The 576,716-nt window shown below is 46.0% G+C and overlaps 9 protein-coding genes and 1 pseudogene across 10 annotated transcripts; 8 read left to right on the top strand and 2 right to left on the bottom strand.

The window, feature by feature from the left end:
• Positions 1-2,198: 2,198 nt before the first annotated feature.
• GDF10 (growth differentiation factor 10) lies at positions 2,199-12,348 on the top strand. The gene is made up of 3 exons (XM_070431981.1): positions 2,199-2,514; positions 8,822-9,747; positions 11,480-12,348. Exons 1-3 carry the CDS (start codon positions 2,199-2,201, stop codon positions 11,669-11,671), a joined length of 1,434 nt encoding a protein of 477 aa, XP_070288082.1. The 3' UTR covers positions 11,672-12,348.
• An 8,316-nt stretch (positions 12,349-20,664) lies between these two features.
• Positions 20,665-24,490, top strand: GDF2 (growth differentiation factor 2). The gene is made up of 2 exons (XM_070431982.1): positions 20,665-21,007; positions 22,990-24,490. Exons 1-2 carry the CDS (start codon positions 20,665-20,667, stop codon positions 23,928-23,930), a joined length of 1,284 nt encoding a protein of 427 aa, XP_070288083.1. The 3' UTR covers positions 23,931-24,490.
• Positions 24,491-30,590: 6,100 nt separating this feature from the next.
• Positions 30,591-57,758, top strand: RBP3 (retinol binding protein 3). Its single transcript, XM_070431944.1, is given in 25 exon segments — positions 30,591-30,706; positions 38,887-38,903; positions 39,534-39,550; positions 47,699-47,819; positions 47,822-47,892; positions 47,894-48,026; positions 48,029-48,061; positions 48,064-48,153; positions 48,156-48,247; positions 48,250-48,283; positions 48,286-48,739; positions 48,741-48,829; positions 48,832-49,015; positions 49,107-49,164; positions 49,167-49,278; positions 49,281-49,434; positions 49,436-49,527; positions 49,530-49,597; positions 49,637-49,784; positions 49,787-49,864; positions 49,867-49,917; positions 49,920-49,952; positions 49,955-50,170; positions 50,173-50,465; positions 57,645-57,758. Coding segments are annotated over 25 exon segments (2,868 nt in total).
• Positions 57,759-57,952: 194 nt separating this feature from the next.
• Positions 57,953-58,879, bottom strand: ZNF488 (zinc finger protein 488). The gene has a single exon (XM_070431945.1). The coding sequence runs from the start codon at positions 58,877-58,879 to the stop codon at positions 57,953-57,955; it is 927 nt and encodes a 308-aa protein (XP_070288046.1).
• Positions 58,880-69,563: 10,684 nt separating this feature from the next.
• On the top strand, positions 69,564-138,966 carry LOC139021561 (anthrax toxin receptor-like). Its single transcript, XM_070431947.1, has 17 exons — positions 69,564-69,808; positions 96,307-96,378; positions 96,804-96,869; positions 112,468-112,549; positions 112,647-112,680; positions 113,675-113,754; positions 113,832-113,900; positions 114,240-114,317; positions 114,417-114,477; positions 119,750-119,845; positions 130,640-130,709; positions 131,348-131,426; positions 133,386-133,511; positions 134,748-134,786; positions 135,954-136,040; positions 137,054-137,131; positions 138,649-138,966. The coding sequence occupies exons 1-17, from the start codon at positions 69,564-69,566 to the stop codon at positions 138,964-138,966; spliced, it is 1,680 nt and encodes a 559-aa protein (XP_070288048.1).
• A 6,038-nt stretch (positions 138,967-145,004) lies between these two features.
• On the top strand, positions 145,005-258,073 carry LOC139021562 (anthrax toxin receptor-like). Its single transcript, XM_070431948.1, has 18 exons — positions 145,005-145,270; positions 215,445-215,516; positions 216,763-216,834; positions 219,198-219,279; positions 219,375-219,408; positions 220,995-221,074; positions 221,153-221,221; positions 221,542-221,622; positions 221,715-221,775; positions 228,244-228,342; positions 250,389-250,458; positions 251,015-251,093; positions 252,248-252,640; positions 253,891-253,929; positions 255,058-255,144; positions 256,163-256,240; positions 257,756-257,916; positions 257,986-258,073. Exons 1-18 carry the CDS (start codon positions 145,005-145,007, stop codon positions 258,071-258,073), a joined length of 1,911 nt encoding a protein of 636 aa, XP_070288049.1.
• A 7,758-nt stretch (positions 258,074-265,831) lies between these two features.
• LOC139021563 (anthrax toxin receptor-like) lies at positions 265,832-374,225 on the top strand. The gene is made up of 17 exons (XM_070431949.1): positions 265,832-266,097; positions 331,731-331,802; positions 333,058-333,129; positions 335,976-336,057; positions 336,153-336,186; positions 337,761-337,840; positions 337,919-337,987; positions 338,308-338,388; positions 338,481-338,541; positions 344,835-344,933; positions 366,572-366,641; positions 367,195-367,273; positions 368,457-368,861; positions 370,115-370,153; positions 371,289-371,375; positions 372,395-372,472; positions 373,980-374,225. Exons 1-17 carry the CDS (start codon positions 265,832-265,834, stop codon positions 374,223-374,225), a joined length of 1,920 nt encoding a protein of 639 aa, XP_070288050.1.
• Positions 374,226-380,300: 6,075 nt separating this feature from the next.
• Positions 380,301-502,838, top strand: LOC139021564 (anthrax toxin receptor-like). The gene is made up of 18 exons (XM_070431950.1): positions 380,301-380,566; positions 458,581-458,652; positions 459,888-459,959; positions 462,600-462,681; positions 462,778-462,811; positions 464,402-464,481; positions 464,560-464,628; positions 464,949-465,029; positions 465,122-465,182; positions 468,904-469,002; positions 493,710-493,779; positions 494,336-494,418; positions 494,550-494,562; positions 495,550-495,931; positions 497,182-497,220; positions 498,347-498,433; positions 498,517-498,594; positions 502,611-502,838. The coding sequence occupies exons 1-18, from the start codon at positions 380,301-380,303 to the stop codon at positions 502,836-502,838; spliced, it is 1,896 nt and encodes a 631-aa protein (XP_070288051.1).
• On the top strand, positions 449,897-451,847 carry LOC139021611 (nuclear receptor coactivator 4 pseudogene; annotated as a pseudogene).
• Positions 502,839-562,888: 60,050 nt separating the features above from the next.
• NPY4R2 (neuropeptide Y receptor Y4-2) lies at positions 562,889-569,310 on the bottom strand. Of its 2 annotated transcripts, XM_070431983.1 has the most exons (3): positions 569,174-569,310; positions 567,871-568,002; positions 562,889-566,997 (listed from the first exon to the last, which is right to left on the bottom strand). In XM_070431983.1, the coding sequence occupies exon 3, from the start codon at positions 566,955-566,957 to the stop codon at positions 565,830-565,832; it is 1,128 nt and encodes a 375-aa protein (XP_070288084.1). In that variant the 5' UTR covers positions 566,958-566,997; positions 567,871-568,002; positions 569,174-569,310; the 3' UTR covers positions 562,889-565,829. The 2 variants fall into 2 exon arrangements, with proteins under 2 accessions (XP_070288084.1, XP_070288085.1); XM_070431984.1 differs by lacking the exon at positions 567,871-568,002.
• Positions 569,311-576,716: the final 7,406 nt, after the last annotated feature.

Genomic DNA, 576,716 nt, shown 5'->3' on the forward strand with positions numbered 1-576,716 from the left:
ATACTAAATAAAAAAATGGTCCTCTGTAGTTTTCCAAAAGCTACAGGCTCAAAGTTCCAGGCTTGCAATAGGATGGCCTCTCATCTGACATGGCAAGGTTTTTTTTAAATTACAAATGGATTGTGTTTTACACACCAACAGAAGCTTTTTCCAGCAATGTTTCAATTATTGCCTTGTGAGTCCTCCAAGAAAAGGAACCATTTTGGCTCAGGAAGCCCAAAGTTACCCAGCGAAGGGAACAGCGTGTTCACAAATAGTCCTTTGAAATGTGGCAGGGGCTGCATCTGGGACCCCCGGGAGAAGGTGGCTTTGGGAGGCCCTCCCTCCCTCAGAAGGATTCGTAAACTCTTTGGCGGGCCTTGGACTCCTTCCTCAGTCTGAGGATGCTGTGCAGCCTTCCTCAAAAGGAATGTTTTTAACAGGCAAGGTAATAAAAGAAGCCGTTACATTAAAATGTCTTCATCAAGACAGCATTAAAAACAATTTTGCAACGTAGTAATATATATGCCTTTTAAATTACTTCATTAAATAACTAGTAGAGGGCTTAACAACTACTTTAATCTTTAAAAAGTGACAAGCTGCTGAAACTGGTTTGGCTCAGTGGATAGAGCGTCGGCCTGCGGACTGAAAGGTCCCGGGTTCGATTCCTGTCAAGGGCATGTACCTGGGTTGCAGGCACATCCCTAGTAGGAGATGTGCAGGAGGCAGCTGATCGATGTTTCTCTCTCATCGATTTTTCTAGCTCTCTATATCTCTCCCTTCCTCTCTGTAAAAAATCAATAAAATATATTTTTAAAAAAAGTGACAAGCCAATAAGATACTTTGAGAAATCTGAAACAACTCCCATGATAGGAAAATATCTGTGCTTGGTGGTTATTGGTGACAAAGTCGCTATGGTGTGGTTGGCTGGCTGCCTTTCTAATATTAGGAAATGCTACGTTTCAGTTACAGGCTAGTGAAAATAAAGATGCAATTCCCCCATTCAAATTCCCAGGCCCCGGAGACTATGCATAGAGGGGAAACCCTGCGAAAGGCAAGGGTCCAGGACCTCCTGCCAGGGCTGAGCTCAGGCCGCTGGCTGGGAGTTCAGGGCACCGGCACTTCATCCAGAACCCTCCTTGGGCAGCCATTGCTTCCCTCTGCTATCCTGGCGTTTCGGGGAGGTTTTGTGAAGCCTTTTGAAATCATGTCCTTTTGCAGTACAGTCCGATGATTACCTGTCCCAAGTCCAAATGTTAGCCAGGACCTTTGATGTGTTCCTTCAACAACTCGAATCAGTGTCTCCAAATCCAGGGTCCGTTAATCCCCTAATTCTGAATGTTAACCTGGATCGTGTTTCAGTTGCGCTGCGGGCTGAGCTTGCGGGTAGGGATTTTCATTCTCCAAGGCTGCCCAGGAAGGGTCGTTCCCGTTCCCTCACTGTTCCCTCACGCTTGCACTGGGGACACAGTGGCTCAGAGGCAATTGGGCGCACACTCATCACCTCTCTGGTCCTCACGGGGGAGCTGTCATCTTGCAACCACTTACTAGTAGTCCTCGCATGCCATTGCAGGGGCAACCCGGCAGGCGGCCCCTCCGGCTCCCCCTCCCCGGCGCCCCAGCCCCCTCGCTCAGCCCGGCCAGCCCTTGGCGCCGAAACACCGGAGCCTCCAGGGTCGCGGTTCTTCGGCTCCAGCCAGGGGAGCCGGGAGCGGGGAGCGGGGAGCGCGCTCGCCCACGCCCACGCCCACGCCCCCCGCACTCGGCCCGCACTCAGCGCACAACCTGCGCGCGCCCTGCCACAGACGGGCGCACGCACAGCAGGCCGGGCGCTCTCCTGCTGGCCGCGGCCCCGGTGGTCCGGGAAGCACTGCTGGCTCCCTAAGGGCGCCGCTGGCCCCCCGCCCCGCTCCGCCCCTCAAACCCGCCGGCCCGCAGCTCCGTGCGCCACGAAGTTCCGAGGCGCGAGTCCGTGGAGGCAGCGCGCCCGCCGGGCTGGGCTGGGCTCTTCGCCCTCGGGACGGCCGTGACCGCTGGCCTGGAGTTGGGGCGGTGGAGGGACTGAGCGCTAGGTTGGTCGCCCCGCTCGTCCCGCACCCCGCGACCCCCAGCTGCCTGGGCTGAGGTGCGCCTTCCATCCGCAGGGTCAGTCTGCAGCCCCCGGTGCGCCCGAACCCTCCCTCCTCGCCAGCTCCGGCCCCTCGCCAAAGCCACCCACCATGGCCCGTGGCCCTGCTCACACCAGCCCGGGACCAGGGTCCCAACTGCTGCCGCTGCTGCTGTGGCTTCTGCTGCTGCTTCGGGACTCGGGTGGCAGCCACACAGCCCCCGCCCGGTCCGCCCCGCCAGTGGCCGCCTCTGGCCTGGCTGGGGACAAGGACCCCCAGCGGTTCCTGGGGGACAGGGCCGCAGCTCTGGGCCCTGGCGCCCAGGACATGGTCGCTGTCCACATGCTTCGGCTTTATGAGAAATACCGCCAAAGGGGCGCGCGGCCTGGAGGGGGCAACACTGTTCGCAGCTTCAGGCCCAGGCTGGGTAAGTGGAGGGCTCCAGCCCTGTCATTCTCTCCTTTCCTGCTCCTCCTCTACCCCTGCATCTCCGCATGTCCTCTTCCTTCCTCTCATTGTCGCATTCATTCATTGTCTCACTGAAGATTCACCAAGTGCTTCTGCCAGTCCCTGAGCCGCCTCCAGTGGGGTCACCGAAGTAGCCCAGAGTGAGGGGCTGCGAACCTGGAAGCCTGTCACACTTGCTGATACAGATCGTCCTGTACGCAGGGCCTTGAGCACAAGGATGCAGATGGGACTGGGCTGGGAAGCTCATGGGTGGGGGGTCCATGTCATGGGGTCAGTTGTGTTGGCTCTCACCCTGCGGAGGGCCCTGCGGAGGGCATGGCAGGTGGGCAGAGATGTTCCAGGCCCAGGGCCCAGGCAGAGGGAGTGAGCCTCGAGCTGGGGGCAGGTCGTGGGCTCGGTGGCTGGGGAAGTAGGGTGGACCAAAAAGGGCCTGCGGGGCTCCGGCATGAAGTGCTCAGGAGGGTTTGAGGAAGGCTCCAGAAGCTTGCGCAGATCCTTTCCCCTTCCCACACCTTGAATGGACCTGCACAGAGGCCGCTTGCACAGTGCCCCTGCCCTGCTCAGAGAGCAACGCCAGCCTAGAGCCTCATGTCTGTCCACTTGGGCTGCGCTGCTCTGCCGTCCCCATGGTGCAGAGGTGGGGCAGCCTGGGGCCAGGGGTGGGGAGAAGACCCTGGTTGTCTTGGAGACTACTCATGGTCACAGGATGCCATTCCAGAAAGTGTGGGTCGGGGTCCTCTGCAGCCCTGGGGGGGAGGAGGCCAAGCGTCAGAAGAAAGACCACCAGGAACAAGTTCAACATTGGGGCCACACGTCCTGGGTCAGATCTGCCACCTGCTGATCACTGGCTGTGTGACTCAGGTAGCATCTGTGGCTCCGAGCCACGCCTGGGAAGCTTGGCCTCACTGACCCCTGTACTGGGAGCACCTGCCAGAGAGAGGCCCCGTTCCCCTACCCTGCACTGAGCAGACTCAGATGGGTTTCAGGTCAACCAGAACTAACTCCATCCTCCCTGGTACGCTCCATTCACCACCTGGGGGCTATTTATGCAGCACATTATTAATTGAGCCCCTCAAGAATCATTGAGCATGGATGTGACCTTGAGCAAATCACTAAAGCTCTGTGGACTTGAGTGTACTCATCCACAAAATGGGGTGTTCATGCCAGTATCTTCCCTGTGGGGTGGCAGGGAAGCTGAGCTGAGGTGATGTGTATGAGCCCGAGCCAGCCCTGGCCAGGTTAGGTGCTGGTACATGCTATTCCCCTCGGAATACAGGCATTTGTGTTCATAAAGGTGTAGACTTGACCTTGCACCCTTTGAGTCAGTCCTCAAAGCATCGCAGTTGAGGAAAGCATTGCTGCAACAAGGGGCGAGCACCCCGGAAGCCCACCCCCTTGCTGCAGCCCCTGGATGGAGGCGCACAGTTGATCTCTGTTCTCACAGAATGGGGGTACTACAAGTAACGGTGAGGGAAGACAGCATGTTAGCCCTGAAAAGGACCCGGAGACAGTCCTTCAGATCCAGCCCTCCCATTTCACAGAGAAGGAAACTGAGGCAGGGGACAGGGCTGTTCACAACAGTGGCAATGGTTGGCGCTTCCCATCTGCTAAGCCCGTGCTATTTTCTCAGCGCTCTCCCTCCCCCAGCGCCATCATGACTAAGCCCAGGGCTTGGGAGATGGAGGGTAGAACAGAAGATCTGGGGGCTTATTCTGAAGGAGCCTGGGACTGTCTGACAAACCTAACATTAAATCTGACATTCCCATCTGGAACCTCTGGCCGCCAGCTACTGGCACGTGCTGCGGTGTGCCTCACTTTACCTCTCTGAGCACCGGGGCTTCTGTGCCTACAGTGGGGCAGGAAGGTTCGGCGGGGGCGGGGGGTTTGGTGCCTGGCACAGAGCAGGCTCAGCAGCTTAGTTTCTCCTCCCCTCCCTTGATTCACTTCAGTTGTTCCTTATGCAGCTGCTCTCCAGCCCTCAGCGATGCCTGCTTTCTGACCAGCTGTGAGGAGGTGTGAGCCTGGGCAGGGGTCCCTCACCTTATGAATGAGGCAAAAAAGTAGGGCTTCCGCTCTGGAACCGGAATGTCCAGGGCCAGCTCCCAGGCAGTGCCTCTGCCGCTCGGTGGGTGGCGCCTCTCCCTGAACAGTAGGTGCTGGGCCCTCAGCCTTGGTTTTTGGAATGTGTTCCTCACCTGCCGCCAGGCGGCGAGCTCAGGTGCCCAGGATGGGCTGTGAGCGGCCAGGGGCCAGGTCCTGTGTCTGTGACTTGGACGAGGGCTGCACTTGCTCTCGCCTCAGCCTTTCACTTCTGAAATTCTGCCTTTCTTATAAGGTGCTTTTTAATGATCTGAAACATGTCAAGTGTTTAAAAAATGCCTGATGTATGTGTCAATAATTTATTAGCTCCTACTATTATTACTCCAGCCACCTTCTCTCCCTTCCACTGAGTATGCTTTGCTCCTTATTAAGGCTACATCAGTGGAGAGAGCCTCTGAGCCTGCCCCTAAGGGTTATAATACCGGCACGTTACTTAATCTCTCAGCTTGACCTCTTTATCTCTAAAAGGAGTGTAGTAATACACACCTATCTGTCTGCAATGTCAAAAGTCACATTCATTTCCGTTCCCCAGGTCTTTCTCAGCACCCCAGGGGGTGGCAGGTGCTGTGAGCTCAGATGACACCAAGATGCATTTTTGGGCCTTGCCTGCTCAGAAACGCTCAGGAGCTGACTCCACTGAGGGTTGGGGGCGGTGGGGGCGGGGGCGGACTTCAGAATCCCCAAGGAACAGCAGGAAAGAGCTCTGGATAGCACCAGTGAAGCCCTTACAGCAGGTGAGACCCACAGCAGACAAAAGGGCAGGTGGCGTTTAGGCAGCTGTGGAGGTGAAACCATCCGCTGTGTGCCTGGACCTGGGAGGACTTGGGTTTGAATGAGGGAATAAGGTGAGGAGAAGCGGACCAGTGGGCTATAGCCGGGCCATCAAGAGCTTGAGTGTCCTAGAGGCCATGGGGGAGTATACGGTGTTATACAGTGATGGAGGGGGAGGGGGGAGAGAGGGAGGACTGGAGAGAGGGAGAGGGAGGGAAATTAGGAGAGGGAGGGAGGGGGGAAGGAAGAGAGGGGAGGGAGAGAGGGAGAGGAGAGAGGGAGGGGAAGGAGGAAGGAAGGAGAGACTCAAGGGGAGGAGAAAGGAAAGAGAAGAAAGATCATAAAAGCAATGCTTACTTACTGGGGGAAATCTAGAAGTCATAGAAAACCACAGTAAAGAGAAGTCACCCCTAATCATACACCCAGATACCACCAGAGGTAATATTTTGGGGGGATGTGTAGTTTTTAGGATCATATGTTCAACATGCAGGTAAGATGTGTTACATTCTCATTTGAAGTTGCCTTTTTTTTTTTGTTTCTTGTTATTGGGATTCTGTCCTTTTCTTCCTGATTTGTGGAAGTTCTTTATGTATTAAGGACATTAACCCTTCACCTAAAATGGATGACTCCCTTGAGGCCTGAGAGTGACCTGAGGGGGTGGGGCTCTGGGCACAGTGGCATGAGGCCATGCCCTGGACGGAGCAGTGGGGAGGGACCAGAGTGCAGGACGGCTGTGGACAAGCAGGTGCAAAGCCCAGAGGACTGGGATTGGTTAGATGCTGGTGGGGAGGCGGCCTTGAGCATCCTCGGGCTCCTGTTGGGCCGGGAGGGGACAGGTGGCCATGCCTCTCACTGGGCACGAGGCAGGGATCAGGGCACAGTGCCCTGAGTGCAGCCACAGCTCACGATGCCACAGGGCACCATGCAGCATGCACCACAGAATGATCTTACAACTTTAGGGGGTGGGTACAAATACTCTGTAGTTCCCTGGGGAGGAAACTGAGGCACAGAGATGGTCCATGACTCGCTGAAGGCCCCAAAGCTAGTAAGTGATGCAAGCACACTGAGCCTGACTCTGGGCCTGCCTGAAAGAAAGACGCTCCGTTCGTCTTAGCTCTCCCTCCTCTGCAGCATCACCGGGCCCACTGCGCCTTTCCTCCAGCTTATGTGGTGCTTGTGTCTTCGCAGGGTTCTCATTTGGGTCACCTCAATAGCTGTGTCGAGGGCAATGGACGACAGCACGCATCTGAGGCGGCTCGCGTCCTGTTCCTGTAGGGTCGAGCCCACCTGCTAACTGATGCAGACAGAGCTAGCACAGACCCCAGGCTCCATCCCCCAGCATGTGGTTCGGAGCACTGAGTCCCTCGGCCTTGTGTTGGTATCTAGAGACACAGCGGCAAACAAAGTGGCAAAGCCCCCACTCTCTGGGAGCGTGTGTCCTGGGGGAGAGAAACCCCAAGGAATATATGTCAGGATATTGGGAAGTGACATGAAGATGAATGAAGCAGGGAACCATGGAGATGCCTGGCACTGGGGCCAATCCAGATGCTGCAGGCTCACAGCCACTCTCCCCCCACTCCCACCCCACCCCCCGGTGCTTCCCAAACTTCTCTGCTGGTTAGAACCCCTGAGTTGCAGGTTAAACTACAGATTCCTGTGCCCCATTTTCCAGGCTTTCTGAGTCACATCCAGGGAGGAAGGCAGTGATCAGGGGTCTGGGAAATGCAGGACTCGACCATGACACTCCAGGCTGCAGTGGTTGGGGGAAGCCCGTTCCAATGTGCATTGACCATGCTCTGCTCCTGTGTGTGGAGCAGGCCACACCTCGAGTGAGGCACAGCGGCCGCCACAACTCTGTGTTTGTTCTGAGAAATAAATAAGGCGGGGCCTTGGAGTGCCGCTGAGCCATGACGGGCATTCCCCAGGACCTCCGCAGATGTGTGTTCTCCTTCTTCCCCCTCATAGTCCCTTAAGAGTGGGTGAGAGTTCCCAACTGAATCATGCCTCCTTCCTAGTGTAAACGATGAACCGTGAACTGAAGATTTTCGTTTTGAAAATAATCGCAGCGGATCCTGTGGGTGCACAGGTGAGGGCATCTGTGCCCGGCCCAGCACCAGCACCAGCACACATGACATTCCGAGCTCTGGAGCACTGCCCTCTCCCAGCTCTGCCCAGCAGGCCCACATGGGCAGCAGGACATACCTCAGGGGGGCAGCCTGCCTGGCAGCTCTGGTCTCCTGCTGGTCCACAGCACCCCTGGGAGGCCCCGGGAACCCCTCCCTCCCATTCGAACCCTAGAGAGGACTTGGCCATTCAGGGAGCTCATGCTGCCAGGCCAGGCAGCTTCCTGGAGCTGCAGACCAGGGGGCTTGGCCCTGGGAACTAGGGGTAACTTGGTAGACCCAGGAAAGAAGAAAAGAGGGGTTGGCAGCCACAGGATGCAGGGGCCAGAGCATTCTCCAACTTCAGAGGGGCTGTTTGAGGGATCCCAGTCCCTACCATGGTTTGGGCCTCTGGAGCAACCTGGACATTGGAAATTTTGTTGGGTAGCCTTGTGCAGCCTGATTTCTTTCTTTGTAAAACAAGCTGAAAGCCATTAGGCAGCCCGGCCAGAGGTGCTCAGTTGGTTGAGTGTCACTGTGTGCACAGAAAGGTTGCTGGTTCAATTCCCACGCAGGGCACATGCCTGGGTTGCTGGTTTGGTTCCAGTCAGAGAATATATAAAAGGCAAGGGACCAGTGTGTCTGTCTCACATGCATCTCTCTCTTTTTCCCTCTCAGCATATCCTTGGGTGAGGATTTTTTTAAGCCGTTGGGCAGAGCACAGCAGACAGCCAGGTGACTGTGTCCGTAGGCCCTTTTCCCTCAGCAGGCCCTCAGCACAGGAGGGTATGGGCTAGCTATTCCTGCACCTCATTTGGAAGAAGGGCTGCATTTAATATCTGTAAAATAAAGGCAGAGGAAATACTAGTACCGGAAGGGCTGCTCTCAGCAGCACTCGGACTCAGCCCACGCCATCCTGAACACCTTCATGGGCCAGAGGTCGTTTGTTCATTTGTTCATTGAGAGGCACTGGAGTGTGTGTGTGTGTGTGTGGGGGGGGGGGGGGGGGGTGATGACAGGAGTTTTAGGGGCCAGTAGCCTGAGCACCTACCCTGTCTGCGGCTGCATTTCCTTGTTTGCAGCAGGATATTGACAGTCCCCAACCTCTGTGACCTTAATTTCTCATCCACTCACTGGGGATAGCAGAGGGCGCCCTCATTAGTTTAATGTGAGAATTACACGAGGACAGCCTGGCTGGCCTGGAGGGGCCCCCTAAATGGGTGTTCCTCTTCCATCCCAGCCCTGGCCTCTGCAGGAGAGACCCTAACAGGCTGTGTCTGTCCTCCCTCACAGAAGTGGTCAACCAGAGGGCCCTGTACTTCTTCAACCTGACTTCCATGCAGGACTCGGAAATGATCCTCTCGGCCACGTTCCACTTCTACTCGGAGCCAAGGTGGCCCCGGGCTCACGAGGTGCCCTGCAAGCAGCGGGCCAAGAATGCGTCCTGCCGCCTGCTGCCCCCAGGCCTGCCCGCACGCCGCCACCTGCTCTTCCGCAGCCTCTCGCAGAACATGGCCACGCAGGGGCTGCTCCGCGGGGCCGTTGTCCTGGCGCCCGAGCCACGGGGCCTGTGGCAGGCCAGGGACATCTCCCCCATAGTCAAGGCGGCCCGCCGGGATGGCGAACTGCTTCTCTCTGCCGAGCTGGATTCTGGGGAGAAGGACCCTGGGGTGCCCCGTCCCAGCGCCCACACACCCTACATTCTCATCTATGCCAATGACCTGGCCATCTCGGAGCCCAACAGTGTGGCGGTGACACTGCAGAGATACGACCCCTTCCCTGCTGGAGACCCAGAGCCCGGCGCCACCCCCAACAGCTCCACAGACCCCCGCGTCCGGCGGGCCACACAGGCCACTGGGCCCTTCCAGGACAACGAGCTGCCGGGGCTGGACGAGAAGCCAGCACAGGCGCCCCATGCCCCACATGGCCACAAGCACACACTGTGGCCCAGCCCCTTCCGGACACTGAAGCCCCGGCCAGGGCGCAAGGACCGCAGGAGGAAGGGCCAGGACACGTTCTCAGCCTCCTCGCAGGTGCTGCACTTTGACGAAAAGACGATGCAGAAAGCCCGTAGGAAGCAGTGGGATGAGCCGAGGGTCTGCTCCCGCAGGTACCTGAAGGTGGACTTTGCGGACATCGGGTGGAACGAATGGATCATTTCTCCAAAGTCCTTCGACGCCTACTACTGCGCGGGAGCCTGCGAGTTCCCCATGCCCAAGGTAGGGCGCGCCGCCCACTGCCTCTGACTCTCAGCTGTCCCCGGCTAGCGAGTCCCTCTGCCTGGTGCTTCTTCCGGTCTGTGAGACAGGGATGATAACACCTCCCATCTTCGGGGCCTGGGTAGACAGGTCCCCATGTGGCCGCCTATTGGTGGGTACAGCCCACAGAGGGATATGGTTGGGCTGTGCTTTTGAAAATGATGACTTGGTTGAACTAAAATTTAGATCAGAACATTTCTGCTTTTGCAAAGGGGAGAACCCCTCTCCTTAGGTGTATATTCCTACAAAGCAACAATCCGAAGAGGCTGAGTAGATGCTGCCCCCTGTAGACAGGACAGGGCGTCAGAGCTCCCTCCTCACCTCAGCATCCGTGTCTGTGACCAGCACAGAGCTGCTTTCAGTGATTTCAGTGAGGACTCCCACCTCCCTTCCTCCCACTCAGGGCAGAGACCCACAGGACACCCAGCCCTCACAGTGCAGGAGTCTGCAGACACACGCGGTGGGCTGCTCTGTCCACCGCGCTGGCAATGCTTGCAGCCTCACCTTCCCTCCAAGCTGTCCGTCTCCCACTGCCTGAGCGTGCGGCTGGTTGCCAGCTGATGCCGATCTTCGGTCACAGCGCACACTTCCCTTGTGCTTAGCTCCTCTGCTGAGTTCCGGGTCATGTCTTCCCTTCAGGAAAGGAAGTCATTGCATAAAGCCAATTTGAACCTCAGTAAGGCAGCCAGCTGGGAAATCCCAGGGCCCACGCGGGCAGCATTCCCCTGCTGGGCCTTACGGGGTTTCTCCTCAAAGCCATGCAAGCGTCAGAGAAATGGAGGGCGGTGCCCTCAGGATGGCGTGTACGGGAAGGTCTGGCAGAGTCCGGACTCCCGCTGGCTGGCCCTGCACTCACCCTGTCACCTGGCTGGCTGCCTTCCCACCTTCCTGACACTTGCCTGCATCCCACAATCAGAAGTCCCTGCCTCCCTCCCCTCCCTGCTTCCCACCAGGGGACTGTCTCTTCAACACAGTGACATAAAGCTCTGGCCCCCCTGAATCCTGCTCCCCTGTCAGAGGTGCCTATGGAGCAGCGTTTTCTGGGTTTGCTGCTGTGCCCCGCGCCTCCTGGGGGTGCGAGGCTGCTGGGGAGGAGGAGAAGCCTGTGCCTGGCTGTCTTCCTGAGGGGTCTTGGTCAAGTGTCTTAATCATTTTAAGTTTCTCCACCAGTGAAATGTGGTAATAGCCACCCCATGAGGCTGATAGATGGCTAATGGGGTGACGCAGGTGAAGCAGCACTGACACCGCGTCCACCTTCCCAGGAAGCGTCAGTGTCCAGGCTGCCAGTGCTCACATGTGCAGCTGCCCGTCGGCGCCCAGAGCTCTGTGGTGCGGAACACGTGGTACTCCTGGGCCTGTGCAACCGGGGCCGCTGCGGCCCAGCCAAACCCACTGGGCATCTCCTTAGGCCTTCCCTCTGAAGGCGCCTGCCCAGTTCCAGGTGCTCCTCAGGGATGGGTGAGGAGCAGGTGCCCCCAAGTGGCCAGTGCCATGTAGGCATTGTGACTGCTCTGAGAGGTGGGAGGGGCAGGAAGGCCTGAGGCTCTTGCAAACTCCCAGGGCTCTGTCCCTGGAATCACACCTTTTCCACCAGGTGGATGCTTTTCCCAGGGCTGAGTCAAGGACCTGCAGATGGCTAGGTGGGTGGGAGAGGGCAGAGCGATGAGGTAACCATGCTCCTTTCCCACTGCAGATCGTCCGCCCGTCCAATCACGCCACCATCCAGAGCATCGTCAGGGCCGTGGGCATCGTCCCAGGCATCCCGGAGCCCTGCTGCGTTCCTGACAAGATGAGCCCCTTGGGGGTCCTCTTCCTGGATGAGAACCGGAATGTGGTTCTGAAGGTGTACCCCAACATGTCTGTGGAGACCTGTGCCTGCCGGTAAGACCGGCTGCTCCAGGGAAGGAACCCCCCCGGTGCCCTCGGGGCAGCGGCCTCCGCGCCCTGGAGTGAGAGCTTGACTGGAGGTGCAGCTGCGACGGCCGGGCAGCGCACAGGCAGCGCACAGGTGGCCCCGCGGCCCAGGAGGATCTGTCCCCAGGGCATCATTCCAGGGTTTTATTGCCAGTGACTGAGCCCCGAAAGGACCCGAGAATCAGCCCAGCCTGAAGGGGGCCACCGCCCATCCCTCACCCTGGAGGCCGGCAAGCCGAACCTGTCCACACTGTTGGTGGCCTGGCATCATCCCTGGCCTTCACAGAAGACTGCACACGTGGGACCTCGCTCCTCCCAGTGGAAACAGCCTCATGTAAACAATCACATCGGCCACATATTAATACTGGAAAATAGGCCTAAGCAATAGTAAAAACAGATGTTTCTTTTCCCAGATTCCACTGCAGAAGCTTTTACAATATGCACATGTAATCAATTTTCATTTCTTTTTCTTAATATATATTTTACTTTAAAACAAAAAGGGGAGCTGTAACCATTCCACACGGGTAATCGTGCTGGGTAAGTGTGCATTGTTCAAACATGCTTATTGAAATAACATGCAGCGATATCTTGGAACACTAAAAAGTAATCGAGATTTTTATATTTTTATAAATTATACTTTCTCTACTATAGGTTGTGTATGTTATGTGTTTTGTGGAAAGCTAATAAATTAAAGGTACAATGGTATCTTGAAAACTAAATGTTACCCATTCCAAAATACTGATGGACCCCACCTGGGAGCACTTGCCTGCATGGCTGCTGGGATCACAGCCTCTGTTGGGGTCAGCTGAGACCCCGTAGGCCATCTCTGCCCCTAACTCGGGAACCAGCTGCTCCTGTGCCCTCGAGTCCCCCCTCCGACATACACACCTCCCCCGCCCCCACCCTTCCAGGCAGCAGGGCCCAGGCAGCCCAGCCTCATGAGCTTCTGTGCACTCCACCTCAGAGGGACATGAAATGGTGAATGGTCGGGAGGGTCTGAGACACCAAGAGGAGCCTCTGCGGCCGCCTGGTCCTGGCACTGGGGGGAGACAGGCTCGCAGCCTGGAGTCCCTCCTGTGGTGCCCACGCTCCTGGGCTGGAGCAGCTGCTCCCTGGCCTGAGGCAGAATGGCCAGCTGTTTCGTCATCAGCAGCCCATCCCAGAGCAGCCTCCCCAGTGGCTCCCTTGTCTCTAAGTTTGCGTGGTTCACAGTGCTGTTTACCACCAGCGTGAGGCGGATTGCCCGGAGTTGGGCAGGAGAACCTGGGTGTCTGACAGTCGTCGGGCTGGGCCCTGAGCGGACGGCAAGCCCCAGTCTTACTTGGAGGACACGGAGAAGCGGGGAGCAGGCCTCCAGCGGGGGCTTAGAGAAAAGACGCCCAAGGCTTCTGTCTTAGGCCAGGTTCCTGAGACCAGGGCTCCTCCACAGGATGCATGAGGAAGTCTCCCAGGAGACTTGGGTACGGAATGGCTGAAGCAGCACTGGAGGGCAGGAAGCCGAGCGTCCCAGCCTCGCCTGGGTCCTGTGCGGGGCTCTGGAGCTGAACTACACCTGAGGGTTGGTCAGGCCTTGACCAGGGAGCTGGGTGTTCACCCCTCCCCAGGTTGCCTCAGGAGGGGGTGACAGGGAGGAACGGAAACTCCCAGCTCCCTGACCCTCTGCACAGGCAGCCGCTGAAGAAGGCTGCAGTGCAGCTACTGGACACAAGGCGACCGAGACAGAGTGCCCAGAGCAGGGAGGCAGGGAGTCCTGAGGCCCCTGGCAGAGCCGCCCAGCGCTGCTCACACCTCTGAGATGCTCCAATGGCCCTGCGACGTGTGCACACGGCTGCCCGGGCACCCGGCCCTGCCTCTGGGCAGAGACCAGGGGACATGAGGGAGAGCTCTCGTTCCTGTAGGCATGTTCTGGGACTGAACCTTCGGTGTGAATTGCTGGGGTGTCGGCCAGCTTAGCATTTGGTGTGCGGGTTAAGCCGTTTTAGAAAGATGACAGGATACAGGTTAATAGAAAAATAAGTGCAAAGCTCAGGCCTGATAAGGCTCCCCATGCCTCCCTTCACAGGTCCGATTCCTTATTTTCTCTTCCCCCTTCAATTTTCTCTCATCAAGTTGCTCCCTTCCACTTCTTGGTGGAAATGGGGTGACCTATACTAGTTCTTTCTGTCATTTGCAGTTTCTGGGAGATCTTCCGAGTCATCCTGAGCGCCTAGAGCTCCTCTGCTTCGTTTCTGGACTCGGGGGTGGAGGGGGCAGGCTGGGAGGGCACCCTGGGTGCTGCCATGGGCGGGGAGGGTGGGACTCGGGGGTGAGGACTTGGGAGTGGGTGGGAGGAGCTGTGCCGTCAGTGCCCGAGAGGCAGAAGGGGAGCCTCGCGGCACCTTGCAGCTGCTTCCCAAGCGGTGCCTCGGCAGCACCGGCTCAGGCTGGGTGAGGGTCCCCACGGGCCTCCCCAAGACAGGGGCAGCGTCAGCTTCACACCAAGCCTGCTCGATCCACGGCCACGTGCTGGCACTGCCCACGCCTCCTGGCCAGTGGCCGCACTGCCAGGCTGTTTGTTTGTTCCAGTGGCACTGAATGACCTCACAGTAAAGCAAGGTTTAAAAGGAAACGTGTATGAAACAACCTTTTTTCCTTAAAACCAAATTATCAACATCACACAAGAGGCTCCAGGAGGGAGCCCAGGTGGGCATGGGCCCCTGCGGTCATGGGTCTGGAGGAAGGAGTGGTGGCTGCCACTGGGCCCTGCTCCTGAAGCAACACCCTCTGGAAGGATTAGTCCATGTGGCAGATACAAACCGTGCGACTGAGAGCTAGAAATGTAAGGCTGGGAGAACCCTGTGGGAGACGGATCCAGCCGTTTTACTGAACAAGTGGGGAAACCGAGTCCAGATACCATCAGGTGCCTTGCTGAGGTGTCCCAATAGGCACCTCTGTATGTCTAATTCCCTCACAACGTGCCACCACCGCTGTCACCTGTCCCAGTGCTTCTCAGGCCAGGATGGAGGCAGAGCGATGCGGGGTGGGGGGGTGGTCAGCAGAGTTCTGGGTGGGGTGGGAGGGCGTGAGGGGCTCACAGGGAGAGGAATGGAATGGAGGTGGCCTCATCAGGATGGAAGGGATGGGCTCATTGATGCAGAAAGGCATTGCAGATCCCACTTGAGCAAATGCGTGCCATGAAGAGCTGGAGGGGTGGGGGGAGACCAGAAGGGCAGAACCAGCTCTGACTGTAAATTGTGCACCAAAACCCTGACGTTTCAGTTCGAGGCCATTCCTTTACCAAAGCTGGACACATAGAGCCCCCTGGGCACACTGACACTTCTGAGATTTCCCTTCCCTTCCCTCTCCTGCCTGAGGGATGATGCTCGGCCCAGCTTGGCCCACTCTCCTTCTCAGGTGGAGTTCAGTCCCAGCCCCGTCTCTCCCAGCAGCCCCGGGTGGGTGAGCAGAGAATGGACTGGTTATCAGTCTCTGCTCTAGCACCTACTAAATGCCAGGTACCATGCGAGGCAACATCTGCTACTTTGCCTCCTGGCGGCTCATGCGGACGTCCTCTATCAAAACGCATGTGCACACTCCAGCGTGCATCAGTCACTGGAGGGCTCGGCCAGGTCGCCCCGCCTTGTTCTGACTCAGGCCAAGACTTGCCATTCTGACCAGTTCCCTGCTGCTGGGGGTCCAGGGGCCACACAGAAGAGCCACTGTTCTATAGTGTGCTCACCACCTGGCACGGTCCTGAGACAGGGAGCTCACACTGTTCACATGCCAAGAGGATCGCAGGGAGGTGAAGCTCGGAGCTGCCAAGCGACCCACCCCCTGTTCTGCCTGGCTCATGCTTCCTTCTTGCAGCTCCTATTCCTCTAGCGATGTGTGGGTGAGTGTGGGGCTTGAGAAGCTCACAGAGGGACTGGTGGTGTCCTTGTCGCCATGCCCCCCAGGGAAGCAGGAGTTCCTAACCCCCCGGAGGCAGCTGCTTCACAGAAACCAGGCAGATGGCCCCGCCTCCATGAATGAAGGTTGCGCTCTGTGTCTGCTGAAGGGATGGGCCTCAGCAATCCTTGAAATACATGGATGAGTCCATCTGCCCTCTTACTCATTAAATTTACGTCTCCCATAGCAATTGCACTTGATGACCCTAGTTCTGCAGTTTACAAGTCCTGGGAGAGATGAGGTTACGGAGGCTCTGGTTAAAGTCACCACAGCATAGGCATGCATGTCATCTGGGCATCGAGCCCCATCCTCAGCCTGGCCAACACCCCCTGGAGCACCCTGAGTGTTCAAGGACATACACAGCGATGAGCACGGAGGCCTGCCCGAGGGGCCTTGGCCACTGTGAGTGCAGGGCCTCAAGGGCAAACCAAACTGCAAGAAGGATGTGCCAACTCAAGCCACCAGCAGGCAGCAGTGCTAGGCCCTTCGTAGTGGTTGTCAGACAAACCTAGTAAGTTCGTTGCCCAGAATACACAGGCTGCTTGGCGAAGGGCAGTGCTGAGCAGAAACCGAAGGCCAGGTGGGACTGGCCCTGGCGCAGGACGGTGGGGAGGAGAGCACGAGGCGTCCCTACCTGAGGGCACAGCCAAGCAGGGTCTCTGCAGGGGGGAGGACAGAGCCGCTCCAAGGCAATAGGAGAAGTGACGGAAACATCCGACTGCGCTGACCACAGCAGTAAGGAGCGCTTCCCTTCGCCCGGCTCTGTGCTCCTGAGGGAGGCCGGGCCTCTGGGGACGTCTGTGTCCCCCTGGACACAGTGTGCCACCAAAACAACTCCCGAGCACAGCCCTGGCCCACCGCGGTGAGAGGTGCTGCTGCTGCACCGTCTGGAAGGCTGATGTCCAGGCACTGATATGGCTCATCAAACGGGAAAATCAGTCCAGCTCAGCTGGCCACGCACATTAACCTAAGTTTGTTTATCAAGTTACTAAAGACGAGGAAGTACTCCTGGTGGGGTGGTAAGACAGATGCTCTCGGGCTATGCAAAGGAGTCTATTATTAAAAGAGCGTTTCTGGGCAGTAACTGCAATGTTTACCAGTAAACTTTCATGCACATATTCCACCTCTGATGAACTTTCAAGAAAATAATATAAAATATAGACTATAACCATGTGCTGCACAACATTATCTTAATAGATAATCTAATTGCCCTATAGTTGGTGATGTTAAATACATTAGGATATAACCAAACGGTTGGATATTGTTAAGTCATTAAAAATGTAGTATATATATGAAAAATGTTTCATGGCAAGGGAAGATGCTTATACAACCCTTTAGTGCAGCGGTTCTCAACCTGTGGGTCATGACCCCTTTGGGGGTCGAATGATCCTTTCACAGGGTTTACCTAAGACCATCGGAAAACACATATATAATTACATATTTTTTTTGTGACTAATCACTATGCTTTAATTATGTTCAATTTGTAACAATGAAATTGGGGGTCACCACAACATGAGGAGCTGTATTAAAGGGTCGCAGCATTAGGAAGGTTGAGAACCATTGCTTTAGTGTTATCTCCTTCTGGTGACTGGATCTAGGCCCCTCTGAGGAGTCATCCCAACGTGACTCTCATTCCTTGCTGCCAGCGATGTCACCCGTGCCTAAGCCAGTCAAGGCATTGCCTTGCCCGGCCACAGGCATTGGCTGGGTGTGGGCCGATGACCCAATGAGGAACAAGGAGACACCTGAGACTAACAGACTTCCTGGAAAAGAGGCTTTTGCTCCTCCCTCACTGGGTAGACCTGCTGAGCCTTCTTTCCAAGGCACCCAGGAGCACAAAGACAGCACAGTGAAAGTCCCACGAGTGGAGAGAACAACCCCTGGAGCTCCGCCTGTGCGGGCCAGGCTCTGCTAAAGCCACGCCTTCGCTGGACTTGTCAGCTGTCGTTACTTAGCCCCACTGTTTTCTTAAGCCTGTTAGCAGCTCCTTTTCTGCAACCTGCAACAAAAGGAACTATATGGCACACCTCAAATTTTAAATTGTGTCCAAGTACACACAACATAAAAGTCATCATGTAAGTGTGCAGTTCAGTAGCATTTAGTACATGCTCATTGCTATGTAACCATCACCACCATTCGTCTCTAGAACTAGAATTCTGTACCCGTTAATCTATAACGTCCCATTCCTCCTTCCCCTAAGCCCCTGGCAACCACGATTATATGCATTAGACTATTCTAGAACCTCATATAAGCTCACTATTTGTCCTTTTGTGACTGGCTTACTTCATTCAGCATGTCTTGAAGGTCCATCATGCTGTGGCATGTGTCAGAATCCCTTTGTTATGCTGAATTATGTTCCATTGCATGTGTGTGCATAGTGCACAGAGGAGGACGTCACAGAGACCTGGGCAGGCGCCTGGGCCAGCCAGGCATCCCAGCAGCTGTGAGATGCGGCCTATCGCCAACAGCAAAGCCAGGTGTCACGGAGAAGCAAGAGCAGGAGGCACTGCTGGAAGCCCTTCCCCGCCCCCACCCTGCCTTCCAGCTTTAAGAAGCTGGGCTAACACCACTCACCTCCGCCCCTTTGGACTAAGTGAACCTACATGCACTTGGACAATTTAGGAAGGAGATGCCCTGAGGGAACAAACTAGACTGCCTGGTAGCAGGGACCAGAAGGCTGCACACTCTCATTTGAAAACAGCGTAAGAGATGTGGACATATGGATACTCTGGGTTTGGGGGCAGATAATTCCAGAAATTCGCAGGCACGCTGCCCCGCACAGTGCTGGGCACTGGCACACCACAGTTCACGGGACCAGAGACTCTGAACCCTGCTCCTCAAGCCTCCACCAGTGGGTGTGGTGACTCCACGTGTAAGCAAGTCCCTCATCCTCTGCCTAAGGCCCCCACTCCCCACACTATCAGCAAACCTGCAGTTTCTATTAACTCCTTTCATGGAAACCTCGGTCTGAATGGGTACGTGTTTTTATTCGCTTCACTGCAGGAATATCAATGCGCTTGACTGCAGGTTGCACCCCAACCCCATTGGGGATGTCACAGTATGCATGCCCTACCACATCCCCAACCGGAGCTCTGCTTCGGAGAACACTCCTGGCCCAAGGGCTTCAGATAGGAGACTGGAGCTGTATGTTTCTCGAAACGTTAGCGGTGGGCATGACTGCACGATGAGGTTGTAGTTTACTTCCTTCTTCATAGTGTGTTGCATTTCCCACCTTATCTGCACTGTGTACTGCTGTTACAATCAGGAAAGAAAACCTGTAGGTATTTCAAAAGCTTGAGCTTCCCTGGGCGCATTCGGACCACCCCACGCAGCCCTGCGCTCCTCCTGCAGCGCAAGAGATTTCTGGGCTGCTGCAGGGACAGAAGCACTGTGGGGTGGGGTGGGGTGAGGGGAGGGTTCTGGTGGGGGGGGGGTTCTGCCAGATCCTACGTCCCACCGCACTCCCCGGCCTCCTGCCCCTCCCTCAGTGCAGGAGTTAGCTCTTGCCTTGAGCTAGCCCAGGCCCAGGAGGCTTCCTGCCCCTTTTCCAAGCAGCTGTCCTGAGTGACACCCTTTCCCTCCACCCTCCCCTGGCAGGGCCCCAAGGGATAGGGACAGCAGTCCTGCCCAGGCCTGGCTAGCAGGCTCCTGGTGTTACCCTGTACTGGACCTCTGAACTCAACCTGCCACAGCCCCTCCTCCGTCTCCAGAGGCTGCTCAGCGCCCACCACCCTCCCAGGAGCACCCTGCTGCTGTGCAAACACCGCACCAGTGCTCCTCAGGGTAGACCCCTGAGGGTTTTTAATGAGGCTCATTCTATGCGTTGCTCAAACCCACACCTGATGGAAATGGAGAGTTTAAGTGTGGGCATGATGCTCTTAAAATAGCACAGGCCCTGGGGCCTGGCAGGAGGCTGTGGGCTGTGGCTGCTGAGCTTCCTCAGGCAGGTCCCTTCCTGTCACGCACCAGCTCAGAGCTCCACTCTCCCGCGTGTCTCCCAGGACACAGGGTTCGGTTCCCCTGGATGAGGAATGTGGTTCAGGCGCCACCCTCTGACATGAGCAAAGACCCACACACAAGGCCAATGACAGAGCTTTTGGGGGTCCCTGGTGGCCAGCCTTGGGGAGCAGGCTGGGAGGCACAGGGCTTCCTCCTCAGCTCCCAGCAAAGTCAGACCTGGACGAGACGACAGGCAGAAAGCAGCCCTGCCACGGACCAGGGTGTGCAGGGACTGCGTGGGCTCCAGCACGTGCGCATCCACCTCCGGCGACTCTCCTCTTAACTGGACTCTGAGAACGCGGAGCGCCTCCCTCCAGGTCCTGCTGTGGGAATGAGGCAGGAGCTGGGTCGGAATCCTCGTCTCGCCTGACGTCTCCTCACCTCACCGAACCACGTGCCACCAGCTCGCGTGGTCTCCAATGCCCGGGAACCAGCGTGACAGACAAGCCCCGAGGCGGGAAGTGCTGAGCCACACCTGCCGGTCCTGCCTCCACAGGGAGCGGGCCCCCCACTCACCCTGCCACGGCCGCACCCAGCACCCGCTCAGCCGGAGTCTGCAGGGGCTCCAGGGGGTTTGTGTTGCTTCTATATTTGGAGGCCTTCTTGTCGTGTTTGTTTCCTGGGTCCCTTGCTCCTGTGGCCCAGGAGATAGAGCACACGTCACCCTGTCTTGAGATTCTTTTGAACAGAACTGGCAAGGAAATGAGAACGATCCTAATTAGGGGGCGATAACCCCGGAGAAATCCTGGTTCTTTGCAGCTGACCGTGCTCTTCCCACAGCCTGTGTGTTGTCAGATGTTTATAGAGCCTTCATTAGCTTAGCGCTGCCTCAGATAAGAGGTGGGAGCAGGCAGCGAGGGCCGATAAGAAGAGCAGAGTACGCTCGGGCGGCAGGGAGCCTGGGAACTGACCGGGCGCTGTGTGCAGAGTGGTCGGCAGGACGATGCGGGCCTGCTCTTCCCGGGCTCCTGCCCACACCCACTAACACAGGTGGCCAGCGGCCGTCTCCCATCCAGGGGACCCACGTGCTGTCCCAAGATGTGCCTCGGGGCGCTGTGGGTGGCCCTGTTGGTGCTCTCCCTGCTGGCCTGCTCTGGGCAGGGGAAGCCTCTGGAGACCCGGGCCCGGGCGTTGGCCAGGGGAGATGTCCGGCTGCCAGCGGCAACGGGCGGTGAGCAGGAGGGAGGCACCTTTGACCTGAGGATGTTCCTGGAGAACATGAAGGTGGATTTCCTACGCAGCCTCAACCTGAGCGGGGTCCCGGCCCAGGACAAAACACAAGCAGAGCCGCCGCAGTACATGATTGACCTGTACAACAGATACACCACCGACAAGTCGTCCACCCCTGCGTCCAACATCGTGCGCAGCTTCAGCGTGGAAGGTAGGGTCTGCTCCCCCAGGGCCCTGAGGGTCGGGGGTCAGGGGTCGGGGGACATAGTACCCACAGCTGCACTGCCCACTAAGGTGGCCACTGGCCACAGGAGGCTCTTTAAGTTTCCATTAAATTCATTAAAATGAAATGAAATGGGTAACTTAGTTGTTTAGTTTCACCAGCTTCCATTCAAGTGCCAGGCAGCGGAGTGTGGCTAATGGATTCGCTGCAGGACCCGGCAGCTGAGCCGCAGGGCCTGCCCCGGGCAGCTCTGCCCTGGGGGAGCCTCCCTGGGCCTGGGCTCCTGGGCTCAGTGGGAGCTGCGGGCATGGCTGTGCCCTCGCCCCCTCCCTCCCTCCGTTTCCCCCCTTCCCACTGGCCCCTTCCCACCAAGAAACAGACTGCACATTGGGCCTCCAACCTGGTATATTTTTAAACTTTGAGAGAACATCTCTCTCATGAAAAGGTATGAAAAATTCATATTAATGCCCCTGAGAGATTAACACTGGAGGACTACTCAATTATTTTCTAAGTATATAAGAATGGCCCTGATTTGGGAGGACTGGAAGAGGACACACGTCGACTCAGGGCTTATGTGCACTAATTCACACAATCAACGCAGGTGAGATGACTGAGCAGGAGGGCGAGGCTTGCAGATGCCGAGGGAACTGCCACACCCTATTGGTCAGCAGCTGCCCTGCGCCTCAGGCCCCCGGCGTGGCGGCGGGTCTCCTGCTGCGGCATCCTCCCTCTGACCGGCCCACGTGGTGTGGTGTGGCGCGGGCCTCTCTTCTCCGCCTGGGCTGGAGCCCCGGAGGCTCCTGCAGGCCTTGCTCATGCCACAGCCGCCAGGCCCCCCTCGAGGGCGCTGTGCTCACAATGCATGCCCAGCAGTGTCCGATTTCCTGACTGCCCAAAAGGAAAATCTAGATTCTATGTGAACTTGCTTGATTTTTAAAACACTGGTTTTGTTTTGTTACTACAATTGGCCAGCATCTCACCAGGCCCCCAGGGTACATCTGTGTCCTCTGTTTTAGGGCTTCTTTGGCTGGTCCTAACCATTGAATCCCACAGTCTGGGAGTCCAGTGCTTAGAGTCATCTTAGGGGCACCTCACCCCACCCTCAGCATATCCGTGCCCTGGAAACAAGCACTCTGACGGCCCCAGCTCTGCCGGTGGCCAGCACTCCTGTGGAGGCCACGCATGCTGCCCTTCACAGCCTTCACAGACAGGGAGGAGGGCATTTGCTTTGCGACATCTGACTGCAGCCCACAGCCACTATCAAGGCAGGAGCACATGAGGCCCCTAGCGCACTGCTCACAGACCCCGCATTGCTCGATATGCCGAGGCACCTCAGCGGGGCCTGCAGGGGCTCGAACAGCTGTGAGGGGACCACAGAGAACTGTGCGAAAGGCCAAGTGCTTCGGGGGCAGGTCATGCACCGGTAGGGCGGAGGGCCTGGCGAGGACACAGAAATATTGACTGGACATCTAGTATGAGTCAGGACAGTGTCGGCTAAGTACATGCACCATCGTTTAAAATCATACACTCAGGATCAGCTCTCAGAAGATGACAGTGTTATTGCTGTTGTATGTGGCTCTTTTTTAAAAAATGAGGATCTTTGCAGAATGTGAGCACTTTGTATGTTAAACACCCGAAACCCACTCCCACTTCTGTAAAAGTGAAATAACAATTAGATCCTCATGAGGAGTCATGTGAAATGTATGTGCAAAGTCCCTCCTGCACTGTGGGGCACCTGGTGGAACCTGGGCCTGTTCCCTCCCATGCCAGCATCTGCTGCATCTGCTTTTCTTTGCACGATTCTAAGTGCATCTTTCAGAGACCTCTTCTACATTAAAGGCTTAAGTGAAACCAAATAGAGATTTGACAATGTCATCCCAGGTGCCCTTTCATGGGAGCCATGCACTCAGCTTGGTGTCATGAGCCAGACCCTCCCAGCAGGTGCCCATCACTGTGTATTTGCATTTCAGATGCCGTCTCTGTAGCTGCCACAGAGGACTTCCCCTTCCAGAAACACATCTTGCTTTTCAACATCTCCATCCCCAGGCATGAGCAGATCACCAGGGCAGAGCTCCGGCTCTACAGCTCCTGCCAAAGCCACGAGACCCCCTCTCACGAGCTGAAGGGAAACATCGCCATTTATGATGTTCTGGGTGGAGCGGACACAGGGGGCGCTTCTGCGGGAGCCAAGGCCTTCCTGCTGTCCCAGGACATCCGGGACGAGGGCTGGGCGACCTTCGAGATCTCCAGGGCTGTCAAGCGGTGGGTCAGGGCCGACTCCACCAAGAGCAAAAACAAACTGGAAGTGGCCGTGCGGAGCCACAGGAAAGGCTGCCACAAGCTGGATATCAGCGTCCCGCCCGGCTCCAGGAACCTGCCCTTCTTCGTCGTCTTCTCCAACGACCGCAGCAATGGGACCAAGGAGACCCGGCTGGAGCTCAGGGAGATGATCGGCCACGAGCAGGAGAGTGTGCTGAAGAAGTTGTCCGCCCACGGCCCGGAGGCGGCGGGGAGCAAGGGCGAGGGGGACGTGGGAAGCCACATGGCCACGGGGTCATCCTTAGCCAGGCGGAAGAGGAGCGCTGGGGCCAACAACCACTGTCAGAAGACCTCCCTGCGAGTGAACTTCGAGGACATCGGCTGGGACAGCTGGATCATCGCGCCCAAGGAGTACGATGCCTACGAGTGTAAGGGGGGCTGCTTCTTCCCGCTGGCCGATGACGTGACCCCGACCAAGCACGCCATTGTGCAGACCCTGGTTCACCTCAAGTTCCCCAAGAAGGTGGGCAAGGCCTGCTGTGTGCCCACCAAACTGAGCCCCATCTCCATCCTCTACAAGGATGACATGGGGGTCCCCACCCTCAAGTACCACTATGAGGGGATGAGTGTGGCAGAGTGTGGCTGCAGGTAGTGCCGCCTGCGGGCGGGGAGCCAGGTTGGAGGGGCGTAAGGAGCGGTCCCGCGACAGGGACGAGGTCCATTTGCATGCCAGCCTGGAGAAGGAAAGGGGACTGTCACACCCTCCAGGTAGAGCCTGCTCTCCCTCTCAGGGCCGCCCCACGCACACCGCTGGGCTTCACGCAGGGGAGGCGATGGCAGGGAGGTAAGGGCCTGGAGAGAACAGGGCCGCCCGGAAGGGTTGTTGGGGTGGAAAGGGAGATGACAAAAGGGGAACAAGAAAAAAAAATAATCCAGAGTCAGCAGAACACTGAGCAAGGTGAGCCACAGGGTCTAGACAGGTAGGTGATGTGTAGAGATTTAGAGAAATTAGAGGCGTGGAAGGGACTGGGGCTTATTCAAATAACCTTGGGGAGTGTGAGGGAAAGAAATGGACCATGTGCTTACACCAGTCATTTCACATCCCCACAACCCAGTGAGACAGGCATTGTGACCCCTAACTTATATACGCAGAACCCCAAACTCAGACAGGTCAAGTGGCACCCATCAGTCATCTGACTCCACCTCATAGGTTTCCATAGGGAGATCTATCACCCATGCCTAGGACCCTCCCAGGTGCCCCATCACAGCGTGGCAGGTCACCTTGTAGCTACAGGTCAGTTAGATGCTGGGAGGTGGGGAGCGTGGGGCACTGGGCTGAGACTGGCCAGTATTCGCCAGTGGGACTGGTTTGCCAGTTACATCCAGGGCATGTTCTGGCTGCTCAGTGCCAGTGCTGACACAGGGGCCAGTGCTTTTTAACATCACCCCAGAGTCACTGGGAAGGTGCCCCTAAACCAACTGCAGGGGAGAGAGCGGGGTAGTGGCACTAGGCCACAGTGTGCACGGTGATTGTATGGCCAACAGTTCTCACGGGCCACTTGTTGTCCGTGCATTCAGGCCGTGTGGTGGTTTGGGAGGGGCAGACACAGTCGCCCTAATGGCCGGGGCCTATGGCCTGCATCTCAGCTCCTCGCTCAGCATAACCAGCTCCCCACACAGGCTGTGCTGCATCTGGCCTCCAGAGCAGTGATCTAGGCTGTGGTCTGGGCGTGGGCCACGCCAGCCCTCACTGACCCAGGAGGACACGGTTTCTGTTTCCTCTGTATTTCCTCCTCCTCTGACTCGAGACATGCATGGAGTGGGAGGGGGTGAGGAAGAGTCTGGAAGTGGTGAGGATTCCCTCCATCGCCCTTCTGACCACCGGCCGGGGCCAAGCCCAGCGGAGGCCTAGAGAGACCTGGGCCATGCCCATTGGTGGAAGCTCCCAGTATGTTACAAAAAAAAAGGTTTGTGCTGAATGTTTACATGGAGCCAATGAACAGCTTTAACATAAAATCGCAATGAAACATCATTGTTTGATTACTAGAGTTTTAGAAAACACGGATTCCTGGTACGACAATGTGCTCAGTCATAAAGGTGGGTGGTGGGTGTCTTCCTGTCCCGATGGCGTGTTTCCACGCCTGCATCAAAGTTTTACTTGGAAATAAAGTCAAACGTCTAATCTGTGGCCTTTTGTGGATGTGAGACCTGGGCCCGATGGTCCCTCAGCCCCACACCCTGCCCAACCCTCCCTACAGGCCCTTCTTTCAGTGGGTGGGCGAAGGGGAGGGGATGGAGAGGTGCTGCCATGTGAGGGAGATGGACATGTCTGTGTAAGGGCATGTGTGTGACTATGCGGGCATGGGCATGAGCATGAATGCAGATATTTGTAAGAGACCAAGGATAATTAGCCACCGTGCCATCCTCACCCTCCGCACCTGTCAGGGGAGAGAGGCCTCACTCTTGTTAAGACACACATCTGGCCCTGCATCACCTTTACCTGGCGTGCTGGGCCGCACAGTTCCAGCATCCACTCCACTGTGTCCCTGCTCAGCTGCCCAGCACCAGCCAAATGCCCTCAAGAATCACCCTGTTCTTGGCCTTCAGGTGACCGTCTGAGCCACGCCCCCCGCCCCCTGCTCCCCGCTCCACAGCCCAAATCCACCTGCTGGGACCCTGCTCTGGTGTCACCCCTTGGGCCCTTTCCCGACCCTCTGGGCCTGATCTTCCTGCCTCTGAGGAACACCAGTGCCTCTGTCACAGTTGTCACTGGCCTGGGATGGACATCTGACAGCCTCTTGTCTTGAGCCCCCTGAGGCAGCAAGGCCCCCCCGGGACAAGGCCCGAGAGCCTCTGGTCTCTGTCAATCCTGGAGGGCCAACACAGCCTGTGACTCAGGACAGACTGGCATGGGCAACCGTGCAGGGACAGGACATAGGACATGCAAGGAGCAGCCCTAGAAGTGTGCTCTGGCCGCATCTTCACCGGTTCCTTTCGCGGTTCACCCCATCACAGATGGAAAGGCAACAGCGCCACCCTGTGGTCCCTGCCGTGTAGCACCTGCCCTGGGCCTGAGGACCCCTGTCACCTGCAGGGTGGTTTCCTAACCTGTTTGTCATGTGAGAGCAGTGGCATTGCCATCATCGCACACAGCAAAGTGATGGCTTGGCAAGACTGGGCTGTCCTGAGCCCTCGTGTGACCTATTGTCCCGACCGGAGCAGCGGCAAGAGAGGCTCAGGGACGGTGAGCAGAAGCCACAGGCCACACAGAGAGACAGCGGGGTGGGAGCGGAGTGGAGGGACTGCGAGGACAGCTAGGGAGGGAGGCTGGGGCACCCCCAGACCAGGCATGAGAACGGACATTTATACTCCAACCTTTATGAGCGGAAAGGCCTCTGGCTTCAATTCGGGGTAATTCTGAAGGGCCCTTCCTGCTCCAGAGCTCCCTGGAATTGGCTGAGGCCCCTGCTGCAGCTGCGTCACCCTCAGCCTCTCCCTCTGCCCAGGGCAATGCCCACCCCTCGCTGACAGTGCAGCCTCCCGTCCCATCCCTCACCCCTGGGATGTGAGGGACCAAACCCCATGGGTGGGCGAACAGCTGACTGAAGGGCAGTGCATGCATTTGGGGGAATAACATAGAGCAAATAAAAAGCCTGTGGCCCGTGTGCAGCAGCATGTCTAGCTGTTAGAACCTAATGCTGAGTGGAAAAGCAAGCAGCACAGCGAATGCCCAAGTACCACATCAATGAGCTCCACACTGAGACGCGTGCATCCCAGGAAGATACTTACGCAGAAGGGAGCAGCTAATAAAAGCGTCAGAAGCACACAGCACATGGCAGGAAGGTGAGGAATGCCTGCAGCAGTGTCTCCACAATCATCCTCGCAGTCATTTCTTGATATATTTGTCCTCCCCCTTGGGAGCATGATTTGTCTTGGGGTCCCCAGCACTGAGGCCAGGGGACACCAGCATGAGGCTAGATAAACACCCATTGCTTCTGCCCCTTCCCTTGTCTACACTGTGCAGGCACCATGTGTCCCTGACCCACTGTCAGCACCATGAGGCTGACTGGGTGGACAGGTGTGGAAGACAGACTTTAAAGTCAGCGTGAACTTGCAGTCCCAGGTGCCTGGAGCCGGCATGCGCTGCCCGCTCTCCCCAGGCCGGGCAAGTGGGGCCTCGCACCAGGAAACAAAGGCCACCACTGGACAGGCCAAACGGCTAGCGCAGCAGGGAGGGAGACCCGGCTCTAAAGAGCATGAGCCACAGACATTGTTCAGATCCCTGACAGCGTCCAAGGTGCAGCCTTCCTGTGTCTTCGGATCTGGACAGTGAGTGGTGCCCCCTGTGCTTTCCCAGGACCCCAGCATCACACTCACTGCGGAGGCACGTGGGCCCCCCTCCAGGGCATCCGTGTCAGTGCCCGAACTGTTCTTCCTTTGCCTGGACAATGCTTCTGCCGGGCCGTGCTTGACCAGCCTCTCCCTCGGGCTCTGTGACAGTCATCCGGTTTGCCAGGGATGGTCCTGGCTTATGCCTGCTTCCCTGTATAATTAGTATCAGGGCCTTTGTTGACAGCATGTTACGTGCGTGGTGTCCATAGTCACAGATAGCTCAGAGGCTGACAGCAGAGGTCAGTTGGGAGCAGCAGGGTGGCCGGAAGGGCATGGGGTGTGGTGTCACCTATTGGCTCATGGCTATGTCAAGGCAATGGGCTCATTGAGCCTTGATGTCCTTGCACATCACTCCAAAAACTAGCACAGCCGCTTCCTGCTACCTACGGGAGTTCACTCGGGCCTCCCATTTTCTGAGTAACGCGCAGGAAAGCATCAGAGCCACTCATCTGTTGCCATTTTGGCTCTGAGCCTTCGTTTCTATATCCCATTCCCCCCTCTCCATTTTCCCTCCCTGTACCTGGCTTGGAAGTGAGGGGCCTCCCTTGCACACGCACCAGAGCTCCTCCATGAGCTTGGCATCCAAACCTGAAACTTAGCCGCACGCTTGGTGCTCACAGAGACACGCTCCATGTCCTTGCTCTGCCTGGGCCAGGGGCCTCACAGACAAGACCCTGGTACCTGTTAATTGTTGGGGTTCAGACATATAGATATGTTTGATGGACCTGGGGAACGTGGACAAAAACATGCAGTAAGAACAGCTAAGTCTTGGGGGGAATCATCATAAATGAGGATGGAGTCTGGCAGGCAAGCTCTTCTAAACAGCGGAGTCTGATGATTTGAGACACAGGGTGAGGCCGCACCAGACAAGACAGTCCAGGGAAAGAGGATGATGGTGAGCCGGTGGGAGAGGACCATTGAGAGGGAATGTTGGTAGAATTATAGCAGGATCTTCCGGAAGAGGGCTAGGCCCTAGAAAAAGAATGTCTTTTCTTAGTGGAGAGAGAGAGAGAGAGAGGGAGAGAGAGAGAGAGAGAGAGGGGAGGAAGCCTTCTGGAGAGCAGATGCTCAAGGGACATCAGGGTAAGTCTTCATGGACTTGGATTTGGCAAAGGATTCTTAGGTATAAAACCAAAGTAAGACCAACAAAACAAAATTAGGTTAAGTGGTCATCATGAAAATTAAAAACCTTGTGTTTCAAAGGACACCATCAACAAAGTGAAAAGACAACCCACAGAATGGGAGGGATATTTGCAAATTATGTATCTGATAAGGGATTTTTATCTAGAATATATAAAGAACTCTTACAGCTCAATAATGAAATGACAAATGACCCAGTTAAAAATGGGTAAGAATTGGAATGGATGTTGGTCCAGGGAAGATACATAAATGATCCATAAGCACCTGAAAGATGCTTGATATCTTTAATCATTAAGAAACTTCCCATGAAAACCACTGTACACACTAAAATGACTAGATTCAAACATGTAAGTTATCATGAGTGCTGGCAAGGATGTGCAAAAACTGAGACCCTCAGAGACTGCTGGCGAGAAGGTGACATGGTGCAGCCACTTTGGAAAACAATTTGGCAGTTGCTCAAAAAGTTAAACATAGAGTTACCATATGATGCAACCAGTCCACTCCTAGGCATATTCCCCAGAGAAATGAAAATGTATGCCCATACAAAAACTGCTCACCAATGCTTATGGCGGCATAATTCACAAGAGCCAAAAGGTGGGAACAACCTGAATGTCAGTCAAGTGTTGAATGGATTAACAAAATGCGGTCTATACGCACAATGGAAAAGGAAATACTGGCACAAGTTACAACCTGGATAAATCTTGAGAACATTATGCTGAGTAAAAGAAGCAGTTACAACAGACCTCGTGCTGTATGATTCCACACATGTGCAAGTCCAGAACAGGGAACTCTATAGCGACAGTAAGTAGAGTGATTTGTTGGGGTGAGAAAGCAGGGATGAGGGATGGCAGGTGGGGGAATTGCTGAAGAGTTCCAGGTTTCTTTCTGAGGTGATAGAAATGTGATGGCTGTACATTTCTGTGAAGATACTAAAAACATTGAATTGTATGTTTTAAGTGGGTGAACTGTATGCATGTGAATTGTATCTTAATAAAGGTGTTTTTAAAGCATCAAGTAAGACCATGTTCGAAAAAAGTGATCTAACACGTTGCAAATGGGATGATTGTTTTCCAAATCCATCTGCCTTCAAAGCCATCTCTCTCCATCCGCTGCACCCTTTCCTGTGTGACTCTAAGCGTCTCCTCCAAGCCCTCCGAACCTTGAGCCAGCCTGTCCATGGAGTCAGACCCACCAACAGGGACCAGACTCCCCGCAAACCAAGCCCTCTCAGCAGCCTGGCTCAGGACACGCAACCCAAGTGGCCCTCATACAGAGCTCGCGGGGATGCTTGATGAAGGAGGACACGCAGGGGCTAGGAGGCTCAGTGTCACTAGAGACGGCCTTGTCCTGACCCAGGCAGCGTCCCCACTTCTCGGGATCAGACCCACAGCAGGCACCTCGGACATGAGACATCCAGAAGGCCTGCCAACATCTGCCTCTTGGCCCAGGCCCTTCCCTTCTCTGCTCCCTACCCCTCTTCCTTGGCCCAGAGCCAGTCCTCATGTTGAGGCTGCATCCTGGGGAGTGGTTCCAGCCTCACTTCCTGGACCGGAACCATCCCTAGGCCCCAGGCCCTCCGGTGTCTGCCCCCTACCGGCTCCCATGCTTCCCAGGTGCCTCCTGCTCTTAGATTCCCAAGACTGCGATTTATTAACCATTCCCAGCCATCCCCAGACCCCACCCAACTCAGCCCATGTTATCGCCTGGCTCCCCCAGAGGCAGGAGGGGGTGGCTTCACCCCAACATACAGCACACCATATGCTCTGGAGTTATCAGAGACATGGCATTGCTGGGGTTAATAAAGCCATACGGACGCAAGTCCCTGCTCATGCTGCCCTCTTCACCCCCACAAGTCATGCCTGGAGCTGTGACACAGACCCAGGAGCTAAAGCCCAGGTAAGCAGGTGCAGAATCCCTAGAGGGCGGTGATGTCCTCCCTTCCGTCAGCTGCTCCATGCTCCCCAGCTCTGTGGTCTTGGGAGACTTCTGTAAACTCCCCCAGCCTCAGCTTCCTCACCCACAAAACAGGACCAGAAGTGTAGGAGAACCACCTTCGACGAGGGGTGTGAGTGAGGCCTCTGCTGAAGGCATCACCCATGAACCCACATTGTACAAGGCCCTGGATCTGGGGTAGCAGGAAACTGACTTGACCTTGGTTGCTATTCTTACTGTGTTGCCTTCCTGGTGAAAATGATTCTTAGCCATGAATTCCCTCGAGATTCAAAATGTCTTCCTCATTTATTTGTGAAAATCCAGAACTTCCTTAGGACTTGCGTTCCTGTGCTTCACTTGTAAGGTGTCTCTGGGCACAACTTAACCTCATTCATTGTCTCTACGCTTGAATGTCTGCCCCACTGCACAGAAAATGTTTGGTGCAAGGAAGGGGCAGGACCACCATGTTCTGCAAAGAGCTTTCCATCCTGCAGAGAAAGCAGGTGGGCCTTGTTCCCGGGTGATAGGCCTTATCACTATTCTGCCTCTGAGGCCCTGACACATCTCAGAACTCATCCAAGTTAAAAGGCCTGGACACCACCAGGCTCATTGCTTGGCACACAGCGCCCCCTGGTGGGAGCTACACCCGCAGATATCAGTGGTTCTCAACCTTCTTAATGCTGCGACCCTTTAATACAGTTCCTCATGTTGTGGTGACCCTCAATTTCATTGTTACAAATTGAACATAATTAAAGCATAGTGATTAATCACAAAAACAATAAGTAATTATATATGTGTTTTCTGATGGTCTTAGGCGACCCCTGTGAAAGGGTCAGTCTACCCCCAAAGAGGTCGCAGCCCACAGGTTGAGAACATCTAGTTCTTTTCTGTCTTCATATCAGGCAAATGGTGTTGGCTTTGGGGGCTGTGAACACTTTCTAATATGAGTAATTAATGCTGGAGAATCTACATTCTAGGATTTCAGTTATTGTTTTCCTGTAATGGCACAAAACTGCTGACATGCCTGGTTGAGAATTTGGAATAAGAAATAAAGAACCAGCCCTCCTTCCTTGCCTAGAGCAATACTTCTCAGCTCCTCTGATAATTGAAATAATATTCATTCTACATGACCTATTCCATTAAATAGAAAAATGAAGGAATATGTAGGAGATAAAATATGAGTTCAGCATTGCCTTGATACCAAAGCCAAAGAGAAGAAGACTGCAAAATCCTTAGGCAAATGCTGGTCAACTGAATCCAACAACATATCAAAAGGATAATACACCATGACCAAGTGAGATCTACCACACAAATGCAAGGCTGGTTAAAAAGTAGGAAACCAATCAGTGTAATCAACCATCTTAACAAACTAGAGAAGAAACACATATGATCATCTCAATGGATGCATTTGACAATAATATTCATTCCAAAAACAACTATGAATAAATGATACTTTTCTTAACTGAAAAAGAGCATCTATGGAAAAACAAGCAATCTATAGCTGACATCATACTTAATGGAGAAAGACTGAATCTTCCCCTAAAATCAGGATCCAACACCAGAGTTCCTAATGAGTACAACAAGGCAAGGACAAGAAGTGCAGTCTGTAGATGGGAAATAGAGAAATGCAATATGAATACACCCTTAAAAAATTCTTAGGAATCTCCAAAAAACATGCTAGGATGAATAAATAAATTTAACCCTATTGCAGGATATAAGATTAATACAAAATGAGTAACTGGAAATGAAAATTTAAAGAAAAACTATCATTTATAATAGCACCCAAAAATGCAAGAAATACTTAATTATATATTTAACAAAATATTTACACGATACATAGACTGAAACCATACAACACTGATAAATCAAAGAAGACCTAAATAATAAAGAGATATACCATATTTATGAATTGGAAGACAAATTATGAATTGTCTTCCAAACTGATCTATAGATTCAACACAATCCTAATCAATTGTTTGATTCTAAAATCCTTTATCTGAATCTCAAATTTATATGGATAATCAAAGGAACTAGAAAAGTCAAAATAATTTTGATGAAGAATAACAAAGTTGGAAGACTCACACTACGTGATTTCAAGATGTACTATAAACTGTAGTGACCAAAACAGTATGGTATTGGTGAAAAGACAAACAAATAGATGAATGTAACAGAACAGAGAGTACGGAAATAGACCCACACGTATGTGGTTAATCACTTTTTGACCAAATGCCAAGGCAATTCAGTGGAAATCTTTTCAACAATTAGTGCTGGATCAACTGGATAGCCCCATGGAAAAAAATAACCCCTGACCCTCTACTGCACACCATACACAAAAGTTAACTCAAAATGGATTATATATGTGAAACCTAAAACTGTGGGGCAGGGGTGGGAAACCTTTTTTATGCCAAGGGTCATTTGGATATTTATAACATCATTCTCAGACCATACAAAATTATCAAGTTAAAAATTAGCAGCTCTATTTGGTCAAACATTTAATTAAACCACCCCTAAGGCCTTGGTAGGGCCAGACCAAATGATTTCTTGAGCCTTATACCGCCCATGGGACAGAGGTTCCCCACCCCTGCTAAAGGGCTTCTAGAAAAAGACATTAAAGACAAGCTTTGTAGCCTTGAGATAGACAAAGATTTATTAGATATGGGACAAAAATATAAATTATAAAGGAAAAATTGATAAATTGGAATTAAATTCATTAAGAGCATGAAAAGACATGCCACAGTTTGGTATAAATGCAATACATGTATTAGGCAAAAGACTCATCTCCATTATATAAAAACTAGAGGCCCGGTGCACGAAATCCGTGCACTGGGGATGGGTGGGGGGTCCCTTAGCCCAGCATGTGCCCTCTTGCAGTCCGGGACCCCTCCCTTGTTACTGCCCACCTGCTTGCTGCTTCCTACCACTTGGCTTGCTGCTCCTTAGTGCTGCCACAAAGGCCTTGGGTCTGCTGGGTGCCGGGCCTGTGGGTTTGTGCCTCTGATACCCCCAGCAGCCCCAGCACCAAGGTGGCGGGCCTTGGGGCTGCTGGGTACAGGCCCCCCGTTGTGTGTTTGTGTCTTTTATCAGGCCCCCAGCAGCCCCAGCAGCCCCAGCACCACCTAAATAACTTAAGGGAAACTTTATTTAGTCTTCTTTTAAAAGCAATCTAGTTTAAAAATGAGTTGCAGTTAAGACAGAACAAAGAACATGGTACCTAAGAGTGAGATAGACTGACAGAGGAGAGGCTGGGCACTGGTCAGGGGCTTACATGCCAACTGTTCTCCACCTGGGAAATGATGTAAAATCGGTTTCTTTAGTTTCCTGCTTAATGGTCTTCTCCAGCACTGAGATCAGGGGAGCCCCCTTCCAGCCCGTAGGCTGCTTCTCAGAGTCGAAAATTTCGCCATAGGCCTCTGCCTAGGCCAGGACCTCTGCACCCCCAGGGTGCATAAACACACAGGGCTTCCATCAGGCTCCGCTGATCCCGGGCCAGGAGGCCTCTCGGCTCCGCTGACCCCGGGGCCTGGAGGCCTCTCTGCTCTGCGGCTTCAGGGCTGTTTGGCTTCGCTCTACCTCTTGGAGCCTGAGTATACAGATTAACCGCCACCTTTTAGCTTCTATGATTGAAACATTGTATCTTTTGGAGCTGTTGCTTCGGGAGCTCAGAGCTCCGCAGCTGCAGGAGGGAACCTTGGTTTCCTCTGTCGCTGGGGCAACCAAGCATCTTGTTCTCAGCTGCCTGGCTGCCAGCCGCCATCTTGGCTGACAGTTAATTTGCATATACTCACTGATTAGCCAATGAAAAGGGTAGCGGTCGTACGCTAATTACCATGTTTCTCTTTTATTAGTGTAGATAACTCCTACTTTATCAATAATAAGAGAAAAACTCCCCTCTCTTTCCAACCCCAGCAAATGAGCAAAAGATTTAAACAGACATTTTACCATAGAATATATACAAATGGCCAATAAATATAGGGTGTTCCCCCAAAAAGTACACAGACACTTGGAATAATTATAAAGACAATTTATATTGTACTAAATGCACATTGATAAAAATTATAAAGCAAGATATTAAATCATATTTATCAGTTATTTTCTTGCCCTAGTATAGAGATAAAATTATTGATTTTATTTATGTCTTTCCATATGTTTTACTCAATTTTGTGGATGATACCCATATTCTGATACTTGGATCTTTATGTTAATATCTAATGTGACTGTGTCTTAAAATAGCATTAATGAAATAGCATTAATGAAATACATTTCATTTTCAAAATTGAGCTATCAGCTGTTAAAGTGTGTAAACATTTTTTGGGGACACCTTGTATATAAAAAGATGCTCAACACCATAAGTCATCAAGGAAATACAAATTAAAATCACAGTGAGAAGCCACGATATGCCTATTTGAATGGCTAAAATAAAAAGTCTGACTATATCAATTGTTGGTATTGATGTGGAAAAACTGAAAGACTCACATATGACTGGTAGAAATTTAAATTTTAGAAAACAGTTAGGTAGTCTCTTAGGACATTAGACATGCAGTCCTGTCCTACCAAAAATAAAAGCCTGTGTCCACACAAAGACTGATACTCACACTTTCACAGCAGTCTATTGTAAGAGTCATTCACATGTAAGTCTATCAAAACATGAGTGAATAACAAATTGTGCTATATCTATAGAATGGACTACTACTCCACAAAAATAAATAAATAAATAAAGGAATTAATGGTACACTCGACAACATCAGTGAATCTCAAAATCCTTGAAGTAAAAGACGTGAATAAAAGAAGACAGACAAAAATTAGTATGTATTGTATAATTCCATTTATATAAAACTAGAGGCCCAGTGCACAAAAATTTGTGCACTCGGGGGAGAGGGGGTCCCTCAGCCTGGCCTGTGCCCTCTAGCAGTCTGGAACACCTCGGGGGATGACCACCTGCTGGCTTAGGCCTGCTCCCCGGGGGATTGGGCCTAAGCTGGCAATCAGACATCCCTCTGGCAGCCCAGCAGCCCTCGGGGAATGTCCACTTGCCAGCAGGGAGCAGGCCTAAACTGCAGTCAGACATCCTTAGCGCTGCTGAGGAGGTGGGAGAGGCTCCCACCACCACCCCTGTACTGGCAGCCGTCAGCCTGGCTTGTGGCTGAACAGAGCTCCCCCTGTGGGAGTGCAGTGACCACCAGGGAGCAGCTCCTGCATTGAGCGTGCCCCCTGGTGGTCAGTTTGTGTCATAGTGACCAGTCATTCCCAGTGGTTCTGCTGTTAGGGTTAGTTTGAATATTACCCTTTCATTATATAGGATAGAGGCCTGGTGCATGGGTGGGGGCCAGTTGATTTTCCCTGAAGGGTGTCCTGGATCAGGGTGGGGGTCCCGCTGGGGTGCCTGGCCAGCCTGGGTGAGGGGCTGAGGGCCGTTTTCAGGCTGGCCAAGCCCTCCAGTGAAGGAAGCTCCCAGCCTCTCCTTTCTTTCTTTTTTTTTTTATTCTGAGATTTATTTACCTTCTATAATTAAAACTTTGTTGCCTTCAGTGGAGCTCAGAGCCAGCCAGGACAGGTGGGAAGTTTGGCTTCCTCCATCACTGCAGCAACCAAGCCTCCTGCTCGCTCCAGCTCCGTGGCTGCTAGACGCCACCTTGGTTGGGCTAATTTGCATATCGTCACTCTGATTGGCTGGTGGGCATGGCTTAAGGCATAGCAAAGGTACAGTCAATTTGCATGTTTGTCTTTTATTAGATTAGATTCTAGAAAATACAAACTAATCTATAGTGTTTGGAGATGGAGATGCAAAGGTCATGAGGAAAATTTGGGGATGAGGACAAGGTATGTTATTATGATTGTAGTGATAGTTTCATGGGTGTATAACATATGTCAAAACTCACCAAATTCTACACTTCAAAATGGGCAGCTTATTACAACATCAAGTTGTAAGAACAACAACAGAGAAAGTATACATTTATTATATAATTTACAAGTACTGAAAAATAGCTACACTAATAAAAGAGAAACATGCAAATTAGTGTCACTCCGTTACACCTACCAGCCAATCAGGGTGAGTATGCAAATTAACCCAACAAAGATGGCAGCGACCATGGAGCTGGAGGCTTAGGTTGCCCCTGGCAATGGAGGAAGCCAAGCTTCCCGCACACCCTGGCCACTGCTCAAGGAGTGGCTGGGAGCAACCCAGGCTTCCAGCCCACCCAGGCCACTGCTCAAGGGAAAGAACAACACACAGGTGCAGCCAGGAGCCTGAGAGATCAACACAGAGGGGCGCCTGTTCCAAGCCTCCGCGGTGTGGCTGCGGGCAGGCTCCCAGTGGACACACACACACACACACACACATGGTGCCTGCTCTGAGCCTCTGCTGCCAGACTGGCTTAGGCCCGCTCCAGGTCGATTCCAGGTCAGGGCATATATACACCTAAGTTGCAGGTCAGGGTGCATATGGGAAGCAATGGATTATTGTTTCTCTCTCCCATTGATCTTTCTCTCTCTCCCTTCCTCTCTCTTCTTCTCTCTAAAATTAATGAAAACGTCCTTGTGTGAGGATTGAAAGAAATAAAACCACAGAAACAACTTAAAGTGTCTCTCATCAGGGGGATGGATCAGTACATTATCAAGAACTATTGCACAGCCATTAAAAAGGTACACTGTATGCATATACTTCAACTTGGAAGGATGTTTCTGCTGTATGCCTAAATGAAAACAAAATGTAAATTACTGTTCAAACTGTTATGCAATGACATGAGATAGATGGACAGATGGGTAGGTATTCATGGAAGGATGGGCAGATAGATTTTCTACATATGTGCTTCCACCTATGAACACATTAATCTGTTGCTATTTGCTGGGCTAGAAAGTCTTTGGGGAACATTTTTGACATATTTATGAATTATTTAACTTGTAAAAATAAGTTTTACTTTTATTCTTTAAAAATTAAAAAGAAAAAGGATTAAAATAAACACAAGATTCAACTTGCTTTGAAATGCACCTGAAAAATAGGTTGGCTTGAGGATTAGAGAAGGAGCCCAAGAGACAAAAGTACGATGAAGAAAGAGTAATAAAACATCAGTGGTAGAATCTAGGTAGAGAGCACATGGATATTTGCTGTACCACTTGACAATGTCCACAATGACCTTCGAGGGAAAAACTAACATGAGGTGAATAGATGATATAGATAGATAGATAGATAGATAGATAGATAGATAGATAGATAGATAGAGATGTGAGTGGGTGGATAAATAGCCAGACAGATAAGGCCTCTGAGCACTGCAAAAGTGAATTCATGATGCAACAGGTGACTTGCTTCTTCCTGGGTTGCCCAGGGTCAGGCATGCTTTATTTGATTATCCCAAGAGCACATCTTCTGAGCTATTTAATCTTATGCCGCAATCAGTGTGGGATGCACTCTGGAGTGAACCCCAAGTCTGTGCATTTCTCAAGTGTACAGACTCTCCAGATATACATAGATCTGTGGAAGGTTTGGGGCCTCAGAAGTACCTGGTACCCCAGGGTCCTAAGGGCAACCCCTGCCTCTTGGGGCATCTCTCCCCAACTTCACAGAGGAGCTCTGGTCACAGGCTGCCACACACCAACTCCGACTGAGTTCTCAGATTCTCCAGGCTACCTGTGAACGCTGTTGCAGCAGTCTGTGAGGTTCTCCTTCAGGAAGCCAAGGCACAGAGCACTCATGTCGCCTAATCTAGGTCTCTAGTCTAGAGGGCATAGGTTTTGGAGGCATTCCTAAGCTCACACTCTTGACATTTCTGCCCATGTGGCTGTCTGTACAAGGGAAGGGAGGCCGAGGCTTCCGACTCCATCCCAGTCCAAATTCAACACCCAAGATCACACGGGAAGTCCCTGTAGCCCCTGGGCCATGCCAGGTAGGCCTGGGTGGGAAGATGCATAGCATCTCCTGCTTTCATTCTGAGACTTGCACCCAACACGCTCTCCTCAGCGCCAGACACCCCTCGCTCCTGGAGAGGATGGATAACTCTGGGCACAGAATTTCCTCCCAATGAGCTCAGGCCACACCCCAGGAGGGCAGGTTGCCTCCTCTTGCAGGCTCTCTCTAACTCAGTCACCCCAGCGACTCAAAACAAACTCCAGTTTCTCCTCCATGAGGCTCTGGACCATACACCTAAATCCAGGTGCAGCAAAGCTCCAGGTACCCCAGGTTGAGCCTGCATTTTAATAAGAGTTCAGGGGAAGCACTTTCCCCAGAAAGAGGCTTCTTCCAGGTCCTCGCCCCGACCCTTCCTGGTCCAGAGGCTGTGCCTGGGCTCAGGCAATGTGGGAACGTGTCCTCAGAAGACCAGAATGCATGCTCAGAGCTGGGATTCCCCAAGAGGAGGGGGAGCAGGAGGACCAGTCTTCCCAGCGGGGACTAAGGAGGCCTTACTATTATTATAAATCAGGCTCACTTCATTGGCTGCAAATGGTGGAGTGGTGTGACCATATGTCACTTGGGCATTAAACAAATCCTAATGAGCTAAAAATATGTTTCTTTTAGCTAATTGACCTCTTTGGCCTTCATAAACCACTTGGTAAACATCCTCAGATAATGATTTCCAGAGAGTAGATTATGGCTGTCAAGTGTGCTGAGAAAGCCCTACCCCCTCCCCACGGCCGCCTCCTCTGGCTGCCTGCTGAGGCCCACATGTGTGCCTGCCTGCTGGCTGTACAACCCACATGTGTGCTGGAGATAACGGGCCAAGTGACAGGAGCAGAGCCAGGCCGCTCCCCCAGTGCTCTGCCTGGCTGTGTGCCCATGCTTTCGGTGGTGGTTGTCTCTGAGCCATCGTTGTCTCATCTGTGAAGTGAGGGAAATGCCCACCCCTGGAGGGATACAGAGAAAAAGCAGGGGTTCTCGGTCCTAGACAGGACCCACGTCACTTCCATGTGAAGGAGCAGGAACTGGGAAACTGCGAGTCCAGCAGTCGATCACCTGGGACTGGCTCATGTGCTCCATGCAGGTAGGGAGTGGTCTGGTTACCTGTGGGCCCTGGGACCACACCGATCCAAGTCCTACTCAAGTGAGCAGTGGGCTGGGGCCGAGCTCTCAGCCAACAGAATGGATGCTCCTCAGGCCTCAGAGCTAACTCCCTCTGACCTGGAATCCCTGGTTCTGAGATGTGGGAAGACAGGTCCCCTCCTCACTCACCAGCCCCACACTGAGGTCCAGACATGCCACTCCTGTCATTTGGAAGCTGTCAGGGCCTAAGAATAAACTTCAAGCTCTGAAGTTGATGGGGGCCTTGGACTCGGTCTCTGCACTGTGTGAGCCGATGACCCCCAGGTTTTCTCTCCACCCCACCTCCACCTACTAAATTGTTTCTTTAGCTAAAAAACAGGATAATATCTAACAGGGGGAACATATCAGTAGCTAGGTGCTTCCTTCTTGCTAGATACTGTGAAGTGCTTTATGCCTATTTTCTCACTTAATTACACAATAAGTGAGATGGAAGGCCACAGAGAAGAGCAGCAGAACCAGGCCTCCAGTGAATTCTATCTAGTTCCAGAAGCAATGGGAAATACTATTTACTTGCAAGTTAATGACTCCACTTGCAAGGAGACTGTCAGCCTATACAGCATGGAGCCTGCATGTGGCAGGAACTCAGAATAAATGGTCATTATTCCCATGACTAGAGGCCTGGTGCACGAAATTCGTGCACTGGGGATGGGTGGGTGTTGGGGACCAGATGTAAGCTGGCAAGGTCCTTGCACCTGTAGGGGCTAGCAAGGCTGGGATCCTTACCCACACAGTTTTCCCAGACTTGTTTGGATGGCGTTTATCAGTAGAATAAGAGCAACATTTGTAGAATGAGAACAGCCTTTCATAGCTTACCAAAAAGTCTGTAATTATTTACTGAGATATACTGTACTGAGAACTTGTCTTTCTGCTGTGTCCTTCGCTTAGAGATTAAGAGGAACAAAGAATACATTCCTCTTGATAGACCTCCTATTCAGTGTGTTATGTATAAATAGTATTGTGTGGCTAATAAAGCTGCTTCAGTTCATCAAGAGAACTGGGGTCCTCCCGATCCCGCTTTTCTGTCTTTCTTTCTTTTCTCAATTCCCACCTCCCTGCCTCAGCCCGGCTCAACCCTGTCAGGCTGGCCCTGACAGATCTGGCACCCGAGCTACGGGACTGAGGAACTGGGAAAAAGACGGTGAGGAACTCCTCTGGATAAAGAGTGCACTCATTAAGGTAAGGGAGGAGCAATTTTTTGATAGTCGGGAGTAAAGCATGGGGCAATTAGAATCTAGAGAAAATGCCCTTTATGGGCAAATGTTAAAGTCTATGCTTAATAGTAGAGGAACTAAGGTTAATGACAAGCAAGTAGAAAATTTTTTAAAATTCATTCAGGAGGTCTGCATTTCCTTATCAAATTTAATACGGGATTATTTAGATCCCAGGCATGACCATAATCAACCGTCTCTTAAGCCAGAAAAAAAGGAGAAGCAGTGTGATAGCACAAAACAGGGGTCTACAAAAGACAGTATATTAAAAAGAAATAATGTAACTTTTAAAGATAATTTAACTCCTCAAGATGAGGAGGATTTTGAGGAAGCTGCTGCTCTTTGTCATGATAATAATACAGGTATTATTCAGGCAAAAGAGGAGGAAGAATATTTTTCTGCTGGAACTGAAGAGGGCAGTGATATAGAGGATGTGTTGGAATGCTTTTTAGAAAAATTAAAGCTTCTTGGCAAGTAAAAGAGAAGCCGCGGGGGCCGTTCCCGCAGCTCTCCGCTGCCTTGTGCAGCACCAGTTCCACTTTCCCCTCTCCAGATGGCTTTGCAGGAGGCACGAAAGTGTGGTGAGGAATTGGGCATTCACGCCTTCCCTGTTATGGAACAGGTGAACCCTCACACGGGACAGCGTGAGCGTGCTTATGACCCGCTTCCTTTTAAAACCTTGAAGGAGTTAAAAACAGCCTGTGCTCAATATGGGCCACTTCCCCTTATACTTTAACCATCTTGGAAACTATGGTCTCAGAGGCTCTCCCACCTAATGATTGGAGAGCTATTGCCAAGGCTTGTTTATCAGGAGGGGATTATCTCTTGTGGAAATCAGGATATGATGAAAAGGCTAAGGAACAAGCTTCTCGTAATCGAGCTGCCCAGATTAATATTTCTTATGAAATGCTGGTAGGTGAAGGAGTCTATGCTGATACCCATAATCAAATTCAATACCCCCAGGAAGTTTATGGACAGATTAATGGAGCTGGGATTAGAGCCTGGAAAAAGTTACCCACCTCTGGTCAGAAAACAGAGGAGCTCTCAAAAATTATTCAAGGGCCAGATGAAAAGTATCAGGATTTTGTCTCTCGGCTATTACAGGCTGTTGGCCGAGTAGTGGTGGATGGAGAGGCTGGCATGTTAATAGTTAAACAGTTGGCATATGAAAACGCCAACACTGCCTGCCAAGCTGCACTGCGGCCCTATCAAAGACAGGGGACTCTCTCAGATTATATCCGCATTTGCGCAGATATTGGTCCCTCATATATACAAGGAGTTGCCATTGCAGCTGCATTAAAAGGAACCACCATTGAAGGAATTCTTCAGCAACAGTTTAGCACAGGGAAAAGTCCAACACACAAGTGTTTCACTTCTGGAGGAACAGGACACATGGCAAAACAGTGTCCTTCTAATAAAGGGATTAATAAAGGAAATGGCAGAGGTCCCAAACAACCTGGACTATGCCCTAAATGTAAAAAAGGAAAACATTGGGCAAATGAGTGTAAATCTAAGACGGATGTCCAGGGAAATTCTTTGTCTCAACACCAGTCGGGAAACTACCAAAAGGGGCCAGCCCAGCCATGGCAAATAACAGGGGCATTGTCTGTTTACCCTTCTGTCTCTATGCCATCTCAAGGCCAGCAGGCTGCACAGTATCCAGCCTGCCACAGAAAACAAAATAGATATAAGAGCTATTCCGAGCAACCCCCGGAAGTACCGGGCTGGACCTTGGATCCATAGGAATAAGATATTCTATCTGCCCTGGGTGCTGCCATTGCTTATAAAAATAAACAAAATATCATTAGATTTAAAACCTCCCACATAGAGAAGAAATGACGATTTCTCTGCATTTCCAATACAGCTACAGCAAATGCCACCGGATCTGAAATTTAAAAATACTTCTGGGATTTCTGTACACGTGTAAAGAGAAAACTAGCTTGGAACTAAGGCGCCCATTGTCCGATTTTGGACATTTAGATAGAGTTCTAAGCTGAAATCTCTTTACAAATGTACAAAATAAAACCCAAGACTGATTATTTCCTAAGAAAAATGGAAAATTTAACCCAAAGGAAAAAAGATGCTGGCTAGATTCTAGCAGCAGGATTGGCATTTCCATAATAAAGAACAGTTTTTAAATACTAATAAAGGATATTAAAAAGTTAACTTCAAGGCCAAAAAGGAAATTCAGTAAAATTGTCTCTGTTACAAAAATTTGCTAAAGAATATGCCTTAAAATAATAAATTAGATTTAAATCTCAAGAATTATTAAAATATATTAATTATAAAAATCTAAGTAGCCCAGGTAAAAGACGGCTACACCCTTTAATTAAGGCTGGCTTCCCAAAGCAATTTCTAATAGAGGAAGGGCTAGCCTCCCTTCCCCCAACAGAGCAGGTAGGCCAAAAATTTCCTGCCAGTGACAACTTTTAAAGAGAGGCTTGCTTCTCAGTTTCCCATCCTTAGTAGAAAGAATGTAACTAATTTGCATTTTAATGGTTACCTGTTTTCAGTCAATGGCACCCCGAAGCTTTGAGAGTTTACTAACTTAAATTAGATATTCTGAAATAACTAAATACTAAAATATTAATCTAAATTTCCCTCATGAAAAATCTAAAGGACAGAATTAAATCTATTGATTATGTCTTGTATTTTTGAAGTTTATTCTTAAAAATGTTACTGATTAAGAAAAGCTAAATATTTAACTTGCCAGCTAAGAGTTTAAAGTTCTGGTTAAATAAACTAGGAGAAATCATATAATTATAATAAAATTTCAACATTTGTCTAATTGAAAAAAGAGGATAAATTTTATAATCCCAACCAAAATTTTTAAATACAAAGATCAGTTTTAATTTAATTGATATCTCTTAATAATTATAAAAGGTATATAATCTTTAAATTATATATACACATATATATTTAATACTCTTTTAAGTTAGATTTTAAAACTATAATCAAGGAATGACTTTAGGACATTTCATGGGCCCTGAAATGTTTTCAAAAGTTTATTCTCTCTTCTTAAAGGATTTTTTAATAAAGGCAATTTAATATACTTGAAATCACATAGAAAGCTTTATCAAATAAATATTAATAAATATATATTTTAAGTTTTTGCCTCTAAAAAAGGGCAAAACAAGTTATTTTATTTAATATTTCTTAAAATACAACAGTAGAATTTTAAGATATATTTTAAAATAACAAAAGCTCATTAATAATTTTTAATATTTTACAACAGCATATTATACATTTATTCCAAACAAGCTTACAAACTAATTGTTTGGCAGCAATTTAATAAGAACATGAAAGGATTTTATCCCTTCCACTGTGTGGAAGACCCCCTGGGAAGGCACTTAAGCATTCTATATTGACCTCTCTTGACCTTTTTGCCAAGGGGGTCCCTCTTCCAATTGCCTACAACTGTTGCCTAAGCTCTCTGTTCATACTGAGGTTGAAGCCTCATGGTAGCTGGTACCATGGATCTGTCTCTTGCCCAATAGCGTAAGCTGGGCCCTCTCTGGAGAAGAAACCTGGGTTCCCCATGATCAATGCTAGGGCCCTGCCAACAGGTGAGGGGATCCAAAGGCAATTACTGGGCATGGAGGCCACAGGGGCATACGCTACCAAGGAGACAGAACTAAACCTCACATCACCCTGCTTGGCCCCGGAGGATGGCTGGTTAGTCAATGACGGGTAAGACCCCTCAGGGAGGGGCGACCTAAGACAGGCACAGTCACAGGGGGCCTCAGGGGAGAACTTGGGGGTCAACAGAGGTGGGGCAGAGATCCTCACCCCCCCAACTATGCAGGGGCTTGAACACTCGCCCCTTCTGAGGGAGGTCTCCAGCCCCCATGGCTGCTGCGCTTCCCATGCCCAGCTCAGATTGGGACCTAGATAACAGAAAGAGACTTAGTCGAGCCGAAATCGGTACCCAGATAACAGAGACTTGGCTAACAGCAAATACCCTATATCTAAATCCAGCTTAACACCAGGAATGCTCAGGGCCTTCTCAAGGATGCAAAATAATCCTTTCCATTAATATTTACAGTATAAACTAAAATTGTTATTAAAATATTAAATCTAACAATAAAATAATAGTCAAGTTTTCAGATTAATTAAAACTAGCTCAAGAAGTATTAATCAAAATTTTCATTTCATAGATATATTGTTTAACATACTATAAACTTAAAGCAGTCATATTTTATACAAAAATTTAAAATTAAAAGTTATCAAGACTACACTAAAAAATTTCCAAAAGCCTCTTAATAATTAAATTTAAAAAAAAGGGGGGAGGATAGTGGAAATATAGTGGAAGAATACCATATAAGGAAAAATATCCTGTAACTAATTTACATCTAGAAAAATTTTTTCATTTATAATGCTAATAACAAGACACCCATGAAAACACATATGGTGTCAAATAAGCCAAAGGAAAATCATTTGGACAAAAATTAAAAGAATCCCAAGTCTAAATTATAGATATGATTCCTTTATTAACCTTTGGTCGAGAATACGTTTGTATATTTTCAGAAAATAACTCCAAGACCATGTGGATTCCTGCAACAGAAGAGAATTATCAGGACTGCTCCAGCCACAGAATAGCAGTGTCCCCGTGAGACAACAAGAAGAGAAGCAGTCCAGAAATGAAGATGGTGACGACACCTTATCATGCTAGCGGTCAGCAGCTGTGCGTCGCTGCAGGTTGCCCAGGACCAAACCAGAGGGTCGGACCTGCATTGCCACCATTTGTCCACCATCCAGAACTGAAATATTACTGCTGACATGTACACATAAAAAACTGTCGGACACTGAAACATGAACTTCGCCTAAAAAACAAAGAAGGGGGATCTGTTGGGGACCAGATGTAAGCTGGCAAGGTCCTTGCACCTGAAGGGGCTAGCAAGGCTGGGATCCTTACCCACACAGTTTTCCCAGACTTGTTTGGATGGCGTTTATCAGTAGAATAAGAGCAACATTTGTAGAATGAGAACAGCCTTTCATAGCTTACCAAAAAGTCTGTAATTATTTACTGAGATATACTGTACTGAGAACTTGTCCTTCTGCTGTGTCCTTCGCTTAGAGATTAAGAGGAACAAAGAATACATTCCTCTTGATAGACCTCCTATTCAGTGTGTTATGTATAAATAGTATTGTGTGGCTAATAAAGCTGCTTCAGTTCATCAAGAGAACTGGGGTCCTCCCGATCCCGCTTTTCTGTCTTTCTTTCTTTTCTCAATTCCCACCTCCCTGCCTCAGCCCGGCTCAACCCTGTCAGGCTGGCCCTGACAGGTGGGGGGTCCCTTAGCCCAGCATGTGCCCTCTTACAGTCCGGGACCCCTCCCTTGTTACTGCCCACCTGCTTGCTGCTTCCTACCACTTGGCTTGCAGCTCCTTAGTGCTGCCAGGAAGGCCTTGGGTCTGCTGGGTGCCGGGCCTGCAGGTTTGTGTCTCTGATACCCGCAGCAGCCCCAGCACCAAGGTGGTGGGCCTTGGGGCTGCTGGGTACAGGCCCCCCGTTGTCGTGTTTGTGTCTTTTATCAGGCCCCCAGCAGCCCCAGCACCACCTAAATAACTTAAGGGAAACTTTATTTAGTCTTCTTTTAAAAGCAATCTAGTTTAAAAATGAGTTGCAGTTAAGACAGAACAAAGAACATGGTACCTAAGAGTGAGATAGACTGACAGAGGAGAGGCTGGGCACTGGTCAGGGGCTTACATGCCAACTGTTCTCCACCTGGGAAATGATGTAAAATCGGTTTCTTTAGTTTTCTGCTTAATGGTCTTCTCCAGCACTGAGGTCAGGGGAGCCGCCTTCCAGCCCGTAGGCTGCTTCTCAGAGTCGAAAATTTCGCCATAGGCCTCTGCCTAGGACAGGACCTCTGCACCCCCAGGGTGCATAAACACACAGGGCTTCCATCAGGCTCCGCTGATCCCAGACCAGGAGGCCTCTCGGCTCCGCTGATCACTGGGCCGGGAGGCCTGGCAGCTCCGCTGATCCAGGCGGCCGGGAGGCCTCTCAGTTCTGCTGATCCCCGGGCCCTGAGGCCTCTCAGTTCCGCTGATCCTGGGGCTGGGAGGCCTCTCAGCTCTGCGGCTTCAGGGCTGTTTGGCTTCGCTCTACCGCTTGGAGCCTGAGTTTGCAGATTAACCGCCAGCTTTTAGCTTCTATAATTGAAACATTGTATCTTTTGGAGCTGTTGCTTCAGGAGCTCAGAGCCCTGCAGCTGCAGGCGGGAACCTTGGTTTCCTCTGTCGCTGGGGCAACCAAGCATCCTGTTCTCAGCTGTCTGGCTGCCAGCCGCCATCTTGGCTGACAGTTAATTTGCATATACTCACTGATTAGACAATGAAAAGGGTAGCGGTCATACGCTAATTACCATGTTTCTCTTTTATTAGTGTAGAGATTATGCACAGAAGTGACACAGCAAGATGAGACTCAGCATACCTTCTGGGTCAAACCAGATTGTGCCAGCCGGAGGCTGAGGAGCTCGAATTAGCTGGGATTAAAGGCGAACTGGAGGTGGAAGCCGAGCCTCAGCGCCACATTCTGTCTGTGCTGAGACCTTCCGTCTGCGCTGAGAAGGCCGAGGAAGGAAGGCAGCCACACAGGCAGTAAGGGTCAAGGCAGCTCTGTGCAGAAGGCAGCTCTGTGTAGGAGGCAGCTCTGTGCAGGAGGTGGCCCACTCTGGGTCCCCATGAGGAGGGGTGGGCCCTGCTCTTGTCCAGCTGCTCTGTGGCCTGGCTGGCCCCACACACCTCTTCCTGCCCAGTCTGGTGCTGGACATGGCCAAGGTCCTGCTGGGTAACTACTGCTTCCCAGAGAGCCTGATGGGGAAGCAGGGAGCCATCGGCAGGCCATCAAGTGTCAGGAGAGCCTGGGCACCTCAGACCCTCAGACACTGGCCCACGTCCTGACTGTGGGCAGGAGTGCAGAGCTCCTTGAAGGACCCCCACCTGGCCACCTCCTATGAGCCCACGGCAAGTCCATATTGAGCACCAGGTGACTTGAGGGGTCACCAACCTCACACAGAGGAACTGCTTGTCCGGCTACAGAGGGCATCCGCCATGACGTTCTGGAGGGCGACGTGGGCTCCTGCGGGTGGACGACATCCCGAGCCAGGAGGTGGTGAGCAAGCTCGGGGGCTTCCTGGCAGCCAGCGTCTGGAGGGAGCTCAGGGGCACTGAACAGGGAGCCACATTTATGGCATCCCCTACACCACCTCCTACCTGCACCCAGGAAACCCAGCCCTGCACCTGGACGCCATCTATGACCGCCGCGCCCCCCCCCCCCCCCCAATACAACCACCGAGATCGGGACCTGCCCCAGGTCCTGGGGGGGACGAGGTACAGCGCCCACAAGGACCTGGTAGTCCTCACCAGCGGCCGCACCGCCGGAGTAGGGAGGACACAGCGCACATCCTCAGCGGCGCGGGGCCATCGCGGCGGGCGAGTTAACCGGGGCCTGGGCCTCCTGACGCGGAGGCTAGGCCAGCCCCATTTCCTCCTCACGGTGCCAGTGTCCTGGCCCCGGGGGCCCGGGGCGGGGCCAGCCCGCTGTGGGAAGGCAGTGGGTGCTGTGTGTGTGGACACGCCCAAGGGGCAGGCCCTAGAGGAGACCCTGCGGGAACTAGCGCTGGGGACCTCGTGCCCGCCCTGCGCCCGCGTGGACTTCTCCACTGTGGCTCCCAGGAGGGCCGGGCTGCTCAGCGCAGGTCTGCAGGCTGTGTCCCAGGACCCCAGGCTCCGGGTGCGGCCGTGGGGCCCCAAACACCACCGCGGGGCCTGAGCCTGGGGCTGCCTGCCCCACCCCCGTCCGCCCCCGCGCTGCCTGCACCGATGCCGGAGGAGAAGCTTCCCGGCGGCCCTGGAGGACTCCGGGTTCCAGGGGTCCATGCTGCTGGGCCATGTGGGCTACCTGTGCTGGGGCGCTAGGCCATGTGTCCTGCGCCAGGTGTGGGGGGCTCTGCAGGCCGCGGAGCCCCTGAAGGAGGACCTGCACAGGGACCCCGCCCTGAGCGCTGTCCTGAGCCGGGCCCTGCCGCTGCCCTTCCCCAGGGCCTCTTCACCACCCAGGACCGCAGCACCATCGTCACACGGGAGCACTTCCGCCTCCCTCTGGGGGCTGCCGGGCCAGCGCGGGGCTCCTGGGCTCCCTGGGCGGGGTGTACCTGCTCACCAGCCACCGCACGGCCAGGGCCTGGCCGCCGAGGAGCTGGCCGTCCTGCAGTCGCCGGGCTGGGCCCCGCTGCTGGGCGAGATCACTGTCACCGCGGGCCCCCTAGCACAGCGCACTGCCCCTGCTGCAGACCCGAGGGCGGCCTGGTGCTCATGGTGCCCTGTGCACCCTCATCAACAACTGCAGCGAGCGCTGGCTGGGGCGCAGGAGGCCCCGATGGCAGCGGGCTGGCCGAGGAGGCTCTGCACAGGGCCCAAGAGGTGCTGGCGTTCCACCGGGGCCTGGGGCCTTGGTAAAGGGCACGTGTGTCTGCTGGAGGCCCACTATGCACAGCCTGTCGGGCAGATAGGAGACCTGCTATGAGCCAAGCTGGCCAGAGGGCCTACCGCACAGCCATGGACCTGGAGGCCGTGGCTTCCCAGCTAACGGCTGACCTGTAAGAGGTGTCTGTCTGGAGATTACCATGCTCTGGTGCTGCACAGCCTCAGGGGCTGGCACCAGAGGAGGCGGCGCCCCCTCTCCTGCCAGCTCCTCCCCCAGGAGCCCTCCTACCTCATCCGGCCCTGTTCAAGACAAGGTGCTGCCAGCCCGCTGGGCTACTTGTGCTTTGAGCCATGGCTGAGCTGGAGATCATGAAGGCATCGGGCCGCAGCTGACTCTGCTGGTGTGGCAGAGGCTGGGACCCCTGCTCTGTTCCTACTTTCCTGAGGCAGAGCCCACCAGTACCTCTACTCTGTCTTTGGCAGGGCCACCTCGAGGGTCACAGAGGTGCGGCCCTTCCCCAGGTGACTGGTCAGCGCTACAGCCCCACAAGGACCTGCACATTCTGATGAGCCACACCAGCAGGTCGGCAACTAAGGCTTTTGCTCCCACCATGCAGGACCTGCGGCAGGCCACCATCATCAGGAAGCCCACGGCTGGAGGGGCCCTCTCTGTGGGCATCTACCAGGTGGGCAGAAGTCCCTTATATGCCTCCATGCCCATGCCGATGGCCCTGAGTGCCAGCACTGGTGAGACCTGGGACTGGCAGGAGGAGAGCCTGACATCACCGTGCCCACGAGCGAGGCCCTCTCCATGCCCGGACAGAGCGGGCCTGCATGCCTAGATGCCCCCTGTGCTGCAGACTGCCGGAAGCCGGTCTTGGATAATTATGCCTCCCCTGATGTGGCTGCCAAACTGAGCCATCTGCAGAGCTGTTATTCGAGGGTGACCTCTGAAGGCGCTGGCTGAGATGCTGGGGCTGACCTGCAGGTGCTGTCTGGGGGCCCACACCTGAAGACAGCCCAGATTCCTGAGGATCGGATCGTGCCTATGCAGGTGAGAGGCATGGGGGGCTGGGCTGAGCACAGTTCCATTAGGGGGCTGACTGACTGCACACCCAGGTTCTGTGCGAGGTGCTAGGTGACGGCTTCCAGACTTATTTTCACCTTTGAGCTCTTACCAGCCACATCTTGTTCTCTTTCCCTCTGCATCCCATCCACTCCCATGCTCGGGGGTCTCTGAGCACCTCTGTGGAGCATTGGTACCCACAGGGACGTGGTTTGGAAACCTGGGGTTTAGAAGGTGCTACTCTCTTGTCTGGGTGAAGACAGGTGTTTGCAGGGCTTCTCATTGTCAGTGCTGGGAAGAGTCAGTAAGTTAGTGAAACACTGAGCGGGCGAATCAGTGCTGGGGAGTCTGCTGCTGGGTGGATGCAATATTATATCTTATTTAACCCTATATATTCATAGTCGTATCATTTCAACACATGCTCAATATAAAAATTATTATGAATGAGATGTTTTATACAAAGTCTTTAAAATCTTACAGCACATTCCCATGCTCATGTGTCACTTGTCTAGTGTGCTCAACGGACATCTGTAGCTGGTGGCTCCCGTGTGAGATAAAGGGCCATGCACCCCTAACCTACTGGAGTCACCAGGGACCCAAAAGTGAGAAGCCTTTAGGACTCAGTCCAAAGTCGTGGAGGGGGTGAGGCCGGCAGAGAGGGGCACCCAGGCCAAGACATCTGAGTGAGGAGAGTGCTGGAGCCTCTGGCCTGGCTGCCTGCTGACCCGGGCAGCAGATGCCGCAGGCACGTCCCTAGGGCACTGGGCTGGCTGCCACACAACCCTGACCTCACCAGCACCCTCCCCCAACTCCAGAGCTGTGGAATCTGGGCACACTGCTGGGCCACCACCAATACTAAGGAGTTGCCACTGGAAAACAGAGCCATCCCTATCTAAACAGGAACGTCCAGATGGGAGGAAAGGTTCACTCCAGTTCCTTTTCCTTCTGCTAAATTCAAATGAGATTCAGTGCATGGTTGAATTTTAGTACCCTGTTCATGTCCAGGATGTATGTGTGGCCCCCTGATAGGCTTACATTATAGGGGTTCTCTCTGTCACACATGGGTGCGCATGCACACACACACACACAGAATATATACAGGATGTCCCCCAAAATGTATACACATTTTAACACCTGATAGCTCCATTTTGAAAATGAAATATATTTTAATAAACACTGCCTTTATCATTACTCAGAGTGTGTGTATACATTTTTGGGGGACACCCTATATATACAGTTATTAGGTGATCACCTCCTTCAAACCTACATGACTTCTTCTAGGTAGTTGAACCAAGGATGATATTTTAAGTTTCTTCTCTATATCTTTCTTTTTTCTTAAATCCTTATAATGAGTACATCAGATTATTTTCAAATGCAGCAATCATTATTCCAAGAAATAAAATATATAAGATCAAATAAGTTATAGAATTGGCCCTGCTGAGTAGCTTTGTCCCTGCCCCTGGTCCAGCCTGGGTCCCCAGCCTTCCTACCCAACCTTGGGGGCAGCCCAGGCTCCTCTGAACATATCCCTTTCTGCTTCAGTCAGCCATGTCTCTGCTCTCTGACAACAGACTTCACTGTCTCAGGCAGCTGGGTAGGGAGTAGGTGAGAGGTGAACCCCCATCTGTCTGGTTGCTTTGGGAATCTTAGCGGAGTCCCAGGTGGGGGGATGGTCAGCAGAATACTCCCCAGTTTTCCAGGGGTGTTCTTTCAGGGTCCTGGTCTCCCAGCGCCAGGACAGGAGGTCCTTAGTCATTGCAGGTGGTGCTGGTGCCACCCACCTGGGTTTGCTGCTTCTCTGGGCCTGGAGCTGAAATACAGCTGAAGCCGATGTTATCTCCAGGTGACTTCTGACCGGCTGTGGTTGCTCTTCTGGTTTGTTCAGCTGTCTGTCTCGGTTTCCCTGTTCCACTTGTCCTGGCTCACTGATCTGCCTCATTGGCTCTGGGTTCCAGGACCCACACCAGGCCACACCCTGCCAGGCTCTCTGCAGTTAGAAGAGGAGAGGAAAGGTGGCCTTCGCTGTCAGGGTCCTGAGGCTCGGCTCAGCCCCACCTGGGAAGCAGGGCCAGGCACCTCTCCAGGAGGAGTGTGAAGGAGGCGCCTGAGACCCGCATAGGTGCTCCCTCTTCAGAGTGGGCTGGAGCCCAGAGGGGAGGCCCAGCTCTCCTCCCAGCACCCTCCTGCTTCCCGTGCCCCTGCATCTGCCCACACAGCCCAACACAGCCAGCAGCCACACTTGGGGGCCCTGGTTACCCACACAGCTTTCATGCAAGGAGAGGACACAGCTCAAAAAGGAAAGTTATACAATCCATGGTAGACCGCTGGACAAGGAAAACTTCCTCTGAGGCCCCCACTGGACTGGAGCCCATCTCCACCTTCTCCACCTACTGGTCCCCATAGGATTAGTGCCACTTGGCCCACAGGCCTATTCACTGCCATGCTCACCAGGGCAGCCAGTGCTAAAAATAGCCACCTAGTCCAGGCCCTTTAGAACAGCAAGGGCAGCAGAGGCCACTGGCGTCCTGTCTCCTGCCCTGGGAAAGCACAGATGGTCGGGGAAGAAAGAGTTGGAGTTAAAGAACCCCAACCCTTTCCTCAGCATGCACTGACACCTCAGTCCCCATTCAAAAATGGGTTAAAAAAATTACTTTCTCCTAAGAATTGCACAAATCAAAACACATCAGAAAATGATTTACTTTTTAAATAAGAGGTTTATTTTCTATGGGGATTATATCTTGCTATATGATGTTTACCCCACAAGAATTCTAGTACAAAAAACAAACACATGCAAATAGCAGGGTGTTAGCCATTTTTCTGAAATAAGTGTCCTGCAGGGAAGGCCTGCTGCCTCCAGGGGGTGCAAGCACCTTCCAAAATGAGGAAGGCTGCCTGGTTCTCCTCGGGACAACTCCTGCTGCCTTTCACCCTGAGCATTCTCCTCCTGTGCCCAGAGGAGTCGGGCAGTATGGAGGAGGCTGGCAGCGCCAGGCCTGTGCGGAGACTGGGACCATAGCAGAGTGAGGGGCCTCCAGGTGGTCCCTGCCTCTCACCACCACCGCCACCATCACCACCACCATCACCACCACCACCACCACACTCGAGTCCCTGCACCCCATTTCGGCCATCAGTTTAGAGGCCACCTGCATTGGCTGACCTCTAACTTCACAAGCAGTGCTGATTCTGGCCTGCACTCGGCCTGGTGCTGAGCCTTTACCCAGGACATCTGAGCTGCAGGCTGTCGGGACTGCCTTTCCTCACTTTCCCCCCTCTTGCCCCAACTCGGGCAGGACTCACTCACTTTCATTAACCTAATATACAGTCATTTAAAGAGAATCCACAGCCAGAAAGTGGCCAAAAGTTGAAATCCAGGATCCCAGACTTACAAAGGTTTTACTTCTCTTCTAGATAAAAACAGGAAGAAAAGCAGATCTTGGTTAAAATTGAGAAATAAAATGGGTCTGAATCCAAAATGTCTTATTTTAGCCTTATTCGCACATTTTTGGGCTTTGATAAATCATAACTGAATGGCTGCTGGGAGGTAGTTTACTAGAATATAACTAGCCATTTTTCTAGCCACTGTAGCTATTTTCCTTCTCCTTGCCTAAGAAGTTGGCCAAGCTTTTCTGTTCATTGACTTGGTGGCTTCTGTGTTACCTAATGGCAGCATTGCCAGAAAACCACCAAGACCCAGGACCCGGGGGCGGGGGGGGGGGGGGCAAGGGAGGAGGAGAAAAGACAGAGCACACTGGGAAATAGTGGCAAAGCCACCAGGCAGTGTGGGGAGACGGCATGGTGTTGAAAGAGCTGCCTGCTTAGGTGCGGGTGGGGGGAACTTTCTCTGAACTTGAGAGGTGGGAGAGGAAGTTCCAAAAGACAGATTGCATATCCCACCACAGCCAGCAGGTTGGGGTGCAGAGATTAAATTTGACTTAGAGAATTTAAGGAATTTAGCCATTTTCACCCAAGGCTTGTGGAGAAAAGTCATACCTGCTGATGTGATGTTTTGTGGCAACATCACCAGCCAACACTTAATGGTCCAGAAGGTGGCAGAGGCGCTTGGGCAAAGTCACGATGAAAAGTGACTCCGCTCCAGTAGATGAAGGGAAGCAGGAGAGAAGAATGGATGAGACAAGATTCAACTGTCAAGAGGACTTTGGGAGCCCAGCTGGTGACGAGCAGTAACTGCCACTTTCATGAGCTGTAAGTCATCACCTCTGTAAGTCTTCTTCCAGTTTGTCAATTTAAGTGTCGGCAAAGCAACTTGCATTAACATCAATTTTTACCAAAATGAAGTCCATCTTCAAAGTCAATTTTTATCAAACTGAATTCCATCTTAAAAACTGAGTTGGAAAATGTTGTTTTATTGTGTTTCTTCCTAAGTTTAATTAAGCTAATTCGCTTTAATCTACCTGTTATGCCCAGATTCCAAGATCCCCAAAAATTCCACACTGGGAGCCAGTTCGATGCAACAGCAGAAGGACCTTTTATTTTTGGGCTAGCTAGACCGACCCCCGTTCCCGGCCGGCCCGGCCCTGCTCCCGGCCGGCCCGGCGACAGGAAGAGAGAGTGCCCTCCCATGGGAAAATCCGGCTTAAATAGGGGGGTGACGCAAGGGGATTGTGGGCCCTGCCGATTGGCCAGGCGTGAGCCGGGTCTTGTTACACAGGATGTGGTCATATCTATGGCGCGCACTTCCCTTGATTGTCATTGGTTAGTTTAAAATCCCAGGTGCGGCCAGCAGAGGCCTGGGCTTCCGGGAAGAAGGCTACACGTGGCCCCAACATGGAGGATACAGGCAAGATGGAGGGGAGCGCATAGCCCTCACCCTTTCACTACCTTTTATCAAAATGCCTCCCTTGCTTGTGAGTGGTGCGGCCATCGTTAGTAATAATTCCCTTGGAGGCCACAGCCGAGGCTCCTTGAGTCCAGCCGGCCAGGAAGATGCCAGACTGGGTCTCCCTGCTGCCGCGGGAACCCTGGCCTTGGGAACCCCTCACCACCACGTGCCCTGCAATACTTTGCAGCCAGCTTATGCACAGGCGACAGTGCTTACTGCTGTGAAGCGAGGGAATGGATGAGAATTCTACACTCTCGATTCCAAAGGTCTATTTTATCTTCCTGTAATGAATGTATGTCTTTCAAAGTGATTTCACAGAAATGATGGACCAATCCAGGAGCCAGAGGAGGATGGCTGTGCAGGCCATTTGACAGAGGTCCAAACGCGGTGAGAAGCTGATGTGGCCTTGTGAGCAGTGAGGCGGAAGCAGCCTGCTGAGCGCCTGCCGTGTGCCTGCCTCGCTCTGCTCTGGGGAAACAGCAGTGCCCAAAGCACTCATGGAGCTCACACTCTATGGATAGGACACAGTCAACAAGACAGATCGCATGCAAGCTGGTGAAAAGCGCTAAAGAGAAAGGCAACAGGAAGGTGAGTGGGGGCAGGCAGGGGGCAAGCTGAAGTCAATGTCTGGTCCTAGTTTGTAAAGCATCCTCAAGGACATATGAGCTCTCGGAGCAGATGTGTGGCAGGCGAGGAAGGATGTGAGCTCAGCATGAGGAGGTCCTGTGGTCATGTCCTTGCACCCATGTTCTTAGGAAAGTCAGTTAACCTCCTGCAGTTTAGTTTCTTCTGCAGTAAAATGGGAATTCAATATCTCCCTCCTGGGTACCTCATGTGGATGAAATGATGCCTGGAATGACAGTGTGGAGCCTCAGGTCCAAACCTGCAAGGGGCCCCTTCTGCCCACCTGGGACAGCAGAGGGGGCTTCCTTGCAGCGTCAGCCTCTCTGGGCAAATTCTGCCCCCACACGGCTGCCTGTCCAAGGGGCTGGCCTGCAGGCCTTTCCTCCAAGCCTCCCCATGAGAAAGGAGGTTTCTGTTGGTGCCTGTAAGGAGCACAGGGCTCCTTTCAGATGCAAAGGAAAGGCCTCAGGGGGTCCTCTCCTCTCCTCCAGCCCATCCTTCCCTTCCAACTGAGGCCAGAGGCCCCCTCCAAGTGCCTCCCAGAGCCGAACCTCCATGTCTGGTCCAGACTCTTCTCTTTCAAGGCCCTCATGCATCTCCATCTTCTCTGAGGGCTGCCTCCCCCACGCAGTCCTCCTGCCTGCCTTATGGCACCCTGGTGCCTCTGCGCTCTGACCACCCTCCTTCCAGCCACTGCCCTCCCTGTCTAAATCACCAGCACTGCTGACTTTCAGGCTCAGTTCATGCTCCTCCCCTGCCCCCCATTCCTCAGAAGGCCTCCAGGGATGCCACACCCCTCTTCCCACAGGTCTGATTTAGGCATGCTCCCCATGGTACCCCAACTAGATCCTTCCAACCACAAGCCTGAGCTCTGTGATGGAGGCCCCACCAGAGGGCTGCAAGCTGCAGCTCAAATGAAGAAATCCGGAAAGTGAAGTGGAAACCAGCCTGCATGCCATCGGGGTTTATGGCCTGGTGGCCTGGTGTTTGCAAGGATGAACATGGAAATGCAGAAGAGATAATGGGACCCAGAACCCTCCCGCTGCTCACAACATGTTAAGCCTTGAGCTTTGGCACACGCTCCCTTCCTGAGAGCCACAGATGCAGAACGTGGAGAACCATGGCTGAACTACTGACCCCAGTCTTCACGCTCCTGTGGTAGGTGACACACTCACTCGCTCCGCCTGGCGCCACCATGGCAGCATGCACATTTCACTCCTTAACCTTGAACTTGGCCACTGACTTGCTTTGGCCAAAGAGATGTTCTCAGAAGTGACCCAGGAAGTGGACATGCCCTCCTGTGCTCTGGTGTGACCACGAGAGAAGCATGATCTGGGTAGCCCATCAGTTCCAGAGACAGAGCCCGGAAAAGACCAGCCCAACCCCACCAACCCACAGACCCACAGGTGGGAAATCGATTCTCTGGGTTGTTGGCCACTTTGATTTTGTTACGCAGCAACAGCTGACTAATCCAGGCAATGATGATAAGCATCCTTCACACAGTGATCACACTGTTCCAGGCTGTGCTGGCCTGTTTCCTCACATCTTTCCATGTAACCCTGACAACACCCAAAACACACGTGTCATATCTCCATTTCACAGTTAAGAAAACTGGGGCTCAGGCAGATAGGGCAGTTTGTTCAAGGGCAGGTCTGGTATGTAAAAGGGCCGAGACTCAAATCCAGGCTTGTCTGTCCCCAAAGCCGGTGCTGCAAGCCAAACGCGGCTCCATGGAGCCCGGGCGTGGTGCCAGGGCGGCCCCCTCTGGAAGATGGTGGAAGCACTTTGCGCCCAGTAGTCCCAACACCCTGGGTTAGCAAAGCGCATCACTTTATTTCATGAGTTTATTTACTTCAAAACACATCCCAGCCAAGGACTCCCTCTTTCAGTTATGACGGAGCCGTTCGTGGGCGCATCCCAAAGCAGACGCCCTGCAGAGGCTGCGGACAGCTTTCTGCGTGGCGCCCTGGGGGAGTCGCGCTCCTTGCCACGCCCAGCCCACAGCCACCTGTCAGCGGTGAGAAGTCATGTGCCGGGAGAGATGGTGGTGCTCCCGGAAGTACTCACGGCAGACAGGGCACTTGAGTGCTTCTTCTCTCAGCTTCTTAGAATGCAGGTCAGGCCCCGCATGTTCCTTTCTGTGGTGGGACCGCATATGAAAAACCAGGTCAGAGGTCAGGCGAAAGGAGAGGTTGCACTTTGCGCACCAGTTCTGGGTGGCCAAGCCCAGAGACGTGAACTCGGATGGTAGGAGGGCCCAGGAGCCCGAGGAGGAAGCGGAGGCTGTGGGTATCTGGGCCATGGCATGCTTTAGCCACAGCGTGGGGGCACCCGCGGAAGCATTGCCGAGAGCAGCATTTTGTGGCAGCATCTGCAGGTTCCAGAAATCACTCACCGAAACCTTGGAATTGGAACGTCTAGGCCAGCAAGGGATGTTTACTATTTGCATGGGTCCCACCAGCTCCCCCAGGGCATCTGCAGGTCTGCCTGCCTGGAAGAGAGAGGCCGGCCCAGGTCTCTCTGATGGGCACCTGGCTGGTTTGCTGAAGGCACTTCTCTGCTCCCTTCCGGCACTGCTAGGCCACTCGGAGAAGACTGTGCTGCCAGCTGGGTCCCTAGGGATGCCCTGCGTCAGCTGCCGAGGGCCAGGCTGGCCTGTGGAGTCATCATGCTCCCTCTCCTTGGCCCACAAGCCCTGTAGCCTTTGCTTGAGATGAGGCATCTCCATGAAGGCGCTCTGCTCTTGTTCCCAGAGCACCGTCCGGACCAGTGCTTTCCCCAGTCTCAGCTCGCCTGGGGGTGTTGATCGTGCCAGCTCTGTGCCGGCCTCCTCCTGGCCACCACCGCTGAGGGCAGCCTTGGAGCCCGGGTGCTCTGTTTGCTCCAGCAGCACTGGCTTGCAGCCCCGGGTTTGCAGGACCCCCTTTCCAGCAGCCATGTGGACTAATGGGACCTGGGACAGCTCAGCAAGGTGGACACTCCCACAGGTGTCGTCTTCAGGGAAGAGCTATGAGATTGGAGAGCTCCCCATGGGTGGGCCAGCCACACTTGGACCACAGGCCTCTGCAGAGAGAGGAAGCAACAGGCAGTTGTTTGCATCCAAAGAATCCCGACTACTATAGATGCCACACTCACCCAGTCTCAGAGCTTTATGCCACCTGCTTTCACCTCCAGTTCTCCATCAGGGAAGGACAATACTGCACAATGCTGCCACCCAGAGGCGTGACTCAGTACTGTTTCCACACCTGTCAGCATCCAGGCAGCACCGACTGCATTAACGGAGCACACAAGGCATCCACCAGCCAGTTCTGACTTTGTGGGCAGCTCTAACATGTTTGCATGCTGATTTAGGGCAGTTTGCATTTCTTGCTACACAGCATGCCAATCCCCCCCCCCCCCCAAATCCTCAGAAATGCCAAGAACTTTAAGCACCTGGGGACAGGAGCTCCTGCGGGTACAGGCTTCCAGAGAGATAAAAGCTGAAGCAATAAATACCCAGGCATGGCAGGGTGAGTGTGGGGCTGTACCTGGCTTCCACTACTACACCTGGGGGGTCAGCCACCTCTGTGCTTGGTCCCTCCCAGGAACTAGTGGGAGTCCTCCCGTCTGTCTCCACTCGCTGAAAGTGCCAACACTGGGTTCTCCTCACCTTAATCCACCTACTTTACTTCTGCTCATCTGGCAACTGGCAGCTGTCCTCTTGTGCCCACTCGCTGGGCACGCTCAGAGGAACCAGCTTCCGCAGGCTCTCGAGGCTTTGAGGGGACGTATACGGTGGCATATGTGAGGGTGGCATTGAAGAGGAGAGGGTGCCCTCAGCCTGGCTGGGGAGGCACTCTTCCCTGCCTTTCCCTCATCAGCTCCACCAGCAAGTTCTAGAAATGGGGAAACCCATCTCCAACACCCACTCAGCCAGCAAGCAGTGCTGCTGGGCCACACTCCAAGTTTTCATATTAGAAACGATTTCCGCAGGCCCAGGAGGGCCTGACCGCAGGCACCGAGCTTCCTCACAGGCACTTGCTCGGGCTTGTTACTCATAAGTACCACGTGGGCTCATATCAGCTGCTGCCTCCTGCCCTGCCTCCTGCCCACATGGAAAGGAAGCGCAGGCACTCTCTCCTCCCTCCATCTTGGGGGCAGGAGTCCATGATAGGTGCTTTGCACGTGTCACCTCCTTCCATCCTCACCCTTTTTCACAGACAAGTGGACTCGAGTTTTGGAAAGCTACACACCCTGCCCAAAGTTCCCTGAAAGTAGGAGGTGCAGCTGAGGTTGAAACCCAAGAGTGTGTCCCCAAAGCCCGCTTGGGCTGCACTACCCATGTCAGCCTCACATGCCCCAAACTGTGCTTCCAGGGGATCTGAGCCCTTCTTTTTTATTTAACTTAATTTTATTTTGTTGTGGACAGTATTATCGATGACTCCCTGTGGTCCTGCTGCCCCTCGCATTCCTCTGCAGACACCCCCACTGGGCTCCTTCGCCGCTCAGGTGGCCTCTGCCAACCACAGACGTGTGGGCCTTGTTGCCAGACTTGTCCAAAGTGCCCTGAGCCACAGACGTGACAACCCTCTCCTCAGCACTGAACTTTTGGATATGTGGCCTGACTGCAGGATGGAATATTTTGCTACCAGGATCCTTCATGATATAAAAATAGACGTCATTGTTTATTGGCTACATAAGTGTCTCCATGCCAGAGGCTCAATCACCTTACTTCATGGACTTTTCACAGCAACCATCTGAGGAAAGTTGCATTGTCTCAACTCAACTGCGTTCATCTTCAATCTGCCCAATACCAGGCTGCTAAGCTCAGCGCTGCACCTCCAGCTTTGTGAGACACTATGGATCCGGACTCTGCTCACTGCTGTGTTAGATATCCAACCAATTTCACTTTCCATCAGTGCTACAAGACAAATCTTAATAATGAGAAGAAGAAGGAAGAAGAAAAGGAGATGATATAACATAAAAATAATAATGAGGAGGAGCAGGAAAAGGAGGAGGAAGCAAAAAAGCAAATGAAGATGCTGACGGGGACTTCTGGCATGACTCAGCCCTCCTGAGGGTCACCACTCTCCCATGTGTCTGCGCTGCTGGGTAAGATCACTCAGGCAAGTGCAGAGAATGTCCTGCCAAATTCTGCTGCGGCCCCATCTAAGCCCAGGCCACTCTGTGTGCCACAGTCACCAGATCTGAGCTTCTCAGATGGAAAGTGATGCGAGTCTGACATGGCTTGTCCAGTGAGCCCCTGCTAACCTCTACTGCTCATCTCTTCTTGTTGACAGACTCCCAGGCGCTTTTCCAAGTCAGCATCAGACACTGAGTCTCATCCAGCTCCAGGCTCCATGCACCTCTGTCTTGTACCCCAAGGCCTCTCAGATGACCTCTGCAGAAATGTGATGTCATCTCTAGGGTCACTCCATGCCCTGGCCAGGGAGTTCTGGGGCAGGCGACCACATGCACAGATCACATGCACTGCCTCACTCCTCCTTTCCCACCTGGACCCACCAATGCCCTTTCCAACTGAGAGACGGGTCTCTGTCCCTGGAAAAGTGAAGCTGCGCCTTCCTCTTTCTTCTTCCATGACAAGCTGCCCTGGCAGCCAGTGGGTCTATGCAGCCTTTGTTCTCTGTGCTCCCAACCAACATGAGCCCTTTGTTCTCCTCTGCTCCCTTCAATAGCCTCAGTTTATCCCGGGATCTCATTCCCTAACACTATTTACTACTGGTCCCCATCACTCTCTATCATGTGTGTCCTGAGAAGACGTTTTTCTTGTCCTCCTTGGTCCTTTCAGCCTGAACTCAGTAACATATCCTCTGAACCACACAGACATCTTCAGTTCCACCCGTGTTCTTCCTATTAAAAGAACTGGATTTCAATTTCAGACTCCAACAGTTTCTGAGCCCTTGCTTAGATCATGGGATTACTCAGTGATGATCTTTGAAGCCACCTGAACTGAGTTGTCAAGGCCACAGGATGTCCGACCACATCCAGCCATCCCCACCAGGATGATGCTTCTCCCTCACACTCCCAACCCTCCTGGGCCGCCAACCAGGGTTCTGCTGACCAACATGGGAAGTGCTAATTCTAAAAGATGAGGCCTCAGCAACCCTACACTGGTAAAAACACGTGTTTTCTTTATTTATTACCCATTCCCCGAGCAATGACCGCAGACTCTGGCCATTCCTTCATCTGAGAATTACTTTCCTTTTCCTGCTCTCCCAGTCCCTCCCATGTGACCATTGAGCCCTACATCACATAGAAGCAGACTCCTGGGTCAGATGCTTGGATAAAACCTGGCTCTGCTCTTAGCAAACCTGTGATCCTAGTTAAGGTGCTGATCTTTTCTCTGCCTCTGTTTTCTCATTTGTGAAAAAGGGATCACCTTGGTGCCCACTTCATTAGGTGGTTGTAAAGATTAGATGGATTAATATATCTGAGTGCTAAAGAACCTAGCTCAATAACTGTTAGGTAGTATCAATTTATCAATTTATTATCACACTAGAGGCCAGGTGCATGGATTCATGCACTGGTGGGGTCCCTCGGCCTGGCCTGCGGGGATTGGGCCACAACTAGCTCTCTGATATCCCCCAAAGGGTCCCAGATTTCGAGGGCAGTTCTCAGGTGACACACCCCAGAGTCGGGCTCCCTCCTCTCTGGTTCCAGGTGTATCACCCAAGAACTGCAGCTACCAAGTCACTGCAGCGCAGCAGCTCCTGCATTGAGCATCTGCCCCCTGCTGGTCATTGCATGTCATTGCTACTGGCCGGTCTGCTGGGCAGCTCATCACTTAAGCTTTTATATATATAGACTAGTGCAAGGGTCAGAGTCAAAATCATGGCCACCTTCCCTCTATCCCTATGCATCCAGGGACTAGTGTATAAAAATGAGTGACCAAATGACCAAGCAGTTTTCTTCTTCCCACTCCACTTACAGAAGAAAGATCTGCTAGCAACCAACTGGGTAACCTCATTTTCTTGAGGTATCTGAAGGTACTCACCCTGAGTCAGCTACCTAGCCTCCAGTAGTTCCAAGCTGCAGATCAGAAATTAGATATTCAGTGACACCATCTACATGGTCAGCCAGGGCTGTCCTGTGTCAGTCTTTCTTTTCAGCTAAAACAAATGAGTGCAGAAAATATCTCTTGTGCTTCTATCCTTCAGTTCTCTGCACTCCAAAGATGCTTCTCAGACCCTTTTGGAAGATTCCAGAGGATAATCTTCTATCAACCTCTTCTACATATGGATTGTGAGATCCTGGGATTTTCTGAGCAGAGAAACACATATGCTTTCTAGGCATCTTTTTAGCCCCGAAACCCTGAGAAAATTAGAAACTGAAGAGTTACCCAGGCTTTCTGGAGCTGGCTGGCAGGGCAATGGAGCTGGGAGAGAGGAGAGCTTCCCTGCCAGCCCCCACAGGCTCCATGTCCAGTTAGGCCTCACATGCCTCCAGCATCAATGCCTGCTGTGTTCAATCAAAACCAAATGTAAGATTCCCAGGATACAGCCAGCCGCCAGGCCACAGTGAGATCAGCTAGAGACCTAACTTGGCCCTGTGGACCAATCCCAGTGGCTGCCTTCAGGGGAAAAGTCCATGGTTTGCACATCATATTTCCCAGCCAGACTCTACCTGATGCCAACAATAGAAAGGAGAGTTACAGCCTACTTAGAGAAAACATTTTAAAGCACCAGAGGCCTGGTGCACAGATTCGTGCACCAGTGGGGTCCCTCAGCCTGGCCTGTGCCCTCTCACAATCTGGGACCCTTCAGGGAATGTTGGAGTGCCAGTTCCGGCCCCATTCCTGCAGACCAGGGCCTCTAGTATGCATATAAGATCTTTGGTTAATCTTGTCCCCGCTTCCCCCTTCCCCGCTTCCCTCTGAGATTCATCAGTCTGTTCCATGTTTCCATGCCTGTGCATTGAGTGTCTGCCCCTTGGTGGTCAGTGTGCATCATAGCTACCAGTCAAACAGTCACTTAGGCTTTTATATATATAGATAGATTTAGGTAAAGACTTCACCTTGAATTTAAAAATATGGCATAATTATCTGTTTTAAAGAAAAGTTGTCACTTCCTGGGTTTATGAAAAAAGAAATCTAAGCAAAGCACACATGATAATTCTAAATCATTTGAAAAGCATCCATTTCACCCCACCCCAGAATTCGAATACATTGGAAATCAGTGGTCAAAACAACTTAAAATATGATTTGTCCAATCAAGAAAATAGTCTCACAAATCAAAATTCCATGCATATGCCTATGAATTTGTCCAACATCTTCTATTTAAAATCAAAGATTCTTTCAGTAAACACATTGCAATTGTCTTCCATCATATTTAGTTTTGTTCACTTCTGTGTGCCTTACCTACTAATAAATTTCCCTTCCTATATCAACTGAACAGCTATAAATAAGCATAATTATTACTAAAAATCATAATAAACTAAAAAGAGGTTAAATTCCCTATAAGAACCCAAAACTTCAGATATTAGATGGTAGCTTTAAAAACAAACAAGTTTTTTATAACTTAATATACATATCTATTAATATATATATATATTGTTTATTGTATATGTTTGAACATATATAGATAGCTATAATGTTATAAAATATGAAATAATGAAATCATGTCTCTCTGACAAAATAAAAATGTTTAATGAAAATCAAAAAATTACTTTGATATACAATATTTCTATTTTATTCCTTAAAATGACTCAGATTTGTTTATCTAGATTTCTTCACTTAGAATGTGTCTAAGACAATCTTTTATGTTAAGATAAAATACCTACTCCATGGCCCTACCTAATGTTAAAAACATTAGTTTCAAATGCCATAATAATTGTTATAAAATGTCTATCTCATTCAACAGTAATTATGTAACTTAATTTCTTCACATCAGCAGCATTGACAAGTATATATTTTCAAAATATACAGTGAATTTCTTATTTCAACTCTCACCCAAATGTTTCACATGCAAAGCCCTGGCCTTCCTATTGTGTCCCCACAACTGAACTCTGCATCCAACCCCTCTCCCCAGCTACCTGGCCTTGCACTGTCTTCACACAAAGATGATGTGAGCCTCAAGGTCTCCTAATGTGCACGCAAGGGTTACTCTGTGGGGAACTGTCTGTGCCCAGTGCTAAAGGAAAATTCAAGAAAAGGATTAAATCAACACTTTGTGTGTAAAGCCAAGTATTTTTTCAGCTCACCCTGAAAATTCAGATATTTGTAACTTAAACATTTGTGTGTTTTCCACCCAACAGGCACTGAACAAGTTACATGCCCAGATCTTTGGATAGAATCTGATGGAGAAAGGATCTGGGCCAATGCATCTTTATGAGCCTGGAGCCCAGCACAAGCCCTGGCTGAGAATAAGGGAGCAACACAGAATGAGTGCGTGAGTGGATGAGTGGATGGGTGGAAGGGTGGAGGGTGGAGGGTGAAGGGGTGGATGGGTGGAGGGTGGAGGGTAGAAGGGGTGGAGGGTGGAGGGGTGGAGGGTGGAGGGTGGGTGAGTGGAAGGGTAGAAGGGGTGGAGGGGTGGAGGGTGGAGGGTGGAGGGTAGAAGGGGTAGAGTGGTGGAGGGTGGAGGGGTGGGTGAGTGGAAGGGTGGAAGGGTGGAGGGTGGAGGGTGGAAGGCTGGAGGGTGGAGGGTGAAGGGGTGGATGGGTGGAGGTTGGAGGGTAGAAGGGGTGGAGGGTGGAGGGGTGGAGGGTGGAGGGTGGAGGGTAAAAGGGGTGGAGGGGTGGAGGGTGGGTGAGTGGAAGGGTAGAAGGGGTGGAGGGTGGAGGGTGGGTGAGTGGAAGGGTAGAGGGGTGGAGGGGTGGAGGGTGGGTGAGTGGAAGGGTAGAAGGGGTGGAGGGTGGAGGGTGGGTGAGTGGAAGGGTAGAGGGGTGGAGGGGTGGAGGGTGGAGGGGTGGGTGAGTGGAAGGGTAGAGGGGTGGAGGGGTGGAGGGTGGAGGGGTGGGTGAGTGGAAGGGTGGAGGGGTGGAGGGTAGTGGGGTGGAGGGGTGGAGGGTAGTGGGGTGGAGGGGTGGAGGGTAGTGGGGTGGAGGGGTGGAGGGTGGAGGGGTGGGTGAGTGGAAGGGTGGAGGGGTGGAGGGTAGAGGGTGGAGGATGAAAAGAACTGCAGCCCAAAGAGCCACCTAGGGGGTGGGGGGGAATGTCCAGGGCAGACCAGCTGTGGGAGGAGAACAGGGAGGAGAGAGAGGGAGAGAGAGCAGCAGGACAGGGGAAGGGGCAGCAGAGAGGAGAAAAGTGAGAAGACCGGAGAGAAACGGGAAGAGACAGGACACAAGAGAGGAGACAGAAGAGGCAGAGGGGTGGCCTGGAGGAAAGGGGGCCAGAGGAGCCGGGCCTGGCAGGGCAGACGCGACCGTCGGGCAGGACCGAAGGTCGCAGGGCAGGCGAGGAGGGGGCGAGGAACCCCGACCCCACGCTCACTCGCGGCTCGTCCCGGGGGCGGGACGGTGATCTCACCTGGGCTCTCCCGCGGAGACACTGGAACCCGCTCGGAGCGCGCACCTCCGCTGGGACCTGCGCGGGAGGGAGGGTCCCGCCCTCCCGCTGTCCCGCCTCCAGGCGGGGCTCGGCTACGCCCGCCCGCGGCGCCCCGGCTCCCGAAGGGACCCGCCACACTGTGGAACCGCCCCCCGAGGGGCGCACAGGGCCCGGCCTCCCCGACGCTGTTCGAGCGCCCGGTCCCGCGCCTCCCCGTCGGGGCGCTGGCGGCCGAGGACTCGGAGGCATCGGGCTCTCATCGCCACCGGCGCGCTCAGCCCGCCGCCTCTGGAAGCGGCGTTGACCTCTGGGGTGTGCGGGACCCAGGAGACCCCGGAGGGCAGGCCGGGTCCACGCCGGGGCCGCGGCCTCAGCGTCCCGCTCTCCGGCCCTCCCCGCCCAGCATCAGCTCTGCGCAACCGTGCTGAGCCCGGGTGCCGGGTGCCCGGAGCTGCTGCCGCGTCCCCCGCCCCCCCCGCCCGCCCTCCCTCGGGCAGGGAACAGCGAGCTCTGAGACCTGGGAACGCGCAGGGGGAGAAGCTGGAGCGCCAGGGAGGGGGGCAGCCTGGGACCCTCCGCGGAGGGGTGGCGGCTGAGTGCGCGGTATTCCAGGGCTTACGCGCCCTTGAGCTTCGCCTTGCAATGGAGGTGGGGGTTCGGGTTAGGGGAGGAGATGGCAGTCGAGTCTGGGGCAGCACAGGATGCTTGCAACTGCAGCCAGGTGTGGGGGGCACGTTATGTGAGCCCAGGGGTGCAAGCGGGTTAGATTTGGGAAGGCTTGAGGGACGGCAGGGGAACGCCCATGAGTCCCTGCTCCTTCCTGCATTCCGTCAATCGATGCTGGACGCCTGGCGGGGGCGCAGACACCTACTGGACAGGCTCTCTGCTTCCCGCGGCTTTAGAGCATCTATCACAAAGGTTGGAATAATAGACTGTGAAGGACAAAAATGGTCAATCGGAGGCAGGGAAAACAAGGTTCAGAACATACATTAGAAATGTGCTACTGCCGAAACCGGTTTGGCTCAGTGGATGGAGCGTCGGCCTGCGGACTGAGGGGTCCCAGGTTCGATTCCGGTCAGGGGCATGTGCCTGGGTTGCGGGCACATCCCCAGTGGGAGATGTGCGGGAGGCGGCTGGTCGATGTTTCTCTCTCATCGATGTTTCTAACTCTCTATCTCTCTCCCTTCCTCTCTGTAAAAAATCAATAAAATCTATTAAAAAAAAAAAAAGAAAAAAGAAATGTGCTACTGGTCCCCAAAGCATGACTTTTATGAAGAGAGCCCATTGCTGAAGATGGGCTGCGGCACCAAACCCCAAGGTGGGTCTTGGAGTCTTAGTGACGTCGCAGAGAGCCCAGATCCACCTGGGAAAAATCTGCGCGCTCAGCATTCAGAATGGAACTGAACTGCTCTTCGAGAGAGAGAGCCGTGCCAGGTGGGGACTAGACTCATCGGGGACCACTTCATAAATTGCATGTCGAACCACTGTGCTGTACCCCTGAAACCAGCACAAAATCGTATTGAATCTCAGCCAATATTGAATATCAGGGTAACTGAAAAATAAAAACACAAATTTTTAGAAAAGAGTGAGGACAAAGCAGTTGTACAAAGCTTAAGGTTATCATCCCACAGCCTTAACTGAAGAGTTACTAAAGAATGTGCTTCAGGATGAAGGAAACTGAACTCAGGTGAACGAAGAGGGTTTCAAGAAACAAGGCTGAGCAAAGGAACTGAAAAACAACAACCGGAGGAACACCGGGAGTAGCTGTATTACACTCCCTACTGCCAGAGACCTGAGTGGGCCATCCCCACGGCCCCCACAATGTAAATGGACCTGACTTATAAACACAGGCCCTGACCGGCTTGGCTCAGTGGATGGAGCGTTGGCCTGCGGACTCAAGGGTCCCAGGTTCGATTCTGGTCAAGGCCATGTATCTTGGTTGCTGGCACATCCCCAGTAGGGGGTGTGCAGGAGGCAGCTGATCGATGTTTCTAACTCTCTATCCCTCTCCCTTCCTCTCTGTAAAAAATCAATAAAATATATACTTAAAAATAAAAAGATAAACACAGAATTTGTCAAGTTTGTTTTGAATCTAGCTATATGTTTTTAAAGGAGTCATTTAATACCTAATGAAATAGAAAAGTTGACTGTAAAAGAATGAAAAGACATGCCAGAGATGCTGGGCAAAGCAAGAGAAGGCTGGATCTTCAACACAGAAAACAAAACAGGTTAGGGTTAAAGTGGGTGGTTTCTTAATGGGACAGGTTCATTTTCCACAAAACTACAAAATGTTAAACTGGCATGCTGTTAAAGCAAAAGGAGCTCCCAAACAGAACCCAATGGACAGCTGGCGCTTCCCCACTAGATGGTGCCCCTGGGTGACCTTCCTCCAGCCCTTTCTCACAGTTTCTATGCCCATGTTTCCCACGGGGCAGAGACAAGCCATCCCACTCAGCCCTCTCTGAATTTCTAGTTCTCATTTATGTCATTGAGATTGGGGTGGTTTGTTGCACAAGAGTAGACAATTGGACGATCCATCACGCACAAAGGACTTGGCATCCTTACACGACCTTCTTCCCCATCTGGACCCTTCCTTCCCCTGGTGCCTGCAGTGTCTACTCATGTGACCATTACAACACTCTGGCCTCCCAATTCCTTCAGCTTCTCACCCGCAGTGATGAGCTTATCTAAGTCACCTCGGCTGCCCTCTCAGTTTACAGAAAGGCAGTTCTCAGAACCCTAATGACCACCTGGGTGTGGGGGGAGTTGAGTTAAGGCACAAACGAAGGCCCCCTCTTACTGTCCCTCCAAAGATCCTAGACTCCCACCTGGGTTGTCAATAGACAGGTCACTGAGCAGAGCTGCAGGCCACAGTCACCATGCCAACCTTTATGGCCATCATAACAGGGCATTCTGCCTCCACAGGGCGGGGGAAGGGCTCAGCAGGTGGTGGGGGCACTTGCCCTAAGTTAGATTCTGGCCTCTTCTGCCCACAAGGCAGGTACGAGGTGGAGGCTCACCGGGTGCATTGGTCAAACAGCTGAGTGGCCAAGGCCCCTGGGCAAGGCAGAGGCAGCAAAGGTGGTGACCTAAAGTAACCTGAAGTGGCCTGGCATCCAGTGGAGTCACAGGGATGGCCAAGAAAATGGAGAGCGATGACCGCAAGGTGCTGGGCCCCATGCTTTTCTTGCTGCTGGTGATGCCTCCTCCCCTGAATGCAGGGAGCTCCTGGCCCAGAGTCCTGAGCTGGAGACATTTAAATCGCCACCTTGGCCAAGAATGGGAAGGCTTCAACCAGAGAGCCAGATATCACAGGAGCGAGAAAGACAAGTTCAGATACTGCAAGGGCAAGTTTGACCTCTACTTTGTAGTGGACAGGTGAGTGGCCTTCCTGTCATGGCCATGGATGTCCCTTAGTGCATCATTTTAGCCAGGGTTCAGTGGGCAGGAAGTAGCACAAGGGGACTCCAGTGCCTTAGAGTGGAAAGAGGACCAGTGTTGGTGAGACCAAAGGAACGAGGTCCCTCAGGCCTCTTTGTTGCTGAGGCAGAAGAAACATCCCAGGCCTCTGTTTCCAGGGACAGTTTGTTTAGGAAAGCCTAAAAGGACGCCTCTCTAGATGAGTTTCTGGATGGCTCCGTCCTCTATCACTATGGCCAGCAGCTGTGACCCACATGCCCCTGACGGAGCTGGAGGAACAAGGATTGCTAGGAGCCTCCTCCCAGCAGTTGTCAGAAGCTCACCCTGTGGGTTATGGGTTTGCTTTGTTTCACTGCGTTTTCACCCAATGACTTCTATGATTACTGGGACCCAGAGAGACTGCTGTGTGCTTCTGCAGGGCATTCGCTCAGTGTCACAGCTTAGAAGGGCCTCGCTTTGCTGCTGATAAGCGTTTTGCATGTCTCTCCTTCCTCCTGGACCCCCATCCTGAAGTTTGCGTGCACGCTCAGAACAGTGTGGGTGTCTGGTGTGTCCCTCAGAGGCTGGGCTGTGGATCAGGCACCATCTGGCCCTCAAAGAAGGAGGGGAGGAGCAGGGCTGTGGTCCTGGAGAGATTGCCTCGGTTCCATCCCCAACTCCTCTGCGGGGCTGAGAATACTCCTTATTGCTCAATGGCGTGGTGGCAGGGCAGCCACTGCCATCTTGAGGCACTAGCTAGTGCCCAAGGCCTGTCTCAGCGCTTCTGTCACCCTCTAAACCAGTGATGGCGAACCTATGACACGCATGTCAGAAGTGACACGCGAACTCATTTCTTTGGTTGATTTTTCTTTGTTAAATGGCATTTAAATATATAAAATAAATATCAAAAATATATATCTTTGTTTTACTATGGTTGCAAATATCAAAAAATTTCTATAGGTGACACGGCACCAGAGTTAAGTTAGGGTTTTTCAAAATGCTGACACGCCAAGCTCAAAAGGTTCGCCATCACTGCTCTAAACCATCCTGGCATGCAGAGCAGCGAAGGTGTTTCCAGGTGCAATTGCCTGCAAAAGGGCCACTCCTAGAGGTTGGATGCAGGAGCTCAGAGCCTGGTGATGGTCACAAGACTCAGGCTTCCTGCGCTGCCATCATTCCAGCATCCAGGTGGTACCTCTTCTGATTCCTCTGATTCTCCGTGGAGACTGATGATTGGGGTGGAGGAGGGATCATGTCCAGCCTACCAGTTGCTGAGAAAAGTCAGCAGAGCTGGGAGCCACCCTGCCCACAGCAGACCTCCTCACTGTCCGTGGAGGGCACCCTGAGATGCACTTGGCAGGGCTGACTGGCTGATCCTGACCACAGCCCAGCGGGGGGTGCTTCCCCTCCTGGATACTGGGCTCGGACATGGATCTGTAATGGGGGCAACTGGCAGCCTCTTGGGTCAGTCTGTGCAGAGTGCACTAGTGACCTCAAAGGGTCTCAGCTGACATCCTCTTATGGTGCCGTGGCCACACCCCTGGTCTCTGCTCACAGGACCAATGTGGGCACAGCCCAGCCTGGATGGATGAGGGAGGCTGCGAAGTGGAGGTGGGTCTGGGAACAGTCCTGAATGAACACACAGCAGATGTCAAGCAATGTGTTGCCCACTGTGCCCTGCCAGGAGCTGAGGGGGTGGTTCTATGTCCCTGTTTTAGGGTGCTGATACCGAGGCTTGGGGGGCTAGGGATTTGCTCAATGTCAGTCAAAGCTCGCTTCCTGCAAACCTTTAGATGGTGGCAGAGTGCTCCCCTGTTCTCTCTCCCAGGGAGGGTGGTACTTGGGGAAACTAGAAAGGCGCCATTGAATGGATTGCTGAGCCAGGGGCCAGGGTATTCTTACTTGTTGCCCCTCTCATCACCCCACCCCACCTCTTGCTCCTTTGGCTTCTTAAAGGGCTGGGAGGCAGCACTGGGCCCTCTGACCATGGCCGGCTGCGGCTGGAGCTCCACGTGAAGAGCATGGGCCTTGCCCTGAAGACTGGGAGGGCAGGGGAGCAAGGGAAGCCACTCAGGCCCCCGGACCCTTTTTCGGCTCCAGGATAGAGGTTCCTCCACATCACCCCAGGCACTGTCAGCCTTGACTCTTGCCATCCATGGGGCAGGACAGAATCCTGCTGGATTCTGTGAATGGAAGGAAGAGCTGAGGGTGTGCCAGAGAGAGCGCTCACACCCCCATGTCCCAGTCCCAGGCCATCAGTGAGGCCAATGGAGAGTCTGACACCACAGCACGCTTCTAGCCCCAGGGAACAGCCCCTTCTCCCTGGGGCTCTGCTCACCCAGGGGCTGGAAGAAGGCCTTGCTGCCCTCCAGGGACAGCTTGATGACAAGTTCTTGGAGGGTGACACTGGCTCCCTCCTGTGGCTGTGCCTGTGGCTCTGGGGTAAGGGGAGCAATGATCACTGAGGAGGGGGCCCAGCTCTGCACCAGGCAGACACCACTCACCAGTCAGGTGGCCCTGAGAAAGTCACCTCACCTCCTGTGCCCCAGTGTCCCCATCTCTACAGGGACCCTTTGCACCCCCCTCTCCAGGTTGGGGTGAGAGTGAAGGGGAGTGTAGGTATTCTGCTCAGCACAGCCCCGGATGCAACCTTGAGGATGAGGATGAAATGAAATGGGAGGGAAGGCAGTCACACACTCTGGAAACTCCCTGCACTCCAGGGGCCACACCCAGCCCTGACCCTGGCTCAGTTCTGTTCCCAGGGGCCCTTTGGGGTGAGGTGGGGTGCTGGTCAGACTCTTGTGCTGGTAGCTCTCCCATGGCTCTCTGCCCTTTCCCCCACGTGATGAGCAGTCCTGTTCATTCCTTTCTTCCCTTATCATTCAGCCACTCACACACTAGGCCCGAGCCGCTGCCCGGTCTGTGCCACTATTGGCACAGTGGGGATAAGGCAGAAAACAAACTAGACAAAACCCCGCTTTCCTGGAGCTTCCATGTTAGTGGAGAGACAGGACCTAAATGAAAGAGGACAGGAAGTGGTGTGTTAGCTGGGTGAGCACCAGAGGATGGCAGGTATCCTGTTGGAGGGGCCACTAAAGGGTGGTCAGGAAACCCCCTTGCACAGAGTGGAGGGCAAGGGGTGAGGGCTGGGTCCTTTCTGTTCAGAGCAGTTGTGTTTGTGGATCTTGTTAAAAACACTCTCAATTTGAGGGCACTGGGCAGAGACTCTGGATAGACCAGGGGGGTTGGCACAGGGTCTCTGGAGGAAGAGGTTGTGGTGTGGAATTGTAGGGTAGGGAGATGCTGAGGGGCCAGATGCTAGGTCTCATCTGAAGGTCCAGGCCACAGGCTGCCAAACAGGTTGCATGGGGGAGGACTGGTGTGGCCACAGCCCGAGTAAGAGAAGGTGTAGGAGCAGGCTCATCACTGTCTTCCTCACAACTGCGGGGAAATGTCAGCTCCTCTTTTTACAGATGAGAGGAGGAGGGGGCTCAGGGCCAGAGAATGACCCACCAAAGTCTACAGAAGGGGGATGGGTCAGGAGCTGAAAGTCTAGAGTGTCTGATACCAAACCAAATGTCAAAACCTCTGAGGCTGGGCCAGTGGTTGTGGGTTATCCATCATCTGCAGGAAGGTCTTGAGTGGTTTGCTCCCAGGTCACTGTCTATATTTCTTTCTTTTTTTTCATTGCATTTAATTTAATGATAATGAATAGGTCTCCCATGTGCCCACAGTATTGTCCAGTGGTCTATGAAGGCCCAGAAACCTCTGGCTAAGGAAGTGGCCTGTGCTATGCCCTGAACAATGAGGTCCTCTGGTGATCCCAGCAAATCAGTGTGTGAAGATGAGGGGACAGGCCCACTGTGGGCCCTGGGGTGCATTTAGGAGATAAGTTTTTAGCCTCTGGTGCATTTGTGGGTCACTGAAAGAAATGCTTTTACCAAAGGAGAGGTGGGTCAGACCTGTGTTTTTGAAAGAGCCCTGTCCTCCTTGGGAGAATGGATTAGAAGTGGGAAGAATGGAGATGTGGCTAGAGTGAAAAGGGAAAAGGTCCCAGGAGGTCACAGGAGGCCTTTGAAGATGGAGAAAGGCAGGTAGGAGCCCAAGCAGGTGTGCCCAATGGAAGGAGAATGGGGAGTCTGAACCCTGGGAGGAGCCACAGGAGTGGCACAGGTGGAGGAAGAGGCTCTGATATAAAGGATAAAAGCAGATCTTCAGGGTTCATCGATGCAGGAACATGCAGGGATGGGATATATCTCTATGGCTGTGCTGGGGGTGAATAGGGACTTACAGCTGCCACTCATAGTGTTAAAATGTGAGAATGTACTGCAGCATGCATGGCGCAATATCGGACTACATCTAGCCAGTGCTGTTGGGAGCACTCCACGACAGGATCCAGAGGCAAGGTTTTTATAGAGATGATACCGAAGGAAGGCAAAGAATGATATGAATGATTGCAGCTTAAACAGTTGAAGTATTTGGGAAAGGCTATTTTGCTGTTTGTTTTTGGTTGGCTCATGTCGGCCAGCGGCATTTAGAGCAACCTCAGTCGAATGGCCTCCTTGTTTATGAAGCATAACAATTGCCCCCCTTTGGTCATCCTCTCGTACATGAGAAATTGACCAACAATTTGTCATTAGACTTCTCAGTTACCATTAGAGGGATGCTGTTCTTGTCCAGGCCCGAAACTTACAGGTTGTGATGTCAGGTCATTGGGAGGACTGTCTGGCTCTCCAATCTTTGTCACCTTGTTTTTGTTTCTCCACGTGCATTGAGACCACCTGGTGCACTGCTGATGGCTGTGAGCATGTAGCTAAGAGCCCAAGAGAACACAGTACACAGGGAGACTACAGTGACCACTATTGGGAAGATAATAGAAAGAGACAGAAGATCATTTCTTAATCATGGCCCCATGACCCAAACCAATTCGCATCAAATGAATCAAAAAAATGTACCTGAGTGGCATCAACCTGTTTTAGCCAAGTGGTTTGTTTGTTAATTCTTATATTTGAGTTTCTTCATGTTTAGAAGGTGTTGATCCAGGTACAACAGGAGGCAATGCTATGGCATAGACTCTTCCTTGTTCAGCCAACAAGTCATCTAAACCATCCATCAGCTCAAAGGAACCAAAGAGGCATTTTTTGGAATGGCATATTTTGCTACCCCTTATTCACCACCTTTAAAATTTCCCTCACAAGCTTCATTGTCCAGAAGTTGAGTTGGTAGATCACTTGATCTCTTTGAGTCCATCTCTCAGTCCTGAGAAAAGGTCGGTTGAGTTAAATAGATGTACCTTAGTTCAGTAGGCAGTGCTGCAGGGGGCTCTCAAAGTTAGAGCTACATGGTATGAGCAACCAGGTACTTGATAAGAGGCATGTCTATGGAAATGAAAGAAAAGGTAATCGTTGGAGCAGACTGTATCAGAGGGCACCCAGCTGAGAAGACTTCCAGGCATTGGATTCTTCGACATTGGGCTCAAAGCATCTTTTGTAGTTTCAGTGTCTGGTGACATTGGGTGTTCTGGTGAGCGTCCTGGGCGGCTCACACAACATCAGGCCCTAGAGGTTGTCTGTGCATGAGCCTTTGTGGTGCTTTTCTCTGTTTATATCGAGTCGTCCAGCTTCCGTTTGCAGGGCTTTGAGGGAAAAGCCAGTTTTTGCTCATAGTGGTATCATGTGACAGGGGTGGGAAACAATTGGAAACATTAGTTTGGAGCAGCCGTGGGCAAACTACAGCCCGCGGGCCGGATCCAGCCCGTTTGAAATGAATAAAACTAAAAAAATAAAAGACCGTACTCTTTTATGTAATGATGTATATTTTGAATTTATATTAGTTCACACAAACACTCCATCCATGCTTTTGTTCCGGCCCTCCGGTCCAGTTTAAGAACCCATTGTGGCCCTCGAGTCAAAAAGTTTGCCCACCCCTGGTTTGGAGGGTTGTAGCCAGATATAGGAAGAAACTAGAATTTAGGATCTAATCCATCTTACAAGTAGATAACAAAAGACAATGAACAGGACTAGAAGCTGATGTCTGCTCAGGTGTGTTAGAGTTTTCTACTGAAACATAATTTTTCACTATGATTACCTCAATTTCTAGCAAAAGTAATTATAATAAGAATAATTTGTTTGCAAAGTAAGTCTAGTCTCATTAAACTTGGCATTATTATGTAAGTGCAGCAAGAATAGTGATTTCAAGTACATTCTTGAATATGATACCTTTGTTAAAGTTTTGGTGATATCTATGACAATTTATTGTGTCATGAAGTCCACATTAATAAAACTTAAAATTGGTAAAAAATAATCTAAGACTAGATTTTTAAAAGCTTCTTTAGTCTAAGAAGCCAAGCCAAGCATTTCCCAATTTCATCCTGTTACAAGAAGAACTGATTCTTATTGAACTTATACAAATACCTATATTGTCATGAAAAATAAGAAAACATTTTCAGTAAGAAATTTTGAATACTAGAGGGATCAGGGAGGGAGAAATATATGACTATTTCATTTTTCTTTATAAAAGTTTGCATTAACAAATTGCTGTAAGTTATGGATAAATTAAAAAAAGGAGAAAATTTTCTTTAAATCTGGGGGTAACCACAGAAGAACCAGAAATGTCTACTAGAATAATAAAATTATCTTCATCAGTTTATTCTGGCCTCATGAAAGTAATTTTAGATTATTTTGAAATGTCAGGTTCATCCTTGGAGATCAGCACATTGTGACCCAGTTTAGTCCTGTGATTTCAAGTCTGTCACCCTCTGCTTGTCCTAGTCCCACGCATGAGACACTTTAAAGAATAAGTACTTTTGTAATAGCATTAGAGTAAAACAGTAACTAATTCTAAATGTCCAAATACTTCAAAGTGGCCAAGGTTAAAAATGTGAGGAGGGTTCATCACAATACAATTGACAAGGAAATTTCCTTTATTGTAACATATAACATTTTAAGATAATAATTAAAATTATGACTAATAACGTTGTATGACATATTAGAGTTCTAAAAGTTTTATAAAATTTCTATAACACATTTCAATAACATATCCATATAAATGTAACTAAAGAAGTTTTAGCATTACTTTTAAAAAAATGTTTATTATTGCAAGCATTATAAATGTCCCCTTTTTTTGTTTGCTTTTTTTTCCCCATTGACTCCCCTCCATCCCATACCTGCCCCTCCCAGGCCTTCACCACTCTATTGTCTGTGTCCATAGGCTATGCATATATGCATGTAAGTTCCCTGGTTAATAATTTCCTTCCCACCCCCTAACCTTCATCCTACCCCTGAAATTCGCCAGTCTGCTCCGTGCTTCTATGTCTCTGGTTGTATTTTATGCATCAGTATATCTTGTTCATTAGATTCTACATATGAGTAAGATTATGTGGTACTTATCTTTCTCTGACTGGCTTATTTCACTTAGCATAATACTCTCCAGGTCCATCCATGCTGTTGCAAATGGTAAGAGTTCTTACTTTTTTATAGCTGCATAGTATTCCACTGTGTAGATGTACCATGGCTTCTTTATCTACTCATGTGCTGATGGGCACTTGGGCTATTTCCAAATCTTATTTATTGTAAATTGAACTGCTATGAACATAGGGGTGCATATATTCTTTCTGATTGGTGTTTCAGGTTTCTTCAGATATATTCCTAGAAGTGGGATCACTGGGTCAAATGGGAGTTCCATTTTTATTTTTTTTAGGAAACTCCATACTGTTCTCCACAGTGGCTGCACCAGTCTGCATTCCCACCAGCAGTGTACTAGGGTTCCCTTTTCTCCATATCCTCACCAGCACTTGTCATTTGTTGATTTATTGATGGTAGCCATTCTGACAGGTATGAGGTTTGCATCTCTCAGATGGTTAGTAACTTTGAACATTTTTTCATGTTTCTTGGCCTTTGGTATGTCCACTTTAGAGAAGTGTCTATTTAGGTCTTTTGCCCCTTTTTAAATTGGATTATTTGTCTTCCTTTAGTTAAGTTGTATGAGTTCTCTATATATTTTGGAAATTAACCCCTTATTGGATCTTCTCATTTTGTTGATGATTCTTTTGCTGTACAAAAGCTTTTAATTTTGATGTAGTCCTATTTGTTTATTTTCTCCTTAGTTTCCTTTGCTCTAGGAGATACATCAGCAAACATACTGTTACACACAATGTCTGAGATTTTGCACACTATGGTTGATTCAAAGATTTTTATGGTTTCATGACTTACATTAAAGTCTTTTATTCATTTTGAGTTTATTCTTATGTATGGTGTAAGTTGGTGGTCTAGTTTCTTCTTCTTCTTTTTTTTTTTGCATGTACCTGTCCAATTTCCCCAGCACCATTTATTAAAGAGACTGTCTTGACTCTAATGTATACTCTTGTCTCCTTTGTCAAATATTAATTGAGCATAATGGTGTGGGTCTATTTCTGGGTTCTTGTTCTCTTCTATTGAACTACATGCCTGTTCTTATGCCAATACCAGGCTGTTTTGAGCACAGTGGCTTTGTAGTATAACTTGATATCTGGTATTGTGATTCTTCTAAATTTGTTCTTCTTTCTCTAGATTGCTGTGGATATTTGGGGTCTTTTTTGGTTCTATATAAATTTTTGGATTGTTGGTTCTAGGTTTGTGAAATATGTCTTTGGAATTTTAATAGGGACTACATTGTATCTGTATATTGCTTTGGGTAGTATGGACATTTTAATGATGTTGATTCTACCAGTCCACAAACTTGGTATATTCTTCCACTTGTTAATATTTTCCTCTATCTCTTTTTTCACTGTCCTATAGTTTTCCAAGTATAGGTCTTTATTCCTTGGTTAAGTTTATTCCTAAGAATCATAATTTTTTTGTTGCAATTGAAAATGGTAAATTTTTTTTACCTTCTCTTTATGAGAGTTCATTGGTGGTGTATAAAAAGCCATAGATTTCTGGGTGTTGATTTTGTATCGTGCTACTTTACCAAATTCACTTATTAAATCTAATAGTTTTTAATAAAGTCTTAGGGTTTTCTATGTACAATATCATGTCATCAGCGAATAATGACAGTTTATTTCTTCCTTTCCAATTTGGATGCTGTTTATTTTTTCTTCTTGTCTGATCACTGTGGCTAGGACTTCCAGTACTATGTTGAACAAGAGTGGTGAAAGCAGACGTTCCTGTTTTGTTCCTGCTCTTAGGGGGAATGGTTTTAGTTTTTTTCCAATTGAGTATGATGTTGGCTGTAGATTTGTCATATATGGTCTTTATTATGTTGAGGTATGATCCCTCTATTCCCACTTTGCTGAGAGTTTTTATCAAAAAGGTGTGTTGGATTTTGCAGAATGCTTTTTCTGCTTCTATTGATATGATCATGTGATTTTTATTTTTCAATTTGTTCATGTGATGTATCACAGTTAGTGATCTGTGAATATTGTACCAGCCTTGCATCCCTGGAATAAATCCCACTTGGTCGTGGTGTATGATCTTTTTATGTATTTGCTGGATCTGATTTGCTAATATTTGCTGGGGTCCAACCCCAACTGGTCCAGGGATCTCCAAAGGTGTGGACGGAGTCGGCGAAGAATGAATGACATGGAAACTGGTTTCAGTTCATCAGCATAGCGAGGTTCTCCCTCCAGGATCTCCAGTGAAGTTCTGGTTAGGAACTCCAACCAAGTTCTGGTCAGGATCTCCAACCAAGTTCTGGTGCCATGTTCTCTTGCTACGTTCTCCATCCAGCTTCTCCAGCCAGGTTCTCCAGGTTCTCCAGCCAAGTTCTGTAGCCAGGTTCTGGTTTGGTTCTCCAGCCATGTTCTGTAGCCATGTTCTCTTGCTAGGTTCTCCAGCCAGGGTTTCCAAATTCTCCAGCCAGGTTCAGTCACCAGGTTCTCCAGCCAGGATCTTTGTCCATGTTCTCTGGCTAGGTTCTGGTTAGGATCTGATGTTTATTGTCTTGTTACATCCGTATTTATACCAGCCGATTTTAATCCTGTCAATTTCTATTACAAAGGTTAGGGCGTTTCTTATCTCCATTCCAGGGAGTAAAGATTATGTAGCTTAACTACCCGCCTGGCACTTAATTTAGGGGTTGTATCCCCTCCCTAACCTCAGGGAAAAATTCCTACCTGGGGAAACAACCTTTCTCGGAGAGGTGACTTTGGTTAAAACACATAGCGCCAAGAAGGGGAGCAAACATCTTAAGAACAGTATGCCATATACGCCAGGTCCCTTGAAACAGCAAGGATGGACCGGCTCCCGGCAAATATTTTGTTGAGGATTTTAGCATCTATGTTCATTAGGGATATTGGCCTGTAATTCTCTTTCTTTGTAGTGTCTTTTTCAGGTTTTGGAATTAGGATAATGCTGGCCTCATGGAAAGAGCTTGGAAGAGATATTTCCTCTTAAATTTTTTGGAATAGTTTGAGGAGGACAGGTGTTAGTTCCTCTTTAAATGTGTGGTAAAACTCCCCTGTGAATCCAGCTGGACCAGAGTTTTTGTTCGCTAGGAGATTTTTTTATTGTTATTATTACTGCTTCAATTTCATCAGTAGTTATCAGCCTAATCAAGTTTTCTGATTCTTCAAGTTTAAGTTTTTGAAGATTGTATTTTTCAAGGATTATATCCATTTTATCTAGGTTGTCCAGTTTGTTGGTTTATAGTCACTCACAGTATTTTTTATGATATTTTTTATTTCTGTGGAGTCAATTGTTACTTCACCTCTTTCATTTCTGATTTTGTTTATTTGGGTCCTCTCTCTTTGTTACTTGATGAGTCTGACTAAAGGTTCATCAATCTTGTTCCTCTTTTCAAAGAACCAGCTTTTGGTTTTATTGAACTTTTTATTATTGTTGTTTTGTTTTAGTCTCTATGTCATTTATTTCCACTCTGATCTTTATTATTTCCTTTTTTTACTTATTCTGGACTTTTCTTGATGTTCTCTTTCTAATTCTTTATGTTGTAGGGTTAGATAACTTATTAAAAGTTTTTCTTGTTTTTTGAGGTAGGCCTGTAATGCTATGAACTTCCCCTTTTAGGACTGTATTCAATGTGTCCCATAGAATTGGGGTTGCTATGTGCTTATTTAATTTGTTTCCAGGATGTTTTTATTTCTTCTTTGATCTCTTTGGTAACCTATTCATTGTTTAATAGCAATGTATTTAGCCTCCATGTGTTTGAATGTTCTTGAGTATTTTAATTTAGTTGATTTCTAATTTCATGCCATTGTTATCTGAGAAGAAGGTTGACATGATTTCAATCTTCTTGAACTTGCAGAGATGTAGTTTGTGTCCTAATATGTGGTCCATCTTTGAAAATATCCCAGGTGCACTTGAGAAGAATGTATATTCTGTAGCTTTGGGGTGACATGTTCTGAAAATGTCAGTTAATTCCATCTGATCTATGTGTCATTTAGGATTGCTATTTCCTTGTTGATTTTTTGTCTAGAAGATCTATCCAGTGATGTAAGTTAAGTGTTAAAGTACCCTACTATGATTGTATTGCTATTGATATCTCCATTGAAATTCTCTAGAAATATATATATATGAAAGCTCCAATATTAGGTGCATATATGTTTAGCAGAGTTATATCTTCTTGTCGTATCAATCCCTTTAGTATTATGAAATGGCCTTCTTTATCTCTTGTTCTGGTCTTCACTTTGAAGTCTATTTTGTCACATATGAGTATTATTACCCCAGCTTTTTTCATTTCCATTTCTCTTCACTTTCATTCTGTGTGAGTCTTTTGTACTGTGGTGGGTCTCTTGTAGACAGCATATATATGGATCATGTTTTCTTATCCATTCAGCTACCATATGTCTTTTGATTGTTGCATTTAAACCACTTGTATTTAAGGTTATTACAGACTAGAGGCCCAGTGCACAAAAATTTGTGCACTCGGGGAGGGGTCCCTCAGCCCGGCCTATGCCCTCTCACAGTCTGGGACCCCTCAGAGTATGTCCACCTGCTGACTTAGGCACGCTCCCTGGGGGATTGGGCCAAGCTGGCAGTCAGACATCCCTCTGGCAGCCCGGCAGCCCTCGGGGGATGTCCACTTGCCAGCGGGGAGCAAGCCTAAGCTGCAGTCAGACATCCTTAGTGCTGCTGAGGAGGCAGGAGAGGCTCCCACCACCACTGCTGTACTGGCAGCTGTCAGCCTGGCTTGTGGCTGAGCAGAGCTCCCCTGGGGGAGTGCACTGATCACCAGGGGGCAGCTCCTGCATTGAGCATCTGCCCCCTGGTGGTCAGTGTGTGTCATAGTGACCAGTCATTCCCAGTCATTCTGCTGTCAGGGTCAATTTGCATATTACCCTTTTATTATATAGGATAGAGGCCTGGTGCATAGGTGGGGGCCGGCTGGTTTGCCCTGAAGAGTGTCCCGGATCAAGGTGGGGTCCCCGCTGGAGTGCCTGGCCAGCCTGGGTGAGGGGCTGATGGGTGTTTGCAGGCTGGTCACACCCCCTTCAGGGTGGGGGTCCCCACTGGGGTGCCTGGCCAGCCTGCGTGAGTGGCTGATGGCTGTTTGCAGGTTGGTCAAGCCCCCCCCGCCAGTGGGGACCCTCACTCCATGGAGGTTTGGCCAGCCTGGGTGAGGGGCTGATGGCTGTTTGCAGGCTGGCCACACCCTCTTTAGGGTGGGGGGTCCCCACTGGGGTGCCTGGCCAGTCTGGGTGAGGGGCTGAGGGCCATTTTCAGGCTGGCCAAGCTCCCAGGTGATGGAAGCTCCCAGTCTCTCCTTTGCCATTGTTTTTGCAAAGTTCTGAGCCCTTTTTATTTTCTAGGAATGCCTCATAAGTGGATAACTTGTCTAGGTTAAGTTTCCCACTGTCCACAATTGATTGATAAGGTTCAGCAACTTGTTAACATGAAAACAGGAGTGTTGTTTTAATTTATAGTTATTTCCTAGGTGGAGGAGTCAAAGATGATTTGAATGCAAAGAAACCCATTTTTGCTGTAGGTGTTTTTTGTTTGTTTATTTTTTTGTTCTTATATTAAAACAAAATTTTATCTATCTTACGTTTTACACTGGACCCAAACTATTTTTAAGTTGGACTCAGTCTGGTTTAACTCAGAGAACTAGTAACATTTGTCAGACCCTGACTCACTCTGGACTCACCCCCCAAAAAAGAAATTTTCAAATGAAGTCAGAGAGCTCATATTGCAAAATATGTGAGGTTCAGATGTCCAAGAGGCATTTACCCACAATGCTTAGGTGCATCAAGAAAGTAGTGAGTGCAATGGGCACATAAGATACATATGCCTGGTTGCTTATTGCTCTTGGGATTAATTGGGGCTCTTCTTCAGATCCCACTCTATAATCAAAATGGAATAAAAATCATATGATCGGCCCTAACCGGTATGTCTCAGTAGATAGAGCATTGACCTGTGGACTGAAGGGTCCCAGGTTCAATTCTGGTCAAGGGCATGTACCTTGGTTGTGTGCACATCCCTAGTAGGGGGTGTGCAGGAGGCAGCTGATCAATGTTCTCTCTCATCGATGTTTCTAACTCTCTATTCCTCTCCCTTCCTCTCTGTAAAAAAAATCAATAAAATATATTTCTAAAAAATTATATGATCGTATCGATAGGTGCAGAAAATCATTTGATAAGATACAGCATCCATATATGATTAAAACACTCAATAACATGGACATACAAGGAAAATACCTCAGCATAATAAAAGCCACATATGGCACACCTTCAGCTAATATCATACTCAATGGAGAAAAAATGAAAGCTTTTCCTCTAAGATCAGGAACAAGACAAGGATGCCCACTCTCACCACTCCTATTCAACATAGTGCTGGAAGTCCTATATTTTAAACAGAACAATCAGACACAATAAATAAATAAAAGGCATCCAAATTGGGGTGGAAGAAGTAAAAGTGTCACTTTTTACAGATGAAATGATTCTGTACATAGAAAACCTTAAAGACTCCACCAAAAAAAACTATTAGAAATAATAAACAAGTACAGTAAAGTTGTAGGATACAAAATCAATGAACAAAAATCATTGACCTCCTATATACTAACAAAAATTTCAGCAAAAGAAATAGAATAAAATTTTGCGATTGCAACAAAAAGAATAAAATACCTAGTAATAAACTTAAGAAAGGATGTGAAGTACCTATGTACTGAAAACTACAAAGCATTATTAAAAGAGATTGAAAAAGAAATAATGAAATAAAAAATATTCTGTGTTCATAAATTTGAAGAATCAATATAGTTAAAATGATTATATTGCCCAAACAATATGCAGATTTAATGCAATCCCCATTAAAATCCTATTGAATTTTTTTTAATGAAGCAAAAAATTATCAGATTTGTAAGGAACCACAAAAGACTGAATAGAAAAAAACAATCCTGAGAAAAAAGAATGAAACCAGAGGTATCACACTCCCTGTCTTCAACTGTTACTACAGAGCAATGGTAATCAAAACAGCATGATATTGGCAGAAAAGCAGACACATAGACTAATCGAACAGAGTTGAAAGCCCAGAAAGAAATTATATATATATATATATATATATATATATATATGCAAATAATTGTTGACAAAGAAGTCAATGCATACAATGGATAAAAGAAAACCTTTTCAATAAATGGTGCTGAGAAAATTGGAAAGCCACATGCAAAAGAATGAAACTAGACTAGTGTTTGTCCCTATATACAAAAAATAACTCAAAATGGATCAAAGACCTAAATATAAGACCTGAAACAATAAATTACATAGAAGAAAACATAGATACTAAATTTAGGTACCTTGGTCTTAGAAAAGATTTTGTGAATTTTACCCCAAAAGCAAGGGAAGTAAAGGCAAAAATAAATGAATGGGACTATAGTCCGTGGGACTATATCTAACTAAAAAGCTTCTGCAGAGCAAAAGCAATTGACAACAAAACAAAAAGACTACCTACTGAATGGGAGAAGATATTTGCAAATGTCAGTCCCAACAAAGGGTTAGTATGCAAAATATATAAAGACCTAATACAGCTCAACACAAACAAGCAATCCAATTAAAAATGGGCAGGGGACCTAAAAAGACACTTTTCCTCAGAAGACAAATATATGAAAAGATGCTCAACTTTACTAGCTATTGGGGAAATGCAAATAAAAACTACAATGAGATACCCCCTCACACCTGTTAGAATGGCTATTATCAACAAGATAAGTAATAACAAGTGTTATAGAGGTAGTGGAGAAAAAGGATGTCTGCTTTCACCTTTGTTCTATATAGTACTGGCAATCCTAGCCACAGCAATCGGACAAGAAGAAAAGATAAAAGGCATCCAAATTGGAAAGGAAGAAGTAAAACTGTCAGTATTCACAGATGACATGATGGCCTACATAGAAAACCCTAAAGACTCCACCAGAAAATGACCAGACTTAACAAATGAATTCATCAAGGTAGCAGGATACAAAATCAACATCCAGAAATAAATGGCATTTTTATACACCAATAATGAACTCTCAGAAAGAGAAACTAAAAAAGCAATCCCATTTACCATTGTAACAACAACAAGATACCTAGGAATAAACTTAACCAAGGAGGTTGGGGAGGGAGGTCCAGAAGGTGGGGTACTTCAGGGTGGGGTGGGGGTCCCTGAAGAGCCGAGGGTGAGGACAGGGACTTGGGGAGGCTGGGGCCTGCGGCGGGGCTCCCTTCGAAGACTTTCAACTTGTGTGAGTACTTTGTCCTGAGATGGGTCTCTTATAGACAGCATATATATGGATCATGTTTTCTTATCCATTCAGCTACCCTATGTATTTTGATTGGAATATTTAACCCATTTACACTTAAGGTTATTATTGATAGGTACTTATTTATTGCCATTTTTATTCTTTATGCTCATATTCTCTATTTCTTCTTATTATTACAACAGTCCCTTTAACATTTCTTGTAATCATGGTTTGGTGGTAATAAACTCCTTTAGCTTTTTTTTTTGTCTATGAAGCTCTTTATTTTGAATGATAGCCTTGCTGGATAGAGTAGTCTTGGTTTTGGATCCTTGCTTTTCATTACTTTGAATACTTCACATCATTCCTTCTGGCCTGTAGAGTTTCTGTTGAGAAATCAGCTGACAGCCTTATGGGATCTCCTTTGCAGGTAACAAATTGTTTTTCTCTTGCTGCTTTCAAGATTCCTTTTCTTTAATTTTTAGCATTTTAACTATGATGTGTTTGGGTGTAAGCCTCTTTTGGTTTTTGTTGCTTGGGACGAACTCTCTGTGCTTCCTGAACTTGCGTGATGTTTTCCTTCACCAGGTTAGGGAAATTTTCTGCCACTATTTCTTCAAAGAGGTTCTCCATTCCTTGCTCACGTTCTCTCCTTCTGACACTCCTATGATGTGTATATTGTTACATTTCATGTTGTCCCACAGCTCCCTTAAACTGTCTTTCTGTTTTCTAATTGTTTTTTTCTTTTTGGTTCTCTGAGTGAGTGATTTTTTTTCTCCCCTGTCTTCTAATTTGCTGACCCAATCCTCAGCTTCCTCTAATATGCTGTTTATTCCTTCCAGTGTATCCTTTATTTCTGCTATGTCATTCTTCATTTCTGACTGGTTGTTTCTCATAGTTTCTATATCTTATTCTGAACTCTATATCTGATAAACTGCTTATCTCCATTTCATTTAGCTCTTCTGAAGAATTTTCTCATTCTTTCATTTGGGGCTTGTTTCTTTGTCTCCCCATTGGCTACTTGTTTATGTTTGTGTCTATGTATTAGGTAGATCTGTTATGACTCCAAGTATTTGTAAGTTGTCCTTATGTAGCAGGTGATCTGTGATCATCAGACTTGAGTGCTCTAATAACGTCCCTTGTGTGTGTTGTGTAGGCCCTTCTGTTGTAATTGTGCCTTGATGACTATTGGCTCATGCATGCATGGGCTCAACCCTCAGGCTAGCTGACAGAAAGGCTCAATACCCAACATAGTGTGTAGGCTGCTGTGCAGGTGTTTATCACTTGAACTGGAATTCACCTCAGCAGGGTTTGGAGATGCCAATATCTCCTTGTGGATACACTGCTTGCGAAGCTTATTGGATCCTGCTCTGTTGTTGCCTGGAGATGACCACTATGCTTATTGGATTTGGGCCTCTTTGGAGGGTCTATGGTGCAGACCAATGACAGGTGCTATTTGCTGTTTGTGACTGTCCTTGGGTACCCTGTTTGGAGCTACCAATGATCTGCCGCTGTGGCTCCCTCTGGGGGACTGAGTGTGTGTGGAAATGACTGAGCTGAGCACCAAAGTCTGCTTTTTCTAGCCCCATGCCCAGAAGAAGATCAGGCAGAGACTTGAGGCACCCAGAGTTTTGCCTCTGTCTGCAGGCTGATTGTTAGTCTCAGCCGCTTAATGAGCCTCAAGCTGTAGACCTCAGTAGGGCATAAAATCCACATTGTGGGGTGAAAGGGTTTCCAATGAGTGGGGCAATTTATGCCTCCCAGGCAAAAGCTGGCCTGATGGGAAAGTTCTGAGAAAGAAGGCTTCTGTAGCATGGGGAAATGAGTCAGCACAGGAATTCTGGTGGCTGTCTTCTCAGCTCTATCTCCAGAGCCACCAACCCCAGATTCTCTTTATGTCGCACTAATCCTCCCTCTGGGGGAGTCCAAGGTGAGTGGCTGTAAACAAAATTTAGTGCAATGCCTCTTTAAGGGGCTGCCTGTCTTTCTAGCCATATCTCCCTGCCAAACAGAACCCCTGGAGCTTTTTACAGGCAGATGTTATGTTGGCACCTTTTCCAGTTCTTTTACTTTAGGTTGGGGAGCCCAGCTTGGGGTTTAGAGCCAAGACTTCTCAGTGGGAACCCCCATACCTGAGATATCCTTCCAGAAAGTCAGCTGCTCCTGTGGGAGCCCAGCAAGTGATTTTGTGCCTCCTCACTTCCTACTAGTCTTAATGTGGTCTCCTACTTATGTCCTTGATGATAAGGATTCTCTGGAGCTAGTCTTCAATTAGTTATTCAGGATCATTTGTCTATATTTTAATTGTAATTCCAGTTTGGTTCTGGGAGAATGTCAGTGTACCTTCCACTTAATCTGGCACCATTTTGAAATCTATGCTATCTCTACTATTTTTCTCAATTTTATTTTTAAATTTAAGAGAAAATGCTTGACAATACATTTAAAATCAAGCACAATTACAAAGTACATAAGAAAAACTTGAGGCTCTTGCCCCTGACCTCCCCACTTCTTTTTTTATCTTTAATTTCTTTATTGGTTGAGGTATTACAAATTTGTCTTCATCCCCCCATTAACTTCCAACCTCTCCCCTGCCACTCATGCTCTCATCCCCCTGCTGTCCCTGTCCATTGGTTTGGCTTATATGCACACATACAAGTCCTTTGGTTGATCTCTTCCCCTTACCTCCACCCTCCCCTACGTTCCCTCTGGGGATTGATAGTCTGATTGCTATTTCTCTGTCTTTGGATCTGTCCCTGTTCATCAGTCTATGTTGTTCTCCATATTCCACAAATGAATGAGATCCTGTGGTATTTATCTTTCTCTGTCTGGCTTATTTCACTTAGCATAATGCTCTCCAGTTCCATCCATGCTGTTGCAAATGGCAAGAATTCCGTCTTTTTTACAGTAGTGTTGTATTCCATTGTGTAGATGTACCACAGTTTTTTAATCCATTCATCTGTTGATGGGCACTTAGGCTGTTTCCAAATCTTAGCTAGGGTGAATTGTGCTGCTATGAATATAGGGGTGCATATATCCTTTCTGATTGGTGTTTCTGGTTTCTTGGAATATATTTCTAGAAGTGGGATCACTGGGTCAAACGGAAGTTCCATTTTTAGTTTTTTGAGGAAACTCCATATTGTTCTCCACAGTGGCTGCACCAGTCTGCATTCCCACCAGCAGTGCAGAAAGGTTCCTTTTTCTCCACATCCTCTCCAACACTTGTGGTTTGTTGATTTGTTGATGATAGCCATTCTGACAGGTGTGAGATGACATTGCATTGTCGTTTTGATTTGCATCTCTCCTATAATTAGTGACTTTGAGCATGTTTTCATATGTCTTTCGGCTTTCTGGATGTCCTCTTTCGAAAAGTGTCTATTTAGGTCTGTTGCCCATTTTTTTTATTGGATTGTTTATCTTCCTTTTGTTAAGTTGCATGAGTTTCCTGTAAATGTTGGAAATTAAACCCTTATTGGTGATAACATTGGCAAATATGTTCTCCCATGCAGTGGGCTTTCTTGTTGTTTTGTTGACGGTTTCCTTTGCTGTGCAGAAGCTTTTTATTTTGATGTAGTCCCATTTGTTTATTTTCTCTTTAGATTCCATTGTCCTAGGAGCTGTATCAGAGAAGAAATTCCTTCGGCATATGTTTGCGATTTCGCTGCCTATGGATTCCTCTAGTATTTTTATGGTTTCCCATCTTACGTTTAAGTCCTTTATCCATTTTGAGTTTACTTTTGTGTATGGTGTGAGTTGGTGGTCTAGTTTCATTTTTTTGCATGTATCTGACCAATTCTCCCAACACCATTTATTGAAGAGACTGTCTTGACTCCATTGTATGCTCTTGCCTCCTTTGTCGAATATTAGTTGGGCATAGTGGTTTGGGTCGATTTCTGGGTTCTCTATTCTATTCCATTAATCTATATGTCTGTTCTTGTGCCAGTACAAAGCTGTTTTAAGAACAGTTGCTTTGTAATACAGCTTGATATCTGGTATTGAGATCCCACCTACTTTTTCCTTCTTTCTCAGGATTGCTGCAGCTATTCAAGGTCTTTTTTTATTCCAGATGAATTTTTGGAACGTTCATTCTAGATCTGTGAAATATGCCATTGGTAATTTAATGGGGATTGCATTGAATCTATAGATTGCTTTGGATAGTATGGACATTTTGATGATGTTGATTCTACCAATCCATGAACATAGTATGTTCTTCCATCTGTTTATGTTTTCCTCTATCTCTATTTTCACTGTCTTGTAGTTTTTTGCACATAAATCTTTTACCTCCTTAGTTAAGTTTATTCCTAGGTATCTTAATTTTTTTGGTGCGATGGTAAATGGGATTGCTTTTTTAGTCTCACTTTCTGTACGTTCACTATTGGTGTAAAGAAATGCCATAGATTTCTTGGCATTAATTTTGTATCCTGCTACATTGCCGAATTCATTTATTAAGTCTAATAATTTTTTGATGGAGGCTTTAGGGTTTTCTATGTACAGTATCATGTCATCTGCAAATAAGGACAGTTTTACTTCTTCTTTTCCAATTTGGATGCCTTTTATTTCTTCTTCTTGTCTGATCAAAATGGCTAGTACTTCCAGTACTATGTTGAACAGGAGTGGTGAGAGGGGGCATCCCTGTATTGTTCCTGTTCTTAGGGAAAATGGTTTTAGTTTTTGCCCATTGATTATGATGTTGGCTGTGGGTTTGTCATATATGGCTTTTACTATCTTGAGATATGATCCTTCTATTCCTACCTTGCTGAGAGTTTTTATCAAGAAAGGGTGTTGGATTTTGTCAAATGTTTTTTTCTGCATCAATTGATATGACTATGTGATTTTTATCTCTCAATTTGTTTATGTGATGTATCACATTTATTGATTTGTGGATATTGTACCATCCTTGCATGCCCGGGATAAATCCTACTTGGTCATGGTGTATGATCTTTCTGATATATTGCTGGATCCGATTTGCTAGAATTTTGTTGAGTATTTTGGCATCTATGTTCATGAGGGATATTGGCCTATAACTCTCTTTCATTGTGTTGTCTTTATCTGATTTTGGTAGTAGGGTGATGCTGGCTTCATAGAATGAGCTTGGAAGTGTTCCTTCCTCTTGAATATTTTGGAGTAGTCTGAGGAGGATAGGTTTTAGTTCTTCCTTGAATGTTTGGTAAAACTCCCCTGTGAAGCCGTCTGGCCCTGGGCTTTTGTTTGCTGGAAGCTTTTTGATTACTGCTTCAATTTCTTCCATTGTTATTGGCTTATTGAGATTTTTAGAATCTTCTGGATTGAATTTTGGAATGTTGTATTTTTCTAGGAATTTGTCCATTTCCTCCAGGTTGTCTAGTTTGTTAGAGAAGAGTTGTTCAGAGTATTTTTTAACAATTCTTTGAATTTCTGTGGGGTCTGTTGTTATTTCACCTTTGTCATTTCTGATTTTGTTTATTTGAGTCCTCTCTCTGCTTCTTGGTGAGCCTGGCTAGAGGTTCATCAATCTTGTTTATCCTTTCAAAGAACCAGCTCTTGGTTTCATTGATCTTTTGTATTGTTTTTTGGTCTCTATGTCATTTATTTCTGCTCTGATCTTTATTATCTCCTTTCATCTGCTCACTCTGGGCTTTTCTTGTTGCTCTCTTTCTAATTCTTTGAGTTGTAGAGTTAGATGATTTACTGTCATTTTTTCTTGTTTTTTGAGGTAGGCCTGTATAGCTATAAACTTTCCTCTCAGGACTGCTTTCATTGTGTCTCATAGGTTTTGGATTGTTGTGCTTCTATTGTCATTAGTTTCCAGGGTGTTTTTAATTTCTTCTTTGATATCATTGTAACCCAATCAATATTTAATAACATGCTATTCAGCTTCCAAGTGTTTGAGTGCTTTGAATTGTTTTTATTGTAGTTTATTTCTAATATTATGTCATTGTGGTCTGAGAAGATGCTTGGTATGATTTCAATCTTCTCGAATTTGGGGAGACATTGCTTGTGACCCAATATGTGGTCTATTTTTGAAAATGTCCCATGTGCACTTGAGAAGAACTTATATTTGGCGACATTGGGGTGAAATGTTCTGCAGATGTCAATTAAGTTCATCTGATCTAGTGAGTCATTTAGGATTGCTGTTTCTTTGCTGATTTTTTGTCGAGAGAATTTATCCAGTGATGTCAGTGGTGTATTAAAGTCCCCTACTATGATTGTATTGTTGTTGATCTCTCCTTTGATATCTTCCAGGAGTTTTATTATGTATTTGGGTTCTCCTGCATTGGGTGCATATATGTTTAACAGGGTTATATCCTCTTGTTGTATCAATCCCTTTAGTATTATGAAGTGTCCTTCCTTGTCTCTTGTTATGGCCTTCACTTTGAGGTCTACTTTGTTAGATATAAGTATTGCTACCCCAGCTTTTTTTTCATTTCCATTTGCCTGAAAGATATTTTTCCATCCCTTCAGTTTCATTCTGTGTGAGTCCCTTGTTCTGGGGTGGGTCTCTTGTAGACAGCATATATATGGGTCATGTCTTTTTATTCATTTAGCCACTCGATGTCTTTTGATTGGAGTATTTAGTCCATTTACGTTTAAAGTTATTATTGAAAGGTACTTGCTTGTAGTCACTTCTATTTTTGTGCCTGTATTCTTTCTTACCTTTTTATTTCTTCTTTTTACAGCATTCCCTTTAGAATTTCTTGCATTGCTGGCTTGGTAGTGATAAACTCCCTTAGCCTTTTTTTGTCTGCAAAGCTCCTGATTTCTCCTTCAATTTTGATTTATAGTCTTGCTGGATAGAGTATTCTTGGATTCAGTCCTTTGCTTTTCAACACTTTGTATACCTCCTTCCGTTCCCTTCTAGCTTGATGTGTTTCTGTTGAGAAATCATTTTATAATCTGATGGGGGATCCTTTGTAGGTAACTCTCTGTCTCTCTCTTGCAGCCTTTAAGATTCTCTCTTTGTCCTGTATATTTGCCATGGTAATTATGATGTGTCTTGGTGTGGGTCTTTTGGGGTTCATCTTGCTTGGGACTCTCTGTACTTGTGTAACTTTTTTCTTCCCCATATCTGGGAAGTTTTCTGTCATTATTTCTTCAAATAGATTTTCTAATCTTTGCTGCTCTTCTTGTCCTTCTTGCAGCCCTATTATGCATATGTTACTTCGTTTCATGTTGTCCCAAAGCTCCCTTAGGCTCTCCTCCTGCTTTTTAATTTTTTTCTCCAGTTGCTGTTCAGATTGAGCTTATTTCTTTACTTTATCTTCTAACTCACTAATTTGGTCCTCTGCTTCTAGTCTACTGTTGAAACCTTCCATGGTGTTTTTGATTGTAGCTATATCACTTTTCATTTCTTCCTAATTCTTGCATAGGTTGTTGATTTTCTCATCCATCCGGTGAATGAATTGTACAGCCATTACTCTGAATTCTTTTTCTGACATGTTGCATGCTTCAATTTCATTAATTTTCATTCTTGGTGACTCCTCATTTTCTTTCCTCTGGGGATTGTGTCATCTCCCCATTCTGACTATCTCCAGATGGTTCAAACGTCGAGTTGCGTGGGCCTGGGCTGTGTGCAGTGGGAGCTTCGCACCACCCTAGTGTCACTGAAGAGCTCTGAGTCAGCATTACTAGCACTTAATGTGTTCTCGTGTGCACACTTAGAATCAGGGACCCCACCTGCACGGTGCTGAAACAGAGACCCCCCTGGAGTGTGTTGAAAATCAGAGCCCCCGAGCGTGCGCCAGGAGTCAGAGTTCCCCAAGAATCCAGTATCAGAGTCTCTGCTGCTTCGCAAGGTGTTGCATTGAGAATCGGGGTCCCTGTGTGCATATGCACCAAGAATTGGAGTCACTGGCTCTTAGTGTTAATGCACTGGGAATCAGGGATCCCAGGGGCAGGTGATAAGAAACACAGTCAAGTCACTGGTGCTTGGTGCTGCCTCCCACCAGGAGAATCAGGGTCCCGGGGGTCCGTGCTGCAGGGAACAAGTTCCCAGTGTTCGCGTTAGTTCCCAGGCTAAGGTTCCTGTAGTCCATGCTGTGGGGGACAAGTTCTCAGTATTTGCGCGCTTCCAGGCTAAGGTTCCTGTAGCAGCACTGAGGCCCGGGGGAGGGGTGGGTCTATCAGTTACTATGGTGCTGCCCTTGAGCCTGTGGGGAGGAGGATGGGCTCTGTTACTCACAGAGATCTGCTGCGGGGATGTCTGGATTCTTGGTGTCTGTGGGTCTGTAGCTGTGGTCGCAGGTCTCTGTCCCCATTGGCTGCAGGGTCCTGGTTTGTGTCTGAGACCGGACTGGATGGTGCTGAGGCCAGAATCCTAGTCTCAAGCAGCTCTGTTTTTCAAGATGGCATGGTCTCTGTGCCCGTGCTGGCCGCTCAGGAGTGTCCGCGCTTGGAGTGGGGCTACGCCGTCTAAGACTGCCCGATTTGGCAGCCCCTTGGCAGACCTGCAGAATCTAACTGTCCCTAGCTCATACACACACACACCACACACGTCCACATACTCCTCTATTGATCCCTCGCACTCTCACATTCTCTCCCTCCTTACCTTCCTGCCAGTTGCCATCTTCCCGAGACCTCCCCACTTCTTATTTCACTCCCCAGAGGTAGTCACTGACTAATCTTTTATATTTTATATTTATAAAATATTTAAATAATCTTTTATATTTATAATAATCTTTTATATTAGATTCATGTTAGCCAAGGAAATTTTGACCATGTTTATAATACTACTAGAGGCCCAATGCATGAAAATTCATGCAAGAGTAGGCTTTCCTTCCCCTGGCTGCCGGCACTAGATTTCCTCTGGCATCTGGGATCTGGGTTTCCCTCCAGCCACAGGTGGACACCTGGGACACAGGCTTCTATCAAGCCCTGCTTCGTCCAGAAGGTCATCTGGAAGGACATCTGGAAGGACACCTGGTCTAATTAGCATATTATGCTTTTATTTTTATAGATGCTTGTACTGACAGATATTTCTTGTTTGAGGTTTACAAATTTTCTATTGAGTTCATACTAAGGAGGAGGAAAATTTAGCTTTCTTATAGCTTGATTAACCTATATAATTCTTCCCCACATGCTTCACTTTTCCCAGAATAGTTATAGCATTAGATTTTATTGGCCTCGAGCTTTAATAGTAGAGATGTCCTCAAATGTCTGAAGATTCTCATCTCTCCGTTCTCTTTTAAGAGTGGGGTGTTAAAGCTTTGGAGTGCTTTTTGCCAGAAGCCCATGTGATTGTTCTGTCCCATATTGCCTCCTTCCACTGCCCATGAGAACTTGTGTTCTAGAATCTAGACTTTCCTCCAAAATCACCCCAGAATAGGTGGGTGGGTTGAAGACTCATGTTTTCTGTAAAATCCTCTGGAAAATCCTCTTCATTCAAGGAGGAAACAAAGGAGAGGAGTAATACAAAATAGAGTTGGAAATGTTACCAATAGCGAGGAAAGGAGTTGCCTTGCACATAAATGTGGAGATTCTGAGAGGAAGTCTGTATTGTGAATGGATTGACAGAGTCTAGTGCTTTGCTATCCAACAATGTTGGTTACAGCAGTGTCCCTGATCTGTTGAGTAAAGTGGGGAGAGCAAGGATTTTGCAGCTACATCAAGATTTAGATTCATGTTAGCCAAGGAAATTTTGACAAAGTCCTTGACATGTTAGAGCCTGTTTTCTCATTGTAAAAAATAGAAATAATGCTAATAACATAAGGTTGTTTTGGCATTGGAAATCATGTTTGTAAAGTGTATGGTACATAGATGCTTCATAAATGATAATCGAGATATTATTGGAATACCCTTTCCTTAGTTTCCTCACCATCGGTGACAGTTTTAGATGCAGCCTGGAGGAGGTAAAAGGATATTATAGAGGGGAAGGATGCTATAGGGTAAGTGGGAATCACACATATAAACATGACATTAAAATTATTTATGGGCATGATGATCACTGGAGGTGAGGGGAAGGGCCTCGTTGGCAGGTCCCTCTGATTCACATGCCATACAAAATGTATAAGCCAGATGTTATAGTAAAAGAGCCCAGGGCAGAGTACTAGCCTCAGTTTCACCCTTTGCCATCTGTAAGACCTTCAGATGTATGTAGTCAGTGAACCTCATATTTGCCTTCCCTAATCTGGAAGTACGCCAACCCACAGAGATGTGGGATTGCTAAGACTTCTGAACTCTGGGCAGATAGGACACATGTAAGTGTTTCCTACTGAGACAGACACGATGAGGTCAGGACCCCATCACCCTTCGGTCTCCTCGCTTGCCATTTAGTGACTGAAGTATGAGCAATCAGCGTGAAGACCTGAAGGGAGGGACAACAGAGGCCTGCAGTTTCCTGCTGCTCAGGACTCCATGCAAGCAGCACAGAGATGTCCTGACTACAGCTGCCCTCTGGCAGGAGTGCTGGAAAGGCCTTTCATGTCCCAGGTGTCTCAGCTTTGTGGGCCAATAAGAAAGGATGGAAATAAAACGTTCTGAGACCACATCCTCCCTGCCAGGGACCCTGTTGGGATGTTAGTAAATGAGGGCCAGGAGAGCCAACGTATTAGAATCAGAATGTGCTTTCCAATCAACCCATCCTCCCTCATCCCTTACCAAGTGGTCCCACCTAATGTGACCAACCATCAGGTTTGCCAGCCAAGCTCCCTCATCCCCCAGCACACAGGTCTGGTTGGTCATGCTCCCCACAACTCACATTGCTTAAAGTCACCACAGGGTGACCTAGTGAAGTCTCTGAGGGTGTGTGCCTGGCTTCAGCTACATGAGGTGGGGAGTGACTAAAGGGCCTGCTGGAAGGTTGGGAGGCAGAAGTCTGCCTGCTTGATGGGGTCCTGTCATCTCTCTACCTCCGGTTCCTTTGTTTTCAGATCAGACAACATGAAAAACAAACGGGAGGAAATTTACAGCATTGTGGAGAAAATGGTGAAGAAGTACACGAAGTACGGTTGGTGCTTTCCTCCCCCGCAGAGTCCAAGCGGTTTGACTCCGTGGGAAGGGGGGCCCTCTAGTCAGGAGCACAGAGCCCAGGGCAGCGTTCTGAGCGGGAAGGAAAGTCACACCAGTGCCATCAGCTGGGGAGGTTTTTTGTGGCTCCTTCCTGGAGGGCAAGCCATGGGACAAGGGAAACAGTCTGTGCTTGAGGGACTCAAGATTAGGAAACAGGCAAACAGGGTAACTGAACACGGACAAATGGTGTCGAGGGCCAAAGGAAAAGGGCAACGTAAAAGGCAAGTCTTCTCAAAAATGTGAACTAGGCCCCCCAAAATGGAGAAATTCATAGGTGTCATGCACCCCCTCTGGCTGCTCCCTAGGGTCATTCTGACCCCATGTGTATATTCTCTCACGAGGAGTGCTTTGTCCCCAGCCCCAAACTGAGGATGTCCTTCATCACTTCAGATGGCAAAACCCTCATGAAACCCACCTCAGACAGGTAAGTGCTGCTTCATCCCCTAGGCAGGCCCAGTGGCCCAGGCTGAAGGGAGAGCCAGTGAGTGAGGGGTTCCCTGAGACAGAAGGGGGAGCACACTGGTGTGCAGGTGTGCTGGCTAAGCTTCCCCTCCCACCTGTGCCCACCCTGGACCCAGCCCCAGCCCCCAGCCCCCTCTGCACCTGGCTGTACTGGCCCTGACCATCCCTTTCCTTCTAGACCAGCGGTTCTCAACCTGTGGGTCACGACCCCTTTGGGGGTCGGACGACCCTTTCACAGGGATCGCCTAAAACCATTGGAAAACACATATATAGTTGCATATTGTTTTTGTGATTAATCACTATGCTTTAATTATGTTCAGTTTGTAACAATGAAATTGGAGGTCACCACAACATGAGGAACTGTATTAAAGGGTCATGGCATTAGGAAGGCTAAGAACCACTGTTGTAGACCATCTCTGCCCTGAGTCCCTCCCTACCGTTTTCTTAGCACAGGCTGGCTGTGAGCAGTCCTGGGATCTGGTACCACAGAGGTGTGGTCCTTTATGAATATGGCCCATGTCTGGCACCTGCCGTGCTCTCTCACTCTCTGCCCTGGGCAAGTGGGCTTGGGGCCAGGACAGAGACAGAACCAGAAAGGATGTGATTTCTGATTGAAGGGAAAGGCTTCAGTGGAGGGGAGCTGGGTCCCGTGGTGTGTCTGAGATCGGAGGTCCTGAGTTGTAAGCAGCAGGTGGGCTGGTGTTTGAGGAAGGCGGCCACCCCTGCATCCCAGGTGGGCCGTCAGCAGCCCCATCATGGTGCCCACGCCTGACAGTGGGAAGTTATGGAGCTTCTGAGCAGCTGGGAGGCTGAGATTCCCATGGACACACCAGAGTGGAACCCAATTCAGAGTGGGTGAGGCGCCACAGAGAGTGATGGACGCTTAGGAGGGGCGGCAGGCCAGGATTTGTGGCACACGGTGTTGTGCAGGCTCTGGGAGAGAATCAGAAGCAGCAGGTGACACAGAGACAGCCAGGCTGCAGGAGCGGGTGAGACCCAGTGCATGGCCATAGCACCCCATGTCCAGCTCAAGGAGGAGCAGGAGGGCCTGGCTGCTCTCCCTACAAGGGGAGGGAAGGCACGGTTCTCATTGGGTGTGTGGCTTGTGTTTAGGACAGAGAGGCCTGGGTGGGTTTGAGGTGGGTGAAAGCAAGTCCATGGGCAGGGACTCTGGAGGGGGCAGGGAGAGTGGCAATGGGGGCTGGGCCTGGGCCTCTGGTGGAAGAGCACCCCCTGGGGGACAGGGAGACCACTGCCTCCTCCAACAGCTGGGGCTCAGGGCCTGACCTGGATGAGCTGTGGAGGCCCTAGGGAATGTCCCAGGTCCTCTCTGGAAGGTGAAGGTGGGGCTGTCTCCCAGGGGTGGTGCCCAGAGTGTAAAATCCTGGGTGTGGGAGGTGACACTGGAACAGGAGGTCTTCTAGAGGCAGCAGGAGCCAGGATTCCTTCAGGAGCAGAGCTTAGAAGGGGGCTGGCAGGGTAGAGCCAAGGAGAACCAGCTCAGGAGAGCAAGGCCAGGCTAGCTGGGTCCTGGGCCAGAGCTGGGGAGGGCTGGCTGGCATGGCAGCGCAAGTGTGCTGCTGTGGGAAACACGCAAACTTTCCAAAGTGTGGTGAGTGCAGGGGAGGGTGTTTGTGCTGTGCTGGACAGGGCCTGGCTCGGCCTCGCTGGCCATGGACCCTTCCCCTCCCTCCTGGGCTGTGCCAGCTCGCCCCCAGGGCAGCAGCTCTTCTGCCTGCAGGGAGACACCAGTCTTCGGGCCCAGGCTCCGCTCCACCTTCTGTGGCAGCTCCTCCCTGTCCCTTTGGATTAGCTTGAACCTTAGCCCCCAGCGCATGCGCCCAGGCCGTGCCCTGCTCCCTGCACTAACAGTGTGGACAGGTGCCACCCAGGCAGCCTGCAGAGGACTGCTCTTCCCTGCATGGCAGCCCCAGGGCCTTTTCCCAGTGGTGCTCTTGTTCTTAGGAGCATGTTGAGGCTGGAACCCTCACACTCGCACTAAGTATCTTGACTACTTCCTGTAACACGGACCCAGAGGGGCAGAGCTTGGGAGGAGCCAGTGGACCTCAGGGTCTGTAGCAGGGGAGGTGGGCACAGGCAGGGCCTTAGCAGGATGGCCTTTTCCAACTCAGCCTTACCTGTTGGAAGAGAGTGTGTTCCCTGAGGGACGTCTCAGAAACTTCACACACTGCCAGTCACGTTGTAGGTGCGGGGTTGACACTGCACATGCATGGATGCTCCCCTCTGACCACAGACGGTCCAGGAGGGCCCTTGGTGACGTCCATGTGCCTGAGACAGTGATGAGCTCAGAGAGAGCCAGGCCGTAGCCCTGGAACCAGCAGAGCATCATCCCCAGCCCCACTCAGTGCTCACCAGATGGGCGACAGAGCAGGACTGAGCAAGGCCCATCAATTTCAAAGTCACAGGGCAGAAGGGCCATGGCAGGGCCACTTGGCTGTGTCCTCTCCCTTCTAGGCAGGTCAGCCCCATGCTAAAGGGCATCAGGACAGCTTGGGGTAAAATGGCAAGCCCCCTCCCTGCTTGCATCACCATAACTACGTCCCTGGCTTCTGTAATCCCGATTGCTTTTTGGTGGAGTGACAGTGAGAAGCAGGGGAGAGGGAGGCTAAGTGTGTGTGCACGTGGCACTCTCTGGCCACAGTCTGGGGACTTCCCCCTATGCTCAGGTAAGGAACCGAGCCCTCCCACTGTAGCCTAGGCAACAGATCTGCAGCAAGATGTGGATGGGAAGTCATGTCTACTGGGGGCTGGGCAGTGGTGGCTCTGGAGGCCAGGGCCCCAGAGGGTTGGCCCAAGGGAGGGGGGTTAGGAGGACGGCGGGGGGTGGTGCTGCTCAGCTCCAGGGCTATCCCTGTGCTGCAACCTCCCTGGCTGGGGCACTGGGCCCCACTGAGGCCTGTGCTCACCCCAAGGCCCTGGCAGCAGGCTCTGAGTGTCTGAGGGTGCAATGTGGCGGGAGAAGCAGCCCAGAGCACAGGCAACCATGGGATGGCAGGCAGCGTGGGCATAGAAATGGGAGAGGCAGGCCGCCCGCCCTGCGCCTCTAGAGGGGGCTGCCTGAGGAGTGTCCAAGCTCTGCTTGATTGTGACGCCCACCCCTTCCTCCCCAAACTGCATCAGATACCCAGAAGCTTAGCATGTAAGGTAGAAAGAATGTGTATATATGCCATGTATGGGAGACAAAGAACCTAGGAATGTGTATAAGGCAAAAACCCCGTCGCTGGATAGGACTCTGCTGAGCTAGCCTTGGTGCAAATAAACAGTCCTCTTCTGAACCTCCGATGCATTTGGTTTGTCGCTTCCTGCCATAGTGATTTCTGCCATAACATTTGGTTCCCTGACCGTGAAGCTGACAGCCCCGCTGGTCCTTTGAGCCACCGTTATCAGAAGCCAGTGAGAGGGGGTGCTAATTTCCGCCCCCACGACAGAAAGTGAGGTGTGCCACTGGTAATTTCACTGAATCCAACCCTCGCCAGGCCCGACTGTAGCCAGTCACCCCTGTGCCCAGGGAGGACAGTCCTGCCAGGACTTCAGACCGCCAAGTGTCCCCGGGGACCCAGGACCAGTTCAGGCCCGCCTTTAAGGCAGTAGTGAGGTTTGATCACCTCCTGAGCAGTTTAGTCACCACAGAGGACAGGGAACTCCTGGGTTGGAGTCCAGAACCCAGTCTGAATCTCTGTGTGTGTGCATGTGTGTGTGTGTGTGTGTGTGTGTAAAAGGCTGTCTGCTGGTGACGTGGCCCTGCTGACCTCCATCCCTGGGAAGAAACTTATGCCAGGGCCTTGGAGAGGGAGGAGCAGATGGGGTCTCCTCTGCTGGGCCGTGGTCCCTATTCCCCCAGGTCAGATCTCTGAGCTGTTGAAGGGCCCCCGGCATGGAAAGCTGCAGCCATCCCTGACTTCTGGATGCCAGCTTCCATGCCCCCATCACTGGGTGCCAGGGTCCAGCCACCCCACTGGGCGCAGAAGTGCCCTGGAGGCTGAGGGCCCAACCCATTTCCCCTCTCCTTATGGTAGGGCAGGAGGGGGTGCACAGCCATCCACTGCAGCACTGTCCTATTGTCTCTGGTTCTTTCCCTGTTCCCACTGCGTGCTGACCTCTGCCTCTTTGTCCTGGCCTCCAGCCCCAGAGAGCAGAGTGGGCCAGTCCCAAGATAAGCGCCAAGTGGTTGAGGAAGGAACCCAAAGCTTTTGTAGGCCTGGGCTTGCACAAGGAGTGGCCAGCCCCACAGGGGAATAGCAGGCAAGATGGGGCTAAGCGGGCGGGGCAGGGTTAGGTCCCGCCCTTGCAGCCCTGAACAGCCTGGCCAGCCCCTGGGTCTCCTACCTCGAGCACCTCCTGGTTCCTAGTCCCGTGGCCTTGGCCCGGCCGGAGTCACTGGAAAACTGGGTTCTGTATCAGGGCTGGAGGCACAGCACTCGAGCCCTGGCTTAGGGCTGAGCCACTGAGAGACAGAGCCACCAGAACTGTGTCAGTAGGAGTCCTTGTCAGGACTCTGTAGGAGAGAAACAGAGCGAGACACAAACCTGAAGACAAAGGTGGCCAGAGACACTGTTGCAACTACATACCTAGTTAAAGCTAGAAACTAAGGCAAGAAGAGGCTTCAAGAGCAAAACAAGTAAAGGGGCAGAGATAGATTTGGAAATAGAAATGGAAATAGGCTGGGTTAAAGACAAGACAGGGCAAAGATAAAAATCAGGGGAAACAGAATCAGAAATAGGTCCTTAAATAGACCAGGGTCAAGGTAAGGCTGGAGACCTGAGCCAAGGACATGGGCAGAGAAAGGAAGGCTTGGAGAAAGCAGAGGTAAGGGGGATGCTATTTCACATCCCTGAGCCGCCTGCAGGGTGGGTGCTCAGTTGTGCGCATGCACTGTGCATGAACACACTGCAGGGGAGTAGAGGGAGAGTAAGAACCTGGAGTACCCGTAGGCCCTGGGTCCTCGGCCCTCATCTCTCTGGCCCAGTTCTCCACCCCATCCCCATGCTGCCCAGGATCAGGATCCCACATGCTGGGACTAATTAAGGCTCCCTTGTTGTCCCCATGGTCCGGGCTGTATATAAGGTAGTCACTAGAAGCCCCGGCTACCCGGACCAGTTTCCTTATATAGATCAATAGTTAAAAATAGCTCAGGTCAAGCCTTCCTGATCCAATTCTGCGTTACTGGTTAGGGACAATGTAAGGTCCTCATGGCACAAAGTGAAAGGAAAACTTCACGAAAAGTACAGCAGCCTCCCATATTGCAAGGGAATTCCGAGGAAGCCAGCCTGCCACCATCACCACCAGAGACACCTGATCCTGTAGAAAGATGTCTTAGGTCAGGAGCCCAAGGACCAAGACCCCCAGCGGCAATGCAGATGCCACTGCAGGAAACAAGAGGTCCCCCCAAAGTAGATCCTGACAGGGCCCTACAAGAGGGGGGATCAGTCTTCTATCAGCCATTCTCCACCATTGACCTCCTCAACTGGAAACATCACATGCCGCCATATTCTAAAAAACCCCAGGCAATGGTAGATCTCCTGGAATCCATATTTCAGACTCTTCGCCCCACCTGGGTTGACTGTAAACAGCTCCTCCTTACCTTGTTCAACACAGAAGAATGCCAGAGAATTGTCACTGAAGCCAGGAAATGGCTCCAAACTCAGGCACCAGCTGGACATTTAGACATAGAGGCCTGGGCATGGGAAGCCCTGTCTTATGAGGAGCCATGCTGAGAACCAGATGTTACAGGAGACCAGAGGAAAACCAAGCAACACCCAGAGAATGGAGGTACACTATTTATTACACATGCAGGCTCAGAGAAAGATTTCAAATTCTGAGCCAAAACATGAAGGAAGCCCTCCACTTTTATATCTTTCCAGCCCTTTGTCTTCCAAATAAGGGCTTTTTTGGTCCCCTTTGCAAATTCTTAAAAGTCCCATATGCTGGGGCCTTGAGACCACAACTAAAGGCCTGGCCTGGCACCAGCACTGATATCTCCATCTGGGAATAGTATATGGCCTCTCTAAAATGGGGTTAAACAGGTCTTGCAGGACCAGACAATTAAAGGGGCAATGGATAGACTATAGGTTAATAAGAATGTGCATTAGGTTAATGGCACAGATTCAGATTACTAGCCCCCCAAAAATGTCTCATTTTCCCCATCATTCCCCCTCTTTGATCCTCAAGCTGATTTTCAGCCTTGGGGATTCAATAGAAGACTCAAAGCTATGGAGTAGGGTGTTCAGCAGCTCGAGTATTTATCTTTATTACCTATGAGATTGTAATGGCAGTCCAGAGACCTGATCTGGAGTAATATTGGGGCTTTAGGACTTACTGATTTTATCTCTATTAGCTGTTCTAACCTGTTTGCTTTCTTAGAGGAAGGGAGAGGGAGCCTGCACAGGTTTCTTCATTTCTGGCTTCAGAGCAGTTGGAGTGGTGAGAAGCATGTCTCAGGGTCCCATCTATTTCTTCTTCAGTTGGCCCATCGTCCTTGCTCATGTCTGTCTTACTGCCTAATACATCCTCTCAAGGATCCTGGCTCTGAATTCTTTTAGGGAAAATGAACGTCGGTGGGCTCCTCTGACTACTCCCATGCTGAAGGGGGACAGAGCTTTCTTTCAGAGCCAAGAGATCCTTGCTGTCTGTCAGAGGGACGATGAGCCTGGGCACAGAAGGAGGTGGGCTTGTGTCCTGGTGGAGACAAACTGTATTATAAAATTTAGTATTATTGAGCAATTAGAATAGCAAGAGTTACAACAAATGGTCTGGTGGAAGGGAAAGAAAACATTTAAGTTCTAATAATTTCTATTGAAATAGAATTTTTTTCCTTAAAATTACCTTATGTTTATTAAAGAGCCAAATTTAAGACTAATTTATCTATTGCATTCAATTTGGCCTGATGGTTTGCATAAACATAACAAGAATGGTAACTGACCACTTTTGCTGGAATTTCATGATTGAGTCTCAATGGGCCCCGTAGGGCGGGGAAGCCAAGCCATCCAGCTGCTGTCAGGCCTGCCAGCAGTATCTGCTGGGTTAGGTGAATTCCTCACTGGCTCTACCCGGGCCCATACCCTAGGTTTCAAGGCCTATCTCAGTAGCCTTTCTACTCCTCACGGCCTAGAATGCATGGGGGTTCTGCAGGGATGTAGAGGTGACCTTATTGCTCCCCTTTTACTCTGACCAACCACCAGTGATGGTAGGGTATGGTCCTGACACTCCAGTGCCATCTATTTTGAGAACTACCAAGCAAGATACCAGGCTTTCTCTATGGCACTCTTATTGGCTTCAGATCTTCAGAGTCCAGAGAGCTCTTTAAAACATGATACTCCAGTCAAAGTTTTTGGTCAGTAAAACTACTATTGGAAACCAGTCTTATTGAATGTATGCAAAGAAATGCATTGCCATGATTCATTTATTAAGATTTGCTAAATTTTGGAGGGATAATATAGGGGGAAAAATACACTGACCTGCTTTAAGATCTTCTGATTTTCCTTGTTAGTCCTTTTCATGGACTTTCCAGAGTAATATTTTTCTAAATGTATTATAATAAAACAGTACTGTCTTTTAATGACTAGAAGAAATTTAAAATGCATCTATACTCAAATAGATAATTACAGATATCCCTGTAGTAGGGTTCCCCCTACTTGACTCATCCTTAAACTACATATGGTCTCTGGGAGGGGTGACATGCCCTCTCAGAACAGACTAAGGGAGTAGCTCTTCTATATGAGCTTTATCCCTTCACAAGGTCTCACATGTCACAGGACCTCACAGGGTCTGTAATTCCTGTGACAGAGGGCTGGTACTCACCTCTTCCCTCTGTTCCAAACAGGCCTCCCCCACTTTCCTAAAGTTGAGGTTTGTGCCACCCCTGACATGGGGATGGTCACAAGGCTGCATGCAGGCTGACAACCATCTTTCAACAAGAGAGCATCAGCTCCCAGTTTTCTTTCATAACTGGGACCAAAACCTGATGGGTATCCTTCCCTGCCTATTTGGGAAACTGCCCTCTTGGCAGCTGGCACCCTTTACTTCTTTTTGGGGTTCAACCCCACATAACCCCCTTCCAGGACAGATAACATACAGCCATAACAATGACGCTCAGTGTGGGAAACTAGACACTCGCCAGTTACTCCCAAAGACTATCAAGGTCTGTAGACCAACACAGGTCTATAGTAGTTGCTGGCAGCTGCATTCAAATCTGCAAGAGAATCAAAGGTTAATATAGCATATTGACATAATGAAGTATAATATTGGTACTGTGGCCATATCTGTCAGCTAAATCTTATGCCATTAATGATGATACATGGTAGGGCTACATAAAACATCTCTGAGGGAGGGTGCCTAAGACCACTGTTGACCCTCCTTATATAAAGTAAAACTGTTCTTGACTCTCTGAAGTCATGTCTATTGAGAAGGCATCAGCCAAGTCCATCACGTAGGGCATTGCTCTTATGCCACCCACGGTGATCCATGCACTTCGCTACAACCAGCACCTCGGAGTGTAGCAGGGGAGTCACCTTGCTCAGTTCTCTGCAGGCCACTGTCAGAGCTGTGCGTGGCAGCCGGTTCTGATTCTTCTCTCTAGCCATAAACACAGTCTGTCTCTGGTTCAGGGAGAGTGTTTTCCCTCCGCCCTCTTCTGTTAACCCTGTTTACCAGTTATAGGGTCTTGCCATCCTTGTCTCTTGCTGCCCTTTGGCTTTAAGCTGCCAGCATCAAACAGCCAGGGCTGCAGCTAGAAACAACTTTGCATATTGCAAAGTGCTCTGGAGGCTGCAACCTGGGCATCAGGCCCCCACCTTCCCACCTGTCCCCTTTGTGGCAGAGCAGTGTCCAGGTCTCGGCCAAGGGGGTGCACTGGAAGGGGATATCAGCCCCTCCTCTCCCGGCAGCAGCAAATACTGGCAGCTGCAGTTGTATTTCTGAACCCTTTTGGCACATTTGCAAACAGGGAGCTTTCACTAGCTCTATTGCTGGCTGCTTTTACAGATCCCGGGGCTCACTGTTTGTCTTTCTTTAAGCAGCAAACCAAATGCTTGTGTCTTTCATTGTGTGTTGTAAAACACTTATAACTCACTGGGGAGCAACTTGGGTGTCAGGTCACTGGCATCCCCGGCTTCTTCCTGCAGCTGGCGGCTTGGGTGTGGATAGCAAATGACACTGATTGGATTTTTCCTATTAGTATTCCTCAGTACTTTGATGTAAGTTATTTACCCTTTCTTTAGGGAGGCAAAATGCAAATCATTTACCTTTCGTGGCTTACTGGCCTGTATTATTTAATTAATTTTCTTTTAATATTTCCCTTCTCCTTCTGACTACATACATAAATTTTATAAATTTTATATTTCTAAATTAACCTTTAAACCTTCTGTGTCCTTCAAAAATGCATAACCATGCCTCAGACCTTCCACTAAGTATTTTTACTTTAATATTCTTTCTTTTTGCTATATCTTCAGTAACTTTTACTGGCCTTTTCTTTCTTTTTTTCTTTAAAATGTGTTAGAATTCCTTATTCTTAGAAACCTCAATCTTTCAGTGATTACCAAAAAGTAAACAGCATTTCTTAGATTAACATTTATGAACGCACTTTAAATATACTTTTGCTTTCAAGAAAATACACCTTGAACAAAGTACAAGAGACCTTCTAGGATGAAACTAAGAGCAGGCAAATTAAAACCTGTAACATTATGTTAGTTTTCTGTTTTTGCATTTCTTATTTTTACATACATAGATATTCTGAATTTCTTTTTTAAAATATATTTTATTGATTTTTTTACACAGAGGAGGGGAGAGGGATAGAGAGTTAGAAACATTGATGAGAGAGAAACATCCATCAGCTGCCTCCTGCACACCTCCTACTGGGGATGTGCCCACAACCAAGGTACATGCCCTTGACCAGAAGTGAACCTGGGACCGTTCAGTCCGCAGGCCAATGCTCTATCCACTGAGCCAAACCGGTTAAGGCATCCTGAGGTTTTTTTTTTTTTTTTAAAAACAGCTTTTCTGCACTTCTATATTACCTGGGTGCAGATGGGCTGAGACCTAGCGGTGCCAGGGGGTGCGTCGAGGTAGGGAGAGATAGGTGTTTCCCATTTTTGTTTTTTGAGGGCTGCAAGCCGCTTTGATGATGGAAGGGTCTGGTCCATTCTTGACTCCTCCTACTCCAGGTCTATTCTGGCTATCGGAGCTACGCTGTGTTCAAGGCTGAAAGCTCTCTGTAAGATATCTGCTAAGTACAATAAGTCTTTCTCTGCCCTGCTCTATTCTCTTTAACCCTTTAGGATTTGGACCTTAGGGTCCCCTGAACCAGCAGCACAGCCTTAAACAAAGCTTCCCTTTCCCAGATAGCAATAGCCGACTTTTAAATTACCCCTCCTTCTTTTAGTCTAGCTAATCAGCTGAGCCACATGGGTCTTCCAGCAGAGTTTTAACTTTTTTTTTGCTCTAACTCCTTTCACAGCTTAGAAAAACTGGCTTCTGATGGCACAGTGGCCTTAGGGCAGTTAGGACCTTATTAAGATAGCTCTCCTCCTGAGGGGGAGGCTGGGATTGTAAATCGCTGTTCCCTTCGATCATCTCTGAAAAGCTTTATTTAAATTCTTTATTATACCTTAATAACTTTGAGATTTGGTCTTGACTATAGAATTAATGCTTTTCTAGTCAGGCCAATAAAATATTATAAAGTTCCTTTATTGAATATATTGTTGTCCAGCAATCTTATTTTGCTAGGCTCGGAGCCAGAAACCACCTACTTCTTTGTTTAACGATGGCACAAAGTAGCTTTCGCTTCACACAGGCTCTCACACTTACATTCATACACCAGACAGTCTGAGTTTTGACTTTTACCCACAGAAAGTCCCTGAGGCAAATATTTTGCCTAAGTAGTGTTCAGCTACTTTTTCTGCCCCTAAAGGCATGCCTGAACTTGGACTGCACTTTAGTTGACACTCACTCAGAGTTTAAACAGTCCACTCGATTCCTGACTGATTTACCTGAGAAAGTCATATGACTTCCTGGGAGGTGATCAAGCTCCTCTTCCACTCTCTCAGAGTGGGCCTGACTACGTGGAGCCCCTACCTTACTGTTTCTGTTGACAGGTTCAGAAATGTCCGTCCACTTTCTCCAGATGCTGGCCGGGTCCTAGGCTGAGGTCTGGGAGCACCTGGAGTCTCCCAGTTCAATTCAGCAGAGCCTCCCAGAGGCCTATCCAGTGCTCCTGGTCCCCAAACCCAACCCAATCACCAGAGGTCAAAATGACCAGTGCAGTTGGGCTTCTAGGTCAGGGAACCAGATGTTACAGAAGATCAGAGGAAAATGAAGCAAAGCCCAGAGAAATGGAGTTACACTGTTTATTACACATGCAGGCTCAGAGAAAGATTTCAAATTCTGAGCCAAAACATGAAGGAAGCCCTCCCCTTTTATATCTTTCCAGCCCTTTGTCTTCCAAATAAGGGCTATTCTGGTCCCCTTTGCAAGTTCTTAAAGAGCCCCATGTGCTGGGACCTTGAGACCACAACTAAAGGCCTGGCCTGGCACCAGCACTGATAACTCCATCTGGGAATAGTATATGGCCTCTCTAAAATGGGGTTAAACAGGTCTTGCAGGACCAGACAACTAAAGGGGCAGTGACTAGACTATAGGCTAATAATAATGTACATTAGCCTAATGTACATTAGGTTAGTGGCACAGATTCAGATTGCTAGACCCCCCAAAACGTCTCATTTTCCCCATTACAAACATAGAGGAGGAAAGAAATTGCCTAGAAAGATACTGACTCATCTTCCTCCAAGGGATAAGGGCAAGAGCCAAGAAGCCTACAAACATGGCAAAGACCTCTGAGGCTTTATAGAAACCAGATGAGAGTCTGGCTGACTTCTATGAGAGACTCTGTAAAGCCTACAGGGTCTACACTCTGTTCAACCCAGAGGACCCTGACAACCAATGCATGGTCAATGCTGTCTTTGTAGGACAGCCTCAAACCGACATTTGACAAAAGCTCCAGAAATTAGAGATATGCTGGAAAGAATGCCACTGAATTACGGGAAATCGCCCACAAAGTCTTTGTAAACTGTGACTGTGCTGCCAGGAAGGAAGCAGACCAAAAGATGAAGCAGAAAGTGGCTTTCCTAGCTGTAGCTTTGGGGAACCCAGCCCCACCAAGGACAAAAAACACAACAGAAACAGCGAAGAAATAAAGAACCATAAAGGAAAGTGCCCCTGAGACAAGACTAATGTGCCTACCATAAGGAATCCGGACCCTGGACGAATGAGTGCCCCAACCATCAAAAAAGAAAACCAGGAACTTCTGCTCTACCCAGCCTCTACCAGCCAGAACCACCAGAGGCCAATCTGATTGGCCTGGCAGGAGTGGACTCTAATGGGCCCCCATGAGCCCATAGTCAAAATGAAGGTTGGGAGTCAAACAATAAATGTTATGGTGGACACAGGGGCTGAAAACTCTGTAGTGAAGCAAAGGGTAGCACCCCTATCACGACAGAAAGTAAGGGTTACCAGGACCACAACCCATAGACCATTCTGTGGCCCTTGACAATGCTGGCTGGGGGGCCACCAGGTGATTCATGAGTTCCTGTATAAACCACTGCAAAATCCTGACCCCATTCTGTACATGGATGGCAGTAGTTTCATGAGTGAGGGCAAAAGGTATGCTAGGTATGCAATAGCTTCAGATTCTGAAACTTTGGAAGCAAAAGCCCTTCCTGAGGGATGGTCTGCCCAAAGAGCAGAACTGTGGGCCCTAGTGAGGGCATTAGAACTTAGCAAGGATAAGCAGGTCAACATATATACTGACTCACGCTACGCCTTCACCACCCTACCTATACATAAAACTATATACAAGGAAAGAGGACTCCTGACAGCTGCAGGGAAAGGAATCAAAAACCAAATGAAATCCTGAAACTGTTAGAGGTAGTCTAGGAACCAAAGGAAGTAGCAGTCATCCGCTGCAAGGGCCACCAAAAAGGAAAAGACTCAGTGTCAGAGGGGAACTGTCAGGCAGACACTGCAGCTAAACAAACTGCAAGAGAACAAGAAACACCATCCAAAATCATGCTGGCCCCAGAAGTACCTACACCCCCCAAAATATACAGCTCAGGAAGAGGAAGGCACAGCAAGAGGGAGGAAATGTGACCAAGGAAAGATGGTGGGCACTCCCAGGCCACAGAATCTATGTGCCAGAACAAATAGCCCACCGGGTGGTCCTCCAGCAGCATGAACTCACCCACCTGGGAAAAACCGTTCTAGAAGCCTTACTGAGCTGGTACTACCTGATTGCTCAACTTCCTCCCCTCTGTGCCTCAATCTCCCAACGCTGCCTTCTCTGTGCTCAAAATAATGCCAGATAAGGCCCCATTGGGCCAGCCAGAATCCAGCGCTGTGGCCATGCACCCTTTAAAGATCTAGAGGTAGACTTCACTAAAATGGGACCCAGCAGGGGAAACAAATATCTCCTGGTTTTTTGTCTGTACTTTTTTGGGCTGGGTTGGGGCTTACCCCACACATACGGGTGGGAAAAAGCAAAAAAAAAGTAACCAAAGCTCTACTAAGAGACATCATTCTGAAATATAGGATGCCATTGACTAATGGCCCAGTCTTCACGGCAGAAGTGGTGCAGCAGGTTGCTAAGACTCTGGGCATCCAATGGAATTTACACGGCCTACTGGCTGCAAAGGAAAGTAGAAAGCATGAATTGGATACTTAGCAGGCTATGACAAAGCTATTTCAGGAAACTAACCTGCCTTGGACTGACATACTGCCTCTGGCTCTTCTGCTGGTATGTTGTACCCCTCGGGCAAAGATAGGGTTCTCCCCTTTTGAAATCCTATATAGGAGACCTCCCCCACTAACTAACTCAAGGGAGACATAAAATAACTAGGAAATTTAGAAATTCAGAAACAATTGCAAGGACTAGGAAAAACCGTCCTTAAGGTACATAGATGGGTAACTCATAGAACGCCCATTTCCCTGGGGATAACTGTACACCCCCACAGACCAGGGGATCAAGTCTGGGTAAAATACTGGAAGAGAGAACCCCTCAGAGCAACCTGGAAAGGGCCCTATTTACTCATACAGCCCTTAGAGTTGCAGGTCTGAACACCTGGATCCACCACTCCCGGGTGAAGGCAGCCAACCAAGGATGGCCAATCTGAAGGAAAACAAACAAACAAACAAAAAACAACAACCAGAACAATCCTCTGCAAATCACCCTAAAGAAGTCAGTAAAACCTACTTATCAGTCTACACAAAAGCCTGAGGACTCCATCAGTAGACCCGATAGTCACTACCTGCTGGACTGGTCTGGGCCCTGGACCCTGTATCCTTACTTATATTTCTCTGTTAGCAATATGGACAGTTTTTCTACTCACCCTTCTTGTTTATTGTTGTCCCCAACCAAAATAAGACTATCTCTTTCACTGTCACTAATCTTTGTCACTGAGACCTCTGGCTTCCCCCAATGTTCCTGCCAGGAACCTGTCTACACAGGGCTTAGGAGCCCCTGGTGAACTAGCCTCCCGACCCCCACCTGATGGACTCTATAGAGCATATCTCAGAAAGCTAAATACTCCAAGCCAGAACTTTGTCAGCTACACTTCTAAGGTTAATGATGTTCTCTAAGTCTACTAAAGGCAGCTTAAGAATCCAAAGGGGGGAAATGAGATGGCAAGCCCCCTCCCTGCTTGCATCACCGTAACCATGCCCCTGGCTTCTGTAATCTTGCTGGCTTCTAGGCCTAGTGACAGTGAGAAGCAGGGGAGGAGGAGGGCTAAATGCGTGTGCATGTGGCACTCTCTGGCCCTGGTCAGGGGACTTCACCTTTGGTGCAGATAAGGAGCCGAGACCTCCCCCTGTAGCTAGGCAACAGGCCTTCAGCTAGATGCTACTTGGAAGTCATCTCTGTCAGGGACAGGTGGCAAAAGCAGCTCTGGAGGTCTGAACCCCAGAGGGTCAGGGCGGGGCCCTGCTCAGCTCCAGGCTGCCCCTGGCCACATCCTCTCTGGCCAGGGTGCTACCCTCCCCCTTCCCCCATCAGGCCTGTGCCACATGCCAGGCCCCCCCGCGGCAGGCTTCTACTGGCTGCAGATGCTGTGGGGAGAAACTGCCCAGAGCACAGGCAACCATGGGATGGCAGGCAGCGAGGACATAGAAATGGGAGAGGCAGGCCACCCGCCCAGCGCCTCTAGAGGGACTGCCTGAAGAGGATACAAGCTCTGCTTGATTGTGGCGCCCACCCCTTCCTCCGCAAACTGCATCAGATACCCAGAAGCTTAGCATGTAAGGTAGAAAGAATGTCTAGAATGTGTATGTATGCCATGTATGGGAGACAAAGAACCTAGGAATGTGTACAAGGCAAAAACCCTGTCGCTGGAGAGGACTCTGCTGAGCTAGCCCTGGTGCAAATAAACAGTCCTCTTCTGAACCTCCGATGCATTTGGTTTGTTGCTTCCCACCGGCCTGCTTTCTGCCATAACTGGGGTGTTTTTACCTGTCAACTCCTCATCCCACCTCTACCCTCTTTTAAAATTTTTTTTCAGAAAAGCAATAAAGAAAGGTCTTGAGGAACTTCGAAATGTAGAGCCTTTAGGAGAACTAGACATGGAGCCTGGATTTAAAAAGGTACAGACTGCTAGCACTCTAGTCTGCTTTGTCAAGTTCTTAGACTATTTTGGGGTGTCTAACTGCTCTCCCCCAACATTCCTTCATTTTGTTGCAGGTAAATGAGCTGATTCAACCCGTGCACAAGAAAGGTAAGCTGCCTGCAGGCTTCCTGTGGTTTCATCCGGGTAGAGTAGGCAGAGCCTCTCTGACGTCCGGACACAGACCCACTTGGCCACTTCCCAGCGCTGACACTGGAGCAGGCGCTTGCCTTCCGTGTGCTGCAGGCTCCTCTGTGCAACCAGGATAAAAGCCACCCAGTGATGTCTCTCAGAGCTGCATGGGATCCTGTGGGTGCATTCTTGGTTCTTATTAAATATGAGGTGCTTGACCTACACTCAGGCTACATGAAAAAGCAAAAAGCAAAGCCCAGGGACCTAAGACACATAAAATTCAGTGTGCAGAAGAAAGAGCTGGCATGGGGGGGCTGGGGAGGGGGGTGGGCCTCACTCGCCGCACTCCTGTCTCTGCCACAGTTCTGGCTCTGACTCCTGTCGTTCAGCTTCTTCCCTTCAGTTCACTGGTCCTGTGACAGTGTCTCCAACAGAGGGACAGGCTGTGCTCAGCCGGAGCCATCTTCGTTTGGACAATAGGGTCACAGCTGTAGTCAGGAAAGACGTGTGGACCTGGTTCGGAGCAGTGTTGAGCTGGGTTTGGGATCTGTGGCCCACCTGCCTCAGACCTTGAGTGGGAACCACTGGAGTGTCCTCAGGCTCTGTCTGGAGCAGGACCCGGGCCTTAGACTCAGTGGGTCTGGCTTCTCCTCCCTTTGCTCATCTGAAAGGCTGCGCTCACTGAAACAGCTGGAATTGCCTTTCAGGGCGAAGGCTGCACATCTGGTAGCAGTGAGAGTTCAGTAGGAAGAGGCCTGAGCTGGGCTCAGTCTCTCCATCTGTAAAATAGGTCCTGAGTTAAGGATCCTTTTCCTCCCAGAGTGGACGGCAAAGCCCTCCTGGAGCTGGAGATGGTGGGTGAGTGGGTTTGAGCGACCTTCTCCCCAGAGGAGGAGCAGTGCTGTGGCCCTGCAGCCTGGGGCGGGTCATGTGGGTACCTTTACCAACCAGGCCAGGCCTGCTTCTCCTGCAGACAACCAAGCTGCCAGCCTCGTTATCAGCATGATAGGGGGATTGATGGTGGAAGAGACAGTCTTCGAAACTAGGAAAGAAGTGAGTCCAGTCCAGACTTATCAGCTCTTGGCTCCATGTATTTTGGTGATTTATATGCAAAGCCTTCTTTCTCTTAGGCTTACAAGGCTCGGAATATGGGGGCCAAGGTTTACAGCGTGGGTTTAGAAGACTATAGCCGAAGGCAGGTAATTCTGAACAGGTAACAAGGGTTGCTACATGAGCCCATTTGGGGAACATTCCCAAAAGAAGTTTTCTTAAGGTAGCCCAAAGCATAGTTCTCTAACTCCCCATAAATGCGTGCACAAAGGTATGGCACTGCAGAAATGGGGAACAATGTTACGTAAAACTTTCAACAGGGGTGCCTGCGGGAGCATCCTCCTTCCTACCCCAAGGCTGGGCTGCTGGTGACACCAGGGTCTGGTCCTAGGAGTCTAATATTTCCTGAGTCCAGGTACTCTCTCCTGGGGAGACCTGTTGGGTTCCAACATCTGGCTGGGGCCCAAGTCACCTCGCCTTTCTTTTAGCTGAAGCATATTGTGGAAGGTGAAGACAAAATATATGAAAAAAGCAGCTACAACACCATGGATAGCCTCATTAATTCGGTGAGTGTGGGCTTAAGGTGAGCAGGGAGATAGAGAACCATCTCATCATGACACCATGTTCACTGCTCCCTGACCTGCCATTGCTTCTCTCTATTGCAGCTTGTAGACAATTCCTGTTTAGATGTTATGGGAGAGGACATTTACTTTGTTTGTGTAGGAGGTAAGAGTTAGAGTAAATGTTCTAGACAAAAGTGTGCATGCATTTTTGTGTGATGAGCATGAGTGTGTCGGGGGGGGGTAAGAGCTTTGTGTATGTGGGTAGGTGTACAGGGAGGGGTCAGAATGTGCATGGTATGTGTGAGGTGTAGGTGACTGTGGGATCTGTGCGTGTGTGGTGTGTCTAAATAGAGTGGTCTGACTGTGTGTGGTGTATGTGGAGGAGGTGACTGTAGGATCTGAGGGTGTGTGGTGTGCCTGATGGAGTGGTCTGACTGTGTGTGGTGTGTGTGGTCGAGATGACGTGGGATCTGTGGGTGTTTGCCCTGTGTGCATGGCCCGATATGTGGGAATGTGTACAGTGCACATATTTCTGCGCCTCTTGATGTGTGTAAGAGGGAGTGAGGGGGTGTTCCAGGAGTATGGCGTAGGTACAGTACGTAATTACGTTTTTGCCAGCTGTTCTCAGATATAATGGACTTAGAGCTTAGTGGAAGTGAAGGTCATCAATGTGAGCCATTCAGCCCCGCACTGGGAGTTTTAAGTATATTGCGGAGTGATTGACATACAAATCCAGTGTAATTATCCTTTAAATCTCAAAACCAAAAGTCCAATGAAGAACTGAGAAAAATATTTTAGAAACCTCAACAAAAAAGCCAGCAAATGGAATCCAACTGCACATATCAAGGAAAGTGCATCAAGACTAACTGGGGGACCCCCAAGAAATGCAACTCGGATACCAGATTTAAAATCACTGTGATATGGCGCATCAGCGAGATGGAGGAGAAGCATGGTTATCTCGGCGGGAAGGAAGCCTGTAGGACAGCGCTCTCATCCACTGCCACCCCAGGACCAGGCAGGCAGCAGGCTCCATCCACACTAGCACTCAGGGCGCAATCACCCCCAGGGGGAAAAGGCAAGGCTCCCCCTGACATGGATCTGGAACTTGATAAGGAGCCCTCCCTCTGCACTGCCCCTGAGGGAGTCTCATCAGCCTGACAAGCACTTAATGGGAAAACTCAGGGCAGGACTCTGAACACAAATGAATTGGAACACACTTTCATCAGGATTTCACTCCAAATAAGTCAGTGAGGGGTCCTGGGCCTCTGGCACGGAGAGCAAGGCCTCCTTGGCTCCCTGCTGCTCTAGGGCAAGTACAGGCCTCTGTGGGCCTCCCTGCCTCCAAGTCTGTGCTCCAGCACACCCACCGCTCAGGGCCTGGGCACTGGAGGCCACGTCCTTCACCAGCCTGGCCCTGGGCTCAGACACCTCATAGCGGGACCATTGGGCCCTTCCAGGCCCTCCCTGGGCTCTTGGGCCCTCCTGCTGCCAAGGCTGGAGGTGGGGATGGGGTGGGGCATCCTGCCAGCCCGGCCTCACCTTCCTAGGTCCAGTCCCCCCACCCTTGGAGGCCAGACACTTAGGCCGGCCCCCTGATATCTCTTCTGACAAGAAGGCACCACTGGCTCCCTGCAGCCCTGGGTCTGTCCCTCTCATGAGTCACTTGTCACCCAGTATGTACCATGGCTTCTGCGTAGCTGTGTCCACGGCTTTGTTTGTGTCGTTCACTTTTTCTTTATCCTCCAAACTTTTCATGAAAATTATCAAACCTAGAACAAGCAGAAACAATCTTACAATGAAGGGCCCTCTCTCATCCTGGATTGTAAATTAATATCTGACCACATTTCCTTGTCACTCATCTATCAAATTTCTGTTTCTCCTCATCAGTTCCTCTCTGTTTCTGATGCATTTCCAGGTGCATTTGGTCCTTAGGCTAACCTCTCCCACTGCCTTCCTTCCTTCTGCGTAACTTGAATTGCAGCTGTTTGGGGACAGTCCTTTTCTGAAATGCAGCAAACCTAAGTGAATCATTGAATGCTTTGACAGATACAAAAGCACTAATATAACCCGAACCCATGAAAAAACAACATGGCCAATGACCCCAGTCCCCTGAGGCCCAGTGCCAGGAATGGGGGCATAGAGACTCTTGTGGCCTTTTCCTCCCTTGATAGGTTTGCTGCTTTAACCGTTGGTATTTCTCGACATAAAATAAAACAAGCACTATCACCCTGTTTGGGTCTTTTCGTACTCATTTAGAGAAAGCACGGTTGCGCTGTTTGGGATTCTTCGACAGTGTTTTTTCAATACCCCCTGGGACTCAAAGAAATCGTATGTTTTCTTGACATAAAATCTCAGCAGCGCAATCGCGCTGCTTGGGACTCAAACGGTTAAAACTCCTCCTCCCCTGACTCATGGTGAGCCTGTGTCTGCCTGGTGCGCTTGGCACAGTGTTCGGAGTTTGGTCCTTTCTGTGGGTTTGCTAAGGGTGCCCAGGGCTCGTCACCCTGGGAGGCAGGCTGCAGGTGGCTCCTGGTCATTCCTTTTCCATATGTGACTGGCCCTGGAGGCTGGGATGCTCTGTGTGGAGGGGGCGGCCAGCAGGGTTGGGGCAGGACGGACCTGAAGGTCAGGGAAGGAGCCGCAGAGCAGCCTGCAGCCAGCCTGGGGGCCGCTATCAGGCCACGATGGTCAAGCTTCCCCTGAAGCCCTCCCTGCTCCCTTCAGAGAAAAGCAGCATAAATCCTTAACCATGTGCCCTGCAGAGCCACCTCAGTGTACGTGGCAAGGTCATTGTTACATGTATGTGCTCATGCCCTACACCAAGCATGTCAAACTCAAAGGCTAACATGGGCAAAATAACTAGCTTTAAGTTTATGTGGCCACAAAAAAACAAAAGCTTCAATTTTCATAGAAACATAGGTTTATTTTGATAGAGACATGCTGAATACAAAGGGCTGAAATAAATGAGTCATCGTTAACATAAATTAATAGAACATTTTAATAAAAATTAATATTTTTCTTAAACATTAACTTACCAGACTCTGAATAACTGCACAAATTAATAAGCATAACGCAAATAAACCTATTTTTCTTATTCTCTGAAAGCGAAGTATCCTGTTGCACCCACCAAACAAGTCACTTCAAGACTAATGACGTGGCCATCGGCTGCTAAAATATTCGCTGCTAGTATTAGTGGGGAAAAATGGTGCACCTACATGTATGGCACATAGGCAAATGAATGTAACACGATTATATTAATCAGTCATTAGCAAATGTTGCAGTTTGTTATTAATAATTATGTATAACAGGATGTTGTAAAAATTAAGATAACAAATTTTTATTAAAATGTTTCTTACAAACTGTTATATTGGCTGGGCCACAAAAATATTGGTTGTGGGCTGCATGCAGCCCCTTGTGCTGTGAGTTTGACATGCTTGGTCTACACGATATTTCCCAACCTTCTGCACAGTCTTCCACTGCAGAAATGCACCGTCTATCTCATTAGTCTCCCTGTTGTCCTTCATGCGGCTTCTTTTCTTCCTGTGGTTGTTACTGTTGGAGGAATTGGGGTTCTGCGTGCTGGGAACAGAAGGAGCAGCTATGGGGGAAAGCAACATTTCTTTAACTCCAAGTGTCTTCTTTCAAAACTCTGAGCCCCTCCCCCTGGCACCCACTTTGGGAGACCTAAGGAGGTAACGGCACCCTCTGGGCAGTGCAGTGCCTGAGGACACAGGGGCTCTCCTCCAGGGCCCAGTGACAACTGAGCAGCACAGGAGCGGCATCAGGAAGCTCAAGGGAGGCAGGGAGGGCATCTGGGCCATGGGCAGCGGGCAGCGGGCATGGCCCCTGAGCAGTTCAGCCCAGCTGTGCTCCTGGTTGTCCCATGGCCCTGCTCAGTGGCCACCCTCCCTTCTGTCCCACACATGGAGCAGGAGGCGGGCCCTTCCTTCACTGAGGCTGTGACCACCAGGGCGGCACTCACAGCCCTGGGAAGCTGAAGGCCACAGAGCACGTCTCCGGGTACCAGGGAGGGCCTGTCCCCAACAGAAATGGTGTTGCTGGGCCCTGGAGCTGGCACTAGAGGACTGATCCGGGCCCTGTGCCATCCAGGGGTCAGGGCAGATACCCGCCTTCTCCAGGCACCGCTTCTCTCTCTGTAAGCCTGGGTAGTAACACAGAGCTTAGGGGTTCTTGGGAGCTTTAGGAGAAAGTTGAAGAATGGTGCATAGTCCATGCTCAGTTAGTGGGACTGTCACTTTGCACAGACATAGGAGCTCCTCGCCTTGCTTGCCCACAGATGGCGCCTTTCTGATTCCTCCTGGTTTTGTGTGTGGCACATTGTTTAGGGACACAAGCCTGCCCTGGATCGGCCACACACCCGATGTCTCGGCACAGGGCCACCAGCTGGCTTGCCAGCTGCCTCTCAAACCAGAGGTTCTGTCAGGGGCTTCAAGAAGGCTCAGCCCGGTCCTAGGTCCCTGAAACTGCCTCAGGGACTCTCGGGCTGGGAAGGTACCATTGTCAAGAGTCATGGGCCCAAACAGAGGCCAGCACCAACCACTGCTCAAGAGCCTGTTTTCTTTAAGGGGGAGGAGGCCAACATGGCCTTGATGGAAGGGGTGCTGCAGGGAGACCTGGGGCAGGAGGGACCAGAAGGCCAGGCCCAGGGCCACACTGGCCTTTCTGAGGAAGGGCCTCTGATGGGCGGACTGTGGAGTGAGGCTGCCTGAGCCAGAAGCAGGCTGGAGGCAGTGACCCTGGCCTGGCAGCAGGAAGGCCCGGGGGCTAGGGGCAGGTTGGGCTCATGGAGGGCCAGGAGAAGGCTGAGCAAGAGCATCAACTGCAGACTTCTGGAGGCTCAGCTAAGACAGGATGGCCCCTTCCACGCGAGTCCCCTATACAGAGCCCTGGGCTCTTTCCTGCCGCAGCCACTACACACCCTGCCCTGGGCGCTCCCATGTGCCAGGCACAGAATGAGAGGGAAGAGGAAAGAACCCTGAATGTCAGGAAGTCCATGGGGCATCCAGGCCTGGGTGCTCAGCTCAGACCTGAGGCAGGAATGTCTTCATTCCTCTCATGTATGTAGGGGCCGGGGTGAGCAGTGCTGCTCCCCTCAGGGGGCCAGGGAACCCGGTCAGAAACTCAAGACGGGTCTGCCCTGTGGAGAGATGAGGCTGGAGCCTTTCATGGGCTCCAGGGTCAGGGGCTGAGCAGACCCCTGAGTGCCCGGGGCCCAGCCCTGCCTCCTCACAGTGCACCCTCAGAGTCACCAGGTGAGGATGTGGCCGAGGGGCGCACAGATGTGGTCAGAGTCAGAATTGATCCTTGGACTTCCCTGGGATTAGGGTGTTGGGGGGTGGCCTGCCCTACCTGAGAGCAGAGGCAGGACACCACTGAGCCCTCCTCACACGGACCTTTCCATGTCACCCTTGCAGAAAGCTACAATCTGGCTTTTTTTTCTCCTGTCCTAAAAGAACAAAACATAAATGACTATGTTTGCAGATATAATGTGGACAACACCACAGTCTACAGTAAGTACCCCTGGGCCCACTGTGTGACCATGTCCCATAGCACACTGCATTCGATCAGCCTGCCAAGCCCTCCAAGCCCTGCTGACCATTGGCTGGGGACGCTGGGATACAGAGGCGGCTTGGGCAAGTGGAAGGAGGAACCTGGCTGGGAAGCCTGATCCCTCTTTTTTTATTGTCCAGAGGGAGGTCGTCCTTCCCCCAGGTCCAGGACAGCTCCTTGGAGCAGGCTTTTGCCCCTGCCCAGGACAAGTTTGGACACTGGGTCTGCCCTCACAGCTGCATTTCCGCACCCTCTCCTCAGCTTCCAGTTCCCTTGAGAGATGAGTAGTAAACCCCATGAGTGTGCTGGTGGGGATGGAGGCAGCTCTGGGACCTGAGTCTCTGCTAGGGGCACCGGTAACTTTCCCATGAATGCATGTTCCCCCTGGATGGACAGAAGATGCCCTCTGCTAGGCCTGGCCCTGCAGTGTGGCACAGTGCCCATCGCACACATGGAGCAGGTGCCTGCGTGTGACCTTGAGGAAATGAGTATTCTGTTCTCAGACTCTTCTCTCTTCTGTAAATCGGGGCCAATGTGAGGGTTGTCTAACTGAGCTTTGTACCATGTAGAACAGGAATGAAGGAAGGGCTTAATTTTAAAATAAAAGGGCAAATTAGTGAAAATACTCAGGCATCAGGTGGCCTCCATGATGGGAGCACTGAGGTGGGAATGCTCTTCCCCAGAGTGCTGGGACAGGCGGACTTTCTGCATCCTCCTCACTTCTCCCACTGAGCCCTCTGCACATGGGTTGGATGTGATTGTATTTAGATCCTGGTGTCTTATCCCAGAGCCATCTGGTATACCCAGCACAGCTCTTCTCCCCAGCTCACTTCTCGGCCCTGTCTCCTCCTCCCACAGTGCACAGCATGGGCCTCACTCCACACCACATGGGGTGTAGTGGCCTCAGGGAGTTGGGTTTCCCTTGGTCTTTTCTTTCTCGGCAGAGGCTTGGACTGAGGAACTCCTTTACAGGCGAAGCTCACAGTTATTGAGCACTTACCACAGGGAGTGCCTTCTATATACTCCCACAGTCACTTCTCTCAGGAGACCGATTGGTGCTCCATTGTATGGATCTGGAAGCAGAGGGAGAAGCCACTAACAAGTTTGCTCACAGCCAGCACACTGTTATATTGAGGAAATGGGACATGACCTGTCCCCGAGGAAATGTCTTCAGGTACTACTGCTGTGGCCTGTGGCGATAGTGGTTCCCACCCTGGAGACAAGCAGTGTTTCCCTCCGAGGAGGACCAGGGCCAGGGTCTCACCCTGGGGAGCCCATCCCACAGTGCTGGGCCCCTCTGCTGATGGCCAGGCTGGACCTGGTCTGACGCTGAACCTGTCCGGAGCTCTGATGCACTGAGGAGGATTGCTCTGACTGTTTTAAATTACATGTTCTTCTGATTAACATTTCTAGAGAAAAATTATAGACAAATTTAGAGAAGCATAAAGAAGAAAAATGTAAATCAATGTTTCAATGTCTTATGTTGCCTGTTTTTATTTTTAATAAATATTTTTAAAAGGCAACTGAAGTAAATATTGGTTTGAAACTCCTTTCCATTCAAACATATCTTGCTAAGCCCTTAGTGTCCCAGGTGCCTTCCATCATGTCATTCTCCTGTTTCTGGACTATGGACCCTTTACCTGAAAATCGAGTATTTTAGGTACTTTTCCTACTAATTCCAACCTTCCTTCCCCTCAGTCACAAATTCTTTCCCCAAACCATACTTTGTGATTATTTTCATTACCAATACTGATGAGGGCACAAAACAATTCAGAAGTTTATAGCTAATATGAAAAATTAGTTAGAATTAAAATGCTGGCTCAGATGGAAAGGCCATTCTGTCGGCAATAGCCCTGATCTATGGCCACAGCTCGAGGATGTAAAGGGCTGGGCTCTGACTGCGTAGATGCCTCAGTTACGAGTTAAGGAACTGCTCTGAGCTGTGGGAGTGTTACTTCCCAAGACCCATAAATAACAGAAAGCAAAACAGAGAAAGTCTGATTCCAAGGCTGCCCTGGCTCAAGGAATGGCACCACCATCCACCTGGTCACTCTGGTCAAAGCCTGCATGACAGCATTGATTCCTGTTGGCTTTCATGCACACGCAGTGCCCTGGCAAGCCCTGTTGCCCCTGTGTCCCACACATACCCAGATCTGGCCAGCCCCTGGCCAGAGGCATTGTACTTACAACAAAACTCCAACCTTTTCCCAGGGCCATGAGGCCCTGCCCTTCTCTCCTCACTCTCTTCTTTCCTGCTCAACAAGCACAGCTAGTTATGCCTCAGGGCCTTAGCACCCACAGCAGGGACACTCTTCCCTAGGATATTTTCTTGGCTTTCCCTTCATCTCCTTCCAGTACTGCCTCGTTGGAAAGACCTTATTATTTTAAATCTTTATTGTTGAAAGTATTACATATGTCCTATTTCCCCCCATTAACTCCTTCAAGCCCACCCCGCCCCCCCCTACCCCAGACCTTCACTGCCTTATTGTCTGTGTCCATGGGTTATGCATATAGAGATACAAGTTCTTTGGTTGATCACTTCTCACCTACTCATCCTCCCTCACCTTCTCTCTGAGATTCCACAGTCTGTTCCACGCTTCTATGCCTCAAGATGGATTTTATTCAAAAGTTTATTTTATTCATTAGATTCCACATGTGAGTGAGATCATGTGATACTTGTCTTTTTCTGACTGGCCTATTTCACTTAGCATAATACTCTCCAGGTCACTCCATGCTGTCTCAAAAGGTAAGAGTTCCTTCTTTTTTACTGCTGCATAGTATTCCATGGTGTAAATGTATCACAGCCTTTTTATCCATTTATCTACTCATGGGCACTTGGGCTATTTCCAGATCTTAGCTATTGTAAATTGTGCTGCTATGAACATAGAGGGGCATATATTCTTTCTGTTTGGAGTTTCAGGCTTCTTAGGATATCTTCCTAGAAGTAGGACTACTGGGTCGAATGGCAGTTCCATTTTTATTTTTTTGAGGAAACTTCATACTATTTTCCATAGTGGCTACACCAGTCTGCATTCCCACCAGCAGTGTACTAGGGTTCTCTTTTCTGCACATCCTCACCAGCACTTGTCATTTGTTGATTTGTTGATAGAAGCCATTCTGACAGGAGTGAGAAAATAGCTTATTACCATTTTAATTTGCATCTCTCTGATGATCAGTGATTTTGAGCATCTTTCCTTATGTCTCTTAGCCATCTGTGTGTCCACTTTGGAGAACTGCCTGTTTAGATCATTTGCCCATTTTTTAAAAATTGGATTGTTTGTCTTCCTTTATTAAATTGTATGAGTTCCTTGGATATTTTGGATATTAACCCCTTATCAGATATATCATTGCCAAATATGTTCTCCCATATAGTGGGCCCACTTTTCATTTTGTTGATGGTTTCATTTGCTGTGCAGAAGCTTTTTATTTTGATGTAGTCCCATTTGTTTATTTTCTCCTTAGTTTCCTTGGCCCTAGGAGATGTCTCTGTAAACGTATTGCTATGAGAGATGTCTGAGATTTTGCTGCCTATGGTTTTCTCTAAGATTTGTATGGTTTCACAACTTATATTTAAGTCTTTCGCCCATTTTAAGCTTATTCTTGTGAATGGTGTAAGCTGGTAGTCTAGTTTCATTTTTTTTTTGGGGGGGGGGGAGCATGTATCTGTCCTATTTTCCAAACACCGTTTGTTGAAGAGACTCACTATACTCCATTGTATGTTTTTGCCTCTCTATTAATTGAAGATAATGGCCTGGGTGGATTTCTGGGCTTGCTATTCTGTTCCATTAATATATTTGCCTGCTCTTGTGCCAGGACCAGGCTGTTTTGAGTACAGTGGCTTTGTAATATAACTTCATATGCGGTATTGTGATTAGTCCAACTTTGTTATTCTTTCACAAGACTACTGCAGCTATTCAGGGTCTTTTTTGTTCCATATACATTTTTGGAGTGTTTGTTCTAGGTCTGTGAAATATGCTGTTGGTATTTTAATAGGGGTTGCATTGATTCTGTAGATTGCTTTGGGTAGTATTTACATTTGAACGATGTTAATTTTACCAATCTATGACACGGTATATTCTTCCACCTGTTTATATCTTCCTCTATCTCATTTTTCAGAGTCCTGAAGTTTTCTGAATACAAGTCTTTTACATCCTTGGTTAAGTTTATTCCTCAATATGTTAATATTTATTGTTGCTGTTGCTGTGGTAAGTGGGATTGTTTGTTTAGTTTCTTTTTCTGAGAATTCATTCGTGTATAAAAAAAGCCATCTATTTTTGGTTGTTGATTTTGTATCCTGATACATTGCCAAATTCATTTATTAAATCTAGTAGTATTTTGGTGGAGTCTTTAGGTTTTTCTATATACTATATCATGTCATCTGTGAATAATTAATGTTTTACTTCCCCCTTTCCAATTTGGATGACTTATATATATTTTCATTGGCTAGGACTTCCAGTACCATGTTGAAAATCAGTGGTGAAAGTGGATATCCCTGTCTTCTTTCTGTTCTTAGGGGAAATGGTTTTAGTTTTTGCCAACTGAATATGAGGCTCACTGTATCTTTGTCATATATGGACTTTATTAATGTTAATATATGTTCCCTCTATTCCCACTTTGCTGTGAGCTTTTATAAAAAAATGGGTGTTGGATTTTGTCAAATGCTTTTTCTGCATCTATTGATATGATCATGTGATTTTTGTCTTTCAATTTGTTTATGTGATGTATCATGTTTATTGATTTGCAAAGATTGTACCAGCCTTGCATCTGTGGAATAAATCCCACTTGGTCATGGTGTATGATGGATCTGATTTGCTAACATTTTGTTGAGGATTTCAGCATCTATGTTCATCAGGGATATTGGCCTGTAATTCTCTTTCTTTGTATTGTCTTTATCTGGTTTTGGAATTAGGATAATGGTGACCTCTTAAAGAGAGCTTGTAAGTGTTCCTTCCTCTTTGCTTTTTTGGAATAGTTTAAGGAGTATAGGTTATAGTTCTTCTTTGAATGTTTGGTAAATCTCCCCTATGAATCAGGGCTTTTGTTTGCTGGGATTTTTTTTTATTGTTGTTATTACTGGACCTATTTGCTCAGCTGCTATTGGCCTATTCAGGTTTTCTGATTCTTCCTGAATTAGTTTTGGGAGGTTGTATTTTTCTAAGAATTTTTCCATTTCACCCACATTTTCCAACTTGTTGGGATAGAGTTGTTCATAGTATTTTCTTACCATTTTTATACTTCTGTAGTGTCAGTTGTTAGTTCACCTCTTTAGTTTCTGATTTTATTTATTTTGGTCATCTCTGTTTCTTGATGACTCTGGTTATTGGTTCATCAATCTTGTTTATCCTTTCAAAGGACCAGCTCTTGTCTGCATTGGGTTTTGTTTTTTGTTTTTTGTATTGCTTTTTAGTCTCTATGTCATTCATTTTTGCTCTAATCTTTATTATTCCCTTCCTTCTACTCACTCTGGGCTTTTCTTGTTATTCTCTTTATAATTCTTTAAGTTGTAGGGTTAAATTGTTTATTATTAATTTTTCTTGTTTTTGAGGTAGGCTTGTAGTGCTATGAACTTCCCTCTCAGGACTGCTTTTGCTGTGTCCCAGAGATTTTTGGTTGTTTTGTGTTTATTTCCATTTGTTTCCAGGAAGTTTTTATTTCTTTCTTTAGCTCATTGGTAACCCTTTCAATGTTTATAACATGCTATTTAGCCTCTGTATGTTTGAATGTTTTTGAGTGTTTTTACTGTAGTTGATTTCTAATTTCATTCCATTGTGATCTGAGAAAAAGTTTGATATGATTTCAATCTTGTTGAATTTGTAGAGACTTGTTTTGTGTCCTAACATGTGGTCTATCTTTGTGAATGACCCATGTGCACTGAGAAGAATGTATATTTTGCAGCTTTGGGTGAAATGTTCTATAAAAGTCAATTAAATTCACCTGATCCAGTGTGTTCTTTAGAGTCTCTGTTTCCTTATTAAGTTTTTTTTTCTGGAAGATCTATCCAATGAAGTCAGCGGGGTGTTAAAGTTCCCTACTATCACTGTATTGTTGTTGACCTCTCCGTGAAAGTCCTCTAGAAGTATTTTTATATATTTAGGCGCTCCTTCATTAGGTGCATATATATTTACAGGGTTTTATCATCTCGTTGGATTAATCCTTTTAGTATTATGTAGATACCTTTGTTGTCTCTTGTGATGGCCTTCATTTTGGAGTCTATTTTGTCAGATATGAGTATTGCTACTCCAGCTTTTTTTTCATTTACATTTGCATAGAAAAATTCATTTCATTTCATTCAATCCATTTCATTCACATCCTCTGTGAATCTGTTGTTCTGAGATGGGTCTGTTGTACACAGCATATATTTGGGTCATGTTTTCATGTCCATTCAGCTACCCTATGTATTTTGTTTGGAGCTTTTAATCCATTTATATCTAAGTTTATTATTGACAGGTATTTATTTATTGCCATTTTAATTCTGTATGTCTATGTTTCACTCTTTCTCTATTTCTTCTTCTCAGTACAGCAGTCCTTTAGAATTTCTTGCAGTGCTGCTTTAGTGGTGACTAACTCCTTTAGTCTTTTTTTTTTGTCTGGGAAGCTCTTTATTTCACCATCTACTTTTGAATGATAGCCTTTGGATACAGTAATCTTGGTTTCAGATCCTTTCTTTTCATTTCATTGAATACTTCATACCATTCCCTTCTGACCTATAGAATTTTTGTTAAGAAATCAGCTCACATTGTTTTGGGAGCTCCTTTGTAGGTAACAAATTTCTTTTGCTGACTTTACCCTCTTTGTCTTTAATTTTTGACATTTTAATTAGGTGTGTCTGTGCATGGGTCTGTTTGGGTTCTTCTTGCTTGGGACTCTATGTGCTTCCTGTACTTGTATGACTTTTTCCTTGACCAAATTAGGGATGTTTTCTGCCATTATTTATTTAAACACATTCTCTATCCCTTCCTGACTATATTCTCCTTCTGGCACACCTTTTATGCAGACATTTTTATGTTTTATATTGTTCTACAGCTCCCTGAAGTTGTCCTCCCATTTTTTTTATTGTTTTTTTCTTTTTGGTTCTCTGATTGTATGATTTTTGTATCCTATTTTCTAATTCGCTGATCTGATCCTTGGCTTCCCCTAATCTGCTATGTATTCCTTCCATGGTGTATTTTTTTTTTGTGGGGAGAGAGAAGGAGGAGAGGGAGAGGAGATCCCATGGTGTATTTTTAAAATATTTTTTTATTGATTTCAGAGAGGAAAGAAGAGGGAGAAAGAGATAAAAACATCAATGATGAGAGAGAATCATTGATTTACTGCCTCCTGCATGCCCCCCACTAGGGATTGAGACCACAACGCAGGCATGTGCCCTTGACCAGAATTGAACCTGGGACCCTTCAGTCCACAGCCCAACACTCTATCCACTGAGCCAAACCAGCTAGGGTGTCCACAGTGTTTTTTATTAGTGCTATATCATTTTTCATGATTGCTACCTGGTATATCTTTTCTCAAGCTGTTGAGCATCTTTGCCATCATTATTCTAAACTCTATGTCTGATAACTTTTTATCTCCATTTCATTTAGCTCTTCTTCTGGAGAATTCTCTTGTTCTTTCATTTGGGGGTTGTTTTTGTCTCCCCATTATGGCTGCCTATTTGAATTTATGACTATATATTAGGTATATATGCTATGCCTCCCAATCTCTAGTGCAAGACAGTGTCAAACACTGTTTCTGACTCATTAGATCAGGCAAAGACTCAAATCTTCCAGAGACCTGCCTCTGCCTATAGACTGATTGGATTCAGTGTTGAGTAGCATCAGGAAATTTTCCATAAGTGTGGCAAGAAGTTTTATAACAGGTGGGCAATTGCTTCTGCTTGGAGGCTAACTGTTATTTTAAGTCTCTTAATGGGCTTTGGAAAATTCTCAGGGTGGGGCAAGGAGTTTTTCAACTGGGTGGGGAAACTGTCTTTCCCCCAGGAAAAAACACTTGAATAGTAAAGGTCTGCCTGAGAAAGGTGTCTTCTGCAATGTGAGGGAATGACTCAACACTTGAAACCATGCTGTCTGCCTTCTGAGCTCTAACCCCACAGCCCCCAACCCTGGCTTCTGCTCACACATTTGCAGTCCACTCTGCCCTTCCTCTGCCAGAGTCCAAAATGAGTGGCTGCATGTGGAATTTTGTGTGTTGGCCCTTTAAGAGGGTGCCTGCATTTCCAGCTGTCTCTCCTTGGCAGAGAGAAACTCTGCCTCTTTTCAAAGCTAGATGTTTTGTGGGCACCTTTCTGGTAATCTCTAGTGGGGGTCCAGCTTGGGGTTTAGAACCAGAGTTCTTAGTGGCACCCCCTCCCCACAACAGCTGAGATATCTCTCCGGAACTTCAGCTTCTGTCTGTAGGAGCTCGGCCAGCCCTTTCCCACCTCTGCCCTTCCTACCAGTCTCTATACTGTTTCTACTTTCCATCCTTGGTTATCAAGGTTCTCTCCAACTAATCTTCAGTTGATTATTCAGGATGTTTTTGTTTGTTTGTTTGTTTTGTATTTTTGTTGTAATTTCAGTTTAGTCCTGGGAGTGTGTATGTGTAGCATTCACTTCCTCTACCGCCATTTTTAATCTCCAGGCCTTATTATTAATAATAATTTTCAACAATACAAAAGTAGCACAAATTGAATGATGAACTTGAAGCAGCCATCACTCTACTATCAATAACTATAAAACCCGATGAACATGATTTTGTTGATATCACCATTTGTTATTTTGAAGAAAACCACAAACATCTAAATATTTTATGTATAAACTAGAGGCTCGGTGCACAAAAATTTGTGCACTCGGGGGGGGGGGGGTCCCCCAGCCCGGCCTGTGCCCTCTCACAGTCTGGGACCCCTCGGGAGATAACGACCTGCTGGCTTAGGCCTGCTCCCGGGTGGCAGAGGGCAGGCCCAATCCCTAAGTGCAGCCCTTGGTCAGGCTCAGAGCAGGGCCGATTGGGGAGTTGGGGCGCCGCCCCGTCATGCACAGAACAGGGCTGATTGGGAGGTTGTGATGCCACCCTCAGTCACACTCAGGGTAGGGCCGATTGGGGGGTTGGGGCACCGCCCCCTGTCACACTCAAGGCAGGGTCGATGGGGAGGTTGCGGCGCCACCCCGTCACGCACAGAGCAGGGCCGATCAGGGGGTTGAGGGGTTGAGGAGCTCCCTCCTGTTATGCACAGAGCAGGACCAATCAGGGGGTTGGGGCGCTGCCCCCTGTCACTCACAGAGCAGGGCCCATCAGGGGGGTTGGGGCTCCGTACCCTGTCACACACAGAGCAGGGCCAATCAGGGGGTTGAGGAGCTCCCCGCTGTCACTCACAGAGTAGGGCCGATTGGGGAGTTGGGGCACCACCCCCTGTCACACACAAAGCAGGGCGGATCAGGGGGTTGGGGTGCTGCACCCTGTCACACTCAGGGCAGGGCCAATGGGGAGGTTATGGCTCTACCCTGTCACACACATAGCAGGGCCCGTGGAGGGGGGTTGGGGCGCCACCCTCTATCACCCACAGAGCAGGGCCGATCAGGGGGTTGGGGCGCCACCACTGTCACACTCGGGGCAGGGCTGATGGAGAGGTTATGGCTCTATCCTGTCACACACAGAGCAGGGCCGATCACGGGGTTGGTGCGCTGCACACTGTCAAACACAGAGCTGTGGGGCAATCAGGGGATTGGAGAGCTCCCCCCTCTCAGGCACAGAGCAGGGCAGATAGGGAGGTTGTGGCCCCGCGCTCTGTCACACACAGAGGGCGATCAGGGTGTTTGGGCGCTGCCCCCTGTCACACTGATCCCGGTGCCGGGAGGCATATTACCCTTTTACTATATAGGTTAGAGGCCTGGTGCATGGGTAGAGGCTGGCTGGTTTGCCCTGAAGGGTGTCCTGGATCAGGGTGGGGGTCCCCACTGGGGTGCCTGGCCAGTCTGGGTGAGGGGCTGAGGGCTGTTTTCCTGAAGCGAGTGACTGAAGCTTCCAACCGCTCCTTGTTTTCTTTTTTTTTTATTCTGGGTCAGCTTTAGCTCTGAGGCCTTGCCGCTGAAAACATCGCGATACAATGTTGCTAAAGCCCAGCTGACTGAAAGCCGGTTTCTGGGGTTTTGTTTATCTTCTATGTTTGCAAAATAGTTTCTTAGAGTTGTAGCTCAGAGGCCGGCAGCACAGGCGGGGAACGTTGGAGTCCTCCTTCACTGCAGCAAGCAAGCCTCATGTTCACTTCCAGCTGCCTGGCTGCCACCCACCATCTTGGCTGACAGTTAATTTGCATATACTCACTGATTAGCCAATGAAAAGGATAGCAGTCTTATGCTAATTACCATGTTTCTCTTTTATTAGTGTAGATATATCAGTTTGTCTAAAGAGAAATTGTATCCTAAATATATGACAGGCCCCCCATTCCTCAGCAGCTATCCCTCTCCATTCCCTATCCCTTCCATTTTCTTTGAGGTCATAATACTGTTCACACTCTGGCATGTATTTCATTCATTGTCATTTCATTCTTGGTCTCCTTCTTCAATCTCTATAATGACCTTGAGAACTGACTCTGCCTGCCTTTTTTCCATTAAACACCAGAGCGGTACACAGTGCCTAGACAAGCATGGTGGGTGCTCAGAAGAAGGCAGGGAAGAGATGTTAGCATCTACCAAAGTGTCAGTTCTGCTTGCCAAGGATGGGTGGAGGGGGAGACATATGGGTAGATATGCCCATTGACATTATTCTTAATGATTTTCTTTTAGCACTAAAAGCCATCAATATAACAAAAGTGAAACTACTATGCCAAGGACACATATTTGAGAAGGACCGACAGTAAGTTTTTCAAGATGGGAGCCAGGTGGGCAATTCGGGACCCCATCAAGTGTCTAGAAAATGGGATGCCAGCTCTGCTGAGGTAGCACATGTCTGTCTCCAAGAAGGCTCAGGGCACCTTCCATGACAACTCCTGTTGGTGGTCACCCCAAGGTGCTCAGGAATCTGATGAAGAGGGCAGAATGGGAAAGTGCAGTGCAGTAATAAGGAGGGCAGGATGGGGAAGATGAGGTGCAGTGATGAAGGGGGCAGGATGAATGGGGAAAACAATGTGCCTTGGTGATGGTAATTTTGCTTTCAGCAGCCTTTTGTAGCTAAGCCAACATATTGTATAAATACAGAGGACATATTGTAGGTATGGTGACACCAAGCAGCCATTTCTCATCACTCAGCCCTAGGCCATGGAGGCACCCACTCCTATGCAGGGCTCCTCACTGTCTTCTCAGTCTTGTTTGCAGAGGTGACTGTAGTGCATGAGGATGAGCTCTCCTTACCTATGTTGTCAATTCTCAGGTGGCCCCAACACCTGATATTGAAAGTCATTACAATGAGGAGAGCTGTGGGCTACGGGTGTTGCTGAGTGCCAGAACTGTGTCTATCCGGGCTACTGGTTACCATCTGCCTTCTCTGTTCTTTAGGGTGGTCGTCGTCGATTACAGCCTCAACAATGGTGTCAAATTCCAGGACCAAACTTTGAAAATGACCAGTAGGGAATGTGTGAGTGTCAAGTTGTGGTTGTGCAAAGCTCCTGCAATGGAGGGACAGATACCCTTTAGAGGCAAGAGAGGGGAACAATGACCCCAGGCAGTTCCAGGAGCTTGATCAGACAGGAGAGCATCTCACAGATCACCCAGGGCCTTTCAACCTCCACTGTGGGGGAAGGGCGCTGACACCCAACTCAAGCTTGGGAATTACCCTGGGTGCAGCCATATGTCCAGGCCCTGCAGAGCATCTGCTTTCTCTGTGAGCAAGCGCCACTGATGCACATGGAGGAAAAAATTAGAGCTCCAAGCAAACTCCAGAAACTGTTCTGAGGCTTTTCCCACCTTGCCACCTGCTCTGGCTCAGGTCTAGTGGTAGGAAGGTCAAGGTCTATCTGGATTCCAGCTGAAGTGAGTAGGACAGGCAGAGTCCAGAACCTCTGGGACACCCAGGCCCTTCAAAGACAGGTCCAGAAACAGGATGTGGACAGTGGGACCAGCGGTAGCCCTATACAGTGTGTTCCAACTGCATTGATGCAGCTGGTGAAGGGCTCTGAACTGACTCATGACCATCACAGCCCTGGCTTCTGCTTGGGAAACACATGCTGTCATTTCTCAGATGACTGGAGAGAGAGGCAGCAGGCAGATGGAGCAGGTCTCCTGCTGCTGCATCTGCACCCCTCTCCCACTGAGTATCTAGATTATATGGTTCTCACAACAACCCTATAGTGTCAGCCGAGTCCTGCAGTGAAGGCTGCTTTGTCACCCACAGAGGACTCAGACTACCTGTTAAGGGCTGGGCAGAGTGTCTGATCAGGTCTAGTGGTGGGGTCGGTAGCCAAGGGCTCACAGGGCTCCTGTCCCAGCCCTGACCTCCTAGCCCATCTGTAGTTACAGGCCCAGCACAGTCCGTAGGCCACTGCAGATGAGGCAACCTCAGAAGAAGGAAATAGTTGGACAAGGCAGTAGTTGGGGGATGCCTGGTGCTGGTTGATGCTGAGTGGAGGCTACCAAGGCCCACAATAAGCCACCCCTTGTGTGCTTTCCACAGCACAATAAATCAATGGTCTCTCCAGGTACTCGAAGACTTACCAAGCCACCAGTTTGACTAACTAGCAGGTCAACCACCCCACGACCTGCCAAGCTACCTGCCCTGAAAAACCGCAGGCCTTCAACCCTCCCATCCACCAAACCACCAGTGCCGAAAACCAGCAGGTCTCCAACCTCACCACATACCAAGCCACCTGCCCCTGCAATACACAGGCCTCCAACCCTAACATATGCCAAGCCACCTGTCCCTACAACTCGCAGGCCTCTGACACCACCACCAACCACACTACATGTCCCCAAAATCCAGAGGCCTCCAACCCCACCAGCTACCAAGCCACCTGCCCCTACAACCCTCAGACCTCCAAACCCACCACCTACCAAGCCACCTGTCCCTACAACACACAGGCCTCCAACCTCATCACCTACCTATCCACCTGTCCCTACAACACACAGGCCTCCAACCTCATCACCTACCAAGCCACCTGCCCCTACAACACATATACTTCCAACTCCATCGCCTACCAAGCCACCTGTCCCTACAACACACAGGCCTCCAACCCCACCACCTACCAAGCCACCTGCCCCTACAACACACATACTTCCAACTCCAACGCCTACCAAGCCACCTGTCCCTACAACACACAGGCCTCCAACCTCATCACCTACCAAGCCACCTGCCCCTACAACACACATACTTCCAACTCCAACGCCTACCAAGGTACCTGTCCCTAAAACCCTCAGACCTCCAAGCCCACCAACTACCAAGCCACCTTCCCTGACAGCCCACAGATCTTCAACCCTACCACCTGACAATCTACACATCCCACCAACACGCAGGCCTCCAACACCAACACCTGCCAAGCCACCTATCCCACCAACACACAGGACTTGAACCTCACCACCTGTCCAACCATCTGCCCTGCAGTCTAGCCCACCGCCTCCTCCACCGATCAAGCCCATCGACACCCGTCTGTACTTGGTTCTGCTCATCCCGGCCATGCTCATGTTCCCCTTGCTCTTCTGTTGCATCTGGCCGCTACGCTTCAAGAAGGTGAGTGACTCCTTCCCACGCAGCCCTGTGACCAACCCCAGGGGAATAGCGTGCCTGTCTGTCTGATCCCACCTGTGGGCAGGTTCCCATAAGCTCCATATGGCCACATGAACAGACAGGGGTACTCGGTCCTCCTCTCCCAGCACAGCAGGGCTTCTAAGGAGCCTCCTGCCATGTGCTTCCTTCAGAGAGGTGGCTCATGTGCTGCCCTGGACCCTGGGAAGAAGTGAACCCAGACAGCCGAACACAGGGCTGCCTCACAGCAGCCGGATTCAGAAGGACTCAGGGGACACAGTGGAGGACACCTGTGCTGGCAAGGAAAGAAGTGGTCCCACTGGAGGCATGGGTAGCCCCAAAGGGAGAATGATGCTGGCCAGATTCAAAACTCCTGGGGCAGCTGCGCCTTTGAAAACTAGCTTGGGTCTCTGCACATCTCCAGAGCCTCCCGGCATGCCTTCTTCAGTCATTACTAAGGGCCAGGTTGTGCTGGGCCCCTGCTGGGTACAAGGGGACACATTGGAAGGTGCCAACGTCCTTGCAGGAGCTCACAGTCTGGTATCCAGTCTGGTAATGGTACTTGGGGTATTGGGGGCAAAATGTCAGCCTCAGTTTGTGGCCAGTGCCCTTTGTAACCAGAGCATCAGCAAAGGACAGAGGCCGGCTTCAGGGAGGGATTGAGGCAGAGGCACTGGCTAGCTGGGTCTGCAAGGACACAGGCCAGAGTGTTGGATAGAGAAAGAGAAAAGCAGAGGGGCGAAAGAGCAGGCAAACCAACCAGAAACAAGCAGGTCAAATCAGGTAAAGGAGGGAGGATGAGAGAGAGGAAGTCCTGGGTGCGGGTGACTGTCATCCCTGAGGACTGGAAAGCCAGAGCAGGCTTCGAGGGGTGTGGGGGGTGGGAGGAGGGGATGTGGTGGAGACAGGAAGGGTTTATGCCATGAGCTGTCATATGATGGTGAGCAGCTGAGGAAAACTCCCATGTGGGGGCCTCTCCCAGGGAGGCTCCTTAGTCTGGCTGTCTCCCCGTCAAACCCACAGGGAGCTTTCAATTCCCTTTGCTACCTGAGCAGCCTGAGGCTCAGAGAGGAGGCTCAGGGATGAATGGGCACCCAGATTGGCACCCCAAACCCCATGTTCTGTCCCGCTGCTGCAGAGCAGGATCCCCCATCAGCATGGCCATCAGCATCCTCCGTGCCCCTCCCAGCTGTGCTTATGTCTCTATAACCTTCTATCTAGACCGTCAAGGAGCCACCCCCAGTGCAGAAACCAAGAAAGGTAAGTCCTGGTTGGTCCTGATGTTGTCAGCAGGCCTGGTGGGCACAGTGACCTTGACAGAGGCCTCCTGCAGCCTAGAGGCTACTTCCACTCCTCAACCCACCAGCTCCACCCACATGCACAGAGAGCCAGGAGGAACAAAAAGGTGACAGAGGGGAGGGAGGGGCCCAAGGAGCACATGGAACTCACAGAATGTCACCCAGACAACCTTGCCCTGCACCCAACACGGCCTGATCCAGGGCACTGTCACTGCAGTGGCAGCCTGGGGGGGCCTATTGCAGCCACTGATAGGATCCCAGTGACATAAAGGGGGCTTTTCTTGTCAATTCCCAAAGGACTGTTTGCAGTGGGTCCTTCCTCAGGACCAGGTGAGCTTTTGGAAAAGGAGCCTCAGGTCAGGAAACTGGAGCCGGCTGCGGGCTCTGGACCCCCCTGTGGGCTCTGGTGTACCCTGGCTCCATTTTCTCAGCCCCCTCCCTGTGTCCTCCCAGGGCAGTGGCGTGGCTGGTGGTGGCCTGTAAGGACTGTGGGGCTGAGGAGGGTGCAGGGAGTCTGACCTGGCACTGAGCTGTGAGGGAGGCCAGGCCCAGGGGAGCACAGGGACCTCGGGGCAGGTGAGCAGGTTGAGGTGGCTCAAACCAGTGCCCATATAAAGTAGGTGGACCTGGGCATGGTGTCCTTGAAACTTGGGGCCTGGCATCATGGGGGGGGGGAGGAGGGGAGAGGTGGGAGCGGGGGCGGGGGACGGAGACAGGCCTCACAGCACTGGGAGGCCCCTGAGATGGCTGCAGTATGACATCGGAGGCTGGATCTGCCAGAGTCAGGTACTGCAGCTCCTCACTGTCTAGTGCTCTCACCCTGACAGCCCTCCAGCACAGCACACAGCCCAGGACCAGTCTTCCAAGGGTAGTTTGAGGGAAACCAAGGGAACTGGAGAGTACTCCCTGGTCTTTCTGGAAAGAGCCATGTGTGCAAACCCACAGAATTTTGCCTGTGTCTTCCCTGGAGGGCACTCTGTGATGGGGCAGATGCTACTCATTGGTGCAGGATTTCTCCCACAAACGTTTGCTGAGTGGCAGAAAGCTGAAAGGTGCAGGGCAATAGGTGGCCTGTGTCTGCCCCCAGGAGCTGGCAGACAAGGAAGCAGACAGTGTTTTCTCTTTCTAGGAGCCGAAGACACGTCCCATACAGACATGTCCCACAGTAATTGTCCCTTGTTGTGGGTGCCAAGAAGACAGCATGCAAAGAATGGAGGTGAGAGGTCTTCTCAGGGTGGGAGATGGGACCTAAGGCTAAGGTGTGGGAGGATAGGGCTGCAGGTTCATGCCCCACAGACCTGGATGCCAAAGGCATGGCTTGTGTGAGATGAAATGTATGGGCACTGGACTTTCATCACTTGGGTACCACCCCAGGCCTCCCCTTGGGCTTAGGGATTTCTGTTTCTGGGTTGCAGCCGGACCGCCTTGGTTCTCACGGAGGTTGTCATCAATTTCACCAATGACTGGGGTTTCATCGGCCAGCAGATGGATGTGTAAAATCAAAGTGAATCATAAACAAACTAGCACAGGCAGGGGGAAAGCTCTCAGCTAAGTGCCTACCACCATTGAACCACCCATAAATGCCAGTGGCTCCAACTGTTCTTGCAGAAGTCCCCTCAGCAGAGTGTGGACAGAGCTCACTGTATGGTCCTGGTGATCCTGAGTTGGGGTGCTAAGGGCCCCACAGAGGAAGGGCCTGAAGGGAATGTCCTTCTCCCAGGAAGTGCTGTGGTCACTCAGGGAGGAGAAGGCAGCCTTGAAGGGGCACGAGGTGACAGGGATGGAGAGGGCAAGGCCCCATTGACTGGTCAGAGGAAGAGAGACCCCCACAGTGTCTGCCGGGCTCTGCTCTTCTCTCCCACAGTTCTGCCCTGTTCCTGTCAGATCTATTGCTTCTTCCCTGAGATTCAGATGTCATCTGCAGGGCCAACCCTGCCTCGCCCCGACAGTCGGAGGGGGGCACGGATAAGCCACACATACTTCAGGCAGGGCTGTGGCCACTTGCCAGGACCTTGTACTACCAGCTCACAGGCCTGCTCTCAGTGACCACCATCCCCCTCCCCCAACACACACAGGAGCTGCCTGGCCCCTGCCCCAGATCTAGGCTGTACTGATGTCCCCAGAAGTTCCTGATGACAGTGCTCACAAGCCATAGAGCCAGAGGGAATTAGACCTTCTGGAGGCAGCATCCATGCCTACAGCTTCCTCACAGCCACATCTGCTTTTCAGGACAAACTGGACATCTTGTGTGACTTTGTTCAAAACTACAACCAGGTGCCATTAATGTGTTGTCAGCCCTGGAATAAGGTAAGCAGGAGCATGGGGTAGGATCCTTGCTTTTTGCCCTTGACAGTTGGCCACTGGGATTGTGGGTCAGAGAGGTCTGTCTGGGCATCAGCCAAGGGAGATGCTCAAAGCGTGGAGAAATGGGGGCTCAGGAGCCTCTCCTGCCAGTGCTGGATGTGGCACCACTCACTTCCCATGCATTGTGGTCTCAAGAGTACCAGGAAACTCTTATCTAGAGCATTACCTCCCATGTGCCAACTTAAATACAGGAAGGCAAACAGCAATTTCTCTTGGCCTCCCAGCCCATAGACCCTCCCCTCTGACCACTGACCCATGAGTCTGCTGGCGCCACCCCATCCACTGAATGTCTCCTGAGCTGGTCACTCAGGGCCAGGAGTGGTGGAGAGCATGGTGTCACCCTCCCAATGTTGTTTGAACAACACTGACTGGTTTTACCAGACAGGAAAGATTTCCTCTTTGGATCATTGACATGAAGAGAAGGCAAATTGTGATAATTTTCCTCCTTAGAATAATTATAATGATGGTAAATTTTTGTTGGATCTTTCACATGGGACAGCTGGGAGCCTAAGAACTTTACATGTTTTTCTACATTACTTTTGCCAGCAAAAGTAGGTATTAATATTTTTGTTCAGTTTACCAAGGGGACTGATGCACAGAGAGGCTGAGTGACTTGTCCCAGCTCACAAAGGCCGGGAGAGGCAGAGCTGGACTCAAACCCGAGGCCTGGCTCCACCCTTCTCCCTGCTCTGCCCCCTTTTGAGTCAGCACTTCTGATCTAAGGAGGTTACCCCTAAACCACCAGAAGGCTCCCCTACTCAGGCCTGGGGCCCAAGGAGAGTTGTGCTCCTGCCTCACCAGGCAATCACCTGCCTGGGCTTTGAGGTGCTCAAACCCTTTGCTCAGATGGCCCAGGGAGCCAGGAGGATACTCTTGTCCCCAGGGTCTGCAGTGAGGGCTGCATGGCCACATCCAGTGAACCCTGACTCTCAGTAGATGGGCAGCTGGGCATTTGGAAGCTCTGGGCTGTATCATTCTTATCCCTTTCTATGAGGCCTTGGTTGCTGCAGCCTCCACAGCCTGTCACCCATCAGACGGTGTCCCTACTGCCATTGTCCTATGGGCCTGTGTCCAATCAAAGGACCTTGGAGATTGCTCATCCCTTCAGCACACACTCATTTAGAGAGAATAGCAATGCTGGGTGGCAGGGGCAGTAGGGCCTCCCTCATCCTTGCTTCCCAGGCTCTCGGTCCAGGAGCAGCAGACAAGTTCCAGCAAAGGGAGTGCAGAATCACAACACTAGTGCTGCCCTGAGAAAGCAGGACAGAGTTTTGATGCCTGAACCAAGGCCCCAAGGAGGAGCCCTGGCTGGATCCCAGAGCCCATGGAGAGGAAGGGCATCACAAAGGTTCACCCTGTGGTCCTCATGCCTCCTGACTCCCACCCGCTTGAGCCAAGAACCACAGGCTCTGGTGCCCATTCCAATGACTTCTCAGGGACATTCTCTCTCTTCCCTACAGGGCAGGTGCATGGACGTCTCTCTAGTGAATCCCCTCTGTACACAAATGCCCTATGGCCCAATGGCCTGCCTTGGACCCAACCAGGACTACTTCTTCCTTAATAGCTGCTGCTCATGGTGTCAACACCACCCTCAAATATGCTCCCAACTTCTCTCAAGAATGTACACCCTCAACAGCTGCTGCTCATGGTGTCAACACCACTCTCAGATGCGTTCCCAACTTCCCTCCAGGATGCTGCCGCTGATCCCTCCCACTGCCCGTGCGCTCTGCAGAACTACCTTGTCACTCCCACCCCATAGGCAACCTCTAAAACATTAAACAGCCCAGAATATTATGAGCCTTTTGTGTACTGAACTGGACATATATTGAGTCCAGTGCTGAACATTGAGACTTGGTTTAAAGTCAAAAGGAGTTGGATGTGTTGCTGATTAGCATGAAAGATTATTAGCAGGTGAGCATTGCCCTCTGTGTGAGACATACCCACCAATACTACTCCTGCAGGATAAAGCACCCTGGTGTCCTGTGAATGTAGACATGGATGATTCCCACAGCCACAGCCTGGTCTTTGCTCACCATGGACAGTCATACCTGGGGTTTCAGTCATATTCAGGTCTTTGAAAAAAATCCTAAGTCATCTTTAAAATATAAATATAATCCAGTGTCTATATTCACTGGCTTTTACTAAATCACTTAGGCAAGTTACTTAATCTATCAGTGCTTTATTTTCCTAATTGAAAAGTTGGAGATAATGGTGTCTCCTGTGGCCATGAGGCTGGTGGTAAGTGCTACAGTGTGCTCAGCACAGGGCCAAGACCCCTAGTAAAAACTCAGGTGCCAGTAGCTAAAGTCTTCCCTCCCTGCCCCAGGGAGGAGGAGGATATGAGCTCAGAAACATGAAGAGGATTTTGAAAATCCCAGGCCATGCCTGGCTGTTTACTTCTGCACACCAGGGTGTTGGCACACGTAAGCATTCACAGGAAGGTGGGTGCTGACCATATGGGGGCCACATTTGGAGCCCACACCCATGTAACCTCCAAGAAACCATTGAAAAGAGTCTTGGCACCTACTACTCCTTCAGAAATATTTTCCCTCCTATGCCCCTAATATCACTCATGAGAGAAATCAATGATGTTCACTTTCCTGACAAAGCTGGGCAAGGAGTTTCTATAGCATTTTATCGTGTGTGTGTGTGTGTGTGTGTGTGTGTGTGTGTGTGTGATTACCATTAGGTTTATGTAAAAAATGTTTCATATATAAAGTAGTCCTTTTCTAATGCATCTAATCTCCTTGACCCTGTACAAATTTAAACCATTATCCCTTCCCTTTTATGTTTATGTTGTTAGAAGTTATTTATGTTGTGTGTTCATGGTCCCACTTGTAGTTTTGTGACTTTTTGTTCTTTATTTCAGGTAGAATAACCCCCTTGAGTACTTCCTGCAATGGAGGTTTTCTGGTGGTAAATTCCTTCAGGGGTGCAAGGCTACAAAAGTCTTTATTTCTCCTTCATATTTATTCTTGGCTGGAAATTTCATTCAGTAGTTTGAATATTGGGTTCCACTCTTATCTAGCTTATAAGATTTCTGCTGAGAAATCTAATGATAATCTAATGTAATGGGCTTTCCTTTATGGGTTACATTCTTTTCCCTGGATGCCATGAGTATTATTTCTTTGTCATTAATTTTTGACAGTTTTAGCACGATGCGTCTTAGAGAAGGACTTTTTGGATTGAGATAATTTGGTGTTCAGTTTGCTTCTTGGGTTTGAAGATTTAGCTCTTTCCATAGCTTTGAAAAGTTCTCATCAACTTTTTATTTAAATAGGCTCTTTATTCTCTTCTCCCTCTCTTCTTCTTATGGTATTCTTATTATGCTAATATTGCTTTTTCTGTTAGAGTAGATAGTTCTTGTATAGTTCTCTTTTTTTATGCTCAAGTCTCTCTCTTCTTTCCCCTGTGTCATTTCTAGATTTCTACCTTTCATATCACTAATTCTTTCCTCCATCTCGTCTGTTTTATTTCCTATGTTCTCTAGTTCATTCTATATTCCTTTATTGAGTTACTAGTGGTCCAGTGCACAAAATTTGTGCATATTAAAAGGGAATTAATTAGAGGAAATATTTTAATATTGCTATTTGCCCTTTCTCTATAATAGAAGTGTCAGAGATGAAAGAAAATTAGTAAAATGTATATGAAAATCTTCCTCCTGTCAGAGTCTGGGGCATGCCACAGGACCCAGATTCAAGTCCCTGTGAACCTCGAAATCGTGTGAGAACCAGACCTGGCCAGCCCCACCACTATTGGGCAAGATCCAGACTCAACTTGCCCCACCCCCGTCCTGCCCCGCTAGGTGGGGGTTGCAGCCTCAGGTCCCCTGACCTGGCACTGGGCAAGGGGCACAGCCTCAAGTCCCCCGTCAAGCCCCACCAGGCAGGGAGGGGGGCGCAGCTTCAGGACCCCTAGTGCACCCTCAGGACCCCAGCTCAGTGCTGGGTGGAGGATGCAGCCTTAGGTCCCCCTGCAAGCACCCCCTGGCAGGGTGCGTGGCCTGAGGTCCCCCTTCAAGCCCCAGCAGGTGTGGGGCTTGGCCTCAGGTCCCCTGTCAAGCCCTGCCCGGTGGGGGATGCAGGCTGAGGTCCCCCAGCCCGGCACCAGGGTGGGGGCACTGACCGAGGTGCCACACAGCTGATCGCTCATTACGGCTTATTATGGGAACCCCACTTCCGCTGTGGATGCAGCTATCTTGTGATGGTGTGACGGAGTGAGGGTTAGTTTGTATATTACCTCTTTATTATATAGGATTCATCTCCAGTATATATATTTGGGGTTTTTGTTAGTTATAATCAGGTTTATAAAGTAATAGTTTTGTTCAATGATTTTAATTAAACTGAGTTCATTTAACTTACTGTTTTTTCCTCCATCTCATTGAGTTTTTTCAGAATTGCAATCTTGAATTTTCTGTCATTTTAATCACATATCTCCATGTGTCTAAGTTTATTTTCTGAAGATTTTTTATTTTCTTTCTGAGCTGCCTCATTGTCTTGGTTATTCATGGTATCTGATGGGTTCCTTCTCTGTCTAGGCATCTATGTATGAGTGGAACTTCTCTAGTAGATTGATAAAAAGCATTTCTATTGTTCCCTAGCAGGTGGTGCTGAATCTCAAGATTTAGTTGTCTTGCACTGCCCTGGCTTTTAGATCTCTGCAGGGGAGTGGAAAAAACAATGGCCTGTGTTCCCTGGGGAGTTGGACACCTCCACTGTTTCCAGGTCCTTGTGTTTCTGGGGACCAACCACATAGGGGAATGTGGTGGGTGATGGGGTTCCAAATCCATGAAATCCCAGTGCTGTCACCTGCAACCAAATGCTGCCAGCAGTGCAGCTCCTATCGGTGGGGTTAGGGTGAGCTGGGAAAGCTGACTGCTGCCTTTGTGACTTTGCTCTCCCATAATGGTGACTGAGACCTCAGCAGCCTCCTGTATCTCCTCCCAACCCTGGGGTGAGTTGCAGAGTGCACCTGTTGCTAAGAGAAAAAACTGCTCATGTAGTACAAGTTCTCTGGTTTTCAGATAATGTGCTGTGCAACCAGACACTCACTTATTCATCTTCTTCTTGGGCCTGCTGCCAGCTCTGGGAGGGTAAGAGGAGGTGAGCTCTGGGAACATGAAGAAGGTCATCCAGGTTCTGTGGCTTTGTTTCTCTGTCTGAAATGCCCTTTGCCAGACAACTGTGGCCACACCTCTGTGATTCATCCCTTCCCAGGTCACTGAGCTCACCCTCAGCTCTGAGGGCCACTCCTATAGGAATGTTCACTGTGTCTTCACTCCTCCCAGCTGAAGGACATGTCAGCAACAGCCAGAGTCCTCCTCTCTCTGGCCTAGTCCCACACGGAGCTCCAGGCTGCAAGCTCTGGGCTGAGTCTCTGGCCCATTTCAGCTCTTCTCCCTTCTCACCTCCCTGGTTAACACCCACATGACTACCTTCAGACATGTTTGTGCATGAGCAGTGAATCTTTGTTGAAATATAGCTGTTCAAATTATTAAAAAAAATCGAGGTTGAAACCTAGGGAACTTCTCACACTACCATTCCTTTGACATCCTAGCAATAAGTCTCTATCTTAATGTTGATGTGTTAGAAGTATTCTCTTTAAAATCAGGAATGCGCCCATCATAGCTTCAGTCAACATTTCATTAGAGAATAACTAGTCAGCACAATGTTTTTTTTCTTTTTTGATTTTAATTTTTCAATAAACAAAAAAAAACTGTAGATAACACATTAGAACAAAAGAGTTTAGTAATTTGGGTGAAGTATCAATAATTAAATACATTTTTTCATAACAACAAGGAAAAGATTAAAAGATTGTTGGTGAGATGTCATTTACTATAGCAACAGAAATATGGGGTATTTAACACAAGTCAAGAGCTTTAGAGGGAAATTCATATGGAAAGCATTAAAAAATACCTAAATAAATGGGGACATTGCCACATTCACTGATAAGAGGAGTCCAGATTGCAGCTACAAAATCTCTGCACATGTTTCAGCATATATAATGTTATTGTAATAAAATATCAAGAGGGTTTTGGGGGGGAGTGGTGACTTAATGAGCTGATTCTCAAGTGCACATGAAAAAACCAATATCCACCAATTATCATAAGACAGTGAGGTGGATGGTTTACCCTTCCTAACAAGGCTTGCTGTAGAAGTCTGTGTTTCTTGGGTAGGACACTGATACTATGTGTATCAGAATCTGCTGGGTTATCTTCGGTAACAAAAGCCCCCAAATAAGATCAGCTTCAAAGCAGAAACTTTATTGTCCACTCACATGTCTCACTGCCCCACATGCACCATTCACCCAAGTTCCCAAAAAGGTGCTGCACATCATGTTGCTCAGGTGCCAGGAGGCTGGGTCCACCTGAATAATAACTACACCCTTAAAGATGCCACCCAGTAGTGGCACATGGGACTTCTATTACTATTTCACTGGTGGAGTCAGGTCCAGGCCTGCCATGCATGTGGCAGGGAAGCACAACCCTCCTGCAAGAGGACGTCACAGTGAGGAGCACCAGTACAATGGCCCACACGATAACAATTAAGATGCTGTGGGATTGACACTAACTCTATAAACCAAAGGGCAGATGAAGGGAATGGAACAGAGAGCACAGAACCAGGCCCTCATCTATGGAACTTAAAACCCATCAAAGCTGACATGCAAATGATTGAACAGAAGACCTATTTCATCAGTAATTAGGGGAATACAAATTAAGACCAAAAGTCTAGTCAATAGGTAAATATATGAAAATGTGACAATACCAAGTGTCATGAAGGTTGTAAAACAAAGAAACCCTTCTATATTATTGAAACAATGCATCAAATTTCCTTGATTCTAAAATATCATTTAAGATATCTCATTTTCTTGAAAACTACTCCAAAGAGCAGTGAAAACAGCTGCAACACAATGCCTTTATCACTTGTAATTTTAATTTTATTGATGGACTTATTTTACACTTATTGGAGAGGTTATTTACCATATTATCACTCTTTTTTGGGCTTACATAAACAAGGAAATTAAAAAAAACAACTCGTTAAGATATTTCTTAAAACATTTTACAATCCCAGCCTGAGTTTTTGAGTCACTTTTGAATCAAAGTTTCTATGCCCATGTTTCCCACGGGGCAGAGACAAGCCATCCCACTCAGCCCTCTCTGAATTTCTGGTTCTCGTTTATGTCATTGAGATTGGGGTGGTTTGTTGCACAAGAGTAGACAACTGGACGATCCATCACGCACAAAGGACTTGGTATCCTTGCACGACCCTCTTCCCCATCTGGACCCTTCCTTCCCCTGGTGTCTGCAATGTTCACAGGTGTGACCATTACAACACTCTGGCCTCCCAATTCCTTCAGCTCCTCACCCGCAGTAATGAGCTTATCTAAGTCACCTTGGCTGCCCTCATTTTACAGAAAGGCAGTTCTCAAGAACCCTAATGACCACCTGGGGGGGTGTTGAGTTAAGGCACAAACGAAGGCCTCCTTTTACTGTCCCTCCTAAGATCCCAGACTCCCACCTGGGTTGTCAATAGACAGGTCACTGAGCAGAGCTGCAGGTCACAGTCACCATGCCAACCTTTATGGCCATCATAACAGGGCATTCTGCCTCCACAGGGTGGGGGAAGGGCTCAGCAGGTGGTGGGGGCCTTGCCTTAGAGTGAGGCTCTGGCCTCTTCTGCCCAAAGGACAGGTACCAGTGGAGTCTCACAGGGTGACATGGTGAGGGACCAAGGCCCCTCAGCACAGGTAGAGGTGGCAACCTGTGGTGACCTGAGGTGGCCTGGCATCCTGTGAGGCCATAGAGGTTGCCAATAAAATGGGGGCTGGTGGCTCTGGGATGCCAGGTCCTACACTCTTCCTGCTTCTGGTGCTGCCACCTTCTCTGGTGAGCAAGAAGAGCTTCCTGCACAGCGTCCCGGGATCTAGAGACTTCCAGCACCTCAGCCTGAGCTGGGAAAGCCTCCACCGCCACCTCATCCAGGACCGGGGGAACTTCCGCCACCACCGCAGCCTGGGTGCCTGGCAGGTGCAGACAAAAGAGACTTTTATCTGCGCAAATGACTTCTACTTCGTCTTGGACAAGTGAGTGCCCTCCTGGGCTGGCCCCAGGTGTCCCAGGGTGCTGCTATCCATAAGGACAACATAGACAGGACATGACCAAAGGGGAACCCAGATTATGAGGGACGGGAAGCAAGACCAGCTTGGCTGGACCCTAGGAACAGATCGGTTGGCCTCCTTGTTGCTGGGGCAGAAGAAACATCCCAGGCCTCTGTTTCCAGGGACGGTTTCTTTAGGAAAGGGTAAAAGGACACCTCTCTAGATGGGTTTCTGGATGGCTCAGTTCTCTATCACTAAGGCCAGCAGCTGTGACCCATGAGCCCCTAACGGAGCTAGAGGAACAGGGATTGCTAGGAGCCTCCTCCCAGCAGTTGTCAGAAGCTCACCCTGTGGGTTATGGGTTTGCTTTGTTTCATTGTGTTTTCACCCAATGACTTCCATGATTACTGGGCCCCAGAGAGACTGCTGTGTTCTTCTGCGGGGCATTCTCTTAGTGTCACTGCTTAGAAGGGTCTCTGCTTTGCTGCTGCTAAGTGCTTTGCGTGTCTCTCCTTCCTCCTGGACCCCCATCCTGCAGTTTGTGTGCACGCTCAGAACAGTGTGGGTGTCTGGTGTGTCCCTTGGATGCTGGGCTGTGGATCAGGCACGTTCTGGCCCTCAAAGAAGGAAGGAGAGGAGCAGGGATGTGGTCCTGGAGAGATTGCCTCAGTTCCATTCCCAACTTCTCTGTTGAGCTGAGAATGCTCCTTATTGCTCAATGGCATGGTGGCAGGGCAGCCACTAGCATCCTGAGGCACTAGCCAGTGCCCAAGGCCTGTCCCGGCGCTTCTGTCACCCTCCAAACCATCCTGGCATGCAGAGCAGCGAAGGTGTTTCCAGGTGCAATTGCCTACAAAGGGGCCACTCCTAGAGGTTGGATGCAGGTGCCCAGAGGCTGGTGATGGTCACAAGACTCAGGCTTCCTGCGCTGCCATCATTCCAGCATCCAGGTGGTACCTCTTCTGATTCCTCTTATTCTCCGTGGAGACTGATGATGGGGGAGGGGGAGGGATCATGTCCAGCCTACCAGTTGCTGAGAAAAGTCAGCAGAGCTGGGAGCCACCCTGCCCACAGTGGACCTCCTCACTGTACATGGAGGGCACCCTGAGATGCACTTGGCAGGGCTGACTGGCTGATCCTGACCACATCCCAGCGGGGGGTGCTTCCCCTCCTAGATACTGGGCTCTGACATGGATCTGTAATGGGGGCAACTGACAGCCTCTTGGGTCAGTCTGTGCAGAGTGCACTAGTGACCTCAAAGGGTCTCAGCTGACATCCTCTTACGGTGCCCTGGCCACACCCCTGGTCTCTGCTCACAGGACCAATGTGGGCACAGCCCAGCCTGGATGGATGAGGGAGGCCGCGAGGTGGAGGTGGGCCTGGGAACAGTCGTGAATGAACACACAGCATGTGTCATGCAATGTGTTGCCCACTGTGCCCTGCCAGGAGCTGAGGGGGTGGTTCTATGTCCCTGTTTTAGGGTGCTGATACCGAGGCTTGGGGGGCTAGGGATTTGCTCAATGTCAGTCAAAGCTCGCTTCCTGCAAACCTTTAGATGGTGGCAGAGTGCTCCCCTGTTCTCTCTCCCAGGGAGGGTGGTACTTGGGGAAACTAGAAAGGCGCCATTGAATGGATTGCTGAGCCAGGGGCCAGGGTATTCTTACTTCTTGCCCCTCTCATCACCCCTCCCCACCTCTTGCTCCTTTGGCTTCTTAAAGGGCTAGGAGGCAGCACTGGGCCCTCTGACCATGGCCGGCTGCGGCTGGAGCTCCACGTGAAGAGCATGGGCCTTGCCCTGAAGACTGGGAGGGCAGGGGAGCAAGGGAAGCAACTCAGGCCCCCGGACCCTTTTTCTGGCTCCAGGATAGAGGTTCCTCCACATCACCCCAGGCACTGTCAGCCTTGACTCTTGCCATCCATGGGGCAGGACAGAATCCTCCTGGATTCTGTGAATGGAAGGAAGAGCTGAGGGTGTGCCAGAGAGAGCGCTCACACCCCCTGTCCAGCCCCAGGCCATCAGTGAGGCCAGTCAAGAGTCTGACACCACAGCACGCTTCTAGCCCCAGGGAACAGCCCCTTCTCCCTGGAGCTCTGCTCACCCAGGGGCTGGAAGAAGGCCTTGCTGCCCTCCAGGGCAGGCTTGATGACAAGTTCTTGGAGGGTGACACTGGCTCTCTCCTGTGGCTGTGCCTGTGGCTCTGGGGAAAGGGGAGCAATGATCACTGAAGAGGGGGCCCCATCTTTGCACAAGGCAGTCACCACTCACCAGTGAGGTGGCCCTGGGCAAGTCACCTCACCTCCTGTGCCCCAGTGTCCCCATCTCTACAGGGACCCTTTGCACCCCCCTCTCCAGGTTGGGGTGAGAGTGAAGGGGAGTGTAGGTGTTCTGCTCAGCACAGCCCCGGATGCAACCTTGAGGATGAGGATGAAATGAAATGGGAGGGAAGGCAGTCACACACTCTGGGAACTCCCTGCACTCCAGGGGCTACACCCAGCCCTGACCCTGGCTCAGTTCTGTTCCCAGGGGCCTTTGGGGTGAGGTGGGGTGCTGGTCAGACTCTTGTGCTGGTAGCTCTCCCATGGCTCTCTGCCCTTTCCCCCACGTGATGAGCAGTCCTGTTCATTCCTTTCTTCCCTTATCATTCAGCCACTCACACACTAGGCCCGAGCCGCTGCCCGGTCTGTGCCACTATTGGCGCAGTGGGGATAAGGCAGAAAACAAGCTAGACAAAACACCGCTTTCCTGGAGCTTCCATGTTAGTGGAGAGACAGGACCTAAATGAAAGAGGACAGGAAGGGGTGTGTTAGCTGGGTGAGCAACAGGGGACCGCAGGAAGTGCTGTTGGAGGGGCCACTAAAGGGGTGGTCAGGAAAGCCCCTTGCACAGAGTGCAGGGCAAGGGGTGAGGGCTGGGTGCTTTCTGTTCAGAGCAGTTGTGTGCATGGATCTTGTTCTTAAAAAACTCTCAATTTGAGGGCACTGGGCAGAGACTCTGGATAGACCAGGGGGGCTTGGCACAGGGTCTCAGGAGGAAGAGGTTGTGTTGTGGAATTGCAGGGTAGGGAGATGCTGAGGGGCCAGATGCTGGATCTCATTTGAAGGTCCAGGCCACAGGCTGCCAAACAGGTTGCATGGGGGAGGCCTGGTGTGGCCACAGCCCGAGTAAGAGAAGGTGTAGGAGCAGGCTCATCACTGTCTTCCTCACAACTGCGGGGAAATGTCAGCTCCTCTTTTTACAGATGAGGGGAGGAGGGGGCTCAGGGCCAGAGAATGACCCACCGAAGTCTACAGAAGTGGATGAGTCAGGAGCTGAAATTCTAGAGTGTCTGATACCAAACCAAATCTCAAAACCTCTGAGGCTGGGCCAGTGGTTGTGGGTTATCCATCACCTGCAGGAACGTCTTGAGTGGTTCACTTCCAGGTCCCTTATTAGATTTTTGATTCTTTGGTCATTCACTAGGTAGAGTTGAATGGTAATAAATAACTTTGTCTTGTGGCCACAGTTATAGCCAATGTCCTTTAAGGGCCAGGGGGTCCCAGGCTGAAGGAGTGGCCTGTGCAAAGGCATAAATAATGAGGTCTTTAGGTTATCTCAGAAGATCCCAGTGTGAGGAGGCAGGGAAAGGAGACAGAAGGAGAGGTACAGGCCAAAGTGGGGCCCACAAGGGAGGTAGCTTCTGCAGGCCTAGGTTATTTGAAAGAAAGCTTCTTTATCACGAGGTCACTGAAAGAAAGGCTTTTCTCTGCAGATAAGTGGATCAGATCTGTGTTTTGGAAGGAGCTCTTTGACTGCTTTGGGGAAGGATTGGAAGGAAGGATGGTGGAAGTGTGATCGGAGTTGAAAGGGGAAGGGTCACAGGAGGTCACAGCAGGCCCAAGAGGCTGAGTAAAGGCAGGCACCCAGTCAGCTTTGTCCAGTGAGAGGAGCATGGGGAGATAGAACCCAGAGGAGCACCCACATGAGCTGTACAGCTGGAGGAAGAGGGGCTGGCAGAGAGGACAAAAGCAGAGCTTCATGTTGCATCCTGGCCAGTGGTGGAACCTGTGTAGGATGCTCATTAGAGAGTGCCTTGTCATCATGACCTGTGCAAGCAAATGGGCAAGAGCAGGAGTAAGAGGAGCTTTGATGACAAGTGAGCTTTGGGGCTGAAAAGTGCCCTCAAGGTTCTACCAATTTGGGTCAAATAATTGGGCCATCTGGTCACTGCAGGTGGCTGCCTAGAGAATGGTCTGCACTTGGGTGGGGGTTCTCACAGGGAATGACAGCTGAAGGGGCATATTGAAAGGGGCACCTGGACTCAGCATGTTTGTCCTTCACAGAGGTTCCCCACCTGGGGGAACAGACTGCAGTCCTGTGCTCCCCTTTGGTAGTGCCAACTTGTTTCTCCTTCTCAGGACCCTCACACACTCTCACACAGTGCCCATGGCATATGTGCCTTGGCGGGTGCAGAGGATAATGGAGCCTGTAAACATTAAACAAAATTCCCATTCATCCCTCCCAGCCCCTGGCAATCTCTAATCTAGTTACTTTCTGTATCTGTGAATACACCTATGCTAGGCACCTCATTTAAATGGAATTATATAATAGTTGGCCATGTGTGTCTGACTCTCACTTATATAGATGTTTTTGAGGTTTTTTCATATTGTAACATCTCAAATTTTCATTTTTGTGGCTGAATAATATTTAATCTTATACCACATTCTCCACGTCCATTCATCTGGTGATGAGAGCTGGGGTCTTTTCCACTTGGGATGATTGTGGATAGTGCGGCTGTGAACACAGGGACATATTTACCTGTCTGAGTCCCTGCTTTCATGTCCCTTGGGCAAATGCCTAAGAGTGCAATTGCTGGCTCATATGGTAATTTTGTGTTTAATTATGTTAACTATGCTATAAATGTTTAACACAGTGGCGGCACCATTTTACATCCCCATAAGCAATGCACAAGGGTTCCAGTTCCTCCACCTTCTCTGCAATACTTGTTATTTTCCACATTTGGTTAGTTTTCTTTTGTTTTATTTTTTATAATAGCCACCAAATGGGTGTAAAAAGATATCTCATTATGTTTTTGATTTGCATTTCCCTAATAACTAGTGATTGTAATCCTCTTTATGTGCTCAATGCCCATTGCATAACTTTTTGTCAGAAATGTCTACTCAAGTCTTTTCCTATCTTTGAATTGAGTTATATATACACTGAGTGGCCAGATTATTATGACCACCTGACATTTGTAGGCAAATTAGCTGTACACTGCATCGTATAGCCGAAGGCCTGTTTGAACACCTTTGCTGTCTGCAGTTACCAAGATATAACGTTTCCAATTCGCACAGGAACACAAGGATTGGACAGTTAAGCATTGGAAAAAAGTCATGTGGTCCAATGAATCATGTTTCCTGTTGCATCATGCAGATGGCAGAGTGAGAATTTGGCAGAAACAGCATGAAAGCAAGCACCCCACATGCAGGAGTACAACCCTTCAAGCTGGTGGGGGCAGTGTTATGGTTTGGGGAATGTTTTCCAGACTTGATTTGGGCCTTTTAATTTGTGTGGAACAATGTCTGAAGAGCACATTGCTGATCAGGTTCATCCTGTCATGTTGATTGCACATCCCAATGGAGATGGATTCTTCCAACAAGACAATGCTCCATGCCACGGTGCTCGTATTGTGCAGGAGTGGTTTCAAGAACATGAGGGAGACTTTACCTAGCTTAAGTGGCCCCCAAAAATCACCAAATCTCAATCCAATTGAGCATTTGTGGGGCAAAGTTAGAAGAGCCATCAGGCAGCTTGTCCCACAACCATCAAATCTCATAGAACTGGACAGTGCTATTCATCAGGCATGCTGTCAGATTCCTCGCATCACCTTTCAACATCTCGTGGAGTCAATGCCAAGAAGAATCGCCGCAGTACTGAAGGAAAAAGGTGGCCTAACGAAGTACTGATGGAGTGGTCATAATAATCTGGCCACTCATAATAATATATATTCCACGTTCAAAGGCTGTTAATTCGCATTGTTTACCAATATCTTCAGAAAAAAATCACTTCTATTGTGGGAAAAAACCTGCTTCCCTATTTATAATGGTCTAGCCCTCTAGCAACTTCAGCACCAAATTCTAGCTAATTTGCCTACAAATGTCAAGTGGTCATAATAATCTGGCCACTCAGTGTATATCCTTATATATTCTGGATATCAGATATATGATTTGCAAATGTTCTCTCTCACTCTTGGGTTATCTTTTCATTTTGCTGGTATTGTTGTTTTCCTAAAAATTTTTAATTTTGATGAAGTTTCTTTTTTTCCTGTTTTATTGTATTATTGCCTTTGGTTTTAGTGTCGTGTCCAAAACCATTACCACATCTGATGTCATGAGTATTTAACTCTTATGTTTTCTTCTAAGAGTTTAATAGTTTTAAGTCTAACATTTAGTACTTTCATTCATTTGCGTTTTTTGTATATGGTGTAAGGTAAGAGTCCAGATGCACTCTGTTGCATGTGGACATCCAGTTTTCCTAGCACCATTTATTGAAAATACTGTCATTTTCTACATTGAATAGTCTTGGCACTCTTGTGGGAAATAATTTGAACCTATATGCTGGAATTGATTTCTGAGCTTCCTATAGCACTCCACTGCTCTATATGACTATAATTATGTCAGTACCACACTTTTCTATCATTGTAGCTTTGCAATTAACTTTTACATGTGATAACTTGAGTGTGCCAACTTCGTTCTTATTCAACATTATTTTAGCTATTTGAAACCTCTTGAGATTCCATATGAATTTTTGCATAAATTCATCAATTTCTGCAAAAAATAATGCTGTTGAGGTTGTGACGGAGAGTATATGGAATCTCTAGACAGCCTTGGCTAGGATTACCAGTTTAACACTAGTATTCTCCTAATCCACAAATACATAATGTCTTTTCAATGATTATGTCCTTTTTTATTTCTTTCAGCAATGTTTTATAGTTTTCACAGTACCAATCTTTTCTCTCCTTGGTTTAATTTATTCAGAATGTCTTGTTCTACTTTATGATATTGTAATGGCATCATTTTCTTCATTACTCTTTGGAATATTCAATGCAGTATACAAAAAGGCTAATGATTTTATATGCCAATTTTGTAACCTGCAACTTTACTATATTTACATGATCAAGCAGTATTTTTGAAATAGTTGTTATTTTTTACATGTAAAACCATATATTCAAAAACAGAGATAATTTTACATTTTCTTTTTCAATGTCTTTATTTCATTTTCTTGCCCACTCCCTCTAGCTAGAACTTCCAATGCTATCTATAATAATAAAAGCTAATTAGACCAGACATCCTTAAGGATGACCTTCCAGATGAAGCCAGGGCTGCAAAGGAAACCCAAGTCCCAGGTGCCTGCTGCCAACTGAAGGGAAGCCTGGGTCCCAGGTGCCTGTCAATGGCCAGAGGGAAGCCTTGGTTCTGGGTGTCAGAGGGAAGCTGGTGCCAGTAGCCAAGGGAAGAGAGGCTTATTCTTGCACGAATTTTGTGCATCAGGCCTCTAGTGTTGAATAAAGGTAATGAAAGTGGACATGTGGGTTTTTCATATATGGACCTGAATATATTTTCCACAGAGATTTCTTCTATTGCTAAGTTGAATGTTTTTGTAAAGAAACAAATTTGTGTACCTTGAAAGGAACTGTGAACCACAAGGCTGTGGAGAGCACAGGGGTGGGTCTCAGCCCATCCTCCACTCCCCCGCCTGGCCCCTACCACTGTGGCCCCCGGTCCCCTGTCTGCCAGCAACCCCTCTTCCATTGCAGCTGCTCCCAAGCGCTGACAGAGTGTAGTGATTCGGGCCAGCGCCAGCAGCGGGTGCAAGCAGGGCCAGCACCATCAGTGGGTGCTAGTGCCGGACCAGACTGTGGCATGTGGGAGCAAAGAATTTTCAGTAACCAATGACAGCAACCTGCACCCCGCCTTGGTCCAGCACCCCTGCTCACCTGCTCCACCATCCAACCACAGCTGACACCCGCCATGTTCCATGCTCTTCCGCCTGCTGCTGATGCCCACCATGTTCTGTGCATGCCCTCTGGTGGTCAATGCATGTCATAGCGACTATTATTTCAGTTGTTCTGCAGTTCTCTCTCTTTGCATATTAGCCTTTTATTATATAGGAAAAGAGGCCGGATGCATGAAATTTGTGCAAGGGTAGGCCTTTGCAGCCCCAGCTGCTGGGGCCCTCATGGCCCCAGTGGCCTAGCGGCCCCAGCTTCCTTGCAGCCTTAGCTGCCTCACAACCCCGGCCCCTGTATGCACACACCTTGGCTTGGCACTGCCCACATCTGCCGCCCCATACCCCTGGTTCCCTGGTTCCCTGGTTCCACGAAGTCCCCTGATCGATCACCCTGCAGAGGGTAGTCTGGACCTCCCTCTTTGGGGTGATCACGGAGCTCCCCCTCCATCGATCACCACCTGGCTGGTGGCCTGGGACTCCCTCAGCAGGGCAATCGATCATGGAGCCCACCCCTTCCCATCAATCGCCCCACAGAGGTGGCCTGGACCTCCCTCTTTGGGGTGATCACAGACCCTCGATTGATCACCCCGCTGGGCCTCCCTCTGCGGTGCAATCATAGGGTGATGGTGTGCTCCCCGACCAATCACATCACACCTGCTGGCCTGATGCGAGTGTGTATCATAGCATGGTCCATCAGAAGGTCATTCTGCTGTTTGGCCATTCAGTCGATTTGCATATTATGCTTTCATTATTATAGACTAGAGGCACAGTGCATGAAATTCATGCATGGGAGAGGGCCTCAGCCAGGCCTACACCCTCTCCAATCCAGACCCCTTGGGGAATGTCCAACTGGGATCCCTGGGATCAGGTCTAAATAGGCAGTCAGACATTGCTCTCGCAATTCGGACCACTGACCCCTAATTGTTCACCTGCCTGTCTGCCTAATGGCCCCTAAGCATTCTGCCTACCTGCCTAATGGTCCCTAACAGCTCTCACCTGCTGGCCTGATATCCCCTAACCACCTCTGCCTTGACCCCCACCACCGTGGCCTGTCTGGGAGGACGTCCAGAAGGATGTCCAGAAGATGTCTGGTCTAATTAGTATATTACCCTTTTATTAGTATAGATAGTTGAGTTTTTTCAAATGCTTTTCCTACATCAACTGAAATAATCATGTAATATGATTTATTCAATTTATTAATCCTAGTAGTTACATTCTACTATGTAATTATTTTGTTTAACATTTGCATGTTGAATCATTCTGCATTGTAGAAATAAATCTTTCTTGGTCATAGTTTATAAACTTTTAAGTTTAGTTGAGTTTGCTAGAATTATCATTGAGGATTTTGCATCTATATTCATAGGAGATATTCATCTGCTCTTTTATTTTCTTTTTTTTACTGTTTTAATTTTATTTTATTGTTTAAACTATTACAGAGTAGTACCTATGTCTCCTTTTTTTTGCCTCCATTGACCTTCACCCGGCCTCCCTTACCCCCCGGCACATGCCCTCACCCAACTCCCCCACTGTCTTGTGTCCATTGTTTATGCGTACATGCATGCATATAAGTCCTTCAGTTGATCTCTTACCCCCCACCCCTCCAACACTCCCCAGCCTTCCCACTGTAGTTTGACAGTCTGTTCAATGCTTCTCTGCCTCTGTATCTATCCTTTTGTTCATCAGGTTATATGTTCTTTATTATCCATAAATGAGTGAGATCATGTGGTGTTTTTCTTTCACTTCCTGGCTTATTTCACTTGACATAATGCTCTCCATTTCCATCCATGCTGCTGCAAATAGTAAGAATTCCTTCTTTTTTATAGCAGCATAGTATTCCATTGTGTAGATGTACCACAGTTTCTAATCCACTCATCTGTTGATGGGCATTTACGCTGTTTCCAAATCTTGGCTATTGTAAACTGTGCTGCTATGAGCATAGGGGTGCATATATCCTTTCTGATTGGTGTTTCTGTTTTCTTTGGATATATTCCAAGAAGTGGTAATACTGGATCAAATGGCAGTTCCATTTTTAAAATTTAGTGCAAACGCCATACTGTTTTCCACAATGGCTGCACCCGTCTGCATTCCCACCAGCAGTGAAGGAGGGTTCCTTTTCTCCTCATCCTCTCCAGCACTTGTAATTTGCTGATTTGTTGATGATAGCCATTCTGATAGGTGTGAGATTGTACCTCATTGTCGTTTTGATTTGCATCTCTCGGATGATTAGTGACTTTGAGCATTATTTTCATGTGTTTCTTGGCTTTCTGAGTTCCCTCTTGAAAAGATTCTATTTAGGTCCTTTGCCCATTTTTTGATTGGATTGTTTATTTTCCTTTTGTTGAGTTGTATGAGTTCCCTGTAAATGCTGGAGATTAAATCCTTATCAGAGATAACATTGGCAAATATGTTCTTCCATGCAGTGGGCTTTCTTATTTTGTTGATGGTTTCTTTTGCTGTGCAGAAGTTTTTTATTTTAACTCACAGAAATACAAATGATTGTTAAAAAATACTATGGACAGCTCTACTCCACAAACTAGACAACCTGGAGGAAATGGACAAATTCCTAGAAAAATACAACATTCCAAAACTCAATCAAGAAGAATCTAAAAATCTCAATCGGCCAATAACTATGAAAGAAATTGAAGCAGTCATCAAAAAGCTTCCATCAAACAAAAGCCCAGGACTAGACGGCTTCACAGGGGAGTTTTACCAAACATTGAAGGAAGAACTAACACCTATCCTCCTCAGACTACTACAAAAAATTCAAGGGGAAGGAACACTTCCAAGCTCATTCTATGAAGCCAGCATCACCCTAATACCAAAACCAGGTAAAGACAACACAATGAAAGAGAATTACAGGCCAATATCCCTCATGAACATAGATGCCAAAATCCTCAACAAAATCTTAGCAAATCGGATCCAGTAGTACATCAGAAGGATCATACACCATGACCAAGTAGGATTTATCCCAAGGATGCAAGGATTGTACAACATCCTTAAATCAATAAACGTGGTACATCACATAAATTGAAAGAAAAAAAACCACATGGTCATATCAATTGATGCAGAAAAAGCATTTGACAAAATCCAACACCCATTTTTCATAAAAACTCTCAGCAAGGTGGGAGTAGAAGGATCATACCTCAACATAATAAAAGCCATATATTACAGGCCCACAGCCAACATCATACTCAATGGACAAAAACTAACACCATTTCCCCTAAGAACAGGAACAAGACAGGGATTCCCACTCTCACCACTCCTGTTCAACATAGTACTGGAAGTTTTAGCCATTGCAATTAGACAAGAAGAAGAAATAAAAGGCATCCAAATTGGAAAAGAGGAAGTAAAACTGTCCTTATTTGCAGACGACATGATATTATACATACAAAACCCTAGAGACTCCATCAAAAAACTACTAGACTTAATACATGAATTTGGCAATGTAGCAGGATACAAAATTAACCCCAAGAAATCTGAGGCATTTCCATACACCAATAGTGAACTTTCAGAAAGAGAGATTATAAAAACAATCCCATTTACCATCGCACCAAAAAAATTAAGCTACCTAGGAATAAGCTTAACTAAAGAGGTAAAAGACCTCTACTCAGAAAACTACAGGACATTGAAAAAAGAGATAGAGGAAGACATAAACAGATGGAAGAACATACCGTGTTCATGGATTGGTAGAATCAACATCATTAAAATGTCCATACTACCCAAAGCAATCTATAAATTCAACACACTTCCCATTAAAATACCAACAACATATTTCACAGACCTAGAACGAACTCTCCAAAAATTCATCTGGAATAAAAAAGACCCCGAATAGCTGTAGCAATCCTGAGAAAGAACAAAGTAGGTGGCATCTCAATACCAGATATCAAGCTGTATTACAAAGCGACTATTCTCAAACTGCCTGGTACTGGCACAAGAACAGACATATAAATCAATGTAATAGAAGAGAGAGCCCAGAAATTGGCCCGAACCAATATGCTCAATTAATTTTTGACAAAGGAGGCATGAACATACAATGGAGCCAAGATAGTCTCTTCAATAAATGGTGTTGGGAAAATTATACAGATATATGCAAGAAAATGAAACTAGACCAACAACTTACACCATACACAAAAACAAACTCAAAATGGATAAAGGACTTAAATGTATGACAGGAAACCATAAAAATTCTAGAAGAATCCAAAGGCAACAAAATCTCAGACATATGCCGAAGCAATTTCTTCACTGATACAGCTCCTAGGGCACTTGAAACTAAAGAGAAAATGAACAAATGGGACTACATCAAAATAAAAAGCTTCTGCACAGCAAAAGAAACCATCAACAAAACAACAAGAAAACCCACTCCTTGGGAAAACATATTTGCCAATGTTATCACTGATAAGGGTTTAATCTCCAAAATTTATAGGGAACTCATACAACTCAACAAAAGGAAGATAAACAATCCAATAAAAAAATGGGCAAAGGATCTAAATAGACACCTTTCAAAAGAGGACATTCAGAAAGCCAAGAGACATATGGAAACATGCTCAAAGTCACTATCAAAACAACAATGAGGTACCATCTCACACCTGTCAGAATGGCTATCATCAACAAATCAACAAACGACAAGTGCTGGAGAGGATGTGGAGAAAAGGGAACACTCATGCACTGCTGGTGGGAATGCAGACTGGTGCAGCCACTATGGAAGACAGTATGGAGTTTCCTCAGAAAACTGGAAATGGAACTCCCGTTTGACCCTGTGATCCCACTTCTAGGGAGATATCCCAAGAAACCAGAAACACCAGTCAGAAAGGATATATGCACCCCTATATGTTCATAGCAGCACAATTCACCATAGCTAAGATCTGGAAACAGCCTAAGTGCCCATCAGTAGATGAATGGATTAGAAAACTGTGGTACATTACACGATGGAATACTATGCTGCTGTAAAAAAGAAGGAACTCTTACCATTTGCAACGGCATGGATGGAACTAGAGAGCATTATGCTAAGTGAAATAAGCCAGTCAATGAAGGAAAAATACCACATGATCTCACTCATTCATGGATAATAAAGACCATTATAAACTTATGAACAATAATAGATACAGAGGCAGAGCTGCCTCAGATTGTCACACTGCAGCGGGAAGGTCAGGGAGGGGTTGGGGGCAGGAGGGGGAGGGTAAGAGGTCAACCGAAGGACTTGTATGCATGCATATAAACATAACCAATGGACATAAGACACTGGGGGGTAGGGGAGGCCAGGGGATTGTCAAGGGAGGGGGGGAAAAGGGACACATATTTCATACCCTTTGTAATACTTTAAGCAATAAAAAAGAAGTTTTTTATTTTGAAATAATCCCATTTGTTTATTTTCTCCTTAGTCTCTCTTGCCCTAGGATCTGTGTCTGTAAAGATATTGCTACGACATATATCTGATATTTTACTACCTATGGAGTCTGGTGGGATTTTTATAGTTTCCCATCTTACATAAAAGTCCTTTAACCATTTTGAGTTTGTTTTTGTGTATGGTGTAAGTTGGTGATCTAGTTTCATTTTTTTTTTGCATGTATCTGACCAAATTTCCCAGCACCATTTATTAAAGAGGCTGGTTTGACTCCATTGTATGCTCTTGCCTCCTTTGTCAAATATTCATTGAGTATAATGGCTTGGGTCAATTTCTGGGTCCTCTATTCTGTTCCATTGGTCTATATGTCTGTTCTTGTGCCAGTACCAGGGAGTTTTCAGAACCGTGGCTTGGTAATATAGTTTGATGTCTTGTATTGTGATCCCTCCAACTTTGTTGTTTTTTCTCAGGATAGCTGTGGGTATTTGGGGTCTTTTTTTATTCGAGATGAATTTTTGGAGAGTTTGTTCTAGATCTTTGAAATATGCCATTGGGATTTTAAGAGGTATGGCATTGAATGTATAGATTGCTTAGGTACTATGGACATTTTAATGATGTTTATTCTACCAATCCATGAACATGGGATGTTCTTCCATTTGTTTATGTCTTCCTCTATCTCTTTTTTCGATGTCCTGTAATTTTTCTAGTACAGGTCTTTTATGTCCTTGGTTAAGTTTATTTCGAGGTATCTTAATTTTTTTGGTGCAATGGTAAATGGGATTGTTTTTTTCATTTCTCTTTCTGTGAGTTAATTATTGGTCTATAAAAAGGCCATAGATTTCTGGGTGTTAATTTTGTATCCTGCTACATTGCCAAATTCATTTATTAGGTCTAGTAGTTTTTTTATGGAGTCTTTGGGGTTTTCCATGTATAATATCATGTCATCTGCAAATAAGGACAGTTTTACTTCTTATTTTCCAATTTGGATGCCTTTTATTTTTTCTTCTTGTCTGATTGCCATGGCTAGTACTTCAGGTACTATGTCGAACAGGAGTGGTGACAGTGGGCATCTTTGTCTTGTTCCTGCTCTTATGGGAAATGGATTTGGTTTTTGTCCATTGAGTAGATGTTGGCTGTAGGTTTGTCATATAGGGCTTTTATTATGTTGAGGTATGATCCCTCTATTCCCACTTTACTGAGAGTTTTTATCAAGAAAGGGTGTTGGATTTTGTCAAATGCTTTTTCTGCATCAGTTGATATGATTATTTGATTTTTGTCTCTCAGTTTGTTTATGTAATGTATCGCATTTATTGATTTGTGGATATTGAACCATCCTTGCAATAAATCCCACTTAGTCATGGTGTATGATCTTTCTAATGTATTGCTGAATCTTATTTGCTAGGATTTTGTTGAGGATTTTAGCATCTATGTTCATCAAGAATATTGACCTGTAGTTCTCTTTTTTGTGGTGTCTTTATCTGGTTTTGGGGTTATGGTGATGCTGGCTTCATAGAAAGAGCTTGGAAGTGTGCCTTCCTATTGAATTTTTAAAAATAGTCTGAGAAGGATAGGTTTTAGTTCTTCTTTGAATTATAGGTAGAACTTCCCTGTAAAGCCATCCAGACCAGGACTTTTGTTTGCTGGAAGGTTTTTGATCTCTGTTTCAATTTCTTCAGTAGTTATCAACCTATTCAGATTTTTTGATTCTTCTTGGTTGAGTTTTGGGAGCTTGTATTTTTCTAATAATATGTCCATTTCATCTAGGTTGTCCATTTTGTTGGAATAGAGTTCTTCATAGTATTTTTTCATAATCATTTGCATTTCTGTAGGATCGGTTGATATTTCACCTCTTTCATCTCTGGTTTTGTTTATTTCAGTCCTCTCTCTTTGCTTATTGTTGAACCTGGCTAGAGGTTCATCAATCTTGTTTATCCTGTCAAAGAACTAGCTCTTGGTTTTGTTGATCTTTGGTATTATTTTTTCTTTGGTCTCTATGTCATTTAGCGCTGCTCTGATCTTTATTATTTCCTTTCTTCTGCTTACACTGGGCTTTTCTTGTTACTCTCTTTCTAACTCTTTGAGTTGTAGAGTTAGATAATTTATTACCATTGTTTCTTGTTTTTTGAGGCAGGCCTGTAGAGCTATGAACTTCCCTCTCAAGACTTCTTTCACTGTGTCCCATAGATTTTGGACTGTTGTGCTTTCATTGTTGTTTGTTGCCATGATGCTTTTTATTGCTTCTTTGATCTCTCAGGTAACCCAGTCATTGTGTAAAGCATGCTATTTAGCCTCCAGGTGTTTGACTTTTTATTGTTTTTGTTGTAGTTTTATGTCATTGTGATTTGAGAAGATGCTTGATATGATTTCTATCTTCTTGAATTTGAAGAGACTTTGCCTGTGACACAATATATGGTCTATCTTTGAAAATGACCTATGTGCACTTGAGAAGAATGTATACTCTGTAGCTGTGGGGTGAAATGTTCTGAAGATGTCAATTAATTCCATCTGATCTAGTGCATGATTTAGGATTAATGTTTCTTTGCTGATTTTTTTGTTTAGAGGATTTGTCCAGTGGTGATAGTGGGGTATTAAAATCTCCTACTATGACTGTATTGCTATCAATATCTCCCTTTATATCCTCCAAAAGTTTTTTTTTATGTATTTGGGTGCTCCTGTATTGGGTGCATACATGTTTACCAGAGTTATATATTTTTCCTGGATTGCTCCCTTTAGTATTCTGAAGTGGCTTTCCTTATCTCTTGTTATGTCCTTCACTTTGAGATCTAATTTTTACAATATAAGTACTGCTACCCCAGCCTTTTTTTTTCATTTCCATTCACCTAAAAAATCTTTTACCATTCCTTCACCGTCAGTCTCTGTGAGTCCTTTTTTTCTAAGGTGGGTTTCCTGTAGACAGCAGATATATAAGTCATGTTTTCTTATCCACTCAGCTACCCTATGTCTTTTAATTGGGGCATTTAATCCATTAACATTTAAAGTTATTATTGATAGGTCCTTGTTTGTTATCATTTTTGTTCTTTACGGCTGTGTTCCTTCTTCATTTCATATTTCTTCTTTTTACAGCAGACGCTTTAGCATTTCTTGCATTGCTGGTTTTGTGGTAATAAACTCCCTTAGTCCTTTTTTGTCTGTGAAGCTTCTGATTTCACCCTCAATTTTATTGGTAGCCTTGCGGGGTACAGTATTCTTGGATTCAGACCCTTCCTTTCCATGACTTTGTATATTTTATTCCATTCCCTTCTGGTCTGATGTGTTTCTGTTGAGAAATCAGTCGCTAGTCTGATGGGGGATCCTTTGTAGGTAACTTTCTGTCTCTCTCTGACCAATTTTAAGATTCTTACTTTGTCGTTGGTGTTTGCCAATTTAATTATAATGTGCCTTGGAATTGGTCTTTTGGGGTTCATTTTGTTTGGGACTCTGTGAGATTCTTCTTCCCTATATCAGGGAAGTTTTCTGTCATTATTTCTTCAAACAGGTTTTCTATTCCTTGCTCAGTTTCCTCTCCTTCTGGCACCCCTATTATGAGGATGCTGTTTTGTTTTGTGTTGTCCCAAAGTTCCTTTAGGCTCTCCTCCTGCTTTTTAAGTGTTTTTTTTTCTAGATGCTGCTCTGCTTGCGTATTTTTCCATACCATGTCCTTTAGCTCACTGATGCGGACCTCTGCTTCTTCTAGTCTACTGTTGATGCTTTCCATTGAGTTCTTTATAGCAGCGATGTCATTTTTCATTTTTTCTTCATTTCCTCTTGGTTCTTACACATGTTGTTGAATTTGTCTTCCATTCTTTTCAGCCATATTATGACTATTTTTGAATACTTTCTCTGACATATTGCTTGCCTCCTTTTCATTTATTTTCTTTTCTGGTGATGCCTCATTTTCTTTCATTTTAAGGCTGTTTCTTTGTCTCCCCATGATCTCTCTTCTCTGGGTGTCTGATTATGAAGCTCTCTCTCCTTTCCGTGAGGAGGAGCAGGGCTTATCTCAGTCCATGTATTCAAACTGCTTGCGGTCTGGTGTTCCTGGCTTCATAGCTGGCCCTGGGTGCCATGGTTGCAGGGTCCCTGGATCTTCTGATAACAGCCTCTCTCTGCTTCAAGATGGTGCGGTCTCCATGGCAGAGCCAGCCACTCTGAGAGAGATTTCAGCAGCAGTGGAGGCTGCCTGGTTAGGGGTGCCCGGTCCAGCAGTCTCCACAAGTTCCCTGGAGTATAGCTATCGCTCACCCACAAATTTACACTCTCCCGTATGTACACACCCTCTCCTTTTGCTCTCACTCATACACTATCTTGCAGTCTGCCTTTCTATCGGCAGCCATCTTCCCCTCTGCACTTTTATTTTCTTGTAGTATATTTCTGGCTTTGCTATCAGGATAATGCAGTTCTCATGGGGTCAGTTTGGAAATTTTCTCTGGTCTTTTAAATTTTTGGAAGCATTTGAGGAAGATTAGTGTTAACTATTCTTTAAATGTTTGCTAATTTTAACCTCTGAAGCCATCCATTCTGGGGCTTTCATCTGTTAGAAGATAGATTACTAATTCAATCTCCTTACTAGTCACAGGTCTACTTAGATTCTCTGTTCTTCATGATTCACTTTTGGTAGATTGTGTGTTCCTAGGAATTTGCCCATTTCATCTAGGTCATCAATTTGTTGGCATACAAATGTTCATATTATTCTCTTATAATCCTTTCATTTCTGTAAGATCAATAGTCGTGACCCAGTTTGTTTTCAGATTTCAGTCATTTGAGTCTTCTCTCTTTTATTTAAATCAGTCAATATAAAGCTTTATCAATTTTGTTGATCTTTTTAAAGTACCAATTTTTTACTTCATTGATATTTTTTATTCTATATTTCATTTACCCTTGGTATTATCTTTATTATTTCTTTTCTTCTGATTATCTGGGTTAGTTTTCTTTTCCTTTTCCAGGAACATAGCTGTAGAGTTAGTTTGTTGGTGCAAAGTTTTTCTTCCTTTTTAATGTACATGTTTACAGCTGTAAATTTTCCTCTTGTCTCTGCTTTCACCTCATCCCATATGTTTTGGTATGTTATGTTTTCATTTCTATTTGTCTCCTGGAACATCCTAAATTCTATGGTATTTCCTCTTTGACACATTGGTTGATTGAAATATTTAATTTCCGTGTATTTGTAAATTTTCAGATTTACCTTTGCTATTGGTGTCTAGCTTTTATAAGTTGGGATTGGAAATTATTTCCAACTGCACTCAGGGGTTCCCTCAGCCTGGCCTGTGCCCTCTTGCAGTCTGGGACCCCTTGGTGGATGTCCAACTGCTGGTTTAGGCCTCCTCCCTGGGGGATTGGGCCCAAGTTTGCAGTCAGACATCCCTCTAGCAGCCCGGCAGCCCTTGGGGGATGTCCACTTGCCAGCGGGGTGCAGGTCTAAGCAGCAGTTGGACATCCTTAGCACTGCTGAGGAGGCAGGAGAGGCTCCTACCACCACCGCTGTACTGGCAGCCATCAGCCTGGCTTGTGGCTGAGCAGAGCTCCCCCTGTGGGAGCACACTGACCACCAGAGGCAGCTCCTGCATTGAGCGTCTGCCCCCTGGTGGTCAGTGTGTGTCGTAGTGACCAGTCATTCCCAGTCGTTCTGCTGTTAGGGTCAATTTGCATATTATCCTTTTATTATATGGGATAGAGGCCTGGTGCATGGGTGGAGGTTGGTTGGTTTGCCTTTAAGGGTGTCCCGGATCAGGGTTGGGATCCCATTGGGGTGCCTGGACAACCTGGGTGAGGGGCTGATGGGTGTTTGCAGGCTGATCACACCCCCTTCAGGATGGAGTTCCCCACTGGGGTGCCTAGCCAGCCTGGGTTAAGGGCTGATGGCTGTTTTCAGGCTGGCCACACCCCCTTTAGGGTGGGGGGTCCCCACTGGGGTGCCTAGCCAGTCTGGATGAGGGGCTGAGGGCCATTTATAGTCTGGCCAAGCCCCCCAGCAACAGAAGCTCCCAGCCTCTGCTTTTCTTCTTTTTTTTTCTTCTGGGATTTATTTACCTTCTATAATTGAAACTTTGTAGCCTTGAGAGGACCCCAGAGCCAGTTAGGGTGGTCAGGAGGGAAGCCTCCTGCTTGCTTTAGCTCTGTGGCCACAGCTGGCTGAAAGCAGGTATCTGGGGTTTATTTACCTTTTATAATTGAAACTTTGTTGCCTTGAGTGGATCTCAGAGCTGGCTGCAGCAGGTGGGAAGCTTGGCTTCCTCCATCATTGGGGCAACCAAGCCTCCTGCTTGCTCCAGCTCTTTGGCTGCTGGCCACCATCTTAGTCGGGTTAATTTGCATATAGTCATTCTGATTGGATGGTGGGCATGGCTTAAGGTATAGCAAATGTATGGTCAATTTGCATGTTTGTCTTTTATTAGTGTAGATGCTTGATTGATTTCCATCATATTATATTTGTTAAGGAATATTTTGTGGCCTAACAGGTGATCTATTTTAGAGAATATTTCATGTGTACTTGATAAAATTGGGCATTTTGCTGCTGTTGGGTAGGATGTAGATATCTGTTAATTACATTGGCTTTGATGATGTTCACGTCCTCTATTCCTTTATTTCTCTATTTTCCTGTATTTAGTCTGGTTGTTTTAGTTCAGCCGTGGGCAAACTACGGCCTGCGGGCTGGATCCGGCCCATTCGGCTGTTCTATCTGGCCTGCGGAGCTAAAAGAGCGGAGGGTTCTCTTGCTCTCCCCTCCGCTCCTTCACCAGCAGCAGTGTTAACATGGCAACGTCGGGAAACACGGCTGCAGCTCCTTTTTCTGAGTGGGCAGATTTATATCCACCCATTCAGTAGAAGGAACAACCTCTCAATCTTCCAGAGGCTCCTTGTAAGGCCCACGGACTTGTCTCCTGACATCACCCTGGGAATGCGTAGACAAGTTATTGTGGTGATGTAGGGAGACACGCCCCTGGAGAGCACAGTATCAGAGCCTTTCTGAGGTAAGATTAAGAGCTCTACTCAAACACAATTTTTTCCTGTTCCCACATTCTGTCCATCACAATGACTTGTTAATAAAACAACAAAGACTTTCAGCTTTTAGGGCTTGTATCCACTGCAGTTTTTTTTTTTTCCCACTGCGGACGAGCGCAGCAGGGAAAAAGACACACAGAGGACATGTGACACTAGCCATGCTTCGGCTGCATTTTTTTTCCGGTACGGATGCGGTATCAGTAACGCTACTGTGGCCACTAACCGCATGTGTTAGTGGCAAAACAAATGCATTTGGAGCTGCTTTTGCTTCTCCCTCTTGTGCCTGTAAAAATGCGTGCTACAGGGCATTTGTGTTAACATGCACCACTGCACATTAGCATCAACACAAACATGATGGAAACCTGTGTACCCTGCATTAAACCTAGCTGCGCTGCATTGCAGTACTGCACCACACTGCAACGGCAGCACGGCTAGTGTGAACGAACCCTAATTCAGTGGGTTGAACAAAAAGATTGTATAGAAACGTGATGAACTCAAGATTTTATTACAAAATCGCTTAATTTCAGGGTTTCAGAAGTAATTGGACAAATGAAAAACTGAAAATCAAATGTTCATATCTAATTCTTGGCTGAAACCCTTTCCTGGTAATGACATCCTGAAGTCTTGTACTTATGGACATCACCAGATGCTGGGTTTTCTCCTTTGTAATGCTCTGCCAGGCTGTCACAGTAGGGGTATATATATAAATATCCTGCCATTTCCAGCTTTTAATAAGAAAAACTGTTGCAATGGGCATTTAAAAGTGGCACTTGGTTGTTTTTATAGAGTCCAGTGGATGCAATCTGACATTGATAATGGGCTCTTTCACACTATGTGCACTGCGGCTGTTTTTTGCCAGTAACGGAAGTGCTAGTGGTAACTACTGGTTACCCATGTTTTGCACTGCCCTAGCACCTCCCATCCAAGTGTGCCTGGAAGACACAGCAATGTGCAGCTATGTGTGTTACCATAAACAAAGGGCCTGTGTGAAAGATACACAGGTTTCCTATGGAGGAAAGGGGTTGTTCTCTATGGTCAGGGTGTGCCTCTGTCCCATGTCTGAACTTTTTCAGATGATTTTGTTATATGTATATTTTTTAGAAGACCAAAAAATGTAATAGTAGAGCAAATTTAATCACTTGTTTTTATACTTTACTGTCTTATTTTAGTAAAGAATTTAATAAGAGAACGGTGTTATTGGTTTTAGCCCAATATTAAACATGAGTGGACCAAAGAAAAGGAAAGTGGACAGTGAATGCCGAGTGTTTAAGAGGGAGTGGACAACAAAATATTTTTCACCGAAGTCCGATCAATGCAGGTATGTCTGATATGCCAGGAAACACTTGCAATCTTCAAAGAGTACAATATCAGCCATCACTTTGCCACAAAACATGGCAACTACGCTAGCAAGCAGTCACCTCAAGAACGGGAGGCTACTGCACAGAGGTTGATGGCTAAATTACAGGCTCAGCAAAATGTCTTTCACAGACAAACTGCAATTCCAGAGACAACTACCAAAGCAAGTTTTATGCTATCATTCAAATTAGCAAAAGCTAGCAAACCTCTCTCTGAAGGCGATTTTTTGAAAGAATGTATGATAGAGACAGCAGGTCTCTTCTGTCCAGAGAGCAAAGGCAAGTTTGAAAAACTCAGCTTATCGTGCAGGACAGTGACTCGTCGAGTGGAACTGATTGATGAAGACTTGGCCAGCAAGTTAAATAGTAAGGCAGAGTTCTTTAAGTTTTATTCACTAGCATTGGATGAAAGTAATGACGTAAAGGACACTGCTCAGCTCTTCATTTTTATCCGAGGGATTAGTGACAATTTTGAAATTACGGAGGAGTTTTTAGCCATGGAGCCACTGAAAGGAAAAACACGGGGAGAGGACTTGTATGACCGGGTGTCTACTGTCATCGAGAAAATGAAGCTACCATGGAGTAAATTTGCTAATGTCATGACAGATGGATCTCCAAATTTAACTGGAAAAAATGTTGGACTGCTAAAAAGAATTCAGGATAAAGTGAAAGAGGAGAACCCTAACCATGATGTTATTTTTCTTCACTATATTATTCACCAGGAATCATTGTGCAAGTCTCTATTACAACTTAATCATGTTGTTAGTCCAGTCGTAAAGCTTGTTAATTTCATTCAAGCAAAGGGACTTCAGCACCATAAGTTTATTAAGTTTCTGGAGGAAACTGATGCGGATCACCACGACTTACTTTACCACTCTTGTGTTCGCTGGTTGAGTTTGGGCAGTTTTCCAACGAGTGTGGGAGCTCAAAGAAGAGATTGGTGCATTTTTGAAATTAAAGGGGAAGTCTGACGAATTTACTGAGCTGAGTGACAAGAATTGGCTGTGTGACTTTGCATTTGCTGTAGATATATTTTCACATTTGAATGAGCTAAATGTGAAGCTACAGGGAAAAGATCAGTATGTACATGACATGTACACCAATGTGAAAGCCTTTAAATTGAAGCTGATTTTCTTTTCCAGACAAATTTCAGACAAAGTCTTCACTCATTTTGCCACACTAGCCACACAGAAGGAGGCCATCCAAAATGTGAAAAAATACAGCAAATCACTGGATGACCTGCATGCAGAATTCTGTCCTCGGTTTTCTGATGTTGAAAAAATTGACCAGTCACTTCAACTGGTGGCCTGTCCTTTGTCACAAAACCCTGAAACAGCACCAGAAGAGGTGCAACTGGAACTCATCGATCTTCAGTCTGACTTTGTCCTAAAGGAGAAATTCAGCTCTCTTGAACTAAGAGACTTTTATGCCTCACTTAATGAAGCCACTTTCCCAAACATCCGGAGGATGGCACAGAAGATACTGGTGCCGTTTGGGTCAACCTATGTTTGTGAGCAGACATTTAGCATCATGAACATCAACAAAGCCCCTCACAGATCCAGCTTAACTGACGAACACTTCAGATCTATCCTGAGAATAGCCACAACAAAACTAACTCCAGACTTCGATGCATTAGCTGAAAAAGGAGACCAACAACACTGTTCCCACTGAAGTTGATGTTTTAAAGACCAAAAACCTTTCAACCTAGTCTACATTGCCATCTACATCTACGTCCCGGGCATAATTTGGAAGTTGCACTAAAGAAAATGTTTAATTTACTGTTTACACATTATGTTATTTTCTATTTGTTTTAGTTTTAAATTATTTTATTATATTTAAGTTTAAGTTGAAAGGCTTTTGTACCTTTCCTTTGTTAGGCAATTTTATTTTGCCTTTGCCATCTTCAATATAAGGTATGTTATTGTGCTATGATTCCTCCATTTTTTGAAGTTTTATATTATAATAATTAGTGTTTACATTCTTCTTGTTAAAATGTTTGAAATGAATAAAACTATTGAAATTTAAAATAAAAGACCGTACCCTTTTATGTAATGATGTTTACTTTGAATTTATATTAGTTCACACAAAGACTCCATCCATGCTTTTGTTCTGACCCTCCGGTCCAGTTTAAGAACCCATTGTGGCCCTCGAGTCAAAAAGTTTGCCCACTCGTGTTTTAATTATTGCTAAAAAATTGGTATTGAAGTCCCCAACAGTTATTTTAGAGCTGTCTAAGTTCTGTCAATGTTTGCTTCCTAAACTTCACAGCTCTAATATTTGCTATGTAGCTGTTTACTAGATGTACCAGTTAATAATGTGGATTTTTTTCAATAGATGGAGTTACACAAATGTTGATATATATGTTATTTGATATGTATGATATTTTGTTGTATTGACAGCAAGCTTCAAAACTTCATATGTCAAATTTGCTGGTGTTAACATTATATATACTTTTACGCTTAAAAGTGTTGAATTTTGTGCCCCCCCAAAAAGAGGATTTGTAGGAAGTTTTAATTCATTATTTTGAAGAAAAAGTTATCATATACTTCGGGAAACTTATGGTGAACATGCTCCATCTCAAGATACTTGTGAACCCTGGTTTAAAAGTGATGATCTTGATGTGAAAGACAAAGAACATCCAGGTCAACCGAAAAAATTTGAAGACCAACAATTACAAGCATTATTGGATGAAGATGTGTGTCAGACTCAAAAACAACTTGCAGAAAGATTAAACATTGCTCAGCAAACAATTTCCTATTGTTTACAAGCAATGGGAAAGATTTTAAAGGGAGGAAAATGGGTGCCACATCAACTGAATGAAAGATAAATGGAAAACCGAAAAGTCATCAGGAAAATGTTGCTTCAATGGCAAGAAATAAAGTCTTTTTTGCATCAAATTGTGACTGGTGATGAAAAGTGGATTTATTTTGAGAATCCCAAACTCGCAAAATCATGGGTTGATCCAGGTCAACCATCAACATCGACTACAAGGCCAAATCGCCTCACAAAGAAGACAATGCTCTGTGTTTGGTGGAACCAGGAAGGTGTGGTGTATTATGAGCTTCTAAAACAAGGTGAAACCGTTAATACTGATCACTGCTGACAACAAATAATCAATTTGAACCATGCTTTGATCGTGAAATGACCAGAATGTGCCAGAAGACATGGCAAAGTAATTTTGCTTCATGATAACACACCATCACACACTTCAAAACCAGTTAAAGACACATTAAAAGATCTTGCCTGGGAAGTATTAACCCACCTGCTGTATTCACCAGACCTTGCTCCTTCAAATTATCACTTGTTCTGATCGATGGCACATGCACTTTCTGAGCAGCACTTCAAAACGTACAAAGTGGAAAGTTGGGTCTCTGAATGGTTTGCCTCAAAACAAGGAAAGGTCTATTGGGATGGTATCCACAAATTGCCTGAAAGATGGGGGAAATGTGTAGCTAGCGATGGACATTACTTTGAATAAAGCCTTTTGAATGTTTCTCTTGAAATTATCGTGTGTTTTTTTAATTATAAAATCCACCATTATTAACTGATACACCTAGTTGTTTTATCTTCTTAGTAAAATCATGTTATTATGATTCTACAATGTCCTTCTTTGCCTTTAATAACAGATTTTTGTGTAAAGTCTATTCTCTTAATTATCGTATAGTCATTCTGGCTTTCTTTAAATTTGTATGTGTTTGGGTAATCTTTTTTTATTCTTTCCCTTTCACTCAACTTGTGTCTTAATATCTCAAGTGAGCCTCATGTAAACATCAAAAGGTTGGACATTTTGTGCCAATCTAAACATTTGATGGTTGAGTGTAATCCTTGTATATTTAAAGTAATTATTGATAGGGAGAGATTTACCTCTGATATTTTGCTATTTGTTTTCTTTATGATGTCTAGATTTTTCTCCCTCATTTTCTCTATTTCCTCTTATGAATTTGCTTTTTTTTGTCATGACAGGTTTTGATTTCTTTCACATTTGTTTCAAGTTAATATTCTCATTTTGTTCATAGATGATTTTCCTGATTCCATTTATTACTTTCTTTATAAAAATTATTTTATTGTTTAAGTTTAAGGTGTATAAAATATTAATATGATTGTTATATCACATAATTACTATTTCTTTTTTGTTGTGGGAAAAATTAAGATCTAGTCTCTTAGCAAATTTGACTATTGTAATATAAATAGGGGCCCAGTGCATGAATTCATGCACCCTGAAAGGAACTGTGGGCCATGAGGCTGCGGTAGGCACAGGGGTGGGTCTTGGCCCATCCTCTGTGTCTCCGCCTTGCCTCTCCCACCACGACCCCCAGTCCTTCTCTGCCAGCAGCCCTGCTCCTGCCTCCAAGGCTCCCATGTACTGACTGAGCCTGCCCTGCTTGTACCCGCTGAAGGCGCAGAGCAGGGGAGGTGGAGAAGCCCTCAGGGGCGATCAGGCCGGCAGCCACAGCTTGTACCCGCTGATGGTGCCAAGTGATCGGGAATGATGCTAGGCACTGGCAGCGGGTGTGAGGGGCAGCTCTGACTCCAGCTTCAGGTGCAAGCAGGGCTGGCATTGGCAGTGGATGTGAGTGGCAGCTCTGGTACTGACAGTGGGTGCGAGAGGGGCCATCGCCTGCAGTGGATGCAAGAGGCAACTGCTGGGTCTGATCTCACCTCAGTAGCAGAGGGAGGTGAAGAAGCCCTGAGGGGCAATCAGGCCAGGGCTGGGGCACCAGCTATTGGTGCAAGCGGGGCCGGCACCAGCAGCAGATGAAAGCACTGGGCGAGACTGGGGCATGCAGTATCAAAGAATTTTCAGTAACCACCAGTGGCTCACTCCAATGACAGCAACTGGTGCCTTGACTTTGGCGCCCCACTCACCTTCTCCACCATCTCATCACAGCCAATGCCAGACATTTTCCACGCATGCCCCCTCGTGGTCAGCACACATCATAGTGACTGGATGTTTAGTTGTTAGGTTTTTCCAGTTGTTCCACTGTTCAGTCTATTTGCATATTAGCCTTTTATTACATAGGATATTGTTGTCTATATTCACTAATCATAGGTATCCATGATTTATCTACTAGTTTCAAGTTTGCATCCTTAAACAGTACATCTCTTGTTTATCCATACTCATCCTCTGGAAAAAACCATTTGCTCTCGGTTTTTACAATTTTGGTTGTTTTGGACTCCACAATATATGATATTAGTCCTTCTCTGTCTGAGTTACCTGACTTAGCAAAATGTCCTAGAGGTCCATGGGTATTGTCACAAATGACATATTTCTTGTCACTGAAATATATTCCATTGCATGTGTGTGTGTGTTGATGGGCACTTAGGTGTTTCCATACCTTGGATATTGTGAGTAATTCTACAATACACATGAGATTGCATATCTATCTGCAATATCCTGTTTTCATTCTCTTTAGGTATATACCTAGAAGGAGGATTGCTGGGTCATATGGTAGTTCTATTTTTAATTTTCTGAGAAACAAAGATATTGTTTTGTAGTATATAAACCAATTTGCATCCCCACCATCAGTTCGCAGAGGCTCCTTTTTCTTCTCATCCCCATCAATACTTGCCTTCTTTATGATAGACATTCTAGTAGGTGTAAGATGATACCTCATTGTGGTTTTGATTTGCAGTTCCCTGATGATTAGTAATGTTGTTTACCTTTTCATATACCTGTGGGCCATTCAGATGTCTTCTTTGAAAAAATGTCTATTTTTTATTAGTTACTCTGTGCATTTTTTATCTGATTGTTGTTGTTTTTTTTATATTAAGTTGTATGACTCCTTTGCGTATTTTAAATATTAACCCCTTTTCTGATATGTGGATTTGAAATTATTTTCTCCCATTCTGTAGATTGCTCTTTTACTTTACTGATTTTTTGCTTTTGCTGTGCAGAAGCTTTTAAGTTTGATGTAGTCCTACTTGTTCTTTGTGCTTGTTGTGTAGCATCCAAAAAATTATTGCCGAGACCAATTCTAAGGAGCTTCTTTCCTTTTCTTCGAGGAATAATATGATATCAATTCTTATGTTCAAATCTTAGATCCATTTGAAATTAATTTTTGAGTGATGTAAGATGGGGTCCATTTTTATTTTTCTGCATGCATTTATTCACTTTTCCCAACATTATTTTTTAAAAAGACAAACATTCTTCATTGGATGTTCTTGAACATATATGTGGGGATTTGATGCTGAGCTCTTTATTCTGTTCCATTGGCCTGTATGTATTTTTATGCCAGTGCCATACTGTTTTAATTACTATTGCTTTGTAGTGAAGTTTGAAATCAGAAACTTTGATGCTATTTGCCTTCATCTTTCTCAGGATTACTTTAATTATTTGGAGTTGTTTGTGATTTCATACAAAACTTAGGGTTCTCTTTTTCTCTGTACACCAATGGAATTTTAATAGGCATTGTATTGCATCTATACATGGCTTTGAGTGGTAAAGTCATTTTGACAATATTAAATCTTCCAATTAATGGACATCTTTTAACGTATTTCTGGCAGTTTTTATTTTATAGGTCTTTTCATTCTTGGTTAAATTTATTCCTAGGTATTTTATTATTTTTTATGTATTTGAAAATTATAGTTTCCTTTTTTCTCCTTTAGATATTTTATTATTAGTGTATAAAAATAAAAATGATTTCTATGGTATGTTGATTTTATATTCTGCAACCTTACTGAATTTGTTGATTAGTTTCAACATGTCTTTGGTTAAGTCTTTGGGATTTTTTATATACAAAATCATATCACCTGCAAATAATGATAATTTAAGTCTTTCTGAATTCCTTTTGGTTTTTTAACTTAAACTCATTGGGATGACATTGATTAGTATGATCATATAGGTTTCAGGTATTGATTTCTATGATACAAGATCTGTATATGGCCTTTAGTATATTGAAGTACTTTCCTTCTATTTCTATTTTATTGAGTGCTTTATTTATAAATGGATGTTGTATTTTATCAAATGTTTTTTCTCCATCTATTGAGAAGATCATATGTTTTATATTTTCTTTTGTTAATTTCATATATTACATTTATTGATTTGCATCTGTTCAACCATCCTGGTGCCCCTAAAATGAACTTCACTTTGTCATGATCTATTGTTTTCTTGATGTATTGTTGCACTTGATTTGCTAGTATTTTGTTTAGGATTTTTGCATCTCCATTCACCAGAGTTTTTGGTCTGCAGTTTTGTATTCTTTTTGTTTTGTTTTGTTTTGTTGTTTTGTGTGTGTGTGTGTGTGTGTGTGTGTGTGTGTGTGTGTTATCCTTGCCAAGTTTTGGTATCAGGATTATGTTGTTCCTAAAATGTGTTAGGAAGTATTGTCCCTTCTTAATTTTTTGAAGTGCTTGAGAAGGCTAGGTATAATTTTTTTGAGAAAGAGAGAGAGAGAGAGAGAGAGAGAGAGAGAGAGAATTTTGTAGAATTCACTGGTGAAGTCATCTGATCCTGCATTTTTAAATTTGGGAAAATTTTTTTATGGTTGTTTCAATTTCATCACTGCCAATTAATCTATTTAGATTTTTTAGTTCTTCGTGATTTAGTCTAGGGAAGTTACATATTTCTAGGAACTGATCCATTTCTTCTAGGTTATTTAATTTTGTAGCATATAGTTTTCTAGTATGATCTTTTGTATTTCTGTGATGTCTGCATTGACTTCTCCTCTTAGATTTCTGAATTTATTTATTTATTTATTTTTTTTTATGTTCTTTTTTTTTTAAATTAAATCTTTATTGTTCTGATTACATTTGTTCCTCTTTTTTTTCCCATAACTCCCCTTCTCCCAGTTCCCGCTCCACCCTCCGCCGTCACTCCCCACCCACTGTCCTCATCCATAGGTGCACGATTTTTGTCCATTCTCTTCCCGCATCTCCCATTCCCCTTCCCCCCCCCCCCCCAAGAATAGTCAGTCCATTCCCCTTCTATGTCCCTGATTCATTGTAATCACCAGTTCATTCTGTACATCAGATTATTTATTCACTTGATTCTTAGATTCACTTGTTGATAGATGCATGTTTGTTGTTCACAATTTGTATCTTTACCTTTTTCTTCTTCCTCTTCTTAAAGGAAACCTTTCAGCATTTCGTATAGTACTGGTTTAGTGGTGATGAAGTCCTTTAGCTTTTCCTTATCTGTGAAGCTCTTTATCTGACCTTCAATTCTGAATGATAGCTTTGCTGGATAAAGTAATCTTGGTTGTAGGTTCTTGGTATTCAGTACTTTGAATATTTCTTGCCATTCCCTTCTGGCCTGCAAAGTTTCTGTTGAGAAATCAGCTGACAGTCGTATGGGTATTCCCTTGTAGGTAATTGAGTCTCTTTCTCTTGCTGCTTTTAAGATTCTCTCTTTGTCTTTTGCTCTTGGCATTTTAATGATGATGTGTCTTGGTGTGGTCCTCTTTGGATTCCTTTTGTTTGGGGTTCTCTTCGCTTCTTGGACCTGTAAGTCCATTTCTTTCACCAGGTGGGGGAAGTTTTCTGCCATTATTTCTTCAAATAGGTTTTCAATATCTTGCTGTCTCTCATCTTCTGGCACCCCTATTATTCTGATATTAGTGCGCTTGAAGCTGTCCCAGAGGTTCCTTACACTATCTTCACACTTTCGGATTCTTTTTTCATTTTGCTTTTCCAGTTGGGTGTTTTTTGTCAAATCTTTGGTTTGATTCTTGTGCTCCTCTGGTCTGCTATTTGGTATAATATTCTTTATTTCAGTCCGTGTATGCTTACTTTCTAATTTCTTTATCGTAGCATCGAGGGTCTCATTAGTTTTCGTGAGGCTCTGCACAAGTTTATAGCAAGCCCTCAAAATTGCGATTCTTAGCTCCATATCCTCCATTTCTGTCATGTTTTTTTGTCTCCGCATCTTTTATGCTTTCTTGGTGCACCCCCTTGTGGTCTTTGTGCACAGTCTTGTTCTAGCCAAGCCTTAATTGTTGTAGTTAACACTAGAGGGATTTGACCACCAGGCCGACTGGCTGTAGTAATCAGCTGTGTAGAAAACGTCTGCCTTCTGGGGAGGCGATAATCCAGCCTTTGCCTGAGGCGATCGGCAAATGGCTGTGCGCAGGCTTTGGGCGGGGCGGGCTCCACAGGGCAGGCGGAGGGAGCAGTTATGGCTGCTCTCAGTCCCGTTCCCAGAGGCTCTGCTTCTCAGAACCCCGGCAGCCGCTGCAAACCTCGGAGAGAAAGCTGCCCTCAGGTTCCAACTGATGCCGGATCCCGCTTCTCCCGTTTGAGTCTGGGTCCCTAGAGACTCGCCCGGATCTGGAGCCCAGAGTCTGAGACTCACTCCTGACCGAAAACGACAACTGCGCCCTCAGCCACCAGCCCGCTTTCGCGCGCACCTCGGTACCTTTGTATTTTCCACACTGCGCCTCCTCTGAGCCTCGGTTTGCTGTTCTCTTTCCTTCTAGTTGTAGAGTCTCTCTTCAGCCAGCCTTCCTGTGGTTCTGGGTGATGTCCGTTCTGTCTTTTAGTTGTATTTTTGAAATGGTTGTTTGCGGCAGCAGTCTCCGGTGTTTACCTACACCGCCATCTTGGTCTCCTCCAAGATTTCTGAATTTATTTATATGGGTCTTTTCCCTTTTTTCCTTAGTGAGTCTAGTCAATTTTACCAACCTTTCCAAAGAACTAGGTCTCTGTTGTACTTTTTTGTGTAGGCTTTTTGTTCTTTATTTCATTCAATTTTGCTCTAATTTTTATTATTTCTTGTCCTCTGCTGTCTTTGAGTTGCATTTGTTCTTATTTTTTTAGTTCTTTAAGATGTAATGTGAAGTTGTTTACTTGGGTTTCTTTTGTTCCTTGAGATAGGCTTGTAATGATAAAAATTTCCCTATTATTACTACTTATGCTGCATCCTGGATGCTTTGATGTGTTGTATTGTCATTTATCTCTATATATCTTTTGATCTCATCTGTTTTTCTTCTTTGACCAGGTCATTTTTTACTAATTTGTTGTGTGCTCTCCACATATTTGTTGGTTTCTTTACTTCCCTTTTGCAATTGATTTCTAATTTCAAGGTATCATGGTCTGAGAATATGCTTGGTATAATTTTCAATCTTTCTGAATTAGTCAAGGCTAGTTTTGTGACCCAGCATATGGTTTCTCCTTAAGACTATTCCTTGTGCACTGGAAAAGAATGTATAATCTGATGTTCTGGAATGAAAAGTTTGATTAATGTCAATTATGTCCATTTGGTCTAATGTGTTATTTAAGGCCAATATTTCTTTACTGAATTTCTATTTGTATAATCTATCTAGAGCTGTCAATGGTGTGTTAAGGTCCCCAACTATGATTATAATTTTTGTCTGTTTCTACTTTTAGATCTATTAGTAGTTGCTTTTATAAGGGAGCATATATATTAAGAAGTGTTATGTCTTCTTGATGTAGTGTTCCCTGTATGATTATATAATATCCTTCTTTGTCTCTTTTTACCTTTGTTCCCTTAAACTCTATTATGCCAAATATGAGTATGGCTGCTTCTGTTCTGTGGATGTTATTTGCATGGAGAATCATTTTTCGCCCTTTCAATCTACCTTTGTCTTTGTAGCTTAGATGTATCCCTTGAAGGTGGCATATGCTTGGGTGTTTTTTTTTTTTTCCATCCAATCTGCTACTCGGTGCCTCTTCAATGGTGTACATTTAGGTTAATTATTGATGTATGAGGATTTCCTAAAGCCATTTGATCCTTTATTTTCTGGTAGCTCTGTGCCTCCATTTGTCCATTCCTGTTGTATTTCTGTCTATTGTTTTTGTTGGTAGTATTCCATACTTTTTTCCTATGTTTTCTGTTTTTTAAGCTACATGTATTAATTTGGGGTTTTGTGTGTGTGTCGTTACTATTAGGATTTTTACAAATTAAGTTGCATATATACAGTAGTTGTTTTTTTCTTTTAGGTGCATCTGAGCTCCATCCTCTTTTGCCAGTTCAGACCTTTACCTCCTCCCCTTTTATGTTTTTTTTTTTTTTAATTTGGTCACAAATTATCCCGGTATATTCTATAAGGTTGTTGTGGGGGGTGGTTGTTTGTTTTTGTTTTGGGGGGTTTTGTTTTTGTTGTTGTTGTTTTGGTGATCTTACTCATAGTTTTGTGACACTTTGTTCCTTATTTCAGATAGAATAACTCCTTTGATTATTTCTTGCAATGGCAGTCTTCTGGTGACGCAATCGCTCAGCTACTCTATGTCTGGGAAAGTCTTTATTTCTCCTTCATATTTAAAGGATAACTCTGCTGGATAAATTATTCTTGGCTGGCAATTTCTCTCTCTCTCAGTTATTTGATTATTTGGTTCCTGTCTCTTTGGCCTGTAGATTTTTTGCCAGGAAGTCTGATGAAATTCAGATAGGTTTTTCTTAGTTAGTCACTTCCTTCTTTTCCCTGACTGCATTGAGGAATTTTACTTCATCACTAATTTTGGACTGTTTTAATACAATGTACCTTGAAGAGTGCCTCTTTGGATTAAGGTAACTTAGGTGTTCTCTTTGCTTCTTGAATTCAAGAATCTAGTCCTTTCCATAGATTTGGGACATTCTCATCTACTATTTGTTTAGGCTTTCCATTCATCTCTCCCTTTCCTCCTCCTCTTACTCCTCCTTCTCTTCCTTCTCTTCTATTTCTTCTCTTTCTTCTTCTTCTTCTCCTTTGGTTATGCCTATTATTCTAGTATTGCTGTTTCCTATAGTTCTCAGAGAATTTTTTCATTTCTTTTTATGCTTATGTTTCTCTCTTCTTCCCTCTGTGTCTTTTCTAGACTCCTATCTTCGATGTCACTAATGCTTTCCTCCATCTGTTTCCCTCAGTTTACTGTGCTCAGTAGTTTACTCCTAATCTCTTTAATCTCTTCATTTCCATGATTTCTGATTGGTTCTTTATTAAAGTTTCAATCTCTTTGGTAAAGTACTCATTTTGTATATTGATTTGTTTTTAAGTGAATTAAATTGACTGCATTTTGTCAAGTATTTTCAGAAATGCAATCTTGAATTCTCTGTCATTTATATCACATATTTGCATGTGTTCTAATTTGCTTTCTGGAGATTTTTCATTTTCTTTCTGAGCTGCCTCATTAACCATGGTTATTCATGGTATTTGCTGGTCTCCTCTGTCTAGGCATGTATGTATTCTTGGCCCTTCTCTAGTATATTTCTCTGAAAAGGACTTTCTACTATTTTCCAGTAGGTAAATAGTAGAATCACAAGACTTTTAACTCTGTGACCTCCCCCAGGTGACTTCAGTGGCTGCTGTTAGGGTTTGTTTTACCCTCATTATAATGGTGGCCCTGGACCTCTCTGCTGAGTCCCCTACCCCCAACTCACTCTTTCTGGGGATGAGGGTTATTCAGCTGCAATAACTCTCAGTTTACAGATAATGTGCTCCTCAAATGCACACCAAGGGCAACTGGAGGTGAGTTTGGGGAGCCCAAAGTGTGGCAGAGCTCTATGGGTCCATTTCATTGTGTGAAATACTTACCAACCAACAGAGGACAGCAACAGCAGAACCCCTGCACTGTGTCCTTGCCCAAGTGTTTCAGCTGGCTCAACTGCACTTCATACTACCAGCAGAAGTTCCCACTGAGGCTCTTTGTACCTTGTGAACAAAGGAAGCCCTGCTAACACTGGCTTCCTCCCTGCTCCTGGCCGAGCTGTGAGCTCCAAGCTCTAGTAGGTCTATGTCTGTGGCCAACTTACCTCCCTGTTTGCCAATTTGTGCTGCTTCAATGCACAGGTCTCAGACATGCCTCTATATTTTGCAGGAAATCCTTTATTGAGCTTTAGTTGATCAACTTGTTAAAGTTTCAGGGGGAGATGCCAAAGGGATCTCTCACACGGCCATTCCTCTGATGTCACTCCTGGATTCTTTTATTTCTTTGTCTTGCCTAACTGCTCTAGCTAGAACTTTTAGTACTATCCTATCCTATCCTGTATAATAAAGAGCTAATATGCAAATGGTCATCACACCCTCACAACATCACACCTTAAAGGCTCAGACACTCAACAATGGGGAGAGAAGAATGGGGACCAGCCAGGCACAGATGAGCTCGTGAGAGAGGAATGGAGACCAGCCAGGCTGTGGCCTGGGAGAGGGACAAGCCACCCACCCTGCAGTCCTGGGCCCCTGCAGCTGTAGCCCAGGCAGAGCCACCTGCCCATGGTCCCCTGAGTCTGCGGGAAGCCCAGGCAAAGCTGACCCGGATCCTAGGTGCCTTTGGCTGGCCAGAGGGAGGGAAGCCCAGGTCGTGGGTGCCTGCAACTGGCCAAAGAAGCGAATCCTGGGTTCTGGGTGCAGGGTGAGGCAAAGGCAGTTAGAGGTGGTCAGGAGAGCAATTGGGGGTGATCAGGCTGGTAAGGGAGCAGTTAGGGATGATCAAGCAGGCAGGCAGAGGTGGTTAGGGGCAATCAGGTAAGCAGAAGTGGTTAGGGGCGATCAGGCAGGCAGGCAGAGGGGCTAGGGATGATCAGGCAGGCAGGCAAGTGAGCGGTTAGGAACCAGAGGTCCTGATTATGAGTGGCATTCGGATATTCTCCGAGGGGTCCTGGATTGCAGAGGGTGCAGGCCGGGAAAAGGGACCCTCGTCTGTGCACAAATTTTGTGCACCAGGCCTCTAGTTTTGAATAAGAATGATGAGAGTGAGCATCATGTCTTGTGCCTGATATTAAAGAAAAAGCTTTCCATTTTTCATTATTGAGTGAAAGGGTTTGTCATATACGGCCTTACTTATGTTGTGGTATGTTTCCTCTTCATTCAATCTCTTTGGAGATCTTATCACAAAAGGTTATTGTATTCAATCAAATACCTTATCTGCAATTATTGAGATGATTGTGTAATTTTATCTTTCACTTTATTAATGTATAATATCCTAATTATGGTTGACTTATGTTGAAACATTCTTGCATGCCAGGGATAAATCTCACTTGGTCATGGTATAAAACTTTATAATATTTTCTAGAATTCCATTTCCTAATAATGTCTTGGGACTTTTTGCATCTATAGTGTCTCCAAAAAATATGCATACACACTTTGAATAATTATAAAGGCAAAGTTTATTAAAATACATTTTCAAAATTGAGCCATCAGCTGTTACACTGAATAAACTTGGGGGGACCATATATATTTATTAGAGATTGGAATACAGTTTTTGTTATTGTTTAAACTATTACATATGTCTCCTTTTCCCCCTAATTGACCCCCTCCCATGACTCCTGCCCCCAGGACAAGCCCCCACAACCCCAGTGTCTGTGTCCATTAGTTATGCTAACATGCATGCATACAAACCCTTTGGTTGATCTCTAATCGCCCTCCTCCCCATCCCCTACCTTCTCTCTGAGGTTGGACAGTCTGTTCAGTGTTACTTTGCCTCTGGATCTATTTTTGTTCATCACTTTATGTTTTCATTATATACCACCTATGAGTGAGATCATGTGATATTTATCTTTCTCTAACAGGCTTATTTCACTTAGCATAATGCTCTCCAGTTCCATCTATGCTGTTGCAAATGGTAAAAGTTCCTTTTTTATAGCTGCATAGTATTCCATTGTGTAGATGTACCACAGTTTTTAATCCACTCATCTGCTGATGGGCACTTAGGCTGTTTACAAATCTTAGCTATTGTAATTTGTGCTTCTATTAACATAGGGGTGTATATAACCTTTCTGATTGGTGTTTCTGGTTTCTTGGTATATATTCCTAGAAGTGGTATCACTGGGAAAAATGGGAGTTCCATTTTTAACTTTTTGAGAAAACTCCACACTGTTTTTCATAATTGCTGCATAAGTCTGCATTCCCACCAGCAGTGCACCAGGGTTTCTTTTCTCCACATCCTTGACAGCTCTTGTCATTTGTTCATTTGTTGATGATAGCCATTCTGACAGGTGTGAGATGGTACCTCGTTTTTTTTTTATTTGCATCTCTCGAATGATTAGTGACTTTGAGCATGTTTTCATATGTCTCTCAGCCTTGTGCATATCTTCTTTCAAAAAGTGTCTATTTAGGTCCTTTTCCCATTTTTTGATTGGATTGTTTATCTTCATTTTGATAGGTTGTAGGAGATCCCTATAAATGTTGGAGATTAAACCCTTATCTGAGATAACATTGGCAAATATGTCCTCCCATGCAGTGGGTTTTCTTATTGTTTTGTTGATGGTTTCTTTTGCTCTGCAGAAGCTTTTTATTTTGATGTAATTCCATTTGTTTATTTTCTCCTTAATTTCCATTGCCCTGGGCACTGTATCAGTAAAGATATTAGTACGACATATGTGTGATATTTTGCTGCCTATGGAGTCTTCTAAGGTTTTATGGTTTTCTGTCTTACAATTAAGTCCTTTAACCATTTTGAGTTTATTTTTGTGTATGGTGTAAGTTGGTGATCTAGTTTCATTCTTTTGCATGTATCTGACCAATTTTCCCAGCACCACTTATTGAAGGGACTGTCTTGACTCCATTGTATGCTTTTGCCTTCTTTCTCAAATATTAATTGGCATAATGGCTTGGGCAGATTTCTCAGTTCCCTGTTCTGTTCCATTGGTCCACATGTCTGTTGTTGTGCCAATATCAGGCAGTTTTGAGAACTGTGGCTTTGTAATATAGCTTGATACCTGGTATTGTGACCCCTCCAATTTTATTCTTCTTTCTCAGTATTGCCGAAGCTAATCAGGGTCTTTTTTCATTCCAAATAAATTTTTGGAGAGTTAATTCTAGGTGTGTGAAATGTAAAGTTGGTATTTTAATGGGGATTGCATTGAATCTATAAATAGCTTTGGGTAGTATGGACATTTTAATGATGTTGATTCTACTGATCCATGCACACAGTATGTTCTTCCATTTTTTTATGTCTTCCTCTATCTCTTTTTTCAATGTCCTGTAATTTTCCGAATAGAGGTCTTTTACCTCCTTAGTTAAGTTTATTCCTAGGTATCTTAATTTTTTGGTGCAATGATAAATGGGACTGTTTTTTCATTTCTCTTTCTGTGAGTTCAGTATTGCTGTATAAAAAAGCCATAGATTTCTAGGTGTTAATTTTGTATCCTGCTACATTGCCAAATTCATTTATTAAGTTTAGCAGTTTTTTGATGGAGTCTTTGGGGTGTTCTAAGTACAATATCATGTCATCTGCAAATGATGACTGTTTTATTTCTTCTTGTCTGATCACTATGACTAGCACTTCCAGTACTATATTGAACAGGAGTGGTAAAAGTGGGCCTCCTGTCTTATTCCTGTTCTTAGGGGAAATGGTTTTAGTTTTTGCCCATTGAGTATAATGTTGGCTGTAGGTTTGCCCATCGAGTATGATGTTGGCTGTAGGCTTTTATTATGTTGAGGTATGATCCCTCTATTCCCACTTTGCTGAGAGCTTTTATCCAGAAATGGTGTTGGATTTTGTCAAATGCTTTTTCTGCATGAATTGATATGATTATGTGATCTTTGTCTCTTGGTTTGTCTATGTGATGCATAATGTTCATTGATTTGTGGATATTGTAGCAGCCTTGCATCCCCAGAATAAATCCCCTTGGTTATGTATGATCTTTCTAATGCAATGCTGGATCCATTTGCTAGGATTTTGTTGAGGATTTTTAGCATCTATGTTCATCAAAGATATTGGCCTGTAGTTCTCTTTCTTTGTGGTGTCTTTATCTGGTTTTGGAATTAGGGTAATGCTGGCTTCACAGAAAGAGCTTGGAAGTGTTCCTTCCTCTTGAGTTTTTTGGAATAGTCTGAGAAGGATTGGTTTTAGTTCTTCTTTGAATGTTTGGTCAAACTCCCTTGTGAATCTGTCTGGACCATGGCTTTTGTATGCTGGAAGATTTTTGATTACTGCTTCAATTTCTTTGGTAGTTTTCGGCCTATTCAGGTTGTTTTTTTTTATTATTATTATTATTATTCTTGATCGAGTTTTGGGAGCTTGTATATTTCTAAGAATATTCCATTTCATCCACGTTGTCCAGTTTGTTGGAATAGAGTTGTTCATAGTATTTTTTCATAATCCTTTGTATTTTTGTGGGGTTGGTTGTTACTTCACCCTTTAATTTCTGATTTTGTTTATTTCGGTCCTTTCTCTTTGCTTCTTGGTGAGCCTGGCTAGAGGTTCATCAATCTTGTTTATCCTTTCAAAGAACCAGCTCTTGGTTTTATTGGTCTTTTGTGTTTGTTTTTTTATCTCTACGTCATTTATTTCCACTCTGATATTTATTATTTCCTTCCTTCTGCTTACTTTGGGATTTTCTTGTTGCTCTCTTTCTAATTCTTTGAGCTATAAGGTTAGATAATTTTTCACCATTTTTTCTTGTTCTTTGAGGTAGGCCTGTAGAGCTATGAACTTCCCTCTCAAAACTGCTTTCACTGTGTCCCACGGATTTTGGATTGTTGTGTTTTCATTGTCGTTTGTTGCCAGGATGCTTTTTATTTCTTCTTTGATCTCTCTGGTAACCCAGTCATTGTTTAATAGCATGCAATTTATTCTCTGGGTGTTAGATTTTTTTTCATTGTTTTTATTGTAGTTGATTTCTAATTTTATGCCATTGTGATCTGAGATGCTTGATATGATTTCTATCTCCTTGAATTTGAAGAAACTTTTCCTTTTTCCCAATTTATGGTCTATCTTTTAAAATGACCCATGTGCACTTGAGAAGAATGTATATTCTGTAGCTTGGGGGTGAAATGTTCTGAACATGTCAATTAATTTAAATGTCTGATCTAGTGCATGATTTAGGATTAATGTTTCTTTTCTGATTTTTTGTTTAGAGGATTTGTCCAATGGTGATAGTAGGGTATTAAAGTCCCCTACTGTGACTGTATTGCTATTGATCTCTCCTTGACATCTTCCTGAAGTATTTTTATATATTTAGGTGCTCCTGTATTGGGTGCATATATATTTATCAGAGTTATTTCCTCTTGTTGAATGCTCCCTTCATTATTATGAAGTGGCCTTCCTTATCTCTTGTTATGGCCTTCACTTTGAGGTCTAATTTATCCAATATAAGTGTTGCTACCTAAGCTTTTTCTTTTCTTTTTTCATTTCCATTTGCCTGAAAAAAAATTTTCCATCCCTTCACTATCAGTCTGTATGTGTCCTTTGTTCTAAGGTGGGTTTCTTGTAGACAGAAGATATATGGATCATATTTTCTTATTCATTCAACTACCTTATTTCTTTTGATTGAAGCATTTAGTTCATTTGCATTTAAGGTAATTATTGATAGGTACTTGTTTGTCACCTTGTTTATTCTTTATGCCTGTGTTCCTTCTTCCCTTCCTTTTTCTTTCTACAGCAGTCTCTTTAGCATTTATTGCATTGCTGGCTTGGTGGTAGTAAACTCCCTTAGTCCTTTTTTGTCTGTGAAGCTACTGATTTCACCTTCAATTTTGAATGATAGCTTTGCTAGGTAAACTATTCTTGGATTTAGTCCCTTTCTTTGCATCACTTTGCATATTTCATTCCATTCCCTTCTGCCCTGATATGTTTCTGTTGAGTAATCATCTGATAGTCTAATGGGAGATGCCTTACAGATAACTTTCTCTCTCTCTCTGGCAGCCTTTAAGATTCTTACTTTGTCATTGGTGTTAACCAATTTAGTTATGATGTGTCTTGGTATTGGTCTTTTGGGGTTCATCTTATTTGGGACTCTGAACTTCTTGGGCTTGTGTTAATTTTTTTTTCTTCCCAATATCAGGCAAGTTTTCTGTCATTATTTCTTCAAACAGGTTTTCTATTCCCTGCTCAGTTTCTTCTCCTTCTGGCACCCCTATTATGTAGATGTTGTTTTGTTTCAGGTTGTCCCAAAGCTCCCTTAGGTTCTCCTCCTGATTTTTTTTCCAGTTGCTGCTCTTCTTGGGTGTTTTTTTCTATCTTGTCTTCTTTTTCTACCTTGTCTTGCTGATGCAGTCCTTACCTTCTTCTAGTCTACTCTTAATGCTTTCTATTGTGTTCTTTCTTGAAGCCATGTCATTCTTCATTTCTTCTTAGTTCTTCTTCATTTCATCTTGATTCTTATACATGCTGTTGAATTTGTCTTCCTTTTTGTTTGCATCCTTATGACCATTGCTCTGAATTCTTTCTCTGACAAATTGTTTGCCTCCATTTCTTTTACTTCCTTTTCTGGTGATTCCTCCTTTTCTTTCATATGGGGCTGTTTCTTTGTCTCCCCATTTTTGCTCCTCTCAGGGTGTCTGGTTATGTGGCTCACTCTTTACCACATTGACCAAAAGACACAAAATACAATTCAACAAGACATGAAACAGAGGGGACAAAACATGAATGTATTCATGATACCAATAACCCCAAATAAAGGTGACCACCAGAGAAAAGAGCATTATAGGAGCATAAAGAGCACAAAAATGATTATGAGAAAAGGAAAAAAAAAGAGAGAAAAGAAAAAGTAGAAAAAAGAAAGGGAAAAAATATACATATATGGGGAGAAAACTTCTCAAAACCAACAAATAATCCAAAACATGCAAAGAACACACACTCCAAAAAATGTATGTTGGGGGCGGGGGAGGGGGGGGAGGGGGGAGGGGGGGAGGGGGGAGGGGGGAGGCTGAATCTGAGCTTGTAGGGGCGGGGGGAGCTTATTTCCAGAAGGTAAGGTGAAGGAATTGAGTGAGTGGGGGAACGGCCACAATTCAGTTAGGGGATGTATAAAGAGGATGAGTGTATAAGAAAAAAAGAAAAAATCAAAATAGTAAATAAAATAAATAATTTAAGAGAAAATAATTTAAAAATTAAAATTATATATATTAAAAAATAAGAAAAAAATTTCCCCTTTCTTCAATCTACGTATCTATATATTCATCTATTTTTGGAAATGGAGAATAGAGTAGAGCGCACATAGGCCTGAGTTTGGTGAATGAAACTAATTAAGCTATTAGTAGTAGAAGAGAGTAAGCAAGGAGAGGAAAAAACAAAAGCATAAAATAAAAATAATCAAACAAGCAACAACAATAAGAAAAAATTGGGTAGCACAGAATGTGAGAAGAGAAGGGTGCATGGACTTGGAGCAGGGGGGAGGAAATTAGATACATGAGTAAGCCAACAGAGACTACTATAATACTAATGCATCAAAAAAGCAGATAAAGAAGATAAATTTTTAACAAGGAGTAAAAAGGAGGGAGAAAAACTAAGTCAGGAACATGAGAAGAGAAACAGGATGAAAAAGAAAGAAGTGAGAAAGAAAAGGTTGGCAAAAAAGAAAATAATGAGATAAAGTAAAATAATTATAAAATAATGAAATTAGAATGTAGAACACTAGTCCAAAAGAAATAAAAGGTAAAATAATAATAAAAAGAAGAAATAAGATGAAATAAAAAATAAAGAAAATAGAAAAAAATAGTTTTAATTTATTAAATAAAAGATAAAATAATTAAAAAGTGAAGTCGTGAAGTGTCGTTCACTTCAGCTGAATTTTAATGTCCCGCGGGGGCTGGTGTAAGACCCCTCTCTACTGTTCTGTCTGCCACATCTCAGTTTCCTGGTAGGTAGTCAGCACCATGTTGAAGCTTCCAGCCATCCACTGTTCCTCTGTGTCAGACTCCACTTCAGGCCAGCAGGACAAGTCTGCCCGCTTTGTTTTTCTGCCTGCTTTCAGTTGTATTTACACAAATGTCCATTTCTGACACGGGCTTTAGGTGGCGGTGTTTCTGTATTAGTTCCCAGGACCAAATGGCCCCTCCACCCAGTCCCTGAGCACTCCCTGGGGATATTTAGAAACATCGTTTCCCTGTTGAGCCCAAGGCTGGGTGTGGCTGGGCTACTAGGAGGACCCTGGTCTTCAGGAGAAAAATGGCTGTTCAGAGTTGGAGAGACCAGACTGCCCCAGGGTTGGTCACCTCTCCCTATTTTACTCCCCAGCTTTCACAAAACCATCTTCCCCTGCTCCAACCAACTGAGCTACTGGACCAGGGCTCCCTTATAACTCCTTATGCAGGATTTTATAAGTTTTAATGTTTTGTTTCCATTATTACTAATTTCAAGATGTTTGTATTTTGTATTTAATCTTCCTTGACCCATTGTGTTCAACAATTTGTTTAATTTCCACATATATGTAGATTTTGCAGCTTTCCTCTTGCTGGGGTCCAACCCCAGCAGGTCCAGGGGTCCCCAAAGGTGTGGACGGAGTCGGCGAAGAAGGAATGACATGGAGGCTACGTCAGTTGATCAGCATAGCAAGGTTCTCCCACCAGAGGTTTTGTAGCCAAGTTCTGTTGCCAGGTTCTGTCCAGGATCTTTTGCCATGTTCTCTTGCTAGGTTCTTTCTCTAGGTTCTGCCTCTAGGTTCTGTGCTTCTAGGTTCTGTGTTTCTAGGTTCTGTGTTTCTAGGTTCTGTGTTTCTAGGTTCTGTCTTCTGTTGTCTTGTTACATCTGTATTTATACCAGTTGATTTTAATCCTATCAATTTCTATTCCAAAGGTTAAGGCATTTCTTATCTCCATTCCAGGGAGTAAAGATTATGTAGCTTAAGGGTGATTGTTGGTAGTTAAAGTGATTAACTACCTGCCTGGCATTTAGTTAAGAGGTTTTATTCCCTCCCTAACTTCAGGGAAAAATTCCTAACTGGGGAAACAACCTTTCTCGGAGAGGTGACCTTGGTTAAAACACATAGCGCCAAGAAGGGGAGCAAACATCTTAAGAACAGTATGCCATATACGCCAGGTCCCTTGAAACATATGCTGTGCAGATGTTTCTTCTCTGCAGCGACTGTGTCAAGCAGCAAGGATGGACTGGCTCCTGGCATCCTCTTATTGATTTCTACTTTCAAACCATATTTGGAAAAGATGGCTGGTATAATTTCAATCTTGTTAAATTTCCTAAGACTTACTTTGTGCCCTACCATATGCTCTATCCTAGAGAGTAATCTCTGTGAACTCGTATAGAATGTTCATTCTGCTGCAGTTAAATGGGATGTTCCAATAAATCTATTAAGTTTATTATTCCTATTCAATCATAGTATGGTTCATTTCCAAGGTTTTCTTCTTGATGTTTTATCTGAATGACAAAACCATACCTGAAAATGGGGTATGGAAATCACTTACTATTGTTGTATCTTTTCTTCCTTAAGATCTGTGTTTGCTCAATATATTTAAGTGCTTAGTTGTTGGGTGAATATATATTTACAATTGTTGAATCTTCCTGATGTATTGATGTCTTTATGATTATGTAAAGACCTTCTTGGACTGGTTACCATTTTTACTTAAATTTTGTTTTGTCTGATGTAACTATGGCTATACATTACTTTCTGGTTTTCTGTTGCATGGAATGTCTTCTTCCATCCTTGCCCTTTAAACTACATGTGTCTTTAAAGTTGAATGGGTCTCTTATAGGTGCCATATAATTGGTTTTTGTTTGTTCTCCAGCGGTTCTCAACCTGTGAGTGGCGACCCCTTTGGCGGTCGAATGACACTTTAACAGGGGTCGCCTAAGACCATCCTGCATATCAGGTATTTACATTACAATTCATAACAGTAGCAACATTACAGTTATGAAGTAGCAACAAAAATAATTTTATGGTTGGGTCACAACATAAGGAACTGTATTTAAAGGGCCAGAAGGTTGAGAACCACTGATCTACTCCATCTGTGCATTTTGATTGGTGGATTTAATCTATTTATATTTAGTTATTATTGATATGTGAGGACTTGATTTTGTCATCTTACTGATAGCTTTCTGGTTGTTTTGTGTTTACATTAATTCCTTTGCCTTCTGTTTCTGTCTATCTTTGTAGAACGGTGTTCCATGGGGGCATGCCATTTTCACATTCAGCCTCAGTTTATTTGTTCAATGTTCCTGTTAGGAAAACATGGCTTTGAGCTTCTGAGTCTGCTATTTTATTGATATCTCTCTATGCTACAAGTCTCAGGGTATAATTACATTTTTACATTTCCAAGGAAATTCTTCAACATAATTTAAAATCAAACAGTATTATGAAGTTCAGAAGAAAAACTTTGAGGTTCCTGCCCCAATAGTCACCAGTTCTAATTCTATTCCCCAGAAGCAGCCACTTCAAAATCCTCTACATTTTTCTCCTGTTATTATGACCATGATTCTGATACCATGTATGTACTAAATGCTGTTTCTTGCTGTTTGAGGTTGCACATTTTTTATTGACTCCTTATAGGGTGAGAAAACTTAGTTTCCCTCTAGCTCAGCTCTCTTACATAATTTTATCTCAGTCATTCCCATCCCTAAAACATAGTGATATCACTAGGATGTTTTGGCCTCAAGTTCTAAAATAAAAGTGTCTTCAAATGTCTGTCAATCCTCCGTTTTCATTTAAGAATGAGCCCTTAAACGTGATTAAAGCTCTACATGGCAGAAGCTCTCACAGGTGACTGCTTCCATACAGCCTAAGAACCAGCCGGTCTCTGTAGTATTAGAACACGTGTCCTTCTGTGTTCTAGAATTTAAACTTTCCTCCAAAATCATCACAAACAGGAATCTTTCCCAGAGTAGGTGGGTGGGTTTAGGACTCTTGCTTATTGTAAAACTTCTTTGGAAGACATTTGTCACTCAAGGAAAACAATAGAGAAAGTAGTGAGAAGGACAGTGGAAAGTGTCATCATCATTTAGAAAAAGAACCGCCTTGAATTTTAGCTTAGGGGCTTCCATGAAAAAATCTCTATTAATAGTGGGTAGTGAGAGTAGAGTGCCCTATGCAGCAATTATCTGATTTAACAGTGCCACCCCCATCTGCTTACTGAAATAAGTAGACCATGTGTTTTGAGGCTAGATCTCAGTTCAGGTAGACACAAGCAATAGAAATTGTTGCAAATTTCATGATCTGTGAGAGCCTGTTTTCTCATCTCTGAAATGGAAATAATGCTGATATCAGAGGCAGATCCAAGATGGCAGAGTAGGCAGAAACTATACTCACTTTCTCCTAGGACCACATCAAATTACAACTAAATTATAGAACAATCAGCCCGGAAGTGAAGACTAGCTGAACAAAATTCTTATAACCAAGGATTAACAGAAGAAGCCACATGGAGACTGAGGAAGGGTGAAGATGGGGAAAAGGCTGGCCCCACACCCATGTGCAGAGGTTGAGAATTCAGAGAGATATTGCAACTTCAGAAGTCCTCCCCAAGGGTGGAGGTGGCTAAACCCCATGCCACGCTCCCCAGCCTGGAGCACAAGAGTCAAGAAGAAGATCCCACATAATATCTGGCTGGGAAAATCAGCAGGGTTTGACTGCCTGGGTAAGACAGGAGACTGCTGGAAACAGAGCCTCTCTCTTAAAGGGCCAGCACACAATATCTTCCAGGCATTCACACTGGGATCCAGTGGAGGAACAATGGCTTGTAGGAAACCGGAATCATGCACAAAAAGATTGAATTGTGATGCTTTGGGGGAAAGGCTGAATGTCCCTGTGTTGAGCCCCTCTCCCACACCAGCCTCTGTCAGCATCTTTTCTGTGTGAAGCACTTCCCCCACATGGCATTACCTGGGAGCTATTCTAGCCCCGCACAGGGAGAGGCTGAGTTGTGTGGCTTTAGGGCAAAGGCCATTTCCCCAAGCTCCCAACAAGCACCAACATTCCTGTATAGCACACACCACCCCCATTACCACCAGTTCCCCTTCATGGAACCACCTAGGAGCTACATTAGCCATTCCCTGCTGACTCACTGAGGCACTCCCCCCATTCCCCACCACGCTCCCACTGGATGTAAGATCTACTGGTGGTGGCCAGATAGGGCCCGTGTTGCAGTCTTTCTTTATCAAAAAAAAAACAAAAAACTTTTGTATTGATTTTTAGAGAGAGACGAATAGAGATAGAAACATCAATATGAGAGAGAAATATTAAACATCGGCCTCCTGCTCACCCCCCACTGGGGATGAGCCCACAACCTGGGCATGTGCCCTGACTAGGAATCAAACCACTGACCTCTTGGTTCATTAGTTGATGCTCTAGAACTGAGCCACATCAGCTGGGCCATGTTGCACTCTTTCGTTAAAAACTCTTGAGAAATTCTGGCAAGCTCAGGGGTGCCAGGGACACAAAGGGAGGGGTTTAGTGGTGAGGCTTTAGGGCAATGAATGTCTTCCCAAAGGACCAACAGGAACCACCATTCCCATGCAGAATCCTCCCTCCGCCTGGCCAAATCTTAATCTGTTTTAGCCCGATGAACTCTATTGGCTCCACCCTGACAACTCTCTAAGACCCTGCCCTACCAAAAAGTTTCAGAAGCCCCTGTCAGGTAGTGACTGGCCTTGGAGTTCACTGAGACTTGGTGTACCCAGTGGTCTTGGACCCAGCACTGGTGCCGACTTTGAATCTGTATTACATTGGTGAACACTACTCACCCCGACACGGTGACTCACTGAGAAACTTGCTAACTGCTGTAAGGGCTCTTTCAGTGGCTGAGCTTAACAGATAGCCAGAAAGAAGAGGCTGTGGGTGCCTGAGGGTGCCTGAGGTCTTTTGCTGACATGCCTCCAGCCCGGTACTAGTGGCAGCTGATGTTGGTACAGAGCATAGCCCCCTCACGTGCAGTCAGGCAAGAAAAGGCAGCTTTCAACCTTAGATGGCTTTTTAGCTCCTCAAAGATAGTCCAGGGTCAGTCACAGGGAGTGTCTGACATTGACTAGCACTGGTGTCCCTCCCGAAAGGCCCCAGAACCAACACACATGGGGAGTGGCTTCAGACCACATCCAAGCATGATCCAATTAGCTTCCAAAGTGGCACACTCAAAAGAGGGGCTTGGCAGGCACCAGATCATGCTGGGTGAATCCTGCTTGTGGGGTCAGCCCCTACACAGCAGCTCATACATGTGGTTAGAGTCAATCCTCACAGTGAGCCATGCAGAGGGTCAACTGCATCCACAGGTGGGCCAACAGCAATCAAAACTCAAACTACAGCAGGAGGCTCACATAAGCCACACAATGTATGTTCCGAAGCACACAGCACAGGTAAACAGGGAGATTATGCACGTGAGCTCCATAGGACACCTACCACGTAAGACCACTCTACCAAATGGCAGCCAAAAAGAGAAAGCTAAGATACAAACCCCAAATGAAAGAATAGAAGAATTTCCCAGACAAAGAGCTAAATGAAATGAAGGCAATCAATCCACCAGATTCAGAGTTAAAAAAATGATTAGAAGGATGCTCAAGAAACGTAGGGGGAGATGAATAAACTCTGTGAGAACTATGCAAAGAGATTGCATTAAAAAAGGACATAGAATCCATTTAAAAGTCAGAAATGAGGAATATAATATCTAAAATAAAGAATATACTGAAAGAAATGAACAGCAGATGAAGCAGAAGTCAACAGCAGTCAGCAATTTGGAATATAAGGTAGGAGAAAACGCCCAATGAGAGCAAAAAAAGGAAAAAATATTTTTAAGAGGATAATTTAAGGGACATCTAAGAAAACATCAAGACATAACAACACTTGCATGATAGGGGTACCAGCAAAAGAAGAAAGAGAGCAAGGGATTAAGAACCTATTTGAAGAAATAATGACTGAAAAATTCTCTAACCTCCACCTCCACCAACACCCAGGTGTCCAGGAAATGCAGAGTCCCAAACAAAATGAGCACAGAGAGGACCATCATAAGACACATCATATTTAAAATGGCAAATGAGCCTGGCTGGTGGGACCCAGTGGTTGAGTGTCAACCCATTAACTAGGAGGTCACAGTTCAATTCATAGTCAGGGCTCCATCCCAGCTGGAAGCAGCCAATCAATGATTCTCTCTCCCTCTCCCTTGTGTTGGGGTCCAACCCCAGCAAGTCCAGGGCTTCCACAAAGAAGGAATGACAGGGAGAAAGTGTTCAGTTGATCAGCAGCCTAGCCAGCATCTCTAGCCAGGATCTCCAGCCAAGTTCTGTCCAGGATCTCCAGCCAAGTTCTGGTGTTTATTGTCTTGTTACATCTGTATTTATACCACTTGATTTTAATATTGTCAATTTCTATTGCAAAAGTTAGGGCGTTTCTTATCTCCATTCCAGGGAGTAAAGATTATGCAGCTTAAGCGTGATTGTTTGTAAAGTGATTAACTACCTGCCTGGCACTTAGTTAAGGGGTTTTATCCCCTCCCTAACTTCAGGGAAAAATCCCTACCTGGGGAAACAACCTTTCTCGGAGAGGTGACCTTGGTTAAAACACATAGTGCTAAGTGGAGCAAACATATTAAGAACAGTATGCTATATATGCCAGGTCCCTTGAAACATATGCTGTGCAGATGTTTCTTTCCTGCAGTGACTGTGTCAAACAGCAAGGATGGACCAGCTTCCGGCACCCTTGTTCTCTCTGGAATCAATTAAAATGTTTTTTAAAAATAAATAAATAAATAAATTAATTAATTAATTAATAAAATACCAAATGATAAAGACAGAGAGAATCTCAAATACACAAAGAGAAAGACAATTATCTACAAGGAAGCTTCCATAAGACTTTCACATTATTCCTCAACAGAAACATTGAAGGCCAGCAGGGATTGGAATGAAATATTCAAAGTGGTGAAAAAGAAGGACCTACAGCCAAGACTACTCTACCCAGCAAGGCTATCATTTAGAATTGAAGGATAAAGAGCTTCCCAGACAAAGAGAAGCTAACAGAGTTTATCACCATCAAAATAGCATAAAAGAAATGTTAAAGGACTTCTTTAAGAAGTAGCATAACAAAAAAACCCATAAATATGAATCATAAAATGGCAATAACTATGCACCTATCAATAATTTAAATGTAAATGAATTAAGTACTCCAATCAAAAGACATATGTAAGTGGATGGATAAGAAAAAAGACCCAGGTGTATTTATGTACAAGATACCTGCTTCAGATCAAAACACACACACACAGTCTGAAAGTAAGAAAAGGAAAATAATATTTTATGTAAATGAGAACAAAAAAATGCTGGAGTAGCAATATTTATATCAGACAAAATGGACTTCAAAACAAAGGGATAATAAGAGACAAAGACAGACATTTCATAAAGGGATCAATCCCACAACAGGATATAACTATTGTAAACACTTATGCACCTGATATAAGAGCACCTAGATATATAAAGCAAATATTGATAAACATAAAGTGAGAAATCAACAGTAATACTGTCATAATAGGGAACTTTAAGACACCACTGACATCAATGGATAAATATTCCAGACAATCAACAAGAAAAGATCAGTCTTTAAATAACACATTGGACCAGATGGAGTTAATTGATATATTTTTAAATATACATTTTTTATTGATTTCAGAAAGGAAGGGAGAGGGAGAGATATAAAAGCCAATGATGAGAATCATTGATCGGCTACCTCCTGCACGCCCCCCACTGGGGATCAAGCCCACAACTGTAGGATGTGCCTTTGACTAGAATCAAACCCAAGACCCTCCAGGCTGCAGGCCGACGCTCTATCCACTGAGCCAAACCAGCTAAGTTTTCATTGATATTTTAAGAGCATTTTACATTAAAGCAGCAGTATATACATTGTTTTCAAGTGCACGTGGAAAATTTTCCAGAATAGAAAACATGTTAAACCACAAAACAAGTCCCAAGAAATTTAAGAAGATTGAAAACATATACCAAAAATCTTCTTCAGCAGGGTAACAGATCAAACAAAGGACTTGTATGCATGCATCTAAGCATAACCAATGGACACAGACACTGACGGGTAGGCTAGGCTGGGTGAAGGTCAAGTGGGAAAATAAAAAGAAGACATATGTAAAAAAAAAAAAAAAGGATGTTCGTCCTTTTTTTTTTTTTTTTTTGATGGATCATGGTTCCTTAACCATAATCCATCAATTGCAAGAAAGAAAGAAAGAAAGAAAGAAAGAAAGAAAGAAAGAAAGAAAGAAAGAAAGAAAGAAAGAAAGAAAGAAAGAAAGAAAGAAAGAAAACCACACTGAAAAGCGCACAGATATGGAGGCTAAATAAAATGTTACTAAACAATAAATGGTTTAACAATGAGATCAAGAAACGAATCAAAAGATACCTTGATGCAAATTAAATTGGAAGTACAACAACACAAATATCTATGGGACAGAGAAGAGCAGTCCAAAAAGGGAAATTCATAGCATTACAGGCCTACCTCATGAAACAAGAAAAATTTCAAATAAACAATCTAAACTTACATCTAAAGGAACTAGAAAAAGAACAACAAACAAAGATCAAAGTGAGTAGAAGAAAAAAATAAAGATCAGAGTGGAGGTAAGTGAAATAGAGTAAAAAAAAAAAATACTAAATATCAATAAAACCAGGAGCCAGTTGTTTGAAAAAATAAACAGGATTGATAAACTTTTAACCAAACTTATGAAGAAGAAAAGACTCAGAATTCAACTAAATGAAGTCAGAAGTGAAAGAGAAGAAGTAACAATTGACACCACAAAAATACAAAGAATAATAAGAAAATATTACACATAAGTATGTCAACAAACATTACAATCTGAAAAAATTAAATGAATTCCTAGAAACACACACTCTTCCAACACTAAGTCAAGAATAAACAGAAAATCTGAACAGACTGATTATAACCATCGAAATTAAAGCAGTAATCAAAAAATTCCAAACAAGCAAAAGTCCTGAACCAGATGGCGTCATAGGTAAATTTTTACCAAACAGTTCAAGAACTACAACTATTATTATCAAACTATTCCAAAAAATTCAAGAAGAGGAAAGTTCATTTTATGAGGCCAGCATTATCCTGATTCAAAAACAGATAAAGACACTACACATAAAGAAAATTATAGGAAACTATCCCTGATGAATATAAAAGGCAAATCCTCAACAAATTACTAGCAAACCAAATTCAACAGTACATTTAAAAGATCATACATCAAGTGGGTTTTACTCCTGGGATGCAAGCTAGATTCAATACTGGCAACTCAATTAATGTGATGCATTACATTTTAAAAAGTGAAGGATAAAAATTATATAATCATATCAATATATGCAGAAAAAGAATTTGACAACACTCAACATTCATTTATGATAAAAACTCAGCAAAGTGAGAATAGAAGGACCATACCTAAATGTAGTAAAGGCCATATATCACAAACCCACAGCCAACATCATTCTCAACAGGAAAAATAAGAATAAAAGCATTTCCCTTAAGACAAGGGAACAAGATGAAAGTGTCCACTTTCACACACACACACAAAAAGAATGGAAAGTTTTATAAAATTGGAAAGGAAGAACTAAAACTCATAACTTGCAGATGGCATAATACTACATGATTTACAAAAAAAAATTATTAGAAGTCATCAATGAATTCAGTAAAGTAGCAGGATACAAAATATTCAGAAATTGATTGCATTTTTATACACCAACTAGAGGCCAGGTACACGAAATTCTTGCATTGGGGCGTGTCCCTCAGCCCAGTCTTTACCCTTCACAGTCTGGGAGGCCTTGGGAGATGTCCGACTGATGGCTTAGGCCTGCTCCCTTAGGCCGTGAGTTGGACACCTTAGTGCTGCCACAGAGGCGGGAGAGGTTCTTACCCCACCACTGCCCTTGCCTGCCATGAGCCCAGCTTCTGGCTGAGTGGCGCTCTACCTGTGGGAGCACACTGACCATCAGGGGGCAGCTCCTGCATTGAGCACCTGCCCCCTGGGGGTCAATGCGTGTCATAGTGACCAGTTGTTCCACTGTTTGAACGATTTGCATGTTAGCTTTTCATTATATAGGATAATGAACTATCAGAAAGAGAAACTTTTTAAAAATCCCATTAACAATTGTATTTAAAAAATACCTACAAAGAATTTTAACCAAGGAGGTAAAATACCTGTACTTGGAAAACTCCAAGAAATTGAAGATATAAATAAATGTAGGCATACACCATGCTCATGAATAGGAAGATTAACATCATTAAAATGTCCATACTACCCAAAGCAAACTGTAAACTCAGTGCAATTCTTATCAAAATAGCATTTTTGAGAACTAGAACAAATAATCCAAAATTTATGTGGAACTACAAAAGATCCCAAATAACCACAGCAATCTTGAGAAAGAACAAAGTTGGAGGTATCATGCTACCTTGTAGTATATCAAACTATACAACAAGGCTATAGTAATCAAAACAGCATAGCACACAACTTACACCATACAGAAAAATAAACTCAAAATGGTTAAAAGATTTAAATGTAAGACAGAAAACTATAAAAATCATAGAAGACTCCATAGGCAGCAAAATTTCAGACACATGTTGTAGCAATGTCTTTACTGATACAGCTCCTAGGTCAATGGAAACTAAGGAGAATATAAACAAATGGGACTAGAAAATAAAAAGATTCTGTACAGCAAAAGAAACCATCAACAAAACAATAAGAAAACCCTTTTCATGGGAGAATATATTTGCTAATGGTATCTCAGATAAGGGTTTAATCTTCAAAACTTACAGGGAACTCATACAACTTCACAAAAGGAAGATAAACAATCCAATCAAAAAATGGGCAAAGGACTGAACAAGACACTTTTTGAAAGAGGACATACAGAAGGCTGAGAGACATACTAGTATGAAAACATTCTCAAAGTCACTAATCATCTGAGAGATGCAAATCAAAACAACAACAAGGTACCATCTCACACCTGTCAGAATGGCTATCATCAACAAATCAACAAATGACAAGTGCTGGCGAGGATGTGGAGAAAAGGAACCCTCATGCACTGCTGGTAGGAATGCAGACTGGTGCAGCCACTGTGGTATGAAGTTTCCTCAAAAAGTTGAAAAAAGAACTCCCATTTGACCCAGTGATCCCACTTCTAGGAATATATCCTAAGAAACCAGAAACACCAGTCAGAAAGGGCATATTCACCCCTGTGTTCATAGCAGCACAATTTACAATAACTAAAATTTGTATTCAGCTCAAGTGCCCAGCAGCAGATGAGTGGATTAAAAAGCTGTGGTGCTTCTACAGAATGGAATACTATCCTATCTAATAATAGACAAAAATGGTAATTGACCGTACTTCACTATGCCTCCCATTCACTAATCAGTGTGATATGCAAATTAGCCGCCAACAAAGATGGCTAATTTGCATACTGAAGGCAGGGCAGGACAGCACGGACCACCATCCACCCCGTGTGCAGCCCTGGAAGGCGGGGCTCAGGAGGCAAAATCGTGCTGCCTAAGCCCCACCCCTAGTCAGGACCCCCGCTTGCCACCTAAGTCCCGCACTGCCTAAGCTCCACCACCAGCCGGGACCCCATGGCGATTGGAGAGCAGCAAACTGCCTCCCGGTCCCAGGTCACCATGGTGATCCACCAATCAGTGAGCAGGAAAGTGCAGCCTATAGGCAGCACCCAACAAGGCCTGCTCCTGGGTCACCATGGTGATCCCAGAGCAGGAAAGTGCAGGAAGTCAGGCAGCCCCCAGGTGGGCCTGCTCCTGGGTCGCTTGGTGATCCCAGAGCAGGAAAGTGCAGCCGCAGGCAGCACCCAGGAGGGCTTGCCCCCAGGTCTCCACAGCGATCCAGAGATCCATGAGCAGGAAAGCACTGCCTGCAGGCAGCACTCCACCATGGCCACAGCTCAAGGAGGAGTACAATACATAGTGGAGTCCAGGAGCCTGAGAGATCAACATGGAGGGGCACCTGCTCCAAGCCTTCACATTGTGGCTGGGGGCAGGCCCCCAGGATACACCCACACACACACACACACACACACATACACATACACGGGACACCTGCTCTGAGCCACTACTGCCAGACTGTGGCCATCAGTAGGACATCCCCTGAGGGCTCCTGGACTGTGAGAGGGGCAGGCTGGGCTGAGCAACCCCATCCCTCACGAATTTTGTGCACTGGGCGTCTAGTGCTGCTATAAAAAAGAAGGAACTTTTAGCATTTGCAACAGCATGGATGGAACTAGAGAGCATTATGATAAGCAAAATAAGCCAGTTCAGAGAAAGATAAATATCACATGATCTCACTCATATGTGGCATATAATGAACAACATAAGGTGATGAACAAAAATAGATGCAGAGACAAGGTAACACTGAACAAACCATCAGAGAGAAGGTGGGGGGGCAGTTTAGAGGTCAACCAAAGGACCTGTATGCATGCGTATTAGCATAACCAATGGGCACAGACACTTGGGCAGTGGGGGCTTGTCCTGAGGGGTGGAGTGGCAGTGGGAGGGTGGTGTCAATTGGGGAAAAAGGAGTCATATGGATAGCTCAGCTGTGGTGGGTTCCCATTGGGAACTCTGGGGTCTAAACCCCAAGAGGCGCTTCCTATCTCAGAGCACCAGAACTGCGAGAGGTGCCCACATAACATCTGTTGTCCACCACTGGAAATGTAGGCACCCTTTTAAAGGGCCAACACATGAAATTTCATGTGCAGCTACTTACCTTGGGCTCCAGCAGAGAGAGGGCAGAGTGGACTAGAGCTTTGTCAGGAGAACCCAGGTCTGGGGCTCTGAAGTTAGACCTCAAAAGGTAGCTGTCCTGGCTTCTTAACCTGAGTCATTCCCTCATACTGCAGATGAAATCTTTCTCAGGCAGATGTTTTGCTTGGGAGGGAAGCAATTGCCCCACCCTGTTGGAAAATGTCCCTCCCAATCTTGTGGATGCTAATGCTTGCTGTGTTCTATTCTCTGAGACTCACTGAAACTGAGAATAACAATCAGACTGGAGGTAGAGGAGGATCTCTGGAGGCTTTGAGTCTTTTCCTGATCTTCTAGACCTGGGGCTAGGAAAATTCCTCCTTGGTGCACATTTTGGTCTTTTCCAAGGGCACCCAGCACCAGCAGAGGGAGCCATAAGCTGTGGATTGCTGATAGCTAGAAACATTACTCAGGGAAAGTCACTAAGTGTTTAGCATTCTCCTGCACCAGAGAATAAGAATAGTAGTAGATATAACTTATACATAAACACAACCCCAAACAGGCAGTCAAAATGGGGAGACAGAAAAACAAGACCCAGTTGAAAGAACAAATAATTCTCCAGAAGAGCTAAATGAAATGGAAATAAGAAATTTATCAGATATAGAGTTCAGAATAATGATTACAAGTATGCTCAACAGCATGAGAAGGGATACAGAAACTATGAAAAATTACCAGTTGAAAATGAAGAATAACAGAGCATTAATAACATATTGGAAGCTGAGGATCAGATCAGTGAATTAGAAGACAGTGTAGAAAAAATTACTCAATTGGAAAACCAAAAAGAAATAAACCAGGAGACAGCTTAAGGGAGCAAAGGTTAAAGGACCTTTTTGAAATAATGGCAGGAAACTTCCCTAACCTGGTCAAGGAAAATGTCGCACAAGTTCACTGGCACAAAGAGTCCCAAGCAAGAAGAACCCAAACAGGCCTGTGCCCAGACACATCATAATTAAAATACCAAAAACTAAAAAAAGGAGAGGCTCTTGAAGGCTGCAAGAGTAAAGCAATGCAATTCGTTACCTACTAAGGAGTTCCCATAAGGCTGTCAGCTATTTTTTCATCAGAAACTCTACAGGCCAGAAGGGAATGGCATGAAGTACTCAAGGTAATGAAAAGCAAGCATCTGAAACCAAGATTACTATATCCAGCAAGGCTATCATAGCATTCAAAATAGATGGTGAAATAAAGAGCGTCCCAGACAAAACAAAAAGCTAAAGGAGTTAATCACCACCAAACCAGCACTGCAAGAAATACCAAAGGGATTGCTGTAATAAGAAACAGAGAGAGAAACATAGGCATACAGAATTAAAGTGGCAATAAATAAGTACTGATCAATAACAATCTTAAATATAAATGGATTAAATGCTCCAATAAAAATATATATGGCAGCTGAATGGATACAACAACATGACCCAAATGTTTGCTGTCTACAAGAGACCCACCTCAGAACAAACAACTCTCATAGGATGAGAGTGAAGGGATGGAAAAAATTTTCCATGCAGGGGGAAATGAAAAAAATCAGGATTAGCAATACTCAGATCTGAAAAAATAGACTTCAAAATGAAGGCCATCACAAGAGACAGTAAAGCTCACTACATAATACTAAAGGGATTGATCCAATAATAGGATATAACCCTGGTAAACATATGTGCACCCAATATAGTAGCACCTACTATATATATATATATATATATATATATATATATATATATCTACACTAATAAAAGAGAAACATGGTAATTGGTGTACGACCGCTACCCTTCCCATTGGCTAATCAGTGAATATATACAAAGTAACTGTCAGCCAAGATGGCGGCCGGCAGCCAGGCAGCTGATGCGAACAGGGAGGCTTGCTTCCTTCAGTGACAGAGGACTCCAACGTTCCCCGCCGGCCTCTGAGCTTCAGTTGGAAACATAGTAACATTTATAGAAGATAAACAAAACTCCAGAAACCTCCTGTCAGTCAGCCGGGATCTCAGAGCTGGAGTCGCAACATTGTTTCGAATACAGAAAACAAAGGCCAGAAACCTGCTTTCAGCCGAGCCTCAGAGAGAAAGCCGGCTCTCAGCTCCAGTGACAGCCATAGACGGTAAATAAATGCCAGAATAAAAAAAAAATAATAAAAAAAAAGGAGAGGTTTGGAGCTTCAGTCTCCCGCCAGCCTGAAAACAGCCCTCAGCCCCTCACCCAGACTGGCCAGGCACCCCAGTGGGGACCCCCACCCTGAAGCAACAAGATGGTGGCTAATTTGCATACTGAAGGCAGGCGGCAGCAGGCAAGGCTGTCTGCGGTCTGGGACCCGGATCTGTGACCCTGCCGGGCGGGATCAGCGGAGCCACGAGGCCTCCCGGCACTGGGATCAGCGTGACGGGGGGCAACGCCCAAACGCCCTGATTGCCCTGCGGCTCTGTGGGTGATAGAGGGCGGCGCCCCAACCCCCTGATCAGCCCTGTGGCTCTGTGGGTGATAGAGGGCAGTGCCCCAACCCCCTGATCGGCCCTGCGGCTCTGTGGGTGATAGAGGGCAGCGCCCCAACCCCCTGATCGGCCCTGCGGCTCTGTGGGTGATAGAGGGCAGCGCCCCAACCCCTTGATCAGCCCTGCTCTGTGGGTGATAGAGGGCAGCGCCCAAACCCCCTGATTGCCCTGTGGCTCTGTGTGTGACAGGGGGCAGCACCCCAACCCCCCCCCCACGGGCCCTGCTCTATGTGAGACGGGGTAGAGCCATACTTCCCCATCGGCCCTGCCCTGAGTGTGACAGTGGCGGCGCCCCAACCTCCTGATCGGCCCTACTCTGTGTGTGACAGGGTGTGGCGCCCCAACTCGCCCCCCCCCCCACGGACCCTACTCTGTGTGTGACAGTGGCGGCGCCCCAACTCGCCCCCCCCCCCCCACGGACCCTGCTCTGTGTGTGACAGGGGGTGGTGCCACAACTCCCCTATTGGCCCTGCTCTGTGCGTGACAGGGGGGAGCTCCCCAACCCCCTGATGGGGCCTGCTCTGTGCATGACAGGGGGGAGCTTCCCAAACCCCTGATTGACCCTGCTCTGTGAGTGACAGGGTACAGAGCCCCAACCCTCCTGATGGTCCCTGCTCTGTGTGTGACAGGGGGCAGCGCCCCAACCCCCTGATTGGCCCTGCTCTTTGCGTGACAGGGGGTGGCGCCACAACCTCCCCATCGACCCTGCCTTGAGTGTGACGGGGCGGTGCCCCAACCCCCCAATCAGCCCTACCCTGAACGTGACTAGGGGTGGCATTGCAACCTCCCGATCCGCCCTGCTCTGTGCACGACAGGGGGCGGTGCCCCAACTCCCCAATCAGCCCTGCTCTGAGCCTGACCAGGCACTGCACCTAGGGATTGGGCCTGCCCTCTGCCACCTGGGAGCAGGCCTAAGCCAGCAGGTCATTATCTCCCGAGGGGTCCCAGACTGCGAGAGGGCACAGGCCAGGCTGAGGGACCTCCCTCCCCCCCACCCCCAGTGCACAAATTTTTGTGCACCGGGCCTCTAGTATATATATATATATGAAAACTTCTGGAAGAATTTAAGGAAGGAATCAACAGCAAAACAGTTATAGTAGGTGACTTTAACATCCCACTGACTTCACTAGATAGATAGATCTCCCAAACACAAAATCAACAAGAAAACAGTGACTCTAAATGACACACTAGATCGTATGGATTTAATTAACATTTACAGAACATTTCACCCCAAAGCTGCAGAATATACATTCTTCTCAAGTGCACATGGGTCATTCTCAAAAGTAGACCACCTGTTAGAAAATGATAAAGATCAGAACAAAGAGGAGAACCAAGATGGCAGCATAGTTAAATGCCTTTCCTTGCCTCCTACCACAACCACATCAAAATTACAACTAAAATACAGAACAACCATCATTGAGAACCATCTGAAATCTGGCTGAATGGAAGTCCAACAACTAGAGAAGTAAAGAAGAAGGCACACTGAGACTGGTAGGAGGGGTGAAGGTGCAGAATGGCTTGTCTGACACCCACATGTGTCATTTTTTAACAGAGAAGGACATCTCCAACGCCTTCCTTAAGAAACAGGGAGTCCCATCCCCACACTGTGCCCCCCAAACCAGGGTCCCAGAGCTGGGAAGAGAAGTCCCCATAACTTCAGGCTATAAAAACCCAGAGGGATTGTGGCTGAATGACATAGAGGCTGCTTAAATCCCAGGTATTCCTCTTAAAGGACCCACGCACAAACATACATAATCTGGCTTCCTCTGAGCTCCACCATTGAGTGTCATCTTTGGAAGAATTCAGGGACATACAGGGAGGAACTGGACTGTCTGGCATCGGGGTAGGAACTCAGGGGTAGCTATCTTATGGTGTGCTCACAAGGGTCATTGTTTTTGTGTTGACACTTCCCCGCCCCACTCCACATCTCAGAGCTGACGGGAATCATATCTGAGTTTCCATCAGCATGACCCACACCGCTTTACTGGTGATTCCCTGAGACCCTTACCAGGGGTCCTCAAACTACGGCCTGCGTGCCACATGCAAATACGAACATTGTATTTGTTCCCATTTTGGTTTTTTACTTCAAAATAAGATATGTGCAGTGTGCATAAGAATTCTTTCATAGTTTTTTTTTTTTTTTTTTTTTTTTTTTTAACTATAGTCCGGCCCTCCAACGGTCTGAGGGACAGTGAACTGGCACCCTGTTTAAAAAGTTTGAGGACCCTTGCCCTACAACATCCAATTTGAAAGCCCACACAAGCTGTTTGCAGAGGCTTTTTCATACATATGGCCTGTCCTAGCTCAGGATTCAGACTTTGCTAAAATCCCTTAAACAAGCAATAGCTGGAATCAGCGTGCCACAAACTTGTCAATAAAAGGCCCAAGACCAGGTACTAACAGTAGCATGCCTTGTGTCACAATTGGGCCTTTCTGGGCACTTCCTAGTCCAATACAAGTAGCAGCCATCTGCAGATCACTCTGCAGCTCCTGCTGCATGGCCCCAGACAGTGGCTGACTTTGTACCTCTCGGGAAGCCACAGAGCCAGTGCACCAGGTGGACAGCTTCAGACAATAAGAGATTACAACTCTACACTTCCACAAGTGACACACTCAAGGGTCAGACTCAATGAGCACCAAAGGCTCACTGAAGCAACTCTTGCTCCATAGGTGTGTCTCCTGCACAGCCACTCATCCATTGCATACACAGCTGGTCCTCACAGCCAATTGCCTGGAGGTCAATTCCTCCAAGTGATGCCAACAGCAATCAAGGCTCAACTACAACATTGTGCACACAGCCCACACAGGGATGCACCTAGAGTGCTGAGCTCAGGTAACTGGGGAGATTGAGCCACTGGGCCCTACAGCACACCTAATACAAAAGGCCAATCTACCAACTCCAGGAGACAATACCAGTTCTACCATAGAAACGACACAGGGAAGTAGCCAAAATGCAGAGACAAAGAAACATGTCACAAATTAAAGAAATGGAGGCAAGCAAACTAATAGATACAGAGTTCAAAACTTCAGTTATAAGATTACTCAAGGATCTTCATGAGAGCTTCAAGGGACTTAGTCAGACTTTCAGCGATATTATTGAGAATGTCAGAGACATGGAAAATAACCGGTCAGGAATTTAAAATAAACTAACTGAAGTAAAGAGTAACTTATAGGTATTTGACAGTAGAGTGGAGGATTCTGAGAATCAAATCAATTATTTGGAATACAAGGAAGCAAAAATCACACATTCAGAAAAGCAAAAAGAAAAAAGAATTTAAAAATATGAAGAGTGTATAAGGAACCTCTGGGACAACTTCAAGGCTACCAACATCTGCATTATGGTGGTGCCAGAAGTTGAAAAGAAAGATCAAGCTGTTAAAAACCTGCTTAAAGTAATAGTGACAGAAAACTTCACCTACCTGGCAAAGGAAATAAACTTACAGGGAAGCACAGAGAGTCCAACATAAGAGGAACTCAAATATGCCTACACCAAGACACATCATAATTTAAATACCAAGGGTTAAATACAAAGAGAGAGTCTTAAAAGCAGCGTGAGAAATGCAGTCAGTTACCTACATGGGAGTGCCCATACAACTGTCAGCTGATTTCTCAACAGAAACTTTGCAGGCAAGAAATATTCAAAGCAATGAATGGCAAGAACCAAGAACCAAGATTACTCGACCCAGCAAAGCTATCATTTGGAATTGAAGGTCAGATAAAGAGCTTCACCGATAAACACACACACACACACACACACACACACACACACACACAAAAGATCAATGAAACCAAGATCTAGTAGTTTGTAAAGATAAACAACATTGCCCTAGCTGGTTTAGACGGGTCCTGGGTTGGATGCTGGTCAAGAGCACATGCACAGGTTGCAGGCTTAATCCCCAGTATGGAGCATGCAAGAGGCAGCCAAGCAATGATTCTCTCTCATCATTGATGTTTCTATCACTCCCTCCCTCTTCCTTCCTCTCTGAAATCAACAAAAATTTATTTAAGTATATTTAAGTATGAATATGAACCTTCAGCCATATTCATCAAGAAACAAAGAGAGAGGACACAAATAAATAAAATCAGAAATGAAAGAATTAGTTCCAACAACTAACACCGCAGAAATACAAAGGATTTATAAGAAAATACTAAGAACAGCTATATGCCAACAAGCTAGACAACAACAAAATGGAAAAATTATAAAAAAAATACAATCTTCTAAAACTCAATCACAAAGAATCAGAAAACCTGAATAGGCCAATAACAACTGATGAAATTTAAGCAGTAATAAAATAAAAAAAACAGCAAACTAAAACCCTGGTCTGGGAAATTTACAGGGGAATTTTACTAAACACTCAAAGAACTAACACCTAAACATTCCAAACTATGCCAAAAAATCCAAGAAAAAGGAAAATTTCCAACCTCTTTTTATGAGGTCGGCATTATCTTAACTCTAAAACCAGATAAAAACACTATAAGAAAAAGAATTACAGGCTAATACCCTTGATGAACATAGGTGATGAAATCCTCAACAAAATGTGAGCAAATTGGACCTAGCAATATATTAAAAAGATCATACACTATGACCAAGTCGGATTTGTTCTAGGCATGCAAGGCTGGTACAATATTTGCAAATCAATAAATGTGATACATCACATAAACAAATTGAAAGACTAAAATCACGTGATCATATCAATCGCTGCAGAAAAAGCATTTGACAAAATCCAACTCCCATTTTTGATAAAAAATCTAAGAACAGGGGGAGAAGAGGGATCACACCTCAACATAATAAAGGCCATATATGACAAACCTACAGCCAACATGATACTCAATGGAGAAAAAATAAAACCATTTCCCATAAGAATATGAACAAGACAAGGATGTCCTTTCACCACTCTTATTAAACATAGTACTGGAAGTCTAAGCTACAGCAATCAAAAAAGAAAACAGAAAAGGCATCCAAATTGAAAAGGAGGAAGTAAAACTGTCCTTATTCACACATCACATGATATTGCACACAGGCAACACTAAAGATACCACCAACAAACTACTATATTTAATAAATAAATTTGGCAATATAACGGGATACAAAATTAACACCCAGAAATTGATGGCATTTTTATATATCAATAATGAATTATCAAAAAGAGAACCTAAAATATTCCCATTTACCATTGCAACACAAATATTAAGATACTTAGGAATAAGCTTAACCCTCTGGACTTAAAGACTTGTACTCAGAAAACTATGGAACATTGAGAAATGAGATAGAGGAAGATATAAAAAAGTAGAAGAATATTAAGTGTTCATGGATTGGTAGAATTAACATCATTAAAATGTCCATACTACCCAAAGCAACCTATAGATTCAATGCAATCTCTATTAAAATACCAATGGCATATTTCAGAGATCTAGAACAAATACTCCAAAATGAATATGGAACAAAAGAGACCCTCAATAGCCAAAATAAATCTTGAAAAAGAACAACAAAGTTGGAGGGATCACAATAACAGGTATCAAGTTATATTATAAAGCCATTGTAATCAAAACAATGGGAAATGGCACAAAAATAGGCATATAGACAAATGGAACAGAACAGAGAACCCAGAAGTTAACCCAAGCCTATGATCAATTAATATTTGTCACAGGAGGCAAGAGCATACAATGGAGTAAAGACAGTCTCTTCAGTAAATGTTGGAAAAATTGGACAGATACATGCAAAAAAAAATGAAACTAGACCACCAACTTACACCATACACAAGAATAAACTCAAAATGCATAAAAGACTTAAATGTAAGTCCTGAAGCCATAAAAATCTTAGAAGAAACCATAAACAGCCAAATCTCAGACATCTCAAATAACAATATGTTTGCTGACACATCTCCTAGGGCAAAGGATACAAAAGAGAAAATAAACAGATGGGACTACATCAAAATAAGGCTCCTTCACTGCAAAAGAAATCATCAACAAAATGAAAAGAAAGCCCACTACATGGGAGAACATATTTGCCCATTATGGATCTGATAAAGATTTAATTTCAAACATGTATAAGGAACTCATACAACTTAAACAAAGGAAGACAAACAATACAATTAAAAAATGGTTAAAGGACCTAAGTAGACACTTTTCCAAAGTGGACATACAGATGACCAAGAGGATATGTAAAATATACAGTCATTGATCATCAGAGAGATGCAAATTAAAATGACAATGAAATATCATCTCACACCTGTCAGAATGGCTACAATCAACAAATCAACAAATGACAAGTGCTGGCGAGAATGTGGAGAAAAAAAACTGCCATTTGACCCAGTGATCCTCCTTCTAGCAATATATCCTAAGGATCCTGAAACACCAGTCAGAAAGAATATATACACCCCTATGTTTATAACAGCACAATTTACAATAGCTAAGATTTGGAAACAGCCCAAGTGCCCATCAGAAGATGAGTTGATAAAAAGCTGTGATATATTTACACCATGGAATACTATGCAGTAGTTAAAAAGAAGGAGCTCTTTCCCTTTGAGACAGCATGGAGGGAGCAGGAGAGTATTATGCTAAGTGAAATAAGTCAGTCAGAGAAAGACAAGTATCACATGATCTCACTCACATGTGGAGTCTAATGAACCCATGGACTTAGACAACAGTGCGGTGAAGGCCTGGGGCAGGGGCTGGGTGCAGGCTAGAAGGAGTCATTGGTGGGGAGGGGATAATGGGATTTATGTAACACTTTCAACAATAAAGATTTTTTAATAGCATGTCACTAACTCTTAGATACAGAGAACAAATTGATGGTTGCCAGATGGGAAGGGAGTTGGGAAAACAGTGAAGCATGGGGAAAGGATTAAGATTTACAAATTGTCAATTATAAAAACAGTCATGGGAATTTAAAGTATGGCGTAGGGAATAAAGTCTATAATATTATAACTATGTATGGTGTCAGATGGGTACTGAACTGATCTGAATGATCACTTTGTAAGTTACATAAATGTCTAGTCATTATGTTGTACACCTGAAACTAATATAATATTGTATGTCAACAGTAGTTGAGATAGAAAACAATGTATTTGAAAATGACAGCATGACAGAATAAAAATAGACACATAGATCAATGGAACAGAATAGAGAGCCCAGAAATAAAATGATGCCTTTATGGTCAATTAAAGAGGAAAAGAACATTCAATGGAGTAAAGAATGTCTATTCAATAAGTGGTGTTGGGAAAATTGGACAGATACATGCAAAAAATAACTAGACCCCCTTCTTATACCATTTACAAAAATAAACTCAAAATGGATGGAGGACTTAAAAGTAAATCTCAAAACCATAAAAATCCTAGAAGGAAAAAACATAGGCAGTAAAATCTCTGACATTTTCTTAGCAATATTTTTTTCTGATATATCTCCTTGGGCAAGGGAAACAAAAGAAAAAATAAATGGGACTATATCAAACAAAAAAGGTTTTGCATGGCAAAAGAAATCAACAACAAAAAAGACAACCTACCCATTGGGAGAATATGTTTCCAATGATACATATGATAAGGGGTTAATATCCAACATTTATAAAGTATTCATACAACTCAACACCAAAAAATCATATTAAAGAGTGGACAGAGGCCTTAGCCGATTTGACTCAGTGGATAGAGCATCAGTCTGCAGACCAAAGAAAGGGTCCCAGATTCGATTCCACTCAAGCGCTCTTACCTTGATTGCAGGCTCCTCCGGAGCCTGGGCTCCTGGTCTGGGCTTGTGCAGGAGGAACTAATCAATGAGTTTCTCTCACATCGATGTTTCTCTCTGTCTTTCCTTCTCTCTTCTGCTCTCCCTAAAAATCAATGGGAAAATGTCCTCGGATAAGAATAAATAAATAAATAAATAAATAAATAAATGATTTAGTATTATTGGGCAACAGAATAGCAAGAATTATGACAAATGGTCTAGTGGAAGGGAAAAAAAAACATTTCAGTTCTAATAATTCCCTATTGAAACACATTTCCCCCCTAAAATCACCCTCATTTTTATTAGAGAGCCAAATTAGGACGTATTTATTTAGTGCATTAAGTCTAGTTACAATTTGGCCTGATTTTTTGCATAAACACAAGAAGAATAACAGTTGATCACACAGACTTTTAAAAATATATGCTTTGCTGGAATCTCATGATTGAGCTTTAATTCGCTCCGCAGGGCGAAGACACCACGCCACCTAGCTGCCATCAGGCTTTCCTGCAATACCTGCAGACTTGGGTGAATTCCTCAAGCTGAGGTCCCTAATGATGTCTTGAGGTTTCTTCCTTGCCATCTCTCAGGAAAGCAGCCTTCATTCCTTACCTGGAGACACTGCCATGAGCCACATGACCAAGCAAGGTACTAGGCTTTTCTCCAAGGTGTTCACATCGGCCTCTTTCCTTAAAGCTTCTTGGTGACATCCAGAGTTCAGGATGTCACTCTCAGACATGACACTCCAGTCAAAGTCTTGGTTAACGAAACTGGTTGGAAACTGGTCCTATTGAATTCATGCAAAGAAATATATTGCCAAATTCTGGAGGAATCAGATAGAAAAGTATATAGTTTACCAAATTGCTTTAAAAATGCTTCCTGATATCTGAAAAACAAAAATTTTAAGAATCAGCAATACTTAATACAAAAACTATATAATTACTTTCAGTTTATTCTGACCATTAATAATTTTCCCCTGATTTTTCTTGCCAGTATTTCTATAAATCCAGATACTTCATAGAGTTCTAATAATTTTCATCCAGTTTGAAGGGAATGATCTGAAAATGTCAGAGTCCTTTCCATGGATCCCTCAGAAGGTGTAACATTTTCCAAATGCATTATAACAAAAGTGACTAACTCTAAATGACAAGAAGAAATTTAAAATGACACAGTTATGGATATGATTATAATAAAATCTTGTCCTTTCTGCAAAACACAGTATTCTAGGATAACAATTAGAGTTGTTATTTCTTTATTTGTAAAACCTTCCTATGTACCTTAAGCAGAAAATTTTTCTTCATAAGAAGAGAAAACAAATCCTTGAGGCATTCCAGAGCCTATTGGAATGACCAAAAGCCAATTCTATGTAAAAAAAAGTTTCTTAAAATTAAAACCCTGGGAAGATTGTCAAACTTATTTTACCAAAAGATTGTATATCATCATTATTAAATAGTATTAGACTATTTATTCATTCAAAGTGACAAAAGGGTATTAAACACACACACAGGCTAGCAAAACTTAAGTTCCCACGTTTAAGATCACGTTTTAAGTAACTAAGTATCTAATTAAAATAACACAATATGTAATCATTTCAAAAATTTATAGAACTTTTTCTTCCTAGGCAAATACAGAAAAAAACTTTTTTCCTTTTAACAGACTGGAAAAGGACTAAACGAATTCTGTATTAGCTTCTTTTAGATTCATTTATCTAATCAAGTTGATTATTCAGATTAAATATAATTTTCTTTTAAGATTTCTCTTCATAGTCCTTCTATAATTTTCATAAATCTTATTATTCATTTATCTTTAGAACAACTTACTTTCCTTTTCTCTTCAAAAATGCATCTCCATACCATACAATTTCTTTCCAATTCGTTAGAATTTGTAACTCTTAAAAACCTTCATTTTTAGGTGACAAGTAAGTACTTAACATTTCTCAGATTAGCAATACATTCACATTTTTAAGAGATATGCTTCAAATAAAATACAAGACATATTCATTAACAGATTCAAATTTATCCTCTAGATTCTCTGTAATAAAAATCCAAAAGTAGGCAAATTCAGATTAATTAATATTTCAGTATCCTGTTGTTTCAAAATACCTAGGTATTTAATAATTTTTACTATTTAACCCAGAAAACTCCAAAGTTTTAAGTTACCAAGTACTTTGGAAAAATACATTTAGGCATAAAATTATCACTGAAAAGCTTTCTCATAAACCCTTCATTTTAGTTACATCCATTTATTATGTCTTAATGACTTTGAGATTTTAAAACCAATTATTATTACCCAAGGCATTTTCTTGGCAAATATTGTAACAGGGATAAGTCATGACTAATTCTTCTTTACAAAATGGGAGTACCCCTTCCCCCAATGCTATTTCTGCAGCTGACTGGAGAGCACTTCTGCAGAACGGGTCCTCCCAGGAAAAAGACTTGGAAGTTTAGAAGGTTTTACTTCCCATTATTCTTTCTGAGTAGACTGTAACAACATGTAATCTTGCATATCAGAAGAGATCTTAAGAACAGAAACAAACAAACAAACAAAAACCCCTACAGTAAATAAATGAGTACTCTCAAAAGAATGGACTGGGCCTACAGACTGAAGGGTCCCAGGTTCGATTCTGCTCAAAGGCCCATGCCCAGGTTGTGGGCTCCATTCCCAATAGGGGGGTGGGGGAGGCCAACGATCAATGTTTCTCTCTCATCATTGATGTTCTCTCTCTCTCTTTCTCTCTCTCTCTCCCCTCTTTCCTCTCTGAAATCAATAAAAATATACTTTTTTTAAAAGTATGGACTGGGACATTAGCCTTAGAATCCTATCTCACACTAACCAAGCAGAGCAAATGACCTTTGGTACTGAGAAGCAAAGCCCACATAGCAGACACAGAGGATTCCCTATGTTCATAAAAGGGCAAAGAGCAAACTAAGTGTCCAAAAGATAGAAAGCAGGTAAAGTACATCAGTAACCAAAGTTACATTACAGACAGACAGACAAGAACTCTTACTCGCTAAGAACTTCTGGTGGCTGATGCCCTGAGAGGGAGAGCAGGAAGGGTCCCCAAAATTAAGAATGTTCAGCAGCTGCTGGGAAGTTCCTGCAGTCTCATCCTTAAGCAAATTAAACCAAACAACAAAGACACACAAAGCAACAATCAACAGAGACACTCTTATATACAACTAGAAGCCTTGTGCACGAATCCGTGTGTCAGTAGCTCACCAGTAGCTTGCTGCTGCCCCCCAGTAGCTCTCCGCCCACTGCCTCGCCCTCCTGTAGCTCCCTAAACTCCCACCCCCTCTCATAGCTTGCTGCCCTGCCCCTTCCTGTAGCTCCCTGCCACCCGCCTGTAGCTCACTGTCCCACCCTCCTGCTGATCCGTGATCTGGTTGTTATGCAGTTGGTCATTATACTTCACAGCATAATGACCATTTGCATATTTCATCTTTATTATATAGGATACTAGACTCCTGCTGCATGAAATTTTTACACGGATAGGGTCCCTAGGCCTGGCTGGCAATCAGGACTGATCTGTGGGGTGACCGGCAGGGTGATTGGGGCCCCTGCTGTCACCCACCTTGGCTGGCCTGGGGCCTGCAGGCTGGGGGCAGCTCCTGCATTGAGCATCTGCCCCTTGGTAGTCAGTGTACATCATAGCAACCGTTCATTCCACCAGTTGTTCCACCAGTTAATCTGCCATTCAGCCAATTTGCATATTAGGCTTTTATTATATAGAATTTACAGGCGCACACAACTACCGACAAGAGATTCACACCATGCTCCTTGTCTGTCCAGCCACAGACAACACAGAATGCCCTGAGTAAAAACAAACAAACAAACACTGAAGCAGAGCAATGTCTCTCATCCCATAGGGGCTCAGGCTAAGGGCTTGGAGACCAGGCCAAGGACCGCTGGAGGTCTCTTGCCATCCAGAGCTGATCAGACTCACCCAGTAAATGCATACCTTAAGCCCAGACGAGAGGCAGTACAATGTCTCCCGTGCCATACATAGTGCATGCTTCCTCTCAAGGAACCCCAGACAGGAAGCAGCCACTGCTTCTCATGCCATACTAACACACTTGATTCCTCCTACAAAAATGCTTTATTCAACTTAGGTCTCAGGTGAGATGACGGAAGTTGCTGAGGCTATGGCTGAGATTCAAAACAGCGCTACAAGTAAGAGTCCAGGGCTCAGCCCCAGGAACCCTCAGTCCAGACAGTAAGCAGAATGCCCAGTACTCATCCCAGAGGAGTCCCTCACTTACACCCCTTTGTGTTCGACAGAATATGTAACCGGACAATCAGTGGGTTCATGCTGCTTGTCATTACTTGAGCCAATTAAGCAGAGACAGGGTGGAATCATATATGAGCATTTTTTTCCAATACTGTTGGAAGTATGGGAGAGCAGCAGGTCATCCACAAAAGTCTGCTCTGCACCCCACCATATGCCAGCTGCCTATATTGGGTAGAAGGACAAAGATTACATGGGGAAGTAGGCAAAAGGGCAAATGGGAAGTTTGCAGATATGTAAAAGGCTGGGTATCTTCAAAGGACTTAGTGATAAATAAGAGTTGGGGTCTTTCAGTGGCGAGTGATATGCAAAGGCAGGGTCTTCAAAGGGCTGGCGACTCTGGTTTCTGGCTCTGGTTTCTGCAAAGAAGTTGTTCATCTTTCCCTAATAATAGGCAGCTCCAAGTGGGAAGGAAGGGCTGCATTTCCTGGTGAGCTCCCAGATGTGACCACCAGCCTGGTTAGAATGTGCCTTCTCTAATCAAAACAAAACAGTCACAGTTAACAGAGCATGATTCATATTTCTTACAATTCCAGCTGGTTCCCCAACATTCTATTTCTGCCCCTATCAGCAGCCTTCAACTATAAGAAGTTGGGAGGAACTTCATACAGGAAATGCTGGGAGGTAGAAAAGACAAATTATGCCATCAGGGTGGATGCACCTACTCCCTCTGACACAAGTCTTCATTTTCAGGTCGGGCAGTGTGGGCAACAACTGGATCCACGTTTACAACCTGGTGGAGGAGTTGGTGAAGAAGCTTGAAAAGTATGGATCGTCATGCTGCAGGGTGTTTCCCCTGCTGGGCAGAGCACGTAGCCATTTAGACTCAGTGGGCTTGGGGGTCCCCCAGGGCAGGGGCACAGAGCCCAGAACAGGGCTCTGAAGCAAGAAAGGACAGGCCAGTCTAGTCCCACCAGGGCTTAGAGACTTTGCTTGGTTCAAGGCTGGAAGTCAGACCATAGAGCAAGGAACAAGGCTGCCACTGAGGACCTCATAGATTAGGAAAAAGGCAAACCAGTAATACAGTAGCTGAACACCTGGGTAAATGGTGCTGAGGGCAAACAGAAAAGGGCATAGGACTTATAAGGCAACTTGAAGGAATAAACAAAAATTCCTAGAAAAAAATCCAGGATGGCTTGAGAGAGGATGCAGAAATTTGGACTAGGGCTTGAAAAATGGGGAAAGACAGGGCCGCAGGACCCACTGGAGACTTCCTGTGGAGGGAGTGGTCTGTTTGACTGAAGAGTGAGGTTAACACTGAGGAGGGAAGGGAAGGAGGCTAGACTGACACAGTGGGACTGAGGCCATAGAGGTTCATAACGCCAGCCCCAGGGGTTGGCACTTCCTGCTGTGAACAATAGGAGCTATGGAAGAATCTTGAGCAATGGTTGAAGCGATCAAGGTTAGTTGCTACAAGAAAATCCGGATGATTGTGGGTAAAGTAGAACAAGAGCCAGGAGCAGTAGCAAGCAGAGCTAGGAATTTATGGAAGCCATTTAGCCAAGGCATAATGGAGGGAAGCAGATCAATAAGACAGTGGCCAGAGAGAGAAAAGTGAGGGGTGTATTCTTGCGAAGAGCAAGAAGAATTTAAGATGAGGTGGGGACAACAGGCAAGATGGGAAGAGCAGTGAAGATCCAAAGAAATTGACAGTAGAAGAGAACGTTCACACAGGATGCACAGGTGTCTATCTCCCTGTGTGTGTGCGGCACGCATGTGCATGTGTGGGGTGAGCCTGCATACAGGCCTGTGTGAGTGTGAGAGACTACAGGCTGTTGGAGTACAGGGCTGGAGCAGGAAGCCATCCTGGGATTTTCTTCCAGGAAGGATCATAATCTCAGAATTCTTCACTTAACTCATGGGAAACACTGGGGTTTGGAAAATGGGCCCAAAGTGGAAGAGTTGGGGTGGGGGCAGCATAGGTGTCACGCCCCCCCCCCCCCCCGGCTGCTCATTAGGGTCATTCTAAGCCTGTTTATGTGTCATCTCACAAAGAGTGCTTCGTCCCCAGCCCAAAACAACGGATATCCTTCATCACCTATTCCACACAGGGCCAAATCGACATGATGCTCACCTCAGACAGGTAAGTGCTGCTTCATCCCCTAGGCAGGCCCAGTGGCCCAGGCTGAAGGGAGAGCCAGTGAGTGAGGGGTTCCCTGAGACAGAAGGGGGACCACACTGGTGTGCAGGTTGGGCTGGGCTGAGCTCCCCCTCTGATCCATGCCCACCCTGACCTCAGCCCCAACCCCCAGGCCCCTCTGCACCTGGCTGTACTGGCCCTGACCAATCCTGTCCCTCTAGACCAGCGGTTCTCAACCTGTGGGTCGTGACCCCTTTGGGGGTCGAAGGACCCTTTCACAAGAGTTTCCTAAGACCATCGGAAAACACATATGTAATTACATATTGTTTTCTGTGATTAATCACTATGCTTTAATTATGTTCAATTTGTAACAATGAAATTGAGGGTCACCACAACATGAGGAACTGTATTAAAGGGTCATGGCATTAGGAAGGCTAAGAACCACTGTTGTAGACCATCTCTGCCCTGAGTCCCTCCATCCCGTTTTCTTAACACAGACTGGCTGTGAGCAGTCCTGGGATCTGGTACCACAGAGGTGTGGTCCTTTATGAATATGGCCCGTGACTGGCACCTGCTGTGCTCTCTCACTCTCTGCCCTGGGCAAGTGGGCTTGGGCCCAGGACAGAGGCAGAACCAGAAAGGATGTGATTTCTGATTGAAGGGACAGGCTTCAGTGGAGGGGAGCTGGGTCCCGTGGTGTGTCTGAGACCGGAGGCCCTGAGTTGTAAGCAGCAGATGGGCTGGGTGTTTGAGGAAGGCGGCCACCCCTGCATCCCAGGTGGGCCATCAGCAGCCCCATCATGGTGCCCACACCTGACAGTGGGAAGTTATGGAGCTTCTGAGCAGCTGGGAGGCTGAGATTCCCATGGACACACCAGAGTGGAACCCAATTCAGAGTGAGTGAGGCGCCACAGACAGAGAAGGATGCTTAGGAGGGGCGGCAGGCCAGGATTTGTGGCACATGGTGCTGTGCAGGCTCTGGGAGAGAATCAGGAGCAGCAGGCGACACAGAGACAGCCAGGCTGCAGGAGCGGGTGAGACCCAGTGCATGGCCATAGCACCCCATGTCCAGATCAAGGAGGAGCAGGAGGGCCTGGCTGCTCTCCCTACAAGGGGAGGGAAAGCACGGTTCTCATTGGATGTGTGCTTGTGTTTAGGACAAAGAGGCCTGGGTGGGTTTTAGGTGGGTGAAAGCAAGTCCATGGGCAGGGACTCTGGAGGGGGCAGGGAGAGTGGCAATGGGGGCTGGGCCTGGGCCTCTGGTGGAAGAGCACCCCCTGGGGGACAGGGAGACCACTGCCTCTTCCAACAGCTGGGGCTCCGGGCCTGACCTGAAGGAGCTGTGGGGGGGTGGGGGGGGACCTGGAGGATGTCCCAGGTCCTCTCTGGAAGGTGAAGGTGGGGCCATCTTCCAAGGGTGGTGACAAGAGTTTAAAATCCTGGGTGTGGGAGGTGACACTGGAACAGGAGGTCTTCTAGAGGCAGCAGGAGCCAGGGCTCCTTCAGGAGCAGAGCTTAGAAGGGGGCTGGCAGGGCAGCGTCAGGGAGAACCAGCTCAGGAGAGCAAGGCCAGGCGATCTGGGTCCTGGGCCAGAGCTGAACCTTAGCCCCCAGCGCATGCCCCAGGCCGTGCCCTGCTCCCTGCACTAACAGTGTGGACAGGTGCCACCCAGGCAGCCTGCAGAGGACTGCTCTTCCCTGCATGGCAGCCCCAGGGCCTCCTCCCCAGTGGTGCTCTTGTTCTTAGGAGCATGTTGAGGCTGGAACACTTGCACTCACATTAAGTATCTTGACTACTTCCTGGAACACGGACCCAGAGGGGCAGAGCTTGGGAGGAGCCAGTGGACCTCAGGGTCTGTGGCAGGGGAGGTGGGCACAGGCAGGGCCTTAGCAGGATGGCCTTTTCCAACTCAGCCTTACCTGTTGGAGGAGAGTGTGTCCTCTGAGGGACGTCTCAGAAGCTTCACACACTGCCAGTCACGTTGGAGGTGCGGGGTTGACACTGCACATGCATGGATGCTCCCCTCTGACCACAGACGGTCCAGGCAGGGCCCTTGGTGACGTCCCTGACGTCCATGTGCCTGAGACAGGGATGAGCTCAGAGAGAGCCAGGCCGTAGCTCTGGAACCAGCAGAGCATCATCCCCAGCCCCACCCAGTGCTCACCAGATGGGCGACAGAGCAGGCCTGAGCAAGGCCCGTCAATTTCAAAGTCTCAGGGCAGAAGAGCCATGGCAGAGCCACTTGCCTGTGTCTTCTCCCTTCCAGGCAGGTCAACCCAGTGCTAAAGGGCATCGGGACAGCTTGGGGTGTTTTTACCTGTCAATTCCTCATTCCATCTCTACCCTCTTTTTAAATTTTTTTCAGAAAAGCAATACAGGATGGTCTTAGCAGTCTTCGAAATATAGTGCCTACAGGAGCCACAGACATGCAAGAGGGACTTGAATTGGTACACACTCTAGAGATCTGAGTATTTACTCTGCTTTGTCAAGTTCTTAGACTATTTTGGGGTCATCTCCCCATCATTGCTTCATTTTGTTGCAGGCAATTGAGCAGATTGAAAAAGAGAAATCTAGAGGTAAGCTGCCTGCAGACTTCATGTGGTCATGTCCGGGTAGTATAGGCATGACCTCCCTGACATCTGGACACAGACCCACCTGGCCACTTCCCAGCGCTGACACTGGAGCAGGCGTTTGCCCTCCGCATGCTGCAGGCTCCTCTGTGCAGCCAGGATAAAAGCCACCCAGTGATGTCTCTCAGAGCTGCATGGTATCCTGTGGGTACATTCTTGGCTCTTTTTAAATACTAGAGGCCTGATGCATGAAATTTGTGCAAGAGTAGACGTTCCTTCTCCTGGCTGCCATCACTGGCTTTCCTTTGGCACCCAGGACCCAGGTTTCCCTTGCAGCCCAGCTTCGTCCGGAAGGAAGTCTGGAAGGATATCTGGTCTAATTAGCATATTACACTTTTATTATTATAGACTAGTGGCCCCGTGCACAAAATTCATGAACATTAAAAGAGAATTAATTAGAGGAAATATTTTAATTTTGCTATTTGCCCTTTCTCTATAATGGAAGTGTTAGAGATGAAAGAAAATTAGTAAAATGTATATAAAAATCTCCCTCCTGTCAGAGTCTAGGGTGCACCGCAGGACACAGAGTCAATTTCCTGCCTACCCCTATGCACCTCAAAACATGCAAGACCCAGACCAGGCCGGCCACACCTTCATCAAGCCCCGTTGGGTGGGGGGCATGGCCTCAGATCCCCTGGCCCAGTGCTGGGGTGGGGGTAATAGCCTCAAGTCTCCCCACCTCATCCCCAAGGTTGGGGGTGTGACTCAGGTCCCCCGGCCCTGGAGCGAGGGTGTGAGGGCAGGAGGGGGTGAGGCATGATGACCATTTGCATATTAGCTCTTTAGTATATAGGATGAGGTGCTTAACCTACACGGGCTGCATGAAAAAGCAAAAAACAAAACCCAGGGACCTAAGACACACAGGATTCAGCATGCAAAAGAAAGAGCGGGAGGACCCCTCGCTGTCCACACTCCTGTCTCTGCCACAGTTCTGGCTCTGACTCCTGTCGTTCAGCTTCTTCCCTTCAGTTCACTGGTCCTGTGACAGTGTCTCCAACAGAGGGACAGGTTGTGCTCAGCCGGAGCCATCTCTGTTTGGACAATAGGGTCACAGCTGTAGTCAGGAAAGACTTGTGGACCTGGTTGGGAGCAGCGTTGAGCTGGGGGTGGGATCTGGGGCCCACCTACCTCAGACCTTGAGTGGGAACCACTGGAGTGTCCTCAGGCTCTGTCTGGAGCAGGACCCGGGCCTTAGACTCAGTGGGTCTGGCTTCTCCCTTTGCTCATCTGAAAGGCTGTGCTCACTGAAACAGCTGGAGTGGCCTTTCAGGGCAAAGGTTGCACATCTGGTAGCAGTGAGAGTTCAGTAGGAAGAGACCTGAGCTGGGCTCAGTCTCTGCATCTGTAAAGTAGGTTCAGGCAAAGGTCCCTCTTCCTCTGGAGTCAGTAGCACAGTCCTCCAGGGGACTGGCTGTCATATAATTGGGTCTGGGTGACCTCTCCCCAAGAGGAGGAGGTGTGGGGAGAAGTGCTGTGGCCCTGGTCACTCCGGGTGCTGTTAATGACCACCCTGCTCCCTGGTATTTCTTCAGGAAGCAAGAACCCAGTGATAATTATCGCTCTGACTGATGGAACACTGTTAAATTTGGCGTTTGAAGAGACAAAGAAAGTAGTAAGTCCAGTCCGTCATCGTTACTAGCATTTTGCTCCACGCATTTCATGATTTATACTCATCCCTGTCTTTATCCAGGCTGAAAAGGCTCGGAAATTGGGGGCTGTCATTTACGCCGTGGGTGTGAATGACTATAAACGAGAACAGGTAACCAGAGACCCCCTGAGCCCATGTGGGGAAGGTTTCAAAGGCGGCTTTCCAAGGGTCACCCAGGGCTGGTCCTTGACCTCAGGGCGAATGCTTGGAGGACAGATTGGCACTGCAGAAACGGGGAACAGTGTCATGTAAAACCCACACCAGAGGTGGGGGCTGGAGCACTTTCCCCCCTGAGGCTGGGCTGCTGGGGGCACCTGGCTCTGGCTCTGGGAGTCTAACTTGGCCTGAGAACAGATTCTGTCTCCTGGGAGGGGGACCTGCAGTGTCCTCAACTCCTGGCTGTGGCTCATGCCGTCACCTCTGGCTTGTAGCTGAATCAAATTGCAGACAGCAAGAATCACGTGTTTGGAGTGGACACTGGGTTCGAGGATCTAATGAAGATCGCAGATACAGTGAGTTGGGTTGGGTGTGAGAAGGGTGATGGCGTGGCTTCCCACCATAATCTGTTCCACCTCTTTCTGACCCTGACAACTCTGCATTGCAGCTCTCAAGAACTACCTGCGTTGAAATTACAAGTGCCATCCCTTCAAGTTTCTGTGCAAACGGTAAGATGTGAAGTTGCTATTGTAAACACAAGCAGTGTGTGTTTGTGTTGTGAGTCTGTACTGTGCGTGTGGTGGGTGTGCTGTCAGCATGTGGTATCAGTGTGTGTGGTGGGGTGAGTGTTCTATGCATGTTGTATAACTGTGGTGGGAGTGGGCTGAGTGCATGTGGTGTGTGTGGTGGAAGTGGCTTCAGGGCTATTGTGGGTGTGTCTGTATAAAGTGGTCTGAGAGTGAATGATGGTGTGTGTATTGTAGGTGAATTTGGGGTCCTAGTGGAGTGTGTGAGTGTGTCTGTATGGAGTGGTACGAGTGTGTGTAATGCATGTGGTGTAGGTGAATGTTGTGTCTGAGTGGATGTGTGCGTGTGTCTACATGAAGTGGTCTGAGAGTGCATGGTGTGTTTGGTATAGGTGAATGTTGTTTCTAAGTGGGTGTATGGGTGTGTCTACATGGAGTCATGTGAGCTGTATGGTGTGTGTGGTGTAGGTGAATGTGGTGTCTGTGGATTTGTGGGTGTGTCTGCAATAAGTGGGGTCTGACTATGTGTGGTGGAGGTGACTGTGGTGTCTGGGTGTATGGTACGTCTGCATGGAGTGTGCTTGCAGTATGTCTGCTGAGAGTACGTGTGCATGGAGTACGTCTGCTGAGAGTGCAAAATATGTATGATGGAGGTTAAAGTAGTATTTGAGTGGATGTATAGGTGTGTCTGCAGGGAGAGGTCTGAGTGTGTGTGTGGTTGAGGTGATTTGGGGGTCTTTATAGGTTTGTGGGTGTGTCTGCATGAAGTGGTCTTACTAGTAGTATGCATAGTTTTCTGGTGTAGGTGACCAGTGTCTGTGGGTATTCGGCTACATCTTCATGGAATGATCTGATTGTGCATGGTGTGTGTGATGGAGGTGAATGTAGAATTTTAGTGGGGGTGTGGGGATGTCTGCATGGACTGGTTTGAGTGACTGGTGTGAGTGGTGTAGGTGAATGTGGTGTCTTGGGTGTATAAGTGTGCAGAAAGGAGTGGTCTGATGTGCATGGTGTGTATGGTAGACATAAATGTAGTGTTCTTGTGGATGCGTGTGTGTTCATGGAGTGCTCTGATGGAGTGTGGTGTTTGTAGTGGAGGTGACTTTGGTGTCTGTGGGTGTGTTGGTGTACCTGAGTGTTTGTGGTATGTGTGGCATAGATGAATGAGGGTCTTTGTTGGTATGTGGCTATGTCTGCATGGAGTGCTTGGAGTGTGTATGGTATATGTGATGGAGGTGAATGTTGTTTCCTTGTTGGTATGTGGTTATGTGTGCATGGTGTGGTGAGTGTTGGGGGGTGTGTGGTAGCAGTGAACGTGGCGTCTGTTGGTGTTTGGGGTGTGGGGGAAGTGTTCTCAGTGAGTACGGTGTGTGTGGTGGAGGTGACTGTAATGTCTCTGGGTGTGTGGTGTGTCTGAATGGAGTGGTCTGACTCTGTGGTGTATGTGGAGGAGGTGACTGTAGGATCTGAGGTTGGTGGTGTGTTTGAATGGAGTGGTCTGACTGTGTGTGGTGTGTGTGGTTGGGATGACGTGGGATCTGTGGGTCCTTGGACTGTGTGCATGGCCTGGTGTGTGGGAATGTGTGCTGCACACATACTTCTGCCCCTGTGGTATGTGTGTGAGGGAGGCAGAGTTATGGCATAGGTACAGATACGTAATTACATTTTTGCCAGCTGTTCTCAGATATAATGGACTTAGAGCTTAGTGGATGTGAAGGTCATCAATGTGAGCCATTCAGCCCCGCACTGGGAGTTTTAAGTATATTGTGGAGTGATTGACATACAAATCCAGTGTAATTATCCTTTAAATCTCAAAATCAACAGTCTAATGAAGAACTGAGAAAAATATTTTAGAAAACTCAACAAAAAAGCCAACAATTGGAATCCAACTGCACATATCAAGGACAGTGCATCAAGACTAACTGGGGGACCCCCAAGAAATGCAACTCGGATACCAGATTTAAAATCACTGTGATATGGCTCATCAGCGAGATGGAGGAGGAGCATGGTTATCTCGGCGGGAAGGAAGCCTGTAGGACAGCGCTCCCATCCACTGCCATCCCAGGACCAGGCATGGGGCAGGCTCCATCCACACCAGCACTCGGGGCGCATTCACCCCCAGGGGGAAAAGGCAAGGCTCCCCCTGGCATGGATCTGGAACTTGATAAGGAGCCCTCCCTCTGCACCGCCCCTAAGGGAGCCTCATCAGCCTGACAAGCACTTAATGGGAAAACTCAGGGCAGGACTCTGAACACAAATGAATTGGAACACACTTTCATCAGGATTTCACTCAAATAAGTCAGTGAGGGGTCCTGGGCCTCTGGCACGGAGAGCAAGGCCTCCTTGGCTCCCTGCTGCTCTAGGGCAAGCAGAGGCCTCTGCGGGTCTCCCTGCCACCAGGTCTGCGCTCCAGCACACCCGTCACTCAGGGCCTGGGCACTGGAGGCCACCTCCCTACACCAGCCTGGCCTTGGGCTCAGACACCTCGTAGCGGGACCATTGGGCCCTTCCAGGCCCTCCCTGGGCTCCTGGGCCCTCCTGCTGCCAACGCTGGAGGTGGGGATGGGATGGGGCATCCTGCCAGCCCAGACTCAGCTTCCTGGGTCCAGTCCCCCCACCCTTGGAGGCCAGACACTTAGGCCGGTCCCCTGATATCTCTTCTGACAAGAAGGCACCGCTGGCTCCCTGCAGCCCTGGGTCTGTCCCTCTCATGAGTCACTTGTCACCCAGTATGTACCATGGCTTCTGCGTGGCTGTGTCCACGGCTTTGTTTGTGTCGTTCACTTTTTCTTTATCCACCAAACTTTTTCATGAAAATTATCAAACCTAGAACAAGCAGAAACAATCTTACAATGAAGGGCCCTCTCTCATCCCGGATTGTAAATTAATATTGGACCACATTTCCTGTCGCTCATCTATCCATATTTCTGTTTCTCCTCATCAGTTCCTCTCCGTTTCTGATGCATTTCCAGGCGCATTTGGTCATCAGGCTAACCTCTCCCACTGCCTTCCTTCCTTCTGCGTAACTTGAATTGCAGCTGTTTGGGGACAGTTCCATTTCTGAAATGCAGCGACCTCAGTGTATGGTTGAATGCTGTGACAGATACAAAACCACTAATGTAACCCGAACCCATGAAGAAACAACATGGCCAATGGCCCCAGGCCCCTGAGGCCCGGTGCCAGGAATGGGGGCATAGAGACTCTTGTGGCCTTTTCCTCCCTTGACGGGTTTGCTGCTTTAAAACTCCTCCTCCCCTGACTCATGGTGAGCCTGTGTCTGCCTGGTGCACTTGGCACAGTGTTTGGAGTTTGGTCCTTCCTGTGGGTTTGCTGGGGGTGCCCAGGGCTCTTCACCCTGGGAGGCAGGCTGCAGGTGGCTCCTGGTCATTCCTTTTCCATATGTGACGGGCCCTGGAGACTGGGACGCTCTGTGTGGAGGCGAAGGCCAGCAGGGGTGGGGCAGGAGGGACCTGAAGGGCAGGACAGGAACTGCGGGGCAGCACAGGGACACTCCTGCAGCCAGCCTGGGAGCCAATGTTGGGCCACGATGGTCAAGGTCCCCTGAAGCCCTCCCTGCTCCCTTCAGAGAAAAGTAGCATAAATCCTTGACCATGTGCCCTGCAGAGCCACCTCAGCATCCTTGGCAAGGTCATTGTTACATGTATGTGCTCATTCCCTACACGATGTTTCCCAACCTTCTACACCAGTGGTTTCCAAACTTATTTGGCCTACCGCTCCCTTTCCAGAAAAATATTACTCAGCCCCTGGAAATTAATTTTTTTAAAATTTTAATAGCACCTGTGGCCATCACCACCCCCCTGGATCACTGCAGCGCCCACCTGGGGGCGGTAGCGCCCACTTTGGGAATCATTGTTCTACACAGTCTTCCATTACAGGGATGCACTCAATATCTCATTAGTTTCCCCGTTGTCCTTCATGCGGCTTCTTTTCTTCCTGTGGTTGTTACTGTTGGAGGAATTGGGGCTCTGCGTGCTGAGAACAGAAGGAGCAGCTATGGGGGAAAGCAACATTTCTTTAACTCCAAGTCTCTTCTTTCAAAACTCTGAGCCCCTCCCCCTGGCACGCACTTTGGGAGATGTGCAGAGGTAACGGGACCCTCTGGGCAGTGCAGTGCCTGAGGACACAGGGGCTCTCCTCCAGGGCCCAGTGGCAACTGAGCAGCACAGGAGCGGCAGCAGGAAGCTCAAGGGAGGGAGGGAGGGAGGGCATCTGGGCCATGGGCAGCAGGCAGCGGGCATGGCCCCTGAGCAGTACAGCCTGGCTGTGCTCCTGGCTGTCCCATGGCCCTGCTCAGTGGCCACCCTCCCTCCTGTCCCACACATGGAGGAGGAGGCAGGGTCCTTCCTTCACTGAGGCTGTGACCACCAGGGTGGCACTCACAGCCCTGGGAAGCTGAAGGCCATGGAGCACATCTCCGGGTACCAGGGAGGGCCTGTCCCCAGCAGAAATGGTGTTGCTGGGCCCTGGAGCTGGCACTGGAGGACTGATCCGGGCCTTGTACCATCTAGGGGTCAGGGCAGATACCTGCCTTCTCCAGGCACCGCTTCTCTCTCTGTAAGCCTGGGTAGTAACACCGAGCTTAGGGGTTCTTGGGAGCTTTAGGAGAAAGTTGAAGAATGGTGCATAGTCCATGCTCAGTTAGTGGGACAGTCACTTTGCACAGACATAGGAGCTCCTTGCCTTGCTTGCCCACAGATGGCGCCTTTCTGGTTCCTCTGGCTTTGTGTGTAGCAGGGTGACGATGCTGGCTCTTTCTGCCACATTTAGAGCCTGAACTCTCCACACTCAGGAGAACTTGCCTTCTCTGTATGGAAATACAGAATGCCTTGTCTATGTAGGTCCAGTCTTGCCCAGAAATACTTCTTTGCAATAAATAAACCTGGAACATACATTGCAAATGATCATCTGGGAGACTGAGGGGAAGACCGCTCAGGTGGCCCTTGTTGGGTCAAGGGAAGGGGCTGCGTAAGAGACAGGACCTGCAGGTTTCTACCAGGCAAACATGAAGCCCACGTAGTGGTGGGCAGGGCCTGATGAAGTGTGAGCTGTGAGTGTGAAGCCGGCCACATCAGTTCAGAAGCAGGCTTGTGTTGCTGGCCACCTTGCCTGGAAGAAGGCACATTGCTTAGGGACCCAATCCTGCCCTGGATCGGCCCCATGACCGATGTCTCCGCATAGGGCCACCAGCTGGCCTGCCGGGTGCCTCTCAAACCAGAGGTGCTCTCCGGGGCTTCAAGGTGGCTCAGCCTGGTCCTAGGTCCTGGGAACTGCTTGAGGAACCCTCGGGCCTGGCAAGTGACCAAGAGGCATGGGCCCAAACAGAGGATGATGGGTTGGAGAGGGAGGCTCCTGGAGAAGTCAGGGTCTGGGCCAGGGGGAGCTGGCATCCGAGGAGGCCATGGCCCGAACACAAACAGAAATAGACCCACTGATGCCAGGTATTCCCGCTTTTCAAAATAGCTAGAAACCTGGATGATTAGGGGGAGGTGCCCATTTTCCAAGTGTGATCCCTGTTTTTTTAAACTCTTGAAAGGCTAACATGTCCACAGGCCCGCACTAGCCACAGCCTGTTTTCTTTAAGGCAGAGGAGGCCAACATGGCCTGATGGAAGGGGTGCCGCAGGGAGACCTGCGGCAGGAGGGACCAGAAGGCCAGGCCCAGGGCTTCACTGGCCTTTCTAAGAAAGTGCCTCTGATGGATGGACTGTGGAATGAGGCTGCCTGAGCCAGAAGCAGGCTGGAGGCAGTGACCCTGGCCTGGCAGCAGGAAGGCCCGGGGGCTAGGGGCGGGGTGGGCTCATGGATGGCCAGGAGAAGGCTGAGCAAGAGCATCCTCTGTAGACTTCTGGAGGCTCAGCTAAGACCTGATGGCCTCTTCCACGCGAGTCCCCTGTGCAGGGCCCTCGGCTCCTTCCTGCCGCAGCCACTGCACACCCAGCCCTGTGAGCTCCCATGTGCCAGGCACAGAATGACAGGGAGGAGGAAAGGACGCCGAGTGTCAGGAAGTCCCTGGGGTGCCAGGGCCTGGGTGCTCAGCTCAGACCTGAGGCAGGGATGTCTTCACTCCTCTCATGTATGTAAGGGCAGGGGTGAGCAATGCTGCTCCCCTCAGGGGGCCAGGGAACCCGGTCAGAAACTCAAGACTGGTCTGCCCTGTGGAGGGATGAGGCTGGAGCCTTTCATGGGCTCCAGGGTGAGGGGCTGAGCAGACCCCTGAGTGCCCGGGGCCCAGTCCCGCCTCCTCACAGTGGACCCTCTGCGTCACCAGGTGAGGATGTGGCCAAGGGGCGCACAGATGTGGTCAGAGTTAGAATTGCTCCTAGGACTTCCCTGGGATTAGGTGCTGGGGGGTGACCTTCTCTACCTGAGAGCAGAGGCAGGACACCACTGAGCCCTCCTCACAGGAGGGCTTTCCATGTCACCCTTGCAGAAAATTATGACTTGAAGGTTTCTGGACGAGGCTTTAATAATGCAAGGAACAAGAATGAAGTTATTTGTAGATTCACGTTTAGTGACAAGAAATTCTTTGGTAAGTACCCCTGGGCCCACTGTGTGACCATGTCCCACAGCCCACTGCATTCGACTCAGCCCGCCAAGTCCTCCAAGCACTGCTGACCATTGGCTGGGGACGCTGGGAGAAAGGGGCGGCTTGGGCAAATGGAAGGAGGAACCTGACTGTGGCCCCTCTTTTTCAATTGCCCAGAGGGAGGTACCTCTCCTCTCCCCTCCCACGGGCCAGGACAGCTCCTTGGAGCAGGCCTTTGTCCCTGCTCAGGACGAGTTTGGACACTGGGTCTGCCCTCACAGCTGCATTTCCTCACCCGCTCCTCAGCTTCCAGTTCCCTTGAGAGATGAGTAGTAAACTCCATGAGTGTGCTGGTGGGGATGGAGGCAGCTCTGAGACCTGAGTCTCTGCTAGGGGCACCAGTAACTTTCCCAGGAATGCGTGTTCCCCCTGGATGGACAGAAGATGCCCTCTGCTAGGCCTGGCCCTGCAGTGTGGCACAGTGCCCATCGCACACATGGAGCAGGTGCTTGCCTGTGACCTTGAGGAAATGAGTATTCTGTTCTCAGACTCTTTTCTCTCTTCTGTAAAACGGGGCTAATGTGAGGGTTGTCTAACTGAGCTTTGTACCATGTAGAATAGGAATGAAGGAAGGGCTTAATTTTAAAACAAAAGGGCAAATTAGTGAAAATACTCAGGCATTAGGTGGCTTCCATGATGGGAGCACTGAGGTGGGAATGTTCTTCCCCAGAGTGCTGGGACAGGCGGACTTTCTGCATCCTTCTCACTTCTCCCACGGAGCCCTCTGCACATGGGTTGGATGTGATTGTATTTAGATCCTGGTGTCTTATCCCAGGGCCATCTGGTATACCCAGCACAGCTCTTCTCCCCAGCTCACTTCTCGGCCCTGTCTCCTCCTCCCACAGTGCACAGCATGGGCCTCACTCCACACCACACGGGGTGTAGTGGCCTCAGGGAGTTGGGTTTCCCTTGGTCTTTTCTTTCTAGGCAGAGGCTTGGACTGAGAAACTCCTTTACATGCGGAGCTCACAGTTATTGAGCACTTACCACAGGGAGTGCCTTCTATATACTCTCACAGTCACTTCTCTCAGGAGACCGATTGGTGCTCCGTTGTATGGATCTGGAAGCAGAGGGAGAAGCCACTAACAAGTTTGCTCATAGCCAGCAGCTGTGCAGGGAAAGCTGGAAAGTGGACCCAGGGGATGTGAGGGCCTTGTCCGAACCTCAGGCTCCCTGAGGTGATGTTTCTTGAGAAAATGGGACATGACCTGTGCCCTGGAAATGTCTTCAGGTGCTGCCTCTGTGGCCTGTGGGTGTAGTGGTTCCCACTCTGGAGACCACCAGTGTTTCCCTCTGAGGAGGACCAGGGCCAGGGTCTCAACCTGATGGCCAAGCTGGACCTGGTCATGGGCTGGACCTGTCCCACAGGACTGTTTAATGTCTGGAGTTCTGGTCCACTGAGGAGGATTGCTTTGATTGTTTTTAATTATGTTGTCCTCTAATAAAATATCTAGAAAAACATTTAGAAAATGTAGAGAAGTATAAAAAAATATAAAAACCAGTGCTTCTATATGTTCTATGCAATGTGTCTTTATCATGTAATATTTTTATAATTAATTAAAAACGTTTTTGAAGTGTGTCAACTGAACTATTCGCCGACTCCATTACTATTGGCTTGAAAACTGCTTTCCAGTCCAACATTCTTTGCTGGGCCCTGGGCACATCAGGCACCTGCCCCTCCTTTGGGCCACTGGCTCTGGACTGTGAACACCCTCCTTTGGCTTCTTCTCCACTTAATCCCAAGCATTCCACCCACCAGGTGAAAATCCTTTCCCTAAAACACACTTGGTGATTAGTTTTCATAATCAGCAACAATGAAGGAGTCACACTGTTCAGAGTGTATAGCTAATTAGGCAACAGAGTAGGACCCACCGCAGCTGCACAGGGAAAGAAGCCGTTCTAGAGGGCAGGCCCTGATTGGAGCATAATGCAGAAAAATGGGAATTATTAGATTGTTAATTATACTAATGATACAGATAATGTTAATTATTTAATGAAATAAAGTTAAGAGTAAAACCTTGAACCTAATCCTAGCCCACAACACTCTCAAATATTTTCAAGTCAACTTGATTTTCCATAAATGGTGGAAGTAAAATGAACTGTAGTGGAATTAAAGAAACTATTGAACATCACATAAGTGTTTCTTTATGGGGCACTTCATTTCTAAAAGTATTTTTTAGAGTTGAAAGGAGGCTGTAAAAACATTAAGAGATTAGAGCTCTGTGTGTAGAGTCTTGTTTGGTTTTGATCTGTGTTTCTAACATTCAAATGTCCATTCAGTGCCACCTGGACTTCTGTCTTATAAAAATTAAAGGACATTTCTAAACAGAAAACAAGCTTGTTTTCTAAAAATTTATGGAGAACAACTAAAACCTATCTCCACTTTTAGGAAGGTCAGGCCTAAGAGTGTCCTGGAGACTTGGCCTGACCCTGAACATAAGCTTCCCTGTAGGTTCCTCCCTGCCCCCTGATCATGGCCCTGGAGGTGCAGGTCTCCTGGAGGAGAGATCCTGCCCTCTTGGTACAGAGGAGAGCATGCAGGTCGCATCTGTCCACCTGGGTCTGAGGAAGCATGGGTGGAGAAGAAGGCCAGGGACAAGACTGTGCTCTAGAATCTTGGGTGTCAGAATCATGCGGCTTCCTGGGAGTGCACATCCCCACTTTCAGAGGGCAATCCTGGGACCCAGGCAAGCTATAGCAGGGTTGGTGGACAGCTGGAAGCATAGCCAGCACACAAATGCAACTGGGCAGGCCTTCTCTTTACCACAGATTGAGGATCTAAAGGGCTGTGCTCAGATGGAAAGGCCATTCTGTGGGCAATAGCCCTGACCTATGGCCGCAGCTCGAGGATGTAGAGGGCTGGGCTCAGATGGAAATGGTCATTCTGTCGGCAATAGCCCTGAACTATAGCCCCAGCTCGAGGATGTGAAGGGCTGGCCTCAGACTGCATAGATGCCTCAGTTACGAGTTAAGGAACTGCTCTGAGCTGCGGGAGTGTTACTTCTCAAGACCCATAAGTCACAGAAAGCAAAAGCAGAGAATGTCCCGATTCCAAGGCTTCCCTGGTCAAGGAATGGCACCACCATCCACCTGGTCACTCTGGTCAAAGCCTGCACGACATCATTGATTCCTCTTGGCTTTCATGCACATGCAGTGCCCTGGCAAGCCCTGTTGCTCCTGTGTCCCACACATACCCAGATCTGGCCAGCCCCTGGCCAGAGGCATTGTACTTACAGCAAAACTCCAACCTTTTCCCAGGGCAATGAGGCCCTGCCCTTCTCTCCTCACCCACTTCTTTCCTGCTCAGCAAGCACAGCTAGTTATGCCTCAAGACCTTAGCACCCACAGCAGGGACACTCTTCCCTGGGATCTTTTCATGGCTTGCAACCTCATCATCTTCAGCGTCATGATCACTTCCTCCGGGACATTTTTTAGGGCATGTAACAGGGAGAGGTAGAAAATTGAGGCTAATGATGCAATCTACAAGAAGTATCCTACATAAGAAAAGCCTAATATGCAAATTGCCCCCTCAACATGGAGTTCTGCCAGGAGTTCGACCTCTTGCTATGTTGTGCACTGACCACCAGGGGGCGGCCCAGAACATGACAGGCATTGGTGATGCACTGCTGGTGGCGGGAGCGGGGAGGGGAGTGGAGGCACTGCAGGCCCTGATGGGCCCTGATGAGAGTGGGACTGGGATGGGATGGTGGAGCAGGTGAGTGGGCAGCGCCAGGCTAAGGTGGGTGTGAGCCACTGGTCGCCAGGTGGGAGCCAATCCCCCTGCCGATCTAACTGCCCCGCCACTGCCGGCTCACAGGTGCTGAGGGAGACAGGCAGGAACCCGATGCCCCACCCACCAGCTCACAGGGCAACCAGCGGCAGTGGCAGCAGCAGCGGGCAGGGACGCTGCCCAGCTCCCTCACTGCCTGGGAGTTGGGCAATGGCGGGGCAATCAGCAGGATGATTGGGCCCTGCAGGTGGCAACCAGTGACAGCAGTGGGATCAGGGCTGCCACCAGGCTCCCTCAGCACCTGGGAGCTGGGCGGCGGCAGCGGGGGGCCAGCAGTGCGATTGGCAGGGTAATCAGGCCCCCGCAGGTGGCGAACAGCTGGGGTCTTGGCAGGGTGATCAGTGGGGCGATTGGGCCCACGGGCAGTGACCAGTGGCAGCAGCAGGGGGCATGTGGCAATGGGAAGGGGGGAGTACCTGGCTGGCAGCCAGCAGCCACTAGGGACCCTACCAGCGTATGAATTTCATGCACTGAGCCTCTAATCCTTTATAATAAAAGTGTAGTATGCAAATTGTCCCCTAGACCGGGATGTCATCTGGGAGTTTGACCAGGGGGCAGGGCTGGCCAGGGGAAGGGAAGGAGGCCCCGGCCCGCGGTGGCAGCAGCAGGCAGCCAGGGCAAGGGAGGGAGGTCCCAGCCAGTAGCCAGCACCTACTAGGGACCATACCAGTGCATAAATATTGTGCACTGGGCCTCTAGTATACTCATAAAAATAAAAAGGACAGTATTTTCAATTGCAAAAATGAAAACCAGTCATATTTATTAGTACTTTACTAGGAAAGCAATCTGAAAGAAGATGCTTATATTTTCTCATAAATATCTAATTCAGACATTATTTTTTCTTTATCATATCCTTTCTCTTTCGCCATTTACCCTGCCTATACCCTCTTCCACCTCCACCCACTCCCTCACCCCCCACCACAATCACCTCACTGTTTTCCGTGTCTATGAGTTCTCTTCTTTTCTATTTTGCTTAATCTCTCCAACACCCCAACCAGATATGTCTGCCTGCTCTCCATCTATGAGGCTGTCTCTATTTTGCTTGTTAATTCAGTTTGTTTATTAAATTCCACATATGATTGAAATCATATGGTACATGTCTTTCTCTGACTGGCTTATTTCACTTAGCATAATGCTTTCTGGGCCCATCCATGTTGTCGCAAAGGGTCAAATTTTCTTTTTTTTTAGGGCCAAGTAGAATTCCAATGTGTAAGTGTACCATTGCTGTTTATCCACTAATCTACTGATGAACACTTGGACTTCTTCCAAATCTTGCTATCCTATATAATAAAGAGCTAATATGCTAATTAGACTGAACAGACAAATGATCTTCCAGAGGAAGCCAGGGCTGTGAGGGCTGGCCAAGTCTGTGAGGGGCTGTGAGGGCCCGAGGAGGCTGCAAGGGGCTGTGAGGGCCCGACGAGGCTGTGAGGGCTGGCCAAGGCTGTGAGGGGCTGTGAGGGCCCGAGGAGGCTGCCAGGGGCTGTGAGGGCCGGACGAGGCCATGAGGGCTGGCCAAGGAGCCGGGAATGCAAGGGCTGAGCCCCTTGCACAAATTTCATGCATCAGGCCTCTTGTTAGAAAGAACTCTGTAGTGAAGACAGTGGTGCATATAGTCTTTTGAATTAGTGTTTCAAATTTCTTTGATTCAGTTTTCCAAAAGTGGAAATGTGGGGTCATAAGGCAGTTCTTTTTTAAATTTTTTGAGGAAATTCCATACTGCTTTCCATAGTGGCTGCACTAATCTGCATTCCCACCCACAGTGCACAAGGGTTTCACCTCCTCACCAATACTTGCTCTTTGTTGGTTTATTGATGAGAGCCATTCTGAGAGGTTATGAAGACACTAGAGGCCCAGTGCATGAAATGTTCACCCACACCCCGGACCCTGACAGGAAGGAGGAGGTAGCTTGATTCCTTGCGGTTTCTCCCCCTGGCCGGCGTTGGTGACAGAAAATGCCTGAAGACCAACTATTGGCACAATGTACCTCTGAAGCCGAAAGAAAGTGTTGTCATGGACAGAATATGTCTGAAGACCAAATATTGGCACAGGGCTGAGGCGCCCTTCTGGAGTTCATGAATTTCAAGCACCAGGCTTCTAGTCTATATAATAAAAGCCTAAGCAACCGTTCTGGCTGAACGTGCACTGGAGGGGTCCTTCAGCCTGGCCTGTGCTCTCTCGCAGTCCAGGATCCCTCCCTCCTTACCACCCGCCTGCTCACTGTTCCTTACGGCTCAGCTCGCTGCTCCTTTGCACTGCTGTGGAGGCGGGAGAGGCTCCTGCCACTATTGCTATGCTTGCCAGCTGTGAGCCTGGCTTCTGGCTGAGAGGCACTCCCCCTGTAAGAGTACCCTGACCAACAGGGGCAGCTCCTGCAGTGCACTTCATAGTGACTGGTCATTCTGGTTGTTCAGCCAGAACGGTTGCTTAGGCTTTTATTATATAGACTAGAAGCCTGGTGCTTGAAATTCATGAACTCCAGAAGGGCCCCTCAGCCCTGTGCCAATATTTGGTCTTCAGACATATTCTGTCCATGACAACACTTTCTTTCGGCTTCAGAGGTACATTGTGCCAATAGTTGGTCTTCAGGCATTTTCTGTCACCAACGCCGGCCAGGGGGAGAAACCGCAAGGAATCAAGCTACCTCCTCCTTCCTGTCAGGGTCCGGGGTGTGGGTGAACAGGATTTGGAACTGTCAGGGCACTGGCAGAAAGCTAACCAATGGCTGATTCCATGAGGAATCAGGCTCCCTCCTCCCTCCTGTTAGGTTAGGGAGTGGGGAGAGGGGCAGTTGGGGGTGGGGCTGGCCAGGGGGAGGTGCTGTAGGAGGTTGGGGGAGCCAATCAGCCTAGGTGCAGCTAGTTGAACTCTGCAGTGCAAGAGTAGGGTCCCTAGGCCTGGCTGGCGATCAGGGTCTATCAGGGCTTTCCTTCCACTGGCTGCCAGCAGCTGCCCCCACCCCACCACTGCCACTGGCTGCCAGCAGCTGGCCCTGCCTCGTCACTGCCACTGCTTGCCATCTGTGCAGTGCCACCCCCTTGTCACCAGTCACCTCCCTCTTAAGGCAACAGGCATAGGGTGTGATCCCTTGGCTGGCCTGGGCCTCCCTCTGCAGGGAGATCAATCATTGGGCCCCCAGATCTATTGCCCTGCAGAGAAAGGCCCCGCCCACTCGCCACAGCAGTGCTGGCCAAAGACCTAGGCCTCGCTCTGCAGGGCAGTCGATTAAGGAGCCCCCCCCTCCCCATCAATCACCCCACAGAGGGAAGTCCTGCCCAACTACCACAGCCCACCAGTCTGTGGCCTGAGCCTCCCTCCATGGGGCGATTGATTGCAGAGCCTCCCAATTGATCGCCCCACCAGCCGGTGGCCTGGGGCGATGACAAGGCCCTCCAACCAATTGCATCATACCCACTTGGCTGGCCTGGTGCCAGTGTGTGTCACAGTGTGGTCATCCAGATGGTTGTTTTGCTGTTTGGCCATTCGGTCAATTTGCATATCATGCTTTTATTATTATAGATACCTCATCATGGTTTTAATGGTATTTCTCTGATGACCAGTGTAATTGAGCATCTTTTCATGTGTTTGTTGGCTGTCTGTATGCCCTCTTTGGAAAAGTGTCTATTCATGTCCTTTGTGAATTTTTAATTGGATTATTTGTCTTCCTTCTGTTGAGTTGTATGAGTTCTTTATAAATTTTGGGTATTAACCCATTATCAGATGTATCATTGGCAAATATGTTCTCTCTTTCAGTGGGATGTCTTTTCATTTTGTTTATGGTTTCCTTTGCTGTTCAAACATGTTATATTTGATGTAGTCCCATTTGTTTATTTTTCTTTAGTTTCCCTGACCAAAGAGATAGATATATCAGAAAAAAAATATTGCTGCAAGAAATTCTGAGATTTTACTGCCTATGTTTTCTTCTAGGATTTTTATAGTTTTGAGTCTAACATTTAAGTATTTAATCCATTTTCAGTTTATTTTTATGTGTAGTGTAAGAAGCTGGTTTTATTACAGTTTTTTGATACTTATCTGTCTAATTTTCCCCATACAATTTATTGAAGAGAATATCTTTAGCCCAATGTATGCTTTGCCTCCCTTGTCAAATATTAATTCACTATAAAGGAATGCTTCTTTTTCTGGGCTCTCTATTCTGTTCCATTGATCTATATGTCTGTTTTTATGCCAGTACCATGCTGTTTTGATTACCATGGCCTTGTATTATAGTTTGGTATCAGGTAGTGTGATACCTCCCACTTAGTTCTACTTTTTAAGATTGCTGTTACTCTTCAGGTTCTTGATGGCTCCATATTAATATCTGGAATATTTGTTCAAGTTCTGTGAAATATGTCATTGGTATCTTGATAGGAATTGCATTGAGTCTGTAGATTGCTGTGGGTAGTGTGGACATTTTGATGATGTTAGTCCTCCTTATCCATGTACATGGTATGTGCTTTCACTTATTTGTATCTTCTTCAATTTCTTTCTTCAGTATCTTATAATTTTCCAAGTATAGGTCTTTTACATCCTTGGTTAAACTTATGCTTGAGTATTTCATTCTATTTGAAGCAATTGTGAATGGGAATTTTTTTTAGTTTCTCTTTCTGATAGTTCATTATTGGTGTGTAAAAATGCAACTGATTTCTGAATATTTATTTTGTATACCACTTGTTTACTGAAGTCATTTATCATTTAGGTTTTTGATGTAATATTAAGGGTTCTCTTTATACAGTATCATGCTTCCTGCAAATAATGACAGTTTTACTTCTTCCTTTCCAATGTGGATGCCTTTTATTTCTTCTGATAGCTGTGGTTAGGACTCCCAGTACTATCTACACTTATAAAAGACAAACATGCAAATTGACTGTACCTTCTCTATGCCTTAAGCCACACCCACCAACCAATGAGAGCGACTATATGCAAATTAACTCAACCAGGATGGCGGCCATCAGCCACGGAGCTGGAGCAAGCAGGAGGCTTAGTTGCCCTAATGATGGAGAAAGCCAAGCTTCCTGTGTCTGAGCTCCACTCAAAGCAACAAATTTTCAATTATAGAAGGTAAATAAACCCCAGATACCTGCTTTCAGCCAGTTGTGGCCACAGAGCTAGAGTGAGCAGGAGGCTTCCCTCCCTCCAGTCCTGGCCAGCTCAGAGCTCCTCTCAAGGCTACAAAGTTTCAATTACTGAAGGTAAATAAATCCCAGAATAAAAATTAAAAAAGGAGAGGCTGGGAGCTTCCATCGCTGGGGGGCTTGGATAGCCTGAAAACAGCCCTCAGTCCATGACCCAGACTGGCCAGGCACCCCAGCAGGGACCCCCCACTCTGAAGCGGGTGTGACCAGCCTGCAAACACCCATCAACCCCTCACCCAGGCTGGCCAGGCACCCAAGCACGATCCCCACCCTGATCTGGGACACCATTCAGGGCAAACCAGCAGTCCCCCACCCATGCACCAGGCCTCTATCCTATATAATAAAAGGGTAATATGCAAACTGACCGTAACAGCAGAACCACTGGGAATGACTGGTCACTATGACACACACTGACCACCAGTGGGCAGCTGCCCCCTGGTGGTCGGTGGGCTCCCACAGAGGGAGCTCTGGTCATCCACAAGTCAGGCTGATGGCTGCCAGTACAGAGGTGGTGGTGGGAACCTCTCCCATCTCCTCAGCAGCACTAAGGATGTCCGACTGCAGCTTAGGCCTACTCTCCGCTGGCATGTGGACATCCCCCAAGGGCTGCCGGGCTGCCAGAGGGATGTCTGACTGCCAGGTTGGGCCCGATACCCCAGGGAGTGGGCCTAAACCAGCAGGTGGACATCCTCCGAAGGATCCCAGACTGCAGGAGGGCATAGGCCGGGCTGAGGAACACCCCCCTGAGTGCACAAATTTTTGTGCACCGGGCTTCTAGTGTCTCTCTCTCTATATATATATAAAACGTAATATGCAAATAGACCAAACACAGAACAACTGAACAATCAAACATCCAAACAACTGAACAACCAGTCATTATGACATGCGCTGACCACCAGGGTGTGTGGGCGGAACATGGCAGGCGTCAGCAGCAGGCAGTAGAGTATTGAACATGGCAGGTGTCATCTGTGGTGGGATGGTGGAGCAGGAGAGTGGGGGTGCTGGCGAGCCTCTGATGGTTACTGAAAATTCTTTGCTCCTGTGTGCCAAGGTCCCACCTGGTGCTCACACCTTCTATCAGTGCCAGCCTTACTTACACACACTGCTGGTGCTGGAGCTGCTTCTCACACCTGCTGCCAGTGCCCAGCATTTCCCCCAATTGCTCGGCACCATCAGCAGGTGTGGGTGGTGACTACTGGCCCCAATAACCCCTGAGGGCTTCTCCAACTCTCTCTGCTCCTGGGAGGCAATGAGGGCTGGGAGCCACTTCTTGTACCTGGTGCCCGTGAGGGCTCCACTTGCATTTGCAGCTGGTGCCAGAGCCAATGCTTGCACCCACTGCCCATGCCTGGTGCCTGTCCCAATCACTAGGTGCCATCAGTGGGTGCGAGCAGTGGCTGCTGGCCCTGATCACCCCTTAGGGCTTCTCCACCTCCCCCTGCTCTTGAGGGGCGATCAGGGCAGCAGCCACCACTTGCACCCGCTGACAGCGCTGGCCCACTTGCACCCACTGTTGGCATCAGCCCCAATTGTTCCACACCATCAGGGGGGGCAAGTGGGGTCAGGGCATCAGTGCGTGGGAGTGGCATCAATGAGAGTGGGGTTGCTGGCAGAGAGGGGACTGGAGGCCACAGCAGGAGGAGCCAGGTGGGGGTACAAAGAATGGGCCAAGTCCTGCTCCTATGCCCACTGCAGTCTCGCAGCTCACAGTTCCTTACAATGTGCACAAATTCATGCACTGATCCCCTATTGTTGAATAAGAGTTGTGAAAGTGGACATCCCTGTCTTGCTCCTGATCTTAAGGGGAATACTTGAAGTTTTGCTTATTTAGAATGATGCTGGCTGTGAGTTTGTCATAGATGGAATTTATTACATTGGAATATGTTTGTTCTATTCCCACTTTGCTAATAGTTTTTATCATAAATGGGTGCTGGATTTTATGAGATGCTTTTTCTGCTTCTATTGATATTATCATGTGTTTTTTATCCTTCATTTTGTTTATTCTATATAATAAAAGCCCAGTGACCAAAATAGTGGAATGACCAGAATGACCAGAGACCAGAATGACCATGGCCCCTCAACTCTGCTGACCACCCCCCAGCGAGCAGTTAGGGACAATTAGGCAGGCAGAGTGCTTAGGGACTATCAGACAGGGAGAGGCAGTTAGGGGTGATCAGACAAGCAGAATATTTAGGGGGGATCAGGCAGGCAGGAAGAAGCAGTGAGGGGTGATCAGGCAGGCAGAGGCTGTTAGGGGGATCAGACAGGGAAAGGCGGTTAGGGGCATCAGACAGGGAAAGGCGGTTAGGGGCTATCAGGCAGGAAGACAGAGGCAGTTACGGGTGATCAAACAAGCAGGCAGAGTGCTTAGGGGCAATCAGACAGACAAGCAGAGGCAGTTAGAGGCAATCAGGCAGGCAGGCGAGTGGTTAGGGGTGATCAGGCAGGCAGGCAAGCAGTTAGGGGCCAGAGAATAGGGCCTAAACCTGCAGTTGGACATCCCCCAAGGGTTCCCAGATTTCAAGAGAGTGTAGGCCAGTCTGAGGGACGCCCACCCATGCACAAATTTTGTGCACTGGGCCCCTAGTGTGATGTAATCACAATTACTGTTTTGTAGATATTGCACCAACTTTGCATCCCCACAATAAATCCCACCTGATCAATGTGTATGATCTTTTTAAAAAAATATATTTCTTTACTGATTTCAGAGAGGAAGAGAGAAGAAGAGAGAGATAGAAACATCAACAATGAGAGAGAATCATTGATTGGCTGCCTCCTGCACACCCAGTACTGGGGATCAAGCCCGCAACCCAGGCATGTGCCCTTGGCCAGAATCAAACCAGGGACCCTTCAGGCTGCAGGCTGACGCTCTAGCCACTGAGCCAAGCTGGCTAGGGCTGTGTATGATCTTTTTAATGTATTGCTGAATCCAGTTTGCTAATTTTTTGTTGAGGATTTCATCATCAATATTCATCAGCAATATTGGCCTATAATTTTATTTTCTGTCATGTCTATCTCTGGTTTTAGAATTTGAATAATGCTGGCCTTGTAAAATGAGCTAGGAATCTTCTCCCTTTTTAAATTTTTGGAATAGTCTCAGAAGGACAGGTGTTAGTTCTTCTTTGAATTTTTTTTTTGGTAAAATTCACCTAAAAAACCATCTAGTTCAGGGATTTTATTTGTTGGGAGTTTTTTGTTTTGTTTTGTTAATTACTGCTTCAATTTCACTAGTTGTATTCTGTCTATTCAGATTTCCTGATTTGGTTTTAAAAGATTGTAAGTTTCTAGGAATTTATCCATTTCATTCAAATTGTCCAACTTTTGGCATATAGTTGTTCATAATATTTTCTTACAATCCTTCGTGTTTCTGTAGTGTCAGTTGTTATTTCTCCTCTTTCATTTCTGATTTTATTTCTTTGGGTCCTCTATTTTTTTCTTGATGAGTCCGGTTTAAAGTTTCTAAATCTTTCTTACCTTTTCAAAGAGCCAGCTCTTGGTTTCATTGATCTTTTTTATTGTTTTTTTTTAGACTCTATTTCATTCATTTCTGCTATGATCTTCATTATTTCCTTCTTTCTATTCACACTGGGCTTTGTTTGTTGTTCTTTCTCATGTTCCTTTATGTGCAAAGTTAGATTGTTTATTTGAACTTTTTCTTGTTTTCTTGAGAGGGCCTTGTAGTGCTATCATGTTCCCTCTTAGGACTGCTTTCACTGTGTCCCACAGTTCCAGTTTTTTTGCTGTGTTCTCATTTTCATTTTTTTCTAGTTATCCTTTGATTTATTTCTTGATCTCATCGTTAACCCATTCAATGTTTAGTAACATGTTATTTAGCCTCCGTGACTTTGTGTGTTGTTTCATTTTCTTCTCATGATTGATTTCTAGGTTCATAGCATTGTGGTCAGAGAAGATGCTTGATATGATTTCAAACTTCTTAAACTTAGTAAGACTTGTTTTTCTTCCTAACATGTGAGCTAGCCTTAAAAACATTTCATGGGCCCTTGAAAGCATTGCAGAATACTGCATTGGAATAAAGTATTCTGAAGATATCAATTAAATCCATCTTGTCTAGTTTGTCATTTAAGACCACCATTCCTTGTTGATTTTCTATCTGGAAGATCTATCAATCCTTGTCAATGGGGTGTAAAAATCCCCTACTATGACTATATTACTGTAAACTACTCCCTTTGTGTCCATCAAGATTTGCTTTACATATTTCAGTGCTCCTATGTTGGGTGCATAAATAATTATAAGGGTTATGTACTCTTGTTGGACTGATTCCTTTATCATTATGTAGTGTCCTTTGCCTCTTCCTATAGCCTTGGTTTTTAAATCTATATTGTCAGATATAAGTACAGCCATCCCAGCTTTCTTTTCTGTTCCATTGCATAAAATATTGTTTTACATCTCTTTACTTTTAGTCTGCTCGTATCTTTAGTTCTGAGGTGGTCTTTGAAGATAGCATATATATGGGTTTTGTTTTCTTATTCATTCAGCTACTTTATGTCTTTTGACTGGAGCATTTAACCTACTTACATTTGAAGCGATTATGGAAAGGTACATATAGGTTGCCATTTTATTTTTCAACCATATTTCTGTTTCTTCTTCTCCTCCTCTTCATCCTCATCCTCCTCTCCCTCCCTCTCCTCCTTCTCCTCATTCTGCTTTTTCTTTTTATTCTTCTTCAATTCTGTGTGGTGGTAACAAACTCATTTAGGTTTCTCATGTCTGGGAAGCTCTTTATTTCTCAAAAAAAAAAAAATATATATATATATATATATATATAGAGAGAGAGAGAGAGAGAGAGAGAGGTACTATGCAAATTAGCCAAGACACCTTAAGTCACAAATACTCAGGAGGAGGCTGTACACGCAGGAGGGTGGCAGGGGACTGCTGTGCAGTGAGGCAAGCCACAGATGGTGCAGGCCTGAAGAGAGCAGGGAGCAGGGCCTGCCTGCGGGCCACAGCAGTGAACAGGCAGGCCTGCAGAGAACAGGCCTGTCAGCCGGGGGCACGCCAACAGTTCTGCCTCTGCAAGTAGCTACAGAGGAAACACCTTTTCTGACCACTCATTGGCTGAGTTCCCTGTACACCACATCACAGTGTTCATGGTAACTTGCTTAAAAGAATCCAGGAAGGTGATCTGAAGTTTTTCCACCTCACTCCTGGAGGAAAAAACAAAGTTCCACTACTGGAGGAGCTAACAAATGTCATATCCTGCTCTAGCCAGTTTGGTTCAGTGGATAGAGCTCAGCCTGCCAACCACAGGGTCCAGGTTTGATTTTGATCAAGGGCATGTATCTAGGTTGCAAGCTCCTCCCTGGCCAGGGTCCAGGTCAGGGCTCATGCAGGAGGCAACCAATCAAAGTGTCCCTCTCACATTGATGTTTCTCTCTTTCCCTCTCCCTTCCATGCACTCTAAAAATCAATGGAAAAATATCCTCAGGTGAGGATAAAAAATAAAGAAAAAAAGAAACGTCATATCCTATGAAAGAGACATCTTGAAAATGCCTAAAGAAAGTTGTCATCATTTCATGGTGAAGGGACTGGAGTCGATGTTGATGAAAACACCTTGGTGGCTGGCAGTGGCAGCAGCAGCAGGGTGATGGGGTGGCACCTTCCCCTAATCTGCCGGTTGCCTCCTGCAGAGGGAGGCCAGACTGCAGCTTAGACCCGCTCTCCACAGGGAACAGGCCTAAGCTGTCAGTAGGACATCCCCTGAGGTCTCCTGGGTTGGATAGAGTGCAGGTCAGGCTGAGGGAGCCCCCCCTGCATGAATTTAATGTACCGGGCCTCTAGTCTATAATAATAAAATCGTCATATGATAATTAGACCAGATGTCCTTCCAGACCTCATTCCAGATGAAGCTGGGGCCGGACTGAAGCCGGGGTACGGGGTGCCTGCTAGCAGCCAGAGAGGGAAGACACCTGTGTCCTGAGTGCCTGCCAGTGGCCAGAGTGAGGCCACCCGAGTTCTGGGTGCCTGCTTGTGGCCAGAGGAAAGCTGCCGGGATCCCGGGTGCCTGCCAACTGCCAGAGGAGGAAAGCCTTGGTCCCAGAAGCTGGAGGAAGGAAAGCCTACTCTTGCGTGAATTTTCATGCATCAGGCCTCTAGTCCTATATAATAAAAGGGTAATATTTAAATTGACCCTAACAACAGAACCACTAGGAATGACTGGTCACTATGACACACACTGACCACCAGGGGGCAGATGCTCAATGCAGGAGCTGCCCCCTGGTTGTCAGTGCACTCCCACAGGGGGAGCTCTGCTCAGCCACAAGCCAGGCTGACGGCTGCCAGTACAGCAGTGGTGGTGGGAGCCTCTCCCGCCTCCTCAGCGGCACTAAGGATGTGAGACTGCAGCTTAGGCCTGCTCCCCGCTGGCAAGTGGATATCCCCCGAGGGCACCCAGGCTGCCAGAGGGATGTCTGATTGCAAGCTTAGGCCCAATCCCCTGGGGAGTGGGCCTAAGCCAGCAGGTGGTCATCCCCCAAGGGGTCCAAGACTGCGAGAGGCCATAGGCTAGGCTGAGGGACCCCCCTCCGCCCCCCGCCCCGGAAGTGCATGAATTTTTGTGCACAGGGCCTCTAGTCTTAAATAATAGCCTTGTTACATAATGTAGCCTTTGTTGTAGGCCCTTTCTCCTCATCATTTTGAATATTTCATGCCAGTCTCTTCTGACCTGATATGTTTCTGTGGAGAAATCAGCTGACAGTCTTATGGGAGCTCTCTTGCAGGTGACTGAGTGCCTTTCTCTTGCAGCTTTTAAGACATTCTCTTTGTCTTTATCTTTTGCCATTTTAATTATGGTGTGTCTCAGTGTAGGTCTCTTTGGTCCATCTTGCTTGGGATTCTGTGCTTCCTCGACTTGTATTTCTTTTTTCTTCACCAGATTAAGGAAGTTCTCAGTCATTATTTTTTCAAATAGGTTCTCAATCCCTTTCTCTCTCTCTTCCCCTTCTGGTATCCCTATGGGATGAATGTTTTTACACTTCATGTCCCAAATGTCCCCTAAAATATCATCAATTTTAAGTCTTTTTTTTTCTTTTTGCTGCTCTGTTTGAGTGTTTCTTTCTACATTATCTTCTAAATTACTGACTTGATCCTCTGTTTCATCAAGCCTGCTGTTTATTCCTTCCAGTGTACCCTTTATATCAGATATGGCATTCTTCATTTGTGACTGATCTTTTTAATGGTTTTGAGCATCATTATAGTCATTACTCTGAATTCTATATCTGATACAATTCTTACCTCCATTTCACTTAGCTCTTCTTCTGAAGAATACTCTTGTTCCTTCATTTGGGACCTGTTTATTTTTCTCCCCATTTTCACCACCACTTTGTGTTTGCTTCTATGTATTAGGTAGATCTCCTATGATTCCCAGTCCTGGTAGGATGGTGTTATATAGTGGATGACCTGTGGGACCCAGTAGCACAATCTCCCTGATCACCTGAGCTGGATGCTCTAAGAATGTCCCTTGTGGGCATTATGTGGACCCTCCTGTAAGAATTGAGACTTGATTGCTATTGTCCTGTTCAAACATGGAATCAACCCTCAGGCTAGCTGACAATAAGACTCAACCCCAAAAACAGTGTGAAGGTTGCTGGGTAGGGGCTGATAACACAAATTGGAATTCACCTCAGCAGGATTTGGAGCTCCAAATATATCCCGGTGGAAATGCTGCTTGAGTAGCTTATTGAATCCTGCTCTGTTGTCTGGAACTGCCCACTTGGTTTTTTGGTTCTGGGACTCTTCAAAGGGACTCTGGTGCAAGCCAATGTCAGATGCTGTCTGTAACTGACTGGGTAACCTGTTTGGCGCTATCAGTGATCCACAGCATGTGGCTCCCTCTGCTGGTCTTGGTGCATGTGAAAAAGACAAAGCTGTGGACCAAGGTCTACGTTTAGTAACACCAGGCCCAGGGACAGCTCAGCAAGAATCTCAAAGTACCCAGAGATCTATGTTTGTTTCTATGCATTAGACAAAATAACTATCAAAGTACTGCAGGCTGTCCCTTAGGCTCTGTCACTTAACGATCCCCAGGCTGTACTGTTCAGCAGAGCTTAAGCTCCACAGGATGGGGTGAGATGGGTCCTCATGTGTGGGCTTATTGCTTCCCCCAGGGCTGACATTGCATGGAGAGAAATACCCTTCCTGAGAAATATGGCCTCTGCAGTATGGGGGAATGACTCAGCACAGGGATCCTGGCAACTGACTTCTCAGCTCTCTCCTTTGTTCCTTTCTTTTATTTTTCTTTGTCCTGTGGTTTGCTAATATTCTTTAGTGTTTTATTACAGTTCTGTTCTCTTTATTCTTTGCATATCCTTTGTAAGTTTTCAGTTAGTGTTTGCCATGAACTTTATGCATATCATTCTTTATATACAACTGTCTATTTTAAGCTGATGTACATTTAAGTTCAAATATATTCTGAAAGAACGGTTTTTATCCCATCTCCATGCTTTGTTTTTATGCCATATTTCAGATCCTTTTGTTTTGTGTTTCTTTTTACTACTTATTCATTTTGAGTTGAGTTTAGTACATTTGTTTTTAGGCATAGTAACTTTTTAACGTGTGAGTCACTATATTTATTAAACATTTGTCTTGACCTGAGAATTTTTCTTTCTCATGTTTTCTTACTTATGGTTATAACTTTTCTTTTCTTATTAAAGAAGACACTTTATCATTTCTTGTAAAGCTGGTTTAATGGTGATGAATTGCTTTAGTTTTTATATGTCTGGAAATTTTTTATCTCTTCTTCAATTCTGAGTAAGAACCTGCTTGGATAAATTATTTTCAGTTGTATTTGCCTTTCTTTAATCACTCTAAAGATGTACTTCCATTACCTCTGTCCTATAAAGTTGCTGCTAATAAATCAGCTGACAGCCTTGTGGGGGTTTCTTTGTATGTAACTAATTGTTTTCCTCCTGCTGCCTTCAAAATTTTCTCTATGTTTTACTTTTTCCATATTAATTATAATACATCAGGGTGTGGGTCTCTTTGGATTTAACTTGTTTGCAATTCTCTGTGCTTTTTAATCTTGATGTGTTTCCTTTCCAGGTTTCTGTTCCTTTTTCTCTTTCTTCTCCTTCTTATATTTCAATGATGTGAATGTTTGTGCACTTGATGTTTCCTAAGAGTTATTAAGCTATCCTCATCTTTATAATTGTTTTCCTGTTCTGATTGGTTGATTTCTACTCGCCTGTGTTCCAGGCCACTGATTCATTCTTCTTTATTAGCTAATGTGATGTCGATTCCTTGTAGTGTATTTTTATTTCAGTTATTATATTATTTCGGTATGCTTCATTTCTTCGGATACTTTCTAACTCTATATTGATGTTCTCCCCAATTTGCTCTATTCCAATGTCAAGTTTGGTGAGCATCTTTAAGACCATTTTTTAAAATTCTTTACTTATCTCTGAATGATTAGACCATTTATTATCATTTTATTAGTTTCTTTGTTTGATAGAGATTCTTTTTTCATTTTGTTTGAATTTCTATGTTTGTTTCTATGCATTAGACAAAATAACTATCTCCTACATTTGTGAAAAAGTGGCCGTGTGTAGAAGTGACCTCTGTACAATCTGTGTGTGCCATATAAAATTGAAAGTACAGAGGGAGCTGAGTGAATGACCACATTATCCAGGGATCTGGCCTATAAAACTGGACCAACTTGGAGGGAGGCCAGATATGTGTAGTAATGTGTTGTTATCTTGCTTGCTCCCTTTGTTTGGAGCCTAATTAGGCTCAGACAATGTATACAGGAACATGCCATGATAAACTTACAGGTATGACAGAGCACCTGGATAGAGTGTCCACCTGCCATATCAAGATGGGGGTGGGAGGTTTACAATAGCTCTCATTAACACCTTAGACTCAAGAGATTTTCTGAAGTTCAAGGACAACTCCCACAGCTCCCCAGTGTTCTCTATATGGTCTTTTTTCACATGTTATTCAGAAAGTGATGTTGTATAGAGCAACCTCTTTGAAGGCTGTGTATTCCAGGTAGTTTGGGCAGCCAGTAGGGGCTGGGCAGGAATTGATGACAGCTGAGGTGCTGGTTTATTGGCCTGTAGCAGTGCCAAGAGTGCATGGTTAAGCCTATTGATCCTGCCTTGTCTTTTTATTCAAACCTAAAATGGGCTCAGGGGCAGTGTGATTGGGAATGCACTGCAGCAATCTTGCAAGTAGGCCAAAGTACCCAGAATGATGTCCCACCTCCCTTATCAAAGTCAAGGGGACATAAACAATGGTGCTTACTGCTGCCTCTGATCTGCTGTGTTCCTGCAGATTCTGGATAAGCACTATGGTATCCTGGCTTTCTCTATTGGGTCTCTTTTTCCTGTCTGTTTCAATCACCCGTCGGTTGTCTCTCAGGAGTAAGTGCTTTATTCAAAGGTGTATATTTCAGTGTGTTTACGGAATGATGCTGCTTATGGAAAGATGCATGTTACACATCCTCTTACACCAGTCATCCTAGATCTCTCCTCTGAGACACATTATTTTTAAAGGAGATTTTCAACAATATACAAAAGTAAAAAGAATTATAGAGTGAACTTGAAGCATACATCACCTACTTTAAATAATTAACAACCCTAGTCAGTCTGGTTTTGTTGATATCCTCACCATAGAATTTTTTAAGTAAATCCCAGAAATTAAAACATTTTCAAAATAAATGTGTCAGTTTATCTGGAAGATAAATAAGATCCTTAAAGATAGGACATGTCACCCATTCCTAAGCAATATTCCCTCCCCTTCTTTTTCTATACCTTCCCTTGTTTATTGATATTAAAGCATTTTTAAATCTCTGGCACTTATTTCTTAATTGTTATTTCATTGTCTCTCTCTCAAAAACCTGAAATGGAAGGCCCTTAAGAGCAGGGCCTTTGCCTGCCTTGTTCCTATTAAACATAGAGCATTAAACAGTGCCTGAGACATAGTATGTGTTCAAGAAGGCAGGGAAGAGAAGCCGGTGGGTGCCAAAATGTTAGCTCTGCTTGCCAGGGCAAGCAACAGTGGAAATGGATGGATGAACATGTACATTGACATTCCAAATTTTTATTTTTTAGTTGCAATAGACATACAATATTATGTTAGCTTGGGGTATACAACCTAGTCATTTGACATTTATATAAACCATGAAGTTATTACCCCAGTACAGATAAGTATATGGTGTAATACTTATCTGATACCATATACAATTATTGCAATCTATAACACCATGGCTATTTTTATAACAAGAAGTTAGTACTTTTCAATCACTTGTACATTTTTAACCTTGCCCCTCCTTATCTGATAACCATCCATTTGTTTTATATATTTATGTGTTTGTTTCTGTTTTCTTTGTTCATTTATTTTGTTTTTTATATTCCACATATAAGTTAAATCATATGGTATTTGCCTTTCTCTGTTTGACTCATTTCACTTGGCATAATATCCTCTAGGTCCATGCATATCATTGCAAATGTTAAGATTTCATTATTTTTATGGCTGAGTAATGTTCCATTGTGTATACATTACACATCTACATTCTCTACTTATTCATCAATGTACACTGGGGTGCTTCCATACCTTGGCTATTTTAAATATAGAAACTTGATCCAACTGAAAAGAAGTAAGAAATGGTGGACCTTGAAAATGACTTCAGGTTTTGTCACTGTGCAGAATATAATCAAACACTGCTGCCATTAAATATTTTACCCTTTGTCCTCCCTTCATGATCTACAGTAGTAATATGCTTTGTGTTGATATTTTCTGCTGTGTTGCTGACAATTATCTGAAAGAGAAGTTAGGGTGCTTCACTAGGCTGAGAAAAGTTTAGCTAAATCAGAAAGCAGGTCTAATTAAGCAAGTTTATCTATCTAAAGTTCTCACTGGCACCAATCACATGCATGTGTTTCCATCTGTCATTGTCAATCATGAATATGGTTGACACTTCTATTATAGAGAAAGAGTCAATAGCAATATTAAAATGTCTTCTAGTTAATTTCCTTTTGATGTGCATGAATTCATGCACCAGTCCACTAGTGCTATAATAAACATAGGGGTGTACATATCTTTTCAACATAGTGTTGTGGAATTCTTTGGTTAAATAACCAGAACTCAAATTGCTGAGTCATATTGTAGTTCTATTTTCAATATTTTGAGGAACCTCCATACTTTTTTTTCCATAGTAGCTGCATGAATTTACAATTCCAGGAACAGTACATGAAGGTTCTCCTTTCCTTATATCCTGACTAACACTTTGTTGATTTATTGATAACCATCCCTACAAGTGTGAAGTGATATCTCATTATGGTTTTTATTTGCCTCTGACTGGTGATTTGTAATGTTGAACATCTTTTCAAATGTCTGTATATCCTCTAGAGAAATGTCTATTCAGGTCCTCTGCCATTTTTTTTAAACTGGATTGTGTATTATTTTGTGCCTCTCATTCCTTAATCACCATACTGTGGGTGTGGGATTAACCTATTACTCATGCTGGGTGTGGCTCCTTCTTCATATCCTTAACTATAGGAATTTTGTTCAGATCATCTTTAGGTGGTTCTCAGTAAAGGTGGTTCTTTATCCACTGACATCCTTTATAATAAAAGGACAATATGCAAACTGACCCTAACAGCAGAACGACTGAAAATGACTGGTCACTATGACACACATTGACCACCAGGTGGCAGATACTCAATGCAGGAGCTGCCCTCTGGTGGTTGGTGCACTCCCACACCTGGAGCTCTGTTCAGCCACAAGCCAGGCTGACGGCTGCCAGTACAGGGGTGGTGGTGGGAGCATCTCCCACCTCCTCAGCAGCACTAAGTATGTCCAACTGCAGCTTAGGCCTGCTCCCCGCTGGCATGTGGACATCCCCCAAGTGCTGCCGGGGTGCCAGAGGGATGGCTGACTGCCAGCTTGGGCCCAATCCCCCAGGGAGCAGGCCTAAGCCAGAAGGTGGACATCCTCTGAGGGGTCGCAGCCTGCAAGAGGGCATAGGCCGGGCTGAGGGAAAACCCCACCCCTGCCCAAGTGCACAAATTTTTGTGCACCGGGCCTCTAGTTTTTACATGATTTTCTTTCAGACAAAAAAGCCACATCTGTGCAAGATACCATCCTAATGTGCCCAGGAATAAAGACAGAATATCCAGGCCAGTAAGTGCCCAGCTCGGGGATTTCATAGGCAGTTGTTGTCATCATGAGTTTTCCAGATTGTGAGATGCTGCCTCTGCTGGGACAATGCCTGTCTCTTTCTTAGAGGGTTCTGGGTCACCTTGGCAACCACCTTTGTTGGAGGTCCCCCAGGTGCTCAGGGATCTGCTGAGGAAGATAGGAATGCAGGAGATGATTTGTCCAAGGGATGGTACCAGTGTTCCTACCAACCATATGAAGCGAAGCCATGCATAGGGTTTATTCTATGAATAAAGAAGAGTGGAGATGGTGACACCAAGCTATCCCTGGTCACTTAGCCTATGGCCACAAGGGCATCTGACCCTGTGCAGGGCTCCTTGCTGTATGGTCAGCCTTTTATACAGAGGTTGATTTTGTAGTGCATGGAAATGAGCTCAACTTACCCATGCTATCTGCTCCCTGCTCACTAAACGCCTTATGTTCTACGTCAATATTATGAGGAGAACCGTGGGCTACAGCTTAAGAGCAGGAACTGTATCAATCCTTACAGGTGGTGACTGTCTTCCCTTTCTGTGTTTAGGAAGGTCTTCATTGAAGTTAGCCTGAACAATGGCATCAGCTTCATCAACAACGATATTGAGATCATCAGTGAGGAATGTGTGAGTGTTGGGTCAAGCTACAGCCTCACTCCAGAGATATGCACATCCCCTTCACGGGAGGGAGAGACACCCTTGTGAAGGCAGGAAAGGGGACCAGAGACTATAGGCAGGCCCAGTAGGTACCTGGTGCTGACAGCCACCTCCACAGCATCTCACAGCCAGCCCAGGTTTTAGCCTTTAATGAGGGAGCTGTTTCCCCATTCAGTTTGGAAAGTACCCTAGGAGTGCATCTACTAGACCCCTGGATACAGTCAGCTGGCCAGGCCTTTTAGAAACTCTGCTCTCTATCTGTGGACCAAGTATCATTAGGATCGTGGTAGAACCAATTAGAGCTCTGCCCACAAGGGTAGCCAACTTGCCACTTCCCCAGGCCCAGGTCTAGTGGTAGGGAGTTCTGGTCTATCTAGATTCCAGCTGGGGTGAGTGGGAGATGCTGGAAGGCTGTGTGCTAGGGACCACAGGTCTAAACCCCTGGACTACCCGGGTCCAACAAATCTAGCTCCAGGCACAGGGGATGTAGACGGTAGAACCAGCTCTTGCCCTGCTCAGTTAGGTTGTGTTCCCATTGCATTGATGCAGCTGGTGAAGGGCTCTGAACTGACTCATGAACATCACAGCCCTGGCTTCTGCTAGGGGAACACATGCTGTCATTTTGCAGATGACACGCCCTCCCTTCAGATTCTCCTCTTTCTCTTGCTCCTCAGTGGCCTCTCTGCTAACTCTTTCTGCACTGGGCAGGGAGGTTGTCTCTCTGCTGGTAGGGAAGCCTCAGCGATGTGGGGTGCGGGGACTCAGCTCAGGGAGAGGCACCTGGGGCTGAGGTGCTGCTCCCCAGGTGCTCACTTTTCAGAGCTCCACATCCACGTACCTTAGCCCAGGTGCATGACATGGGCAACAGAGAGAGTTAGGCTATAGAGGAGGTGACCCTGGGAGAAGGGACTCCTGTGCCTAATTGCCACTGCCCTGGTGTCCTGCACCAGCTTGTGGGGTCCCAGCCCTGGCCTCCTAGCCCCACTGTGTCCACTGCAGATGGGGAAACCTGAGGAGAAGGAAATAGTTGGACAAGGCAGTAGGTGAGGGATGCCTGGTGCTGGTTGCCTGGCTGGAGCCTACCAATGCCCACTGCAAGCCTCTCGCATGTGTCCTTTCAACAGACGACAACTGTACCTACAACTACCACAACACCTGCCCCTACCACTACCCGGAAGCCTACCACTACCCGAAGGCGTACCACTACCCGGCGGACTACCACTACAACAACCCAGCCACCTCCCCGACCACCACCAGCTCCACCACCACCACCTCCCCCGCCACCTGACCCACCACCTGGCCCGCCACCTGCCCCGCCATCTGCCCCACCACCTGACCCACCACCTGATCCAACACCTGACCCAACAACTGACATGCCACCTGACAAAAGGACTGCCCCACCACCCGCTACACAGTTCATGCACATTGCCAACCCTCTATACCTCCTCACACTCATCCCGGCCATGCTCATGTTCCCCTTGCTCTTCTGTTGCATCTGGCGGCTATGCTTCAAGAAGGTGAGTAACTCCTGCCCACGAAGCCCTGTGACCAACCCCGGGGGAATGCCGTGCCTGCCTGCCTGATCCCACCTGTGGACAGGTTCCCATAAGCTCCATATGGCCACATGAGCAGACAAGGTACTCTGTCCTCCTCTCCCGGCATAGCCTGGGCTTCTAAGGAGCCTCCTGCCATGTGATTCCTTCAGGGAGCAAGCCTATGTGCTGCCCTGGCACCTGGGCAGAAGTGAACTCAGACAGCCAAGAACAGGGCAGCCTCACAGCAGCCAGGATTCCGAAGGACTCAGGGGACACTGTGGAGGCTGCCTGTGCTGGCAAGGAAAGAAGTGGTCCCACTGGAGGCACGGGTAGCCCCAAAGGGAGAGTGACGCTGGCCTCATTCGCAACTCCTGTGGCAGCTGTGCCTTTGAAAACTAGCCTGGGTCTCTGCACATCTCCAGAGCCTCCCGGCATGCCTTCTTCAGTCATTACTAAGGGCCTGGTTGTGCTGGACCCCTGCTGGGCACAAGGGGACACATTGGAAGGTGCCAACATCCTTGCAGGAGCTCACAGTCTGGTATCCAGTCTGGTAATGGTACTTGGGGCATTGGGGGCAAAATGTCAGCCTCAGTTTGTGGCAAGTGCCCTTTGTAACCAGAGCAACAGCAAAGGACAGAGGCCGGCTTCAGGGAGGGATTGAGGCAGCAGCACTGCCTAGTTGGGTCTGCAAGGACACAGGCCAGAGTGTTGGATAGAGAAAGAGAAAAGCAGAGGCGAGAAAGAGCAGGCAAACCAACCAGAAACAAGCAGGTAAAATCACAGTAAAGAAGGATGGATGAGAGAGAGAGAAAGCCCTGAGTGCAGGTGACTATCATCCCTGAGGACTGGAAAGCCAGAGCAGGCTGCGGAAGAGGGGGGTAGGAAGGGAGGGAGGAGGGGCACCTGGTGGAGAGAGGAAGGGTTTAGGCCATGAGCTGTCATATGATGGTGAGCAGCTGAGGAAAACTCCCATGTGGAGGCCTCTCCTGAGGACCAGGCTCCTTAGTCTGGCTGTCTCCCCATCAAACCCACAGGGAACTTTCAATTCCCTTTGCTACCTGAGCCGCCTGAGGCTCAGAGAGGAGACTCAGGGAGGAATGGGCACCCAGATTGGCACCCAAAACCCCATGTTCTGTTCTGCTGCTCCAGAGCAGGATCCCCCATCAGCATGGCCATCAGCACACTCTGTGCCCCTCCCAGCTCTGCTTATGTCTCTTTAACCTTCTATCTAGACATTCAAGGAGCCAACCCCAGTGCAGATACCAGAAAGGGTAAGTCCTGGTTTGGTCCTGATGTTGTCAGCAGCCTGGTGGGCACAGTGACCTTGACAGAGGCCTCCTGCAGCCTAGGGGCTACTTCCACTCCCCAACCCACCAGCTCCACCCACCTGCGCAGAGAGCCAGGAGGAACAAGAGGGTGTCAGCGGGGAGGGAGGGGCCCAAGGAGGACGTGGAACTCACAGAATGTCACCCAGAAAACCTTGCCCTGCACCCAACACGGCCTGATCCAGGGCACTGTCACTGCAGTGGCGGCCTAGGGGAGCTGGTGCAGCCACTGCTAGGATCCCAGTGACATAAAGGGGGCTTTTCTTGTCAATTCCCAAAGGACTGTTTGCAGTGGGCCCTTCCTCAGGACCAGGTAAAACAGGAGCCTTAGGTCAGGGACCTGGACCCCCCTGTGGGTTCTGGTGTACCCTGGCTCCATTTCTTCGGCCCCCTCCCTGTGTCCTCCCAGGGCAGGGGGCTGGCTGGTGGTGGCCTGTAAGGACTGTGGGGCTGAGGAGGGTGCAGGGAGTCTGACCTGGCACTGAGCTGTGAGGGAGCCCAGGCCCAGGGGAGCACAGGGACCTAAGGGCAGGTGAGCAGGTTGAGGTGGCTCAAACCAGTGCCCATATAAAGTAGGTGGACCTGGGCATGGTGTCCTTGAAACTTGGGGCCTGGCATCAGGGTGGGGGAGGCAAGAGTTTGGGGCAGGGGAGGAGACAGGCCTCCCAGCACTGGGAGGCTGCTGAGCTGGCTGCAGTGTGACATGGGAGGCTGGATCTGCCAGAGTCAGGTAATGCAGCCCGTCACTGTCTAGTGCTCTCACCCTGACAGCCCTCCAGCACAGCACACAGCCCAGGACCAGGCTTCCCAAGGGCAGTTTGAGGAAAATGAAGGGAACTAGAAAGTACCCCCTGGTCTTTCTGGAATGAGCCATGTGTGCAAACCCACAGGACTTTGTGTGTGTTTTCCCTGGAGGGCACTCTGTGATGGGGCAGATGCTACTCATTGGTGCGGGATTTCTCCCACAAACGTTTGCTGAGTGGCCAAAAGCTGACAGGTGCGGGGCAACAGGAGGCCTGTGTCTGCCCCCAGGAGCTGCCAGACCAGGAAGCAGACAGTGTTTTCTCTTTCTAGGAGCCAGAGACACGTCCCATACAGACATGTCCCACAGTGATTGTCCCTTGTTGTGGGTGCCAAGAAGACAGCATGCAAAGAATGGAGGTGAGAGGTCTTCTCAGGGTGGGAGATGGGACCTAAGGCTAAGGTGTGGGAGGATAGGGCTGCAGGTTCATGCCCCACAGTCCTGGGCGCCAAAAGCGTGGCTTGTGTGAGATGAAATGTATGGGCACTGGACTTTCATCACTTGGGTACCACCCCAGGCCTCCCCTTGGGCTTAGGGATTTCTGTTTCTGGGTTGCAGCCGGACCGCCTTGGTTCTCACGGAGGTTGTCATCAACTCCACCAATGACTGGGGTTTCATCGGCCAGCAGATGGATGTGTAAAATCAAAGTGAATCATAAACAAACTAGCACAGGCAGGGGGAAAGCTCTCAGCCAAGTGCCTACCACCATTGAACCACCCATAAATGCCAGTGGCTCCAACTGTTCTTGCAGAAGTCCCCTCAGCAGAGTGTGGGCAGAGCTCACTGCATGGTCCTGGTGATCCTCTGAGTTGGGGTGCTAAGGGCCCCACAGAGGAAGGGCCTGAAGGGAATGTCCTTCTCCCAGGAAGTGCTGTGGTCACCCTGGGAGGAGAAGGCAGCCTGGCAGGGGCAGGAGGTGACAGGGAGGGAGAGGCAAGGCCCCACTGACTGGTCAGAGGAAGAGAGACCCCCACAGTGTCTGCCGGGCTCTGCTCTTCTCTCCCACAGTTCTGCCCTGTCCCTGTCAGATCTATTGCTTCTTCCCTGAGATTCAGATGTCAGCTGCAGGGCCAACCCTGCCTCGCCCCCTGACAGTCGGAGGGGGGCACGGAGAAGCCACACATACTTCAGGCAGGGCTGTGGCCGCTTGCCAGGACCTTGTACTACCAGCTCACAGGCCTGCTCTCAGTGACCACCATCCCCCTCCCCCAACACACACAGGAGTTGCCTGGCCCCTGCCCCAGATCTAGGCTGCACTGATGTCCCAGGAAGTTCCTGACGACAGCGTGCTCACAAGCCATAGAGCCAGAGGGAATTAGACCTTCTGGAGGCAGCATCCATGCCTACAGCTTCCTCACAGCCACATCTGCTTTTCAGGACAAACTGGACATCTTGTGTGATTTTGTTCAAAACTACAACCAGGTGCCATTGATGTGTTGTCAGCCCTGGGACAAGGTAAGCAGGAGCCTGGGGTAGGATCCTTGCTTTTGCCCTTGACAGTTGGCCACTGGGATTGTGGGTCAGAGAGGTCTGTCTGGGCATCTGACAAGGGAGATGCTCAAAGCGTGGAGAAAGGGGTCTCAGGAGCCTCTCCTGCCAGTGCTGGATGTGGCACCACTCATTTCCCATGCATTGTGGTCTCAAGAGTACCAGGAAACTCTTATCTAGAGCATTACCTCCCATGTTCCAACTTAAATACAGGAAGGCAAACAACGATTTCTCTTGGCCTCCCAGCCCATAGACCCTTCTCTCTGACCATTGACCAGTGTGTCTGCTGGCTCCACCCCATCCACTGAATGTCTCCTGAGCTGGTCACTCAGGGCCAGGAGTGGTGGAGAGCATGGTGTCACCCTCCCAATGTTGTTTGAACAACACTGACTGGTTTTACCAGACAGGAAAGATTTCCTCTTTGGATCATTGACTCGAAGAGAAGGCAAATTGTGATAATTCTCTTCCTTAGAATAAACATAATGATGGTAAATTTTTGTTGGATCTTTCACATGGGACAGCTGGGAGCCTAAGAACTTTACATGTTTTTCTATGTTACTTTTGCCAACAAAAGTAGGTATTAATATTTTTGTTCAGTTTACCAAGGGGACTGATGCACAGAGAGGCTGAGTGACTTGTCCCAGCTCACAAAGGCCGGGAGAGGCAGAGATGGACTCAAACCTGAGGCCTGGCTCCACCCTTCTCCCTGCTCTGCCCCCTTTTGAGTCAGCACTTCTGATCTCAGGAGGTTACCCCTAAACCACCAGAAGGCTCCCCTACTCCAGCCTGGTGCCCAAGGAGAGTGGTGCTCCTGCCTCACCAGGCAATCACCTGCCTGGGCTTTGAGGTGCTCAAACCCTTTGCTCAGATGGCCCAGGGAGCCTGGAGGATGCTCTAGTCCCCAGGGTCTGCAGTGAGGGCTGCATGGCCACATCCAGTGAACCCTGACTCTCAGTGGATGGGCAGCTGGGCATTTGGAAGCTCTGGGCTGTATCACTCTTATCCCTGTCTACGAGGCCTTGGGTGCTGCAGCCTCCACAGCCTGTCACCCATCAGACGGTGTCCCTACTGCCATTTCCTATGGGCCTCTGTCCAATCTAAGGACTTGGAGATTGCTCATCCCTTCAGCACACACTCATTTAGAGAGAATAGCAACGCTGGGTGGCAGGGGCTGTAGGGCCTCCCTCATCTTTGCTTCCCAGGCTCTCGGTCCAGGAGCAGCAGACAAGTTCCAGCAAAGGGAGTGCAGAATCACAACACTAGTGCTGCCCTGAGAAAGCAAGACAGAGTTTTGATGCCTGAACCAAGGCCCCAAGGAGGAGCCCTGGCTGGATCCCAGAGCCCATGGAGAGGAAGGGCATCACAAAGGTTCCCCCTGTGGTCCTCATGCCTCCTGACTCCCACCCCCATGAGCCAAGAAGACCACAGGCTCTGGTGCCCATTCCAATGACTTCTCAGGGACATTCTTTCTCTTCCCTACAGGGCAGGTGCATGGACGTCTCTCTAGTGAATCCCCACTGCACACAAATGCCCTATGGCCCAATGGCCTGCCTTGGACCCAGCCAGGACTACCTCTCCCTCAACAGCTGCTGCTCATGGTGTCAACACCGCCCTCAAATATGCTCCCAACTTCCCTCAAGAATGTATACCCTCAACAGCTGCTGCTCATGGTGTCAACACCGGCCTCAGATACGCTCCCAACTTCCCTCCAGGATGCTGCCCCTGATCCCTCCCACTGCCCGTGCGCTCTGCAGAACTACCTTGTCACTCCCATCCCATAGGCAACCTCTAAAACATTAAACAGCCCAGAATATTAAGAGCCCTTTGTGTACTGAACTGGACATATATTGAGTCCAGTGCTGAACATTGAGACTTGGTGTAAAGTCAAAAGGAGTTGGATGTGTTGCTGATTAGCATGAAAGATTATTAGCAGGTGAGCATTGTCCTCTGTTTGAGACATACCCACCAATACTACTCCTGCAGGATAAAGCACCCTGGTGTCCTGTGAATGTAGGCATGGATGATTCCCACAGCCACAGCCTGGTCTTTGCTCACCATGGACAGTCATACCTGGGGTTTCAGTCATATTCAGGTCTTTGAAAAAAATCCCAAATCATCTTTAAAATATAAATATAATCCAGTGTCTATATTCACTGACTTTTACTAAATCACTTAGGCAAGTTACTTAATCTATCTGTGCTTTATTTTCCTAATTGAAAAGTTGGAGATAATGGTGTCTCCTGTGGCCATGAGGCTGGTGGTAAGTGCTACAATTTGCTCAGCACAGGGCCAAGACCCCTAGTAAAAACTCAGGTGCCAGTAGCTAAATTCTTCCCTCCCTGCCCCAGGGAGGAAGAGGATATGAGCTCAGAGACATGAAGAGGATTTTGAAAATCCCGGGCCATGCCTGGCTGTTTACCTCTGCACACCATGGTGTTGGCACACATAAGCATTCACAGGAAGGAGGGTGCTGACCATATGGGGGTCATATTTGGAGCCCACACCCATGTAAACTCCAAGAAACCATTGGAAAGAGTCTTGGCAACTACTGCTTCTTCATAAATATTTTCCCTCCTATACCCCTAATATCACTCATGATATGAGAGAAATCAATGATGTTCACCTTCCTGACAAAGCTGGGCAAGGAGTTTCTATAGCATTTTATCGTGTGTGTGTGTGTGTGTGTGTGTGTGTGTGTGTGTGTATGTGGTGATTACCCTTAGGTTTATGTAAAAAAAGTTTCATATATAAAGTAGTCCTTTTCTAATGCATCTAATCTCCTTGACCCTGTACAAATTTAAACCATTATCCCTTCCCTTTTATGTTTATGTTGTTACAAGTTATTTATGTTGTGTGTTCATGGTCCCACTTATAGTTTTGTTCTTTATTTCAGGTAGAATAACCCCCTTGAGTACTTCCTGCAATGGAGGTTTTCTGGTGGTAAATTCCTTCAGGGGTGCAAGGCTACAAAAGTCTTTATTTCTCCTTCATATCTATTCTTGGCTGGAAATTTCATTCAGTAGTTTGAATATTGGGTTCCACTCTTATCTAGCTTATAAGGTTTCTGCTGAGAAATCTAATGGTAATCTAATATAATGGGCTTTCCTTTATGGGTTACATTCTTTTCCCTGGATGCCATGAGTATTATTTCTTTGTCATTAATTTTTGACAGTTTTAGCACGATGTGTCTTAGAGAAGGCCTTTTTGAAATGAGATAATTTGGTGTTCTGTTTGCTTCTTGGATTTGAGGATCTAGCTCTTTCCATAGCTTTGAAAAGTTTTCATCAACTATTCATTTAAATAGGCTCTCTCTTCTCTTCTCCCTCTCTTCTTCTTATAGTATTCCTATTATTCTAATATTGCTTTTTCTGTTAGAGTAGATAGTTCTTGTATAGTTTTTTTATTTTTTATGCTCAAGTCTCTCTCTTCTTTCTCCTGTGTCATTTCTAAATGTTTATCTTTCATATCACTAATTCTTTCCTCCATCTGGTCTGATTTATGTCCTATGCTCTCTAGTTCATTCTATATGTCTTTTATTGAGTTACTAGTGATCCAGTGCACAAAATTTGTGCATATTAAAAGAGAATTAATTAGAGGAAATATTTTAATATAGCTATTTGCCCTTTTTCTATAATGGAAGTGTCAGAGATGAAAGAAAATTAGTAAAATGTATATGAAAATCTTCCTCCTGTCAGAGTCTGGGGCATGCCACAGGACCGAGAGTCAAGTCCCTGTGCACCTCAAAATCATGACAGAACCAGACCTGGCCAGCCCCACCACTATTGGGCAAGATCCAGACCTGGCCAGCCCCACCACTATTGGGCAAGATCCAGACCCAGCCGGTCCCACCCCATCAAGCCCCGCTGGGTGACTAGTGCAGCTGCAAGACCCCCAGCCCAGCACTGGGCAAGGGGAACAGCCTCAAGTCCCCCATCAAGCCCCACTGGGTAGGGGGAACAGCCTCAGGGTTTCTGTCAAACCCTTCAGAGCAGAGGGGTGCAGCCTCAGGACCCCTTGCACACTCTCAGGACCCTGGCTCAGTGCTGGGGCAGGGGGGGTGGCCTCAGGTCCTCTGGCCCTGGGTGGAGGGCGCGGCCTTAGGTCCCCCTTCAAGCCTCACCAGATGTTGAGCATGGCCTCATGTTCCCTGTCAAGTCCCGCCCGGCAGGAGGTGCAGCCTGAGGAACCCAGCCCTGCAACAGGGTGAGGGTGCGGACTGAGGTGCCACACAGCTCATCGCTCATTACGGCTTATTATGGGAACCCCACTTCCACTGTGGATGCAGCTATCTTGTGATGGTGTGATGGAGTGAGAGTTAGTTTGTATATTACCTCTTTATTATTTAGGATTCATCTCCAGTATATACATTTGGGGTTTTTGTTAGTTATAATCAGTTTTATAAAGTAATAGTTTTATTCAATGAATTTAATTAAACTGAGTTCATTTAACTTAGTTTTCCTCCATCTCATTGAGTTTTTTTCAGAATTGCAATCTTGAATTTTCTGTCATTTTAATCACATATATCCATGTCTCTAAGTTTATTTTCTGAAGATTTTTAATTTTCTTTCTGAGCTGCCTCATTGCCTTGGTTATTCATGGTATCTGATGGGTTCCTTCTCAGTCTAGGCATCTATGTATGAGTGGGACTTCTCTAGTAGATCGATAAAAAAGCCTTTCTAATGTTCCCTAGCAGGTGGCGCTGAATCTCAAGATTTAGTTGTCTTGCACTGCCCTGGCTTTTAGATATCTGCAGGGTAGTGAAAAAACAATGGCCTGTGTTCCCTGGGAAGTTGGATGCCTCCACTGTTTTTAGGTCCCTGTGTTTCTGGGGACCAACCACATCAGGTTATGTGGTGGGTGATGGGGTTCCAAATCCATGAAATCCCAGTGCTGTCACCTGCAGCCAAAAGCTGCCAGCAGTGCTGCTGCAATAGGTGGGGGTGGGGTGAGCTGGGAAAGCTGACTGCTGCCTTTGTGACTTTGCTCTCCCATAATGGTGACTGAGACCTCAGCAGCCTCCTGTATCTCCTCCCAACCCTGGGGTGAGTTGCAGAGTGCACCTGTTGCTAAGAGAAAAAACTGCTCATGTAGTACAAGTTCTCTGGTTTTCAGATAATGTGCTGTGCAACCAGACACTCACTTATTCATCTTCTTCTTGGGCCTGCTGCCAGCTCTGGGAGGGTGAGAGGAGGCGAGCTCTGGGAACATGAAGAAGGTCATCCAGGTTCTGTGGCTTTGTTTCTCTGTCTGAAATGCCCTTTTCCAGACAACTGTGGCCACACCTCTGTGATTCATCCCTTCCCAGGTCACTGAGCTCACCCTCAGCTCTGAGGGCCACTCCTATAGGAATGTTCACTGTGTCTTCGCTCCTCCCAGCTGAAGGACATGTCAGCAACAGCCAGAGTCCTCCTCTCTCTGGCCTAGTCCCACAGGGAGCTCCAGGCTGCAAGCTCTGGGCTGAGTCTCTGGCCCATTTCAGCTCTTCTCCCTTCTCACCTCCCTGGTTAACACCCATATGACTACCTTCAGACATGTTTGTGCATGAGCAGTGAATCTTTGTTGAATTATAGCTGTTCAAATTGTTAAACTATCAAGGTTGAAACCTAGGGGACTTCTCACACTACCATTCCTTTGACATCCTAGCAATAAGTCTCTATCTTAATGTTGATGTGTTAGACGTATTCTATTTAAAATCAGGAATGCGCCCATCATAGCTTCAGTCAACATTTCCTTAGAGAATAACTAGTCAGCACAATGTTTTTTCTTTTTTGATTTTAATTTTTCAATAAACAGAAAAACTATGTAGATAACACATTAGAACAAAAGAGTTTAGTAATTTGGGTGAAGTACCAATAATTAAATACATTTTTTCATAACAACAAGGAAGAGTTTAAAAGATTGTTGGTGAGATGTCATTTACTATAGCAACAAAAATATGGGGTATTTAACACAAGTCAAGACCTTTATAGGGAAATTCATATGGAAAGCATTAAAAAATACCTAAATAAATGGGGACATGGCCACATTCACTGATAAGAGGAGTCCAGATTGCAGCTACAAAATCTCTGTACATGTTTCAACATATATAATGTTATTGTAATAAAACATTAAAAGGGTTTGGAGGGAGTGGTGACTTCATGAGCTGATTCTCAAGTGCACATGAAAAAATCAATATCCACCAATTATCATAAGACAGTGAGGTGGATGGTTTACCCTTCCTAACAAGCCTTGCTGTAGAAGTCTGTGTTTCTTGGGTAGGACACTGATACTATGTGTATCAGAATCTGCTGGGTTATCTTCGGTAACAAAAGCCCCCAAATAAGATCAGCTTCAAAGCAGAAACTTTATTGTCCACTCACATGTCTCACTGCCCCACATGCACTATTCACCCAGGTTCCCAAAAAGGTGCTGCACATCATGTTGCTCAGGTGCCCGGAGGCTGGGTCCACCTGAATAATAACTACACCCTTAAAGATGCCACCCAGGAGTGGCACATGGGACTTCTATTACCATTTCACTGGTGGAGTCAGGTCCAGGCCTGCCATGCATGTGGCAGGGAAGCACAACCCTCCTGAAAGAGGACGTCACAGTGAGGAGCACCAGTACAATGGCCCACACGATAATAATTAAGATGCTGTGGGATTGACACTAACTCTATAAACCAAAGGGCAGATGAAGGGAATGGAACAGAGAGCACAGAACCATACCCGCATCTATGGAACTTAAAACCCATCAAAGCTGACATGCAAATGATTGAACAGAAGACCAATTTCATCAGTAATTATGGGAATACAAATTAAGCCCCAAAGTCTAGTCAATAGGTAAATATATGAATACTAGAGGCCCGGTGCACAAAAATTTGTGCACTCGGAGGGGGGGGGGGTGAGGGGAGGGGGGCTCCTCCAGCCCGGCCTGTGCCCTCTCACAGTCTGGGACCCCTCAGGAGATAACGACCTGCTGGCTTAGGCCTGCTTCCGGGTGGCAGAGGGCAGGCCCAATCCCTAAGTGCAACCCCTGGTCAGGCTCAGAGCAGGGCCGATTGGGCAGTTGGGGCGCTGCCCCCTGTCATGCACAGAGTAGGGCGGATCGGAAGGTTGTGATGCCTCCCTCAGTCATGCTCAGGGTAGGGCCGATTGGGGGGTTGGAACACCGCCCCCTGTCACACTCAAGGCAGGGTCGACAGGGAGGTTGTGGTGCCACCCCCTGTCATGCACACAGCAGGGCCGATCGGGGGGTTGGGGCACTGCCCCCTGTCACTCACAGAGCAGGGCCAATCAGGGCGTTGGGGCGCTGCCCCCTGTAACACACAGAGCAGGACCCATCAGGGGGTTGAGGAGCTCCCTCCTGTCACTACAGAGTAGGGCCGATAGGGGAGTTGGGGCACCGCCCCCTGTCACACACAGAGCAGGGTGGATCAGGGGGTGGGGGTGCTGTACCCTGTCACACTCAGGGCAGGTCCGGTGGGGAGGTTATGGCTCTACCCCATCACACACAGAGCAGGGCCCGTGGGGGGGCGGTTGTGGCGCCGCCCTCTATTACCCACAGAGCAGGGCCGATCAGGGGCTTGGGGCGCCGCCACTGTCACACTCAGGGCAGGGCCAATGGGGAGGTTATGGCTCTACCCTGTCACACACAGAGCAGGGCCGATCAGGGGGTTGGTGCACTGCACCGAGTCAAACACATAGCCGCAGGGCAATCAGGGGATTGGGGAGCTCCCCCATATCAGGCACAGAGCAGGGCTGATCAGGGGGTTGGGGCGCCTTCCCCTGTCAGGAACAGAGCAGGGTGGACAGGGAGGTTGTGGCCCCACCCCCTGTCACACACAGAGGTGCAGGGCGATCAGGGGGTTTGGGCACTGCCCTCTGTCACACTGATCCCGGTGCCAGGAGCCTTGCTGCTCCGCTGATCCCGGTGCCGGGAGGCATATTACCCTTTTACTATATAGGTTAGAGGCCTGGTGCATGGGTAGGGGCTGGCTGGTTTGCCCTGAAGGGTCTCCTGGATCAGGTGGGGGTCCCCACTGGAGTGCCTGGCCAGTCTGGGTGAGGGGCTGAGGGCTGTTTTCCGGTTGGCGAGTGACTGAAGCTCCCAACCGTGCCTTGTTTTCTTCTTCTTCTTTTTTTTATTCTGGGCCAGCTTTAGCTCTGAGGCCTCGCTGCTGAAAACATCGATACTATGTTGCGGTCTGGCTGGCTTTCAGTCCGGCTGGTTTCTGGGGTTTTGTTTAGCATCTTATTTGCAACATAGTACATAGTTGCTTAGAGTTGCAGCTGAGAGGCTGGCAAGTTAGGCAAGGAACGTTGGAGTCCGCAGTCACTGAAGCAAGCAAGCCTCCCTGCTGGCTTCATTGCATGGCTGCCGGCCACCATATTGGCTGACAGTTAGTTTGCATAAGGATATGCTGATTAGCCAATGGAAAGGGTAGGGGTCGTACGCTAATTACCATGTTTCTCTTTTATTAGTGTAGATGTGACAATACCAAGTGTCATGAAGGTTGTAAAACAAAGAAACCCTTCTATACTATTGAAACAATGCATCAAATTTCCTAGATTCTAAAATGTCATTTAAGATATCTCATTTTTTTGAAATCTACTCCAAAGAGCAGTTACAATAGCTGCACCACAATGCCTTTATTACTTCTAACTTTAATTTTATTGAAGGACTTACTTTACACTTATTGGAGAGGTTATTTACCATATTATCACTCTTTTTTGGGCTTACAAAAACAAGAAAAATTTTTTAAAAAAAACCTCTTTAAGTTATTTCTTAAAACATTTTACAATCCCAGCCTGAGTTTTTGAATCACTTTTGAATCAAAGTTTCTATGCCCATGTTTCCCATGGGGCAGAGACAAGCCATCCCACTCAGCCCTCTCTGAATTTCTGATTCTCCTTTATGTCATTGAGATTGCGGTGGTTTGTTGCACAAGAGTAGACAACTGGAAGGTCCATCACACACAAAGGACTTGGTATCCTTGCAGAATCTTCTTCCCCATCTGGACCCTTCCTTCCCCTGGTGTCTGCAGTGTCCACACCTGTGACCATTACAACACTCTGGCCTCCCAATTCCTTCAGCTCCTCACCCACAGTGATGAGCTTATCTAAGTCACCTCGGCTGTCCTCTCAGTTTACAAAAAGGCAGTTCTCAAGAACCCTAATGACGACCTGGGTTGGGGGAGTTGAGTTAAGGCACAAATGAAGGCCTCCTTTTACTGTCCCTCCAAAGATTCCAGACTCCCACCGGGGTTGTCAATACACAGGTCACTGAGCAGAGCTGCAGGTCACAGTCACCATGCCAACCTTTATGGCCATCATAACAGGGCATTCTGCCTCCACAGGGTGGGGGAAGGGCTCAGCAGGTGGTGGGGGCCCTTGCCTTAGAGTGAGGCTCTGGCCTCTTCTGTCCAAAGGACAGGTACCAGTGGAGTATCACAGGGTGACATGGTGAAAAGGCTGAGGGACCAAGGCCCCTCAGCACAGGTAGAGGTGGCAGGGGTGACAACCTGTGGTGACCTGAGGTGGCCTGGTATCCTGTGAGGCCATAGAGGTTGCCAATAAAATGGGGGCTGGTGGCTTTGGGATGCCAGGTCCTACACTCTTCCTGCTTCTCGTGCTGCCACCTTCTCTGGTGAGCAAGAAGAGCTTCCTACACAGCGTCCCGGGATCCAGAAACTTCCAGCACCTCAGCCTGAGCTGGGAAAGCCTCCACCGCCACCTCATCCAGGACCAGGGGAACTTCCGCCACCACCGCAGCCTGGGTGCCTGGCAGGTGCAGACAAAAGAGACTTTTATCTGCGCAAATGACTTCTACTTCATCTTGGACAAGTGAGTGCCCTCCTGGGCTGGCCCCAGGTGTCCCAGGGTGCTGCTATCCATAAGGACAACATAGACAGGACATGACCAAAGGGGAACCCAGATTATGAGGGACGGGAAGCAAGACCAGCTTGGCTGGACCCTAGGAACAGATCAGTTGGCCTCCTTGTTGCTGAGGCAGAAGAAACATCCCAGGCCTCTGTTTCCAGGGACAGTTTCTTTAGGAAAGGCTAAAAGGATGCCTCTCTAGATGGGTTTCAGGATGGCTCAGTCCTCTATCACTATGGCCAGCAGCTGTGACCCACGTGCCCCTGACAGAGCTGGAGGAGCAGGGATTGCTAGGAGCCTCCTCCCAGCAGTTGTCAGAAGCTCACCCTGTGGGTTATGGGTTTGCTTTGTTTCACTGCATTTTCTCCCAATGATTACCGGGCCCCAGAGAGACTGCTGTGTGCTTCTGCAGGGCATTTGCTCAGTGTCACTGCCTAGAAGGGTCTCTGCTTTGCTGCTGCAGAGTGCTTTGCGTGTCTCTCCTTCCTCCTGGATCCCCATCCTGCAGTTTGTGTGCACACTCAGAACAGTGTGGGTGTCTGGTGTGTCCCTCAGAGGCTGGGCTGTGGATCAGGCACCGACTGGCCCTCAAAGAAGGAAAGAGAGGAGCAGGGCTCTGGTCCTGGAGAGATTGCCTCGGTTCCAACCCCAACTCCTCTGCGGGGCTGAGAATGCTCCTTACTGCTCAATGGCGTGGTAGCAGGGCAGCCACTAGCATCCTGAGGCACTAGCCAGTGTTCAAGGCCTGTCCTGGTGCTTCTGTCACCCTCCCAACCATCCTGGCATGCAGAGCAGCGAAGGTGTTTCCAGGTGCAATTGCCTGCAAAGGGGCCACTCCAAGAGGTTGGATGCAGGTGCCCAGAGGCTGGTGGTGGTCACAGGACTCAGGCTTCCTGTGCTGCCATCATTCCAGCATCCAGGTGGTACCTCCTCTGATTCCTCAGATTCTCCGTGGAGACTGATGATTGGGGTCGGGGAGTGATCATGTCCAGCCTACCACTTGCTGAGAAAAGTCAGCAGAGCTGGGAGCCACCCTGCCCACAGGGGACCTCCTCACTGTCCATGGAGGGCACCCTGAGATGCGCTGGGCAGGGCTGACTGGCTGATCCTGACCACAGCCCAGCTGGTGGGGGGGGTGGTGCTTCCCCTCTGGATACTGGGCGCAGATTTGGATCCGTAATGGGGGCAACTGACAGCCTCTTGGGTCAGTCTGTGCAGAGTGCACTAGTGACCTCAAAGGGTCTCAGCTGCCATCCTCTTACAGTGCCCTGGCCACACCCCTGGTCTCTGCTCACAGGACCAATGTGGGCACAGCCCAGCCTGGATGGATGAGGGAGGCCGCGAGGTGGAGGTGGGCCTGGGAACAGTCGTGAATGAACACACAGCATGTGTCATGCAATGTGCTGCCCACTGTGCCCTCCCAGGAGCTGAAGTGGTTCTATGTCCCTGTTTTAGGGTGCTGATACCGAGGCTTGGGGGGCTAGGGATTTGCTCAATGTCAGTCAAAGCTCGCTTCCTGCAAACCTTTAGATGGTGGCAGAGTGCTCCCCTGTTCTCTCTCCCAGGGAGGGTGGTACTTGGGGAAACTAGAAAGGCGCCATTGAATGGATTGCTGAGCCAGGGGCCAGGGTATTCTTACTTCTTGCCCCTCTCATCACCCCTCCCCACCTCTTGCTCCTTTGGCTTCTTAAAGGGCTAGGAGGCAGCACTGGGCCCTCTGACCATGGCCGGCTGCAGCTGGAGCTCCACGTGAAGGGCATGGGCCTTGCCCTGAAGACTGGGAGGGCAGGGGAGCAAGGGAAGCCACTCAGGCCCCCGGACCCTTTTTCTGGCTCCAGGATAGAGGTTCCTCCACATCACCCCAGGCACTGTCAGCCTTGACTCTTGCCATCCATGGGGCAGGACAGAATCCTGCTGGATTCTGTGAATGGAAGGAAGAGCTGAGGGTGTGCCAGAGAGAGCGCTCACACCCCCTGTCCCAGCTCCAGGCCATCAGTGAGGCCAATGGAGAGTCTGACACCACAGCACGCTTCTAGCCCCAGGGAACAGCCCCTTCTCCCTGGGGCTCTGCTCACCCAGGGGCTGGAAGAAGGCCTTGCTGCCCTCCAGGGACAGCTTGATGACAAGTTCTTGGAGGGTGACACTGGCTCTCTCCTGTGGCTGTGCCTGTGGCTCTGGGGAAAGGAGAGTAATGATCACTGAGGAGGGGGCCCAGCTCTGCACCAGGCAGACACCACTCACCAATCAGGTGGCCCTGAGAAAGTCACCTCACCTCCTGTGCCGCAGTGTCCCCATCTCTACAAGGACCCTTTGCACCCCCCTCTCCAGGTTGGGGTGAGAGTGAAGGGGAGTGTAGGTATTCTGTTAAGCACAGCCTTGGATGCAACCTTGAGGATGAGGATGAAATGAAATGGAAGGGAAGGCAGTCACACACTCTGGGAACTCCCTGCACTCCAGGGGCCACACCCAGCCCTGACCCTGGCTCAGTTCTGTTCCCAGGGGCCCTTTGGGGTGAGGTGGGGTGCTGGTCAGACTCCTGTGCTGGTAGCTCCCCCGTGGCTCTCTGTCCTTTCCCCCACGTGATGAGCAGTCCTGTTCATTCCTTTCTTCCCTTTTCATTCAGCCACACACACCAGGCCCGAGCTGCTGCCTGGTCTGTGCCACTATTGGCGCAGTGGGGATAAGGCAGAAAACAAGCTAGACAAAACACCGCTTTCCTGAAGCTTCCATGTTAGTGGAGAGACAGGACCTAAATGAAAGAGGACAGGAAGGGGTGTGTTAGGTGGGTGAGCAACAGGGGACGGCAGGAAGTGCTGTTAGAGGGGCCACTAAAGGGGTGGTCAGGAAAGGCCTTGGAGGGTAAGGGGCAAGAGCTGGGTGCTTTCTGTGCAGATCAGTTGTGTGTGTAGATCTTGTTCTTAAAAACACTCTCAATTTGAGGGCACTGGGCAGAGACTCTGGATAGACCAGGGGGGGTTGGCACAGGGTCTCAGGAGGAAGAGGTTGTGGTGTGGAATTGCAGGGTAGGGAGATGCTGAGGGGCAAGATGCTAGGTCTCATCTGAAGGTCCAGGCCACAGGCTGCCAAACTGGTTGCATGGGAGAGGTCTGTTGTGGCCACAGCCGGGGTAAGAGGAGGTGGAGGAGCAGGCTCATCACTGTCTTCCTCACAACTGCGGGGAAATGTCAGCTCCTCTTTCTACAGATGAGGGGAGGAGGGGGCTCAGGGCCAGAGAATGAATGACCCACCAAAGTCTACAGACTGGGGATGGGTCAGGAGCTGAAAGTCTAGAGTGTCTGATACCAAACCAAATCTCAAAACCTCTGAGGCTGGGCCAGTGGTTGTGGGTTATCCATCACCTGCAGGAAGGTCTTGAGTGGTTCACTTCCAGGTCCCTTATTAGATTTTTGATTCTTTTGTTCATTCACTAGGTTGAGTTGAATGGTAATAAATAACTTTGTCTTGTGGCCACAGTTATAGCCTATGTCCTTTAAGTGCCAGAGAGTCCCAGGCTGAAGGAGTGGCCTGTGCAAAGGCATAAACAATGAGGTCTTCAGCTTATCTCAGAAGATCCCAGTGTGAGGAGGCAGGGAAAGGAGACAGAAGGAGAGGCACAGGCCAAAGTGGGGCCCACAAGGGAGGTAGCTTCTGCAGGCCTAGGTTATTTGAAAGAAAGCTTCTTTATCATGAGGTCACTGAAAGAAAGGCTTTTCTCTGCAGATAAGTGGATCAGATCTGTGTTTTGGAAGGAGCTCTTTGACTGCTTTGGGGAAGGATTGGAAGGCAGGATGGTGGAAGTGTGATTGGAGTTGAAAGGGGAAGGGTCACAAGAGTTCACGCAGGCCCGAGAGGCTGAGTAAAGGCAGGCACCCAGTCAGCTTTGTCCAGTGAGAGGAGCATGGGGAGATAGAACCCAGGGGAGCACCCACATGAGCTGTACAGCTGGAGGAAGAGGGCCTGCAGAGAGGACAAAAGCAGAGCTTCATGTTGCATCCTGGCCAGTGGTGGAACCTGTGCAGGATGCTCATTAGAGAGTGCCTTGTCATCATGACCTGTGCAAGCAAATTGGCAGGGATAGGAGTAAGAGGAACTTTGATGACAAGTGGGCTTTTGGGCTGAAAAGTGCTCTTAAGGTTCTACCAATTTGGGTCAAATAATTGGGCCATCTGACACTGCAGGTGGCCGCCTAGAGAATGGTCTGCACTTGGGTGGGGGTTCTCACAAGGAATGACAGCTGAAGGGGCATATTGAAAGGGGCATCTGGACTCAGCATGTTTGTCCTTCACAGAGGTTCCCCACCTGGAGGAACAGACTGCAGTCCTGTGCTCCCCTTTGGTAGTGCCAACTTGTTTCTCCTTCTCAGGAGCCTCACACACTCTCACACAGTGCCCATGGCATATGTGCCTTGGCGGGTGCAGAGGATAATGGAGCCTGTAAACATTAAACAAAATTCCCATTCATCCCTCCCAGCCCCTGGCAATCTCTAATCTAGTTACTTTCTGTATCTGTGAATACACCTATGCTAGGCACCTCATTTAAATGGAATTATATAATAGTTGGCCATGTGTGTCTGACTCTCACTTATATAGATGTTTTTGAGGTTTTTCCATATTGTAACATCTCAAATTTTCATTTTTGTGGCTGAATAATATTTAATCTTATACCACATTCTCCACGTCCATTCATCTGGTGATGAGAGCTGGGGTATTTTCCACTTGGGATGATTGTGGATAGTGCGGCTGTGAACACCGGGAGATATTTACTTGTCTGAGTCCCTGCTTTCATGTCCCTTGGGCATATGCCTAAGAGTGCAATTGCTGGCTCATATGGTAATTTTGTGTTTAATTATGTTAACTATGCTATAATATTTAACACAGTGGCAGCACCATTTTATATCCCCATAAGCAATGAACAAGGGTTCCAGTTCTTCCACCTTCTCTGCAATACTTGTTATTTTCCACATTTGGTTAGGTTTCTTTTGTTTTATTTTTTATAATAGCCACCCAATGGGTGTAAAAAGATATCTCATTATGTTTTTGATTTGCATTTCCCTAATAACTAGTGATTGTAATCCTCTTTATGTGCTCAATGCCCATTGCATAACTTTTTGTCAGAAATGTCTACTCAAGTCTTTTCCTATCTTTGAATTGAGTTATATATACACTGAGTGGCCAGATTATTATAACCACCTGACATTTGTAGGCAAATTTGCTGCACACTGCATTGTATGGGATATGGAAGCCGAAGGTCTGTTTGAACACCTTTGCTGTCTGCAGTTACCAAGATAAAACGTCTCCAATTTGCACAGGAACACAAGGATTGGACAGTTAAGCATTGGAAAAAAGCCATGTGGTCCAATGAATCACGTTTCCAGTTACATCATGCAGATGGCAGAGTGAGAATTTGGCAGAAATAGCATGAAAGCTTGCACCCCACATGCAGGAGTACAACCCTTCAAGCTGGTGGGGGCAGTGTTATGATTTGGGACATGTTTTCCTGGAATGATTTGGGCCTTTTAATTTGTGTGGAACAGCATCTGAAGAGCACATTGCTGATCAGGTTCATCCTATCATGTTGATGGCGCATCCCAATGGAGATGGCTTCTTCCAACAAGACAATACGCCATGCCACGGTGCTCGTATTGTGCAGGAGTGGTTCCAAGAACATGAGAGAGACTTTACCTAGCTTAGTTGGCCCCCACAATCACCAGATCTCAATCCAATTGAGCATTTGTGGGGAAAAGTTAGAAGATCCATGAGGCAGCTGGTCACACAACCATCAAATCTCACAGAACTGGACAGTGCTATTCATCAGGCATGCTGTCAGATTCCTTGCATCACCTTTCAACATCTCATGGAGTCAATGCCAAGAAGAATCGCCGCAGTATTGAAGGCAAAAGGTGGAGTAACAAAGTACTGATGGAGTGGTCATAATAATCTGGCCACTCAGTGTATATCCTTATATATTCTGGATAACAGATATATGATTTCCAAATGTTCTCTCTCACTCTTGGGTTATCTTTTCATTTTTCTGGTATTGTTGTTTTCCTAAAAATTTTTAATTTTGATGAAGTTTCTTTTTTTCCTGTTTTATTGTATTATTGCCTATGGTTTTAGTATCGTGTCCAAAACCATTACCACATCTGATGTCATGAGTATTTAACTCTTAAGTTTTCTTCTAAGAGTTTAATAGTTTTAAGTCTAACGTTTAGTACTTTAATCCATTTTCCTTTATTTTTGTATATGGTGTAAGGTAAGAGTCCAGCTGCACTCTGTTGCATGTGGACATCCAGTTTTCCTAGCACCATTTATTGAAAATACTGTCATTTTCTACATTGAATAGTCTTGGCACTCTTGTGGGAAATAATTTGAACCTATATGATGGAATTGATTTCTGAGCTTCCAATAGCACTCCACTGCTCTATATGACTATAATTATGTCAGTACCACACTTTTCTATCATTGTAGTTTTGCAATTAACTTTTACATGTGATAACTTGAGTGTGCCAACTTCGTTCTTAATCAACATTATTATAGCTATTTGAAACCTCTTGAGATTCCATATGAATTTTTGCATAAATTCATCAATTTCTGCAAAAAATAATGCTGTTGAGGTTGTGATGGAGAGTATATGGAATCTCTAGACAGCCTTGGCTAGGATTACCAGTTTAACACTAGTAGTCTCCTAATCCACAAATATATAATGTCTTTTCAATGATTATGTCCTTTTTTATTTCTTTCAGCAACGTTTTATAGTTTTCACAGTACCAATCTTTTCTCTCCTTGGTTTAATTTATTCAGAATGTCTTGTTCTACTTTATGATATTGTAATGGCATTATTTTCTTCATTACTTTTTGGAATATTCAATGCAGTATACAAAAAGGCTAATGATTTTATATGTCAATTTTGTAACCTGCAACTTTACTACATTTACATGATCAAGCAGTATTTTTGAAATAGTTGTTATTTTTTACATGTAAAACCATATATTCAAAAACAGAGATAATTTTACATTTTCTTTTTCAATGTCTTTATTTCATTTTCTTGCCCACTCCCTCTAGCTAGAACTTCCAATGCTATCTATAATAATAAAAGCTAATTAGACCAGACATCCTTAAGGACGACCTTCCAGATGAAGCCAGGGCTGCAAAGGAAACCCAAGTCCCAGGTGCCTGCTGCCAACTGAAGGGAAGCCTGGGTCCCAGGTGCCTGTCAATGGCCAGAGGGAAGCCTGAGTTCTGGGTGCCAGAGGGAAGCTGGTGCCAGTAGCCAAGGGAAGAGAGGCCTATTCTTGCACAAATTTTGTGCATCAGGCCTCTAGTGTTGAATAAAAGTAATAAAAGTGGCCATGTGGGTTTTTCATATATGGACCTGAATATATTTTCCACAGAGATTTCTTCTATTCCTAAGTTGAATGTTTTTGTAAAGAAACAAATTTGTGTACCTTGAAAGAAACTGTGAACCACAAGGCTGTGGAGGGCACAGGGGCAGGTCTCAGCCCATCCTCCAGTCCCCTGCCTGCCCCCCCCCCCCCACTGTGGCCCTGGGTCCCCTGTCTGCCAGCAACCCCTCTCTCATTGCGGCTGCTCCCACAGGCTGACAGAGTGTAGTGACTGGGGCCAGCGCCAGCAGTGGGTGCAAGCAGGGCCAGAACCATCAGCGGGTGCGAGTGTCAGATGTGGTTAAAGAATTTTCAGTAACCACTGGAGGCTTACCCCGATGAAAGCAACCTGCACCCCGCCTTGGCCGGAGCCCCTGCTCACCTGCTCCACCATCCAACCAAAGCTGACACCCACCAGATTCCTTGTTCTTCCGCCTGCTGCTGATGCTCGCCATGTTCTGTGCATGCCCCCTGGTGGTCAGCGCATGTCATAGAGTCTGGTATGTTAGTTGCTCTGCAGTTCTATTTGCATATTAGCCTTTTATTATATAGGACTAGAGGCCCGATGCATGAAATTTGTGCTAGGGTAGGCCTTTGCAGCCCCAGCAGCTGGGGCCCTCATGGCTCCAGTGGCCTAATGGCCCCAGTTTTCTTACAGTCCTGGCTGCCTCACACCCTCGGCCCCTGCATGCACCCACCTTGGCCCTACATCTGCTGCCCCATACCCCTGGTTCCCTGATTCCACCGAGCCCCCCGATCAATCACCCTGCAGAGGGTAGTCTGGGCCTCCCTCTTTGGGGTGATCACGGAGCTCCCCCTCCATCGATCACCCCCCGGCTAGTGACCTGGGACTCCCTCAGCAGGGCAATCGATCATGGAGCCCACCCCTTCCCATCAATTGCCCCACAGAGGTGGCCTGGGCCTCCCTCTTTGGAGTGATCGTGGACCCTCCGATTGATCACCCCACTGAGCCTCCCTCTGCGGGGCAATCATGGGGTGATGGCGGGCCCCTCAACCAATCACATCACACCTGCTGGCCTGGTGCCAGTGCATATCATAGAATGGTCCACGAGAAGGTCATTCTGCTGCTTGGCTGTTCAGTCGATTTGCATATTATGCTTTCATTATTATTGACTAGAGGCACAGTGCATGAAATTCATGCGTGGGAAGCGGCCTCAGCCCAGCCTACACCCTCTCCACTCCAGACCCCTTGGGGAATGTCCAACTGGGATCCCTGGGGTCAAGCTTAAACAGGCAGTCGGACATTGCTCTCACAATTCGGACCACTGGCCCCTAATTGTTCACCTGCCTGTCTGCCTAATCACCCCTAAGCACTCTGCCTACCTGCCTAATTGCCCCTAACAGCTCTCCCCTGCTGGCCTGATCTCTCCTAACCACCTCTGCCTTGAACCCCACCACCATGGCTTTGTCTGGGAGGACGTCCAGAAGGACGTCCAAAAGATGTCTGGTCTAATTAGCATATTACCCTTTTATTAGTATAGATAGTTGAGTTTTTTCAAATGCTTTTCCTACATCAACTGAAATAATCATGTAATATGATTTATTCAATTTATTAATCCTAGTAGTTACATTCTACTATATAATTATTTTGTTTAACATTTGCATGTTGACTCATTCTTCATTGTAGAAAAAAATCTTACTTGGTGATAGTTTATAAACTTTTAAGTTTAGTTGAGTTTGCTAGAATTATCATTGAGGATTTTGCATCTCTATTCATAGGAGATATTCATCTGCTCTTTTATTTTCTTTTTTTTACTGTTTTAATTTTATTTTATTGTTTAAAGTATTACAGAGTAGTACCTATGTCTCCTTTTTTGCCCCCATTGACCTTCACCCAGCCACCCTTACCCCCGGCACATGCCCTCAACCGAACCTCCCCTCCCAGTGTCTTGTGTCCATTGGTTATGCTTACATGCATGCATACAAGTCCTTCGGATGATCTCTTACCTTCCTTCTTCCAACACTCCCCAGCCTTCCCACTGTAATTTGACAGTCTATTCCATGCTTCTCTGTCTCTGTATCTATCCTTTTGTTCATCAGGTTATATGTTCTTTATTATCCATAAATGAGTTAGATCATGTGATGTTTTTCTTTCACTTCCTGGCTTATTTCACTTAGCATAATGCTCTCCAGTTCCATCCACGCTTCTGCAAATGGTAAGAATACCTTCTTTTTTATAGTAGCATAGAATTCCATCATGTAGATGTACCACAGTTTCTAATCCACTCATCTGTTGATGGGCATTTAGGCTGTTTCCAAATTTTGGCTATTGTAAACTGTGCTGCTATGAGCATAGGCGTGCATATATCCTTTTTGATTGGTGTTTCTGTTTTCTTGGGATATATTCCTAAAAGTGGTATTACTGGACCAAATGGCAGTTCCATTTTTAAAATTTACTGAAAACGCCGTACTGTTTTTCCACAACGGCTGCACCAATCTGCATTCCTACCATCAGGGAAGGAGGGTTTCTTTTCTTCACATCCTCTTCAGTTCTTGTCTTTTGTTGATTTGTTGATGATAGCCATTCTGACATCTCTGAAGTGATACCTCATTGTCATTTTGATTTGCATCTCTTGGATGATTAGTGACTTTGAACATGTTTTCATGTGTCCCTTGGATTTCTGAATGTCCTCTTGAAAAGATTCTATTTAGGTCCTTTGCCCATTTTTTGATTGGATTATTTATTTTCCTTTTGTTGAGTTGTATGAGTTCCCTGTAAATGCTGGAGATTAAATCCTTATCAGAGATAACATTGGCAAATATGTTCTCCCATGCAGTGTGCTTTCTTGTTGTTTTGTTGACGGTTTCTTTTGCAGTGCAGAAGCTTTTTGTTTTGATGTAATCCCATTTGTTTATTCTCTCCTTAGTCTCTCTTGCCCTAGGATCTGTGTCTGTAAAGATATTGCTACGACATATGTCTGATATTTTACTACCTATGGAGTCTTGTGGGATTTTTATAGTTTCCCATCTTACATTCAAGTCCTTTAACCATTTTGAGTTTGTTTTTGTGTATGGTGTAAGTTGGTGATCTAGTTTCATTTTTTTTTTTTTTTGCATGTATCTGACCAAATTTCCCAGCACCATTTATTAAAGAGGCTGGTTTGACTCCATTGTCTGCTCTTGAATCCTTTGTCAAATTATCATTTAGTATAATGGCTTGAGTCAATTTCTGGTCCTCTATTCTGTTCCATTGGTCTATATATCTGTTCTTGTGCCAGTACCAGGCAGTTTTCAGAACTGTGGCTTGATAATATAGTTCAATGTCTGGTATTGTGATCCCTCCAACTTTGTTCTTCTTTCTCAGGAGAGCTTTGGCTATTTGGGTTTTTTTTTTATTCCAGATGAATTTTTGGAGAGTGTGTTCTAGATCTTTGATATATACCATTGGGATTTTAATAGGGATGGCATTGAATGTATAGATTGCTTAGGTATTATGGGCATTTTAATGATGTTGATTCTACCTATCCATGAACATGGTATGTTCTTCCATTTGTTTATGTCTTCCTCTATCTCTTTTTTCAATGTCCTGTAATTTTCCTAGTACAGGTCTTTTACATCCTTGGTTAAGTTTACTCCTAGGTATCTTAATTTTTTTGGTGCAATGGTAAATGGGATTGTTTTTTTCATTTCTCTTTCTGTGAGTTCATTATTGGTGTATAAAAAGGCCATAGATTTCTGGGTGTTAATTTTGTATCCTGCTGCATTGCCAAATTCATTTATTAGGTCTAATAGTTTTTGATGGAGTCTTTGGGGTTTTCTATGTATAATATCATGTCATCTGCAAATGACAGTTTTACTTCTTCTTTTCCAATTTGAATACCTTTTATTTTTTCTTCTTGTCTGATTGCCATGGCTAGTAATTGTAGTAATATGTAGAACAAGATTGATGAAAGTGGGCATCCTTATCTTGTTCCTGTTCTTAGGGGAAATGGATTTATATTTTGTCCATTGAGTATGATGTTGGCTGTAGGTTTGTCATATAGGGCTTTTATTATATTGAGGTATGATCCCGCTATTCCCAGTTTGCTGATCTTTATTATTTTCTTCCTTCTGCTTTATTATGCTCTGATCTTTATTATTTTCTTCCTTCTGCTTACTTTGGGATTTTCTTGTTGCTCTCTTTCTATTCCCAGTTTGCTGAGAGTTTCAATCAAGAAAGGGTGTTGGATTTTGTCAAATGCTTTTTCCGAATCAATTATATGATTATGTGATTTTGGTATCTCAGTTTGTTTATGTAATGTATCACATTTATTGATTTGCGGATATTGAACCATCCTTGCATCCCTGGAATAAATCCCACTTAGTCATGGTGTATGATCTTTCCAATGTATTGCTGAATCTTATATGCTAGGATTTTGTTGAGGATTTTAGCATCTGTGTTCATCAAGAATATTGACCTGTAGTTCACTTTTTTTGTGGTGTCTTCATCTGGTTTGGGATTATGGTAATGCTGGCTTCATAGAAAGAGCTTGGAAGTGTGCCTTCCTATTGAATTTTTTTTTTTTTGAGTAGTCTGCGTAGGATAGGTTTTAGTTCTTCTTTGAATTATAGGTAGAACTCCCCTGTAGAGACATTCAGACCAGGGCTTTTGTTTTCTGGAAGGTTTTTGATCGCTGTTTCAATTTCTTCCGTAGTTATCAACCTATTCAGTTTTTTGACTCTTCTTGGTTGAGTTTGGGAGCTTGTATTTTTCTAAGAATATGTCCATTTCATCTACGTTGAACATTTTGTTGGAATAGAGTTGTTCATAGTATTTTTTCATAATCATTAGCATTTCTGTAGGATCGATGGTTATTTCACCTTTTTAATTCTGATTTTGTCTATTTGAGTTCTCTCTCTTTGCTTCTTGGTGAACCTGTCTAGAGGTTCATCAATCTTGTTTATCCTGTCAAAGAACCAGCTCTTGGTTTTGTTGATCTTTTGTATTTTTTTCCTTTGGTCTCTATGTCATTTTATCGCTGCTCTGATCTTTATTATTTTCTTCCTTCTGCTTACTTTGGGATTTTCTTGTTGCTCTCTTTCTAACTCTTTGAGTTGTAGACTTAGATAATTTATTACCATGGTTTCTTGTTTTTTGAGGCAGGCCTGTAGAGCTATGAACTTCCCTCTCAAGACTTATTTCACTGTGTCCCATAGATTTTGGACTGTTGTGCTTTCATTGTCGTTTGTTGCCATGATGCTTTTTATTGCTTCTTTGATCTCTCTGGTAACCAAGTCATTGTTTAAAGCATGCTATTTAGCCTCCAGGTGTTTGATGGTTTTATTGTTTTTGTTGTAGTTGACTTCTAGTTTTATGCCATTGTGATCTGAGAAGATGCTTGATATGATTTCTATGTTCTTGAATTTGAAGAGAATTTGCCTGTGACCCAATATATGGTCTATCTTTGAAAATGACCCATGTGCAATTGAGCAGAATGTATATTCTGTAGCTGTGGGGTGAAATGTTCTGAAGATGTCATATGATCTAGTGCATCATTTAGGATTAATGTTTCTTTGCTGATTTTTTTGTTTACAGGATTTGTCCAATGGTGATAGTGGGTATTAAAGTCCCCTATTATGACTGTATTGCTATCAATCTCTCCCTTTATATCCTCCAAAAGTTTTTTATGTATTTGGTTGCTCCTGTATTGGGTGCATACATGTTTACCAGAGTTATATATTCTTCCTGGATTGCTACCTTTAGTATTATTAAGTGTCTTTCCTTATCGCTTGTTATGTCCTTCACTTTGAGATCTAATTTTTACAATATAAGTATTGCTACCCCAGCTTTTCTCTCATTTCTATTCACATGAAAAATCTTTTTCCATCCCTTCACCATCAGTCTCTGTGAGTCCTTTTTTCTAAGATGGGTTTCCTGTAGACAGCAGATACATGGGTGGTGTTTTCTTATCCACTCAGTTACCCTATGTCTTTTAATTGGGGCATTTAATCCATTAACATTTAAAGTTATTATTGATAGGTCCTTGTTTGTCACCATTTTTGTTCTCTACAGCTGTGTTCCTTCTTCTTTTCCTATTTCTTATTTTTACAGCAGACCCTTTAGCATTTCTTGCATTGCTGGTTTTGTGGTAATAAACTCCCTAAGTCTTTTTTTGTCTGTGAAGCTTCTGATTTCACCCTCAATTTTTATTGATAGCCTTGCTGGATACAGTATTCTTGGGTTCAGACCCTTCTTTTGCATGACTTAGTATATTTTATTCCATTTTCTCCTGGCATGATGTGTAGATAAATCATGCCCTAGCTGGATTTGCTCAGTGGATAGAGCATCGGCCTGCAGACTGAAGGGCCCCAGGTTGGATTCCAGTCAAGGGCACATGTCTGGTATGTGGGCTTGATCCCCAGTATGGGCCATGAAGGAGGCAGCCGATCAATGATTCCCTCTCATCATTGATGTTTCTATCTCTCTCTACCCTCTTCCTTCCTCTCTGAAATTAATAAAAATATTTAAAAAGAAAAAAAAGAAATCAGTTGCTAGTCTGATGGGAGATCCTATGTACATAACTTTCTGTCTCTCTCTGGATTTTTTAACATTCTTACTTTGTCATTGGTGTTTGCCAATGTAATTTTAATGTGCCTTGGAATTGGTCTTTTGGGGTATATTTTGTTTGGGACTCTGTGAGCTTCTTCTTCCCTATATCAAGGAAGTTTTCTGTCATTATTTATCCAAACAGGTTTTTCTATTCCTTGCTCAGTTTCCTCTTCTTCTGGCACCCCTATTATGCAGATGCTGTTTCGTTTTGTGTTGTCACAAAGTTCCCTTAGGCTCTCTCCTGCTTTTCTTTTCTTTTTTTAAATATATATTTTATTGATTTTTCACAGAGAGGAATGTAGAGGGACAGAGAGTTAGAAACATCAATGAGAGAGAAACATCAATCAGCTGCCTCCTGCACACTCCCTACTGGGTGTGTGCCCGCAACCAAGGTACATGCCCTGGACCGGAATCGAACCTGGGACCCTTGAGTCCGCAGGCCGAAGCTCTATCCACTGAGCCAAATCGGTCAGGGCTCTATCCTGCTTTTCAAGTTTTTTCTAGATGCTGCTCTGCTTGCATATTTTTCCCTACCATGTCTTTTAGCTCACTGATGAAGTCCTCTGCTTCTTCTAATCTACTGTTGATGCTTTCCATTGAGTTCTTTATAGCAGCGATGTCATTTTTCATTTTTTCTTGTTTTTTCTTCATTTCCTCTTGGTTCTTACACATGTTGTTGAATTTGTCTTCCATTCTTTTCAGTCACCTTATGACTATTTTTCTGAGTACTTTCTCTGACATATTACTTGCCTCATTTTCATTTACTTCCTTTTCTGGTGATGCCTCATTTTCTTTATTTGCAGGCTGTTTCTTTGTCTCCCCATGATCTCTTTCCTCTGGGTTCTGATTATGAAGCTCTCTCTCCTTTCTGTGAGGAGGAGCAGAGCTCATCTCACTCCATGTATTCACGCTGCTTGAGGTCTGGTGTTCCTGGGTTCATAGTTCGCCCTGGGTGCCATGGTTGCAGGGTCCCTGGATCTTCTGATAACAGCCTCTCTCTGCTTCAAGATGGTGTGATCTCCATGGCAGAGCTAGCCACTCTGAGAGAGATTTCATCAACAGTGGAAGCTGCCCGGTTAGGTGTGCCTGGTCCAGCAGTCTCTACAAGTTCCCTGGAGTATAGCTATTGCTCACCCACAAATTTACACTCTCCCGTACATACACACCCTCTTCTTTTGCTCTCACTCACACACTATCTTGCAGTCTGCCTTCCTATCGGCATCCATCTTTCCCTCTGCACTTTTATTTTCTTGTAGTATTTTTCTGGCTTTGCTATCAGGATAATGCAGTTCTCATGGGGTCAGTTTGGAAATGTTCTCTGGCCTTTTCAATTTTTGGAAGCATTTGAGGAAGATTGGTGTTAACTATTGTTTAAATGTTTGCTAATTTTCACCTGTGAAGCCATCCATTTCGGTGCTTTCATCTGTTAGAAGATAGATTACTAATTCAATCTCCTTACTAGTCACAGGACTACTTAGATTCTCTGTTTCTTCATGATTCAGTTTTGGTAGATTGTGTGTTCCTAGGAATCTGCCCATTTCATCTAGGTCATCAATTTGTTGGCATACAAATGTTCATATTATTCTCTTATAATCCTTTCATTTCTGTAAGATCAATAGTAGTGACCCAGTTTGTTTTCAGATTTCAGTCATTTGAGTCTTCTCTCTTTTATTTAAATCAGTCAATATAAAGCTTTATCAATTTTGTTGATCTTTTTAAAGCACCAATTTTTTAGTTCATTGATATTTTTTATTCTGTATTTTATTTATCCTTGGTATTATCTTTATTATTTTTTTCTTCTGATTATCTGGGTTAGTTTTCTTTTCTAGGAACATAGCTGTAGAGTTAGTTTGTTGGTGTGAGGTTTTTTTTTTTTTCCTTTTTAAAGTAAAGTACTTGTTTATAGATGTAAATTTCCCTCTTGTCTCTGCTTTCAGTGCATCCCACATGTTTTGGTATGTTATGTTATGTTATGTTTTCATTTCTATTTGTCTCCTGGAACATCCTAATTTCTATGTTATACATTGGTTAATTGAAATATTTAATTTCCATGTTTTTGTGAATTTTCAGATTCAACTTTGCTATTGGTGTCTAGTTTTATTAAATTTGGATTGGAAATTATTTCCAACTGCAGGCCCGGGCACTAAAATTTGTGCACTCATGGGTTCCCTCCCAGCCCAAGCCCTCTTGCAGTATGGGATCCCTTGGAGGATGTCCAACAGCTGGCTTAGGCCTGCTCCCTGGGGAATCGGGACCAAGGTTGCAGTAAGAAATCCCTCTGGCGGCCCGGCAGCCCTCCAGGGATGTCCCCTTGCCAGCGGGAAGCAGGCCTAAGCTGCAGTCTGACATCCTTAGTGCTGCTTAGGAGGCAGGAGAGGCTCCCACTACCACTGCTGTACTGGCAGCCATCAGCCTTTCTTGTGGCTGAGCAGAGCTCCCCCTGTGGGAGCACACTGACTACCAGGGGGCAGCTCCTGCATTGAGCGTCTCCCCGCTGGTGCTCAGTGTGTGTCATAGTGACCAGTGATTCCCAGTCATTCTGCAGTTAGGGTCAATTTGCACATTACTCTTTTATTATATAGGATAGAGGCCTGGTGCATGTGTTGGGGCAGTCTGGTTTGCCCTGAAGGGTGTACCGGATCAGGGTAGGGGTCCTGCTGGGGAGCCTAGCCAGCCTGGTTGAGGGGATGATGGGTGTTTGCAGGCTGGTCACAACCCCCTTCAGGTTGAGGGTACCCACTGGGGTGCCTGGCCAGCCTGGATGAGGGGCTGATGGCTCTTTTCAGGCTGGTCAAGCGCCCCCCCCCCCCCCCAGTGGGGACCCTCATCCCATGTAGGTTTAGCCAGCCTGGGTGACTGGCTGATGGCTGTTTTCAGGCTGGTCACCCCCCGGGGTCGTGGGGTCCCCACTGGGGTGCCTGGCCAGTCTGGGTGAGAGACTGAGGGCCGCTCTCAGGCTGGCCAAGCCCCCCAGTGATGGAAGCTTCCAGCCTCTCCTTTTATTCTATTTTTTAATTCTGGACTTTATTTACCTTCTATAATTGAAACTTTGTAGCCTTGATAGGAGTTCAGAGCCAGCCAGGGTGGGAGGGAGGAAGCCTTCTGCTTGCTTCAGCTCCATGGCCACAGCCTGCTGAAAGCAGCTATCTGGGGTTTATTTACCTTCTATAATTGAAACTTTGTTGCCTTGAGTGGAGCTCAGAGCTGGCTGTGGCCGGTGGGAAGCTACGCTTCCTCCATCATTGGGACAACCAAGCATTCTGCTTGCTCCAGCTCCTTGGCTGCTGGCCGCCATCTTGGTCAGGTTAATTTGCATATAGTCACTCTGATTGGATGGTGGGCATGGCTTAAGGTATACCAAAGGTATGGTCAATTTGCATGTTTGTCTTTTATTAGTGTAGATGCTTGTTTGATTTCCATCATATTATATCTGTTAAGAAATATTTTGTGGCCTCACAGGTGATTTATCTTAGAGAATATTTCATATGTACATGATAAAATTGTGCATTTTGCTGCTGTTGGGTAGGATGTATGTATCTGTTAAGTACATTGGTGTTGATGATGTTCACGTCCTCTATTCTTTTATTTCTCTATTTTCCTGTATTTAGTCTGGTTGTTTTAGTTATTGCTGAAAAGTGAGCATTGAAGTCTCCAACAGTATTTTAGAGCTGTCTAAGTTCTGTCAATGTTTGCTTCCTAAACTTCACAGCTTTAATGTTTGCTATGTAGCTGTTTACTAGATGTACCAGTTAATAATGTGGATTCTTTTCAGTAGATGGAGTTACACATATGTTGATATATATGTGATTTGATATGTATGCTATTTTGTTGTATTGACAGCAAGCTTCAAAACTTCATATGTCAAATTTGCTGAAGGTGTTAACATCATAGATACTTTTACACTTAAAAATGTTGAATTTTGTGCCCCCCCAAAAAAGATTTGTAGGAACTTTTAATTCATTATTTTGAAGAAAAAGTTATCATATACTTCGGGAAGCTTATGGTGAACATGTTCCATCTCAAGATACTTGTGAACACTGGTTTAAAAGTGATGATCTTGATTTGAAAGACAAAGAACATCCAGGTCAATCAAAAAAATTTGAAGACCAACAATTACAAGCATTATTGGATGAAGATGTGTGTCAGACTCAAAAACAACTTGCAGAAAGATTAAACATTGCTAAGCAAACAATTTCTGATTATTTACAAGTAATGCGAAAGATTTTAAAGAAGAAAAATGGGTGCCACATCAACTGAATGAAAGATAAATAGAAAACCGAAAAGTCATCAGGAAAATGTTGCTTCAATGGCAAGAAAGAAAGTCTTTTTTGCATCAAATTGTGACTAGCGATGAAAAGTGGATTTATTTTGAGAATTTCAAATGCACAAAATCATGGGTTGATCCAGGTCAACCATCAACATCGACTACAAGGACAAATCGCTTCAGAAAGAAGACAATGCTTTGTGTTTGGTAGAATCAGAAAGGTGTGGTGTATTATGAGCTTCTAAAACAAGGTGAAACCATTAATACTGATCACTGCTGACAACAAATAATCAATTTGAACCATGCTTTGATTGTGAAACAACCAGAATGTGCCAGAAGACACGGCAAAGTAATTTTGCTTCATGATGACACACCATCACAAACTTAAAAACCAGTTAAAGACACATTAAAAGATCTTGCCTGGGAAGTATTAACCCACCTACTGTATTCACCAGACCTTGCTCCTTCAGATTACCTCTTGTTCCGATCTGTGGCACAGGCACTTTCTGAGCAGCACTTCAAAATGTACAAAGAAGTGGAAAATTGGGTCTCTGAATGGTTTGCCTCAAAACAAGCAATGTTCTATTGGGACGGTATCCACAAATTACCTGAAAGATGGGGGAAATGTGTATCCAGCGATGGACATTACTTTGAATAAAGTCCTTTGAATGTTTCTCTTGAAATTATCGTGTGTTTGTAAAATCTGCCATTATTAACTGGTACACCTAGTTGTTTTATCTTCTTAGTAAAATCATGTTATTATGATTATACAATGTCCTTCTTTATATTTAATAATAGATTTTTGTGTAAAGTCTACTTTCTTAATTATAGTATAGTCATTCTGGCTCTCTTTAAATTTGTATGTGTTTGGGTAATCTTTTTTTAATTCTTTCACTTTCACCCAACTTGTGTCTTAATATCTCAAGTGAGCCTCATGTAGACATCAAAAGGTTGGACATTTTGTGCCAATCTAAACATTTGATGGTTGAGTGTAATCCTTGTACATTTAAAGTAATTATTGATAGGGAGAGGTTTACCTCTGACATTTTGCTATTTGTTTTCTGTATGATGTCTAGATTTTTCTCCCTCATTTTCTCTATTTCCTCTTATGAGTTCGCTTCTTTTTTTTTGTAATGACAGGTTTTGATTTCTTTCTCATTTGTTTCAAGTTAATATTCTCATTTTGTTCATAGATGATTTTCCTGATTCCACTTATTACTTTCATTATTAAAATCATTTTATTGTTTAAGTTTAAGGTGTATAAAATATTAATACGATTGTTATATCACATAATTACTATTTCTTTTTTGTTGTGGGAATAATTAAGGTCTAGTCTCTTAGCAAATTTGATTATTATAATATAAACTAGAGGCCCGGTACACAAAAATTTGTGCACTCAGGGGGGTGGGCAGGGGGGGGTCCCCCTGCCCGGCCTGTGCCTTCTCGCAGTCTGGGACCCCTCGGGAAATAACGACCTGCTGGCTTAGGCCTGCTCCCGGGTGGCAGAGGGCACGTCCAATCCCTAGGTGCAGCCCCTGGTCGGGCTCAGAGCAGGGCCAATTGGGGAGTTGGGGCGACGCCCCCTGTCATGCACAGAGCAGGTCGGATCGGGAGGTTGCAGTGCAACCCCTAATCATGCTCAGGGTAGGGCCAATTGGGGGGTTGGGGCACCGCCCCCTGTCACAATCAAGGCAGGGTCGATGGGGAGGTTGTGGCGCCACCACCTGTCATGCACAGACCAGGGCCGATCAGGGGGTTGTGGCACTGCCCTCTGTCACTCACAGAGCAGGGCCCATCAGGGGGGTTGGGGCTCCATACCCTGTCACACACAGAGCAGGGCCAATCACGGGGTTTAGAAGCTCCCTCCTGTCACTCACAGAGTAGGGCCGATAGGGGAGTAGGGGCACCGCTCCCTGTCACACTCAGGGCAGGGCCAATGGGGAGGTTATGGCTCTACCCTGTAACATACAGAGCAAGGCCAGTGGAGGGGGGTTGGGGCGCCACCTTCTATCACCCACAGAGCAGGGCTGATCAGGGGGTTGGGGCGCCACTACTGTCAACTCGGGGTAGGGCCGATGGAGAGGTATGGCTCTACCCTGCCCCACACCAAGCAGGGCCCATGGAGGGCGGGGGTTGGGGCGCCGCACCCTTTCACACACAGAGCAGGGCTGATCAGGGGCTTGGTGTGCTGCACCCTGTCAAACACAGAGCCGCAGGGCAATCAGGGGATTGGGGAGCTCCCCCCTATCAGGCACAGAGCAGGGCTGATCAGGGGGTTGGAGTGCCTTCCCCTGTCACGAACAGAGCAGGGCGGATAGGGAGGTTGTGGCCTTGCCCCCTGTCACACACAGAGCTGCAGGGCGATCAGGGGGTTTGGGCCCTGCCCCCTGTCATGCTGATCCCAGTGCCGGGAGCCTCGCTGCTCCGCTGATCCCGGTGCTGGGAGGCATATTACCCTTTTACTATATAGAATAGAGTCCTGGTGCATGGGTTGGGGCTGGCTGGTTTGCCCTGAAGGGTGTCCTGGATCAGCCACTGGGGTGCCTGGCCAGTCTGGGTGAGGGGCTGAGGGTTGTTTTCCTTCTGGCAAGTGACTGAAGCTCCCGACCGCTCCTTGTTTTCTTTTTTTGTTTGTTTTATTCTGGGTCAGCTTTAGCTCTGAGGCCTCGCTGCTGAAAACATTGATACAATGTTGCAGTCTGGCTGACTTTCAGTCTGGCTGGTTTCTGGGGTTTTGTTTAGCTTCTTATTTACAACATAGTACATAGTCGCTTAGAGTTGCAGCTGATAGGCCGGCAAAGGAACGTTGGAGTCCGCAGTCACTGAAGCAAGCAAGTCTCCCTGCTCGCTTCAGTGCATGGCTGCCGGCTGCCATCTTGGCTGACAGTTAATTTGCATAAGGATATGCTGATTAGCCAATGGTAAGGGTGGCGGTCGTACGCTAATTACCATGTTTCTCTTTTATTAGTGTAGATAGGGGCCCAGTGCACGAATTCATGCAACCTGAAAGGAACTGTGGGCCATGAGGCTGCGGTGGGCACAGGGGTGGGTCTTGGCCCATCCTCTGCATCGCCGCCTTGCCCCTCCCACCACGACCCCCAGTCCCTCTCTGCCAGCAGCCCTGCTCCTGCCCCCACAGCTCCCATGCACTCACTGAGCCCACCCTGCTTGTACCCGCTGAAGGCGCAGAGCAGGGGAGGTGGAGAACCCCTCAGGGCCAATCAGGCCAGCAGCCACTGCTTGCACCTGCTGATGGTGCCAAGCGATCGGGACCGATGCTGGGCACTGGCAGTGGGTATGAGTGGCAGCACTGGCACCAGCTGCGGGTGCAAGCAGGGCCGGCACTGGCAGTGGATGTGAGTGGTGGCTCCAGCACTGACAGTGGGTGCGAGCAGATGCAAGAGGCAGCTGCTGGCCCTGATCTCCCCTCAGTAGCAGAGGGAGGTGGAGAAGCCCTGAGGGGCAATCAGGGTCAGGGCCAAAGCACCAGCAGCAGATGAAAGCACTGGGTGGGACTGGGGCATGCAGTATCAAAGAATTTTCAGTAACCACCAGTGGCTCGCCCCAATGACAGCAACTGGTGCCTCGACTTTGGCTCCCCACTCACCTGCTCAACCATCCCATCACAGCCAACTCCAGGCATGTTCCACGCACGCCCCCTTGTGGTCAGAGCGCGTCATAGCGACTGGATGTTCAGTTGTTAGGTTTTTCCAGTTGTTCCACTGTTCAGTCTATTTGCATATTAGCCTTTTATTATATAGGATATTGTTGTCTATATTCACTAATCATAGGTATCCATGATTTATCTACTAGTTTCAAGTTTGCATCCTTAAACAGTACATCTCTTGTTAATCCATACTCAGCCTCAAAAAAACCATTTGCTCTCAGTTTTTACAATTTTAGTTGTTTTGGACTCCACAATATATGATATTAGTCCTTCTCTGTGAGTTACCTGACTTAGCAAAATGTCCTAGACGTCCATGGGTATTGTCACAAATGACATATTTCTCATCACTGAAATATATTCCATTTCGTGTGTGTGTGTGTGTTGATGGGCACTTAGGTTGTTTCCATACCTTGGATATTGTGAGTAATTCTACAATACACATGAGATTGCATATCTATCTGCAATATCCTGTTTTCATTCTCTTTAGGTATATACCTAGAAGGAGGATTGCTGGGTCATATGGTAGTTCTATTTTTAATTTTCTGAGAAACAAAGATATTGTTTTGTAGTATATAAACCAATTTGCATTCCCACCATCAATTCGCAGAGGCTTTCTTTTCTTCTCATCCCCACGAACACTTGTCTTTTTTATGATAGACATTCTAGTAGGTGTAAGATGATACCTCATTGTGGTATTGATTTGCAGTTCCCTGATGATTAGTAATGTTGTTTACCTTTTCATATATCTGAGGGCCATTTAGATGTCTTCTTTGAAAAAATGTCTATTTTTTATTAGTTACTCTGTGCATTATTTATCTGATTGTTGTTGTTTTTTTATATTAAGTTGTATGACTCCTTTGCGTATTTTAAATATTAACCCCTTTTCTGATATGTGGATTTGAAATTATTTTCTCCCATTCTGTAGATTGCTCTTTTACTTTGCTGATTTTTTGCTTTTGCTGTGCAGAAGCTTTTAAGTTTGATGTAGTCCTACTTGTTCTTTGTGCTTGTTGTGTAGCATCCAAAAAATTATTGCCGAGACCAATTCTAAGGAGCTTCTTTCCTTTTCTTCGAGGAATAATATGATATCAATTCTTATGTTCAAATCTTAGATCCATTTGAAATTAATTTTTGAGTGATGTAAGATGGGGTCCATTTTTATTTTTCTGCATGTATTTATCCACTTTTCCCAACATTATTTTTTAAAAAGACAAACATTCTTCATTGGATGTTCTTGAACATATATGTGGGGATTTGATGCTGAGCTTTTTATTCTGTTACATTGGCCTGTATATATTTTTATGCCAGTGCCATACTGTTTTAATTACTATTGCTTTGTAGTGAAGTTTGAAATCAGAAACTTTGATGCTATTTGCCTTCATCTTTCTCAGGATTACTTTAATTATTTGGAGTCGTTTGTGATTTCATACAAAACTTAGGGTTCTCTTTTTCTCTGTACACCAATGGAATTTTAATAGGCATTGTATTGCATCTATACTTGGCTTTGAATGGTAAAGTCATTTTGAAAATATTAAATCTTCCAATTAATGGGCATCTTTTAATTTATTTCTTGCAGTTTTTATTTTATAGGTCTTTTCATTCTTGGTTAAATTTATTCCTAGGTATTGTATTATTGTTTTTTATGTATTGTGAAAATTATAGTTTCCTTTTTTCTCCTTTAGATATTTTATTATTAGTGTATAAAAATAAAAATGATTTCTATGGTATGTTGATTTTATATTCTGCAACCTTACTGAATTTGTTGATTAGTTTCAACATGTCTTTGGTTAAGTCTTTGGGATTTTTTATATACAAAATCATATCACCTGCAAATAATGATAATTTAAGTCTTTCTGATATGAATTCCTTTTAGTTTTTTAACTTAAACTCATTGGGATGACATTGATTAGTATGATCATATAGGTTTCAGGTATTGATTTCTATGATACAAGATCTGTATATTACTCTGTATGCACACCACCCAAAGTCAAGTCTTCACCCATAACCATATATATGGACCCTCTTCTCTCCCACCCCCTTACCTCTGGTAACCACCACACTGCTGTTTGTGTCCATGAATCTTAGTTTTATATCCCACACTAGAGGCCCAGTGCACAAATTTGTGCATGGGTGAGGCTCGGCCAGCCTGGCCTAAATTGGCGCAGATCGGGTCTGGCCCTGTAGGGAGGAGGAGACGGCAGGAGGTTGGCCTGCTAGCCTGCTCCAATTGGGGCCCAATCATGACCTGGTCAGCTTGGGGAAGGGGCTAAGGTCACTTTGCCAGCAAGCCCTGCCCTCTATTGGGATAGGGGGGCCTATTGGGAGTGGGACTGGCCATGGGGACTGGCTGTGGGCAGTGGGCCAGCCGACCCCACCCCTTATTGGTGTGTGGGGGGGCAATAGAGGGTGGAGTTTGGCGGGGGGAGGGAAATGGGCCAATTGGAGTGGTGGGAGCTGATCATGGGTGGGGCCAGAGATGGGGAGGAGCTGTGAGCAGTGGTCCAGCTGGCCCCACCCCCAGATTGGGGTGAGGGTCAATCGGGGACCAGCGGCTTGCAGGAGGGGCCATGGGTGTTTGGCTGGCTGTCCCTGCCTCTGATCAGAATGAGGTGCCAATTGGGAGCAGAGCAGACCGCGGACTGATTGGGGTGGTGGGGGCTTATTGGGGGTGGGGTCAACCAGAGGGAGGGGATGGAGGAGATTGGCCAGCCAGCCCCTATCCCTATTGGGGTAGGGTGGTAGCGATCAGGGGCAGGGCTGGCCTGGTTGGAGAGGCTGTGGGCTGATCGGGTGGTGGGAGCCCATCTGGGGTGGGGCTGGCCAGAGGGAGGGGCTGGGGGAGGTTGGCCGACCAGCCCCACCCCCTATTGGGGTGGGGGGGCAATCATGGGCTGGGATGATTAGGGGGAGGGGTCACGAGGAGTTGGCCAGCTGGCTCCACCCCCTGATCTGGCCGGTTTGCTGGCCACAATGGGCATCATAGCGACTGGTTGTTCTGGTCATCACAGACTACTGGTCGCTTGATTCTTATATATATAGATACTAGAGGCCCAGTGCACAAATATTTGTGCACTCTGGGGGGAGGGTGGTCCCTCAACCGGGCCTGTGCCCTCTCGCAGTCTGGGACCCCTCGGGAGATAACCACCTGCTGGCTTAGGCCTGCTCTCAGATGGCAGAGGGCACGTCCAATCCCTAGGTGCAGCCCCTGGTCGGGCTCAGAGCAGGGCCGATTGGGGAGTTGGGGCACTGCCCCTTGTCATGCACAGAGCAGGTCAGATCGGGAGGTTGCAGTGCAACCCCTAATCATGCTCAGGGTAGGGCCGATTGGGGGGTTGTGGTACCGCTGCCTGTCACACTTAAGGCAGGGTCGATAGGGAGGCTGTGGTTGCCACTCCCTTTCACGCACAGAGCAGGGTCAATCAGGGGGTTGAGGAGCTCCCCCCTGTCATGCACAGAGCAGGGCCCATCAGGGGTTTGGGGAGCTTCCCCCTGTCACTCACAGAGCAGGGCCAATCAGGGGGTTGGGGCGCCACCATTGTCACACTCAGGGCAGAGCCAATAGGGAGGTTATGGCTCTACCCCGTCACACACAGAGCAGGGACAATCAGGGGGTTGGGGTGCCGCACCCTGTCACAAACAGAGCTGCAGGGTGATCAGGGGTTTGGGGAGCTTCCCCCCTGTCAGGCACAGAGCAGGGCTGATCAGGGGTTGGGGCGCCTTCCCCTGTCACGAACAGAGCAGGGCGGACAGGGATATTGTGGCCCCGCCCCCTGTCACACACAGAGCCGAAAGGTGATCAGGGGGTTTTGTGGCTGTCCCCTGTCACACTGATCCCAGTGCAGGGAGGCCTCACGGCTCCGCTGATCCCGATGCTGGGAGGCATATTACCCTTTTACTATATAGACTAGAGGCCTGGTGCACAGGTGGGGGCCGGCTGATTTTCCCTGAAGGGTGTCCTGGATCAGAGTGGGGGTCCCCACTGGGGTGCCTGGCCAGCCTGGATGAGAGGATGATCGCTGTTTGCAGCTGGTCACACCCCCTTCAAGGTGGGAGTCCCCACTGGGATGCCTGGCCAGTCTGGATGAGGGGATGGTGGCTGTTTTCAGCTGGTAACACCCCCTTCGGGGTGGGGTCCCTACTGGGGTGCCTGGCCAGTCTAGGTGATGGGCTGAGGGCCGTTTTCAGGCTGGTGGGTGACTGAAGTTCCCAACCTGCCCTTTTTCCTTTTTGTTTTATTCTGGGCCAGCTTTAGCTCTGAGGCTTGGCTCCAGCTCTGAGGCCTTGGCTGCTGAAAGCAGGTATCTGGTTTGTTTGGGTTCTATAATTCTAACACTGTTGCGGTCCTGCTCACTCCAGCTCTGAGATCCCAGCTGACTGAAAGCAGGAATCTGCGTTTGTTCTATAATTGAAACAATGTTGGGATCATGCTGGCTGAAGCCCGGCTGGCTGAAAGAAGGTTTCTGGGGTTTTGTTTAGCTTCTATATTTGTAACAATGTTTCTTAAACTGCAAGCTCAGAGGCCGGCAAGGCAGATGGGGAATGTTGGCTTCCTCCGTCACTGAAGCAAGCAAGCCTCCTGTTTGCTTCAAGCTGACAGGCTGCTGGCCGCCATCTTGGTTGACAGTTAATTTGCATATCACCCTGATTAGCCAATGGGAAGGGTAGCGGAGGTACATCTAATTACCATGTTTCTCTATTATTAGATAGGATGAGTGAAATCATATGATTCTTAGTTTTTCATGACTGACTTACTTAGCATAATATTCTCAAATCCCATTTATGTTGTCGCAAATGGCAGTATTTCATCATTTCTTATGGCTGAATAGTATTCCATTGTATACATCGACCACATCTTCTTTATCCAGTCCTCTCTATCTCAGGACACTTTGATTGTCTTCATGTTTTGGCCACCATGAATAATGCTGTAATAATCCTAGGGGTGCTTATATCTTTGAGAAAAATGTTTTTGAGATTTTCAGGAGAGGGATTTCTGGGACATATGGTAACTTTATTCTCACTTTTTAAAAATATATTGATTTTTTACAAAGAGGTAAGGAGAGGGATAGAGAGTTATAAACATCAATGAGAGAGAAACATCGATCAGCTGCCTCCTGCACACCTCCCACTGGAGATGTGCCCGCAACCAAGGTACATGCCCTTGACTGGAATCAAACCTGGGACCTTTGAGTCTACAGGCCGATGCTCTATCCATTGAGCAAAAGCAGTAAGGCTATTCTAATTTTTGAGGCATCACCAGACTCTTTTCCATAGTGGCTGTACCAGTCTACATTCCCACCAGCAGGAAATGTGGGTTCCCTTTACTCCACAACCTCTCCAATACCTGTTATTACTTGTCTTGTTGATAACAGCCATTCTAACAGGCGTGAGGTGGTATCTCATTGTAGTTTGTATTTTCATTTCCCTAACTACTGGTGAGGTTAAACATCTTTTCATATATCTGTTGGCCATTTGCATGTTTTCTTGAGAGAGGCATATATACGTTCAGGTTCTCTGCCCATTTTTTAATTGGGATGCTTGTTTGGTGTTGAGTTCTATGAGTTCTTTACATATTTTGGATATTAAACCTTTGTCAGAGCTATTGTTTGTAAATATCATTTCCCAATCAGTTATCTTCCCCCTTTGTTTTGTTGTCAGTTTCTTTTGCTGTGCAGAAGCTTTTTAGTTTCACATTGTCCCATTCATTTCTTTTTGCCTTTTCTTCCCTTGCCTTTGGTGTCAAGTTCATAAAACGTTCTCTATGAACAAGATTCATAAGTTTAGTACCTATGTTCTCTTCTATGTAATTTATTGTTTCCAATCTTATATTTAGGTCTTTGATCTATTTTGAATTAATTTTGTACATGGGGAAAAATTTTAATCTAGTTACATATTTTGCATGTGGCTGTCCAACTTTCCCAGCACCATTTATTAAAGAGTCTTTCTTTACTACATTGTGTTTTCTGTCTCCTTTGTCAAAAATCACCTGCCTATATAAAGGTGGTTTTATATCTGGTCTCTCAATTCTATTTCATTGATCTGTGTGTCTGTTTTTCTGCCAATACCATTCTGTTTTGATTATCATAGCTTTGTAGTATGATTTGTAGTCAGGTAGTGTGATATCTCTGGCTTAATTCTTTTTCTCAGGATTACTTCGGCTATTTGGGGCCTTTATTGATTCCATACTAATCTGATTTTTTGTTCTATTTCTTTAAAAATGACATTGAGATTTTGGGGGGGGGGTCACACTTCATCTGTGTATTGCTTTGTATAATATGTCCATTTTAACTATGTTGATTCTTCCATGAACATGAGATATCTTTCCATTTCATTGTGTCTTTTTCAATCTCTTTTGATAAAGCTTGTAGCTTTCAATGTATAGGTCTTTCACATCCTTTATAAGTTTATTCCTCAGTATTTTAATGCTCATTTTTTAATTTCTTCTTCTAATGATTCATTGTTTGGAAAGCAGTGGATTTTTGTACATTGATTTTGTATCCTGCCACTTTACTATTTGTTTATTATTTCTAAGAGTTTTTTGTGGAGTCTTCAGGATTTTCTCTGTACTGAATCATGTCACCTGCAAAAAGTGACACTTTCACTTCTTCCCAGTTTGGATGCCTTTTATTTCTGTCCCTTGCCTTATTGCTCTGGCTAGACTTCTAGAACTATGTTGAATTAGAGTGGTAAGAGTGGACATCCTTGTCTGGTTCCTGATTTTAGAGGAAAAGCTTTCAGTTTTGCCATTGAATGTATTGGCTGAGGGTTTCTCATATATGGCCTTTAGTATATTGAGGTACTTTCCCTCTATTTCTATTTTATTGAGTGCTTTATTTATAAATGGATGTTGTATTTTATCAAATGTTTTTTCTCCATCTATTGAGAAGATCATATGTTTTATATTTTCTTTTGTTAATTTCATATATTACATTTATTGATTTGCATCTGTTCGACCATCCTGGTGCCCCTAAAATGAACTTCACTTTGCCATGATCTATTGTTTTCTTAATGTATTGTTGCACTCGATTTGCTAGTATTTTGTTTAGGATTTTTGCATCTACATTCACCAGAGTTTTTGGTCTGCAGTTTTGTATTTTTGTTTTGTTTTGTTTTGTTTTGTTTTGTTTTGTTTTGTTGTTTTGTGTGTGTGTGTGTGTGTGTGTGTGTGTTATCCTTGCCAAGTTTTGGTATAAGGACTATGTTGTTCCTAAAATGTGTTAGGGAGTATTGTCCCTTCTTAATTTTTTGAAGTGTTTGAGAAGGCTAGGTATAATTTTTTTTTTTTTTTGAGAGAGAGAGAGAGAATTTTGTAGAATTCACTGGTGAAGTCATCTGATCCTGCATTTTTAAATTTGGGAAAATTTTTTTATGGTTGTTTCAATTTCCTCATGGCAATTAATCTATTTAGATTTTCCAGTTCTTCGTGATTTAGTCTAGGGAAGTTATATATTTCTAGGAACTGATCCATTTCTTCTAGGTTATTTAATTTGTTAGCATATAGTATTCTAGTATGATCCTTTGTATTTCTGGATGTCTGCGTTGACTTCTCCTCTTAGATTTCTGAATTTACTTATATGGGTCTTTTCCCTTTTTTCCTTAGTGAGTCTAGTCAATTTTACTAATATTTCCAAAGAACTAGGTCTCTGTTGTACTTTTTTGTGTAGGCTATTTGTTCTTTATTTCATTCAATTTTGCTTAATTTTTATTATTTCTTGTCCTCTGCTGTCTTTGAGTTGCATTTGTTCTTATTTTTCTAGTTCTTTAAGATGTAATGTGAAGTTGTTTACTTGGGTTTCTTTTGTTTCTTGATATAGGCCTGTAATGATAAAAAATTTTCCTCTTATTACTACTTATGCCACATCCTGGATGCTTTGATGTGTTGTATTGTCATTTGTCTCTATATATCTTTTGATCTCATCTGTTTTTCTTCTTTGGCCAGGTCATTTTTTACTAATTTGATGTGTGCTCTCCACATATTTGTTGGTTTCTTTACTTCCCTTTTGCAATTGATTTCTAATTTCAAGGTATCATGGTCTGATAATATGCTTGGTATAATTTTCAATCTTTCTGAATTAGTCGAGGCTAGTTTTGTGACCCAGCATATGGTTTCTCCTTAAGACTATTCCTTGTGCACTGGAAAAGAATGTATAATCTGATGTTCTGGAATGAAAAGTTTGATTAATGTCATTTATGTCCATTTGGTCTAATGTGTTATTTAAGGCCAATATTTCTTTACTGAATTTCTATTTGTATAATCTATCTAGAGCTGTCAATGGTGTGTTAAGGTCCCCAACTATGATTATAATTTTTGTCTGTTTCTACTTTTAGATCTATTAGTAGTTGCTTTTATAAGGGAGCATATATATTAAGAAGTGTTATGTCTTCTTGATTTAGTGTTCCCTGTATGATTATATAATATCCTTCTTTGTCTCTTTTTACCTTTGTTCCCTTAAACTCTATTATGCCAAATATGAGTATGGCTGCTTCTGTTCTGTGGATGTTATTTGCATGGAGAATCATTTTTCGCCCGTTCAATCTACCTTTGTCTTTGTAGCTTCGATGTATCTCTTGAAGGTGGCATATGCTTGGGTGTTGTTGTTTTTTTTCTATCCAGTCTGCTACTCGGTTCCTCTTCAATGGTGTACATTTAGGTTAATTATTGATGTATGAGGATTTCCTAAAGCCATTTGATCCTTTATTTTCTGGTAGCTCTGTGCCCCCATTTGTCCATTCCTGTTGTGTTTCTGTCCATTGTTTTTGTTGGTAGTATTCCATACTTTTTTCCTAGGTTTCTTGTTTTTTAAGATACATGTAATAATTTGGGGGTTTGTGTGTGTAGTTACTATTAGGATTTTTACAAACAAAGTTGCATATATACAGTAGTTTTTATTCTTTTCAGTGCATCTGATCTCCATCCTCCTTTGCCAGTTCAGACCTTTACCTCTTCCCCTTTTATGTTTTTGTTTTTTTAATTTGGTCAAAAATTATCCCTGTACATGCTACAAGGTTGTTGTCGGGTGTGGGGGGGATTGTTCGTTGGTTTGTTTGTTTTTGTTTTGGGAGGGATTTTTGTTGTTGTTGTTGTTTTGGTGATCTTACTCATAGTGTTGTGACACTTTGTTCCATGTTTCAGGTAGAATAACTCCCTTGATTATTTCTTGCAATGGCAGTCTTCTGGTGACGCAATCGCTCAGCTACTCTATGTCTGGGAAAGTCTTTATTTCTCCTTCATATTTAAAGGATAACTCTGCTGGATAAATTAATCTTGACTGGCAATTTCTCTCTCTCAGTTATTTGAGTATTTGGTTCCAGTCTCTTCTGGCCTATAGATTTTTTGCTGGGAAGTCTGATCAAATTCTGATGGGAAGTCTGATGAAATTCTGATGGGTTTTTCTGTTAGTCACTTTCTTCTTTTCCCTGACTGCATTGAGGACTTTTACTTCATCACTAATTTTGGACTGTTTTAATACAAAGTGCCTTGAAGAGTGCCTCTTTGGATTGAGGTAACTTAGGTGTTCTGTTTGCTTCCTGAATTCAAGAATCTAGTCCTTTTCATAGATTTGGGACATTCTCATCTACTATTTGTTTAGGCTTTCCATTCATCTCTTCCTCTCCTCCTCCTCTTCCTTCTCCTCCTCCCCGTCCTCTCTTCCTTCTCTTTCTTCTTCTTCTTCTCCTTTGGTTATGCCTATTATTCTAGTATTGCTGTTTCCTATAGTTCTCAGAGAATTTTTTCATTTCTTTTTATACTTATGTTTCTCTCTTCTTCCCTCTGTGTCTTTTCTAGACTCCTATCTTCGATGTCACTAATGCTTTCCTCCATCTGTTTCGCTCATTTTACTGTGCTCAGTAGTTTACTCCTAATCTCTTTCATTGAAAGCATCATTTCCATGATTTCTGATTGGTTCTTTATTAAAGTTTCAATCTCTTTGGTAAAGTACTCATTTCATATATTAATTTGTTTTTAAGTGAATTAAATTGACTGCATTTTCTTGCAATCTTGAATTCTCTGTCATTTATATCACATATTTGCATGTGTTCTAATTTGCTTTCTGGAGATTTTTCATGTTCTTTCTGAGCTGCCTCATTAACCATGGTTATTCATGGTATTTGCTGGTCTCCTCTGTCTAGGCATGTATGTATTCTTGGCCCTTCTCTAGTATATTTCTCTGAAAAGGACTTTCTACTATTTTCCAGTAGGTAAATAGAATCACAAGACTTTTAACTCTGTGACCTCCCCCAGGTGACTTCAGTGGCTGCTGTTAGGGTTTGTTTTACCCTCATTATAATGGTGGCTCTGGACCTCTGCTGAGTCCCCTACCCCCAATTCACTCTTTCTGGGGATGAGGGTTATTCAGCTGCAATAACTCTCAGTTTACAGATAATATGCTCCTCAACTGGACACCAAGGACAACTGGAGGTGAGTTTGGGGAGCCCAAAGTGTGGCAGGGCTCTATGGGTCCATTTCTTTGTGTGAAATACTTACCAACCAACAGAGGACAGCAACAGCAGAACCCTTGCACTGTGTCCTTGCCCAAGTGTTTCAGCTGGCTCAACTGCACTTCATACTACCAGCAGAAGTTCCCACTGAGGCTCTTTGTACCTTGTGAACAAAGGAAGCCCTGCTAACACTGGCTTCCTCCCTGCTCCTGGCCGAGCTGTGAGCTCCAAGATGTAGTAGGTCTGTGTCTGTGGCCAACATACCTCCCTGCTTGCCAATTTGTGCTGCTTCAATGCACAGGTCTCTCAGACATGCCTCTATATTTAGCAGGAAATCCTTTATTGAGCTTTAGTTGATCAACTTGTTAAAGTTTCAGGGGGAGATACCAAAGGGATCCCTCACACGGCCATTCCTCTGATGTCACTACTGGATTCTTTTATTTCTTTGTCTTGTCTAACTGCTCTAGCTAGAACTTTTAGTACTATCCTATCCTCTCCTGTATAATAAAGAGCTAATATGCAAATGGTCATCACACCCTCACATCACACCTTAAAGGCTCAGACACTCAACACTGTGGAGAGAGGAATGGGGACCAGCCAGGCACAGATGAGCTCATGAGAGAGAAATGGAGACCAGCCAGGCTGCGGCCTGGGAGAGGGACAAGCTGCCCATCCTGCAGTCCTGGGCCCCTGCAGCTGTGGCCCAGGCAAAGCCACCTGCCCATGGTCCCCTGAGTCTTCGGGAAGCCCAGGAAAAACTGACCCAGATCCTAGTTGCCTGTGGCTGGCCAGAGGGAGGGAAGCCCACGTTCTGGGTGCCTGCGACTGGCCAGAAAAGTGAATCCTGGGTTCTGGGTGCAGGGTGAGGCAAAGGCAGTTAGAGGTGGTCAGGCCAGCAGGGGAGCATTTGGGGGTGATCAGGCTGGTAAGGGAGCTTTTAGGGATGATCAAGCAGGAAGGCAGAGGTGGTTAGGGGCAATCAGGCAGGCAGAAGTGGTTAGGGGTGATCAGACAAGCAGACAGAGGGGATAGGGATGATAAGGCAGGCAGGCAAGTGAGTGGTTAGGAAAAAGGGGTCCTGGATTATGAGAGACAGTTGGATATTCTCCAAAGGGTGCCGGATTGGAGAGGGTGCAGGCCGGGATAATGAACCCTCCTCTGTGCACGAATTTTGAGCACCAGGCCTCTATTTTTGAATAAGAATGATGAGAGTGAGTATCTTGTCTTGTGCCTGATATTAAAGAAAAAGCTTTCCATTTTTTTATTATTGAGTAAAAGTGTTTGTCATATACGGCCTTACTTATGTTGTGGTATGTTTCTTCTTCATCCAATCTGTTGGGAGATCTTATCACAAAGGTTATTGTATTCTATCAAATACCTTATCTGCAATTATTGAGATGACTGTGTAATTTTATCTTTCACTTTATTAATGTATAATATCCTAATTATGGTTGACTTTTGTTGAAACATTCTTGCATGCCAGGGATAAATCTCACTTGGTCATGGTATAAAACTATAATGTTTTCTAGAATTCCATTTCCTAATAATGTCTTGAGAATTTTTGCATCTATAGTGTCTCCAAAAAATATGCATACGCACTTTGAATAATTATAAAGGCAAAGTTTATTAAAATACATTTTCAAAATTGAGCCATCAGCTGTTACATTGTATAAATTTGGGGGAACCCTATATATTTATTAGAGATCGGTCAACAGTTTTTGTTATTGTTTAAACTATTAAATATGTCTCCTTTTACCCCTGATTGAATCCCTCCCATGACTCCTGCCCCGAGGACAAGCCCCCACAACCCCAGTGTCTGTGTCCATTAGTTATGCTAACATGCATTCATACAAATCCTTTGGTTGATCTCTAATCGCCCCCTTACCCGTCTCCAAACTTCTCTCTGAGGTTGGACAGTCTGTTCAGTGTTACTTTGCCTCTGGATCTATTTTTGTTCATCACTTTATGTTGTTCATTATATACCACCTATGAGTGAGAGCATGTGATATTTATCTTTCTCCAACTGGCTTATTTCACTTAGCATAATGCTCTCCAGTTCCATCCATGCTGTTGCAAATGGTAAAAGTTCCTTTTTTATAGCTGCATAGTATTCCATTGTGTAGATGTACCACAGTTTTTAATCCACTCATCTGCTGATGGACACTTAGGATGTTCACAAATCTTAGTTATTTTTATTTGTGTTGCTATGAACATAGGAGTGTATATACCCTTTCTGATTGGTGTTTCTGGTGTCTTGAGATATATTCTTAGAAGTGGTATTACTGGGTCAAATGGGAGTTCCATTTTTAACTTTTTGAGGAAACTCCATACTGTTTTCCACAGTGGCTGCACCAGTCTGCATTCCCACCAGCAGTGCACCAGGGTTTCTTTTCTCCACATCCTTGACAGCTCTTGTCATTTGTTGATTTGTTTATGATAGCCATTCTGACAGGTGTGAGATGGTACCTCATTGTTGTTCTGATTTGCATCTCCCAAATGATTAGTGACTTTGAGCATGTTTTCATATGTCTCTCAGCCTTCTGCATATCTTCTCTCAAAAAGTGTCTATTTAGGTCCTTTTCACAGTTTTTGATTGGATTGTTTATCTTCCTTTTGTTAAGTTGTGGGAGATCCCTATAAATGTTGGAGATTAAACCCTTATCTGAGATAACATTGGCAAATATGTCCTCCCATGCAGTGGGTTTTCTTATTGTTTTGTTGATGGTTTCTTTTGCTCTGCAGAAGCCTTTTATTTTGATGTAGTCCCATTTGTTTATTTTCATCTTAGTTTCTATTCCCTTGGGAGCTGCATCAGTAAAGATATTGCTACAACATATGTCCAATATTTTGCTGCCTATGGAGTCTTCTAACATTTTATGGTTTTATGTCTTACAATAAGTCCTTTAACCATTTTGAGTTTATTTTTGTGTATAGTGTAAATTGGTGATCTAGTTTCATTCTTTTGCATGTATCTGACCAATTTTACCAGCACCACTTATTGAAGGAACTGTCTTGACTCCATTGTATGCTCTTGCCTTCTTTCTCAAATATTAATTGGCATAATGGCTTGGGCCAATTCTCGGTTCCCTGTTCTGTTCCATTGGTCCATATGTCTGTTCTTGTGCCTGTATCAGGCAGTTTTGAGAACTCTGGCTTTGTAATATAGCTTGATATGTGGTATTGTGACCCCTCCAATTTTGTTCTTCTTTTTCAGTATTGCCGAAGCTAGTCGGGGTCTTTTTTATTCCAAATAAATTTTGGGGGAGTTCATTCTAGGTGTGTGAAATATAAAGTTGGTATTTTAATGGGGATTGCATTGAATCTATAAATTGCTTTGGGTAGTATGGACATTTTAATGATGTTGATTCTACCGATTCATGAACACAGTATGTTCTTCCATTTGTTTATGTCTTCCTCTATCTCTTTTTTCAATGTCCTGTAATTTTCCGAATAGAGGTCTTTTACCTCCTTGGTTAAGTTTATTCCTAGGTATCTTAATATTTTATTGAAATGGTAAATGGGATTGTTTTTTCATTTCTCTTTCTGTGAGTTCAGTATTGGTGCATAAAAAAGCCATAAATTTCTGGGTGTTAATTTTGTATCCTCCTACATTGTCAAATTCATTTATTAAGTTTAGTAGTTTTTTAATGGAGTCTTTGGGGTTTCCTACGTACAAAATCATGTCATCTGCAAATGATGACAGTTTTATTTCTTCTTGTCTGATCACTATGACTAGCACTTCCAGTACTATATTGAACAGGAGTGGTGAAAGTGGGCTTCCTGTCTTGTTCCTGTTCTTAGGGGAAATGGTTTTAGTTTTTGCCCATTGAGTATGATGTTGGCTGTAGGCCTTTATTATGTTGAGGTATGATCCCTCTATTCCCACTTTGCTGAGAGCTTTTATCCAGAAATGGTGTTGGATTTTGTCAAATGCTTTTTCTGCATGAATTGATATGATTATGTGATCTTTGTCTCTTGGTTTGTCTATGTGATGCACAATATTCATTGATTTGTGGATGTTGTACCAGCCTTGCAGCCCCAGAATAAATCCTACTTGGTTATGGTGTATGTAATGCTGGATCCAATTTGCTAGGATTTTGTTGAGGATTTTTAGCATCTATGTTCATCAAAGATATTGGCCTGTAGTTCTCTTTTTTGTGGTGTCTTTATCTGGTTTTGGAATTAGTGTAATGATGGCTTCACAGAAAGACCTTGGAAATGTTCCTTCCTCTTGAATTCTTTGGAATAATCTGAGATGCATTGGTTTCAGTTCTTCTTTGAATGTTTGGTCAAATTCCCTTGTGAAGCTAACTGGACCAGGGCTTTTGTATGCTGGAAGATTTTTGATTACTGCTTCAATTTCTTTGGTAGTTTATGGCCTATTCAGGTTTGTTTTGTTTTTATTCTTCCTGATTGAGTTTTGGGAGCTTGTATATTTCTAAGAATATTCCATTTCATCTAGGTTTTCCAGTTTGTTGGAATAGAGTTGTTCATAGTATTTTTTCATAATCCTTTGTATTTTTGTGGGGTCGGTTTTTACTTCACCCTTTAATTTCTGATTTTGTTTATTTGGGTCCTCTCTCTTTGCTTCTTTGGTGAGCCTGACTAGAGTTTCATCAATCTTGTTTATCCTTTCAAAGAACCAACTCTTGATTTTATTGATTTTTGTATTTGTTTTTTGGTCTCTATGTCATTTATTTCCACTCTGATATTTATTATTTCCTTCCTTCTGCTTACTTTGGGATTTTCTTGTTGCTCTCTTTCTAATTCTTTGAGTTATAATGTTAGATAATTTATCACCATTTTTTCTTGTTTTTTGAGGCAGGCCTGTAGAGCTATGAAATTCCCTATCAAGACTGCTTTCACTATGTCCCACGGATTTTGGATTGTTGTGTTTTCATTGTCATTTGTTGCTAGGATGCTTTCTTATTTCTTCTTTGATCTCTCTGGTAACCCAGTCATTGTTTAATAGCATGCAATTTAGTCTCCGGGTGTTAGAATTTTTCATTATTTTTATTGTAGTTGATTTCTAATTTTATGCCATTGTGATCTGAGATGCTTGATATGATTTCTATCTCCTTGAATTTGAAGAAACTTTTCCTTTTTCCCAATTTATGGTTTATCTTTGAAAATGACCCATGTGTACTTGAGAAGAATGTATATTCTGTAGCTTTGGGGTGAAATGTTCTGAAAATGTCATTTAATTTAAATGTCTGATCTAGTGCATGATTTAGGATTAATGTTTCTTTTCTTATTTTTTGTTTAGAGGATTTGTCCAATGGTGATAGTAGGGTATTAAAGTCCCCTACTGTGACTGTATTGCTATTGATCTCTCCTTGGCATCTTCCTGAAGTATTTTTATGTATTTAGGTGCTCCTGTATTAGGTGCATATATCTTTATCAGAGTTATTTCCTCTTGTTGAATGCTCCCTTCATGATTATGAAGTGGCCTTCCTTATCTCTTGTTATGGCCTTCACTTTGAGGTCTACTTTATCCAATATAAGTATTGCTACCCCAGCTTTTTCTTTCCTTTTTTCATTTCCATTTGCCTGAAAAAATATTTCCATCCCTTCACTATCAGTCTGTATGTGTCCTTTGTTCTGAGGTGGGTTTCCTGTAGACAGAAGATATATGGGTCATATTTTCTTATTCCTTCAACTACCGTATTTCTTTTGATTGAAGCCTTTAATCCATTTGCATTTAAGGTAATTATTGATAGGTACTTGTTTATCACCATGTTTATTCTTTATGCCAGCAGTCTTTTTCTTTCCTTTTTCTTCTTATTTTTCTTTCCTTTTTCTTTGTACAGCAGTCTCTTTAGCATTTATTGCATTGCTGGCTTGGTGGTACTAAACTCCCTTAGTCCTTTTTTTGTCTGTGAAGCTCCTGATTTCACCTTCAATTTTGAATGATAGACTTGCTGGGTAAACTATTCTTGGATTCAGTCCCTTTCTTTGCATCACTTTGCATATTTCATTCCATTCCCTTCTGACCTGATGTGTTTCTGTTAAGTAATCACCTGGTAGTCTAATGGGAGATCCCTTACAGGTAACTTTCTCTCTCTCTCTGGCAGCCTTTAAGATTCTTACTTTGTCATTGGTGTTTGCCAATTTAGTTATGATGTGTCTTGGTGTTGGTCTTTTGGGGTTCATCTTATTTGAGACTCTGTGAACTTCTTGGGCATGTGTGATTTTTTTTGATTCCCAATATCAGGCAAGTTTTCTGTCATTATTTCTTCAAACAGGTTTTCTATTCCTTGTTCAGATTCCTCTCCTTCTGCCACCCCTATTATGTAGATGTTGTTTTGTTTCAGGTTGTCCCAAAGCTCCCCTAGGCTCTCCTCCTTTTTAAGTTGCTTTTTTTTTTCCAGTTGCTGCTCTTCTTGGGTGTTTTTTTCTATCTTGTCTTCTTTTTCTACCTTGTCTTGCTGATGCAGTCCTCAGCTTCTAGTCTACTCTTGATGCTTTCTATTGTGTTCTTTATTGCATTCATGTCATTCTTCATTTCTTCTTAATTCTTCATTTCCTCTTGATTCTTACACATGTTGTTGAATTTGTCTTCCATTTTTCCTTTTTTTTTTCAGCGTCCTCATCACCATTGCTCTGAATTCTTTCTCTGACAAATTGTTTGCCTCCACTTCCTTTACTTCCTTTTCAGGTGATTCCTCCTTTTCTTTCATATGGGGCTGTTTCTTTGAATCCCCATTTTTGCTCCTCTCAGGGTGTCTGGTTATGTGGCTCACTCTTTACCACATTGACCAAAAGACACAAAATACAACTCGACAAGACATGACACAGAGGGGACAAAGCGTGAATGTATTCATGATACCAATAACCCCAAATAAAGGTGACCACCAGAGAAAAGAGTATTATAGGAGCATAAAGAGCACAAAAATGATTATGAGTAAAGGAAAAAAGGTAAGAGAGAAAAGAAAAAGTAGAAAAAAGAAAGGGAAAAATATACATATATGGGGAGAAAACTTCTCAAAACCAACAAATAAACCAAAACATGCAAAGAACACACACTCCAAAAAATGTGTGTTGGGGGCAGGGGGAGGGGAGGGGGCGGGGGGAGGGGGGCGGGGGGGAGGGGGGAGGGGGGGGGCTGAATCTGAGCTTGTAGGGGCGGGGGGGAGAGGGGGCGGGGGGAGGGGGGAGGGGGGGAGGGGGGAGGGGGGAGGCTGAATCTGAGCTTGTAGGGGCGGGGGGAGCTTATTTCCAGAAGGTAAGGTGAAGGAATTGAGTGAGTGGGGGAACGGCCACAATTCAGTTAGGGGATGTATAAAGAGGATGAGTGTATAAGAAAAAAAAGGAAAAATCAAAATAGTAAATAAAATAAATAATTTAAGAGAAAATAATTTAAAAATTAAAATTATATATATTAAAAAATAAGAAAAAAATTTCCCCTTTCTTCAATCTACGTATCTATATATTCATCTATTTTTGGAAATGGAGAATAGAGTAGAGCACAGATAGGCCTGAGTTTAGTGAATGAAACTAATTAAGCTATTAGTAGTAGAAGAGAGTAAGCAAGGAGAGGAAAAAACAAACGCATAATATAAAAATAATCAAGCAAGCAACAACAATAAGAAAAAATTGGGTAGCACAGAAAATGAAAAGAGAAGGGTGTATGGACTTGGAGCAGGAGAGAGGAAATTAGATATATGAGTAAGCCAACAGAGACTACTATAATACTAATGCATCAATAAACCAGATAAAAAGGATCAATTTTTAACAAGGAGTAAAAAGGAGGGAGAAAAACTAAATCAGGAACATGAGAAGAGAAACAGGATGAAAAAGAAAGAAGTGAGAAAGAAAAGGTTGGCAAAAAAGAAAATAATGAGATAAAGTAAAATAATTATAAAATAATGAAATTAGAATGTAGAACACTAGTCCAAAAGAAATAAAAGGTAAAATAATAATAAGAAGAAATAAAAATAAATAAAATAGAAAAAAATAGTTTTAATTTCTTAAGTAAAAGATAAAATAATTAAAAAGTGAAGTCGTGAAGTGTCGTTCGCTTCAACTGAATTTTAATGTCCCACGGGGGCTGGTGTAAGACCCCTCTCTACTGTTCTGTCTGCCACGTTTCAGTTTCCTGTTAGGTAGTCAGCACCATGTTGACGCTTCCAGTCATACACTGTTCCTCTGTGTCAGACTCCACACCTTGGTTTCAAGCCAGCAGGACCAGTCTGCCCGCTTTGTTTTTCTGCCTGCTTTCAGCTGTATTTACACAAATGTCCATTTCTGACACGGGCTCTAGGTGGCGGTGTTTCTGTATTAGTTCCCAGGACCAAATGGCCCCTCCACCCAGTCCCTGAGCACTCCCTGGGGATATTTAGAAACATCGTTTCCCTGTTGAGCCCAAGGCTGGGTGTGGCTGGGCTACTAGGAGGACCCTGGTCTTCAGGAGAAAAATGGCTGTTCAGGGTTGGAGGGACCAGACTGCCCCAGGGTTGGTCACCTCTCCCTATTTTACTCCCCAGCTTTCACAAAACCACCTTCCCCTGCTCCAACCAACTGAGCCACTGGACCAGGGCTCCCTTATAACTCCTTATGCAGGATTTTATAGGTTTTAATGTTTTGTTTCCATTTTTACTAATTTCAAGATGTTTGTATTTTGTATTTAATCTTCCTTGACCCACTGTGTTCAACAATTTGTTTAATTTCCACATATATGTAGATTTTGCAGCTTTCCTCTTATTGATTTCTACTTTCAAACCATATTTGGAAAAGATGGCTGGTATAATTTCAATCTTCTTAAATTTTCTAAGACTTACTTTGTGCCCTACCATATGCTCTATCCTAGAGAGTAATCTCTGTGAACTCGTATAGAATGTTCATTCTGCTGCAGTTAAATGGGATGTTCCAATAAATCTATTAAGTTTGTTATGCCTATTCTATCATAGTATGGTTCATTTCCAAGGTTTTCTTCTTGATGTTTTATCTGAATGACAAAACCATACCTGAAAATGGGGTATGGAAATCACTTACTATTGTTGTATCTTTTCTTCTTTAAATTCTGTGTTTGCTCAATATATTTAAGTGCTTAGTTGTTGGGTGAACATATATATTTACAATTGTTGAATCTTCCTGATGTATTGATGTCTTTATGATTATGTAAAGACCTTCTTGGACTGGTTACCAATTTTACTTTTAACTTTTGTTTTGTCTGATGTAACTATGGCTGGCTATACATTACTTTTTTATTTTCTGTTGCATGGAATGTCTTCTTCCATCCTTGCCCTTTAAACTACATGTGTCTTTAAAATTGAATGGGACTCTTGTAGGTGCCATATAATTGCTTTTGTTTGTTCTCCAGCGGTTCTCAACCTGCGGGTCGCGACCCCTTTGGCTGTTGAATGACCCTTTAACAGGGGTCGCCTAAGACCATCCTGCATATCAGGTATTTACATTACAATTCATAACAGTAACAACATTACAGTTATGAAGTAGCAATGAAAATTATTTTATGGTTGGGTCACAACATGATGAACTGTATTTAAAGGGCCAGAAGGTTGAGAACCACTGATCTACTCCATCTGTGCATTTTGATTGATGGATTTAATCTATTTATATTTAGTTATTATTGATATGTGAGGACTTGATTTTGTCATCTTACTGATAGCTTCCTGGTTCTTTTGTGTTTACATTGTTTCCTTTGCCATCTGTTTCTGCCTATCTTTGTAGAATGGTGTTCCATGAGGGCATGCCATTTTCACATTCAGCCTCAGTTTATTTGTTCAATGTTTCTGTTAGGAAAACATGGCTTTGAGCTTCTGACTCTGCTATTTTGTTGACATCTCTCTATGCTACAAGTTTTAGGGCATAATTTCATTTTTACATTTCCAAGGAAATTCTTCAACATAATTTAAAATCAAACAGTATTATGAAGTTCAGAAGAAAAACTTTGAGGCTCCTGCCCCAATAGTCACCAGTTCTAATTCTATTCCCCAGAAGCAGCCACTTCAAAATCCTCTACATTTTTCTCCTGTTATTATGACCATGATTCTGATACCATGTTTGTACGGAATGCTGTTTTTTGCTGTTTGAGGTTGCACATTTTTTATTGACTCCTTATAGGGGGAGAAAACTTAGTTTCCTTATAGCTCAGCTCTCCTACATAATTTTATCTCAGTCATTCCCATTCCTAAAGCATAGTGATATCACTAGGATGTTTTGGCCTCAACTTCTAAAATAAAAGTGTCTTCAAATGTCTGGCAATCCTCTGTTTTCATTTAAGAATGAGCCCTTAAACATGATAAAAGCTCTATGTGGCAGAAGCTCTCACAGGTGACTGCTTCCATACAGCCTAAGAACCAGCAGGTCTCTGTAGTATTAGAACACGTGTCCTTCTGTGTTCTAGAATTTAAGCTTTCCTCCAAAATCATCACAAACAGGAAACTTTCCCAGAGTAGGTGGGTGGGTTTAGGACTCTTGCTTATTGTAAATCTTCTTTGGAAGACATTTGTCACTCAAGGAAAACAATAGAGAAAGTAGTGAGAAGGACAGTGGAAAGTGTCATCATCATTTAGAAAAAGAACCGCCTTGAATTTTAGCTTAGGAGCTTCCATGAAAAAATCTCTATTAATAGTGGGTAGTGAGAGTAGAGTGCCCTATGCAGCAATTATCTGATTTAACAGTGCCACCCCTATCTGCTTACTGAAATAAGTAGACCATGTGTTTTGAGGCTAGATCTCAGTTCAAGTAGACACAAGCAATAGAAATTGTTGCAAATTTCATGATCTGTGAGAGCCTGTTTTCTCATCTCTGAAATGGAAATAATGCTGATATCAGAGGCAGATCCAAGATGGCAGGGTAAGCAGAAACTACACTCACTTTCTCCTAGGACCACATCAAATTACAACTAAATTATAAAACAATCAGCCCGGAAGTGAAGACTAGCTGAACAAAATTCTTATAACCAAGGATTAACAGAAGAAGCCACATGGAGACTGAGGAAGGGTGAAGATGGGGAAAAGGCTGGCCCCACACCCATGTGCAGAGGTTGAGAATTCAGAGAGATATTGCAACTGCAGAAGTCCTCCCCAAGGGTGGAGGTGGCTGAACCCCACGCTACGCTCCCCAGCCTGGAGCACAAGAGTCAAGAAGAGGATCCCACATAATATCTGGCTGGGAAAATCAGCAGGGTTTGACTTGCCTGGGTGAGACAGGAGAATGCTGGAAACAGAGCCTCTCTCTTAAAGGGCCAGCACACAATATCTTCCAGGCATTCACACTGGGATCCAGTGGAGGAACAATGGCTTGTAGGAAACCAGAATCATGCACAAAAAGATTGAATTGTGATGCTTTGGGGGAAAGGCTGAATGTCCTTGTGTTGAGACCCTCTCCCACACCAGCCTCTGTCACCATCTTTTCTGTGTGAAGCACTTCCCCACATGGCATTACCTCGGAGCTATTCTAGCCCCGCACAGGGAGAGGCTGAGTTGTGTGGCTTTAGGGCAAAGGCCATTTCCCCAAGCTCCCAACAAGCACCAACATTCCTGTATAGCACACACCACCCCCATTACCACCAGTTCCCCTTCATGGCACCACCTAGGAGCTGCATTAGCCATTCCCTGCTGACTCACTGAGGCACTCCCCTCATACCCCACCACGCTCCCACTGGATGTAGGATCTACTGGTGGTGGCCAGACAGGGCCTGTGTTACAGTCTTTCTTTAACAAAAAACAAAAAACTTTTGTATTGATTTTTAGAGAGAGACGAATAGAGATAGAAACATCAATATGAGAGAGAAATATTAAACATCGGCCTCCTGCTCACCCCCCACTGGGGACGAGCCCACAACCTGGGCATGTGCCCTGACTAGGAATCAAACCACTGACCTCTTGGTTCATTAGTTGATGCTCTAGAACTGAGCCACATCAGCTGGGCCATGTTGCACTCTTTCGTTAAAAACTCTTGAGAAATTCTGGCAAGCTCAGGGGTTCCAGGGACACAAAGGGAGGGGTTTAGTGGTGAGGCTTTAGGGCAATGAATGTCTTCCCAAAGGACCAACAGGAACCACCATTCCCATGCAGAATCCTCCCTCCGCCTGGCCAAATCTTAATCTGTTTTAGCCCGATGAACTCTATTGGCTCCACCCTGACAACTCTCTAAGACCCTGCCCTACCAAAAAGTTCGAGAAGCCCCAGGCAGGTGGTGACTGGCCTTGGAGTTCCCTGAGACTTGGTGTACCCAGTGGTCTTGGACCCAGCACTGGTGCCGACTTTGAATCTCTATTACATTGGTGAACACTACTCATCCCGACATGGTGACTCACTGAGAAACTTGCTAACTGCTGTAAGGGCTCTTTCAGTGGTTGAGCTTAACAGATAGCCAGAAAGAAGAGGCTGTGGGTGCCTGAGGGTGCCTGAGGTCTTTTGCTGACATGCCTCCAGGCCGGTACTAGTGGCAGCTGATGTTGGTACAGAGCATTGCCCCCTCACGTGCACTCACCAAGAAAAGGCAGCTTTCAACCTTAGATGGCTTTTTAGCTCCTCAAAGATAGTCCAGGGTCAGTCACAGGGAGAGTCTGACATTGACTAGCACTGGTGTCCCTCCCGAAAGGCCCCAGAACCAACACACATGGGGAGTGGCTTCAGACCACATCCAAGCATGATCCAGTTAGCTTCCAAAGTGGCACACTCAAAAGAGGGGCTTGGCAGGCACCAGATCATGCTGGGTGAATCCTGCTTGTGGGGTCAGCCCCTACACAGCAGCTCATACATGTGGTTAGAGTCAATCCTCACAGTGAGCCATGCAGAGGGTCAACTGCATCCACAGGTGGGCCAACAGCAATCAAAACTCAAACTACAGCAGGAGGCTCACATAAGCCACACAATGTATGTTCCGAAGCACACAGCACAGGTAAACAGGGAGATTATGCACGTGAGCTCCATAGGACACCTACCACGTAAGACCACTCTACCAAATGGCAGCCGAAAAGAGAAAGCTAAGATACAAACCCCAGATGAAAGAATAGAAGAATTTCCCAGACAAAGAGCTAAATGAAATGAAGGCGATCAATCCACCAGATACAGAGTAAAAAAATGATTAGAAGGATGCTCAAGAAACTTAGGGGGAGATGAATAAACTCTGTGAGAACTATGCAAAGAGATTGCATTGAAAAAGGACATAGAATCCATTTAAAAGTCAGAAATGAGGAATATAATATCTAAAATAAAGAATATACTGAATGAAATGAACAGCAGATGAAGCAGAAGTCAACAGCAGTCAGCAATTTGGAATATAAGGTAGGAGAAAACGCCCAATGAGAGCAAAAAAAGGAAAAATCTTTTTAAGAGGATAATTTAAGGGACATCTAAGAAAACACAAAACCATAACAACACTTGCATGATAGGGGTACCAGCAAAAGAAGAAAGAGAGCAAGGGATTAAGAACCTATTTGAAGAAATAATGACTGAAAAATTCTCTAACCTCCACCTCCACCAACACCCAGGTGTCCAGGAAATGCAGAGTCCCAAACAAAATGAGCACAAAGAGGCCCATAACAAGACACACCATATTGAAAATGGCAAATGAGCCTGGCTGGTGGGACTCAGTGGTTGAATGTCAACCCATTAACTAGGAGGTCACAGTTCAATTCACAGTCAGGGCTCGATCCCAGCTGGAGGCACAAAATGATACAACTATCATAAACACTAATGTACCCGATATAAGAGCACCTCGATATATAAAGCATATATTCATGAACACAAAGTGAGATATCAACAATAATACTGTCATAATAGGGGACTTTAAGACACCACTGACATCAATGGATAAATATTTCAGAAAATAACAAGAGAAGAGCAGTCTTAAATAACAACATTGGACCAGATGAAGTTGATTGATGCATTTTTATACCAATCAATGATTCTCTCTCATCATTGATGTTTCTAGTCTCTCTCCCTCTCCCTTGCTCTCTATGGAATCAATTAAAATATTTTTTAAAGAATAAATAAATAAATGAATAAAAAAATAAAATGCCAAGTGATAAAGACAGAGAATCTCAAATACAGCAAGAGAAAGACAATTATCTACAAGGAAGCTTTCATAAGACTTTCACATTATTCCTCAACAGAAACATTCAAGGCCAGCATAGATTGGAATGAAATATTCAAAGTTGTGAAAAACAAGGACCTACAGCCAGGACTACTCTACCCAGCAAAGCTATCATTTAGAATTGAAGGATAAAGAGCTTCCCAGACAAAGAGAAGCTAACAGAGTTTATCACCATCAAACTAGCATAAAAGAAATGTTAAAGGACTTCTTTAAGAAGTAGCATAAGAAAAAACCCATAAATATGAATCATAAAATGGCAATAACTATGCACATATCAATAATTTAAATGTAAATGAATTAAGTACTCCAATCAAAAGACATATTTAAGTGTATGGATAAGAAAACAAGACCCAGGTGTATTATGTGTACAAGATACCTGCTTCAGATCAAAACACACACACACAGTCTGAAAGTAAGAAAAGGAAAATAATATTTTATGTAGATGAGAATGATAAAAATGCTGGAGTAGCAATATTTATGTCAGACAAAATGGACTTCAAAACAAAGGGATAATAAGAGACAAAGACAGACATTTCATAAAGGGATCAATCCCACAGCAGGATATAACTATTATAAACACTTATGTACCCGATATAAGAGCACCTAGATACATAAAGCAAATATTGATGAACATAAAGTGAGAAATTAACAGTAATACTGTCATAATAAGGGACTTTAAGACACCACTGATATCAGTGGATAAATATTCCAGATAGTAACAAGAAAAGAGCAGTATTAAATAACAACATTGGACCAGATGGAGTTGATTGATATATTTTTATATATTTTTTTATTGATTTCAGAGAGGAAGGGAGAGGGAGAGATAGAAACATCAATGATGAGAATCATTGATCGGCTGCCTCCTGCACACCCCCCACTGGGGATCGAGCCCACAACCCTAGGATGTGCCTTTGACTAGAATCAAACCCAAGACCCTCCAGTCTGCTGGCCAACGCTCCATCCCCTCAGCCAAACCAGCTAAGGTTTAATTGATATTTTAAGAGCATTTTACATGAAAGCAGCAGTATATACATTGTTTTCAAGTGCACGTGGAATATTTTCCAGGATAGAAAACATGTTAGACCACAAAACAAGTCCCAAGAAATTTAAGAAGATTGAAAACATATATCAAGAATGTTCTTCAGCGGGGTAAGAGATCAACCAAAGGACTTGTATGCATGCATCTAAGCATAACAAATGGGCACAGACACTGGGGGTAGGGGAGGATGGGGGAAGGTCAAGGGGGAAAATAAAAAGAAGACATATGTAAAAAAAAAGGATGTTCTTCAACCATGATGATGTGAATCCATCAATTGCAAGAAAGAAAGAAAAAAAACACACTGAAAAGTGCACAGATGTGGAGGCTAAATAAAATGTTACTAAACAATAAATGGTTTAACAATGAGATCAAGAAATGAATCAAAAGATACCTTGATGTAAATTAAATTGAAAATACAACAACACAAATATCTATGGGACAGAGGAAAGCAGTCCAAAAAGGGAAATTCATAGCATTACAGGCCTACCTCATGAAACCAGAAAAATCTCAAATAAACAATCTAAACTTACATCTAAAGGAACTAGAAAAGGAACAACAAACAAAGATCAAAGTGAGTAGAAGGAAAAAATAATAAAGAGTGGAAGTAAGTGAATAGAATTAAAAAAATACTAAATATCAATAAAACCAGGAGCCAGTTCTTTGATTAATCAACAGGATTGATACACTTTTAACCAAACTTATGAAGAAGAAGACTCAGAATTCAACTAAATGAAGTCAGAAGTGAAAGAGAAGAAGTAACAATTGACAACAAAAAATGCAAAGAATAATAAGAAAATATTACAAACAAGTGTGTCAACAATCATTACTATCTGCAAAAATTAAATGAATTCCTAGAAACATATACTCTTCCAACACTATGTCAAGAAGAAACAGAAAATCTGAACAGACTGATTATAACCATTGAAATTAAAGCAGTAATCAAAAAATTCCTAACAAGCAAAAGCCCTGAACCAGATGGCATCCTAGGTAAATTTTTACCAAACATTTCAAGAACTACAACTATTATTATCAAATTATTCCAAAAAATTCAAGAAGAGGAAAGTTCATTTTATGAGGCCAGCATTATCCTGATCCCAAAACAGATAAAGACACTACACATAAAGAAAATTATAGGAAACTATCCCTGATGAATATAAAAGGCAAATCCTCAACAAATTACTAGCAAACCAAATTCAACAGTACATTAAAAAGAACATACGTCAAGTGGGTTTTACTCCTGGGATGCAAGCTAGATTCAATACTGGCAACTCAATTAATGTGATGCATCACATTTTAAAAAATGAAGGATAACAATTATATGATCATAACAATATATGCAAAAAGAATTTGACAACATCCAGCATTCATTTATGATAAAAACTCAGCAAAGTGAGAATAGAAGGACCATACCTAAATGTAGTAAAGGCCATATGTCACAAACCCACAGCCAACATCATTCTCAACAGGAAAAATAAAAGCATTTCCCTTAAGACCAGGGAACAAGATAAAGGTGTCCACTTTCACACACAAAAAAAAGAATGGAAAGTTTTATAAAATTGGAAAGGAAGAACTAAAACTCATAACTTGCAGATGGCATAATACTACATGATTTACAAAAAAAAATTATTAGAAGTCATCAATGAATTCAGTAAAGTAGCAGGATACAAAATATTCAGAAATTGATTGCATTTTTATACACCAACTAGAGGCCAGGTGCACAAAATTCATGCACTTGGGGGCGGGGGTTTCTCAGCCCAGCCTGTACCCTCTCACAGTCTGGGAGCCCTTGGGGGATGTCTGACTGATGGCTTAAACCCGCTCCCTTAGGCCGTGAGTTGGACACCCTTAGCGCTGCCACAGAGGCGGGAGAGGTTCCTACCCCACCACTGCCCTCGCCAGCCGTGAGCCCAGCTTCTGGCTGAGTGGCGCTCTACCTGTGGGAGCACACTGACCATCAGGGGGCAGCTCCTGCATTGAGCACCTGCCCCCTGGTGGTCAATGCGTGTCATAGTGACCGGTTGTTCCACTGTTTGAAAGATTTGCATGTTAGCCTTTCATTATATAGGATAATGAACTATCAGAAAGAGAAACTTTTTAAAAATCCCATTAGCAATTGTATTTAAAAAATACCTACAAATAAATTTAACCAAGGAGGTAAAATATCTGTACTTGGAAAACTCTAAGATATTGAAGATACAAATAAATGTAAGCATACACCATGCTCATGAATAGAAAGATTAACATCATTAAAATGTCCATACTACCCAAAACAAACTATAGATTCAGTGCAATTCTTATCAAAATACTAATAGCATTTTTTGAGAACTAGAACAAATAATCCAAAATTTATGTGGAACTACAAAAGATCCCAAATAACCACAGCAATCTTGAGAAAGAACAAAGTTGGAGGTATCATGCTACCTTGTAGTATATCAAACTATACAACAAGGCTATAGTAATCAAAACAGCATAGCAAACAACTTATACCATACAGAAAAATAAACTCAAAATGGTTAAAAGATTTAAATGTAAGACAGAAAACCATAAAAATCTTAGGAGACTCCATAGGCAGCAAAATTTCAGACAGATGTTGTAGCAATGTCTTTACCGATACAGCTCCTAGGGCAATGGAAACTAAGGAGAAAATAAACAAATGGGACTACAAAATAAAAAGCTTCTGTACAGCAAAAGAAACCATCAACAAAACAATAAGAAAACCCATTTCATGGGAGAATATATTTGCTAAGGCTATCTCAGCTAAGGGTTTAATCTTCAAAACTTTCAGGGAACTCAAACAACTTCACACAAGGAATATAAACAATCCAATCAAAAAATGGGCAAAGGACCTAAATAGACACTTTTTGAAAGAGGACATACAGAAGGCTGAGACATACTATTATGAAAACATTCTCAAAGTCACTAATCATCTGAGAGATGCAAATCAAAACAACAACAAGGTACCATCTCACACCTGTCAGAATGGCTATCATCAACAAATCAACAAATGACAAGTGCTGGTCAGGATGTGGAGAAAAAGGAACCCTCATGCACTGCTGGTAGGAATGCAGACTGGTGCAGCCACTGTGGAAAACGGTGTGGAGTTTCCTCAAAAAGTTGAAAAAAGAACTCCCATTTGACCCAGTGATCCCACTTCTAGGAATATATCCTAAGAAACCAGAAAGACCAGTCAGAAAGGGTATATGCACCCCTGTGTTCATAGCAGCACAATTTACGATAACTAAAATTTGTATTCAGCCTAAATGCCCATCAGCAGATGAGTGGATTAAAGCTGTGGTGCTTCTACACAATGGAATACTATTCTATCTAATAATAGACAAAGATGGTAATTGATCATACCTTTGCTATGCCTCCCATTCGCTAATCAGTGTGATATGCAAATTAGCCACCAACAAAGAAGGCGGATAATTTGCATACTGCAGGCAGGGTGGGACAGCACAAGCCGCCATCCACACCATGTGCAGCCCTGGGAGGCAGGTCTCAGATGGCAAAATCATGCTGCCTAAGCCCCGCCCCCAGCCAGGACCCCCGTGTGCCACCTAAGCCTTGCACTGCATAAGGCCCACTCCCAGCCAGGACCCCAAGGCGATTGGAGAGCAGGAATGTGTGGCCTGTAGGCAGCACCCAGCAAGGCCTGTTCCTGTGTCACCATGGTGATCCCGGAACAGGAAAGTGTGGCCTGCATACAGCCCCCAGATGGGCCTGCTCCTGGGTTGCTGTGGTGATCCCAGAGCAGGAAAGTGCAGGTGCAGGGAGCACCCTGGAGGGCCTGCCCCCGGGTCTCCCCGGCGATCCAGTGATCCGTGAGCAGGAAAGATCGGCCTGCACGCAGCATCCCACCCTGGCCACAGCTCAATAGAGATTACAACATTCAGTGGAGGCCAGGAGCCTGAGAGATCAACACAGAGGGGCACCTACTCCAAGCCTCCATGGTATGGCTGGGGGCAGGCCCCCAGAATACACACACACACACACACCCACAAACACACACACCGCCTGCTCTGAGCCTCCAATGTGGCTGGGGCAGACCCCCAGTGAGGACACACACACCCACATACACACACACACGGGACGCCTGCTCCGAGCCTCTGCTGCCAGACTGTGGCCATCAATAGGACATCTACTGAGAGCTCCTGGACTGTGAGAGGGGCAGGCTGGGCTGTGGGAACCCCATCCCTCATGAAATTTGTGCACCAGGCTTCTAGTGCTGCTATAAAAAAGAAGGAACTTTTAGCATTTGCAACAGCATGGATGGAACTGAAGAACGTTATGCTAAGCAAAATAAGACAGTCAGAGAAAGATAAATGTCACATGATCTCACTCATACGTGGCATATAATGAACAAAAATAGATCCAGAGACAAGGTAACACTGAACAAACCATCAGAGAAAAGGTGGGGGGGGGCAGTTTAGAGGTCAACAAAAGGACCTATATGCATGCGTATTAGCATAACAAATGGACACAGACACTTGGGCAGTGGGGACTTGTCCTGTGGGGTGGAGTGGCAGTCGGGGGGGCGGGGGGTGTCAATTGGGAAAAAAAAAGTCATATGTAATACTTTAAACAAAAACAAACAAAAACAGCATGGAACTTGTACTAGGCATAGAGTTCCAAAATGGTGGCAAAGTAAGGGGAAGCTACACTGACACTCTCCCATGGCCAAACTACAATTACAACTAAAATACAGAAAAACCAGCCTGAGTAATCAACTGAAAACTCACTGAAGAGAACTGAGAACCAAGGATGGAAAGTGGGAACCGCATAGAGACTGGTAGAAAGTGTGGAGGCAGAAGAGGGCTGTCCAGGCTCCCACAGACAGCAGCTGAAATACTGGAGGGATATCTCAGCTGTGGTGGGTTCCCATTGGGAATTCTGAGGTCTAAACCCCAGGAGGGGCTCCCTATCTCAGAGCACCAGAACTGCGAGAGGTGCTGACATAACATCTGTTGTCCACCGCTGGAAATGTAGGCACCTTTTTAAAGGGCCAACACATGAAATTTCATGTGCAGCTACTTACCTTGGGCTCCAGAAGGGAGAGCAGAGTAGACTACAGCTGTGTTAGGAGAACCCAGGTTTGGGGCTCTGAGGTTAGAACTCAGAGGGCAGCTGTCCTGGCTTCTTAACCTGAGTCATTCCCTCATACTGCAGATGAAATCTTTCTCAGGCAGATTTTTACCATCCAGGCAGCTTTTGCTTGGGAGGGAAGCAATTGCCCCACCCTTTTGGAAAATCTCGCTCCCCATCTTGTGGATGCTATGGCTTGCTGTGTTCTATTTCCTGAGACTAGTTGAATCTGAGAATAACAATCATACTGGAGGTAGAGGAGGATCTCTGGAAGCTTTGAGTCTTCCCCTGATTTCTTCTAGACCTGGGGCTAAGAAAATACCTCCTTGGTGCACATTTTGCTTTTCCAAAGGCACCCAGCACCAGCAGAGGGAGCCATAGCTCCAAACAGTACTTAGGGCCAGTAACTAAGTGTTTAGCATTCTCCTGCACCAGAGAATAAGAATAGTAGCAGATATACCTTATACATAAACACAACCCCAAACAGGCAGTCAAAATGGAGAGACAGAAAAACAGGACCCAGTTGAAAGAACAAATAATTTTCCAGAAGAGCTAAATGAAATGGAAATAAGAAATTTATCAGATATAGAGTTCAGAATAATGATTACAAGTATGCTCAACAGCATGAGAAGGGATACAGAAACTATGAAAAATTACCAGTTGAAAATGAAGAATAACAGAGCGTTAATAACATCTTGGAAGCTGAGGATCATATCAGTAAATTACAAGACAGTGTAGAAAAAAATTACTTAATTAGAAAACCAAAAATAAAAAAAAAAAACAGGAGACAGCTTAAGGGAGCAAAGGTTAAAGGACCTTTTTGAAATAATGGCAGGAAACTTCCCTAACTTGGTCAAGGAAAAAGTCACACAAGTTCACTGGCACAAAGAGTCCCAAGCAAGAAGAACCCAAACAGGCCTGTGCCCAGACACATCATAATTAAAATACCAAAAATTACAAAACGGAGAGGCTCTTCAAGGCTACAAGAGTAAAGGAATTGGTTACCTACTAAGGAGCTCCCATAAGGCTGTCAGATATTTTTGCATCAGAAACTCTACAGGCCAGAAGGGAATGGCATGAAGTACTCAAGGTAATGAAAAGCAAGCATCTGAAACTAAGATTACTATATCCAGCAAGGCTATCATAGCATTCAAAATAGATGGTGAAATAAAGAGCATCCCAGATGAAATAAAAGGCTACAGGATTTAATCACCACCAAACCAGCACTGCAATAAATACCAAAGGGATTGCTGTAATAAGAAACAGAGAGAGAAACATAGGCATACAGAATTAAAGTGGCAATAAATAGGTACTGATCAACAACAATCAAATATAAATTGATTAAATGCTCCAAAAAATATATATATGGCAGCTGAATGGATACAACAACATGACCCAAATGTTTGCTGTCTACAAGAGACCCACCTCAGAACAAACAACTCTCATAGGATGAAAGTGAAGGGATGGAAAAAATTTTCCATGCAAGGGGAAATGAAAAAATTCAGGATTAGCAATACTCAGATCTGAAAAAATAGACTTCAAAATGAAGGGCATCACAAGAGACAGTAAAGCTCACTACATAATACTAAAGGGATTGATCTAATAATAGGATATAACCCTGGTAAACATATATGCACCCAATATAGTAGCACCTACTATATATATATTTAAAAAAATGAAAACTTCTGGAAGACTTTAAGGAAGGAATTGACAGCAAAACAGTTATAGTAGGTGACTTTAACATCCCACTGACTTCACTAGATAGATAGATCTCCCAAACACAAAATCAACAAGAAAACAGTGACTCTAAATGACACACTAGATCGTATGGATTTAATTAACATTTACAGAACATTTCACCCCAAAGCTGCAGAATATACATTCTTCTCAAGTGCACATGGGTCATTCTCAAAAGTAGACCACGTGTTAGAAAATAATAAAGATCAGAACCAAGATGGCAGCATAGGTAAATGTCTGTCTTTGCCTCCTACCACAACCACATCAAAATTACAACTAAAATACAGAACAACCATCATTGAGAACCATCTGAAATCTGGCTGAATGGAAGTCCTACAACTAGAGAAGTAAAGAAGAAGGCACATTGAGACTTGTAGGAGGGGTGAAGGTGCAGAATGGCTTGTCTGACACCCACATGTGTCATTTTTTAACAGAGAAAGATATCTCCAATGCCTCCCTTGAGAAACAGGGAGTCCCATCCCCACACTGTGCCCCCCAAACCAGGGTCCCAGAGCTGGGAAGAGAAGTCTCCAAACTTCAGGCTATAAAAACCCACAGGGATTGTGGCTGAATGACATAAAGGCTGCTTAAATCCCAGGTATTCCTCTTAAAGGACCCGCACACAAACTTATGTAGTCTGGCTTCCTCTGAGTTCCAGCATTGACTGCCATCTTTGGAAGAATTCAGGGACATAAAAGGAGAAACTGGACTGTCTGGCAACAAGGTAGGAACTCAGGGGTGGCTATCTTATGGTGTGCTCACAGGAGTCATGTTCCTGTGTTGACACCTCCCCGCCCCACTCCACATCTCAGAGCTGACTGGAATCATATCTGAGTTTCCATCAGCATGACCTACACTGCTTTCCAGGTGATTCCCTGAGACCCTACACCATCCAATTTGAAGGCCCACGCAAGCTGTTTGCAGAGGCTTTTCCATACATCTGGCCTGTCCTGGCTCAGGATTCAGACGTTGCTAAAAACTCTTAAACAAGCAATAGCTGGAATCACCATGCCACAAACCTATCAATAAAAGGCCCAAGACCAGGTACTAGCAGTAGCATGCCTTGTGTCACAATTGGGACTTTCTGGGCACTTCCTAGTCCTATAAAAGTAGCAGCCATCTGCAGATCACTCTGTAGCTCCTGCTGCGTGGCCCCAGACAGTGGCTGGCTTTGCACCCCTTAGGAGGCCACCGAGCCAGTGCACCAGGTGGACAGCTTCAAACAATAACACATTACAACTCTACACATCCACAAGTGTCACACTCAAGGGTCAGACTCAATGAGCACCAAAGGCTCACTGAAGCAACTCTTGCTCCATAGGTGTGTCTCCTGCACAGCCACTCATCCATTGTATACACAGCTGGTCCTCACAGCCAATTGCCTGGAGGTCAATTCCTCCAAGTGATGCCAACAGCAATCAAGGCTCAACTACAACATTGTGCACACAGCCAACACAGGGATGCACCTAGAGTGCTGAGCTCAGGTAACTGGGAAGTCTGAGCCACTCGGCCCTACAAGACACCTAATACAAAAGGCCAATCTACCAACTCCAGGAGACATAACAGTTCTACCATAGAAACAGACACAGGGAAGTAGCCAAAATGCAGAGACAAAGAAACATGTCACAAATTAAAGAAATGGAGGCAAGCAAACGAATAAATACAGAGAACAGAACTTCGGTTTTAAGATTACTCAAGGATCTTCATGAGAGCTTCAAGGGACTTAGTCAGACCTTCAAGGATATTATTGAGAATGTCATAGATTTGGAAAATAACCAGTCACGAATTTAAAATACACTAACTGAAGTAAAGAATAACTTATAGGCATTTGACAGGAGAGTAGAGGATTCTGAGAATCAAATCAATGATTTGGAATACAAGGAAGCAAAAATCACACATTCAGAAGAGCAAAAAGAAAAAGGAATCTAAAAATATGAAGAGAGTATAAGGAACCTCTGGGACAACTTCAAGGCTACCAACATCTGCATTATGGTGGTGCCAGAAGATGAAAAGAAAGATCAAGCTGTTAAAAACCTGCTTAAAGAAATAATGACAGAAACTTCACCTACCTGGCGAAATAAATAAACTTACAAGGAAGCACAGAGAGTCCAAAATAAGAGGAACTCAAAGATGCCTACACCAAGACACATCATAATTTAAATACCAAGGGTTAAATACAAAGAGAGAGTCTTAAAAGCAGCATGAGAAATGCAGTTAGTTACCTACATGGGAGTGCCTATACAACTGTCAGCTGATTTCTCAACAGAAACTTTGCAGGCAAGAAATATTCAAAGCAATGAATGGCAAGAACCAAGAACCAAGATTACTCTACCTAGTAAAGCTATCATTTAGAATTGAAGGTTAGATAAAGAGCTTCACCAATTAAAAAAAAACACAAAAAAAATCAATGAAACCAAGATCTAGTAGTTTGTAAAGATAAACAACATTGCCCTAGCTGGTTTGGCTCAGTAGATAGAGGGTTCCTGGGTTGGATGCTGGTCAAGGGCACATGCCCAGGTTGCAGGCTTAATCCCCAGTAGGGAGCAAGAGGCAGCCAAGCAATGATTCTCTCTCATCATTGATGTTTCTATCACTCTCTCCCTCTCCCTTCCTCTCTGAAATCAACAAAAATATATTTAAATATGAATATGAATCTTCAACCATATTCATCAAGAAACAAAGAGAGAGGACGCAAATAAATAAAATCAGAAATGAAAGAGTTAGTTCCAACAACTAACACCGCAGAATTACAAAGGATTTATAAGCAAATACTAAGAACAGCTATATGCCAACAAGCTAGACAACAACAAAATGGAAAAATTTTCTAGAAAAGTACAATCTTCAAAAACTCAATCAGAAAGAATCAGAAAACCTAAATAGGCCAATGACAACTGATGAAATTTAAGCAGTAATAATAATAATAATAATAATAATAATAACAATAATAATAAAAAAAACAGCAAACTAAAACCCTGGTCTGGGAAATTCACAGGGGAATTTTACCAAACATTCAAAGAACTAACATCTAAACACTTCAAACTATTCCAAAATATCCAAGAAAAAGGAAAATTTCCAAGCTCTTTTTATGAGGCCAGCATTATCTTAACTCTAGAACCAGATACAAACACTATAAGAAAAAGAATTACAGGCCAATATCCTTGATGAAAATAGGTGCTGAAATCCTCAACAAAATGTGAGAAAATTGGACCTAGCAATATATTAAAAAGGTCATACACTATGACCAAGTGGGATTTGTTCTAGGGATGCAAAACTGGTACAATATTTGCAAATCAATAAATGTGATACATCACATAAACAAATTGAAAGACAAAAATCACATGATAATATCAATAGATGCAGAAAAAGCATTCAAGAAAATCCAACACCCATTTTTCATAAAAACTCTCAGAACAGGGGGAGAAGAGGGATCACACCTCAACATAATAAAGGCCATATGTGACAAACCTACAGCCAACATGATACTCAATGGAGAAAAAATAAAACCATTTCCCATAAGAATATGAACAAGACAAGGATGTCCTTTCGCCACTCTTATTCAACATAGTACTGAGAGTATAAGCCAGAGCAACCAGAAAGAAAACAGAAAAGGCATCCATATTGAAAAGGAGGAAGTAAAACTGTCCTTATTCACACATCACATGATATTGCACCCAGACAACACTAAAGATACCACCAAAAAACTACTGTATTTAATAAATAAATTTGGCAATATAACAGGATACAAAATTAACACCCAGAAATTGATGGCATTTTTATATATCAATAATGAATTCTCAAAAAGAGAACCTAAAATATTCCCATTTACCATTGCAACACAAATATTAAGATACTTAGGAATGAACTTAACCCTCTGGACTTAAAGACTTGTACTCATAAAACTATGGAACATTGAAAAATGTGATAGAGGAAGATATAAAAAAGTAGAAGAATATTAAGTGTTCATGGATTGGTAGAATTAACATCATTAAAATGTCCATACTACCCAAAGCAACCTATAGATTGGATGCAATCCCTATTAAAATACCAATGGAATATTTCAGAGATCTAGAACAAATACTCCAAAATGTATATGGAACAAAAGAGACCCTCAATAGCCACAATAAATCTTGAAGAAGAACAACAAAGTTGGAGGGATCACAATAACAGGTATCAAGTTATATTACAAAGCCATTATAATCAAAACAATGGGAAATGGCACAAAAATAGGCATATAGACAAATGGAACAGAACAGAGAACCCAGAAGTTAACCCAAGCCTATGATCAATTAATATTTGTCACAGGAGGCAAGAGCATACAATGGAGTAAAGACAGTCTCTTCAGTAAATGTTGGAAAAATTGGACAGATACATGCAAAAAAAAAATGAAACTAGACCACCAACTTACACCATACACAAGAATACACTCAAAATGCATAAAAGACTTAAATGTAAGTCCTGAAGCCATAAAAATCCTGGAAGAAACCATTAACAGCAAATCTCAGACATCTCAAATAGCAATATGTTTGCTGACACATCTCCTAGGGCAAGGGAAACAAAAGAGAAAATAAACAGATGGGACTACATCAAAATAAGGCTCCTTCACTGCAAAAGAAATCATCAACAAAATGAAAAGGAAGCCCACTACATGGGAGAACATATTTGTCAATTAAGTGTCTGATAAGGAGTTAATTTCAAACATGTATAAGGAACTCATACAACTTAAACACAGAAAGACAAACAATACAATTAAAAAATGGGAAAAGGACCTAAGTAGACACTTCTCCAAAGTGGACATACAGATGACCAAGAGGATAAGAAAAATGTACAGTCACTGATCATCAGAGAGATACAAATTAAAATTATAATGAAGTGTCATCTCACACCTGTCAGAATGGCTACAATCAACAAATCAACAAATGACAAGTGCTGGCGAGAATGTGGAGAAAAGAAAACTGCCATTTGACCCAGTGATCCCAATCCTAGCAATATATCCTAAGAATCCTGAAACACCAATCAGAAAGAATATATACCTTATGTTTAAGAATATATAAACCCCTATGTTTGTAACAGCACAATTTACAATAGCTAAGATATGGAAACAGCCGAACTGCCCATCAGCAGATGAGTGTATAAAAAGCTGTGATATATTTACACCATGGAATACTATGCAGTAGTTAAAAAGAAGGAGCTCTTTCCCTTTGAGACAGCATGGAGGGAGCAGGAGAGTATTATGCTAAGTGATATAAGTCAGTCAGAGAAAGACAAGTATCACATGATCTCACTCACATGTGGAGTCTAATGAACCCATGGACTTAGACAACAGTGCGGTGAAGGCCTGGGGCAGGGGCTGGGTGCAGGCTAGAAGGAGTCATTGGTAGGGAGCGGGTAATGGGATTTATGTAACACTTTCAACAATAAAGATTTTTTTAATAGCATGTCACTAACTCATAGATACAGAGAACAAATTGATGGTTGCCAGATGGGAAGGGATTTGGGAAAACAGTTAAGCAAGGGGAAAGGATTAAGATTTACAAATTGTCAATTATAAAAACAGTCATGGGAATTTAAAGTATGGCGTAGGGAATAAAGTCTATAATATTATAACTATGTATGGTGTCAGATGGGTACTGCACTGATCTGAATGATCACTTTGTAAGTTACATAAATGTCTAGTCATTATGTTGTACACCTGAAACTAATATAATATTGTATGTCAACAGTAGTTGAGATAGAAAACAATGTATTTGAAAATGACAGCATGACAGAATAAAAATATATACATAGATCAATGGAACAGAATAGAGAGCCCAGAAATAAAATGATGCCTTTATGGTCAATTAATATATAACAAAAGAGGAAAAGAACATTCAATGGAGTAAAGAATGTCTATTCAATAAGTGGTGTTGGGAAAATTGGACAGATACATGCAAAAAATAACTAGACCCCCTTCTTACACCATTTACAAAAATAAACTCAAAATGGATGGAGGACTTAAAAGTAAATCTCAAAACCATAAAAATCCTAGAAGGAAAAAACATAGGCAGTAAAATCTCTGACATTTTCTTAGCAATATTTTCTTCTGATATATCTCCTTGGGCAAGGGAAACAAAAGAAAAAAATAAATGGGACTATATCAAACAAAAAAGGTTTTGCATAGCAAAAGAAATCAACAACAAAAAAGACAACCTACCCATTGGGAGAATATGTTTCCAATGATACATATGATAAGGGGTTAATATCCAACATTTATAAAGTATTCATACAACTCAACACCAAAAAATCATATTAAAGAGTGGGCAGAGGCCCTAGCCGATTTGACTCAGTGAATAAAGCATCAGTCTGCAGACCAAAGAAAGGGTCCCAGATTCGATTCCACTCAAGCACTCATACCTTGGTTGCGGCTCCTCCCCAGCCTGTGCCCCTGGTCTGGGCTTGAGCAGGAAGAACTAATTGATGAGTTTCTCTCACATCGATGTTTCACTCTGTCTTTCCTTCTCTCTTCCACTCTCCCTAAAAATCAATGAGAAAATGTCCTCATATGAGAATAAATACTAAATAAATAAACAAACAAACAAACAAATAAATAAATAATTTAGTATTATTGGGCAACAGAACAGCAAAAATTATGACAAATGGTCTGGTGGAAGGACAAAACATTTCAGTTCTAATAATTCCCTATTGAAACACATTTTCCCCCTAAAATCACCCTCATTTTTATTAGAGAGCCAAATAAAGACCGATTTATTTAGTGCATTAAGTCTAGTTACAATTTGGCCTGATTTTTTGCATAAACACAAGAAGAATAACAGTTGATCACACAGACTTTTAAAAATATATGCTTTGCTGGAATCTCATGATTGAGCTTTAATTCGCCCCGCAGGGCGAAGACACCACGCCACCTAGCTGCCATCAGGCTTTCCTGCAATACCTGCAGACTTGGGTGAATTCCTCAAGCTGAGGTCCCTAATGATGTCTTGAGGTTTCTTCCTTGCCATCTCTCAGGAAAGCAGCCTTCATTCCTTACCTGGAGACACTGCCATGAGCCACGTGACCAAGCAAGGTACTAGGCTTTTCTCCAAGGTGTTCACATCGGCCTCTTTCCTTAAAGCTTCTTGGTGACATCCAGAGTTCAGGATGTCACTCTCAGACATGACACTCCAGTCAAAGTCTTGGTTAACGAAACTGGTTGGAAACTGGTCCTATTGAATTCATGCAAAGAAATATATTGCCAAATTCTGGAGGAATCAGGTAGAAAAATATATAATTTTCCAAATTGCTTTAAAAATGCTTCCTGATATCTGAAAAACAAAAATTTTAAGAATCAGCAATACTTAATACAAAAACTATATAATTACTTTCAGTTTATTCAGTCCATTAATAATTTCCCCTGATTTTTCTTGCCAGTATTTCTATAAATCGAGATACTTCATAGAGTTCTAATAATTTTCATCCAGTTTGAAGGGAATGATCTGAAAATGTCAGAGTCCTTTCCATGGATCCCTCAGAAGGTGTAACATTTTCCAAATGCATTATATCAAAACAATGACTATCTCTAAATGACAAGAAGAAATTTAAAATGACACAGTTATGGATATGGTTATAATAGAATCTTGTCCTTTCTGCAAAATAAAGTATTTTAGGAGTTATTATTAGAGTTATTATTTATTTATTTGTAAAAGTTTCCTATGTACTTTAAACAGAAAATATTTCTTCATAAGGAGAGAAAACAAATCCTTGAGGCATTCCAGAGCCTATTCAAATGACCAAAAGCCAATTTTTTGTAAAAAAAAAAAAAAGTTTCTTAAAATTCAAACCCTGGGAAGATTGTCAAACTTATTTTACCAAAAGATTGTGTATCATCATTATTAAACAGAATTAGACTATTTATTCATTCAAAGTGACAAAAGGGTATTAAACACACACACAGGCTAGCAAAACTTAAGTTCCCACGTTTAAGATCACATTTTAAGTAACTAAGTACCGAATTAAAATAACACAATATGTAATCATTTCAATAATTTATAGAATGTTTTCTTCCTAAGCAAATACAGAAAAAACTTTTTTCCTTTTAACAGACTGGAAAAGGACTAAACGAATTCTGTATTAGCTTCTTTTAGATTCATTTATCTAATTAAGTTGATTATTCAGATTACCTATAAATTTCTTTTAAGATTTCTCTTCACAGTCCTTCTATAATTTTCATAAATCCTATTATTCATTTATCTTTAGAACAACTTACTTTCTTTTTCTCTTCAAAAATGCATCTCCATACCATACAATTTCTTTCCAATAAGTTAGAATTTGTAACTCTTGGATACCTTCATTTTTAGTTGACAAGCAAGAACTTAATATTTCTCAGATTAGCAATACATTCACATTTTTAAGAGATATACTTCAAATAAAATACAAGACATATTCATTAACAGATTCAAATTTATCCTCTAGATTCTCTGTAATAAAAATCCAAAAGTAGGCAAACTCAGATTAATTAATACTTCAGTATTTTGTTGTTTCAAAATACCTAGGTATTTAATAATTTTTACAATTTAACCCAGCAAACTCCAAAGTTTTAAGTTACCAAGGACTTTAGAAAAATACATTTAGGCATAAAATTATCACTGAAAAGCTTTATTATAAACCCTTCATTTTAGTTATATCCATTTATTATGTCTAAATGACTTTGAGATTTTAAAACCAATTATTATTACCCAAGGCATTTTCTTGGCAAATATTGTAACAGGGATAAGTCATGGCTAATTCTTCTTTACAAAATGGGAGTGCCCCTTCCCCCAATGCTATTTCTGCAGCTGACTGGAGAGCACTTCTGCAGAACGGGTCCTCCCAGGAAAAAGACTTGGACGTTTAGAAGGATTTACTTCCCATTATTCTTTCTGAGTAGACTGTAACAACATGAAATCTTGCATATCAGAAGAGATCTTAAGAACAGAAACAAACAAAAACCCCTACAGTAAATAAATGAGTACTCTCAAAAGAATGGACTGGGCCTGCAGACTGAAGGGTCTCAGGTTCGATTCTGCTCAAAGGCCCATGCCCAGGTTGTGGGCTCCATTCCCAGTATGGGGTGGAGGTCACCAATCAATGTTTCTCTCTTTCTCTCTCTCTCTCTCTCTCTCTCTCTCTCTCTCCCCTTCCTCTCTGAAATCAATAAAAATATACTTTTTTAAAAAGTATGGACTGGGACATTAGCCTTAGAATCCTATCTCACACTAACCAAGCAGAGTAAATGACCTTTGGTACTGAGAAGCAAAGCCCACATAGCAGACACAGAGGATTCCCTATGTTCATAAAAGGGCAAAGAGCAAACTAAGTGTCCAAAAGATAGAAAGCAGGTAAAGTACATCAGTAACCAAAGTTACATTACAGACAGACAAACAAGAACTCTTACTCGCTAAGAACTTCTGGTGGCTGATGCCCTGAGAGGGAGAGCAGGAAGGGTCCCAAAAATTAAGAATGTTCAGCAGCTGCTGGGAAGTTCCTGAAGTCTCATCCTTAAACAAATTAAACCAAACAACAAAGACACACAAAGCAACAATCAACAGAGACACTCTTATATACAACTAGAAGCCTTGTGCACGAATCCGTGTGTCAGTAGCTCACCAGTAGCTTGCTGCTGCCCCCCAGTAGCTCTCCGCCCACTGCCTCACCCTCCTGTAGCTCCCTCCACCCCCGGCCCCTCTCATATCTTACTGCCCTGCCCCTTCCTGTAGCTCTCTGCCACCTGCTTGCAGCTCACTGCCCCACCCTCCTGCTGATCCGTGATCTGGTTGTTATGCAGTTGGTCATTACACTTCACAGCGTAATGACAATTTGTATATTACATCTTTATTATATAGGATACTAGACTCCTGCTGCATGAAATTTTTACACGGGTAGGGTCCCTAGGCCTGGCTGGCAATCAGGACTGATCTTTGGGGTGAAAGGCAGGGTGATTGGGGCCCCTGCTGTCACCCACCTTGGCTGGCCTGAGGCCTGCAGGCTGGGGGCAGCTCCTGCATTGAGCATCTGCCCCTTGGTAGTCAGTGTGCATCATAGCAACCGTTCATTCCACCAGTTGTTCCGCCAGTCAATCTGCCATTCAGCCAATTCACATATTAGGCTTTTATTATATAGAATTTACAGGCGCACACACCTACCGACAAGAGCTTCACACCATGCTCCTTGTCTGTCCAGCCACAGACAACACAGAATGCCCTGAGTAAAAACAAACAAACCAACACTGAAGCAGAGCAATGTCTCTCATCCCATAGGGGCTCAGGCTAAGGGCTTGGAGACCAGGCCAAGGACCGCTGGAGGTCTCTTGCCATCCAGAGCTGATCAGACTCACCCAGTAAATGCATACCTTAAGCCCAGACGAGAGGCAGTGCAATGTGCCATACATAGTGCATCCTTCCTCTCAAGGAACCCCAGACTGGAAGCAGCCACTGCTTCTCATGCCATACTAACACACTTGATTCCTCCTACAAAAATGCTTTATTCAACTTAGGTCTCAGGTGAGATGACGGAAATTGCTGAGGCTATGGCTGAGATTCAAAACAGCGCTACAAGTAAGAGTTCAGGGCTCATCCCCAGGAACCCTCAGTCCAGACAGTAAGCAGAATGCCCAGTACTCATCCCAGAGGAGTCCCTCTCTTACACCCCTTCATGTTCTCCAGAATGTGTAACCAGACAATCAGTGGGTTCATGCTGCTTGTCATTACTTGAGCCAATTAAGCAGAGACAGGGTTGAATCATGTATGAGCATTTTTTTCCAATACTTCTGGAAGTATGGGAGAGCAGCAGGTCATCCACAAAAATCTGCTCTGCACCCCACCATATGCCAGCTGCCTATATCGGGTAGAAGGACAAAGATTACATGGGTAAGTAGGCAAAATGGCAAATGGGAAGTTTGCAGATATGTAAAAGGCTGGGTATCTTCAAAGGGCTTAGTGATAAATAAGAGTTGGGGTCTTTCAGTGGCGAGTGATATGCAAAGGCAGGGTCTTCAAAGGGCTGGCGACTCTGGTTTCTGGCTCTGGTTTCTGCAAAGAAGTTGTTCATCTTTCCCTGATAATAGGCAGCTCCAAGTGGGAAGGAAGGGCTGCATTTCCTGGTGAGCTCCCAGATGTGACCACCAGCCTGGTTAGAATGTGCCTTCTCTAATCAAAACAAAACAGTCACGGTTAACAGAGCATGATTCATATTTCTTACAATTCCAGCTGGTTCCCCAACATTCTATTTCTGCCCCTATCATCAGCCTTCAACTATAAGAAGTTGGGAGGAACTTCATACAGGAAATGCTGGGAGGTAGAAAAGACAAATTATGCCATCAGGGTGGATGCACCTACTCCCTCTGACACAAGTCTTCATTTTCAGGTCGGGCAGTGTGGGCAACAACTGGATCCACGTTTACAACATGGTGGAGGAGGTGGTGAAGAAGTTTGAAAAGTATGGATCTTCATGCTGCAGGGTGTTTCCCCTGCTGGGCAGAGCACGTAGCCATTTAGACTCAGTGGGCTTGGGGGTCCCACAGAGCAGGGGCACAGAGCCCAGAGCAGGGCTCTGAAGCAGGAAAGGACAGGGCAGTCTAGTCCCACTAGGGCTTGGAGGCTTTGCTTGGTTCCAGGCTTGAAATCAGACCATAGAGCAAGGAACAAGGCTGCCACTGAGGACCTCATAGATTAGGAAAAAGGCAAACCAGTAATACAGTAGCTGAACACCTGGGTAAATGGTGCTGAGGGCAAACAGAAAAGGGCATAGGACTTATAAGGCAACTTGAAGGAATAAACAAAAATTCCTAGAAAAAAATCCAGGATGGCTTGAGAGAGGATGCAGAAATTTGGACTAGGGCTTGAAAAATAGGGAAAGACAGGGCCGCAGGACCCACTGGAGACTGCCTGTGGAGGGAGTGGTCTGTTTGACTGAAGAGTGAGGTTAACACTGAGGAGGGAAGGGAAGGAGGCTAGACTGACACAGTGGGACTGAGGCCATAGAGGTTCATAACGCCAGCCCCAGGGGTTGGCACTTCCTGCTGTGAACAATAGGAGCTATGGAAGAATCTTGAGCAATGGTTGAAGCGATCAAGGTTAGTTGCTACAAGAAAATCCGGATGATTGTGGGTAAAGTGGAACAAGAGCCAGGAGCAGTAGCAAGCAGAGCTAGGAATTTATGGAAGCCATTTAGCCAAGGCATAATGGAGGGAAGCAGATCAATAAGACAGTGGCCAGAGAGAAAAAAGTGAGGGGTGTATTCTTGCAAAAAGCAAGAACAATTTAAGATGAGATGAGGTGGGGAAGACAGGCAAGATGGGAAGAGCAGTGAAGATCCAGAGGAATTGACAGTAGAAGAGAACGTTCACATAGGATGCACAGGTGTCTATCTCCCTGTGTGTGTGCGGCACGCATGGGCACGTGTGGGGTGAGCCTGCATACAGGCCTGTGTGAGTGTGAGAGACTACAGGCTGTTGGAGTGCAGGGCTGGAGCAGGAAGCCATCCTGGGATTTCCCTCCAGGAAGGAGCATGATCTCAGAATTCTTCACTTAACTCATGGGAAACACTGGGGTTTGGAAAATGGGCCCAAAGTGGAAGAGTTGGGGTGGGGGAAGCGTAGGTGTCACGCGCCCCCCGCCCCTCCCCCGGCTGCTCATTAGGGTCATTCTGAGCCTGTGTATGTGTCATCTCACAAAGAGTGCTTCGTCCCCAGCCCAAAACAACGGATATCCTTCATCACCTATTCCACACAGGGTGAAACCATCATGACGCTCACCTCAGATAGGTAAGTGCTGCTTCATCCCCTAGGCAGGCCCAGTGGCCCAGGCTGAAGGGAGAGCCAGTGAGTGAGGGGTTCCCTGAGACAGAAGGGGGAGCACACTGGTGTGCAGGTTGGGCTGGGCTGAGCTCCCCCTACCATCCATGCCCACCCTGGACCCAGCCCCAGCCCCCAGCCCCCTCTCCACCTGGCTGTACTGGCCCTGACCGCCCCTGTCCCTCTAGACCAGCAGTTCTCAACCTGTGGGTCGCGACCCCTTTGGGTGTCCTAATGACCCTTTGACAGGGATAGCCGAAGACCATCAGAAAACACATATATAATTACATATTGTTTTTTGTGATTAATCACTATGCTTTAATTATGTTCAATTTGTAACAATGAAATTGGGGGTCACCACAACATGAGGAACTGTATTACAGGGTCACGGCATTAGGAAGGTTGAGAACCACTGTTCTAGACCATCTCTAGCCTTAGTCCCTCCCTCCCGTTTTCTTAACACAGACTGGCGGTGAGCAGTCCTGGGATCTGGTACCACAGAGGTGTGGTCCTTTATGAATATGGCCCGTGTCAGACTCCTGCTGTGCTCTCTCACTCTCTGCCCTGGGCGAGTGGGTTTGGGGCCAGGACAGAGACAGAACCAGAAAGGACGTGATTTTTGATTGAAGGGACAGGCTTCAGTGGAGGGGAGCTGGGTCCCGTGGTGTGTCTGAGACCGGAGGCCCTGAGTTGTGAGCAGCAGATGGGCTGGTGTTTGAGGAAGGCGGCCACCCCTGCATCCCAGGTGGGCCGTCAGCAGCCCCATCATGGTGCCCACGCCTGACAGTGGGAAGTTATGGAGCTTCTGAGCAGCTGGGAGGCCGAGATTCCATGGACACACCAGAGTGGAACCCAATTCAGAGTGGGTGAGGCACCACAGACAGTGATGGACGCTTAGGAGGGGCGGCAGGCCAGGATTTGTGGCACATGGTGCTGTGCGGGCCCTGGGAGAGAATCAGGAGCAGCAGGCGACACAGAGACAGCCAGGCTGCAGGAGCGGGTGAGGCCCAGTGCATGGCCATAGCACCCCATGTCCAGATCAAGGAGGAGCAGGAGGGCCTGGCTGCTCTCCCTACAAGGGGAGGGAAGGCACGGTTCTCATTGGGTGTGTGGCTTGTGTTTAGGACAGAGAGGCCTGGGTGGGTTTGAGGTGGGTGAAAGCAAGTCCATGGGCAGGGACTCTGGAGGGGGCAGGGAGAGTGGCAATGGGGGCTGGGCCTGGGCCTCTGGTGGAAGAGCACCCCCTGGGGGACAGGGAGACCACTGCCTCCTCCAACAGCGGGGCTCAGGGTCTGACCAGGACGAGCTGTGGGGACCCTTAGAGCAGAGGTGGACAAACTTTTTGACTCGAGGGCCACAATGGGTTCTTAAACTGGACCGGAGGGCCGGAACAAAAGTGTGGATGGAGTGTTTGTGTGAGCTAATATAAATTCAAAGTAAACATCATTACATAAAAGGGTACGGTCTTTTTTTTTTTTAGTTTTATTCATTTCAAATGGGCTGGATCTGGGCCTCGGGCCATAGTTGGCCCATGGCTGCCCTAGAGGATGTCCCAGGTCCTCTCTGGAAGGTGAAGGTGGGGCCATCTCCCAGGGGTGGTGCCCAGAGTGTGAAATCCTGGCCATGGGAGGTGACACTGGAACAGGAGGTCTTCTAGAGACAGCAGGAGCCAGAGATCCTTCAGGAGCAAAGCTTAGAAGGGGGCTGGCAGGGCAGCGCCAGGGAGAACCAGCTCAAGAGAGCAAGGCCAGGCTAGCTGGGTCCTGGGCCAGAGCTGGGAAGGGCTGGCTGGCATGGCAGCGCAAGTGTGCTGCTGTGGGAAACACGCAAACCTTCCAAAGTGTGGTTAGCACAGGGGAGGGTGTTTGTGCTGTGCTGGACAGGGCATGGCTTGGCCTGGCAGGCCATGGACCTTTCCCCTCCCCACTGGCCTGTGCCAGCTCCCCCCGAGGGCAGCATCTATTCTAAAGGCAGTGAGAAACCAGCCTTCTGGTCCAGGCTCCACTCTGCCTTCTGTGGCAACTCCTCCCTGTCCCCTTGGATTACCCTGAACCTTAGCCCCCAGTGCATACCCCAGGCCATGCTCTGCTCCCTGCACTAACAGTGTGGACAGGCACCACCCAGGCAGCCTGCAGAGGACTGCTCTTCCCTGCATGGCAGCCCTAGGGCCTCTTCCCAATGGTGCTCTTGTTCTTAGGAGCATGTTGAGGCTGGAACACTTGCACTCACATTAAGTATCTTGACTACATCCTGGAACGCGGACCCAGAGGGGCAGAGCTTGGGAGGAGCCAGTCAACCTCAGGGTCTGTGGCAGGGGAGGTGGGCACAGGCAGGGCCTTAGCAGGATGGCCTTTTCCAACTCAGCCTTACCTGTTGGAGGAGAGTGTGGCCCCTGAGGGACGTCTCAGAAGCTTCACACACTGCCAGTCACGTTGGAGGTGCGGGTTGACACTGCACATGCATGGATGCTCCCCTCTGACCACAACGGTCCAGGCAGGGCCCTTGGTGACATCCCTGACGTCCATGTGCCTGAGACAGGGATGAGCTCAGAGAGAGCCAGGCCATAGCTCTGGAACTAGCAGAGCATAATCCTCCAGCCCCACCCAGTGCTCACCAGATGGGCGACAGAGCAGGACTGAGCAAGACCCATCAATTTCAAAGTCTCAGGGCAGAAGAGCCATGGCAGGGCCTCTTGCCTGTGTCTTCTCCCTTCCAGGCAGGTCAACCCAGTGCTAAAGGGCATCAGGACAGCTTGGGGTGTTTTTTATCTGTCAATTCCTCATTCAACCTCTACCCTCTTTTTAAATTTTTTTCAGAAAAGCAATACAGGATGGTCTTAGCAGTCTTCGAAATATAGTACCTACAGGAGTCACAAACATGCAAGAGGGACTTAAATTGGTACACACTCTAGAGTTCTGAGTATTTACTCTGCTTTGCAAGTTCTTAGACTATTTTGGGGTCATCTCACCCATCATTGTTTCATTTTGTTGCAGGCAATTGAGCAGATTGAAAAAGAGAAATCTAGAGGTAAGCTGCCTGCGGACTTCATGTGGTCATGTCTGGGATAAAGTAGGCAGGGCCTCCCTGAGGTCCGGACACAGACCCACTTGGCCACTTCCCAGCGCTGACACTGGAGCAGGCGTTTGCCCTCCCCGTGCTGCAGGCTCCTCTGTGCAGCCAGGATAAAAGCCACCCAGTGATGTCTCTCAGAGCTGCATGGGATCCTGTGGGTACATTCTTGGTTCTTATTAAATACTAGAGGCCGGATGCATGAAATTTGTGCAAGAGTAGACCTTCCTTACCCTGGCTGCCAGCACCGACTTTTCTTTGGCACCCAGGACCCAGGCTTCCTTTGCAGCCCAGCTTCATCCGGAAGGAAGTCTGGAAGGACATCTGGTCTAATTAGCATATTTCACTTTTATTATTATAGTATAGTGGCCCAGTGCATAAAATTCATGCACATTAAAAGAGAATTAATTAGAGGAAATATTTTAATTTTGCTATTTGCCCTTTCTCTATAACGGAAGTGTTAGAGATGAAAGAAAATTAGTAAAATGTATATGAAAATCTCCTCCTGTCAGAGTCTGGGGTGCACTGTGGGACATAGAATCAATTCTCTGCCTACCTCTATGCACCTCAAAATAGTGCAAGACCCAGACCAGGCCAGCCCCACCTTCGTCAAGCCCCGCTGGGTGGCAGGCATGGCCTAAGATCCCCTGGCCCAATACCGGGGTTGGGGTCATAGTCTCAGGTCCCCCAACCCCGGCGCCAAGGCGGGGAGGGTGTGTACTCAGGTCCCCCGGCCTCGGAGCCAGGGCGTGAGGACACGAGGGGGCAAGGGCATGATGACCATTTGCATATTAGCTCTTTAGTATATAGGATGAGGTGCTTGACCAACATGGGCTGCATGAAAAAGCAAAAAACAAAACCCAGGGACCTAGGACACACAGGATTCAGTGTGCAGAAGAAAGACCCGGAGGGCCCCTCGCTGGCCACAGTTCTGGCTCTGACTCCTGTCGTTCAGCTTCTTCCCTTCAGTTCACTGGTCCTGTGACAGTGTCTCCAACAGAGGGACAGGCTGTGCTCAGCCGGAGCCATCTCCTTTTGGACAATAGGGTCACAGCTGTAGTCAGGAAAGACGTGTGGACCTGGTTTGGAGCAGCGTTGAGCTGGGCGTGGGATCTGTGGCCCACCTGCCTCAGACCTTGAGTGGGAACCACTGGAGTGTCCTCAGGCTCTGTCTGGAGCAGGACCCGGGCCTTAGACTCAGTGGGTCTGGCTTCTCCCTTTGCTCATCTGAAAGGCTGTGCTCACTGAAACAGCTGGAGTGGCCTTTCAGGGCAAAGGTTGCACATCTGGTAGCAGTGAGAGTTCAGTAGGAAGAGACCTGAGCTGGGCTCAGTCTCTGCATCTGTAAAGTAGGTTCAGGCAAAGGTCCCTCTTCCTCTGGAGTCAGTAGCACAGTCCTCCAGGGGACTGGCTGTCATATAATTGGGTCTGGGTGACCTCTCCCCAAGAGGAGGAGGTGTGGGGGGAAGTGCTGTGGCCCTGGTCACTCCGGGTGCTGTTAATGACCACCCTGCTCCCTGGTATTTCTTTAGAAAACAAGAACCCAGTGACGATTATCGCTCTGACAGATGGAACACTGATAAAGTTTGCATTTGAAGAGACAAAGAAAGAAGTGAGTCCAATCTGTCATCGTTACTAGCATTGTGCTCCACACATTTCATGATTTGTACTCATCCCTGTCTTTATCCAGGCTGAAAAGGCTCGGAAATTGGGGGCTGTCATTTACGGCGTGGGTGTGAATGACTATAGAAGACAACAGGTAACCAGAGACCCCCTGAGCCCATGTGGGGAAGGTTTCAAAGGCGGCTTTCCAAGGTTCGCCCGTGGCTGGTCCTTGACCTCAGGGCGAATGCTTGGAGGACAGATTGGCACTGCAGAAACGGGGAACAGTGTCATGTAAAACCCACACCAGAGGTGGGGGCTGGAGCGCTTTCCCCCCTGAGGCTGGGCTGCTGGGGGCACCTGGCTCTGGCTCTGGGAGTCTAACTTGGCCTGAGAACAGATTCTGTCTCCTGGGAGGGGGACCTGCTGTGTCCTCAACTCCTGGCTGTGGCTCATGCCGTCACCTCTGGCTTGTAGCTGAATCAAATTGCAGACAGCAAGAATCACGTGTTTGGAGTGGACACTGGGTTCAAGGATCTAGTGAAGATCGCAGATTCAGTGAGTTGGGTTGGGTGGGAGAAGGGTGATGGCGTGGCTTCCCACCATAATCTGTTCCACCTCTTTCTGACCCTGACAACTCTGCATTGTAGCTCTCAAGAACTACCTGCATTGAAATTACAAGTGCCATTCCTTCAAGTTTCTGTGCAAAAGGTAAGATGTGAAGTTGCTATTGTAAACACAAGCAGTGTGTGTTTGTGTTGTGAGTCTGTACTGTGCGTGTGGTGGGTGTGCTGTCAGCATGTGGTATCAGTGTGTGTGGTGGGGTGAGTGTTCTATGCATGTTGTATAAGTGTGGTGGGAGTGGGCTGAGTGCATGTGGTGTGTGCGGTGGAAGTGGCTTCAGGGCTGTTGTGGGTGTGTCTGTATAAAGTGGTCTGAGAGTGCATGGTGTGTGTATTGTAGGTGAATTTGGGGTCCTACTTGGGTGTGTGAGTGTGTCTGTATGGAGTGGTACAAGTGTATGTGATCCATGTGGTGTAGGTGAATGTTGTGTCTAAGTGGATGTGTGGGTGTGTCTACATGAAGTGGTCTGAGAGTGCATGGTGTGTTTGGTATAGGTGAATGTTGTTTCTAAGTGGGTGTATGGGTGTGTCTACATGGAGTCATGTGAGCTGTATGGTGTGTGTGGTGTAGGTGAATGTGGTGTCTGTGGATTTGTGGGTGTGTCTGCAATAAGTGGGGTCTGACTATGTGTGGTGGAGGTGACTGTGATGTCTGGGTGTATGGTACGTCTGCATGGAGTGTGCTTGCAGTATGTCTGCTGAGAGTATGTGTGCATGGAGTACGTCTGCTGAGAGTGCAAAATATGTATGATGGAGGTTAAAGTAGTATTTGAGTGGATGTATAGGTGTGTCTGCAGGGAGAGGTCTGAGTGTGTGTGTGGTTGAGGTGATTTGGGGGTCTTTATAGGTTTGTGGGTGTGTCTGCATGAAGTGGTCTTACTAGTAGTATGCATAGTTTTGTGGTGTAGGTGACCAGTGTCTGTGGGTATTCGGCTACATCTTCATGGGATGATCTGATTGTGCATGGTGTGTGTGATGGAGGTGAATGTAGAATTTTAGTGGGGGTGTGGGGATGTCTTCATGGACTGGTTTGAGTGACTGGTGTGAGTGGTGTAGGTGAATGTGGTGTCTTGGATTATAAGTGTGCGGAAAGGAGTGGTCTGATGTGCATGGTGTGTATGGTAGACATAAATGTAGTGTTCTTGTGGATGCGTGTTTGTTCATGGAGTGCTCTGATGGAGTGTGGTGTTTGTAGTGGAGGTGACTTTGGTGTCTGTGGGTGTGTTGGTGTACCTGAGTGTTTGTGGTATGTGTGGCATAGATGAATGAGGGTCTTTGTTGGTATGTGGCTATGTCTGCATGGAGTGCTTGGAGTGTGTATGGTATATGTGATGGAGGTGAATGCCGTTTCCTTGTTGGTATGTGGTTATGTGTGCATGGTATGGTGAGTGTGTGTGTGTGGGGGTGTTAGCAGTGAATGTGGTTTCTGTTGGTGTTTGGGGTGTGGGGGAAGTGTTCTCAGTGAGTACGGTGTGTGTGGTGGAGGTGACTGTAGTGTCTCTGGGTGTGTGGTGTGTCTGAATGGAGTGGTCTGACTCTGTGGAAGTGGTCTGACTCTGTGGTGTATGTGGAGGAGGTGACTGATCTGAGGTTGGTGGTGTGTTTGAATGGAGTGGTCTGACTGTGTGTGGTGTGTGTGGTCGGGATGACGTGGGATCTGTGGGTCCTTGGACTGTGTGCATGGCCTGGTGTGTGGGAATGTGTGCTGCACACATATTTCTGCCCCTGTGGTATGTGTGTGAGGGAGGCAGAGTTATGGCATAGGTACAGATACGTAATTACATTTTTGCCAGCTGTTCTCAGATATAATGGACTTAGAGCTTAGTGGATGTGAAGGTCATCAGTGTGAGCCATTCAGCCCCGCACTGGGAGTTTTAAGTATATTGTGGAGGGATTGACATATAAATCCAGTGTAATTATCCTTTAAATCTCAAAACCAAAAGTCCAATGAAGAACAGAGAAAAATATTTTAGAAAACTCAACAAAAAAGCCAACAATTGGAATCCAACTGCACATATCAAGGACAGTGCATCAAGACTAACTGGGGGACCCCCAAGAAATGCAACTCGGATACCAGATTTAAAATCACTGTGATATGGCGCATCAGCGAGATGGAGGAGAAGCATGGTTATCTCGGCGGGAAGGAAGCCTGTAGGACAGCGCTCCCATCCACTGCCATCCCAGGACCAGGCATGGGGCAGGCTCCATCCACACCAGCACTCGGGGCACAATCACCCCCAGGGGGAAAAGGCAAGGCTCCCCCTGGCATGGATCTGGAACTTGATAAGGAGCCCGCCCTCTGCAGTGCCCCTGAGGGAGTCTCATCAGCCTGACAAGCACTTAATGGGAAAACTCAGGGCAGGACTCTGAACACAAATGAATTGGAACACACTTTCATCAGGACTTCACTCCAAATAAGTCAGTGAGGGGTCCTGGGCCTCTGGCATGGAGAGCAAGGCCTCCTCTGTTGCCAGCTGCTCTAGGGCAAGCAGAGGCCTCTGCGGGTCTCCCTGCCTCCAAGTCTGTGCTCCAGCACACCCGTCACTCATGGCCCGGGTACTGGAGGCCACGTCCTTCACCTGCCTGGCCCTGGACTCAGACACCTCGTAGCGGGACCATTGGGCCCTTCCAGGCCCTCCCTGGGCTCCTGGGCCCTCCTGCTGCCAACGCTGGAGGTGGGGATGGGGTGGGGCATCCTGCCAGCCTGGCCTCAGCTTCCTGGGTCCAGTCCCCCCACCCTTGGAGGCCAGACACTTAGGCCAGCCCCCTGATATCTCTTCTGACAAGAAGGCACTGCTGGCTCCCTGCAGCCCTGGGTCTGTCCCTCTCATGAGTCACTTGTCACCCAGTATGTACCATGGCTTCTGCGTGGCTGTGTCCACGGCTTTGTTTGTGTCGTTCACTTTTTCTTTATCCTCCAAACTTTTCATGAAAATTATCAAACCTAGAACAAGCAGAAACAATCTTACAAGGAAGGGCCCTCTCTCATCCCGGATTGTAAATTAATATTGGACCACATTTCCTGTCGCTCATCTATCCATATTTCTGTTTCTCCTCATCAGTTCCTCTCCGTTTCTGATGCATTTCCAGGCGCATTTGGTCATCAGGCTAACCTCTCCCACTGCCTTCCTTCCTTCTGCGTAACTTGAATTGCAGCTGTTTGGGGACAGTTCCATTTCTGAAATGCAGCAACCTCAGTGTATGGTTGAATGCTGTGACAGATACAAAACCACTAATGTAACCCGAACCCATGAAGAAACAACATGGCCAATGGCCCCAGGCCCCTGAGGCCTGGTGCCAGGAATGGGGGCATAGAGACTCTTGTGGCCTTTTCCTCCCTTGACGGGTTTGCTGCTTTAAAACTCCTCCTCCCCTGACTCATGGTGAGCCTGTGTCTGCCTGGTGCACTTGGCGCAGTGTTTGGAGTTTGGTCCTTCCTGTGGGTTTGCTGGGGGTGCCCAGGGCTCTTCACCCTGGGAGGCAGGCTGCAGGTGGCTCCTGGTCACCCCTTTTCCATATGTGACGGGCCATGGAGGCTGGGATGCTCTGTGTGGAGGGGGCGGCCAGCAGGGTTGGGGCAGAAGAGACCTGAAGGGCAAAACAAGAGCTGCGGGGCAGCACAGGGACACTCCTGCAGCCAGCCTGGGAGCCACTGTCGGGCCATGATGGTCAAGGTCCCCTGAAGCCCTCCCTGCTCCCTTCAGAGAAAAGTAGCATAAATCCTTGACCATGTGCCCTGCAGAGCCACCTCAGCATCCTTGGCAAGGTCATTGTTACATGTATGTGCTCATGCCCTACACGATATTTCCCAAACTTCTACACAGTCTTCCATTACAGGGATGCACCAAATATCTCAGTAGTCTCCCCGTTGTCCTTCATGCCACTTCTTTTCTTCCTGTGGTTGTTACTGTTGGAGGAATTTGGGTTCTATGTGCTGAGAACAGAAGGAGCAGCTATGGGGGAAAGCAACATTTCTTTGACTCCAAGTTTCTTCTTTCAAAACTCTGAGCCCCTCCGCCTGGCACCCACTTTGGGAGATGTGCAGAGGTAACGGGACCCTCTGGGCAGTGCAGTGCCTGAGGACACAGGGGCTCTCCTCCAGGGCCCAGTGGCAACTGAGCAGCACAGGAGCGGCAGCAGGAAGCTCAAGGGAGGGCATCTGGGCCATGGGCAGCAGGCAGCGGGCATGGCCCCTGAGCAGTTCAGCCCAGCTGTGCTCCTGGTTGTCCCACAGCCCTGCTCAGCGACCTCCCTCCCTCCTGTCCCACACATGGAGCAGGAGGCGGGGCCCTTCCTTCACTGAGGCTGTGACCACCAGGGCGACACTCACAGCCCTGGGAAGCTGAAGGCCACAGAACACGTCTCCGGGTACCAGGGAGGGCCTGTCCCCAGCAGAAATGGTGTTGCTGGGCCCTGGAGCTGGCACTGGAGGACCGATCCGGGCCCTGCACCATCTAGGGGTCAGGGCAGATACCTGCCTTCTCCAGGCACCGCTTCTCTCTCTGTAAGCCTGGGTAGTAACACAGAGCTTAGGGGCTTTTGGGAGCTTTAGGAGAAAGTTGAAGAATGGTGCATAGTCCATGCTCAGTTAGTGGGACTGTCACTTTGCACAGACATAGGAGCTCCTTGCCTTGCTTGCCCACAGATGGCGCCTTTCTGGTTCCTTCTGGCTTTGTGTGTGGCAGCGTGATGACGCTGGCTCTTTCTGCCACATTTAGAGCCTGAACTCTCCACACTCAGGAGAACTTGCCTTCTCTGTATGGAAATACAGAATGCCTTGTCTATGTAGGTCCAGTCTTGCCCAGAAATACTTCTTTGCAATAAATAAACCTGGAACATACATTGCAAATGATCACCTGGGAGACTGAGGGGCAGACCTGCTCAGCTGGTTTTTGTTGGGTCAAGGGAAGGGGCTGCGTAAGAGACAGGACCTGCAGGTTTCTACCAGGCAAACATGAAGCCCACATGCTGGTGGGCAGGGCCTGATGAAGTGTGAGCTGTGAGTGGGAAGCCGGCCACATCAGTTCAGAAGCAGGCTTGTGTTGCTGGCCACCTTGCCTGGAAGAAGGCACATTGCTTAGGGACCCAATCCTGCCCTGGATCGGCCCCATGACCGATGTCTCCGCATAGGGCCACCAGCTGGCCTTCCAGGTGCCTCTCAAACCAGAGGTGCTCTCAGGGGCTTCAAAGTGGCTCAGCCTGGTTCTAGGCCCTGGGAACTGCTTGAGGGACCCTCAGGCAGGGCAGGTGATCAAGAGGCATGGGCCCAAACAGAGGATGACGGGTTGGAAACGGAGGCTCCTTGAGAAGTCAGGGTCTGGGCCAGGGAGAGCTGGCATCCAAGGAGGCCATGGCCCGAACACAAACAGAAATAGACCCACTGATGCCAGGTATTCCCGCTTTTCAAAATAGCTAGAAACCTGGATGATTAGGGGGAGGTGCCCATTTTCCAAGTGTGATCCCTGTTTTTTTAAACTCTTGAAAGGCTAGCATGTCCACAGGCCCGCACTAGCCACAGCCTGTTTTCTTTAAGGCAGAGGAGGCCAACATGGCCTGATGGAAGGGGTGCTGCAGGGAGACCTGCGGCAGGAGGGACCAGAAGGCCAGGCCCAGGGTTGCACTGGCCTTTCTAAGAAAGTGCCTCTGATGGATGGACTGTGGAGTGAGGCTGCCTGAGCCAGAAGCAGGCTGGAGGCAGTGACCCTGGCCTGGCAGCAGGAAGGCCCGGGGGCTAGGGGCAGGGTGGGCTCATGGAGGGCCAGGAGAAGGCTGAGCAAGAGCATCCTCTGTAGACTTCTGGAGGCTCAGCTAAGACCTAATGGCCCCTTCCACGCGAGTCCCCTGTGCAGGGCCCTCGGCTCCTTCCTGCCGCAGCCACTGCACACCCAGCCCTGTGAGCTCCCATGTGCCAGGCACAGAATGACAGGGAGGAGGAAAGGACGCCGAGTGTCAGGAAGTCCCTGGGGTGCCCAGGCCTGGGTGCTCAGCTCAGACCTGAGGCAGGGATGTCTTCACTCCTCTCATGTTTGTAGGGGCCGGGGTGAGCAGTGCTGCTCCCCTCAGGGGGCCAGGGAACCCGGTCAGAAACCCAAGGCGGGTCTGCCCTGTGGAAGGATGAGGCTGGCGCCTTTCATGGGCTCCAGGGTCAGGGGCTGAGCAGACCCCTGAGTGCCCAGGGCCCAGTCCCGCCTCCTCACAGTGGACCCTCTGCGTCACCAGGTGAGGATGTGGCCAAGGGGCGCACAGATGTGGTCAGAGTTAGAATTGCTCCTAGGACTCCCCTGGGACTAAAGGGTTGGGGGGTGGCCTGCCCTACCTGAGAGCAGAGGCAGGACACCACTGAGCCCTCCTCACAAGGACCTTTCCATGTCACCCTTGCAGAAAATTATGACTTGAAAGTTTCTGGACGAGGCTTTAATAATGCAAGGAAGAAGAATGAAGTTATTTGTAGATTCAAGTTTAGTGACAAGAAATTCTTCGGTAAGTACACCTGGGCCCACTGTGTGACCGTGTCCCACAGCCCACTGTATTCGACTCAGCCCGCCAAGTCCTCCAAGCACTGCTGACCATTGGCTGGGGACGCTGGGAGACAGGGGCGGCTTGGGCAAGTGGAAGGAGGAACCTGGCTGTGGCCCCTCTTTTTCAATTGCCCAGAGGGAGGTACCTCTCCTCCCCCCTTCCATAGGCCAGGACAGCTCCTTGGAGCAGGCCTTTGTCCCTGCTCAGGACGAGTTTGGACACTGGGTCTGCCCTCACAGCTGCATTTCCACACCCTCTCCTCAGCTTCCAGTTCCCTTGAGAGATGAGTAGTAAACCCCATGAGTGTGCTGGTGGGGATGGAGGCAGCTCTGGGACCTGAGTCTCTGCTAGGGGCACCGGTAACTTTCCCAGGAATGCATGTTCCCCCTGGATGGACAGAAGATGCCCTCTGCTAGGCCTGGCCCTGCAGTGTGGCACAGTGCCCATCACACACATGGAGCAGGTGCTTGCCTGTGACCTTGAGGAAATGAGTATTCTGTTCTCAGACTCTTTTCTCTCTTCTGTAAAACGGGGCCAATGTGAGGGTTGTCTAACTGAGCTTTGTACCATGTAGAACAGGAATGAAGGAAGGGCTTAATTTTAAAATAAAAGGGCAAATTAGTGAAAATACTCTGGCACTAGGCGGCTTCCATGATGGGAGCACTAAGGTGGGAATGCTCTTCCCCAGAGTGCTGGGAGAGGCGGACTTCTGCATCCTCCTCACTTCTCCCACTGAGCCCTCTGCACATGCATTGGATGTGATTATATTTAGATCCTGGTGTCTTATCCCAGGGCCATCTGGTATACCCAGCACAGCTCTTCTCCCCAGCTCACTTCTCGGCCCTGTCTCCTCCTCCCACAGTGCACAGCATGGGCCTCACTCCACACCACACGGGGTGTAGTGGCCTCAGAGAGTTGGGTTTCCCTTGGTCTTTTCTTTCTCCGCAAAGGCTTGGACTGAGGAACTCCTTTACATGTGGAGCTCACAGTTATTGAGCACTTAGCACAGGGAGTGCCTTCTATATACTCTCACAGTCACTTCTCTCAGGAGACCGATTGGTGCTCCGTTGTATGGATCTGGAAGCAGAGGGAGAAGCCACTAACAAGTTTGCTCATAGCCAGCAGCTGTGCAGGGAAAGCTGGAAAGTGGACCCAGGGGATCTGAGGGCTTTGTCCGGACCTCAGCCTCCCTGAGGTGATGTTTCTTGAGAAAATGGGACATGACCTGTCCCCCAGGAAATGTCTTCAGGTGCTGCCGCTGTGGCCTGTGGGTGTAGTGGTTCCCACTCTGGAGACCACCAGTGTTTCCCTCTGAGGAGGACCAGGGCCAGGGTCTCAACCTTACCACTAAGCTGGACCTGGTCAGAGGCTGGACCTGTACCACAGGACTGTTTAATGTCTGGAGTTCTGGTACACTGAGGAAGATTCCTTTGATTGTTTTTAATTATGTTGTCCTCTAATAAAATATCTAGAAAAACATTTAGAAAATGTAGAGAAGTATAAAAAAATATAAAAACCAGTGCTTCTATATGTTCTATGCAATGTGTCTTTATCATGAAATATTTTTATAATTAATTAAAAACATTTTTGAAGTGTGTCAACTGAACTATTCGCCGACTCCATTACTATTGGCTTGAAAACTGCTTTCCAGTCCAACATTCTTTGCTGGGCCCTGGGTACATGAGGCACCTGCCCCTCCTTTGGGCCACTGGCTCTGGACTGTGAACACCCTACTGGAGAGCTAATTTGCAACTCCTTTGGCTTCTTCTCCACTTAATCCCAAGCATTCCACCCACCAGGTGAAAATCCTTTCCCTAAAACACAATTGGTGATTAGTTTTCATAATCAGCAACAATGAAGGAGTCACACTGTTCAGAGTGTATAGCTAATTAGGCAACAGAGTAGGACCCACCGCAGCTGCACAGGGAAAGAAGCCGTTCTAGAGGGCAGGCCCTGATTGGAGCATAATGCAGAAAAATGGGAATTATTAGATTGTTAATTATACTAATGATACAGATAATGTTAATTATTTAATGAAATAAAGTTAAGAGTAAAACCTTGAACCTAATCCTAGCCCACAACACTCTCAAATATTTTCAAGTCAACTTGATTTTCCATAAATGGTGGAAGTAAAATGAACTGTAGTGGAATTAAAGAAACTATTGAACATCACATAAGTGTTTCTTTATGGGGGACTTCATTTCTAAAAGTATTTCCTAGAGTTGAAAGGAGGCTGTAAAAACATTAAGAGATTAGAGCTCTGTGTGTAGAGTCTTGTTTGGTTTTGATCTGTGTGTTTCTAACATTCAAATGTCCATTCAGTGCCACCTGGACTTCTGTCTTATAAAAATTAAAGGACATTTCTAAACAGAAAACAAGCTTGTTTTCTAAAAATTTATGGAGAACAACTAAAACCTATCTCCACTTTTAGGAAGGTCAGGCCTAAGAGTGTCCTGGAGACTTGGCCTGACCCTGAACATAAGCTTCCTTGTAGGTTCCTCCCCACCCCCTGATCATGGCCCTGGAGGTGCAGGTCTCCTGGAAGAGAGAGCTTGCCCTCTTGCTACAGAGGAGAGCATGCAGGTCCCATCTGTCCACTTGGGTCAGAGGAAGGCTGGGTGGAGAAGAAATCCAGGGACAAGACTGTGCTCTAGAATCTTGGGTGTCAGAACCATGCGGCTTCCTGGGAGTGCACATCCCCACTTTCAGAGGGCAAGCCTGGGACCCAGGCAAGCTATAGCAGGGTGGGTGGACAGCTGGAAGCATAGCCAGCACACAAATGCAACTGGGGAGGCCTTCTCTTTACCACAGTTTGAGGATCTAAAGGACTGGGCTCAGATGGAAAGGCCATTCTGTTGGCAATAGCCCTGACTTATGGCCCCAGCTCAAGGATGTAAAGGGCTGGGCTCAGACTGCATAGATGCCTCAGTTACGAGTTAAGGAACTGTTCTGAGCCACGGGAGTGTTACTTCCCAAGACCCATAAGTCACAGAAAGCAAAAGCAGAGAAAGTCTGATTCCAAGGCTTCCCTGGTCAAGGAATGGCACCACCATCCACCTGGTCACTCTGGTCAAAGCCTGCACGACAGCGTTGATTCCTGTTGGCTTTCATGCACATGCAGTGCCCTGGCAAGCCCTGTTGCCCCTGTGTCCCACACATACCCAGACCTGGCCAGTCCCTGGCCAGAGGCATTGTACTTACAGCAAAACTCCAACCTTTTCCCAGGACCACGAGGCCCTACCTTCTCTCCTCACCCACTTCTTTCCTGCTCAGTAAGCACAGCTATTTATGCCTCAGGGCCTTAGCACCCACAGCAGGGACACTCTTCCCTGGGATCTTTTCACGCCTTGCCAACCTCATCACATTCAGCGTCATGATCACTTCCTCTGGGACATTTATTAGGGCATGTAACAGGGAGAGGTAGAAAATTGAGGCTAATGATGCAATCTACAAGAAGTATCCTACATAAGAAAAGCCTAATATGCAAATTGCCCCCTCAACATGGAGTTCTGTGGGGAGTTCGACCTCTTGGTATATTGTGCACTGACCACCAGAAGGCTGCACAGAACATGATAGGCATTGGTGATGCACTGCTGGTGGCGGGAGGGGGGAGGGGAGTGGAGGCACTGCAGGCCCTGATGGGCCCTGATGAGAGTGGGACTGGGATGGGATGGTGGAGCAGGTGAGTGGGCAGCACCAGGCTAAGGTGGGTGTGAGCCACTGGTTGACAGGTGGGAGCCAATCCCCCTTCCGATCTAACTGCCCCGCCACTGCCGGGCTCACAGGTGCTGAGGGAGACAGGCAGGAACCCGATGCCCCACCCATCAGCTCACAGGGCAACCAGCGGCAGTGGCAGCAGCAGCGGGCAGGGACGCTGCCCAGCTCCCTCACTGCCTGGGAGTTGGGCAATGGCGGGGCAATCAGCAGGATGATTGGGCCCTGCAGGTGGCAACCAGTGACAGCAGTGGGATCAGGGCTGCCACCAGGCTCCCTCAGCACCTGGGAGCTGGGCGGCGGCAGCGGGGGGCCAGCAGTGCGATTGGCAGGGTAATCAGGCCCCCGCAGGTGGCGAACAGCTGGGGTGGTGGCAGGGCGATCAGTGGGGTGATTGGGCCCTGCAGGCAGTGACCAGTGGCAGCAGCAGGGGGCAGGTGGCAATGGGAAGGGGGGAGTACCTGGCTGGCAGCCAGCAGCCACTAGGGATCCTACCAGTGTATGAATTTCATGCACTGAGCCTCTAATCCTATATAATAAATGTGTAGTATGCAAATTGTCCTCTAGACCGGGAGGTCATCTGGGAGTTTGACCAGGGGGCAGGCCCGGCCAGGAGAAGGGAAGAGGCTCCGGCCTATGGTGGCAGCAGCAGGCAGCCAGGGCAAGGGAGGGAGGCCCCAGCTGGTAGCCAGCACCCACTAGGGACCATACCAGTGCATAAATTTTGTGCACTGGGCCTCTAGTATACTCATAAAAATAAAAAGGACAGTATTTTCTATTGCAAAAATGAAAACCAGTCATATTTATTAGTACTTAACTAGGAAAGCAATCTGAAAGAAGATGCTTATATTTTCTCATAAATATCTAATTCAGACATTATTTTTTCTTTATCATATCCTTTCTCTATCACCATTTACCCTGCCTATACCCTCTTCCACCTCCACCCACTCCCTCACCCCCCACCACAATCACCCCACTGTTTACTGTGAGTTCTCTTCTTTTCTATTTTGCTTAATCTCTCCAACACCCCAACCAGATATGTCTGCCTGCTCTCCATCTATGAGGCTGTCTCTATTTTGTTTGTTAATTCAGTTTGTTCATTAAATTCCACATATGATTGAAATCATATGGTACTTGTCTTTCTCTGACTGGCTTATTTCACTTAGCATAATGCTTTCTGGGCCCATCCATGTTGTCGCAAAGGGTCAAATTTTCTTCTTTTTTAGGGCCAAGTAGAATTCCAATGTGTAAGTGTACCATTGCTGTTTATCCACTAATCTACTGATGAACACTTGGATTTCTTCCAAATCTTGGCTACCCTATATAATAAAGAGCTAATATGCTAATTAGACTGAACAGACAAATGATCTTCCAGATGAAGCCGGGGCTTCGAGGGCTGGCCAAGGCTGTGAGGGGCTGCGAGGGCCAAATGAGGCTGAGAGGGGCTGTGAGGGCCCGACGAGGCTGAGAGGGGCTGCGAGGGCCGAACAAGGATGTGAGGGGCTGTGAGGGCCGGACAAGTCTGTGAGGGGCTGCGAGGGCCGGACAAGTCTGTGAGGGGCTGTGAGGGCCCGAGGAGGCTGCCAGGGGCTGTGAGGGCCCGACGAGGCCATGAGGGCTGGCCAAGGAGCCGGGAATGCAAGGGCTGAGCCCCTTGCACAAATTTCATACATCAGGCCTCTAGTTAGAAATAACTCTGTAGTGAAGACAGCGGTGCATATAGTCTTTTGAATTAGTGTTTTAGATTTCTTTGATTCAGTTTTCCAAAAGTGGAAATGTGGGGTCATAAGGCAGTTCTTTTTTAAATTTTTGAGGAAATTCCATACTGCTTTCCACAGTGGCTGCATTAATCTGCATTCCCACCCACAGTGCACAAGGGTTTCACCTCCTCACCAATGCTTGCTCTTTGTTGGTTTATTGATGAGAGCCATTCTGAGAGGTTATGAAGACATTAGAGGCCCAGTGCATGAAATGTGTGCACTGGAGGGGCCCTCAGCCCGGCCTGTGCTCTCTCAGTCTAGGACCCCTCACTCCTTACAACCAGCCTGCTCACTGTTCCTTACGGCTCAGCTCGCTGCTCCTTTGCACTGCTGTGGAGGCGGGAGAGGCTCCTGCCACCATTGCTATGCTTGCCAGCTGTGAGCCAGGCTTCTGGCTGAGAGGCACTCCCCCTGTAAGAGTGTCCTGACCAACAGGGGCAGCTCCTGCAGTGCACTTCATAGTGATTAGTCATTCTGGTTGTTCAGGCAGAACGGTTGTTTAGGCTTTTATTATATAGACTAGAAGCCTGGTGCTTGAAATTCATGAACTCCAGAAGGGCCCCTTAGCCCTGTGCCAATATTTGGTCTTCAGACATATTCTGTCAATGACAACACTTCCTTTTGGCTTCAGAGGTACATTGTGCCAATAGTTGGTCTTTAGGCATTTTCTGTTGCCAACTCCAGCCAGGGGGAGAAACCGCTAGGAATCAATCTACCTCTTCCTTCCTGTCAGGGTCCGGGGTGTGGGTGAACAGGATTTGGAACTGTCAGGGCACTGGCAGAAAGCTAACCAATGGCTGATTCCATGAGGAATCAGACTCCCTCCTCCCTCCTGTTAGATTAGGGAGTGGGGGGGAGGGCAATTGGGGGTGGGATTGACCAGGGGGAGGGGCTGTAGGAGGTTGGGGGAGCAATTCAGCCTAGGTGCAGCTGGTTGAATTCTGCAGTGCAAGAGTAGGGTCCCTAGGCCTGGCTGGTGATCAGACCTATCAGGGCTTTCTTCCACTGGCTGCCAGCAGCTGGCCCCACCCTGCCACTGCCACTGGCTGCCAGCAGCTGGCCCTGCCCAGCCTCTGTCACTGCTTGCCATCTGTGCAGTGCCACCCTCCTTGTCACCAGTCACCTCCCTCTGAGGGCAACAGGCATGGGGTGTGATGGCTTGGCTGGCCTGGGCCTCCTTCTGCAAGGAGATCAATCATTGGGCCCCCAGATCGATGGCCCTGCAGAGAAAGGCCCCGCCCACCCGCCACAGCAGTGCTGGCCAAAGACCTGGGCCTCCCTCTGCAGGGCAATCGATTAAGGAGCCCCCCTCCCCATCAATCACCCGACAGAGAGAAGTCCCGCCCAACAACTGCAGCCCACCAGTCTGTGGCCTGGGCCTCCCTCTATGGGGCGATTGATTGCAGAGCCTCCCAATTGATCGCCCCACCAGCCGGTGGCCTGGGGCGATGACAAGGCCCTCCAACCAATTGCATCATACCCACCTTGACTGGCCTGGTGCCAGTGTGTGTCACAGTGTGGTCATCCAGATGGTTGTTTTGCTGTTTGGCCATTCGGTCGATTTGCATATCATGCTTTTATTATTATAGATACCTCATCATGGTTTTAATGGTATTTCTCTGATGACCAGTGTAATTGAGCATCTTTTCATGTGTTTGTTGGCTATCTGTATGCCCTCTTTGGAAAAGTGTCTATTCATGTCCTTTGTGAATTTTTAATTGGATTATTTGTCTTCCTTCTGTTGAGTTATATGAGTTCTTTATAAATTTTGGGTATTAACCCATTATCAGACGTATCATTGGCAAATATGTTCTCCCTTTCAGTGGGATGTCTTTTCATTTTGTTTATGGTTTCCTTTGCTGTGCAAACATGTTATATTTGATGTAGTCCCATTTGTTTATTTTTCTTTAGTTTCCCTGACCAAAGAGATAGATATATCAGAAAAAAAATATTGCTACAAGAAATTCTGAGATTTTACTGCCTATGTTTTCTTCTAGGATTTTTATAGTTTTGAGTCTAACATTTAAGTCTTTAATCCATTTTCAGTGCATTTTCATGTGTAGTGTAAGAAGGTGGTCTCATTTCAATTTTTTGGTACTTATCTGTCTAATTTTCCCCATACAATTTATTGAAGAGAATATCTTTAGCCCAATGTATGCTTTGCCTCCCTTGTCAAATATTAATTCACTATAAAGGAATGCTTCTTTTTCTGGGCTCTCTATTCTGTTCCATTGATCTATATGTCTGTTTTTATGCCAGTACCATGCTGTTTTGATTACCATGGCCTTGTATTATAGTTTGGTATCAGGTAGTGTGATACCTCCCACTTAGTTCTACTTTTTAAGATTGCTGTTACTCTTCAGGTTCTTGATGGCTCCATAATATCTGGAATATTTGTTCAAGTTCTGTGAAATATGTCATTGGTATCTTGATAGGAATTGCATTGAGTCTGTATATTGCTGTGGGTAGTGTGGACATTTTGAGGATGTTAGTCCTCCTTATCCATGTACATGGTATGTGCTTTCACTTATTTGTATCTTCTTCAATTTCTTTCTTCAGTATCTTATAATTTTCCAAGTATAGGTCTTTTACATCCTTGGTTAAATTAATGCTTGAGTATTTCATTCTATTTGAAGCAATTGTGAATGGGAATTTTTTTTAGTTTCTCTTTCTGATAGTTCATTATTGGTGTGTAAAAATGCAACTGATTTCTGAATATTTATTTTGTATACCACTTGTTTACTGAAGTCATTTATCATTTAGGTTTTTGATGTAATATTAAGGGTCCTCTTTATACAGTATCATGCTTCCTGCAAATAATGACAGTTTTACTTCTTCCTTTCCAATGTGGATGCCTTTTATTTCTTCTGATAGCTGTGGTTAGGACTTCCAGTACTATCTACACTAATAAAAGACAAACATGCAAATTGACCGTACCTTCTCTATGCCTTAAGCCACACCCACCAACTAATGAGAGCGACTATATGCAAATTAACCCAACCAAGATGGCGGCTAGCAGCCTCAGAGCTGGAGCAAGCAGGAGGTTTAATTGCCCTAATGATGGAGAAAGCCAAGCTTCCCGGCTCTGAACTCCACTCAAAGCAACAAAGTTTCAATTATAGAAGGTAAATAAACCCCAGATACCTGCTTTCAGCCAGCTGTGGCCACAGAGTGGGAGTGAGCGGGAGGCTTCCTTCCCTCCCATCCTGGCCAGCTCTGAGCTCCTCTCAAGGCTACAAAGTTTCAATTAATGAAGGTAAATAAATCCCAGAATAAAAATAAAAAAAGGAGAGGCTTGGAGCTTCCATCACTGGGGGGCTTGGATAGCTTGAAAACGGCCCTCAGCCCCTCATCCAGACTGATCGGGCACCCCAGCAGTGACCCCCCACCCTGAAGGGGGTGTGACCAGCCTGAAAACACCCATTAGCCCTTCACCCAGGCTGGCCAGGCATCCAAGCACAAACCCCACCCTGATCCGAGACACCCTTCAGGGCAAACCAGCCAGCTCCCACCCATGCACCAGGCCTCTATCCTATATAACAAAAGGGTAATATGCAAACTGACTCTAACAGCAGAACCACTGGGAATGACTGGTCACTATGACACACACTGACGACCAGTGGGCAGATGCTCAACGCAGGAGCTGCCCCTTGGTGGTCCGTGCGCTCCCACAGGGGGAGCTCTGCTCATCCACAAGCCAGGCTGATGACTGCCAGTACAGAGGTGGTGGTGGGAACCTCTCTCACCTCCTCAGAAGCACTAAGGATGTCCTACTGCAGCTTAGGCCTGCTCCCCGCTGGCATGTGGACATCCCCCAAGGGCTGCCGGGCTGCCAGAGGGATGTCTGACTGCCAGGTTGGGCCCGATACCGCAGGGAGTGGGCCTAAACCAGCAGGTGGACATCCTCCGAAGGGTTCCAGACTGAAGGAGGGCATAGGCCGGGCTGAGGAACACGTCCCTGAGTGCACAAATTTTTGTGCACCGGGCTTCTAGTCTATATATATATATATATATATATATATACATACACATATATATAACCTAATATGCAAATAGACCAAATGCAGAACAACTGAACAACCAAACATCCAAACAACTGAACAACCAGTCATTATGACATGCGCTGACCACCAGGGTGTGTGGGCGGGACATGGCAGGCTTCAGCAGCAGGCAGTAGAGTATGGAACATGGCAGGTGTCATCTGTGGTGGGATGGTGGAGCAGGAGAGTGGGGGTGCCGGCGAGCCTCTGATGGTTACTGAAAATTCTTTGCTCCTGTGTGCCACGGTCCCACCTGGTGCTCGCACCTTCTGTCAGTGCCAGCCCCACTTACACCCACTGCTGGTGCTGGAGCTGCTTCTCACACCTGCTGCCAGTGCCCAGCATTTCCCCCAATTGCTTGGCACCATCAGCAGGTGTGCGTGGTGACTACTGGCCCCAATCACCCCTAAGGGCTTCTCCAACTCCCTCTGCTCCTGGGAGGCAATGAGGGCTGGGAGCCACTTCTTGTACCTGCTGCCAGTGAGGGCTCTGCTTGCATGTGCAGCTGGTGCCAGAGCCAATGCTTGCACTCACTGCTCATGCCTGGTGCCAGTCCCAATCACTAGGTGCTGTCAGTGGGTGCGAGCAGTGGCTGCTGGCCCTGATCACACCTGAGGGCTTCTCCACCTCCCCCTGCTCCTGAGGAGCGATCAGGGCAGCAGCCACCACTTGCACCCGCTGACAGCACTGGCCCACTTGCACCTACTGTTGGCATCAGCCCCAATTGATCCACACCATCAGGGGGTGCAAGTGGGGTCAGGGCATCAATGCATGGGAGTGGCATCAATGAGAGCGGGGTTGCTGGCAGAGAGGGGACTGGAGGCCACAGCGGGAGGGGCCAGGAGGGGGTGCAGAGAATAGGCCAAGACCTGCTCCTATGCCCACTGCAGTCTTGCAGCTCACAGTTCCTTACAATGCGCACAAATTCATGCACTGATCCCCTATTGTTGAATAAAAGTGGTGAAAGTGGACATCCCTGTCTTGCTCCTGATCTTAAGGTGAATACTTGAAGTTTTGCCCATTTAGAATGATGCTGGCTGTGGGTTTGTCATAGATGGAATTTATTACATTGGAATATGTTTGTTCTATTCCCACTTTGCTAATAGTTTTTATCATAAATGGGTGCTGGATTTTATGAGATGCTTTTTCTGCTTCTATTGGTATTATCATGTGCTTTTTATCCTTCATTTTGTTTATTCTACATAATAAAAGCCCAGTGACCAAAATAGTGGAATGACAAGAATGACCAGAGACCAGAATGACCATGGCTGCTCAACCCCACTGACCACCCCCCAAGGAGCAATTAGGGACAATTAGGCAGGCAGAGTGCTTATTGAATATCAGATACGGAAAGGCAGTTAGGGGTAATCAGGCAAGCAGAGTGCTTAGGGGCGATCAGGCAGGCAGGAAGAGGCAGTTAGGGGTGATCAGACAAGGAGGCAGAGTGCTTAGGGGCAATCAAACAGGCAGGCAGAGGCAATCAGGCAGGCAGGCGAGTGGTTAGGGGTGATCAGGCAGGCAGGCAAGCAGTTAGGGGCCAGAGGATAGGCCTAAACCTGCAGTTGGACATCCCCCAAGGGTTCCCAGATTTCAAGAGAGTGTAGGCCAGGCTGAGGGACGCCCTCCCATGCACAAATTTTGTGCACTGGGCCCCTAGTGTGATGTAATCACAATTACTGTTTTGTAGATATTGCACCAACTTTGCATCCCCACAATAAATCCGACCTGATCAATGTGTATGATCTTTTTTAAAAAATATATTTCTTTATTGATTTCAGAGAGGAAGAGAGAAGGAGAGAGAGATAGAAACATCAATGATGAGAGAGAATCATTGATCAGCTGCCTCCTGCACACCCCCTACTGGAGATCGAGCCCGCAACCCAGGCATGTGCCCTTGGCCAGAATCGAACCAGGGAGCCTTCAGTCTGCAGGCTGACACTCTATCCACTGAGCCAAGCTGGCTAGGGCTGTGTATGATCTTTTTAATGTATTGCTGAATCCAGTTTGCTAATTTTTTGTTGAGGATTTCATCATCAATGTTCATCAGCAATATTGGCCTATAATTTTATTTTCTGTCATGTCTATCTCTGGTTTTAGAATTTGAATAATGCTGGCCTTGTAAAATGAGCTAGGAATCTTCTCCCTTCTTGAATTTTTGGAATAGTTTCAGAAGGACAGGTGTTAGTTCTTCTTTGAATTTTTTTTTGGTAAAATTCACCGGAAAAACCATCTAGTTCAGGGATTTTGTTTGTTGGGAGTTTTTTGTTTTGTTTTGTTAATTACTGCTTCAATTTCACTAGTTGTATTCTGTCTATTCAGATTTTCTGATTTGGTTTTAGAAGATTGTAAGTTTCTAGGAATTTATCCATTTCATTCAGTTTGTCCAACTTTTGGCATATAGTTGTTCATAATATTTTCTTACAATCCTTCGTGTTTCTGTAGTGTCAGTTGTTATTTCTCCTCTTTCATTTCTGATTTTATTTCTTTGGGTCCTCTATTTTTTTCTTGGTGAGTCTGGTTTAAAGTTTCTAAATCTTGCTTACCTTTTCAAAGAGCCAGCTCTTGGTTTCATTGATCTTTTTTATTGTTTTTTTTTAGACTCTATTTCATTCATTTCTGCTATGATCTTCATTATTTCCTTCTTTCTATTCACACTGGGCTTTGTTTGTTGTTCTTTCTCATGTTTCTTTATGTGCAAAGTTAGATTGTTTATTTGAACTTTTTCTTGTTTTCTTGAGAGAGCCCTGTAGTGCTATCATGTTCCCTCTTAGGACTGCTTTCACTGTGTCCCACAGTTCCAGTTTTTGTGCTGTGTTCTCATTTTCATTTTTTTCTAGTTATCCTTTGATTTATTTCTTGATCTCATCGTTAACCCATTCAATGTTTAGTAACATGTTATTTAGCTTCCGTGACTTTGTGTGTTGTTTCATTTTCTTCTCATGATTGATTTCTAGGTTCATAGCATTGTGGTCAGAGAAGATGCCTGATATGATTTCAAACTTCTTAAACTTAGTGAGACTTGTTTTTCTTCCTAACATGTGAGCTAGCCTTAAGAACATTTCATGGGCCCTTGAAAGGATTGTATATTCTACTGCATTGGAATAAAGTGTTCTGAAGATATCAATTAAATCCATCTTGTCTAGTTTGTCATTTAAGACCACCATTCCTTGTTGATTTTCTATCTGGAAGATCTATCAATTCTTGTCAGTGGGGTGTAAAAATCCCCTACTATGACTATAATACTGTAAACTACTCCCTTTGTGTCCATCAAGATTTGCTTTACATATTTCAGTGCTCCTATGTTGGGTGCATAAATAATTATAAGGGTTATGTACTCTTGTTGGACTGATTCGTTTATCATTATGTAGTGTCCTTTGCCTCTTCCTATAGCCTTGGTTTTTAAATCTATATTGTCAGATATAGAAAGCCATCCCAGCTTTCTTTTCTGTTCCATTGCATAAAATATTGTTTTACATCTCTTTACTTTTAGTCTGCTCGTATCTTTAGTTCTGAGGTGGTCTTTGAAGATAGCATATATATGGGTTTTGTTTTCTTATTCATTCAGCTACTTTATGTCTTTTGACTGGAGCATTTAACCTACTTACATTTGAAGCGATTATGGAAAGGTACATATAGGTTGCCATTTTATTTTTCAACCATATTTCTGTTTCTTCTTCTCCTCCTCCTCCTCCTCCTCCTCTCCCTCCCTCTCCTCCTTCTCCTCATTCTCCTTTTTCTTTTTATTCTTCTTCAATACTGTGTGGTGGTAATAAACTCATTTAGCTTTCTCATGTCTGGGAAGCTCTTTATTTATCCTTCAAAAAATACATATATATATATAGAGAGAGAGAGAGAGAGAGAGAGAGAGAGAGAGAGAAAGAAAGAGAGAGAGAGAGGTAATATGCAAATTAGCCAAGACACCGTAAGTCACAACTGCTCAAGAGGAGTCTGTACACGCAGGTGGGCGGGAGGGGACTGCTGTGCAGTGAGGCAAGCCATGGATGGTGCAGGCCTGAAGAGAGCAGGGAGCAGGGCATGCCTGCGGGCCACAGCAGTGAACAGGCAGGCCTGCAGAGAACAGGCCTGCCAGCCGGGGGCACGCCAGCAGTTCTGTCTCTACATGTAAGCTACAGAGGAAACACCTTTTCTGACCACTCATTGGCTGAGCTCCCTGTACACCACATCACAGCGATCATGGTAACTTGCTTAATAAGAGTCCAGGAAGGTGATCTGGAGTTTTTCCACCTCACTCCTGGAGGAAAAAACAAAGTTCCACTACTGGAGGAGCTAACAAATGTCATATCCTGCTCTAGCCAGTTTGGTTCAGTGGATAGAGCTCAGCCTGCCAACCACAGGGTCCAGGTTTGATTTTGATCAAGGGCATGTATCTAGGTTGCAGGATCCTCCCTGGCCAGGGTCCAGGTCAGGGCTCATGCAGGAGGCAACCAATCAAAGTGTCCCTCTCACATTGATGTTTCTCTCTTTCTCTCTCCCTTCCATGCACTCTAAAAATCAATGGAAAAATATCCTCAGGTGAGGATAAAAAATAAAGAAAGAAAGAAATATCATATCCTATGAAAGAGACATCTTGAAAATGCCTAAAGAAAGTTGTCATCATTTCATGGTGAAGGGACTGGAGTCCATGTTGATGAAAACACCTTGGTGGCTGGCAGTGGCAGCAGCAGCAGGGTGATGGGGCGGCACCTTCCCCTAATCAGCTGGTTGCCCCCTGCAGAGGGAGGCCAGACTTCAGCTTAGACCCGCTCTCCACAGGGAACAGGATTAAGCTTTCAGTAGGACATCCCCTGAGGGCTCCTGGCTTGGATAGAGTGCAGGTCAGGCTGAGGGACCGCCCCCCCATGCATGAATTTAGTATACCGGGCCTCTAGTCTATAATAATAAAATGGTGATATGCTAATTAGACCAGATGTCCTTCCAGACCTCAATCCAGATGAAACTGGGGCTGGAGTGAAGCCCGGTACGGGGTGCCTCCTAGCAGCCAGAGAGGAAGACACCTGGGTCCTGAGTGCCTGCTGGTGGCCAGAGTGAGGCCACCAGAGTCCTGGGTGCCTGCTGGTGGCCAGAGGAAAGCTGCCTGGATCCCAGGTGCCTGCCAGCTGCCAGAGGAGGAAAGCATTGGTCCCAGAAGCTGGAGGAAGAAAAGCCTACTCTTGCATGAATTTTCATGCATCAGGCCTCTAGTCCTATATATTAAAAGGGTAATATGTAAATTGACCCTAACAACAGAACCACTGGGAATGAATGGTCACTATGACACACACTGACCACCAGGGGGCAGATGCTCAATGCAGGAGCTGCTCCCTGGTGGTCAGTGCAATGCACAGGGGAGTTCTGCTCAGCCACAAGCCAGGCTGAAGGCTCTCAGTACAGCAGTGATGGTTGGAGCATCTCCCGCCTCCTCAGCGGCACTAAGGATGTCAGACTGCAGCTTAGGCCTGCTCCCCACTGGCAAGTGGATATCCCCTGAGGGCACCCAGGCTGCCAGAGGGATGTCTGTTTCCAAGCTTAGGCCCAATCCCCTGGGGAGTGGGCCTAAGCCAGCAGGTGGTCATCCCCCAAGGGGTCCAAGACTGCGAGAGGCCATAGGCTAGGCTGAGGGACACTCCCCCCGAAGTGCACGAATTTTGTGCAACGGGCCTCTAGTTTTAAATAATAGCCTTGTTAGATAACGTAGCCTTTGTTGTAGGCCCTTTCTCTTCATCACTTTGAATATTTCATGCCAGTCTCTTCTGACCTGATGTGTTTCTGTGGAGAAATCTGCTGACAGTCTTATGGGAACTCTCTTGCAGGTGACTGAGTGCCTTTCTCTTGCAGCTTTTAAGACATTCTCTTTGTCTTTATCTTTTGCCATTTTAATTATGGTGTGTCTCAGTGTAGGCCTCTTTGGTCCATCTTGCTTGGGATTCTGTGCTTCCTCGACTTGTATTTCTTTTTTCTTCACCAGATTAAGGAAGTTTTCAGTCATTATTTTTTCAAATAGGTTCTCAATCCCTTTATCTCTCTCTTCCCCTTCTGGTATCCCTATGGGATGAATGTTTTTACACTTCATGTCCCAAATGTCCCCTAAACTATCATCATTTTTAAGTCTTTTTGCTGCTTTGTTTGAGTGTTTCTTTCTACATTATCTTCTAAATCACTGATTTGATCCTCTGTTTCATCAAGCCTGCTGTTTATTTCTTCCAGTGTATGCTTTATATCAGATATGGCACTCTTCATTTGTGACTCATCTTTTTTATGGTTTTGAGCATCATTATAGTCATTACTCTGAATTCTATATCTGATAAAATTCTTACCTCCATTTCACTTAGCTCTTCTGAAGAATACTCTTGTTCCTTCATTTGGGACCTGTTTATTTTTCTCCCCATTTTCACTACCACTTTGTGTTTGCTTCTATGTATTAGGTAGATCTCCTATGACTCCCAGTCCTGGTAGGATGGTGTTATATAGTGGATGACCTGTGGGACCCAGTAGCACAATCTCCCTGATCACCTGAGCTGGATGCTCTAAGAATGTCCCTTGTGGGCATTATGTGGACCCTCCTGTCAGAATTGAGACTTGATTGCTATTGTCCTGTTCAAACATGGAATCAACCCTCAGGCTAGCTGACAATAAGACTCAACCCCAAAAACAGTGTGTAGGTGGCTGGGTTGGGGCGGATAACACAAATTGGAATTCACCTCAGCAAGTTTTGAAGCTCCAAATATCTCCCTGTGGAAATGCTGCTTGGGAAGCTTATTGAATCCTGCTCTGTTGTCTGGAACTGCCCACTTGGTTTATTGGTTCTGGGACTCTTCAAAGGGACTCTGGTGCAAGCCAATGTCAGATGCTGTCTGTAACTGACTGGGTAACCTGTTTGGTGCTATCAGTGATCCACAGCATGTGGCTCCCTCTGCTGGTCTTGGTGCATGTGAAAAAGACAAAGCTGTGCACTAAGGTCTACTAACACCAGGCCCAGGGACAGCTCAGCAAGAGTCGCAAAGTACCCAGAGATCTACCTGTCTGCAGGCTGTCAGTTAGGCTCTGTCACTTAACGAGCCTCAGGCTGTACTCTTCAGCAGCACTTAAGCTCCACAGGGTCGGGTGAGAGGGATCCTCATGTGTGGGCTTATTGCTTCCCCCAGGGCTGACATTGCATGGAGAGAAATACCCTTCCTGAGAAATATGGCCTCTGCAGTATGGGGGAATGACTCAGCACAGGGATCCTGGCAACTGACTTCTCAGCTCTCTCCTTTGTTCCTTTCTTTTATTTTTCTTTGTCCTGTGGTTTGCTAATTTTCTTTAGTGTTTTATTACAGTTCTATTCTCTTTATTCTTTGCATATCCTTTTGTAAGTTTTCAGTTAGTGTTTGCCATGAACTTTATGCATATCATTCTTTATATACAACTGTCTATTTTAAGCTGATGTGCATTTAAGTTCAAATATATTCTGAAAGAACGGTTTTTATCCCATCTGCATGCTTTGTTTATATGCCATATTTCAGATCATTTTGTTTTGTGTTTCTTTTTACTACTTATTCATTTTGAGTTGAGTTTAGTACATTTGTTTTTAGGCATAGTAACTTTTTAAACGTGTGAGTCACTATATTTATTAAACATTTGTCTTGACCTGTGAATATTTTTTCTTTCTCATGTTTTCTTACTTCTGGTTATAACTTTTCTTTTCTTATTAAAGGAGACCCTTTATCATTTCTTGTAAAGCTGGTTTAATGGTGATGAATTGCTTTACTTTTTATATGTCTGGAAATTTTTTATCTCTTCTTCAATTCTGAGTAAGAACCTGGTTGGATAAATTACTTTCAGTTGTATTTGCCTTTCTTTAATCGCTCTAAAGATGTACTCCCATTACCTCTGTCCTGTAAAGTTGCTGCTAAGAAATCAGCTGACAACCTTGTGGGGGTTTCTTTGTATGTAACTAATTGTTTTCCTCTTGCTGCCTTCAAAATTTTCTCTATGTTTTACTTTTTCCATATTAATTATAATATATCTGGGTGTGGGTCTCTTTGGATTTAACTTGTTTGCAATTCTCTGTGCGTCTTAATCTTGATGTGCTTTCTTTCCAGGTTTCTGTTCCTTTTTCTCTTTCTTCTCCTTCTGGTATTTCAATAATGTGAATGTTTGTGCACTTGATGTTTCCTAAGAGTTATTAAGCTATCCTCATCTTTATAATTGTTTTCCTGTTCTGATTGGTTGATTTCTACTCATCTGTGTTCCAGGCCACTGATTCATTCTTCTTTATTAGCTAATGTGCTGTTGATTCCTTGTAGTGTATTTTTATTTCAATTATTATATTATTTCGGTATGCTTCATTTCTTCGGATACTTTCTAACTCTATATTGACGTTCTCCCCAATTTGCTCTATTCCAATGTCAAGTTTGGTGAGCATCTTTAAGACCATTTTTTAAAATTCTTTACTCATCTCTTAATCATTAGACCTTTTATGATCATTTTATTAGTTTCTTTATTTGATATTCTTTTTTCATTTTGATTGAATTTCTATGTTTGTTTCTATGAATTAGACAAAATAACTATCTCCTCCATTTGTGAAAAAGTGGCCTTGTATAGAAGTGACCTCTACATGATCTGTGTGTGCCATATAAAATTGAAAGTACAGAGGGAGCTGAGTGAATGACGACATTGTCCAGGGATCTGGCCTATAAAACTGGACCAACTTGGAGGAAGGCCAGATATGTGTAGTAATGTGTTGTTGATCTTGCTTGCTCCCTTTGTTTGGAGCCTAATTAGGCTCAGACAATGTATACAGGAACATGCCATGATGAAGTTACAGGTAGGACAGAGCACCTGGATAGAGCCACCTGCCATATCAAGATGGGGGTGGGAGGTATACAATGGCTCTCACTAACACCTTAGACTCAAGAGAATTTCTGAAGTTCAAGGAGAGCTCCCACAGCTCCCCAGTGTTCTCTATATGGTCTTTTTTCACATGTTATTCAGAAAGTGATGTTGTATAGAGCAACCTCTTTGAAGGCTGTGTATTCCAGGTAGTTTGGGCAGCCAGTAGGGGCTGGGTAGGAACTGATGACAGCTGAGGTGCTGGTCTACTGGCCTGTGGCAGCGCCAGGAGTGCATGGTTAAGCCTATTGATCCTGCCTTGTCTTTTTATTCAAACCTAAAATGGGTTCAGGGGCAGTGTGATTGGGAATGCACTGCAGCAATCTTGCAAGTAGGCCAAAGCACCCAGAATGATGTCCCACCTCCCTTATCAAAGTCAAGGAGACATAAACAATGGTGCTTACTGCTGCCTCTGATCTGCTGTGTTCCTGCAGATTCTGGATAAGCACTATGGTATCCTGGCTTTCTCTATTGGGTCTCTTTTTCTTGTCTGTTTCAATCACCTGTCCGTTGTCTCTCAGGAGTAAGTGCTTTATTCAAAGGTGTATATTTCAGTGTGTTTATGGAATGATGCTGCTTATGGAAAGATGCATGTTACACATCCTCCTACACCAGTCATCCTGGATCTCTCCTCTGAGACACATTATTTTTAAAGGAAATTTTCAACAATATACAAAAGTAAAAAGAATTATAGAGTGAACTTGAAGCATACATCACCTACTTTAAATAATTAACAACCCTAGTCAGTCTGGTTTTGTTGATATCCTCACCATAGAATTTTTTAAGTAAATCCCAGAAATTAAAACATTTTCAAAATAAATGTGTCAGTTTATCTGGAAGATAAATAAGATCCTTAAAGATAGGACATGTCACCTATTCCTAAGCAATATTCCCTCCCCTTCTTTTTCTATACCTTCCCTTGTTTATTGATATTAAAGCATTTTTAAATCTCTGGCACTTATTTCTTAATTGTTATTTCATTGTCTCTCTCTCAAAAACCTGAAATGGAAGGCCCTTAAGAGCAGGGCCTTTGCCTGCCTTGTTCCTATTAAACATAGAGCATTAAACAGTGCCTGAGACATAGTATGTGTTCAAGAAGGCAGAGAAGAGAAGCCGGTGGGTGCCAAAATGTTAGCTCTGCTTGCCAGGGCAAGCAACAGTGGAAATGGATGGATGAACATGTACATTGACATTCCAAATTTTTATTTTTTAGTTGCAATAGACATACAATATTATGTTAGCTTGGGGTATACAACCTAGTCATTTGACATTTATATAAACTATGAAGTTATTACCCCAGTACAGATAAGTATATGGTGTAATACTTATCTGATACCATATACAATTATTGCAATCTATAACACCATGGCTATTTTTATAACAAGAAGTTAGTACTTTTCAATCACTTGTACATTTTTAACCTTGCCCCTCCTTATCTGATAACCATCCATTTGTTTTATATATTTATGTGTTTGTTTCTGTTTTCTTTGTTCATTTATTTTGTTTTTTATATTCCACATATAAGTTAAATCATATGGTATTTGCCTTTCTCTGTTTGACTCATTTCACTTGGCATAATACCCTCTAGGTCCATGCATATCATTGCAAATGTTAAGATTTCATTATTTTTATGGCTGAGTAATGTTCATTGTGTATACGTTACACATCTACATTCTCTACTTATTCATCAATGTACACTGGGGTGCTTCCATACCTTGGCTATTTTAAATATAGAAACTTGACCCAACTGAAAAGAAGTAAGAAATGGTGGACCTTGAAAATGACTTCAGGTTTTGTCACTGTGCAGAATATAATCAAACACTGCTACCGTTAAATATTTTACCCTTTGTTCTCCCTTCATGATCTACAATAGTAATATGCTTTGTGTTGATATTTTTGCTGTGTTGCTGACAATTATCTGAAAGAGAAGTTAGGGTGCTTCACTAGGCTGAGAAAAGTTTAGCTAAATCAGAAAGCAGGTCTAATTAAGCAAGTTTATCTATCTAAAGTTCTCACTGGCACCAATCACACGCATGTGTTTCCATCTGTCATTGTCAATCATGAATATGGTTGACACTTCTATTATAGAGAAAGAGTCAATAGCAATATTAAAATGTCTTCTAGTTGATTTCCTTTTGATGTGCATGAATTCATGCACCAGTCCACTAGTGCTATAATAAATGTAGGGGTGTACATATCTTTTCAACATAGTGTTGTGGAATTCTTTGGTTAAATAACCAGAACTCAAATTGCTGAGTCATATTGTAGTTCTATTTTCAATATTTTGAGGAACCTCCACACTTTTTTTCCATAGTAGCTGCATGAATTTACAATTCCAGGAACAGTACATGAAGGTTCTCTTTTCCTTATATCCTGACTAACACTTTGTTGATTTATTGATAACCATCCCTACAAGTGTGAAGTGATATCTCATTATGGTTTTTATTTGCCTCTGACTGGTGATTCGTAATGTTGAACATCTTTTCAAATGTCTGTATATCCTCTTTAGAGAAATGTCTATTCAGGTCCTCTGCCATTTTTTTTAAACTGGATTGTGTATTATTTTGTGCCTCTCATTTCTTAATCACCATACTGTGGGTGTGGGATTCACCTGTTCCACATCCTGAGTGTGGCTATTTCTTCATATCCTTAACTATAGGAATTTTGTTCAGATCATCTTTAGGTGGTTCTCAGTAAAGGTGGTTCTTTATCCACTGACATCCTTTATAATAAAAGGACAATATGCAAACTGATCATAACAGCAGAATGACTGGGAATGAGTGGTCACTATGACACACACTGACCACCAGGGGGCAGATACTCAATGCAGGAGCTTCCCCCTGGTGGTCACTGCACTCCCACAGGGGAAGCTCTGTTCAGCCACAAGCCAGGCTGACGGCTGCCAGTACAGGGGTGGTGGTGGGAGCCTCTCCCGCCTCCTCACCAGCGCTAAGTATGTCCGACTGCAGCTTAGGCCTGCTCCCCGCTGGCAATCGGACATACCCTGAGTGCTGCCGGGCTGCCAGAGGGATGGCTGACTGCCAGCTTCAGCCCAATCCCCCAGGGAGCAGGCTTAAGCCAGCAGGTGGACATCCTCTGAGGGGTCCCAGACTGCAAGAGGGCACAGGCCGGGCTGAGGGAATACCCCCCCCCCCCCCCGAGTGCACAGATTTTTGTGCACCGCGCCTCTAGTTTTTACATGATTTTCTTTCAGACAAAAAAGCCACATCTGTGCAAGATACCATCCTAATGTGCCCAGGAATAAAGACAGAATATCCAGGCCAGTAAGTGCCCAGCTCGGGGATTACATAGGCAGTTGTTGTCATCATGAGTTTTCCAGAATGTGAGATGCCACCTCTGCTGGGACAATGCCTGTCTCTTTCTTAGAGGGTTCTGGGCCACCTTGGCAACCACCTTTGTTGGAGGTCCCCCGGGCGCTCAGGGATCTGCTGAGGAAGATAGGAATGCAGGAGATGTTTTGTCCAAGGGATGGTACCAGTGTTCCTACCAACCATATGAAGCGAAGCCATGCATAGGGTTTATTCTATGAATAAAGAAGAGTGGAGATGGTGACACCAAGCTATCCCTGGTCACTTAGCCCATGGCCACAAGGGCATCTGACCCTGTGCAGGGCTCCTTGCTGTATGGTCAGCCTTTTATACAGAGGTTGATTTTGTAGTGCATGGAAATGAGCTCAACTTACCCATGCTGTCTGCTCCCTGCTGACTAAATGCCTCAGGTACTAAGTCAATACTATGAGAACTGTGGGCTACAGCTTAAGAGCAGGAACTGTATCAATCCGGGCTGGTGGTGACTGTCTGCCCTTTCTGTGTTTAGGAAGGTCTTCATTGAAGTTAGCCTGGACAATGGCATCAGCTTCATCAACAACGATATTAACATCATCAGTGAGGATTGTGTGAGTGTTGGGTCAGGCTACAGCCTCAATCCAGGGCTATGCACATCCCCTTCACGGGAGGGAGAGACACCCTCTGGAGTCAGGAAATGGGACCAGAGACTGTAGGCAGGCCCAGTAAGTAGCTGGTGCTGACAGCCACCTCCCCAGCATCTCACAGCCAGCCCAGGTTTTAATCTTTAATGAGGGAGCTGTTTCCCCATTCAAGTTCGGAAAGTACCCTAGGAGTGCATCTACTAGACCCCTGGATACAGTCAGCTGGCCAGGCCTTTTTGAAACTCTGCTCTCTATCTGTGAACCAAGTATCATTAGGATTGTGGTAGAACCAATTAGAGCTCTGCCCACAAGGGTAGCCAACTTGCCACTTCCCCAGACCCAGGTCTAGTGGTAGGGAGTTCTGGTCTATCTAGATTCCAGCTGGGGTGAGTGGGAGATGCTGGAAGGCTGTGTGCTAGGGACCACAGGTCTAAACCCCTGGACTACCCGAGTCCAACAAATCTAGCTCCAGGCACAGGGGATGTAGACAGTAGGACCAGCTCTTGCCCTGCTCAGTTAGGTTGTGTTCCCATTGCATTGATGCAGCTGGTGAAGGGCTATGAACTGACTCATGAACATCACAGCCCTGGCTTCTGCTCGGGGAACACATGCTGTCATTTTGCAGATGACACGCCCTCCCTTCAGATTCTCCTCTTTTTCCTGCTCCTCAGTGGCCTCTCTGCTAACTCTTTCTGCACTGGGCAGGGAGGTTGTCTCTCTGCTGGTAGGGAAGCCTCAGCGATGTGGGGTGCGGGGACTCAGCTCAGGGAGAGGCACCTGGGGCTGAGGTGCTGCTCCCCAGGTGCTCACTTTTCAGAGCTCCACATCCACGTACCTTAGCCCAGGCGCATGGCATGGGCAACAGACAGAGTTAGGCTAGAGAAGAGGTGACCCTGGGAGGAGGGACTCCTGTGCCTAATTGCCACTGCCCTGGTGTCCTGCGCCAGTTTGTGGGGTTCCAGTGCTGCTGATAACGCTGCTTCCATCCCAGCCGTGGCCTCCTAGCCCCACTGTGTCCACTGCAGATGGGGAAACCTGAGGAGAAGAAAATAGTTGGACAAGGCAGTAGGTGAGGGATGCCTGGTGCTGGTTGCCTGGCTGGAGCCTACCAATGCCCACCGCAAGCCTCTCGCATGTGTCCTTTCAGCAGACGACAACTGTACCTACAACTACCACAACACCTGCCCCTACCACTACCCAGAAGCCTACCACTACCCAACGGCCTACCACTACCCGGAAGCCTCCCAATACCCGAAGGCGTACTACTACCCGGCGGACTACCACTACAACAACCCAGCCACCTCCCCCACCACCACCAGCTCCACCACCACCACCTCCCCCGCCACCTGACCCGCCAGCAGACCCACCACCTGATCCGCCACCTGATCCAACACCTGAGCCAACAACTGACATGCCACCAGACACAACGACTGCCCCACCACCCGCTACACAGTTTATACACATTGCCGACCCTCTATACCTCCTCACACTCATCCCGGCCATGCTCATGTTCCCCTTGCTCTTCTGTTGCATCTGGCGGCTATGCTTCAAGAAGGTGAGTAACTCCTGCCCACGAAGCCCTATGACCAACCCCGGGGGAATGCCGTGCCTGCCTGCCTGATCCCACCTGTGGACAGGTTCCCATAAGCTCCATATGGCCACATGAGCAGACAAGGTACTCTGTCCTCCTCTCCCGGCGTAGCCTGGGCTTCTAAGGAGCCTCCTGCCATGTGATTCCTTCAGGGAGCAAGCCTATGTGCTGCCCTGGCACCTGGGCAGAAGTGAACTCAGACAGCCGAGAACAGGGCAGCCTCACAGCAGCCAGGATTCCGAAGGACTCAGGGGACACTGTGGAGGCTGCCTGTGCTGGCAAGGAAAGAAGTGGTCCCACTGGAGGCACGGGTAGCCCCAAAGGGAGAATGATGCTGGCCTGATTCGCGACTCCTGTGGCAGCTGTGCCTTTGAAAACTAGCCTGGGTCTCTGCACATCTCCAGGGCTTCCGGCATGCCTTCTTCAGTCATTACTAGGGGCCAGGTTGTGCTGGACCCCTGCTGGGCACAAGGGGACACATTGGAAGGTGCCAACGTCCTTGCAGGAGCTCACAGTCTGGTATCCAGTCTGGTAATGGTACTTGGGGCATTGGGGGCAAAATGTCAGCCTCACAGTTTGTGGCAAGTGCCCTTTGTAACCAGAGCAACAGCAAAGGACAGAGGCCGGCTTCAGGGAGGGATTGAGGCAGAGGCACTGGCTAGTTGGGTCTGCAAGGACACAGGCCAGAGTATTGGATAGAGAAAGAGAAAAGCAGAGGTGTGAAAGAGCAGGCAAACCAACCAGAAACAAGCAGGTAAAATCACAGTAAAGGAGGGAGGATGAGAGAGAGAGGAAGCCCTGGGTGCAGGTGACTGTCATCCCTGAGGACTGGAAAGCCAGAGCAGGCTGCGGAGGAGGGCGGTAGGGAAGGGGGGAGGAGGGGCATCTGGTGGAGAGAGGAAGGGTTTAGGCCATGTGCTCTGTGATATGATGGTGAGCAGCTGAGGAAAACTCCCATGTGGGGGCCTCTCCTGGGGACCAGGCTCCTTAGTCTGGCTGTCTCCCCATCAAACCCACAGGGAGCTTTCAATTCCCTTTGCTACCTGAGCAGCCTGAGGCTCAGAGAGGAGACTTAGGGAGGAATGGGCACCCAGGTTGGCACCCCAAACCCCATGTTCTGTCCTGCTGCTGCAGAGCAGGATCCCCCGTCAGCATGGCCATCAGCACACTCCGTGCCTCTCCCAGCTCTGCTTATGTCTCTTTAACCTTCTATCTAGACATTCAAGGAGCCACCCCCAGTGCAGAAACAAGAAAAGGTAAGTCCTGGTTTGGTTCTGATGTTGTCAGCAGCCTGGTGGGCACACTGACCTTGACAGAGGCCTCCTGCAGCCTAGGGGCTACTTCCACTCCCCAACCCACCAGCTCCACCCACCTGCGCAGAGAGCCAGGAGGAACAAGAGGGTGTCAGCGGGGAGGGAGAGCCCCAAGGAGGACGTGGAACTCACAGAATGTCACCCAGACAACCTTGCCCTGCACCCAACACGGCCTGGTCCAGGGCACTGTCATTGCAGTGACAGCCTAGGGGAGCCTGTTGTACCACTGATAGGATCCCAGTGACATAAAGGGGGCTTTTCTTGTCAATTCCCAAAGGAATATTTGCAAGGGCCCTTCCTCAGGACCAGGTGAGCTTTTGGAAAAGGAGCCTTAGGTGAGGGACCTGGACACCCCTGGGGGCTCTGGTGTACCCTGGCTCCATTTCCTTGGCCCCCTCCCTGTGTCCTCCCAGGGCAGAGGCGTGGCTGGCCATGGCCTGTAAGGACTGTGGGGCTGAGGAAGGTGCAGGGAGTCTGACCTGGCACTGAGCTGTGAGGGAGGCCAGGCCCAGGGGAGCACAGGGACGTAAGGGCAGGTGAGCAGGTTGAGGTGGCTCAAACCAATGCCCATATAAAGTAGGTGGACCTTGGCATGGTGTTCTTGAAACTTGGGGCCTGGCATCAGGGTGGGGGAGGCAAGAGTTTGGCACAGGGGAGGAGACTGGCCTCCCAGCACTGGGAGGCCCCTGAGCTGGCTGCAGTGTGACATGGGAGGCTGGATCTGTCAGAGTCAGGTAATGCAGCCCGTCACTGTCTAGTGCTCTCACCCTGACAGCCCTCCAGCACAGCACACAGCCCAGGACCGGGCTTCCCAAGGGCAGTTTGAGGGAAATGAAGGGAACTAGAAAGTACCCCCTGGTCTTTCTGGAAAGAGCCATGTGTGCAAACCCACAGGACTTTGTGTGTGTTTTCCCTGGAGGGCACTCTGTGATGGGGCAGATGCTACTCATTGGTGCGGGATTTCTCCCACAAACGTTTGCTGAGTGGCCAAAAGCTGACAGGTGCGGGCCAACAGGAGGCCTGTGTCTGCCCCCAGGAGCTGCCAGGCCAGGAAGCAGACAGTGTTTTCTCTTTCTAGGAGCCAGAGACACGTCCCATACAGACATGTCCCACAGTGATTGTCCCTTGTTGTGGGTGCCAAGAAGACAGCATGCAAAGAATAGAGGTAAGAGGTCTCCTATGGATGGGAGCTGTGACCAAGACTAAGATGTGGGAGGATAGGGCTGCAGGTTCATGCCCCACAGTCCTGGGCGCCAAAAGCGTGGCTTGTGTGAGATGAAATGTATGGGCACTGGACTTCTGTCATTTGGGTACTCGCCCCAGGCCTCCCCTTGGGCTTAATGATTTCTGTTTCTGGGTTGCAACCGGACCGCCTTGGTTCTCACGGAGGTTGTCATCAACTCCACCAATGACTGGGGTTTTATCGGCCAGCAGATGGATGAGTTAAATCAAATTGAATCATAAACAAACTAGCACAGGCAGGGGGAAAGCTCTCAGCCAAGTGCCTACCACCATTGAACCACCCATAAATGCCAGTGGCTCCAACTGTTCTTGCAGAAGTCCCCTCAGGAGAGTGTGGGCAGAGCTCACTGCATGGTCCTGGTGATCCTCTGAGTTGGGGTGCTAAGGGCCCCAGAGAGGAAGGGCCTGAAGGGAATGTCCTTCTCCCAGGAAGTGCTGTGGTCACCCTGGGAGGAGAAGGCAGCCTGGCAGGGGCACGAGGTGACAGGGAGGGAGAGGGCAAGGCCCCATTGACTGGTCAGAGGAAGAGAGACCCCCACAGTGTCTGCCGGGCTCTGCTCTTCTCTCCCACAGTTCTGCCCTGTCCCTGTCAGATCTATTGCTTCTTCCCTGAGATTCAGATGTCAGCTGCAGGGCCAACCCTGCCTCACCCCCTGACAGTCGGAGGGGGGCACGGAGAAGCCACACATACTTCAGGCAGGGCTGTGGCCGCTTGCCAGGACCTTGTACTACCAGTTCACAGGCCTGCTCTCAGTGACCACCATCCCCCTCCCCCAACACACACAGGAGCTGCCTGGCCCCTGCCCCAGATCTAGGCTGCACTGATGTCCCAGGAAGTTCCTGATGACAGAGTGCTCACAAGCCATAGAGCCAAAGGGAATTAGACCTTCTGGAGGCAGCATCCATGCCTAAAGCTTCCTCACAGCCACATCTGCTTTTCAGGACAAACTGGACATCTTGTGTGACTTTGTTCAAAACTACAACCAGGTGCCATTGATGTGTTCTAAGCCCTGGAACAAGGTAAGCAGGAGCATGGGGTAGGATCCTTGCTTTATGCCCTTGACAGTTGGCCACTGAAATTGTGGGTCAGAGAGGTCTGTCTGGGCATCAGCCAAGGGAGATGCTCAAAGCGTGGAGAAAGGGGTCTCAGGAGCCTCTCCTGCCAGTGCTGGATGTGGCACCACTTACTTCCCATGCATTGTGGTCTCAAGAGTACCAGGAAACTCTTATCTAGAGCATTACCTCCCATGTGCCAACTTAAATACAGGAAGGCAAACAGCAATTTCTCTTGGCCTCCCAGCCCATAGACCCTCCCCTCTGACCACTGACCTGTGAGTCTGCTGGCTCCACCCCATCCACTGAAAGTCTCCTGAGCTGGTCACTCAGGGCCAGGAGTGGTGGAGAGCATGGTGTCACCCTCCAAATGTTGTTTGAACAACACTGACTGGATTTACCAGACAGGGAATATTTCCTCTTTGGATCATTGACATGAATTGTGATAATTTTCCTCCTTAGAATAAACATAATGATGGTAAATTTTTGTTGGATCTTTCACATGGGACAGCTGGGATCCTAAGAACTTTACATGTTTTTCTACGTTACTTTTGCCAGCAAAAGTAGGTATTAATATTTTTGTTCAGTTTACCAAGGGGACTGATGCACAGAGAGGCTGAGTGACTTGTCCCAGCTCACAAAGGCCGGGAGAGGCAGAGCTGGACTCAAACCCGAGGCCTGGCTCCACCCTTCTCCCTGCTCTGCCCCCTTTTGAGTCAGTACTTCTGATCTAAGGAGGTTACCCCTAAACCGCCAGAAGGCTCCCCTACTCCAGCCTGGGGCCCAAGGAGAGTGGTGCTCCTGCCTCACCAGGCAATCACCTGCCTGGGCGTTGAGGTGCTCAAACCCTTTGCTCAGATGGCCCAGGGAGCCTGGAGGATGCTCTAGTCCCCAGGGTCTGCAGTGAGGGCTGCATGGCCACATCCAGTGAACCCTGACTCTCAGTGGATGGGCAGCTGGGCATTTGGAAGCTCTGGGCTGTATCACACTTATCCCGTTCTAGGAGGCCTTGGGTGCTGCAGCCTCCACAGCCTGTCACCCATCAGACGGTGTCCCTACTGCCATTGTCCTATGGGCCTGTGTCCAATCTAAGGACCTTGGAGATTGCTCATCCCTTCAGCACACACTCATTTAGCGAGAATAGCAATGCTGGGTGGCGGGGGCTGTAGGGCCTCCCTCATCCTTGCTTCCCAGGCTCTCGGTCCAGGAGCAGCAGACAAATTCCAGCAAAGGGAGTGCAGAATCACAACACTAGTGCTGCCCTGAGAAAGCAAGACAGAGTTTTGATGCCTGAACCAAGGCCCCAAGGAGGAGCCCTGGCTGGATCCCAGAGCCCATGGAGAGGAAGGGCATCACAAAGGTTCACCCTGTGGTCCTCGTGCCTCCTGACTCCCACCCCCTTGAGCCAAGAAGACCACAGGCTCTGGTGCCCATTCCAATGACTTCTCAGGGACATTCTTTCTCTTCCCTACAGGGCAGGTGCATGGACGTCACTCTAGTGAACCCCCACTGCACACAAATGCCCTATGGCCCAATGGCCTGCCTTGGACCCAACCAGGACTACTTCTTCCTCAACAGCTGCTGCTCATGGTGTCAACACCGCCCTCAGATACGCTCCCAACTTCCCTCCAGGATGCTTCCGCTGATCCCTCCCACTGCCCGTGCGCTCTGCAGAACTACCTTGTCACTCCCATCCCATAGGCAACCTCTAAAACATTAAACAGCTCAGAATATTAAGAGCGCTTTGTGTACTGAACTGGACATATATTGAGTCCCGTGCTGAACATTGAGACTTGGCTGAAAGTCAAAAGGAGTCGGATGTGTTGCTGATTAGCATGAAAGATTATTAGCAGGTGAGCATTGCCCTCTGTGTGAGACATACCCACCAATACTACTCCTGCAGGATAAAGCACCCTGGTGTCCTGTGAATGTAGACATGGATGATTCCCACAGCCACAGCCTGGTCTTTGCTCACCATGGACAGTCATACCTGGGGTTTCAGTCATATTCAGGTCTTTGAAAAAAATCCCAAATCATCTTTAACATATAAATATAATCCAGTGTCTATATTCACTGGCTTTTACTAAATCACTTAGGCAAGTTACTTAATCTATCCGTGCTTTATTTTCCTAATTGAAAAGTTGGAGATAATGGTGTCTCCTGTGGCCATGAGGCTGGTGGTAAGTGCTACAATGTGCTCAGCACAGGGCCAAGACCCCTAGTAAAAACTCAGGTGCCAGTAGCTAAATTCTTCCCTCCCTGCCCCAGGGAGGAGGAGGATATGAGCTCAGAGACATGAAGAGGATTTTGAAAATCCCGGGCCATGCCTGGCTGTTTACCTCTGCACACCAGGGTGTTGGCACACATAAGCATTCACAGGAAGGAGGGTGCTGACCATATGGGTGTCACATTTGGAGCCCACCCCCATGTTACCCCAAGAAACCATTGGAAAGTGTCTTGGCAACTACTGCTTCTTCAGAAATATTTTCCTTCCTATACCCCTAATATCACTCATGATATGAGAGAAATCAATGATGTTCACCTTCCTGACAAAGCTGGGCAAGGAGTTTCTATAGCATTTTATCGTGTGTGTGTGTGTGTGTGTGTGTGTGTGTGTGTGTGTGTGATTACCATTAGGTTTATGTAAAAAAAAAGTTTCATATATAAAGTAGTCCTTTTTTAATGCAGCTAATCTCCTTGACCCTGTACAAATTTAAACCATTGTTGCTTCCTTTTTATGTTTATGTTGTTACAAGTTATTTATGTTGTGTGTTCATGGTCCCACTTGTAGTTTTGTGACTTTTTGTTCTTTATTTCAGGTAGAATAACCCCCTTGAGTACTTCCTGCAATGGAGGTTTTCTGGTGGTAAATTCCTTCAGGGGTGTAAGGCTACAAAAGTCTTTATTTCTCCTTCATATCTATTGGCTGGAAATTTCATTCAGTAGTTTGAATATTGGGTTCCACTCTTATCTAGCTTATAAGGTTTCTGCTGAGAAATCTAATGATAATCTAATGTAATGGGCTTTCCTTTATGGATTACATTCTTTTCCCTGGATGCCATGAGTATTATTTCTTTGTCATTAATTTTTGACAGTTTTAGCACGATGCGTCTTAGAGAAGGACTTTTTGGATTGAGATAATTTGGTGTTCTGTTTGCTTCTTGGATTTGAGGATCTAGCTCTTTCCATAGCTTTGAAAAGTTCTCATCAACTATTTATTTAAATAGGCTCTCTCTTCTCTTCTCCCTCTCTTCTTCTTATAGTATTCCTATTATTCTAATATTGCTTTTCCTGTTAGAGTAGATAGTTCTTGTATAGTTTTTTCTTTTTTATGCTCAAGTCTCTCTCTTCTTTCTCCTGTGTCATTTCTAAATGTTTATCTTTCATATCACTAATTCTTTCCTCCATCTGGTCTGATTTATGTCCTATGCTCTCTAGTTCATTCTATATGTCTTTTATTGAGTTACTAGTGACCCAGTGCACAAAATTTGTGCATATTAAAAGAGAATTAATTAGAGGAAATATTTTAATATTGCTATTTGCCCTTTCTCTAAAATAGAAGTGTCAGAGATTAAAGAAAATTAGCAAAATGTATATGAAATTCTTCCTCCTGTCAGAGTCTGGGGCATGTCACAGGACCCAGGGTCAAGTCCCTGTGCACCTGGAAATCATGCAAGAACCAGACCTGGCCAGCCCCACCACTATTGGGTGAGATCCAGACCCAGCCGGCCCCACCCCCGTCAAGCCCCACTGGGTGGGGAGTGCAGCTTCAAGTCCTCCAGCCCAGCACAGGGCAAGAGGCGCAACCTCAGGTCCCCCATCAAGCCCCACTGGCTAGGGGGCACAGCCTCAGGGCCCCTGTCAAGCCCTTCTGAGCAGGGAGGTGCAGCCTCAGGACCCCTTTCGCACTCGCAGGACCCTGGCTCAGTGCTAGGGCAGGGGGGGTGGCCTCAGGTCCTCTGGCCCTGGGTGGAGGGCACGTCCTTAGGTCCCCCATCAAGCTTTGCCAGATGTTGAGCATGGCCTCAAGTTCCTTGTCAAGTCCTACCGGGCAGGGGATGCAGCCTGAGGTACCCCAGCCTGGCACCAGGGTAGGGGTGCGGACTGAGGTGCCACACAGCTTATCGCTCATTACGGGTTATTATGGGAACCCCACTTCCGCTGTGGATGCAGCTATCTTGTGATGGTGTGATGGAGTGAGAGTTAGTTTGTATATTACCTCTTTATTATTTAGGATTCATCTCCAGTATATACATTTGGGGTTTTTGTTAGTTATAATCAGTTTTATAAAGTAATAGTTTTGTTCAATGAATTTAATTAAACGAGTTCATTTAACTTATTGTTTTCCTCCATATCATTGAGTTTTTTTCAGAATTGCAATCTTGAATTTTCTGTCATTTTAATCACATATATCCATGTCTCTAAGTTTATTTTCTGAAGATTTTTAATTTTCTTTCTGAGCTGCCTCATTGCCTTGGTTATTCATGGTATCTGATGGGTTCCTTCTCAGTCTAGGCATCTATGTATGAGTGGGACTTCTCTAGTAGATCGATAAAAAAGCCTTTCTAATGTTCCCTAGCAGGTGGCGCTGAATCTCAAGATTTAGTTGTCTTGCACTGCCCTGGCTTTTAGATATCTGCAGGGTAGTGAAAAAACAATGGCCTGTGTTCCCTGGGAAGTTGGATGCCTCCACTGTTTTCAGGTCCCTGTGTTTCTGGGGACCAACCACATCAGGTTATGTGGTGGGTGATGGGGTTCCAAATCCATGAAATCCCAGTGCTGTCACCTGCAGCCAAATGCTGCCAGCAGTGCTGCTGCAATAGGTGGGGGTGGGGTGAGCTGGCAAAGCTGACTGCTGCCTTTGTGACTTTGCTCTCCCATAATGGTGACTGAGACCTCAGCAGCCTCCTGTATCTCCTCCCAACCCTGGGGTGAGTTGCAGAGTGCACCTGTTGCTAAGAGAAAAAACTGCTCATGTAGTACAAGTTCTCTGGTTTTCAGATAATGTGCTGTGCAACCAGACACTCACTTATTCATCTTCTTCTTGGGCCTGCTGCCAGCTCTGGGAGGGTGAGAGGAGGCGAGCTCTGGGAACACGAAGAAGGTCAGCCAGGTTCTGTGGCTTTGTTTCTCTGTCTGAAAAGCCCTTCGCCAGACAACTGTGGCCACACCTCTGTGATTCATCCCTTCCCAGGTCACTGAGCTCACCCTCAGCTCTGAGGGCCACTCCTATAGGAATGTTCACTGTGTCTTCGCTCCTCCCAGCTGAAGGACATGTCAGCAACAGCCAGAGTCCTCCTCTCTCTGGCCTAGTCCCACAGGGAGCTCCAGGCTGCAAGCTCTGGGCTGAGTCTCTGGCCCATTTCAGCTCTTCTCCCTTCTCACCTCCCTGGTTAACACCCACATGACTACCTTCAGACATGTTTGTGCATGAGCAGTGAATCTTTGTTGAATTATAGCTGTTCAAATTGTTAAACTATCAAGGTTGAAACCTAGGGGACTTCTCACACTACCATTCCTTTGACATCCTAGCAATAAGTCTCTATCTTAATGTTGATGTGTTAGAAGTATTCTCTTTAAAATCAGGAATGCACCCATCATAGCTTCAGTCAACATTTCATTAGAGAATAACTAGTCAGCACAATGTTTTTTCTTTTTTGATTTTAATTTTTCAATAAACAAAAAAACTCTGTAGATAACACATTAGAACAAAAGTGTTTAGTAATTTGGGTGAAGTGTCAATAATTAAATGCATTTTTTCATAACAACAAGGAAGAGTTTAAAAGATTGTTGGTGAGATGTCATTTACTATAGCAACAAAAATATGGGGTATTTAACACAAGTCAAGACCTTTAGAGGGAAATTCATATGGAAAGCATTAAAAAATACCTAAAGAAATGGGGACATGGCCACATTCACTGATAAGAGGAGTCCAGATTGTAGTTACAAAATCTCTGCACATTTTTCAACATATATAATGTTATTGTAATAAAACATTAAAAGGGTTTGGAGGGAGTGGTGACTTCATGAGCTGATTCTCAAGTGCACATGAAAAAACCAATATCCATCAATTATCATAAGACAGTGAGGTGGGTGGTTTACCCTTCCTAACAAGCCTTGCTGTAGAAGTCTGTGTTTCTTGGGTAGGACACTGATACTATGTGTATCACAATATGCTGGGTTATCTTCGGTAACAAAAGCCCCCAAATAAGATCAGCTTCAAAGCAGAAACTTTATTGTCCACTCACATGTCTCACTGCCCCACATGCACTATTCACCCAGGTTCCCAAAAAGGTGCTGCACATCATGTTGCTCAGGTGCCAGGAGGCTGGGTCCACCTGAATCATAACTACACCCTTAAAGATGCCACCCAGAGTGGCACACGGGACTTCTATTACCATTTCACTGGTGGAGTCAGGTCCAGGCCTGCCATGCATGTGGCAGGGAAGCACAACCCTCCTGAAAGAGGACGTCACAGTGAGGAGCACCAGTACAATGGCCCACACGATAACAATTAAGATGCTGTGGGATTGACACTAACTCTATAAACCAAAGGGCAGATGAAGGGAATGGAACAGAGAGCACAGAACCAGGCCCGCATCTATGGAACTTAAAACCCATCAAAGCTGACATGCAAATGATTGAACAGAAGACCTATTTCATCAGTAATTAGGGGAATACAAATTAAGCCCAAAAGTCTAGTCAATAGGTAAATATATGAAAATGTGACAATACCAAGTGTCATGAAGGTTGTAAAACAAAGAAACCCTTCTATACTATTGAAACAATGCATCAAATTTCCTTGATTCTAAAATATCATTTAAGATATCTCATTTTCTTGAAAACTACTCCAAAGAGCAGTGACAACAGCTGCAACACAATGCCTTTATTCTAACTTTAATTTTATTGAAGGACTTACTTTACACTTATTGGAGAGGTTATTTACCATATTATCACTCTTTTTTGGGCTTACATAAACAAGGAAATTAAAAAAAACAACTCGTTATTTCTTAAAACATTTTACAATCCCAGCCTGAGTTTTTGAGTCACTTTTGAATCAAAGTTTCTATGCCCATGTTTCCCACGGGGCAGAGACAAGCCATCCCACTCAGCCTTCTCTGAATTTCTGATTCTCATTTATGTCATTGAGATTGCGGTGGTTTGTTGCACAAGATTAGACAACTGGACAGTCCATCATGCACAAAGAACTGGGCATCCTTGCATGACCTTCTTCCCCATCTGGACCCTTCCTTCCCCTGTTGTCTACAGTGTCCACACGTGTGACCATTACAACACTCTGGCCTCCCAATTCCTTCAGCTCCTCACCCGCAGTAATGAGCTTATCTAAGTCACCTTGGCTGCCCTCATTTTACAGAAAGGCAGTTCTCAAGAACCCTAATGACCACCTGGGGGGGTGTTGAGTTAAGGCACAAACGAAGGCCTCCTTTTACTGTCCCTCCAAATATCCCAGACTCCCACCTGGGTTGTCAATAGACAGGTCACTGAGCAGAGCTGCAGGTCACAGTCACCATGCCAACCTTTATGGCCATCATAACAGGGCATTCTGCCTCCACAGGGTGGGGGAAGGGCTCAGCAGGTGGTGGGGGCCTTGCCTTAAAGCGAGGCTCTGGCTCTTCTGCCCAAAGGACAGGTACCAGTGGAGTCTCACAGGGTGAAATGGTGAAAGAGCTGAGGGACCAAGGCCCCTCAGCACAAGTAGAGGTGGCAGGGGTGGCAACCTGTGGTGACCTGAGGTGGCCTGGCATCCTGTGAGGCCATAGAGGTTGCCAATAAAATGGGGGCTGGTGGCTCTGGAATGCCAGGTCCTATACTCTTCCTGCTTCTGGTGCTGCCACCTTCTCTGGTGAGCAAGAAGAGCTTCCTGCACAGCGTCCCGGGATCCAGAAACTTCCAGCACCTCAGCCTGAGCTGGGAAAGCCTCCACCGCCACCTCATCCAGGACCAGGGGAACTTCCGCCACCACCGCAGCCTGGGTGCCTGGCAGGTGCAGAAAAAAGAGAGTTTTATGTGCGCAAATGACTTCTACTTCGCCTTGGACACGTGAGTGCCCTCCTGGGCTGGCCCCAGGTGTCCCAGGGTGCTGCTATCCATAAGGACATCATGGACAGGACATGACCAAAGGGGAACCCAGATTATGAGGGACGGGAATCAAGGCCGGCTTAGCTAGATCCTAGGAACAGGTCGGTTGGCCTTGTTGCTGAGGCAGCAGAAACATCCCAGGACTCTGTTTCCAGGGACGGTTTCTTTAGGAAAGACTAAAAGGATGCCTCTCTAGATGAGTTTCAGAATGGCTCAGTCCTCTATCACTAAGGCCAGCAGCTGTGACCCACGTGCCCCTGATGGAGCTGGAGGAGCAGTGATTGCTAGGAGCCTCCTCCCAGCAGTTGTCAGAAGCTCACCCTTTGGGTTATGGGTTTGCTTTGTTTCACTGCGTTTTCTCCCAATGATCACTGGGCCCCAGAGAGACTGCTGTGTGCTTCTGCGGGGCATTCGTTCAGTGTCACTGCTTAGAAGGGTCTCTGCTTTGCTGCTGCTAAGTGCTTTGTGTGTCTCTCCTTCCTCCTGGACCCCCATCCTGCAGTTTGTGAGCAAGCTCAGAACAGTGTGGGTGTCTGGTGTGTCCCTCAGAGGCTGGGCTGTGAATCAGGCACTGTCTGGCCCTCAAAGAAGGAAGGAGAGGAGCAGGGCTGTGGTCCTGGAGAGATTGCCTCGGTTCCATTCCCAACTCCTCTGTGGGGCTGAGAATGCTCCTTATTGCTCAATGGCGTGGTAGCAGGGCAGCCACTAGCATCCTGAGGCACTAGCCAGTGCCCAAGGCCTGTCCCGGCGCTTCTGTCACCCTCCAAACCATCCTGGCATGCAGAGCAGCGAAGGTGTTTCCAGGTGCAATTGCCTGCAAAGGGGCCACTCCTAGAGGTTGGATGCAGGAGCCCAGAGGCTGGTAGTGGTCACAGGACTCAGGCTTCCTGTGCTGCCATCATTCCAGCATCCAGGTGGTACCTCCTCTGATTCCTCTGATTCTCCGTGGAGACTGATGATGGGGGAGGGGGAGGGATCATGTCCAGCCTACCACTTGCTGAGAAAAGTCAGCAGAGCTGGGAGTCACCCTGCCCACAGCGGACCTCCTCACTGTACATGGAGGGCACCCTCAGATGCACTGGGCAGGGCTGACTGGCTGATCCTGACCACAGCCCAGCGGGTGGGGGGGGTGGGTGGTGCTTCCCCTCCTGGATACTGGGCTCGGACATGGATCCGTAATGGGGGCAACTGACAGCCTCTTGGGTCAGTCTGTGCAGCGTGTACTAGTGACCTCAAAGGGTCCCAGCTGACATCCTCTTATGGTGCCCTGGCCACACCCCTAATCTCTGCTCACAGGACCAATGTGGGCACAGCCCAGCCTGGATGGATGAGGGAGGCTGCGAAGTGGAGGTGGGTCTGGGAACAGTCGTGAATGAACACACAGCAGATGTCAAGCAATGTGTTGCCCACTGTGCCCTGCCAGGAGCTGAGGGGGTGGTTCTATGTCCCTGTTTTAGGGTGCTGATACCGAGGCTTGGGGGGCTAGGGATTTGCTCAATGTCAGTCAAAGCTCGCTTCCTGCAAACCTTTAGATGGTGGCAGAGTGCTCCCCTGTTCTCTCTCCCAGGGAGGGTGGTACTTGGGGAAACTAGAAAGGCGCCATTGAATGGATTGCTGAGCCAGGGGCCAGGGTATTCTTACTTCTTGCCCCTCTCATCACCCCACCCCACCTCTTGCTCCTTTGGCTTCTTAAAGGGCTGGGAGGCAGCACTGGGCCCTCTGACCATGGCCGGCTGCAGCTGGAGCTCCACGTGAAGGGCATGGGCCTTGCCCTGAAGACTGGGAGGGCAGGGGAGCAAGGGAAGCAACTCAGGCCCCCGGACCCTTTTTCTGGCTCCAGGATAGAGGTTCCTCCACATCACCCCAGGCACTGTCAGCCTTGACTCTTGCCATCCATGGGGCAGGACAGAATCCTCCTGGATTCTGTGAATGGAAGGAAGAGCTGAGGGTGTCCCAGAGAGAGCGCTCACACACCCATGTCCCAGCCCCAGGCCATCAGTGAGGCCAGTCAAGAGTCTGACACCACAGCACGCTTCTAGCCCCAGGGAACAGCCCCTTCTCCCTGGAGCTCTGCTCACCCAGGGGCTGGAAGAAGGCCTTGCTGCCCTCCAGGGACAGCTTGATGACAAGTTCTTGGAGGGTGACACTGGCTCTCTCCTGTGGCTGTGCCTGTGGCTCTGGGGAAAGGGGAGCAATGATCACTGAGGAGGGGGCCCCAGCCCTGCACCAGGCAGACACCACTCACCAGTGAGGTGGCCCTGAGAAAGTCACTTCACCTCCTGTGCCGCAGTGTCCCATCTCTACAGGGACCCTTTGCACCCCCCTCTCCAGGTTGGGGTGAGAGTGAAGGGGAGTGTAGGTATTCTGTTCAGCACAGTGTCGGATGCAACCTTGAGGATGAGGATGAAATGAAATGGGAGGGAAGGCAGTCACACACTCTGGGAAGTCCCTGCACTCCAGGGGCCACACCCAGCCCTGACCCTGGCTCAGTTCTGTTCCCAGGGGCCCTTTGGGGTGAGGTGGGGTGCTGGTCAGGCTCCTGTGCTGGTAACTCTCGCATGGCTCTCTGCCCTTTCCCCCACATGATGAGCAGTCCTGTTCATTCCTTTCTTCCCTTATCATTCAGCCACTCACACACTAGGCCCGAGCCGCTGCCCGGTCTGTGCCACTATTGGTGCAGTGGGGATAAGGCAGAAAACAAGCTAGACAAATCACCACTTTCCTGGAGCTTCCATGTTAGTGGAGAGACAGGAACAAAATGAAAGAGGACAGGAAGGGGTGTGTTAGCTGGGTGAGCAGGAAGGGGTGTGTTAGCTGGGACGGCAGGAAGTGCTGTTAGAGGGGCCACTAAAGGGGTGGTCAGGAAAGCCCCTTGCACAGAGTGCAGGGCAAGGGGTGAGGGCTGGGTCCTTTCTGTTCAGAGCAGTTGTGTGTGTGGATCTTGTTCTTAAAAAAACTCTCAATTTGAGGGCACTGGGCAGAGACTCTGGATAGACCAGGGGGTGTTGGCACAGGGTCTCAGGAGGAAAAGGTTGTGGTGTGGAATTGCAGGGTAGGGAGATGCTGAGGGGCAAGATGCTAGGTCTCATCTGAAGGTCCAGGCCACAGGCTGCCAAACAGGTTGCATGGGGAAGGCCTGGTGTGGCCACAGCCGGGGTAAGAGGAGGTGGAGGAACAGGCTCATCACTGTCTTCCTCAGAACTGCGGGAAATGTCAGCACCTCTTTTTACAGATGAGGGAAGGAGGGGGCTCAGGGACAGAGAATGGCCCACCAAAGTCTACAGAAGGGGGATGGGTGAGGAGCTGAAAGTCTAGAGTGTCTGATACCAAACCAAATGTCAAAACCTCTGAGGCTGGGCCAGTGGTTGTGGGTTATCCATCACCTGCAGGAAGGTCTTGAGTGGTTCACTTCCAGGTCCCTTATTAGATTTTTGATTCTTTTGTTCATTCACTAGGTTGAGTTGAATGGTAATGAATAACTTTGTCTTGTGGCCACAGTTATAGCCAATGTCCTTTAAGGCCCAGGGGGTCCCAGGCTGAAGGAGTGGCCTGTCCAAAGGCATAAACAATGAGGTCTTCAGGTTATCTCAGAAGATCCCAGTGTGAGGAGGCAGGGAAAGGAGACAGAAGGAGAGGCACAGGCCAAAGTGGGGCCCACAAGGGAGGTAGCTTCTGCAGGCCTAGGTTATTTGAAAGAAAGCTTCTTTATCATGAGGCCACTGAAAGAAAGGCTTTTCTCTGCAGATAAGTGGATCAGATCTGTGTTTTGGAAGGAGCTCTTTGACTGCTTTGGGGAAGGATTGGAAGGAAGGATGGTGGAAGTGTGATTGGAGTTAAAAGGGAAAGGGTCACAAGAGGTCACAGCAGGCCCGAGAGGCTGAGTAAAGGCAGGCACCCAGTCAGCTTTGTCCAGTGAGAGGAGCATGGGGAGATAGAACCCAGAGGAGCACCCACATGAGCTGTACAGCTGGAGGAAGAGGGCCTGCAGAGAGGACAAAAGCAGAGCTTCATGCTGCATCCTGGCCAGTGGTGGAACCTGTGCAGGATGCTCATTAGAGAGTGCCTTGTCATCATGACCTGTGCAAGCAAATTGGCAGGGATAGGAGTAAGAGGAACTTTGATGACAAGTGGGCTTTTGGGCTGAAAAGTGCTCTTAAGGTTCTACCAATTTGGGTCAAATAATTGGGCCATCTGACACTGCAGGTGGCCGCCTAGAGAATGGTCTGCACTTGGGTGGGGGTTCTCACAGGGAATGACAGCTGAAGGGGCATATTGAAAGGGGCATCTGGACTCAGCATGTGTGTCCTTCACAGAGGTTCCCCACCTGGGGGAACAGACTGCAGTCCTGTGCTCCCCTTTGGTAGTGCCAACTTGTTTCTCCTCTCAGGACCCTCACACACTCTCACACAGTGCCCATGGCATATGTGCCTTGGCGGGTGCAGAGGATAATGGAGCCTGTAAACATTAAACAAAATTCCCATTCATCCCTCCCAGCCCCTGGCAATCTCTAATCTAGTTACTTTCTGTTTCTGTGAATACACCTATGCTAGGCACCTCATTTAAATGGAATTATATAATAGTTGGCCATGTGTGTCTGACTCTCACTTATATAGATGTTTTTGAGGTTTTTCCATATTGTAACATCTCAAATTTTCATTTTTATGGCTGAATAATATTTAATCTCATACCACATTCTCCACATCCATTCATCTGGTGATGAGAGTTGGGGTCTTTTCCACTTGAGATGATTGTGGATAGTGCAGCTGTGAACACCGGGACATATTTACCTGTTTGAGTCCCTGCTTTCATGTCCCTTGGGCAAATGCTTAAGAGTGCAATTGCTGGCTCATATGGTAATTTTGTGTTTAATTATGTTAACTATGCTATAATGTTTAACTCAGTGGCGGCACCATTTTACATCCCCATAAGCAATGAACAAGGGGTCCAGTTCTTCCACCTTCTCTGCAATACTTGTTATTTTCCACATTTGGTTAGGTTTCTTTTGTTTTATTTTTTATAATAGCCACCCAATGGGTGTAAAAAGATATCTCATTATGTTTTTGATTTGCATTTCCCTAATATCTAGTGATTGTAATCTTCTTTATGTGCTCAATGCCCATTGCATAACTTTTTGTCAGAAATGTCTACTCAAGTCTTTTCCTATCTTTGAATTGAGTTATATATACACTGAGTGGCCAGATTATTATGACCACCTAATTTGTAGGCAAATTAGCTGTACACTGCATCGTATAGCCGAAGGCCTGTTTGAACACCTTTGCTGTCTGCAGTTACCAAGATAAAACATCTCCAATTCGCACAGGAACACAAGGATCGGACAGTTAAGCACTGGAAAAAAGTCATGTGGTCCAATGAATCACGTTTCCTGTTGCATCATTCAGATGGCAGAGTGAGAATTTGGCAGAAACAGCATGAAAGCATGCACCCCACATGCATGAGTACAACCCTTCAAGCTTGTGGGGGCAGTGTTATGGTTTGGGGAATGTTTTCCAGACTTGATTTGGGCCTTTTAAATTGTGTGGAACAACGTCTGAAGAGCACATTGCTGATCAGATTCATCCTATCATGTTGATGGCATATCCCAATGGAGATGGCTTCTTCCAACAAGACAATACGCCATGCCACGGTGCTCGTATTGTGCAGGAGTGGTTTCAAGAACATGAGAGAGACTTTACCTAGCTTAGGTGGCCCCCACAATCACCAGATCTCAATCCAATTGAGCATTTGTGAGGAAAAGTTAGAAGAGCCATCAGACAGCTGGTTCCATAACCATCAAATCTCACAGAACTGGACAGTGCTATTTATCAGGCATGGTGTCAGATTCCTCGCATCAGCTTTCAACATCTCATGGAGTCAATGCCAAGAAGAATTGCCACAGTATTGAAGGCAAAAAGTAGCCTAACGAAGTACTGATGGAGTAGTCATAATAATCTGGCCACTCATAATAATATATATTCCACGTTCAAAGGCTGTTAATTTGCGTTGTTACTCATATCTTCAGAAAAAAATCACTTCTATTGTGGTAAACAGCCTGCTTCCCTATTTATAATGGTCTGGCCCTCTAGCAACTTCAGCGTGAAATTATGGCTAATTTGCCTAAAAACGTCAAGTGGTCATAATAATCTGGCCACTCAGTTTATATCCTTATATATTCTAGATATTAGATATATGAATTGCAAATGTTCTCTCTCACTCTTGGGTTATCTTTTCATTTTGCTGGTATTGTTGTTTTCCTAAAAATTTTTAATTTTGATGAAGTTTGTTTTTTCCTGGTTTATTGTATTATTGCTTGTGGTTTTAGTGTTGTATCCAAAACCATTACCACATCTGATGTCATGAATATTTAACTCTTATGTTTTCTTCTAAGAGTTTAATAGTTTTAAGTCTAACATTTAGTACTTTCATCCATTTGCGTTTTTTGTATATGGTGTAAGGTAAGAGTCCAGATGCACTCTGTTGCATGTGGACATCCAGTTTTCCTAGCACCATTTATTGAAAATACTGTCATTTTCTACGTTGAATAGTCTTGGCACTCTTGTGGGAAATAATTTGAACCTATATGCTGGAATTGATTTCTGAGCTTCCTATAGCACTCCATTTCTCTATCCTATCTAATAAAAGAGAAACATGGTAATTAGCCGTAAATCTGCTACCCTTCCCATTGGCTAATCAGGGAGATATGCAAATTAACTGCCAGCCAACATGGCAGCCGGCAGCCAGGCAGATTGAAGCAAACAGGGAGGCTTGCTTGCTCCAGTGACTGGGGACTCCAACGTTCCCTACCTGACTTGCCAGCCTCTCAGCTGCAACTCTAAACAACTATGTTGCAAATATAGAAGCTAAACCAAACCCCAGAAACCTGCGTTACTCAGCCAGGCTTCAGCCAGCCGGACCACAACATTGTATCAAATACAGAAGGTAAACAAAGGCCATAAATTTGCTTTCAGCAGCTGAGGCCTCAGAGCTAAAGCTGGCCCAGAATGAAAAGAAAAAAAGGAGCGGTTGGGAGCTTCAGTCACCAGCCAGCCTGAAAATGACCCTCAGCCCCTCAGCCAAACTGGCCAGGCAACCCAGTGGGGACCCCCACCCTGATCCAGGACACCCTTCAGGGCAAACCAGCCAGCCCCCACCCATGCACCAGGCCTCTATTCTATATAGTAAAAGGGTAATATGCCTCCCAGCACTGGGATCAGCGTGACAGGGGGCAGCGACAAAACCCCCTGATCACCCTGCGGATCTGTGTGTGACAGGGGGTGGGGCCACAACCTCCCTATCCGCCCTGCTCTGTTCGTGACAGGGGAAGGCGCCCCAACCCCCTTATCAACCCTGCACTGTGCCTGATGGGGGAGCTCCCCAACCCCCTGATCATCCTGCAGCTCTGTGTGTGACAGGGTGCAGCACCCCAACTCCCAGATCGGCCCTGCTCTGTGGGTGATAGCGGGCGGCGCCCCAACACCCCCGCCCACGGGCCCTGCTCTGTGTGTGAAAGGGTACGAAGCCCCAACCTCCTGATCCACCCTGCTCTATGTGTGACAGGAGGCAGTGACCCAACTCCCCTATTGGCCCTACTCTGTGAGTGACAGGGGGGAGCTCCTCAACCCCCTGATCAGCCCTGCTCTGTGTGTGACAGTGTACGGAGCCCCAACCCCCCTGATGGGTCCTGCTCTGTGCATGACAGAAGGCAATGCCCCAACCCCCTGATTGTCCTTGCTCTGTGCATGACAGGGGGTAGCACCGCAACTTCCCTATCGACCCTGCTCGTGACTAGGGTGGCATCGCAACCTCCAGATCCGCCCTGCTCTGTGCATGACAGGGGGCAGTGCCCCAACTCCCCATTCGGCCCTGCTCTGAGCCCAACCCCTAGGGGCAGCACCTAGGGATTGGGCCTGCCCTCTGCCACCCAGTAGCAGGCCTAAGCCAGCAGGTCATTATCTCCTGAGGGGTCCCAGACTGCGAGAGGGCACAGGCCGGGTTGAGGGAACCCCCCCTTCCCGCCAAGTGCACAAATTTTTGTGCACCGGGCCTCTGGTATGACTATAATTATGTCAGTACCACACTTTTTTATCATTGTAGCTTTGCAATTAACTTTTACATGTGATAACTTGAGTGTGTCAACTTCGTTCTTATTCAACATTATTTTAGCTATTTGAAATCTCTTGAGATTCCATATGAATTTTTGCATAAATTCATCAATTTCTGCAAAAAATAATGCTGTTGAGATTATGATGGAGAGTATATGGAATCTCTAGACAGCCTTGGCTAGGATTACCAGTTTAACACTAGTAGTCTCCTAATTCACAAATATATAATGTCTTTTCAATGATTTGTGTCCTTTTTTATTTCTTTCAGCAACGTTTTATAGTTTTCACAGTACCAATCTTTTCCCTTCTTGGTTTAATTTATTCAGAATGTCTTGTTCTACTTTATGATATTGTAATGGCATTATTTTCTTCATTACTTTTTGGAATATTCAATGCAGTATACAAAAAGGCTAATGATTTTATATGCCAATTTTGTAACCTGTAACTTTACTATATTTACATGATCAAGCAGTATTTTTGAAATAGTTGTTATTTTTTACATGTAAAACCATATATTCAAGAACAGAGATAATTTTACATTTTCTTTTTCAATGTCTTTATTTCATTTTCTTGCCCACTCCCTCTAGCTAGAACTTCCAATGCTATCTGTAATAATAAAAGCTAATTAGACCAGACATCCTTAAGGACGACCTTCCAGATGAAGCCAGGGCTGCAAAGGAAACCCAAGTCCCAGGTGCCTGCTGCCAACTGAAGGGAAGCCTGGGTCCCAAGTGCCTGTCAATGGCCAGAGGGAAGCCTTGGTTCTGGGTGTCAGAGGGAAGCTGGTGCCAGTAGCCAAGGGAAGAGAGGCTTATTCTTGCATGAATTTTGTGCATCAAGCCTCTAGTGTTGAATAAAAGTAATAAAAGTGGCCATGTGGGTTTTTCATATATGGACCTGAATATGTTTTCCATAGAGCTTTCTTCTATTCCTAAGTTGAATTTTTTTTTAAAGAAACAGATTTGTGTGCCTTGAAAGGAACTGCGAACCACAAGGCTGTGGAGGGCACAGGGGCAGGTCTCAGCCCATCCTCCACTCCCCCGCCTGGCCCCTACCACTGTGGCCCCCGGTCCCCTGTCTGCCAGCAACCCCTCTCCCATTGTGGCTGCTCCCAAGCGCTGACAGAGTGTAGTGACTGGGGCCAGCGTCAGCAGTGGGTGCAAGCAGGGCCAGCACCATAAGCGGGTGCTAGGGCCGGACCAGACTGCGGCACACAGGAGCAAAGAAATTTCAGTAACCAATGACAGCAACCTTCACCCCGCCTTGGTCCGGCACCCCTGCTCACCAGCTCCACCATCCAACCAAAGCTGACACCCACCAGGTTCCATGCTCTTCTGCCTGCTGCTGATGCCCGCCATGTTCTGTGCATGCCCTCTGGTGGTCAGGGCAGGTCATAGCAACTGGTATTTCAGTTGTTCCACAGTTCTCTCTATTTGCATATTAGCCTTTTATTATATAGGACTAGAGGCCCAATGCATGAAATTTGTGCAAGGGTAGGCCTTTGCAGCCCCAGCTGCTGGGGCCCTCATGGCCTTGGTGGCCTAGTCTCCCCAGCTTCCTTGCAGCCCTGGCTGTCTCACAACCCCGGCCCCTGCAGGCACCCACCTTGGCCTGGCACTGCCCACATCTGCCGCCCAATACCCCTGGTTCCCTGGTTCCACAGAGCCCCACGATTGATCACCCTGAACAGGGTAGTCTGGACCTCCCTCTTTGGGGTGATCACGGAGCTTCCCCACCATTGTTCACCCCCCGGCTGGTGGCCTGGGAATCCCTAAGCAGGGCAATCGACCATGGAGCCCACCCCCTCCCATCAATCGCCCCGCAGAGGTGGCCTGGGCCTCCCTCTCTGGGGTGATTGTGGACCCCCGATTGATCACCCCACTGGGCCTCCCTCTGCGGGGCAATCATGGGGTGATGGCACGCCCCCCAACCAATCACATCACACCTGCTGGCCTGGTGCCAGTGCGTATCATAGCATGGTCCAGGAGAAGGTCATTCTGCTGTTTGGCTGTTCAGTCTATTTGCATATTATGCTTTCATTATTATAGACTAGAGGCACAGAGCATGAAATTCATGCGTGGGAAGGGGCCTCAGCCCAGCCTACACCCTCTCCAATCCAGACCCCTTGGGGAATGCCCAACTGGGATCCCTGGGATCAGATCTAAACAGGCAGTCGGACATTGCTCTCGCAATTCGGACCACTGGCCCCTAATTGTTCACCTGCCTGTCTCCCTAATCGCCCCTAAGCACTCTGCCTACCTGCCTAATCGCCCCTAACAGCTCTCCCCTGCTGGCCTCATCTCCCCTAACCACCTCTGCCTTGACCCCCACCATGGTGGCTTTGACTGGAGGACGTCCAGAAAGATGTCCAGAAGATGTCTGGTCTAATTAGCATATTACCCATTTATTAGTATAGACTAGAGGCCCGGTGCACAAAAATTTGTGCACTCGGTGTGGAGAGGGGGTCCCTCAGCCCATCCTGTGCCCTCTAGCAGTCTGGGACTCCTCAGGAGATAATGACCTGCTGGCTTAGGCCTGCTCCAGGGTGGAAGAGGGCAGGCCCAATCCCTAGGTGCTGCCCCTAGTCAGGCACAGAGAAGGGCCAATTGGGGTGTTGGGGCGCTGCCCCCTGTCATGCACAGAGCAAGGCGGATCGGGAGGTTGCAATGCCACCCTTAGTCACGCTCAGGGTACAGCGATTGGGGGATTGGGACACCGCCCTGTCACACTCAAGACAGGGTCGATAGGGAAGTTGCGGCACCACCCCCTGTCACGCACAGAGCAGGGCCCATCAGGGGGGTTGGGGCTCCATACCCTGTCACACCCAGAACAGGGCCAATCAGGGGGTTGAGGAGCTCCCCCCTGTCACGCACAGAGTAGAGGCAATAGGGGAGTTGGGGCACTGCCCCCTGTCACACACAGAGCAGGGCCCGTGGGGGGGGGGGGGGGGGGGGGGACCGCCATCTATCACCCACAGAGCAGGGCCGATCAGGGGGTTGGGCCACTGCACCCTGTCACATACAGAGCAGGGCTGATCAAGGGGTTGGGGCACCACACCCTGTCACACACAGAGCAGCAGGGCGATCAGGGGGTTTGGGCACTGCCGCCTGTCACGCTGATCCCGGTGCCAGGAGGCATATTACCCTTTAATATATAGAATAGAGGCCTGGTGCATGGGTGGGGGCCAGATGGTTTACCCTGAAGGGTGTCCTGGATCAGGGTGGGGGTCCCCACTGGGGTGCCTGGCCAGTCTAGCTGAGGGGCTGAGAGCCCTTTTCAGGCTTGCGGGTGACTGAAGCTCCCAACCACTCCTTTTTTTCTTTTTTTTTTTATTCTGGGCCAGCTTTAGCTCTGAGGCCTCTGCTGCTTTGTTTACCTTCTGCATTTGATACAATGTTGTGGTCCGGCTGGCTGAACCCTGGCTGACTAACGCAGGTTTCTGGGGTTTAGTTTAGCTTCTATATTTGCAACATAGTTGTTTAGACTTGCAGTTGAGAGGCGGGCAAGTCAGGCGGGGAACGTTGGGGTATGCAGTCACTGGAGCATGCAAGCCTCCGTGTTCACTTCAGTGCATGGCTGCCGGCCGCCATCTTGGCTGGCAGTTAATTTGCATATCGCCCTGATTAGCCAATGGGAAGGGTAGTGGATGTACGGCTAATTACCATGTTTCTCTTTTATTAGATAGGATAGTTGAGTTTTTTCAAATGCTTTTCCTACATCAACTGAGATTATCATGCAATATGATTTCTTCAATTTATTAATCCTAGTGGTTATATTCGACTCTATAATTATTTTGTATAACATTTGCATGTAGAATCATTCTGCATTGTAGAAATAAATCTTAATTGGTCATAGTTTATACACTTTTTAGTTTAGTTGACTTTGCTAGATTTATCATTGAGGGTTTTGCATCTATATTCATAGGAGATATTCATCTGCTCTTTTCTTTTTTTTACTGTTTTAATTTTATTTTATTGTTTAAAGTATTACAGAGTAATACCTATGTCTCCTTTTTTTGCTCCCATTGACCTTCACCCGGCCTCCCTTACCCCCCAGCACATGCCCTCACCCCCCCCCAGGGTCTTGTGTCCATTGGTTATGCTTATATGCATGCATACAAGTCCTTCAGCTGATCTCTTACCTCCCTTCCTCCAACACTCCCCAGCCTTCCCACTGTAATTTGACAGTCTGTTCCATGCTTCTCTGCCTCTGTATCTATCCTTTTGTTCATCAGGTTATATGTTCTTTATTATCCATAAATGAGTGAGATCACGTGGTGTTTTTCTTCCACTTCTTGGTTTATTTCACATGGCATAATGCTCTCCAGTTCCAACCATGTTGCTGCAAATGGTAAGAATTCCTTCTTTTTTATAGCAGCATAGTATTCCATTGTATAGATGTACCACAGTTTCTAATCCACTCATCTGTTGATGGGCATTTAGGCTGTTTCCAAATCTTGGCTATTGTAAACTGTGCCGCTATGAGCATAGGGGTGCATATATCCTTTCTGATTGGTGTTTCTGTTTTCTTGGAATATATTCCTAGAAGTGGTATTACTGGATCAAATGACAGTTGCATTTTTAAAATTTAGTGGAAACGCCATACTCTTTTCCACAGTGGCAGCACCAAACTGCATTTCCACCAGCAGTGAAGGAGGGTTCTTTTTCTCCATATCCTCTCCAGCACTTGTCATTTGTTGATTTGTTGATGATAACCATTCTGACAGGCGTGAGGTGGTACCTCATTGTCGTTTTGATTTGCATCTCTCGGATGATTAGTGACTTTGAGCATGTTTTCATGTGTCTCTGGCTTTCTGAATGTCCTCTTGAAAAGATTCTATTTAGGTTCTTTGCCCATTTTTTTATTGGATTGTTTATTTTCCTTTTGTTGAGTTGTATGAGTTCCCTGTAAATGCTGGAGATTAAACCCTTATCAGAGATAACATTGGCAAATATGTTCTCCCATGCAGTGTGCTTTCTTGTTGTTTTGTTGATGGTTTCTTTTTCTGTGCAGAAGCTTTTTATTTTTATATAATCCCATTTGTTTACATTCTACTTAGTCTCTCTTGCCCTAGGATCTGTGTCTGTAAATATATTGCTATGACATATGTCTGATATTTTACTACCTATGGAGTCTTGTGGGATTTTTATAGTTTCCCATCTTACATTCAAGTCCTTTAACCATTTAGAGTTTGTTTTGTGTATGGTGTAAGTTGGTGATCTAGTTTCATTTTTTTTTTTTTTTGCATGTATCTGACCAAATTTCCCAGCACCATTTATTAAAGAGGCTGGTTTGACTCCATTGTCTGCTCTTGCCTCCTTTGACAAATATTCATTCAGTATAATGGCTTGGGTAAATTTCTGGGTTCTCTATTCTGTTCCATTGTTCTACATGTCTGTTCTTTTGCCAGTACCAGGCAGTTTTCAGAACCGTGGCTTGGAAATATAGTTTGATGTCTGGTATTGTGATCCCTCCAACTTTGCTCTTCTTTCTCAGGATAGCTGTGGCGATTCGAGGTCATTTTTTATTCCAGATGAATTTTTGAGTGTTTGTTGTAGATAGTTTGTTCTAGAGAGTTTGGTCTAAAGTATTACAGAGTAATACCTATGTCTCCTTTTTTAGCCCCCATTGACCTTCACCCAGGGTCCCTTACCCCCCAGCACATGCCCTCACCCGACCCCACCCCCCCAGGGTTTTGTGTCCATTGGTTATGCTTATATGCATGCATACAAGTCCTTCAGCTGATCTCTTACCTCCCTTCCTCCAACACTCCCCAGCCTTCCCACTGTAATTTGACAGTCTGTTCCATGCTTCTCTGCCTCTGTATCTACCTTTTTGTTCATCAGGTTATATGTTCTTTATTATCCATAAATGAGTGAGATCACCTGGTGTTTTTCTTTCACTTCCTGGCTTATTTCACTTAGCATAATGCTCTCCAGTTCCATCCATGCTGCTGCACATGGTAAGAATTCTTTCTTTTTTATAGCAGCATAGTATTCCATTGTGTATATGTATCACAGTTTAAAATCCACTCATCTTTGAAATATGCCGTTGGTATTTTAATAGGTATGGCATTGAATGTATAGATTGCTTAGGTACTACGGACATTTTAATGATGTTGATTCTACCGATCCATGAACATGGTATGTTCTTCCATTTGTTTATGTCTTCCTCTATCTCTTTTTTCAATGTCCTGTAATTTTCCTAGTACAGGTCTTTTATGTCCTTGGTTAAGTTTATTCAGAGGTGTTTTAATTTTTTTGGTGCAATGGTAAATGGGATTTTTTTTTCATTTCCTTTTCTGTGAGTTAATTATTGGTGTATAAAAAGGCCATAGAATTCTGGGTGTTAATTTTGTATCCTGCTACATTGCCAAATTCATTTATTAGGTCTAATAGTTTTTTGATGGAGTCTTTGGGGTTTTCTATGTATAATATCATGATATCTGCAAATAAGAACAGTTTTACTTCTTATTTTCCAATTTGGATGCCTTTTATTTTTTCTTCTTGTCTGATTGCCATGGCTAGTACTTCAGGTACTATGTCGAACAGGAGTGGTGACAGTGGGCATCCTTGTCTTGTTCCTGCTCTTATGGGAAATGGATTTGGTTTTTGTCCATTGAGTAGATGTTGGCTGTAGGTTTGTCATATAGGACTTTTATTATGTTGAGGTATGATCCCTCTATTCCCACTTTGCTGAGAGTTTTTTTTTAAGAAAGGGTGTTGGATTTTGTCAAATGCTTTTTCTGCATAAATTGATATGATTATGTGATTTTTGTCTCTCAGTTTGTTTATGTAATGTATCGCATTTATTGATTTGCGGATATTGAACCATCCTTGCATCCCTGGAATAAATCTCACTTAGTCATGGTGTATGATCTTTCTAATGTATTGCTAAATCTGATTTACTAAATCTGATCTTTCTAATGTATTGCTAAATCTGATTTTGTTGAGGATTTTAGCATCTATGTTCATCAAGGATATTGGCCTGTAGTTCTCTTTTTTGTGATGTCTTTATCTGGTTTTGGGATTATGGTGATGCTGGCTTCATAGAAAGATCTTGGAAGTGTGCCTTCCTATTGAATTTTTTTGAATAGTCTGAGTAGGATAGGTTTTAGTTCTTTTTTGAATTATAAGTAGAACTCCCCTGTAAAGCCATCCAAACCAGGGCTTTTGTTTGCTGGAAGGTTTTTGATCACCGTTTCAATTTCTTCAGTAGTTATCAACCTATTCAGCTTTTTTGACGCTTCTTGGTTGAGTTTTGGAAGCTTGTATTTTTCTAAGAATATGTCCAATTCATATTTGCGGATATTGAACCATCCAGGTTGTCCATTTTGTTGGAATAGAGTTCTTCATAGTATTTTTTCATAATCGTTTGCATTTCTGTAGGATCGGTTATTTCACCTCTTTTATTTCTGATTTTGTTTACTTGAGTCCTCTCTCTTTGCTTCTTGGTGAACCTGGCTAGAGGTTCATCAATCTTGTTTATCCTGTCAAAGAACCAGCTCTTGGTTTTGTTGATCTTTTGTATTTATTTTCCTTTGGTCTCTATGTCATTTATTGCTGCTCTGATCTTTATTATCTTCTTTCTTCTGCTTACGCTGGGTTTTTCTTGTTACTCTCTTTCTAACTCTTTGAGTTGTAGAGTTAGATAATTTATTACCATTGTTTCTTGTTTTTTGAGGCAGGACTGTAGAGCTATGAACTTCCCTCTCAAGACTTCTTTCACTGTGTCCCATAGATTTTGGACTGTTGTGCCTTCATTGTCGTTTGTTGCCATGATGCTTTTTATTTCTTCATTGATGTCTCTGGTAACCCAGTCATTGTTTAAAGCATGCTATTTAGCCTCCAGGTGTTTGATATTTTTATTGTTTTTGTTGTAGTTGATTTCTAGTTTTATGCCATTGTTATCTGAGAAGATGCTTGATATGATTTCTATCTTCTTGAATTTGAAGAGACTTTGTATGTGACCCAATATATGGTCTATCTTTGAAAATGACCCATGTGCACTTGAGAAGAATGTATATTTTGTAGTTGTGGGGTGAAATGTTCAAAAGATGTCAGTTAATTCCATCTGACCTAGTGCATCATTTAGGATTAATGTTTCTTTGCTGATTTTTTGTTTAGAGGATTTGTCCAATGGTGATAGTGGGGTATTAAAGGCCCCTACTATGACTGGATTGCTATCAATCTCTCCCTTTATATCCTCCAAAATTCTTTTTATGTATTTGGTTGCTCCTGTATTGGATGCATACATGTTTACCAGAGTTATATATTCTTGTTGGATTGCTCCCTTTAGTATTATGAAGTGGCCTTCCTTATCTCTTGTTATGTCCTTCACCTTGAGATCTAATTTTTACAATATAAGTATTGCTATCCCAGCTTTTTTTTCATTTCTATTCACGTGAAAAATCTTTTTTCCACCCCTTCATCATCAGTCTCTGTGAGTCCTTTTTTTCTAAGGTGGGTTTCCTGTAGACAGCAGATATATGAGTAATGTTTTCTTATCCACTCAGCTACCCTATGTCTTTTAATTGGGGCATTTAATCCATTAACATTTAAAGTTATTATTGATAGGTCCTTGTTTGTCACCATTTTTGTTCTTTACCGCTGTGTTCCTTCTTCATTTCTTATTTCTTCTTTTTACAGCAGATGCTTTAGCATTTCTTGCATTGCTGGTTTTGTGGTAATAAACTCCCTTAGTCCTTTTTTGTCTGTGAAGCTTCTGATTTCACCCTCAATTTTTATTGAAAGCCTTGCTGGGTACAGTATTCCAGGATTCAGACCCTTCCTCTGCATGACTTTGTATATTTTATTCCATTCCCTTCTGGCCTGATGTGTTTCTATTGAGAAATCAGTCACTAATATGATGGGGGATCATTTGTAGGTAACTTTCTGTCTCTCTCTGGACAATTTTAAGATTCTTACTTTGTCGTTGGTGTTTGCCAATTTAACTATAATGTGCCTTGGAATTGGTCTTTTGGGGTTCATTTTGTTTGGGACTCTGTGAGCCTCTTCTTCCCTATATCAGGGAATTTTTCTGTCATTATTTCTCCAGACAGGTTTTCTATTCCTTGCTCAGTTTCCTCTCCTTCTGGCACCCCTATTATGAGAATGCTGTTTTGTTTTGTGTTGTCCGAAAGTTCCCTTAGGCTCTCCTCCTGCTTTTTAAGTTTTTTTTTTTTCTAGATGCTGCTCTGCTTGTATATTTTTCCATACCATGTCTTTTAGCTCACTGATGTGGTCCTCTGCTTCTTCTAGTCTACTGTGGATGCTTTCCATTGAGTTCTTTATAGCAACGATGTCATTTTTCATTTTTTCTTGTTTTTTCTTCATTTCCTCTTGGTTCTTACACATATTGTTGAATTTGTCTTCCATTATTTTCAGCCACCTTAGACTATTTTTCTGAGTACTTTCTCTGACATATTGCTTGCCTCCTTTTTGTTTACTCCCTTTTCTGGTGAAGCCTCATTTTATTTCATTTGCAGGCTGTTTCTTTATCTCCCTCTGATCTCTCTTCTCTTGGTGTCTGATTATGAAGCTCTCTTTCCTTTCCGTGAGGAGGAGCAGGGCTCATCTCAGTCCATGTATTCATGCTGCTTGAGGTCTGGTGTTACTGGGATCATAGCTGGCCCTGGGTGCCATGGTTGCAGGGTCCCTGGATCTTCTGATAACAGCCTCTCTCCTCTTCAAGATGGTGTGGTGTCCATGGCAGAGCCAGCCACTCCAGGAGAGATTTCAGCAGCTGTGGAAGCTGCCAGTTAGGGACGCCTGGTCAAGCAGTCTCCACAAATTCCCTGGAGTATAGCTATCGCTCACCCACAAATTTACACTCTCCCATACATACACACCCTCTTCTTTTGTTCTTTCACTCACACACTATCTTGTAGTCTGCCTTCCTATCAGCAGCCATCTTCCCCTCTGCACTTTTATTTTCTTGTAGTATTTTTCTGGCTTTGCTATCAGGATAATGCAGATCACATGGGGTCAGTTTGGAAATGTTCTCTGGCCTTTTCAATTTTTGGAAGCATTTGAGGAAGATTGGTGTTAACTATTCTTTAAATGTTTGCTAATTTTCACCTGTGAAGCCATCCATTTCGGTGCTTTCATCTGTTAGAAGATAGATTACTAATTCAATCTCCTTACTAGTCACAGGACTACTTAGATTCTCTGTTTCTTCATGATTCAGTTTTGGTAGATTGTGTGTTCCTAGGAATTTGCCCATTTCATCTAGATCATCAAATTCTTGGCATACAAATGTTCATATTATTCTCTTATAATCCTTTCATTTCTGTAAGATCAATAGTAGTGACCCAGTTTGTTTTCAGATTTCAGTCATTTGAGTCTTCTCTCTTTTATTTAAATCAGTCAATATAAAGCTTTATCAATTTTGTTGATCTTTTTAAAGTACCAATTTTTTACTTCATTGATATTTTTTATTCTATATTTCATTTATCCTTGGTATTATCTTTATTATTTCTTTTCTTCTGATTATCTCGGTTGGTTTTCTGTTCCTTTTCCAGGAACATAGCTGTAGAGTTAGTTTGTTGGTGTGAGGTTTTTCTTCCTTTTTAATGTATTTGTTTACAGCTGTAAAGTTCCCTCTTGTCTCTGTGTTCACATATGTTTTGGTATATTATGTTTTCACTTCTATTTGTATCCTGGAACATCCTAATTTCTATGTTATTTCCTCTTTGACACAATGGTTGATTGAAATATTTAATTTTCATGTATTTGTGAATTTTCAGATTTACCTTTGCTATTGGTGTCTAGCTATTTTAAATTGTTATTGGAAATTATTTCAAACTATACTCTGGGGTTCCCGAAGCCTGGCCTATGCCCTCTTGCAGTCTGGGACCCCTTGGTGGATGTCCAACTGCTGGCTTAGGCCTGCTTCCTGGCATATTGGGCCCAAGCTTGCAGTCAGACATCACTCTAGCAGCCCAGCAGCCCTGGGGGAAGTCCGCTTGCCAGTGTGGAGTAGGCATAAGCAGCATTCGGACATCGTAGTGCTGCTGAGGAGGTGGGAGAGGTTCCCACCACCACCACTGTATTGGCAGCCATCAGCCTGGCTTGTGGCTGAGCAGAGCTCCCCCTGTAGGAGCGCACTGACCACCAGAGGGCAGCTCCTGCATTGAGCGTCTTCCACCTGGTGTTTAGTGTGTGTCATAGTGACCAGTCATTCCCTGTGGTTCTGCTGTTAGGGTCAATTTGCATATTACCCTTTTATATATAGGATAGAGGACTGGTGCATGGTTGGGGGCTGGTTGGTTTGCCCTGAAGGATGTCCCAAATCAGGGTGGGGATCGCATTGGGGTGCCTAGACAACCTGGATGAGGGGCTGATGTGTGTTTGCGTGCTGATCACACCCCCTTCAGGGTGAGGGTCCCCACTGGGGTGCCTGGCCAGCCTGGGTGAGGGGCTGATGGCTGTTTGCAGCTGGTCACACCCCCTTCAGGGTGGGGGTCCCCACTGGGGTGTCTGGCCAGTCTGGGTGAGGGGCTGAGGGCCGTTTCCAATCTGGCCAAGACCCCCGGCAATGGAAGCTCCCAGCCTCTGCTTTTTTTCTTTTTTTTTATTCTGGGATTCATTTTCCTTCTATAATTGAAACTTTGTAGCCTTGAGAGGACCTCACAGCCAGACAGGGTGAGCGGGAGGGAAGCCTCCTGCTTGCTTCAGGTCTGTGGCCACAGCCTGCTAAAAGCAGGTATCTGGGGTTTATTTACCTTCTATAATTGAAACTTTGTTGCCTTGAGTGGAGCTCAGAGTTGGTCGTGGCAGGTGGGAAGCTTGGCTTCCTCCATCATTGGGACAACCAAACCTTCTGCTTGCTCTAGCTCCATGGCTGCTGGCAGCTATCTTGGTTGGGTTAATTTGCATACAGTCACTCTGATTGGGTGGTGGGCATGGCTAAAGGCATAGCAAAGGTATGGTCAATTTGCATGTTTGTCTTTTATTAGTGTAGATGTTTGGTTGATTTCCATCATATTATATTTAAGAAATATTTTGTGGCCTAACAGGTGATCTATCTTAGAGAATATTTCATGTGAACTCAATAAAATTGTGCATTTTGCTGCTGTTGGGTAGGATGTAGATATCTGTTAAGTACATTGGCTTTGATGATGTTCACATCCTCTATTCCTTTATTTCTCTATTTTCCTGTATTTAGTCTGGTTGTTTTAGTTATTGCTGAAAAGTGAGTTTTGAAGTCTCCAACAGTATTTTAGAGCTGTCTAAGTTCTGTCAATGTTTGCTTCCTAAACTTGACCGCTTTAATGTTTGCTATGTAGCTGTTTACTAGATGTACAAGTTAATAATGTGGATATTTTTCAATAGATGGAGTTACACATATGTTGATATATATGTGATTTGATATGTATGCTATTTTGTTGTATTGACAGCAAGCTTCAAAACTTCATATGTCAAATTTGCTGAAGGTGTTAACATCATAGATACTTTTATGCTTAAAAATGTTGAATTTTGTGCCCCCCAAAAAAGAGGATTTGTAGGAAGTTTTAATTCATTATTTTGAAGAAAAAGTTATCATATACTTCAGGAAGCTTATGGTGAACATACTCCATCTCAAGATACTTGTGAACCCTGGTTTAAAAGTGATGATCATGATGTGAAAGACAAAGAAAATCCAGGTCAACCAAAAAAATTGAAGACCAACAATTACAAGCATTATTGGATGAAGATGTGTGTCAGACTCAAAAACAACTTGCATTAAGTTTAAACATTGCTAAGCAAACAATTTCTGGTTGTTTACAAGCAATGGGAAAGATTTTAAAGGAAGGAAAATGGTGTCACATCAACTAAATGAAAGATAAATGGAAAACTGAAAAGTCATCAGGAAAATGTTGCTTCAGTGGCAAGAAAGAAAGTCTTTTTTGCATCAAATTGTGACTGGCGATGAAAAATATATTTATTTTGAGAATCCCAAATGCACAAAATCATGGGTTGATCCAGGTGAACCATCAACATCAACTACAAGGCTAAATCACTTCAGAAAGAAGACAATGCTCTGTGTTTGGTGGAATCAGGAAGGTGTGGTGTATTATGAGCTTCTAAAACAAGGTGAAACCATTAATATTGATCAATGCTGACAACAAATAATCAATTTGAACCATGCTTTGATCGTGAAACAACCAGAATGTGCCAGAAGACACGGAAAAGTAATTTTGCTTCAGGATAACACACCATCACAAACTTCAAAACCAGTTAAAGACACATTAAAAGATCTTGCCTGGCAAGTATTAACTCACCTACTGTATTCACCAGACCTTGCTCCTTCAGATGACCACTTGTTCCGATCTGTGGCACAGGCACTTTCTGAGCAGCACTTCAAAACGTACAAAGTGGAAAATTGTGTCTCTGAATGGTTTGCCTCAAAACAAGAAAAGTTCTATTGGGACGGTATCCACAAATTACCTGAAAGATGGGGGAAATGTGTAGCTAGCGATGGACATTACTTTGAATAAAGCCCTTTTAATTTTTCTCTTGAAATTATCATGTGTTTTTTTAATTATAAAATCCACCATTATTAACTGGTACATCTAGTTGTTTTATCTTCTTAGTAAAATCATGTTATTATGATTCTACAATGTCCTTCTTTGCCTTTAATAACAGATTTTTGTGTAAAGTCTATTCTCTTAATTATAGTATAGTCATTCTGACTCTCTTTAAATTTGTATGTGTTTAGGTAATCTTTTTTTATTCTTTCACTTTCACCCAATTTGTGTCTTAGTATCTCAAGTGAGCCTCATGTAGACATCAAAAGGTTGGACATTTTGTGCCAATCTAAACATTTGATGGTTGAGTGTAATCCTTGTACATTTAAAGTAATTATTGATAGGGAGAGGTTTACCTCTGACATTTTGCTATTTGTTTTCTGTATGATGTCTAGATTTTTCTCCCTCATTTTCTCTATTTCCTCTTATGAGTTCGCTACTTTTTTTTTGGAAATGACAGGTTTTGATTTCTTTCTCATTTGTTTCAAGTTAATATTCTCATTTTGTTCATAGATGATTTTCCTGATTCCACTTATTACTGTCTTTATTAAAATTATTTTATTGTTTAAGTTTAAGGTGTGTAAAATATTAATATGATTGTTATATCACATAATTACTATTTCTTTTTTGTTGTGGGAATAATTAAGGTCTAGTCTCTTAGCAAATTTGATTATTATAATATAAATAGGGGCCCAGTGCACAAATTCATGCAACCTGAAAGGAACTGTGGGCCATGAGGCTGCGGTAGGCACAGGGGTGGGTCTTGGCCCATCCTCTGCATTGCCGCCTGGCCCCTCCCACCACGACTCCCAGTCCCTCTCTGCCAGCAGCCCTGCTCCTGCCCCCACAGCTCCCATGCACTGACTGAGCCCACCCTGCTTGTACCTGCTGAAGGCTCAGAGCAGGGGAGGTGGAGAAGCCCTCAGGGGCGATCAGGCCAGCAGCCACTGCTTGCACCTGCTGATGGTGCCAAGCGATCGGGACTGATGCTGGGCACCAGCACCGGGTATGAGCGGCAGCTCTGGCGCCAGCTGTGGGTGCAAGCAGGGCCGGCACTGGCAGTGGATGTGAGTGGTGGCTCCGGCACTGACAGTGGGTGCGAGCAGATGCAAGAGGCAGCTGCTGGCCCTGATCTCCCCTCAGTAGCAGAGGGAGGTGGAGAAGCCCTGAGGGGCAATCAGGGCCAGGACTGGGGCACCAGCAGCAGATGAAAGCACTGGGCAAGACTGGGGCATGCAGGAGCAAAGAATTTTCAGTAACCACCAGTGGCTCACCCCAATGACAGCAACTGGTGCCTCGACTTTGGCTCCCCACTCACCTGCTCCACCATCCCATCACAGCCAACTCCAGGCATGTTCCACACACGCCCCCTGGTGGTCAGTGCACTTCATAGCGACTGGATGTTCAGTTGTTAGGTTTTTCCAGTTGTTCCACTGTTCAGTCTATTTGCATATTAGCCTTTTATTACATAGGACTAGGGGCCCAGTGCACAAAAACTTATGCACTGAGGAGGGGTTCCCTCAGCTCAGTTTGCCCCCTATCACATACTGGGAGCCCTAGGGGATGTCCTACTACCTGCTCCCTGCTCCCCTTAGGGAGTGGGCCTAAGCCACAATCTGGCCTCGCTTTGTGGGAGTCAACCGGACTCATTAGGGGAAGGCACCAGCCCCATCACCGCACTGTTGCAGCCACTGCCAGTCACCGCAGCCACCAAGGTGTTTTCATCAACACGGACTCCAGTCCCTTTACCATGAAAAAATGACAACTTTCTTTAGGCATTTTCAAGTAGTGTCTTTCATAGGATATGACATTTCTTTCTTTCTTTATCCTCACCTGGGGATATGTTTCCATTGATTTTTAGAGAATGTGGAAGAGAAAGGGAAAGACAGAGAGAAACATCAAAGTGAGAGGAACACTTTGATTGGTTGCCTCCTGCATGAGTCCTGACCTGGGCCGGAGCCAGGGAGGAACCTGCAACCTAGGTACATGCCCTTGGTCAGAATTGAACCCAGAATCTGCATTGGGCAGGCCGAGGCACTATCCACTGAGCCAAACTGGCTAGGACAGGATATGACATTTCTTAACCCTCCAGCAGCAGACCTTCATTTTTTTCTCCAGGAGTGAGGTAAAAAAAAAACCCTAAATCACTTTTTGGACTCTTATTACCCAAATTACTAAGAATATTACCAGTGGCATACAGGGAGCTTAACCAATCAGCAGTCAGAAAAGGTGTTTCCTCTGTAGTTCACACCAATTGCTGGTTTGGCCCCTGTCCAGGCCTAACGCCTCTGGCGAGGCATTAGCCCTGGGCCAGGGCACCTCAGTTCCAAGCCACCTTGGCCATCAAGGATCGCTGGCTGGCTGCGCCCCAGTTCGGGCCACCACCACCATCAAGGATCAATGGCTGGCTCCTCCCCGGCCCAAGCCTAAAGCCTCTGGCAGAGGCATTAGGCCTGGGCCGGGGCACCCCCAGGCCCCCGCCACCATAGCCATCAACAATCCCTGGCTGGCTCCTCCCTGACCCAGGCCTAAAGCCTCAGGCCGAGGTTTTAGGCCTGGGCCCAGGCACCCCCAGCTCCCCACCGCTGCCATCAAGATTGCTGGTTGGCTCCGCCCTGGTTCCCCGCCTCCGCCGCCATCAACAATCGCTGGCTGGCTCCTCCCAAGCCCAGGCCTAAAGCCTCTGGCCAAGGCTTTAGGCCTGGACCGGGGACCCCCATCTCCCGCCGCAGCCAATCACTGGCTGGCTCCGCCCTGGTTGCCCGCCTCTGCCGACATCAACAATCGCTGGCTGGCTCCTCCCCGACATAAGCCTAAAGCCTCTGGCCAAGGCTTTAGGCCTGGGCCAGGGCACCCCCAGCTCCCCTCCGCTGCCACCATCTATGATTGCTGGCTGGCTCCACCCTGGTTGCCCCTGCCATCAGCGCCATCAACCATAACTGGCTCAAGGATCTCTGGCTGGCTCCTTCCTTACCCAGGCCTAAAGCTTCAGTCTGTGGCTTGGAGCAGACATATGCAAATTAGCCTCCATCTTGGTTGTCAGTTAATTTGCATATCTCACTGATTAGCCAATGAAAAGGGTAGCGGTTGTACGCTAATTACCATGTTTCTCTTTTATTAGTGTAGATTCACTAATCATAGGTATCCATGATTTATCTACTAGTTGCAAGTTTGCATCCTTAAACAGTACATCTCTTGTTTATTCATACTCATCCTCGATAAAACCATTTGCTCTTGGTTTTTACAATTTTGGTTGTTTTGGACTCCACAATATATGATATTAGTCCTTCTCTGTCTGAGTTACCTGACTTAGCAAAATGTCCTAGAGGTCCATGGGTATTGTCACAAATGACATATTTCTCATCACTGAAATATATTCCATTTCATGTGTGTGTGTGTGTGTTGATGGGCACTTAGGTGTTTCCATATCTTGGATATTGTGAATAATTCTACAATACACATGAGACTGCATATCTATCTGCAATATCCTGTTTTCATTCTCTTTAGGTATATACCTAGAAGGAGGATTGCTGGGTCCTATGGTAGTTCTATTTTTAATTTTCTGAGAAACAAAGATATTGTTTTGTAGTATATAAACCAATTTGCATCCCCACCATCAGTTCTCAGAGGCTCCTTTTTCTTCTCATCCCCACCAATACTTGCCTTCTTTATGATAGACATTCTAGTAGGTGTAAGATGATACCTCATTGTGGTTTTGATTTGCAGTGTCCTGATGATTAGTAATGTTGTTTACCTTTTCATATACCTGTGGGCCATTTAGATGTCTTCTTTGAAAAAATGTCCATTTTTTATTAGTTACTCTGCATTTTTTTATCTGATTGTTGTTGTTTTTTATATTAAGCTGTATGACTCCTTTGCATATTTTAAATATTAACCCCTTTTCTGATATGTGGATTTGAAATTATTTTCTCCCATTCTGTAGGTTGCTCTTTTACTTTGCTGATTTTTTGCTTTTGCTGTGCAGAAGCTTTTAAGTTTGATGTAGTCCTACTTGTTCTTTGTGCTTGTTGTGTAGCATCCAAAAAATTATTGCCGAGACCAATTCTAAGGAGCTTCTTTCCTTTTCTTCGAGGAATAATATGATATCAATTCTTATGTTCAAATCTTAGATCCATTTGAAATTAATTTTTGAGTGATGTAAGATGGGGTCCATTTTTATTTTTCTGCATGTATTTATCCACTTTTCCCAACATTATTTTTTAAAAAGACAAACATTCTTCATTGGATGTTCTTGAACATATATGTGGGGATTTGATGCTGAGCTTTTTATTCTGTTACATTGGCCTGTATATATTTTTATGCCAGTGCCATATTGTTTTAATTACTATTGCTTTGTAGTGAAGTTTGAAATCAGAAACTTTGATGCTATTTGCCTTCATCTTTCTCAGGATCACTTTAATTATTTGGAGTCATTTGTGATTTCATACAAAATTTAGGGTTCTCTTTTTCTCTGTACACCAACGGAATTTTAATAGGCATTGTATTGCATCTATACTTGGCTTTGAATGGTAAAGTCATTTTGAAAATATTAAATCTTCCAATTAATGGGCATCTTTTAACGTATTTCTGGAAGTTTTTATTTTACAGGTCTTTTTTATTCTTGGTTAAATTTATTCTTACGTATTTTATTGTTTTTTATGTGTTGTGAAAATTATAGTTTCCTTTTTCTCCTTTAGATATTTCATTATTAGTGTATAAAAATAAAAATGATTTCTATGGTATGTTGATTTTATATTCTGCAACCTTACTGAATTTGTTGATTAGTTCCAACATGGTTTTGGTTAAGTCTTTGGGATTTTTTATATACAAAATCATATCACCTGCAAATAATGATAATTTAAGTCTTTCTGATATGAATTCCTTTTGGTTTTTTAACTTAAACTCATTGGGATGACATTGGTTAGTATGATCATATAGGTTTCAGGTATTGATTTCTATGATACAAGATCTGTATATTACTCTGTATGCACATCACCCAAAGTCAAGTCTTCACCCATAACCATATATATGGACCCTCTTCTCTCCCCACCCCCTTCCCTCTGGTAACCACCACACTGCTGTTTGTGTCCATGAATCTTAGTTTTATATCCCACACTAGAGGCCCAGTGCACAAATTTGTGCATCGGTGGGGACCTTCCCGGCCCAAATTGCGGCAGATCGGTCTGGGCCTGTCGGGAGGAGGAGGCGGCAGGAGGTTGGCCTGCTGGCCTGCTCCAACTGGGGCCCAATCATGATCGGGTCAGCTTGGGGAAGGGGCTATGGTCAATTTTCCAGTGAGCCCTGCCCTCAATTGGGATAGGGGGGCCTATTGGGAGTGGGACTGGCCATGGGGAGGGGCTGTGGGCAGTGGGCCAGCCATCCCACTCCTTATTGGTGTGTTGGGGTGCAATAGAGGGTGGAGTTGGCTGGAAGGAGGGGCAATGGGCCAATTGGAGTGGTGGGAGCTGATCATGGATAGGGCCAGTGATGGGGAGGGGCTGTGGGCAGTGGTCCAGCTGGCCGCACCCCCCAAATAGGGTGGGGGTCAATTGGGGGCCAGAGGCCTACAGGAGGGGCCATGGGTGTTTGGCTGGCTGTCCCTGCCTCTGATCAGAATGAGGTGCCAATTGGGAGCAGAGCAGACCGCGGACTGATTGGGGTGGTGGGGGCTTATTGGGGGTGGGGTCAACCAGAGGGAGGGAATGGAGGAGATTGGCCAGCCAGCCCCTCTCCCTGTTGGGGTAGGGTGGTAGCAATCAGGGGCAGGGCTGGCCTGGTTGGAGAGGCTGTGGGCTGATCGGGTGGTGGGAGCCCATCTGGGGTGGGGCTGGCCAGAGGGAGGGGCTGGGGGAGGTTGGCCGACCAGCCCCACCCCCTATTGGGGTGGTGGGGCAATCATGGGCTGGGACGATTAGGGGGAGGGGTCACGAGGAGTTGGCCAGCTGGCCCCACCCCCTGATCTGGCCGGTTTGCTGGCCACAATGGGCATCATAGTGACCAGTTATTCTGGTCATCACGGAGTACTGGTCACTTGATTCTTATATATATAGATACTAGAGGTCTGGTGCACAAAAATTTGTGCACTCGGTGTGGAGAGGGGGTCCCTCAGCCCATCCTGTGCCCTCTCGCAGTCTGGGACCCCTCAGGAGATAACGACCTGCTGGCTTTGGCCTGCTCCCATGTGGCAGAGGGCAGGCCCAACCCTAGGTGCAGCCCCTGGTCGGGCTCAGAGCAGGGCTGATTGGGGAGTTGGGGCGCCGCCCCCTGTCATGCACAGATCAGGGCGGATCGGGAGGTTGTGATGCCACCCTCAGTCATGCTCAGGTTAGGGCTGATTGAGGGGTTGGGGCACCGCCCCCTGTCACACTCAAGGAAGGGTAGATGGGGAGGTTGCGGCGCTACCCCCTGTCATGCACAGAGCAGGGCCCATCAGGGGGTTGGGGAGCTCCCCCCTGTCACACACAGAGCAGGGCCGATCAGGGGGTTGAGGAGCTCCCCCCTGTCACTCACAGAGTAGGGCCGATAAGGGAGTTGGGGCACCACCCCCTGTAACACACAGAGCAGGGTGGATCAGGGGGTTGGGGCGCAGCACCCTGTCATACTCAGAGCAGGGCCGATGGGGAGGTTATGGCTCTACCCCTTCACAAACAGAGCAGGGCCCGTAGCGGGAGGGGAGGTTTGGGCTCCGCCCTCTATCACACACAGTGCAGGGACGATCATGGGTTTGGGGCACTGCCACTGTCACACTCAGGGCAAGGCCAACCGGGAGGTTATGGCTCTACCCTGTGACACACAGAGCAGGTTCCGGGGGGAGGTGGGGAAGTTGGATTGCCACACCCTGTCACTAACAGAGCCACACAGCAATCAGGGGGTTTGAGTGCTGCCCCCTGTCACGCTGATTCCGGTAATGGGAGGCATATTACCCTTTTACTATATAGAATAGAGGCCTGGTGCATGGGTGGGGGCCAGCTGTTTTGCCCTGAAGGGTTCCTGGATCAGGGTGGAGGTCCCGCTTGGGTGCCTGGCCCGCCTGGATGAGAGGATGATGGCTGTTTGCAGCTGGTCACACGTCCTTCAGGGTTGCGGTCCCCACTGGGGTGCCTGGCCAGTCTGGGTGAGGGGCTGAGGGCTGTTTTCAGGCTGGCAAGTGACTGAAGCTCCCAACCGCTCCTTTTTTTCTTTTTTTTTTATTCTGGGCCAGCTTTAGCTCTGAGGCTTGGCTCCAGCTCTGAGGCCTTGGCTGCTGAAAGCAGGTATCTGGTTTGTTTGGGTTCTATAATCGAAACACTATTTCAACTCCAGCTCTGAGATCCAGCTGGCTGAAAGCGGGTTTCTGGGGTTTTGTTTAGCTTCTATATTTGTACCAATGTTTCAAACTGCAAGCTCAGAGGCTGGCAAGGCAGGCGGGGAATGTTGGCTTCCTCCGTCACTGAAGCAAGCAAGCCTCCCTGTTCACTTCAAGCTGCCTGGCTGTCAGCCGCCATCTTGGCTGGCAGTTAATTTGCATATCGCCCTGATTAGCCAATGGGAAGGGTAGCAGAGGTAAGGCTAATTACCATGTTTCTCTTTTATTAGATAGGATGAGTGAAATTATATGATTCTTAGTTTTTCATGACTGACTTACTCAGCATAATAATCTCAAATCCCATTTATGTTGTCACAAATGGTATTATTTCATCATTTCTTATGGCTGAGTAGTATTCCATTGTGTACATGGACCACATCTTCTTTATCCAGTCCTCTCTATCGCAGGACACTTTGATTGTCTTCATGTTTTGGCCACCATGAATAATGCTGTAATAATCATAGGGAAGCTTATATCTTTGAGAAAAATGTTTTTGAGATTTTCAGGAGAGGGATTTCTGGGACATATGGTAACTCTATTCTCATTTTCTGAGGCATCATCAGACTCTTTTCCATAGTGGCTGTACCAGTCTACATTCACACCAGCAGTAAATGTGGGTTCTCTTTTCTCCACAACCTCTCTAATACCTGTTATTACTTGTCTTGTTGATAACAGCCATTCTAACAGGTGTGAGGTGGTATCTAATTGTAGTTTGGATTTTCATTTCCCTAACTACTGGTGAGATTAAACATCTTTTCATGTATCTGTTGACCATTTGCATGTTTTCTTGAGAGAGGCATATATACGTTCAGGTTCTCTGCCCATTTTTTAATTGGGATGCTTGTTTGGTGTTGAGTTCTATGAGTTCTTTACATATTTTGGATATTAAACCTTTGTCAGAGCTATTGTTTGTAAATATCATTTCCCAATCAGTCATCTTCCCCTTTGTTTTGTTGTCAGTTTCTTTTGCTGTGCAGCTTTTTAGTTTCACATTGTCCCATTCATTTCTTTTTGCCTTTTCTTCCCTTGCCTTTGGTGTCAAGTTCATAAATCGTTCTCTATGAACAAGATTCATAAGTTTAGTACCTATATTCTCTTCTATGTAATTTGTTGTTTCCAATCTTATATTTAGGTCTTTGATCTATTTTGAACTAATTTTGTACATGGGGAAAAATTTTAATCTAGTTACATATTTTGCATGTGGCTGTTCAACTTTCCCAGCACCATTTATTAAAGAGTCTTTCTTTACTACATTGTGTTTTCTGTCTCCTTTGTCAAAAATCACCTGCCTATATAAAGGTGGTTTTATATCTGGTCTCTCAATTCTGTTCCATTGATCTTTGTGTCTGTTTTTCTGCCAATACCATTCTGTTTTGATTATCATAGCTTTGTAGTATGATTTGTAGTCAGGTAGTGTGATATCTCTGGCTTAATTCTTTTTCTCAGGATTACTTGGACTATTTGGGGCCTTTATTGATTCCATACTAATCTGATTTTTTTGTTCTATTTCTTTAAAAATGACATTGAGATTTTGGGGGGTCACACTTCAACTGTGTATTGCCTTGGATAATATGGAGATTTTAACCATGTTGATTCTTTCATAAACATGAGATATCTTTCCATTTCATTGTGTCTTTTTCAATCTCTTTTGATAATGCTTATAGTTTTCAATGTATAGGTCTTTCACATCCTTTATAAGTTTATTCCTCAGTATTTTATTGCTCATTTTTTAATTTCTTCTTCTAATGATTCATTGTTTGGAAAGCAGTGGATTTTTGTACATTGATTTGTATCCTGCCACTTTACTATTTGTTTATTATTTCTTTTTTTAAAAAAAAATCTTTAAATTCTTTATTAGTTAAGGTATTACAAATGTTCATTATTTCTAAGAGTTTTTTGTGGAGTCTTCAGGGTATTCTATGTACAGAATCATGTCACCTGCAAAAAGTGACACTTTCACTTCTTCCCAGTTTGGATGCCTTTTATTTCTTTCCCTTGCCTTATTGCTCTGGCTAGACTTCTAGAACTATGTTGAATTAGAGTGGTAAGAGTGGACATCCCTGTCTGGTTCCTGATTTTAGAGGAAAAGCTTTCAGTTTTGCCATTGAATGTATTGGCTGAGGGTTTCTCATATATGGCCTTTAGTATATTGAGGTACTTTCCCTCTATTTCTATTTTATTGAGTGCTTTATTTATAAATGGATGTTGTATTTTATCAAATGTTTTTTCTCTATCTATTCAGAAGATCATATGATTTTATTCTTTCTTTTGTTAATTTCATATATTACATTTATTGATTTGCATCTGTTCGACCATCCTGGTGCCCCTGAAATGAACTTCACTTTGTCATGATCTATTGTTTTCTTGATGTATTGTTGCACTTGATTTGCTACTATTTTGTTTAGGATTTTTGCATCTACATTCATCAAAGTTTTTGGTCGGCAGTTTTGATTGTGTGTGTGTGTGTGTGTGTGTGTGTGTGTGTGTGTGTGTGTGTGTGTGTTATCCTTGCCAAGTTTTGGTATCAGGATTATGTTGTTCCTAAAATGTGTTACGGAGTATTGTTCCTTCTTAAAATTTTTTGAAGTATTTGAGAAGGCTAGGTATAATTTTTGAGAGAGAGAGAGAGAGAGAGAGAGAGAGAGAGAGAGAGAGAGAGAGTTTGGTAGAATTCACTGGTGAAGTCGTCTGATCCTGGATTTTTAAATTTGGGAAAAATTTTTATGGTTGTTTCAATTTCTTCTCTGCCAATTAATCTATTTAGATTTTCCAGTTCTTCGTGATTTAGTCTAGGGAAGTTATATATTTCTAGGAACTGATCCATTTCTTCTAGGTTATTTAATTTGTTAGCATATAGTATTCTAGTATGATCTTTTGTATTTCTGTGATGTCTGTGTTGACTTCTCCTCTTAGATTTCTGAATTTATTTATATGGGTCTTTTCCCTTTTTTCCTTAGTGAGTCTAGTCAATTTTACTAATCTTTCCAAAGAACTAGGTCTCTGTTGTAGTACTTTTTTGTGTAGGCTTTTTGTTCTTTATTTCATTCAATTTTGCTCTAATTTTTATTATTTCTTGTCCTCTGCTGTCTTTGAGTTGCATTTGTTCTTATTTTTTTAGTTCTTTAAGATGTAATGTGAAGTTGTTTACTTGGGTTTCTTTTGTTCCTTGAGATAGGCTTGTAATGATAAAAATTTCCCTATTATTACCACTTATGCTGCATCCTGGATGCTTTAATGTGTTGTATTGTCATTCTCATTTATCTCTATATATCTTTTGATCTCATCTGTTTTTCTTCTTTGACCAGGTCATTTTTTACTAATTTGTTGTGTGCTCTCCACATATTTGTTGGTTTCTTTACTTCCCTTTTGCAATTGATTTCTAATTTCAAGGTATCATAGTCTGAGAATATGCTTGGTATAATTTTCAATCTTTCTGAATTAGTCGAGGCTAGTTTTGTGACCCAGCATATGGTTTCTCCTTAAGACTATTCCTTGTGCACTGGAAAAGAATGTATAATCTGATGTTCTGGAATGAAAAGTTTGATTAATGTCATTTATGTCCATTTGGTCTAATGTGTTATTTAAGGCCAATATTTCTTTACTGAATTTCTATTTGTATAATCTATCTAGAGCTGTCAATGGTGTGTTAAGGTCCCCAACTATGATTATACTTTTTGTCTGTTTCCACCTTTAAATCTATGAGTAGTTGCTTTATATGGGAACATATATATTAAGAAGTGTTATGTCTTCTTGATGTAGTGTTCCCTGTATGGTTATATAATATCCTTCTTTGTCTCTTTTTACCTTAGTTCCCTTAAACTCTATTATGCCAAATATGAGTATGGCTGCTCTTGCTGTTCTCTGGATGTTATTTGCATGGAGAATCATTTTTCGCCCGTTCAATCTACCTTTGTCTTTGTAGCTTAGATGTATCTCTTGAAGGTGGCATATGGTTGGGTGTTTTTTGTTTGTTTTTTTCATCCAATCTGCTACTCGGTGCCTCTTCAATGGTGTACATTTAGGTTAATTATTGATGTATGAGGATTTCCTAAAGCCATTTGATCCTTTATTTTCTGGTAGCTCTGTGCCCCCATTTGTCCATCCCTGTTGTGTTTCTGTCCATTGTTTTTGTTGGTAGTACTCCAAACTTTTTTCCTTATGTTTTCTGTTTTTTAAGCTACATGTATTAATTTGGGGGTTTCTGTGTGTGGTTACTATTAGGATTTTTACAAATAAAGTTGCATATATAGAGTAGTTGTTTTTTTTTTCCTTTTAGGTGCACCTGATCTCCATCCTCTTTTGCCAGTTCAGACCTTTACCTCCTCCCCTTTTATGTTTTTGTTTTATTTAACTTGGTCACAAATTATCCCTGTGCATGCTACAAGGTTGTTGTTGGGGGGGTGGGGGGTGTTTGTTGGTTTGTTTGTTTTTGTTTTGGGGTTTTTTTGTTGTTGCTGTTGTTTTGGTGATCTTACTCATAGTGTTGTGACACTTTGTTCCATGTTTCAGGTAGAATAACTCCCTTGATTATTTCTTTCAATGGCAGTCTTCTGGTGATGCAATCGCTCAGCTACTCTATGTCATTACTCCTTCATATTTAAAGGATAACTCTGCTGGATAAATTATTCTTGGCTGGCAATTTCTCTCTCTCAGTTATTTGATTACTTGGTTCCAGTCTCTTCTGGCCTGTAGATTTCTTCCCGGAAGTCTGATGAAATTCTGATAGGTTTTCCTTTGTTAGTCACTTCCTTCTTTTCCCTGACTGCATTGAGGACTTTTACTTCATCACTAATTTTGGACTATTTTAATACAATGTGCCTTGAAGAGTGCCTCTTTGGATTGAGGTAACTTAGGTGTTCTGTTTGCTTCCTGAATTCAAGAATCTAGTCCTTTCCATAGATTTGGGACATTCTCATCTACTATTTGTTTAGGCTTTTCATTCATCTCTCCCTCTCCTCCTCCTCCTCCTCGTCCTCCTCCTCTTCTTCCTCCTCCTTCTCGTCCTCCTCTTCCTACTCCTCCTCTCTTCCTTCTCTTTCTTCTTCTTCTTCTCCTTTGGTTATGCCTATTATTCTAGTATTGCTGTTTCCTATAGTTCTCAGAGAATTTTTTCATTTCTTTTTATACTTATGTTTCTTCTTCTTCCCTCTGTGTCTTTTCTAGACTCCTATCTTCGATGTCACTAATGCTTTCCTCCATCTGTTTCCCTCAGTTTACTGTGCTCAGTAGTTTACTCCTAATCTCTTTAATCTCTTCATTTCCATGATTTCTGATTGGTTCTTTATTAAAGTTTCAATCTCTTTGGTAAAGTACTCATTATGTATATTGATTTGTTTTTAAATGAATTAAATTGACTATATTTTCTTGAATTTTGTCAAGTATTTTCAGAAATGCAATCTTGAATTCTCTGTCATTTGTATCACATATTTGCATGTGTTCTAATTTGCTTTCTGGAGATTTTTCATTTTCTTTCTGAGCTGCCTCATTAACCATGGTTATTCATGGTATTTGCTGGTCTCCTCTGTCTAGGCATGTATGTACTCTTGGCCCTTCTCTAGTATATTTCTCTGAAAAGGACTTTCTACTATTTTCCAGTAGGTAAATAGTAGAATTACAAGACTTTTAACTCTGTGACCTCCCCCAGATGACTTCAGTGGCTGCTGTTAGGGTTTGTTTTACCCTCATTATAATGGTGGCTCTGGACCTCTGCTGAGTCCCCTACCCCCAATTCACTCTTTCTGGGGATGACTGTTTTTCAGCTGCAATAACTCTCAGTTTACAGATAATGTGCTCCTCAACTGGACACCAAGGACAACTGGAGGTGAGTTTGGGGAGCCCAAAGTGTGGCAGGGCTTGATGGGTCCATTTCTTTGTGTGAAATACTTACCAACCAACAGAGGACAGCAACAGCAGAACCCCTGCACTGTGTCCTTGCCCAAGTGTTTCAGCTGGCTCAACTGCACTTCATACTACCAGCAGAAGTTCCCACTGAGGCTCTTTGTACCTTGTGAACAAAGGAAGCCCTGCTAACACTGGCTTCCTCCCTGCTCCTGGCCGAGCTGTGAGCTCCAAGCTCTAGTAGGTCTATGTCTGTGGCCAACTTACCTCCCTGTTTGCCAATTTGTGCTGCTTCAATGCACAGGTCTCAGACATGCCTCTATATTTTGCAGGAAATCCTTTATTGAGCTTTAGTTGATCAACTTGTTAAAGTTTCAGGGGGAGATGCCAAAGGGATCTCTCACACGGCCATTCCTCTGATGTCACTCCTGGATTCTTTTATTTCTTTGTCTTGCCTAACTGCTCTAGCTAGAACTTTTAGTACTATCCTATCCTATCCTGTATAATAAAGAGCTAATATGCAAATGGTCATCACACCCTCACAACATCACACCTTAAAGGCTCAGACACTCAACAATGGGGAGAGAAGAATGGGGACCAGCCAGGCACAGATGAGCTCGTGAGAGAGGAATGGAGACCAGCCAGGCTGTGGCCTGGGAGAGGGACAAGCCACCCACCCTGCAGTCCTGGGCCCCTGCAGCTGTAGCCCAGGCAGAGCCACCTGCCCATGGTCCCCTGAGTCTGCGGGAAGCCCAGGCAAAGCTGACCCGGATCCTAGGTGCCTTTGGCTGGCCAGAGGGAGGGAAGCCCAGGTCGTGGGTGCCTGCAACTGGCCAAAGAAGCGAATCCTGGGTTCTGGGTGCAGGGTGAGGCAAAGGCAGTTAGAGGTGGTCAGGAGAGCAATTGGGGGTGATCAGGCTGGTAAGGGAGCAGTTAGGGATGATCAAGCAGGCAGGCAGAGGTGGTTAGGGGCAATCAGGTAAGCAGAAGTGGTTAGGGGCGATCAGGCAGGCAGGCAGAGGGGCTAGGGATGATCAGGCAGGCAGGCAAGTAAGCGGTTAGGAACCAGAGGTCCTGGATTATGACAGGCAGTCAGATATTCTCTGAGGAGTCCCGGATTGGAGAGGGTGCAGGCCAGGATAATGGACCCTCCTCTGTGCACGAATTTTGAGCACCGGACCTCTAGTTTTGAATAAGAATGATGAGAGTGAGCATCTTGTCTTGTGCCTGATATTAAAGAAAAAGCTTTCCATTTTTCATTATTGAGTAAAAGGGTTTGTCATATACGGCCTTACTTATGTTGTGGTATGTTTCTTCTTCATCCTATCTGTTTGGAGATCTTATCACAAAAAGTTATTGTATTCTATCAAATACCTTATCTACAATTATTGAGATGATTATGTAATTTTATCTTTCATTTTATTAATGCACTAGAGGCCCGGGCACAAAAATGTGTGCACTTGGGGGGGGGGGGGGGCGCTCAGCCCAGCCTGCACCCATTCACAGTCCAGGACCCCTTGGGGGATGTCCACCTGTCGACTTAGTCCTACTCCCCAGGGGATCAGGCCTAAGCTTGCAGTCAGACATCTTTCTAGCAGCCAGGGACCCCACAGGGATGTCTGACTAAAGGCTTAAGCCCCCAAGGGATCAGGTCTAAACCATTAGTTGGGCATTCTTAATGCTGCCACGGAGGTGGGAGTGGCTCCTGCTACCACCACTGTGCTGGCCAGCCATGAGCCAGCTTCTGGCTGAGTGACACTCCCCATATGGAAGTGCATTGACCACCAGGGGGCAGCTGCTGCATTGAGCATCTGCTCCCTGGTGGCCAGTGCGCATCATAGCAACCGGTCATTCTGCTGTTCAGTCAATGTACATATTAGCCTTTTATTATTATTACTAGTAGCCCGGTGCACGAAATTCATGCACTGGGATCGGGGGGAGGAGAAGGGGCCCCTCAGTCTGGCCTTCACCCTCTCCAATCTGAGACCCCTCAGGGAATGTCCAACTACCTGTTTGTGCCCACACTTTTAACAGATAACAGCTCCATTGTTGTTTCTTTCTTATGCTTAAAACCATTGGAATTAGTAGGTATTCAAAGTGTGTATACATTTTCGGGGACACCTTGTATATCTCTAGTCAGTGGCTAAAGAAACCAACAGCAGATTTGGAACCCCCAGACAGGGAACCTTGCTCACTCCCCACATGTCTCCCCACTTCACTTTCCACCTTCATGGGCAGCAGGAGAATCAATGTTTTCTCTCATTAAATCGGAAAAGCACGTCCTGTCACCCGTTGCCCGGCAGGAGTGCACTAGGCCCCAAGCAAGCAAGGCTCAGTCAGGGCAGCCTTCACTCATGGGTGCTGGCACCCAAAGTACACATTCCTCCTCTGCACCATTTTTATTCTTTATGCCTGTGTTCCTACTTTCCTTCCTTTTTCTTTCTACAGCAGTCTCTTTAGCATTTATTGCATTGCTGGCTTGGTGGTAGTAAACTCCCTTAGTCCTTTTTTGTCTGTGAAGCTCCTGATTTCACCTTCAATTTTGAATGATAGACTTGCTGGGTAAACTATTCTTGGATTCAGTCCCTTTCTTTGTATCACTTTTCATATTTCATTCCATTCCATTCTGGCCTGATGTGTTTCTGTTGAGTAATCACCTGGTAGTCTAATGGGAGATCCCTTACAGGTAACTTTCTGTCTCTCTCTGGCAGCCTTTAAGATTCTTACTTTGTCATTTGTGTTTGCCAATTTAGTTATGATGTGTCTTGGTGTTGGTCTTTTGGGGTTCATCTTGTTTGAGACTCTGAACTTCTTGGGCTTGTGTGATTTTTTTTTCTTCCCAATATCAGGCAAGTTTTCTGTCATTATTTCTTCAAACAGGTTTTCTATTCCCTGCTCAGTTTCCTCTCCTTCTGCCACCCCTATTATGTAGATGTTGTTTTGTTTCAGTTGTCCCAAAGTTCCGTTAGGCTCTCCTCCTGCTTTTTAAGTTTTTTTTTTTTCCAGTTGCTGCTCTTCTTGGGTGTTTTTTTCTATCTTGTCTTCTTTTTCTACCTTGTCTTGCTGATGCAGTCCTCAGCTTCTTCTTGTCTACTCTTGATGCTTTCCATTGTGTTCTTTCTTGAAGCCATGTCATTCTTCATCTCTTCTTAGTTTTTCTTCATTTCCTCTTGATTCTTACACATGTTGTTGAATTTGTCTTCCATTTTTTCTCTACTTTTTTTCTTTTTTTATTGCTTAAAGTATTACAAGGGTATTACATATGTGTCCTTTTTTTCCCCCACCCTTGACAATCCCCTGGCCTCCCATAACCCCCAGTGTCTTATGTCCATTGGTTATGCTTATATGCATGCATACAAGTCCTTCGGTTGATCTCTTACCCCCTCTCTTGCCCCCCTAACCCTCCCTGGCCTTCCCACTGCAGTTTGACAATCTGTTTGAGGCAGTTCTGCCTCTGTATCTATTATTGTTCAAACGTTTATAATGATCTCTATTATCCATTAATGAGTGAGATCATTCTTTTTTACAGCAGCATAGTATTCCATCATGTAGATGTACCACAGTTTTCTAATCCATTCATCTACTGATGGGCACTTAGGCTGTTTCCAGATCTTAGCTATGGTGAGTTGTGCTGCTATGAACATAGGGGTGCACATATCCTTTCTGATTGGTGTTTCTGGTTTCTTGGGATATATTCCTAGAAGTGGGATCACAGGGTCAAATGGGAGTTCCATTTCCAGTTTTTTGAGGAAACTCCATACTGTCTTCCATAGTGGCTGCACCAGTCTGCATTCCCACCAGCAGTGCACAAGTGTTCCTTTTTCTCTACATCCTCTCCAGCACTTGTCCTTTGTTGATTTGTTTATGATAGCCAGTCTGACAGGTGTGAGATGGTACCTCATTGTTGTTTTGATTTGCATCTCTCGGATGATTAGTGACTTTGAGCATGTTTTCATATGTCTCTTGACTTTCTGAATGTCCTCTTTTGAAAGGCGTCTATTTAGGTTCTTTGCCCATTTTTTGATTGGGTTGTTTATCTTCCTTTTGTTAAGTTGTATGAGTTATCTATAAATTTCGGAGATTAGGCCCTTATCAGATATGACATTGGCAAATGTTTTCCCACACAGTGGGTTTTCTTGTTGTTTTGTTGATGGGTTTTTTTTTTTGTTTTTTTTGGTTTTTTTTTGTTTTTTTGCTGTGAAGAAGCTTTTTATTTTTATGTAGTCCCATTTGTTCATTTTCTCTTTAGTTTCAAGTGCCCTAGGAGCTGTTTCAGTGAAGAAATTGCTTCGGGATATGTCTCAGATTTTGTTGCCTTTGGATTCTTCTAGAATTTTTATGGTTTCCTGTCATACATTTAAGTCCTTTATCCATTTTGAGTTTACTTTTGTGTATGGTGTAAGTTGGTGGTCTAGTTTCATTTTCTTGCATATATCTGTCCAATTTTCCCAACACCATTTATTGAAGAGACTATCTTGGCTCCATTGAATGTTCTTGCCTCCTTTGTCAAATATTAATTGAGCATATTGGTTCAGGCCGATTTCTTGGCTCTCTATTCTATTCCATTGATCTATATGTCTGTTCTTGTGCCAGTACCAGGCAGTTTTGAGAACAGTGGCTTTGTAATACATCTTGATATGTGGTATTGAGATCCCATCTACTTTGTTCTTTCTCAGGATCGCTGCAGCTATTCGGGGTCTTTTTTTATTCCAGATGAATTTTTGGAGAGTTCGTTCTAGATCTTTGAAGAAGGCCATTGGTATTTTAATGGGAAGTGCGTTGAATTTATAGATTGCTTTGGGTAGTATGGACATTTTAATGATGTTGATTCTACCAATCCAAGAACATGGTATGTTCTTCCATCTCTTTATGTCTTCCTCTATCTCTTTTTTCAACGTCCTGTAGTTTTCTGAGTAGAGGTCTTTAACCAGTTTAGTTAAGTTTATTCCTAGGTATCTTAATTTTTTTGGTGCGATGGTAAATGGGATTGTTTTTCTAATCTCTCTTTCTGAAAGTTCACTATTGGTATATAGAAATGCCTCGGATTTCTTGGGGTTAATTTTGTATCCTGCTACATTGCCAAATTCATGTATTAAGTCTAGTAGTTTTTTAATGGAGTCTCTAGGGTTTTGTATGTATAATATCATGTCATCTGCAAATAAGGACAGTTTTACTTCCTCTTTTCCAATTTGGATGCCTTTTATTTCTTCTTATTGTCTAATTGCAATGGCTAATACCTCCAGTACTATGTTGAACAGGAGTGGTGAGAGTGGGCATCCCTGTCTTGTTCCTGTTCTTAGGGGAAATGGTGTTAGTTTCTGTCCATTGAGTATGATGTTGGCTGTGGGCCTGTCATATATGGCTTTTATTATGTTGAGGTATGATCCTTCTACTCCAACCTTGCTGAGAGTTTTTATCAAAAATGGGTGTTGGATTTTGTCAAATGCTTTTTCTGCATCTATTGATATGACCATGTGGTTTTTTTCTTTCAATTTGTTTATGTGATGTATCACGTTTATTGATTTGCGGATATTGTACCATCCTTGCATTCCTGGGATAAATCCTACTTGGTGATAGTGTATGATCTTTCTGATGTACTGCTGGATCCGATTTGCTAAGATTTTGTTGACGATTTTGGCATCTATGTTCATGAGGGATATTGGCCTGTAATTCTCTTTCATTGTGTTGTCTTTACCTGGTTTTGGTATTAGGGTGATGCTGGCTTCATAGAATGAGTTGGGAAGTGTTCCTTCCTCTTGAAATTTTTGTAGTAGTCTGAGGAGGATAGGTTTTAGTTCTTCCTTGAATGTTTGGTAAAACCCCCCCTGTGAAGCCGTCTGGTCCTGGGCTTTTGTTTGCTGGAAGCTTTTTGATGACTGCTTCAATTTCTTCCATAGTTATTGGCCTATTGAGATTTTTAGATTCTTCCTGATTGAGTTTTGAAATGTTGTATTTTTCTAGGAATTTGTCCATTTCCTCCAGGTTGTCTAGTTTGTTGGAGTAGAGCTGTCCATAATATTTTTTAACACTCATTTGCATTTCTGTGGGGTCTGTCGTTATTTCGCCTGTTTCATTTCTGATTTTGTTTATTTGGATCCTCTCTCTTTGCTTCTTGGTGAGCCTGGCTCGGGGTTTGTCAATCTTGTCTATCCTTTCAAAGAACCAGCTCTTGGTTTCATTGATTTTCTGTATTGTTTTTTTTTTTTTTTTTTTTTTTTTGGTCTCTATGTCATTTATTTCTGCTCTAATCTTTATTATCTCCTTCCTTCTACTCACTCTGGGGTTTTCTTGTTGCTCTCTTTCTAATTCTTTGAGTTGTAGAGTTAGATGACTTACTACCTTTTTTTTCTTGTTTTTTGAGATAGGCCTGTAGAGCTATAAACTTCCCTCTCAGGACTGCTTTCATTGCGTCCCATAGGTTTTGCATTGTTGTGTTTTCATTGTCATTAGTTTCCAGGATGTTTTCAATTTCTTCTTTGATCTCATTGGTAACCCAATCAATATTTAATAACATGCTATTCAGCTTCCAAGTGTTTGAGTATTTGGGGGTGTTTTTATTGTAGTTTATTTCTAATATTATGCCATCATGGTCTGAGAAGATGCTTGGTATAATTTCAATCTTCTTGAATTTGGGGACACTTTGTTTGTGACCAATATGTGGTCTATTTTTGAATCTGTCCCATGAGCACTTGAGTAGAATGTATATTCCATGGCTTGGGGGTGAAATGTTCTGAAGATGTCAATTCAGTCCATCTGATCTAGTGAGTCATTTAGGATTGCTGTTTCTTTGCTGATTGTTTGTCTAGAGTATTTATCCAGTGATGTCAGTGGTGTATTAAAGTCCCCTACTATGATTGTATTGTTGTCGATCTCTCCTTTGATATCTTCCAGGAGTTTTCTTATGTATGTGGGTGCTCCTGCATTGGGTGCATATATGTTTACCAGGGTTATATCTTCTTGTTGTATTGATCCCTTTAGTATTATGAAGTGGCCTTCCTTATCTCTTGTTATGGCCTTCACTTTGAGGTCTATTTTGTCTGATATGAGTATTGCTACCCCAGCTTTCTTTTCCTTTCCATTTGCCTGAAAGATATTTTTCCATCCCTTCACTTTCAGTCTGTGTGAGTCCCTTCTAATGAGGTGGGTCTGTTGTAGACAGCAGATGTATGGGTCATGTTTTTTTATCCATTCAGCCACTCGATGTCTTTTGGTTGGAGCATTTAGTCTGTTTTCATTTAAAGTTATTATTGAAAGGTACTCATTTGTAGCCATTTTTTTGTGAGGCTGTTTTCTTTCTGAGCTTTTTATTTCATCTTTTTACACCAGTCCCTTCAGCATTTCTTGCATTGCTGGCTTGGTGGTGATAAACTCCCTTAGCCTTTTTTTGTCTGTTAAGCTTCTTATTTCCCCTTCAAATTTGAATGATAGCCTTGCTGGATAGAGTATTCTTGGATTCCGTCCTTTGCTTTGCATCACTTTGTAAATTTCCGTCCATTCTTTTCTGGCCTGATGTGTTTCTGTTGAGAAATCACTTGATAATCGAATGGGAGATCCCTTGTATGTAACTTTCCATCTCTCTCTTGCAGCCTGTGAGATTCTCTCTTTGTCCTGAACATTTGCCATGGTAATTATGATGTGTCTTGGTGTGGGTCTTTTTGGGTTCACCTTGTTTGGGACTCTCTGGGCTTGTGTGACTTTTTTCTTCCCCACCTCAGGGAAGTTTTCTGATATTATTTCTTTGTTCATCTTTCTGTTGTTCTGGCACCCCTATTAGTCGTATGTTGTTTCGTTTCATGTTGTCCCAAAGCTCCCTTAGGCTCTCTTCCTGTCTTTTAATTTTTTTCTCCAATTGCAGTACAGTTTGGGTGTGTTTTGCTTCCTTGTCTTTTAATTCACTAATTCAGTCCTCTGCTTCTCCTAGTCTACTGTTGATACTTTCAATGGTGTTTTTTATTGCAGCTATATCACTCTTCATTTCTTCTTGGTTCTTACATAATTTATTGATTTTTTCATCTGTCTCTTCTTGTTTCTTGCATAGGTAGTTGATTTTTTCATCTGTTTCTTCTTGCTTCTTGAATACGTTGATTTTTTCCTCCATCCGGTTTATGCACTCTAGGACCCTTATTCTGAATTCTTTTTCTGTCATGTTGCATGCCTCTGTATCACTTAGCTGCTTTTCTGGCGAGTCCTCCTTTCCTTTCCTTTGGGGTTTCTTTGTCTACCCTTGTTTGATCTCACTGACATATCTAGACATTGAGTTGTTCAGTGGCTGCTCCCAGGGTGGCAGTGGCTGCTTGGGCTGTGGTTGCTCCTCGGGCAGTTTTGGTAGCAGCTGCTCCTCAGTTCGCAGCAGCTCCTGTGGTGGGTGCTGTTCACAGCTGTGGTGGCTCTTCTGGCTGGTGGGGGGAGGCTTCACGTACAACTGCTGTTCCTCAGACGGAGGGTGTGGTGCTCAGGAGGCTGTTGTTGCTTGGATCTGCGGCGTTGATTTAAAGGCAGAAAATACAACACAACAAGGCACCATGTACCAGGCACTGAACACAAATATATTCATGATATTAATAACCCCAAATAAAGGTGACCACCTGAATTAAGAGAATTAGAGGGTAAGAAAGAAAGAAGAAAAAAGAGAAAAGAGAAAAAAGAAAAGAAAAGTAGGGAAAAAAGGAGTGCAAAAATGAAATTGGGAAAAAGGAGGGGGGAAAAAGAGAAAAATAAAAGAGCGAAAAGAGATAATGAAGTAGAAGAGGGGAAGAGACTATTTGTATGAGGAGAAAACTCCAATAAAACTGCCACTAATCCCAACAAATTCCAGCAACATCTCCCTGGAGATTAATGCAAACTAGAAACAAACTATAATATCAAGAGAGGCAAAGGAAAACAGAAGCACAAAAATAACCTGGGGGGGGGGTGGAGGGAGGGGGAAAACCAGCAGAAAAAAATAAAAAGGAAAAGCAAAACAACCTCACAACCAGTCCTAAAACACACACACACACACACACACACACACACACACACACACAAACCAAAAGAAAAAAAAACCATATACTCAACAATAAAGCAAACAGCAACAAAACAATAGAAAGATAAAAGAAGAGAAAAAAAATTTTGGATAGTGAAGAAAGTAAGGGATATGTGTATAAAGATTTAGAGCAGTGGATTGGAAATAGGATATATAAGAAGGGTGATATTTAGACAGGAGGTAAACAGAAGGAATAGGGGAAATCTAAAGCAGGAATAGGGTAAGAGAAACAGGACAACAAAAGGGGGAAAGTGAGGGAGAGGGTTTTAGCACAGAGGTAAAATTGAGGTAGGGAAAATTGATGCTAAAGGAATGATGAAAATAGAATGGAGAACACTAATCCCAAAATGAAATAAAGAGAAAATAAAATGGCACTTTAAAAAGTGGTAAAATGTTAGCAGTAATAATACTGGCTAAAAATAAAAATGTAGTAATTAAAAGGGTAAAATCAGGTGGTGGAAAAAGAAGAAAAAAATGGTTTCTTAGTTAAAAAGTGAAAAAAGAAAAAAAAATTTGCAGTAGTGAGGGTCCTTCAGTTCTTCTACTCGTCAGTCTGGCTCACCTTAGACCTGCCAGGTATTCAGGAGAGTGTTGAATTTCCCTCCGTGTTGTAAGCCACAGTCCGGATTTTAAAGCAGGCCTTATTTGTGTCCCAGACTGCCTTAATTTGTGTTTAGCTAAGAGTCAGTTTGTGGCTCGGCCTCTGGGTGGCAGTGTTTTTGGGTTGGCCTCTGAGGCTATACGGCTTCTCTATCCAGTAGCAAGGGTTTATTTTCCCTATTGCACTTAAAACAGGTTTGGGGAAGTCAACTGTCCAGAGCTGGTTCTTTAATCGTTACCCTGCTCTGTGTTGTTGCTGGGATTGAAAATCCCTCTATAGGCCAGACCCTGTTAACTCCCAGGGACTAATCAGATTATTTTAATCCTTCATTTCCTTCAAGGTGGAATCTGGGTGTGGCTGTGCTCCTTGCCTGGGGGCTAGATGGAGGAATCCCACCCTCCTGAGAGAATTGCTGCCCCAATCCTGGGCCCAGGGGTGTCTCAGCACTCAATTCACTGCCACCTCTCCCGGCCCCCCTCTCTCCTCAGCCTCTCCCCAGATTCCACTTGTCCGCACCTTCTCCCTCTCTTCAGCACAGGTGAGTGCCTGTATCCGAAATGTCTTATGAACAGGGTTCAGTGAAAACAAACAAACAAACGCAGGCTTTGGAAACGGGGAAGGCTGAGATTCTGTAAACTCCTCTCTTACTGGCATTGCGTGGTCTGGTCAGCTCTTCAGGCTGCCCCCTTTAGGCTCAGTCCTCCATGATCACAGAACCCAGATCTCAAATCCCCCTGCACAAGGAATCCCTCAGATCTCCTTTCCCCAGTCAGGGGCTGTGTCTGTCCCAAGGGACGCGGCTGTCTGCCACGTGGTCTCCCTCTGACCCTCTGGGCTCAGAGGTCTGGCAAACTTTCCTGCCCAGATCCCTGGTTTTTTACCTTTCCAGGGGAGTTCTGCCCTTCCTGGCTGCAAACTGTCTCACCAGCTGAGTAATTTCGCCAATTCGAGGTGGGTGTTATTAGTTACAGCTGCTTACTCCATTTGCTCCAGGACACAACCTGGAACGCGGTTGCCTGGATCGCCGCCATCTTGTCTCCTCCTTCCATTTTTTTCAGCGTTCTTGTAACCATAGCTCTGAATTCTTTCTCTGACAAATTGTTTGCCTCCACTTCCTTTACTTCCTTTTCAGGTGATTCCTCCTTTTCTTTCATATGGGGCTGTTTCTTTGAATCCCCATTTTTGCTCCTCTCAGGGTGTCTGGTTATGTGGCTCACTCTTTACCACATTGACCAAAAGACACAAAATACAACTCGACAAGACATGACACAGAGGGGACAAAGCGTGAATGTATTCATGATACCAATAACCCCAAATAAAGGTGACCACCAGAGAAAAGAGCATTATAGGAGCATAAAGAGCACAAAAATGATTATGAGTAAAGGAAAAAAGGTAAGAGAGAAAAGAAAAAGTAGAAAAAATAAAGGGAAAAAATATACATATATGGGGAGAAAACTTCTCAAAACCAACAAATAATCCAAAACATGCAAAGAACACACACTCCAAAAAATGTGTGTAAGGGCGGGGGGCGGGGGGGAGGGGGGGGGGCGGGAGGAGGGGGGGGGCGGGGGGAGGGGGGGCGGGGGGAGGGGGGAGGGGGGGCTGAATCTGAGCTTGTAGGGGCGGGGGGAGCTTATTTCCAGAAGGTAAGGTGAAGGAATTGAGTGAGTGCGGGAATGGCCACAATTCAGTTAGGGGATGTATAAAGAGGATGAGTGTATAAGAAAAAAAGGAAAAATCAAAATACTAAATAAAATAAATAATTTAAGAGAAAATAATTTAAAAATTAAAATTATATATATTAAAAAATAAGAAAAAAATTTCTCCTTTCTTTAATCTACCTATGTATATATTCATCTATTTTTGGAAATGGGGAATAGAATAAAGCGCAGATAGGCCTGAGTTTGGTGAATGAAACTAATTAAGCTATTAGTAGAAGAAGAGAGCAGGCAAGGAGGGGAAAAAAACAAAAGCATAAAATAAAAATAATCAAACAAGCAACAACAACAAGAAAAAATTAGGTAGCACAGAAAATGAAAAGAGAAGGGTGCATGGACTTGGAGCAGGGGAGAGGAAATTAGATATATGAGTAAGCCAACAGAGACTACTATAATACTAATGCATCAATAAAGCAGAAAAGAAGATCAATTTTTAACAAGGAGTAAAAAGGAGGGAGAAAAACTAAATCAGGAACATGAGAAGAGAAACAGGATGAAAAAGAAAGAAGTGAGAAAGAAAAGGTTGACAAAAAAGAAAATAATGAGATAAAGTAAAATAATTATAAAATAATAAAATTAGAATGTAGAACACTAGTCCAAAAGAAATAAAAGGTAAAATAATAATAAGAAGAAGAAGAAATAAAAATAAAGAAAATAGAAAAAATAGTTTTAATTTCTTAAGTAAAAGATAAAATAATTAAAAAGTGAAGTCTTGAAGTGTCGTTTGCTTCAGCTGAATTTTAATGTCCCACGGGGGCTGGTGTAGGACTCCTCTCTACTGTTCTGTCTGCCACATCTCAGTTTCCTGGTAGGTAGTCAGCACCATGTTGAAGCTTCCAGTCATACACTGTTCCTCTGTGTCAGACTCCACACCTTGGTTTCAGGCCAGCAGGACCAGTCTGCCCGCTTTGTTTTTCTGCCTGCTTTCAGTTGTATTTACACAAATGTCTATTTCTGACATGAGCTCTAGGTGGCGGTGTTTCTGTATTAGTTCCCAGGACCAAATGGCCCCTCCACCCAGTCCCTGAGTGCTCCCTGGGGATATTTAGAAAAATCGTTTCCTTTTTGAGCTCAAGGCTGGGTGTGGCTGGGCTACTAGGAGGACCCTGGTCTTCAGGAGAAAAATGGCTGTTCAGGGTTGGAGGGACCAGACTGCCCCAGGGTTGGTCACCTCTCCCTATTTTACTCCCCAGCTTTCACAAAACCACCTTCCCCTGCTCCAACCAACTGAGCCACTGGACCAGGGCTCCCTTATAACTCCTTATGCAGGATTTTATAGGTTTTAATGTTTTGTTTCCATTTTTACTAATTTCAAGATGTTTGTATTTTGTATTTAATCTTCCTTGACCCACTGTGTTCAACAATTTGTTTAATTTCCACATATATGTAGATTTTGCAGCTTTCCTCTTATTGATTTCTACTTTCAAACCATATTTGGAAAAGATGGCTGGTATAATTTCAATCTTCTTAAATTTTCTAAGACTTACTTTGTGCCCTACCATATGCTCTATCCTAGAGAGTAATCCCTGTGAACTCGTATAGAATGTTCATTCTGCTGCAGTTAAATGGGATGTTCCAATAAATCCATTAAGTTTATTATGCCTATTCAATCATAGTATGGTTCATTTCCAAGGTTTTCTTCTTGATGTTTTATCTGAATGACAAAACCATACCTGAAAATGGGGTACGGAAATCATTTACTATTATTGTATATTTTCTTGCTTTAGATCTGTATTTGCTCAATATATTTAAGTGCTTAGTTGTTGGGTGAATATATATTTACAATTGTTGAATCTTCCTGATGTATTGATGTCTTTATGATTATGTAAAGACCTTCTTGGACTGGTTACCATTTTTACTTAACTTTTGTTTTGTCTGATGTAACTATGGCTATACATTACTTTTTTATTTTCTGTTGCATGGAATGTCTTCTTCCATCCTTGCCCTTTAATCTACATGTGTCTTTAAAGTTGAATGGGTCTCTTGTAGGTACCATATAATTGCTTTTGTTTGTTCTCCAGCGGTTCTCAACCTGTGGGTCACGACCCCTTTGGCGGTCAAATGACCCTTTAACTGGGGTCCCAGAAGACCATCCTGCCTATCAGATATTTACATTATAATTCATAACAGTAGCAACATTACAGTTATGAAGTAGCAACAAAAATAATTTTATAGTTGGATCACAACATGAGGAGCTGTATTTAAAGGGCCAGAAGGTTGAGAACCACTGATCTACTCCATCTGTGCATTTTGATTGGTGGATTTAATCTATTTATATTTAGTTATTATTGATATGTGAGGACTTGATTTTGTCATCTTACTGATAGCTTTCTGGTTGTTTTGTGTTTACATTGTTTCCTTTGCCATCTGTTTCTGCCTATCTTTGTAGTATGGTGTTCCATGGGGGCATGCCATTTTCACATTCAGCCTCAGTTTATTTGTTCAATGTTTCTGTTGGGAAAACATGGCTTTGAGCTTCTGGGTCTGATATTTTGTTGACATCTCTCTATGCTACAAGTTTTAGGGTGCAATTTCATTTTCACATTCCCAAGGAAATTCTTCAACATAATTTAAAATCAAACAGTATTACGAAGTTCAGAAGAAAAACTTTGAGGCTCCTGCTCCATATTCACCAGTTCTAATTCTATTCCCCAGAAGCAGCCACTTCAAAATCCTCTACATTTTTCTCCTGTTATTATGACCATGATTCTGATACCATGTTTGTACGGAATGCTGTTTTTTGCTGTTTGAGGTTGCACATATTTAATTGACTCCTTATAGGGGGAGAAAACTTAGTTTCCTTATAGCTCAGCTCTCCTACATAATTTTATCTCAGTCATTCCCATTCCTAAAGCATAGTGATATCACTAGGATGTTTTGGCCTCAACTTCTAAAATAAAAGTGTCTTCAAATGTCTGGCAATCCTCTGTTTTCATTTAAGAATGAGCCCTTAAACGTGATTAAAGCTCTATGTGGCGGAAGCTCTCACAGGTGACTGCTTCCATACAGCCTAAGAACCAGCAGGTCTCTGTAGTATTAGAACACGTGTCCTTCTGTGTTCTAGAATTTAAGCTTTCCTCCAAAATCATCACAAACAGGAAACTTTCCCAGAGTAGGTGGGTGGGTTTAGGACTCTTGCTTATTGTAAATCTTCTTTGGAAGACATTTGTCACTCAAGGAAAACAATAGAGAAAGTAGTGAGAAGGACAGTGGAAAGTGTCATCATCATTTAGAAAAAGAACCGCCTTGAATTTTAGCTTAGGAGCTTCCATGAAAAAATCTCTATTAATAGTGGGTAGTGAGAGTACAGTTCCCTATGCAGCAATTATCTGATTTAACAGTGCCACCCCCATCTGCTTACTGAAATAAGTAGGCCATGTGTTTTGAGGCTAGATCTCAGTTCAAGTAGACACAAGCAATAGAAATTGTTGCAAATTTCATGATCTGTGAGAGCCTGTTTTCTCATCTCTGAAATGGAAATAATGCTGATATCAGAGGCAGATCCAAGATGGCAGGGTAAGCAGACTACACTCACTTTCTCCTAGGACCACATCAAATTACAACTAAATTATAAAACAATCAGCCCGGAAGTGAAGACTAGCTGAACAAAATTCTTATAACCAAGGATTAACAGAAGAAGCCACATGGAGACTGAGGAAGGGTGAAGATGGGGAAAAGGCTGGCCCCACACCCATGTGCAGAGGTTGAGAATTCAGAGAGACATTGCAACTTCAGAGGTCCTCCCCAAGGGTGGAGGTGGCTGAACCCCACGCCACGCTCCCCAGCCTGGAGCACAAGAGTCAAGAAGAGGATCCCACATAATATCTGGCTGGGAAATCAACAGGGTTTGACTTGCTTGGGTGAGACAGGAGAATGCTGGAAACAGAGCCTCTCTCTTAAAGGGCCAGCACACAATATCTTCCAGACATTCACACTGGGATTCAGTGGAGGAACAATGGCTTGTAGGAAACCGGAATCATGCACAAAAAGATTGAATTGTGATGCTTTGGGGGAAAGGCTGAATGTCCCTGTGTTGAGCCCCTCTCCCACACCAGCCTCTGTCAGCATCTTTTCTGTGTGAAGCACTTCCCCACATGGCATTACCTGGGAGCTATTCTAGCCCCGCACAGGGAGAGGCTGAGTTGTGTGGCTTTAGGGCAAAGGCCATTTCCCCAAGCTCCCAACAAGCACCAACATTCCTGTATAGCACACACCACCCCCATTACCACCAGTTCCCCTTGATGGCACCACCTAGGAGCTACATTAGTCATTCCCTACCGACTCACTGAGGCACTCCCCCCATCCCCCACCACGCTCCCACTGGATGTAGGATCTACTGGTGGTGGCCAGACAGGGCCCGTGTTACAGTCTTTCTTTAACAAAAAACAAAAAACTTTTGTATTGATATTTAGAGAGAGACGAATAGAGATAGAAACATCAATATGAGAGAGAAATATTAAACATCGGCCTCCTGCTCACCCCCCACTGGGGATGAGCCCACAACCTGGGCATGTGCCCTGACTGGGAATCAAACCACTGACCTCTTGGTTCATTAGTTGATGCTCTAGAACTGAGCCACATCAGCTGGGCCATGTTGCACTCTTTCGTTAAAAACTCTTGAGGAATTCCGGCAAGCTCAGGGGTGCCAGGGACACAAAGGGAGGGGTTTAGTGGTGAGGCTTTAGGGCAATGAATGTCTTCCCAAAGGACCAACAGGAACCACCATTCCCATGCAGAATCCTCCCTCTGCCTGGCCAAATCTTAATCTGTTTTAGCCCGATGAACTCTATTGGCTCCACCCTGACAACTCTCTAAGACCCTGCCCTACCAAAAAGTTCGAGAAGCCCCAGGCAGGTGGTGACTGGCCTTGGAGTTCCCTGAGACTTGGTGTACCCAGTGGTCTTGGACCCAGCACTGGTGCCGACTTTGAATCTCTATTACATTGGTGAACACTACTCACCCCGACATGGTGACTCACTGAGAAACTTGCTAACTGCTGTAAGGGCGGCTCTTTCAGTGGCTGAGCTTAACAGATAGCCAGAAAGAAGAGGCTGTGGGTGCTGAGGGTGCCTGAGATCTTTTGCTGACATGCCTCCAGCCCGGTACTAGTGGCAGCTGATGTTGGTACAGAGCATTGCCCCCTCACGTGCACTCAGGCAAGAAAAGGCAGCTTTCAACCTTAGATGGCTTTTTAGCTCCTCACAGGTAGTCCAGGGTCAGTCACAGGGAGAGTCTGACATTGACTAGCACTGGTGTCCCTCCCGAAAGGCCCCAGAACCAACACACGTGGGGAGTGGCTTCAGACCACATCCAAGCATGATCCAATTAGCTTCGAAAGTGGCACACTCGAAAGAGGGGCTTGGCAGGCACCAGATCATGCTGGGTGAATCCTGCTTGTGGGGTCAGCCCCTACACAGCAGCTCATACATGTGGTTAGAGTCAATCCTCACAGTGAGCCATGCAGAGGGTCAACTGCATCCACAGGTGGGCCAACAGCAATCAAAACTCAAACTACAGCAGGAGGCTCACATAAGCCACACAATGTATGTTCCGAAGCACACAGCACAGGTAAACAGGGAGATTATGCACGTGAGCTCCATAGGACACCTACCACGTAAGACCACTCTACCAAATGGCAGCCAAAAAGAGAAAGCTAAGATACAAACCCCAGATGAAAGAATAGAAGAATTTCCCAGACAAAGAGCTAAATGAAATGAAGGCAGTCAATCCACCAGATACAGAGTAAAAAAAATGATTAGAAGGATGCTCAAGAAACTTAGGGGGAGATTGGATAAACTCTGTGAGAACTATGCAAAGAGATTGCATTAAAAAAGGACATAGAATCCATTTAAAAGTCAGAAATGAGGAATATAATATCTAAAATAAAGAATATACTGAAAGAAATGAACAGCAGATGAAGCAGAAGTCAACAGCAGTCAGCAATTTGGAATATAAGGTAGGAGAAAATGCCCAATGAGAGCAAAAAAAGGAAAAAATATTTTTAAGAGGATAATTTAAGGGACATTTAAGAAAACATCAAGACATAACAACCCTTGCATGATAGGGGTACCAGCAAAAGAAGAAAGAGAGCAAGGGATTAAGAACCTATTTGAAGAAATAATGACTGAAAAATTCTCTAACCTCCACCTCCACCAACACCCAGGTGTCCAGGAAATGCAGAGTCCCAAACAAAATGAGCACAGAGAGGACCATCATAAGACACATCATATTTAAAATGGCAAATGAGCCTGGCTGGTGGGACCCAGTGGTTGAGTGTCAACCCATTAACTAGGAGGTCACAGTTCAATTCACAGTCAGGGCTCGATCCCAGCTGGCGGCAGTCAATCAATGATTCTCTCTCATCATTGATGTTTCTATTCTCTCTCCCTCTCCCTTGCTCTCTCTGGAATCAATTAAAATATTTTTTAAATAAATAAATAAATGAAATGCCAAATGATAAAGACAGAGAGAATCTCAAATACAGCAAGAGAAAGGCAATTATCTACAAGGAAGCTTCCACAAGACTTTCACATTATTCCTCAACAGAAACATTGAAGGCCAGCAGGGATTGGAATGAAATATTCAAAGTGGTGGAAAACAAGGACATACAGCCAAGACTACTCTACCCAGCAAGGCTATCATTTAGAATTGAAGGATAAAGAGCTTCCCAGACAAAAGAGAAGCTAACAGCGTTTATCACCATCAAAATAGCATAAAAGAAATGTTAAAGGACTTCTTTAAGAAGTAGCATAAGAAAAAAACCCATAAATATGAACCATAAAATGGCAATAACTATGCACATATCAATAATTTAAATGTAAATGAATTAAATACTCCAGTCAAAAGACATATGTAAGTGGATGGATAAGAAAACAAGACCCAGGTGTATTATGTGTACAAGATACCTGCTTTAGTTCAAAACACACACACACACAGTTTGAAAGTAAGAAAAGGAAAATAATATTTTATGTAAATGAGAATGAAAAAAATACTGGAGTAGCAATATTTATATCAGACAAAATGGACTTCAATACAAAGGGATAATAAGAGATAAAGACAGACATTTAATAAAGGAATCAATCCCACAACAGGATATAACTATTTTAAACACTTATGCACCCGATGTAAGAGCACCTAGATATATAAAGCATATATTGATGAACATAAAGTGAGCAATCAACAGTAATACTGTCATAATAGGGGACTTTAAGACACCACTGACATCAATGGATAAATATTCCAGACAATCAACAAGAAAAGAACAGTCTTAAATAACACATTGCACCAGAGGAAGTTGATTTATATATTTTTAAATATATATTTTTTACTCATTTCAGAGAGGAAAGGAGAAGGAGAGATAGAAACATCAATGATGAGAATCATTTATCAGCTGCCTCCTGCACGGCCCCCACTGGGGATCGAGCCCACAACCCTAGATGTGCCTTTGACTAGAATCAAACTCAAGACACTCCAGTCTGCAGGCCGACGCTCTATCCACTGAGCCAAACCAGCTAAGTTTTAATTGATATTTTAAGAGCATTTTACATTAAAGCAGCAGTATATACATTGTTTTCAAATGAACGCGGAACATTTTCCAGGGTAGAATACATGTTAGACCACAAAACAAGTCCCAAGAAATTTAAGAAGATTGAAAACATATATCAAGAATGTTCTTCAGTGGGGTAAGAGACCAAGGAAAGGACTTGTATGCATGCATCTAAGCATAACCAATGGACAAAGACACTGATGGGTAGGGGAGGCCGCGTGAAGGTCAAGTGGGAAAATAAAACGAAGACATATGTAAAAAAAAAAAAAAAAGGATGTTCATCAACCATGATGATATGAATCCATCAATTGCAAAAAAGAAAGAAAGAAAAAAAACACACTGAAAAGGGCACACATGTGGAGGCTAACTAAAATGTTACTAAACAATAAATGGGTTAACAATGAGATCAAGAAAAGAATCAAAAGATACCTTGATGCAAATTAAATTGCAGATACAACAACACAAATATCTATGGGACAGGAAAAGCAGTCCAAAAAGGGAAATTCATAGCATTACAAGCCTACCTCATGAAACCAGAAAAATCTCAAATAAAAAATCTAAACTTACATCTAAAGGGACTAGAAAAAGAACAACAAACAAAGATCAAAGTGAGTAGAAAGAAAAGATAAAGATCAGAGTGAAAGTAAGTGAAATAGAGTAAAAAAAAACTAAATATCAATAAAACCAAGAACCAGTTCTTTGAAAAAATAAACAGGATTGATAAACTTTTAACCAAACTTATGAAGAAGAAAAGACTCAGAATTCAACTAAATGAAGTCAAGTGAAAGAGAAGAAGTAACAATTGAAACCACAAAAATACAAAGAATAATAAGAAAATATTACAAACAAGTATGTCAACAAACTTTACTATCTGCAAAAATTAAATGAATTCCTAGAAACATACACTCTTCCAACACTAAGTCAAGAAGAAACAAAAAATCTGAAGAGACTGATTATAACCATCGAAATTAAAGCAGTAATCAAAAAATTCCAAACAAGCAAAAGTCCTGAATCAGATGGTGTCATAGGTAAATTTTTAACAAACATTTCAAGAACTACAACTATTATTATCAAACTATTCCAAAAAATTCAAGAAGAGGAAAGTTCATTTTATGAGGCCAGCATTATCCTGATTCCAAAACAGATAAAGACACTACACATAAAGAAAATTATAGGAAACTATCCCTGATGAATATAAATGGCAAATCCTCAACAAATTACTAGCAAACCAAATTCAACAGTACATTTAAAAGATCATACATCAGGTGGGTTTTACTCCTGGGATGCAAGCTAGATTCAATACTGGCAACTCAATTAATGTGATGCATCACATTTTAAAAAATGAAGGATAAAAATTATATGATCATATCAATATATGCAGAAAAAGAATTTGACAACATCCAGCAATCATTTATGATAAAAACTCAGCAAAGTGAGAATAGAAGGACCATACCTAAATGTAGTAAAGGCCATATATCACAAACCCGCAGCCAACATCATTCCCAACAGGGAAAAATAAAAGCATTTCCCTTATGACCAGGGAACAAGATAAAGGTGTCCACTTTCACACACAAAAAAAGAATGGAAAGTTTTATAAAATTGGAAAGAAAGAACTAAAACTCATAACTTGCAGATGGCATAATACTACATGATTTACAAAAAAAAATTATTAGAAGTAATCAATGAATTCAGTAAAGTAACAGGATACAAAATATTCAGAAATTGATTGCATTTTTATACACCAACTAGAGGCCAGGTGCATGAAATTCGTGCACTTGGGAGGGTCCCTCAGCCCAGCCTGTACCCTCTCACAGTCTGGGAGCCCTTGGGGGATGTCTGACTGATGGCTTAAACCCGCTCCCTTAGGCCATGAGTTGGACACCCTTAACACTGCCACAGAGGCGGGAGAGGTTCCTATCCCACCACTGCCCTTGCCAGCAGTGAGCCCAGCTTCTGGCTGAGTGGCGCTCTACCTGTAGGAGCACACTGACCATCAGGGGGCAGCTCCTGCATTGAGCGCCTGCCCCCTGGTGGTCAATGCGTGTCATAGTGATCGATCATTCCACCATTTCATCGATTTGCATGTTAACATTTCATTATATAGGATAATGAACTATCAGAAAGAGAAACTTTTTAAAAATCCCATTAACAATTGTATTTTAAAAATACCTACAAAGAACTTTAACCAAGGAGATAAAATACCTGTACTTGGAAAACTCTAAGAAATTGAAGATACAAATAAATGTAAGCATACACCATGCTCATGAATAGGAAGATTAACATCATTAAAATGTCCATACTACCCAAAACAAACTGTAGACTCAGTGCAATTCTTATCAAAATACTAATAGCATTTTTTGAGAACTAGAACAAATAATCCAAAATTTATGTGGAACCACAAAAGATCCCAAATAACCACAGCAATCTTGAGAAAGAACAAAGTTGGAGGTATCATGCTACCTTGTAGTATATCAAACTATACAACAAGGGTATAGTAATCAAAACAGCATAGCACACAACTTACACCATACAGAAAAATAAACTCAAAAGGTTAAAAGATTTAAATGTAAGACAGAAAACTATAAAAATCTTAGAAGACTCCATAGGCAGCAAAATATCAGACATATATTGTAGCAATGTCTTTACTGATACAGCTCCTAGGGCAATGGAAACTAAGGAGAAAATAAACAAATGGGATTACATCAAAATAAAAAGCTTCTGCACAGCAAAAGAAACCATCAATAAAACAATAAGAAAACCCATTTCATGGGAGAATATATTTGCTAATGCTATCTCAGATAAGGGTTTAATCTCAAAAAGTTACAGGGAACTCATACAACTTCACAAAAGGAAGATAAACAATCCAATCAAAAAATGGGCAAAGGACTGAACAAGACACTTTTGAAAGAGGACATACAGAAGGCTGAGAAACATACTAGTATGAAAACATTCTCAAAGTCACTAATCATCTCAGAGATGCAAATCAAAACAACAACAGGGTACCATCTCACACCTGTCAGAATGGCTATCATCAACAAATTAACAAATGACAAGTGCTGGTGAGGATGTGGAGAAAAAGGAATCCCCATGAACTGCTGGTGGGAATGCAGACTGGTGCAGCCACTGTGGAAAACAGTGTGGAGTTTCCTCAAAAAGTTGAAAAAGGAACTCCCATTTGACCCAGTGATCCCACTTCTAGGAATATATCCTAAGAAACCAGAAAGACCAGTCAGAAAGGGTATATGCGCCCCTATGTTCATAGCAGCACAATTTACAATAGCTAAAATTTGTATACAGCCTAAGTGCCCATCAGCAGATGAGTGTATTAAAAAGCTGTGGTGCTTCTACACAATGGAATACTATCCTATCTAATAATAGACAAAGATGGTAACTGACCATACCTTCGCTCTGCCTCCCATTGGCTAATCAGCACAATATGCAAATTAGCCGCCAACAAAGATGGCGGCCAGTTTGCCTACTGCAGGGAGGGCGGGACAGCGCGAACCGCCATCCACACCGTGTACAGCCCTGTGAGGTGGGGCTTAGGTGGCAAAATCGCACCGCCTAGGCCCTACCCCCAGCCAGGACCCCAGTGTGCCACCTAAGCCCCCAGCCGGGACCTCATGGTAATTGGAGAGCAGGAAAGTGCCGCCTGGTCCTGGGTTGCCATTGCGATCCAGCAATTGGTGAGCAGGAAACTGCAGCCTGTAGGCAGCACCCAGGAGGGCCTGCTCCTGGGTCACTCTGGCGATCCCAGAGCAGGAAAGTGTGGCTTGAATGCAGCCCCCAGGTGGGCCTGCTCCTGGGTCGCCATGGTGATGCCAGAGCAGGAAAGTGCAGCCTGCAGGCAGCCCCCAGGTGGGCCTGCTCCTGGGTCACCATGGCGATCCCATAGCAGGAAAATGGGGCCTGCAGGCAGCACCCAGGAAGGCCTGCTCCTGGGTCTCCATGGCAGTCCCAGAGCAGGAAAGTGCAGCCTGCAGGCAGCACCCAGGAGGGCCTGCCCCCAGGTCTCCACAGCAATCCAGAGATTCATGAGCAGGAAAATGCTGCCTACAGGCATCACTCCACCCTGGCCAGAGCTCAAGAGAGAGTACAACATGCAGTGGAGGGTAGGTGCCTGAGAGATCAACACAGAGGGCACCTGCTCCAAGCCTCCACAGTGTGGCTGGGGGCAGACCCCCAACACACACACACACACACACACACACACACAGCACCTGCTCTGAGCTTCCAATGTGCCTGGGGGCAGACCCCCATTGGGGACACACACACACACACACACAGGATGCCTGCTTGGAGCCTCTGCTGCCAGACTGTGGCCATCAATAGGACATCCACTGAGGGCTCCCAGACTATGAGAGGGGCAGGCTGGGCTGAGGGAACCCCATCCCTCATGAATTTTGTGCACCGGGCCTCTAGTGCTGCAATAAAAAAGAAGGAACTTTTAGCATTTGCAACAGCATGGATGGAATTAGAGAGCATTATGCTAAGTGAAATAAGCCAGTCAGAGAAAGATAAATGTCACATGATCTCACTCATATGTGGTATATAATGAACAACATAAGGTGATGAACAAAAATAGATCCAGAGACAAGGTAACACTCAACAAACCGTCAGAGAGGAGGTGGGGGGGGCAGTTTAGAGGTCAACAAAAGGACCTATATGCATGCATATTAGCATAACCAATGGGCACAGACACTTGGGCGGTGGGGGCTTATCCTGAGGGGTGAAGTGGCAGTGGAAGGTGGTGTCAATTGGGGAAAAAGTAGTCATATGTAATAATTTAAACAAAAACAAACAAACAAAACAGCATGGAACTTGTACTAGGCATAGAGTTCCAAAATGGTGGCAGAGTATGGGGAAGCTACACTGACACTCTCCCATGGCCAAACTACAATTACAACTAAAATACAGAAAAACCAGCCTGAGTAATCAACTGAAAACTCACTGAAGAGAACTGAGAACCAAGGATGGAAAGTGGGAACCGCATAGAGACTGGTAGAAAGTGTGGAGGCAGAAGAGGGCTGTCCAGGCTCCCACAGACAGCAGCTGAAATACTGGAGGGATATCTCAGCTGTGGTGGGTTCCCATTGGGAACTCTGGGGTCTAAACCCCAAGAGGGGCTCCCTATCTCAGAGCACCAGAACTGCGAGAGGTGCTGACATAACATCTGTTGTCCACCGCTGGAAATGTAGGCACCCTTTTAAAGGGCCAACATATGAAATTTCATGTGCAGCTACTTACCTTGGGCTCCAGCAGAGGGAGAGCAGATTGGACTAGAGCTGTGTCAGGAGAACCCAGGTTTGGGGCTCTGAGGTTAGAACTCAGAAGGCAGCTGCCCTGGCTTCTTAAACTGAGTCATTCCCTCATACTGCAGGTGAAATCTTTCTCAGGCAGACCTTTACCATCCAGGCAGCTTTTGCCTGGGAGGGAAGCAATTGCCCCACCCTGTTGGAAAATCTCCCACCCCACCTTGTGGATGTTATGGCTTGCTGTGTTCTATTTCCTGAGACTCTTTGAAACTGAGAATAACAATCAGACAGGAGGTAGAGGAGGCTCTCTGGAGGCTTTCAGTCTTTTTCTGATCTTCTTCTAGATCTGGGGCTAGGAAAATACCTCCTTGGTGCACATTTTGCTTTTCCAAAGGCACCCAGCACCTGCAGAGGGAGCCATAGCTCCAAACAGTACTTAGGGCCAGTAACTAAGTGTTTAGCATTCTCCTGCACCAGAGAATAAGAATAGTAGCAGATATACCTTATACATAAACACAACCCCGAACAGGCAGTCAAAATGGGAGACTGAAAAACAGGCCCCAGTTGAAAGAACAAATAATTCTCCAGAAGAGCTAAATGAAATGGAAATAAGAAATTTATCAGATATAGAGTTCAGAATAATGATTACAAGTATGCTCAACAGCATGAGAAGGGATACAGAAACTATGAAAAATTACCAGTTGAAAATGATGAATAGCATAGCATTAATAACATATTGGAAGCTGAGGATCAGATCAGTGAATTAGAAGACAGTGTAGAAAAAATTACTCAATTGGAAAACCAAAAGAAAAAAACAGGAGACAGCTTAAGGGAGCAAAGGTTAAAGGACTTTTTGAAATAATGGCAGAAAACTTCCCTAACCTGGTCAAGTAAAAAGTCATACACGTTCACTGGCACAAAGAGTCCCAAGCAAGAAGTACCCAAACAGGCCCATGCCCAGACACATCATAATTAAAATACCAAAAATTAAAGAAAAGGAGAGGCTCTTGAAGGCTGTGAGAGTAAAGCAATTCGTTACCTACTAAGGAGCTCCCATAAGGCTGCCAGCTATTTTTTCATTAGAAACTCTACAGGCCAGGAGGAAATGGCATGAAGCACTCAAGGTAATGAAAAGCAAGCATCTGAAACCAAGATTACTATATCCAGCAAGGCTATCATAGCATTCCAAATAGATGGTGAAATAAAGAGCGTCCCAGACAAAACAAAGGCTAAAGGAGTTAATCACCACAAAACCAGCACTGCAAGAAATACCAAAGGAGCCCTAACCAGTTTGGCTCAGTGGAAAGAGCATCAGCCTGCAGACTGAAAGGTCCCAGGTTCGATCCCGGTCAAGGGCATGTACCTTGATTGTGGGCACATCCCCAGTGAGAGGTGTGCAGGAAGCAGCTGATAGATGTTTCTCTCTCATCGATGTTTCTAACTCTCTATCCTTCTCCCTTCCTCTCAGTAAAAAATCAATAAAATATATTTTTTTAAAAAAAGAAATACCAAAGGGATTGCTGTAATAAGAAACAGAGAGAGAAACATAGGCATACAGAATTAAAATGGCAATAAGTAAGTACTAATCAATAACAATCTTAAATATAAATAGATTAAATGTTCCAATAAAAATATATATGGCAGCTGAATGGACACAACAACATGACCCAAATGTTTGCTGTCTACAAGAGACCCACCTCAGAACAAACAACTCTCATAGGATGAGAGTGAAGGGATGGAAAAAATTTTCCATGCAAGGGGAAATGAAAAAAATCAGGATTAGCAATACTCATATCTGAAAAAATAGACTTCAAAATGAAGGCCATCACAAGAGACAGTAAAGCTAACTACATAATACTAAAGGGATTGATCCAATAATAGGATATAACCCTAGTAAACATATGTGCACCCAATATAGTAGCACCTACTATATATATAAAAAAAATGAAAACTTCTGGAAGATTTATGGAAGGAATCAACAACAAAACAGTCATAATAGGTGACTTTAACATCCCACTGACTTCACTAGATAGATAGACCTTCCAAACACAAAATCAACAAGAAAACAGTGAATCTAAATGACACACTAGATCATATGGATTTAATTAACATTTACAGAACATTTCACCCCAAAGCTGCAGAATATACATTCTTCTCAAGTGCACATGGCTCATTCTCAAAAGTAGACCACGTGTTAGAAAATAATAAAGATCAGAACCAAGATGGCAGCATAGGTAATTGCCTGTCCTTGCCTCCTACCACAACCACATCAAAATTACAACTAAAATACAGAACAACCATCTTTGAGAACCATCTGAAATCTGGCTGAATGGAAGTCCTACAACTAGAGAAGTAAAGAAGAAGGCACACTGAGACTGGTAGGAGCGGTGAAGGTGCAGAATGGCTTGTCTGACACCCACATGTGTCATTTTTTAACAGAGAAGGATATCTCCAACGCTTCCCTTGAGAAACAGGGAGTCCCATCCCCACACTGTGCCCCCCAAACCAGGGTCCCAGAGCTGGGAAGAGAAGTCCCCCATAACTTCAGGTTATAAAAGCCCACAGGGATTGTGGCTGAATGACATAAAGGCTACTTAAATCTCAGGTATTCCTCTTAAAGGACCTGCACACAAACTTACATAGTCTGGCTTCCTCTGAGCTCCACCATTGAGTGGCAGCTTTGGAAGAATTCAGGGACATACAGGGAGGAACTGGACTGTCTGGCAACAAGGTAGGAACTCAGGGGTGGCTATCTTATGGTGTGCCCATAGGGGTCATTGTTCCTGTGTTGACACCTCCCCCCCTCCCCATCTCAGATGTGACTGGCAACCATATCTGAGTTTCCATGAGCATGACCCACACTGCTTTCCTGGTGATTCCCTGAGACCCTACACCATCCAATTTGAAGGCCCACACAAGCTGTTTGCAGAGGCTTTTCCATATGTCTGGCCTGACCTGGCTCAGGATTCAGACTTTGCTAAAATCTCTTAAACAAGCAATAGCTGGAATCAGCATGCCACAAACCTATCAACAAAAGGCCCAAGACCAGGTACTAACAGTAGCATGCCTTGTGTCACAGTTGGGCCTTTCTGGGCCCTTCCTAGTCCAATACAAGTAGCAACCATCTGCAGATCACTCTAGCTCCTGCTGCGTGGCCCCAGACAGTGGGTGACTTTGCACCCCTCGGAAGGCCACAGTGCTAGTGCACCAAGTGGACAGCTTCAGACAATAACAGATTACAACTCTACACATCCACAAGTGTCACACTCAAGGGTCAGACTCAATGAGCACCAAAGGCTCACTGAAGCAACTCTTGCTCCATAGGTGTGTCTCCTGCACAGCCACTCATCCATTGTATACACAGCTGGTCCTCACAGCCAATTGCCTGGAGGTCAATTCCTCCAAGTGATGCCAATAGCAATCAAGGCTCAACTACAACATTTTGCACACAGCCCACACAGGGATTCACCTAGAGTGCTGAGATCAGATGACTGGGAAGTCTGAGCCACTGGGCCCTACAGGACACCTAATACAAAAGGCCAATCTACCAACTCCAGGAGACATAACAGTTCTACCATAGAAACAGCAGGGAAGTAGCCAAAATGCAGAGACAAAAAAACCTGTCACAAATTAAAGAAATGGAGGCAAGCAAACTAATAGATACAGAGTTCAAAACTTCAGTTATAAGATTACTCAAGGATCTTCATGAGAGCTTCAAGGGACTTAGTCAGACCTTCAGGGATATTATTGCGAATGGCAAAGACTTGGAAAATAACCAGTCAGGAATTTAAAATACACTAACTGAAGTAAAGAATAACTTACAGGCATTTGACAGTAGAGTAGAGGATTCTGAGAATCAAATCAATGATTTGGAATACAAGGGAGCAAAAATCTCCCAATCAGAAGAGCAAAAAGAAAAAGAAATCTAAAAATATGACGAGAGTGTAAGGAACCTCTGGGACAAATTCAAGGCTACCAACATCTGCATTATGGTGGTGCCAGAAGTTTAAAAGAAAGATCAAGATATTAAAAATCTGCTTGAAGAAATAATGACAGAAAACTTCAACTACCTGGTGAAAGAAATAAACTTACAAGGAAGCACAGAGAGTCCAAAATAAGAGGAACTCAAAGAGGCTTATACCAAGACACATCATAATTAAAATGCTAAGGGTTAAAGACAAAGAGAGAGTCTTAAAAGCAGCAAGAGAAATGCAGTTAGTTACCTACATGGGAGTGCCCATACCACTGTCAGCTGACTTCTCAACGGAAACTTCGCAGGCAAGAATTATTCAAAGCAAAGAATGGCAAGAACCAAGAACCAAGATTACTCTACCCAGAAAAGCTATCATTTAGAATTGAAGGTCAGATAAAGAGCTTCACAGATAAGAAAAAGCTAAAGGAGTTCATCACCACCAAAACAGTATTACATGAAATGATGAAGGGTATTCTTTAAGAAGAGGAAGAAGTGAAAGAAAGGAGAAAAAGATAAAAATCTAATCTAATAAAAAACAAATAGGGTAATTAACTGTACCTCCGACACGCTTCCCATTGGCTAATCAGGGCGATATGCAAATTAACTGCCAACCAATATGGTGGCCTGCAGCCACGCAGCTGAAGAGAACAGGAGGCTTGGTTGCCCCGGCGATGGAGAAAGCCAAGATTCCCCACCTGTCGTGCCGGGCTCTGAGCTGCACTCTAAGCAACTATGTTGCAATTATAGAAGCTAAACAAACCCCAGATACCTACTTTCAGCCAGCCAGGCCTCAGAGCTGGAACTGCAACAGGGTATCAATTATAGAAGATAAACAAACCTAAGATACCTGCTTTCAGCAGTCAAGGCCTCAAGCTGGAGCTGGCTCTCAGCTCCAGTGACAGCCATAGAAGGTAAATAAATCCCGAAATAAAAAGAAAAAGAAAAAAAGGAGAGGTTGGGAGCTTCAGCCACCAACCAGCCTCAAAATGGCCCTCAGCCCCCCACCAAGACTGGCCAAGCACCCCAGTGGGGACCCCCACCCTGAAAGGGGTGTGACCAGCTGCAAACAGCCATCATCCCCTCATCCAGGCTGGCCAGGCACCCAAGTGGGACCCCCACCCTGATCCAGGACACCCTTCAGGGCAAACCAGCCAGCCCCCACCCATGCACCAGGCCTCTATCCTATATAGTAAAAGGGTAATATGCAAACTGACCCTAACAGCAGAAAGACTGGGAATGACTGGAAACTATGATGCACACTGACCACCAGGGGACAGACGCTCAATGCAGGAGCTACCCTCTGGTGGTCAGTGCTCTCCCACATGGGGGAGCTCTGCTCAGCCACAAGCCAGGCTGATGGCTGCCAGTAGAGCGGTGGTGGTGGGAGCCTCTCCTGCTTCCTCAGCTGCGCTAAGTATGTCCGACTGCAGCTTAGGTCTGCTCCCTGCTGGCAAGTGGACATACCCCAAGGGCTGCAGGGCTGCCAGAGGAATGTCTGATTGACATCTTAGGCCCAGTCCCCTGGGGAGCAGGCCTAAGCCAGCAAGTGGTCATCCCCTGAGGGGTCCCAGACTGTGAGAGGGCACAGGCCAGGCTGAGGGATCTCCCCCCACCCCAGTGCACAAATTTTTGTGCACTGGGCCTCTAGTACTATCTAATAATAGACAAACATGGTAATTGACCATGCCTCCCCTACACTTCCCATTGGCTAATCAGCAGGATATGCAAATTAACTGCCAACCAAGATGGCGGCCGGCAGCCACGCAGCCGGAGCAAACATGAGGCTTGCTTGCTCCAGTGATGGAGGAAGCCAAGGTCCCCGCCTGGCGTGGCTTGCTCTAAGCTATGCTCTAACCAACAATGTTTCCATTATAGAAGCTAAACAAACCCCAGATACCTGCTTTCAGTGCCCTCAGAGCTAAAGTGAGCAGGACTGCAAGAGTGTTTCAATTATAGAAGCCAAACAAACCCAGATACCTGATTTCAGCCTGATTTAGTGTGTGCCTCCATTCTAGGTAAGACTATAACTAAAAGAAACTCTGGTTATATTTTTTTAAAAAAAAAAAAAAAGATCAGAGCAGAAATAAATCACATACAGACTTAAAAAAACACACACACAAAAGATCAATGAAACCAAGATCTAGTAGTTTGTAAAGATAAACAACATTGCCCTAGCTGGTTTGGCTCAATAGATAGAGGGGTCCTGGGTTTGATGCTGGTCAAGGGCACATGCCCAGGTTGCAGGCTTAATCCCCAGTATGGAGCATGCAAGAGGCAGCCAATCAATGATTCTCTCTCATCATTGATGTTTCTATCTCTCTCTCCCTCTCCCTTCCTCTCTGAAATCAATAAAAATATATTTAAATATATATTTTTTATATATTGATAAACCTTCAGCCATATTCATCAAGAAACAAAGAGAGAGGACCCAAATAAATAAAATCAGAAATGAAAGAGTTAGTTCCAACAACTAACACCACAGAAATACAAAGGATTTATAAGCAAATACTAAGAACAGCTATATGCCAAAAAGCTAGACAACAACAAAATGGAAAAATTCCTAGAAAAATACAATCTTCTAAAACTCAATCAGAAAGAATCAGAAAACCTGAAATAGGCCAATAAGAATTGATGAAATTTAAGCAGTAATAATAATAATAATAATAATAATAACAGAAAACTAAAACCCTGGTCTGGATGGCTTCACAGGGGAATTTTACCAAACATTCAAAGAACTAACACCTAAACACTTCAAACTATTCAAAAAAAATCCAAGAAAAAGGAAAACTTCCAAGCTTTTTTTTATGAGGCTAGCATTATCTTAACTCCAAAACCAGATAAAAACACTATAAGAAAAATAATTACAGGCCAATATCCTTGATGAACATACGTGCTGAAATCCTCAACAAAATGTTAGCAAATTGGACCTAGCAATATATTAAAAAGATCATACATTATGACCAAGTGGGATTTGTTCTAGGGATGCAAGGCTGGTACAATATTTGCAAATCAATTAATGTGATACATCACATAAACAAATTGAAACACAAAAATCACATGATCATATCAATTGATGCAGAAAAAGCATTCAAGAAAATCCAACACCCATTTTTGATAAAAACTCTCAGAAAAGAGGGAGTAGAGGGATCACACCTCAACATAATACAGGCCATATATGACAAACCTACAGCCAACATGATACTCAATGTGGAAAAAATAAAACAATGTCCCATAAGAATATGAACAAGACAAGGATGTCCTTTCGCCACTCTTATTCAACATAGCACTGGAAGTCTAAGCCAGAGCAATCAGAAAAGAAAACAGAAAAGGCATCCATATTGAAAAGGAGGAAGTAAAACTGTCATTATTCACACATCACATGATATTGCACCCAGACAACACTAAAGATACCACCAAAAACTACTGCATTTAATAAATAAATTTGGCAATATAACAGGATACAAAATTAACACCCAGAAATTGATGGCATTTTTATATATCAATAATGAATTCTCAAAAAGAGAACCTAAAATATTCCCATTTACCATTGCAACACAAATATTAAGATACTTAGGAATAAACTTAATCCTCTGGACTTAAAAGACTTGTACTCAGAAAACTATGAGACATTGAAAAATGTGATAGAGGAAGATATAAAAAAGTAGAAGAATGTTAAGTGTTCATGGATTGGTAGAATTAACATCATTAAAATGTCCATACTACCCAAAGCAACCTATAGATTTGATGCAATCCCTATTAAAATACCAATGGAATATTTCAGAGATCTAGAACAAATACTCCAAAATGTATATGGAACAAAAGAGACCCTCAATAGCCAAAATAAATCTTGAAAAAGAAGAACAAAGTTGGAGGGAATCACAATAACAGGTATCAAGTTATACTACATGCCGAAACCGGTTTGGCTCAGTGGATAGAGCGTCGGCCTGCGGACTGAAAGGTCCCAGGGTCGATTCCGGTCAAGGGCATGTACCTGGGTTGCGGGCACATCCCCAATAGGAGATGTGCCGGAGGCAGCTGATCGATGTTTCTCTCTCATCGATGTTTCTAACTCTCTATCTCTCTCCCTTCCTCTCTGTAAAAAATCAATAAAATATATTTTTTAAAAAAAGTTATACTACAAAGCCATTGTAATCAAAACAATGGGAAATGGCACAAAAATAGGCATATAGACAAATGGAACAGAACAGAGAACCCAGAAGTTAACCCAAGCCTATGATCAATTAATATTTGTCACAGGAGGCAAGAGCATATAATGGAGTAAAGACAGTCTCTTCAGTAAATGTTGTTGGAAAAATTGGACAGATACATGCAAAAAAAAAAATGAAACTAGACCACCAACTTACACCATACACAAGAATACACTCAAAATGCATAAAAGACTTAAATGTAAGTCCTGAAGCCATAAAAATCCTAGAAGAAACCATAAACAGCCAAATATCAGACACCTCAAATAGCAATATGTTTGCTGACACATCTCCTAGGGAAAGGGAAACAAAAGAGAAAATAAACAGATGGGATTACATCAAAATAAAGCCCTTTCACTGCAAAAGAAATCATCAAAAAAATGAAAAGGAAGCCCACTCCAAGGGAGGACATATTTGCCCATTATTTATCTGATAAGGATTTAATTTCAAACATGTATAAGGAACTCATACAACTTAAACACAGGAAGACAAACAATACAATTAAAAAATGGGAAAAGGACCTAAGTAGACACTTCTCCAAAGTGGACATACAGATGACCAAGAGGATATGTAAAATATACAGTCACTGATCATCAGAGAGATACAAATTAAAATTATAATGAAGTGTCATCTCACACCTGTCAGAATGGCTACAATCAACAAATCAACAAATGACAAGTGCTGGCGAGAATGTGGAGAAAAGAAAACTGCCATTTGACCCAGTGATCCCACTTCTAGCAATATATCCTAAGAATCCTGAAACACCAATCAGAAAGAATATATATGCAATCACTATTAAAATACCAATGGCATATTTCACAGATCTAGAACAAGTACTCCAAAATGTATATGGAACAAAAGAGACCCTCAATAGCATTGAATCTATATTTATAACAGCACAATTTACAATAGCTAAGATTTGGAAACAGCCCAAGTGCCCATCAGAAGATGAGTGGATAAAAAGCTGTGATACATTTATACCATGGGATACTATGCAGTAGTTAAAAAGAAGGAGCTCTTTCCCTTTGAGACAGCATGGAGGAACCAGGAGAGTATTATGCTAAGTGAAATAAGTCAGTCAGAGAAAGACAAGTATCACATGATCTCACTCACATGTGGAGTCTAATGAACCCATGGACTTAGACAACAGTGCGGTGAAGGCCTGGGGCAGGGGCTGGGTGCAGGCTAGAAGGAGTCATTGGTGGGGAGGGGGTAATGGGATTTATGTAACACTTTCAACAATAAAGATTTTTTTAATATCATGTCACTAACTCATAGATACAGAGAACAAATTGATGGTTGCCAGATGGGAAGGGGGTTGGGGTAATAGTTAAGCATGGGGAAAGGATTAAGATTTACAAATTGTCAATTATAAAAACAGTCATGGGGATTTAAAGTATGGCATAGGGAATAAAGTCTATAATATTATAACTGTGTATGGTGTCAGATGGGTACTGCACTGATCTGAATGATCACTTTGTAAGTTACATAAATGTCTAGTCATTATGTTGTACACCTGAAACTAATATAATATTGTATGTCAACAGTAGTTGAGATAGAAAACAATTTATTTGAAAATGACAGCATGACAGAATAAAAATAGACACATAGATCAATGGAACAGAATAGAGAGCCCAGAAATAAAATGATGCCTTTATGGTCAATTAATATATAACAAAAGAGGAAAAGAACATTCAATGGAGTAAAGAATGTCTATTCAATAAGTGGTGTTGGGAAAATTGGACAGATACATGCAAAAAATAACTAGACTCCCTTCTTACACCATTTACAAAAATAAACTCAAAATGGATGAAAAACTTAAAAGTAAATCTCAAAACCATAAAACTCCTAGAGGGGAAAAAACATAGGCAGTAAAATCTCTAACATTTTCTTAGCAATATTTTTTTCTGATATATCTCCTTGGGCAAGGGAAACAAAAGAAAAAATAAATGGGACTATATCAAACAAAAAAGGCTTTGCATAGCAAAAGAAATCAACAACAAAAAAGACAACCTACCCATTGGGAGAATATGTTTCCAATGATACATATGATAAGGGGTTAATATCCAACATTTATAAAGTATTCATACAACTCAACACCAAAAAATCAAATTAGGTCTTTGCACCGAAGGTCCCGTAGGATCGAAGGTCCCGTCAGATCATCTGGAGTGGAGTTTGTAGTCGGAACAGGGAAAATGAGTACCTCACAGGACCAGAATGGCTTCAGTAAGAGAGAACCCCTTCTGAGGTGTCGTGATGCACAGAGGGACTTGGAGCTTGCCATTGGTGGAGTTCTCCGGGCTGAACAGCAAATTAAAGATAACTTGCGAGAGATCAAAGCCCAGATTCACAGCTGCATAAGCCGTCACTTGGAATGCCTTCGAAGCCGGGAGGTGTGGTTGTATGAAGAGGTAGATCTCATCTATCTGCTTAAATAGGAGACACTTCAGCAGCAGGCCCAGCAGCTCTACTGGTTACTGGGCCAGTTCAACTGTCTTATTCATCAACTGGAGTGCACCCAAAACAAAGATCTAGCCAATCAAGTGTCCGTGTGCCTGGAGAGACTGGGCAATTTGACCCTCAAACCTGAAGATTCGACTGTCCTATTCTTTGAAGCAGACACAACTGCTCTGCGCCAGGCCATCACCATGTTTGGGTCCCTCAAGACCATCCAAATTCCTGAGCAGTTGATGGCTCATGCTAGCTCATCCAATATTGGGCCCTTCGTGGAGAAAAGAGGATTTTCCCATTGCTAGAGCAGCGGAAGTCAGCATCCAGCACCACAGCCGTCCCTCTCAGTGAATGGCTCCTTGGAAGCAAACCGACCAATGGTCATCCAGCTCCTTACACACCCAGCACCAATCTCCAGGACTGGCTCATCCAAAAACAGACCTTTGAGAGTAAGTCAGACTTCCTCCAGAACCTGCAGTGTCTTTAGTAATGTCTGGGACAACCTAAAGGGCTTGAAAAACTGGCTCCACAAGAGCCAACAAGAAGTTATTCCTGAAAAACCAAATTATGAAAAGGGTAACAGCTGTTCTACCACCAGTTCATGCTCCATTGATACTGAAAAGGTTGAAGATCCAGAGCTTCTTGATCAAGATGAGATGAGTCTTTCTGATTGGCTGTTGACTGACCAGGACTCTCCAAAGCTGGAGAAGCCTGGGAATGGCAGCTGTGAAACCAGTGAGAAGTTTAAGCGCCTGTTCCAGGTGTTCCATGAGTCCTACAATGTGAATGATTGGCTTGTCAAGTCCGATTCCTGTACCAATTGTCGGGGCAACCAGCCCAAAGGTGTGGAGATTGAAAACCTGGGCAATCTGAAATGCCTGAATGACCACAGTGAGGCCAAGAAAACCTTGTCCACTCCCAGCATGGTTATTGAGGATTGGCTTGTCCGGAACCATCAGGACCCATATAAAGTAGAGGAGGTCTGCAAAGCCAATGAGCCCTGTACAACCTTTGCAGAGTGTGTGTGTGATGAAAATTGTGAGAAGGAAGCCATGTCTAAGTGGCTGCTGGAGAAAGAAGGAAAGGATAAAAATGGTATGCCTGCGGAACCAAAATTTGAATCAGAGAAGCATCCAGATTCCCTGAATATGTGGCTCTGTCCTTCCAGGAGAGAGGCAGCAGAACAAGCTAAAATATCAAAGGCAATGGCTGCTTCCAAAGTTGCTGATTCCTTCAAAATGATAAGGAACAGTTCCTTGTCAGAGTGGCTCATCATACCCTCATGCAAAGAAGCACATCCCAAAAATAGAGCTGGCAAACAAAAGCTTATGAGTCCGGCGGCCACTTCCTGGTGTCCCTTTAATACAGCTGACTGGGTCTTGCCAGGAAAGAAGACAGGAAACCTCAGCCAGTTATCCTCAGGAGAAGACAAGTGGCTACTACGAAAGAAGGCCAAGGAAGTATTACTTAATTCACCCCTGCAGGAGGAACATAACTTCCCCCCAGAACATAATTATGCCCTCCCAGCAGTTTGTGATCTCTTTGCCTGTATGCAGCTTAAAGTTGATAAAGAAAAGTGGCTATATCGAACTCCTCTACAGATGTGAAGGAATGGAGTACTAGAATCAAGCAACTTTTCTGCAAATCATCACATTTCCATGAGCCGAGTGACTGCAGCTTGCCAAATCATTGTGTTTCTGGGTGTGACCAGCCAGTTTAGTTCCTTTCCTGCCTAATTTTGAACTAGTGAAGAGAAATGTCATCACTTATGAATTACTGTGTAAAAGAAAAGGGCTGTTTGTTGATGCTGAGGTGATTGTTTCTTCTTACAATTCACCCCTACACTAGAAAGAAACACAGTATCTTGGTGGATATTTCTTTCACAAGTCTCCATGGCTCCTTAGATTGTGTTGTTGTTAGTATATTCAAACTGTAGTTTTAAAAACGAAAGAGTTCTATATTCAAGGTGTTGATGCAAAGCTAGTCAACTTTCTTAACCTTTTGGCTACCCTTCTTTAGATGCTTCCCTTGCTGTGGGTTTTTTTTCCATTAGTGGTGGAAGTCATTATTTCTTCTGTTTAAGTAATATATAGCCTATTTCACACAAATAATTAACCTTGAGAATAGTGATTGGGGGGGGGGGGGGGGGTAAACCAAAATGTGTGCCAACATCTTGGCAATTTTTGACATTAATTACAAAACATTTAACCCACAGGTCAGATTCTACATTTTCTTTTGTAAGAAATTAAAGCTACTGCAAATTTTGTATTTATTTCCTTAAGTGTTATTAAATTATCTAGTGAGCTCTTTTAGAAAAGCTCTAAATTGCTTTAAGATGATATTCTGGGTAATCCTAACCTATCTGAAAATATTCTGAAGAAATGCAAGCAAAAGAGCCCCAGTGCCGATTAATCAGAGAGCAAAAGGCAAAACATGTTGGAAATATAGTACTTGAACTATTCATTCTCCTAAGGGTTGGTTATTGGTGTATCCTGTGTAAATGGAAGTTGAGCTTGACATTAACACTTGGTGCTTTTAACTAGGGATAAATTAAATGTCCTTACTGCAAGCAGTGTCCCTTGTACCTTTACCTCTAAAAGTGCAGTGAGCTGGCTGTTCTGAACACGTGTGCCTTGGGGTGTTTATTGAAGCTTTATGAAAACTGGTGTTTTCTCAAAATCCTTAAAGTCATGCCCACGATTTAAAAAGTTTCTCTGTAGGAGAGAGATAGGATTTTTTTTTAAATTCTTTGATAAACTGCTTTCCAGGCTTCTAAATTAAGCCACTCAACTTTGCCCTGGTATATGGTATTGGAAATACTTAGTGTGTGATGTTATCACCTAAAAGCCCCTTTGGGGAAATTTCCGTCTTAACAGTGCCGTTTGCCATACAGCTTCATTGGAATTCTTGAACCACGGCTGGGAAAAGCCCTGTATTATTTTATCTCCCCCAGACACCATTTGGAACTTTAATAAAGGTGGTGGGTAAAAACGTAAGGAGCCTTTCCCTTATTTTAGGTTGCAGGAAACTTTGTAGTTTTTGAGGTTCAACACTGTGTATTCCTAAATTTACATTAATCACTTTGCTAATTAGTATGTAAAAGTCTTTTGCATTGATGCATTTTGTACTTCCCTCCATTAAAAGTCTAACAGCCATAGTTGTGTGTATTTGTAAAAGTACCTTGTAACAAAATATTCTATCACATGTAAATGTGATAACCTTTGGTTAGTAGTACACTGATAACAAAAATTTTTATATTCAATAAAATATCTGTATTTTATGAATCTTTAAAAAAAATCAAATTAAACAGTGGGCAGAGGCCCTAGCCAATTTGACTCAGTGGATAGAGCATCAGTCTGCAGACCAAAGAAAGGGTCCCAGATTCGATTCCCCTCAAGCGCTCGTACCTTGGTTGCAGGCTCCTCCCCAGCCTGGGCCCCTGGTCTGGGCTTGTGCAGGAAGAACTAATAGATGAGTTTCTCTCACATCGTTGTTTCTCTCTGTCTTTCCTTCTCTCTTCCACTCTCCCTAAAAATCAATGGGAAAATGTCCTCATATGAGAATAAATAATAAATAAATAAATAAATAAATAAATAAATAAATTATTTAGTATTATTGGGCAACAGAACAGCAAGAATTATGACAAATGGTTTAGTGGAAGGAAAAAAAAACATTTCAGTTCTAATAATTCCCTATTGAAACACATTTCCCCCTAAAATCACCCTCATTTTTATTAGAGAGCCAAATTAAGACCGATTTATTTAGTGCATTAAGTCTAGTTACAATTTGGCCTGATTTTTTGCATAAACACAAGAAGAATAACAGTTGATCACACAGACTTTTAAAAATATATGCTTTGCTGGAATCTCATGATTGAGCTTTAATTCGCCCCGCAGGGCGAAGACACCACGCCACCTAGCTGCCATCAGGCTTTCCTGCAATACCTGCAGACTTGGGTGAATTCCTCAAGCTGAGGTCCCTAATGATGTCTTGAGGTTTCTTCCTTGCCATCTCTCAGGAAAGCAGCCTTCATTCCTTACCTGGAGACACTGCCATGAGCCACGTGACCAAGCAAGGTACTAGGCTTTTCTCCAAGGTGTTCACATCGGCCTCTTTCCTTAAAGCTTCTTGGTGACATCCAGAGTTCAGGATGTCACTCTCAGACATGACACTCCAGTCAAAGTCTTGGTTAACGAAACTGGTTGGAAACTGGTCCTATTGAATTCATGCAAAGAAATATATTGCCAAATTCTGGAGGAATCAGGTAGAAAAATATATAATTTTCCAAATTGCTTTAAAAATGCTTCCTGATATCTGAAAAACAAAAATTTTAAGAATCAGCAATACTTAATACAAAAACTATATAATTACTTTCAGTTTATTCAGTCCATTAATAATTTCCCCTGATTTTTCTTGCCAGTATTTCTATAAATCCAGATACTTCATAGAGTTCTAATAATTTTCATCCAGTTTGAAGGGAATGATCTGAAAATGTCAGAGTCCTTTCCATGGATCCCTCAGAAGGTGTAACATTTTCCAAATGCATTATAACAAAAGTGACTAACTCTAAATGACAAGAAGAAATTTAAAATGACACAGTTATGGATATGATTATAATAGAATCTTGTCCTTTCTGCAAAACACAGTATTCTAGGATAACAATTAGAGTTGTTATTTCTTTATTTGTAAAACCTTCCTATGTACCTTAAGCAGAAAATTTTTCTTCATAAGGAGAGAAAACAAATCCTTGAGGCATTCCAGAGCCTATTGGAATGACCAAAAGCTAATTCTATGTAAAAAAAGTTTCTTAAAATTAAAACCCTGGGAAGATTGTCAAACTTATTTTACCAAAAGATTGTATATCATCATTATTAAACAGAATTAGACTATTTATTCATTCAAAGTGACAAAAGGGTATTAAACACACACACAGGCTAGCAAAACTTAAGTTCCCACGTTTAAGATCACATTTTAAGTAACTAAGTATCTAATTAAAATAACACAATATGTAATCATTTCAAAAATTTATAGAACTTTTTCTTCCTAGGCAAATACAGAAAAAACGTTTTTTCTTTTAACAGACTGGAAAAGGACTAAACAAATTCTGTATTAGCTTCTTTTAGATTCATTTATCTAATCAAGTGGATTATTCAGATTACCTATAATTTTCTTTTAAGATTTCTCTTAATAGTCCTTCTATAATTTTCATAAATCTTATTATTCATTTATCTTTAGAACAACTTACTTTCCTTTTCTCTTCAAAAATGCATCTCCATACCATTCAATTTCTTTCCAATAAGTTAGAATTTGTAACTCTTAGAAATCTTCATTTTTAGGTGACAAGTAAATACTTAACATTTCTCAGATTAGCAATACATTCACGTTTTTAAGAGATATGCTTCAAATAAAATACAAGACATATTCATTAACAGATTCGAATTTATCCTCTAGATTCTCTGTAATAAAAATCCAAAAGTAGGCAAACTCAGATTAATTAATATTTCAGTATCCTGTTGTTTCAAAATACCTAGGTATTTTAATAATTTTTACTATTTAACCCAGCAAACTGCAAAGTTTTAAGTTACCAAGTACTTTGGAAAAATACATTTAGGCATAAAATTATCACTGAAAAGCTTTCTCATAAACCCTTCATTTTAGTTACATCCATTTATTATGTCTTAATGACTTTGAGATTTTAAAACCAATTATTATTACCCAAGGCATTTTCTTGGCAAATATTGTAACAGGGATAAGTCATGGCTAATTCTTCTTTACAAAATGGGAGTGCCCCTTCCCCCAATGCTATTTCTGCAGCTGGCTGGAGAGCACTTCTGCAGAACGGGTCCTCCCAGGAAAAAGACTTGGAAGTTTAGAAGGTTTTACTTCCCATTATTCTTTCTGAGTAGACTGTAACAACATGTAATCTTGCATATCAGAAGAGATCTTAAGAACAGAAACAAACAAAAACCCCTACAGTAAATAAATGAGTACTCTCAAAAGAATGGACTGGGCCTGCAGACTGAAGGGTCCCAGGTTCGATTCTGCTCAAGGGCCCATGCCCAGGTTGTGGGCTCCATTCCCAGTAGGGGGTGGAGGCCACTGATCAATGTTTCTCTCTCATCATTGATGTTTCTCTCTCTCTCTCTCTCTCTCTCCCCCCCCCCTTCCTCTATGAAATCAATAAAAATATACTTTTTTTAAAAGTATGGACTGGGACATTAGCCTTAGAATCCTATCTCACACTAACCAAGCAGAGTAAATGACCTTTGGTACTGAGAAGCAAAGCCCACATAGCAGACACAGAGGATTCCCTATGTTCATAAAAGGGCAAAGAGCAAACTAAGTGTCCAAAAGATAGAAAGCAGGTAAAGTACATCAGTAACCAAAGTTACATTACAAACAGACAGACAAGAACTCTTACTTGCTAAGAACTTCTGGTGGCTGATGCCCTGAGAGGGAGAGCAGTAAGGGTCCCCAAAATTAAGAACGTTCAGCAGCTGCTGGGAAGTTCCTACAATCCCATCCTTAAACAAATTAAACCAAACAACAAAGACACACAAAGCAACAATCAACAGAGACACTCTTATATACAACTAGAAGCCTTGTGCACGAATCCGTGTGTCAGTAACTCACCAGTAGCTGGCTGCTGCCCCCCAGTAGCTCTCCGCCCACTGCCTCGCCCTCCTGTAGCTTCCTCCACTCCCACCCCCTCTCATAACTTACTGCTCTGCCCCTTCCTGTAGCTCTCTGCCACCCGCCTGTAGCTCACTGCCCCAGCCTCCTGTTGATCCGTGATCTGGTTGTTATGCAGTTGGTCATTACACTTCACAGCCTAATGACCATTTGCATATTACATCTTTATTATATAGGATACTAAACTCCTGCTGCATGAAATTTTTACACGGGTAGGGTCCCTAGGCCAGGCTGGCAATCAGGACTGATTTTTGGGGTGAATGGCAGGGTGATTGGGGCCCCCACTGGCACCCACCTTGGCTGGCCTGAGGCCTGCAGGCTGGGGGCAGCTCCTGCATTGAGCATCTGCCCCTTGGTAGTCAGTGTGCATAATAGCAACCGTTCATTCCACCAGTTGTTCTGCCAGTCAATCCACCATTCAGCCAATTCGCATATTAGGCTTTTATTATATAGAATTTACAGGCGCACACACCTACCGACAAGAGCTTCACACCATGCTCCTTGTCTGTCCAGCCACAGACAACACAAAATGCCCTGAGTAAAAACAAACAAACCAACACTGAAGCAGAGCAATGTCTCTCATCCCATAGGGGCTCAGGCTAAGGGCTTGGAGACCAGGCCAAGGACCGCTGGAGGTCTCTTGCCATCCAGAGCTGATCAGACTCACCCAGTAAATGCATACCTTAAGCCCAGACGAGAGGCAGTACAATGTCTCCCGTGCCATACATAGTGCATCCTTCCTCTCAAGGAACCCCAGACAGGAAGCAGCCACTGCTTCTCATGCCATACTAACACACTTGATTCCTCCTACAAAAATGCTTTATTCAACTTAGGTCTCAGGTGAGATGACGGAAATTGCTGAGGCTATGGCTGAGATTCAAAACAGGGAAATTCCTGTCAGTGCTACAAGTAAGAGTCCAGGGCTCAGCCGCAGGAACCCCCAGTCCAGACAGTAAGCAGAATGCCCAGTACTCATCCCAGAGGAGTCCCTCTCTTACACCCCTTCATGTTCACCAGAATATGTAACCGCACAATCAATGGGTTCATGATGCTTGTCATTACTTGAGCCAATTAAGCAGAGACAGGGTGGAATCATATATGAGCATTTTTTTCCAATACTGCTGGAAGTATGGGAGAGCAGCAGGTCATCCACAAAAATCTGCTCTGCACCCCACCATATGCCAGCTGCCTATATTGGGTAGAAGGACAAAGATTACATGGGGAAGTAGGCAAAAGGGCAAAAGGGCAGTTTGCAGATATGTAAAAGGCTGGGTATCTTCAAAGGGCTTAGTGATAAGTAAGAGTTGGGGTCTTCCAGTGGCGAATAATATGCAAAGGCAGAGTCTTCAAAGGGCTGGCGATTCTGGTTTCTGGCTCTGGTTTCTGCAAAGAAGTTGTTCATCTTTCCCTGATAATAGGCAGCTCCAAGTGGGAAGGAAGGGCTGCATTTCCTGGTGAGCTCCCAGCTGTGACCACCAGCCTGGTTAGAATGTGCCTTCTCTAATCAAAACAAAACAGTCACGGTTAACAGAGCATGATTCATATTTCTTACAATTCCAGCTGGTTCCCCAACATTCTATTTCTGCCCCTATCAGCAGCCTTCAACTATAAGAAGTTGGGAGGAACTTCATACAGGGAATGCTGGGAGGTAGAAAAGACAAATTATGCCATCAGGGTGGATGCACCTACTCCCTCTCTGACACAAGTCTTCATTTTCAGGTCGGGCAGTGTGGGCAACAACTGGAAACACATTTGCAACATGGTGGAGGAGGTGGTGAAGAAGCTTGAAAAGTATGGATCTTCATGCTGCAGGGTGTTTCCCCTGCTGGGCAGAGCACATAGCCATTTAGACTCAGTGGGCTTGGGGGTCCCCCAGGGCAGGGGCACAGAGCCCAGAACAGGGCTCTGAAGCAGGAAAGGACAGGCCAGTCTAGTCCCACCAGGGCTTGGAGACTTTGCTTGGTTCAAGGCTGGAAGTCAGACCATAGAGCAAGGAACAAGGCTACCACTGAGGACCTCATAGATTAGGAAAAAGGCAGACCAGTAATACAGTAGCTGAACACCTGGGTAAATGGTGCTGAGGGCAAACAGAAAAGGGCATAGGACTTATAAGGCAACTTGAAGGAATAAACAAAAATTCCTAGAAAAAAAAAATCCAGGATGGCTTGAGAGAGGATGCAGAAATTTGGACTAGGGCTTGAAAAATGGGGAAAGACAGGGCCGCAGGAGACTGCCTGTGGAGGGAGTGGTCTGTTTGACTGAAGAGTGAGGTTAACACTGAGGAGGGAAGGGAAGGAGGCTAGACTGACACAGTGGGACTGAGGCCATAGAGGTTCATAACGCCAGCCCCAGGGGTTGGCACTTCCTGCTGTGAACAATAGGAGCTATGGAAGAATCTTGAGCAATGGTTGAAGCGATCAAGGTTAGTTGCTACAAGAAAATCCGGATGATTGTGGGTAAAGTGGAACAAGAGCCAGGAGCAGTAGCAAGCAGAGCTAGGAATTTATGGAAGCCATTTAGCCAAGGCATAATGGAGGGAAGCAGATCAATAAGACAGTGGACAGGGAGAGAAAAGTGAGGGGTGTATTCTTGCGAAGAGCAAGAACAATTTAAGATGAGGTGGGGACAACAGGCAAGATAGGAAGAGTAGTGAAGATCCAAGAAATTGACAGTAGAAGAGAACGTTCACACAGGATGCACAGGTGTCTATCTCTCTGGGTGTGTGCGGCACGCATGGGCACGTGTGGGGTGAGCCTGCATACAGGCCTGTGTGAGTGTGAGAGACTACAGGCTGTTGGGGAGCAGGGCTGGAGCAGGAAGACATCCTGGGATTTCCCTCCAGGAAGGAGCATGATCTCAGAATTCTTCACTTAACTCATGGGAAACACTGGGGTTTGGAAAATGGGCCCAAAGTGGAAGAGTTGGGGTGGGGGAAGCGTAGGTGTCACGCCCCGCCCCCCGGCTGCTCATTAGGGTCATTCTGAGCCTGTGTATGTGTCATCTCACGAAGAGTGCTTCGTCCCCAGCCCAAAACAACGGATATCCTTCATCACCTATTCCACAGAGGGTGAAATCATCATGAAGCTCACCTCAGACAGGTAGGTGCTGCTTCATCCCCTAGGCAGGCCCAGTGGCCCAGGCTGAAGGGAGAGCCAGTGAGTGAGGGGTTCCCTGAGACAGAAGGGGGAGCACACTGGTGTGCAGGTTGGGCTGGGCTGAGCTCCCCCTCCCATCCATGCCCACCCTGACCCCAGCCCCCAGCCCCCAGCTCCCTCTACAACTGGCTGTCCTGGCCCTGACCGCCCCTGTCCCTCTAGACCAGAGGTTCTCAACCTGTGGGTCTCAACACCTTTGGGGGTCGAACGACCCTTTCAGAGGGGTTTCCTAAGACCATCGGAAAACACATATATAATTACATATTGTTTTTTGTGATTAATCACTATGCTTTAAATATGTTCAATTTGTAACAATGAAATTGGGGATCACCACAACACGAGGAATTGTATTAAAGGTTTGTGGCATTAGGAAGGTTGAGAACCACTGTTCTAGACTATCTCTGCCCTGAGTCCCTCCCTCTTGTTTTCTTAGCACAGGCTGGCTGTGAGCAGTCCTGGGATCTGGTACCACAGAGGTGTGGTCCTTTATGAATATGGCCCGTGTCTGGCACCTGCTGTGCTCTCTCACTCACTGCCCTGGGTGAGTGGGCTTGGGGCCAGGACAGAGACAGAACCAGAAAGGATGTGATTTCTGATTGAAGGGACAGGCTTCGGCAGAGGGGAGCTGGGTCCTGTGGTGTGTCTGAGACCTGAGGCCCTGAGTTGTGAGCAGCAGATGGGCTGGTGTTTGAGGAAGGCGGCCACCCCTGCATCCCAGGTGCGCCGTCAGCGGCCCCATCATGGTGCCCACGCCTGACAGTGGGAAGTTATGGAGCTTCTGAGCAGCTGGGAGGCTGAGATTCCCATGGACACACCAGAGTGGAACCCAATTCAGAGTGGATGAGGCACCACAGAGAGTGATGGACACTTAGGAGGGGCGGCAGGCCAGGATTTGTGGCACACGGTGTTGTGCAGGCTCTGGGAGAGAATCAGAAGCAGCAGGTGACACAGAGACAGCCAGGCTGCAGGAGCGGGTGAGGCCCAGTGCATGGCCATAGCACCCCATGTCCAGCTCAAAGAGGAGCAGGAGGGCCTGGCTGCTCTCCCTACAAGGGGAGGGAAGGCACGGTTCTCATTGGGTGTGTGGCTTGTGTTTAGGACAGAGAGGCCTGGGTGGGTTTGAGGTGGGTGAAAGCAAGTCCATGGTCAGGGACTCTGGAGGGGGCAGGGAGAGTGGCAATGGGGGCTGGGCCTGGGCCTCTGGTGGAAGAGCACCCCCTGGGGGACAGGGAGACCACTGCCTCCTCCAATAGCTGGGGCTCTGGGCCTGACCTGGCGAGCTGGGGGGGGGGGGGGGGGGGGTGGACCTGGAGGATGTCCCAGGTCCTCTCTGGAAGGTGAAGGTGGGGCCATCTTCCAAGGGTGGTGACAAGAGTTTAAAATCCTGGGCGTGGGAGGTGACACTGGAACAGGAGGTCTTCTAGAGGCAGCAGGAGCCAGGGCTCCTTCAGGAGCAGAGCTTAGAAGGGGGCTGGCAGGGCAGCGACAGGGAGAACCAGCTCAGGAGAGCAAGGCCAGGCGATCTGGGTCCTGGGCCAGAGCTGGGAAGGGCTGGCTGGCATGGCAGCATAAGTGTGCTGCTGTTAGAAACACGCAAACCTTCCAAAGTGTGGTTAGCACAGGGGAGGGTGTTTGTGCTGTGCTGGACAGGGCCTGGCTCGGCCTCGCTGGCCAAAGGCCCTCCCCATCCCCCCTGAGCTGTGCCAGCTCGCCCCCAGGGCAGCAGCTCTTCTGCCTGCAATGAGAAACCAGCCTTCGGGTCCAGGCTCCGCTCCACCTTCTGTGGCAGCTCCTCCCTGTCCCCTTGGATTACCCTGAACCTTAGCCCCCAGCGCATGCCCCAGGCCGTGCCCTGCTCCCTGCACTAACAGTGTGGACAGGTGCCACCCAGGCAGCCTGCAGAGGACTGCTCTTCCCTGCACGGCAGCCCCAGGGCCTCTTCCCCAGTGGTGCTCTTGTTCTTAGGAGCACGTTGAGACTGGAACACTCGCACTCGCACTAAGTATCTTGACTACTTCCTGTAACGCGGACCCAGAGGGGCAGAGCTTGGGAGGAGCCAGTCAACCTCAGGGTCTGTGGCAGGGGAGGTGGGCACAGGCAGGGCCTTAGCAGGATGGCCTTTTCCAACTCAGCCTTACCTGTTGGAAGATAGTGTGTTCCCTGAGGGGTGTCTCAGAAGCTTCACACACTGCCAGTCACGTTGGAGGTGCGGGGTTGACACTGCACATGCATGGATGCTCCCCTCTGACCACAGACGGTCCAGGAGGGCCCTTGGTGACGTCCCTGACGTCCATGTGCCTGAGACAGGGATGAGCTCAGAGAGAGCCAGGCCGTAGCCCTGGAACCAGCAGAGCGTCATCCCCAGCCCCACCCAGTGCTCACCAGATGGGCGACAGAGCAGGCCTGAGCAAGGCCTGTCAATTTCAAAGTCTCAGGGCAGAAGAGCCATGGCAGGGCCACTTGCCTGTGTCTTCTCCCTTCCAGGCAGGTCAACCCAGTGCTAAAGGGCATCAGGACAGCTTGGGGTGTTTTTACCTGTCGATTCCTCATTCCACCTCTACCCTCTTTTTAAATTTTTTTCAGAAAAGCAATAAAGAATGGTTTTCGCAAACTTCGATATGTAGCGGCTGGAGGAAACACAAACATGCAAGAGGGACTTAAATTGGTACACACTCTAGAGATCTGAGTATTTACTCTGCTTTGTCAAGTTCTTAGACTATTTTGGGGTCATCTCACCCATTATTGCTTCATTTTGTTGCAGGCAATTGAGCAGATTGAAAAAGAGAAATCTAGAGGTAAGCTGCCTGCAGACTTCATGTGGTCATGTCTGGGGTACAGTAGGCAGGGCCTCCCTGAGGTCCGGACACAGACCCACTTGGCCACTTCCCAGCGCTGACACTGGAGCAGGCGTTTGCCCTCCCCGTGCTGCAGGCTCCTCTGTGCAGCCAGGATAAAAGCCACCCAGTGATGTCTCTCAGAGCTGCATAGGATCCTGTGGGTACATTCTTGGTTCTTATTAAATACTAGAGGCCCGATGCATGGAATTTGTGCAAGAGTAGACCTTCCTTACCCTGGCTGCCAGCACCGGCTTTCCTTTGGCACCCAGGACCCAGGCTTCCATTGTAGTCCAGCTTCGTCCAGAAGGAAGTCTGGAAGGACATCTGGTCTAATTAGCATATTACACTTTTATTATTATAGACTAGTGGCCCAGTGCACAAAATTCATGCACATTAAAAGGGAATTTATCAGAGGAAATATTTTAATTTTACTATTTGCCCTTTCTCTATAATGGAAGTGTTAAAGATGAAAGAAAATTAGTAAAATGTACATAAAAATCTCCCTCCTGTCAGAGTCTGGGGTGCACTGTAGGACACAGAGTCAATTCCCTGCCTACCCCTATGCACCTCAAAATAGTGCAAGACCCAGACTAGGCGGGCCCCACCCTCATCAAGCCCCACTGGGCGGGGGGCACGACCTCAGATCCCCTGGCCCAGTGCTGGGGTGGGGGTAATAGCCTCAGGTTCCCTGACCCCAGTGGCAAGGTGGGGGGTACGGACTCAGGTCCTCTGGCCCCAGAGTGAGGGCATGGGGACACGAGGCGGCGAGGGCATGATGACCATTTGCATATTAGCTCTTTAGTATATAGGATGAGGTGCTTGACCTACACGGGCTGCATGAAAAAGCAAAAAACAAAACCCAGGGACCTAGGACACACAGGATTCAGTGTGCAGAAGAAAGACCCGGAGGGCCCCTCTCTGGCCACACTCCTGTCTCTGCCACAGTTCTGGCTCTGACTCCTGTCTTTCAGCTTCTTCCCTTCAGTTCACTGGTCCTGTGACAGTGTCTCCAACAGAGGGACAGGTTGTGCTCAGCCAGAGCCATCTCTGTTTGGACAATAGGGTCACAGCTGTAGTCAGGAAAGACGTGTGGACCTGGTTGGGAGCAGTGTTGAGCTGGGCGTGGGATCTGTGGCCCACCTGCCTCAGACCTTGAGTGGGAACCACTGGAGTGTCCTCAGGCTCTGTCTGGAGCAGGACCCGGGCCTTAGACTCAGTGGGTCTGGCTTCTCCCTTTGCTCATCTGAAAGGCTGCGCTCACTGAAACAGCTGGAGTGGCCTTTCAGGGCAAAGGCTGCACATCTGGTAGCAGTGAGAGTTCAGTAGGAAGAGACCTGAGCTGGGCTCAGTCTCTGCATCTGTAAAGTAGGTTCAGGCAAAGGTCCCTCTTCCTCTGGAGTCAGTAGCACAGTCCTCCAGGGGACTGGCTGTCATATAATTGGGTCTGGGTGACCTCTCCCCAAGAGGAGGAGGTGTGGGGAGAAGTTCTGTGGCCCTGGTCACTCCGGGTGCTGTTAATGACCACCCTGCTCCCTGGTATTTCTTCAGGAAGCAAGAACCCAGTGACTATTATCGCTCTGACAGATGGAACACTTGTAAACACGGCGTTTGAAGAGGCGAAGAAAGAAGTGAGTCCAGTCCGTCATCGTTACTAGCATTTTGCTCCAAGCATTTCATGATTTATACTCATCCCTGTCTTTATCCAGGCTGAAAAGGCTCGGAAATTGGGGGCTGTCATTTACGGCGTGGGTGTGAATGACTATAAACGAGAACAGGTAACCAGAGACCCCCTGAGCCCATGTGGGGAAGGTTTCAAAGGCGGCTTTCCAAGGTTCGCCCGTGGCTGGTCCTTGACCTCAGGGCGAGTGCTTGGAGGACAGATTGGCACTGCAGAAACGGGGAACAGTGTCATGTAAAACCCACACCAGAGGTGGGGGCTGGAGCGCTTTTCCCCCTAAGGCTTGGCTGCTGGGGGGACCTGGCTCTGGCTCTGGGAGTCTAACTTGGCCTGAGTCCAGATTCTGTCTCCTGGGAGGGGGACCTGCTGTGTCCTCAACTCCTGGCTGTGGCTCATGCCTTCACCTCTGGCTTGTAGCTGAATCAAATTGCAGACAGCAACAAACACGTCTTTGGAGTGGACACTGGGTTCGAGGATCTAGTGAAGATCGCAGATTCAGTGAGTTGGGTTGGGTGTGAAAAGGGTGATGGCGTGGCTTCCCACCATAATCTGTTCCACCTCTTTCTGACCCTGACAACTCTGCATTGCAGCTCTCAAGAACTACCTGCGTTGAAATTACAAGTGCCATCCCTTCAAGTTTCTGTGCAAACGGTAAGATGTGAAGTTGCTATTGTAAACACAAGCAGTGTGTGTTTGTGTTGTGAGTCTGTACTGTGCGTGTGGTGGGTGTGCTGTCAGCATGTGGTATCAGTGTGTGTGGTGGGGTGAGTGTTCTGTGCATGTTGTATAAGTGTGGTGGGAGTGGGCTGAGTGCATGTGGTGTGTGCGGTGGAAGTGGCTTCAGGGATGTTGTGAGTGTGTCTGTATAAAGTGGTCTGAGAGTGCATGGTGTGTGTATTGTAGGTGAATTTGGGGTCCTACTTGGGTGTGTGAGTGTGTCTGTATGGAGTGGTACAAGTGTATGTGATCCATGTGGTGTAGGTGAATGTTGTGTCTAAGTGGATGTGTGGGTGTGTCTACATGAAGTGGTCTGAGAGTGCATGGTGTGTTTGGTATAGGTGAATGTTGTTTCTAAGTGGGTGTATGGGTGTGTCTACATGGAGTCATGTGAGCTGTATGGTGTGTGTGGTGTAGGTGAATGTGGTGTCTGTGGATTTGTGGGTGTGTCTGCAATAAGTGGGGTCTGACTATGTGTGGTGGAGGTGACTGTGGTGTCTGGGTGTATGGTACGTCTGCATGGAGTGTGCTTGCAGTATGTCTGCTGAGAGTACGTGTGCATGGAGTACGTCTGCTGAGAGTGCAAAATGTGTATGATGGAGGTTAAAGAAGTATTTTAGTGGATGTATAGGTGTGTCTGCAGGGAGAGGTCTGAGTGTGTGTGTGGTTGAGGTGATTTGGGGGTCTTTATAGGTTTGTGGGTGTGTCTGCATGAAATGGTCTTACTAGTAGATGCATAGTTTTGTGGTGTAGGTGACCAGTGTCTGTGGGTATTCGGCTACATCTTCATGGAATGATCTGATTGTGCATGGTGTGTGTGATGGAGGTGAATGTAGAATTTTAGTGGGGATGTGGGGATGTCTGCATGGACTGGTTTGAGTGACTGGTGTGAGTGGTGTAGGTGAATGTGGTGTCTTGGGTGTATAAGTGTGTGGAAAAGAGTGGTCTGATGTGCATGGTGTGTATGGTAGACATAAATGTAGTGTTCTTGTGGATGCGTGTGTGTTCATGGAGTGCTCTGATGGAGTGTGGTGTTTGCAGTGGAGGTGACTTTGGTGTCTGTAGGTGTGTTGGTGTACCTGAGTGTTTGTGGTATGTGTGGCATAGATGAATGAGGGTCTTTGTTGGTATGTGGCTGTCTGCATGGAGTGCTTTGAGTGTGTATGGTATATGTGATGGAGGTGAATGCCATTTCCTTGTTGGTATGTGGTTATGTGTGCATGGTATGGTGAGTGTGTGTGGGGCGGGGGGTGGTAGCAGTGAATGTGGCATCTGTTGGTGTTTGGGTTGTGGGGGAAGTGTTCTCAGTACGGTGTGTGTGGTGGAGGTGACTGTAGTGTCTCTGGGTGTGTGGTGTGTCTGAATGGAGTGATCTGACTGTGCAGAGGCAATGGAACCCTCTGGGCAGTGCAGTGCCTGAGGACACAGGGGCTCTCCTCCAGGGCCCAGTGGCAACTGAGCAGCACAGGAGCAGCAGCAGAAAGCTCAAGGGAGGGAGGGAGGGCATGTGGGCCATGAGCAGTGGGCAGCGGGCATGGCCCCTGAGCAGTGCAGCCCGTCTATGCTCCTGGCTGTCCCATGGCCCTGCTCAGTGGCCACCCTCCCTCCTGTCCCACACATGGAGCAGGAGGCAGGCCCTTCCTTCACTGAGGCTGTGACCACCAGGGCGACACTCACAGCCCTGGGAAGCTGAAGGCCACAGAACACCTCTCCAGGTACCAGGGAGGGCCTGTCCCCAGCAGAAATGGTGTTGCTGGGCCCTGGAGCTGGCACTGGAGGACCGATCCGGACCCTGTCCCATCCAGGGGTTCGGGAAGATACCCGCCTTCTCCAGGCACCGCTTCTCTCGCTGTAAGCCTGGGTAGTAACACAGAGCTTAGGGGTTCTTGGGAGCTTTAGGAGAAAGTTGAAGAATGGTGCATAGTCCATGCTCAGTTAGTGGGACTGTCACTTTGCACAGACATAGGAGCTCCTTGCCTTGCTTGCCCACAGATGGCGCCTTTCTGGTTCCTCTGGCTTTGTGTGTGGCAGGGTGACGACGCTGGCTCTTTCTGCCACATTTAGAGCCTGAACTCTCCACACTCAGGAGAACTTGCCTTCTCTGTATGGAAATACAGAATGCCTTGTCTATGTAGGTCCAGTCTTGCCCAGAAATACTTCTTTGCAATAAATAAACCTGGAACATACATTGCAAATGATCATCTGGGAGACTGAGGGGAAGACCGCTCATGTGGCCCTTGTTAGGTCAAGGGAAGGGGCTGCATAAGAGACAGGACCTGCAGGCAAACACGAAGCCCAGGTGGTGGTGGGCAGGACCTAATGAAGTGTGAGCTGTGAGTGTGAAGCCGGCCACAGCAGTTCAGAAGCAGGCTTGTGTTGCTGGCCACCTTGCCTGGAAGAAGGCACATTGCTTAGGGACACAAGCCTGCCCTGGATCGGCCCCACGCCCTATGACTCCACACAGGGCCACCAGCTGGCCTGCCGGGTGCCTCTCAAACCAGAGGTGCTATCCGGGGCTTCAAGGTGGCTCAGCCTGGTCCTAGGTCCTGGGAACTGCCTCAGGGACCCTCAGGCCAGGCAGGTACAGTGATCAAGAGGCATGGGCCCAAACAGAGGCCAGCATCAGCCGCAGCGCAAGAGCCTGTTTTCTTTAAGGCGGAGGAGGCCAACATGGCCTTGATGGAAGGGGTGCTGCAGGGAGACTTGCAGCCGGAGGGACCAGAAGGTCAGGCCCAGGGCCGCGCTGGCCTTTCTGAGGAAGTGCCTCCAATGGACGGACTGCGGAGTGAGGCCACCTGAGCCAGAAGCAGGCTGGAGGCAGTGACCCTGGCCCGGCAGCAGGAAGACCTGCTGGCTGCCCTGCCCCACGCCCCAGGATCCGGCCCACAGTCTGTCCTCACTGTGACCCTGGTACTTACCTCAGGAACTGCCAGGGGCCTACATCCTGGGGATGCCAGGCCCAGAACTCCAGCTCAGCACACCAGGATCTCCACACAGGCAGGAGGAAGGCCCTGGGACTGTGGGTGGGGTAGGTTCATGGAGGGCCAGGAGGAGACAGAGCAAGAGCCTCCTCTGCAGACTTCTGTAGGCTCACTAAGACAGGATGGCCCCTTTCACGTGAGTCCCCTGTGCAGGGCCCTCGGCTCCTTCATGCCGCAGCCACTGCACACCCTGCCCTGAGCGCTCCCATGTTCCAGGCACAGAATGACAGGGAGGAGGAAAGGACCCCGAGTGTCAGGAAGTCCCTGAGGTGCCCAGGCCTGGGTGCTCAGCTCAGACCTGAGGCAGGGATGTCTTCACTCCTCTCATGTATGTAGGGGCCGGGGTGAGCAGTGCTGCTCCCCTCAGGGGGCCAGGGAACCCAAGGCGGGTCTACCCTGTGGAGGGATGAGGCTGGAGCCTTTCATGGGCTCCAGGGTCAGGGGCTGAGCAGACCCCTGAGTGCCCGGGGCCCAGCCCCGCCTCCTCATTGTGGACCCTCAGAGTCACCAGGTGAGGATGTGGCCAAGGGGTACACAGATGTGGTCAGAGTCAGAATTGCTCCTCGGACTCCCCTGGGACTAGGGGGTTGAGGGGTGGCCTTCTCTACCTGAGAGCAGAGGCAAGACACCACTGAGCCCTCCTCACACAAGGGCTTTCTATGTCACCCTTGCAGAAAATTATGACTTGAAGGTTTCTGGACGAGGCTTTAAAAATGCAAGGAACAAGAATGAAGTTATTTGTAGATTCACGTTTAGTGACAAGAAATTCTTCGGTAAGTACCCCTGGGCCCACTGTGTGACTGTGTCCCACAGCACACTGCATTCTACTCAGCCCGCCAAGTCCTCCAAGCACTGCTGACCATTGGCTGGGGACGCTGGGAGACAGGGGCGGCTTAGGCAAGTGGAAGGAGGAACCTGGTTGTGGCCCCTCTTTTTCAATTGCCCAGAGAGAAGTACCTCTCCTCCCCCCTTCCATAGGCCAGGACAGCTCCTTGGAGCAGGCCTTTGCCCCTGCCCAGGACAAGTTTGGACACTGGGTCTGCCCTCACAGCTGCATTTCCACACCCTCTCCTCAGCTTCCAGTTCCCTTGAGAGATGAGTAGTAAACCCCATGAGTGTGCTGGTGGGGATGGAGGCAGCTCTGGGACCTGAGTCTCTGCTAGGGGCACCAGTAACTTTCCCAGGAATGCGTGTTCCCCCTGGATGGACAGAAGATGCCTTCTGCTGGGCCTGGCCCTGCAGTGTGGCACAGTGCCCATCACACACATGGAGCAGGTGCCTGTGTGTGACCTTTCGGAAATTAGTATTCTGTTCTCAGCCTCTTTTCTTTTCTGTAAAACAGGGCCAATGTGAGGGTTGTCTAACTGAGCTTTATAACATGTAGAACAGAAATGCAGGAAGAGCTTAATTTTAAAATAAAAGGGCAAATTAGTGAAAATACACAGGCATCAGGCGGCTTCCATGATGGGAGCACTGAGGTGGGAATGCTCTTCCCCAGAGTGCTGGGACAGGCGAACTTTCTGCATCCTCCTCACTTCTCCCACTGAGCCCTCTGCACATGCATTGGATGTGATTATATTTAGATCCTGGTGTCTTATCCCAGGGCCATCTGGTATACCCAGCACAGCTCTTCTCCTCAGCTCACTTCTCGGCCCTGTCTCCTCCTCTCACAGTGCACAGTACGGACCTCACTCCACACCACACGGGGTGTAGTGGCCTCAGGGAGTTGGGTTTCCCTTGTCTTTTCTTTCTCGGCAGAGGCTTGGACTGAGGAACTCCTTTACAGGTGAAGCTCACAGTTATTGAGCACTTACCACAGGGAGTGCCTTCTATATACTCCCACAGTCACTTCTCTCAGGAGACAGATTGGTGCTCCATTGTATGGATCCGTAAGCAGAAGGAGAAGCCACTAACAAGTTTGCTCATAGCCAGAAGCTGTGCAGGGAAAGCTAGAAAGTGGACCCAGGGGATGTGAGGGCCTTGTCGGGACCTCAGCCTCCCTGAGGTGATATCTCTTGAGAAAATGGGACACGACCTGTCCCCCAGGAAATGTCTTCAGGTGCTGCCGCTGTGGCCTGTGGGTGTAGTGGTTCCCACTCTGGAGATCACCAGTGTTTCCCTCTGAGGAGGACCAGGGCCAGGGTCTCAACCTGACGGCCAAGCTGGACCTGGTCAGAGGCTGGACCTGTCCCACAGGACTGTTTACTGTCTGGAGTTCTGGTGCACTGAGGAGGATTGCTGTAATTGTTTTTAATTATGTTGTCCTCTGATAAAATATCTAGAAAAACATTCAGAAAATGTAGAGAAGTATAAAGAAAAAATATACAAAAACCAGTGCTTCTATATGTTCTATGCAATGTGTCTTTATCATGTAATATTTTTTTTATTTTTTTAAATATATTCTTTATTGATTAAGATATTACATATGTGTCCTTATCCCCACTTTACCCTCTCCCTACCCGCCCCCCTCCCCCGTTGTCCATGTCCATTGGTTAGGCTTATATGCTTGCATATAAGTTCTTTGGTTGATCTCACCCCCTTACCCCCACCTTCTCCTACCTTCCCTCCAAGGCCTGACAGTCCAATCAATGCCTTTCCGTCTCTAGATCAGTCCTTGTTCATCAGTTTATGTTGTTCATTATATTCCACAAATGAGTGAGATCATGTGGTATTTATCCTTCTCTGACTGGCTTATTTCACTTAGCATAATGCTCTCCAGATCCATCCATGCTGTGGCAAATGGTAAGAGTTTCTTTTTTTACGGCAGCATAGTATTCCATTGTGTAGTTATACCACAGTTTTCTAATCCATTCATCTGTTGATGGGCACTTAGGCTGTTTCCAAATCTTAGCTATGGTAAACTGTGCTGCTATGAACATAGGGATGCAAATATATCCTTTCTGATTGGTGTTTCTGGTTTCTTGGGATATATTCCTAGAAGTGGGATCACTGGGTCAAATGGGAGTTCCATTTTTAACTTTTTGAGGAAACTCCATACTGTCTTCCATAGTGGCTGCACCAGTCTGCATTCCCACCAGCAGTGCACAAGTGTTCCTTTTTCTCCGCATCCTCTCCAGCACTCGTTGTTTGTTGATTTGTTGATGATGGCCATTCTGACAGGTGTGAAATGGTACCTCATTGTTGTTTCGATTTGCATCTTTCGGATGATTAGTGACTTTGAGCATGTTTTCATGTGTCGCTTGGATTTCTGAATGTCCTCTTTTGAAAGGTGTCTATTTAGGTCCTTTGCCCATTTTTTGATTGGATTGTTTATCTTCCTTTTGTTAAGTTGTAAGAGTTCCCTATAAATGTTGGAGATTAAACCCTTATCAGATATAACATTGGCAAATATGTTCTCCCATGCAGTGGGCTTTCTTGTTGTTTTGTTGATGGTTTCCTTTGCTGTACAAAAGCTTTTTATTTTGATGTAGTCCCATTTGTTTATTTTCTCTTTAGTTTCCAATGCCCTAGGAGCTGTTTCAGTGAAGAAATTGCTTCAGCATATGTCTGAGATTTTGTTGCCTTTGGATTCCTCTAGTATTTTTATGTTTTCCTGTCTTACATTTAAGTCCTTTATCCATTTTGAGTTTATTTTTGTGTATGGTGTAAGTTGGTGGTCTAGTTTCATTTTTTTGCATGTATCTGTCCAATTTTCCCAACACCATTTATTAAAGAGACTTTCTTGATTCCATTGTATGTTCTTGCCTCCTTTGTCAAATATTAATTGAGCATTTTGGTTCGGGTCAATTTCAGGGTTCTCTATTCTATTCCATTGATTTATATGTCTGTTCTTGTGCCAGTGCCAGGCAGTTTTGAGAACAGTGGCTCTGTAATACAGCTTGATATCTGGTATTGAGATCCCTCCTACTTCGCTCTTCTTTCTCAAAATCACTGCAGCTATTCGGGGTCTTTTTTTATTCCAGATGAATTTTTGGAGAGTTCGTTCTAGGTCTTTGAAATATGCCATTGGTATTTTAATGGGTAGTGCGTTGAATTTATAGATTGCTTTGGGTAGTATGGACATTTTAATGATGTTGATTCTACCAATCCAAGAACATGGTATGTTCTTCCATCTGTTTATGTCTTCTAACTCTTTTTTCAAAGTCCTCTAGTTTTCAGCATATAGGTCTTTTACCTCTTTAGTTAACTTTATTCTGAGATATCTTAATTATTTTGTGCAATGGTAAATGGGATTGTTTTTTTAATCTCTCTTTCTGTAAGTTCTTTGTTGGTGTATAAAAAGGCCATTGATTTCTTGGCATTAATTTTGTATCCTGCTACATTGCTGAATTCATTTATTAATCCTAGTAATTTTTTGATGGAGTCTTTAGGGTTTTCTATGTACAGTATCATGTCATCTGCGAATAGGGACAGTTTTACTTCTTCTTTACCAATTTGGATACCTTTTATTTCTTCGTCTTGTCTGATTGCATTGGCAACCACTTCTAGTACTATGTTGAATAGAAGTGGTGAAAGGGGACATCCCTGTCTTGTTCCTGTTCTTAAGGGAAATGGTTTTAATTTTTGCCCATTGAGATGATGTTGGCTGTAGGTTTTTCATATAAGGCTCTTATTATGTTGAGGTATGATCCTTCTATTCCCACTTTGCTTAGCATTTTTATCAGAAAAGGGTGTTGGACTTTGTCAAATGCCTTTTCTGCATCAATTGATATGATTATGTGATTTTTGTCTCTCAATTTGTTTATATGGTGTATCAGGTCTATTGATTTGTGGATATTGTACCAGCCTTGCATCCCTAGAATAAATCCCACTTGGTCATGGTGTATGATCTTTCTAATGTAATGCTGGATCCGGTTTGCTAGAATTTTGTTGAGGATTTTAGCATCTATGTTCATCAGGGATATTGGCCTGTAATTCTCTTTCTTTGTGGTGTCTGTATCTGGTTTTGGGATTAGGGTAATGCTGGCTTCATAGGAAGAGCTTGGAAGTGTGCTTTCCTCTTGAATTTTTTGGAATAGTCTGAGAAGGATTGGTTTTAGTTCTTCTTTGAATATTGGGTAAAACTCCCCTGTGAAGCCATCTGGTCCAGGGTTTTTGTTTGCTGGAAGCATTTTGATTACTGTTTCAATTTCATCAGTAGTTATTGGCCTATTCAGGTTTTTTTATTCTTCCTGGTTGAGTTTTGGAAGCTTATATTTTTCTAAGAATGTGTCCATTTCATCAAAGTCGTCCATTTTGTTGGAGTAGAGGTGTTCCTAGTATTTTTTTACAATCCTTTGTATATCAGTGGGATCAGTTGTTACTTCACCTCTTTCATTTCTGATTCTGATATTTGGGTCCTCTCTCTTTGTTTCTTGGTGAGCCTGGCTAGAGGTTCATCAATCTTGTTTATCCTTTCAAAGAACCTCCTCTTGGTTTCATTGATCTTTTGTATTGTTTTTTTGGTCTCTATGTCATTTATTTCTGCTCTGATCTTTATTATCTCCTTCCTTCTGACTACTGTGGGCTTTTCTTGTTGCTCTCTTTCTAATTGTTTAAGTTGCAGGGTCAGGTAATTTATTACCATTTTTTCTTGTTTTTTGAGGTAGGCTTGTAGAACTATGAACTTCCCTCTCAGGACTGCTTTCATTGTGTCCCAAGATTTTGGATTGTTGTGTTTTCATTGTCATTTGTTTCCAGGATGCTTTTTATTTCTTCTTTGATCTCTTTGGTAACCCAATCATTGTTTAATAGCATGCTATTTAGCTTCCAAGTGTTTGATTTTTTTCATTGTTTTTATTGTAGTTGATGTCTAGTTTTATGCCACTGTGATCTGAGAAGATGCTTGTTATGATTTCTATCCTCTTGAATTTGAAGAGACTTTGCCTATGTCTTAATATGTGGTCTATCTTTGAAAATGTCCCATGTGCCCTGGAGAAGAATATATATTCTGTTGCTTTGGGATGCAATATTCTGAAGATGTCAATTAAGTCCATCTTATCTAGTGAGTCATTTAGGATTGCTGTTTCCTTACTGATTTTTTGTTTAGAGGATTTATCTAGTGATGTCAGTGGGGTATTAAAGTCCCCTACTATGACTGTATTGCTATCAATCTCTCCCTTGATATCTTCTAGAAGTTGTTTTATGTATTTTGGTGCGCCTGTATTGTGTGCATATATATTTACCAGAGTTATATCTTCTTGTTGGATTGCTCCCTGTAGTATTATGTAGTGGCCTTCCTTATCTCCTGTTATGGCCTTTACTTTGAGGTCTGTTTTGTCAGATATAAGTATCGCAACACCAGCTTTTTTCTCATTTCTATTTGCCTGAAAAAAATTTTTCCATTCCTTCACTATCAGTCTATGTGAATCCTTTGTTCTCAGGTGGGTCTCTTATAGACAGCAGATATATGGGTCTTGTTTTCTTATCCATTCAGCTACCCTATTTCTTTTGATTGGGGCATTTAATCCATTTACGTTTAATGTTATTATTGATAAGTACTTGTTTGTGGTCATTTTTATTCTTAATGTTTGTATTTCTTTTTTGCCTTTCTGTTTCTTCTTTTTACAGAAGTCCCTTTAGCATTTCTTGCATTGCTGACTTGGTGGTAATAAACTCTCTTAGTCCTTTTTTGTCTGAGAAGCTCCTGATTCCATCTTCAATTTTGAATGGTAGCCTTGCTGGGCATAGTGTTCTGTTATTCAGTCCCTTGGTTTGCATCACTTTGTATATTTCATTTCATTCTGTTCTAGCCTGGTGTGTTTCTGTTGAGAAATCCATTGATATTCTAATGGGAGAACCCTTGTATGTAACTTTCTGTCTCTCTCTGGCAGCTTTTAAGATTCATACTTTGTTGTCGCTGTTTGCCAATTTAATTATGATGTGTCTTGGTGTTGGTCTTTTTGGGTTCATCCTTTTTTGGGACTCTCTGTGCTTCTTGGATTTGCATGGTTCTTTTCTTGCCAATGTTGGGGAACTTTTCTGTCATTATTTCTCTGAACAGTTTTTGTATTCCTTGCTTCTCTTCCTCTCCTTCTGGTACCCCTATTATGTGGATGTTGTTTTGTTTTGTGTTGTCCCAAAGCTCCCTTAGGCTCTCCTCTTGCTTTTTAATTTTTCTTTCCAGTTGCTGCTGTGTTTGTGTGTTTTTTCCTACCTTGTCTTCTAGCTCGCTGATGCGGTCCTCAGCCTCTTCTAGTCTACTGTTCAAGCCTTCCATTGTGTTCTTTATTGCAGCTATGTCGTTCTTCATTTCCTCTTGTTCCTTTTCATATTGGTGACATTCTCATTCAGCTCCTTATAATTCTCATTGAGTTGTGTGTATTTGTCATTGAGTTGCATGTATTTGTCATCCAGCCATTTGAGCATTCTTATAACCATTACTCTGAATTCTGTCTCTGAGAAGTTACTTGCCTCAGTTTCATTTAACTCCCTCTCTGGTGATTTCTCTTTTTCTTTCCTTTGGGGGTTGCTTTTTTTGTCTCCCAATGTTTTGCTCTAACGTCTTATTGTTTCAGTGTCCTAGATCTGACTGTTTTTGCTACCCCAGTTCTTTTGAGGGAGGTGCTGCTTGTGTAATCTCTCAGATCTCCTGAATTTGGTAATCTAGCATAACTCCCTACTTGAGCTGTTTGGGTTTTCTTGATGTAGGCCTGTGAGCTGGTAAGGTGCAACCGCAATGTCCAGATGTCAGCAGCTGGGGAGGGATATGTTCCAATTTCTGCTGTCTTGCGTCCTTGGCTAAAATCGCCCGTGCCCAGCAGGGGCTCTTGGAGGTACCCAGGAGCTGTCTGTCAGGGTGGTAGGGCTCAGGAGGCCTGCACTCTGGAAAGGCACAACTGTAGTGTCCAGAGTTCTGTAGCTGTAGGGTGGGAAGACTCAGTTTTTGCTGCTGGGCCTGTGGTTGGATACCCATGCTCCCAGTGGAAGCTCACAGGGGCACCTGCGGTGTGCTTGCCAGTGTGGCACCCTGGCGCACTCTGAAGGGCCCTGTTGAAGCCAAGCAATCAAGGCGTCTGTGGGCAGGTATCCAAGATGAGGGTATTCAGAATTTCTATTGTTGGGACAGTGCACCCTTGTTAGGATAAGAACACACCTGTGGCCCAATGGGCTCAGGAGGCCTGAGTGCTGGAAAAGCATGACTGTAGTGTCCAGAGTTCTACAGCTGTAGAGTGGAAAGACTCAGTTTTTGCTGCTGTGCCTGTGGATGGATACACTCGCTCCCAGTGGCAGCCCACAGGGGTACCCACTGTGCAATTGCAGCATGAATCTCTGAGGTACACTGAGGGTTGAAATTGTGCGACAGTGTCTATTGGCAGTTATTCAGGAGAGTGAATTCAGAATATCTCCTGTGGGGCAGTGCGCCACTGTCTGTGCAATATCGCACTGAGTGGGGGGCTTGCAGCGGCTCCCAGGGGCTGCCTGTGGGGTGGTGGTCTCCAAATGCTGGTCTTCTGGAAACCACTGCTCTGGCAGTGAGCACAGAGCTCTGATGCACCCTAAAGGGCCCTGGCATTGAAATTGCATGACAGTGTCTATTGGCAGTTATTCAGGAGAGTGAATTCAGAATCTTTACTGTGGGGCAGTGCACCCCGCCTGCACACTATCACACTCAGCAGGAGCCTGCATTGGCCTCCAGGGGCAGCATGTGGGGTGGTGGCTCCAGAGGTTTGCACGCTGGAAACACATGAATGTGGTGTCCAGACGTCTGCCGCTGGGAAGGGGGAGGCCGCACTCACCACTGCTGATGCAGTGCTTCCCGGAGGTAGAGATCCCAGGGTCTGGGAGTCTGCGGGTGCTGCAGCTGGACCTTGGCTGGAGTGGCTGCTAGATCAGCATCGAAAGCCAGTCTGGGTGGTGGTGTCACTGAGTTCCCAGATGGCCGCTTTCCCCTTCAAGATGGTGTGGGCTCCGTGCCCAAGTCCCGCAGTCCTGGGAGCGTAATATTTTTATAATTAATTAAAAACGTTTTTAAAGTGTGTCAACTGAACTATTCGCTGACTCCATTACTATTGGCTTGAAAACTGCTTTCCAGTCCAACATTCTTTGCTGGGCCCTGGGCACATCAGGCACCTGCCCCTCCCTTGGGCTGCTGGCTCTGGACTGTGAACACCCTACTGGAGAGCTAATTTGCAACTCCTTTGGCTTCTTCTCCACTTAATCCCAAGCATTCCACCCACCAGGTGCAAATCCTTTCCCTAAAACACAATTGGTGATTAGTTTTCATAACCAGCAACAATGAAGGAGTCACACTGTTCAGAGTGTATAGCTAATTAGACAATAGAGTAGGACCCACCACAGGTGCACAAGGAAAGAAGCCGTTGTAGAGGGCAGGCCCTGATTGAAGCATAATGCAGAAAAATGGGAATTATTAGATTGTTAATTATATAAATGATACAGAGTAGAATTCATGAAATAAAGTTAAGAGTAAAACCTTGAACCTAATCCTAGCCCACAACACTCTCAAATATTTTCAAGTCAACTTGGTTTTCCATAAATGGTGGACGTAAAATGAACTGTAGTGGAATTAAAGAAACTATTGAACATCACATAAGTGTTTCTTTATGGGGCACTTCATTTCTAAAAGTATTTTTTAGAGTTGAAAGGAGGCTGTAAAAACATTAAGAGATTAGAGCTCTGTGTGTAGAGTCTTGTTTGGTTTTGATCTGTGTTTCTAACATTCAAATGTCCATTCAGTGCCATCTGGACTTCTGTCTTATAAAAATTAAAGGACATTTCTAAACAGAAAACAAGCTTGTTTTCTAAAAATTTACGGAGAACAACTAAAACCTATCTCCACTTTTAGGAAGGTCAGGCCAAAGAGTGTCCTGGAGACTTGGCCTGACCCTGAACATAAGCTTCCCTGTAGGTTCCTCCCCGTCCCCTGATCATGGGCCTGGAGGTGCAGGTCTCCTGGAAGAGAGAGCTTGCCCTCTTGCTACAGAAGAGAGCATGCAGGTCCCATCTGTCCACTTGGGTCAGAGGAAGGCTGGGTGGAGAAGAAGGCCAGGGACAAGACTGTGCTCTAGAATCTTGGGTGTCAGAACCATGCGGCTTCCTGGGAGCGCACATCCCCACTTTCAGAGGGCAAGCCTGGGACCCAGCAAGCTAGAGCAGGGTGAGTGGACATCTGGTAGCATAGCCAGCACACAAATGCAACTGGGCTGGCCATCTCTTTACCACAGTTTGAGGATGTAAAGGGCTGGGCTCAGACTGCATAGATGCCTCAGTTACGAGTTAAGGAACTGTTCTGAGCTGGGTGAGTGTTACTTCCCAAGACCCATAAGTCACAGAAAGCAAAAACAGAGAAAGTCTGATTCCAAGGCTTCCCTGGTCAAGGAATGGCACCACCATCTACCTGGTCACTCTGGTCAAAGCCTGCACGACAGCGTTGATTCCTCTTCGCTTTCATGCACATGCAGTTCCCTGGCAAGCCCTGTTGCCCCTGTGTCCCACACATACCCAGATCTGGCCAGCCCCTGGCCAGAGGCATTGTACTTACAACAAAACTCCAACCTTTTCCCAGGGCCATGAGGCCCTGCCCTTCTCTCCTCACCCACTTCTTTCCTGCTCAGCAAGCACAGCTAGTTATGCCTCAGGGCCTTAGCACCCACAGCAGGGACACTCTTCCCTGGGATCTTTTCACGGCTTGCCAACCTCATCACCTTCAGTGTCATGATGACTTCCTCCGGGACATTTTTTAGGGCATGTAACAGGGAGAAGTACAAAATTGAGGCTAATGATGCAATCTACAAGAAGTATCCTACATAAGAAAAGCCTAATATGCAAATTGCCCCCTCAACATGGAGTTCTGTAGGGAGTTCGACCTCTTGGTATGTTGTGCACTGACCACCAGGGGGCGGCCCAGAACATGACAGGCATTGGTGATGCACTGCTGGTGGCGGGAGGAGGGAGGGGAGTGGAGGCACTGCAGGCCCTGATGGGTCCTGATGAGAGTGGGACTGAGATGGGATGGTGGAGCAGGTGAGTGGGCAGTGCCAGGCTAAGGTGGGTGTGAGCCACTGGTCACCAGGTGGGAGCCAATCCCCCTGCCGATCTAACTGCCCCGCCACTGCCGGGCTCATAGGTGCTGAGGGAGACAGACAGGAACCTGATGCCCCAACCATCAGATCACAGGGCAACCAGCGGCAGTGGCAGCAGCAGCGGGCAGGGACGCTGCCCAGCTCCCTCAGTGCCTGGGAGCTGGGCAATGGCGGGGCAATCAGCAGGATGATTGGGCCCTGCAGGTGGCAACCAGTGATAGCAGTGGGATCAGGGCTGCCACCAGGCTCCCTCAGCACCTGGGAACTGGGCGGCGGCAGTGGGGGGCCAGCAGTGCGATTGGCAGGGTAATCAGGCCCCCGCAGGTGGCAAACAGCTGGGGTGGTGGCAGGGCGATCAGTGGGGTGATTGGGCCCTGCAGGCAGTGACCAGTGGCAGCAGCAGGGGGCAGGTGGCTAAGGGAAGGGAGGGAGTACCTGGCTGGCAGTCAGCAGCCACTAGGGACCCTACCAGTGTATAAATTTCATGCACTGAGCCTCTAATCCTATATAATAAAAGTGTAGTATACAAATTGTCCTCTAGACCGGGAGGTCATCTGGGAGTTTGACCAGGGGGCAGGGCCGGCCAGGAGAAGGGAAGGAGGCCCCGGCCCGCGGTGGCAGCAGCAGGCAGCCAGGGCAAGGGAGGGAGGCCCCAGCTGGTAGCCAGCAGCCACTAGGGACCATACCAGTGCATTAATTTTGTGCACTGGGCCTCTAGTATACTCATAAAAATAAAAAGGACAATATTTTCAATTGCAAAAATGAAAACCAGTCATATTTATTAGTACTTAACTAGGAAAGCAATCTGAAAGAAGATGCTTATATTTTCTCATAAATACCTAATTCAGACATTATTTTTTATCATATTCTTTCTCTACCACCATTTATCCTCCCTATACCCTCTTCCACCTCCACCCACTCCCTCCCTCCAACACAATCACCCCACTGTTTTCCGTGTCTATGAGTTCTCTTCTTTTCTATTTTGCTTAATCTCTCCAACACCCCAACCAGATATGTCTGCCTGCACTCCATCTATGAGGCTGTCTCTATTTTGTTTGTTAATTCAGTTTGTTCATTAAATTCCACATATATGATTGAAATCATATGATACTTGTCTTTCTCTGACTGGCTTATTTCACTTAGCATAATGCTTTCTGGGTCCATCCATGTTGTCGCAAAGGGTCAAATTTTCTTCTTTTTTAGGGCCAAGTAGAGTTCCAATGTATAAATGTACCATCGCTGTTTATCCATTACTCTACTGATGAACACTTGGACTTCTTCCAAATCTTGGCTACCCTATATAATAAAGAGCTAATATTCCAATTAGACTGAACAGACAAATGATCTTCCAGATGAAGCAAGGGCTGCGAGGGCTGGCCAAGGCTGTGAGGGGCTGCGAGGGCCAAATGAGGCTGAGAGGGGCTGTGAGGGCCCGACGAGGCTGAGAGGGGCTGCGAGGGCCGAACAAGGCTGTGAGGGGCTGTGAGGGCTGGCCAAGTCTGTGAGGGGCTGCGAGGGCCGAACAAGGCTGTGAGGGGCTGCGAGGGCCGGACAAGTCTGTGAGGGGCTGTGAGGGCCCGAGGAGGCTGCCAGGGGCTGTGAGGGCCCGACGAGGCCATGAGGGCTGGCCAAGGAGCCGGGAATGCAAGGGCTGAGCCCCTTGCACAAATTTCATGCATCAGGCCTCTTGTTAGAAATAACTCTGTAGTGAAGACAGCGGTGCATATAGTCTTTTGAATTAGTGTTTCAGATTTTTTTGATTCAGTTTTCCAAAAGTGGAAATGTGGGGTCATAAGGCAGTTCTTTTTTTAATTTTTTGAGGAAATTCCATACTGCTTTCCACAGTGGCTGCACTAATCTGCATTCCCACCCACAGTGCACAAGGGTTTCACCTCCTCACCAATACTTGCTCTTTGTTGGTTTATTGATGAGAGCCATTCTGAGAGCCATGAAGAGACTAGAGGCCCAGTGCATGAAATGTGTGCACTGAGGGGTCCCTCAGCCTGGCCTGTGCCCTCTCTTAGTCCAGGACCCCTCACCCCTTACCACCCACCTGCTCACTGTTCCTTACAGCTCAGCTCGCTGCTCCTTAGCACTGCTGTGGAGGTGGGAGAAGCTCCTGCCACTATTGCTATGCTTGCCAGCTGTGAGCCTGGCTTCTGGCTGAGTGGCACTCCCCCTGTAAGAGTGCCCTGACCAACAGGGGCAGCTCCTGCAGTGCACTTCATAGTGACTGGTCATTCTGGTTGTTCAGCCAGAACGGTTGCTTAGGCTTTTATTATATAGACTAGAGGACTGGTGCACAAAAATTTGTGCTCTCAGGGGGGAGGGGGGTCCCTCAGGCCGGCCTGTGCCCTCTCACAGTCTGGGACCCCACGGGAGATAACGACCTGCTGCCTTAGGCCTGCTCCCGGGTGGCAGAGGGCAGGCCCAATCCCTAGGTGCAGCCCCTGGTCGGGCTCAGAGCAGGGCCAATTAGGGAGTTGGGGCACCACCCCGTCATGCACAGAGCAGGGCGGATTGGGAGGTTGCGATGCCACCCCTAGTCAAGCTCAGGGTAGAGCCGATTGGGGGGTTGAGGCACCACCCTCTGTCACTCTCAAGGCAAGGTCGATGGGGAGGTTGCGGCGCCACCCCTTGTCACAAACAGAGCAGGGCCCATCAGGGGGTTAGGGTGCTGCCCCCTGTCATGCACAGAGCAGGGCCCATTGGGGGGTTGGGGCTCCGTACCCTGTCACAAACAGAGTAGGGTCGATCAGGGGGTTGTGGAGCTCCCCCCTGTCACACACACAAAGCAGGGCCAATCAGGGGGTTGAGGAGCTCCCCCCTGTCACGCACAGGGTAGGGCCAATAGGGAGTTGGGGCACCGCCCCCTGTCACACACAGAGCAGGGCAGATCGGGGGTTGGGGCGCTGCAACTGTCACACTCAGGGCAGAGCCAATGGGGAGGTTATGGCTCTACCCTGTCACACAGAGAGCAGGGCCTGTGAGGGGTGGGGGTTGGGGCGCCACACCCTGTCACACACAGAGCCGCAGGGCGATAAGGGGGTTGGGGCGCCTTCCCCTGTCATGAACAGAGCAGAGCAGATAGGGAGGTTGTGGCCCTGCCCCCTGTCACACACAGAGCTGCAGGGCGAACAAGGGGTTTGGTCGCTGCCACCTGTCACGCTTATCCCGGTTCCAGGAGGCCTTGCGGCTCCGCTGATCCCAGTGCTGGGAGGCATATTACCCTTTTACTATATAGGATAGAGGCCTGGTGCATGGGTGGGGGCTGGCTGGTTTGCCCTGAAGGGTGTCCTGGATCAGGGTGGGAGTCCCACTTGAGTGCCTGGCCAGCCTGGGTGAGGGGATCATGGCTGTTTGCAGCTGGTCACACGCCCTTCAGGGTTGCGGTCTCCACTGGGGTGCCTGGCCAGTCTGGGTGAGGGGCTGAGGGCTGTTTTCAGGCTGGCAGGTGACTGAAGCTCCCAACTGCTCCTTTTTTTTTTTTTTTTTTTTTTATTCTGGGCCAGCTTTAGCTCTGAGGCTTGGCTCCAGCTCTGAGGCTTCGGCTGCTGAAAGCAGATATCTGGTTTGTTTGGGTTCTATAATCAAAACGCTGTTTCAACTACAGCTCTGAAATCCCGAGTGGCTGAAAGCAGGTTACTGGGGTTTTGTTTAACTTCTATATTTGTAACAATGTTTCAAACTGCAAGCTCAGAGGCCAGCAGCCGCAGGCGGGGAATGTTGACTTCCTCCATCACTGAAGCAAGCAAGCCTCCTGTTCACTTCAAGCTGCCTGGATGCCGGCCGCCATCTTGGCTGGCAGTTAATTTGCATATCGCCCTGATTAGCCAATGGGAAGGGTAGCGGAGGTATGGCTAATTACCATGTTTCTCTTTTATTAGATAGGACTAGAGGCCCGGTGCTTGAAATTCAGGCACTCCAGAAGGGCCCCTCAGCCCTGAGCCAATATTTGGTCTTCAGACATACTCTATCAATGACAATACTTTCTTTCGGCTTCAGAGGCACATTGTGCCAATAGTTGGTCTTCAGGCATTTTCTGTTGCCAACTCCAGCCAGGGGGAGACACCACCAGAATCAAGCTCCCTCCTCCCAGTTGACAGGGTCCGGAGTGTGGGTGAACAGGATTAGGGACTGTCAGGGCACTGTCAGAAAGCTAACAAATGGCTGATTCCATGAGGAATCAGGCTCCCTCCTCCCTCCTATTAGGTTAGGGAGTTGGGGGAGGTGCAATTGGGGGTGGGGCTGGCCAGGGGGGAGGGGTGTAGGAGGTTGGGGGAGCCAACCAGCCTAGGTGCAGCTGGTTGGATTCCGCAGTGCAAGAGTAGGGTCCCTAGGCCCGGCTGATGATCAGACCTATCAGGGCTTTCCTTCCACTGGCTGCCAGCAGCTGGCCCTACACCGCCTCTGCCACTGGCTGCCAACAGCTGGCCCTGCCTCATCACTGCCACTGGCTGCCAGCAGCTGGCCCCGCCTCATCACTGCCACTGGCTGCCAGCAGCTGGCACCACCCTGCCACTGCCACTGCTGCCATCTGTGCAGCGCCACCCCCCTTGTCACCAGTCACCTCCCTCTGAAGGCAACAGGCATGGGGTGTGATTGCTTGGCTGGCCTGGGCCTCCCTCTGCAGGAAGATCAATCATTGGGCCCCCAGATAGATTGCCCCTCAGAGAAAGGCCCCACCCACCGGCCACAGCAGTGCTGGCCAAAGAACTGGGCCTCCCTCTGCAGGGCAATCGATTAAGGAGCCCCCCCACATCAATCACTCTACTGAGGGAAGCCCCACCCAACTACCGCAGCCTGCCAGTTGTTGGCCTGAGCCTCCCTCTATGGGGCGATTGATTGCAGAGCCTCCTAATTGATCGCCCCACCAGCCAGTGGCCTGGGGTGATGACAAGGCCCTCCAACCAATTGCATCATACCCACCTTGACTGGCCTTGTGCCAGTGTGTGTCACAGTGTGGTCATCCAGATGGTTGTTCTGCTCTTTTGCCATTCAGTTGATTTGCATATCATGCTTTTATTATTATAGATACCTCATCATGGTTTTAATGATATTTCTCTGATGACTAACATAATTGAGCATCTTTTCATGTGTTTGTTGGCTATCTGTATGCCCTCTTTGGAAAAGTGTCTATTCATGTCCTTTGTGAATTTTTAATTGGATTATTTGTCTTCCTTCTGTTGAGTTGTATGAGTTCTTTATAAATTTTGGGTATTAACCCATTATCAGACGTATCATTGGCAAATATGTTCTCCCTTTATGTGGGATGTCTTTTCATTTTGTTTATGGTTTCCTTTGCTGTGCAAACATGTTATATTTGATGTAGTCCCATTTGTTTAATTTTCTTTTGTTTCCCTTGCCCAAAGAGATAGATATATCAGAAAAAAAGTATTGCTACAAGAAATTCTGAGATTTTACTGACTATGTTTTCTTCTAGGATTTTTATAGTTTTGAGTCTAACATTTAAGTCCTGCCGAACCAGTTTGGCTCAGTGGATAGAGCATCAGCCTGTGGACTCAGGGGTCCCAGGTTCGATTCCGGTCAAGGGCATGTACCTTGGTTGCGGGCACATCCCCACTGGGAGGTGTGCAGGAGGCAGCTGATTGATCTCTCTCATCAATGTTTCTGGCTCTCTGTCCCTCTCCCTTCTTCTCTGTAAAAAATCAATAAAATATATATTTTTTTTAAAAAGTCTTTAATCCATTTTCAGTGTATTTTCATGTGTAGTGTAAAAAGTGGTATCATTTCAATTTTTTAGTACTTATCTGTCTAATTTTCCCCATACAATTTATTGAATAGAATATCTTTAGCCCAATGTATGCTTTGCCTCCCTTGTCAAATATTAATTCTCTATAAAAGAATGCTTCTTTTTCTGGGCTCTTTATTCTGTTCCATTGATCTATATGTCTGTTTTAATGCCAGTACCATGCTGTTTTGATTAACATGGCCTTGTATTATAGTTTGATATCAGGTAGTGTGATACCTCCCACTTAGTTCTACTTTTTAAGATTGCTGTTACTCTTCAGGTTCTTGATGGCTCCATATTAATATCTGAAATATTTGTTCAAGTTCTGTGAAATATGCCATTGGTATCTTGATAGGAATTGCATTGAGTCTGTAGATTACTGTGGGTAGTGTGGACATTTTGATGATGTTAATTCTCATTATCCATGTACATGGTATGTGCTTTCACTTATTTGTATCTTCTTCAATTACTTTCTTCAGTATCTTATAATTTTCCAAGTATACGTCTTCTACATCCTTGGTTAAAGTTATGCCTGAGTATTTCATTCTATTTGAAGCAATTGTGAATGGGAATTTTTTTTTAGTTTCTCTTTCTGATAGTTTGTTATTGGTGTATAAAAATGCAACTAATTTCTGAATATTAATTTTGTATACCACTTGATTACTGAATTCATTTATCATTCTAGTAGGTTTTTGAGGTAATATTTAGGGTTCTCTTTACACAGTATCATGCTACCTGCAAATAATGACAGTTTTACTTATTCCCTTCCAATGTGGATGCCTTTTATTTCTTCTTCTGATAGCTGTGGTTAGGACTTCCAGTACTATCGACACTAATAAAAGACAAACATGCAAATTGAACATACCTTGGTTATGCCTTGAGCCACGCCCACCAGCCAATCAGAGTGACTATATGCTAATTAACCCAATCAAGATGGTGGCCAGCAGCCATGGAGCTGGAGCAAGCAGGAAGCTTGGTTGCCCCAATGATGGAGAAAGCCAAGCTTCCCAGCTATGAGCTCCACTCAAAGCAACAAAGTTTCAATTATAGAAGGTAAATAAACCCCAGATACCTGCTTTCTGCTGGCTGTGGCCACAGAGCTGGAGTGAGCAGGAGGCTTCCCTCCCACCCACCCTGGCCAGCTCTGAGCTCCTCTCAAGGGTACAAAGTTTCAAATAAAGAAGGTAAATAAATCCCAGAATAAAATGAAAAAAGGAAAAAAACAAGAGACTGTGAGCTTCCATCGCCGGGGTCTTGGATAGCTTAAAAACGGCCCTCATGCCGAAACCAGTTTGGCTCAGTAGATAGAGCATCGGCCTGTGGACTGAAGGGTCCCAGATTCGATTCCAGTCAAGGGCATGTACCTGGCTTTCAGGCACATCCCCAGTAGGAGATGTGCAGGAAGCAGCTGATCAATGTTTCTCTCTCATCGATGTTTCTAACTCTCTATCTCTCTCCCTTCCTCTCTAAAAAATCAATAAAATATATATTAAAAAAACGGCCCTCAGCCCCTCACCCAGACTGGCCAGGCACCACAGTGGGGACCCCCACCCTGAAGGGTGTGTGACCAGCCTGCAAACAGCCATCAGCCCCTCACCCATGTAAGCCAGGCACACCAGCAGGACCCCCACCCTGATCCAGGACACCATTCAAGGCAAACCAGCCGTCCCCCACCCATGCACCAGGCCTCTATCCTATATAATAAAAGGGTAATATGCAAACTGACCCTAACAGCAGAACCACTGGAAATGACTGGTCACTATGACACACACTGACCACCAGGCAGACGCTCAATGCAGGAGCTGCCCCCTGGTGATCAGTGCTCTCTTACAGGGGGGAGCTCTGCTCAGGCACAAGCCAGGCTGACGGCTGCCAGAACAGCAGTGGTGGTGGGAGCCTCTCCTGCCTCCTCAGCAGCACTACGAATGTCAGACTGCAGCTTAGGCCTGCTCCCCACTAGCAAGGGGACATCCGCCGAGGGCTCCCAAGCTGCCAGAGGGATGTCTGATTGCCAGCTTAGGAACAATCCCCTGGGGAGTGGGCCTAAGCCAGCAGGTGGTCATCCCCCAAGGGGTCCCAGACTACGAAGGTCCATAGACCAGGCTGAGGGACCGCCCATCCCCCCCCCACCCCCCCCAGTGCACAAGTTTTTGTGCATCAGGTCTCTAGTTTTAAATAATAGCCTTGTTAGATAACGTAGCCTTTGTTGTAGGTCCTTTCTCTTCATCACTTTGAATATTTCATGCCAGTCCCTTCTACCCTGATAAGTTTCTGTGGAGAAATCAGCTGACAGTCTTATGGGAGCTCTCTTGTAGGTGACTGAGTGCCTTTCTCTTGCAGCTTTTAAGACATTCTCTTTGTCTTTAACTTTTGCCATTTTAATTATGGTGTATCTCAGTGTAGGTCTCTTTGGTCCATCTTGCTTGGGATTCTGTGCTTCCTCGACTTGTATTTCTTTTTTCTTCACCAGATTAAGGAAGTTTTCAGTCATTATTTTTTCAAATAGGTTCTCAATCCCTTTCTCTCTCTCTTCTCCTTCTGGTACCCCTATGACATGAATGTTTTTACACTTCATGTCCCAAATGTCCCCTAAACTATCATCAATTTTAAGTCTTTTTTTTCCCTTTTGCTGCTCTGTTTGAGTGTTTCTTTCTACATTATCTTCTAAATCACTGATTTGATCCTCTGTTTCATCAAGCCTGCTGTTTATTCCTTCCAGTGTATCCTTTATATCAGATATGGCACTCTTCATTTGTGACTGATCTTTTTAATGGTTTTGAGCATCATTATAGTCATTACTCTGAATTCTATATCTGATAAAATCCTTACCTCCATTTCACTTAGCTCTTCTTCTGAAGAATACTCTTGTTCCTTCATTTGGGACCTGTTTATTTTTCTCCCCATTTTCACCACCACTTTGTGTTTGCTTCTATGTATTAGGTAGATCTCCTATGACTCCCAGTCCTGGTAAGATGGTGTTATATAGGAGATGACCTGTGGGACCCAGTAGCACAATCTCCCTGATCACCTGAGCTGGATGCTCTAAGAATGTCCCTTGTGGGCATTATGTGGACCCTCCTATCAGAATTGAGACTTGATTGCTATTGTCCTGTTCAAACATGGAATCAACCCTCAGGCTAGATGACAATAAGACTCAACCCCAAAAACAGTGTGAAGGTTGCTGGGTAGGGGCTGATAACACAAATTGGAATTCACCTCAGCAGGATTTGGAGCTCCAAATATCTCCCTGTGGAAATGCTGCTTGGGAAGCTTATTGAATCCTGCTCTGTTGTCTGGAACTGCCCACTTGGTTTATTGGTTCTGGGACTCTTCAAAGGGACTCTGGTGCAAGCCAATGTCAGATGCTGTCTGTAACTGACTGGGTAACCTGTTTGGCGCTATCAGTGATCCACAGCATGTGGCTCCCTCTGCTGGTTTTGGTGCATGTGAAAAAGACAAAGCTGTGCACCAAGGTCTATGTTTAGTAACACCAGGTCCAGGGACAGCTCAGCAAGAGTCGCAAAGTACCCAGAGATCTACCTGTCTGCAAGCTGTCCGTTAGGCTCTGTCACTTAATGAGCCTCAGGCTGTACTCTTCAGCAGCGCTTAAGCTCCACAGGGTGGGGTGAGAGGGATCCTCATGTGTGGGTTTATTGTTTCCCCCGGGGCTGACATTGCATGGAGAGAAATACCTTTCTTGAGAAATATGGCCTCTGCAGTATGGGGGAATGACTCAGCACAGGGATCCTGGCAACTGACTTCTCAGCTCTCTCCTTTGTTCCTTTCTTTTATTTTTCTTTGTCCTGTGGTTTGCTAATTTTCTTTAGTGTTTTATTACAGTTCTGTTCTCTTTATTCTTTGCATATCCTTTGTAAGTTTTCAGTTAGTGTTTGCCATGAACTTTATGCATATCATTCTTTATATACAACTGTCTATTTTAAGCTGATGTGCATTTAAGTTCAAATATATTCTGAAAGAACGGTTTTTATCCCATCTCCATGCTTTGTTTTTATGCCATATTTCAGATCCTTTTGTTTTGTGTTTCTTTTTACTACTTATTCATTTTGAGTTGAGTTTAGTACATTTGTTTTTAGGCATAGTAACTTTTTAAACGTGTGAGTCAATATATTTATTAAACATTTGTCTTGACCTGTGAATATTTTTTCTTTCTCATGTTTTCTTACTTATGGTTATATTTTTCCTTTTCTGATTAAAGAAGACACTTCATCATTTCTTGTAAAGCTGGTTTAATGGTGATGAATTGCTTTAGTTTTTATATGTCTGGAAATTTTTTATCTCTTCAATTCTGAGTAAGAACCTGGTTGGATAAATTACTTTCAGTTGTATTTGCCTTTCTTTAATCACTCTAGAGATGTACTTCCATTACCTCTGTCCTGTAAAGTTGCTGCTAAGAAATCAGCTGACAGCCTTGTGGGAGTCTCTTTGTATGTAACTAATTGTTTTCCTCTTGCTGCCTTCAAAATTTTCTCTATGTTTTACTTTTGCCATATTAATTATAATACATCTGGGTGTGGGACCCTTTAGATTTAACTTGTTTGCAATTCTCTGTGCTTCTTAATCTTGATGTGCTTCCTTTCCAGGTTTCTGTTCCTTTTTCTCTTTCTTCTCCTTCTGGTATTTCAATAATGTGAATGTTTGTGCACTTGATGTTTCCTAAGAGTTATTAAGCTATCCTCATCTTTATAATTGTTTTCCTGTTCTGATTGGTTGATTTCTACTCATCTGTGTTCCAGGCCACTGATTCATTCTTCTTTATTAGCTAATGTGCTGTTGATTCCTTGTAGTGTGTTTTTATTTCAGTTATTATATTATTCAGGTATGCTTCATTTCTTCAGATACTTTCTAACTCTATATTGACATTCTCTCTAATTTGCGCTATTCCAATGTCAAGTTTGGTGAGCATCTTTAAGACCATTTTTTAAAATTCTTTACTCATCTCTGAATCATTAGACCTTTTATGATCATTTTATTAGTTTCTTTATTTGATATTCTTTTTTCATTTTGTTTGAATTTCTATGTTTGTTTCTATGAATTAGACAAAATAACTATCTCCTCCATTTGTGAAAAAGTGACCTTGTATAGAAGTGACCTCTACATGATCTGTGTGTGCCATATAAAATTGAAAGTACAGATGGAGCTGAGTGGATGACCACATTGTCCAGGGAGCTGGCCTATAAAACTGGACCAACTTGGAGGGAGGCTAGAAATGTGTAGTAATGTGTTGTTGATCTTGCTTGCTCCCTTTGTTTGGAGCCTAATTAGGCTCAGACAATGTATACAGGAACATGCCATGATAAACTTACAGGTAGGAGAGAGCTCCTGGATAGAGTGTCCACCTGCCATATCAAGATGGGGGTGGGAGGTATACAATGGCTCTCACTAACACCTTAGACTCAAGAGAATTTCTGAAGTTCAAGGAGAGCTCCCACAGCTCCCCAGTGTTCTCTATATGGTCTTTTTTCACATGTTATTCAGAAAGTGATGTTGTATAGACCAACCTCTTGGAAGGCTGTGTATTCCAGGTAGTTTGGGCAGCCAGTAGGGGCTGGGTAGGAACTGATGACAGCTGAGGTGCTGGTCTACTGGCCTGTAGCAGCGCCAGGAGTGCATGGTTAAGCCTATTGATCCTGCCTTGTCTCTTTATTCAAACCTAAAATGGGCTCTGGGGCAGTGTGATTGGGAATGCACTGCAGCAATCTTGCAAGTAAGCCAAAGCACCCAGAATGATGTCCCACCTCCCTTATCAAAGTCAAGGGGACATAAACAATGGTGCTTACTGCTGCCTCTGATCTGCTGTGTTCCTGCAGATTCTGGATAAGCACTATGGTATCCTGGCTTTCTCTATTGGGTCTCTTTTTCCTGTCTGTTTCAATCACCTGTCGGTTGTCTCTCAGGAGTAAGTGCTTTATTCAAAGGTGTATATTTCAGTGTGTTTACGGAAAGATGCTGCTTATGGAAAGATGCATGTTACACATCCTCTTACACCAGTCATCCTGGATCTCTCCTCTGAGACACATTATTTTTAAAGGAGATTTTCAACAATATACAAAAGTAAAAAGAATTATAGAGTGAACTTGAAGCATACATCACCTACTTTAAATAATTAACAACCCTAGTCAGTCTGGTTTTGTTGATATCCTCACCATAGAATTTTTGAAGTAAATCCCAGAAATTAAAACATTTTAAAAATAAATGTGTCAGTTTATCTGGAAGTTAAATAAGATCCTTAAAGATAGGACATGTCACCCATTCCTAAGCAATATTCCCTCCCCTTCTTTTTCTATACCTTTCCTTGTTTATTGATATTAAAGCATTTTTAAATCTCTGGCACTTATTTCTTAATTGTTATTTCATTGTGTCTCTCTCAAAAACCTGAAATGGAAGGCCCTTAAGAGCAGGGCCTTTGCCTGCCTTGTTCCTATTAAACATAGAGCATTAAACAGTGCCTGAGACATAGTATGTGTTCAAGAAGGCAGAGAAGAGAAGCCGGTGGGTGCCAAAATGTTAGCTCTGCTTGCCAGGGCAATCAACAGTGGAAATGGATGGATGAATATATACTTTGACATTCTAAATTTTTATTTTTTAGTTTCAATAGACATACAATATTATGTTAGCTTGGGATATACAACCTAGTCATTTGACATTTATATAAACTATGAAGTTATTACCCCAGTACAGATAAGTATATGGTGTAATACTTATCTGACACCATATACAACTAATGCAATGTATAACCCTATCGCTATCTTTATAACAAGAAGTAATTACTTTTCAATCACTTGTACATTTTTAACCTTCCCCCCTCATCTGATAACCATCCATTTGTTTTATATATTTATGAGTTTGCTTCTGTTTTGTTTGTTCATTTATTTTGTTTTTTATATTCCACATAAAAGGTGAATGATATGGTATTTTCCTTTCTCTGTCTGACTCATTTCACTTAGCATAGTACCCTCTCGATCCATGCATATAGTTGCAAATGTTAAGATTTCATTCTTTTTATGGTTGAGTAGTATTCCATTGTGTATACATAACACATTTACATTCTCTACTTATTCCTCAATGGACACTGGGGTGCTTCCATACCTTGGCTGTTTTAAATAATCTATATATATATATATATATATATATATATATATATATATATATATATATATATATAAAAGGCTAATATGCTAAGTGTCCATCTGACCAGTTGCTATGATGCGCACTGACCACCAGGGGCAGACACTCAATGCAGGAGTTATCGTGATACAAACTGGCCTTTTACAGGGAAATGGCACCGCAGACCTAGCACCCACAAAGCAACACTCGGCTTTCACCAAGTGGGACACAGGCCCCACCACCACCCCAGAGCAACAGCCCACCAAATCACCGCCAAAGCTGCCGATACCCATGGCACAAAATGCAGCCAACAGTCTAGCCCAGCCCAGCCCCAAAACGGTCACTGTGGTTGCTGAGTAATGATATCATGTAGCAACACCAGTCTTTCTCTCCCTTGTGATGACTAGCCTCCTTGCAGTTTCCTCAGCCCAAGAACACAACTTGCTTTATAGCCAGGTGGAAACATTACACACTTTAACCAAATGTCTGTGAAGCATTTTTCTGTGTTTCATCTCATTTGATCCTCACAGAAATCCTGGAGTAGGTAGATAGGAGACCTGGTGAAATCCTATTTTCTTTTCATTAGCTGGAAAATGGAGATATAGAAAGCTTAGAAACTTGTCCCGACTAAAAAGAAGTAAGAAATGGTGGACCTTGAAAATGACTTCAGGTTTTGTCACTGTGCAGAATATAATCAAACACTGCTGCCATTAAATATTTTACCCTTTGTTCTCCCTGCGTGATCTACAATAATAATATGCTTCGTGTTGATATTTTCTGCTGTGTTGCTGACAATTATATGAAAGAGAAGTTAGGGTGCTTCCCTAGGCTGAGAAAAGTTTAGCTAAATCAGAAAGCAGGTCTGATTAAGCAAGTTTATATACATAAAGCTCTCGCTGGCACCAATCACAGCCATGTGTTTCCATCTGTCATTGTTGATCATGAATACTGTTGACAATTCTATTATAGAGAAAAGGCCAATAGCAATATTAAAATATGTCTTCTAGTTCATTTCCTTTCAATGTGCATGAATTCATGCACCAGTCCACTAGTGCTATAATAAATGTAGGGTGTACATATCTTTTCTACATAGTGTTGTGGAATTCTTTGGTTAAATAACCAGAACTCAAATTGCTGAGTCATACAGTAGTTCTATTTTCAATATTTTGAGGAACCTCCATATTTTTTTCCATAGTAGCTGCATGAATTTAGAATTCCACCAACAATATATAAAGGTTCTCTTTTCCTTACATCCTGACTAACACTTTGTTGATTTATTGATAACCATCCCTACAGGTGCGAAGTGATATCTCATTATGGTTTTTATTTGCCTCTCTCTGGTGATTCGTAATGTTGAACATTTTTTCAAATGTCTGTATATCCTCTTTAGAGAAATGTCTATTCAGGTCCTCTGTCATTTTTTCAATTGAATTCTGTATTTTTTGGTGCCTCTCCTTTCTTACTCACCATGCTATGGGTGTGGGATCCCCCTGTTCCACATCCTCGGTGTGGCGGCTTCTTCATATGCTTAACTATAGGAATTTTGTTCAGATCATCTTTAGGTGGTTCTCAGTAAAAGTGGCTCTTTATCCACTGACATTCTTACATTATTTTCTTTCAGACAAAAAAGCCACATCTGTGCAAGATACCATCCTAATGTGCCCAGGAATAAAGATAGAACATCCAGGCCAGTAAGTGCCCAGCTCGGGGATTACATAGGCAGTTGTTGTCATCATGAGTTTTCCAGAATGTGAGATGCCACCTCTGCTGGGACAATGCCTGTCTCTTTCTTAGAGGGTTCTGGGCCACCTTGGCAACCACCTTTGTTGGAGGTCCCCCAGGTGCTCAGGGATCTGCTGAGGAAGATAGGAATGCAGGAGATGATTTGTCCAAGGGATGGTACCAGTGTTCCTACCAACCTTATGAAGCGAAGCCATGCATAGGGTTTATTCTATGAATAAAGAAGAGTGGAGATGGTGACACCAAGCTATCCCTGGTCACTTAGCCCATGGCCACAAGGGCATCTGACCCTGTGCAGGGCTCCTTGCTGTATGGTCAGCCTTTTATGCAGAGGTTGATTTTGTAGTGCATGGAAATGAGCTCAACTTACCCATGCTGTCTGCTCCCTGCTGACTAAATGCCTCATGTTCTACATCCATACTATGAGGAGAACTGTGGGCTACAGCTTAAGAGCAGGAACTGTATCAATCCGGGCTGGTGGTGACTGTCTGCCCTTTCTGTGTTTAGGAAGGTCTTCATTGAAGTTAGCCTGGACAATGGCATCAGCTTCATCAACAACGATATTAACATCATCAGTGAGGATTGTGTGAGTGTTGGGTCAGGCTACAGCCTCAATCCAGGGCTATGCACATGCCCTGCACTGGAGGGAGAGACACCCTCTGGAGGCAGGAAAAGGGACCAGAGACCCTAGGCAGGCCCAGTAGGTAGCTGGTGCTGACAGCCACCTTACCAGCGTCTCACAGCCAGCCCAGGTTTTAGCCTTTAATGAGGTAGCTGTTTCCCCATTCAGTTTGGAAAGTACCCTAGGAGTGCATCTACTAGACCTCTGGATACAGTCAGCTGGCCAGGCCTTTTAGAAACTGCTCTCTATCTGTGAACCAAGTATCATTAAGTATCGTGGCAGAACCAATTAGAGCTTTGCCCACAAGGGTAGCCAACTTGCCACTTCCCCAGGCCCAAGTCTAGTGGTAGGGAATTCTGATCTATCTGGATTCCAGCTGGGGTGAGTGGGAGATGCTGGAAGGCTGTGTGCTAGGGACCACAGGTCTAAACCCCTGCATTACCTGGGTCCCACAAATCTAGCTCCAGGCACAGGGGATGTAGACGGTCGGACCAGCTCTTGCCCTGCTCAGTTAGGTTGTGTTCCCATTGCATTGATGCAGCTGGTGAAGGGCTCTGAACTGACTCATGAACATCACAGCCCTGGCTTCTGCTCAGGGAACACATGCTGTCATTTTGCAGATGACACGCCCTCCCTTCAGATTCTCCTCTTTCTCCTGCTCCTCAGTGGACTCTCTGCTAACTCTTTCTGCACTGGGCAGGGAGGTTGTCTCTCTGCTGGTAAGGAAGCCTCAGCGATGTGGGGTGCAGGGACTCAGCTCAGGGAGAGGCACCTGGGGCTGAGGTGCTGCTCCCCAGGTGCTCACTTTTCAGAGCTCCACATCCACGTACCTTAGCCCAGGCGCATGGCATGGGCAACAGAGAGAGTTAGGCTAGAGAAGAGGTGACCCTGGGAGGAGGGACGCCTGTGCCTAATTGCCACTGCCCTGGTGTCCTGCGCCAGCTTGTGGGGTTCCAGTGGTGCTGATAACGCTGCTTCCGTCCCAGCCCTGGTCTCCTAGCCCCACTATGGCCACTGCAGATGGGGAAACCTGAGGAGAAGGAAATAGTTGGACAAGGCAGTAGGTGAGGGATGCCTGGTGCTGGTTGCCTGGCTGGAGCCTACCAATGCCCACCGCAAGCCTCTCGCATGTGTCCTTTCAGCAGATGACAACTGTACCTACAACTACCACAAGACCTGCCCCTACCACTACCCAGAAGCCTAAAACTACCAGAAGGCATACCACTGCAACAACCCAGCCACCTCCCCCACCACCACCTCCACCACCACCACCTCCACCACCACCTGACCCACCACCTGACCCGCCACCTGATCCAACACCTGAGCCAACAACTGACATGCCACCTGACACAACGACTGCCCCACCACCCGCTACACAGTTCATGCACATTGCCAACCCTCTATACCTCCTCACACTCATCCCGGCCATGCTCATGTTCCCCTTGCTCTTCTGTTGCATCTGGCGGCTATGCTTCAAGAAGGTGAGTGACTCCTGCCCATGCAGCCCTGTGACCAACCCCGGGGGAATGCCGTGCCTGCCTGCCTAATCCCACCTGTGGACAGGTTCCCATAAGCTCCATATGGCCACATGAGCAGACAAGGTACTCTGTCCTCCTCTCCCGGCATAGCCTGGGCTTCTAAGGAGCCTCCTGCCATGTGCTTCCTTCAGGGAGCAAGCCTATGTGCTGCCCTGGCACCTGGGCAGAAGTGAACCCAGACAGCCGAACACAGGGCTGCCTCACAGCAGCCAGGACTCGGAAGGGCTCAGGGGACACAGTGGAGGACACCTGTGCTGGCAAGGAAAGAAGTGGTCCCACTGGAGGCATGGGTAGTCCCAAAGGGAGAGTGATGCTGGCCTGATTCACGACTCCTGTGGCAGCTGTGCCTTTGAAAACTAGCCTGGGTCTCTGCACATCTCCAGGGCCTTCGGCATGCCTTCTTCAGTCATTACTAGGGGCCAGGTTGTGCTGGACCCCTGCTGGGCACAAGGGGACACATTGGAAGGTGCCAACGTCCTTGCAGGAGCTCACAGTCTGTTATCAAGTCTGGTAATGGTACTTGGGGCATTGGGGGCAAAATGTCAGTCTCACAGTTTGTGGCAAGTCCCCTTTGTAACCAGAGCAACAGCAAAGGACAGAGGCCGGCTTCAGGGAGGGATTGAGGCAGAGGCACTGCCTAATTGGGTCTGCAAGGACACAGGCCAGAGTATTGGATAGAGAAAGAGAAAAGCAGAGGTGTGAAAGAGCAGGCAAACCAACCAGAAACAAGCAGGTCAAATCAGGTAAAGGAGGGAGGATGAGAGAGAGAGGAAGTCCTGGGTGCGGGTGACTGTCATCCCTGAGGACTGGAAAGCCAGAGCAGGCTGCGGAGGAGGGCGGTAGGGAGGGGGATAGGAGGGGCAGATGGTGGAGAGAGGAAGGATTTAGGCCATGAGCTGTCATATGATGGTGGGCAGCTGAGGAAAACTCCCATGTGGGGGCCTCTCCCGGGGACCAGGCTCCTTAGTCTGGCTGTCTCCCCATCAAACCCACAGGGAGCTTTCAATTCCCTTTGCTACCTGAGCAGCCTGAGGCTCAGAGAAAAAGCTCATGGAGGAATGGGCATCCAGATTGGCACCCCAAACCCCATGTTCTGTCCTGCTGCTACAGAGCAGGATCCCCCGTCAGCATAGCCATCAGCACACTTCGTGCCCCTCCCAGCTCTGCTTATGTCTCTTTAACCTTCTATCTAGACATTCAAGGAGCTACCCCCAGTGCAGATACCAGAAAAGGTAAGTCCTGGTTTGGTTCTGATGTTGTCAGCAGCCTGGTGGGCACACTGACCTTGACAGAGGCCTCCTGCGCCTAGGGGCTACTTCCACTCCCCAACCCACCAGCTCCACCCACCTGCGCAGAGAGCCAGGAGGAACAAGAGGGTGTCAGCGGGGAGGGAGGGGCCCAAGGAGGACGTGGAACTCACAGAATGTCACCCAGAAAACCTTGCCCTGCACCCAAAACGGCCTGATCCAGGGCACTGTCACTGCAGTGGCGGCCTAGGGGAGCTGGTGCAGCCACTGCTAGGATCCCAGTGACATAAAGGGGGCTTTTCTTGTCAATTCCCAAAGGACTGTTTGCAGTGGGCCGTTCCTCAGGACCAGGTAAAAAAGGAGCCTTAGGTCAGGGACCTGGACCCCCCTGTGGGCTCTGGTGTACCCTGGCTCCATTTCTTCAGCCCCCTCCCTGTGTCCTCCCAGGGCAGGGGTGTGGCTGGCCATGGCCTGTAAGGACTGTGGGGCTGAGGAGGGTGCAGGGAGTCTGACCTGGCACTGAGCTGTGAGGGAGGCCAGGCCCAGGGGAGCACAGGGACGTAAGGGCAGGTGAGCAGGTTGAGGTGGCTCAAACCAATGCCCATATAAAGTAGGTGGACCTGGGCATGGTGTTCTTGAAACTTGGGGCCTGGCATCAGGGTGGGGGAGGCAACAGTTTGGGGCAGTGGGGGAGACAGGCCTCCCAGCACTGGGAGGCCCCTGAGCTGGCTGCAGTGTGACATGGGAGGCTGGATCTGCCAGAGTCAGGTAATGCAGCCCGTCACTGTCTAGTGCTCTCACCCTGACAGCCCTCCAGCACAGCACACAGCCCAGGACCGGGCTTCCCAAGGGTAGTTTGAGGGAAATGAAGGGAACTAGAAAGTACCCCCTGGTCTTTCTGGAAAGAGCCATGTGTGCAAACCCACAGGACTTTGTGTGTGTTTTCCCTGGAGGGCACTCTGTGATGGGGCAGATGCTACTCATTGGTGCGGGATTTCTCCCACAAACGTTTGCTGAGTGGCCAAAAGCTGACAGGTGCGGGGCAACAGGAGGCCTGTGTCTGCACCAGGAGCTGCCAGACCAGGAAGCAGACAGTGTTTTCTCTTTCTAGGAGCCAGAGACACATCCCATACAGACATGTCCCACAGTGATTGTCCCTTGTTGTGGGTGCCAAGTTCGCCAGATGAGAAGGATAGAGGTGAGAGAGCTCCTTAGGGAACTGTACCCTAGGGAGGCAGTGTGCATGCCTACAGCTTCCTCACAACCACGTCTGCTTTTCAGGGCAAACTGGACACCTTGTGTGACTTTGTTCAAAACTGCAGCCCAGTGCCATTGATGTGTTATCAGCCCTTGGACAAGGTAAATAGATGCTCCCTGTGGATGGAAACCTTGTTTTTGCCCTTGACAGTAGCCCAATAGGACTGTAAGTCACAGAGCCTTGTCTGGGCATCTGCCAAAGGAAGATGCTCCACACATGAAGAAATGGCAGCTAGGAGCCTTCATGCTGATGATTCTGGGCATGGCACCATGCATTTCCCTCTCATTGTGGTCTCAAGAGTGACAGGAAACTTGAGCATTACCTCGCATGTGCCAACTTAAATGAAGAAAGGCAAACAGCAATTTCTATTGGCCTCCCAGTCCATAGACCCTCCCCTCTGACCACTGACCCTCTGGGTCCACTGGCTCCACCCCATTCACGAAGTGTCTCCTAGGCTGGTCACTCAGGGCCATGTGTGGTGGCAGGCATGATGACAACACTCCCAAATTTTTGTTGGATCTTTCACATGGGACACCTGGGAGCCTAAGAGCTTTACATGCTTTTCTACTTTATTTTTGCCAGCAAAAGTAGGCATTAATATTTTTGTTCCATTTACCAAGGGGACTGATGCACAGAGAGGCTGAGTGACTTGTCCCAGCTCACAAAGGCTGGGAGTGGCAGAGCTGGACTCAAACCCGAGGCCTGGCTCCACCCTTCTCCCTGCTCTGCCCCCTTTTGAGTCAGCACTTCTGATCTCAGGAGGTTACCCCTAAACCACCAGAAGGCTCCCCTACTCAGGCCCGGGGCCCGAGGAGCGTGGTGCTCCTACCTCACCAGGCAATCACCTGCCTCGGCTTTGTGGTGCTCAGACCCTTTGCTCAGATGGCCCAGGGAGCCTGGAGGATGCTCTTGTCCCCAGGGTCTGCAGTGAGGGCTGCATGGCCACATCCAGTGAACCCTGACTCTCAGTGGATGCTCTGGGCATTTGGAAGCTCTGGGCTGTATCATTCTTATCCCTTTCTACGAGGCCTTGGGTGCTGCAGCCTCCACATCCTGTCACCCATCAGACGGTGTCCCTACTGCCATTGTCCTATGGGCCTGTGTCCAATCTAAGGACTTGGAGAGGGCTCATCCCTTCAGCACACACTCATTTAGAGAGAATAGCAATAGCAATGCTGGGTGGCGGGGGCTGTAGGGCCTCCCTCATCCTCGCTTCCCAGGCTTCCAGTTCAGGGCCAGCAGACAAGTCCCACATCACAACAATCAATGGGAGTCCAGAGTCAGGACATAGGAATTGGGGGATACCTGGAGAAGGCAAGACAGAGGTCCAACACCTGAACCAAATCTCCTAGGAAGAACCTACACTGGAGTCCAGCATCCAGGGAGAAGGGCATAACAAAGACCCAGTCTTTAGTCCTGATGGGTACTGACTCTGACCTCCTTGAGTCAAGGAAACTACAGCCCTCTGGTCTGATTTTTATATATACTAGGGGCCCAGTGCACGAGTTTTTGCACCTTGAAAGGAACTGTGGGCCGTGAGGCTGCCATGGGCACAGGGGAAGGTCTCGGTCCATCCTCTGTACCCCTGGTCCCTTTTCTGCCGGTAGCCCCGCTTCCGCCGCCGATGCTCCCACACGCTGATGGTGCCAGCCCGGCTCACACCTGCTGATGGCCTGGAGTGATTGGGGCTGGGGCCAGCAGTGGATGCGAGCGGGGCCAGCAGCAGGTGCAAGCACCAGGCAGGACTGCAGCACACGGGAGCAAAGAATTTTCAATAACCACCAGAGGCTCACCCCAGTGACAGCAACCAGTGCCCCAACTTGGTGTGGTGCCCCCACTCACCTACTCCACCATCCTGCCACAGCTGACACCCACCATGTTCTGTGTTCTGCCACCTGCTGCCAATGCCTGCTATGTTCCACAAGCGCCCCCTGGTGGTCAGTGCACATCATAGCAATTGGTTGCTCAATTGTTTGGTTGTTCCTGTTTTTCCACCGTTCAGTCTATTTGCATATTAGCCTTTTATTATATAGGACTAGAGGCCCGGTGCACAAAAATTTGTGCACTCAGGGGAAGAGCGGGTCCCTCAGCCCGTCCTGTGCCCTCTCACAGTCTGGGACCCCTCAGGAGATAATGACCTGCTGGCTTAGGCCTGCTCCTGGGTGGAAGAGGGCAGGCCCAATCCCTAGGTGCAGCCTCTGGTCAGGCTCAGAGCAGGGCCGATGGGGGAGTTGGGGTGCTGCCCCCGTCATTCACAGAGCAGGGCCGATCAGGGGGTTGAGGAGCTCCCCCCTGTCACACACAGAGCAGGGCTGATCAGGGGGTTGAGGAGCTCCCCCCGTCACGCACAGAGCAGGGCCCATCAGGGGGTTGGGGAGCTCCCCCCTGTCACTCACAGAGTAGGTCCAATAGGGGAGTTGGGGCACCGCCCCCTGTCACACACAGAGCAGGGTGGATCAGGGGGTTGGGGTGCCGCCACTGTCACACTCAGGGCAGGGCCGATGGGGAGGTTATGGCTCTACCCTGTCACACACAGAGCAGGGTCCATGGAGGGGGAAGGTTGGGGCACCGCCCTCTATCACCCACAGAGCAGGGCCAATCAGGGGGTTAGGCCCGGCACCCTGTCACACGCAGAGCCACAGGGCGATCAGGGGGTTGGGGAGCTCCCTTCTATCAGGCACAGAGCAGGGCTGATCAGGGGGTTGGGCCACCTTCCCCTGTCATGAGCAGACCAGGGTGGATAGGGAGGTTGTGGCCCCACCCCCTGTCACACACAGAGCCGCAGGGCGATCAGGGGGTTTGAGCGCTGCCCCCTGTCACGCTGATCCCGGTGCCGGGAGGTCTCGCGGCTCCACTGATTCCGGTGCTGGGAGGCATATTACCCTTTTACTATATAGAATAGAGGCCTGGCTCATGGGTGGGGGCTGGCTGGTTTGCCCTGAAGGATGTCCTGGATCAAGGTGGGGGTCCCCACTGGGATGCCTGGCCAGTTTTCAGGCTGCCGGGTGACTGAAGCTTCCAAACGCTCCTTTTTTTTCTTTTCTTTTTTATTCTGGGCCAGCTTTAGCTCTGAGGCCTTGGCTGCTGAAAACAGGCTTCTGGCCTTTGTTTACCTTCTGTGTTTGATACAATGTTGCAGTCAGGCTGGCTGAAGCCCGGCTGACTAACACAGGTTTCTGGGGTTTTGTTTAGCTTCTATATTTGCAACATAGTTGCTTAGAGTTTCAGCTGAGAGGCCGGCAAGTCAGGCCGGGAACGTTGGAGTCCACCATCACTGGAGCGAGCAAGCCTCCCTGTTCGCTTCTAGCTGCCTGGCTGCCGGCCGCCATCTTGGCTGGCAGTTAATTTGCATATCTCCCTGATTAGCCAATGGGAAGAGTAGTGGATGTACAGCTAATTACCATGTTTCTCTTTTTAGATAGGATACTAGAGGCCTAGTGCATAAATTCGTGCACCAGTGGGGTCCCTCAGCCTGGCATGTGGGATCAGGTCGAAACCAGCTCTCCAACATCCCCTGAGGGGTCCCAGATTGTGAGATGGTGCAGGCCAGTCCAAGCGACCCCACTGGTTCACAATTGGGGCCAGGGAGGGACACGGGAGGTTGGCCAGCAGGGAAGAGACCATGGGAGGGCTCCAGGGCATGTCCAGCCCATTTCACTCAGTTCTGATAGGCCAGACCCCAGCAGCAAGCTAACCTACCAGTCATAGCATCTGCTCCCTGGTGGTCAGTGCATGTCATAGCGAGCAGTTGAGAGGCCTTAGCATATTATGCTTTAGTTGGTTGAACAGCCGACTGGTAGACCGGACATTTGCATATTAAGCTTTTGTTATATAGGACATATATATTTGTATATACATTTGATTGATTTCAGAGAGGAAGAGAGAGGGAGAGAGAGAGATCAACATCAATGATGAGACAGAACCATTGATCCCCTGTGACCTGCACACCCCCTATTGGGGATTGAGCTAACAACCCAGGCATGTGCCCTAACTAGGAATTGAACCATGTTCTCCTGGTTTATAGTTCTATGCTCAACCACTGAGCCACACAGGCTGAGCTTCTTGTCTCAATTTTAATGGCATCCAAGTGACCTTCTCACTCTTCTTTTCCTTGCAGGGGAGATGTGTCAATTTCACACTAATGAAGCCCTACCTTAGGCAGTTGCCCTGCAGCCCAAAGATGTACCTTGGGCCAAGCCAAGGGTGCATCCCTCTCAACAACAGCTGCTCATGGGGCCGACATCCCCCACCTATATGCCCACAGCCTACTTCCAGGATGCTACCACTGATCGCTCCCCCTGCCCAGGCACTCTGCAGAACTACCTTGTCACTTCCACACCCATAGCCAATCTCCAGAGTACCAAAATCTCAAAATTAATAAGAAAACTTTGTATACTGAATTGGACATATATATTGAGTGGTTAAAAAAAAAGAGTTGGATTTTGTTGCTGATTCGCGTAAGAGGTTATTACCTGATGAGCATTGCTCTCTGTGTAGGGAGATTTACCTATACTGCTCTTGTAAGGACAAAACATGCTGCTGTCCTGTGAATGTGGACATGGATGATTCTCTCTCCCTCAAACTGATCTCCATCTGTCACCAAGAACTGAGACGCCTGTGTTCTAGTCAAATTCTGCTCTTTGAAAAAAATCCCAAACCATCTCTAAAATATAAATGCTATCCTGTGTCTATATTCACTGAATTTTACTAAGTCTCTTGGGCATTAAGTCTCTGTGCTTTATTTTCCTAATTGAAAAGATGGAGATAATGGTGTCTCCTTTACAGCTGGCCATGAAGCTATGGTAAGTGCTGCAATGTGCTCAGCACAGGGCCAGGCCCTTAGCAAAAACACAGGTGCCAGAAGCTAATGTCTTCCCTTCCTGCCCCAGGGGAGAAGGAAGATATGAGCTCAGAGACATCAAGAAGCATATGGAGAGCTCAGGGATGTCAGAGTGTAGACCATGCCTGAGTCTTTCAGCTCACAACAAAGGAAAACTAATTTGGTCCAATAACTGGCCCTAAAAAATGGATATTTATGAACTTCTGACAAATAATTCAGAATAATACTCCTAAAGAAGTTTATAAATGTCTTCATTATAAAGAACTATGAGGGCCCTGGCCGGTTTGGCTCAGTGGATACAGTGTCTGCCTGCGGACTCAAGAGTCCTGGGTTCGATTCCAGTCAGGGGCATGTGCCTTGGTTGTGGGCATATCCCCAGTGGGGGGTGTGCAGGGGGCAGCTGATCGATGTTTCTCTCTCATAGATGTTTCTGGATCTCTATCCCTCTCCCTTCCTCTCTGTAAAAAAAAATCAATAAAATATATTTTAAAAAATTAAAAAAACTAAGAGGACACACACACACACACACACACACACACACACACACATACACACACACACACACAAAACTAAACAAAATGAGAAAGTCTAGGAGAAACCAAGATGGCGGCATAGGTAAACACAGGAAATTGCTGCCTCCCACAACAAATTCAAAAAGACAACTAAAAGGCAAAACAGACATCATCCAGAACTACAGGAAGGCTGGCTGAGTGGAAATTCTACAACTAGAAGAAAAGAGAAAAGCACACTGAGACTCAGAGGAGCTGTGGAAGTAAAGTGCAGAGGTACAAAGGCGGACGCGGCAAGGGCTGGCAACTGAGGACGTGGCTGTCTTTCTGACTCAGGAGGGAGTCACAAGCCCCCAACTGCTCTGAATTCCAGTTCTGGGTGAGTCTCTGGGGATCCAGGCTCATACAGGGAGAAACCGGACTGTCTGCAGTGGGCAGAACTCGGAACTCGTGGGCGGCTTTCTCTCAGAGGTGCTTGCAGTGATTACCGGGGCACTGAAATGTAGGGCCCCTTAGGTCAGGGCTGGGGATCAGCCATAGCTGCTTGCTCCGCCCTGTTGATTCCCTGACACCCCACCCCACGCAGGCTGCAGCAGAGGCTTTTGCATATGAATGCCCTGGCCCTTTGCAATCTGAAAATTACCTAGCAAACTGCAGCTGGGCCAGACAGACACAGAACCTCCAAGAGAAGGCCCAAGGCCCCACAGCAGCTTGCATTGCTTCACAGCTGGGCCTCATTTGGGCACCTCCAAACCTCCAAACCCCAAACAAGGAAGGGGAATCTGCAGATCTCTTCGTAGCTCCTGCTGGGTAGCTTCAGGCAGAGGCTAAATTAGCACCTCCTTAGATCCAAGGGCCAGTGTACCCAGTGGTCAGAGTGAGACCACACAGATTACAACTCCTCAGATCCATAAGGGACACACTCAGGGGGCAGACTCAGTGAGCACCAAAGCCCCACTGAAGCAAGTCTTGCCCCAGAAGGGTGTCTTCAGCACAGAAGTTCTCCCACCGTAGACACAGCTGATTCTTACAGCCAATTGGCCTGGAGGTCAATTCCTTCCAGTGATACCTACAACAATCAAGGCTTAACTACAACAAGACTGTGTACAAAACCCACAAAGGGGTGCACCAAGAGTGTCCACCCCAGGTAATTGGGGAAGCTGAGCCACTGGGCCCAATAGGACACCTAGCACACAAAGTCACTCTACCAATGCAGGGAAACATAAAAAATGTGGAGACAAAGAAACAGGTCACAAATGCCAGAAATGGAGGAAAGCAAACGACTGGATATAGAGTTCAAACCCACGGTTATAAGGTTTTTCAAGAATTTTCTAGAAACCGCCAATAAATTTAGTGAGACCCTGGAGAATAAGAAAAAAGACCAACTAGAAATTAAACATACACTGACTGAAATAAAGAATAATATACAGAGTTCCAACAGCAGACAAGAGGATTGCAAGAATCAAGTCAATGATTTGAAATACGAAGAAACAAAAAATACTCAACCAGAAAAGCAAAAAGAAAAAAGAATCCAAAAATATGAACACAGTGTAAGGAGCCTCTGGGACAACTTCAAGCGCACCAACATCCGAATTATGGGGGTGCCAGAAGAAGAGAGAGAGCGAGATATGGAAAACCTATTTGAAGAAATAATGACAGAAAACCTCCCCTACCTGGTCAAAGAAATAGACTTACAAGTCCAGGAAGTGCAGAGAACCCCAAACAAAAGGAATCCAAAAAGGACCACACCAAGGCACATCATAATTAAAATGCCAAGAGCAAAAGACAAAGAGAGAATCTTAAAAGCAGCAAGAGAAAAACAGTCAGTTACCTACAAGGGAGTACCCATACGACTGTCAGCTGATTTCACAACAGAAACTATGCAGGCCAGAAGGGAGTGGCAAGAAATATTCAAAGTGATGAATGCCAAGAACCTACAACCAAGATTACTTTACCCAGCAAAGCTATCATTCAGAATTGAAGGTCAGATAAAGAGCTTCACAGATAAGGAAAAGCTAAAGGAGTTCATCACCACCAAACCAGTATTATATGAAATGCTGAAAGGTATCCTTTAAGAAGAGGAAGAAGAAAAAAGGTAAAGATACAAATTATGAACAGCAAATACATATCTATCAACAAGCGAATCTAAAAACCAAGTGAATAAAAAATCTAATGAACAGAGTAAAATGGTACATATAATAGAACCAGGGGCATAGAAAGGGAGTGGACTGACTATTCTTGGGGGGAAAGGGGTGTGGGGGTGCAGGAAAAGACTGGACAAAAATTGTACACCTATGGATGAGGACAGTGGGAGAGGTAAGGGCAGAGGGTGGGGTGGGGACTGGGTGGAGGAGAGCTATGGGGGAAAAAAGAGGAACAACTGTAATAATCTGAACAATAAAGATTTAATTTTTTAAAAAAAGAAAGTCTATAAAGAAATAGAAACTATCAAAAAAGAAAATATAAAACTAGACCTGAAGAATACAATGACTGTACTAAAGAATACAAGAGTGTACTGGAAAATACAATGGAGAACAGAAACAGCAAACTTGAGTAAATAAAAGAAAGAATCAGTGAACTAGTAGATCAGTCTTTTGAAATTATCCAGTCAATGAAGCAAAAAATAAAAGGAGTAAAATATGATTATGTATTATGGTACATAATAAACAGAAACAAATCTACAAATTATGGAAATCTCAGAATGAGAAATAAAAAAAGGAAAGTATTTTACACAATAAGGTTTGAAAAGTTATCAAATATGGAGAGAGAAATGGGCATCCAGATTCATGAGACCCAAGGACCTCAAACAGATTGAACCTGAAAGGGCTACACTGAGACACATTATAAATAAATTGTCATTAGTCTACAAAAAAAGAAAATTTTGAAAGCAGCAAAAGAAAACCAAGCCATCACATACATAGAAATCCTAAAAAAATTTAGGTTGGATTCCTCAACAAAAACTTGCCAAGAGAGAGATGAAATTTTCAGATGTGTTGAAAGAGGAAAAAACTGTCATTCAGGAATATTATTCGCAGCAAAGCTGTTCTTCAGAAATAAAGAAGTGATTAAAACATGCCAAACAAACAAAAGTCCAGAGATTTCATCACAGTAAACCTGCCTTACAAGAAATGCTAAAGTAGGTTCACAAAGCAAAAATAAAAGATGCCCTTGCTGGTTTGGCTCAATGGATAGAGCAAACAAGCATGTCAAACTCACATGCAGCCCACAACGAATATTTTTGCAGCCCAGCCAATATAATGGTATATAAGAAACGTTTTAATAAAAGTTTTGTAACTTAATTTTTACAATATCCTGTTATACATAACTAGAGGCCTGGTGCACAAAAATGTGTGCACTTGGGGGGGAGAGGGGGTCCCTCAGCCCGTCCTGTGCCCTCTCGCAGTCTGGGACCCCTCAGGAGATAATGACCTGCTGGCTTAGGCCTGCTCCCGGGTGGCAGAAGGCAGGCCCAATCCCTAGGTGCAGCCCCTGGTTGGGATCAGAGCAGGGCCGATGGGGGAGTTGGGGCGCTGCCCCCTGTCATGTACAGAGCAGGGCAGATGGGGAGGTTGGATGCCACCCCTAGTCACGCTCAGGGTAGGGCCGATTGGGTGGTTGGGGCACTGCCCCCTGTCACACTCAAGGCAGGGTCGATAGGGAAGTTGCAGCATCACCCCCTGTCACACACAGAGCAGGGCCGATCAGGGGGTTGGGGCGCCGCCCTCTATCACCCACAGAGCAGGGCTGATCAGGGAGTTGGGGCGCCGCCACTGTCACACTCTCTTTTATTAGATAGGATTATTAATAACCAACTACAACATTGGCTAATGACTGATGACTATAATCCTGTTGCATTCATTTCCCTTACGCACTTTATGCACAGGTGCACCAATTCTCTCCACTAATACTAGCAGAGAATATCTTAGCAGCCAATTGCAATGTCATTAGTTTTGTACTGACTTGTTTGATGTGCACAACAGGAAATATTTCACTTTTGGAGAACAAGAAAAATAGGTTCATTTGCGTTATGCTTATTAATTTGTGCAGTTATTCAGTGTTTGGTAAGTTAAGGTTCAAGAAAAAAATATTAATTTGTATTAAAATGTTCTGTTATTTTATGTTAACAATTACTCATTTATTTCAACCCTTTGTATTCAGCATGTCTCTATCGAAATAAACCTATGTTTCTATGAAAATTGAAGCTTTTGTTTTTTTGCGACCCACATAAACTTACACCTTGTTTATTTGGCCTGTGTTGGCCTTTGAGTTTGACATGCTTGGAATAGAGCATCAGCCTGCGGACTGAATGGTTCTAGGTTCTATTCCAGTCAGGGGCACATGCTCGAGTTGCGGGCTCAGATCCCAGTGTGGAGCATGCAGGAGGCAGTCATTCAATGATTCTTCGTCATAATTGAGTTTCTATCTCTCCCTCTCCCTTCCTTTCTAAAATCAATAAAAATATATTTTTTAAAGGTGATAATTAAAATCATAAAATCATTTATGTATTTGTTAAATTCACTGATAATATAAATACATTGTCAAATTCAACAATATTGCAATGATAGTACATTATTCTTGTAGAATGCTAGTTTAGGAGTTTAAAAACAAAACTATATATTAAAAGCCGTAACTATAATAATTTGTTATTAAACACACAATATAAAAAATGCATTAACTATTGATAACCTAAAATAAAAGAGATGGAGAAATAAAAAGATAAAGTTTATATGTGCTATAGATGTTAAGGTGTTATAGGCTTTAAATAGGATGTTGTAAATATAAGATATTTTATGTAATCTCATGATAACCACAAAGGAAAACCCTATAGTAGATACACAAAAGATTATGAAAAAAGAATCCAAGCATACTCCTACAAAGGGTCATCAAATGATAAACAGCAAAATTAGAAACAAGGAACAATGCATCTACAAAACAGAAAACAATGAACAAAATGGCAATAATAGGTCCTTACCTATAAATAATTACTTTTAACATAAAAGAATTAAGTTCTTCAATCAAAAGACATACAATGGCAAAAGGGATTTAAAAATTAAGTTTCAATTATGTTCTGTCTACCACAGACTCATTTACTTTTACAGATACATATAGACCAACAGTGAAAAAACAGAGAAGATATTTCAAGCAAATAATGCCATAAGACAACAGTTATAGCTATACTTAAATAAAACAAAATAGATTCCAATATAAAAAATGGTCAAAACACAATGAAGTTCATTATGTAATGATAAAGAAGTCAATCCGTCAAGAAGATAAAACAATTGTATATATTTATGCATTCAAATCAGAGCTTCTAAATGTATAAAGCAGTTTCAAACAGAACAAAAGAAGTAAGCAACAATACAATAATAGTTGGGGACTTTAACACCCCATTCACAGCAATAGAAAGAGCATCCAGACAGAGAATAGAGAGCAGATTTGAACAACACTACAGACCAAACCAGACCTATCAGACATACCCATTGTATTACATTCCATCCAAAAGCATCAGAATGCAAATGTTCTCCAAGTTCCTACGGAATAGTTTTAGGATAAATATTATGATAGACCACAAAACAAGCCTAATCAAATTCAAGAAGATTGAAATCATACCAAGCATATTTTCCAACCATAATAATATGAAACTAGAAATTAATAACATGTAAAAAGCTGGAAAATAACAAATACATGAAAATGAAACAACACACTCTTGAACAACCAGTGGATCAAGAAGAAACTAAGAAAATTTTTAAATATCATGGAAAATTAAAATGGAAACAGCATACCAAAACATGAGATGTTGTAAAAGAAGTTTAAGAAATTATAGCAATAAACACATACATCAAGAAAAAATAAATATCTCAAATAAATGAACTAAGAAAAAACTAAGGAGGAAAAAAATGGCGGAGGCATAGACGGACGTGTTGGTGCTTTGTCCCGGAGCAGATAAGGGCGAGCAGCTGAAACAGGTAACTACCAGCCCGGACAAACAAAGGAGTTTCAGCTGAGAGACAGTCTGCAGCCAGGAAAGACAGAGATCTCCTTGAAAATGGGGATGGTTAGAGATTGAGGCTGAAACCTCCCCCTGGGCGCCAGCTCAGCCTCGAGACCGCGCCATCTTGAGTAGCTGTTATCCGCATCCAGAGATCGGCTACTAACCCGGAGGCAACGGCTCTCAAGCAGCGCGACTACTTCATGAACTCAGAGGAGACCTGCTTCCCTCCACGGAAAGGTTAGACCCCCCCCAAAGGTGCGGTTTGCAATTCAGGTTGGAGTGAGGAACGCGTGTGTGCAGGGGGAAATCTGCGCCCCCCAAAACCCGCGCCCATAGAGGCCAGTGTGACCCGCAAGTGGGGAGGGCTCCTGCAGGGCTGCTGGCAGAAGGTAACACTATAAATAAGCCCATAGTTGGACTGGATGCAAAGAGGCAACTTCAGATTCTCCTGGTGACCCGCTACTTGGTGCCAGGGGCCAGAGCGCGCACAGAGACTGCGCGCAGAGACTCCGCGCAGTTCTGGAAGGTGGAGCCCTGCGAGTTCGCACAGCTTCCCAGGCTCTTGTTTACACACTTCCTCTTAAATCTGTGAGTTTGATTGTTGATCCCAGTGCATGTGATTGCCCAGTTGGGATCGCTAGCGGAGCCTGTAGGGGAAGATCGTTTTTGGGGAGCCTGGGAAACAGAGCTGGGAGTGGCGCCTGGGGAGCCAGCTCTGGGTGGAGCTGGTTCAGGTACAATAGAGAACTCCTGGTCAGAGAGAACTTATAGCCTAGGAGGTCAATCCAGACACACTGCCACCCAGAGGCAGAGCCACGGAATGACTCTTCTGTAAATACAGATAAGGCAGTATCTGTACGGGAGCCAATACGGCCTGCCTTAAAATCAGGACTGTGGCTTACAACACGGAGGAACAGTGGATCAGAGGGAAATTCAACATTCTCCTGAATTCCGGGCGTGCCAAAAAGAAGAGTAGAAGATCTGGAGCACCTGCATTACTGCACATTTTTGTTTTTATTTTTTTAAATTACTTTTTCACCTCTTAAATAAGAAAACATTTTTTTTCTTTTCTTTTCTTTTTTTCCCATCACCTGATTTTACCCTTTCAACTACTGCATTTTTATTTTTAACTAGTATTATTACTGCTACCATTTTACCATTTTTTAAAGTGTCATTTTATTTTGTCTTTATTTTATTTTGGGACTAATGTTCTCCATTCTATTTTCATCGTTCCTTTAGCAACATTTTTCTCTACCTCAACTTGCCTCTGTGCTAAACCCTCTTCCCCACTTTTTCCCTTTTGTTGTCCTGTTTCTCTTACCCCAATCCAGCTTTAGATTTTCCCTATTCTTTCTACCCCCTGTCTAAATTTCACCCTACTTATATATCCTATGTCCAATTGCCTGCTCTAAATCCTTATACACCTTTCCCCTATCTTCCTTCACTATCCAAATTTTTTTCTTCTTCTTCTTCTTTTCTCTCTCTATTGTTTTATTGTTGTTTGCTTGATTGACGAGAATATTGGGGGTTTTTTTAGGATTGTTTGTGAGGTTAGTCTGCTTATTCTTTTTATTTTTCTGCCCCTCCCCCCTCCCCCCCCCCCCCCCCGGTTATTTCTGTGCTTCTGTTTTCCCTTGCGTCGCTTGATATTATTGGTTGTTTGTAGTTTGTATTCATCTCCAGGAATCTGTTGCTATAATTTGGTGGTATTAGTGGCGGATCTATAGGAGTTTTCTCCTCTTATAAATAGCCTCTTCCCCTTTTATACTTCATTCTCTTTTCTCTCTTTTTTTTCTTTCCTCTTCTTTTTTCCCCTCCCTTTTTCCAATTTCATTTTTGCACTCCTTTTTTTTTTCTTTTTTTCTTTCTTTCTTTTTTCTCTTCTACCTGTTTCTCTTCTTTCCTCCTTATCTCCTAACTCCCTTAGCTCAGGTGGCCACCTTTATTTGGGGTTAGTAATATTGTAAATTCATTCGTGTTCAGTGCCTGGTATGTTGTGCCTTGTTGTGTTGTATTTTGTGCCTTTAAATCAACGCAGCAGATCCAAGCAACAGCGGCCTCCTGATCACCACACGCTCTGTCTGGGGAACAGTTGCTGTGTGTGAAACCTCCCTCCAGCAACCAGAAGAGCCACCACAGCTGTGAACAGCACCCACCAGAGGCCCTGCTATCAACGGAGGAGCCGCTGCTAATACAACCGCCCAAGGAGCAACCACAGCCCGAGGAGCCACTGCTACCCAGGGAGCAGCCACTGCCACCCAGGGAGCAGCCACTGAACGACTCCCAACTAGATATGTTAGTGAGATCAAACATGGGTAGACAAAGAAATGCCCAAAGGAAAGAGAAGGAGGACTCACCAGAAAAGCAGCTAAGTGAGACAGAGATATGCAACATGACGGAAAAAGAATTCCGAATAAGGGTCCTAGAGTATATGCACCAGATGTGCAAGAAGCAAGAAGAAACAGATGAAAAAATCAACTACTTATGCAAGAAACAAGAAGAAACAGATGAAAAGATCAATAACTTTTGCAAGACCCAAGAAGAAATGAAGAGCAATATAGCTGCAATAAAAAACACCATTGAAAGTATCAACAGTAGACTGGGAGAAGCGGAGGACCGAATCAGTGAATTAGAAGACAAGGAAGCAAAACACACTCAACCTGTACTGCAAATGGAGAAAAAAATTAAAAGACAGGAGGAGAGCCTAAGGGAGCTTTGGGACAACATGAAACGAAACAACATACGAATAATAGGGGTGCCAGAACAACAGAAAGATGAACATGGATTAGAAAACCTATTCGAAGAAATAATATCAGAAAACTTCCCTGAGTTGGGGAAGAAAAAAGTCACACAAGCACAGAGAGTCCCAAACAAGGTGAACCCGAAAAGACCCATACCAAGACACATCATAATTACCATGGCAAATGTTCAGGACAAAGAGAGAATCTTACAGGCAGCAAGAGCGAGAAGGAAAGTTACATACAAGGGATCTCCCATTAGATTATCAAATGATTTCTCAACAGAAACACATCAGGCCAGAAAAGAATGGACAGAAATCTACAAAGTGATGCAAAGCAAAGGACTGAATCCAAGAATATTCTATCCAGCAAGGCTATCATTCAAAATTGAAGGGGAAATAAGAAGCTTCACAGACAAAAAAGGGCTAAGGGAGTTTATCACCACCAAACCAGCCATGCAAGAAATGCTAAAGGGACTGGTGTAAATAGAAGAAATAACAACCTCAGAAAGAAAACAGCCACACACACAAAAAGAAATGGCTACAAACAAGTACCTTTCAATAATAACTTTAAATGTAAACGGACTAAATGCTCCAACCAAAAGACATCGAGTGGCTGAATGGATAAAAAACATGACCCATAGATCTGCTGTCTACAAGAGACCCACCTCATTAGAAGGGACTCACACAGACTGAAAGTGAAGGGATGGAAAAATATCTTTCACGCAAATGGAAAGGAAAAGAAAGCTGGGGTAGCAATACTTATATTGGACAAAATACATCTCAAATTGAAGGCCATATCCAGAGATAAGGAAGGCCACTTCATAACACTAAAGGGATCAATACAACAAGAAGATATATCCCTGGTAAACATATATGCACCCAATGCAGGAGCACCCAAATTCATATCTTCCTGGAAGATATCAAAGGAGAGATCGACAACAATATAATCATAGTAGGGGACTTTAATACACCACTGACATCACTGGATAAGTCCACTAGACAAATAATCAGCAAAGAAACAGCAATCCTAAATGACTCACTAGAGCAGATGGACTTAATTAACATCTTCAGAACACTCCACCCCAAAGCCATGGAATATGCATTCCTCTCAGGTGCTCATGGGACATATTCAAAAATAGACCACATATTGGGTCACAAGCAAAGTCTCCACAAATTCAAGAAGATTAAAATCATAAAAAGCATCTTCTCAGACCATGATGGCATAATGTTAGAAATAAACTACAATAAAAACAACCCAAAAATACTCAAACACTTGGAAGCTGAATAGTATGTTATTAAATATTGATTAGGTTACCAATGAGATCAAAGAAGAAATTAAAAACATCCTGGACACTAATGACAATGAAAACACAACAATCCAAAACCTATGGGACACAATTAAAGCAGTCCTGAGAGGGAAGTTTATACCTCTACAGGCCTATCTCAAAAAACAAGAAAAAATGGTAGTAAATCATCTAACTCTTCAACTCAAAGAATTAGAAAGAGAGCAACAAGAAAACCCCAGAGTGAGCAGAAGGAAGGAGATAATAAAGATTAGAGCAGAAATAAATGACATAGAGACCAAAAAACAATACAGAAAATCAATGAAACCAAGAGCTGGTTCTTTGAAAGGATAAACAAGACTGACAAACCCCTAGCCAGGCTCACCAAGAAGCAAAGAGAGAGGTCCCAAATAAACCAAATCAGAAATGATAGAGGTGAAATAACAACAGACCCCACAGAAATACAAATGATTGTTAAACAATACTACGGACAACTCTACTCCAACAAATTAGACAACCTGGAGGAAATGGACAAATTCCTAGAAAAATACAACATTCCAAAACTCAATCAGGAAGAATCTAAAAATCTCAATAGGCCAATAACTATGGAAGAAATTGAAGCAGTCATCAAAAAGCTTCCAGCAAACAAAAGCCCAGGACCGGACGGCTTCTCAGGGGAGTTTTATCAAACTTTCAAGGAAGAACTAAAACCTATCCTCCTCAGATTACTACAAAAAGTTCAAGAGGAAGGAACACTTCCAAGTACATTCTATGAAGCTAGCATCACCCTAATACCAAAACCAGGTAAAGACAACACAATGAAAGATAACTACAGGCCAATATCCCTCATGAACATAGATGCCAAAATCTTCAACAAAATCTTAGCAAATCGGATCCAACAGTACATCAGAAGGATCATACACCATGACCAAGTAGGATTTATCCCAGGGATGCAAGGATGGTACAACATCCGTAAATCAATAAACGTGATACATCACATAAACATATTGAAAGAAAAAAACCACATGGTCATATCAATTGATGCAGAAAAAGCATTCGACAAAATCCAACACCCATTTTTGATAAAAACTCTCAGCAAGGTGGGAATAGAAGGATCATACCTCAACATAATGAAAGCCATATATGACAGGCCCACAGCCAACATCATACTCAACGGACAAAAACTAACACCATTTCCCCTAAGAGCAGGAACAAGACAGGGATGCCCACTCTCACCACTCCTGTTCAACATAGTCCTGGAAGTATTAGCCATTGCAATTAGACAAGAAGAAGAAATAAAAGGCATCCAAATTGGAAAAGAGGAAGCAAAACTGTCCTTATTTGCAGACTACATGATATTATACATACAAAACCCTAGAAACTCCATCAAAAAACTACTAGACTTAATACATGAATTTGGCAATGTAGCAGGATACAAAATTAACCCCAAGAAATCCGAGGCATTTCTATACACCAATAGTGAACTTTCAGAAAGAGAGATTAGAAAAACAATCCCATTTACCATCACACCAAAAAAATTAAGATACCTAGGAATAAACTTAACTAAAGAAGTAAAAGACCTCTACTCAGAAAACTACAGGACGTTGAAAAAAGAGATAGAGGAAGACATAAAGAGATGGAAGAACATACCATGTTCTTGGATTGGTAGAATCAACATCATTAAAATGTCCATACTACCCAAAGCAATCTATAAATTCAACGCACTTCCCATTAAAATACCAATGGCCTTCTTCAAAGATCTAGAACGAACTCTCCAAAAATTCATCTGGAATAAAAAAAGACCCCGAATAGCTGCAGCGATCCTGAGAAAGAACAAAGTAGGTGGGATCTCAATGCCAGATATCAAGCTGTATTACAAAGCCACTGTTCTCAAAACTGCCTGGTACTGGCACAAGAACAGACATATAGATCAGTGGAATAGAATAGAGAGTCCAGAAATTAGCCCGAACCAATATGCTCAATTAATTTTTGACAAAGGAGGCATGAACATACAATGGAGTCAAGATAGTCTCTTCAATAAATGGTGTTGGGAAAATTGGACAGATACATGCAAGAAAATGAAACTAGACCACCAACTTACACCATACACAAAAATAAACTCAAAATGGATAAAGGACTTAAATGTACGACAGGAAACCATAAAAATTCTAGAAGAATACAAAGGCAACAAAATCTCAGACATATGCTGAAGCAATTTCTTCACTGATACACTCCTAGGGCAGTTGAAACTAAAGAGAAAATGAACAAATGGGACTACATCAAAATAAAAAGCTTCTGCACAGCAAAAGAAACCATCAACAAAACAACAAGAAAAACCCACTTCATGGGAAAACGTATTTGCCAACGTCATATCTGATAAGGGCCTAATCTCCAAAATTTATAGGGAACTCATACAACTTAACAAAAAGAAGATAAACAATCCAATCAAAAAATGGGCAAAGGAGCTAAATAGACACCTCTCAAAAGAGGACATTCAGAAAGCCAAGAGACATATGAAAACATGCTCAAAGTCACTAATCATCCGAGAGATGCAAATCAAAACAACAATGAGGTACCATCTCACACCTATCAGAATGGCCATCATCAACAAATCAACAAACGACAAGTGCTGGAGAGGATGTGGAGAAAAGGGAATCCTCCTGCACTGCTGGTGGGAATGCAGACTGGTGCAGCCACTATGGAAGACAGTATGGAGTTTCCTCAAAAAATTGGAAATGGAACTCCCATTTGACCCTGTGATCCCACTTCTAGGAATATATCCCAAGGAACCAGAAACACCAATTTGAAAGGATATATGCACCCCTATGTTCATAGCAGCACAATTCACCATAGCTAAGATCTGGAAACAGCCTAAGTGCCCATCAGTAGATGAATGGATTAGAAAACTGTGGTACATCTACACGATGGAATACTATGTTGCTGTAAAAAAGAAGGAACTCATACCATTTGCAACAGCATGGATGGAACTGGAGAGCATTATGCTAAGTGAAATAAGCCAGTCAATGAAGGAAAAACACCACATGACCTCACTCATTCATGGATAATAAAGACCATTACAAACTTTTGAACAATAATAGATACAGAGGCAGAGCTGCCTCAAACTGATGGTCAAACTGCAGTGGGAAGGCCAGGGAGGTTTGGGGGACAAGAGGGAGGGAAGTAAGAGATCAACCGAAGGACTTGTATGCATCTATATAAGCATAACTAATGGACATAAGACACTGGGGGGTAAGGGAGGGCAGGGGTTTGTGAAGGATGGGGGGGATAAAAAGGGCACTTATGTAATACCCTTTGTAATACTTTTAGCAAAAATAAAAAATAAAAATAAAATAAAGAAAGAAAGAAAAGAAAAAACTAAGCACAAAGTTGGCTGAAGGAAGAAAATAATGAAGTTGGGAGCAGAAATTAATGAACTAAAAACTAAAAAGATAGAAAATACTTACAAAACTAAGAAAACAAAATTATTGGCAAACCTTTATTTAGACCTTCCAAAAAAAGATGGCCCAAATCAATAAAACTATAACTGAAACGGAAGACATTACACCTGATATCACACAAATACACAGATTCTTAAAAGTTTACTATGAACAACTACAAATAACGAATTGGACAACTTGGAAGAAATGGAAAAATTCTAGAAAACACAACATACCCATACTTAATCATGAATAGAAAATATGAACAGATCAATAATAGGTAAAGAGATTCAAAAGTCATCAAAAACCTCCCCAAAAAGAAATGCACAGAACCAGATGGTTTCACTGGTGAATATTATCAAATGTTTAAAGAAGCATTAATACTAATTCTTCTCAAACTTTTCCAAATAATTGAAGAGGAGGGAATACTCCCAAACTCTTTTTACAAGCCCAGCATTACCCTCATATCAAAGTCAATTAAGGGTACTACAAGAAAGAAATCTACAGACCAATATCCATGGTGACTGTAATGCAAAAATTCCCTACAAACTGCTACTAAGCCATTCAGCAGCACATAAAAAGATGTTACAATCAAGTGGGATTCTCCCTGGAATGCACAGAAATTAATACATCTTCCCTAGCAGGTTTGGCTCAGTGGATAAAGTGTCAGCCTGTGGGCTGAAGGGTCTCAGGTTCGAGTCCAGTCAAGGGCACATGCCCAGTTATGGTTTTGGTCTCCAGTAGGGGGTGTGCAGGAGGCAGTTGATCAATGATTCTCTCTCATCATTGATTTTCTATCTCTCTCTCCCTCTTTCTTCCTCTCTAAAATCAATAAAAATATTTTCTAAAAAGAAATCAAGGAAAACTACAGAACACTGAAAAAAGAGATAGAGAAAGAAATAAACAGATGGGAAAACATACCATGTTCATGGATTGGTAGAATCAACATCATTAAAATGTCCATACTACCCAAAGCAATCTATAGATTCAATTGCACTCCCTATTAATATACCAATGGCATATTTCACAGACCTAGAACGAACTCTCCAAAAATTCATCTGGAATAAAAAAAGACCCCAAATAGCTGCAGCAATCCTGAGAAAGAAGAACAAAGTAGATGGTATCGCAATACCAAATATCAAGATGTATTACAAAGCCATTGTTCTCAAAACTGCCTGGTACTGGCACAAGAACAGACATATAAATCAATGGAACAGAACAGAGAACCCAGAAATCGACCCAAGCCATTATGCTCAATTAATATTTGACAAAGGAGGCAAGAGCATATAATGGAGTCAGGACAGTCTCTTCAATAAATGGTTTTGGGAAAATTGGACATATATAAGCCAAAAAAATGAAACTAGACTACCAACTTACACCATACACAAAAAATAAACTCAAGATGGATAAAGGACTTAAACATAAGATGGGAAACCATAAAAATATTAAAAGAATCCACATGCAGCAAAATCTCAGAGATATGCCAGAGCAATACCTTCACAGATACAGCTTCTAGGGCAATGGAAACTAAAGAGAAAATAAAAAATGGGACTACATAAAAATAAAAAGTTTCTGCACAGCAAAAGAAACCATCAACAAAACAACAAGAGAGGCCACTGCATGGGAGAACATATTCGCCAATGTTATATCTGATAAGGATTTAATCTCCAACATTTATAGGGAACTCATACAGCTTAACAAAAGGAAGATAAATAATCCAATCAAAAAATGGGCAAAGGAACAAATGTTTACAGGCATAGGTAAACACTGGAAATTGCTGCCTCGCACAACCACTTCAAAAATACAACTAAAAGACAAAACAGACATCATCCAGAACCACAGGAAGGCTGGCTGAGTGGAAATTCTACAACTAGAAGGAAAGAAAAAAGCACAATGAGACTCAGAGGAGGAGCAAAAGTAAAGTGCAGAGGTACCAAGGCGCACGCCGAAAGGGCTGGCAGCTGAGGATGCAGTTATCTTTTCAAATCGGGAGGGAGTCTCAAGCTCCCGACTGCTCTGAACTCCAGTTTCAGGTGAGTCTCTGTGGATCCAGACTCATACAGGGAGAAACTGGACTGTCTGGCAATTGGACAGAACTCGAGGGCAGCTTTCTCTCAGAGGTGCTTGCAGCGATTACAGGGACACTGAGACGTGGGGCCTCTTAGGGTAGGACTGTAAAGCAGCCATAGCTGCTTGCTCCACTCTGTTGATCCCCTGAGACCCCACCCCACCCAAGCTGTGCACAGAGGCTTTTGCATATGAATGGCCCGGCCCTTTGCAATCTGAAAATTACCTAACAAATTGCAGCTGGGTCAGAGAGACCCAGAACTTCCAAAAGAAGGTCCAAGGCTCCACAGCAGCTTGCATTGCTTCACAGCTGGGCCTCATCTGGGCACCTCCAAACCCCAAACAAAGAAGAGGAATCTCTCCATAGCTCCTGCTGGGTAGCCTCAGGCAGAGGCTAAATTAGCACCTCCTTAGAGATCCAAGAGCCACTGGGCCCTATAAGACACCTAGCACAGAAAGCCACTCTATCAACACAAGGAAGCAGCCAAAATGCAGAGACAAAGAAACAGATCACAAATGACAGAAATGGAGGAAAGCAAACTACTGGATATAGAGTTCAAAACCATGGTTATAAGGTTTTTCAAGAATTTTCTAGAAATTGCCAATAAATTTAGTAAGACCCTCAATAAGCAGGGGTCCTCAAACTATGGCCCGTGGGCCACATGCAAATACAAATACTGTATTTGTTCCCGTTTTGTGTTTTTACTTCAAAATAAGATATGCGCAGTGTGCATAGGAATTTGTTCATAGTTTTTTTTAAACTACAGTCCGGCCCTCCAACGGTCTGAGGGACAGTGAACTGGCCCCCTGTTTAAAAAGTTTGAGGAGCCTTGCTCAATAAGTCAAGTGAGACTGCTGATAAATTTAGTGAGACCCTCAAGAAATCTAGTGAGACACCGAGGTTATGAACAAGGACCAACTAGAAATTAAGCATACACTGACTGAAATAAAGAATATTATACAGAGCTCCAACAGCAGAATAGAGGATCGCAAGAATCAAGTCAAAGATTTGAAATACGAAGAAGCAAAAATCACCCAACCAGAAAAACAAAAAGGAAAAAGAATCCAAAAATATGAACATAGTGTAAGGAACCTCTGGGACAACTTCAGGCGCACCAACATCTGAATTATGGGGGTGCCAGAAGAAGAGAGAGAGCAAGATATGGAAAGCCTATTTGAAGAAATAATGACAGAAAACTTCTCCTACCTGGTCAAAGAAATAGACTTACAAGTCCAGGAAGCGCAGAGAACCCCAAACAAAAGGAATCCAAAAAGGACCACACCAAGACACATCATAATTAAAATGCCAAGAGCAAAAGACAAAGAGAGAATCTTAAAAGCAGCAAGAGAAAGACAGTCAGTTACCTACAAGGGAGTACCCATATGACTGTCAGCTGATTTCTCAACAGAAACTATGCAGGCCAGAAGGGAGTGGCAAGAAATATTCAAAGTGATGAATAGCAAGAACCTACAACCTAGATTACTTTACCCAGCAAAGCTATCATTCAGAAGTGAAGGTCAGATAAAGAGCTTCACAGATAAGAAAAAGCTAAAGGAGTTCATCACCACCAAATCAGTATTATATGAAATGCTGAAAGGTATCCTTTAAGAAGAGGAAGAAGAAGAAAAAAGTGAAGATACAAATTATGAACAACAAATACACATCTATCAACAAGTGAATCTAAAAATCAAGTGAATAAATAATCTGATGAACTGAATAAACTGGTAAATATAATAGAATCAGGGGCATAAAGGGAGTGGACTGACTATTCTCGGGGAGGAAAGGGGTGTGGGAAGAGTCTGGACAGCCCTGACTGGTTTGGCTCAGTGGATAGAACGTCAGCCTGCAGACTGAAGGGTCCCAGGTTCGATTCCAGTCAAGGGCATGTATCTTGGTTGCAGGCACATCCCCAGTAAGGGGTGTGCAGGAGGCAGCTGATCAATTTTTCTCTCTCATCAATATTTCTGACTCTCTATCCCTCTCCCTTCCTCTCTGTAAAAAAATCAATAAAATACATTTTTTAAAAAAGAGACTGGACAAAAATTGTACACCTATGGATGAGAACAGTGGGTGGTGGGAGTAAGGGCAGAGGGTGGGGTGGGAACCGGGTGGAGGCGAGCTATGGGGGAAAAAGAGGAACAACTGTAATAATCTGAACAATAAATATTTAATTTAAAAAAGATGGGCAAAGGACCTAAATAGATACTTTTTGAAAGTGGACAAACAGAAGACCAAGAGACATATGAAAATATGCTCAAAATCACTAATCATCCAAGAGATGCAAATCAAAACAACAATGCAGTATCCTCTCATACCTGTGAGAATGGCTATCATCAACAACAAATGACAAGAGCTGTCGAGGATGTGGAGAAAAAGGAACCCTCGTGCACTGCTGGTGGGAATGCAGACTGGTGCAGCCGCTGGTGGAGAACAGTATGGAGTTTCCTCAAAAAAACGAAAAACTCCCATTTTACCCAGTTATCCCACTTCTAGGAATATATCCCAAGAAAATAGAAACACCAATCAGAAACGACATATTCACCCCTATGTTCATAGCAGCACAATTAACCATAGCTAAGATTTGGAAACAGCCTAAGTGCCCATCAGCAGATGAGTGGATTAAAAAACTGTGGTACATCTACACAATGGAATACTATGCTGCTGTAAAAAAAGAAGGAATTCTTACCACTTGCAACAGCATGGATGCAACTGGAGAGCTCTAAGCGAAATAAGCCACTCGGAAAAAGATAAATATCATATGATCTCACTCATTTATAGAATATAATGAACAACATAAACTGATGAACAAAAACAGATCCAGAGACAGAGAAGCATCAATCAGACTGTCAAACCTCAGAGGGAAAGTAAGGGAGGGTGGGGATAAGGGGAGAGATTAACCAAAGGACTTCTATGTATGCATATAAGCCTAACCAATGGACACAGACACGAGAGGGGTGAGGGCATGAGTGGAGGGTTGCGGGGGGGGGGGGGGGGGGCCCAATGGGGAGATAAGGACACATATGTAATACCTTAATCAATAAAGAAAAAGAAATCAATAAATCTGATGCAGCCCCACTGCATATATTTTCCATATGTAAAAATATGTTTGAATTTTTGAGTTAGAAGGTATGCAGATTATATAGAGTGACTTGTGGCATTGACAGGCTGCCACTTCTTCACAAACTTATCCCAATGCCACATTTTCCCTTAGGATGTTTTTATCAAGATCAAGTTCCTCTTAATGCATAATTGCAACTCAGCTTGCCTTCCCTTTCTCTCTCTCCCTCCCTCTCCTTCTCCCTCTCCTTTTCCCTCTCTCTCACCCTTATTCTGTGAGTGATCCAGTGGCCTTTCATAGATTCCTTTTCCACTTAATTTCTCCAGAGTGGATACTCTTCTTAGCAACTGAGAAGTCTCTCTGTTACTAGAACCACTGCTCTGTGGCGCCAGAAGAAAATAATCTGTTCATGTGTCTCCTCAACAAAGCTGTCAGGCTCTTGAGGGCAGGAACTCGGTGCCTAGACTATAGTAAGCATTTTATTAATCTAATTTAATGAACAACAACAAACACGAGTACAGACTTTAGGACAGAAGACCAGTCAGGCTGGTGAGCCAAGGCCCATACCTCTGACTGAGAAGACACTCTGGGCTTCTTGGACTCCCCTGAGAAGGTAAGCCTACTCGGCCAACCCTAATAAAAACAGCTCTGATGAAGGCAGTTTCTCTCAACCCTTTGGCACCAACTTGGCACCAGGTCCTGTTTCAGATGGCCATGCAAGTCCAGCAGAATCAGTCCTTGTTTGAACCCCATTGGAAGAGCTTGCCACCCCTGACCACCAATCCAGTGGGGCATATGGGCAATGGCCAGTACCAGGCATATACCCAGTGTTGATTTCATGCTGCCAGGAGGACCGGGTTAGTGTGTTGGTTGTGACCTCTTTAACGTTAATTCTTGAGCAAGGGAAGGGTCACCTCGCTGAGGGTTAAATATTTAGACAAAATCAGGATTATCTTGGCAAGGAGTAAAAGGGGGGGATATATTTGTGGTTAACACTTTACATGGTCTATTACCACGACCAAGCATTCTACCTGCAACCAGGTTGGAACTGGTCAGGTAAATCTTCATAAAGAAGGCGATGCTTGAGCAGTCCCGAAGGATGACTCAGTGCTTATCATGTAGACAGGATAGGGAAAGAAGAAGGAATGCCAATAGTGGCAAGGAGCCTGGTCTCTGCCGACTACAGGAATGGTATGTCTGGGCCCGGAGGTGGGATAGTCCAAGGACAAACATGTTTCCAGGGCCAAGTCAGGGAGCACTTGAGTTGTCAGGCCGAGGAGCTCAAACTGTTCCCAGGGACAAGGGATCCTCTGGGATGGATCTTAGTGAGACTTCTGGCAACATTTCAGATGAGTGGGCCTGCATGAGTCTGCAGGCAGGGAGCAATTGCAATAACTGACAGAAATTCCCTCCAACCTCCCAGCCTAGTGCTTAGGGGTTCTGGGGCTAGTTCCCTAGGAAGAGGCTGGCCATGCCATCGTCTGTCCTTGTCCTCGGAAGTCTTCCTACATAGTTGTGATATAGCCCAGGCCACTGCACTGCTGTCCCTGTAGTGAGGAATAGATGCCAATTTCCACAGCTCCCATAAATATCTGAAAATGCTCTGCAAGCCCTCAGCCTGAGTGTGAGGTTCTGAGGCTTTCAATGGCCCCACGTAGGTGTCCAAGTTTCTTTCTGGTATTGGCTGAAATGGGTCCTGGTTGATGCCCCAGTAGCCTATGACAGCTTTTGTTCCCTTGCCAGCCCATTCCTCTCTCTGAGTTCTGATAGGATTCTGGGGCTACCAGTTTGGAGAGTAGGGCTTGCACCATCTCCATGGTATGGTCTGGAACTGGACCCCCAGCCGCGCCTCCCAGGCCCCAACCCCTGGGCGCCTGACATTTGGCCTTGACTACACACATTCACCTCATTCTCTCAGAGCCACTCAGCCTATTCCCAGGTCTTCTCCAGAGCTTAGTATTTCTCCTCCTCTCAGAATGATCAGTTAGCCATGGGTAAACCACAACCTTCCCATTACTCCTGTGTCCGCTGTCTATAGGTCCTCAAAGATAAGTTCCCTATCAGCCACCTCCATTCCATCCTGTCATAAATTGGTCCTGCCCAGTCTATTTGGCTCAGTGGTCGAGCATTGACCTATGAACCAGAAGGTCATGGTTTGATTCCTACTCAGGGCACAAGCCTGCACTGTGGGCTCAATCCCCTGTGCAGGAGGCAGCTGATCTATGATTCTATCTCATCATTGATGTTTCTATCTTTCTCACCCTCTTCCTTCCTCTTTGAAATCAATAAAAATATATCTTTAAAAAATGATCCTAATTGAAACAGGAATCATTCATCTAAACTCTGCCCCTGGCCTAGTAGAACATGGGACATCCTCCTCCTACCCTAGAGTGGGCTGACCCACCGCAGACACCAGATCTGTCATGTTCCCCACATCTCTGCATGCCGAGCTTGCTAAAAGCCATTGCCCAAGATCCTTCATTTCAGGTTTTCCTTTCTCTCCTGTCTTTGTTCCCCTGGCAGCCCCATTCTCAGGTCTGTGTTCTGAGAGAACAAAACTTTCCACATCTTGGGTGAACTCACTGTTCGCTTCCTCGCCTCCCACGTGACCACACATGACTTATTAAACTTCCTGGGTCCTCTGAGAGCCAAGCCACCCTCCCACAGGCAGTCAGGGTCCAATACGGCCCTCCTACTGCAGGCAGTGCCAACAGGCCCAGAAACCTGATCTCACAGTGCCCTCTGGTGGCCATTCCTGATCAACAGAAAGGCAAAATGTCAACTCAGGGACTTACACCCACTGTGTCCAATCGGCAGAAACGAATTCATATCCAAACACCTAGCTGGAAAGGAGTTTGGGCAATTTCAGACTCTCGTCGAGGAGTGAGATCTTGCCAATGTACCTCATGTGCCTGGTATTAATGAAAATGGGGCCTGGCCGGCGGGGCTCAGTGGTTGAGCATCAATCTATGAACCAGGAGGTCATGATATGATTCCTGGTCAAGTTTTGGGCTTGATCCTTAATAGGGGCGTGCAGGAGGCCGCTGATCAATGATTCTCGTCATTTATGTTTCTATCTCTCCTTCTTCCTTCCTCTGAAATCAATAAATTTTTTTTTTAAAAAATGGGGTCATGCTGTATATATGTGTTATAACAAGTTTTTCACTTCATAGATCACTAATGTCTTCCTTGTTAAAACCATACTTACAGAACATTATTATTTATCATTCATTTTAATTGATCTCAGAGAGAAGAAGGGAGAGAAAGAGAAACATTGTTCCATTGTTTCCTGCACTCACTGGACTGGGTATTGATTCAGAAACTTGGCCATGTGCCCTGACTAGCAATCAATCCACCACTTTCTGGTGTATGGGACGATGCTATGCTGGTACCCTGACCCCAAATTCAAGCCTCCAGAACTGAGAAAAATGCATTTCTGTTGTTTAAGCCACACAAATTTATGATATTTTGTTATGGCTGTCTGAGCTGACTAAACTATACTAATAAAAGGGTAATATGCTAATTAGACTGGGTCAACCAGACATCTTCTAGTTGTTCTTTCGAACAAAGCCACAGTGGAAAAGGCCGTGGCAGAGGTGGTTAGGGGCAATCAGGCAGCAGGCCAGCAGGGGAGCAGTTAAGGGCAATAGGCTGGCAGGGGAGAGCAGTTAGGGGCAATCAGGCAGGCAGGCAGAGTGGTTGGGGTGACCAGGCAGGCAGGCAGGTGAGCAGTTAGGGGCCAGTGGCCCCAGATTGCGAGAGGGATGTCCCAGATTGGAGAGGGTGCAGGCCGGGCTGAGGGACCCCCGTGCATGAATTTCATGCACTAGGCCTCTAGTTAATCTATGACAGAGGAAGCAAGAATATACAATGAAGAAACTACAGTCTCTTCAACAAATGGTGCTGGGAAAACTGGAAAGATACATGCAAAAGATGAAACTGGACCACTCACTTACACATATACCTCAATTTAAAACTTAAATATGAGACCTGGACCCATAAGACTCCTAAAAGAAAACATAGGAAGTAAACTATCTGACTTCAGTCATTGTAATATCTTTTCAGATATTCCTCCACCTACCCCACCCCTGAGGCATGAGGTAAAAGGCAAAAATAAACAAATGGAACTTCATCAAATCAAAAAGCTCTGCACAATGAAGAAAACCATCAACAAAACAAAAAGACAACCAACTGGGTGAGAGAATATATTCGCAAGTGATATAGCTGATAAAGGGTTAATAACCAAAATATATAAGAAACTCATACAACTCAATACAAAAATAATAAACAGATAAAAATGGGCAGAGTTTATAAAGAGACATTTCTCCAAAGAAAACATACAGATGCCAACAGACATATAAGAAGATGTTCAAGATCACTAATCATCAGGGAAATGCAAATCAAAACCACAATGAGAATACCACCTCACACCAGTCAGAATAGCAACAAATAACATATGCTAGCAAAGATGTAAAGTAAAGGTAACCTTTGTGCACTGTTGGTGGGACTGAAATTGGTGCAGCCACTGTGGAAAACTTGGAGAATCTTCAAAAAACTAAAAATAGATCTAAAATATGAACCAGCAATTCCACTTCTGGGTATTGATCAAAGGAAATAAAAACACTAATTTGAAAAGATATATATGCACCCCTATGTTCATTGCAGCATTATTTATAGTAACCAAGATATGGAAGTAACCTAGATATTCATTGATAGAAGGATGGATAAAGTGCTATACATACATATATATACAAGGGAATATCACACAGCAATAAAAAGAATGAAATCATTTGCAACAATACGGAAGGACCTAGAGCAGTGATGGCGAACCTATGACACGCGTGTCAGAGGTGACACACAAACTCATTTTTTTGGTTGATTTTTCTTTGTTAAATGGCATTTAAATATATAAAATAAATATCAAAAATATTAATCTTTGTTTTACTATGGTTGCAAATATCAAAAAATTTCTATATGTGATATGGCACCAGAGTTAAGTTAGGGTTTTTCAAAATGCTGACATGCCGAGCTCAAAAGGTTCACCATCACTAACCTAGAGAGTATTATGCTAATGAAATTTCAGACAAAGACAAACAACATGTGGTTTCATTTTTATGTGGAATCTAAAAAACAAAACAGATGTATAGAAGCAGAGGCCAAAGGGATGGTTGCCAAGTGGGAGGGGGTTAGGGGATGAGTAGAAAAGATGAAGATAAATATAGTCAATAATATTGTGATAAGTTTGCACCATAACAAATGATGACTAGAATTAGTGGGGTGATCACATTGTAAGATATAAAAATGTTGAATCACTATGTTGTGTACCTGAAACTAATATAACTAATATAATATTGCATACTAACTATACTTAAGTCAAAACTAAACAATTTTTTCAATTTGTTAAGAAAAAAAGCAGCTCTTGGAGTGGAAATCACTGAACCTGGTAGGCCGAAGGGGAGGCTCTGGACTCCACTCTGCCCCCACAAGGGTTTGGGTGTTGGGTGGAATATGTGCCCTTGGGTAGCCTGGCCATAGCCCCACCATGAGCCCTGAGGGACCCGGTCATCTTCCACGTCCTCTCCAACACTCCTGCCCCCTGCCCGCTCTGTGCAGTTCTCTTTCTGGCCTGGACCGCATTTCAGAGAGATGAGTAGGCAGCTGATGGCAAAACCCAGGCCAAAAGCTTCATACCTCCTGGGAAGAAATCCCCGGAGCAGAGGTCAAAGGCACTTCGACTCTCCCAGGTTTGCTCAGGACCCTGGAGAGGCGCCTGCTACACAGTAGCTGGTAGAATTGGGGGCACAGGAAGGAAGCCCCCACTCAATCCGCAGCATCCCCAGGGAGCTTCTGTCACCCACCGCTCTCTCTGGGCTGAGCATTCATCCAGGAAGATCCCCTCTAGAGCTCGCAAACCCCTCTGCCTGGACACCTGGGCCACACCACCGGGCCTCTCACAGGTGGGCTTCTCTGGCTCACTTTTCCCTGGATGAGCAAATGCTCCATCAAACACCACCTTAAAAAAATAATAAACCATTTAGGGTGGAAGTAAATAAAGTAAATCCGTGTATTCAAATTGAAAAAAAATGTTAAATAAAGTTTTAAGCCCAATGTCTGAGTTTTTATGGACTGCATTTCTCCTGTTTCATTCGTTTTGTAGATTCCACCTCTAAGTGAAGCCAAGTGGTAGTTGTCTTTCTCTGCCTTGTTCCATTCAGCATTGCCACAGTCTTTTCTGGAAACTGGACATTTTCAATGCGATGTGGAACCTGGAGACTGTCAGCTCTGCACAGCAAACCTCTTTCGGGCTGCCCCTGCCCTGCTGGCGCTTTTCCTGTTGCCACGTGTTGCTGCTGCTGCTGCTGCTGCTGCCCTGCTCTGCTTGTTCAGAGGCTCTGCTAGACGCCAGGGCTCAGAATATCTCTAGACCCGGTGTTTAGAGCAGCCACCATCAATCCATTGACACTGATATGCAAGTTGAAAGACATGTGCTGTCCCTGATCTAAATAGTTCATAAAATGAGGAGGCTGAACTGAGGGGGAAATGCAGTGAGCGCATGGAGGCCTCCCAGAATGAGGGTTCTGAGCCAGGGAACAGATGTGCCCATCAGGACTTCCCAGAAAAGCCTCAATAGTCCTAGAGTTTGGGAAGTGAGTATGAATCTCCGAAAAATCCAAAAACTTCTGGTCTTATGGCCTGATGCCAAACCATCTAATAGCCCATTTGTATTTTTGCATAAATGAAGATGACTTTGGGGTCTACTCTCTGCACTGTTAAATCCTCACGCCTGCTTTCTGACGTCTCTGCTTCAGCCTGTGTTGCCAGGAAGCATGCCACACAGCCTCACGCTGATGGCTCTGTCTGGGTGGCTTCGAAAACAGCCAGGACGTGCAAGGCAAGGCCGCAGTGAGGCTGTGAGAGCCTGGCGTTGGCCTGAGTGCCACGATCACGGAGACCAAGAAGAGCCTGTGCCCTCAAGCTTTGATTCCAATACCCGTGGCTGCTGGGAAGAGCAGGAGAGCAGCCAGCCGCCAGCAGGAGGGTCAGAAGTTTGCCTGCAGACTTCAAGGAGCCTTCAGCCAAATAAGATGGATGGCCAGGGCTGTAGACGGCAGAGTGAGGGATGAGGGATGGTGCAGCCCCGGCCCTAATGGGATTCTGGGTTTCCGTGGGGTGTGCTAGCACTGCTTACAAATGTGGCCCAGCTGCAGAATTGAGTTATCAACTAAGCAGATTCCTGAGTCACCAGCGGCCTGTCCTCCACAATGGGCTAGGGCTGCTGGCTGCCTGGGAGGCCCTCTGCCACCCTGGCTGGGAGGAATGCGTCTCTTGCTAAAACACAAGAACAACGAAGCTGGCGCCTATTGTCTCAGGCCTGGCTATGCTCTTCCCTGACTCCCAAACTTTGAGAAGTCAGGCGTGTGTATGTGCTTGTGTGTACATGTGTGTGTGTATGTACATGTACAACTGCATGCAGGATCTTATCAGAATGGGTAGGTGAAATCAAGCTCCTCTATACTGGCTCCCAACCAGGTACATAACGAGTGCTCTCTGAGGATGAGCCACTAGGAAAGAGCACACCTCAGCATTCATGTGGTCAATCAGCAAATTTCAGTAGAGCGCCCACACGTGCAAGGCCCTGAACTCAGACATCATGTCCCAAATCGGGTGACAGAAGGGGAAGGGAAGGAGCACTCACAGAGGGTTCGCCATGTGCCGGGCATCGGCTGGTTTCACATTATGCCGTTAGTAGGCTGTGCCCATGCCACACACCCCTCACGCCCGCCTTCCATGAAATTACACCATCAGTGACGCATTCCTTTGGGTCTCTGGAAATATAACCACAGCCCTCACTAGTTGGGCTCAGTGGCTAGAGCATCAGTCTGTGGACTTAAGTGTCCCAGGTTCAATTCCAGTCAAGGGCACATGCCCGAGTTGTGGGCTTGATCACCAGTATGGGGCATGCAGGAGGCAGCTGATCAATGATTCTCTCTCACCGTTGATGTTTCTATCTCTCCCTCCCCCTTTCTCTCTGAAATCAATAAAAATATATTTTTAAAAAAGAAAGAGCCCTGACTGGTTTGGATCAGTGGATTGAGCAGTGATGGCGAAACTTTTGAGCTCGGCGTGTCAAAATTTTGAAAAACCCTGACTTAACTCTGGTGCCATGTCACATATAGAAATATTCATAATTTTTTTTATATATTTTCAACCATAGTAAAAAAAAGATTTATATTTTTGATATTTATTTTATATATTTAAATGCCATTTAACAAAGAAAAATCAACCAAAAAATATGTATAAAATGAACATATATCATTTTCATATATCATTTTCATATAAAATGAAAATATGTATAAAATGAACAAAAACAGAAAAACAATGTACATTTAGGAAAAAATAATAATAAAAACAATGATAATCAAATGGTACAAAAACTAGAAATTAGTGACCTTTTTGGTGCTGAAGTTTGTCTGCTAATTCTTTGATTGCAGGTTCATACTTGGTGCACTTCAAGGCCAAGCAAGCACCACTAACTTCATCTATTAGCCAGTTTCTTTTGCTCATTTTAATATTATTTAATGCTGAGAACAAAGTCTCACAAAATATGTTGATGAAAAAATTGTTAGCAAAGCCATCGCTAGATTTTTTATGTCGCTAAAAGTGTCAGGTACTCTGTTCCAAGCACTCAAAATTTCTTATTCATAGTTGCACTCTTCTTCATTATTCAAACAATTTCGTTCCAGATTTTCAAGTTTCGACCTTAAGTCGACAAACACATGAGTCCAAATGCTACCTTGAAAATCTGCAAGTTGCATCTCTAAATCGTCAATTTGCATCCATTGGAAATCCTTTAATTCCAAAGTACTGTAAACAACTACATCCGGATACTTAATTATTTTACTGGTCTGTTCTAGGCTTCTAAATTGGTCAAATCTTTCGCTGAACTGTTCAATAACAAGTTTACTATATTCTGGTACATAAGTATGGACTCCATTACACTCGTTGTAGTGGCCTTCTCGAAATACTTTTTAATCTGAGGAAAATACTTGTAAGTTTTAGTTTCAATATCTCGCTTGAAAATTTTAAGTTTACTTTCAAAAGATTTGATGTATCCAAACATAATGTCAATACTTTTGCCAAAACCTTGTAATTTTAAGTTCAGTTCATGTGAACAGAGAGATCTGTAAAAAACATCAAATTGCTGACCCACTTATGATCATTGATCTGAGGAAAGTTTGCCAGATCCTTATTCTCAATAAATACCGTAATTTCTTCAAAGCACTCCACAAATCGCTCAAGTACTTTACCTCAACTCAGCCATCTCACATTATTGAACATCAGTAGTCCACTGTAGGTTGAATCAACTTCCTGTAAAAGTGCAGAAAATTCTCACTTGTGAAGGGGTCAAGAAGCTATAAAATTCACAATTTTTGTTACAACTGACATTAAATCATTCAATTCTGAGAATCCCGATTTGGCACACAACACCTCTTGATGGATAATGCAATGAAAAGGTACAAGTGGATGTCTAGTAGCTTCCATAAACAATTTCAGGAATCCCACATTTTTTCCCACCATATTTGGTGCCCCATCTGTCGTGACTGACACAATTTTAGAGATATCAATGTTTAGGTCATTGAATGTTTTCATAACAACCTTACATATTTCATTTCCTGATGTACTTATTGGCACTGATTCTAACTTTATCAACTCTCCTCTCATTGTGAGACCATCAGAATATCTAGCAATAATGGCCAACCGAGCATTTGATGTGACATCAGTAGTTTCATCAAGAGAAATCGAAAAATATTTACAACTATTTAAGTCTTTTTTTAATTGATCTTGTACATTTTTGTTAAGATCTATTATTCTGTCTTTGATAGTGTTTCTACTGAGTGGTAACTCAGAAATTCTTTTAATAATATCATCTTTATTTTTCATATCATGAAATAGAGCTGGTGCACATCTTAGAAATGTTTCCTTAATAAATTCTCCATCACTGAGGGCTTTTCCATGCTGAGCTATGGAGTGAGCAATACAGTAACTTGCTGATGTTAAATTTGTAGAGCATCTTACAAATTTAATGATGGAATTTGATTGACTTTTATAGAGGTGTAGCTGCCTAGAAATGTATTCCTTCCTTTCATTGATACTTTTTTTCAAGAGCTCACAATAATTAGTTTCAAAATGTCTCTTTACATTCCATGTTCTGCTTACTACCGTTTCATTACACAGTATGCACAATGATCTGTTGTTTCTGTCAACAATCCCGTACATCTCAGTCCATATGTCTTGAAAGGGTTGGCTACTGCTACTTCCACTTCCTTTATCATTCAATCTTGCTTTTTTATTTTCTTGATTCTCCATCATAGGCTGCAAAAATAAATAAATATAAATCATGGTGTTTTTTATAAAATGTTGATAGGTTTCTTACCTATTAACTTTTTGCAGTGCTGTTGCACTGACTCCTGGTGCAAAACAATTCAAAGATAGTATGTATAACCAACAAATATATGGTGCTGTAATCAATTATCCTACACGCAGAATGTCTCGTCGAGCACTGTTGCACTGTATATCCTTTTCTTCTAACCCTCCCACTCCTGTCCCCTAACGAACATGGTGATCAAGTGCGTCCGTTTGCCGAATGCACCCGAACGCACGGGAAGCTTACCTGAGGCACATGTTGACAATAACGAGGCCATTTCCAGAATTGGGCATTTTGTCACTTGAGTGAAAATAAAATGTCATGAATAAAGATTAATCTCTTTACAGTGCAATTCTTTTTTTACTATTTTTTTATTTTTATTTTTTTAAAATATATATTTTATTAATTTTTTACAGAGAGGAAGGGAGAGGGATAGAGAGTTAGAAACATCGATCAGTTGCCTCCTGCACACCCCTACTGGGGATGTGCCTGCAACCAAGGTACATGCCCTTGACCGGAATCGAACCTGGGACTCTTCAGTCCGCAGGCCGACGCTCCATCCACTGAGCCAAGCCGGTTAGGGCTACATTGCAATTCTTAACCTTTTTATATTAATGTCAATATCGGAACAATGTATCTTGGATGTTTTCACTATGTATCTTTGCTATGCAACACTGATGTACATGTTTACATCCGGTTTTAGAATTATTGATCATGAGTAACGTGAGTAATAATATTACTCGAGTGATGGCCAACTCTGGCCTTTGCAAGAGACAAATATTTGAATTATGCAATTTTTTGTATCTGTTGATGCGTGTCACCCAAAATGAGTTCGCGTGTCACCTCTGACATGAGTATCATAGGTTCGCCATCACTGGGATAGAGCATCAGCCTTTGGACTCAAGGGTCCCAGGTTCAATTCCAGTCAAGGGCATGTACCTTGGTTGTGGGCACATCCCTAGTGGGGGGTGTAAAGGAGGCAGCTGATCGATGTTTCTCACTCATCGATGTTTCTAACTCTCTATCCCTCTCCCTTCCTCTCTGTAAAATATCAATAAAATATATTTTAAAAAAAGAAAGAAAGAAAAACACATTGGAGGATCCCTTGGGAGACTACACCAGGTCAGCTGTGTGACTTAGGCAAATCACTCACCCTTTCTGGACCCAATTTCTCCTTCATAAAACAAGGGGTGGTGTTCTCCAAGGTCTCCTTTAAGATATGACTTCTCCTCAGTCATCATTTTGCAAAGGGCAAGAGTCACTACCGAGCCCACTGGAAGAGAACCAGGCAAAGTCCATGGTGGTGGGTGGGAGACAGGACACTGGATTCTAAGTCATTCCCTTCTAGGCTGAGCCCAAAAGGCTCAGGCTCTGGCATGCATGGGGCTTCTTAACCTTCTCCACTGGGCCCACACACCCTCAGATTGCAGGTACTGCCCTGGCTCAGACGCTGGTCTGAACAGGCTGACATAATGCCAAGGGCAAAGTGGAGAGGGACAGCCCACTAGCCCTGCACGGCCAACAGGTGGCCTTGGGGTAACTTTACTTCTCTGAGCCTCAGCGTCCTCCTCCTCACTCCTTCTCAGCAACCACTCCTTGTTTCCCTTTCTAAAGTCTAACCCACTCCTGTCACCATTACTTTTGCTCTGTCCCTTGGTTTTTCTCATCAGGGAAGTTATTGCATTTCATACTCATTATTTGTTTATTAAGGGGAAAGGTATCTGTCTCACTCCTGCTAGAATGTGAGCCTCATAAGAAAGGGGCTTTGCCTGTCATTCACCTTTAAATTCCAGTGTCCACCAATGAGAAGTTCTTGTGTAGCATTATGTCAACTAGTAAACTTGTGGTTTTATGGTAGTTATACATAACTTATGTAGTTATATATAAACTGCATTTAATGATGTTGGATGTGGTGGTTTTATTGTTTGAAATGGAGTAGGTGGAGCCTCCAAAAGGTACAGTGGCCAATGACTTTCTTAAAATAACCCTGGCCTACTCCCTTACTCTCAGCTCAGCCCTCAGGAAGCTGACCCCTTCAAGGGGACACACCTTCTTTCCTGGGACATTCCTTGGCGCCAATGATGGCTTAGTAAGGCTTGTTTCAGGAGTTGCCCGTGAAAGAGGCCTGTGGTCACCCACAGGAATGTGCCACACCCTTCCAGTGCTCAACTGTGGACCATGGTGCAGTCATACAGATAACAAGAGCCATTAATTCATACCTGCTCTGTCATAGGCACTAAACCCGACTCCTCACACCTGCCGAGACGTCTCGCTCACCCTTCCAGCACCACGGTGCGCCCAGGAGGATGCTCACACACTCACCCAGGCCACACGGTAGGGACTGAGCACCGCTAACTCAGCATCCACCAGGTCTGCCCTAAACCAAGTCCAGACGCTTCCCACTGTATGCCTTTAAAGGGCCCTTAGAGTTTTCCATTCTTTTATTTTTTCACCTCCTGTTCTTCTGAAGACATCAGTAAAATTTAAGGCTGTAAGTTTTAAATGGAAAAAAACACCTATAAGGCAGAAGTAAAATGAGGGGAGAACCATTAATCAATGAGAGAGTCCAACACGTTTCTGGAAGATGGAAGTTTCGTGGGGGAGTGTGGAGCGAAGCATAGAGGAGGAGGCTCTGCAGTGCCAATTGTTGTCGAGGATTCCAGGGCCAGTGGGGACCTCTCCACACACTCAGCAGGCACATCAGAGGCTGCAAATGAGCAGGGTTTCCACACTTCACTCAAAACAGCCAAATGGTGACACTAATAGACAGGAATAAGACAAACGTGTATTATAATGCACAAGGCAACTACTATGAAAACTATACAAAGAGATACACTCATAAATGTGATAAATACATCAAGATGGAATCCTAAAACAAGTTCCAGTAACTCGTAAGAAGGCAAGAAAGAGCAACAGAGGACAAGAACCACAGGAAACAAACATAAAACAATAATAAAATGGCAGATTTAATCCCTAACATATCAAAAACTACTTTCATATAAATCTAAATACACCTACCTCAAGGACAGAGAAAAGTAAACCCAAAGCAAATAGAAAGAAAAAATAATAAAGATAAGGGCAGAAATCTAAATTGAACATAGGAAAATAATAGAGAAAAACTAGGAAACAAAAGACTGATTCTTCCAAGAACACAATAAAATTAATAAATCTATAGAAAGATAAAAAATAAAAATAGAGAACAAAAAATATATACATATCAGGAATGAAACAGGGGACATCAGTACAGATCCTATAGCATTTAAAAGATAATACGAAAATGCTCTAAAAACTTTGCATTTGTAAATTTGAAACTTAGAACATATGGACCAATTCCTCAAGAGCTAGAAACTACAACACTAAGCCATGTTTAAAAAGACCATCTGAACAGCCCAATAACCATTAAAGAAGTTTAATTAATAATTTAAAAGCTCCAGAAAAATAAATATCTAGGCCTAGATGATTTTCCTTGAAAATTTTGCCAAACATTAAAGAAGCATTAAGGCCAATTTCACACAATCTCCTCTAGAAAATAGAGAAAGAGGGAACATTTCATAACTCATTTTATGAGGCCTGAATTACCCAAATACAAACCAGACAAACACAAGAGGAAAAGAAAACAGTAGACTAATATCTCTTGTGAACTTAATGCAAAAATCCTCAACAAAACATTAGCAAATCCAATGTGTAAAAATAATCCCACATCATAACCAAGTAGGATTTATTCCAGGTATGAAGCACTGGTTCAACATTTGAAAATCTATCGATGTTACCTAGCACATCAACAGGCTTAAAAAGAAAAAAATTAAATGATCACACAAATTGATTCAAAAAAAGCATTTGACAAAATCTAACCCCTATATAGGCTGTCCCATGTCATAATTACTCCTGTATTAATCAGAAAGTTAATACAATTGGTTGAAGCTTAATAATAAAATATTCAGGCTTGTTAGCTGTAAAAGTCAAGAGGCAAAGTAGGCCTCAGGTGAAACAGACCCAGAAGTCTTTCCCATCATCAGAAGTCAGTCTCTCTCATTAGCTCCCTGGCTCAGCGCTATTGGCCTCTGGCAATCATCTCAGGCAGGATGGTGGCCAGAAGGGACCTACAAGAGCAAAGGTTCCATTTCCCTCCTAGAGTTAATCCCAGAGAAAAAGAGAGCAGTTTTAGCAGTGAAAGTTGATTGATGGCCAACTTAACCAACTGGGAAGGATGCTTATGGCCTGGATTGGGAAACATGCCCAGTGGTGAGGCAGCTGCCATGGCTACGGAGATGGAGTGCAGTGACTGGCCAGCTACGAGCATGCTGGTGCTCACCCAAGGGAGCAAAGAGTCCTTCCCAAAAGAAAGAGGGTGGGAAGTATGGGAACGGTCCAAAACGGGCTGCCACCATCCATCACCCTGACTGAGGCTGATGAAATGCAGAATCAGGGCATAATTCCACAGGCATAAAAGTACATAACAGGAGAACTAAAAATAATCATGGGAAAACTATAAAACTTTGGGAGAATAAAGAGAGGAAGAAGAAGCATATATGTGAAGCAATTTCTTATTTTCCATTGTAAGGGGTCAATAAATTTTCTACAGATGATGAATCAAGAAATAAGAATCCATACACATTGCTACCCAGAGTTATGGAGGTCCCCCCAGAAGTATTAAAAATGGAAATGTTTAGAAGAAATTGCTTCTGGAGAGTGAGACTAGAACTGAGGAAAGATGAAGTTAGAAATTGTTTTCTTTCATCATAAACTCTTCTCTCCTATTTGATTTGTTTGTATTTAAATGCATTACATTGATAACAAGACATGCTGTGATAGCAAAAGATTTTTAAATATTTGGATGAATGGCTGATGCTTGGAAAGGGATCTGATCAATGTCTAGTAAGACCTGTTTCCATTTGGAATGAAATTTTGGGTCGTAAGGAAAAAAATAGATAACTTGGGATGATCTTTATTAATACTAGTATTTGAGTTATGCTTTTTAAGAGAGAAATGACTTTGCCCAGCTGGTATGGCTCAGTGGCTGATGGTCAGCCTGGCAACCACTTGGCTCCCATTAGTAGGCTGTGTCCATGCCACACATCCCTCACTCCCGCCTTCCATGAAATTGGGAGACTACACCAGGTCAGCTGTGTGACTTAGGCAAATCACTCACCCTTTCTGGACCTGTTTTCTCCTTCACAAAACAAGGGGTGGTGTTCTCCAAGGTCTCCTTTAAGATATGACTTCTCCTCAGTCATCATTTTGCAAAGGGCAAGAGTCACTACCGAGCCCACTGGAAGAGAACCAGGCGAGGTGGGTGGTTCATTCCCCTACCCCCACCCTGTGCCAGCCTTCAGTTGCCAGGTTGGAGGTCATAGTTTGATTCCCAGTCAGGGAATGCCGGGTTGTGGGCTGGATCTCCAGTAGGGGGTATGCAAGAGGCAGCCAATCAATGATTGTCCCCATCATTAATGTTTCTGTCTCTCTCTCCCTCTCCCTTCCCCTCTGAAATCAATAAAAATATTTTTTTAAAAAAAGAGAGAAAAAGAAACAACTTTACTTCTTATCTGCTGGAGTTTGACCTGAAATGTCACAGGTTTCAATAAAAGATAGATGTTCCAAGGCCATTAATAAAAACCTCACCTGCTTTAATTCTTTAAAAGCAATTATGAATGGATGAAGAAATAAATGAGGACCTCTTGTCATCTCCCTCTCTTCAGGAGACAGTAAGGTGCCTTAGTTCTCACCTGAACACCTGCCTGCTCCCCATCTACCTGTTTCCCAGGCACATGACTCTTCTGTCTTCAGTTTTGTCTGAAGCACTGACCATACCCTCTTCCTTCCCCTGCTTCTGCTGGCTCTGGTCCTGGGGGGACTAGAAGCCACCAACAAGCAGCTTCCAGGATTTCATTTGCCTTTGCTTCTCTGGGACTTGACATGGTGCTCAGACTCTTGGCCTCCATTTAGATCTCTACCTCCATTTACCCAGAATTTGGGCCTGACTTCCTTGTCCATGCATTTCCTACTGACTCACAGGTTACAGCCCCCTGGAACCCCAAGGTCAGGAAGGTCCCTGCAGTCATCTGCATCCCTTTGTCATCAATCCCAAGCTTCCAGACAGTCTTGAGCACCCATCCCTCCCTGGTAGCTGCACCTACTCCAGGTGAGTCACTAATTATTGCCAGGCTCTCCTCCAACACCAGAGGCAGCATGAGGACCCAACTGTGGGAGCCACTGAGGCAGAACTTGGCCTGCCCAACCATGCGGCTGCCAGGCCACGGCCCTAGAATGCTGATGTGCCACTCTCCAGGCCTGACACTGACCTCCAGATCTCCTCCAGGTCCAGTCACTACCACCGGGGTCCTGGACCAGCATCCAGAGTGGGATTCTCCACCCTCCTCCAGGGCCCAGGTCATTTACTTACATGGAAGCTAAGAGCATAAATCAAGAGCCATAAATAACCATAGTTTATCCCACCCTTGTAATCTTTGGTCACCATCCCAAAAGCAAGTCCCTGGCCACTCACCAACACCTTCTGTCTCCCTCTGTCCTACCCCAGGACCCATCTCCTTCCAGCTCTTCCCCCACAGCTGATGCCAAGTCTTCACACTCTACCCTTGGGAGCCCCATTCCAAAGAAAACAAACCCTCCATCATTAGCCTCTGAGCAGAGCTCCCTCCCTCCCAGGACTCTAAGGACACAGGCCTTTTTCCCTCAATCAAGGGCTTCTGACTAACTGGGTCAGGGTTGGAGCAGGGCTGAGAGCCTTTCCCTCTTTCCTTTGCCCTTCTGCGGCAGCACCTGCTCTCTGTAGGCCAGGAGAGACAGCCACCCCTGGCTCCCACTCCCAAGTCCCCTGCAGTCACGGCCTCCCCGCACTGTGCTCTCCACCTGAGCCTCTTCTATGCTCTGCCTGGAAACTCCCAGGCCTCTCCAGCTTCATACCAGTCTCCCAAACCAGAACCCCCCTCCTTTTGTCTCTCCTGTAGCCCCTCTCCTTGAAGGACGTTCCATAAGGAACCTCAATCAAAAAGTGGATTTAGCATCTACATTATTTAGGGTCATGGTAGGAAGTAGCATTCCCAGATGGTTCAAATGATGAGCCTTTAAAGGCAATATTCCATTGAGAAGTGTGAGCAGGGTACAGAGAACAAAAAGGAGATGTTTAGGAAGTTGAGGACCACAGAGATAGCAACCACTGGACACTGTTACCACCCACAGGTTAGAGACAAAGAGGCAGTGATATCACCATTGCAGGAAGAGCTGAAGATGTGCAGAAGGCTGCTGGCAGGAGTAGGGTCTTAAAGGGGCACAGCCCTGAGGCAGGGGGCTATTCTTTTGCCCTGTGGCTGGATCCAACCTATGACCACAAGAAACCCCAGGAGAGGCAGCCTGAAGAGATCAGGTCCCCAGGCCAAATGGGATGAAGAATGGCAGCGGGAGGCAGCACAGAGCAGGGTGCACAGGTGGGACCAGAAGGACCACAGCAGCACAGAACCAGGGCTCTCAAAACTGTTCTTAGAGGTTGACTCCCTCATTTTGCAAATAGGAAAACCAAGCTTGGGAAGGGTTGGCAGTTTACCCTAGTTACATGGAGTTTGCGGCCAGGCCGATCCCAGACCTCAATCCCTGCGTCCCCTGCTGCCTGCCACACGGCAAAGTCCATGACTCTGACACTCCCTTCTATGTAGCCTCTTGAAGTGTTTATGCACTAAAAATAATTTTAAACCATTTTAATTGGGTACATTGCTTTGAATCCCTTCCCCAACAGGAAATATGCTGGCTTGCTGGCAGGCTTGGCTGCTGGCCTTGAACTCCCCTGACCTCCCTACACCCAAGCCGAGGTTTTCCATCCAGGACAATGCCCGAGCCCAAGCTGGATGACAGAGGCCGGAACTCAATAATAATAGACCTTTCTAGTTATTGCTCTGTAACCAGCAGCTGGATTAGTATTCAGAGAGGATTGGAGGAGAAATCTAATTGAATTCAAAACATAATCAATTGAAACTAACTCATTCGATTTATTGCAGTGTCTTCTGGCATCTTTTAATTTTGCATCACATTCATTTGGAGCCAATAAAATTAGGGTGCTCATTAAGCAACCGAGGTGGGCAAGGCAGGAGCCACGCTGCCCGCTCCAGGCATAATGAGATCGTGCAGCATGATCATTCAGGAGCGGGGAGGCCATAAGGGCACAGCGGTCACTGCCTCATTATCGGGAAAATTGACTGAGGGGTGAGTGTGGACTTCAAACCCGGCTGCTTGCTTATAGGGTGGCCTTGGCCTTCACCCTCCAGCCTCAGTCTCCTCATCAGCAGTGCCCACCTCTGAAGGCTTAGCGAGTAGGAGATGAGATGATGATATAATAAGTCTCTCCTCCTCCAGTTTCTCAGAGTCCGACGGCTGCTCTCTCCTCCCATCACACCACAGCCGCATTGACCACTTTTCAGTGCGTGATTCTCCCCACTGAGCCTCTGGCTGAGGGGAGAGGGTTCACCACCTCTCAAATGGAGGGCTGTCAAAGGTTTTGTGGCCATTTTAAATCCTCCACAAAGACACACTACTCAGAGCAAAGGTATTGGGTCACCTCACCGGGAACCATGACCAGGACTGTGAGGTGTGGTGAGCCAGGAGCACAAGCTCAGTCCTTGGATTTCCTGTCTGCCTCTAGGCCTGCAGGCCTCTGCGTGGCCTCAGTTCCAGACGTATTTTCTCCATGAAACAGAAGCCCGAGTCCACGGCCTGATGAGTGCTCCTCCCCAGGATTCACTCCGTTCCCAAAAACAGGCCCTGCGCCACGACAGGCTTTCCCTGCGCTAACGAGCACCTTCCACGATGGAGACACTGATTGGCCAGTGTGCGTCTCTGACCCCCTCTGGTGGGACAGTGGGTATCCCAGGAGTCCTTTCATTATGGCCGCTCCAGAATCACTGCATCTTTTCCTAAAGCCGGGTGCCATGGAGATAAAACTGTGCCGGAAGTCTCTGTAATGCCATACAACAGGCCACACAACCAGCACCTACGTGACAAAATGTGCCTCTGGAATTTCCCAGGCCTCCTTTTCCTGCCTCTACCCCGGGAGATTTCACTCCACCCCTAGGCTCTCTCCCATTGTCCCAGGCCTCCCGACCCGGGCCATCCACCTTCTCAGGCCTCCCTTGCCTGATGATTACACATTTCTTCTGGCACCTGGAGCCCTCGCTGCTTTCCTTCTGAAACCTGCAGGCCCACTCTGCCTTCGGATTAACTCATCTCTCACCACTCCCCTATCCTTCACCCTTTCCTTGAGTCCTGAGAGGATAAACTCCCCTCAGTATAGGGAGGGCTGGTTACCCCCGCCCCCACTTCTAAGGAAAACCAAAGGAGCACATCTGGCACAGGTCAGAAGTCACGTGGATTCTCACCCAGTGGGCTTATTACAGGAAGATGGGAAGCTTTGGGTGAGAGGCATGAAAAGGATGAGAGTTCTATTCTTCATCCACACTATAGTGTGGACAAACAGTGATGGAGCCACCACTGTGGCTGGAGAGACAGTGGCTGAGCCTCCTCTGTGGTTGGAGAGACGGTGGCTGAGCTGCCGCCTCTGGACGAGGAGCCCGGGTTTGGAAGGGCCATGTGGCCAGACCTAGTCCGCACAGGGAGCACAGGCGAATGAGGGGGCCTCTCCCTGTGCTATGGAGGAAAAGGGCAGTCGCCTCACATTGGAGTCTTTAATCTACGTGACCATATTTTTCTGGGGGCAGATTGCTGGGGGAAGTCCTGGTATTATGTCTTTTGTTCTGGAGTGGGTTTAATTATTTTCAAAAAAAAAAAAGGTGTGTCCATGCCCTATCTCCCCTAACCTATAAATGTGACCTTATCTTGGAAGGGGTTTTTAAGATGTAATTAAGGATCTCAAACTGCAATTACCCTGGATTATCCAGTGGGCCCTAAATCCAATGACAAGTGCCTTATAAGAGACAGAAGAGAAGACACAGAGGAGACCATGTGCAGACAGGGCCAGAGATTGGGATGAGACAGCCACCAGCAGCTGGGAGAGTAAAGGAAGGCCATGCCCTGGAGCCTTTGGAGAAAACAGCCTGCCGACACTTTGTCTCCGGGCTTCTGGCCTCCAGACTCTGAAGAATAAGCACCTGTTGTTTTAAGCCACCAAATGTGTGATCATATGTTATATAATCCTTGGAGTCTACTAAAAATCCCCTTTCACTTTCAAAAGTATCCACGTGTGTTTAATATATTATATTCTCCCACCCACCCTCACCACACCCCCACTACACCCCCACCACACACACACACACACACCAGAGAGGAGTTTGGGAAAAAGAAATGAGAAGCAGGCCTCTTAGATGTGTGCCTATCTAGGCTTAGAACCAGAGGCTCCAGATGGTCCCTGAAGGGTAGCAGGGTGCCCGGCCCAGGTCTCCAGCCATGACTTGGGCAAGAGCAAAGGCATATGTGTCTGATTCACACTTTCTGATTTCACAACTTACTACAAAACTATAGTAACCAAAACAGCGTAGTCCTGGCATAGAGAAAGACATGTAGACCAGGGGGTGGAACTGAGAATCCAGCAGAAAACGCAGACATCTATGGTCAATTGAATGGGGAAAGAACAGTTTCTTTAACAAATGGTGCTGGGGAAACTGGGTTTTTACATGCAACAGAATGGTGTTGGAGCCCTACCTCCCACAATCTACAGTAATTAGCTCAAAATGGGTCAAAAACCAAAATGTTAGAGCTGAAAGTATAAAACTCTTAGAAGAAAACATAGGGGTAAATCTTTCTGACCTTAGATTGGACAATAGATTCTTAGATATGACACCAAACGTGCAAATTGCAAAAGAAAAAAATTAATAAATACTTTATCAAAATTTTAAAACTTTTGGGACTCAAAAGCCATTACCAAGAAAATGAAAATACAACCTACCGAATAGAAGAAAATATTTAAAATCATGTATATGATAGGGGTTTAATTCCCAAAATACATGCAGAACTTCTAAAACTCAACAACAAAATGACAACCTAATTTTTAAATGAACAAAGAGCTTGAATAAAGTTTCTTTAAAGAAATGATATACAAATGGCCAACAAGCATATGAAAAGATGATGCACATTAGTCATTAGGGAACTGCAAATCAAAACCACCATAAGACATTATTTCATACTCATTAGGATGGCTATAATTTTTTAAAATGAAAAATAACAAGTGTTGGCAAGTATGTAAAGAAATTGAAACCTTCAGACATTGCTGCTGTTATTGTAAAATGGAGCAGCTGCTGTGGAAAACAGTTTAACAATTCCTCAAGAAGTTAAAGATAGAATTTTCACCCCTAGGTACATACCTGAAATCACTGAACACAGACTGGAACATATCATTGTATGTCAGTATTCAGTGCAGAACAATAGTGTTCACACTAGCCAAACATGGAAACAACCCAAGTATCCATCAACAGACGAACAGACAGACAAAATGTGGAACATACATACAATGAAATATTACTCAGCCATAAAAATGAAGTTTGCATACATGCTACATCACAAATGAACCTTGAAAGCATTGTGTTAAATGAAATAAGTCATCTACAAAAAGACAAATGCCATATGTTTCTATTTTGTGAAATATCTAAAATAGGAGAATCATGAAGATAGCAAGTAAATTACCGGTCTAATGGGAGAAAGAGGAGTGGGAAATTAGTGTTCATAGTTACAGAGCTTCTATCTGGGATGATGAGAAATTGGAGAACAGATAGTGATGGTTGCACAACAATGTGAATGTACTTAATGTTACTGAACTGTACACTTCAAATGGTTAAAATAGTGAATTTTAGGTTATAGGTACTTTACCACATGGAAAAAGAAGTATGTGTGGGAGAAGATAGGTCACGTGGTCCTCAGGCACAAGGCAACATTGTGCAGCTAGTTGGGAGCTTGGGTCCCAGCCATCTCATCCTCAGAGGCCTAACTGGCAGGCATGTTGGCCCATCCTCAGGCTGACAGCCCTAAAATTCCTGTCCTCTGGGAAAAGAAAGGAAGGTCATACTGGAATTATAGCACAAAGAGACACATGAATATTCACAAGATGATGTCAATGGTCCACTCATCAAAAACATGGCTCCTCTGAGCACCACCAGGCCCTCAGCCATGTAAAATCACAAATCTGCACTGCAGGCATCTACAGCCCAGGCTGCTGGTTCCACATCCACAGCTTGCCTCACTGGGTACAGATGCTGAGACACCAAGGAGGCATGGAGTCAGAGACTTTCCTTTGGAGAGACTACACCTGTATCTGGGATGTACCAACGAGGTAAATCACCAGGGTGTACTTGCATGGTGCCCAGGCTGCAATCACAGGAGAGCAAAAGCCAGGCGCTGCTCTGAATGCCCCGGCAGGTATGGGTGCCCACCTCAGGAGACAGCATCAGGCACTGGGCTGTGTGAGGGAAAGAAGGCAGAACACAGAGAACCACAGAAGGCTAATTAAGCCCCGCCCACATGTAAAACAAAACTGGTGCACAAATTGGTCTAGGAGGGCTACCAAGAAGGACTTAACAGGCCAAGGGACTTTTGACACCAATGAGGATAGGAAGAATTTCTCTATCCTGAAAAGAAAGTGCCAAATAGCAGAAATTAGGAAGTAAATCACAGCTGAGAATAAGGTACTTCCCACCCCCTCTGTATGAGTCAGGTTCTCCAGAAAAAGGGGACCTAGAGGTAGACATAGGTAGATAGATATAGATAGACTAGAGGCTCGTTGCACGAAGAGATTCGTGCAATAGGCCTTCCTTTCCCTGGCTGCCGGCACCAGTTTTCCTCTGGCACCCGGGACCCAGGCCTTTGGTCCGGCTGCAGCAGAGAAGCCAAGCCTCTTCAGTCTTCAGTCTTCAGTCTTCAGTCTTCACTCCAGCCAGAGCCTTCAGTCTTTGCTCTGTGCCTGCATATGCAAATTAACTGCCATCTTTGTTGGGTTAATTTGCATAGTCGTTCTGATTGGCTGGTGGGTGTAGCGGAGTGACACCAATTTGCATGTTTCTCTTTTATTAGTGTAGATGATAGATAGAGGTAGAGATAGAGATAGATTAGGTATGTAGATTATATATAGATACAGAGAGATAGACATTAGATAGATGATAGATTAGATAGATGATAGATAGATAGAGATAGATAGATAGATAGATAGATAGATAGATAGATAGATGATAGATAGATTTTAATGAATTGGTTCATGAAATTATAGAGGCTAGCAAAATAAAAAACCTGTAGGATGGGCCAGGCCAGGAAGCTGGAAACCCAGGAAAGCTGATAGTGTAGTTTAAGTCTAAAGGCTGTCTGCAGGCAGAATTTGTTTTTGCTCAGGGACTGTCAGTCTTGGTTTTATTCAGGCCTTCAACTGATTGGTTGGGGCTCACCCGCCTATGGGGGCAGTTTGCCCTATTCAAAGTCCGCTGATATTTAAATGTCAATCTCATCCAACAGCACACTCAGAAAAACATCCATATCATGCAGAATGGCTGGATGTTAAAGCAGAAAGGACATTAGAATGCATTTCATAGATGAGGAAGCTATGTCCCAAGATGGGCAACCACCTGCCAGGGTCACACCTGCTGCAAACTTCCTGTCGTTGTTCTGGAAGTGAAAGATGGTTCAGACAGACTCCAACTCTTCTGGCTGAGGCAGAGGAAGGGCCACAGAGAGGGCAGGACTCCTCTGCACTGGGAGGTAGCACTGCTGAGGGTGGACTAAAGTGTTCTCCAGTCTTTGTCAAAGCACATATATTTCTGATCACATAACCAGGCCTGGATATTTGGAGATAAGATGGGATATGAGCAGGGGTCTTGGTGACCAGAGTAGCACGTGTCCTATAGGAGGAAAGCAGGCCTGCAACTAAATGTAGCTGACAGGACACCATGCCCTGAGGACTAGGTCTGCTCCGACTTCTGTGCCTCTCACCTGGGCTGTTAGAGAAGGTGAAACAGCACAGTCTTGCTGGAAAGAAGCTTAGAAATGTTTGTTGAGTCAGAGAAGAAATCTCCCTGTGAAAAATTACTCCTTGTGATTAACTATGCCCCAAATTCATAATCTGAGCTTAACAGCCATTGTTTCCAGAGGCCTCTCACCCACTGCATTTCGGGGGGAGTGGGGTTGGTGAGAGAGACACGGACTGGGCTGCCTGCCTCCTGCTGCTGATCAGCTCTTACAAGGGAGCTCCTGGGACTGAAGTTTGACCAGCAAGACTAAGACATTTCCCATCCAATTGGAGCTGCACAGATATATCCTCATTTGAATATTTTTATTTTAATTTATTTTTCCTCTATTTTTTAAATTTATCTTTATTGTTGAAAGTATTACAGATGTTCCCTTTGTTTTTGTTTTTTTCCCATGGACCCCTTCCACCCCTTTCCACCCCTCCTAGGCCTTCCCCACACTATTGTCTGTGTCCATGGGCTGTGCATATCCTATATAATAAAAGCCTAGGTGGCATCACATGACATCATCACAAGATGGCTGCCACAAGATGGCCACCACAAGATGGTCCCCACAAGATGGTCCCCACAAGATGGCCAGCAGGGGAGGGCAGTTGGGGGTGACTAGGCCTGTAGGGGAGGGCAGTTATGGGCAAGATTAGGCCAGCAGAGAAGGGCAGTTGGGGGAGACCAGGCTGGTAGGGGAGGGCAGTTGGGGGTGACTAGACCTGCAGGGCAGGGCAGTTGGGGGTGATCAGGCAGGCAGGGGAGGGCAGTTGGGGGCAATCAGGCAGGCAGGGGAGGGCAGTTGGGGACCACTGGGCCAGCAAGGGAGGGCAGTTGGGGGTGATCAGGCCTGCAGGGGAAGGCAGTTGGGGGCAATCAGGCTGGCAGGAGAGCAGTTAGGTGTCAATCAGGCCAGCAGGGGAGCCGTTAGGGGACAATAAGGCAGGTAGGCAGGCAAGCGGTTAGGAGCCAGCAGTCCCAGATTGTGAGAGGGATATTCAACTGCCGGTTTAGGCCCGATCCTCCAAGGGGTCCCAGACTGGAGAGAGTGCAGGCTGGGCTGAGGGACACCCCCACCCCAAGCACAAATTTCATGTACTGGGCCCTTAAGTATACATATAAGTTCTCAGGTTAATCCCCCCTCATTTGCATCTTTACCAACCAATCAAAGTGGCTCCATTCTGACCAATAGGGACAGTGCTTTTGGACCAATTAAACAGTGAGAAGTCCTCATTTGCATGAGAATGAATCAATAAGGGACCAGGAGTAAGACCTCTTCTCTATATAAGTCATCCTCACCTCTGCTTCAATGAGCACACTTTCAGTTTCCCTGGCCAGAGCTGCAGTTCCCCTCCTCCCTGCCCCCCGCAACAGCTGCCGCAGAGCCCTTCCCCCCCCCCCCCCCAGCTGTCTCCTCCTCTCACCACACCTCAGATTGGGGAATCCTGGTGGCATTCAATTGATGGCAGAGACCTTTGGTTAACAAGTGCATATCCTGCTTCCCCTTCGCTTCACTTTTAAGTTGCTCTCCTAAAGGAATTATTACAACCTGACCTCCTGGCAAGACAGTAGGACCCAGGGGAGCCCAAGAAGCTTCACGAACAGTCTTTTCCACCCAGACATGAAGACCTTTCAAAAAATAGCTTTTTATGATTATAAATGAATGTATGCTTGTTGTAAAAATTTGGGAAATGTGAAAAATATAAAGAGAACAAAAAACTGTCACTAAGCCCCATCAGCACTGGTGTATTTCCTTCCATGGTTGCTGTGTTGTGTTTTTTCCGTGAGTGCATAAGTGTGCTTACAATAGTGGGGACTTTATGGTATAACATCCTGATTTTAAAACATGTGTTTGGCCGATCACAGGCATCCCAATGCTACTAAAGAGTCTTCAGTAGGAGCCCAGTAGCCACTCGTAGCATGTTATTTAGCCTTTTCTGATCATTGGACATTTGTTTGTTCCCTATATTTCATTATTAATACAGCACACAGAAAGGCCTCCTGTACATAAATCTTCCCATCAAATGTAGCTCTCCCCATAGCTCCTCCTTATATACATTTGCTTTCTGTAGCTCACAGGTGTTTAATGATGTTGCCTGATGACCCTCATTCATTAAAGACTCACACATAATCTATTCCTTTTCACTGTTAAGTGGCAGAGTTCAGGGATCTGGCTCACACTCACTAAAGAACATGTTAACCTCAGTGAAGTGAATGACAGTGACCATTGATGTGCTCGGACACAGCAGGGGAGACCGGTACAAACAGGTGGGGCCAGGTATTCATTGAATATTTCTGCTTGCCCCTGTCTGCATAAGGAAGTCTGCCTGTTTACACAGGAACACAAGCGTTTCCTCTTTGGTTTCTGTGCTGATATACGTATACAAATGTTGTAGATTCCTGCATCCACAGTTCTGCCTGGGGAAAGTGGAGGAAGTATGACCAGGTGATAAATACTGGGTCCAAGATAGAGGACTGGAGTCCATCCATCTGAGAACTTGCAGAAGAGAGTGCTCTCCCATTCCTCCATCTCTCCCACTCAGGCTCCCTTCCTCCCTCCATCCTCCCTCCCTTTCCTATCTCTCTCCTTCCCTCCTTTTCTCTCTCTCTCTCCCTCCCTGCCTCACTCCCTCCTTCCTTCTCAATCTCAATCTCTCACCCCCTCCCTTCTGAGCTCAATTTATATTACATTGTCGTACTTTCTGAAACACGAAAAAGAGACAGACAGGCGCCATTCCCTTAGACCCAAAGCTTAGTTTACGTTCTCTAGGTGGAGGTCCCAAGTGGCTGCATGTAGGGAAGAACAGGTTGCCACCTGACTCGGTCTCCTCCCTGAGGCCCAGCTCAACTCCAAGCTTCAAAGTCCATGTGTCTGATCTTCACGGTGGATACCAGCATACTGTCCTTGCGTGGCACTCCTCGGGGCAGGCGCTGTGCTGGCTGCCCGGGAGATAAAGGCCCGTCCTTTTGCCTGAGGGGACCACAGCCAGGTGGAAAGAGACACCCTTCCTTCTTTCCAGTCCTAAGACTCCCTATGTGCCCAGCAGAGCTATTGCAAAGTGCTCTGGGCCGACAGTGAGACAGGGAGGCAGGGAAAGTCCTCAGAGGAGGTAAACTTAGAAAATGCACAGGGATTCCATAGGAATCAACCTGGGCAAAATGTGGCATGGGAAAAAAGCGGCCTGGTGGACTAGAGCATGGAAAGGGGTGGTTAGTACAAACAGAGGGTGGGAGAGCCAGCTAGAGGCCGACCATGAATGGCCCAAGGACCATGTGAAAACACTGGGACTCCATCCTGTAGATGAGAACTGCCCAATGAGAGAGTCAAAGTCACATTTGTGACTGCAGGAGAGAAGGAGCCACTGGACAGCAAGGCTGGCGGTGGAGGTGCCATTGAGGGAGGTTCTTGCAATAGTTCAGAGGAATAGGAATGAATCAGATGCTGCAAATCAGACAACCAGGTGGTTGGTGATGGGAGAAACTGTGACCGGAAGTCCAGCAGGAATCCAAGAGGAGAGCTCACATTTGCTTTGGACTTCCACTTCAGGCGTCGGGGGCCCAGGTGGCAGGCACTTGAAATTTGGAGGAGGCATAATTTGGGAATTGTCAGCTTGTAAGTGGCAGCTGAAGGGATGGGAACATAATGCAATGGCTCATGGGAAGTGTGTCAGTTGGGACAGAAAAGCCAAGATGGGACCAGGAATAACCCGACATTTGAGAGACAGGGCAGCCTGAGAAGGAGCAGTCGGGGTCCGGAGAGTGAGGCTGCAGTTGTGTCACAGAACTCAACAGAAGAGCATATTTCAGGAACATGATGTCAAGAATGAAATGCTGCAAAGATCAAGTCGGGGGAGAACCCGGCCGTGTGGTGATTGGCACGCCATTCATGATTTTATGACAGTAAGTTCAGCAGCTGTGGATATCAAGACACCCATCAGCTGAGAAGCAAAGAGAAGGTGAGGAAGTGGTGGCTGGGCGAGCTTGGCTGTAAAGAGAAGACCAAAAAAAGGGGGGAAGGTGGCAAAGTCATGGGAAGGACTTTTCCAGTGTGAGGCTTCCCCAAGGTTATAGGTTGGAGTCACAGAAGCTGAGAGCATGCAGTTAACTTGGAGCATGCTGTGCTGGGAGAATAGAGAACTGAGATGTCAATTATGGGACAAACTTTCCCAAAGGAGTAACCCTAGTGCTTTGTATTTGTCCCCTCCCACAGGCTCAGAGAGATTGACACTCCCCAGTCCTGAGCTGAGGGCCAGCTCAGGAGAGGCAGAAGGGTGAGGAGGCTCCGGGCCTCCTGGAGAAGTGGCCTGGCAAAGCCCAGGCTCTGACATTCTAAGACAGTGCATGTCGGGATGCAGTGCTGGCCACAGGCCCCAGTGCAGAGCGTGCGGGGCAAGCTGGCAATCGTGTGACAGCAGTCTGACATTTTCTCAATGCTTTGGACATTTATGGCTTGTTATCTGGCACCACATGTCCATCAGTGCTCAGTAATAATTGATATGGATGAGGCTGTCTGGCTTTTAATAGGCAGTTGCACTGCTCTGACATGGCTAATGCTAACTTAAGTGACTACATTGACTAACCGAGCCACGGAATCAAGCTCTGATCAGGGAAGGCCAGGCCAGGAAAGTCAGGACAGTCCTCGTGAAAATAAGACTGTGACTTTCACAAGAGTCAGGTAACTCCCACATATACTGAGAATTCTACTTATTGGTCTCAATATTGGCTCCACCCGCCCAGGCCTCTATTCCCTTTCATGGACAGGACAGAAGGCTACAAAATCACTCTATTTTCCACAAAGAAATAAATCATGAACCCTTCTAAAAGAGCACAGAATCCTAAAAATATTCTGGTTCAAATCCCCATTTGACTAACATGGAAACTGAGACTCAGAGCTAGTAACTTCCAGACCTTTCTCAGGGAGCTGGTGACACAGAATCCATTGAACAACGAGAAGACAACTACCATGATGTGAAAGGCTCCTCTGACATCCCGTCACCCCTTCTGGGCAACAAACCAGACCCTCTGGGACTCAGAGCTAGACACAGAGCCTCATAACTTCTGGGCTAAAGGATGCGCTGGGTAATGTGTTGTGGGGAGGCAGTCTGGGCAGGGAAGAGGAGGCCTGAGGACAAGGTGGGTGGGCACAGCACTAATGCCCCTGTCATCAAGGTACCACGCACAGCCTCTTCATCCTCCAAGGGGATACCCACAGAGATCATCTAGGACCATGTTGGCTCATTCCAGGGCAGCACCAGGGACCCAGCTGGGCTGCAGCTGGATGGCAGGAGAGGGCCCCGAACCTTGGGCATGCCTGACTAGGGAGCACCACACCCCTGCTGGAGCAGGACTCAGGCTCTAATTATGTGGTGGGGCAGAGCGCTGGCCTGCTGCCCTGCTCCCCCAGATCAGTAGTGCATAGCTGGGGAGCAACAGCACACTCTGGCATGGCCAGGGTCAGGGTTCCAGCTTGTGACAAGGCAGTGTTCCTCCAAAACTGATAGTCCTCAGGATCCAGCTGCAGCCAGCTTCCTTGGAGCTCTGCAGGAGACCAGCTTCCCTGCGAAGCCAGCCTGTAGAGAACAGCTAAAGCAGGAATAAGCTAAAACATTAGTTATCACCACCAACCCCTTCTTCACACTGCAGCCAAAGACAGCTTTTCTAACCTGCAACCTAACCATGGATCTCCCCCTCCCTGTGAGCCCTTAGTGACTTTCCTTCACAGGCCTGGGCTGGGAGGCCTTCCACACCACCTCACCTCACCTCTCCATCCAGGCTGGCCCTCAGCACCCCCACCCCCAAATGCATTGAATCTGCTACCTCTTGCCACTGCTCACTACAGCATGAGACTCTTCCCATCCTGCCCGCGCGGTGAGCTCACAGACTGGCACCTCCATGCCCTGACTACCAGTGCACTTATCACTGCACATGGTGGTTGTTTTGTACCTGCCCATCTGGAAGTGGCTCGGCCATGCCGTCTTCAGTAAAGGTGCCAATGAATAAGGAGGAAGGGTACAGCTACATAGGCCCCTCCCCTGAGCTCTGGCTCCAGGCTTTCCTGCCCTGCCCACACCATATACCCAGACCTCGTAGATGGCAAAACACTCACTGCCTTATATAAATCATGTTACATTTAACTGTCCTAAAGCTATTTACTGGACAAAAGGGGGTGCTGACCATTACCTCTGAATAGTTAATACACTGATGAGAGTTCCAGCATCCCCTCCGTCAGGATGTGAGTGAGGCCCTGCTGCCAGTTGGCAGCACACTCTACAGCGAGCACCAGGAACCTGGGGAAAGACAAGTATTCCATTTTGTTCCAGGTCTGTGGGCTTAATAAGTGGGTCTATAAAAGAAAAGGTAAGAAATCCTTTGTAGATCCACCTCCCACCCCCTCCCACTCCTCACCTCCGAGTCATAGAACCTGAAGGGGCTGCAAATGGCATTACAGGGTGGCAACAGGCCGCTGGCCGTCACAGAGCACACTATCTGGGAGGGAGATTGGGTTATCACAGGGCTTTCACCGGAGAGCTGAAGTTCTTTGTTCTGAATGCACGCTCCATTTTCAGTGTGGTTTCCTTGGCAGTTCAAAGAATGACTAATCAAATGCCCCATTACCAGCTTTATGAGTGAAAGGAAATGTATTTCAAGAGAGCTTTGTGTTGGTACCCAACTGCACTGATAAACTGTTTTCAGAGTCTGATGGGAATCAGTTTCAAAATAAACGGTGACATTTAAACAACAAAAGCCTCAAGGGCCACGATTACACAAGCACCCTCTTGCTCTGTGGTTCATTGGCAAGTTCACCTGCAGGTGCCTGCTCAGATGCCCAGGTAGGAAGTGCCTGGCAACCAAGAACGTGCCTTAAAAGGCTCTTTGAAGCCTTTTCTGGGTCTCCTCAGGTCCCAGGATCCCCGGTCTGCTCTATGGCTGTGTATTTCAGCAGCTGTGAGATCAATCAGAACCTTGAAGCGATATTCTGGGAAGAAGCCCCACCGCCAGGTCAGGCCAGGCCAAGGGACTTGTCACCAAAAGATGTCTAAGTCAGCATGACCTACTTAAGACGAGAGGACCCCTGTGTTCATTCCCCCACTGCCAGACTACCTCTCAGCAGGGTGAGAATCAATGATTCTTCTTGAAGAACTTCCAGTCTTTTCAGCATTTCTCTCAAGCATCATTGTACCCCTGCAAAGTAGCAAGTCACAGTGAAAACTTCCAACTTTTAGCCAAGATGCTTGACCTTGAAGCTGTTCACTCTAAAGAAGTGAGGCCACAGAACACCAGTGAAGGAAAATTTACCTGGTGTCACTCTGGGCTTAGCTCTGGGGAAATAGCTTCTGGGCTTGACTTGTTCTGCCCTGTCCATCAGGGCCTCTGTGCTGGACACTGTCCTACCCATGTCCCAGGACCCCAACTTGTTTGCTGACCTCAGTGTCCTATAATCAGATTCAGCTTTGGAAAACTGGAATTCCTTTGGCCCATACCCAGCTCCAGATCGCCCACCCCCAAGTCCAACCACCTCCCAGGCCCACCCATCAGCATGGTCTGCTCAGGCCTTGGCCAAAGCTCTTCCCAGAGCTCCAGGTTCCAGGTTCAAGTATCTGACCATCCATCTGACCAACCAGGAGTGCCTCAAACACAACATGACCAAAGATAAACTACCCTCCGAAAGAAAACCCCACTCCAGCTCACTAGGCGGACCAGACATCTACTCACTTTTCCAAGACTGAACCTCAGGATCATCCTTCTCCTCCACACCCGTCATTCTGTCCATTCAACACCTGCATATCTTTCCAATCCATCCTCTCCTCCCCACACCTACTTCCACTTTTGTGTTTTACCTGTATGGCATCACTTCCTCTGGGGACTTCCTCTCACATCCATGTGTTTCAAGTGTGGCTAACCACATCACCCTGATCCAAGAACTGAGGCTGGATTAAAGAAAGTGTTCCAGCAACTTGGCCAAGGCAATAAGTTTAGGCTTGAGCTATCAGAATCCTCCCCAGAGTCTGACTGGGCATAAAGAGAAAGTTACCCTCCTCCCTGTGCTTGTGGGGACCAAGGTAAGGCAGGAGCTGTGGAGCCTCTTAATGCTGCATAGAGAGTGTGAAGCCATGAAGAGACCAGCACAATCGAGGGATTAGAGTGAATGGTGGAGAAAAGGGAGCAAGGAAATAAGTGCCCTGATTCTATTGTTTGAACCACCCAATAAACCCAGCCTAAAGCCAAAGGGTTTCCTATGGACAACCCCATTACATGGATCTATACATTTCCTATCCTATCTAATAAAAGAGAAACATGGTAATTAGCCATACCTCCGCTACGCTTCCCATTGGCTAATCAGGGCTATATGCAAATTAACTGCCAGCCAAGATGGTGGCCGGCAGCCAGGCAGCTTGAAGCGAACAAGGAGGCTTGCTTGCTTCAGTGACAGAGGACTCCAATGTTCCCCGCCTGCCGCTGCCAGCCTCTGAGCTTGCAGTTTGAAACATTGTTACAAATATAGAAGCTAAACAAAACCCCAGAAACCTGCTTTCAGCCAGCCGGGATCTCAGAGCTGGAGTTGAAACAGTGTTTCGATTATAGAACCCAAACAAACCAGATACCTGCTTTCAGCAGCCAAGGCCTCAGAGCTGGAGCCAAGCCTCAGAGCTAAAGCTGGCCCAGAATAAAAAAAAAAAAAGGAGCGGTTGGGAGCTTCAGTCACCTGCCAGCCTGAAAACAGCCCTCAGCCCCTCACCCACACTGGCCAGGCACCCCAGTGGGGACCCCAACCCTGAAGGGCGTGTGACCAGCTGCAAACAGCCCTCAGCCCCTCACCCAGACTGGCCAGGCACCCCAGTGGGGACCCCCACCCTGATCCAGGACACCCTTCAGGGCAAACCAGCCGGCCCCCACCTGTGCACCAGGCCTCTATTCTATATAGTAAAAGGGTAATATACCTCCCAGCACTGGGATCAGTGGAGCTGTGAGGCCTCCCGGCACCGGGATCAGCATGACAGGGGGCAGCACTCAAACCTCCTGATCGCCCTGCAGCTCTGTATGTGACAGGGGGCTGGGCCACAACCTCCCTATCCGCCCTGCTCTGTTTGTGACAGGGGAAGGCGCCCCAACCCCCTGATCGCCCTGTGGCTCTGTGTGTGACATGGTGTGGTGCCCCAACCCCCTGATCGGCCCTGCTCTGTGTGTGACAGGGTGCAGCACCCCAACGCCCCCCCCCACGGGCTCTGCTCTGTGTGTGACGGGGTAGAGCCATAACCTCCCCATCGGACCAGCCCTGAGTGGGACAGGGTGCAGCACCCCAACCCCCTGATGGGCCCTGCTCTGTGCCTGATAGGGGGGAGCTCCCCAACTCCCTGATCACCCTGTGGCTCTGTGTGTGACAGTGGGCAGAGCCCTAACCCAGTTATTGGCCCTGCTCTGTATGTGACAGGGTGCGGCGCCCCAACCCCCCCCCCCCCACGGGCCCTGCTCTGTGTGTAACAGGGGGCAGCGCCTTAACCCCCTGATCGGCCCTGCTCTGTGTGTGACAGGGTGCGGCGCCCCACCCCCCCCCCCCCCACGGGCCCTGCTCTGTGTGTGATGGGGTAGAGCCATAACCTCCCCATCGGCTCTGCTCTGTGTGTGACAGGGTGCGGTGCCCCAACTCCCCTATCGGCCCTACTCTGTGAGTGACAGGGGGGAGCTCCTCAACCCCCTGATCGGCCCTGCTCTGTGCATGACAGGGGGGAGCTCCTCAACCCCCTGATGGGCCCTGCTCTGTTCATGACAGGGGGGAGCTCCCCAACCCCCTGATCGACCCTGCTCTGTGCGTCACAGGGTACGGAGCCCCAACCCCCCAATGGGCCCTGCTCTGTGAGTGAAAGGGGGTAGCGCCCCAACCCCCTGATTGGCCCTGCTCTGTGTGTGACAGGGGGTGGCACTGCAACCTCCCCATGGACCCTGCCTTGAGTGTGACAGGGGGCGGTGCCCCAACTCCCCAATCGGCCCTACCCTGAGCATGACTGAGGGTGGCATCGCAACCTCCCGATCCACCCTGCTCTGTGCATGACAGGGGGTGGCGCCCCAACTCCCCAATCAGCCCTGCTCTGAGCCCAACCAGGGGCTGCACCTAGGGATTGGGCCTGCCCTCTGCCACCCGGGAGTGGGCCTAAGCTAGCAGGTCATTATCTCCCGAGGGGTCCCAGACTGCGAGAGGGCACAGGCCAGGCTGAGGGCCCCCCCCCCCCGAGTGCACAAATATTTGTGCACCGGGCCTCTAGTCTATATATATAAAAGCCTAAGCAACCATTTGACCGTTCGACCGGTAGCTATGATGTGCACTGACCACCAGGGGGCAGACTTTCAACACACAGGCATGGAAACATGGAACAGACTGATGAATCTCAGAGGGAAGGGAGGCGGGGGAGGGAGGGAAGAGATTAACCAACAATCTTATATGCATACAGTGGGGTCCCTCAGCCTGGCCTATGGGGATCAGGTTGAAACCAGCAGTCCGACATCCCCCGAGGGGTCCCAGATTGCAAGAGGGTGTAGGCCAGGCCGAGGGACCCAACTGGTGCACAAATCCGTGCACTGGGCCTCTAGTTTCATAATAACCAGTTTGAGTTGGGGTCTGTCTCTAACAACTGTGTACCTGACTGCTCCACAGTTCACATGAACAGGTTTCCCTGCCTTCTATCTTATCTCCTATATTAGTCTGCTAGAGATGCCATAACAAAGGATCACAAAGGTAACAACAGAAATTTATTGTCTCAAATTTCCAGAGGCTGGAAGTCCAGAATCAATGTGTTGGCAGGATTCGTTCCTTTTGAGAGCTGTGACGGATAACCTGCCATGCCTCTCCTCTAGCTTCTAGTGGTTTGCAGGCAATCTTTGGCCTTCCTTGGCTTATGGAAGCATCACCCAGATGTCTGCCTTTATCTTCATATGATATTCTCCATGTATACGTGTGTGTGTCCAAATTTCCTTTTACTACATGTGAAGAATCAGAAACCAAGATGCAAAGGGTCACAGTCAGCTGGGACCTGAATCCTACAAAACCAAAATGCCTGCACTTCACACACAAGAGGTTGAAATATCATTCCCCACTGATCAACCACAAAGGGTGTGCAATGCATTCACTCTACAGATATGAAAGCCCTCTTCTGAGGGCTACATAGTGAATAGAACATAGAAGATCCCTGCTTTCTGGGGTTTGCCTCCTAATGAGGGAGTGAGACACTCAACAGGAAGGTAAGTAAATGTGTGTGAGCAGGTGTGTGCTAAGTCCTATAGCATAAAGTAGGAGTGCAGAGGTGGGGGTCTATTATTACAGTGTGGTTGATGAAGTAGTCATCTGATAAAGGCTCACTTAAGGTGAAGGGAGCAAGGGAATAAAAACCAGAGTGGGAAGTACAAAGGGCTGAGGTAGGAACAATCTCAGAGTGTTTAGACAGCAGAGAGAAGAGCACTGCTGAAGGGAGTGGGTGAGGGAAAGGGTGGTAGGAAGTGAGGTCCGAGAAGGAAAGACAGCCAGTGTGGACAGGGAATTTTGCTTTGAGTATAAAAAAGCCAATGACCGGCTTTGATCTGACTCAGACTTCAAAGGGTCACTCTGACTGGTAGAGATGATGGTGGCTTGGACCAGGTGACAGAGCCAGGAGCAGTAAGAAGTGGTCATTCTAAATACATTTTGAAGGCAGAGTTGTGGGTTGTGAACAAAGGGTTGATTCCAAAGACTGTGGCCCAAGCAAATGAAAAGAGAAAGAGCCATTTCATAAAAGAGGAGGGACTGATGAAGAAGAGGTGAAGACGCAGATCAGGAGTCTGCCTTTGAAAATGCTGAGCTTGAGATGCCGACGGGGTGTCCAGTAAACACAGAGCAGTAGCTGGAGATACAAATCTGGAGAGCAGGGAAAAGTCCTCCCATGCTCTGGAGATTCACACCTGGGAGAATTAGACAGTTAATCACTCAGTTGTGTGAAAAGCCAGGAGACTGGATGAGCCCACCTAAAGAATGAGAACAGATGGGCCTTCATGGCTCCCTGGGACTTGCCAATGTTCTAAGGTGAGGGAGATAAGAGTCTAGAGAAGGAGCCTGAGAAGAAAACAGGGAGAACCATGAGTGTGGTGTCCTGACCAAGCCACAAGCAGAAAGAATTTCAAGGAGAAGGAATTGAGTAACTGCCAAATGTTGCTAATTGGTCACATAAGACAAGACTGAGAATTGACCATGGGATCTGGCAACATGGAGGTCACTGGAAACCTTGCAATGAGCTATTTGGATGAACCGGTAAATACAAAAGAGCATGGGAGGAAAGGAAGCAGGGATTTCAAGATTAGATAAGCCTTTGGAGCAGTGGTTCTCAACCTTCCTAATACCATGACCCTTTAATACAGTTCCTCATGTTGTGGTGACCCCCAATTTCATTGTTACAAATTGAACATAATTAAAGCATAGTGATTAATCACAAAAACAATATGTAATTATATATGTGTTTCCCAATGGTCTTAGGTGACTCCTGTGAAAGGGTCTCGACCCACAGGTTGAGAACCGCTGCTTTGGAGGAATTCTGTGTAAAGAAGAGGCCAGAAAACTCATGATGCTGGAGTGACAGTCATAGGTAGATGAGAGGGGAGGTGACCTAGAGAATAATGGAGACCTCCAGCACTAGTCAGAGTGTAAAGCACCCCTGGCTCTTTGGAAATGTTCAGCAGCTCACATCCAGAGCCTTGAAAAATGCCCATGCCCTTTGACCCATTAATTCTACTTCTGAAAATCTCTTCTAAGGAAATAATTCCAAATACAGAAAAAGCTCTCTGCATAGAAGCTCATCACAGAAATATAGGTAATAGGTCTAGAAGCATCTAAAAATGCCACAACAGATGAGGAGGAGGACACAGGACAGATCTAGTCACTGGTCTCTGAGCTCCATGAGGACAAGGACAGTGTTTGTTTTATCTACCACTGTCTCCCCAGTCCCTACCATGTGTCTGACATCATTGTTAAACGAATGAATAAAAAGTGTTATAAGGTTAGGCAACAAAAAAGATATAAAATAATCCTTAAGGAGAAACCAAGATGGCGACATAGGTAAACACAGGAAATTGCTGCCTCCCACAACAAATTTAAAAATACAACTAAAAGACAAAACGGACATCATCCAGAACCACAGGAAGGCTGGCTGAGTGGAAATTCTACAACTATAAGGAAAGAGAAAAGCACACTGAGACTCAGAGGAGGTGCAGAAGTGCAGAGGTACGGAAGCGCACACGGCAGGGGCTGGCGACTAAGGACTCAGCTGTCTTTTTTAATCAGGAAGGAGTCACAAGCCCCCGACTGCTCTGAACTCCAGTTCCGGGTGAGTCTCTGGGGACCCAGACTCATACCAGGAGAGACTGGACTGTCTGGTGGCGGACAGAACTCAGAACTCGAGGGCGGGTTTCTCTCGGGGGTGCTTGCAGCAATTACCGGGACACTGAGACTCAGGACCCCTTAGGGCAGGGCTGAGGATCAGCCATAGCTGCTTGCTCCGCCCTGTTGATTCCCTGAGATCCCGCCCCACCCAAGCTGTGGCAGAGGCTTTTGCATATGAATGCCCTGGTCCTTTGCAATCTGAAAATTACCTAACAAACTGCAGCTGGGCCAGACAGACCCAGAACTTCCAAGAGAAGGTCCAAGGCCCCACAGCAGCTTGCATTGCTTCACAGCTGGGCCTCATTTGGGCACCTCCAAACCCCAAACAAGGAAGGGGAATCTTCAGATCACTTCGTAGCTCCTGCTGGGTAGCCTCAGGCAGAGGCTAAATTAGCACCTCCTTAGATCCAAGAGCCAGTGTACCCAGTGGTCAGAGTGGGACCATCCGGATTACAACTCCTCAGATCCACAAGGGACACACTCAGGGGGCAGACTCAGTGAGCACAAAAGCCCCACTGAAGCAAGTCTTGCCTCATAAGGGTGTCTTCAGCACAGAAGTTCTCCCACAGTAGACACAGCTGATTCTCACAGCCAATTGGCCTGGAGGTCAATTCCTTCCAGTGATACCTACAACAATCAAGGCTTAACTACAACAAGACTCTGCTCAAAGTCCACAAAGGGGTGCACCAAGAGTGTCCACCTCAGGTAATTGGGGAGGCTGAGCCACTGGGGCCTATAAGACTCCTAGCACAGAAAGCCACTCTATCAACACAGGGAAGCAGCCAAAATGCGGAGACAAAGAAACAGGTCACAGATGACAGAAATGGAGGAAAGCAAACGACTGGATATAGAGTTCAAAACCACACTTTTAAGGTTTTTAAGAACTTTCTAGAAACCACCGATAAATGTAGTGAGACCCTCAAGAAATCTAGTGAGACCCTCGAGGTTATGATAAAGGACCAAGTAGAAATTAAGCATACACTGTCTGAAATAAAGAATATTATGCAGAGTTCCAACAGCAGACTAGAGGATCACAAGAATCAAGTCAAAGATTTGAAATACGAAGAAGCAGAAAACAACCAACCAGAAAAGCAAAATGAAAAAAGAATCCAAAAATAGTGTAAGGAGCCTCTGGGACAGCTTCAAGTGTACCAACATCAGAATTATAAGGGTGCCAGAAGAAGAGAGAGAGCAAGATATTGAAAACCTATTTGAAGAAATAATGACAGAAAACTTCCCCCACCTGGTGAAAGAAATAGACTTACAAGTCCAGGAAGTGCAGAGAACCCCAAACAAAAGGAATCCAAAGAGGACCACACCAAGACACATCATAATTAAAATGCCAAGAGCAAAAGACAAAGAGAGAATCTTAAAAGCAGCAAGAGAAAAACAGTCAGTTACCTACAAGGGAGTACCCATACGACTGTCAGCTGATTTCTCAACAGAAACTTTGCAGGCCAGAAGGGAGTGGCAAGAAATATTCAAAGTGATGAATGCCAAGAACCTACAACCAATATTACTTTATCCAGCAAATCTATCATTCAGAATTGAAGGTCAGATAAAGAGCTTCACAGATAAGGAAAAGCTAAAGGAGTTCATCACCACCAAACCAGTATTATATGAAATGCTGAAAGGTATCCTTTAAGAAGAGGAAGAAGAAGAAAAAGGTAAAGATACAAATTAGGAACAACAAATACACATCTATCAACAAGTGAATCTAAAAATCAATTGAATAAATAATCTGATGAACAGAATAAACTGGTGATTATAATAGAATCAGGGGCATTGAAAGGGAGTGGACTGACTATTCTTGGGGGTGAAAGGGGTGTGTGGGATGCGGGAAGAGACTGGACAAAAATCATGCACCTATGGATGAGGACCGGGGCGGGGGGTGGGGGGGGGTGTGGGCGGAGGGTTGGGTGGGAACCGGGTGGAGGGGAGCTATGGGGGGAAAAAAGAGGAACAACTCTAATAATCTGAACAATAAAGATTTAATTTTTAAAAAATTAAAATAAAATAAAATAAAATAATCCTTAAGTACCCTATATAATAAAAGGCTAATATGCAAATTGTCCTCTCGATGAGGAATTCGACTGGGAGTTCCACCAGGGGGTGGGGCCGGCTGGCCAACTGCCTGCAGCCCCTCTCCCAAGCCAGCCCCGCCCCCGATTGGACCTCCCACCCTGATCACAACGGGCCAGCCAGACCCCACTGGTGCACAAATTTGTGCACCGGGCCTCTAGTTATATATAACTATGCTTAAGTATGATATACTAGAGGCCCAATGCACAAAGATTCATGCAAGAATGGGCCTTCCTTCCCCTGGCTGCCCGCACCGCCTTTGCTCCAGCCAGAGCTGCCTTTCCACCTTTGCTCCAGCCCAGTGCCGCCTTTCCACTTTTTCACGCTGCCCAGAGGCCCCACAATGCAGGCATTCTGCACCACCCCAGCTGCTCGGCGCCTGCATATGCAAATTAACCTGTCATCTTTGTTGGGTTAATTTGCATACTCGCTCCTGATCGGCTGGTGGGCGTCAAGAAGGTAAAGTCAATTTGCATCTTTCTCTTTTATTAGTGTAGATAACAGTATGACCTCAATCATGTTTAAAAAATAATAAAACTGAACACTAGATAAATAAAAACTAAAGAAATGGCTCCACAAAATGTAAATAATGATTATCTTTCTGTAGAGGAACTTGATTTCCTCTTTCATTTTATTTTTGTGTAGTTTGCATATTTTCATGATTGAATATGATTTGTTTTACAATGGAAAAAGCAAGCAAGGTCATTTCTTGAGAAAGGAAGGGCTAGAGTTAGATGAGTTAAGCTCACACCATCAGGATTTGATAAGGCGTTGCACTTGTTAATGGTTCCCAGGCACTTTTTGTGGGTGAGAGTCTCCATGTGCTGCCATGATGCTCCTCCGAAGATGGGCTCCTCTCACTACCAGCAGGGACAGGTCCTTACTTGGGCCAGCAAAGGCTCCTCTGGGAGCCTGAGAGATTCTGTTCAGGGGAACCAGCTTTTACTGCAGCATTTTCTGAACTCTTAATCAGCTGTCAAAAATAAAATCCAGCAGGACAAAACACTTGATGATACAGTTTTAAGTGAAATAGAACAGAATACAGAGAGGCATGTTCATAAGAATATAACTATGCAAACTGTTTATTTGGCAAATATTTATTGAAGGAATGAAAAGACTTCAGAAGAAATATGTTCGTATACAGCCAGAGAAGAGACAACCAACCAAAACTTTTTCATCAATACCACTTTAAAGCCATATCTCCAGAACTAGGATTCCTAAAGGCCAATGCCTGGTGCCACAGAGAGTATCTTCACATGCTCCAAGTTCCAGGACAAACTGTTTTTTAGAGCAGAGCTTCCCAAACTTGCATGTGTGCACCACTAACTTGGAGATTTTGATAAAATGCAGATTCTGATTCAAAAGGTCTGGGGTGGGAACACCAAGTTCTGCATGTCTGACAAGCTCTGGGTGATGCTGAGGCTGCTGGTCTTCTGAAGACACTCTGAGCAGCAAGTTCCCGTGCTGGGTAGCCAGGCAATTCCAAGGGTCATTGGGAACCAGGAACAATAGGCAGCCATCTAGGCAGGCCGTGCCAACTGAAGCAAGGTGAGGAAAGCAGAGATAACACTTAATAAGGCCTCTACCCACTACCCCAATTCCTAATGCCCAGACCTTCACCAGATGCATAGCCTGGTCCCTGGTCCTCAAGCATCTTGACACCACTGAGAAGAGTGATGTGAAGCAAACTCCAGGCAATTTCATGGGATATAGAGGGGCCTGAGGCCTCTGGTTCCTTGGGGAGCTTGGTCAATGACATCTTGCTGGGATGGGTCCCAAGCCTGGGTTTTCTGGCAGGTGGTTGCCTGGAGCAGCCAACAGCAGATGGCACCATAGAACAAGCACAAGTTGCATCCAAGAAAGTGTCAACAATCTTTCCAAAAACTAGGACAAAGTTGAAGAAAGAAACAAAATGGGAGAGTGGCCAAAACCTGAGACAAAACAAACAGCCCCAGGAAGGGGGCTGATGACTCAAAGTGCAATTGTCTTGGGTGTTGGCTGCACAGGTTCTTGGTTAGGGGCCAGGCCAGAAAGACAATCAGATATGGCTGTTTCATCTCCTGCTTCCTGGCCCTTTGCCAGTCCCAGGAGCCTCACAGTGAGGCTCCTCTAGAGTTATAGGCACCTGAATACCCTGCCCTGGGAGGCCATGATGGGTCCAGCCATTGTCTGTTCTGCTGGAGGGTGGGTGGGTCTGGGCAGGCAGAGTCAGGCCGGTCATCCCATCCAAAGTGGTCCATGAGCAAGCTTGACATTTCCGCTTTCTGCAAGGACAAGCTATCTGGTTCACACACAGATGAAGCCTTGGATCCAGCTCAGCATCCAGAAAACTGCCCCATGACTTCCAAGGTGAGATATTCATCCTCATCATAGCCCTTACACCATTTTCCCTGGCTGGAGGAAGGGAACCCTACTGCTTTCAGCCTGTACTCCCTTAAGCCAAGAATTCCCTGCCCCTCCCACTACCGAAGGCCACTGCGAGGCCCAAAGATGTGAGGAGGCTTTGGAATAATCATGACACATCACCTAGAGTAAGTCAGTTCCATGGTCAGAGTGTGGAATGAAGGAGGCTTGAGTCACTGTAGGCCTCAGCAGTGGTCGACACTGGGGGGCGGGGGGCGGTGTCACAGAGTCACTGGACAGCTATCTTGTCAAGAGAGGTCCTGGGAGGCAAGGACGGGCAGATAACGTGGCTGCAGCAACCTGAGCCCTTCCCGTGCTTGAGCATGACACAGGGCACCAGTCCTCAGCTAAGCAGGCACTTTTCCCATCAGCTTACCATGCAAAGCTTTCTGGAGCTCTCTCCCTGTGCCAGGGCCTTTCTGGGGCATGGAGGATACAAGCTCTACGACAATGCAGATGTCACCTCAAGGTCCTCACAATCTTATCAAGGGGAGATACTTACAGGCTTATTTCCATACAAGATGGCAGATGCAGTGAAAGAGGAAAAGGATGGAATAGAATGTGAATCATATAATCCTGCTGCTCAGGGCTGATTTTCCTACTTCAGAGGGCTGTGAGGACCCAAGGCTACCAGAATCACTGTCACTGGGCGTGCTAATCAAATAACAGTAACCCCACTGTCTTGCCTCCAGAGAATCCTTTACCGCCTATATCCACAAGCATCATCTCTCACAGAGGTTAGGGGCTGACCAATCCAGAGCTCTGACTCCATGTGCTCCTTCCCTCACCCCACAGTGACCTTGCAGTCTCATTGGTAGAAGTGGAATCCCTGGGTTCCCAAGCCGGACATCTGTTGCTGAGTTACCAGAATGAACCCTGCCTGCTACTTGCAGACCATCTCTGGCTCTGGCATCTGCTCAAGCTGTAAGGCATACTGTGACCCAAAGAATCCAGACTCAGAAGTTCCCCAGGAACAAATTGCTGAACCATCTGAATGTCAGGCTTCACAAGGCAAATACATGCAAAAATGGGCTCTTGCCAGCCTACCTGGGCCCCAGAAAGCCAGTAATATGGAGTATCTCCCTCAGCTTACACAAGCCCACTTAACGAAGTCAAGGAGCCTGGCAATGAGCAAGGCAAGGAAAAGCTTTGAACCTGGCTACATGGAGTTGGACCTGCAACTGAGCCTCAGAGACCCTTTGGAGACTTCCGTGTGTACTGTGGACAGGGGCAGGTGCTCCAGCTCCTCCAATGGGGTGCTCTTCTGGCAAGTCAGCACCAGGGCCTTGACCTCCTTTTTGAAGTTGGTGTTGAGAAAGCCATAGATGAAAGGGTTGACACAGGTGGAGGCCATGGCCAGCAGGTGGCATACCAAGAAGATGAGGTTGCCATGACAAATGGGGATGGCCTCATGGTACCAGTCCTCCAGGCTGTTGAACACATGCAGGGGCAGCCAGAGCAGGGCAAAGGCAGCCACCATTGCAACAAGGATCCCATTGATCCGCTTTATCTGCCAAGCCTGCGAGCTATAGGTGCCCTTGCGGAACACCCGCCTCTGCTTCCGCAGGCGCTGGTAAATGCGCACATAGCAGACCAGGATGAAGGCCAGCGGGATGCAGTACTGGCAGAGCAGCAGGAAGGTGGTGTAGATGATGCGGTGGTGGCTCAGTGGCCAGGACTCGGTACAGACCACCTTATCGGCCAGAAATTCCACAGCCCTGGAATGGTTCTTGTGAAAGACATTCTTCAGAACACTGTTGGCCAGAAAAGGCAGGGAGAGGAAGCAGGCAATGATCCAGATGACCCCAATCCCCAGGTAGGCCTGAGAGACACTGGGCTTCCAGCCTGTTGGGTTGATGATGAGCTGATGCCTCTCTAGGGCCACAAGGACAAGAGAGAGGATGGAGACTGTCACTGACATACACTGGATGAAGGCTGACATCTTGCAAAGGGCCTCGCCAAAGATCCAGTAGTCCATGATGGTATAGATAGCCGTGAGCGGCTGGCAGATGAGGCACATGAGGAAGTCGGAGAAGGCCAGGTTGGCAATGAGCAGGTTGGTAACATTAACATTCTCCTTCTGCCTAACCATCACACATATCAGGCAGAGGTTGCCCAGGACTCCCACAATGGTCTCAATGCTGTAGGAGGTAACAATAAAGACCATCAGGTCTGTCGAATCCTGGCAGTGGTCAAAGAAGTTGTACAGGATGCCCTTTGACTTACTCCTGTTTTGACTCTGTGGGAATCCTGGGAGCAGCAAGGATGGAAAATGAGAGCTATTCATGGTGCATGTGAGAAGATTCCAGGAAGTTCAGTGGTGACAGCTGCAAAGTAAAGAAACAAATAGCACTCAGAGCTTGTGCATCCTGTGTGAAATCCAGGGAGGAGCAGGGTTCAGGGAGCGATGTTTGCGGCTGTTTGGTCCCCAAGGCTGGGACTTAGAGGACCTTAGACTCAGAGATGTAAAGCAAGTTGCCCATAGTCACACAGCTAATAAGTTATGATGTCCAAATTCAAATCCAGATCTGTCTCATGCCAAAACTTGTTCCAAAAATTGCCTCTGACCTTTGGCCTGGAGGCAGTTTTGATAATAAAAAATATGTGGATTATTGTATGCAAAGTTCAGGGAGAGAATTGCTCAGGGAGCATGAGTAGAAATCTCCTTGTCAAATTTTATCCAAATAGGGACAGCATCAATGTCAACGTGTGCTAAGGTCCTTCCATCGCATGCCATTCCTTTTAGGGCAGACCAAAACCTCGGGTGTGACACACAGCACCCTCCTGGCCTCAGCCACTACCTGCCCTGCCAGCCTTGTTTATGGGATGACACATGGCAAAGGTGAAGACTGCCAGGTATGCAAAAACTGTGTCATCAGCACACTGGCTCTCTCTTCCTGCCCGCCATGTGTACACACCTACCTGGCCAGGGTCATGGGATGCCCACCGCTCTCGCTAGGGGCTCCCTCCATGCCTATACTCAAGTCACCTGAAACAGCTTGCAGTTCCCAAATACACCAGCCTGGCCCACACCTCCGTGCCCTGGCACCTGCCCTTTTCCTCTGGTGCCTCTGCAACACCAGGGACCCTCTGTCAAGATAAATTGGAATTTGGACTCCAGAGCCTCCAGGTGGTAATGCCAGTGACAGGTGTTTTGAGATGGAGCGCCACCATATCATTGCACACATCATGTGACTCACCGTCCTCATCAGTCCTCTAATCCCCATGAATCCCACAAGCAGTTCTCAACCTTTGGGGAGCATCGAATCACTCCAGGCACGTTGCAAGTGCAGGTTCCAGAGCCTCTTATCAGGAGATGCAGTTGAGTGAGCCTGGAATGGGCCCGGAAATCTGTATGTTAACCAGTGGCCTGTGTGATTCTGACACTGGGCTTCCAGCCTCTTGGGCTGATGATGAGCTGGTGCCTCTCTAGGGCCAGGAGGACAACACATGGTCCTGGGGACCCATTTCAATAACACTCTCCACAGAGAAATGCTCTCACATATTCTAAGTCCCATACAATGGTCTCGTCTATTAGTGAGCAGGTATCTGTTCTCCATGATCAAGTGCTAAGTTAGCGCAGTTATTACAGAGTATGGGCAAAATTAGCCAGATGAGCAAAATCTATTTGTCGGCCATCATAAATGTCACTCCCCATGCATTTGGTGTGGCTTATACAAATGAGTCGATTTGGCCAGAACAAGATCAAAGCATGAGTCCCACTGACAGCCCATGGCTTATTTCGGTTACCAAGCCTCAGAGGTAAGAAGATTTTTCTAGCACCATAGTCATCTGGCAAAAAGGACCATTGGAACTGGATGTGATAAAATGAAATATACCAGGGCCAAATGTAAGGTCTAGTATCAGGGTCAAAAAACAGCCACAGCTGCCCAAACTGTGGCGGAGGCCCCGTGCTCAGTCAGAGCAGCAAGTGGGACAAAACCCAGGGCCTGGCTGACCACCAGCCCAGCGGGTCCGAGGCAGGGAGCCCGCCAACGCTCCACCTGGCCCAGGGCAGCACAGTGGGAGGAGGACCAGATGGGAGGACCTGCTGCATTCACTCCGCCGCTCAGTAAGCACGTGCCAAGCCCATGCTACACACAGGGCTGCAAAGGTGACACAGACATTCTTGCCCCCAGACCAGAGGAACTGACCACAGGAATGCAGATTGCACCTCAAGGCCACCTTGCCATCGCCCAAACCAGAGGCTCGCAATGCCTGTGCGCTCTGGATTTAGCTCCCAGGCAGCTCCCGAGGTGGGAATGCCCACCTGCAACCATGCGGGAGGCCTCCGCTGCAGCCTGCCACCCGCTCCCCCCACTCCCCCAAGCTCCCACCCCCCACCCCCCGTCAGAGGAAAACTGGTAAGTAATACAAACACTAGCAAACGCTCAGGAGGGAAGACTGGAGAGAGGGACGTCTGCTTTCTTTTCTGAAATTTCAAGCAAACAGCTCCTGTCCCCTAATGCCCGCGGTGCCCAGACACTTCCCAGCACGCCTTACCTCCTCTCCTCGGCTCGGCTCGCAGGTGAGGCAGCGCCTAGGTCGCAGGCGAGGACACGAGGCTGCCTGCGGGAGCCCAAGTCCGCCGAAGGGCGTGGTGCTCCTCCCCGCCCCCGCCGGCGGCTCGGACCCGGGCTGTGAAGCCCATCCGGCGCCCCTCCCAGTGCCTGAGGCTCCCTGGCGGAGCTCTCGAACCCTAACCCCAGCCCCTCAACCCCAGGACCCACAGGGCGCACCGCGTGGCCCCTGCCGGCCGGCCGAGGCGCCTTCTGCGTCCAGAGCGGAGCCACCCTGGCCTTCGGCCCACCGCCCGCCGCGCTCCCTCCCGCGCAGCCCGCTCCCGCCCGCCGCCCGCGAACCGCCGCCCGCGAACTGGCACTGCGCTGCGCGCTCTCCCGGGAGCCACGGGCCGCCGACCTCCCGGCACTCCCCACGCGCACCCAGTAACCCCAGGCACTGTCCCTGGCGCCGCGAGGGGAATGGCCCGGAGCTGTGAGCGCGGCCCTTTCTAGAATGACAGCTGCCACTTAGAGCAGGTGTGCATCCTGCAGGCACCCCCGCCCGCCTTGGTCATCACACAGCTCCAGGAAGCGGACTCATTGAGCTCCTTTTCCACTTGAAGCCAAGTGAGACTCAGAGAGCGAGCGCCTTTCCCTGCTCCAGGCCCTCCCACCCCCCCACCCCGCCCCAGCCCGGCTTGAGTCCACACACAGCGCAAGGTCTGACGAAGGAAGGAAGGAAGGAAGGAATGCAATTGGTGCGACCACATTGTAATAGTGGCTGCCGGCATCTAAAGTGCAGAATATTCCCTGTCCAAAACCCGCCCAGCGATAGACACCTGTTCTCTGTGCGGGAAAGAACGAACCTGCTCCTCCTGGGGCCCTGTGTGGGCTGAGCTGCCTGCAGCCTCCGAGGCTTGTGATGAGCCCTGCGAGGCAGGCTGGCACGTGACCATGTTTGAGAACCACTGCCCGGGGCACAGAGACCTGGACCTGAGCCCTAGCCCCCATGGGTCAGAGCGCAGCAGAGGAGGTGAGAGGGCGGTGAGAGTAGTGAAGGGCTCTCCAGGCGGAAGAACCTGCTCTAATTCCACCCTCACCCTCACCTGGGAAAGTATGGTCAGCCCATTTCACAGATGAGAAAACTGAGACTCAAAGAAATGAAGTGACTTGTCTCAGCCATCTAACTTCTAGATGGTGGCGCTGAGATTTTAACCCACAGTCCAAGCTCCTGCTCCCTTCCTGAGAGGGAAAGGGAGCTGCTCACAGCAGACCTTCCTAGTTGAACCAACACCACAGGAGCTCAAGGTGCTGCGGAAGGAAAGAGCACCCCCTGGCGGCAGCACAACTGGAGCCAGGGAAGCTCCCCAAGAAAGCCAAGCACACAAGCAAGAAGCTGGGAGGTCCTCCCCCACACTGTTGGGGCCAGGACCCAGCCTGGAAGGTCCTGCCAGCCGGCCAGGCGGCATGCTGCAGTCTCTGGGAAAGGGCTCAGGAGGCTTTCCCCTGCACCATAAAACGGGCTTTGTCTGACCTAGACATTGACCCTCAACAGCTTAATGAGGGACCTCACTTCCTGTCCCCTTGGGAATGTTCCACGTCAATCACCTTGGAGTGGAATGGGCACACTAATCCCTCAGGCATGTTTGGCCCTCAACAGCTCTCAAGGTCAGTATTCTCCTTGGCCCATGAGAAAGCTGAGGGTCAGGAAAGGGGGTGGCCCCAACCAGCCCCTTTGCTGGCAATTACTGTACTGGCACTACCTTGAGGTCCAGTGTGGTGAGCAGTCACATGCTGGACTTGGGAGCCAACTCGCCAAGCCTCATAGTCTCTTCTGTAAAAGGGAGTTAATAATAAAATCCACCTTGAGGGCTTTTATGAGGAGAAGTGAGGTGAGATGCGAACAGCTGCTGGCACAGCCCCGGCAGGAAGCACGTCCTGGAGATCTGGCTGTTGTTATGACTCCTGTGTCCTGTGCTTGTCTACCTCCCTAAGTTTCCACCTCCCCAGCTCAGAGCAGTCCTGTCTACTCTAGTTTGAAACTCTCTGGCTGCACGGCGGACCCACACCTCTCACCTGAATTCGTCCAACATGATCCTGATGGGCCCCAGGTGCTCATCCACGGTGAGCTTCTAAAATCAGCCTGTCTTTATTTGTCCTTAAGTCCTTCTAGGGCACCTCCCCCAGACACCTTCTCCTCTAAACCCTTTCATTTTAGGGAATACCATTGCCTTTCACATGGACTCATTGAGCTCCTTTTCCACTTGGAAAACTACTCATTCCTGGAGACCCAGCCCATATAACCAGCCCTCTGTGAAATGTCCCTAACCCTCCTTTTGTTCATTTTAAGGGACACTGACAAGTTTGCCCACCACACAGACAGCTCCCCAGCAACTGCCCTGCTTTTCTCCTGCAAGACCCATAGCAATGAAAAACCTGGCCAGCTCCTCAGGAAAACTCACCAGTTCCCAGTCTTATGAATGGAGAGTCAAAGCATTCCATACGCTAGGAAATCTACAGCACAAGAGAGGTGGGTCAGAATAAATAACAATAGTGATCAACCTTAAAAGAAACTGAAATAACTCTGAGCACAGGACAGAACTTTAAGAGATTAGAGGAGTTGTTGATTCCATAGAACAAGAGCACTTGCTGGGAAACAAGAGACCAAGAAAGCAAGAAAAGGACCCTTGACAATTAAACATGATTGCTGAAGTTTTGTGTTTAACATAAAAAGTGTTATATATACACTGAGTGCCAGATTATTATGACCACCTGACATTTGTAGGCAAATTAGCTGTAATTTCGCGCTGAAGTTGCTAGAGGGCCAGACCATTATAAATAGGAAAGTGGGTTTACCACGACAGTAGAAGTGACTTTTTTCTGAAGATATGGGTAAACAATGAGATTTAACAACCTTTGAACATGGGAGATTATATATATATATACATATATATATATATACACACACATACACACACATACTGAGTGATCAGATTATTACGACCACCTGACGTTTGTAGGCAAATTAGCCATACACTGCATCGTATGGGATATGGAAGCCGAAGGCCTGTTTGAACACCTTTGTTGTCTGCAGTTACCAAGATAAAACGTCTCCAATTCGCATAGGAACACAAGGATTGGACAGTCTAGCATTGGAAAAAAGTCATGTGGTCTGATGAATCATGTTTCCAGTTGCATCATGCAGATGGCAGAGTGAGAATTTGGCAGAAACAGCATGAAAGCATGCACTCCACATGCATGAGTACAACCCTTCAAGCTGGTGGGGGCAGTGTTATGGTTTGGGGCATGTTTTCCTGGCATGATTTGGGCCCTTTAATTCATGTGGAACAACGTCTGAATAGCACAACATACCTAAGTATCGTTGCTGATCAAGTTCATCCTATCATGTTGATGGCATATCCCAATGGAGATGGCTTCTTCCAACAAGACAATGCGCCATGCCACGGTGCTCGTATTGTGCACGAGTGGTTTCAAGAACATGAGGGAGACTTTACCTTGCTTAGGTGGCCCCCACAATCACCAAATCTCAATCCAATTGAGCATTTGTGGGACAAAGTTAAAAGAGCCATCAGGCAGCTGGTTCCATAACCATCAAATCTCACAGAACTGGACAGTGCTATTCATCAGGCATGCTGTCAGATTCCTCACATTACCTTTCAACATCTCGTGGAATCAATGCCAAGAAGAATTGCCGCAGTATTGAAGGCAAAAGGTGGCCCAACGAAGTACTGATGGGGTGGTCATAATAATCTGGTCACTCACGTTCAAATATAGCCCATGTTCAAAGGCAGTTAAGTCGCGTTGTTTACCCATATCTTCAGAAAACAAACACTTCTACTGTCATGGTAAACAACCTGCTTCCCTATTTATAATGGTCTGGCCCTCTAGCAACTTCAGCGTGAAATGATAGCTAATTTGCCTACAAACGTCAGGTGGTCATAGTAATCTGGCCACCATATATATATATACTAGAGGCCCGGTGCACGAAATTCGTGCACTGGGGGGTGGGGTTCCCTCAGCAAAGCCTGCCCCTCAGTCCAGGAGCCCTCAGTGGATGTCCTACTGATGGCCACAGTCTGGCAGCAGAGGCTCGAAGCAGGCGTCGTGTGTGTGTGTGTGTGTGTGTGTGTATGTATGTGTGTGTGTGTATGTGCCTGCTGAGGCCTGCCCCCAGCCGAGCCACATAGGCTCCGAGCAGTTGCCGTGTGTGTGTGTGTGTGTGTCCCCACTGGTGGTCTGCTCCCAGCCACATTGGAGGCTCAGAGTAGGCGCTGTGTGTGTGTGTGTGTGTGTGTGTGTGTGTGTAGGCTTGGAGCAGGCACCCCTCTCTGTTGATCTCTCAGGCTCCTGGCCTCCACTGCATGTTGTACTCTCCCTTGAGCTGTGGCCAGGGTGGGGTGCCCTTTCCTGCTGTGGGATCACCGGGGCAACCCAGGGGCAGGCGCACACGGGGGCTGGCTAGAGGCCGCCCTTTCCTGCTCAGTGATTGCTGCGGCGATCCATTCAAGCAGGCGCACACGGGGGCTGGCTAGAGGCTGCCCTTTCCTGCTGTGGGATCTCCGGTTGCTGATCCAGGGCAGGGGCGGCCAGGGAAGAGGCGGGTGCCCGCCTCTTCCCTGCCCCTCCAGCTTCTCCTATCATGGGCAGGGGGGTGGGCAAAGGCGGCCTAGTTCTCCGATCCAGGGCCAGGGGCAGTGCCTCCCGGCTCTTGCCTGCCGCCTGTGTTTCCAATCACCGTCTTTCCCCTATGGCCTCCCATTATTGTGCCTATGTATGCAAATTAACCGCCATCTTTCTTGGCAGTTAATTTGCATATCACCCTGATTAGCCAATCAGAAGCGTAGTGGAGGTATGGTTAATTACCCTTTTTGTCTTTTATTAGATAGGATATATATATATATATATATATATATATATATATATATGTATATATGTATATATATATATATGAAAAGTGTTTTAGTGGATGGGATGAGAGGACAAGGTAAGGATATGTCTCAAAATATAGAGCAAAAACACAAAAACATGGAAAACATGGAAGCAAAAATAAAAGACATAGACAATGAGTGCAAATGATCTATTACCTGATTGATAAAATTTCAAGGCAGGAAGAACCATGAAAATGAAAGGTAGCAGCCTAAGCAAGGAACAGAATTCAGCCCCAGAAAGTTAAATGAAGAAACATTAATGGGATAATAACATACAGGGTTAAGGGAAAATACAAGAAATGGGGAGGCACCCAGATGCTAGAAGCAGTTACCACCCTACAGCGAGGGTGAAAAACTGTCATTAGAGCCAGGCACTGCGATAGCCTGGAGGCATGCCACCACCAGAGACTCTGCATTGAAGCAAGGGAAGTAGGAGAGAAGAATACCAACCCTCTCCCACTTCCAGTCTCCTATGGGTTCCTGTCATTGACCAAATCCACCTGGAATCCAGGCAGCAAAGGACCATCCAGCGTCCTGGGCAAGGAGGAGGGCAGAGAGCAATGCTGGAGGATGGACTTGTGAGGACTCTAAAAAAAGATTAGCCAGCACAAGAAATTCTCAACAATAAAGGAGCCACTCCCAGGGATGGAGATTGAAAGGGCCCTCGGGGTGCTGTCCTAGACAGGTCACTGTAAAATTTTAGAACACCAAGGATAGAGAGAAGAATCTAAAATGATCCACAATTGGGGCGGGGGGAGAGTTGCATACAAAAAGAAAAGGATGAGAATTGTCAGCAAGCTAGGGTGATAGAAGACTATGACATGATGGAAACATATTTTAAGGCTCAGGGAAATATACTTTGAACCTAAAACTCTATTTTAAGCTATGCTATCATCCAATGTAAGTGCAGAATAATGATATTTCCAGATTTGCAAGAACTCTTTTCGTGAACCCAGCATAATTGACATTAACAGTAAAACGGAGACATGCGATGAAGGAAATGGTGAGCCAACCCATAGCCTGGAATTTTCTCTCTCTACTCAATAATAAACCAGCATTACTTCATCCTGGGGTTAATTTCAGAGATCCATGACATCATCAAGACTTCAAAGATGCAGTGCTGGGGTGCCTATCATATTCCCACTTGACTCACCTTTTTAGCCTATGAAGCAAGTTGCTGAATCCTGGAGAATGACTGTGAATTATTATCAATTTCATCAGGTGTTGACTCCAATTTTAGCCACCTGTCCAGAATTGATATAGAACAACTTAACCGCCCCTGGCACTTCGTATGCAGCTATTTATCTGGTTCATGCTTCTTTCCCTCTACAGCAGCTTGCTTTCACATGGCAAGGGTAGCAGTACAAAGTCAATGTCCTCTCAGGCTTTATCTGTTCTCCAGCTTTCTGTCATAGTGTAGTATACAGAGACCTTAATCATCAAACATCTTCAGACAGTACGGCCCAGAATATTGATAACAGTTGCTTATTAAGCAGGAAAAACCTCCCTGGCACCTAAGGGAGGTTTCCAGAAATCGATGGCACAACCTGAGCTGCCCATGGCAGAGTTGGTGCCATGTGGCCCTCAGAATAAAGTTGGGCACAGAAGCAGCACTCTGTGACCTGGTGGAAGTGATACAGATGAGAGCAGGATTGAGCAGCTTCTGAAGGCACGAGGAAGTTCAGGAGCCAGCCTCTCAGACTCACAGCCTCTCCCTGCCCAGGGTTGCCTCTCCCTCTGCCTGCAGCTGCAGACAGTACACATACATGGGCCTGGTGACTCAGGGTCCTGGAGGGTGTGCTGGGGCCATCTAGAAGCAGACTGTTGCAGCCTATGGTCCCATTAAGGGTCACTGTAAAGGACATGGGGAAGGAAGATGCTCCAGTAGGTATTTAGGAAGATGCCTCCTAAATACCTACTGTCCACTCTGCCAGGATGGAAAGGTGGCAAAAAGTATAGATCTGCCGGGACTGACCAGTAGACCTGAACGACTAGTGAATGGATTACTCTGACACACATTCTGTGAAAGAGATGGCTAAGGGACTGCCTGGCTAAAGGAATCAGACAGCCCTATTCACTTGCCTCCTTAGGCTTTTATTGTAGCAACAGCTTGAACTAAAATTAACCTCTAGATACAATCAGCAGGCTAACTATCCTTGAGAAAGCATCTGCTTCCACAAGGTTGACCATAGAGATTCTAGCAAAACACCCTGGGGGCTCGGACTTGTTTGGAAAAGTCAAGACAGGGGCTGCCACCTTTGGCAAGGTTCCCCTAGAGGCCCCCGACCTTTCAGAGAATCCTCCTTACAGACTTTCCAACCAAGTCCCATGCTTCCCCACATTTCCCCCCTTTTTGTTTTTCTGGCTGCAGAAGACAGAGTGAGGCAGTGAACTTTCTGCTTTGGAATGTTGGGGTCCACGAAGCGGTTCACTGCTTGAGTTCTGATTTTATAGACTATAAGAAAAACAAAGAGAATTACAGTGACAGCAATGGTTAGTCTGATCAGGTACCAGTTGATTCTAGGAAACCATGTGGTGGGGTCTATCTACTCCAAATGCTCCTTTACCGTATTCCAAGCAGTAGTCTGTTTTTCA

Source organism: Myotis yumanensis, unplaced genomic scaffold, assembly GCF_028538775.1.
Source record: "Myotis yumanensis isolate MYYU_CA2020_CCGP unplaced genomic scaffold, mMyoYum1.0.hap1 SCAF_13, whole genome shotgun sequence".
NCBI lineage: Eukaryota > Metazoa > Chordata > Mammalia > Chiroptera > Vespertilionidae > Myotis > Myotis yumanensis.

Excerpts from the sequence above, each read along its gene's own strand:
- ZNF488 (XM_070431945.1), bottom strand. The coding sequence starts at position 58,879 with ATGGCTGCTGGAAAGGGGGTCCTGCAAACCCGGGGCTGCAAGCCAGTG.
- GDF2 (XM_070431982.1), top strand. The coding sequence starts at position 20,665 with ATGTGCCTCGGGGCGCTGTGGGTGGCCCTGTTGGTGCTCTCCCTGCTG. Across the intron at positions 21,008-22,989 it reads GCGCAGCTTCAGCGTGGAAG|ATGCCGTCTCTGTAGCTGCC; the intron begins GTAGGGTCTGCT and ends TTTGCATTTCAG.
- GDF10 (XM_070431981.1), top strand. The coding sequence starts at position 2,199 with ATGGCCCGTGGCCCTGCTCACACCAGCCCGGGACCAGGGTCCCAACTG. Across the intron at positions 2,515-8,821 it reads CAGCTTCAGGCCCAGGCTGG|AAGTGGTCAACCAGAGGGCC; the intron begins GTAAGTGGAGGG and ends CCTCCCTCACAG. Across the intron at positions 9,748-11,479 it reads GCGAGTTCCCCATGCCCAAG|ATCGTCCGCCCGTCCAATCA; the intron begins GTAGGGCGCGCC and ends TTCCCACTGCAG.
- LOC139021564 (XM_070431950.1), top strand. The coding sequence starts at position 380,301 with ATGGGGGCTGGTGGCTCTGGAATGCCAGGTCCTATACTCTTCCTGCTT. Across the intron at positions 465,030-465,121 it reads TAGTGAAGATCGCAGATTCA|CTCTCAAGAACTACCTGCGT; the intron begins GTGAGTTGGGTT and ends TCTGCATTGCAG. Across the intron at positions 465,183-468,903 it reads TTCAAGTTTCTGTGCAAACG|AAAATTATGACTTGAAGGTT; the intron begins GTAAGATGTGAA and ends TCACCCTTGCAG.
- LOC139021561 (XM_070431947.1), top strand. The coding sequence starts at position 69,564 with ATGGCCAAGAAAATGGAGAGCGATGACCGCAAGGTGCTGGGCCCCATG. Across the intron at positions 112,550-112,646 it reads TGGAGCCTGGATTTAAAAAG|GTAAATGAGCTGATTCAACC; the intron begins GTACAGACTGCT and ends ATTTTGTTGCAG. Across the intron at positions 119,846-130,639 it reads GGACAACACCACAGTCTACA|CACTAAAAGCCATCAATATA; the intron begins GTAAGTACCCCT and ends ATTTTCTTTTAG.
- LOC139021563 (XM_070431949.1), top strand. The coding sequence starts at position 265,832 with ATGGGGGCTGGTGGCTTTGGGATGCCAGGTCCTACACTCTTCCTGCTT. Across the intron at positions 338,542-344,834 it reads TTCAAGTTTCTGTGCAAAAG|AAAATTATGACTTGAAAGTT; the intron begins GTAAGATGTGAA and ends TCACCCTTGCAG. Across the intron at positions 366,642-367,194 it reads AAGACAGAATATCCAGGCCA|GAAGGTCTTCATTGAAGTTA; the intron begins GTAAGTGCCCAG and ends TTCTGTGTTTAG.
- LOC139021562 (XM_070431948.1), top strand. The coding sequence starts at position 145,005 with ATGGGGGCTGGTGGCTCTGGGATGCCAGGTCCTACACTCTTCCTGCTT. Across the intron at positions 215,517-216,762 it reads TTGGTGAAGAAGCTTGAAAA|CCCAAAACAACGGATATCCT; the intron begins GTATGGATCGTC and ends CTTCGTCCCCAG. Across the intron at positions 256,241-257,755 it reads GTTGTCAGCCCTGGGACAAG|GGCAGGTGCATGGACGTCTC; the intron begins GTAAGCAGGAGC and ends TCTTCCCTACAG.
- NPY4R2 (XM_070431984.1), bottom strand. The coding sequence starts at position 566,957 with ATGAATAGCTCTCATTTTCCATCCTTGCTGCTCCCAGGATTCCCACAG.